Below are 526,268 nucleotides of genomic sequence, written 5' to 3' on the forward strand. Positions count from 1 at the left end.
CAGTCAGGAGAACAACTGAGATTATTCATCCACAATACGAGGTTAGTCATTAATATACTGCAAAAACATGGGAGTAGAGTGGCTGCGAGAGAATTCGGCATTAATGAATCAATGGTACGGAAGTGGAGGAAGTGCAGTTTTTGGCTTTCCCCATATTCCGAAAGTCCTTCATCTCTTTGCTATTACTTTTTTTTTTTTTGCCTGTCCCGTTTGGTTCTTTTGCCATCAGAATTATTGTCTAAAGGCAAAGAAAGATGCCCAACGGATTTACTTTACCAAATGGACCATCCCAGCCTTGCTGTATTGGTCTATTTGATTCACCTTTCCTTTTATTGTTTATTTTATTTTCATTTGCTGAACACAGGACAGACTTGACTGGGGAAAAGAAAAGGGAGAAAGAAAGAGGGAAAGAAAAAGAGCGGGGAAGAGGGGCGGTGATAAAGGGCAAAAACAAAAAACAAACAAAACAAACAGACAAAAAGTACATATATCAATCACCTGGATCATCTGTTGAGAAACAAAAAAGAGAAAACAAGCAAAGAAAAAGAGAGCAATATAATAAACAACATCATCGTGATGATCTATGTGAATATAACAGTAAATACTAAATATTAAACATTATTGTGCAGCACGTAAGATCGACAGCGCACAGTGTGCTTTGAGGTAGCAGCCAAAAAGGGTGTAGTTTGTGTGTGTGAGTACCCGTGTGTACACCTGTGAGCATGAGCGCGCTTGTATTTAAAAGGTTCCTTCATGTAATGATCTGCTAGAGGGTGTGGGGAGCCACAGCCCTGTCCTCCTGGGCATGAAGCAGGTATGGAGGAGATCAAGGCTCCAGACATCCAGAGGCCCCAAGAGCAAAGGAGACCAAGGAAGACCAACAGAGGGGCAACCGCGCCACTATCCCGGAAAGAGCAGCGGGGGAGCTGGCCCCCTCCCAGCTGACCCCAGTAGGCACCCCCACACTCTGCAACCCACCAGGGAAAGGGGGCCCAGGCCCATCCGGACCGGGCGCAGTTCAGCAGGGCCGCCCAGCCACACAGAACCCGGGGCAGCCCACCCGACCCCACCACAGAGAAAACTGCACCCATCCACTTATCTTCCAGATAAGACTACACAAGACAATAGACACCCAGGCTGAGTTCTTCCTCCACCTCTCCTATATCTCTCCCCACCTGCAGAGTCAGTTCCTGGAGAGAGGAGACCTCCTGCAAGATGTAACAGCCTCCCCCACCAGCTGAAGAGCCCCCCAGGTGGCTCGATGCACCGGCGGCACCCTGCACCAGGGTTGAGCCCCCATACACCCACCCGCCCACAACCCCAGCGACACACCAACCAGGACCCAAGCCCCCAAGACCCAGCCAGGGCCCCAGCCCTCTCTTTGCTATTACTGTCGCCCGGCATAATTTGCAGATGATATTGTTTGCAGCCGCTGCAATGCTTTTGACCAAAACAGGTTCCGCTTGATGACACCATCAACATGCGGTAGAGCAGTATAGTCAAAATCTCTACCGTTGACCAAATTTATATCGTTTATACTGCCCACCCCTAGTATAATTCATGTGTAACTCGAAGCCTTTATGGCAAGAAATTCCAACAAAAAAATGAATAGTTTGAAAATACAGAATTCAAACGTTCCATCCAACTTTTGCCTCTTACCTGAGTTCAGGTCGTGGGGATTCAGTGGAAATATTCAGTCACCTATATAATAAAAATTAACTTTGCCCTTTCTTTGCATTTACACATACAAAGAGACCACACAGTGTTTGTGTTACGTGTGGATTTCAGTCCCCGTGGATGGCATTCACTGAACTTTAACAGTAATTGCCGTCCTAAATCGTCCTAAAGCCAAAAATGGTTTCTAGCTACCGCTGTCTGCTTCTCCTGCTTGGATCTCTTGACTCATACATTTGTGACACAGACAAAATTTACTTTTCAAGACTCTGGGAAAGTTTTCCAAACATACGTTTTCAGTGGATTAAATCAATGAATCATCATTGGTCTGGATTAAAATGCTGAATTTTATAGTTCTTTGTAAATCTCACATGAAATCCTTTTCACTGAATTTTCCTTAAAGTCCTTCAAGATTTATTTGTAATGTGCATTTGCAAACCTGTGGGGACTGAGCCAGAGTGCTGCAGTAGCTCTCTGGACACGGTGTATTCTTCATCATTAAACATTTAACTGTGCTATTTTCAACTTTATTGATTTCCCAGAAAGGATTTGCAATGATAATAGCTTAGAGGTTGCACCATTTGCTGCACTGACGCAAGTGTAACTTTCTTGGCGAGGGGTCGTGACTGCAGGTGTGTGACCTGGTGACTTCACTCTACTGGGTTAGATAATGGTGGCCGGGAGGTGTGATGTGCTGTACCAGCAGGACTGTTAGTGGCACTGGCACTGAGGGATTTGAGTCCCGAATCTCACTAAGTGACATAACTGAAGGCAACAGGCCAGTGACGAGAGTCCTCCATCACTGCCGGTAGCTGTGCACCGGCTCGGAAACGATGAGATTCAATTTGGGCCACTTAGACAGAGACATGTCATTCACACCTCAGTGTGTGTTCTCCGTGTGTGTGTCACTGTCGAGCATGTGTTGACAAGCACATCGATTACGTCTTTCCTGCATATCTCAGCATCCTCCATCTGATTCCCTGCACACTAAACAGAGAGCAGACAGGCATTTTTTTTCATAGCAGCACAATCTCTGAACTCAACTGCGAGAGCTGATATGCTTTGTCATATTTGGGGAAACAAAACTATGGAGCCATGTCTTGTATGCAGGTTATACAACATAATATGTAACCTTGCACGGGTGAGATCAGCGCTTATGCAGTCTAGGGTAGGGCTCTCTAACCTGCAGCTGCAGGGCTGCATGGAGCTTCTGCTGTGGCTCTGATTAAAATCTAGATGAACAGGAATAATATATAAATTATAATTTTATTTATCATTGTAAGGAAGTCTAAATTTTCCAACTGTTAAAGGGTGTAACCTCTGCAAGTTTTAAAAATAAAGTTAGTTTTTTTGTCAGCTTAAATGTGCCATTGCTTATGCCTATCACTTTATTTCATTAGTTTATCCGAACCCATGACTAGCATGAATGCACACACATAAATGGCTAGTCATGACTCCTGCTATTTAATCTTATCTGTTATGAAAATTTGAATATAAAGAATTTAATTGTGCATGAATTTAATTGTGCATCAACCAACCCTGCTGCTGTCCCATGTGCATGACCTGCAGCTGGACTTTGGTCAAATTAAACTGAAAGTGGTCTGTGTTTTTTAAATTTTTCATTATTTTTAATAGGACTCATTTGCACAAACACAGGTAGCATTCACAGATTAATATCTACTCCGTTTCAAATTAGGCCTATGCAAGATAATTGTTTTTCCCCAATTTGAGAATTGTTCCATAAAAAAGGAAATAGCATTTTTCTTATTTTTAGTGTAATTTCATAAATGCAACAAAAACATGGTATTATTTAAAGGAATATCCAAACAGTCATAAGTAGCACAGCGTAGGCATAAGTGATTATAGATTTGAATGTTTACACCACTTATAATATTGATAGTCTGATTTAGACTTAACAGGCTGGATCACCTTTATTATAAGACTAATATATTCTGTGGCTCCATACTGTTCATATACACCATACATGGCACATCTGTGTTTAAGCTACAGGCTAACATTGCCTAAATTACATCTCTGTGTGGATACCTCTCATAATACATGTATGTATTGCATGTATGTTCCATATTACATGCTAGAGCCCAACAGTATATTTGCCAATATGTCAGTGTTGGTATTTTTAAAGGAAAATAATTTAATAAAAAGTGAAAAAGCTGTGGGAGAAACACCCTTCAGCCATGTTACCAGTGTTGTTGTTGCATATTTTGTCCACCAGGGGGCATCCTGCAGTTTTTGCAAACACACCAACCAGCTGATCTGAGTAGCGCCAGATGTCAACGAGTCACTTGTTGTGAAGGTGAAACGACCTTATTATGAAAAGGTATTGTCTTATTAGCTCAGTAAGGACTCATGCTGGGGAAAACTCAATGTTTGTGTGTCTGTTTCTTCTTCTCCTTTCTCCGGCTCCTTGCAGGGGTCTCCACAGCAGATCATCTGCATCCATCTTACCCTATCAGTAGCAGAAGTCTCCTTTACATTAAAACATTTTTAATGTACCAAAAAGTACCAGCTGATATATTGGATTTTTAAATGACCACTTATTTTTCTCAATATTAGTCTTTAAAAAATATGTCAGTCGGCCTAAACCACATGCATCGTTTAATGGGATGTGTTGCACTTAACAGTAATGACAAACTCTACTGTCATGCTAGTTTCTTCATTTTGTGAGCTTTTGACTGCACATCTAATATTAAATTCTACATTCTTCTGTCTATAAGACTAACGTGATTAACTAGGTCCAAATGCTTGAAAGCAAACAAGCTCTTGGAGAAGATGTTGCCAAGTTAGGTGTAAAGTGTAAAAGTGATTTCAAAATATATTCACACTATTTACAGACACTTATGATGATGTGTTAGCTTCATGGTTTCTCACGGAAGACCTTTCAGTTTCTGACAGGAAGAAGCTGTGTGGCTCAGCTTATGAACAGTGGCAAGAGTAAAGGCGCTGTTTCTTTTAGTAAAAACAGAACCACATTAACAAACAAAACAAAAAAACAAGCAAAAAAAAAAACCCCTCATATTCCAGAAGTTTTAGAAATTAATAATACACTACGTAGCTAGCTAGTAAGTTGACGTCTGTGTTCTGGTTCTTGGTTTATCTCCAAAACAAAAAACAAGCCATTGCAGAAGTGACTTAAACCTGCCTTCTTTCCAGCTGAGGTTTTGCAGTGGCATGACCACCAACCACATGACGTTAACTTGAGACTTAATGACAATGCAGGGCCAAGTGAATAAGGCATCAGTCACAGTCTTTAACCATCTGGGAACCAAGGGTCACAGGGTGAGGGTTAAAAGTACCAGCTGAGAGTCAGTGAGCGATAAGACATGTGCAGGAACAATGGGCCCAAAATAATCAGTGAAATGTGTTTGTATGTATGTATGGAGGCATGGTACATGAGGTACACTGTCAGTTTATATTGTTATATTAAGCACACCTAAATGAAGGAAAATGCGATCAGACTTTTGGTTGCAGTCTTCTTTACAGCTCATCTGGACTTTGGCTGGGTCAAAGTTGGTATGAGGTTTTCCAGACGTCTTGTTCAGATGCAGTTTTGGAAAACCTAATCCGTGCTGCCGTGTTCTTTTAATGCGAAAGAGGCTTCCTCCTGGCAGCTTTTCCAAACACAGCATAAGTATTCAGACTTTTTAAGTGTAGTGTTGTGACCTTTAACATTCAACATGCTAACTGAGGCCTGTAGAGTCTGAGATGTAGCTCCTGGATTTTTTGCAGTTTCTCTGTCTGGGTCTGAGGCTTGAGTGAATTTTCTTAGGAAGATTATAGCATTGCTCCAGAACAGAAAACTGTCAAAACTAATGCTTTTATTAAGGTGCTCACAGTTGATGATGGTCAGTTATTCAAGTGCATTAGATAAGAAACACATGGCTGTTGCTTACGCTCTTAATTCTTATGGATGCAATAAGGATATACTTAGTTTTCCCAGACCTGCATATGATAATGTGATTATAACAGTAATACTCTGCATTTGCAAATGTATCTCAAGTGAGTGCCTGTAAAATTTATATGTATACATAAAGCATGTAGATATTTATTTGCCTTTGCATATATGTGCATGACTTGATATACTACATTTGATTCTTCTCTTCTCTTTTTTTTATTTACAACCTTCCTGTTCTATGGAACAGTGCAAGAGAAAATGTGCTCACAGTCTGAGGTGTATCTTTTCAAACCATGCAGTTTGTGGTTCAGACAGAGTTGTGCATTCTTGCATGCAGCCGCTGCTTGAACACAGATTGAACAGTGGCTGTGTGAGCTTGTAAAGCGGTCAGCCTGCATGAGGGTCAGCCTCAGTGGTTTTGAGGCTGAGGGCTAACGACCAAATGGGGAAGATGCAGACGTGAGAAAGGCAGAGATGGCGAGTACCAAGATTGTAAAGTTGTATTTTCCAAACATGGAGGCATTTGAGTGAAGGTCACAGGCTGATTTAACATTTCTAATCATTATGAAGAAAATATGTTTTTGCTCACTCTGAAAAGATTGTTGTCTTTAAGCTGTTTAAGTACAATGGCATATTAGGGCCACTGAAGAGAAAAGTGGCAAATTTGCCAGGAATAACTCAGAAAATATAATTATTTCATCAAGGCAACTCATCGCTTTGCACATCTCTTTGGTGTGCACTATGCCAACATTAGATGACCTAATTACATGAGGCTTTTCAACTGGATTTAGTAACAAAGAAATACTTGTGATTTTAGCTGTGAATCACCCACTTTATCATGAACTGGGTCTATTCAGAAGAAAGCAACACACTGATTTGGATGAGGTCATAGTGTTTGTGTACCAAGAACTACAGCACAATGGGCATTTGCCACTTTAAAGGTAAAGATTTTGTGTCCCCCCCCCCCCCCCCCCCCCTTTAGTGGCCCTGATAAGCCGTCATAAGGAAGTGACATATGGAGAGAAAAAAAAGAAATGACAGGAAAGGACACGTTCACGATTGCGCGTCTTCCTGCTCGTGCCTCACAAACAGCACCGCACAGACAACATCCTGTATGCACAGAATAAAGGGGGCAGTGCACCCGAGCGCTTGTGGAGTGCTGTGTGACATCATTTGTGTGCAATGACGTTTGTAATTACAGATAATGACGCATAATGTTATAGACAGCGTTAGTATTTAATTTTTCTCTGTGACCTCATATTAGTCACATTAACTCTATTCACATCTTTATTTTTAAATGGCAAACATAAACATGTCTGAATGATTACAGTGCACTTTCAGTCTCTTTATGTAGGTATTACCTACAGAGTAAGGTAATACCATTTTATTTGAATATTTGTTGGTCTGCAAGACCCACTGAGGTTTAGTGATTGTGCACATGCCTATTGTAGCCAATTGTTCGCAAACCAAACCATGAACTGTGCAGCTAATTACCCGAAGCAAAGCTTTTCAGTCAGAGACATAAACGTCAATTTGCTATTTTACGAGATCTTATCTCCCTTCCTGGAGTCTCAGTTGCCCGACAGCTGCTCCCACCAACAAGCGTCGCAGCACGTAACAAATAACCACGCCCACAAGGCCACAGCGTGGAGTTTCTACACTTTATTTTTTGTACAAACAAGATAAAAATGTGTTCATTAGTGAGCTTTATAGATGCTTGTGGGAGCAATTTGTTATTGTTCAGCAAACAGTTTTCCACTCATTTGTAGGCTTTGCATTCTGGTTGTTGCATCATATCTGACATACAAATGCTTGAGTGGTATCACACTTCTTATCTACCTGTCATGAGAAAACCATACAGACCGCATATATATGATGCTCGTAGCTACCATCATGGGCATTTTAAAGCTTTAAGCCTGGTATTTGTAGTTGTCATGGTTTATTTAAAACCGATCATCATGCTAACATAAAGGGGTACACAGCAATAAAAGACTACTGCAGATTTGTTGACCAGTGGGGATTAATAATATTTAGTGCAAAAGCTGAAGTGGCTCCCCCTGAAAATGAGTTACTGCCTTTAAGCTGCATTGTTTTTACTGGCTCTTATACAGAGACATTATAAAAATGCTTTGAAACCAGATGTGATGAGAGAGGGGCGGTCGGACTGGGAAACGTGCTTACCAATTAGCTAATGACTTCACAGTTCATGAGCCAAGGAGCATATCTAGATAATCTGGAACATAGTATGACCACGATTTACCAAATGGACCAAGATTTCGGTCCAGCGCGACCCAAAATGTGCAACTGAACCCACAAACTCATGAGGAAAATGCTTACAAAGGTCAGGGCAGGACTGTTTTCCCCCACAGACTTCCATAGGACCAGAAGTGTTCTGCAACCACAGTTACTGCTCCCAAGTGGCCGTTGAAAAGAATGCAGAAGGCACCTTTAAGAACCAGAAGCTACAGTATGTCCATCTTTTGTATAGAACATGTTGTACAGATGTCTGTAGGGGAACAACCTACTGGCCCCTCGCTGTGTGACCTGTGTAAGCATGAACTCTAGTTTATAGAAACTTTGTTGATATTAAATGGAAAATGTGGTCAGTTTTGTAAGTTATGGTATTTGGCTAACAACTTCTCAATCTCAAGCCAGGTTGGTTGCATCCATCTTTTATTGACTGGCTTTTTAAGCCAGCCTCCTCAAGGATTCATTGTTTTTGGCATCCGACTTTGGCTTCAGGTGCTGCTTGGTCTAAGTGCTATGCTAAGCTAACATGCTAATTTGTATTTTATGCATAGATGTGAGTCTGGCAGTGAACACGTCTATTCATTTTAATTTACTAAGACCTTTTTAAACTATTAGGAATTATAAAAGGAGGCTTTGTAATTCCTGTCAGTATTATTATTATTCAATAAAGAGCCATGTCAGTAAAAAGTCAAAGAAGGTAAACGTACTAGCTTGTTGGTCTCGCTCCCCTAAAATTAAGGCATATTGTAATAGCCTTGAAAAGTAAACTGCAAACTCTCTCTACAGATGTATTGTACTAAGTCAGGTTCTGCATTTAAGGTCATTTAAGTGTTCCAGAGCTCCCCTCTGTCTGTGGTGTAACATTAAAACTTTGATTGCTTTTAAAAGTCTGTTTTGTGACTTCAAACACGCCCTTCCTGATTAGTAGCTTCAAGCCTGCAGGCCCAGGGCAAATAATTAACCTCCAATTCTGCAATTATCCCAGCAGGCAAAAGAAGCATTGAAAGACAGAGAGGACCTGAGCTGGAAGTGCGTCATGCTTAATTTTCGAATGCGCCAACTGTTTTTAGTCGCCAGTCACACACTGGCAGCAATCTGCAGCACTTTGGATAACCTGTTGATTCTGAAAATGGTTTCATTTTCTCTTTACGTCAAAAACCAGCCGGATCTAAACAACCATCTTTCCAAACTAAATAGACCCACATCGCCATGCAGTAGTGTTATGTTAGAGTGGGTAAAGAAACCCAGCAGGGCTTTAAAGATTGAAGAGATTTAAAACAAGGAAATGAAAGTGTGAAAGCCCGTCTGTCTGTGTGCCTCTGGCACTATAACTTACTAAAGTCAAAGTATGTGGTTTTATTCCTTATGCTTGATGATAAGAAGTTTAAATTATTTGTCTTTTACCATGAAAAACCACTTTCCATGTCATTTTAACCTAAAAAATATTATTATAGCTGCTTTAGAAGGCTTTTCTACACTCAGGGGGTCACTTAATCCAGTTGGAGTTTCTGGAAATCAACGTGTAAGCACATGGATACAGCCTGGTGTTAATGACAGAAAGAGACCAGCGTCATCATGGGATACTGACTCTGCCTGCTGGTGATGACAGATCAGGCGAGGCTGTGATGTGCAGAGGACAGTCAGGGAGAGTGTGACAGTGGTTTTCCATCTGCTCTGATATTGGTTGTGCAATGACTAGTTTGGCTCTTTAGAGTGATGGTGTTAATGGTCATTTTGATGTGAGGGTCACCTTGTTAGTTTAAAAACAAAGTCTTTTACAAGACAGGAAATAATGGTGCAGTGACATAACAGATACATCACAGTGTGTTGCTTTTTAAATGTGACGTGCTCCTTGACAACGACAGGTGAGAATGAAGGAAGGAAGCAGCAGACTTTCAGCACATTTCTCTTTGACCAGACTCGCTGCTGGAAAAAACACGGCTGAGAAAAATAAAAGCTTTGCAGAAAAAAAAATGTCAACAATAAGTAGAAAGTTTAAATACGGCATGTTCCTTTATTCACTTTTGCATCTTTTTGTTTTAAATCAGCATTCAGACATGACTTTCATGTCATTTCCTTCTTATTTGGGTCTTTTTGCACTTTTATCTATGTACGATAAAAGCTTTCAAAACAAAAATAAAAATTAAATACGATAAAAACAATTTAAAAAAGCTGCCATTTGGTCTCAGCTTTAATTGTTGTCAAGATAGTTTATTAAATCCAAGGCAGGGCATTAAGTTACATCTTGTTACACCTTGAATTATTGACATTACTGGCTGAAGGTCAGAAGGATGACGCTCCTACAATCTGTGTGTGTCCAGGAGGAACTGAATATACAGAGAGCTGCACAGCTGGTCTACCTGTGCCAATACTCCCTCCCTGTGGTTTAGTGAGTCATTACACTTCAACGCAGAGCAGTGAGTAAAATTAGGTTTATGCACAGAAGTGAGAGAAATGCTCAATTAAAAAAAAAGCACATGCCAGCATTTATGCATGTCTTCTATTTAAATTGAGTATAGACAAAAATGAAATCTAGTGTCAGATTAAGCAGTAGAATAGAAACATCCTCAAACATGTTTTGGAGCACAAGAGGGACTTTAAAAAATAAGAAAATGAATAAAACAAAATCTGACATTGTCCCTTTTCTACTTTGTTCTAAGACATTTGAACTAATGTTTGAGCAGCAAATGAAAAAAATAATTAATAAAATAAGTGTAACTTCTCTACTTTATCATTACACGCTAATAGCACTGTATAAACAGCGGAAAAGGCCTCAAAGTATCTCTGCAGAAGAAGCCGATACCTTTGTCTTTTCACTGCATGATGCCTACATTTCCCACGGTGCAACTTGACAAACAGATAATCAGGTGTCCTCACAGTATTTAATGTAAGCTTGAAATGCAAGCCCTTACCCTCAATAACAACGCCACAAGTGACAATTTAGCCAAAACGAAAAAAAAGTTTGAAACGTTAAACTGAGGTTGTTTCCTCCTTTAAACGAAGTAAAATGTAGAAAGCAGCAACACCAGATCACAAACCCTGTTTTATGAGCTGTGCTGTAAACTTAGTTAAAGAGAAAAGTTGGACAACCTTGAAGCTCTATTCACTTTAATTATACTGTAAAAGCATTTTTTGTGCAACAAGCTTATAACTAAGCTTAACAAGTAAGTAAGTAAAGCAGTGAGCTGAATTTATCATCACCTTCTGTTTGCAGGTACCTGGTTTGAAGGTTTCTAGGTACCTGCTAGCTAAGAGGAAATACAGCAAATTAATAAAAACATGTCACAGAAAAGCAAAACAAACCAGAATCTGTAAGGCCCCACACTTTACGTATGGCTCAAGTCTTTAATAGTAGGAGTAAAATGCAAAGAATATAAACACTGAACTATTCTGTAAGAAATGAGACTGTAGGCCTGCTTTCCACCATTCAAAGATTAAATGTAGATATCAGACCAAAGCCGGTCGCTGCATTATTGACGGTGAAGGGAACAAATTCATTTTGCACAAGTGGGAGAAAAGAGTCAAAAAGCTCCAGAAAGATGATGGTAAAGTCCCTCATACAGCATTTAAAGCTGCGAGGTGAATACACGCAGATTACTTGTAACAACACTGAAAGGATTAAAGTTTTAAAAAAAAAGATAATGTTATTTTCTATTTTGCTTCAACTGTCAACAAATCCCAAAAAACAATAACAACAACAGCTATAAATATAATTACAACTTCTCTGTCCTCTCTGCGACTGTATGTCTTATAATTTCGATGACACTGTAGGTGATTGTTTGCTGTGTCTCAGTGAGAAGAGAGTAAAATCCACCTTAAACAGGACACAGTCACTGGGTTACACTGCCTGACTTTGATGGTTGCAGTCCTGCCCCTCGTGTGTGGTGATGTAGGAGAGAAGGTCAATCGATGTCACGACGGCAAATAAAATCTGCCTCTGGAGGGCCGACCCATCGACCCCGTCTGCACAGAGACACAAAACTGCTGATGGACACAGATCTGCTAATCTCATAAACACGTATTTTATTTACAATATAGAAAATATAGAAAATATATCAGATCTTTAAACTGAGACACACTGTTAAAATAATAATACAATGTTTAAAGCGAAAAATGTTGACTTATTCAGAATTTGATGGCAGCATCACGAAGGAAAACAACAAAGGAAAGCCAGAACTGCAGTTAAAAGAAGAGGGGATGTTACACAGTGTCGAACACGGCCGTGTCCCAACTTCATTCAGACATCAAATTTAAAATCAGTTCTATTGTGAATAAAATATCAGCTTTTTTTAGGGGGGGGAGTAATAATTCACTCATTTAACAGTTGATTAATCCAGCCTCTGGGTCTCTTTTGTGTGACTGTAATTCAGCATCTTTGGTTTTGGTCCATTAGTCAGTCAAAAAAGTGGAGCCCTCGCAGCTTTGTGAATGACATTTATCAACCACGCAATAAACAGCTCATTATAAAAATGATCTGCACATAAATGTTCTGTATAAACACTATTTAGGAAATGGATTTTCTCACATTGAGTTTGATTGTGAACCACCAGAGCAAAGTTATCAGTTTTGAGGATATGGGAAAGCTTCCCCAGGTCGTCTGTCAGGTGCACCTGAAAGCACAAGTGGAGGAAGATTAAACAAGCGTGTAAAAATGTTCATTGTGTCATCAAAGGTCGCCATGAAGAGCTCTGCACTCTCTGACTGACCTGTTTGAAGGCTTTGAGGAGCACCGCGCTAACAGCCGCTGAAAGTTCAACCTTCCCCGCCAACAGAGAGGACAGAATGGTTTCCAGAGTCACCATTCCCAGGATGGCCCTGTGGAAATACACAAAACCCACAAACTCCCATCAGACTCAGGTGACGAGAAGACTAACCCATCATGTCTCTGCCTGCTTATGTCAACCAAATGTCGAGATTAAAAAATGGGTAACCAAACTGGATGATTAATCAATGTAGTTTTTAACTAGAGTTTATCTTGAGACGAGATCCAACTTATATGGTTACACACTCAAATAAGGATACCTCACATGGGGATTTACACTGGAGGGACAGGGTTGTAATGTATGTGTATCTACCCATCAGACGTCCAGCTGCCCACACACGTCTTTAAACTACAACACACATCTTAGCAAGCTGAATCAAGTGACCAGAGGCAATGAGTAGTTAAGTCCACTAGAGGGCAGTCATCCTGGCACAAGTCAAAGACAGGACCCCAGGCAACCAAGAACTGCCAAGTACCAACATTCACAGGAAGGCAGGAACTTGTCCCATGTCCCACAGGGACCAAGGCTCAGGAAGCCTCAGGCCTGACATTTATAATACTAACCTGATATTGAGAAGAATAGACATACCCTGACTCAGTGACGACTGGTGCCTGATCCAGTGAGTTCTCCTTTAGGATCTCAATGGTTTCCTGGCAGGACACAGAATGTGTGACAGTGAGGGGGGCAGACAGGTGTAGACTCTGAACAGTCCGGTTCCACCACCTTCAAGACGGAAAAATGAAGGTTTTAACACCAACCTGCCCTGTCATACCTCCTCTGAGGGGTATAAGCTATAGCTGATTCGGGGTGTTTTGTTTTTGTGGTGTTTTTTACCAGGGTTTTGGGTCCATTTGAGCGTCCAAGCAGAGGAAGCCTTTCTCACACATCCACTGATCCGTCAGGAACTTTGACCTGCAGGTAAAAATCGGTGAGTTTGAAGAAGTGTGCTGAAGTTTGGTCAGACTTCCACCTAAAACATGTCTGACTCTAGAAAATCTTGTTTGTAATGGTTGCAGCATTTCAGTTATGGACAGGAAAGACACGTGGCTGTAAAAAATAAAAATAAAAAAACATAACAGCTGAAAGCCATCTCTCATTTTCTCTCACCTTTGTCTTGTAGAAAAAAATCCACATAAAAAAGAAAGTGTGTTTGTGTACTGATGTCTAACTGCAGAGGTTACTGTTTTTTCTTTAGCATGTTTAAAAGCGGTAACATCGGTTGAAATGTTTTATAAGTTAGCTTAACAATTATTGGCTCGTGTACTGTTAAATTTGGTGCACACATTCATGCCTTAGGCCCTTATTTTAAATCCAGCACCATGAGATTGAGGCCAAAGTTTTTTCAAAAACATTTTGTTAAATCCTCAAATACCATAAAAAAATTGGCATTCCCATCAGCCTCTGCTGTATTTTGCTTTTTTCATTATGTCAGTCCTTAAAGCAAATAGAAAAACTGGAATTAAAGTCTTTGGACTTTGGAAACTTGAATATTTTATTGGCGCCGACTTTACAAAGACACATCGTGTAACATTTACAGTTACATGTGTCTCTTCCTCTCTCATTTCCTGTCACTGCTGTTCTGTCCTTAATAATGAGAAAAACATCCACACAAAGGGTTTCAAAAGAAAGTGCTTTTATGTTAAATTCTTGTCTAACTAATGGCTGGTGGGAGCAACATGGTTACTGCTTTTAGCCAGACATAGCTCAGAGGAAGAGAGTCCAACTCTTTGAAACCATGAAGATCTCTAAACTGTTCAGTGGACTGATTCATTTCTACACACATTTACACATTTTTGAGGACAAAGCTAAAAGCTATTGGATGGTCTGTGGTTAAATTTGGTACATATGTTCATTCACTGGCTTTTAAAGATTTCATTAAAATGTTCTTTTTAAAGGGGGAAAGATTATAAAGCATACATTTTTAATTATCTAAAAAAAAAACAAGAATGGAAGCAGAAATTTAAATACATTTTCTCTCTAATCCACGCAGGATCAAAAGTATACGTACCAGCCCCTGGCCCAAAATCAGCAGCTTCAAGTTCAACGGAAAACAGCAGCTGCCCCACATAGACAAGCCAAATGCCTTCCGAAGAAACGTTTTATGATCAGAAGGGACAAAAACTGAGCTATTTGGCCAGTTACAAGAGGTGTATTTGTAGGAATAAAGCTGAGGCTTTCACAACAAAGAAGATTATAGCATCTGTTCATGCTCAAGGGTGTTTTGTGCCCAGTAGTGTGTATGGATGCACAAATAATGAAGAAGGAAAACTACCTCTAAATTCTGAAACTTTACATCAAATTAACAGCTAGATAAACTTGACCTGACAAAACCTGGACACATTAAGGTGTTCCAGCAGGACACAAACACACATCCAAACTGGTTTTGGAATGGAAATAGCAAGCTTGTGAAATGACCATCGAAAAGTCCTAACGTCAACCCTATTTAAAAAGTACTGATGTTCATGGGCATGATGAGTGCATGTAAACGTCTGCCCACAACTGTATTTTTGAAGGCATGAAGGCCTGTGAGCACTCCAGACTCTCACTGGATTCAAAGTGTATCTGCCATTGTGTCTCGTACATGTAGTTGCGGACAGAGTCAGGCAGGATGACCACACAGCGCTGCCCCTCCTCCAGCTGCTGAGCCATCTTCACAGCTGCTGCCATCGCTGAGCCAGAGCTGCCACCTTCAGCAAAACAGACAAATCGATCATTTAGAGCAAACTGAGGTTGCTCATAACATACCACAACTCACTGATATGAACTTACCGCACAAAAGACCCTCCTCTCTGATCAGTTTGCGGGACATAAGGAACGTTTCTGTGTCGGTTGATTTGTACCAGACATCCACAATCTGTGCAGATTCAACAGAGACGGGCGTTTAGCAAAAATACTCACTTTACAAATGTGCACGTTAACAAAAATACTCACAGATCTGTCCAGTACTGTGGGGATGAAGTCAAGGCCGATTCCCTCCACTTCAAATGGAAACTTTTTATTCTGCCCTTCTGAGCCTTCCAGAACAGAGCCTTCAGGATCCACACCGACTACCTAAAAACAGACATGAGGAATTAGGTAAGAGGCTGCAAACACTGCAGGGTTAAACAGTTATCAAGTAATGTTTGATGGAGCTGCCAATACATGCATTGCTTCACTGATGGATATGCATCAGTGTGAGTCAGAAATAAGAAGAAGAAGAATACAGTAAATAAAAACCATTCATTAAAGACTGTGGACTGATAGGTTGTGTGGTGCTCACTTTGACATTTGGACATCTTTCCTTTAACTTTCGAGCAACACCAGTGAGCGTGCCGCCTGTGCTGACTCCAGCCACCAACATGTCCAACTGACCTAAAACAAAAACACATTTTCTTTTTCAAGCTGTAAAAAAGTTTTTTTTTTAAATATTAATATAATATCACATTCATGCCTAATAAGCTAATATGAACGATTAGAGGAAATTTCAAGGTTTAACAAAGAGGACAAGCTATATGCCTTCATTTATTCGTGCAGTTTGATATACAGATCAGTGTTTCAGGCATGTTTCTTGTATGATTAAAAGTAATTTAATACATTTGTGCAAATATAAAACAGGCACTGAAAAATGTGGAATCTGTCCATATGTTTACTGTTCGTCTCCTCCCAAGCGTTGACATTTTGTCACGTTTTCATGAGAAACAGCGGTAAAAATGTGAAATGTGCTGTTTCACACGCCTCCATGGGCAGATCAAGTCTAACCTCAGTGCACAAAAAGATTACTTCTGATTGGATCACTTCCAAACTCGTCCCACCTCATGTCTCCAGAAATTCTTATTATACTTTGTTTTTTGTTGATGAAAGTGTCAAAACATAATTTTGACACTTTCACAGTTTTTGTGCGTTCGTTTTTATTTGGTTATTGTCTTTTCTCGTTCTTGTTTTCATCAGGAAAAAAAATATGGTTGTTGAGAACAAAATTAACGCTGCTCCTCAGAGCCAGGCTCAGACTTTCTACTTCAATGAGTGAAGGGAGAGAAAGAAAAGACTTAGTGGCAGAGCCATGTGTTTCTTTTCATTACCCTCAAAATCAATTGTTGAATTAAACATGTACAGCAAAAATTAGACTCAAGCTAGAAGATGCATCAAAAATCAGAGTTTCTATCAGCTCGAACCATCACACTGCTCCAGTATCTCCTCAGCCGTGGTGTCGTAGTGAGCCAGGGGGTTGCTTGAATTGCCATACTGGTTGAGGATGTGCGAGTTGGGGATCTCGTTCTTCAGACGCCAGGCCGTACGTATATGAGACTCTGGTGAATCAAAAGCCGCAGCTGTGGGTGTGCGGACAATTTCTGCCCCGAGAGCTCTCAGGACATGCACCTAGGACACAGGAGAGGATGAGACTTCAATAGATTCCTGACATTGAAAAGAAGAAGAAGAAGAAACAGAGCTACTTACCTTCTCCATGCTCATCTTCTCAGGCATCACAGTGATGCAATGGTAGCCTTTTACTGCAGCTATGAGGGCGAGGCCAATACCTGCACAAAGAGCAAGATTTATTTAAATGACCTTTTTCCTTCATCATGGAGCTTCAATACTGCACTTCAGTTCGGTTTATGTTAAACCGTATCAAACACTGAGCCTTCAACCCATTTGTTCATTCACACTCATGTACCCGTGTTTCCAGAGGTGGGCTCGATGATGGTGTCTCCTGGTTTAAGGACCCCGGCTCTCTCGGCGTCCTCCACCATGCGCAGGGCGATCCTGTCTTTCACACTGCCTCCTGGATTGAAGAACTCACACTTGGCCACTAAACACAGTCACCCGTTAAAAAGAATACTGTCATACTACACAGATAATGTGTAAAAACTGAAATTAAACTATCAGAAATGAATAAATAAACAGATAGAAGAAATGCATGAACAAGAGGAGCCTATAGAGAATTTATACTGCTCATCTTGGAAAAGCTAAATGTGTTTGGCACATTGCGTTCGGATCATCAACGTAGGTTTGAAAAGATCAAAGAACCTGGATTTTGAGATGGGCTGCCAGTATGAAACACAGGTAACACAAACAGTTTTCAGCTTTCCAGCTCAATTTAATTTACAGGAGTTTTTGTTTTTTCATCCAACAGAGAAAGAAAGTCTTTCAGTCTCACCTCTCCATCCAGGGAACGAGCTGCCTCCTCATACAAAACAACAACAGTCTCACAGTAGGAAACATGATACTTCAACGCTCCCTTCTCAGCTATTTTGCTTGTCCACAGTCATTCAAGGCCTTGCCGTTTCTCCCATTTAAACAAGCGAAGTTTCGTGCAGATTCATTCACATAATGAATCTGCATGAAATGCATAATAATCATTCTAATGTTTATTTGGAAGATTTTGCAGAAACTGAAAGTAAAAATAGTCAAAGTGATTGTGTGCAGAGAAGCTTATGGATTCTGCTTGTACTGATATCCAGGCATGTGTGGGTGTGTCACATTTTACATTCATACTCACAGATATCACACTTGAGCCCAAACTCTTTTGGGATTTTGTTCAAGCGAACCAGAGGTGTGTGTCCAATTTTCTCAAGGATGCTGGAGAGGATGCCAGAGGGCTTGGTGCTATAATGTACGAGATAACACACAATTAACAGTCATTACCATCTTGGAGATACCATACACGATGTCATGTTCATTATATCTCGTGAGAATTTAATTACAAAATACCAGAAATATCAGAAGTATCACTACAACATACTCTAAATGGCCAATTTGTTAGGTACACGTTTTTATCATTGGGTTTAACGCCCTTTTTTCTTTCAGAAATGCCTTAATTCTTTATGGCATCAAATGGGTGACATGACCCATTTGATGCTGCAGACCAGGTGCCTGACGTTCCACCAAATCCCAAAGATGCTCTACTGGATTGAGATCTGGTGACTGGAGGCCATTTGAGTGGAGTGGACTCATCGTCATGTTCAAGAAACCAGTTTGAGTTGATTTGCGCGTTGCAGCATGGTGTCCTATCCTGCTAGAAGCAGGCATCAGAAGATGGGTACACTGTGGTCATAAAGTGATGGACATGGTCAGTAACAGTACTCAGGGAGGCTGTGGGATTTAAATGATGCTCAGTTTATACTAAAGAACCCAAAGTGAGCCAAGAAGATACCCCCCAAATTATTATACCACCAGCAGTCTGAACCACTGACACAAGGCAGGATGGATCCATGCTTTTATGTTGATTATGCCAAATTCAGATCAGGTGAAGTTTTTCCAACCTTCTATTGTCCAGTTGTCCATGTGAACTGTAGCCTCAGTTTCTGGTTTTTAGCTGTCAGGAGAGGCATCCAGTGTGGCCTGCTGCTGTAGCCCATCTGTTTTAGGTTTGATATGTTGTGCATTCAGCGATGCTCCTCTGGATAACTTAGTTGTAACAAGTCTTTTCCCTCTAACTTCTGTCATCAACAAGGCATTTCCCCCCCAGAGAACTGGACATTTTTGTCTTTGTTTGACCGTTTTCAGTAAAGCACAGAGATGGTTGTGTGAGAAAATCTGAGTAGATCAGCAGTTTCTGATAGTTCTGAGTCAATTAAGTCACCGTTCTTCATTCTGGTGCTCAGTTTGAACTTCAGCAGGTCATCTTGATCATCTTGATCATCTCTACATGCATTGAGTTGGTGCTGTGTGATTGACTGTTTATATGTTTGCCCATGAGTGTATGTGTGACATCTGTTTGTGAATCAACATTCTTTTACAGCTGTAATGGAGTTTCATTATTTAAAGACTGAGCTTAAGCTCAGAGCATTCTCTCCTCTACACAGCGACCTCTTTATTTCTCCAGACTCTTACCGTGCTGAGTGGCTATGAGGCGACTCTGACATGGGCGCGCCCAGCTTCCAAGTACACCTCCTGGGCAAATCAGGACGGATCCACTTCGACTCATCAGGAGTCTCGTCTGTGTTCTCCAGCTGAGTCTCAGTGAATGATTCATCCTTATCTTCACCATCAGCAGATAACCTGTCACCACTGTTCACAGCTGCTGTAGCCTGACACACACTTGAAGATGCTTTAGCACAAGTGACTTCTGCATTTGTTGGGTTAGCTGCAGATGTGCAAGGAGAAGGAACTTCTTCCAAGGATTTCGTACCAAAATCAGTGGGCATGGTTCATCTGCAGCAAGATCGGACACATATTACACCACATTTACACCAAGCTTTCAAAAGTTACTGACAAGTTGGCAAGACCTTTTGTTTTAGTGGCCACTTAATTTGACTCATTCATCAATGACTGCATGTTAACCTATCCCAGCTGTCTTAGGGGGAGAGGCAGGGTACACGCACAGGTCGCCAGCCTGTCGCAGGGCTAACACATAGACACAGACAACCATTCACACTCACATTCACATCTGCGGGCAACTTAGAGTTTCCAATTAACCTATCCACACTAATTGCATGTCTTTGGACTTTGGGAGGAAGCTGGAGTACCCGGAGAGAACCCACACAAACACAGTGAGAACATGCAAACTCCACACAGAAAGACCCAGGCCTGATGGTGGAATTGAACTCAATAAATAAGCTACACATTATTTTATCTAACCCTTAATGTAAAGCCAATTTGCATGACACAGTTTGATTGATGTCCTCCAGACATAATTTTAAGAATTTGTTGCTCCTTCTGTGTCCACCCACACATTGTTTTGGCTGCTTATCCAGCTTAGAGTCGGAGGTGGCCGGGAGTGTGCCACTGGCCGACACAGGTCGCTGGTCCATTACATGGCCAACACAGAGAAAAAGTCAACCGCACACTATCACACCCCCACCTACAATTTAGAAGCATCAATTATTCTAGCAAGCACGTCTAATCAGTGGAAGGAAACCCACACAGACACAGTCTGGCCACACAAACTTCACACAGACAGGCCCCGGCCAGACCGCAGTAGTAGTATGATCCTTTATTCTGTGCTGTTTTTCAGCTTTCTGGTTGTGGGGTTACGCTTACTTTCCTTGTGCTTGATATGATCCTGTGTTCTGTGCCATTTGTCTCCTACTTGCTTGAGTTGCTAGTTTTGTTTATTTCATTTTTCCTCTGTTCCTTCTCTCTTCCCTTCATGTTCATGTCTTCTGTCTGTGTCAGGCTCGTGTGTCTGTTCCCTCATTATCCTCTGTGTATATATATATTATCCTTGCCCTTTGTCTCTCTTGCATCGTAGCCTTGTTCCTGAGTCCTATGTTTAGGACCTTAGTCCTGCCTGACACACAGCCTAAAGAAGAAATACATATTCTGACTCCAGTTTCAAAAGACTTCCAAGAACACCCAGCCCGCATAATAATAAAACCATTAATATATACAGTCACAATGTTACAGTCATCTGTGGCTATAGGGACCCAACATTTCTGCTTAATCTTCAGAATAAATATAATGACAATTTCATTCACTTTGTAAACCATGGAATATGATTACATACTTTATTTTGTGAATTAAATCATATACTGCACTACTGAAAACACTGAACACTTAAAAAAACAACAACATAAAAGTACTAAAAATACACAGCACAGATGTACTTCCGCATTTTAAGGGTGACCCAGGTGAGGAAACCACACCCAACTCTCGCTGGTTGATACAGTTAGGTAAATCGGCTTAGCTAAAAACTTACTAAAACACTTACTCACCAAGACCATGAGAAAGTAGTTGGACATTATCAAGCTGGTACCACAATCACTTACTTTCATTCCTAAACAACAAGAAGAAGAAACAACAGGCTTTTTTTTTCACTCCTGTGTTGTTGCATTCAGGTTCAACCGGAGTGGGCGGGACTTGTTTCCTCCTTCCAATAGAATTTCAGTATATGCCCCAGGGGAATCCAAACTTCAATAATACACAAATTAACCTAAGATCTGGAGTTCTAAATCAGAATGTAAAATAAGACACAAAGAGTGCTGCTTCTAGTGGGCTACATTGTAATAACATTGTAACAAGTGAAGTCTGCTTTCTGCTGATAGCACACAGGTGAGTCCTAGTTTCAGCATAACCGCAGCCTGGAGATAAAAACAGGAAGCAACATGTTTCTCTAACTGTGTACTGAAATGCTGAATTCCTACTAACTGCAGTTAAAGGAGTGGTGTGCAATAACATTCACAGAAAGGCATGGAGTGACGCCCACCTCCATACACATGAACGAATATATCTTCCTCCGCTGTTTAGAAATTCAAGATAAATTGAATCAGATTAAAACATACCATTTGCACTCCCTGTCTGCAGAAAGACACAAGCCACTCACCTGTGTGCTGGTAGTGTGTCAAAAACTGATTTCCAATATTTGCCATAAAAATGATTGGTGAAATTTAAACCGTTATAAATGATTGCTGGCATCTAAGATATGCCAAACATATAATATCAAGTCATTTTGACTCAGCGATAACAATTTTTTGTGTATTCACTGTTATATTTCCTTTTAATTTTAATGTCTCACCAACATTAAAAATGTTTTTATTCAAGAGTGATCTGGCCATGAGGGCAGCTGAAATAATAAAAAAAAAAAAAATCCAATTTCTGTGAACACACTGAGAGACCAAAAAGAACTAGATTGATTATACTGCAGTTGCAATAAGGCAGAGTCATAAAATGTTTGCAAAACAGGTTATTTCTTTATTTTCTATATAACCACATAATAAACCCTGTTCACTACAGTCTAATTACAATGTAAGTAAATATTAGACATAAAAAGCACACGAGAACAGCAGAAATCATTGTTTGGCTTTTTTGGCACAACACCAACAACATCTGATATCTCCTATTGGTGCCGTTTCTGCATCATCATCATAATATTGGTCCATGATCAACATTGTAACTGACCAATAACATTGTCATGATGTTATATGCTTTGCATTGTGAGGGACACAGAAGAAACAAAATATGCCTCTGTTTATATCAAACTGTCTTCTGGACATAATTGTATCTATATTCATTTATACAACATAATAAACAGTTTTATCAACGTAGGTTTCTGTTAGTCAAATTTAGGTTATGTTGGTTTGCTAGTTTTTAAATGTATAAACTAACTTCTTGGCTAATGCTAAGTGACTTACACGGAGCAAATAAAGCAAATTGATAAAAACATGTACAAAAAAGAAAAAGAAAACACTAAACACAAAGGCACCACACTTAAAAAAGACATTATGTGTGGCAAGAAAAAAATGCAAAGAATAGAAATATTTTTACTGTATTGTAAGAGAAAAAAGTCATAAAGTTCCAGAAAGATGATGGTAACATCCCTCCAGAAAAAAAACTAAGTTGCCCTTTAACTGGAGATTTTTCACTCATTACAAGATGCACAAAGTGTTAAAAAAGAGAACAAAGATAGCTCTGAATAGTGCTTTACAACTTCTCTGTCCTCTCTGGAGCTCTATTATTATTATCATCATCATTATTATTATGATTATTTCAGTGACACTACAGGTGATCGTTTGCTGTCTCTCAATGAACAAGAAGTAAAATCCACGTTAAACAGGACACAGTCACTGGGTTACACCGACTGACTTTGATGATTGCAGTCCTGCCCCTCACGTCTGGTGATGTAGGAGAGAAGGTCAATCGCTGTCACGACAGCAAATAAAATCTCCCTCTGGAGGGCCGACCCATCAACCCCGTCTGCACAGAGACACAAAACTCCTGTTAAACACAGAAGACTGTTGTGGTTTGTTTACTGCACAGGCTCATGAACAAAGTTTCCCATGTCGTCCACAAATACAGGTTTTAGCTCAATGATGGAAAGAAAGAGCCATATGTGAACATGATCCAGGAGAATGCAAATGTGTGATTGTAAATCAGTGTCTTTGGGTGTCACAACCAAAATGAAGCTTTGTGAATGACATTTATCAACCATGCAATAAACAGCTCATTATAAAAATGATCTGCACATAAATGTCCTGTATAAACACTATTTAGGAAATGGATTTTCTCACATTGAGTTTGATTGTGAACCACCAGGGCAAAGTTATCAGTTTTGAGGATATGGGAAAGCTTCCCCAGGTCGTCTGTCAGGTGCACCTGAAAGCACAAGTGGAGGAAGATTAAACAAGCGTGTAAAAATGTTCATTATGTCATCAAAGGTCGCCATGAAGAGCTCTGCACTCTCTGACTGACCTGTTTGAAGGCTTTGAGGAGCACCGCGCTAACAGCCGCTGAAAGTTCAACCTTTCCCGCCAACAGAGAGGACAGAATGGTTTCCAGAGTCACCATTCCCAGGATGGCCCTGTGGAAATACACAAAACCCACAAACTCCCATCAGACTCAGGTGACGAGAAGACTAACCCATTGTGTCTCTGCCTGCTTATGTCAACCAAATGTCAAGATTAAAAAATGGGTAACCAAACTGGATGATTAATCAATGTAGTTTTTAACTAGAGTTTATCTTGAGACGAGATCCAACTTATATGGTTACACACTCAAATAAAGATACCTCACATGGGGATTTACACTGGAGGGACAGGGTTGTAATGTATGTGTATCTACCCATCAGACGTCCAGCTGCCCACTCACGTCTTTAAACTACATCCCTGCAAAGTTTAACATCTCTGACTACAAGTGAGGTGGCAACACTGCTGGAAGTGTTAATAAAAACATAAATAATCACTGAGGTTTTAAAAGCTGTGGGAAATACAAGCTTCACATGTTCATATTATTTATCTTTAAAAATATTTCAGTTGGGTAGTTATATAAAGATGAAAATAAGACAAAAAGATTAGACAAGACAAAGGTCACAGACAAAGTGTTAGAATCTCTTCCTGACACTGTGATGTCATCCCGAAATTCAATTTCCACCATCAACTCGAGAACAGAGCCACGTTTCAGTGTGAAATCCTGAGATCAAACTACGACCTGTGGAACATCTGCCGAGCATTTAGCTGCTCTGCACAAGTGAAGATGACGATACAGAGGATGAGATCTGTTTCTCTGAAATCTCCATGGAGACCACTGTTTGTGTTTATGCTGGAAGTTCCTGTCCTCTTCCTGTTTATACAAGGTCATATCCAAACAGAGCATTTATAATACTAACCTGATATTGAGAAGAATAGACATACCCTGACTCAGTGACGACTGGTGCCTGATCCAGTGAGTTCTCCTTTAGGATCTCAATGGTTTCCTGGCAGGACACAGAATGTGTGATGGTGAGGGGGGCAGACAGGTGTAGACTCTGAACAGTCCGGTTCCACCACCTTCAAGACGGAAAAATGAAGGTTTTAACACCAACCTGCCCTGTCATACCTCCTCTGAGGGGTATAAGCTATAGCTGATTCGGGGTGTTTTGTTATTGTGGTGTTTTTTACCAGGGTTTTGGGTCCATTTGAGCGTCCAAGCAGAGGAAGCCTTTCTCACACATCCACTGATCCGTCAGGAACTTTGACCTGCAGGTAGATACGGGTGAGTTCGAAGAAGTGTGCTAAAGTTCAGCCAGGGTTCCACCTAAAACACATCTGACTCTAGACAATCTGTTATTTATCAGCTGCATCACTGCTTTACGTCAGTTTTTCTTTTTTTAATGCTGACAGCTTTATTGTGGGATTTATTGGTTAGGGATAGGACATGGCTGTAAAAATAAAAGAAAGAAAGAAAGAAAGCATCCTAGTTGAAACACATGTGTCTCTTCCTCTCTCATTTCCTGTCACTGCTGTTCTGTCCTTAATAATGGGAAAAACATCCACACAAAGGGTTTCAAAAGAAAGTGCTTTTATGTTAAATTCTTGTCTAACTAATGGCTGGTGGGAGCAACATGATTACTACTTTTAGCCAGACATAGCTCAGAGGAAGAGAGTCCAACTCTTTGAAACCATGAAGATCTCTAAACTGTTCAGTGGACTGATTCATTTCTACACACATTTACACATTTTTGAGGACAAAGCTAAAAGCTATTGGATGGTCTGTGGTTAAATTTGGTACATATGTTCATTCACTGGCTTTTAAAGATTTCATTAAAATGTTCTTTTTAAAGGGGGAAAGATTATAAAGCATACATCTTTAATTATCTAAAAAAAAAACAAGAATGGAAGCAGAAATTTAAATACATTTTCTCTCTAATCCACGCAGGATCAAAAGTATACGTACCAGCCCCTGGCCCAAAATCAGCAGCTTCAAGTTCAACGGAAAACAGCAGCTGCCCCACATAGACAAGCCAAATGCCTTCTGAAGAAACGTTTTATGATCAGAAGGGACAAAAACTGAGCTATTTGGCCAGTTACAAGAGGTGTATTTGTAGGAATAAAGCTGAGGCTTTCACAACAAAGAACATTATAGCATCTGTTCATGCTCAAGGGTGTTTTGTGCCCAGTAGTGTGTATGGATGCACAAATAATGAAGAAGGAAAACTACCTCTAAATTCTGAAACTTTACATCAAATTAACAGCTAGATAAACTTGACCTGATAAAACCTGGACACATTAAGGTGTTCCAGCAGGACACAAACACACATCCAAACTGGTTTTGAAATGGAAATAGCAAGCTTGTGAAATGACCATCGAAAAGTCCTAACGTCAACCCTATTTAAAAAGTATTGATGTTCATGGGCATGATGAGTGCATGTAAACATCTGCCCACAACTGTATTTTTGAAGGCATGAAGGCCTGTGAGCACTCCAGACTCTCACTGGATTCAAAGTGTATCTGCCATTGTGTCTCGTACATGTAGTTGCGGACAGAGTCAGGCAGGATGACCACACAGCGCTGCCCCTCCTCCAGCTGCTGAGCCATCTTCACAGCTGCTGCCATCGCTGAGCCAGAGCTGCCACCTTCAGCAAAACAGACAAATCGATCATTTAGAGCAAACTGAGGTTGCTCATAACATACCACAACTCACTGATATGAACTTACCGCACAAAAGACCCTCCTCTCTGATCAGTTTGCGGGACATAAGGAACGTTTCTGTGTCGGTTGATTTGTACCAGACATCCACAATCTGTGCAGATTCAACAGAGACGGGCGTTTAGCAAAAATACTCACTTTACAAATGTGCACGTTAACAAAAATACTCACAGATCTGTCCAGTACTGTGGGGATGAAGTCATATCCAATACCTTCCACTTCAAATGGAACCTTTTCACTTTTCTCCTCTGAGCCAACCAGAACAGAGCCTTCAGGATCCACACCAACTATCTAAAGAACAGAGATGAGAACTGAGGTAAGAGGCTGCAAACGGTGCAGCATTGGAGCTGCCAATATACGGATTGCTTCACTGATTAATATAAATTTCAGTAAAACAAAACTTTTATTTCATATTCTAGATAAGTGGGTTGGGAATCTCGCCTTGACATTTGGACATCTTTCCTTTAACTTTCGAGCAACACCAGTGAGTGTGCCGCCCGTGCCAGCTCCGGCCACCAACATGTCCAATTTACCTAAAAACAGAAACACATTTTCTTTTCCAAACTACAAAAAACATATTTTTGGGATTCAAATAAACACCTGTTCCATGAGGATTCGCAGTTACAGGAAAAACTATTTACGCCTTCCTTCATTCATGTCAGTTTGACATATAGATCTAAGTTCCAGGAAATATAAAACACACACCGTAAAATTGTAGGCAAATCATCACTTGTTACAACTAAGGTCTGCAAAAGATCATCTCTGTTTGCACAAGACAAATCTTGTGCTACAGCAGCAGAAGACCACACTGGGTGTCACTGACAGGAGTGAATGGGAAACTTCTGCTGCCACATTCGAAGGGTAAGGTCAAAATTTGGCATAAAAGATAAGATCATCTTGTGTTAATGGTTTAAGGTGGTGGTAGTTTAATGGTGTGGGGGGTCATTTCTTGAAAAAAATTCAACTTCAAGCTAGAAGATGCATCAAAAATCAGAGTTTCTATCAGCTCGAACCATCACACTGCTCCAGTATCTCCTCAGCCGTGGTGTCGTAGTGAGCCAGGGGGTTGCTTGCATTGCGATACTGGTCAAGGATGTGCGAGTTGGGGATCTCGTTCTTCAGACGCCAGGCTGTACGTATATGAGACTCTGGTGAATCAAAAGCTGCAGCTGTGGGTGTGTGGACAATTTCTGCCCTGAGAGCTTGCAGGACATGCACCTAGGACACAGGAGAGGATGAGACTTCAATAGATTCCTCACATTGAAAAGAAGAAGAAGAAGAAACAGAGCTACTTACCTTCTCCATGCTCATCTTCTCAGGCATCACAATGATGCAATGGTAGCCTCTTACTGCAGCTATGAGGGCGAGGCCAATACCTGCACAAAGAGCAAGATTTATTTAAATGACCTTTTTCCTTCATTATATAGTTATAATACAGCCGTCAGCTCATTCGCTCAAACTGATGTACCCGTGTTTCCAGAGGTGGGCTCGATGATGGTGTCTCCTGGTTTAAGGACCCCGGCTCTCTCGGCGTCCTCCACCATGCGCAGGGCAATCCTGTCTTTCACACTGCCTCCTGCATTGAAGAACTCACACTTGGCCACTAAACACAGTCACCCGTTAAAAACAAAAAAAGATATATTGCATCAGGGAGTGTTCAAAGTTAATCCAAAAGGTTTGCATTAGATGATGCGTGACAAATTTAATATGCATTGTAAATAACTAGGACTGAACCAGTGCAGAGAGAAGAATAATAGTTAATCTATTAACCTTTACCAGGCCACTGACGACCCATCTATGGTTGGTAATTTGAGAGGAAACATCTTAAAGCTTTTGAAATAAAACCTCTATATAAAACTCTAAACTTAGATGGCTCCCCAATCACCCGCTAAAAGGTTAACAAGTATGAAAAGCATGCTTCTGTCATCTGTAACTAGATTCTGGTTCCCACGAGAATCTAGTTTTTACTTTGCTTTTATACGTCCTGCTGAAAGTGCGTGTCTATGCCAGTCCACGTCTTTTATTTCCACAGAGAACAGTTCATGTCAGATCTCCCTCTGTAATCCTGACTGACTGTGTTTGAAGGAATTAGGAAATTCAATTTGTGGAGTGTGAGATCTGGATCTGCTCTTTTGCAAACTCATAGCAACACAGGGATAATGACATGCCTGCCAGCTACTGCATCAGCAACAACATGTTGTTAAGGTACCGGAACAAATATAAACTCTATTATTTCTCAAGTTTAGAGCTGCATTTTATTTGCAAAGGTTTTCTTTTTACTCTGTTGGATGACAGAACAAAGAGTCTTTCAGTCTCACCTCTCCATCCAGGGGAGCGAGCTGCCCCTTCATACAAGAAAACAACAGTTGCACAGTGAAAAAACATAAGGCCACCAGCTACATGATACTTCAACGCTCCCTTTTTAACAGCTGAGCAGGAAGCCAAGAGGGACACAGTGGGTTCAACAGCCCTAGCTTAAACAACGGCACCTCTTCCACTCGGATGCATCAACTTAACAACAGATCCCCTAAAAGACGTTCTTTTACACAAATATGGTAAGCCAGGTGAGATGTCTCACTCTGTAATCTGCTGCTGCTCAACTACAGTCTCATCCAAGCAGAGGTTTTTTTCACCCCACTAAACACAGTAAACTTATCAGCTTTCTCGCTGCTTAGGAGGGAGAACAATAAAGCTGCTGTTAGGACATTTAAAGCATCTTCTATCCTGAAAATAAGAAGACTGCACTCCTGCTCATTTTCTTGCAAGGACATATCAGCGTCATTTTGGGGTGAGCGAAGGGGAGTATTCAGAGAGAAAACTTAACATTTCACATCCATAAATATCCATAAACCCATATCTTTTGGATTAAAGTTGTAGCTTCGCAGTACAAGTACATGGATAGCAGTCAGGTTAAGAATCATGTTATTTATTTATTAAGGTTAATGTCATGTTTTATATTCTAAAAGGTTAATTCTGTTTAAATGTGTTTTGTATAACACTAAAACTTAAAGCATGAAAAATGTGAACCTTTCTCTAAGTTTCCTTTTCCTTTCTTTTTTACTTATTTATTTAATTAGCTTACCCTGTTGTGTAATATTCAAGCCTCTGCTTTTACAAGCAAACTTTCAATTAGACTTATTTACTTGAATGCAGAATAATAATAAAGATTTTGCAAAACCATAAGCAAAAATAAGTCTTTTTTTTTAATCATCTTCTTACTTTTACATAATTTGTCACATCTTTTACTCACAGATATCACACTTGAGCCCAAACTCTTTGGGGATTTTGTTCAAGCGAACCAGAGGTGTGTGTCCAATTTTCTCAAGTATGCTGGGGAGGATGCCAGAGGGCTTGGTGCTGCAATGTAAGAGATAACACACACTAGGAGATACCATACAGGATTTCATGTATCTGATGAGAGTTTAACCAAAATTAGTGGAATTGTCAGAAATATCATCACATCATACACTCACTGGGCAATTTGTTAGGTACACCTTGCAAGCACTGGGTTGGTTTTCAAAACTGGCTTGAAAACCAACCCGGGAAACATTCCTCAGAGATTTTGACCCATGTCGACATGATACTATCACACAATTCGATCACCTCACAAAGATTTTCTTTTGGATTGAGATGTGGTGACCTGTGAGCTGAGATCATCTGAGCTTTACAAACACTAAAGAGGGAAAAGTATAAAAAAAAAAAAAACCCTGTACACTAATCCACCAACACAAAGTGCCAGAACCACTGATACATGTGATACATGGCAAGATGGAGCCATGTTTTCATGTTGTTTACATCAAATTCTAACCCTGCCGTCTGAATATGGTGGAAAAACATCACCATTTTCCCTCATTCTGATGCTTTGTTTGATCTTAAGCAGGTCATCTAGATCGTGTTTACATGCACTGAGTTGCTGCCATGTGATTGGCGGTTTACATATTTGCATTAACCAGCAGTTGAACAAGTGTACCTAATAAAGTGACACATCAGTGTATGTGTGACATCTGTTTGTCAAATCAGAATTAAATATTGCTGGTGACTCAACTCTGCTGCAAAAAGTGAAGTAGACAGAGTCACTAGTTTTATTTAAAGACACAGCGACCTCTTTATTTCTCCAGACTCTTACCGTGCTGAGTGGCTATGAGGCGACTCTGACATGGGCGCACCCAGCATCCAAGTACATCTGCTGGGCAAATCAGGACGGATCCACTTCGTCTCATCAGGAGTCTCGTCTGTGTTCTCCAGCTGACTCTCAGTGAATGATTCATCCTTATCTTCACCATCAGCAGATAACCTGTCACAACTGTTCACAGCTGCTGTAGCACAAGTGACTTCTGCATTTGTTGGGTTAGCTGCAGATGTGCAAGGAGAAGGAACTTCTTCCAAAGATGCAGCACCAGAAACAGAGGGCATGGCTGCAGTGGGATGAGACATATATTATCATCAAGCTGTATTTTTTATTTTATCTAACCATGCATTAATTCAAAGACAACTAGCATTAAACAGTGATATCCTCCAATTATAATTTTAAGAATTTGTTGCTTCTTCTGTCTCCACATTCCATTTATCCAACTTTGTCTTTGGACAGTGGGAGAAAACCCACACTGGTACAGTCTGGCCACCTACACGTCACACAGACAGGCCCAAGCAAGCAAGCAGGCTTGAACCTAAGCTGTGTTGCTGTGAGGCAGCAGCACTGACCCCCACAAAATATGTGTCTGTTACAATTTATTTATATGTGTGTGTGTGTGTGTGTGTGGTGGTGGTGGGGGGGAATCAGATCTTACATAATTTTCTAGTGTTTAATCAGTTTTTATATTTTTTTGCTCATTTATATCACAGCTCCACAGTCAGTGTTGGGGAGTAACGGAATACATGTACCGCCGTTATGTATTTAAAATACAAAATATGAGTAATTGTATTCCGTTACAGTTACCATTTAAAAAGGTGGTATTTAGAATATAGTTACTTTGTTGAAATAAATGGATTTATGGACACGGCGGTATTTTCCTGTTTCATATTGTCGTGGGTCAGGACTGTTTGGGTTTTGTTTGACAGCTATGTTCCAGGCGGCAGCGTTACAGTTGCCATGGTTACAGGGTGACGGGCTCTCTGCCATGTGTGTTTCCTGGGTGAGAGAGCGCCTTTTTGTTGTTGTTGTTGTGCTAAGCTACAGAATGCTACAGGTATAGCCCTAAAGAATGTAGCCTCATGGGCAGTGTAGTCCGTGCTGCAGGGAGAATGGACTGCCATACCCGTTATCTGTCTGTGAGCGCGAGGAGGGAGAAAAAGGAAGTAGAAAAGTACAAGCTGTCATCGAGTAGAAACGGGAGCTGGAAGCATGTAAATGTAATAATAACCACTGCAGCCAAGAAGAGTGCCTGACGAGCCCAGTTGTAAGTAAGCTATTAAGACTCAATTGTACACTGTGTTCCTGTTTTCCTCCGAAACAATAAGTTCCGTTGGAGCAGCCTTTCAACCCTCGCTCTGTCTCTCGCTAGCAAAGTTGCCCCACACAACAAAGTAAAGCTATTTTTCGGCTATGAGACCAACAGAACCGACTTATTAGCCAGAGGTCCCTTTACTACAGTTCGGTGGCGCGGACCTTCAGTAATAGTAAATCACACAGCAATAGTACAAACTGCGGTTTCGAAAAGAGCTTATAGCAATAACTGCGGATGTGGAACAGATGTTCTACTGCTTTACTGTAAGGGAAGATCACCGGAACTACCTACGTTTTCTCTGGTACCGAGAAAATGACCTCACAAAAGATGTGACAGAGTTCCGCATGACAGTGCATGTGTTTGGCAATAGCCCCTCACCAGCTGTGGCGATCTATGGGCTGAGAAAAGCAGCTCAAGCAGGCGAGGCAGAGCACGGCAAAGATGCAAGGGAGTTTGTTACCAGAAACTTTTATGTCGACGACGGTCTGACTTCACTCCCTACAGAAACAGAAGCCATCAGTCTTCTTCAAAGAACACAGAAGATGTTAGCTGAGTCCAATTTACGGCTACACAAAATTGCCTCAAACAGTAGCAAGGTAATGGATGCATTTCCAGCTGATGATCTGGCCAAGGACCTGAAAAACCTAGACCTAGGGACAGATCCTCTTCCTGTTCAGCGTAGCCTTGGACTGAGCTGGAGTCTTGAATCAGATTCTTTCACCTTCCAAGTTTCCAAGGAAGAAAGACCCTTCACTAAGCGAGGCATACTCTCTACAGTCAACAGCTTGTATGACCCGTTAGGTTTTATTGCTCCCATCACTGTCCAAGGCAAAGCCCTCATCAGAGAACTTACCACAGAACCATGTGAATGGGATGATCCTCTTCCACCTGCCAAAGAAAGACAATGGAATGCATGGAAAGACTCCCTGTCAGAGGTAGAGCTTCTGCACATACCCAGGCCTTATATTCCGTCTTCTCTGTCCTCCATGCAGCACCAAGAGCTTTGTGTCTTCTCAGATGCCTCGTCAATGGCTATTGCAGCAGTTGCCTACATACGAGCTATTGATAAACAAGGACAGTGCTTCATCGGGTTTGTCATGGGTAAATCCAAGCTAGCACCCAAGCCTGCACATACCATCCCCCGATTGGAGCTGTGTGCTGCAGTTCTTGCTGTAGAGGTGGCAGAGCTCATTTGTCAGGAGATGGACCTTGAGCTGCATGCCGTAAGGTATTACACAGACAGCAAGATTGTGCTAGGCTACATCTATAATGCTTCGCGAAGGTTTTACATCTATGTGTCCAACAGAGTCTCCAGAATTAGGAAGTCCACTACATGCACACAGTGGAATTATGTTGCAACAGAAAACAACCCAGCTGACATCGCAACAAGGCCGATTGCAGCAAGTCTCCTGCACAAAACAAGCTGGTTCACTGGTCCTCAGTTCCTAAAGCAGGCCCAACAACAGGTATCCCCATCAGTGACATTAAGTAAGTTTGACCTTGTTGAACCACAGCACGATGCAGAGATTCGCCCAGAAGTCAGCACCCTGACAACTAAGGCTACTGATAGACCTCTCAGTCCACAGAGATTTGAACGGTTCTCCTCATGGAAAACTCTGATAAATGGAATGGCGAAGCTCATCAGCGTGGCAAGATGCAGGTCCAGGCTTTCAAAACAAGTCCCTCAAAATCCACAAACACAGGAAAAATTTAGAGTGATCTGGAGTGTTCAACAGTTAGTATTCACGGAAGAAGTGAGACAATTGGAGAGAGGGAAACAAATTTCCGAAGCAAGTCCTCTGTGGAGGTTGAACCCCTTTATCGATCAGGATGGAGTGCTTAGAGTAGGTGGACGGCTCTCTTCAGCTGACCTTCCATATGATGAAAAACACCCAGTCATACTCCCAAAGAGACACCATGTGACAACTTTGTTAGTGAGACATCATCACCAGGAAGTTGCCCACCAAGGTCGCCACTTAACTGAGGGGGCACTTCGCTCAGCCGGTTTGTGGATAATTGGCGTATGAAAGCTGGTTTCTAGCTTGATCTATGGATGTGTCATATGCCGCAAACTCAGAGGAAAGCCTCAAGAGCAAAAGATGTCTGACTTGCCTGAGGATAGGCTTTGCATAGAACCCCCGTTCACCAGAGTTGGTCTAGATGTCTTTGGACCATGGAGTGTAGTGTCACGACGAACAAGAGGAGGCACAGCAGAAAACAAGCGATGGGCAGTGTTGTTTACGTGCCTAGGAACACGAGCAGTGCATATAGAGGTGATTGAATCCATGTCCACCTCAAGCTTTATTAACGCCTTAAGAAGGTTTTTTGCCATACGAGGACCTTCCAAGGTTCTCAGGTCTGACCGTGGAACCAACTTCGTCGGTGCCTGTAGAGAGTTAAGGATCTTTACAGATGACTCAGAGGTCCGAAATTACCTTAGTAATGAAGGCTGCTCATGGACCTTTAATGCACCACACTCATCCCATATGGGAGGCTCATGGGAAAGAATGATTGGTGTTGCTCGTCGGATCTTAGATGCCATGCTGCTGCAGTCTGGGCCTACCCGTCTTTCTCATGAAGTCCTTGTCACCTTGATGGCAGAAGTGATGGCAATTATGAATGCTCGGCCATTGGTTCCGGTGAGTACAGATCCAGAGTCACCGACAGTCTTGACACCAGCAATGCTTCTTACTCAGAAAGCAAACGTTGTGTCTGCTCCCGAAGGGGTGTTTGACTTGAAAGACCTATACAGGAAACAGTGGCGACATGTCTAATGTCTAGCCGACATCTTTTGGAAACAATGGCGACAAGAATATTTGACAACACTGCAGTCCAGAAAGAAGTGGATCAATGACAAAAGAGACATGCAAGTCGGAGACATTGTCTTACTGAAGGATGACCAAACCAAGCGAAATGAATGGCCTATTGGTCTCATTGTTAAGAACATTCCTAGTCAAGATAATAAAATCAGAAAGGTGGAGGTTAGGGTTGTGAAACAAGGTGCTCCACGGATTTACCTACGTCCAGTTTCTCAGCTCATCCTTCTGTTCCCCAAGGAAACTATAAAGAAAGACTGAGGTATACAGGAAACTAAAAAGTAAAGTAAAAGAAGTAGTGGTATAAAATGATTTATACCAGGCGGGGAGTGTGTTGGTATAACTTTAATGTGGTGATATGCTTTTGTTTGTATGATTTGGCACCCTCTTGTGGCCACAGTTGGTACTTGGGAAGTTGTTATGCCCAGCTAGTTTGCTACAAGTGCTCAGTGGAGGTGAAACTTTTGCCCACGCATGCCTGTAAGTTTTCATTACATACTATAACCTTAACTATCTGATTTGTGATGCATTTGTAATGTGCATATACTGAGTTACTATTTCAGCTGTGTGGTCATTACTCATTTGTAAAGCTACTTGTGTGCTAGCGACTGTATATTAGCATGTGTTTGCTAACTTGCTATGATCAATAATGCTAGTTAACTGAAGGTGATGTTTATGTTTAATTTAGGCAACCTTAAGATTTATGTTTTTTGCTGGTTGTCATGAAAACTAAGTTTCAATTAGTACATTATGTATGTTCAGTGAATGAGAAGGTAATTATCTGTTTTGTGTTTATTTAGTTTTACAAAAAGAAAAGAGAAAGGAGAGTAATGAAAATGGATAAAGGATACCATGTATAAGAAGCCTCAGTAACATGGCCTGTAAACTGGAGATGCAGATCGAAGTAAAGAAGAATCTCAGTTCAAAGCATTCTCTTCTTCTCATTCTGTTCACTGTCTGTCAAACTGGATAAGCTAAATCACGCCCACATCTAGTGAGGACAGAACAAATTATTTATGTATTTCACATTTTAATTAATTATTGACACATTTAATTAATTATTTAATGATATATTTATTTATTTCATTTTGGCAGTCCTGCCGCCTGGCTCTCATCAAGAAATAATTTTATCTGTCAGCCTCACCCATCAAACTCAGGGGGCGGGGTTAACGCTGATCGAGTCAAAACCATTGCTTTGGCCTGGTGGCCATTGTTTCTAGCACACAACAACCGGCATGTGGAAGCTAACAGAACTGAACTTTGAAAAACCCTGTTTGTGTGTCACCAAATACCGTTTTAATATTTTTTTAGCCGAGAATGTAGTGGTTTAATCTTCATGTGTCTGGTCGGTTTGTCAAGATACAGCCTCTTTGCAAAAGTGCTTCGATGATTTCGGAGATGTCTGCCCAGTCTCACGGCAAAGCGTGGGATAGACCCGCTCGCCTCGCAAGCAATCCCACCGACAAAGCGCAGGCCCCGGTACACAGCTGTAGTAACCCCCGCTGACTTCTTTTACTGAGGTTATATTTATCGGTGTTTTATTTCCTGATGTTCGTATGTGTCCTACGTGTTTCAGTCGCCAATTCTGAATTATAACTAACATTAAAAACATGTTTAAGGAGGAGAGAGCAAATAAATCTGTTTAACATCTGATCTTTGGGTTTTTGTTCAGTAATCAGCGTGACCTGTGTATAAACGCATAAAAGAGATAACGTTGGTGTTTCTGTCATGTAGTAACTGCTGGCTTTAACTGTACAAAGGTTGTTCGACACTATGAAACACATACAGACTTCATGATGTTCGGCTAATATTTTTATTGTGAATATTAATCATGCTGACCTCGCTCTGTACACCACGCAGCGAGGTCAGCATATCCACGATATCCACGATATCCTCAGCTCCATGAGTTAACACAAAGTTTCCCAGCTGACTATCTAACTTCCAACTATTCCAGAGACGTGAAAATATACAGCATAAAGAAAAGTGTAAGAGACTCAGCAGCAGATTAGAATAACAGTTATACATTTAATAAATCACCAAATGAATCCAAGAAACGAGCAAACCTGTTCCGACAATTTGAGTTTGTATTCCCTCAGCTGCAGACTCGCTGCTGTTTAAATGTTTGAAAAGGAAGATTAGATATAAACAAACGTCAAGCATAGACTCAGTCTGCCTTCACATTTGATATGAGGCCAGCACGTATAGTGGCTGTGTCCTGTTTTAAGATCATACATGTAAAATTGTTGTCTGACCTCCGTCGATCCAGCCGCTCAGAGTCCGTGGTTACCATGGTTACTGCATAAGCAGCTATAATGTTAACAGCTGGCACTGAGGAAACCTACACCAGCATGGGTGTTTATGTTTTTCATTGCAAAAGAACTGTCTGAATGGTTAACTTGGATAAATTATAGTTAAGGAGTATCACAGATAACGCCTACGTGAGCTGTGCGACTGTTCACCACTACACTGAAATCAGCAGGCTATTACTGAAATACACGTGCTATATCATAAACTATGATATAAATAGGGAGGTCCTATTAACATGTTTAGTTTTAAAGGACACCTTCCTGCCTTTAGTCTCCTTCATGAGCAGTATTAGTTTTCTTCTAACATCCAGAAGTCTGCACCATGTGTTTCATAGTTTGTAACAAGCCTTTGACAGGTAAACATAACATGACCGAAAAAGCAAAAAAAAAAAAAAAAAAAGAGAGAGAGAGTGTTGACATAAGAAGAGAAAATGCTCTCAATTATGGAGACAGGCAAATGGTTCATTTATGTTTGATGTGTGTTTATTCCTCCCTAAATATCGTCGGTGAAGTTTGCCATGCACGTCAGATTTTCCTGCGCATTTTTTATACCTCTGCCAACAGAGAGAGAGAAAAAATCACATTCTAACAGACAGCTGGTGCTTAGAATACAGTTGAATAACTATTAAAAAACAGATGATATTTAGATGATAGTTCAGTCTAACACATGTGCCAGTGAACCATTAAACATCTGTGAAACTATGCAGTTATGAAACGTAACTTTAACCTCAGCCAAACCGATTTGCTCAGTTGTAAATAAAACAGCGAAGTAAACGTGACCCGACAGATAGAACCTGAGTGAATGAAGTCCAGCGTTTAACCACTGAGAGCTAAAACTCAGCTGAGGTTTCAAAGCTGTGTGCCGGTGATTGGACATCAGCCGCTGATGATGGTTCGCCTATAAAGTGCTCTGTAAGGAAACAAGCTCCAGCAGCTCTGCGCTCGGGGAAAACACTATATTTACTTATCTTGTGCAGAAAAATGCGCTGACATTGCTTTATATCGAGCACCGGCTGCCCAGTTAAACTGTGACTATCACCAGGTAACGTAGGCGTGTTTCTTGAATTAGCAGCAGGTGTCAAACAGCTGACAGATGAGGAGGAGAATGCATGCAGGTAAACTGAGGGTCTGTTGAGCTGATCGCTGGTTTCGTGAGAGAAATGTCAGCTCGTTCTTTATGTTACAGAAGCACAGAGACACAAGACCAGGCGGAAAGAGACGATCGTTCGGTGAAAATGAGAATCTGCGAATGCAACATGTGGAACACGGAGAGTGGAATATGTAAACAAACCGGTTAACGTAACCCCCTGGGTGCACTCTGCATGCTAATTGTTAGCAGAGCTAGTGAAATCTCTGAAAACATCTGAGCACTTTTGCAAACATGTTCTATGTTGACAACCTGACCAGACATACGTCGCGACATTCGCGGCTAAAACACTGTTAAAAGTGTAGCTGGTGACAGAAAAACGGGGTATTTTAAAACTACACCACCACCATTGCTGCCTGTGATTTGATCTGCATTCTGGGATACCTGGCTGCCCCTAAGTCTACACAAGCAATCGATTATCTAGGATCGACCTGTTTTGACTTACTTTGCACGGCAACCAATCAAATGTTAGAGAAGCTGCATGGGCAGCGTTAACCCCGCCCCCTGAGTTTGATGGGTGAGGCTGACAGATAAAATTATTTCTTGATGAGAGCCAGGCGCCATGACTGCCAAAATGAAATAAATAAATATATCATTAAATAATTAATTAAATGTGTCAATAATTAATTAAATGTGTCAATAATTAATTAAAATGTGAAATACATAAATAATTAATTAAATGTGTCAATAATTAATTAATTAGTTAAATGTGTCAATAATTAATTAAAATGTGAAATACATAAATAATTAATTAAATGTGTCAATAATTAATTAATTAAATATGTCAATAATTAATTAAAATGTGAAATACATAAATAATTAATTAAATGTGTCAATAATTAATTTATTACATGTGTCATAACTATTTATTTAATTAATTAATTCCAATTTTAATTAATTATTGCCACATTTAATTAATTATTTAATGGTGTATTTAATTAATTCATTATGGCAGTCCTGGCACTCCATAACATTCATGCAGTTGTAAAAAGCATGATAATATATTAAGTAATCCAAAGTATTCAGAATACGTTACTCTCACTGAGTAACGTAACGGAATACAAAATACATTTTCGGGCATGTATTCTGTAATCTGTAGTGGAATACATTTTAAAAGTAACCTTCCCAACACTGCCCACAGTGCAGTGCTTTAGACATCTGGCTAACAAGCAAAAGCACATTTTTGCTCCAGAATCAAAATCAAAACATGAATATGAATTGGAAAAATTATGATACACATTCTCCCTGATTGGCATTTGCTTCAGTAAACAACAAATCGATTTATTTGATAATTTAAAAAGTGATAGCCATTCCTCGTTTCACATTATACAACTTCAATTTTTGGGAATTACAAGCTAGACAATTAATAGATAAAAGGCCTTTAAATTTAATAGTGTCAAATATAGTTAAATATATTCATATTTTCTCCCGACATAACAATAGCTCACGACTAGCATAAAATAACAACGTTGTAATAACGTCGTAACATCTCAGCAGGTAAACTTGGGCTCAGTTTTTCCTGATAACGCACAAGTGAGTTCAGGAAAGCCTGGAAATAAGAACAAAACCAGTCTTTCCACAGCTGTGCACCAGAGTACTGAATCTGTGCTGTGTTTAAAGCCATTCATATTGAGCAACACGAAAAGCGCAGTGCACTCACCTGTGTGCCGGACATGAACCCCTGCAGCTGTCTGATGGACACCTGAGTTCTCTGCGCTTTATTTTCAGGTCCCTATCCGCCAATCAGCGCACAGTGATTGGTCTTGCCCCTGAGCATTTATGTCCAATAGCATGCAGCGTGGACGCTTCTTACTATGAATGTTCAGCGATCACAGGATGCTTTTTATAGAACTGTTTTTACTTCAAAATGTATCTATATTTTCTACCGTTACTATCCAAACATACAAAGAAGTCTCTCACACTATTTAGCAGTGGGCTTTCAGTTTCACGCTTATGTGGTTTTGACTGTTACAAAGAAGCCATTTCTGAGAACTTTCATGTATATAACTTATTAATTTTCAAATTAACGTGTTTTTAATCTGTAATTTTACATCTATACAGATTTCAAGCCTCTGAAAATGGGGCATTCCTAATTTAAATGAATTTAAAGGTCCGGGCTTCAACCGCATAATGATTGTTTGATTTAAAATCACAAAAACTGCCACTCTCCTAAAATATATTGTGGCGTGAAGAATATACTACGTTTCTGGCATCATTGCTGTTCACAGTGCTGCTACCGGGCATCGTCAAAAAAAAAAAAAAAAAAATCAGACTCTGGAGAAAGTTCTGTATGAAAATCTGCAGTGGATGCCCGTGATGTTTGGGTCTTTGAAATGCATTAAAAGCAGACATGGAAATAACTTTCTGTGAATGCAGTTCACTGTACCAACCACAAAAGCTCCATCGTGTAAAGAAAGTGCGTGAACGTGATCTAGAAATGCTGCTGTTTTCACTGAGCCAAAGATCGTTCAAAATGGACCGAGCCAAAGTGGAAAACTGTTCTGTGATCAGATGAGCACATGTCCCCCTCCTCTTCAGGAAAGGCCTTGCGTATTTCAGCAAGACAATGCTAAACTTCATACAGCATCTATACAACAAGCATGGCTTCACAGTAGAAGAGTCCACGTGCTGAACTGGCCTACCTGCAGTTCAGACCTTTCACCAAATGAAAACATCTGGAGCATTATGAAAAATAATGATGACGAATACAACAAAGAAGACCCGAGACTGTCGAGCAACTTATCCTCTATGAAACAACAATGGAACAACAGTCCTCTCCCAAAAGTCCTGGACAACGAAGCTAGCTCGGCACATTCGGCGATATCTTCACGTTATCTGAATCAACTTACCTGTAACCTGCACAAATCAAATCAATGAGCGGCCACACGATCAACTCGATAGATTAACCCTGGGTTTCCCTGCGCGTTCACGTGAAAGGGGTGGCGTTAGCAGAATCTGACCAATCACAAGCGGTGCGACTGACTTCAGAGAGATAAAACTATATTATAAGAGGTTAGAAGCACGGGGAAAGAGGTTAATAGAATTCAATATTGTTGAAATTACAACTCCATCGTAAAGTCGCGTTATGCTTTTAGGGATTATAATAAATATATATATTTTTTAAATCTTTATGCATTTGTTGTTTAAAGCGGAACAAAATCCAGAATCCGGGCAAATTAGATGTCAGCAAACACAAATAAATGCTCTATTTTGACATCGTGTATTTATGGAGGATAATACTTTAAATTATTTTCCAGAGAGCTGATTGGTCAGTAGGGTGATTTCATACCAGCGGATCTCTAATCTTAAAACTACAACCGGCTTCAGAGCAGGTCATGGTCACAGCATAGGTTTCCATAGAGACAGTCCTCCTTTAAGAAGTGAACCACCTTAAATGTGCAGGAAACGCAGAGTTAATCCTGAAATTAGCTGGATAAGACAAAAGTGCTTCATAGTATGGGCCTCTGGTCTCAGTTCCCCACGGAAGAGGATTAGGGCCAACAAAAAACAAAAACGTGGGCACATCTTTTTTTTCTCCTTTTCCAGATTAAAGTCAGAATTCTGACTTTTTTCTCAGAATTCTGGAAAAGAAGAAAAAGGACATACCCATGTTTTTCCCCTCGGTGGCCCTAATCCTCAGCTGTAGTTTAAACATTCAGTTCTGTTCTACTGTGAATAAAACAAACAAATAAATGTTCTCATGAGATTCGCAAATCATTGCATTGTTTTTATTTACATTTTACACAGCCGGATACTGTTTTATCCGCCTATGAAACAAATGATCCAATTTCTGTCTACAGCCTATATGAGATATAAAATCTTGAATCACATGTAATAGAAATGGAAGTAACTATGGCAGCAGAAATGAGTGGGCAAGAAAATCCTGTTTTTTAAATTTTTAAACTAAGAAGTTATCCTAGATCATGAACTTCTTCACGACTAAGTTCAACAACACACTACATGTGAGGAATAATGACTCATCAGTGGTTATATCTGATTTTGAAATGAATGCTTACTATGAAATATGAAATGAGACTCAGTAATCATTATCGTTTGGTACAAATTTAAATTTAATGAAGTGAAAGTCATTTTCAGAAATCAAGAAAAACCAAACTCCTCAGTGGATTCACATCTTCGAAACAGCTACCTTTCAGTTAGTCCCAAAACAGATCTGCAAGGGTACAAACTTAAAAAAAGACAGGGATGAACACAGGGAGGGCAAGTAGTCACTGCTCGAAGTTCAGAATCGCCCCGAACGTTCTCTGTCTCTGGAGCGACGTCTCTCATGGTCACGGCCGCCTCCTCGACCCCTGTCCCTGTCTCTGTCCCTGTCCCTCGAGCGAGACCGCCTGTCTCTTGACCGAGACCGAGACCTGATGCGGCTGTAGGTGTGAGGAGGTAGAGGATTAGGAACTGTGACAAAATGTGAAACATCCGAAGGTTTAACGACGTGCCTGACATGCAAAGTTTGTACCTCTTCCTTCGACGGCCGTAGAGCTCTCTCCTCAGCTCACGTGAGATGGGTTTCAGATGCATGAAGTTACAGAAACCACCACGAGTGCATTCCCTGTGGAGAGAGCACACAAAGCATATGAAAACCAGGGCAGCAAGAATCAGAGAACTCAGAGGACATATTTCACCCATCTCTCTACTATACTGGCTTCTCTTCATTGGTTCCCTCTTGAATCAAGAATCTAATTTAAAATAATTCACATACAAGGTCTTGAATAATCAGGCCCCATCTCATCTTAAAGACCTCATAGTACCATATCACCCAAATAAAGCACTTCACTCTCAGACTGCTGGTTTACTTGTGGTTCCTGGAGTAGTTAAAAGTAAAATGGGAGGGAGAGCCTTCAGCTTTCAGGTCCCCTTCTCTGGAACCAGCTCCCAGTTTGGATTCGGGAGACAAGACACCTGCTCTACTTTTAGGATTGGGGTTAACACTTTTCTTTTTTGCTAAAGCATATAGTTAGGGCTGGATCAGGTGGCCCTGAATCCTCCCTTAGATATGCTGCAATAGCTGTAGGTTGCTGGGAGATTCCCATGATGCATTAAGTGTATCCTTTTCATTCCCCGTTCTTTCTCTCCAATCACTATGACTTTATACACCACTCTCCATTTAATCATTGGTTATTATTAATCTCTAGCTCTTCCATAGAATCTTCTAGAACCTGGTTTTGCTGGAGGTGTCTTCTCATTAAAAAGGAGTTTTTCCTTCCCACTCTCGCCAAACCACTTGCTCACAGGGAGTCATCTGATTGTTGAGTTTTCTCTGTATTATTTTAAGGACTTTACCTTACAATATAAAGCGCCTTGAGGCAACTATTGTTGTGATTTGGCGTTTTATAAATAAAAATTAATTTAATTACTTTTCCCAGGAACAAACAGAAGCTTCTAGTTAGAAACTTTACCTTGAACTTAAAAAAGAAGTACTCATGAGTGGACTGTGACAGTGACTTTCATTAGGCGCACCATGAATAGGATACCAAACACTGCTTTAAACTTTAAACCTCTAAAATGAATCAGCTAATTGTGAAATAGGTTTTACTTGTGCTGATTAAATGATCAGAAATTGCCGAACAGATCTGAGTTTCTGTTTCTCTCCAGCACTTTTTTTTTTTTTTTCAATAAATAAATAAATAAATAAATAAATACATAAAACAAGGTAAAATAATCAAAACTGGCCAAACCTATACCGAACAAGAATTTCACCACTGCTAAACAATATCATATTTCTACCATCCTCACTTTAGTTCAATAAAACAAATACTGAACTGCTGGAAACACATAGCTGCTTTTGCAAATGAACTTGATGTTGGAAAAAACAAAAAACAGTTTAGGACACAGTCTGAAGCTGTCCTTTATTACATGTGGTACACAACATTAAACAACTGGAAATACTGTGTTGGTTTTGGCTGAAGCAGCTGGCTAAACAGAGCGAATAATAATGCAATGGCGGGGGGGGAGACCAGGCATCTGCTCACTAGCTGTGAATTGACCAAACTATTATAATCTGACTCTGTATCAGAAAGCTGGCCCAACCTGACTGTGTTGGATATTCCTGTTCTGGACCCTCTGTAAGGCCTTTTGGGGTTAAATACAGCTTGTAAGCCGTTTCCTTTGATGTAAAACTCACCCGATCTCATACTGGCGACAGCAGGCTTCTCTAAAGTCTGTGACAGGAGACAGCTCAGCATGGATGGGCTGTCCATTAAACCACCGATTGTTTAGGTCTATCACAGCCTTCTCAGCGTCCTCCTCTTTACGAAACTACAAAGAGAGATGGCAGTCGAAGAGAAAAGTTATGTCAGTGGATCAAAGCCAAATTTCACTACATTTCAGGGAAAGTGGAAGCCTGACACTCACCTTCACATACACGTTTCCAACTAGGTGGTCACCGAGGTTGTCACATACGTTCATTTCCTCCACTTCGCCGTACTTTTCTTCCATCTCTGTGAACACCTCCTGTGAGGAAATGATAGAGAAGTCTGATGTTATGTGCGCACAGTGTTGGGGAGTAACGGAATACATGTACCGCCGTTACGTATTTAAAATACAAAATATGAGTAACTGTATTCCGTTACAGTTACCATTTAAAAAGGTGGTATTTAGAATACAGTTACTTTGTTGAAATAAATGGATTACACGGCGGTATTTTCCTGTTTCACATTGTCGTGGGTCAGGACTGTTTGGGTTTTGTTTGACAGCTATGTTCCAGGCGGCAGCGTTACAGTTGCCATGGTTACAGGGTGACGGGCTCTCTGCCACTGTGTGTTTCCTGGGTGAGAGAGCGCCTTTTTGTTGTGGTTGTTGTGCTAAGCTACAGAATGCTACAGGTATAGCCCTAAAGAATGTAGCCTCATGGGCAGTGTAGTCCGTGCTGCAGGGAGAATGGACTGCCATACCCGTTATGTGTCTGTGAGCGCGAGGAAGGAGAAAAAGGAAGTAGAAAAGTAGGAGCTGTCATCGAGTAGAAACGGGAGCTGGAAGCATGTAAATATAATAATAACCGCTGCAGCCAAGAAGAGTGCCTGACGAGCCCAGTTGTAAGTAGGCTATTAAGACTCGACTGTACACTGTGTTCCTGTTTTCCTCCGAAACAATAAGTTCCGTTGGAGCAGCCTTTCAACCCTCGCTCTGTCTCTCACTAGCAAAGTTGACTCACACAACAAAGTAAAGCTAGTTTTCGGCTATGAGCCCAACACAGAACCCGACGTATTAGTCAGAGGTCCCTTTACTACGGTTCGGAGGCGCGGACCTTCAGTAATAGTAATAAATCACACAGCAATAGTACATTCATGCAGTTGTAAAAAACATGATAATATATTAAGTAATCCAAAGTATTCAGAATACGTTACTGTCATTGAGTAACGTAACGGAATACGTTACAAAATACATTTTCGGGCATGTATTCTGTAATCTGTAGTGGAATACATTTTAAAAGTAACCTTCCCAACACTGTGTGCGCATTGTGAGCGTTGACTACAACAAATCAGTTAAGAGCCCGTTAAAGGAAAATATGCATGACTCCTTTCTCAGTGGGAAGCTGAAGAAGATATCTGAACCCACTCTTCTGTTTGTTCAGTGAATGTGCAACAGCAGCTATCAGTTAGTTAAGATACGCATGTAAAATCTTTGAAAGAGCACCAAAATAGATCTTTTTCTAAATCAATGAACACAACATTTAGCTGTTTTAACCCAAGCTGTTCCCCATATCCAGTATTTATCTTAGACTAAGCAAACTGACTGCTGGTTGACGTTCACCATACAGACATCAGAATGACATCAGTTGTCATCCAATTGCCCAACAAAAACTATATTTTGCATGATGTCACACCAATCCAACAACTTTGCATCTTTTATTTTTAGTTCTTGAGAATGGATCTTCATTAATTACCTCAAACACTGTTAGAAACAAATGCACCAGTGGAAAAGTGGTGCGGTCATGGTTTGAGGCAGAGAGGCACAACATGAGAAATACTTCACAAGGGAATGAATTACCTCAAAAAACTCATCATAGTGCTCCTGCATCTCCGTGTCACTGATGGTACCTAGTGGTTAAAGATAATTCACAGTTTCAGCAACAAATACTAAGTTGCATAAAATAATTGCTTGCAATGACATCAATGGTCAGTTCACATTAACTGCTCGTTTTCAGGTGGTAAACGTAATTAAAGTGCAAATGCATTTCTTTAAATTAATAGGTGTGAGTTAGCATTCAAAATTATCTGATAAATGAAAATTAAAAAAAGGAAGAAGAGACATGAGAAACACCCTTAAACAGCGTCATGAGTGGCACTGGCAACATATGCTTGGAGCAAGAAATTAGGAACTGATCTGAGCAGAGCCAGGGAAAGCTCGCATCTGTTTGGGAAATCTGTTTATACTTTATATGCTTGAAAGTAAATAAAACATATCCACAGATATATTTAAATATTTTAGATTTTAATATCAGCAAATGTCATTATCAGTATATCGGTCTTAAAATCCCTGTACGCAGAACGCTCTTTCAGACTAAACCTCAGACTCTAATGTCTAATTTGTCTGTGATCCAAACAACACAGGTTAAACCAAGCTAACCTTTAAATGTAACAAATGTCGAATAAGATTAAAAAACAGCTAACCAACAGTTTGTTATAAATAACAGAATAAATAAATCCAGTGAATAAGTGCTTAAGATGTAGACATGAATAATCTATACATAGTGTAATTGTTGCTGTATTCCAGATAGAAGACACTTTTCAGTTGGCGTGTTTCTGTAAGTACAGCTAACACATTGATTTTAATTAACTATGTAAATAAAAACATTAGAAAGGGCTTGATAAGCTTCGCTTCATTGTGTCACTTTAAACCTCAACTGCTGTCTACTCGCAGCAGCACGGGTGGCAAACAGACACAACATGGGTAAAGGTCAATAAAAAATAAATAACTTTTCAGACACTCACAGATCACATTTTTAATAATAGTAATATTTTAATATATAATAATAATGATGGCCTATTTTATTTTTTTTACTTACAGGTCAGGCCGTCCACAGACTGGGCGCTGTTCTGGGGGTTCCGGTAAATGTTCAGGAGGGCAATCGTCTGAAGCACAAAAGTGGACGATGATGAGCACTTATACACATTGGGTATCAAATTACAATATTTAGCAGATCAAGCCAATCCCAAAATCAAAAATTGTGATTGTAAAGTACACTTTTATTTTGTGCGCAGTTTATTAACTCTTATCTGCCATTTCTGTGAGGTCTGTGCTGCTCTTTTATCAATTTGAATACTAGAAATAAAACTCGAGGATCGGCAACTTACCTGGCTAAATGTCGGCTTATTGTGTAATCTGGAGCAGCGGTCACCATGTCGGCAGGCACCAATTTTAAAATAAAAAGAGCAGTTCACCCTGTAAAACAAAATATATTAAGAGCACTGAAAAATGGGAGGCTGTACTCTCAGGTGAGGTAAACATAAAAACAATGTTTATTAATATTTCTGAATACAAAAAAACAAACTGATACCCTAAAAGATCTAGATGGGACTAGAAAACATACAACACATAACAAATAACATTAAAAAGAACAAGTATGGAAAACCCTGTGAACTCCTGGTAGTTTACATGACTACTGACATTATTTCTTATTTCATTGTATCTTCTTCCAGCTGCTCCTACCTCAATCTGCCTTTCCTCCTTCACTACATTCATCAATTGTCTCTGTTGTTTTCCTCGTTTCCCTCCTTCCTAGCAGCTCCATATTCAACATCCTTTGTCCAGTATTTTCACCACGTCCAAACCATCTGAACCTTGCTTCTCTATCGTTGTCTCCAAATCACTCAACTTGAGCCATCCTATTTTACATATATACTCATTTCTAATCCTGTCCATCAAGGTCATTCTCAATGTCAATCTAGCATATTCAACTGTTTTTTTTGTCAGTGCCATTATCTCCAAACCATACATCATAGCAGGTCTCACCCCTGACACTCCTCCTGCCTGCACACTCTTCTTCAACTGTTGTTTCGGATGACTGTATGGCCCAATATTTCAGAATTGTTTATAATACTGAAAAAAGTACCTTTCCGTCACCTTCGAGTTGTACCATTTACTTAAATGGTAAATTTCAAAATTCTATTGTACAAAAAATCAGCTCAATTTCTTCATAATCGCCCTGCTCTAATACACCCGAACTACTGCCGGTTACATATTCCACTTTCACTTTACATGATCATTTTACTCAGTATTGAACCGTTTTCACTCGGTATTATTATTATAAAAAAAATTAATAACAACCCATGAAGTTTTACACGTTTTCATTTCAATGTCTGCTTTACATTTCTACGAGGCTACGTTGCTTCATTGGGCATAAAACGCTTTTTTGTTGGCGGTTCAGCAAATTAACTGTTACAACTCGGAAAGAGGACAATAGAAAAAAGTACAATGAATAAAATAGCGGTCTAGACAAATTACAAAGACGAAGTTCATTTACATAAATGCGATTAAGGAGCACTTGTAGTACGTTGGAGGTTTCCATTGTTTCAAACACGTGTGAGTTTTACAAAGTATGATATTTGTTAACGCCAATAAAGGGTCTAGTTTGTGCACCACTTACGCTCAACTTTGATTAGTGAATTTACTATATTTTCATTTAAAGTTACCCGCTGTGATTGCTTTCTGACCAGCTCAGCACTGTTCATCACCCAGATGTTGCTAGCTAGCTTTTAGCACGAGCGGCGCGGTTTTTCACTTGCGAAAGCTAGCATATCGCGCTAGCAGATAAAGCCACAGAAGCCTAGCCAGCTGCATGCTGTAAATACCACAAGACCAAATCCTGTTAGCAAAAAGTAGCCATAGGATAAACAGATGAAAATTAAGACTGAAATTACCAAGTTAACATTAAATACTTACTTATCTTTTTCTGTCCCAAAAATGGATGCTAGGTACTCCGCCATCTTGGCTCGCTTGTAGCGTCAACAATTGTATTTCCGGTAAAGGGCCTCCAAAGTAAAAGCCTAACCTCTGTCTGCGCTAATAAAAAAACAATTTAACAGTTTATAAGGCACCCATGCATAGTATCTTTGTAAAATTATTATTTTTTGCCAGCATAGGGAACTGTCATTTAAATTTAAAATGTAAAACGTGCTCAACTGCATAATGGTGGCATCATTAAGTTAAATTATCCCCTGTGCAATGAACGGTTAAAATTTATTTATTTATGTGTGGCTCAAGAGTTAAAGTTTCTTTTGTTTCTTGCCCCTTTTCTTTTTTTAAGACTAGAAACTCCCAAAATATTCCTCAACAGAGAAAAATCATTTATATTTGTACAAAAGCCCCATACTCTTACAGATTTTACATCTGATTATTTATTTTATATCCAGCTAATTCGACCATTAATCTAGCAAATCTAGAGTTGACATATTTCAGAATTCACTAATCAACTTAAACTTGTTTTAAATTCTGATAAAATGAGGTCTATATTATACACATGCTTATTTAAAAGTATCCAGCCAGTCCATATTGAAACAAAATGAAACTACTGATTCTTATGGATGTTTAAGACTCTGCCTGGATGCTAGTCTCATTTTTAAGACCTATGTGGAACACCTGTGAAGAAAATCAAAAGGAAAGATTGGATTCATATTTTGAAACAAATTCTGTTTTTCAATCATTAGTCATCACCTAGCTTTACAAGTCACAATTTTGTCTCTGTGTTATTATGGTAATATTGCTAATATACATGCTTCTGCATCCATCTTCAAGTTTCTTGATTCAGTCTCACAGTTGTAATTTATCAAAGCAGAATCTTTTCTTATTCAACCTTGCTATAATATGAAAACATGTGATGGTAGCATTGTGTGATGTTTATTTCCAAAGTTATACTGCAAAGATTGCCTGATTACCTCTGCTCTTTGATTACTATTAAATCAAAAATTAGATTTAAATGGAACAAGCAACAAGTCTCTGATTTCATTGGATCTGCATCTGAATCCCTGTATTCTTTTTCTTTCTGTACACAAATGTTTTTGAAAAGGAGATCTCAATCTCAGTGCATCAACCTGTTTAAATGAAGGATTTAACAATAGTTCACATGTACGTGTGTGTATTTGTTTTCCTTAGAAATGGTTTAATAATTTACCGATTTAGCTTTCTTGATTAAATTTTCATATTACATCATTAAAAAAACAAAATGATAAATTACTGCAACATCTAATGCCTTGAAATACATGAAAGTCATACACAAAACCGACTTGCAATGTTTTACAAATAAAATAAGGAAACATGAACGCTATGGACTTCATCAGGAGATATTTATTTAGTAATCTCTATATTTTACATGTCAAAACATTACAGGGAATCAAAAGGAAACATAACCACATGTTTAGTGGATAGATTGGCTGGTCCATTGCATTATGTTTGCGGCTCCTATACGAAAAAAAAAGAACAGCAAAAACACATGTAGGGTCTATTCCAATCAAAATAAATGGTAAATGGCCTGTATTTGTATAGCGCTTTTCTATAACACTTTAATGATTTAGCTTTCCTATTAGTTATAATCCCATCAGTGATAATAAAGCACATCAATATAGTCATGGACAAAAAACTGAAACTAGACCCTGAAAAGTTTATATATTTACTTATAATGTAGCACTTTTCACAGACAGTCACAGTATTCTGTACAAAATAAAAAGTAGGAATAACCAGAAATAAAAATATAATAGCAACTTAAAATGAAGTTTAAAGCAAAAAAAACCCCAACATGTTAGAAAAGAGAACAACAAAAAATGCGAGAATAACATAATAATCTTAGTAGAAATCTGCTTTTTACAGAGGTGGTGTGTGTCAAAGGGGGAAAATTCAGTCTACTCCTAAAAGGAAAAAGAAGTTGAGATAGGGGATCATGTGGGGATGCACACAGCTCATTTCTTTGCCCAGAGGAACTGTTGCAAATATTTTGAAATAGCCCAATACAAAACTTTTGCTTTTTCACACGCTTTTCAGTACGGAAAACAGTCTGTAGCATACATTAAGGAGAAAAACTAAAAATCAGTTACAGGAGGGCATGGTTGCAGTAAAACTGATTAAATTTATGGTAACATTTTCAAGAGACTACCTTTATATTTACAGTTGGTCCTATTAAAAGGCAGTTTTATTTAGCCATTAATGCTATCTAGTCAGGATACATCTGGACTGGACATTTGTTCCTAAATTGCCACAAAGTTGGAGCTGAGAAAGGCACGTCCAGCTAGTATGGAAACATTTAGCTGGCGGTTTTTCACTACACAGACTTTAAGGTAACTACAGTCTCTCCGGTTAGTCTCCGCCCCTCCTCAGATTGAGTGTAGTTGGCTAAAAACTTGCATGATATCTCTCGACTGTGTGCATTTTTTGCCGATTATCTTCCACAATAGAACATCAACATCTCTGAAGGTCTAAATTTTAAGAGGTATGATTATTTCAGAGACAGATATGCTTGTTGTGAGGAAAATGTACCACACCGTCGTCACGTTTGTTGTATCTGGGGTGTTCCCGCTATTTTATGTAGCTCAAGCAGCAAAGCTAACCTAGCTAGCGTGTTGTTGATTCCTAGTCAGCCTGCTGGGAAGAGGCCGCCCACCTACGAGGCAGAAACCCACAGTATTAGCCAACTTCCACAAAGGCTAGGCTAACGCTGGCTCCCTCGGACTTTTGCTTCCTCTTCGGCTTGAAAATAGAAATAACGTTGGTTGTTATAGCAGTCGCTAGTTAGCTGTTTTGCTAACAGCACAGTGGAGAAGCTGCGTACTGTCGCGGTGCTGATTACCGTCCAACCACAAACTCAGGGTGGGTATAATTCCATACGCGGTGAAACAGATTTTTTTAGTTCTTTCTTCTCCTTATTATCCATTTACACGTCTAAACGAGCGTTGTTTCAGTGTATCTCGGTCGCTTTCCTCTAAAACTTGTCGTTGGATCGATCATCGCTGCTCTCGGAAGTCTTGCAACGCTGTAAAACCTTAGCCAGGATTTCCGGCTCCTTTCCATTTGCCCTATGCTGTTTTGTTTCCGTTTATTCTATTTCCGTTTTAAAAGTTTTCTACGTGCAGAGTTAAAGTGTGCTTTAACAAAGATTTGCTGAAGTTACGAAGCACTCGGAGTTTATAGGATATTTTCACGGTTGTTTAGCACGCCGGGATCGATGGTTGTGTAATGCAGCTGCCTCGCCCCGCGTTGCTATATTGAAGCTAACTTGTTTTTTGTAGGCCTGCTTCACTGTACACGTGTAGCCTAACGCATAAATTTGAGTTTGGTGAATTTTTCCAACACGTTTTTTGGACGTGTAGTTATACGTGGTTACTATTTTCTGTAACTACTGGCCTACTAGTTGGCCTTTAGAAGCCACAGCCTCGCCCTCGAGTTGGCTAACGTTAGCAGTCACTGAACTGTTGTAGACGGCCAATGAGGAGTCGAGGCTGAGAGGCCTTTATGGTAGAAAACCCCCATCAAAGTGCCCTGTTTTATTTAACAGGCACAGTATGCTCTTTAAGTTACACGACAGTGAAGTCGTCATTGTTATTTACACTGTAGTATGTATTAGTTGTTTGTATTGCTTCGATTAAAGAAATTACAACAGAAAGGTGTTATTGTAGTGATATTGCCCTGTTAATACCTAGTTTCATATTTATTTTTAAACTTTTTTTAAAGAACGTAATTATTCGTTTAATAATTTATTAGTTTAAAAGATCTATTAAATATCGTTTTTCAAGTATGTTTTATTTTAGGAATTTATTAGAAGATTACAAGCTATATCAAAACAACCACTTTTATGTTTATTTTCACTTTATTTTTACTTAAATATTTTTAAGAAAGTAAGTTTAGAAATTTGATAGAAGAATAAAAGATCAATTAAATATCCACTTTTATTTAGTTCTTTTAAACTTTAAATTAGTATTTTAAATGATTATTAATTCTATCAAAAATCAACTTTTTTATTTATTTTTTTACAATTTTAGGTAAAAAAAAATATTACTTGATTTATTTATTAGTTGATTAAAAAGATAAATTTTGTTTAATGATTTCATACTGTATTTGTTATAATTTTGTTTTAAAAAACCAAAATTTGCTTGCACCAACTTTGGCTGTTTAATATAATTTTTGTGATTTTAAAAATAAATTTAATTAATATTAGTCTTTACAAATGGGTTAATTAAATTCTGATTAAAATATATTTTTGTTTATGGATTGTCTAAAAGTAACTAAGGTAACAAAGACTCTTTCCCCATATAAATATATGTGGACCAGTCCTTCTTACATGTGTAGTGACCCCCAGAGGCCTACTTTGGATCTGGAAAAAAAATAATGGTGCATCTCATGTTATAAAGTTATTCCAAAAAAACCAAAACAAAAGCACATGCATTGATAAGTCAGTGCAGCATGGTGTTGTGTTGGTTAGCACCATCACCTGGGTTGGACTCCCGCCCAGCTGTGAACGTAAACTGGATAAGCAAGAGGAGATGGATGGATGGAATGCCATTAATAATCACTACAAACATCAATTTGATGTGCTGGATAGATTTTTGGGTTTTCTAACTAAAATTAGCTGTTTAATTTAACAGTGAGGAGGATAGAAGCTAATTATAGTTTTAGTTTAATTTTAGCATTTTTTTAAGTGATTAATTAGGTAGTGTGGCCAGCTACCTAATTAAGAGTTTATTGGTTCTTTTCTTTTATGCTGATTATCTGGTTGACAGTAATTTTTGTTTAATGTGTCACTTTATATTCGTGTTGGTAAAACGTCATCTCCCAGCAGAATGTCTAAAAGTGAGCCAGAAGAGATGATAGAGATCGAGATAGATGAACGGGAGAAACAGGCATGCCTGGAAGAAGGGTGAGAGAGATGATTGCATAAATAAAACAATTAATTTGTTCATGCAGCAGCTGTGTTTTTACATTTCTGTCTCGTGTTATTTGATTTGTAGTGTTGAGGAGCAGACCATCACTGCGTCAGACTTGATTCAGCAAGATATCGACATAAACGAACCAATTGGTAATCTGAAGAAGCTTTTGGAGCCTCGTATCCAAATCTCATTGGATGCTTATGAAATTTGTTTGCAGGACATTCAGGTAAGAATTAGATAATGACACCTTTCATGATCTGTTCATGATTAAATTATTTTTGTTTGGTCCTGGGTTGAACTGTTTCTCACTGCTGTCTCGCTTTATCTGTTCTTTTCTTCTTAGCTCCACCCTGATCACAGTCTCTTCGATCAGGGAGTAAAGACTGATGGCACAGTGCAGCTCAGCCTGCAGATAATAACCAAACCAGGTACCAAAAGCGTGACACATTTCATATCAAGTACTCAAGTTAGTAAAGAGAGAGTACATTTTAAAATGCATTGTTTTCACTTTTGTTTCTAGGAGAGGAGAGGTTGAACATCTTGGAGATTGTAAAGCCAGTAGAAACAGTTGAAGTAGTGATTGATCCAGATGCAGCAGGGGAAGAGGGTGCTCTGGTGGAGGAGGGACAGCTTATTGCTGTAGAGCGGTCTGCCCTGTCTGATGAGACCTCAGAGCAGGTTACACGTTGGGCCGCAGCTCTCGAAGGCTACCGGAAAGAGCAAGTCCGCCTGGGCATACCGTACGGTGAGGAATACTTGAATGAACTACCTTATTGTAGTGGAAAACAATCATTATTGTGCTAACAAACAAAGACACAAACACGGTTGGTAATGTGTGAGGTTTCTCTCCTCAGACCCTATGCTCTGGTCTGCTGATCAGGTGATCCACTGGGCTGTGTGGGTAATGAAAGAGTTTAACATTGATGAGATGGAAATAGGAAGCATTCACATCCCAGGGCGAGACCTCTGCACTTTCACTCAGGAGGAGTTCCTTCAGAAAGTGCCCAATGGAGAGATACTCTGGAGTCACCTGGAACTCCTTCGCAAATGTAGGTCTGACTCAAATGTTTGTTTCAGCTGATGGAATAAAATGTGTTTTCATGCCAAAATGGAACTAATATTTTGTGCTAATTTCAGACGTGTTGGCCAGCCAGGACCAGTCTGGAGGAGACGCCACCGTCACGATTGATCAGCGTAAGTGTTAGAGTGAAAAATCATCCAAAAGACAATTAAAATAACTGTTTACCTTACACTGAAGAACTCAAATGGATGAGTGATGAACAAATGTTCCCTCTAAGCTGCGCGTGTGCGCAATTGCGCACTGCTGGCACGGTCTCTGCGCACAGAAAATCTGCGTTGCGCACAAAAAAAAAATCTAACCTGAATTGAAATTAAAATTAATACTCTGACAATTCTCTTTTGCAGTGTTAGTCAGTAAGTGACTGTCTGCTCCCGTATGGAATTAGAACGATGCCACCTTATCCCATAGTCCAGCCAATAATGCGATTCACATGCGTATATACGCAGCTAATCAACGTCAACACGCTATGACAGATGTTTTAGCTTGCAAAGCGGCGTGGCTGATGTGGAGTGAAGCCACGTTAATGACAACGTGTACAACCATTGGAGATGTGAGCAGGACAGACGGAACGATTGACGGACAAAGTGTGGACTTTATCAAAGTTTTTAAATTGTGTGATAGGCCACGTAAAACCTGAGTTATGATAAAAATATATGTAATGTTTAGTTTTCTTCCTGAATGCTATCGTTTATATTTACTGCGGGAAGAAACGGTAAAAACGGCATTTTATAAGGAAAACGCTTGAAAGCGCTCTCCGCCTGTGAGCAAAAACAAAACCAAAACCACTCCCACCCTTTCCTATTAGTGGAAAAATGTATCATGTCGACAAATCAAAAAATGATATGGCAACATGGCATTTAGTGGTTTAGGAAGGGGGAAGTTTTAGGAGTGACGGCGATGTTTTGAGATGCGAGAGATTTGCAACGTTTAGCGCAAATCTTGTGTAGTTAGTGTGTAGTGTAGTCAATAGATTGTTGTGTGTGTCAGAACAATGAGGCGACTGCTGAATGTTACAGGTGTTACAGGAGTGATGCATCTCCTGTTGTTAGGCCTGCAGGTATCAGGCTGTTGTTCTCCTTTATCTCATAGTGGACAGAAATTATTTTTTGGAGCGGCACAAATAATTTGTGTGGCATCAAATTTGATGCAGAACAGCTGATTGTTCTGTAAATAGTTTGCAATGTTTATTTAAAAAAAAAAAAAAAGCCCCGCCTTGGCCGCATTTTAAGGTAAACAGCTGCAAAAAACTTTGTTTGCATAACTCTTTTTTTGAAGAACTATATAATTAATTGCCCAACATTGGTCATTATATACGGTATTTTGCAGACAGAGTTACAGGACTCTCTCCCAGACCACTGACTCATACTCATAATACAAGTCAGCTTTATAAAAAAAATAAAAAAAAAAAAAGAAGAAAGAAAATTTTGTTTTCAAAATTGGAGTTCAAGTTATTTTTACTTCCAATAGTGTTAACATACTAAACAGGTCATGAACAAGATTTATTTATTAATTTTCATTGTAAGTGGGCTAAAGCAGTTAATTAAAACTAGTCTAACATAAATGTAAATGCTGTAATTTGATTATTTTAATAAACCATGTAACTTGGATGGATTCGATGCTGGCGTGACCACAGTGCACACATCTGCTGTTGCTCACAGTAGTCCAAGGGATCGCTCAGGGAGTTTGTGTGTTTGCTCAGACACGTGAAAAATTAGAGGGAACATTGTGTTTTCAGTGAGAGACATTTCATCACCAACGTCCAGATAAAGATAATCAACTTTATTGTGCTATGTTTAAACTTTGTAAATTCCCTCGGTTGTTTGGGTTATCTTGTCTGATTATACATGACCATGCCCTCCACATAGTTCTGCTCGTTAAACTCTGGACAAAATCCATATATTTAACAGGAAGTTATTTATTAAATAGATTCAGATCCAAAACACATGTTAATGAAGAGTTTTCCCATCTGTTCCTCCAGCTGTGCAGATAATCCCAGCTCAAGTGAGCACACCCACTGCTATAAAGGTGTTGAAACAGAACCGTGGTCCCAGAGCACCTCGCATTTCAGGAGGGGAGGAGCGCAGCTCACCTGGGAACCGTACAGGTAGGACACATGTGGCACACAGCCGCTCTCTAGGCAACTCACTTTTTGTAAAGTCAGAAAGTTTTCAAAAGTGTTCAGGGATAGTTTTGTCACCAATTTTAGGTTTTAGTTTTTAAATTTACAATCTGACAGTAATGTTGCTTTGCATTCAAACTGAAAATGCAACGTTTTTAGCCATTTTGTCTGACAAAACCTTCCTTAATGTGCTATTTTAGACTAAATAGTTGAATACATTTAGAATTGGCAGATTTAGTAATGGTACAAAATACTCCTATTACCATTTCTAATGTTATGTTCTAATCAGTTGTGGCTGTTAAATTGTCTTTTTATTACAGATACACACATTTTATTTGAATAATCTTTTTCAAATACTTTGTGTTGTTTTTCTGTTGTCAGGTAACAATGGTCAGATCCAGCTGTGGCAGTTTCTGCTCGAGCTGCTGACCGACAAGGACGCAAGAGACTGCATCTCCTGGGTAGGCGAGGAGGGAGAGTTCAAACTCAACCAGCCTGAGCTCGTGGCACAGAAATGGGGGCAACGCAAGAACAAGCCTACCATGAACTATGAGAAGCTCAGTCGAGCCCTCAGGTTTGTGTGTTTTTGTTTAATGGCAACTTTTTGTGGCACTCTATCTAAAGTTTGGAGCCAGACATAAGCCATTACCTCACAGGCACCGCAGACAAATGTCTGGTGCAGTGAGATTGACTTTAAACATGCTGCCAACTTTCCAGTACAAAGTCGATTTAGAGTGTAGCTGCAAGTTAGCAAGGCTTCCTCCTGCAGACGCAGGCAGCAGTCTCCTTAAAACAGAATATTTTCAGTAGTAGGCCGATGATGCTGACTGTTTCCCTTATGTGGTAATAACAATAATAAAAACAATAGTACATTTTATTTTTTGGCGCCCTTCAAACACACCCTTTGCAAGCCTGAACATTACAGCTAAAAGGGGGATTTTCCTGTCAGTGTAGCTAGCCAAACAACGAAGAACCCCTTACTGCTTAAGAGACTGAGTGAAAGTGGACAGTAGAGCCTTGATTTCTTAACAAAAATGTCATTGTTGCAGCCAGGGACAGCAGAAGAGTGATCCCCTTATTTTCAGTTTCAGTGCCCTTTTTTCTGACTGAGTTATTGGTTTTTTGGGGTTTTTTTTTATTAGTTAGCTAAAATAAACTACTGTAAGTCTATTAGCAGTAATTAACCAATTAACCTGGAGATGACACATTCTGTACTGACACAAGATGGCGCTCAAAACTTTAAACACTTATCTTAAATCCAGCTTCACAGACAGCGTGACATCTGTCAGGTTTTTGAGAGCAGGGCACCATGGTGTAAATGAGCCTTTATACATGTAGTGCAACATGCCCACTTTATAAATGAAATGGTCGTAGCTTAGTTATAGCAGGGTTTTGAGATGCGATTTGAACTGTGTCAAAGAATTTAGGCGATAAAAGTGAAGTGGAAGTAAATTCCAAAGACAAAGTGCATCACACCTAAAGGCTCTGGCACCCATCGCTCAGCAGGAGAGCAGCTCAAGCTGAGCAAAGGGAAGGGGTGTAAGGATGAAGGAGGTCTGAAAGATATGGGGCTGCCAAGTCACCGAGAAGGAAAATCTTGCATTGGATATGCTGAGGGATAGGGAGCCAATGAAGCTGGATGAGAATGGCTGTAATATGGTCAGAGTTCTGTACCGTCTGGAGCTGATTAAGGAGATTTTCTGGGAGACCAGAGAGAGTGGCATTGCAGTAATCCAAATGAGAGGCAACCAGGACTTGAGTGCTGTGTTGAGAAAGAAGTCTAGAAATCTTAAGTGGGTGGTAGTAGGCCGAATGCGATGTGGACGATAAAGAGTATTGTTCAAGATGACTTTAAGACTTTTGACGCTTTGGGAAGTGTGGACCTGACAACCATCTTTAGAGACAACAAAATGGTTTATTTTGTGAAGTCAGGATAACTTTTATTGCCATTGATATTTAGCTGATTGACTGTCACCCTAGTAGTGATGGCCTGTAGGCAGGAGTGACGATCCAAGATAGGAGGATATGAAGAGGAAGAAGAGAGGTTCTTTCTGCTACTAAGAGAACTTAGAACAAACCTGATTATTCTGATATTTTAAAATGTAAAGCTGCTGTAATATAAAAGAACGGATACACTGATGTATTGTCCATTATTCATTTGTTGAAAGCCATCTGCATATCTGTTGTCTCTCATCAGTTGATATACTTTGGTGTGATTCTGAGTTTTGTATTTTCATTCAGATACTACTACGACGGGGACATGATCTGCAAGGTGCAGGGAAAGCGCTTTGTCTACAAGTTTGTGTGTGACCTGAGGACTCTGATTGGCTACAGCGCTGCTGAGCTCAACAGCCTGGTGACCGAGTGCGAGCAGAAGAAACTGGCTCGCATGCAGATGCACGGCATCGGGCAGCCGATCACTACAGTGACCCTGGCCACCACGACGCTAGACAAGGACAGCTGAAGGTCGTCACATTATAGCGCTTGTCAGGTGTTGCGGACAAAACGTGCGCTCCACCGCTGATAAAAAAAACGTCTCTCAGACACAGAAATGCAAAGCTGGTCTCTGATCAGCGTGGATTACCACCTTTATTATTGTCTTTACAGTTTGATTCAAGTTAGACTGAGACAGGTGAAGTTTTTTTTAGCTTTTCTGTTACTCTAACCAAGAGAAGAGTGTTCAGGATGAAGGGAGAATGTCTTTCTGATTACTGATTGTTGCGTGCATGTCACTGAATGCTTGAGTGTGACTGAAAAATCCAGTTAAGAGCTTTGTTTTGTGTGTTCCTTGTCTGTAGTTAGGACCATTTCCACTGTATATACCGGTATTTCATGTTTTTGATAGCCACAAGGGCAAGTGTATTTTCATATTTTCCATTTATAGAGGACCCGTTTTGTATTTTATTTAGTGTTTGTTCCCTGAATTATTGGACCCTTTTTGTCCACTGGGGGAATAAAGTGGCAAGCATTTTCTTAATAGCTGTGTGAGAAGTTTCTCTTTTTAAGACTCTCATTGACAGACACCCAAATGCTTCTATGTACATTCAAAATTTTATTGATGGTATAGTGAGTGTAGAAAGCTTTTTCTAAGCAAATTGTTCATTTTTAACTACACACAGAGAAAGGTCACTGAATCAATGAGCAGAGGGACAAAGAGTTTGTTTCATCACTAGGTTCCAAAGATACCCAGAGTGAGCATCAATACAAATTGAAACATTTGCCTGATTAAGAGCTTCAGTCAGTGTCTATCCACGTGTGGGTGCAATGTGCAGGCGATATGTGTTGTATTTCTCATAGAAATGCACAATATGTCACATTCATGGTTAATAATTTAGAGAGAGGGCCATGTGTCTGTGACATGTGGCAAATTGTTTCCTCTTCATAAGTTACAGATTCGACAGGAGCTGAAATATTGAGCACAGGACAAACAGAAGCGCTGTACACGTATACATTGGTGATGTAGAAAAATAGAACGTGACATTTGGTGGAGGAATGTGTCCAGAGAGGAGAAAATGTCTGATTTCCCCACGCCCAAACAGTCCTATTTATGAAATGCTCATGTACGACGTCCCAAAGTGCCGCAATGTACAATATTGCTGACACAGCAAGAAGGAGAGGATAAACATGAGGGATGGGGAAGGGGGGTTGGGAAAGAAATGACTGGAAGTGGGAATGGAAGTGAAGGAAGGTGTCGTCATCTGAATTATTTACAGCAAAGACAGTGGAATGATAGGCTTTCATAAAAACTTTCCATCTTAAAAGGTTTGAACCTCGAGCCTCTTTCTAAGAAAAATCCAAAGTGCAGCGACAGTTGGCATCAGAGACTGTAACAGCAATATTTGGTGGCAATAATCAAAACTCCCAAAAATGACAAGAGTGCATAGAACGCAAACAAGTAACACAATCATCTTCCTTTCGGATACTATTACACTTCATATATTACATAGATAGAGCTTTTTTTTCTGCCCATGCAGCTAACACAACAGTGAAGCATGGAGATGAGCAATAAAGAGCCAAGATTCAGTTAAAGCAAGTCTGTGACGACAAAGCAGACCGGATTCTGAATACTCGTTTTTTTTCTTCATGTCACAAAGAAGACACCAGAAATGTACAATCCTTCTAAAATATCTAGGGAGAGGACCCCCCTCCCCTCCCCTCCTCGTCCTGAGGACCTTCACATACAGTATACTTTTAATCAGTCATCAATATTGCCATGCACTACATATACTTACAGCTAATCTCTGTCTTAATATATTACACGTTTAAAAAAAAAAATTAATGTTTTTCCTGCTTTTACATATTTTTGATTGTATATATTTATGTATTTTTTTCTTCGTTTTTTTCTCATTTTTTGAAAAATAAACCTGAAACACTATATTCGTGCGACGGGTCGCTCAGAGAGCTCTCGTCGGACCGGTTTGAGGAGCAGTGAGGGAGTAATTGGTAAATTACAAGTTTCGGCTGTGGGCGTCTTACTGCCGTGATGTCGTATAAACAGTCGACGGGGGGTTTTCCAGTACAAATGCTATGAGAACTCCAGGGGCTGACTCAAATGTGTAGGTGTAACAGGGTACCTTTGTCTAACCGGGCTGCTGGGTAATGCTTAGCTCTGTACAATCAAGGGATTTAAGGAGGCTTTGTTCCATATCAGTTTTCTTTGGCCCAAACCCCTGACAAAAATGTCTCCTTTCCTTACTTTCAAAGACACAAACCAGGCTATGCAGTCATCCTCGCACCCTTCACCTCCTGAACAGGGCGCTGAAGGTGCTGGGGCTGAGGGCAAAGGAGCTGAATGGAACAGAGCGCAGGCTGACACTGTGGGGGAAATGTTGTTGTGCAGCTCTTTAGTTCTGCATCTGCTCGAAGAATTTGTAGGTGGGATTCTCGTAGCCGTTCTGCTGCATCTTGGCCAGGTGACGCTCCTCTGGCGTCACAGCTGCATCCACCTTTGGACAAGAGGAGGAGGAGTTACTAACACGCGAACAGTGTTTGATCTATGAGCACAAACTGGTGAGCCTTTTACCTCGATCACGCCGTGGTGAATTGAAGTGTACTGTTTCTTCCTCAGCATCACCAAGGTAATGACAATGACTGTTGCTATGACCACCCCACCAACCATCAGCCCGATAATGGCGCCTTTATTGGATCCAGCGTCATTAGCGAAAAACACCTGACATTAAAGAAAATAATAATATTAAGTCAGTCATAAATCCCTGAAGGAGATGATATTTGATGACTGGGTTTGCTGGGTTTTCCCACCAGTTTTTCATGATAAACTTCATATCCAGCACTCTGCCTCTCTTCAGTGTCCATCCGCACTTCTGGCATCTCCTCCGGCTTCAGGGCAGACACTGAAACCACAGAATCAATCACCCAAATTAATCCCAGAAATCGAGCACATGGATTTCTGCATCTCTCCTAAAACGGAGAGAAACAGAAAATCATTTGCACCCACAGCCATCAGGTCTTTTAATTCTCATCCAAATAGCAGATGAGCTATTTAAGACATATGAATTTCCCTCTGGGATTAAAAAAAAAAAAAAGATTCTTATCCATAGTCTTATAGGAAATGAAGCAGTAGAAAGAAATTTAGAGGTGAAATAAAACCCCAAACTGTCTTTTAATACACAAACAGCGGGAGGAGGTGATTTCATTTGACACTGTGGATTCCTGTAAAGTCCTCAGAGTACGTGGGATTATTTGCCCCCGTATTAATCTATCAAGTAGTTGAACAATTTTTGGTGGATCAAAGGACACTTAAAAGAGTCTCATCGAAACCCAGGAGCCAACCACATCTCAAATGAATCTCGAAACTGGATATAGACCTGCCTTGTAATTTTGAGATGTTTTTATTTGACATAAGTGTCAACTGCTATTATCCAATTATAATCATTAATCCTTCACCAACAGCAACTGATAGAAAACTTGCGTGTGATTCAAATACAAATCATTTACAGGAAAGGATTACAACAGCTTTGTGCAGATGTTGCAACACTTTGATATGGACATATGCACACCACTTATTGTAACATTGTAGAGTATTTCAATCACTTTACTGCCCAGTATCTTGTTTGTGTGTGTTTAGTGTTATGAGAACATGTGTGCAGTAAGACTGCAAAACCACAATCAGCACCACAGCACGTGAGTCACGGTCTACTCTGTCTCACCCTCTTTATGGGAAATATGAGTTACTACCATAATGTCAGGAGTACAGGGTACCACCTTTTTTAAAATTTCTCAGATATTCTTCTCACCTCATGATCCCACCATCATTAGGTGTGAGTCTCCTGTCACACTGTGGTGCTCCGATTCTTGGTGATGATGTCGCTGCTGTTATGGAGCTCACTTATGTTTATCTATGAGACACTTCTCTATCAAACACTAAATGTTTTTTTTTCCAAAAGGATCAAAAAGGCTACAACCTAATATTAAAGAAAGCCTGAAAGCTTTAGTGGAATTATAAAGACTCAGGAAACTGTAATAACTTATTGCTGTCTTTCAGCTCTCCAACTAACAGTTTAAAATCACTCATTTAAGGTTAGCTTTTCGCTCCTGATGCTTTTAGACGCCACTCTTCTTCCTCCTCTCATTTCCCTCATCCCCAAACCGATTGTGCCAGAACGCTTCCCCCTCCTTTAGCCTGGTTCTGCCAGAGGTCTCTTCATCATGTGTGTCCTCACAGGGGATTCTCTCTAATATATTAGGCTCTTTTTCATGTAGTATAAAGCACCTTATAATAACTGTTGTTGAACTGGTGCTTATTAAATAACAGGAATTGAATGAAACTGAATATAGCCAGTGTTATATTATGTTCATACTCCCTGAGGTTTCTCTCTTCAGTCTCCTTCTCTCATCTGCTTAAGAGGAGCACAAGTTGCACCTGTGCTGCTGTTTCGACTGACTCTTAGCATGAGGTCTGGCAAGTGCAATGTTAGAAACGACCTGAATTTTGAAACCTGTCCTTAATATGCAGTAAATGTATACGAGTGTGAGGATGTAAGTATGTACTTGTGTTTCCGTTTGGACTTCACATACATACCAGGTCGTGTGGGGAGTCCTCTGTCTGGAATTGGACGAGCATCGACGGGTTCAACTACAGAAATACAGCGTGTAACAAAAATATTCAATATCAAACCACATTTTTAAAAAGTTAATAAAATTCAATTTATGTCACAAAATGTAGTGTGTGTTACCATGGTTCTCTGTGTTGGGCTGATTGAAGCTCTCAGGGTGAATGAACCCCAGCCCATCCAGGCCAGGGTCCATAGGAGCCGAGCTGTAGGCCTGATCAGGCATCAGAGCGTCGTTGCCATAACTCACCCTGCCATCCATCTGCAAACACAGAGGAATGTTAATCAGGATACGTGGCGTTTGGGTGGCTTTTTATTTATAACCCGATCAAATTATGATGTCTATGTGGAAAAGATCACTAATAAAACCTCATTTAAACAGGCGCGGTATCACAACATCATTTTCCTTGTTAATCGCTTTAATTACACTACACTCCCATCACGTCAGTGGTTACAGTGACTTTGTTTTGTCATGTCAGTCTATGTGATTCCAATATTTATGCCAGAAAGTCCACGTTCACAAAGAAGACTTTGCATTTGTGAGTTGGTGCAACTTGACTCACCCGACCATCGCTCTGCAGTGAAGAGACTTGCTGAAACAGCTCCGCCTGAACTCGCTGCATTATAATTGCTACAAAGAAAAGGAACAAAATGAGAATGAAGCAGATGGTTAAGTGATGACAAATCCGAGAAAGGAATGTGGCGGTTAGAGGGAAAAACAAATCAAGGCTACACAATAGCCTAAAGTGGTGAAAGTAATCATGGCGGAATGAAACTGCATTATCAGTGTTTTAGTGCCCTGTAATCAGTGGACTTCAAACACATGTTAAAAGCATCGCTTTAATTCACACTACAGGGAGTTAAAGGGTACTGAATAAGTGTGGTTTGGATGGTTGTTGCATAACACAGATTGTATAATCTCAAGTTTTCTATTTAATCAGGACAACATAAGATCTCAGAATCTCTTTTTACATATGCTGCCCAAAGTAGCAGCACATACATAACAACAGTTAAGTACATGCAATTAGAAAATAAACATACATAAAAACAGAGAAACAACCAAAATTTATAAACTTTGTTGTCAATAAAAAATGAATACCTCAGTAAAAGTAACTGGATAATGCTGGAAACAAAGGTAATAATACTCAGGCGAAACATTTGCATCCGAGGAATTTAAAAATTGCCTTAAATTCATGAAGTTAGAGCAGTCCCTCAAGTTTTAGTTGATTCTCGCTTATTTCAGGAGGAAATTCCACATGACCCTTTGGGACAGGTAGAGGGAATGAATCTTGGGACCTTGGGGCCTAAAAGACAAGCTTCCCACACTTTTTTTGATGAACGCAATTACACTTGTTTTCTTAATAACGGCCAAAACTGGTCTGATTCGATATGTAGCCATCTGTAGTGGACTACAACGGTGAAACAGGGGAACTGAAAAAACCCGATGAAAGATGCAACATTTATTATCTGACTTTTTCCACTCTCTTTTATGAGCTGAGACTCTGTCCGTTGAATATTACTGTCACTGTGGCTGGACTTATGCTTTGCCCTACACTAATGTTGAAAGGCATATTCACATTTCTGCCATTGTCAAATACAGGCTTTTGCAGTTACATATAATCTGTAGGAGTTGGTACACACCTCATGCTGTAACTGGCATATCTACATGAGATCTCCTCTGCTTCACCTTTCTTGGTTAAAACCCAAATCAAAACTAAGCTATCAGTCTTTCGATGAACCATGCTCGCCTTTATTTCTTTTTAATATTACATTCTGTTCCAGCATGGTCCCTTTGACCCACTAAGCACTGGTCTCTGCCTGAACAGCATGCCTTAGGAACGAATTGAGAAAGACTTTCTCCCAGCAGGTAAACTGCCCAGTCAAACAAACCAAACAAACCAAAACAAACAAACAAAAAACATAAAATATAAGTGAAAAACTTTAGTCATCGGCTTTCACAACAATTAAACAAACATGCTATTATACTGTATGCCAAGTAAGACAAGTGCTGACAGGTGGAAGGTTTTCCCCATTCTGAAGGCAACAAAACAGCCATTTAATAGGACTGTCAAAATAATGCCTTTATGTCTGCTGAGCACTTGTAACTCTTGCTGAGTGAGCAATCGCGTTTAGCATGTGAATAAAACAACAAGAATACTTTCACAGATATCGCAACCTATGACCTAATTTTAATACCAACTGCCTAAAACCAGTGAGGCACTGGAGGCTACAAATGACATTTGGATGAATTCTCAGTAATAGATGTTTCGGGGATTTACTGTGATGAGTGTCCTCAACCTTTGACTTTTAAGAATAAGACATGAATAAACACATACCGACTTGGTTTTGGATCTCATTTGCCACACTTGGCACCTTGTAGAGCAGACCCAACGACTGATTCATCCTCTCATCAATGACACGAAGATGAGTCAACACCTGGAGATGAGAAAAAAACCCACTTTGTGATTGTGTCTATTTTAAAAGCCGTAACTTATTTTTATGATGCTTAAAGACTTTGACTGTTTGATCCAGATACCTGAGGGCGGATCTGAGCAGCCTTCTTGGGATCGACTGTGCGGACGTGCTCATAATGCTTCAGCGTGTGCTGCCTGTCCTTCTGCTCTGCACGGATGTATTTTTTCAGCAGGCTCAAAACTTGACGGGACTGGTGGAGGCACAGGGTTATGTAATAAGTGGAATTATAACACGTTGGATACACTTCTTAAACATGTGCGCCTTGCTGATAAACAACCTCAAAAGACTCATTGATCGAAACTGTTTGGCACCAATTTAGAGTATTAAATCAATGTAGCGTTCCTGTTATTACGATGTTGTTAGGTGTGTGGGGACGTGCGCGTACCCGTGGAGGATTGGCCTGCAGGGCACTTAGGTAATTTTCGAGAGCCCGGCGTCGGCGGCTGTTCAGCAGAGCTTCCACCCGGGCCATGTGGGTTTCCACCAGCTGCTGCCTCTCCCCCGCTGCCTCCTGCTCCAAAGCCTCCACCTTTATCTGGAAGTGCTGCAGATACAGTACTTTTTACACAGTCGGTATATGAACAAATACCCACACTGCATTACGGTAGAAACATGTGTTTGGAAAGAAGAGGTCTGTCTTATTTCCACCATTAAATACAATGATACACTTTCTACCTCAGGCCTGACAGATATATTGGCTAACAACACAGGCTGATATTGGCCATCATCATCTATTTATCTGAAACGTATTCTACAGGGTTAAAAATACTGACGACCTCCAATGCTACTCCTCAGCCTTCTTGAGTTATCACATTTACAAGATTTTCAGAAGACTTGACATGTGGACCTTGAGGTCAAGTATTTTAGTAGATGCACATATGGTATCAATTTTCAAATTTTACGTTGCCTCATTCTTGAATTGTCTTGTTCATAAACTTGGATGTCCATGCTGCTCGCCCAGCCACCCATCGGGATGACGACAGCACCCCATCGTCCTTTTACTGCTCAAGTGTAAGATGAACCTCTCGCTGACCCTTTTCAGAATATCAGCTGACACATCGTCAATTACAATTATTAAATCTTATTTTTATCTCCCCATCGCAAACTCCATGGACATTTAAATCCATTCAATTCATTAGGGTTAATTAAGATATAATAACTCACTTAACTGGCTTTAAATGTAATCTCCCTTATAAATGCACCCGTAACCAAGAAACTCTAAATTCTATTTCTCTTAAACTTTTGCCAAATTTGTCCAGGATAATATAAATCTCAGTTATGTAATGTATATTTATGTAATGTAACTCTTTTTGGCAATTAGACATTTACAGCAGACACTGTGGCCTGATTCCTACCTGGATGACTGCTTTCTTGTCTGCACGAGGCAGATTCTTGGCCTGCCTCTCAGCCTCCTCCCACTCCTTCATAACCTGAAGTGTCAGATTGAAAGAAAAAGCAAGACGTTTAAGCTTCTGTCATGGTCTACATCAGCGGTCCCCAACCCCCGGGCCTCGGACCGGTCCGTGAGTCGTTTGGTACCGGGCCGCGAGAGTTGAGGCTCAGGTGTGAAATGTATGGTTTTCAGGGTTTTAATCGGTTTTCAGCGTTATTTTGTTATCGTTTTTATCGTTAACTCTGTTTTCCTAGGTCTTTTTACGTGTGTCATCTTTTTTTTTTTTTCGGTACCGGTACTAGTTTTATTTTGTTGTATTTATCCGCGACACCTTAAAGGCCGGTCCGTGAAAATACTGTCGGGCATAAACTGGTCCGTGGCGCAAAAAAGGTTGGAGACCGCTGGTCTACATCACATTGAGAGGAATGCTTACGATAAGAAAACACACAAACACACACCTGGGACATCTTTTCACGGTGTTTGGCTTCCAGGCTTTCTTTGGCCTTCTGGAAGTCTGTGTGTTCGCTGTCGTCACCGGGTGATTCCAGGTAGCGATCCACAGCGTCTGGAGGACTGGGGGCCATTGTTGGTACTGGATGAGAGTACAGGGAGATGGGAATTAAACACAGAGCAGTTGAAAGCAAACTGAGGCGCAGAACAGAGATAGACAGATGTTTAAATGCAGGAAAAACACTGAAATCGGTCAGCTGGAAACCCACAATGCATTTAGTTATAAACAATTCCACTTCTTTGATGAAAGGGTGGGTTAGGGACTTGAGAGATTAGGTACACACAGAAAATTAATGGAAATTCTATGTAAATATTTACATAGAAGAGATAAGCAGGATTTCAGGGGACAGAAAGTGAAGTGTTTCCCACAGTTTTTGTGGGTCTGTTGAATATGGGACCATGGAGATAAGGACTGCTGAGTCAGGATGAGGGCCGACTGTATCGCTGATGATTTCGCTGTGAGGAAACGGAAACCATCTTAAAACTTAAAAGAGTGCATTCCCTTTTTCCCCCACACACACCACCAACACACATCTGGTTAAGACACACCGATGGAATCTTCACTACTACAGAGCTGCAGGCACAATTTTTTTTTCTTTTACAAACACACACACTGCAGTGTGAAGCATGCAGACACACACAGGTATAGAAACGCATGCAGACACAAGGTGGCATTCACCGTTGGGTCTTCACACTGTTATGACGGCGGTGCGGGTTAGAAATGATTCAATGAGTGATTAAATGGTCTGGAGGTGAACGACTGTGTCATGGCCACTCTGCACCATGGAAACTCTCCCGTTGGCCAGTAGGATTTAAAAAACTAAACTAAACAAAAAAAAAACAAACAAAAAACAAAAACAAAACACTGCTGGCACTGAGTCACGCACTTCTTTAAGTTACTTGAAGACGTTTCACCTCTCATCCGAGAAGCTTCTTCAGTTCTAAGGTCAAATGGTGGAGAGTCCCAGATATAAACCTAGTGGGAGTGTCCCCCCACAGAGGGACAAAAGGACCCCCTGATGATCCTCTAATCGCCTGCGCCAAGGTGTGAAATTGGGTGTGGGTCCCAATCAGCCAGAGTTTCGGGTGAGTTCATTGTGAAACCTGGCCCCACCTTATCATGCAAATTCCTGAGGTCAGATGGCCCAGGATGTGAGTGGGCGTTAAGGCGTCTGGGAAGGGATCTCAAAACTGGATTATAGATGGCTCTAACATTAACCCTCTCAGGCTCTCTGCCATCTATAATCCAGTTTTGAGATCCCTTCCCAGACGCCTTAACGCCCACTCACATCCTGGGCCATCTGACCTCAGGAATTTGCATGATAAGGTGGGGCCAGGTTTCACAATGAACTCACCCGAAACTCTGGCTGATTGGGACCCACACCCAATTTCACACCTTGGCGCAGGCGATTAGAGGATCATCAGGGGGTCCTTTTGTCCCTCTGTGGGGGGACACTCCCATTAGGTTTATATCTGGGACTCTCCACCATTCTCCCCATTTGACCTTAGAACTGAAGAAGCTTCTCGGATGAGAGGTGAAACGTCTTCAAGTAACTTAAAGAAGTCCAGACGCTTTTCTTTGCAAGCTCCTTTGACCTTCTTGTGTCTACTTTTGCTTTCCAATTCAAAAATACAGTTTCTATCTTGATGGAAAAAATGATGAAATGAATGAAACTACAGCCAGTTGTCAGTGCTCTGAAAGGTTAACAGGCCTCAGACGGTAAGGTCAGTGAGAGACAGAAAGAACGAGCGAGCCAGAGAAACAGTCTGCAGCAGCCTGAGGACAGGAATCAGGCTCCTGATGTGGACACTTCAGGTTGTAGCTTCAGTCCCGGGACTTACACGAGCTGCTGCAGACAGACAGGCAGTACGCCTCTGACTCAAAGTTATTCCTGTTGCCTCCACAGCCCCCAAACAAGAAGGGGGCGCAGCGACCCGTCTCAGGCATGAAGTACCAACGCTCCAGCATGGCGTGACATGGGCCTGACTCAGCACGAGCCCAACAAACCGCTGAGACATGTACACATAGGCAAATTAAACATGAATGCAAAAGGTGAGGTTTGGAATTTTATGGGAGACAGAAGTAACTCAACATAGCGACACATGATGGAAATCAAACCATGAACAAAAAACAAACACACAAAAAAACTTAAGGAGAGTGAGAAGAGGGCAGAACTGCTTCATTTCTTACCTCTAACGACCTCTTCAACTGACTCAGTGGTGGTGGTTGTCGTTGTTGTCATGGCGATGTTAGCGTTGGGCTCATCGCCATCTCGGTCATCCATCATATCGACTTCCTCGTCATCTTCTTCTCCATCCCCGTTGTCATCCCTTTCAAACGTTTCCACCTCTTCGTCCACATCCTCGTCATCCTCCCTGGCGGCCAGCTGTATGTCCGTTGGGCGGGTCATGCTGCGGTCAGAACGGGTGGTTCAGCCTTTGTATCAACAGGCGTGCACAGAAACGAGTCAAAGTCCACCTGTGATGGTACCTGTTATCAGAGTATTCGCTCTCAGCTCCGCCCCACCACACATCGGATTCCTCCCCCTGAAGCTGTGCGCTGTCTGACTCCCGTTCAGCCCAGGCCGGGCAGCACACAAACTCCACTCCTCGGAAGCGGTCGATGCCGCACGGCAGCAGCATCCCATAGTCGTGGAGGTTCATGGTGCGGTCTCCGCAGTACTAATTTTAATAGCACACAGCATCCAAAATCAAACACCATAATGTTCAATCGGTTTAATCCTTATGAGAGCTAATTGCGGCAAACCCAGAAACCTGAACTATGGCTTACTGAATATAAACGGCACAGAAAAGGACAAGAATAACTCAGAAGAAAGTGCCAGGGAAGGCTGACAGCACTGAGTCATACAGTGGCGCTACCACAGAAACAGAAGGACAATGAGGGAAACAAACAGACACAAAAAGCCACCCTCCTCACCTCTTTGGCTACAGTGTGCCAGTGCAGGTGGCTCTCACACTGATCCATGCGCTCCTGGTGCAGGAACTTGCACTTATCAGGAACAAGCAGAGCATCGCTCACAAATTCTCCTACTGCAACAGAAATACACCTTTTTGCATGTATTGTACACTTTTAAAGATGCAACCATGCATAAACACACTCAGTAACAAAGGGACTAAAAAAAGCTCACCCAGACAGCGGTGTGGCACCACAATATGTGCATGACTGCGGCATTGCCTGCGGTCCTTCTTGCACCAGTTGGAGATACTGACAGGCTGGTTGGCCTCCACAACATTTGTAATCTGCAGCTCTGGGTACACCTGTGCAAACATGGGAGATTTGAATGTTATTGCTGCAATACTTCATACCTCTCTCTCTCTGCAGTGCTGTTTTACTCTGTTGAAATACCTCCTGGCAGTATTGCAGGATGCCCTCCTTGGTACCGATGCAGCTCTTTGTGCCCGAGGGGTCCGGCTCCCACTTGCCAGTCTGGACGTTGATGTGCATGTTGAGTTTACCACAAAACATGGCCACCTGGGGCTCGGTTAGCAAACCCACCGAGTCATCATCTGGCACCTGGACAGAGAAAAAGTATAAAACAGAATAATAACGAAAACTACCAAACTCCCTAAAGTATAGCTTATCCATAAATATCTCATCATGCAGCTTATATGTACCAAGTTCCTCTGAAGTCATTCTACTGCATACTTCAAATATAAAGTAGTGAGATTAGTAAGTCATAAAGATGAATGCTTTTAAATTCCTCAACAATACTACTGCCATAGAACAGCACATTTTTTGTTTTCTTAATCTGTCTGTCAAGTCTGGCTTTACTCCATTAGTTAAAATACAATGGGAGTGTTCAGAAGGGAAAATAAAAGTAATCTACAAGGTATTAAATTCTAGCTACGAAAAAAAACCCCATAAGGTATAAATAATGTCTTTCCATAGAACCGGGTTTGGCAGTCGATTTCATAGGATACTGCTATCAGCATATTTTTCCATCCTTTTTGTTTGGGACACAATTGGTGGAAGTCTCGATGTGTTTTCGCCTTTGTGGGGCCTTGATTTTCTGGCAGATAACACAAAAAAGCTGATGGTGCACACTGACAAAACGCTAGCCTCTGAGCCAACTGTTGCCAATTATTAAATGACTAATTCTGAAATTATGATGCGTTTGCCTGTGAATAACAGCACATAATTAGACTCCTGTGAATATGCATGTCATAACCCATTGTTTCTAGTAGCTGGTTTGCCTGGTCTGCATTATGTTACCCAATTACTCACTTATTTATACTTCTAATTACATCTTTTTGGGGCATATCAACTGAGGATGTGTGTGGTTTAACATCTGCTGAAGGGCACATCATTCCACTCATAGCTATTCACCCCATATACTAGGTGGGTGTCTCGCTCCAAATATCTGTAGCATCAATATTAACGCTGGTACTAGTATTGGATCGATACTAGCGCAATAGGATCGATACTTTGTTTCTACCCTCCGAGTTCAGTATACAGCCCACTGAATTGTGTTAAAAAATATTTTCTTTTGGAAATGTAAGAATAAAGCTCAAATATTAATTTAAAAAAATGTCTGAAACTTTTTGTGTTGACTGTCACATTTACTTTATTCCAGCTTATAGAGCACGTTTAAACAACAGAAGTTCACCCAAAGCACTTCAGAGAGGGGCAGATGTGCATTCCAGGTCTCACCCCAAAAAAGCAGTCTCAAACTACATGAAAAGCTGAAAGCTGTGAAAATCATGATTTAGTGGTCATCAAAATGTGTTCAAAAACCTTCTTGTGTCCTCTGTAGTTAAACCTAGTTTTTACCAACTAGGTCTAATCTCTAAAGCCAAGCCATACTTACCACGTGAGGATCTTGAAAAACATATTCATGCCTTTGTCACATCTAGATTAGACTACTGCAACTCCCTATACACTGGTCTCCAATCTGCCCTTCTACATAGACTGCAACTTTCTCAAAATGGTGCGGCACGCCTCTTAAATGGAACTGGTAGGTTTGAGTCAATTACCCCAATTCTCTTTGACCTACAATGGCTTCCCATTAAATATCGCATTGATTTTAAAATCTTATTGCTTACTTTTAAAATCATAAAAAATATTGCACCTAGCTACCTTACTGATCTTCTCAGCCTCTATATTCCCAGGAGAGCACTGAGATCAACAGGCTTATTGCTCTTGGTGCAACCTAGGTCACAGCTAAAGACCAGAGGTGACCGTGCTTTCGCTCCAGTTGCACCTAACATCTGGAACAATCTCCCACAAGCTATTTGTGTGTCTGATTCGATCCAGACTTTTAAATCTCAATTGAAAATGTATCTATTTGGTTTAGCCTTCCTGGCTATCTAGAGTACGCTTCTTGTAAGTATACTCTCATGGAACCCCTTTTCTTCTGTTTTGTTGAACAATGTTTTGTATTGATTTTACCTTTGAAGTTTTATTTTGATATCTGCTTACCTTGTATTCTTGATTAATCAATGCTTTCTACCTGCTAGCTTATTTGCATTTGTATTTTGCTACTACTTTTACTGGATTTTGTGAAGCACTTTGGTGTACCTCTGATTTTAAATTTGCTATACACATAAAACTGTATTGCATTGTACAATTTGCAGATTGATGATGCTTTAGATCATAAAGCAACCTCTTCTCGGCGAGAAGCCGGGGCTTGGGAGAGCCCGATTGTCCTGCGGAGACGTTTCCCATAAGGCTGGCCAACATGATAGACAATGGGCAGGGCTGTGAGTACTCAGACTGTGTTTACTGAACGCAACATGGATAAGATCTTGGAGAAGCTCATGGCTCTGCAATATGGATAAGATCTTGAGGTGACACTGCAACGGGAATTGAGAGACCTGGTGGCCAGTGATGGACATTAGACCAACTGCAAAATTGGATGCAGTTTGTTCGCACTGACCAAAACAACTACCATCTCACCTCATTCTGCCCCCTGGCACCAGCTGGATGCTCAAGGCAAAAGCTGATAGGAATAACAAAATTCTCCCTTAGATAACAAAACTGTTTTTGTGACTTTCTCCCACCTCCTTCAAGGCCACCCGTGTTGACCAAAGATTGTGGACTTTTGCCTAATGGAGTAAAGGGAGACTTTCTCTCGGCTGAACACGGAGAAAACACACACACACGCATATGGGCTCAAATTGTGGTCATAAATATTTTGTACTTTTAAATCAGGATTTGTATATGTAAAAAGAATTTGTGCGTGCGTAAAAAAGATTTGTTTCAAGTTACAAGTATGAATTTTGACCCTATTTTTCTTCCTTTCATCTGGTTGGTCAATGTCATGTCAATCACAAATTTAACTATCCAATCAGAGAATAGATGGGTTTGTCTGTCAGAGGGGCACTTTTTTGAACTGCAGGTCCTTGAAGGGTAATACAGTTGGAAGCTAGAGGATCTCTATGTAAATATCCGATAGAAGCTAGGTCCCCTAACTTTCAGTAGCTGTTGAAAGGATAAAGTTGTGGTATATCAGTGGTTAGAAATACCATTATTACTTTAGGATGAGTTTAACACAAAGTCAGGGCTGACCCGGCTGCTGAGCTCTGTGGGTTTTTGCAGCAGCTCTACCTGTACTAGATGCACCTGCTCCTTGTCGTTTCTATCTCTGACTCTGACGCTGTTGAAAAGGCTCTGGAGGTCCCTGTATTAAGCACGTAAACCTGTGACACAAAACTCGGACCACCACAGACTGTTTTCCTTCGTGGTGGTGAAGGAAAACGCTGTGATGGCTAGAGGTGGGAATCACCATACATCCCACGATACGATATTATCACAATACTTAACACACGATACGATATTATTGCAATTTTTTAAAATATTTTGCGATATTCAGATTCTGTACATAAAGGTAAACTTTATCAATATTCATTTTATCTAATATCAAAGTCTCACACTCAGTCTTTCTCTCATTTCAGTCAGTTTTAATGTTGACAAACTGAACGGTTTGTATTACAGTCTAGTCCAACTTAACTGAATGCAACCATCTGGTACAATTATAGCTATTCTGAACTATGCAATTTATGAAAACTATGCAGCCCATTCAGCAACTGAAGAATTTGAAAGTAAATTAAAACAAAATATAATTTTACATTAAATAAAAAAAGTTTAACTTAATTAAAATAAAACATGTCTTCAATTTAGTTTATTGCTGCCAAAAAAAAGTTAAGCACATTTGGACAGTGAAGGAATGTCAGGATTCTTGCTCAGAAAAAGGATCAACATGCTCTGAAGTCAGAGCATGTTCCAGTCCACAAAAACTTTTGTAACAAAATATCGATTTCTGCTGTCCCTGTATCGATACATTATTAGCAAACAAAATATCACGATACTACACAGTATCGATTTTTTCCCCCACCCCTAGTGCTGGCATGTAAAAGGGCATTTATTCCCTTCAAGGACCTGAAGCTCCATAAAGCACCCCTCCAATAGCCAAACCCATCTGTTCTCTGATTGGATAGTTAAATTTGTGATTGTCATGACATTGGACAAACAGAAGAAAGGAAGAAAAATAGGGTCAAAATTCATACTTGTAACTTGAAACTTGAATGCAGTTTCACACATATTTTTTTGGCTAAGTCCACACACAAATCTTTTTTACGCACACACAAATTCTTTTTACACATACAAATCCTGATTTACAAGTATAAAATATTTATAACCACAATTTGAGCCCATACACTGACACAGACCTACCCCCCGCTCCCCCCCCCCCCCCCCCCCCCTTCTCCAACTGATTTCCTGTTGGAGCTCAGTCTGGGGGGAGTTCTCCTCGTCTTTCCTCATGTTGTTTGGTTCTGGGTCGCTGCTCGTGTGGTCGACCGGCCAGTCAGCTGAGCAGTTTTGCGTTCTTCAACGTCATGCTGCTCTGTTGTATCTTAATTGCCCCTTGGGGATAAATAAAGTCTCTCTGACTCTGATAAATCATGACACACTGCCTTCCCTGGTTAAAAGTATAGGCAGCACTGGCCCTTGATTTACTTGGTATCACATTGATATCAAATTTGCGTTATCACAGCACTACCATATACTCCATTACTTATTTATGTCTTTCAAAGTGACGCTGCCTGTTTTCATATTTAAGCCTCAACCAGTTTTTCATAAAGCCGCATGTTACTAGTAAACCAATCCAGGATTACCCTAAAATAACTTAATGTATTTTGGTGCTGCAGGGCTTGTATATCATTTTCACATTACGACAAAAAACCCCCCCCAAAAAACCAAACAAACAATAAAACAAAAATAGAGAAAGCGAAATCACTACAGCATAATAGGCTTGTGGGTGCTGGGGTAAACTAAACTGGCAAGAGAGTAAAACAATCCTCGGTATGCTTACCGTGACAAACCTCGTGGAAAATTATAATCTCTATATCGCCGGAGGCTTGGTGCGTAAAAGGCAGCACAATGCTGATTTCAACGTTACAAAACAAATGCAGCTCAAATGTCACGACGGACACGGGTATGGTGTCGATAGTGTGTACCGCATAATTTTGCTGTGGAGACATTTTCACTGCACCACACACAGGGGCTGGTAAACCTGCAGTGTGAAAAACAACCCCTTCGCCGTGAATGTAACGTGACAATGAGGAAAAATGCACTAATTGATTTACAGGTGCCCATTCATCCTTTTTTCCAGCTGTCCTGGGCAACATATTCCTCTGTGGTCCATCAGAGGAACACCAAGCTGCAGGCGCCATCTTGCTTGTGTGAAACTAATAAGGCTGCATCCTTTTTCCATTCTCCTCAGCAGTTTCACCGCCCCGCAGCTCCGCTGGACCAGGCGGCCCAGCGCGATATTATCTACGCTATATAAAAATAAATAAATAAATAAATAAATAAAAGGCTGGTGTCACCGGACACAGCTGGGTTATTTACACACATGATAAACCCTTCTTGTTTTTCTAGAATGGTACTGGGTTTAAATCCGTCCAGGTATTTAACAGTGGACTTGACATTTACAGCTGTGTTGTCATTTTCTAGAAAAAAGCTAGCCACCGTTAGCTCCCTACACCCTTCTCGGTGCTATAACCCGGCGAAAGGCGTAGCGGTTAAACTGTTAATACTTCTCTTAACGTAAAAATCAAACATTAATGAGTAGTAGAAGAATTTAAAAAAAAAAAAAACCACTCCGTGACTAATAACATCCGACATGACAGGGCCAAGATACCAACCACTGACATCTAACGGTAGGCCGCGGTAGCATTGCTGACATTCCTGGTTTGGTGGTTTATTTTGCGCAGCGACTCTGTGTGTGTACACTGCAGGTCTGCGATTAAGGTGGATTCACAGGGCATATTTTCACCTCTGTTAAAAACAGAGGGCATCCATTTATAGGATTAAAGGCTGCGTGGGCCGCTCACAAGCCCTTACATCGCGTTATCTTTGGCAGCAGCACCTTCTAATAGCTCTTATGTCATCCATTAGCAGGCACGCCGTGTTGTTATGACTCCATCTAATCTGCATATGTTATTTTTTAATAGTCGTTATGAAGATTAAACACGGTGTGTGTATGGAGAGGGGGTGTCGGGGTTAGTGTTTGACAGCTACGGTGGCATAAGAGTCTGGCCCAGGTAACGGTTAGCCGCCACAGGCTGCGGTTTCTCCGCTAAACTCACCTCGGATGAAAGCGTCAAGGTCGCCACGAGTAACAGCAGAAACGCCGCGTGCTCCCCCATACCGTCCTCCCGGTGTCCAGCAGCGCCGTTATGTTCACGATTTGTCCGTTTGCACAAAGAGAAATGTCGGAATATGCGTCGACGCAGTGGTGGATGCTATTGTCCTGATCCTGCTGATCCAGCTCCCGGTGACGGCGCGAGGCTGGAGGGTGTGTTTGGATTGGTGGGAGCGGGCGGAGGGAGCGCGTGTGTGTGCGCGCCCGCGCTTACATGTCATTGAGAACATTTACAATAACAACTACAACATCACTCATTTCAAATAAGATTGTGTTGCATACATTTATGCTGCAAGTCTCTAATGTCCAAACCTACGAGTGTTTTAATATTCTTTGTCCTCAGTAGGTGGCGAGACTTTCGCCGCGTTAGTTATTGATTTCCTTTTATAGGCGTAGTGTGACGGTATTCCGGAGAGGACTTTCATTTCCCAATAACACGACGTCTTAGTGGAGTGGTTTGGCTCGAGGCGCACAGAAGTTACAGAGCTCTCGAAAATGTAGCATCAGAAAGTGTTGTCAGAAGGAGCAGATTAGGACAGCAGACTAAAGCAGATTATCAATCGCAATCTGGGAAGTACAGATTACCTCTAGCAGCAGTCCACCCGTGGAGGAATTATGCGTTTTTTCCTGCTCTCCGCGTTTTTTGTGGTGTCCGCAGGTAAGTCTTCATGCCAATCAAAACATTTAAATGCAAAGAGATTTATGTCGTTCTCTTCTCATAAAAAGGGTACACATCAGAAATGCCAGTGTTGATTCTTCAATGTTAGCAAATCAGCACGACTTAGTGTTAAATTTATGACGCTAAGACCGGTGTAGAAATATTATTGGCACTGCTCAGTGTTAATCAATTAAGTAGGTCAGTCAATCTTCAACTTCAAAAGTGTTGATTTAACACAAAAAATCTTCACGATGTTTCTTGAGTGTTAATTCTGCATTATATTTGCTGTAAATGCTTAAAAGACCTTCATCTGTTAATCGGTTGTCCGTTCCCAGGTCACACTTTCATGTCAGCTTTTAACACAAAAGTAAACTCTTGAACTTAAGAAGTTAAGACTTAATGCTAGTCGTGAGTTTTATGCTTCCCTCCCTGTTTCAGCTCATAGCTGGGTTCCCTTGACCCCTCTTGGAGGTATACAGCAACACACTCCCAGTTTGCTTGTTTATTCTGAGTCTTGTTGCATCAACGGTCCATTAAGACATCTTTGGTCAAGATGTTATGTTATGATTTTTCTTACAAACACAGCACAGTGTATTTAACATTTTTTCAGTATTTGTCACACTGTACATTTTTAAAAAAGTGTTGTGCTGTTATGCTTAGATTTGTTTCACTTCTTTTGGGAATGCTGATCTGTTTTGAGGGTTATCTTTGTATGTCACGCACTTATGTTATTATGAACACCCAAACACTTTGTTAGTTGAGACTTATTCTTGGGTGGAGCAATTCTATCACACTTACAATGATACTGAAAATTTTTAAATCTTAAATCTTGGATACCATATGGAGGTTATCTTAGCAGAAAAAAATCTTACTTGTTTACTGTACATGAAAAGCTATTAATATGCTAGACAGATTGTGTTTGTGTATAGATGGAACTCAGATGGAGCTGGGACAGGGGTTTTAGTGCTCCACATGTTTGCTTTATGTGCAAAGATCCCCAGTTTGATTGCATGAGCTCACTCTTGGCAGCCTGGATCAGAAAATCCAGTGAAGAATTTGTGCCAAATCAAACACAGATCCATCCACCTGGGGAGTAGCCAAAAGTACTAATGAGTGAACTAGATGAAGTTAAGACCACATTCAATGAGTAACCAAATCATAAATAGTTTAAACAATTCAATTACATGTTCTGCTACAGCAATTAAAAATACCACAGTGTAAGAGCCGTTTGAAAAGCTCTTCTTTTATAATCAAAACTGGATTAAAAAAGCTCACACACATTTTTTTTGTACACACATTATCACCTTATGAAAACTACATCATACAATTTCTAATAGTCTTATTAAGACAGTTACATAATCATGTTAATTTTCGCACAGCTCTTACCTAAAAATCAGAAAGGTGAATCACTTGCGTGGGTAGAAATGCAAAGCAATAAAATCTGTAGTGCGTGACATCCTAAAAGACGTATCAAGTCAGTTCAACCTTGACTCATTCACCCAGATTCCCAGACGTGGATTAAAACTAACCCTGAACTAAAAGACTAAAACATTTCTAGTTCATGCCTTAATCTGTGAAACTTAAGTTTTAAGACTTATGAAAGCTTTAGCTCTTCCTTTATCAAAGACATTGCAAACATTTTTTGGTTTTTTTAAATCATACTTTTAGCTATGAGCTAAAGTGGGAGTAACTACTGGGCTGCTGTGGTAAAGTCTATTAGATTACTTAAGGTTCACATCTTTTAACACTCATAAAAGTTACAGTTTGTTTTCCTTTTTAGCAGTGAATGTTCATAGAAAGTTTTTTCACTAATGTCACGTGATTGGAAATGTGTTCTTCTTCAACCGTAAACCACTGTTAAAACAGCCTAGGGTGTTAAAACAACAAGGTCAAGTTCAGGTCTAACCTGTATAGGAAGGCAATCATTTGTTTTTAGTTCTTTCATTTTAGTATTTGTTTTAATTCAGTTTGTACGTAAGATTAAACAATCAATAATAAAAAATCAAATTATGTGCTAAATGTGGTACAGTTACATGTAGTTATATATATAAAACTCATACATTTTTAGTATTTAGTAATGACTAAACCTAATGCGAATCCTCAGAGATGCAATTTGAATGCACAAATATACATTCTCCCCAAAAAATCTGAAATCTTTCTCATCAGAATCGAGAAATTCTTTGATTAAAAGAATTTGATTATTTATAGATACAGAAATAAACACGCCTACTTTGTAAAATCCAGTAAAGAGTCACAGAAGACCTTTGCCTTGACTGTTTTAATTATTTTAGTTTATTGGAGATGACCTGAACTGTCAGGTCAGAGCTGTCTGTTTACATCGTCTGGTTATCATCAGCTCTTTCAGCTCCTTTCTTTCGATGTCTTTTCTTTATTCAATCTGAAGAAATGCAAACAAATTGAGGCTCATATCTCTAACAAGGAGTGGTTGTGCAATCATGTATAGTTTCATGCCTAGAACATGTTGCTAAATTCCATGTAGCAATTGGCACAATAGAAGGGATTATAATTTGAATATAGAAGTATTTAGGCAGTTATCACTTGAAGTGCAAAAGAACAACAGATGGAAAACATGAAACACACAAACAACTGTGCAGATGTACTGGAGATTTATCAGAAAGTGAAACAAGAGCAACAAAAGCAAACATGAGTGATTGTGTGGATGGTAAATAAAAATGTGGCGTTGCCGGGTGGATTGTTTTAAATGTACAGTTGTTAAATATGATGATTGTTAATATTTCACAGGGAGGAATGTACTCAGCTAAACATTACACAAGAACTACATGAAAACAACTAGTTTTAACTAGTAGTTAGTTATTTAGTTCGTTATACTCACTATAGCCTACATAAATATAACACTTTATTAAGCTATAGGCACTTGACTTTCTGCTCTTTTTGTACTATTGATGAACCCAAATCACTGAATTGTGTTTTTATGATTATGCCAGGTCTTTTAGAAGATACAGCAAATCCTACATATCCTCACGAGAAATCCTTTCATCTGAAAATGACTCTAACAGCAGAGCTGTAAAGCCCACAAGTTGTTCCTCAGTTTCTCTGTGATTATTGAACTTTTGTGAAGCAGCAAGTTCTGTGTTTTCCTAGTTTATCAAGTTCAGTTTTTTAAATTTAATGCAGCAGGAAAACTGACATTGTGATTCTCATAACTGGACCTATGATTGGTCATCTTTTCTGTTGCAGGTGAAGGCATCACTGTTAAAGGCTTTGAGAAAGACGATGTGCTTCTGCCATGTGACTGCCCTAATAGAGATTTGAATAAGGACTTCAAGTGGCAAGTGGAAGAAGATAAGGAGAGAGTGGTGGAGAGAAAATTGATCTTCAGATATAAAGATTGGCCCTTAGATTTTAAAGGAAACCTGTCCCACCGATATGAAACATTTTTTCATAAGGACAGCAGTAATTGTTCTATTCTATTAAAAAACGTCACATCGGAAGACCAGGGAAAATACAGTTGTCGTTTTTATTCTCCACAATACACATATTTGTATGTGAATCTCACGCTTTGTGGTAAGTTGTACATTGTGATTACCAGCAATTTTTGAATACTCATGTAATTTCATAATTTTAACAAAAATCATCTCTCATCAGGGACAAATATTTCTCAGCACAAGAAGACTCTTCCAAATGGCGGAAACGTTTACCAATGTGTTGTAAAGCTTGACTGTTACAAAGAGCCTAACATTCAGTGGACTTTGAACAATGGAACGTGTCTGTCAAATTCAACCACGACTAACATCTCTACCACATACAGCCTGGATGAAGAAACTGGCCTCTACTATTTTCACAGTAGACTCGAGACTAAAGACGGCTTCCCCTCAGAGCCTAAATGTGAACTCAGTCCTCTGTGCAAACCTGGTAATTATTCATTTTAAATTGTTATTTCAGCAAAGATGGATCTGAGGTGTTGCCTGGAACTTTTAAAATAAAAGTGCTGTGATATTAAATGCAAATACAGTAACACTTATTATACAGGTAACTGTGGAACATTTCATAATATCAATTTTTCTTTTTCTTTTTTTTTTTCAGAAGGGGTGATTGAAAGAAGGTTTTTACCTTCAGATACCAAGCCAAACCCCTATTTCAGGATATTGTGTAAAGGGGTCCCTGTTGTGTTGGTGCTTGGATTTTTGCTGATTTGGTGCCGTCGTGGAACGTCTCACAGTGAGTTTCCTAATGCCACATGAACTGCATTACTGGTTAAACCAGAGTGACTGTGTTGCTCTTGCTGCAGCTTTTTATCAGCCACTAACAGTTTTGCTAGTATTTGTTGACATTTGGCTTTGTTACTGTGTCTCTCCAATAATTTAATCCTTCATTTTCTCTTTGTTAAGGATTTTCCGGTGAGGGAAGATGTGTAAAATGGGTGTAAAATAGTGACTTCTCTCAGACGAGCTCCAAAGTGAAAATGGGAAAGTACTTTCTTCTGAGCCAAAGGAGGTGATTACTCACTGCTGATGCAATAGTGGCTGTTTGTGAAATCTAGTTTTCATCTTTTGTTCCTGCTCATGGAAACTACATCTATTTTGGAAGCTAAAGGAGGAGGAGACTATTCTATTCATCAGATTTCCTTGTAAACTCTGAATTATATATACCAGATGCTAAGTGCCATATTTACATATTTTATATATGTACCATAACCAGTTTACTCAACATTATTCTGACATTGCTGCACTAATTGGTTATGGGCTTTATTTTCCCTAAGTCTAATATTTGTACCAAAATATTTTCTCGTTGTTTATCTCAATGTACTTAAATACTAATTTGTTATGTATGAAATGTATATATTTTATTACCAAACTTAAGTTTCTGTGTAAAGGCTTCTTTTCTTTGATGACATGGAAAAATGTAATTTGTTCTTCTGTAACTGTCTTTTTGGTACATGGAGCACTGTGAATGTTTTTTTTAATACTTGTTTTTTTTTTCAGTTTTATAAACAAGTAGGTTTAGGGTAATGTGTATAATGTATAGTTAATAGGAAAAAAACACATTCAGGTGCCATGCAAGAAATAAGTAAATGATGCTGTTTAACTCAACTGTGAAACATCACTGTACTAAGTCGCCGTGCAGCTCTGGCTTTTTGGGAATTAGTTCATCAGCCTTGAAACTGTGACCGCAGTCAGGACAGTACGCCAAAATTTGAAGAATGGAGTGTAATGAAATGTGAATGTGTGGCCTTTTCAGCACCAAAAAGAAAAGTATATAAAAAAGAGTAAAACATACATTTTTGTCTTGTTTTTTACAAAGTTGCTGATAATGTTTGTTTTTGTTTAACACCCTGTATAGTTTTGTATCCTGATCTGATATATTGACGTATGATTTTTAATGTCAATTCTAACATGTTTAATAACCACATACAATAAGGTTGAAGTGTTGTTCACACAATACTGACAATAGAAACTGAGTGTGATTTACATCCACACGATCTACCTGAGATCTGGTCAGATATTTTGCAACACCTTTCTATATTTTTTCAAGATTGATTTGTAAAATTAAATTCAGCAATAAAGTTTTTTAAAGTTGTTTTTTTTAAACTGCATGATGGGTAATTTTTGTCTATTTAAGAGCTTTCATTTCTCCTTTTTCTCTTTAATGAACACATGCACACCACATGCTTCAAGAAGAACACAGATCCTGTTTTTTTTTTTGTCCGGTGTAGCACACTTTCAGAGTACTCCATCACATGAAAGTCCTGCATGGAAAACTGCAGGATCCTGACTGAAAATTGTTCTAGTTGTGACAAAGAAACATCATGCAGTGGATGTCTGCTGTAGCTAATGTACAGTCATGTGACACAATCACATCAGGACATAATAAAAAAAAGGTGGTCCTAAAATGAAGTAAATAAAACCTCAGATATTACACCGTTTCGTTTTTAAGTAGACACTAACATTCAAAAGATTGTATAACCAGTTTATCATTGTGACTTTATCAGTCTCTCACATCATGAAGAAATATTTCACTGTCTGTTTGTTGAAAATTGTTTCCATTCATTGAGGTTTGCAGGGAGTCATTCGTCCATGGCTCTTTTGAGGTCCTGCCACAGCCAGTGAGTCGAGATGAGGGCTGAACTTTCGACTGAGCCATTACAACATATTTATTCTTTTCTTTTTAAACCACTCCTTTCTAGATTTCCTCTTGTGTTTGGAATCAGATGGCCTCACATTTGACTCTAGTATATGGAGGAGTTCAAGGTGCCCAGGTTCTGTGGGTGCAAAGCAAGCTGAATTGATTGTCCCTCCATCACTGTACTTTTCACTGAGTATGAGGCGGTCAAACGTCTTCACTTTGGTCTTATCTGTCCAAAGGACATTCCTCCAGAAGTCTTGTGGTTTCTTCAGGTGTGTGTCTTAGCACACCTGAATGCTCCAGACCAGCAAATTGCTCTAGTCTCTGCTCTCGCTCTCTGAGGCTCAGTTAATCTGTACACGTCTATAGGGAGACCGGATAGTTGTAACGTGGGTCAGTTGTAACACTTCCAATTTCTCCAATCAGGGAAACATCAAGTTTCAAATGATGTGATTCATTCTATACCAATTCAGTTCTTCTATCATATGTGAAAAATGAGCAAATTTTGGCAAACACAGACAATTTAAGAAGAAGAAAAGTAATTTTTATGCCAAAAAGTAATTTTTAAAAAATTTATTTCAATTTCTAATAGCATTATCTGCTTTGCAGTTAAACTCCATCCATTCCCTTCCGCTTATCTTTTTCAGGGTCACAGGGGGCGCTGGAGCCTATCCCAGCTGTCATAGGGCGAGAGGCGGGGTACACCCTGGACAGGTCGCCAGTCTGTCGCAGGGCTAACACACAGAGACAGACAACCATTCGCGCTCACATTCACACCTAGTGGCAATTTGGATTAATCAATTAACCTATCCCCACAAGTTGCATGTCTTTGGACGGTGGGAGGAAGCCGGAGTACCCGGAGGGAACCCACGCAAACACGGGGAGAACACGCAAACTCCACACAGAAAACCCCAGCCTGATGATGGAATCGAACTCAGGACCTTCTATAAGGTGATATATTCTGTGTAGGTCTTTAGTGCTAATGTTTTAGCAGTTGTCTGTAATATTAGTTAGTTCATGGCTATAGGAGTCTGGGTCAGCTGTAACAATAATGCAAACGTTACAACTTACCACACTATTACTTTAACTTATTTTAAACAAGTTAGGGCAATGACATCAGCAGAGAGAGGTTCACTGGTCACCTTTGTACAGTATATGCGGTTAATGCCATTGGCAACACAATTCCTCCAATGTTTGTGTTCCGACGCATACGTTATGCAGACCACTTTGTCAGAGATGGACCAGTAGGAAGTATTCAATAGGGTGAGAAGTTCGGCCATCCGGGAGGGGCTCAGAGTAGAGCAGCTGCTGCTCCACATCGAAAGGAGCCAGCTGAGGTGGTTCGGGCATCTGACAAGGATGCCCCCTGGGCGCCTCCTGGGTGAGGTGTTCCAGGCATGTCCCACCGGGAGGAGGCCCCGGGGCAGACCCAGGACACGCTGGAGAGATTATATCTCTCGGCTGGCCTGGGAACGCCTTGGTATTCCCCCGGATAAGCTGGAGGAGGTGGCTGGGGAGAGGGAGGTCTGGGCCTCTTTGCTTAGGCTGCTGCCCCCGCGACCCGGCCTCGGATAAAGCCGATGAAGATGGATGGATGGATGGATGGATGTTATATTCAAAAGTTGGTGCAAGAGTTGTAGGTTACAATGCCCATTGAGCCAATGAGGCCAAACTCAAGGAAGACCAACCAAAATGAATGAAATATTCAGTTGTTGAAAATTCCATAATTTGTCTTTTTTGGGGGTTGGAATATGTTCAAAAGCTAGATTTCTGCATTCTGTCACACACACGCACACACACATAGCTACATAAATAGTTCTAAGTGTATTCTGGTGTTGAATAAAAAAGATTAGATGTTAAGATTTTGTCAGAACCCTTATTTCAGTGTGTTACATTTCATCCCAGCATATGTTACAACTAACCCAGACTATGGGGTTAGTTGTAATATTTCACTCTTTGTGTTTGAGACCACACCATGCAATAAGTAATTGTGCTGCAGAGAAAATAGCTGCACTATTTAATAGCAGAGACATGTAAATACTTTGCATTACATTTTGAATCCACACCTTAAAAGAGCTCCAAGCTACAAACAGAAATGTCAAAAATGTTACAACTATCCCCGGTCTCTCCTAAAGATCTGGCGGTACACACCGTTAAACCACATGCCAGTTACTACGTTTCAAGTGATGTAGAGAACACCAGGAAGTAGCACAAGCGGCTAAGTGGCTAGCTCGAGGCTAGCATGTAGAAATGAAACCACATCTGGAAAAAGACTGACTTTCCACCCTGGGTAAGGCAGTTTGGACTGGGAAAGTGGTCAGATGCTTTTTAAGGTTAAATGCGAAAGGGCGTTTGTCGCCATGATTTAAACATAACAGGTGTAAGCTTCAGTGCATTTACGCTTTAGAGGAGTTTGCTACCTCACATCAGCAAATCTGTACAAGTGTTTTGATTCGGCTGGTGTTATGGGTAGGAGTAGGAAACTTATACACATGGCAGTACTCACGGTTTGGGGTTGTCTATGAGCTGATATTATGGGCACACTGTGCAAACATGTACAGTGGGGCAAAAAAGTATTTAGTCAGCCACCGATTGTGCAAGTTCCCCCACTTAAAATAATGACAGAGGTCAGTAATTTGCACCAGAGGTACACTTCAACTGTGAGAGACAGAATGTGAAAAAAAAATCCATGAATTCACATGGTAGGATTTGTAAAGAATTTATTCGTAAATTAGGGTGGAAAATAAGTATTTGGTCACCTCAAACAAGGAAAATCTCTGGCTCTCACAGACCTGTAACGTCTTCTGTAAGAAGCTTTTCTGTCCCCCACTCGTTACCTGTATGAATGGCACCTGTTTGAACTCATCATCTGTATAAAAGACACCTGTCCACAGCCTCAAACAGTCAGACTCCAAACGCCGCCATGGCCAAGACCAAAGAGCTTTCGAAGGACACCAGGAAAAGTATTGTAGACCTGCACCAGACTGGGAAGAGTGAATCTACAATAGGCAAGCAGCTTGGTGTGAAAAAATCAACTGTGGGAGCAATCATCAGAAAATGGAAGACATACAAGACCACTGATAATCTCCCTCGATCTGGGGCTCCACGCAAGATCTCATCCCGTGGGGTCACAATGATCATGAGAACGGTGAGCAAAGATCCCAGAACCACACGGGGGGACCTGGTGAATGACCTGCAGAGAGCTGGGACCAAAGTAACAAAGGTCACCATCAGTAACACACTACAACGGCAGGGAATCAAATCCCACAGTGCCAGACGTGTTCCGCTGCTGAAGCCAGTGCATGTCCAGGCCCGTCTGAAGTTTGCCAGAGAGCACATGGATGATACAGCAGAGGATTGGGAGAATGTCATGTGGTCAGATGAAACCAAAGTAGAACTTTTTGGTATAAACTCAACTCGTCATGTTTGGAGGAAGAAGAATACTGAGTTGCGTCCCAAGAACACCATACCTACTGTGAAGCATGGGGGTGGAAACATCATGCTATGGGGCTGTTTTTCTGCCAAGGGGACAGGACGACTGATCCGTGTTAAGGACAGAATGAATGGGGCCATGTATCGTGAGATTTTGAGCCAAAACCTCCTTCCATCAGTGAGAACTTTGAAGATGAAACGAGGCTGGGTCTTCCAACATGACAATGATCCAAAACACACCGCCCGGGCAACAAAGGAGTGGCTCCGTAAGAAGCATTTGAAAGTCCTGGAGTGGCCTAGCCAGTCTCCAGACCTCAACCCCATAGAAAATCTGTGGCGGGAGTTGAAAGTCCGTGTTGCTCGGCGACAGCCCCAAAACATCACTGCTCTCGAGAAGATCTGCATGGAGGAATGGGCCAAAAATACCAGCTACTGTGTGTGCAAACCTGGTAAAGACCTATAGTAAACGTTTGACCTCTGTTATTGCCAACAAAGGTTATGTTACAAAGTATTGAGTTGTATTTTTGTTATTGACCAAATACTTATTTTCCACCCTGATTTACGAATAAATTCTTTACAAATCCTACCATGTGGATTCATGGATTTTTTTTTTTTTTTTTTTTTTCACATTCTGTCTCTCACAGTTGAAGTGTACCTCTGGTGCAAATTACTGACCTCTGTCATCATTTTAGGTGGGGGAACTTGCACAATCGGTGGCTGACTAAATACTTTTTTGCTCCACTGTATGTGATGATATTCAGACTGCGCTGCAAAGGTTACTTTGGATGAATATGATAAAAGCAAAAGGTTTCTTCATATTCGAACTTTTTTAAATGTTACATAAAATGCAAAAACTCAGCTGCAAATTTTCTGCAAAGTTTCCGATGTGCGGTTTTGTTGACAGTGTTTGAGAGGTGTTGACGTGTGGTGAGATTATTGGGTGTTGATAATGTTTTGGCCGCCCTATCAATGAACAGCAACCATGGTTCAGGACAGGTGGACCCTAGCGGGGATTTGTGACTTTTCAAGTGCTTCGAGGTGCACGGAGAAGAGGATAAAAGTTAGAAGAGCAGACTACCACACATATTATAAATCACATGTTGGGAAGTACAGACTACCTCGAGCATCAGTCTACCCGTGGAGGAATCATGCGTTTTTTCCTTCTCTCCGCGTTTTTTGCGGTGTCTGCAGGTATGCACGTCTCCATGTCAGTCAAATTATTTAAATGCAAAGAGATATATGTCTTTTCCTGAAAATGTGCACAGAAATGCCAGTGTTGATTTTTCAATGTTAGAAAATCAGGACTACTTAGGGTTAGAAATTTCTAACCCTAACACAGTTGTAGAATATTGTTGACACTGCTCAGTATAAATCAATAAAGTCAGTCAATCTTTAAGTCAGTGTACAGTAAAAACTTGTCTTCTGTGACACGTAAATAAGAGAGGTTTGCAGAGCTGCTGGATTAAAAATATCTCACACATATTTTTTGTACACACATTATTATCTTATTAAAACCACATCCAACCAATGTCAAATAATCTCCTATTAGTCTTATTAAGACAGTTGCATAATTATATTAACTTTGCACAGCTCTTATCTAATAGTCAAAACATTAAACACTTGAATGGGTAGAAATGCAAAGGAATACATTTTGTAGCAAATGACATCCTAAAAGCCGTATCAAGGTTAGTTCAACCTTGACTCGTTCACCCAGTTTCTCAGATGTAGATTAAAGCTAACCCTGGACTAAAAGACTAACAGAGCTTCATCGCAAAACATTTCTAGTCCACGCCTTATCTGTGATAAAAAATGGACTCATAAAATTTGCGAAACACAGCAGTGCACATTCTTTTCCTTTTTAGTGGCAAAACTTTCTATAGACATTTACCGCTAATGTCTCGTGATTGGAAATGTGTTCTTCATCAACCATATCATTCCACTAAACCACTGTTTAAACAGCCTAGAGTGTTTAAAAAGAAAAAGAAAAAAGGTTGAGTTCAGGTCTAACCTATATAGGAAGGCAAAAATTTGTGTTTAGTTCTTTCATTTTATTTTATTCAATTTTTTTATTAGTATTGATTGTTTAATCTTATGCGTTAAATGTGGCAAAGTTATATTCAATTCAAACTCATAGGCTTTTAGTATTCATTAATGTCCAAACTCGAGGTGTCAAACTCATTTTACACTGCAGGCCACAAAAAGCCCACTTTGGTGTCAGCGGGCTGGATCAGTGAAGTTTCCTATTCTGTCAGTGTAAAGAAGTTACATATTTAACTGTTTTTCAATATAAAGAAAAAGCTCCTGTAACAAAGAAAGAAATCTGTCAGCATGACTCTTTGGAGTTAAATTATAAGAAATGTGTAAAATTACGTAAAGTTGTTTTTTGTTTTTTGTGTTTTTTTTAACTGTGAGTGAATTTTGGTCTGAGAGTGACGGAACCTGCAGTTTAGGAATCTGTCAGATGTCATCTTTCAGCACCCGACGGCATGTCTGTGTACGTGCCCTCAAGTGAACGGGGGATTTGCACTTTGTGTTCACATTTTTTTTTCTGAAATCTGTTTGCCTGCTCTTTAATTTTTGACTGTTTTAGCTGTTTGGTGATGGTTGAAACGTTTTTGGGTTTTTTTTAGCTTTTAACTGAGATTTTGACCTTTCTGTAGATAATCACACTTCTATAAAGATCTGGCGGTACACCCCATTAAATCAGATGTTCTCCCTCTCATCAGGGGCATTGAGGTTCAACAGGCTAATTGTTTACTGCTTAATTACTTTGTGTAGTATAAATGGCCATAAGGTTTTCAGAAGTATGAAAAGCTGTAAAGCTTATGAAAATACAGTTAAAGTCCAAAATGCATGCCTTTGCTTGTTTGTGGTGAGCAGATTAAAAAAAAGGCTAAGAATTATAAATAGCTTCAAGCGCACATTCAGGCCTGTGACACTCATTCAGACAAGAGCCATGGCTCTGTGCTACATGCAGACATTTCTGCGCCTCTGCCATTCAAACATACCTTGAATGTTAATAGTTTATTTTATGTAATATTCAATACTGAACTGTAAATTTAGGCTTTTTCAAGAAGCGGTATTTTATTCAGTGTTTTCATAAAGGCGCTATTTTTTACGGATTTGTTGCTACTATGGAGACACACATTTCAGGTTTAAGGCCTGGACAAGTTTGAAACCTTTTCCACAATGGAAAATGGCTAAAAATCAAAAGGGTATCACTTTAGCCAGCTCCTAATTTTATTTCACTTAGCTTTGCAGTCTCTAATATCATTGAAATGCAGTAAGAGGCTGCTCTTTTTACATTGTCACTCGTTCCTTCACTTTTTCCCCAACATGCTTGCACTTAAATCTGGTGCCCTGTCTCTCTGTGTACCTTGCTGTCTTCGGAACATCTGCCCCCTTTTCCTTTTTTTCATATCATTGATGTCTTTCTCTTAGGGATGCAGCTATCAATTATTATTTTCTTATTTTTGTCTTGTCTTATTAATAGTCAAAAGACAAAAAAATGCAGGACTTTCAAAACGAACTGCTCATTGGTTTCTATTTTAGAAATTGCTAATGTATTTTTGTTATATCTGTCAAAAAAGGAAAAAGAAAAAAAACGAAGCCCTTTGTATTTATCTGCCATATTAAAATTTTTATTTAAAAAAACATTTTCTTAAATTTAAAAATATATAAATACACTCAAGCACAGCCAAAGGTCAAAGCCAAATAACATAAGATATATGCACTCTAAACTAAGGCACAAACATAATGTACCTTTACCATGTCTTTCTCAAAGGTTTCATATATTTTTGTACATTAGTTTTAAAATGTGGAAACACGTGTGAATGTGAATGAGTGACTTTGTGTCTGTAAGCCTTTAAAGGAGAATCTGGTGGCTATAATGAAGAGAAACAACCATATCAGCATTCTGATGTTTGCTTTACAGTCCCGTGGTCTCAGCCTCAGATACTCAACTAATCAAAGTGCTGTCATGAGAAAAATGAATGACCAAAATAAATTTTTTTCTCTTTCATTTCTGTCAAACGATGCTGTATGAAACGTTTCTCCGGGTTAGTATCATGGTTGCTAGGCAACCTGGGCAGCGCGACGAAGGCTAGACCGTCCCATTTCACAAGCCTCTCACTTCCGCACTTCTCGTACTTATAGTACGCACCGTACTTCAAGCGTGCGGTCTCCACAGCCCTCGTCTCGGAAACAACTTCGCCCCTTTGCTCTTTGCGGTCATCATCACTGCTGCTGTTATCAGTGTTATATCAGTGTTACCAGGCTTTCTATTTAAAGCTGGAGGCTGTGTGGGCTTAATGTGGTCAGACTTTTTATTCAGACGCTGCTACTAAATACGTTTCTATTGCAGGTCTGGTTTAAGTCGCAAATGTTGGTTTCCATGGTGACAGTGGCGCGCTACATCATCAAAGCAAAGAATTTGTGGCGATAATTTTTTTTAATTATCGAATTCTTCGAAATACTCGATGAATGCTGCAGCCCTACTTTCTTTATTTAATCTGAAGAAATGCAAACAAAGTGAGGCTCAAATCTCTAACAAGGAGTGGTTGTGCAAACACATCTTAGTTTCATGCCTAAACCAGAACACGTTGCAAAATTCCATGCTGCAATTGTCACGATGGAAGGGATTATAATTTGAATATAGAAGTATTTAGGCAGTTATCACAGGAAGTGTAAAAGAATAACAGATGGAAAACATGAAGCACACAAAGAACTGTGCAGATGTACTGGAGATTTATCAGAAAGTGAAACAAGAGTAACAAACACAAACATTAGTGATTGTGTGAATGGTAAATGAAAAATGTGGAGTTGCCGGATGATTGTTTGAAATGGACAGTTGTGAAATATGCTGATTGTTAATATTTCACAGGGAGGAATGTACTAAGCTAAACATTACACAAGAACTAGGTGAAAACAACTAGTACAGCTTTAACTATTAGTTACTTACTTAGTTTATTATACTCACTATAACCTACATAAATATAACAAACCAGCTCTGTAGTGTCAAAGAAATAAACTCCAGAAGTGAAACAGGAACTGACAACTTTCTACAGCAGACTGATGGCATTAACTCAAACACAGTTGATATGAAATCACAACAAACTTTTATTTTACTTGATTTATTATCATTTACATAACTGAATAACTTATTTCCTGCATTCTTTCATTTATTCACTCTTTCCACACTCTTCAATGAAAGAAAACAATATAAAGATATGTTTCTTGTTCTCTTTATTGGTATCTTTACTATTTTCCCCAAATGTTTCTGCCCAGATTTTTCAATAAATAAAATCGATGGTTGCAAATAAGAGGTCGGCCACTTCAGAACACTTGACTTTGTGCTGTTTTTGTACTATTGGTGAACCCAAATCACTGAATTGTGTTTTTATGATTATGCCAGGTCTTTTAGAAGATACAGCAAATCCTACATTTAATGCACAGTGGGGAGTCACTGGTTGGATCCCCACGAGAAATCCTTTCATCTGAAAATGACTCTAACAGCAGAGCTGTAAAGCCCACAAGTTGTTCCTCAGTTTCTCTGTGATTATTGAACTTTTGTGAAGCAGCAAGTTCTGTGTTTTCCTAGTTTATCAAGTTTACTTTTGATAATTTAATGCAGCAGGAAAACCAACATTATGATTCTTATAACTGGACTTATGATTGGTCATCTTTTCTGTTGCAGGTGATGACATCACTGTTAAAGGCTTTGAGAAAGACGATGTGCTCCTGCCATGTGACTGCCCTAATAGAGATTTGAATAAGGAGTTCAAGTGGCAAGTGGAAAAAGATGAGGAGAGAGGGGTGAAGGCAAAATTGATCTTCAGATATAATGATGGGACCTTAGATTTTAAAGACAACCCGTCCCACCGATATGAAACATTTTTTCATAACGACAGCAGTAATTGTTCTGTTCTATTAAAAAACATCACAAAAGAAGACCAGAGAAAATACAGTTGTCGTTTTTATTCTCCACTATACAGACGTTTTTATGTGAATCTTGTGGTTTTGGGTAAGTCATCCATTGTGGATACCAACAGTATTTTAATACTCATGTAATTTCATTATTTTAACAAAAATCATCTCTCACCAGGGACACATACTTTTCAGCACAGTGAGACTCACCCAAATGGCGAAAACATTTACCAATGTGTTGTAAAGCTTGACAGCTACAAAGAGCCTAACATTCAGTGGACCTTGAACAATGGAACGTGTCTGTCAAATTCAACCACGACTAACATCTCTACCACATACAGCCTGGATGAAGAAACTGACGTCCACTACTTTCACAGTAGACTCGAGACTGAAAGCAACTTCCTCTCAGAGCCTAGATGTCAAGTCAATGTCACATGCCCATCTGGTAATTATTCATTTTAAATTGTTATTTCAGCAAAGATGGATCTTAGGGGTTGCCTGGTACTTCTACTACAATAAATGTGCTGTGACATTAAATGCAAAGACGGTAATAGTCATGATACACACAACTGTGGAACATTTCATAATATCAGTTATTGTATTTTTTTTTTCTTTTTCCAGGGAATTATCTATATTCATTAACCAGCCTGGACCCCCTTTTCAGGATATTATTTAAAGGGGTCCCTGTTGTGTTGGCGCTTGGATTTTTGCTGATTTGGTACCGTCGTGGAACGTCTCACAGTGAGTTTCCTTATGCTACATTTATTGCATTACTGGTTAAACCAGAGTGACTGTGTTGCTCTTGCTGCAGCTTTTTATCAGCCACTAACAGTTTTGCTAGTGTTTGTTGACATTTGACTTTGTTACTGTGTCTCTCCAATAATTTAATCTTTCATTTTCTCTTTGTGAAGGATTTCCCAGTGACAGAAATGTGCAAAATGGTGACTTCTCTCAGACAAACACAAACTCAGACGAGCTTTAAGTGAGGATGTGAATGTACTTTATTCTGAACCAAAGGAGGTGATTAATCACTGCTGATGCAATAGTGGCTGTTTGTGAAATCTAGTTTTCATCTTTTGTTCCTGCTCATGGAAACTACATCTATTTTGGAAGCTAAAGGGGGAGGAGTCTATTCTCTGTATGCCATTTATCAGATTTCCTTGTGAAGAGTAAAGTCTGAGCTATACAGTAGCTTGCAAAAGTATTTGGCCCCCTTGAACTTTTCCACATTTTGTCACATTACAGCCACAAACATGAATCAATTTTATTGGAATTCCACGTGAAAGACCAATACAAAGTGGTGTACACGTGAGAAGTGGAACAAAAATCATACATGATTCCAAACATTTTTTTACAAATAAATAACTGAAAAGTGGGGTGTGCATAATTATTCAGCCCCCTGAGTCAATACTTTGTAGAACCACATTTTGCTGCAATTACAGCTGCCAGTCTTTTAGGGTATGTCTCTACCAGCTTTGCACATCTAGAGACTGAAATCCTTTCCCATTCTTCTTTGCAAAAGCCTTGAACATCCCACGGAGCACTGTTCAAGCGATCATTCAGAAATGGAAGGAGTATGTCACAACTGTAAACCTACCAAGACAAGGCCGCCCACCTAAACTCACAGGCCGAACAAGGAGAGCGCTGATCAGAAATGCAGCCAAGAGGTCCATGGTGACTCTGGACGAGCTGCAGAGATCTACAGCTCAGGTGGGGGAATCTGTCCATAGGACAACTATTAGTCATGCACTGCACAAAGTTGGCCTTTATGGAAGAGTGGCAAGAAGAAAGCCATTGTTAACAGAAAACCATAAGAAGTCCCGTTTGCAGTTTGCCACAAGCCATGTGGGGGACACAGCAAACATGTGGAAGAAGGTGCTCTGGTCAGATGAGACCAAAATGGAACTTTTTGCCCAAAATGCAAAACGCTATGTGTGGCGGAAAACTAACACTGCACATCACTCTGAACACACCATCCCCTCTGTCAAATATGGTGGTGGCAGCATCATGCTCTGGGGGTGCTTCTCTTCAGCAGGGACAGGGAAGCTGGTCAGAGTTGATGGGAAGATGGATGGAGCCAAATACAGGGCAATCTTGGAAGAAAACCTCTTGGAGTCTGCAAAAGACTTGAGACTGGGGCGGAGGTTCACCTTCCAGCAGGACAACGACCCTAAACATAAAGCCAGGGCAACAATGGAATGGTTTAAAACAAAACATATCCATGTGTTAAAATGGCCCAGTCAAAGTCCAGATCTAAATCCAATCGAGAATCTGTGGCAAGATCTGAAAACTGCTGTTCACAAACGCTGTCCATCTAATCTGACTGAGCTGGAGCTGTTTTGCAAAGAAGAATGGGCAAAGATTTCAATCTCTAGATGTGAAAAGCTGGTAGAGACAAACCCTAAAAGACTGGCAGCTGTAATTGCAGCAAAAGGTGGTTCTACAAAGTATTGACTCAGGGGGCTGAATAATTACGCACACCCCACTTTGCAGTTATTTATTTGTAAAAAATGTTTGGAATCATGTATGATTTTCATTCCACTTCTCACGTGTACACCACTTTGTGTTGGTCTTTCACGTGGAATTCCAATAAAATTGACTCATGTTTGTGGCTGTAATGTGACAAAATGTGGAAAAGTTCAAGGGGGCCGAATACTTTTGCAAGCTACTGTATATATCAGATGCCAGGTTTTGTTTTTTGTTCTTGTTTTTTTAAACCTAACTTAAATAAGTAGGTTTAGGGTAATGTGTGTATAATGTATAGTTAATAGGAAAAAACATTCAGGAGCCAAGTAAGAAATTTGCAAATGATGTTGCTTAATTGTGAAACATCACTGTACTACGTAGCCATGCAGCTCTGGTCCCTTTTTGGGAATTAGGTCAGCAGCCTTGAATCTGTGACTGCAGTCAGGACAGTATGCCAAAATTTGACGAATGGAGAAGTGTAATGAAATGTAAATGTGTGGCCCTTTTCTGCACCAAAAAGAAAATTATATCTAAAAAAAAAAAAAGAGAGAGAGAGTAAAACAAACATTTTGTTCAGCAATAAAGTGTTTTTAAACTGCATGATTGGTAACTTTTATTTCCTTGTCAGATATTTCATTTCTCTTTAAAGAACCATGAACACTTGCACACCACATGCTTCAAGAAGAACACAGATCCTGTTTTTGCGTTGTTGTTTTTTTTTTTGTCAAGTGTAGCACACTTTCAGTACTCCATCACATAAGAGTGATGCAAAACTGCAGTATCAACAAAACTGTTTTTGTTGTGACAAAGTAACAACATGCAGTAGATCTCTGCTGTAACTAATGTACAGTCATGCAACACAGGACATAATTTGAATGAAAAATGAAAAATGAAGTAAATAAAACCTCAGATATTACCTCAGTGTCATTTTTTATTGATTAAAAAATAAGCCAAATACAAAAGCATGTGTATTAAATCAAGTACACACTATGATTCAAAAGATTGTATAGCCAGTTTTACTATTGTGGCTTTATCAGTCTTTCACATCACTGTGGAGGAAATATTTGACCGTCTGTTTCCATTCACTGAGGTTTGCAGTCATTCATGTGTGACTCTTTTGAGGTTCTGCCACAGCCAGTGAGTCGAGATGAGGGCTGAACTTTCTACTGTGCCATTACAACATGTTTATTCTTTTCTTTTTAAGCCACTCGTTACTAGATTTTTCCTGATTCTTCACATACCAACCTGGTTTTGGATCACTGCTTCAGTCTGTCATTTGTATCAGTGTTTTGTATTTCACAGAATTTTATATATTTAAGGAAAATATTACAAAACCTTATTGTAAAGGCTTAGTCTATAAACAGCCGTAATTTAAGTTACCAGTTGATAATGCTGTGGAATAAAAGTGTGTAAGTAAATCGTCCCCATTACTTCACTTTATTGTGTGACTTTAACAATATTAAAACAACAACAGCAACAAAGCACAAAAAACATGCATGGTGATAATTTCTGGATTTAGCATTCGCACTTAAAGACGTTTATAACGAGTGAGTATGAAAGAAAAACTAATCTTAACCTTTGGTTTTATTTTACTTGTAAAAAAAACCCCTCAAAGTTTAAATGTCACATATAGTTTCACTTCCTTGAAGTATACGTCAGCTACCACGTTCCCAGTGACGTAGAAAACACCAGGAAGTAACACAGGCAGCTAAGTGGCTAGCTCGGGGCTAGCATGTAGAAATGAAATCAAATCTGGAAAAAGACTGACTTTCCACCCACGGTAAGGCAGGTTGGACTGTGAAAGCGGTTCGCTGCGATGCTTGTTAAGGTTAAATGCGAAGAGGTGTTTGTCTCCATGACGTTTATACATAATGCGAACAAGTGTAAAGCCTAAATGCACTGGAGCTTAGAGGAGTTTGCTACCTCACATCAGCAAATCCGTTCAAGTGTTTTGTTTCGGTTTGTGTTAATGGGTAGAAGTAGGGAACTTATAGACATGGCAGTACTCTCGGTTTGGGGTTGTCTGTGAGCTGATATCGAACCTCCACACACTGTGCAAACATGTATGTGATGATATGGATACAAGCCTATTCAGACTGCGCTGCAAAGGTTACTTTGGATGACAATGACAATGACAATGACAAAGGGTCAAAAGGTTTCTTCTTTATTCCTACTTTTTAAATGTTAAATAAAATTGAACATCTCAGCTACAAATCGGCTGCAAAGTTTTAATGTGCGGCTTTGTTGACACTGTCAGAGAGGTGTCGACGTGTAGTGGTGAGATTTTTGTGTGTTTCTAATAAAAACAATGGAATCACGTTTCAGGACAGGTGGACCCAGCAAAGTTTTCTGCCCTTACAAGTGTTTCCAAGGTGCAGGTAAAAGAGGATAAAAGCTCAAGAAGTTAAAGCCACAGCAACACTTGCAGGTCAAAGACCAGTGTTGTGGCACGACCAGTCAGAATGCCCATATTACTTTAGGCTTTGAACGTACCATGATTTTTAAAAAAAATTATAAATATCAGTAGACTATACAATAGAATGCTTATAAAAAAATATATTATCAATTGACCCCTCTATCCGTTTTCTTAACAACTTATCCAATTCAAGGTCACAGGGCGCTGGTGCCCTTCACATGTATCATTGAGTGAGAATCTGGGTGCTCATGTAATAATATATCTATCGCCCTTTTTTTGTTAATATATTACTTTATAATACTTTTTTTCACCAACAATTCAGCTGATTCAGGTCAAATATATTTACTTTGAAAAATGATTAGCTTAAAAAGTCACTGATGGGAAGCCTCTTTTTTTTCCCCAGTATTTTTTTTAATTATTAATCCTTTATTTATCCAGGTAAAAATCTCATTGAGATTCAAATCTCATTTCCAAGACTTGGCATCATGGCAGCAAAAGTCAAAACCCATACAACACATAATCCATTAGAATTATACTTATTGTTAACTATTAACTATTTCTTTCAGCACTGATCAAGTACAGAGACACTCAAGAAGCATACCATGGGTCAGCGCCGGAAAGTGGCAGCAGGGAATAACCCTTCATCTCAGAGAAACTCTGGAGTTTCTGCACAGGCTGCCAGGGTCCACAGCAGGAAGCACAACATCTGCATGGTGTCTGACTTTTTCTATCCAAACATGGGAGGAGTAGAAAGTCACATTTACCAACTCTCCCAGTGCCTGATTGAAAAGGGGCACAAGGTGGTAATTGTCACTCACGCCTACGGCAGGAGGAAGGGTGTCCGGTACCTGACCAATGGCCTGAAGGTATACTACCTGCCCCTGCAAGTGATGTACAACCAGTCCACAGCCACCACCTGCTTCCACAGTCTCCCGCTGATGCGCTGTGTGTTTGTCAGGGAGCGCATCACGGTCGTGCATGCACACAGCTCCTTTTCTGCCATGGCCCATGATGCATTGTTCCACGCTAAGACCATGGGTCTTAACACAGTAGGTGATTCAGGTAATTTCCCGTGTTTCTAACATGATGCTGTTTAAATCGCTAAAGAGTGTTTGTCATTTGCAGGTTTTCACTGACCACTCGCTCTTTGGCTTTGCTGACCTCAGCTCTGTCCTGACCAACAAGCTCCTGACTGTGTCGCTGTGTGACACCAACCACATTGTGTGTGTGTCCTACACAAGTAAGGAGAACACAGTTCTACGCGCAGCACTCGACCCAGAGATAGTGTCCGTTATTCCCAACGCTGTCGATCCTACAGACTTCACACCAGACCCCTCCCAGCGACAAGATGACAGGATCACAATTGTTGTCATCAGCCGTCTCGTCTATCGGAAAGGTATTGAGAAATTTGTTTTAGACGCTGTTGCATCTACTTGAAGCAGCAAGGTGCTATGCTGAATAGGTCACAGTCCTTTGTTCAGGCCCTCATCCTAAAACAAGTAAAAAACACATTTTTGCTATAAATTCAGTTAATTTTAGTTAGTTTTGTGAACACTCATTACAGTTTTAGTTAGTTTTCCTTTTTTTGTTTTTATTTTTATTTCCGTTAACGAAAATGTTTTTTCACTTCTAGTTTTCGTTATTTCGTTAGTTTTCGTTAACGATAATAACCTTGGAGCCACCCAACTTTATTTTTCAAGTAGCTTAAAACTTAGGATATCTTGGTATGGTGTGTAGTGTGTCCTTATATTTGAGGAAACTGGAGAAGTGGAGGACAAAAGAATAAGTGACAGTCTTTAAAAATCTGTCTACAGCAGATGAAGAGTACCTGAAAGTAATGTGCTTAAGAAACAGGAAAAAATCCAACAGATCTGATACAGTAAGAGAGAGATGCACCTGGACCTTCAGCTGATCCATGTACCTACCATTCACTGAAAACTTATCAAAAATAATGTCAGTGGAAGAGTACCAAATTACACAAGAACTGGACTGCAAATGAGTGTCAGCAGCTCTCATGGGTGAAGGATCCAAATTTGACATTTTTAGTTAAAATCATTGTTATTATGTGTGAAGACGGGCAGGAGAGAGAAACAGTCATTTGTAAAACATGCTGGAAGCTCTGCTAGTTCAGGAAAAGCATCCCTGGAAAGAAAAATGTGCAATCAAACCTGGGCTTAAAGGGCACAGTATATGTATCTCTGTTTCACTTAATAGTTTTAGACCTACAGAAATAAAAATTCAAGTGGGGTTCCTCAAGGATCAGTTCTCGGTCCATTACTCTTTAATTCTTAGTGCTCCCACTTGGCACTTTCATAAAAAATCATAATACATCCTGTCAGTCTTGCATAGATGATACAGTTGCTCCTATCATTTACTTCTGTTCATAAACCAGTGAGCTTCGTTGATGACATTAACTTCTGGATTTCTCAAAATGTTTTAGAACTGAACAGAGACGAATCAGAATCAGGCTGCAGATGTGGCCGCGCCAAAAAGAAAACAGTGAAAGTATACACGTCAGGGACAAGGGGAGAAAAAAAAGAGCTCTACTCAAACTGGGCCCCTAACTTGGATACCAGTTTGAGGATAGTAAAAAAAACCCACCTCAGCACAAAAAGGCACATGAATATTCACATCTTACACCATGTAAAACGATGTGACATGCAACGGGGGGAGGGTATGAGGTAAGGAATGATCCGGTGCAGACAGCAGTCGTCTTGTCCTGCAGTCGCTGGACAGACCTGCTGTCTACATCAGGTGGGTAGCAAGCATCTGGGGTGTCTGGAATGGTGTAGGGTAATGAGTGTACATCTGTGTCAGTGTACGTGTGTGTGTGTGTATCCTGTGTTCACCCGCTTAAGCAAAAGTCAACAGTCCTCAGCCGACGCATGTGTCCTTCAAGGGTAGGGGCAGAGAGACTAAACACAGTCCCGTCATCAGGGAAGAATTTGTTGTTCCGGAGCGGCATGAGTGAGGCAGATGGTTGTTTGGGTTAATGTGAACAACTGCATCCAATTTTAATGCAGAATTACCTGAAAAATCCTTTTATTGGTTCATAAAACTCACACTGGTTTGGCCTCCCAGTGCAATAAGTTACACTACACCTAGACCTCTCAGGTTATCAGGCGTAGATCTTTTAACTGTTCTCAGAAGAAGATCAAAGCATGCCAAGAAAACTTACCGTTACTGTAGATGTGTTCTTTGGAACAAGGTGCCTGCTGACCCAAGATGGCTTGCATCTGTGCCGACAAACAAAAGCACGGGCTTATTGTGTGTGTGTGTGTGTGTGTGTGTGTGTGTGTGTGTGTGTGTGTGTGTGTGTGTGTGTGTGTGTGTGTGTGTGTGTGTGAGAAATTTGGACTTTATCTCTTTGTAAAGTTTGTTGTTTTCACTGTCTTAAGACATTATAGACTTACTCTTATTTTGATGTATTTACCTTCTATGTTAAGAACCTCAAGGTTACATGTAATGAAATGTACTATGTAACTAAAATAGCCATTGCCTTTGCTTTCCATATGAACCTCAGTAGAGAACTGCATCACTCTAATAGTGGAAGGAAGTCTTCACTTTCTTTCCTTCTTTGCAGGAATTGATCTTCTTGGTGGAATAATCCCGGAGCTTTGTCTCAAACATCCTTACCTCCACTTCCTGATTGGCGGAGAGGGACCAAAGAGAATTGTTCTGGAGGAAGTGAGGGAGAAATACCAACTACATGACAGGTACTGCTGGATGCACTTATTTCCTGAGATAATGATGTCGGCATCTTTCAGGATCTATTAAAGCATGTCTAAGTATTTGTATATTAAATCGTGTCTGTATTACAGCTTTAGTTTACTTTTCTTACCACAGGAGCAAATCTCATATAAAGAAACTTTCTGTAGTATATTAAAGAACCAACACTGTTATAGAATTTAATTAACTGGAATTTACTGCCATTGTTTTGTGTTTCCTTTACGTTTATTCAACACCTGGAAATGATTGTAGATTAGTAGATAAACCCAGGGTCAGTCACTGGGTTCCTGAGTAAAGGTGCTACCACTGTGTTTTGATCTGCACAGGGTACGTCTGCTGGGCGCTCTGGAGCACAAAGATGTGCGTGGGGTTTTGGTTCAAGGCCACATCTTCCTCAACACGTCGCTCACTGAAGCGTTCTGCATGGCCATTGTGGAAGGAGCCAGCTGTGGACTGCAGGTTTGCTGCAGTTTCTGTTCCTCCAGCCATAAACCACGTTAAGTTCCACTGTGATGGGGTTAGCTGCTGTCTGACAGATCTGTCATTGATACACAAGGTCAATGATATGAAGTCCGGTAGCAGTGACTCTCGGTGTCAGGATTTCCTTATTTCACTTTAAGTGAAACAGCTTTTTTGAGATAAACACACCAAACATTTGAGAATATTTCTTTAATACAAATGGGAGAGGGCACATCTTGCTGCTACAAACATGCCACAACCTGAAGGATGGTTTAACCAGATTAGCTACATGATGTTATTAGATTGTGGGGGTAAACTTGTACATGCTTGTCATTACATGGTGCAATATTTCCCTCTAGCTTTATCATAGTATCGATTTTAACATCTCGTTTACTTACCATTTAGCGTGCCAATCTCTTAAGATAATGACATCTTCTGATGCACAGCCAGTCATTTTATTGGAAACAGGCCAATATGTGACCTAAGTTGCCCCCAGTAGTCATCCGAGGGGCGACAGATCTAACACTGAATCTTTAGACCTTAAGCTCAGTTCATGTCACAAATCTAAGCAAAAAAATGCAGATAAACTTTTAGTTTTTTGTAGAATATATAATAATGTAATAATAAAAATTAGACTTTATCAAGACGAGGCACTTTCAGATCACAGAAGCAGCTCTGTGAAAGCCCATTCGGCCAAGCGGAGCCGGCACAACTCAGTTGAAGATGCTGAAGTGTTCTTGTGGCAGATTCGCCGTGGGCATGTGCAGCTCATCTCATACCGCTGCTTTAAAAAAAAAGAAGTACATGAGGGAGACGTGGGAAAGGGAGGATAGACCTTTATGTAAGAGCGGCAAATGCCAGACAGCAGCTAACCGCATCACAGTGGAACTTAATGTGGTTTATCGCTGGAGGAACAGAAACTGGAAATGTCATTCTTGTTATTTCGTGACGTTAGACCTACAGATGGAAAAAAGTAACCTGAGAATCCATGAGAGAATCCTCTTACCTCCAGGTTATTTCCAAAAGAAATTACATTGGGAGCTTAATTTCTTTTGGGATGAAAATGCCTTCGAGCTAACAAACAAGCCCGTTTGTTATTCTTTCCTACTAGAGGGAATCCTCAGGTTTCATAACTATGGGGAAAAAAACGGGGAAACACACGCAGGTGGCATTTAATAACGTAATTTCTTCTTACTTTCTTAGTCAGACTGTATGATGAGTTATACCCTTTTCTGCAGATTCTTACACAGATATGCGTACAGAGATTATACAAAAAATAATTGCTTATGGGAAGACGCATTGAGTAACCACTCTTTATCTGTGATTTATTGGGACACGTAGGTTGGACATAAAGTTGAACATAAGTTGAACTGTGCCATAACACAGGGCAAGAAAGGAGACAAGCACAATGCAGCAACTTATAGTGTAAAGCAGGGGTGTCAAACTCAAATACACAGTGGGCCAAAATTCAAAACTGGAACAAAGTCGCGGGCTAACGTTAATATTTATTGAAATATATTTATTCCTCCAGATATAAGAATGAATCTTTTCTTATGGGCTCAAACACGTTTTGCTGAAAAACTGAATATGGAACAAGCAAAGCTTAATACTAAACAATATATATATATTAGCTGTATAATACCAGAAGGCCATCTCTGATAGTAATTTGGTATGGCTTCGCGGGCCAAATGTAATTAGGCTGCGGGCCAAATTTGGCCCGCGGGCCAGAGTTTGACACCTATGGTGTAAAGTGTGAATGCTGTTGGATGTGTATATTTACAAAAATACCTATATACACATTTATCTTTAACACCTTGAGCTCAATCAATAATTAATCTATCAATAAAAATGTTTTTAAAGACAATTCAGTTTGTAAACATGGAATTCTTTACTCTAACTTTATTTTGTTAGTAATATTCCAGTAAAGTGGAGTTTATTTGGGAAGCTTTTGGATGTTGATTGCTGTCATATAAACTTACCAGACACTTTATTAGGTACACCTCGCAGGTACAGGGTTAGACACTGTTTTGCCTTCAGAACTGCCTAATTTCTTCATGGCACAGAAATGGATGGTGGACGTGCAGCTGTCATGATAGCATCACACAGCTGGACATCCACAATGGGAACCTCCCTTTCCTTCAAATCTCAAAGCTCAGTCCACTTGAGTTAATTGTGATGTTCAAGAAACCAGTTCGAGATGATTTGAGCTTTGTGATACTGTGTGTTATCCTACTGGAAGCACCCATGATAAGGTGGGCATGCTGTGGTCATGAAGTAATTGACATGATTACCAACAGTACTCAGTTAAGATCAGTGCTCAGCTGGTCCTCAGGGGCCTGAAGTGTGCCAAGAAAATACCCCGACATTAGTCTGCACTGTTGATGCAAGGCAGGATAGAGGTTCTCTGACCTCTGACATCAACAAGGCATTTTCTCCCAGAGAACTCCAGAGCATGGAATATTTTCCTCTTTTTGGCTGATCAGATATTTGCTATAACACGCAGCTGAACAGGTGTGCCTAATAAAGTGGCTAGCATTTCCTTTTCCATGACTCCTAATCTTTATAACTTTGTACATCTTTGATTGAAATTGTCACAGTTACCATAGTGATATGAAAGTGGGTACACCCTGACATCACTGTTTGAAGTTCCAGGTACAGCAGAGCTTCCTTTTTCAGGTGTCCACAGAGCTGTGGTGCTAGTTTTAGCTTGAGGCCAAACACACACAGTGGAATTTTGCTAATAATCATTCCATGACATATTTTATACTTCAGGAAAACTTCTGTTTTTCTGTTCTCTCTTTTTTGCGCGTGTGTATTTGTTTGTCAGCATCTGTTTTTTGTCTCTGTTTTCTTAGGTGGTTAGCACTCGTGTGGGAGGCATTCCAGAGGTGTTACCTGAGGGTTTGATTACCCTGTGTGAACCCACCGTCCGTTCATTGTGCGCCGGTCTGGAAGCGGTCATCGCTCGGCAACGATCGGGCAACGTCCCGTCGCCTGCTTCCAATCACGTGCGTGTGCGAAACCTCTACACCTGGAGGAATGTTGCGGAGAGGACCGAGAAAGTAGGTTCCCCAAAGACACCCACACTGGACCGTGTGCATGTAACAGCTTGTTTTACATTTTTGAAGAAAATGCTATCAAAGCATAACATTTTATTGTGGAAAATAAAAGACACAGGTGTGCCCTTTCATCACAAGGACATTTTCATAAATTGAAAACAGCAACTACTCTGAATCTTGATCAGATAACTCATTGGACGATGCACCATCAGATAAGGCGTCCAGATTACCAGACTTTGCGTAAACATGTTTTCTCTAAACATTTCCCACAGTATCTGATTTCCAAAAAACTCTCTCTCTTGCATCATGCTTAGAAACTTGTGAGGTAAGAGATAAAAAGCTGAGGCACATTAAATTTATCTTGAGTGTCCTTTTTTTCTTTAATTGTACAACATGCTCAAACACATCTAACCTGGAGACGAGCTTTGCTCATTCATTATTTCTTATGGTTATTTTTGTGCCGGTGCAACTACGCTACCAAATATGCTCTTGAAAGGTACAGGAAAACCTCTGCTGTATGCAAATTCCTGTATGAAACTCTCTCTCTTTCTCAAGCTCGACAGCATGACAGTTGTGTTTTGTTTTTTGGTATTTTCTAAGTGCTTGGCATTGCTCCATGGCTCTGTTAAACAATGGCATACCTTTAAAAAAAATAAGCTAGCAGTGTGTTAAAGTGCACTCTGAAGTCAATGTCAGTTTGTAAGCAGAGCCCGGCCTGTGAAACATCGCGGCACATTCAGGTACACCCTGTGAACTCTCAAAACTTGTATTCAAATAGCCAGAAATGTTTTTAACATACAGAAGTTTCTGTAATCAGCCATTTTTTCTTCTTCTTTCCCAGCATTTTTAAAAAATAAACACAGCAAAACAACAACAACAAAAGTCTATTTCAGTATTTAGAATTTCTAAAACAAATCCAATCCTAAAAAATGTATTCCAGTTTATGTCTAGGTGGTGGTTTTTACATGTTTAACTACTGAAGGACATTCAGGTGATTAATGTGTTTTTTCCCTGTCAGGTGTACGACAGGGTGGTCGGAGAGGAAGTTCTTCCCCTGGACAGACGGTTACGGAGGCTGAGGGCTCACTGCGGCCCCGTCGCTGGCTCCATCTTTGCATTTGTGGCCGTGCTGGACTTCCTCTTCCTGCTGCTCCTGCAGTGGCTGATGCCTGATGGGGTCATGGATCTCGCCGTCGATGCCACAGGCCCTCAGCGACAGTGGAGACAGGAAAAGAGCCATAAAAATGAGGCTTACTCCTGATGTGCCACAGAGAGCAACAGAAACAGAAAGTTGATGACAGTGACCTCTCAGCACCTCTGCCTCTCTTCAAACTGCTTATATAAGTTACCTATGTGATCTTCATGGTGCGGGCTAACATTTTGTTTACATTTACTCACCAAAAGGGAGTTGGTGGAAGAGACTTTTTTAAATAACTGGAATTTGTTGCACACCTTGAGAATTTATAAGCACTTTTTGAAAATGTAAAGATGACATTGAACAGAGAGGGTAAAGGGCTGGCTGCTTGTAAGCTCACAGGGAAACAAAGCTACTGTAACTTATCGAGAGACCTCAAAGTTGTTTTGTGAAGTGTGTCAGAGCATGTTTGTTTATCATGAATGCCGTAGTGCAGCGGTGTACACGCTCCTACCTGCTGCGGTACCTTTGTGAATGAGGAAGCGTCTAAAAGTAGCTTTCGTGATTGCCGCTCCTTTGAAACCTGCGAGCTTTTTTTTTTTTTTTTTTTTCTTTTCTTCAAATGATAAGTAAACTTTCAGAAAACTCAACGTGGGAACCAAAGTGTACTTTCTAATATATATGGTATGTGCTATGTTCTCACATGTAATTTTTGCAGATCCTGGAGAGGCATCAAACAAATATTTCTTTTGTAGATGAATCTGATTGTAAGGAAGAGTGCCAAAAAAAAATCACACTTGTGAAAAAGGAGCTGATAAAGAGGTGTCGCTTTTCAGGGTCAGCGACGGGGATTTGCAAGACAGAAACAAACATCATATCAAGAAGTTCAGCATGTGTTCAATGTTAAGACAACATGTTTCTGTTGGAGCTAGGGACTTTTTTTGTTAGTTTAAGGCATTTCATTTAGTTCATGTGGCAGTAATATATTTAAGGGTCTTATGGGGCTTGTCCTGGTCTGTGTGTCTTTAAGTGCTTTGTTGAAGACACCTCAGGATCATTCTAGCAGCTATTGTAATGTAATGCATATACCGTTAACTCTGGCCATGCACTGGGGTGAGAGTGGGTGGAAGGTGGTAATGTGGGGGAGGTGACCAAGGGCCCAGATAAGAGAGTGAGGAAGGCCGGATTCAGGTTTGTGTATCTGGCTGGGTGAAGGAGGTGAAGGAATCTGCTGCTGTTTCATTTTCATCATGGCTGCTGTGCAAACAGACGTTTCCCTGTGGTCGCAACCTTGGGAGAGGCCTTTGTCCATCTACGGAAGGTTGGTGTGTAACTCGCTGATGGCTGGTGAGTTTAATGTTTGGATATTTTTTTTGCATCAGTGTTTCAGGCCTAAAAGCTTTCCATGTGAAGTCTGATGCTGCTGTAGACAATAAAATCTGGGATGAAACCGGTTTAGCATTTTAGGGTTGGGGGTCATGTTGAGAAACCAGAAGTCGGCAGTCCAGGTGGGCCGATGGTAATTTTTGGTTTAAATGGGCCGATGTTTTGTTGTCTTTCCCCCCCCCTAACCGTGTAAACAGTGACAGGTGGCGGATTGGATAGATGCTGGCAGACGTGTAAAAATAACTCAATTGTTTGGTAGTGGCTATGGTGGAGCTTTCACAGATTCAGTAAAATTAGCAAGTGGTGGAGGCCAGCAGGTGAATGGGGGAAGGGGAGGCGGAGGTGGAGAGACCCAAGGCGGCCGCCGGTGACTGTCAGGTGAAATGAGCTTCAGGTAAGAAGTTATGACCTGCAGTCTGTCTGGGTCAGATGTAAACCAAGTTTAGGTGCAGTTTATTTTTGTTGTGCTAACTTTTACAGTAAGTGACGATAACTCGTACTGTGTACTAGCTAGCATGACGGAGTTTCTATACAGTTGGGTGGGTGCTATGATGTTACTGGTGAACTTTATTTTATTCAAGGTTAGTTAGTAGAGTTACCTACCGTCCTGTAAAAACGGAATCCTCTGGTATTCAGAGTTAATATTACACGTTTTGTATTGAGCTGAAAATAAACGCGATTTGTCTGTACTTCAGCTACAATAAAAAAAGACACAAAGCTGGAGTTATTCTGCGTCTTTACGCTCTCAGCCGCCTCTTCTTCTCTCATTCTCCCCCCTCCCTCTCCTGCTGCTACTTCAATCATGAAACTGATCAATGATCAGCTGATCTGCGTTTCTGCCACAAGTCCCGTCTCCCTTGCTTGTTTATCTCCCGCTTTGCGCCAGAAAGAGGAAACTAGCGGGGGTCGCGTTAAACAGCAGAAGCGCCTTTAAACTTGATCAGCTGTTGTTAGAATTTATTTAATATTACTTTCTAGTATCAGCTGATGTTTGTTGGAGCCACAGCTGTAAAAGCTGCTGGTCATGATATCGGTTTGGTTATCTGGTGAGAGGGAAACATGAAGATGAAACCAGGAGATGTCCTTACTGAATCATCAGAGCTGAACAGGTGATGGAGAAACAGGTTTACCTTTTAGGTGACATGAATGGGTTGAAGGAAAGCTATGAACGGTTTCTGAGAGACAACTTACACCAGGATCCTTTTCTATGTAGCTGACAGCTGGTAACTGTGCAGGGGCTTTTGCCATGGGGCCAGGTAGGGCATTAACAGGGAAAGGGGGGCACAAAGAAATACTTTTCTTTGTTATTCTCATTTAAAATTTCTAGCTTTTAACAAATAATTATCCGAATCTTACAACCAAAGTTTTCATCTGATGTCAAATTTATAGAAATCCATTATTGTACGTAGTAAGTTTTTTTTTTTTTTTCAGGGTCCCAACATAATTTCCTCAGAAGAAAGTACTGTACATGATACCAGTATTTTCCCACATTTTCTAGATACTGTACTAGTACTTTGTGTAAAATGGCATCAAAAAGTCAGTTAAGTTTTATTCTTTCTCACCTGTCTTTGTCTCCTTTCACTTTTAAAAGGTTGCCATGTTAGAAAGAATATTTTGCCCTGCCATGCTGTTTATTGATGTGGTAAATAAATAGTTTATGAAAATATCACTAAATCTGTCATTTATTATTTTTAATATTCAGTCTCATGTCTCACCTCTAGTCTTCTCTGTCTTAATTTCAGGTTTCCACCATATGTTGTAGATAGTTCAGGAAGTTAACTCAACCAAGCAGTCTTTGGGTTTCGGCTAAGTACTGCTTAGAATACCAGAATAGGGAGGATGGTGTAGGTTTAAGTTTATTAGATTGATACATATATACCAACAAGACTGTACATCACTGTCACAACAACGTTTGTTTTCATTCAAAGGCTTTATGGTTTTTCCTATAATACCTGGTGGGCCGGTCTCTAGTCAAAATGCCTGGGCTGATTTTTTTGTCCCAGTCCAGCCCTGCCAGAAGTGTGTATGTATGTGGATGAGGTTACAGTGGTCTTGGTCTTTGTGCTTTCTGAATGTGGAAACATAACTAATTTGATTCTCTGTGTCTCAGACTTCTGGTCTGACAGAACTCCGCTCCATGAAGCGGCCTTTCAGGGCAGACTCCTCCACCTCAGGGCCCTTATCGCTCAGGTAATCTTAAATCTTGATTTGTACGTCGAGTACTTAAAGTTTACAACTTCTTGAAAAGAAGTCAAATGAAAACCCTCTGATCTCTCCCTGCAGGGCTTCCATGTTGACACAGTCACCATGGACGGGGTCACGCCGCTCCACGAGGCTTGCCTCGGGGGTCGTTACGCTTGTGCCAAGTTTCTTCTGGATAATGGAGCAAATGTAAGAAGGAACAGATACATTTTTCTGTCATCAAAGAAACCCACAAGTTTTATTTTGCTTATCCTTTTTGAACTTGATGCCTGATGGAGATTATAGATCATTTGGCTATTGTCCAAAACAAATGTGAGGCCAGGCATACATTTGATTTATGTGACGTGAGATAATTAGGTCATCGCTCACTCTTGGTATTTCTTTCTTAGACAAACAAAGACTTGGAAAATGATTCTGTTTAACTTGTCTAGCATTAAGGTTTCATCAAAAGGAAAAACCCACAGAAGTATAAGAACGTCATATCGTAAACCCTCCTTTGTTGTGCTAGCATGGTCTCAAACACGTTTCAGAACCTCAAAACTTTGAAATTATGTACAGATGCACCCTAAAGAGGTTACAGAAAAGGCTACATTTAAAAAAAAATATATATTAAATTAAGAGCATTTGGGTTGGAATGCAGGCATTTAAAGTCTTTTTTCCAAATAAAGATTATTTTTGCATTCATAAGATGAATTACTTTATCTGATATTTTGTATTTAGTGATAAGAATTTATGTACCGTCTCATTGCTTTGATCATACATGAAAGTGGATCCCTTCACTTTTGGTTTGAAAAGTATTTGATGGATTGAAACTCAATCCTAAACTTCACATACACTAATAAAACACTGGGGGGGTGGGGGGAATCTAACAATTCGTTTTTATCATTGTTAAGTTGATATAAAAGACTTTGGCTTGTGTCACAAGAGAGCAAACCCAGCAAATGGACTTTAGGCCTTCATGTATTAAAAACAACCCCTATATTTAAAATTATATTAGCTTGTCCAGCTAAATAATCAGAATATTAGTGAGGGCTTATGTGTAAGTGCCCCAATAACCTCATGGATGGATGGATGTTATAAAAATGGCTGTAATTTTTAAATAGTTAATGCAGTTATTTTGGTAAACCAATTAATTTACAGCTGAAAAAATCTGCACCTCAGTTGCTTGATTTGATTGGTTTGAGCATCGTACTCACTTTCCTGTAAATTTCACTACAGGATGCCTGAAATTGTGCAGTTCAAAAAGAGCTGAGCTCATTTGCGAACTCACAGATTCTCCCGCTTTAACACAGATTTTTGTTTTCACACGTTTTAAACCACATCTGGTGTTGTTGCTGAAGAGTTTAGATTTTACTGGAGAAAGGTCAGAGCTGAAATCTGCATGCAAAGAGGCCTTCAGTTGTTGGTTGTCTCGTGTGTTTGCTCTGTTTGAGCATTTGTGTATGTTTGTGTCACATGCATGAATAAATAAATGAGGTACACTCCGTTCTTTTGGATGCATTTCCTCACAAACATCATTCTCAAGGCAATGGCAGTGTCAACAGATGGCGCCACACCTCTCTTCAATTCCTGCAGCAGCGGGAGCGCTGCCTGCCTCAAGCTCATCCTGCAGCACAGTGCCTCCATCCACACCACCTACCAGCTGGCATCTCCAATCCATGAGGCTGCCAAGAAAGGTACACAAAGGTATCCATTTACAAGAAATTTCTGGTTATGAATGTGGACTACATGTCAGCATTTGTCATCTTCTCCTCCAGATCACAGAGAGTGCCTGGAGCTGCTGCTGGCCCGTGGAGCTCAGATTGATCTGGAGCTGCCTGACGTTGGGACGCCGCTCTACTCTGCCTGCATGGCCCGGGCTGCAGCCTGCGTAGAGGTGCTACTGTATTCAGGTAATATAAATCAGGAATAATCACCAGTCACACCTTTTGCTTTTTGTTTGTTTCAGTCATGAAAATTAAGGCACTTCAAGGCCCAGTCTGTATAATAGTCTGAAGTTGTTTTTTTTAATGAAAAACTCCACTCTTTTAATTACACAAACCAGTCTATCAAACAGTTGTTTCAGCAAACACAGTAACAGCTCTTTTATTCGCTGTATACAGTTGTAAAAGAAAGAAAGAATCAGATTAAAAAAAACAACTTCTTGATTCTTAAACTGAGTCAGAGGTGCAATGATTAGTTAATTATTTCATTTAGTGTTTTCTCAAACGATTTCTTCCTTTGACATAACTTAGTTGTGAAGCTTTTCTTCTGTGCCGCCTTTCATCTTTGGGACTTAAATGCTCAAACTAGACTGCATATCTTCGAGTTTGGCTCTGCTTATCAGACAAACTGAGGCACTTGAAGGTGTCAGTTGACATTTAACACGTCTGTCTTGGATTTTGCACGTTTGAAACGATAATCGCTGAGCAAAGGTGAACCAACAGAGGACGGAACCGTTCGTTCCAGCCATATAATATTTAAATACAGCTGACATTTTTTGTGCCTGCTGGGCTCTGAGTTACTTTTAGTGGCACGCTCTGCAGTTTCTCTCTTTCGCTTTCCATCGAAGCAGAAACTCGGTGTCACAGTTCACATCAGCACACGTTTAAAAGCTTTTCTAATCAATCCAACCTGTCAGACGTGACAGCCAGTCTCAAAACTATTCAGAGCTGTGCTTTGGATTTATTTTTGAAAAGTTTTTTTATTAGTAGCTAATATATAACAACGTGCTGCTTTAACAATAAATCACTTACAACACACGGATGGGTTTTAATCAGAATTGTGTGATTTGCGTGCTGTTAGGTGTTGAACTCTGTTTGCATGTTTGAGCAGGAGCAGATGTTCAGATCGGATGCGGGCCGGACAGTCCTCTGCATGCTGCAGTTTTGGGGGGAGGAGCTGACGTTGTGCATCTTCTCCTGGACTTTGGAGCTGATGGGTGTCGCAGGAACGCCGAGGCGAAGACTCCTCTTGATCTGTCAAAGCCAAACAGCTCAGTGAGAGCTGCACTGCTGAGCAGAGGTGTGTTATTGTCCTGTCATTGTTTCATATTGTTATTATTGTTTTACATTGTTTCTTTTTAATGGTATTTTTATATTGTTAAGCACTTTGAGCATCGTCTGTCTGGAAATGTCCTATATAAATAACTTTGACGTTGACCTTGACCTTTGACCTTTTTGCACTTACATAGAGGACCCTCACTTCCTTTTATTAACAGCTGTGATCTGCCTCCTGTTCCCAGGTCCCTGCTCTCTGTCTCAGCTCTGTCGCTTACGTATTCGTCGAAGTCTCGGAAAGAGTCGTCTGCACAGGGCCTCGAGCCTCTTTGTCCCTCACAGTATCAAGGACTTCCTCCTCTACCAATGACACATCTCTGCCTTGCTTTGCTTTTTTTTTTTTTTTTTTGCTTCGCCATTCAAGAAGAAAGGATAAAAGGCGTCCACATTCAGAGAGTTTTCATCCATAGCTTCATAATTCAGATGCTTTTAGTATTATAATAACAGCTTTCTGAGAACTGCTCAATGAAATCTTTTGGATACAAGGGAGGGACGCTTCAGGATAAGCTCTGTTCATCCTGCAGGGACTTTATGTGTCAGGTTTTTGTATTTTTGTACTTTCTTTTAAGCGCTCATGAATTTTACATGATTCCAAAATGTTTTTAAAGTTGAACATCGCCAATTTTACACATCAAAGTCTTTTATGTTTGGGAGTACTTGTGCATATATTAAAAATAAGTTGTATAAAAACTAGCTCCACAGGAAGCTTTGTGGATGTCATTTGAATAAGCATCAGCTGGGGGTGAAAACTGCAGATCAGACCTTTTTGTAGCTTTGTAGCAACCACAGACTGTGTGCCTATGAGTACAACACAGGAGAATTCACACCACTAATGTTAGAGAGTTGCATTCTGGGTAATGCAGGTGGCAAGTTTGGGGGGAAAAAAAAACAAACAAACCAAATCTTATGTTAAAATTCTTTTTCTCATAAATGTTTCTAATGGTTGTGTAAACTTTGAATGTGGCCTGTTTTGTTCACATTTCTGTGTTTTTATTTGTGGAATCTTTCATAGTGCCGTTAGTACACGGGCCGAGGTGGCCATCACACATCATCTCTCTGACATCACACAGAGTAAGACTGAGGGTTTCTGAGCACCTCACAGGATGCTTTATAACTGCTTTAATTCTTCGTGATGCTGATTCAAAAAGGCGCCTGAAACATTCCTCATACAGTTTGGTCAGTGTTGATATGACAGCATCACACAGCTGCTGCTGATTCGTCGACTGCGCATCCATGACATAAGTCTTGCGTTACACCACATCCCATAGGTGCTCTGCTGGATTGCGATCTGGTGACTGTAGAAACTGTTTGGTCACAGTGAACCTGTCGTCATGTTCAAAAAACTAGTCTGAGATGATCTGAGCTTTGTGCTATGGAGCATTAGGACAGTAACTAACTGAACTAAATCAAATAATACAATATATTACAAGGTTACAAAATATAACAAAATAGCCTGAATAAACACAAAACACTGTAGTTATACATTTTCCAGTATATTACACATAATTAAATAGTTGAAGTTGAGGTGCTTCATATCATGTTGGCTTTATTTTTTCTGTAGAGGATGTGCTGCGGTGTGTATTTGTGTGCTTTAGATGGAGGAATTGTACTGCAAGTTAGCCACAGGCAGAAATGATTTCCTGTGTCGGTCAGTGGTGCATTTAGGGTAATCCAAGTCTTTCACTGACTGTGCTCCTGTGACTGGACCTCATGGAGTGGCTGGGAGGTACTGTCTGGCATTGTCCTTATCTTGGACAACAATACTCAGATATGCTGCATGATGTTGGTACCAACAGGCCCAAGAAAATATCCGCGCACCAATAATCCCCAGCAGCCTTAATCAATGATACATCATCTGAATGTTGCAGCAGAATTCCCATCAGACCAGGAAACATTTTTTAAATCTTCTGTTGTCCAGTTTTGATGATCTTGAGTCAATTCTAGCTTGATGTGTTCTCCTGCTGCTGTTGCTCGTCTGCTACATTTCACTGTGGATTCAAGGATGTTCTGCATTTCTTTGTCTTCTCTGAGTCACTGTTGCCTTCCTATCAGCTTGAAACAGTCTGATTATTCACCTCTGAAATCACCGAGACATTTTCCCCAAGAGAACTGCTGCTCCGTGGATATTTTATCCTTTTCATTCAATTCTCTCAGCTGGAAATTCAACACGGCATCTTGACCATTCCTACATGGATAAATTTACTGATTTGCTGCAATGTGACTGGCTCATTAGATATTTCTGTTAAAGAGCAGTTGAAAAATAAAGTGGGCGGTGAGTGTATTTATGTCACAAGACGCACCTCAGACACCATCCTGAAGAGAACAAAGCTTCTGGAGACAAACTGTTTTATGCTTGATTACGACTGAGCTGCGTGTGAATGATACATTTGTGTACTTGCACGTGCTGTGGCTCAAAATAAGAGTTTAATAATGAGGGGCAGAAAAATAAAAACAAAATATACTGAAGGAAAACAGCAGCTGCAGTAAAGGATCCAAATAACTGAGGGTTGGAGTGTGTTTTGTGGCTGATGTTGCTCAGGGGGGATTAATTTTCTGACTTCAAATGTCACTCTGAAAGGTCACCTCTGCAAAGACCTGAAAGAACTTGTTGGAACAGATTTAACTTGACGTGTCTTTACCGAGACGGCAAAGAAAAACCTCAGCCTTCAGAAAAGGCTTTGTAAGGGCTGTATATAGCATGTACCGCTCATTTGTAAAGGTGTGCATTATAATGAGTCTCCTGCTGCTCAGTTTGAAACTTACCATCAAACTCCTGATATAAAATTAGGCCTTAATTCATTGCTGATTCATTCAGAGATTACAAAAAACCTCAATCGGGCAATTAAATAAAATTATTACCAGCAAGATGATTTTATGTCTCAGTTCTGAGCTCCGTTCGGTCGAGTCGCTCGTTAGGAAAAGGTCACACAAGCAGCTCAGGGAAAGACTTTGTACTGCGATACAGACAAACTCATCCCCAGGTTTTATATTTATTTAGGTTTAATGAAATGCAAAAAAAAGGTTGCTTAAAAAGGAGAACTGGAGATATTAATACAGCAAAATGTTGAGAAACAAGGCATCCGTTATTTCTAAGTTGATGCTGGACTAATAAGGTCATTTTATGTGTATTTATTCTTCACATTTTTACCACTGTACATTAATTTTTGTTGGGATTGACATTCTTACTCCGACAAAGGACGACACAGAGCAGTTGAGGTTATATTTCGTGACTAAAAATTAGTCACAAAATAAAAATTTAATTGAATATTCGTCCAAATAAAAGAAATGAAACAACAACTTCTGGTTGCTTTAAATGGCTGCAGCATTACATCAAAAGAAAAAGAAGGCTGTTGGGTTCATCTTCAAACACGTTACTCTGAAGCAACAAATATCTGCTGAATGTAACTGATACACTGCACAGCTGTACACAAGCAATCAACACTTCACTACCTCACATTACTGCACACACAATGTGTGATATCTCACAGTTTTAATAATGGGATTTAAAAAAACAGCCAATAAATGTGGCTTAATGTTTCTCTGCAGTACACTGAAGCGCACAAGTTATTGCGTTCAGCTTGAAGATTTTTACAGCTTATGAACTTTCAAATGTCACAGGCGATCGCTCCTCCGCTGACATTTTTCCTTAAAAATGGCATACTGTAGATATAAACAAACAACAAAATAAATATTGAGCCATTTCATGCATGGTTCACAACGCAAGTGGGAGTGGAACACGTCATTTAATGCAACAGAAAACTATACAATATACAACAACACCCAGTTTTATTTCGCATGGTTTGTGGTTTTACATCTGCAAAGATTTGAGATAAACATCTGCATCATGTTTTTAAAGAAGACTTCATATAACTTTTTTATATTATAGGTTGACAGATGTTCATATTCAAATGCACTCACTGACCTCCTTATTAAGGGTTCACAAATATTAGCCAATCACATGGAAGTGACTCGATGCATTTAGGGATGTAGATATGATCAAGGCGACCTCCTTAAGTTCAAACCGAGCATCACAATGTGGAAGAGATGTGATTTAAGTGACTTTGAACGTGATATTGTTTGTTTCAAAAAATGCTGATCTCCTTGGATTTATTCCCATTAAACTCTCTTAAGGGTTTACAGAGAATGGTCTGAAAAAGAAAAAATATCCAACGAGCTGCAGTTCTCTGGGTGAAAATGTCTTATTGATTTCAGGGGTCAAAGGAGAATAGTCAGGCTCATTTAAGTTAATAGGAAGGCATTATTAATTCAAATAACTCATTACAGCCCAGGTCTGCAGAAGAGCATCTCTGGATGGGCTACAGCAGCAGAAGACCACACTAGGTGCCACTCCTGTCAGCTAAGGACAGGAAACTGAGGCTGGTTCAATGGGTTCTAATTTCTGCTGGACCCTTTGACTAGTAGGATCAGAAATTGGCATAAACATGAGCATAAGAATGCATCCTGTGTTGTATCAATTGTTCAGGCTGCTGGTGGTTTAATGGCGTGGGCGATTTTTCCCTTAAAACCACCAGAGCATCATTTAAACACCCAAGCCTACCTGAGTATTGTTGCTTAACATGTCCATCCTATTATGACACCATGTATCTATCACTGATGGCTGCTTCCAGCAGGATAGCACACCATGTCACAAAGCTCAGATCATCTCAGGTGTTTTCTTGAACATGACAATGAGATCACGGTACTCACATGGCCTCCACAGTCACCAGATCTCAATCCAGCAGCTTTGGGATGTGTTAGAACATCATGGATGTGCAGCTGATCTGCAGCAACTCTGTGATGTTGTTGTATCATTGTGAAGAGAAATCTCTGAAAATTCTTACTAGTATCTTTTTCCATCAAACTCGGTTTAACTCAGTACTAGTATGGTGTACATAACAAAGTTGCTCGTGAGTGTATGTTTTTTTTGCCTTTCTATTTTTGTGCAGCGCTGAGATCAACTCATCATACATTTCCTCATACAGTAACATATGGCAGGCACAGCCTGCAACACTAAGCAGTGGTTTTAGTTTATCCATAACATCTGCTTGTATTTTAACAGATATGATTTATACAGTTACATTTTGGTAACCCTGACCACATGTAAGGCCAAAACAAAAGTTTTCAAAATTTTGAAACTTGAAAAGTTTTAAATGTGTTCTTTGTTTTCTGATTGTCTAGAATTGGGGAGAACAATGTATGAAGAACCAAAATTACATATTCTGACTGTTTAGACTTTGGTTTGGGGTCATCACGACAACTTAGACCTCAGAGGATCTTTAATTCATTTAATTCAGGTACTATTATGATATAATAATTTTCTATCATGTTACTGAACTCAAAAGTGGCTCAAATCCTGCCAAAGCATGGGCGTGAAGTTCATGAACACCGATTGGTTCAGACGGTCGTTACATTTGTGCTCCTGCTGCTCTGGCTGCGCAGCTCTGTGGGAGCGGAGCAGCACAGAAGCTGCTTTTTGAAGTGTTTCCTGAAGCGTTTGCTCATCAGGTACAGAGCAAATGGGTTCACACAGGAGTTGGTGAAGGCCAAGATGCGAGCGCACACGCTGGCGATGAAGTGGCCCAGCGACGTGTCCACCTGGTTGTAGTGGTAGGAGCGGTACAGGTAGATCACATGACTCGGGAGCCAGCAGAGCGCAAACAAGCCGACAAACACAAGCACAGTTTTAGCCAGACGCTTCCTGGACCTGATCTGACAGGAGAGGAGAGAGAGGAGACAGTAAGTTCTGCATCAAATGGATGGATGGGTGGAGCTTTAGGTCTGAAAAGTAGAGCCAAATGATTCTATGCAATGGCCAGCAGGGGGCGACTCCTCTGGTTTAAAAGAGAAGTTTGCCTGTGAGGAGATTACCTAACTTTGCCCTGAAATTATAACCTCGGTGAACACTTTCCTGATAAAGTTTTGGCCTCAGTCGCTTGTTTAAGGTGTTTTTGAGTCTTTCATGATATGTACTTTATAAATGAGGATCTAATTTAGAGTAAAAGAAGCAATAAAGCAAGGTGTGCTGTAGAGAATCATTTGGCATTAACAGTTTGACTTGTGGAGAACTTATTGTTCAGTGAAGCTATCACATTCGCAGTCTGTGCGTGGCCTGTCTACATGCAGAAACTGTATGTTGTCAGATGGGCACAGTGTCAGAAATATGTGGTGCAGCTGGTCTGTAGATACTCCAGGTTGTGCTGCTGCTGGTCCATCAGTCAGCTGAGGAGAAGAGTGAAAGACAAAGTGTTCACTCCTGCCTCTGTCTCTGTTTTTCATGCTGTATTTTGTTTGACTGCATCACAGCAAGACGGTCCTGGGTTTGAATCCACCATCTGGTCGGGACCTTTCTGTGTGGAGTGGGGAGAACCCACACAGACATGAGACACAGTTTATCCCTGTGTCTGTGTGGGTTCTCACAGGTACTCCTGCTTCCTCCCCCAGTCCAAAGACATGCAGTTAGTGAGGTTGGTTTACTTGGTGATTCTAAATTGCTCATAAGAGTGAATGTGAGAGTGAATGGTTGTCTGTCTCTCAGGCCGGTGATCTGTCCAGGGTGTACCCCGCCCCTCGCCCTATAGTATCAGGGATACACAGCAGCACCCTGGTAGAGTAAGAACTGGATCAACACAAGCCTGAATAGAAAAAAAATATTTTGTTCACATTTCTGGTGAACTTTGCTGTTGCTCCCATCCCTGTCACCCCGATATGTTGACTAATCACAGCATCATCCATGCTGAGCAACATTTGGGATTTTTGAGTACATTTGCGTTGGTTGAAAACCCTCTGAATAGGCTCTATGTACGCAAATACATATGAATATTGGACACAGTCACTGTAGCATAAATGGATCATGAATGTGAAGTTGTCACACTTGGTTTCACAAAACTAGGATGGCAAAGGCCAGAACTTTTAAATTGAAGCTTCAAAACAGGACTTTACTAAGCAATTAACCCAGTGTGTAACACCATTACAAAGGCCTCATTAGACATAAAAGTCTACAGTCCAAGGTTGTGTTTGTGTTTTTGTGAACTGAAGGGAAGTTTTCACTTTGGCAGATAAAAAAGTGAATTTCTTTTTCTTTTTTTAAATTTGCACTAAACCTTAATTTTCAACTATAATTTGCAGTTAATCAGGGGTTCAGGGACTCCTTTACTGGAAGACGTTACCAGGCAACCAGATGAGTAAAAGAAGAAAAAACCTTAGCCCCCGCCCCTCACAAAAAAACCCCAACAATGTGTTTTCAGACAGTTGCCAGCAATTACTTTCATTATCAGCACATCCTAATTTTTTCTTTAATAACTGTTTGATTTTAGTGCATTGAGTGAAAAATGTCCTTCATTCACTGAGACCCAGTTTAACATCTTCAAAGTGCTCAGCAAACTCAGAGATGTGGTTCAGTATCTGACAAATTTGAGAATTTGGAGTATTATGATAGACGAGTAAGATGACCTGATGGTTAGTGTGAATCATGTCCACAGTTTCTTTCTCTTTGTCTCTGTTGGCTTTGAAATAAAGACAAATTAGTCCACCTCTAATCGCCTTTCAGCCAACTAACTGACCTCTGACTGATCCTTGGGCTCCCAGTGCAGGTTAGTTTCTGGGTTTTTGGAGTAGGAATGAAACTTTAATGGACAGTGGGGATCAGTAGGGTCCCAGCAACAAATGCTCCAGCTCCTGAAGATGTTAATCTGGATAAAATTTGCCAATTAAAGTGAATTAAGACTTTGGATACAGCTGTTACCCCTGCACCCAGTGGTAAGCTAATTAATTGTGTGAAGCCCTGTGAGTCCCGTGTCTAATCTTCTCAGATCAGAACAGAATGATCCTCAAAAAGAAAATAAAAAACAGCAAAAAGATGAATCTATTCTGCATTTCAGAGCAGAATAAGAAGAGCTCGGGGTCTGACCTGCTTCTGAAAGTGCAGGTGTCCCTCGGCGGGGATGTCCGCGGAGCTTCTGACCAGACTGCGAGCGATGAAGCAGTAGTAGACAGATATGATGAAGAGGGGCATGATGTAGAAGATGAGGAATGAGGCGGTGGAGTGGATCTTCGGGTGGAGCTCCCCCGCGTGAGGGTAAGGGGCGCAGGTCACAAACGTCTCATTGGTGTGGCTGGTGGTGAAGGTGTGCAGGTCGGAGAAGACGGCTTCGGGCACAGCCAGAGTCACCGAGAGCAGCCAGATCATCCCTGCGCGTAAACCGATGCTTAGAGCAGCACTGGACTTGTTGATGTCCAGCGGTTTGACGATAGCCTTGTACCTAGAGGAAGAAACAGCATTTGTGAATGAAGATGAGCTCAGTGCAGTTTCTTCATTACGCATGCAATCAAAAACAACCAAAAAAAAGAGAAACGATTATCTCATGGCTGATTTTTAACAGCAGGCACGGTTGATTTTTTTCTAATCAAACCAAATTATCTCTCTGTGGCAGAGAAAATGAAAGCAGGCTTTGAATGAAAGGAAGCAGAAGATGAGAAAAGCTCCTGTGGCGGAAGTCAGAATGCTAATTACAGCTGGTGTTAAACTGTGGCTCAGTGTTTTCCTACAAGATATCTTAATAGCAGCAAAGCAGTGAACAAACAGAAAAACACTTTGATGGCTACGCTGCAATCAGCTTGATTAACTGTCACGATCTTCCTGTGTCTTTATTAAATTTGCAGGATAATTAAACACACTGGAAACTAAAAGCGTCCTCGACATATTTTCAGACATTTGCTTCACTTCAATTTTCACCCGGAACCTGTTTTTGATCTTAGTTCAGCACAGTGACTAATAATCCTTGGACGTGGACTCATCTATGCACGTGTGAAATCAATATCTCAAAAAACAAACAAACAAAAAACCAAAAAAAAAAACCCAAACAAAGTAAACCCTTTTGGCAACTACAGGAGAATGAAAGAATATTTTTTAATGATTGGTTTAACCAACAAGAAAATGTTTTCTTTGTACTGAATTCATGATTTTCTGGGGCAACAAAGTCATTGTTTAATTCTCAAAGATCTGAGGAGAGCCTGACAGACAGATATTTTTCCATTTTTCTGCTCAGATCATTCTTTTTTCTTTTTCGCCTCTGACTCTGTGCAGGGGTACGGGCCCCCAAGTGTGAAACTTTATCTATATTTAATCAATCTATACAAATAATAGCGCACTTAGTATTCCAACAAGAGCCTGATGTTTATCGGGTTCCTCTAAAATCTCATTTAAACCAACAGAACCGATTCTTCATTTAACCCAGAGGATTCAGAGACACTGCAGTGGTGCATGCTTGTTGTTGCATGTGGGAAAATATGAACACTGAGCATGAGATTAATAGAGATTAGCTCAGGTTGCTTTCTAAATATAGATTTGTTTTTTCAAATATGTTAAACCATATACTGTTTTCATTTATTAAACAAATTGTTATTTATAAAATTCCTGCAGCATTTTAAAACATAAATCGAGAGAAAAAAAAAACATCTGCCTGGCACTGATTCTAAGAGCTATTTACAAAGAGGAGTTAACTGAACTACACAAACAGTCAAATAATCAAAATATTTTTTTGGAAGCAATTTGACTGTTTTAAAATTAGACTTTCTACAGCTTGTGTCTACAATGCTGGAGCCATGCGTAAAAGCGCATTTCCCTCCATCATTTGTAAGCATATTATCCTGCCGTTAACACAACAGCACAAAGAGTTATAGTAGCTCAGACTGGCTGTGTGACAGGTACCGGTCAGCGGAGAGAGCAGTGAGAGTGAACACGGAGACTCCCACAGAGGTGAGCTGGATGAAAGGGATCAGTTTGCATCCGACGCGGCCGAAGAGCCACTCGTCCACCAAGTACCGGCTGGCGTCCACCGGCGCGCAGGTCACCAGCAGCAGCAAGTCCCCCAGAGCCAGACTGGACAGGAATAAGTTGGGCACCGTCCGCATGGACCTCACCAACAGACACGTCTTCATTAAAGTGACGTTTCCAATCAGCCCCACGATGATGATGATCCCGTAGATAGCAGCGATGCCGATACCAGGGAGCCAGATGCTGAAGTGGTGCTGCTGCTCTCCCGCGGACTCCCAAAATACCCTGGAAACATTCAGGAGCAGAAGTGTGCTGTCCTCTGGGGTTAACAAGAACGACTCCTCCAGCGACATATCGGTGGTCTTCAGTCTACTATTTCAGTCCTAATAATCATGCCTTTGTCGGCTGCTTTTATAAACGATACTTCCCTGCTCACGCGTGCGTCACAGGCTTAAAGAATGGGGGGTATAGTGTGATCTGACAGAACACTTACCATTATGTGTTAAAGGCACTTAAAATCAACATATTCCTCACTCAGAGGCTGGGAGGGCTATTTACATGTTTACATACACATACTTTCTAAGTAGGAATCCAAGAATATGATTGATATGAAGGAATCAGCCTTTCAGTGAAGGCTGACACCAAAGGAGTGCGTAAAATTGAGGTTACGCTGCGCATTTGGTAACAGAATGATATCAAGATGCCTTAAAGATCAGTATAACTCACGACTTAACATCAACATAAAGAGATTTCACATATGCCATCAAGTGGATTTTTTCTAATCATACTGCTTAACAATTGACGTCTATTGGATGTGCTGTGGAATTCAATATGAAGCTATTAAAAACGTTAGGTTGGACAGCACTTGTAAAAGGAAAATGAATTATGTAGCTCAGCTACACAATATTTCGCCATTTTGTACTCAGCATAAATGATCTTTATTGAACATAACATGCTCTGTATATTGCTTATGTTCATGTGTGATGTTTTTCAGGAGGCGGCAATGTATGCCAATAACTCATACACCTACATCTCAACAGCTTCTTGTCACTTGGTCACTGTTTACATTATTTATCAAAAGACTGCTTCCTGATACAATCTGTACAACATTCCTCTCTTTTTCTTTGGATGGTGTTTTCTTGTCAAGCTGCAAACAAAACACGGTTAAATATTTAAACAGTTATTTTCTTCTGGAAATACATCAAAGTTGGACAAAGTCCAGCTTCTGGATTGTCATATTGGCTTCATTTCGGCTTCTTAAATAGGGAGATAACACGTATACTTACGACAAAATGTCACCATATATCATCCAATATGTCCCGCTTTTAAGACCTATGCAGTGCCTCTATCTGGCTCTGAACCAGGCCTTATATTTCATGCTGCTGAAATCATCATTTACATATTCACGTGTTACTGATGACTCAGCAGCTTTATGGTCTCCTCAGTGTAGGAGGAGAGCTGTTAATTTGACCAGCTAGTGAAGGTCACATCTTTCAAAGTTTTCTGTTCCCCCTTATTTTCCAGGTAACTTTTCATCATCACTATTGTGATGGAGATTTTTATGATTCTGCTTTTTCTCTGTGTCAAACTGACCTCACTGAGTGAAACTCAATAATCTTTCAGATGTATCACGCTGATGTACGAGGTAGCGTTTGCACACAATATTCTGAGTGTGCTATCTGACCATGACAGATTGAAAGGTTTTCTCTATATTATGACTTTACAGAGGTGTGCACAGAGTGCTGTCAGGCTGTGTGTACTGTTGTTTGAGCCTTTTACAAATGTAAAGAAAACTCATAAAGCTGACTGTGCAAAAGTCTTAAAATCGCCTCTGTCAGTGCGCCCCAGGGCAGCTGTGGTTACAATGTAGCTTGCCATCACCAGTGTGTGAATGTGTGTGTGAATGGGTGGATGACTGAATGTAGTGTAAAGCGCTTTAGGGTCCATAGGGACTAAGTAAAGCGCTATACAAATACAGGCCATTTACCATTTAAAATAGATGTTCTAGCACCAACTGCCACAGAAATTACTCTTTTCATTGGTTGTATCTCGCTTAGAAATGTCTTTCTGCGTGCAAATCCTCCACCAGTCTTCTTCAGCAGGGCTCTCTCTGCTGAAGCTCTGCATGTGCCACTGCTGTACATGCTCTGTGACACAATCTTTTATGCAGTGTGAGCAGGTGTCGAGAATCTTTGACTAAGGTGTAGATAGGAAAAGTACTTCAAAATAAAAGCATGCAAAATATATACAAACACGCATAAAAGCATACTATAAAGCTAAACCAATAAAAGACACAATAAAGCAGTAAAACTACTTATATTCTGTAACAAAGGCAACCTGGCTGTGTGCACTGAGATTTATTTCAAATTTCCACAACAAATGTGATGACAGAACTGGGATCCCATCTGGAGTCTGAGATGGGCAGTGACTGGTTATTCTGGAAAAGTTTTGTGAGCCTCTGCCTTGGAAAGTTAAGAGATGAAGAGATCTTACCTTTTTTTTTTTTTAACCCCAGACCAGCTCCACAAGGATCTCCAGGAATGGACTGTGTTGTTCTCAGAGGTGAGATATCTGAAAATAATTGCTGTATTTTTTTTATATATATATATATATTCTTAGGTTGCCCTAAGGTTTACTGCTGTTGTGACTGTTTCTCTTGGTTGAGAGTCTAGATTTGTGTTGAAAACACTGTAGTAGAGATGAAGACCAGACTAGGAATTTGTGAGCAGGGGAAATAAGTATGGTAAAGAAAAGCCAGTGGATTACATGGCTCCAAATGTGGTTTCATGTGCAGGAATAATATGGAGATGGAGCAGTGCTATACATGTTCGGTTAAAGCATTTTAGGTTTCCACAAGGAGGAACATTCAGCAGGACATAGCTAATAGGCTCTTAAATGACCTGGCCACAGCAGACCACATACATTTGGCTACGACATTTAGTGTTGTGAGTCTGTCTATACTGACAAGTTACAAAAAAAGGGGAAGAAAGGGAAATGAAAGTACAGTTTACAGACCGATAAAGGCACCATTGATGTACCATTTGATGCCAAAAACATTAAATGGGAGAATCAAAGTCACAATACTGATTTAGGCTTTAATGATGGTGCTGAACCATTCTTTCAAAAAAGGACTAAAACCATATAATCCTATCCCTGGATCTGAACTCTATATAGTCTGAAGAAGCTTTTAAAAAGTGGCTTTTATCAGGTAAAGCTCGATACGGACCAGAGTATGAACACAAGAAATGTGCGAATGCAAGATTTAAATGTGCGGTGTGCTTTATTAAAAGAAATGAGCATGCCATGAGGGCAAACTCCATGCACAAAAAGCTGCTGCAGAATAATTTGTATGAATTTTGGAAAGAGGCTGTTAACAATAGTAAGAGGCCTCTGGCAGCCAGTCCTGATGGGATTTCTGGGGCTGAAAATGTTGTTGAAATGTGGAGAAAAGCTTTGTAGGGAATTTCCTAACTGTGTTAAAAGCGATAAGTTTAATGTTGGTGAGGTTTCTAACAATGAGTGTGTTGTTAGGCGGGATGAAGTGTGCTGTGCTGTTGAGAACTTGGCAGGGAACAAAGCATGGAGCCCTGATCTGTGCAGAAGAATCTCAGCATTACTCACATTGTATTGTTAATGCGTGGCGTCCTACCAGACTACATGTTAACTGTTCTGTTGGTACCAAATGGAACATTTTCACAGACAAAACTGGTTAAGTAAAATCCAGCCCAGAAAACTACAGGCCAGTTGCTCTGACTAGCATGCTGTCAAGGCTTCGAGAATATAAAACCACTAATATTCAGCTTGGTTTCAGAAATAAACACAGCACTGATGTGTGCATACAGGCTCTGAAAGAAGTTCTTCTAATACACAGCAGATAAGACAGCACTATTGATTCAATTAAAAGCATTTTGTTGTATTATTCATGGTAAATTAGTACCAGTTACAAGAATGCTACTCACATCAAACTAAGCAAATCTGATGGGGTTAGAAAACTCTGGGGTTCAGCGAGGTGGGATATTGTCTGTCAGCTGTTCAGTTCAGCTTATTTAGAGATGATCTTTCTAAAACACCAAACAAGCAGGATACTGGATCGTGATGGAAGAGAGCCTTTTTAGTCATTTGATGTTTGCTGATCTTGACGGCTTGCAGCAGCTGCAGTTTGATTTTGAATTCAACCCTTAAAAATAATGTAGTAATGATCGCTTCAGCTAAGGTGGACTGGAGGCAAATATTCAGTGAGGTGACTAAAGTTAGATATTTGGGTCACATCATCAGGGATGATCTCCGTGATGATGATGATGATGATGATGATGATGATGCACCCTTGTGGTAAACTGTATGCAGCAGCAAATGCACTAGTCTGTAAATTCCATATGATGGATGATGTTTTTAGAGCACATACTCATACAGTGCAAATAAATGATATGAAAGTTGATGGGTGGCATATAATGATGCATTCAGGATCTTGGTTGTTGTGCTCAGAGGTCACATTTGACAAGTGTAACCTAAATGTGATACGAATGTTCCCTTTCATGGGTTGCTTACAAATCTTACACAGAAATTTACATGTCGGTTAATTCAGTGTGTTTTGTCCTCATGTCGTCTTTTATTAATTTTCTGTTCTTTTATATTCAAATGGACTACAGTGTCTGAAATAAAGTTTCTCTAATGTAGTTGGAAGGGAAAAAACATAATAGAATACAGGAGATAAAAGCCAAGAAAAATATGAAAGATTTTATTGAAATGCAAAATCACCTGAAGACATTAAGTGTGTGGAAATGTGACGCAGGGACAGAGAGAAATCTAAAGAAGAGCTCAGGAAAAGAGAAAAGAGGAAAGGATGAAACCTATAAATTCTGGTCACGGCTCTCCTCGGGCTAGTCAGAATGGTCACACTGAGGCTCTGAGCAAAGTCTTGACCTCCACTGCCTCCACCACCACCATACAACAAAAGATGGACAGCTCACAGCGGCAGCAGACTCTTCCAGTGATTCTTTACTGACCACAGCCCACCAGCAACGAGCCCTCATTGGAATGCACGACAACCACACCAGTGTTGAGTCCACCACACCAGTGTTGAGTCCACCACACCAGTGTTGAGTCCACCACACCAGACAACAACAAGTAGACCCTCCAGCTGCCCTACAAAAGTCCACAGTAGTCTTTGGCCCTGGTCAGAAGCTCAGATGAAAGAAGTCATGGCTCACGATTCGTTTCCCAAACGAGACTTCAGCACACAGTCTGGTTTGGGATGATGATGACAGGGAGGTGTACAGAGAGGTCATGTGAGGTCAGACAACATTCACCTTGAAAATAACCTCAGAGCAGAAGAAAGTGGACAAAGAGATCCACATGTAGGCCCTCGCTTTTGTTAAGGTCCGGGGTCTCTTACCCAATCCTTTTGGGCTTTTTGGACTTTTTCCTAGTGTCCCACCTTTTTGTGTAAAGCCTCCATCAGTGATGTTATTTCCTCTTTTTATTTTGGTGACCTGTGTCTAGTGTGTTTGGCATTTAGTTACTCTTACCTCATTACTTCATGCATTTATTGTCATCGTCATTGTCTCCCCTCGCCCTTTGTCAAATCATCCCACTAGGTGTGCTGTCCCTAGTGTTTTTCCTGTTTCACCTGTTTCTGGACTGCCTGTTACTTGTTCTTTTCTTGGAATAAATCCTAAACTTTATGTTCAACCTTCATCTACCTCATCCGTCATTAGAGCCCTGGCGTGCAGCTATTTACACATGTAATACCAGCTGCTCCCCACCTTGAAGACAAATTGACAGTTTCTAAGTCCCGTGTGTTCAACAACCTGCGGCGTTCACCCCGTCAGGGCATCAGGACAAGTGGTGAGAGAAAGTTTTACAGTGATGATAAACTTTGAACATGTACTTTTACTGTCTCCTTGTTGCCAATTAATCTATTAAAACCAGATAGATGTTTAAAAAAGTTATTAAAGTAAAAATAAAAATTTACACTAAAGTTTAGAGAAAAACTCAGTGAAATGATTTTATGAATTTAGAAAACCAACTAATATAAAATTAAAAAAAACAATACATACCTACACCTACGAGAACGTCCGTCCACTGCTTTCAAATGCTCTGTGTTTTTATTATATTACCTGTACTGAGTTTCCTAAATCCTGCCTGCAGTGCATGTCCTCCATAAAATCATATTTAAAAGGACCAAAACTAAACATTTTCAAACAATAAAAAATACACTGAACGTTTTCTAGAAACTAACTAAAAAAAACAACAACACGTAGACTGTCTCTTTGCACATACCTCTGGATGTACAAGGACAACTTCAGAAACAAATGCCTCGATATCACAAGCTCCTTGTAGTCAAAACATAAATGTGCAGCTCACATTTCAGCCTGTTTAGTGCACCAAGTCTGCTCCCTATGGGTCGCTGTCAAAGCATGACAGTGACAGATGGGAGGATTTTGGCTCGTTTACACGTGTTTGGTCAAATACAATGCAGTTCTGTGAAGCACTGCAGTGTTTAAATCCATGCATGTTGCTGCCCGTTGCTGTTGAAGTGGAAGAACATAAATGTGTTGCTATACTAAATGGGCCGTGCTCACCTCACCTCCCAGACGATTAGAGATGTGTGTAGGCCCCCAAGCAACCACTGTGAGATCGACATGTTGAAATACTGCAAAACTAATCTTACTGTGTTTTCCCAAAACACACATGATGTGACCCCCACACTGGGTGAACATCACATTTACAGGGAGAGCAGACGGGGAGAAGTAAAGTGCTCTCTTTCACCAAACACCAGGTCAGGGAGGAAAGTCTAAACTCTCATTGGCAAGGGAGACGTGCCAAGTGAGCTCTGCCTGCACTCTGAGCTCCAGCCATTGGCCCACTTTAGGGCTATAGAGCAGTAAGGTGTGATGGACTGACTTATCTGTGCTCTGACATGTCTTATTATTTCTCTCCATACATCAGTGTGACAAATGCACACCAAACCAGAGATGAAGGACATGCAAACTCAGGATCTTAAGGGAGATTTAGTCACCTCTATGAACTGAATATGGTGCCTCATTATGTTTGTCATTCAAAGTTTTTTGTCCTCTGTTCCGTTGATCGCTCGCCTCCCGCCCACTTCAACAAAAACACCTGACTGAGCCTGACCGGATCCCAACTTCTCATCTAGGCTGAGATACAGAATCTGATGTTTCAGAGCCTGCCTTCGTTTCTCCTTAGAGATCGCTACGCCTCAAGGAATGTCTGTGCCATACACAAAACCACCAACGTGCTTCCTGTGACTCACACACACACACACACACACACACACACACACACACACACACACACACACACACACACACACACACACACACACACACACACACACAGTGATGACCTACATTGAACCTGCCTGGATTTTTAGGTCTGTTGCTTGTGCCGTATTTGTGTAACAGTGTGATTAATGAATGATGGAAATAGAGGAGTGTGTTGGATTTTTTTGAAAAAGTCCAGGTGACCTTCATGAACAAAAATCTCCATATTATAATCTTTCAGATTACGACATGCTGATGTGCAAGTTATCTTTTGCACTCCATGTTATGACTGTATCCTGTGACCATGCCAGACAGATAAATTGTCTTCATAAAAATTCCAAGTTTACAGCCTCTCTTTGTCCTAGAAGCATCCGGACTGCTGTCATGCTGTCTGTGCTGTTGTTTGACCCCTCTGCAAAAGTGCACCGCGATTTGTTTCTGATTTCCGCAGCGCTATCCGAGGCCTCTGTCTCTCGCGCTGGAGACATAGAGGGAGGCATCACTTTCTGGGGCATCAGATGGGGCCATGTTGAGCCCCAAATCATTTTCTAATATAAATGCAAATTGAGTTGTCTTGTATCAATGCAGCAGATAAGACAGATGAAAATATGCTTCTCTGAGCACGACTCGAGCCACTTTAATTTTCCAGAACTTTACTAAAAATTGCCTCAAATGTTTTTTTCAAAGAACAAAATGGCTGCAGTGTTTGGTAATTCTCCGAATTACCCCCCCTTTCCGCCCAACCACAACTTCCACCCCCAGTGTGTGCATACGTTTCTGCTATTTGGAAAATGGCCATCAAAGTGCACTTGCAGTTGAACCGGGCTTTTATCTGAACTCCCAGAGAGAAACTCGCTCCAAGAAGCTGACATTAATTCCACCGCCGTAATAACTAGCTCGACCAAAAACAACGTTTTCTAAGCTCTGAGTGCAGCTGCATCCACTTTTGTTTTCTCTTGATGTTAAAGCAATCTCTTCTCCCGTGCGCCGTTTTAGGATAAATGCCCATAAAAAGCTTTGCCTTTGCTTAATTTAGATTTATGTCACTTCTACTTTGTCTTTTTTGGGGGGTAGAAAAGTAAAATTTAGTGGTGAAAATTTTGAATTAGTTCTATATTCATAAGATGGCCTTTACTTCCAAATTCATATCTCCTTGGCCTTCATCCTCTTTTTTTTAATCTCTTTGCATGCAAATGGTGGCAAAAAAGAGTCTGGTTTCAAATTAGAACGCTCAAAGCTTTTCACCATCACAATCTCGACTCTGATAAATACTCGAATCATCTTGGAAATGGCACACAGAGGGACAAAGCTGTAATGGACAGAGTGTGTGCCTAACACCTGTGACAGCCCTGAACATTTCACATATTTCTTGTAGGTTGAATAGAACAGATTAAAAAAGCAACAGTGCAGCTTTCTTTTAAGTCTGCATTTGCTGGGATTGCAGAAGAGTAAAAAGTGTGATAATACAGTAAATCGTGTTTTGGTAGTTTACTGCTGCAGGGCTGTTTTCCACCTCTGAACACTCACGCTGTCACTGAGAGTTAAATTGAACCTGTTGTGCTCATTTCCAACTCTGTATTTTGATTCTTAGACTCTACAGTGGCTCTGCATGACACCTGGATCAAAATAATCTTTCTGGCACTTGGACTTGACGCACCCCCCTTGGTTAATCTCCTGAGTGAAACAAGAGGTTTTAGCTCCTGAACCTTTAAGCCAGCCTCGGTCTGATTGGCCAAACAGGAGATGATGTCTACTCTCACAGATAACCGCCTGATACTGAGTGTTTGGTTTAGTATGAAGTCTTTGGATCTGTGCAGCAACACAGCTATGAAGTCGATAACTGCATGCACCCTCGCTTTTATACAGTTTATCTGAATTTCACTTCATACAGTGCACACAGAAACAAAAATAATGACACGTAAATCTTGAGTTTAAATATCATACTCATATTTACTGTTGGAACACATGAACCCTGTTTGTAGTATGCATATTTAGTTAATTTTTGTGTATTATATTCAAATTTCTTAAATTATTTCTATTCTTTCACCAGCGTTAGGGGTACCAGTTAGCTGTTGAGGTGACCTGGCATCCATAACTCTGAACTGGATAAGCAGAAGAAGATGGATGGATGGATGGGCTACACCAAGCATCACAGGAGGGTGGGTAATTAATCCATTCATCTTTATAATTTAGCTTAGGTATGTAACCAGTTGTGTCTGATTATAAGTTTGAAGTAACTGTTTTTGCGTCTTTGTTTGTTTGTTTGTATTTGTTTCACCTTGTGGGTCCGAGTGGTCAAATCAGCCAGTGTTTAAGTTCCCTTTGTCTCATGTTCTTAAATTGAAGAGAAGAAGGAACAGCTCACGCCCCAATCCCACATCATCCATCAGACATTTAGGAGGCAGTTTTATGGCATGGCTGTGTATGGCTGTGAGTGGAACCAGCCTATTAGAGCTTATTGATGATGTGACTGCCGACGGAAACAGCAGGATGATGTCTGAAATGTACAGTGCAATGGTCTCTGTTCAGATTGAGCCAAATGCTGCTAAATCTCTCTGGCCAAGTGCATAGTGATGCACAGCAATGTACAAAAGCAAATCAAGGCAAAGAAATGGGATATTCTTCAATCACTAAGTCAGTTGACTGGTCTCGGCCCGACAGAGGATGCGGCACAAACAAGCTACAGCTGAAGGTGGGTGAAATCAAGATCTAGCAGAGTATCTGAACTTCAAAAATATTTGTAATTCCCAAACATTTAATGCAGCATTTTTCTTAAACCCTTGAAATTACAGCTGAAAGTCTGCACTTCGATTACATCTCGATTGTTTGATTTAAATTCCACTGTGGTGACGTGTGATAAGAAAACACAACAGGTCCTCTTGAATGTTCACAAGATTGTTTTGTTAAAACTTTGGCTCTCGCTGCCAATAAAAGCTAACTAAGCAAAACTTTATTTACATTGTATTTGACTACAGCCTTTGTCAGAAAAGGAATGCAATTATTCGGACAATAACAACATAACAAACACCTCAAAGAATGTTTTAATTGAAATTGAGAGAGCTCCTTTATGAGACATCAGCAGCCATTACCAAAGTGGAATGAGACTATCAGTGTTTGCAGAAGCACTCGGACTCTTTACTGAAGGAAAAGTACAACAATGTATTTTATATATTAACATTTTCCACCATGATCTGCTGGAAAAAAAAAAGATTTTCTTCCTAATTAAACCAAGCGTAGCTCATTAAAAAGAAGACATTTTTCACACCAACTAGTTTTCCTTTGTATGCTGGATATTTGAATTCTTACAGAGGTTATAAATTTGTGCTCCCTCACTAATAAGCTAGTGTTCCTCCTATTTTAAATTGTGGTGTGGGTGTGAAATTTCCAGCTGGTGTGTCATTTGATTTTCTCACCTTTGTTTTGTAGAAAGTGAGCAAATGCAGTGAAATCTCTCTGTTAATTTCTGTCTTTTAATTGCTCTTTTGTGTTGTTGTTGTTTTTTCTGATCTTTTTGTATTCATTTTGTTTCTTTTGGACTTTTTCCCATACACCCTCTTGACTTTGGTTTGTTTCTCTGTGTGCATTTTGAGTCTCTGTGTAGTCACTTGGCGCCTATTATTGTGTTTGTATAATTCTGTTAGTTGATTTTACCAACCAATTCAATCTGAAGTGATTGGTGAAGCGAAGCTCCTGACCCAGTTAAGTAATCCTCTGCTCAGTGAACTCTCTGTCACAATTAACAGCGCCATGCGTCCTTCAGCACCATGGATAGCAGCCAGAGTGAGCCTGCGGGCTTTTGTCGCCACCTGCTGGTCAATATGATTAAGTGACATGAATGAGTTCACGTTGATGAACAGCAGAAGATATTAATATTAGTTATATTGACAAACATGGAAGCAGAACACATTATGCCTCATTCCTGTACCAACCAACATACTGGATATTTCCCAGTGGCCCCCAGGATTACAGGCCTGTGGCACTGACTTTCCATGTCATGAAGACCCTGGAAAGACTCATCCTTGACCAGTTCTGACCTATAGTCAGGCCACATCAGGATCCCCTTCAGTTCACTTACCAGCCCCACCTTGGAGATCAGGACCTGCTACGCCCATCTGGACCAGCAGGCAAGCACTTTGAGGGTCATGGTTTTTTTTTGTTTTTTTTTACTTTTCCAGCGCATTTAATACCATCAGGTCGATCCTCCTGGGTGATAAGCTGACAGCGATGCAGGTGGATGCCCTGTTTGTGTCCAGGATTGTTGATTACCTGACAGGAAGACCACAATAGGTGCATCTCCAACACTATGTTTTTGACAAGGTGATCAACAACACAGGGGCACCAAAAGGGACCGTCCTCTTCCCTTCCCTCTTCACCCTCTACACCACAGACTTCAGCCACTGCACATCTTCAGATGTTTTCTCATGACTCAGCGTAGCTGTGGTTGACTCCTTTGTCACATGGTGCAAGCAGAATCATCTGGAGCTCAACGTGACAAAGACCAAAGAATTGATTGTGGACTTTATGAGGACCAGGAAACCTCTGACCTCTGTTTCAATCCACAGGGTCAACGTGGACATTGTGGAGGACTATAAATATCTCGGATTACACATAGATAATAACCTGGACTGGGTTAAAACAGCTCCGCACTTTACAGGAAGGGCCAGAGTCATCTCTGTTTTCTGAGACGGCTGTCTTTTAACATCTGTCAGTCAATGCTCAGGATTTTTTATAGGGCTGTTGTGGCCAGTGCCATCCTCTATGCTGTTACATGCTGGGGCAGCAGGTTGAGAATCGATGCCACAAGACCCAATAAACTGATCCACAAGGCCAGTAATGTTGTGGGGACAGAGCTGGACTCCCTTGAGGTGGTGTCAGGGAGGCAGATGTTGTCAAGATAAGGACAATGCTAGATAATACCTCCCACCTACAATACGACATGCTAGCCAGTCACAGGAACACGTTCAGTGAGAGACTGGTATTACCCATAATGCACCACTGAACAACACAGGAAATTATTCCTGCCTGTGGCTCTCTCCTCCATCTAATGTACAGGACACAGTGCAGCAGTTAAACCCTTTTGCACATCCTCTACAGTGAAATAACAAATAACATGTTTTACAGGTTAGAATAAAAATGTCAATCATATATACTCCACCTCTGCAATATTCTGGATATAATAACTGAGCTATTTTTACATTTTGGAAACTTTGTAATATAACTGTGTTATTTCGTATAGTTCAGTCTGTTACTGTTCTTATTGTTTGGGAGCAACTGTGACCACATAATTTCCTTAGGGATTAATAAAGTTTCCTCTTTGGAGCAATGATCCGTTCCAGATTCAGGTTTGTCATACAAAATAAATTCACAGAATATGATGGCAAATCTCTAACTGCCCAACAACATACAGCACAAAGGGTTATAGTGCAATTGTATGCACAACATTTAGGGTTAGCATCTGATATGATGAATGTTTCAACATGAAGCTGTTGTTTCAAAAAACTAGTTGAATTTGATCAGCTTTAACATAAGAAATTAAAATTTTACTTTTCTTTTACATATCGAGCTTGTTTATTTTATTTTATGTTACTTTGTAACTGAGATTCTGTCTTCTGTGTGGTTTTCCCTTACTGGGTTACTTTATTTTGCCATATTGTTTTGTATTCTATTGATGTATTCTACTTTATTTAAGTTTAATTATTGGTTGTGTTTATTGTAACACTTGGAAGCACACCACAGTTATCTTAATAGGAGGAAATGCACGGGCTGCATGAAGGGTAAACTGTCTCAGAGTGGTTAATGTTCATGACCATTCAGGATTTGTGCAGACTACTAACCAATAAATACACACCTGAATGAATTTTACTGCATAGTTTCCCATTAAAATGCATCTTTAGCCTGTTTTTGTTGTGATTTACTGTTAAAAGAGGCCAAACCATTCTCTATGCTTGTTGTGGCTGTTTGCGACTCTGCTACTTCTAGAAGGACTTTGCTGAGAGGGTGCAAGCTGGAGGCTGACAGGCTCAGGTCCTTCCAGCCAATATGAGGCTGAGCCATCACTGCTCGCGTCCAATCAGCTGAGACCTGATGGGATTGGATTAAAGTGTTCTCCTCTTGGATACTTTGAGTAGCTGACACGGATCTGCGTTATCAGTGGGCCCTGCGTGCACGTCGTGCTGTCTCTATCGGCTTTTCGTCGGTGATGGAAAACACTCGCTGCTTTGCCAACCGTTTCTCCGACTACAAAGGAGCGCTGCTCCCGGGCCAGGGCGCCGAAGCTGCCGTGCCCGTCGTGGTCGCCAGCATAGATAAAATCCTTCAAACTGTTCCCATCGACCTCAGCGACTGCGACGGAGGGCTATACGATGGGCCGGCCGGGGTGGCTTACATGCTGTATCACGTCAGCGAGTGCCCGCTGTTCTCTGAGTACCGGGATGTCTACCTGAAGACGGCCAAGCAGATCATCGACATGTCGGTCAGATACGTGGATGCGGAGCCGGACAAAAACATGCGTGCCGCCTTCCTGCTCGGCGGGGCGGGCATCTACGCTGTGGCCGCTATGATCTACAAGTCCCTGGGCTTGGCTGATTTCGTGAAGCCGCTGACTAAATTCCGTAACCTGTGGGAGGTGTGCGCTCCCATCCATTTTCTGGAGTGCGGCTCGGATGAGCTGTTTGTAGGGCGGGCTGGGTACCTGTGCGCCGCCCTGGTCCTCAAACAGAAGCTGGGCATAGAGGTGAGCGCACAACAACAGCATGGCGCACTTTAAAAATGATAAATCCCTCTCCGAGAATAAACTTCAGCTGCCGGAGCTGCCACTAACGAAAAACAGGTCTAAGTGTGGACTAGATTAGATAAATACGTGTTCCTAATCTGAATCCAAAAGGTTGTTTACGTCAGTTTTTTCTGCAAAGGTTATTTTATAGACCGAGATTTTAAAAACACAAGTGATTCCAATTTTTATTTCGAAGCTCAAGGTGCTGTCATAACTTCCATTTCATATTGCAGTTCATTGATTTAAATACTTCTTATTAGTTTACTGATTATAAATTTTGTATGAAAATCTCTGTGGGAAAATCTCAAATTCCCACAGAAATCTTAACATTTTCCTCGGACAGTAACTAACTGGATAAATCCATCATCTCGATGAATGCTGATAAAGATTTTCTCAATAAATAAATTGTCCGATTCTTCTCACACCATTAATTATACAAAATAAAGATAAAAGCAGATAACACCACAGGGAGTCTGGGTACAAGTTTTAGGGCGTTGTGTTGAAGCGCTGTTTACGCCCACTGCTGGACAAATTGTGTGATGCACAATTTCCAAATTCCTCCAAGGTGGGGAAAAATGAGGGCGTATATAAAACTAATGTTGGCCTTGGTTCAGCCCTGGTGACTGGTCATTGCAAGTGACCAGTCACATTGTTATTAAGTCATAGCTTGACAATATATATATATATATATACTATTCAGCCAATAACATGGCAGCAACTCAGTGCAATTAGGCAAAGTAGACAAGGTCAAAATGACCTGCTGAAGCTCAAACCAAGCATCGAATGGGATGATGGTATGACTACTTCAGCAACTGCTGATTCACTGGGATTTTCCCACACTATCATCTTTGAATGACCCCCCCCATGTTGTTGATCAGAACTCAGAGAAGAACAGCCAGTCTACCTCAAACTCAGAAGAAGACAGAAGTAACTCAGATAACCACTTGTTAAAAATGTGTTCACATTTTCAGGTTGGATAAATTTAGGATTATGTTAGGAAGGGCATCCAGCATAAGAATCTTTCAAATGAAATATGCAGAGCTACCCGCTGTGGTAACACCTCGTGACAAGGGAACAGTGGAAAGTAGCTTCATAAGGTGTCGCTGTTCCCCCTGTGAGACGTTTGGGTTACATGCCCTGAGACTGCTGAAAGAGCAGCTGTGTGGGTTTCACACCTTTATCCATTAACAGGGAATTCAAGTGTGGAAAAAAGAGATGTAAAAAAAACCTTTAGTGATTTCAGAGAGAGATCTGTGAGACCAGACAGACTGGTTCAAGTGATGTCACTGGAGTCAGCACCACATGGATGTTTGAAAATGGAAAAAAAAAAAGGTTGTTATGGAGTAGAAAAAAGTGAGTTTCCCAGACATCTGTGGCTCACTGTAGTGGATGTCTGCCTGAAGCTAACAGGTCTTAAACTTTTCGTCGTCTCAAAGTCAGTTTTTTAAACGTGTCAAAGACCTTTACATAAAATAAGTAAGTAATCGCACCACTCGTGAATTCTAATGCTTGTTGAGTGCCCCAGAGATGGTGGTTACTAACAGCTGTCTAAATGAAGCTCTTGAGCAGCAGCTAGAAATTATGCAACCATGGTGCAGTTTGCAAACAGCCCTATGTTGATGCTTTGCATTTCAAAATTTCTAAAAGTGTTAGTCTGTGAGTCTTTCTCAATAAAACATTTTGGAATCATAAGCTTTTATTTCACACAGAACTCGTCCCTGCAGCACTTTGTCAGCATAATATAACCAAATGTTGTGAGTCACTGGAGTTACACTGAACATGTTGTTGGTTTTGACATAAAAAGATAACAGGTGAATAATCTATGTTAAACATTAAGCCTGCTTCTGCTTTAAAAGTTTTTATTCTTGTCATTATTTCTTTAAACATTCATCACGAGTCAGTCAGTGTCATTATTTTGCATGATTAGACCTGTACTTGGAAATGTTTAGGCCTGGCTTTGCTGGGGGAGGAATAGCAGCACAGGAAGACTTTTCACTGAGCCACTGTGCATTATCAGATGCTGGGCCTGCCTGGACTGAATCAATACAACCATCATGTTTTTAATTACACCTGTGCTTCGAAATATTAAAATGTCTCCTGGGAGAAAGGTCAGTTTGCAGTGTGGGTGTGCACAACCATTAAAATGTTTAATATTTTAACGCTGCACAATGTATTTCCAATTGAGTTTTTATCTGTGTTAACTGCAGTGTGTCATTTGCTCTGCAGATTCTGAGCAAAGATCAAATCAAATCTATTTGCCAGGCCATCATCGAGTCAGGAAAACAGTATGCCAGGAAGAAGAGAAAGCCTTTCCCCCTCATGTACTCGTACTATGGAACAGAGTACCTCGGTAAGAACCGCCAGCTTCGTGCAACGTTCAGTGCCCTTGTTATAAAGGTAGTGTAAATGCACAGATATCAGGATTTTTCACAGTTTCAGTCCTCTGACCACAGCAGGAGCTTGTGTTGTCACAGGACTGGTGTGTTCATGTGTGCAAAACTAACTGTCCTTTTCCTTGATGGGCATCAGAGGAAGAGACCCCTCAGGGTTGAAGTAACTTTCACATCAACAGAGTTCATAGTAAGCATAGCCCTGCTGGCCACTTTTGCATGGATACAGCAACATCTTTGAGGATGACGAGGAAGTGGAACAGTTATATTTTGAGACATCTGTAGATTAGAAACACCTGGATGAAAATATATGCTGAAGATCCTGCATGTGTTCTCAGTTTGCCTGTCATGAGAGGTTTGCTATTGGAGGAGTTTCTCGATCGATTTGCGGTGGGCTGGGCTGCCTCAGAGAGTCTTGGTTTGTTGCATGTGTTTAGCATTATTTAGGAAGTCTCGCTCCAGGATCCCAACGAATTACATCCATGTTTGATGATTCTGTAACTTACGATTCACATCCAATGCCAGTGCAGGAGGAAGACATTTCTTTGGTGGAGTCTGGGGTGGTGGATAGTTGGAGACAGGAGCTATGGGCCTATGATAAATGCTTTCCTACGGTAACTGATTTAGTCATGCTCACAGTGTTTTTTCACGTTGTTTTCAGGTAATTTAAACATTATATGAAAACCTGAATATTCAGTACAAAAGCGCAACAGTGCAAAAGTCTTGAGCCACCCTTCATTTCCTTATATTTATCGATTAATATGGGAAACAGCTGCAGTGATTTATTGAAACATGTGCAAACATACATGGAAATACAGTTTAAACAGCAAAAACAGATTCTGTTTAATTCTGTTAAACTTGAAAGTCAATATTTGCGATGATCACCTTTATTCTCCAGCACAGCCTGAACTCTCTCTGGAAAGCTTTCTTCTATTTTCTTTATGCAGTTTTCAGGAATAGTGCTCCGGGTTTCTTACAGGATGGATCTTGGTTCCCTTTTGTTCCATTTTCTGTCAAGATGATCCCACACAGCCATTGCCGCTTTCCAGATGGTATCACACTTCAGTGTCGTGTCTTTTTATGCTTGAATGATTCATAGGTCAGTATTTAGTGGCTTATTTAAAAAAACAAGTCCTCTGAAAATGTCCAGGTACAAAGACTGGATTGAATTTGAGTGAAAAAGCAGCCAATGTCCAAAAAAGAAACCCAAACTTTTGAAAGACCTTCAGAAAGCCTAGAAAACTACTACTCAAGACCACTTTGATAATGACAAAGTCTGGCTCTTTAGAAGCAAAACAAAAAGAAATTATGAGTGACTCAAGACATTTGTACGTTACCATAGTTACTACCGTATTTTGAGTATTATGTAGTTGTTACCTATAATGTGAGAGTTTGGAAATATTGTCATTGGATGTGGAAAGCAGTTAAACTTGATGCGAATCTAAAAATGTGCAGAATCATCCAGCTATGATGTTCTTGTCAGGAGATAATCTTATCGGATGGTTGCAAGGCTACAAAGGGTTACTCTTCTATCTCTTGTTATTTCCAGCGTCAAGCATGTCCGTATACTTGTACTGTAATTAGATCAGTGTGTAGACGTGTGTGTCTATTGTTCAGACTAGAGGACCTCCGGACAACACATGTGTTCAGATAGTCTGAAGCTTAATTACTCTATATTACTGGATCCCTTCAGTGTGTTTTTAGCTCTTTAGTACAGGTGCTGCATTCCTGCATCATGTAAATACTGTCCCGACGAAGTGATCTCTAGTTTTGAAGCATTCTTTTTGTGGGCCAGATGTCATGTAGCTGACGGACACTTCCCTGTTCTTGCATCAAGTTCGGGCTGCTGATGTATTTCCTCAGTGCTGGAAAATAGGACTTTATGTCACCTATCAAAACTGTCAAATATGTAGAGTGAGCTCCGGATTAGAATGGAACAAAAACAAGTCCTCCCATTGTGCTCTGTGAGCGTTTGCGCTTTTGTGCTCTGGGTGGTGTCCGTCTGTGTGCCTGGCATGGTGTTTTCCTGCATGCCTGATTTTGTTTGTGCATGTGCGACCCTCCCCACACACCTCGCCCTCCCTCCTCTGTCAGGCGCAGCCCACGGCCTTTCATCTGTGCTGCAGATGCTGTTGAGCTACCAAGACATGCTCAGTGGGGCTGAAAAGGATCTGGTGTGGCAGAGTGTTGATTTCCTCATGAACCAGGAGCAAAACTGTAACTGGCCTGCAGAGCTGGGAGCCATCATCGAAAGGGAGAACGAGTTGGTGCACTGGTGCCACGGAGCCCCTGGTAAGCTCAGAGCTGTTAATGCCCATCATCCTGTTCCTGTCCCGTGGTTTAGAGCCCCACTGCTACACTGTCCTGTCTCTTACAGGTGTGGCGTACCTTTTCGCAAAAGCCTATCTGATCAATAAGAAGCCACAGTACTTGGATAAATGCATTAGAAGTGGAGAACTCGTATGGCAGAAAGGTCTGCTGAAGAAAGGTCCTGGGATTTGTCACGGAGTTGCAGGCAGCGCATATGTCTTCCTCCTGCTTTATCGGCTCACAGGCAACTCCAAATACATCTACCGTGCTCAGAGGCAAGAAAGCCCTCCTTTTCTGGGGAGCTGCAACAACCCAGCAAACATTTTGATATTGAATAACTGTTTTTTGTCAACATCAAGTTCGAATAAATAGTTTCAAAATGACAGCTGACCTGACATTGGTTTGAGGTACTTCAAACCATCAAGGCAGCTTATGTGAGAGCAGTGTGTAATTCAGGGTTTGGTAACATTAACATCTAACCATCTACAGTTTGGTTTCTGCAGGTCTACTGCATCCAGTTTCTACCAGGAAGATGATGCCAGGGTTTCAACCATGTCTGCTATTAAGAAGTGTAACATAAATGTGATTAATGGCTTTGTAAAACCAAAATAGTGGGAATATTCAGGCTGTATTCAGCATTATCTGGTGTGTGTAAAACGGCTGGTGATTTAAAGGAAATGCTTAAAATTTTGAGAACTTCTGCTTGTCAAGAATTAGATGAGTAAATTGACACAATGGTCCTGTCTTCGTGTCTATTTGAAGCTGACCGAAGACAGTTAGCATAACGTAGCACAGAGCTACATGGGAGGAACCAGCTAGCCTGGCCATTAAACAGTGAACTGTCGTTTTTACACTTTGATTTTTGGACACATTTCAAGGGCTTTAGGGGTCCTGGCATGTGAATTATTTCACCTTTATTATATTACCTTATCAAAGCCAAGCTGTCTGTTTTTGTTTATTTGCAGTGCTAATGCTAAGCTAGGCTTCCTGGCTTTTGCTACATGTATAACACAACGAGTGCGGCATCAATCTTTTCTAACTCTTAAATGTTTGAAAAAAACACATTGGGCATAACAAGAATCACAAAAACTGTTTCATCACAAAAGCTTCATACATGTGGGTCATGTTTTTACATTAGCAGCAGTGACAAACACGCATTATCTACATCTACAGCAGCCGTTGCCATGTGACTTTAACACTATATGCATATCAGGTCTGTGACTTTACATGATCTGCTTGCCCTTTGCAGCAATAACATTTACAGTTGATTGTGGAATATCTTGGTAGGAAGAAATTTCACAAACTGACTTGTTGCAATGATGACATCCTGTTAGAGCACCATGCTTCAATGTCATGACCTCTTTTGAAAAAACCTACTCTTTTACAAATGTTTGTTTAAGTTGTACTGCGTGGCTAAGTGCTTGATTTTATACACCTGTGGCACTGAAAACACCTGAAATCAAGGATTAAGAGGTGTGGCCCAATGCTTTTATCCACATTGTGTAAATTTATTGTCTTAAAAGGAGGTTCAGAAACTTCAGGTGCACTCCTGATCTCTACAAGAAGTTATAGCTCAGTTCTGGACATGCTGCTTTCACATTGTGTTTTTATGTGTCTCCATTCTTGTTTTGTCCACACAGGTTTGCAGAGTTCCTCTTCACTGAGGAATTCAAGGCAGGCTCTCGCTCAGTTACCAGGATCTACAGTCTGTTCGAAGGCCTGTCGGGGACCGTTTGTTTCCTGGTTGACCTCCTGCAGCCAGACCAGTCAGAGTTCCCTCTGTTCAGTGTCTTTGTGTGAATGGAAGTGAAGTGAAAGCTTACTGCTGTTCACTGACCTGAACAGACCCCGCCCCTTTCCCAGTGAAATCGCTAAACAACTTATAGAAACTTTAGAGTCAGGATTGATACTGTGATCAGAACGAGAGTGGAGGGATGAATGTTTTTTGTTTGGGCTTTAGATCAATATCACACAGAGGAAAGTTGCTGTAGAAAAATGGTCTTTTTTCTGTTTGAATGTTGAGCTTTGAGGCTTTATCCGATGCATGGCACTCACAAAAACATTGTCCATTGTTGTCACTAGTGATGGAGGTCTATATGAGATGTCCGTTGGGCGTATACATCAATAAATCTGCTTGGGGACAAATAACAAAAAACAAAGATGCTTCTTGTAACTCCAGATTCGTCTGAGAATCATCAAGTTTGCTTCTGTATCGTAAAAGTAATGCAGTGATAGTCGTGAGTGCATCCATGAGTACAGTGCAATATTTTTAATGGTGTAAACAAATGTAGGCTAAAAACAACGCGGCCACAACTAACTCATTGACTCCGCTAACACTAAGCTGTACTTCTTGTTTACATCACCCAAAGCGCCCAGATTGTTCCGTCTGTGTTGTCGTCTGCTTTATCAGGGTCACTCTAAGAAAGGAGCCCAGCACTAAAGTACAGAGATGAGAAACTGAGATATTCTTCCAAGATGCTGCTCTCAGGTCAGAAACACACAAGCTACTTACACATAAAAGTAAAAGGCAATCACACTCCAGTCACACACACAAAAAAGCTGCAAACAGAAAAACGAGTGTCACATAAATGCCTTTAAAATTTTTCTACCAGTTCACCAGCTCAGCGTCACATATCGCAGACCTTTGAGTTCATGTCTTTACGTAATCGCAAACTATAAAGATCATCAAAGCTGGGTGGGGAGGGACAGAAGGGATGTAACTGGTGTTTATCGACATAAAAGTAACACTTTGTTTCCGCTGTGCTGTTCTCACCCGCTGAAGCTGAGGTTACGCCTTGTACCAGTGTGACAGCCATTTGTGTTTATTAATATTTCAAAACTATGTTAGCTACTGTGTGGGTACTTTCAAAGTGATCAATATGTTGTGATTGGTTTCAACTTTTACCCTCTAGATAAACAGTAGGTTAGTCTGTACCTTTATGATGGAGACGGAGGAGAAAAGAACAAAGTGTGCTGCCGATGTGAGAATTTCACTCTTCGTCCAACTCAGTCCGTTTCTTGAGGCGACTCTTTCTGTGGTGAATTTCTTTAGCTAAATGCGCAAATGAGGCTTTACAAACAAATTTCTAGCTTTCAGATATGATATCACATCTCTCAGAGAATAAGAAGGCAGAGAATACAGGAAACTGAAGATGCTTTGGGAAGCTTATATGAACATGTGGCTCATGTTGATTAAAAAAAACTGCCTGCGAATAACAGCAAACCAAAGCAGTTTCCCAACTTTAACTGAGCCGGTTGTGAAACATTTACAAGCCGTACATGTGTGCTGCTGTTTTTCATTTGCAATCCAAGCTGTTTAAAACAATACCTGCTACTGGATTATTGATACCAATAAAGTGTCCAGATGACAAAATAATAGAGATGACTGGTGTTTTATTCAAGGGAAAGGCCTTGCAGGAAAACACACTCAATACATGAAAACACAGAACCGAAGCGTCCACTGGTGATTGATGAGGATCTGTTATTGGAGACTGCATAAAAACTGATGACTTTTAATTGCTGTAATATTTTATCAGCTTTTTCAATGCCGCTTTATGAACAATGTGACAGAGAAAAAAAATCCCCTTCTGAGTGGATCAGTACTTGCAATAGAAAAATATTACACTTTTTCAAATGTATTTTTATGCTTTTCAGAGCTGGAACCATCGAGCTTGGATGTGCTGGTCCACAACCGCACAACAGCTGTCAGTGAGGTTCATATAGATAAATAAATGATGCTGTACATACTTGTTTTACAACATTTTAACAGTATTTTATAGGTATATGCAAGTATGTATAGGTTGCACTAATTATATTTCAGTTTTGGGGGGTTCTTTTATCAACCTGGCTCCTGCTGCAGTCTTTAAGGTTAGAGCAAAAGTGGAGGTTGAAGATGGAGCTAGTTTAAGTCCAAAGGTGAAACAAATGGACTTAACCATCTTTTATGACCACATGGGGGGATAACAGTTTTTTGTTTTGTTTTGTTTTGTTTTTTACAAAATTAAATGTAGTTTTTGTTCCTGTTGTTTCTCCTTTTGCATTTAAAATTGTTTACTCAGTTAATATATACATTCAGCTGATTTAATTTTGTTAGCCATTATTTTTTGGTGCTTTTGTATTTAGCTGAACCTCTTAGTGCCCATTTATTTCTTAAAATGGCTTATTTATGTGAGTGCGTATATCTGACATTATTTTTGTTGTTTGTGGAGTAAAATAAAACCTACATTTTGGAAATCATTACACTTGTGCCTGTATGTTAATGGCTGCTTAGTCCCTGATATTGGTAGAGGCACTGAACAGTTGGCTTTTAGAGCGTAAGAGGAGAAGGACGCTTCGCTTTGTTGCAGCCTATAAACATTTGTAATTTAATGGAAGCTGCGTATTCTGAGCAGATAAAAACTACACTATTACATCTTTTATTTTATATTTTACCTTTATTTTAATCCATTATAGGAGTGTTGAAGACAATGTGAAGATATTAATACTTAACGTGGGTTAGAGGCTCATTTTATTGAGACTCTAGAACAGAGTCTCAATAAAATGTCTGAACCTTTCTCATCAGTATTAAACTCCAGCACTACAGGCTATTTAGAGGTGAGTATTTGGTCCAGCTGCGGCCCACACATGTAGTGGGCCACAGCTGTTACGTGGGTGAGCTCAGCTGCCTCAGTGCAAGCACATTTTCACCTTACATGGGCCAGATGTCAAGTCACACCTGTTCCTGCCAGGACTTTAACTGAGCTGTAAGTGCCAAAAACAACATAGGTCTCATCTTGGTCATATCCCACATACATGTACACTCTCTGGCCACTTTATTAGGTACACCTTGCTAATATTGGACCCTATTTTGACTTCAGATCCAACAAGATGTTGAAAACAGTCCTCAGAGATTATGGTCCATATTGACATGATAATATCGCACACTTTCTGCAGATTTGTCAGCTGCACATCCATAATGTGATTCTCACATTGCAACACATGCCAAAGGACTGTGGAGGCCATTTGAGTGCAGTGAACTGTCCCGCTCAAGAAACTAGTGTGAGATAATTTAAACTGTGCAACATGGTGCGCTATACTGCTGTAAGCAGCCATCAGAACATTGATTCACTGAAACTGTCATGGTCCGTTGAAGTGTCTAGGGATTTTCCAGCCTGAGTTAGTGTGTTTCCTGTGCGGTGGTGGTGTCCCACTTGTGTCGTTTCCACGACTAATCAGCAGGTTCTTTAGGTCAGCGCTGTCTGAATGAAACCCTTTCAAAAAATGTGGACCAGCTTGCTGGTGACAGGAGACACCGAGAATGTGTACAGTGTCAGGTTTATTTAAAGCTGACTTATGTGTTCCTTATTTTTCTCATATACAGTTACAGTAGTGTGTGTGCTCGTACAGTTTCAAATGTTTTTAGCCTTTCTGTCACAACTTCACTGCAGCAGAGGAACATTTGTTATGATTTGGGGGCGTCAAAGCAGCTTTGCGACTGTGTTACGTAGAGACAGTTTCCTGTGTCACGTTTGAATTGTAAGCTTTTCCTTCCTTACAGACTAGTCATAGCTCATGGTTGTTGTTTATTTGTTTGTTTTTTGTTTAATTTTACGTGACATTAGTATTTGGGCTTTCTGGCTCCATGATGGATAGATTAGTAGGCCTGTGAAATTGTCCAAAAAATGAGTAAGCTGGTTAGTGAATTGCAATTGAAACTCTTAGCCTCATGGCCCTGCAGATGTTTGCACCACCATTATAACATCAGTCTTCGGGGCGTTATCGTCTCGTTGACTGGCGCTTCAGTGCGCACTGGAGAGCGCAGCGCTTCTTGCGCCCCCAGCAGTCTCTCCCCGGGACAACACTTGGCTGTGAACCTGTCCCGCCTGCCTCACATATCGCAGACAAGCTGCTGCTCCTGCGGCGGCGTTCCTCCAACACTCCAACCGACGACTCGGTGGTTTCGTTATGGACGTGCAGACTCTGAGCGAAGCAGCGCGCCGCATTCCCCAAATGGCGGAGTGAGTGAGGATGCGATTCCCCAGTTCCATCTTTGTGTCGGTGTCTCTGTTCACGGCCGAGACCACGGCAGCGCTGTACCTCAGCTCCACGTACCGCTCCGCCGGAGACCAGATCTGGCAGGGGCTCACGCTCCTCTTCACGCTCGTACCGTCCGTGCTCGTGCAGCTCACCCTCACCTTCATCCACCGGGACCTGAGCAGAGACAGACCGCTCATTCTGCTGTTGCACATCTTGCAGCTCGGTCCCATCGTCAGGTCAGTGCTGACATGTTTACCTCCGTTTGTCAAACAGGAGCTTGGATCCCATTGTATCCACAGTGTCCACTGTGTTCTGCCGAGGGCATGTCTCTTACCTCCCACAGGTGTCGTGCCCACGGATGTTTTTTTTTCCTCTTAAAAACATGCCAGGCCTGCCAGCGCATAAGCTGCTTACAGATGGTGCGATGAATGCATTGCCCACATGCTGTTGTTTTCATTTTCTCTCGCCTTTTGTCTGGTTGGCTCCATACATACTGGCGCATGATGTGCTGTATGTCCGTGTTGTTCAGCTCGGAAGCAAAAGGCTGATCAATGTTGCCACTGTTGATCGATATATGTTACATATATACACCGACACAGCTGGCAGGCTGCCGAGCCAAAGCACTTACAGTACAATAAGGTCTTCTACCAGTTTGATCACCTTCAGCCATGATCGTTCGGGCAAAGCTGATTTATTCATGACTGTTCTGACTGAAAGGACATTAAATCATCGACAGCCTAACTGGAGTCGCTCCACACTCACGGAGAAACCTTTAAATCATAATAGGCCCGGTCTTCCTCTTTGTATAAGCCTGAGCCCAATCCTGTACATAGAAAGCATCCCTGCTGTACACACAGAGATGAAACTGCTATCAAACATACAAACAGCAGGAAATCTGACTCTGGTAAACTCATTAAAACCCACTCATGGTTTGCAGTTGGTTGATTAATTCATTTCCAGATGGACAGAAGAGTGATTTACAGACTATGTGTGTGATTCAGTGATGAAATGTGAAGACTTGCTCTTGTCTTAGTTCAAAGTTGGTTATGTTATGGGTTGGTACATTTCTCCTCTTTTTCCTATGTTTGATAAACCAGAAATTTTGGATTAGTCATTTGGGAACTGATCAGCAGTTTCATCACAAACGCAAATCATTTTAGTAGTTGCCCAAAGGGAAGTAAACAATAGAACCCAGCGACTGATCTGCAGTGGTAAAGACTAAGCATTAAAGGTGTTTCCATTATTAAAATCGAAATAGACTTTTGTTTTTGTAACTTAAACCTAGAAAGGCTTCAGAGGGAAATCCTATCTTTCATTTGACCTAAAGGTCAGACTCATGAATGATGATGACGACTATGGAAGTGCAGCTCCACATGCTCATAGTACCACATCTGTTTTTATCACTCACTCTTTAAGTCCTTTCTGAGCTAAAATGCACAACTGGTTTCTCAACTGTGAAAATGTATCATGTTGGACAAAACAAGCTGATTTAACAAGTAATTATTTTTTAAGATCGGTTATTTGAGCAGTTGATTAAACTCATGGGTGTTTTTCTAATCTTCCTCATTCAATTCAAGCTTTTGCTATTTTCTAAAATTAATAGACCATATTAATAACAACTGTGACAGGCAATCCTGACAATCTAAACAACCAGTATTTGCAGCCACACATACGGTAATTATGCCTCCTCATGATTCAGCTCGTGAATAGAGTCGTACTGAGCAGCACAGCCTCCCTACCCTCCCGACTGCATTCAAATGATTACTGTTCAGACCTCTACATCCTTCCTCGGTGAAGACCAGATCTAAGAATAGCACATGTCACTGCTGGCTCCTTATCTCTGACAGCAGACCGGGGAATGTCTCTCTCTCTCTGCTGCAGACAGCACAGCAGCACTTCCTCCTCTTGACTTCCCAAAACAACACCTCTGATATTTTGATGTGTGTCACCATCAGAGAAAGTATTCAAATCTCTCACAAGTCTGCGTTGGGTGTAATCATTTCTTCTGTTGTCGCCCTAAAGAGAAGTGCTCTTTAATCTATTTAACACTAAAGTGTTGCTGAAGAGTAGTTTGTCAAAATAACAGAAGTCTACTTCCGCCTTATCTGCAACTCGAAATAATTTAAAGCTCATGTACAACTTAAACGAGTGCAAAAGCTTCAAAAAATTGCATAGATGTGGGATTTTTAAATGGGCGTATGCGAAATTATTAAACAAATTATCCTTAAGATGTATTTAAACCTCCAATAACATTTTTTTTTAAATACTCGTGACTCTGCAGTAATGTTACAGGTCAAAAATCTAAATGTTGCTAGATGAATGGGAACAGAGGCCTCATAGGCTAAAGGGACAAATACGCAGAGCTGATCTGGGAGTGAAATGACCTTTTAACTCTTGAAAGCTTATTTGGAGAAATCTTGTTTTTTTCTTTTGTGAAGTGAGCAGTTTCTGTGGTATTTCAGGCCTGCTTGTAGAGCAAAATGACTGGATGTGCATCAGAAGTCTTTATAAAGTGACGTGTCCCAACCTGTCATCGGGGATATAAAAATAGTGGTTATAACTGCTATATTTCGTAGCAAGAAACGTGAAATAACCAAGTGAACTGGGTCACTTGTAATATGAATCCAAAGCAGATGTTTTCCTCGCGAGCTGGTGGAGACCAAAGACTGTGGTAAAAGAGAGCAAATGCTGATTTCAAATACACACGAGTGACTGAAGCATATGACTATCATTCTGCCAGCAGTTCATCATATGACCTGGAGTGTTGTAAACAGCTGTTTACATGATCCTGTTACATAAGTTCATGAGTTTTGTCAGCTAAAGGATCCTGTTCTACGACGTCTTTAAGCTGTTCTACAGGATTCAGATCTGGTAGCTTGACAGACATTTTACTAAACTCATCATGATGTTCATAATGAGTCCAGGTTGCTTTTGCTCTGTGACAGGCTGGGAGCAGCCATAAAAACATGCTGAACTCTAAAGGGCTGCACATGTCCAGTAATAACACTAAAATAGGCTATGGCATTGAAACAATTGCTAATTTATATTAATGAGCCCAAAGTGTGCCAAGATGACAAGACGACACCACCCCTCCCCCAACAGAAAAGCCACAGCTTTTTGTATTCAGCTGACATCTTCAGCTTCAGTCTCAGGATCGGACTCATTTTTCACTGCAAGATGCTGTTCTGCTCAGCAGTTAAGAGTGGTTATCTAAGTCACCGTAACCTTTTTCTTATCTCCATCCAGCCCGACCGTTTTGGCATCACCGTCTGCAGCACTGCTGCTGACACGATGGGTTTTTTTTGGTTGTTTTTTACTCAGACGTCTCTGAGTAAACTCTAGAGACATCTGCGGTGAAATTCCCAGGAGAGCTGCAGTTTTAAAAATAGTGAAATCGAGCCATCTGGCGCTGTGATCACATTTTTTCACAATTCTGTTGTTTAATGAAAACATCTGCAGGATTTTGCATCACCAATAGTCGAATAGTTACATGGGATTACAGGTGTTCAGGTATTCCCGACAACATGCTTTGCTCTGCAGAGACAGAGCGCGAGACTGATATTCACCCTTGAATGACGTCGTTTATTTTTACTAACTCAGTGACACGTTCACTAAGCACGTCTGTTCAGTGTAAGTCATGCTGATAAACGGTGTGTCCCTGAGCACTCCTGTGGCTAAATCCTTGCGACTTGCTGTTTACCGGCTGTGCATCAGCACTGCTTGACAAGGACAACGCTGCCTCAACCTTTGGCGCTTTGCCTGCTCTATGCACCTCAGTGTTTTTAGAGTCGCACTTGCCAATACATGACTCTGTCCTGTCATTGAGGCCTCATTTGACACAGATAATGGATAGCCAAATGAGGATCATATGAAAATTACCCCTGGCTCTTTGGGCTTCTGTAGCTGCTCATAATTCTGAGCAACAAGCATTGAATTAATATGCAGAATAAGCTATATGTATTCTTCAGCTATACTTATTATAAACAGTAATAAACTTTATGTTACATCAAATTTAAGCTCTGAATAATAGCATGTTTCCTGTAAAGTACAACCTCACATAAACTCACAAGACTACATAATCAGCAAGCAGAGAAATGGACTAAATCGGCCTTAGAAGGAAAATGAGTCCTTTCCTTAAAGAGCTGTTATGGCCATTAAAAGATAAGCACAGTTCATTTGCCTTATGCTGGTCAGTGTTTCTAAATTAAATAAAGAGATCTACCTTTACAACACTGTGCTGAATTATTAGATTAGAGGGTTGTTAATGAGACAGTACAATATATCCAACTTTCATCAGGTGGATGAAATCCGATGCACACGCTCATCTCCTCTCCTGTTTCAGGTGTCTGGAGGCCTTCTGCATCTACGGCAGCGTGGGCCGCGTGGAGGAGCCTTATGTCAGCATCACGAGAAAGAAGCAGATGCCCCGCAGGGGTCAGGCAGAGGAGGTGGAGCGGCAGGTTGGGCAGGCAGAGGGGAAACTGTTTACGCACCGAGCGGCCTTTGCCCGCACCTCTGTCATTCAGGCCTTCCTGGGATCAGCCCCCCAGCTCACGCTGCAGCTCTACATCTGCGTCCTGCAACAAGGGGTGTCCATCGGAAGAGGTGAGGGGAGCACGTATGACGTAAGCGTGTGTTTGTGTGGGACCGGACAGTTTTATGGATCGTCCACCCATCCGGCTCTGCTAAGAGTCCGTCACAGGTCCTCTACAATGTGGGCTGATCAGCTAAGTGCGATATTGGAAATGAGAGAATGGATGTTTTCATGAGTCAAAGTGGTGTTATGTAACCGCCTCTCTGATACTAAAGATGGAAAATGGTGATTCTGTTTGCCAACAGGGAGCCAGGCTGTGTGTGTTTCTGTGTATGTGGAGTGGGGGGGTGAGCAGGTCTATTCCTGAGTATTCCTGGGAGAAATCGAGTAAAGGGTTCAAACAGTCAAACTAGGACATCTGGTCTTTGAATTGGGTCAAAATAAAAGATTTTATAAATATCTCAGTCTCATTTTGTGTCATAGCCCGAACGTGAAAATCTTAAATTACATATTTTAAATCTGTCTTAAAATAATGGTCCCATATTGATATAGTCATTTATACTCATACCGCCAGTTTAGGATCCCATCTTTATTTTCTTGCGAGTGTAAATTGTTCACTTACATGGAAAGCACAAACAGCTTTTTGTTTTGTTTTTTAAAATCTTTCTGAAATTGATCTGTGAACACATGAAGAAACAACCGTCTAACTTCACTCATAATTTGTATATAAACCAACTAAAGTAACTGAAGTGTTGTTACGACCCCCTCTGCTAGGCGACAGGAGGGGAGAAACATACACAAGCCCTCTCACGAAATCTGAGTAAATAAGGGGTTTTATTACAAACATTAAACGGAAAACCGATGGGGCTGTTCAACACACCACCGAGGAAACAATTAATACACAATGAAAAGAACAGGCAAGAGTAAAAGCTAAGGGTTAACTAAGGCAAGCCAGCATCACAAAACTCTAATGAAACTAAGTTCAGCTGTATACCAGGTTTAAACAAAGAGCAACACAGCAAACAGGTTTAACAAACAAGCTTCACATGCAAAGCAGACGAGGAGGCCACTGCATGTTCACCTCAGAGCAGCAGTTCACCATAGTGTGAAGGATCTTCAGCCTTTTATACTCCCCGGTGCAGACAATCAGCCAGTCAATTGGTCATGGAGTGGTCATGGGATCTCCAGGCAGCCAATCGTCCGCGAGGTCTGGCACACTGTGATCTGCATAAGCACAAAAGGGTAGTCTCACTCTCTCCAAGGCCCAGGGCCGTAACAAGTGTTAAACGGGATTTTAATGGCTCAGCATGTGTAAAATATTTTATGAAAGAAAACTAGTTTGTATAAAATTATGTTGCATGTAATTAAACTGTGATATGTCGTTCTTCTTTTAACCTTTTTGGGTTTATAAATAGAGAAATAACCTAAAACTTTAGGCCTGTATGTATTTAGAGGCCTATCTCTGCTTTGTGCCTTGTTACTTTAATACTGTGTACCTAGGGGAGAAAGCTTTAACTACACCTTCAGTCTGCTTTTGATTTGTTTCAATTAGCTTATCACAGATTAGTTTCACGTGCAGAAAATGCCAAGTTAATGGCATCATCCACTTCTCTCTGTGATTCAGTCTATCCTGTAATAAACTAAAAATGTCAGCCTTATTACTGTTCTCGAATATTACAGAAAACATAGTAATTTTGACAGCAGAAATTTAAACTCATACCAAGCTTCTTTTATATGCACAGGACGTCTGTTTTCTTCCAGCTGTGAAATGAGTCTGCAGTGGCCTGTCATATCTGTCTTTGAGTGAGACGTTCTGTCAGTGCTCCAACGTCACTGCAGTGATAACACTGTGTGACAGCTTTCATAGTCATCAGTGGATATTTTCTTGTTTTCATTCTCTGTAAACCCTGGAGACAGTTGTTAGAAAATCCCAGTAGATCAGCAGTTTCTGAAAAACGTAGACCAACCGAACGCAAACATCCTTCTTCTCCATTCTGATGCTTAGTTTAACTTCAGCAGGTTGCTTTGATCGTGTACGAATGCCTAAATTGAGTTGCTGCATGCGACTGGTTGATTCGATATTTATCTTAATTACCAGTTAAGCAGATGTACCTTACAAAGTAGATGGTGAGTTTAAAGCTCTATTATCATATTTTTTCTCTCAGAAATCTGGTAACGCAGTACTTCATGTACACACTCACCTTGGTAGAAGAGTTTTTCAGGAACCAAGCAGTGTTTACATGGAATGAGCTGCAAAGTATCCTAAACTGGAGACGTGCTTTCACTGATTTATAGGCAGATTTGTTTGTTTTATTTTTTCCAACTTTTTAAAAAAAATGACTCTGTCTCTATCTGCATGTCAGGCACACTGATGGTGATCTCCCTCCTGTCCATTGTGTATGGAGCCCTGCGCTGCAACATATTGGCCATCAAGATCAAATATGATGACTATGAAGTGGACGTCCGGCCTATGGCTTATGTTTGCATATTCCTGTGGCGAAGCTTTGAGATCGCCACTCGCGTTGTGGTTTTGGTCCTGTTCAGTTCGGTGCTCCAGCTTTGGATCCTGCCCGTGGTTCTGCTGAACTTCCTCGTTTTCTTCCTCTACCCCTGGATCCTGTTCTGGCAGAGCCACTCCCCTTTCCCTGAGAATATAGAAAAAACTCTGACCAGAGTGGGAACCACCATCGTGCTTTGCATGCTCACGTTCCTCTACGCCGGCATCAACATGTTCTGCTGGTCTGCCGTGCAGGTGAAACTCAGTGACCCAGACCTCATCAACAAGTCCCAGAACTGGTATCGCATGGCCGTGTACTACATGTTGCGTTTTGTGGAAAATGCCTCGCTGCTCTTGCTCTGGTACATCTATAAAACAGACATCTACAAGTTCATCTGTGCCCCGCTGCTGGTGCTGCAGCTGCTGGTAGCCTACGCCATCGCCATCTTTTTCATGCTGGTCTTCTACCAATTCTGCCACCCGTGTCGGAGGCTCTTCTCCTCCAGCATGACCCAGGGCCTTTGGGATTGCTCTTCACTTCTCTGCCTGATGTGCAGCTCTGGCTCTCCACAGAACCGGCCCATGGTGAAGGAGGCCCCGACTCCATCTGCGCCGAAAGAGCCAGCCACACAGCGGCCCCACGACACAGCCAGCGACAGCACAGACGACATGCCTAACGACACGACGTATGACATGCTCAATGACACCACCTTCGACACGCCGAACGAAATGGACAGCAACATAGGAGGTGGAATAAATGGCAACATTAGACACGGTGTACCCTGCAACGTTTAACACATCAGAATTATTCTTACGTGCCATTAAGAGGACATTATCTAACCTTCTTTAACCTTTTTAAGTGCCACATGGATCCCTCATACATCCATTGCAATTCTACATGAAGAAAACGTGTCCTTAACGTGAGAGCTATCCTTGCTGTAAACGCGCAGCCTGTCTTATCAGACTACATGCCAACAATTCATCCTGCAGCCTTTAAAACCAAGAAAAAACCCACAGGCACCATCACCTCACTCTCTTCTTTAGGTTCGGAGACCGTGTCCACGTATATGCTGCATTTACTGATCACAAGGAGCCAATGCATTTGAAGTGATTGTATTTAGTGTCTCTTTGGCATGGAGGCGTGCATGTGTGGAGCCTCAGACGAGGTGTAACTGGTTACTCTGCAGAGGAGGGGGAGAGCCGGCCCCGTGCTAGTTTTTTTGGCCGCAATTATGCTTTTGTACTCCTTAATAAGAGCTTTAAGATTAATACGCGCTGCTTTCGTGACGTGCTCGTGTTTGATGATGAGATGTTAATCGCCACACGTTGTAAAAGAGCCTGTTCCATCGCCAGACATGTTACTGTAAAGCACGGACATTCCCAATGTCTTTTGCACGTTTACACAAAAAAAGAAAGGACTTTGGTGGTTTGGTTCATTTTTTGAGCAGCAGCAGCTGTAGTGATGTGCTTTGTTTGGATGTATTTGCATTTTCCTTTTCTTATTTTTGCCTATTATGTCTGTCAACTGTGTTTCTGTCTGTCTGTCTCTTTAGTTGGAAAATTTACACTGAGTGCACGCGAAACATTTACTGTATCTAACTGAAAAAGAGTCTGTGTTTTGAACTGTTAAAAGTATTTATTCTTATTTCAACCTTTAATGTACTAAGAAAGCAAAAGAAAGAGAGAGAATGTGATTGTGGTTGTTTTTGCACTAACTACTTTTTGCAACGTGTCTGCAGAGAGATGATGACCTCGGGAATCACATGAATGCTTCTTATGTTTGTACAAATAAGAAAAGCACTGTTTAAGCCAAAAAAAATTAATATACACATCAAACATATAGAGACACAAAAGGAGGCACTGAAAATATGAAGTCGTACTTTAAAAAAAAAGAAATTAAATTTATATTTATATGTGAATATTGTCTTGCATTATTTTGATCTGTCACGCAATGTGAATCTGTGCTGACCTCTAGTGGTTGATCAGTGAAACTGCCTGTTTTAGCAAATCCTCGTTTGCAGATGACTAGTGAATTTTGCTCTATCCTGACTTACTGAAGTGACCTGGGAGGGATCTGTGTGGCTAGTGGGATGCTCTAAATGCAAATTAAAGGCACCCACTGTTTACTTAATTATCTACTTTAGCAAAGGTGCATTGGCACACCCTTTATAAAAGACTTCTTTTCAGTGGGTTGGAGGTGGACACAGAGAAAATCAGGATATTTAATCAGAAATAAAAATAAATTTGACGTAAATGTTGAGAATAACTTGTGTTTCAGTTAAAAAGTGTGTGGCAGCATTGTGCACCAGCTGAAGATGAGACAGGGAGGACTGGCTAACACCAACATACAAAGAATTATAGTAATCCCATGGTAAAGATGTGGATTATGGTTTTAAAATTAGATTTCAACAATGTCTTGTTTTTTGTTTTTTTTTTAAATCTTCACCAACTGTCTCACCTGAAAGAAGCTGGATTTCACCACTGCACTGATCTGACCATCCGGTCTAAAGTCAATGTCCATCCTAAAACAAAAGTTTGTGACAGTAGGCTATCCATACTGTGCCATAGGGTAAGTCCCACCGGTGACATCAGAAACAAAAACAATCACCTCTTAAAATTTAAGACTTAGGCTAAGATTTAGAGCCATCCAAGCTTTTAGTTTCTCAAGACACTCAATTCAAATTTGAATGAAGCAGTCATCCTTCCCAATAGCAGAGGCCCAAGTATTGAGCCCTGTGGAACCCCACATGACTAATATGAAAAGTTCTCGGAGCCAGGTACGCTCTGAATCACTCCAGAGCAGTACCAGAAATGCATACACAATGCTCCAAGTGGCATACAAAATATGCTACACTGCGTTGAAGGTAAGTTTAAGCAAATGTGGTGCTATGAAGAGACCAGAAACTAGAGTGAAAAACCAAGTACGTTTTACTCCAACACTGGTTAAATCCATCCTCTCATCCAAAGGTGTTGGCCTTCAGCTTCTTTATCAGTGCTCACTAAAACACACTGTGGAACATCTTTAAAGACTTTATTGGACAAAATTCAACAAAAACAGTCTTGAACTCAACAGTAATACAGAAGATCTTAAAAAAAAAAAAAAAAAAAGAAAAGAAAAAAATCCTGGTTACAGGGACTGACCATTAAATGCATCACAGGAAAAACACTGTTGTTTTGTCTAAACATTTCAATAACTTATTAAAATATTAATATAGACTAGTAGAAATACAGTATACTGTAGTGATTACTTAAACAGAGCTTCTCTAACATACAAAGCTTCTTATAGTCGTAGTTCAGTTTCTATTAAGGGAACATAGTGAAGGAGGCAAAGTTGCAAACATGCTAACATTTTCTAATTAGCAGCACAAAGCACAGTTGAGACTGAAGGAATGTCATCAATTAAAATTAAAATAGTTTTTCCTGAGGGATGAATATCAGTGCTAAATTTAATAAGAAACCATCCAATGAATGTTCAGATATTTCAGTCAAAAACACAAATGTAAACTTCCTGCTGCACACAAAGAGCAGTCATCTGTTTTTACACAATGGGAAAAAAAAAAATACAGTCAACATGTGGTACTTCTGGGCCAAAGAAAACACCTGAGCATGTTTGAAAAGTACTTTCCAAACAGGTCTGTTTGCAGATCATGACTCCAGTCCAGACCAAACAACATTTTGTCACTGTCAGACCTGCACGTATTCACAGGCTGCCAACTCAAACCAAAACTGTTGTTCCTGCCTGCAGGGAGACATAGATACTTGTAGGTCAGCGTCTATCAGAGGGTATAATCAGAGGATCTTCAGTGTCATTCAAGCAAAGTTTGAGACATGACAGTGTTCGAAGATGGAGAGGTGGGCGCAGGGCTGTCACAGCGCCACAGCTACAGCAAACACACTGACCACACAGTACATGGTGCGGTTCTCCCACCTGACAGTACAGCTCCCTGAAAACCCACAGACAAGCAGAGGAAATTACTCCAAATCATACATGAAAGACATGTTTTTATGATTCCATTTATAAACCAGTTTTGTGGGCAAGTTATTCAATAGATCAAAAAAACTGACCAACAACCATGGCACCATGCATCAACATAAGGGAGGCAAATCTGGTCTGAGTGTTGGGGGGTGTTACAACCCACCTCTCATATATTAATTAACCCGGTTTAATCCAAAATGTAACATCAGTGTCATATGTAAAATGCAAACACAGATATTAACTATTATTATTGTTATTTCCACAATTATAGCTCCAAGTTGGCAGCACAGTGGTGTGGCGGTTAGCACTGTTGCCTTATAGCAAGGAGGTCCTGGGTTTGAATTCACCCCCTCTCTGGGGGCTCTCTGTGCCTGTGTGGGTTCTCCAGCTTCTGTGTATGTTAGGTTAAATGGAGATTCTGCATTATAGCAAGAAAATGTGATTTATTCTAACATTTGAAAACAAAAAACAGAAAGGAGGTTTCTGGCACAACTTCACCAACTTCTAAGCTACATAGAGAAAAGAATAAAAGATCAGTCTCTCCAGTCTATTTAAGCTTAGTCCTTGACTAAAAACTTCTTTCAATGGCAATCATAATCAAAGTTTTCTAAGATTAGGCTTAATCCATGTGTGGGAAACTGAGCCTTTAACTTATCCTCTTCTCCATGAACCTTGGTCGTGGGTGAAGCAGTCCCAGAAACTTCTTTAGGAGCGCTCCCTGTCGACAGGGACGTTTCAGTTTTAATGAAAGTCTGAAAAAATTAGAAGTCCAGTAACTGGTGACGAAGTCCAGAGTGTAGATCAAACAGTTAAGTTGTTCCATGTGCTGAAAATATTTTTGGAGTTTTAATTTCCTCCATGGGATTAATAATTACAAGAACGCGTTTAGGTTTCATTATGATTTCATCTGCTTGCAGGCAGGTCTGTGCTGGTCCGGCCATCTACTTATATTTTTATTATAAGATCATTCCTATATTTTATGCTGTGGGTGATTGAGTACCTCTGTATTTTGACTGTTGTGGTTATTTTTTGTTTGTTTTGAATCAGTAAAAAAAAAAAAAAAAAAAAAAAAAAAAAATCACTAGATAAAACTGATTATTTTCTCCTCTTGGATGTGGAGGAGAAAAAGTGGCACATCACTAATGTGTTAGCCTTTGTGCCACTTCCAATTAAAAATATTGGATTTAAATGATTTTGAAATAATCTTTGTTTTTTTGAGTGTCTCACCATCAGTGGCTGTGTCCCAGTAGCAGGAGTTGGCTGTGTGGAGCCCAGCGCCGCTCTTCTGCATGATCGTACAGTTCACTGCGACAGATCAGAGAGCGGCTTTACAAAAAACACACGCTTACCTTCACACACAAACGCTACAAATAAGCTTGATGTCCTGGAAGCTCACGTTATCGAACACAGGGACTTGCTCACCTATGTATTTGAACGCCCGCCCTTGTTTCACCAGGTGAGTGAGTGAATGCTCCACTATACTGGCCGTCCACTGGTTGACTTTACTCTGGTTATAATCTGTTCCACCGATGACGCCTTCAACACACTGAGATGAAATCAGTAAACAGGAAGTCATCCATCCATCTGATTGCATTTAAAATACTGTTTATTATGAATGTTTCCAAAGATTAGAGAACATACCTCTTTTACCGAGACACTGATCTCATCGGGATTAAAGCTGACCTGCAGGATCAGTTTTAAAAGAAGCACAAGGAGGATCCGGGTTATTCCATGAATGTTCAATCACTGCCTCCATCTGAATCCCTCAACATCAACAGATTTTGTGTGCGGTCATTTTCGTATATTTAATCAAGTGACGCGAAATCTGATGTTCATGCTACAAAAATAGTCCTCATTACAGGTCCTTGAAGTACACAGGGCAGGCTGAAATTTGGCCCTTTTTAATTCATCATATTTTTCCCAGTACACGAGATTAAAAACGACAAGTGAGAATTTCAAACCAAAATCTGTTTTACAGGCAACTTTGACACCAATATCATAGGATACGTCATAGTTTCAACTGCAAAACTGCACAAATGAACTTCTTTGACACAGAGGAACAGAGACGTGCATTTGTATCCTGGATGTTTTATTTGTTTTCTGACAATTCACTGGCGAAAACTTCAAAAAGTACATTTTGATTAAACCTGGTGATGTCATAGGCGGCTGGTTTAAAAAGAAAAAGTTAAAGACCTCATTTTAATCTGAGTAAAAATAATCTGAACTGGAAATCATCCTAAATAAAATCACATAAAAATTCAAGTCCATGTTTCATTTGTTTTGTTTTGTTTTTAAATGCACGCTTCGGTAATTTTATATGCGTGTGTATTTTCTCTAAAATAACGTGCCCATAAACGCACCACTGAACTCTCATTAAGGTCGACATTCTGCTTTGAAATTAAAGTTGCATTAATTACATTTTTGAATCAAATAAATCAAATCACAGTTAAACTAAGTATTACTAAATGAGTCAGCTTGCCCTCACCTCTGCAAGTGACTAATAACCATTTTATTTTATTTTTAATGCGAGCAGGAAGTTCTTGTCCTACTGCGCTTCCTGTTTGTATAGCAGAGGATTTATTGCTTTGTATAATGGAGATTTGAGACCAAACCACAGAAGTGTCCAACTCCAGGCCTCAAAGACCAGTGTCCTGCAGGTTTTAGATATCAATGATTTATTCATTACCAGCCACTGAAGAATTTCAAGACATGTTGAGGAGGAAATGTAGTCATTTAAATCAGCTGTGTTGGATCAAGGACAAATCTAACACCTGCAGGACACCGGCCCTTGAGGCCTGGAGTTGGACACCCCTAAAGGCTTTTCTCATTTCTCCAATTTGTGCCTCCTCGTCTCCTATCCCTGTGACCTGGAAAGCAATGTCAGTGCACCACAATGAAGGATGTTTGCATCAGGAGGATAGAGAAAGCTGTATTATTTGTTATTAATATTGATATGAGATGATTAACTGCATGATCACATTTTCCCTTCATTGTATTTGAGGCTGGGTTAAATTAAAACAAATGTTATCGCCTTAAATAAATCTGATAACAGGACCACACCTAGCTAACAGGCTAAGCTAGCAGCTAGCTAATTTAGCTGTAAGTTTACTGCTGGCTGCGGACCTTTGGATGAACTTCGCTCTTAAAGAAAGCCGTACCTCCTCTCCAGAGTTATACTCCTCCATCGCTGCCGTCACAGATAACACTGCTGTCTGCCCTCTTTGTGGTCTCCGGTGTGTCGGCTGTTATTGTTCCTGTTCACTTCCTCTTGTTCGCAGATGACGAGCGAAGAGAAGAGCTGGACCCGCAGCCTGAAGCGGGACTGTTTTCTCTGTATCGCCTCTCAGTGGCTCAGTTCAGACGTTACAAAAGCGTTTTAGCGTTTTAGCACAGAAGCGCCACACAGAAAGAAATATACTGAGAAACACAAGAGGAGAAAACATTTGTGAAACCTTTAGGATGACTAAGATTCATCAAATATGTTAGAAAAATTACTATACTTATTATATTACTATTCTTTTTTGGGGGGATAAACATGGTCAGCAACAACACTCAGGTAAGCTGTGGTGTTTAAATGATGCTCCGGTCCAAAGGGCTGAAAATATCCCACACACCATTACACATTTCACTCTCTACTCACGTCCTCTGATGCAAACAAGCTGCCAAATGTTGCCCATAAATGAAGTGAAATGGATTTAAACAGCATTTATAAAGGATGACTGGCAGGAAGCCCTGGTCAAACCTATCTCTACATTTAATAGACTGAGAGAGACTCAGTATAAGATTTGTTATGGACTACATATCACTCCTGTTGTTTTGCACAAGACAAATCTCTCTCTCTCTCATCTGTGCATTAAGTGCCATTCTGATAGGGAGGAAGCATCAATTGATTTCCAAGTTCTGGACAACGATTTCCAAGGAACATAATGAGATATTTAAAATAAAGATAAAATGTTAAAATCCTGGCGTTTTCCTCTTAAGCCTCCCCTCCCCAACCACAGCGCATTAAAGCCTTCTGGAGAAGTTCCTTGTAATTGCCAGAAAGTGTATTTTACACAGTTGGATCAAAGCTTCTGAGCCAAGTGTTACCCTTTGTTACCGGGAATGAAAAGACTACACACAACTTTGTTTTGTGTGTGTGTGTGTGTTAAACTGTTTGGTGTTCATTGATAAAACTTAAGAACAAGTATTGGGGGAGAAACAAAGAAGATTGCACAAAAGCCAAATGATCTAATTGATTAGAATAATTATTAGACTGATCATTTTTTATTTTTACAGATAGGATTTTGCTGTAGCCTACTTGTAAAACAATCATACTGCGTTATTTTCATTTGCTTAATGGTATGATGGCTAAGCATCCATCCATTATCTTCCTCTTATCTGACCTTGGGTCACTTTTTGCAGCAGGGTAAACAGGATGTTGTTGACGCCCTTCTTCAGCAACACTTTCCAGTTCCTCCTGCAGGATTCCGAGGGGTTCCAGTGCCAGATGAGATAAATTACCTTCCCAGTCGGTTCTAGATCTAACCCAGAGTTTCTTCCAGGTTGGGCAAATATCTGAAAAACCTCCAGAGGGAACCACCTCAAGCAGCTCCTTCTGAGCCAAATGAGCAGCGACTCTACTCGGCGCCATCTCTAAGGCTGAGCCTAGCAATGAAGGCTGGGCTGTGGGTAAAGGTGGGTGTCTGACCCCCAGCTTCACAGACTGGCAAAAAGCATTTGTTAATTTTTTCAGATTTGTTGCAACATTTTTAATTTGATTAAATTATTATTCAGTCATATCTCTAACCCTTCAAATGATCCCAGTAGGTGTTCTGTTTTTTTAACGAGTTACTATATTAAAGAGTTCACTTCCATTTTGCGGCTGATTGCTCAGTGTGTTGAACAAAAACAGACAAATACAGCTGCTTGGTGTGTGGATGGATGAGTCAGATTGTGTTTGACATTTTAAATGTAACCAGAAATCCTTTTTATTTCAGACTCCTGCACTGTTTACCAAAAGGTGTGCGGCACACAGACATAAACAAGTTGTGTGCCTTGTTAATATTCATTTGTGTGTTTTATCCAAAGATAATCAACCCTCCCAGTCCTTCGTGAGACTAGTAAATAAACAGTCACTCTACAGCAGGCATCTCCTGCGGCCATTACCACAGAAATACAGACTCCCAGAGGATGCCAGCAGGGAAATCCATAATACATAATGTAGCAGTGACAAGGGGGAGTTTCCCTCAGCCTAGATCTGCACTGCAGTGTGCGCTTTATGAACCGACTTGCCCTTTAAAGTTTAATTTATACGGACAATAAGAAGAAAAAGAATGAATGTCGCATTGTCAGAAAAGAGCCATTTCTCTGTCTCTCTTTCTCTCTGGCTCTCTCATTCACACACACACACACACACACACACACACCACGCCCCCTCCTGTCGGGAACACCCTGGCTGTGGATCTCTGCCTTCAGACGGTGCTGAGGCGCACCGACAGGCTCTCACACGGTTCATGATTCTCGGGCTGACTCCGCAGCCGGCCGTGCTCACCCCCCTCCGGACCCTCACCGTGAAAGGCGGGCACACCAGGTAAGACACCGCCGCTCTGCAGGTCAGCCGGCAGCGCTCCGGGACGCTGAAACACCGGCGCGTTGCATACGGCACATATGGTAAGCAGGTGCAGCTTGTTCGCAGTTCCTGATGTTTTATTTGTGCCTTTTCCTTGTTTTGCGGGGACGAAAGAGGAGGGGAGGGGGCTCTCTCCGTCCACCATCACGACCACGACCTCAGAGGACTCAGCACACATCAGTGGGTCCAGACAGCCCCGCTTCTTACCTAAAGTTAGGCGCGTTTGGGCAGGTGCATTGCAGCAGAAAGCTGGTATTTCCCTTCTTGCCTCCGCTGATTTCGACGGTAGATTTACCTGTTCGTTAATTTAATAACCTGTTGAGAATGTGTTGCACTGCTGAACTTGTTCCAGCCGACCGAAGAGCTGTTAAAGATGATGTGAAACATAAATAAAGCACAAACAATGTGTGTTTAGATCAAGTGATCTGAGCTGGTTTGATGTGACAAGAAGTGACCGTGTAACAAGGCTGTTTCATCCTATTCTTCTTATAATAAACCGAGTTTTAGCCTAATTAGTGATGACCTTGTCCGCGGAGTCACCAGGATATCCCACCAGGTCTTTTCCATGGGGGTTTCACCGTAAAGGTGACAGGCGCACAGCAGTGGCCTCGGGATGCTGCTGAATGTATGGAGGCTAGGCTGGTTGTGTGACACAGTGCTCATTGTACTCTGGCTGCGCTGATAAAGAAACAGGCTGACCTCATTCTGCTGTTCAGAGGTGGGTTTTGCTTCAGATGAGCAGAGGTGCATGTGGGTGATCCAGAAATGAGAAGTTCTTCTTCCATTTGGTGGTTGAAATGTTGTCAGCTGCAGGATGTAAAAAACCTCTGCTCAGCTACCAACAGGAAAACATGATGTATGCAGGATTTATTTATTAATATTTTATGCTTGGTTGGCTTTCCATCAATTTGGGGCCTCGGCCGTGGAGAATAAGTAATCATCGGTGACTCAAATGCATATTTGTGTGTTTTTGTTTCGGGATACAAAATGACAGAAAATTGAGGAAAAAGTGGCAAAAAGGATGTTTTCTGATTGCCTTGTTTTGTCTGAATCAACAGCGTAATAGTGAGCTTTCACTCAAGAATAGTTCATTTTTTCATCAGTGATTTAGGCTCCAGAGTGAATTATTTGTTTGTAGATGGTATTTTTTTTTAAGTGCTAAATCATTTTTGATTTAGAGAGGATGAAGTTGAATACTTTTTGAAATATCCAAGCAACAAGAAATCACCTAATGGTATTTACACAACTGGTGGAAAAAAAAACTTTTAATTTCTTTCTGTGTAATCAAAATAACAGTTTTTTCTTTCTTTTTTAAAATTTGTCATTTGTTTGAATTTGCAATATTTGATTTAAAAAAAAATAATATTTGAAGCACCGATTGAAATGAGGAGCAAGTTTGCTCCTTAGGTCAGACATGTGGGCTGATCCATAATTAAATTGTATTTACTTTTCTTATTTGGCCTCAAGTGTTACAGCTTAACAGCCAGTATAATGTGAAAATAGAAAAGCCCAATTCAACTTTCCCAAGTGGCTCTTAGACCTCAGACAGGGTTGGCTGCTGTCCAGAGTGGCTACTTAACACTGACAAAGTAGATTCAGACGAGAACTGGCAACGTTTTCATCTGTCAGCCCCGTCCACTGAGTAGATTTAAACAACACTGCTGAGCTAATGAGCTCATATATTGCATAATTTTTATTATGAACCCCTAAAAGCCTATGTGAAAGATCCAAAATGTACACTGCTGTTTCCTTCATAAACAAGCCATTGCAGTGTAAGAAATTATCCTGCCGTATTGTAATTTGTCATACTGACGCTTCCCTAAATTGGTTCATTCGGCTCCTCTAAGCAATAGGTGCGGTTATCATTTGAGGCTGTTGTATCGTAGTCTCGAGCAATGTGCCTCGGTGATGATAACCGAACCTTCATGCAGCACACCCGCTGTGGGGGTTGTGAGGGGAACAAATGGGCAAATAAAGAATGAGAGAAGCAAGCGAATGTAGGGATTCCCTGATTTCTTAACACAAAGGCAGGGGAGCTCATCCAGTAGTGCAGAAAGAATCCCTGGGGATTGCAGTCACACAGCATTAGAGGTCTCCGGGATCTGCCGGCACAGGATAGAGGAGTGTGTGCGTGCATTTGTATGTGTGCACATACATTTGCACGCACATGCATTCTTATGACAGACACTGCAGGCTGCAGCCAAATGTGCCAGACTGATACTTGTGTGCTGCAAATCCAAAACCTCTGCTTAAAGTTTGAGTCATGGTGTGGCTCTTTGTATCAGTTTGACTTGAGACAAAACTATTATACCACAAATATGTCATACTTTCTACAAAGTCGTATTTCAAAAAGCAAACTAGACAGCTGCACCACCTTTCTGTAGCTGTCTAGATTGCAGTATCTGACTAGCTCATGCTGCGCTTGTGGTTGATGCTCGCAGCGTTGTCGTGAGCTGTGAGATCTTGTTGTTGTTACAGATAAAGAAGGTGAAGCTTCTTTGGGAAGATGGTAAAATGTTGCTCAGTGCAGGATTTAAAGCCTCAATCTAAACTTGGTGTGGTCATAATCATTTCTATTTTTTTACATGAGAAAATATGTGAAGATATTTTCTGGAGTCTGAGAGCCAAAGTCCTCTGATTTCTTACGCTTCCTTCCATTCTTGTCTGCCTAACCGATTCAAGGTCCTGAGGGAGTGGAGGGAGGGTTTTTGGAGACTATCCCAGCTACCATAGTTCGAATCAAGGGGTACACCCTGTACAGGTTGTTAGCCTGTCGCAGAGCTAACACAGAGAGACAGACAACCATTCACATTCACACCAATGGGCAATTAAAAATCACCAGTTAAACTAACGTCACTAACTACATGTCTTTGAACTGTGGGAGTAAGCTGGAGTAAGGATTTCTTACGCTGTATGATAAAATGTTCAAGTTGAAGGTTATAGTGCTGGATAAAAGAAGAGTAGCTAAGCCTCACACCTGACTTGCTGTATCCATAAAATATTTAATTCATTCCCTTGGCTTTGTCCATAAACTGTATATAAAAGATGGCCATGGCTTCTGTCTTCAGAAAGTGTCTTAAACAAACATTCATGTTTATGTCTGTGGGTGAAAAACAACATGTGGTGATCTCTAGGCTGTATCGTCATATAGTCCCTTTCATGTGATCACCAGTAACTGATACGGTTGTCACTGGGGCAGGTAAGTGGAACGGGTTAATGTATACTAGTTAATGGAACTATATCCACCCACCATAATGCATACTGCACACCAGCGAGTTTATTTCCTCCATTTATCTCCTCCACAAAGCGACCAGCAGATGAGCCTTGTTTAGACAGCATCGAGCGATTGGACGTACCGTAATTAGTGACCTTAAGTGGATGGATATGAGCTCAGCAGTTAAAGCAATGTTAACCTTTGTGTGACTTTTGTTTTCCTTAAATTTTCCTCTTTAGGACTAAATTTATAGTAATGTGTTCAAGACTTTCTTTGTGAAATGGCTTCCTGTCGCTTCTCCCTCTTCACCCTGCCCTTCTTTTACAGCAACACGCACACAAAGCTCTAGTGAAACCAGAAGTTTAGGAGAAGACATAAAGTCAATGTCTCTTCAAATGGTCAGTTTTATTCACCTCTGTTTTAATATAATGGATTTAATTTAAGTGGAATGCAGAACATGGATTTGGGAGATGGTGGCATGAAGCTTTAGGAAGGCAAAATAAACTTGATATGAGCCGAGTAATAACAATATGTCATGCATTAATATTCTTCACCCTCACATGTCTGACTTAACAGTTATTTTTTAAATATTTGAATATTCTCTTAACACAGTGGGCCTAAAATCACACAAAAGACATAAAATCTGGCTAAATAAAGTCTATAGTTTTGTTTTTTGTAACAGCTTTTTACCATATTGAAACAGATATAAACAAACAGTGAACTGATTTCTTGCAGAAGGGTTAGTGATGGATTTTATTTTGATACAGTCTTTTCTTTTAATTTTACCAGTTTGGAAATATCTCATATTTGCGGTCCCTAATATTTCAAGCTTCATCTCTCTGTTAATGAGACGTATGAATGAGCTGGGGCTAAAATACATAATGTGCTTGCAGTTTCCTAGAAAGCCTGGAAACTTGAAATCCTTTTTTTTTTTTTTTAGTTGTTATTCTCCACCTCTGTAGGGAAGCCTCTTTGCCTCTTAAACAACGTCTCTCTGCATTGTTCATTTACTCATATTTTCACAGATGTCTTAAAGAATTATGGAGAGTCACACATCAAACTGTCGTCCTTTAAAGCGCGAGTCATATTGAGTTTAAGATTGGTGCACGATTACATTCAGATTAACTGCTGATGCCTGAGGTGCTGAAACAAAGCTCCTCCATGCTGCTGCACTGAATGTCTGATCTCTGTAGTGCAGTGTTGTGCGGGGTTTCCCTCCCTCCCACTCACTGATGGCGCTCTCATCCAAAGCTCTCCAAACGCATGCTGCTTGCCCGTTTGGTATGCAGCCTATAGCCCTGCGTGGCCTCAGAGATGCACCGCATCCCTGTTCAATCACAGCAGCAGCAAGGCAATCAGTAGGCAACCTGTCCAAACAACAACCCCGCGGATGTGGGAGGGGAGGGGAAAAGCATCTCGACAGCAGAAATGTAATTTGGAGGCAGTGCTGAGAGAAAGGGCTCAGTTGAGTAATAGATTGCTGGTCAGGGAGTGATGCCTCACTGTCGCCCTCCATAAACCTTGAATGTGTGGACACATGCCTCCGTGGGCGCTGCAGTGGGATGATGGGACACTTGAACCTAAACACAGAGTACAAACACTGAAAATGCCCGTTTTTTTATTTAAAGTTGTATCCTTATCTTAGTGTTTCACAGCACTCAGCATGCTGACTGGGATGTGCCAGTGAAAAAAATCCACCCAGCACGGTGTACATGTAACACAGGCATTAATTAAATTCATTGTTGACATTTCGTGCACATTATGGTGTTTAATCATAACTATTTTAACCAGCTGCAGTGACGTGAATGGATGTGAGGAATTAATGGAAATGTGCAATAAACCTGGGCTGTGAAATGACTGCAGAGTTATGAATGATGAATGGAAAACTACTGATTAAAAAGCGCTATATGTTTGAAAACCAACAAATGGGGTATTACAGAGTTGAATGACTGTTATTTATCATTTAATTATTTGGCATTTTGCTTCTAAAATGTGTTCTAGTTAAATGGAAATCAACTGGATTTGAGCTTTAGAGTTAAATCTTGATATTTGGATGCTAGGAGTCGACTTAATCTTCCTAAAATCGATGTGACATGCTGTTAAAATCTATTAGTAAAGTAACTTTTTGACAATGGAGCCAATAATCAAAAGAATTGGGACTCCTAATAAAGGCTAGCTGCTAAGCTCTAAGCGAATAGACTTTTGTTTCCAGTAAGCGCAGGTTTGGAAAACATAAAGCTGAATCTGAAGTCAATGTTTACCTGCTGCTGAAGAAAAAGGCGAGGTTTTATATTTCATCTGGTCAACAAGGACTTTTATCAGAATAAGACAGGAGGTCACTGCCTTTATGTCGTCATAACAGACGGAGACTCACAGGTGTAGGATTATAACATAGTCCTCATTGCTGTGTACATTTGAATCGTGTAATCCTGAACATTAATCAGAAGTTTCGGTTAAATTTTCCGCCGACCTCACCCATATTTGTCGACAAGGGCAAAGTCCGTATTGGTTTTGTTGGTTCTGAGAAATGCGTTGATTTGGAAAAAATGTGTTAGTTCAGAGAAATGCAGTTGTGTTTTTGTTTTGTGTCTTTAGTAGTCCTCTTCTTACATTAAGGTCAGATCATGATGGAGTTTTTAATTCATTTGAGCTCATTAATTAGCTGTTTTAGTTCCTCCAATGACGTTACAGTTCATTGACTCACATTTTTATATGTCGCAACACATCCAGTGCAGCGTGATTTTGAAAGTTGCATAAGTTAGAGATTATTGAAGATTTATAAATATTTGACTAATAATTTGTAGACTTCAGAGATCATTTGCTAACACATAGTTAACCTTGGCTCACTTTCAAATCCATGCAGCTGGAGATTTACGTGGGTGTGAATGTTGGTTTGTCTACTGAATTAAATACAGAAATAGTTCTTCATAGACCCTCCTGATATAATACTGGAAATGTGTTGGTGAGCAGGCTTTGAAAGGCTTCTAGTTGTTCTTCAAGCTGCCTGCTAATTACAGTAGCCTGCTTATGAGCAGAACCTAGCTCACATTAGGTTAGTATGCTGGGCCCTGGTCACACATGCCTAGAGACTGGTTGGCAACCACCTGGCAACCACTTGTTGCTAGGATAAAAACAGTATTCCTTCCTGACTGATGTCAGTCGCTGTTAGATTGACTGCTAAAGCCCTAATTGTGTAGGCTCTAGAGACCAGTTTGTGACCCACTACTAACCATGGGACACTAGAAAAAAGTTGCATTTCCCAATCTGTAGTTGGCAAGTGTTTGCTGGAGGTTGCTGGCAGTTAGGCGAAATTTTCACAAAGAGCTAAATGGCGGTACACCAAAAATCTACTTGTGATTGCTTTGGTTGCTGGCAGATTGCCGTCATCACCTGTAGTTTGTATAGAAAACGCCAACTACTCTCCAACCAATCGCTAAGTGCTAGTGCAATGCGAACCTGAAATGACAGTTTGCAGTTAAAGTAAAAGTTACATGTTTGGAAATGCGTTCATTTTAAGTGAAAGCACAGCTCGAGTCTTTGTTTCCAGTTTACGTATCAAGTTTTGTTACTGCTTGGTCTTTACAGCTGTTTGCAGACAAATTGCCATCTTCCATGCAAATTACAGGCGACTGTGGGAATCTGTTAGTGACCACAGCAATCACAAAGATTTTTCTCTCTTTGTGCCCTGTTTCACCTAGCAACAGACAGTAACCTCTAGGGACCGCTTTCCAACAAGTCAAGGACTACACTTTTTCCCACGTAACTGAGGCTTTAGACCTTGAGAACTTTGAGTGACTATAAATCTATAATCTATAAGAAGTCTTCTAATAGAAGATCCCCAGTCCAAACCAAGGAGGAAAACGAAACTCTTTGGGGTTGCATCAGCAAGTTTAGCTGCTGTTAAAAATCTGCCAAATCAAAGTTCCCAGTCTTGTGTCTTGAATTTTTGTACTAATTTGAAGTCTCCCATTCCTTCTGGCAGCTTTAGTCTCGCTTTATAAGAGTGCAAAGTGATGTTTCACAACATGACACCCTTTTGTAAAATTGACTAATCCACAAATTAAGCACATTTAAAGCAATATAAGGCATGAACAAACCTGTTAGAAAGCGTTACCAAAGAAGCAGCTAATTGCGAGTTGGAGGAGCATCTTTGAACTTCAAAACAAAACCTTTTTCCAGCCTATGTGAGAAATCAGTAATTGTCTGTGGTTGCTCTGAAATGCAGAGCAGGATGCCCTTTCTGTCAAAACGTCCTGTGCTCTAAATATTGGTTGCTGCATGCTAATTATTTTGCAGAAGCAGTTGTTTTGGCTCCTAGCCTGGATTTTCCACAAGCATGTGGGATGCCAGGAGCTGGCATATAGAACAGAAAATGTTTTGTTCCATTTCAGATGAATGTATGTCATGGCCATTAACAACATAATCCTTAGGAAAATTATAAATGCATGCTCTAACACGTTATGGGGATAAATAACATCCAGAAGTGCTTTAAATCCGGAGGATTCAGGTCCCACCTGTCTGTCTAAACAGCAGTTTGTCTTTGCTAGAAGATCTTTATTCATCGATCTGCTGTGGAGGCTCTGCCAGCCCAGACGCTTAACACTGAATTTCATTGTGCATCTGTCTAGATTTTCCAGCTATGCTAATGTACCAGCATACAGCGCAATAAAGCCGAAATGATGCAGGGTTTATCATACGAATTTTCATAATCCATTAGCATCTGCCCAGCCTTAAATTACACATGCTGTTCAGTTGTTACGCTGTGATTAATACTAATGCTGCTATGAACATGTACGCACGCATGCATGCAGAGGATCTCCCTTCTGTCCATTAGCTTGTAGTGTCTTGAAAAGATGAAGGAAAGTACAATTTGGTTTGACTGGAGTGTTATGAAATATTCAACCATGTTAGTGAAGGGAGCTGGTTTAACCCGAACATTTCTCTCACTCCTCTCCTCTCGAAGAAGAAGCAGCAGTGGCAGCAGAAACTGGGTTAATGAGATCCTGCCTCAATCTAAAAGCTCTTGTCTCTTGTTCTTTAAGTGTTTGCGCACTGGCAGCATGCAAATCTATTACATATCTGACTATGTAAAGTTTTCTCGAAACATAAAGACAACATTTTTAAATCTTAGTTTAATCTGTTCTTTAAAATCTGCCTCCCCTCATCAGAGGGTATGATGGCAAAGAGTAAAAGATTTCAGACTCTCTGCAGTGAAAATCTTTGTTTATCCAACAAACAGACTTCCTGCACTTGAACCGTCTCACAGTTTCTAAACAGTGCCAGATTTGAGGAACAGGCGCCAGACTGTGGCTTCAGTTCTGGACAATTTTACTGCTGCTTTTCAGTCCTGCCAGAATAAACTGGCAGCTTTCACACTGCAGACATGAGAGCAGCTGATCATACTGAAGACTGAAGGACCAAATGACATCTCTGTCACTGGCCACGCAGAATCTAAGGAAACAAATGTAATAATACAGGTTAAATCATTATTTTGATTTACATCAGAGGCCTGTCTTATTTCAGCAGGTGTTTTACACGTCTGCTGGTGTAGTTGTGAGAACCATTTTCTAAATTAAGTCTTGTAAGTGGGTATACATTTTGTCATCATGCACTTTTATAAAGCAAGAGAAGTACAAACAGATCAATTTGCAGATGTAATTCAGTGTTGTAGGCTTTGCAGTGTTTGCAGCTGTTGGTTCTTGGTTTTACCCTTAAAAACATCATATCTTGTTGATTTCAGTCACTCTGAGGTCATTCTAGGGGCAAGCTGAATTCTTTTTGTCAATGTGATGCTGCAGATTGATTCAGACCTGGCAGTAACAATTTCAATTACAATGTGAGATTCTTGTCAGAGTTTCATTCTGAGTCTGTGCTGCTCATAAAACGTCTTCCATTGTTCATATGGGCTGTCTTCTGTAATATGACTGCTAGCTGCATTGTCTTGACACGGTGTATTATTGCTTACAGTGCATTGTGTGCAGCCCACACACTATAAACCAACCCTTTTCCCTCTCGTCTTGTTGTTTACCTTCAAATGTCTTAACTGTTCAGTACACCATTCACTGTAAACATGACAGCTCTTTTTGTATCCTCTTGTATAAGACAAGACCTCAAAACCCATATCAGCTTCAGTGTAGATTACCAAACAAAACTGCAGTTACTCCAACAATTACAAAGCACTCCATCTTCGTTCCTGCATGAATCAGATGGAGGAAGTGAGTCATCAAGCTGAACGAGGATTCCTTTTGGGTTTGGTTGGCCTGTGGGACTCCAGATGCAGTGCGGCGCTGGCCGAACAGCTGAAGCAAAAACCTAGCTGTGTGAGGCCAGTGTCAGCCTAAAAGCAAATCTGGCAAACTATAAGGTGACTTGGGAGGGGAACATGATACAGTGTACAGTGGAATACTTTGAGGATTCCCAGGAAAAGGGGATGGCTTGCACATCACTGGGGAAAATCTCACTGAGGTAGTTAAACCTCTCCTCATAGCAGGGCCCCCTGGGGTGGATATTTCAGCCTGAAGTTCTGGATGCTGTGGTCTTTCTGCATGGAGGTCTGAGGTGGTGGTGCCTATTTTTAACAAGTGGTGCTGGAGGTATGGTACAATTACAGAGGGGGCCATACTCCTCAGCCTCCCTGGAAAGGAAGGCCAGGGTATTGGGTAGGAGAGTCTGTCCATTAGTCAAACCTTGGATCAGGAGGAACAATATGGTTTCTTGTCCTGATTGCCAAACGCTGGAGGAGCTCTTAGTTTTAGGCAACAGTAATCACAATGCTGAGGAGATGAGGAGAAGAAAGGTCCTTTGTTTTAGTTTGATTTGTATTTCTCTCACAAACCACTGTGTTTTAAGGCATTCTGTACTCCAAACAAGGCTTTTGGGGTCAGAACACTTGGTGTGCATTAAAGGTAAAAACCTGGTGTACGTATCTTTCCCTTTGAAGTCCAGATGGGCTTTTCTCTTCCTGGAAGTCTTTTATTTTACCAGCAACACCTAACAGCACAGCACAATAATCACAACCAATTTTCTGGCTCTGTCTCTTCTGCAGTTTCTCTGCTGGTTTGTTTTGGAGGATAAACAGCCTTTTCCTGAGCTCACGCTGCCCTTTTCCTCTTAATTAGCAGGTGAAATGACACAAGCAACCTTTCAGCACAGGGACAAGCAGCCTTCAGATAAGAGTGATGCCCGAGAGTTCAGTGAAGGTGAAAAGAAGAAAAAATGGAAGGAGTGCAGGGAGATTAAGAGAGCACAGCTAACGGGGGTTGAGAGAGGGGGTGGGATAAGACTTTTTTTTTTCTTTTTTTAGAGGAACTGTCTATGCTGGTTTGTTTTTCCTATTTTCTGCTCCATTGAGCCTGGCAGGGAACTGTGGAGGCCTGCAGGCTTGATAGGTCATTACAGAGGACGGCTCTGCTGCGAGTGTAATGTTACAGCGGCTGTGACATGTGTGCTTCATGGCTGTAAGGGCAGCACTTTAAATGTTGGTCAAGGCTTGGTAGCAAATGTGTTAAACATCGGTGGCTTGTATCTTAACTGTGAAAGACAGCCATGGAGGAAATCTCTTTTTTTCTTTTCAGTAACTCAAGAAAGGATTTTTTTTTTTCAAATATTATTCACAAAAAAATCTGAAATATCAAAAATCTAAATTTCAAACTCAAGTTTTTCTTTTATTATCTGTATATTTTATGCATTCTAGGTAACGTTTTAGCAATTTAGCTTGCGTCTACTAACATAATGTAATATATAAACTATACACATTTCTGACATGCTCTCACTCAAAGCTTAAGCTGTTAAATGAAGGATGGAAAAACATCATAACAAAAAGTAAGCTTACCACTTCTTTAAAAAAAAAAAATGTAATATGACTTGTCCTGCTGGTATTTGAACCACAAAATGGACTTCTCGTTTGTCTGTTTGAACAAAATGCTGCCACAATGTCAATTTCCTTCTTAAGTGTCATTGAGTTTGGAGCTGACTCAGAGTAAACATTCACTAAGCTAACAGTCACTTTAAGTTTGAGTGAACTCTGGTTTCTCAGCAGTAGTTTGTTCCTCCTGCTGCCAAAGATAATGGCTGAGTCCTGAAAGACAATTGATGTTGGGTTAGCTCTTCTTACCCAAGTAACTCTGACAGCAGTCAGATCAAAGAGAAATTGGTCAGAGAGTAAACATTAGAGCAGGTAACCGTTCATCTCCAGCCCTAGTATAAAGCGGCAGAAGATGGAAAACCTCATATAAACTCTATAAACACTAGACAACTTTATTAGCTATACCTAGCTATACCTATAACTCAGTCAGACCCCATTTTGCCTTCAGAGCTGACCTAAGTCTTTGTGATACAGATTCAACACGGTCCTGGAAACACTTCTCAGAGACTTTGGTCTATACTGACATCATAGCGTCACACACTGGCTGCAGATTTGTCTGCTGCACATCCATTACTTGATGTCATGTCAAAGATGCTTTACTGAATTGAGATCTGGTACTAAATGGAGGCTATTTGAGTAAAATGAACTCATTTTTATGTCCAAGAAACCAATTTTAGATGATCTGAGCTTTGTGACATGGTGTGTTATCCTGCTGGAAGCAGTCATCAGAAAATGGATACGCTGTGGTCATAAAAGAAACAATCGCACACACCATTACATCACCACCAGCTTGAACCATCGATACAAGGCAGGATTGAGCTATGCTTTTTTTTTGTTGTTGTTGTTGTTTTTGAAAACTTCTTACCCTATCTGCCCCTTCTCACTCTACCAGCACTTAACACTACAATCTACCTCAAGGTTCAGAAATGATCTTCTTCATCTACGTTGTAATGCGTGGTTATTCGAGTTACTGTCAGCTTGAAGTCATCTGGCAAATCTCCTCTTATCCTTGGCATCAACAAGGCATTTTCTCCTCGAGAACTACAGCTCACTAGATATTTTCTGTTTTTCAAACCATTCACTGTAAACTTCAGAGACGCTTGTGTGGAAAATCCCAACAGATCAGCAGTTTATGAAATAATCAGATCAGCTCATCTGTCACCAATAAAGTCAATTAAATCAACTTTCTTCCCCATTCTTATGCTCAGTTTGAACTTCAGGGGGTTACTTTTACCATACAATGATAAATACATTGAGTTACTGCCATGTGATTGGTTGATTAGATATTTGTGAAGCAGGTGAACATGTGCACCTAACAAACTGGCTATTGAGTGTTTGTACCTGCTTTAAACATCCTCCTCTCCCACAAATCCAAAATAATATTTGGAAGGTTGCAGGTATCAGGTTCTTTGAAGTGAACTACTTTTTACAATACATTTTTGATGAGGTCTTAATCAACAAGCGTTTATAATTGTTCCAAACTGTGCAAACGTGGAGGGGAGAGGGGTTGTTCCCCATTTATAGGAAAAATGTTACAAAGTATAAGAGAGATTTATCCAACTGCTATTACAAACAAAATATCCTGAGCAAAAACCTCCTGAGTGTCTATAGCTCAGGAGGGTAGAGCAGGTTGTGTACTAATTGGAAGGTCAACGCTTGATCCTTGGCTCCTCCACCAGTGACAATGTTAGAAAACCCTGAGGCAAGATACTGAACCCTAAGTCACTCCTGTTGCATATGTCGGATGTACGAGTGTGTGAATATTAGCTTAAAGCTAAAAAGAAAGTGCTTGTATGAATGTAGATGAATGAGGCATCTAGTAAAAGACTCTCTGTGTTCTCAAATTGAGTAGAAAACTGCTATATAAGCACTAGTCCATTTACCATTTACAGATGTTCTTACTGGGACACTAAGTGTGGATTAATTAACCACTATCTTATTGGCAGGTTCTTGACATATTGCTCACACTGTGTGGTAACAAGCTGCCAAGGCCTTTAACAGCTTACTGAGATACAAGGGCAGTGATTTTTTTTTTTTCCCCTCCAACATTTATCACTGGAAAAGCGCTGGAAAAACGTCTGCAAAGCCAACATTAGTGGAAACAGACTGCTGCAAACATGTAACAACAAAACAAACAAATTAAGTATTTCGCCTGGTGTGACGGTGGGGTTATCCGTGGGCGGGGGAGCTATCTTGGAATAATGAAGCTTGAACAAATGAGGTTTTCTAAAGCTTTTCCTCAGCAGGCAGCTTTGAATGCTCTCACACAGGGCGAGACGCAGTGATCGGATAGCTCAGCTAGCAGTCATCCTTTCTTTGAAGACGTTTGTTAGACTGCACTCAGCTGCCGACAAGAAGTTCAAACAAAACCCGTTTTTTTTTCTCTCAGACACAGGTGGTCACAACTTTTAGGGATGCTGGAGGAATCCTTTAAAGTTACTCCCCCCAGTTCTGTTTTTGGGAAGGTGCTTATAGTATTTGGGGATGGAAAGAGGCTGGAGATGAAAGCAAATGTGAAAAGCACCTCATTTGAAGCAAACTGGCAGCTTGCATCCAACAGTCTTCTGAAACAGCCAGACTCGAACAATTATGATCACACAGCGGCTGACTGGCTGTTTGGAGATGAGACACTAAAACTCCCTCGTGGTTCCACAGAGCTACTTCTGCCACACTTTGTGGTTGTAGATTAGTGTAATGTTTTTTTTTTAATTCCTTTTTTTAAACGATCATCATGTGTCACCTCTCTGTGATTGCAGCTTTGACTGTGGTGGTTTGAAGCAGCTTTAAAGCACTTTTGCCTTCAGATACGTGAACAAAGTCACCCCACTCTAATCTTCCGTCCAGGAAAGATGACTCATAGACAGCCAATCGAGGAAAGATATCGCAAAGTTTGGCTGCCGTTCTCCTATATATGTCTTTCTGCTGCATGTTGGCATCACCTTCTTCGCAGACAAAAGGCCAAATCAGGCGACGACAGAGTGTTAGTCACTGTTATGCAAAGTGTCAGGCTTGATGGAGGTGAGTTATTCATATCGGCACCTAATGCTGCTTCATTACCTTTAAGCCAACCAAGTAATTAAGGTTTTAAATTGGATTCCAGTTGACAAACCGTGGTGAGCCGTGTTTCAGGAGAGTTATTGATATGCAGGGAGTTCAGGGAATGAATTGATGAGCGAGGAGTGAAGGAAATTCACGCTGACAGCAGGTTCTCGCTGATTGGCAGTGACACGAACAGTGTGTCTGACAGACCTCCAGGCTGAGAGAAAGGGTCATTAGTGCACTGCAGATATATTATCCACCCTGAGGTGTGTGTGTGTTAGACTCTAAGCAAGAGACTAAAAAAGAGAAATCTACGAATGCTTTCCAGTCGGACCAACACGTCATGTATTGTTGCTGGTGTGATTTTTGTCCTCACCCAAATCCACCTCACGTCTCTTCCCAGAAACCTCTCCACTCTGCTCCAGCGTGCCACATCTCATCTCGAGCTTTCCGGTGAAGACGCAGCCTGCCTATTGATTTCACCCCACTGTGAACACTGGTTCACATCCGATAGCAGGAAGTAGATTACATGGTGGGGAGATGCACGGCTGAGATAGCAGGATAAATCTTATTTCCGCCCTCAGATAAGATGGTTGAGCTGGAAACCATTCTGAACATGCTTATGGATTGTTGTCTGTATCTGCACAGCAGAAAGCAATAAAGTAAGAGTCTGTGCGCTAACTGCTTTATAAAGAGCTTCTCAGTCTGAAGACTCTCCGCTGGTAAATTATGTTGTCCCGAGCCTGGCTTTTATGTGCAGTCGTCTATCTCAAGAGGTTTGTGCTTCATCTCATTCTGACGCTTAGAGAAGCAATTGAATTTTATGTCTGAGTGTAGATTTGTCATCATTGTGAGATCGGTTGTAAAAGTATGTGGGTTAAAAAAAAACAGTTTGACTCACAGGTGCAAAAGATCAGAAGCAAACGGTGTACAGGAAGCAGGCTGAGGCAGAATCCAAAGCACACGCAAGATTAAAGAAACACAAGAGCTGAGGCACAGAGTCGGTTGGATCAGGCTACTAAAACTAGAAGAGCCTTTGTAAAGTATTAAGGAATTATCCAAAAACCTACAGGTTTCTTTCTTAGCACAAAATCAGTTTGATAGTTTTTGTCCTGCTGACACTCTAAAGATGTATCCAGCAAGACACAAGTCAACATCGTGGCATCAATTTTATTTAATTTTTTTTAAATAAATAAAAGTATCTGAGCATTTTAAATGGGACCACAGCAAGCCCATTTGAGTCATACCTTCAATTTGTAGTTGTACTTAGATGGATGTGTGTGGCAGTGCCGAGAATTGCTTTCCTGTTAAAATGCTCCAGCTCTGGTTGAGCAACACGTTTTGGACATTATCTTCAACCACTCTCTTTATATGATGCAGTATTTATTGTTAAATCGATGACTGGAAGCAGGCCCGAGGCAGTGAAGTAGCCCCAAACCACATTTTGATCACTGTGCTTCAAGGCTGGTTTGAGGCTCTCCTGAAAAGCTTTCTTTGGTTTGCACGAAACACGTCTGCACTAACTGTGCAAAAACAACTCTGTGTCCACAGCACATTACTCCAATAGAGCTGCTCTTTGTCTTCATGGTCATTGGCCAATAGTCTTTTATGCACTGATGTTTGCTCTAATACTTAATAGATGCTTTTTGTCTGGCACACCTCCCATACAGGATCTGATTTTACACGTGATGACTATTGTTGCGTCTTTACCTTACAAGATAAAACACACCTTGAGGCGTTTGTTTTTAGTAACATCATTTTTGCACCAAATGGCCTGTTCCTATTGGTTGGCAGCTGTTCGAAATTAGATGAGCATATTGCAGTAAAATATTTTATTTCATGTTATTTGGAGATCTTTTCAAATCCCCTGCTAGGATCATATTCATTCCCAACCTTTTCTTCTAAAGGCGTCTGAGAATCCTTTTAATTTGATCTGACCCTACGTGACCTTTTTCATAATCACTCAAGACTTTTGTACAGTGCTGTAATTTAATGGATGTGAAGTTGTGATAAATGTGACTAATTACCAAGATGACGTTGAAGTTTAATTTTAAGCGTAAGTTGTTTATCGTGCTCATCTGTTAGCACTTTATCAAAAGGATCTTTGATTATCTAAATATGCTCAACAGACGCGTGCCGACTGTAAAGATTTCCACTCTGAAAACAAAAGTGTTTGAATGATGGCAATAAATTGAGAATCTATCAATAATCTGTCGGTTAAATGGGGTGTAATTACATTCTGTATTTGTTTGCTCTTTCAAGCAGGTCTGCTGTATTGGTGCAGTCTGCATGTGTGCGTAAACAGGTGTACTGTACCTGGGGGAAAGAGGCACTTGCTATCCAAAGAAAACAGGAATTTGCTCTGTCATATTCTCTGGTGTTTGCAGTGGCAAGGCGTAAGCAGCTGTGAAGTGTGTTATTATTGACCTTGGATGGTGAATAATTGATGCTTCCTACACTTAGAGGAAGTCTGCCCTTGTGTGTTTGTGTGTGCTCCACATAAAGACCCCGTGTTGTTTGTCTGAATCCGGCAGAAGGTGGTCTGCGGCTGTGTCAAGCGACCCGCTGTTTAATGGTCATCAGGGATGCTCTCTGTTATTCATCATCACTACCGAGTCCGACTGCATTAATGATTCAGCATCCTGTGAATCGCCACAGGAGGATTCAGAAGCTATACATTAAAACAAAAGAGTTGAGCCACAGTACAATCTGCCAGTTTTTATCCTGGGGAGAACTTCCCCGACTGACTGACTGTTATAAATGAAGCTGTCTGATACATAGAGCTGGAAATCTTTAAACTTTATTAGGTGATACAGACTCTCAGTTCTTGTAAACACTTCTTTGGGCGATATATATTGCTGTGCCTGGGGACGTTATCTAGAAAAACCTGTGCCTCCCAGGAGATGAAGAATCTGCTGATTAAAGGTGAAGGGATAACTCTTTAAGGAAAAACTGATCTCTCGAGTCAAAGATCTAAGCTGCTTCTTGCTGCAATAACATGTCTAACACTGGAGTCGAAGCCGGTGAATTTTCAGTTTGAAGAAGTCAGCGTGACCCACATTTTCTACATAAACACACTATATAATGTTCTCGCAACCTCACTCATCCCGCTAGAACTCTCTCACAGAAATGCTTTGTGCAAGGCTTTCAAGGTTTATAATCCAATATGATTTATCGAATTGCAGCAAAACCTTATATCATCTAACGCATATCTGGCATTGAGAGCTATAATTAAAAATATACTGCAGTGAACAGTAGCTAATGCTATTTCTGTGGTGCTGACATTAAGGACTCTGCTGCGCTACTGTTTTAGTTTCACACCTTCTCTCCATAGAAGTCAGACTCTATGTGTTGTCTGATGAAAGGACGGCAGTGTTTTATTTTGTTATTTCCTTATTTTATTTGTTTGCTGTTTTAAAGAAAATCCACTGGTTTATTGTTTTTTAAATCCTTAGTGACAACGCTAGCTGTGTTTGTTAATGTTGGGGAGTTTAATCGGCTATGATGGATGGAACATAACAGTTAAGCTGAAGCAAAATGCTCCCTTGGAGTCATTCTGAGCTGCTGCATCATTATTTCACAAGTAACAGAGATGAATGAACTGTACATCGGTGCCTTCTTTCCTTGTCAGACTCCAGGGTGGGGGGGCACACATAAAATATTACAGAGGGCTGCTCCTGGTCTTTGGGATGCACTGAACCCTAGTTGTAAGGTTAACTGTCTGTAGCACATGACCATGTAAAGAAAATTGGAAAGCTAGCATTTGGCTCAATTTGTGGCAGTGATTGCTTTTATGTACACCCACCTGACATTATATTAGGTACACCTTTCTAATACCAGGTTGAATCCCCTTTTTTGCTTTCAGAACTGCAGAGTTCGTCATAGCACAGATGCAACAGGTTGCACGAAACATTCCTCAGGGATTTTGGATTTCATCGTCATGCTCAAGAAACCAGTTTGAGGTGATTTGAGGTTTGAGACATGGCTATTGTTGCGTTTTCAGTTTCACCCCAGTTCTTTTTATTCCTCAGTTCTCCAGAGACGACACCGGAACTTAGTAGTTATTTCACAAAACCTTTATCTTCAGTCACTCATGCACCTTCCAGAAGTGGAGAGAATTCCTCTGCAGATCTCAACTTCTTTGTCTGTTACAACGAGTTTTATACAAGCGACCCCCCCCATCATAAAACCCACACGGTGTGTTGTAAACCTAAAACACTGTGTTTGTGTATGTATGTGCGAGCAAGTGAGTGCCTGCGTGTGCGCGTACCTCTGTGTGTTGGGTGTGTGTGAATGTGTGTGTGGGTGTGTGTGTGTTTTAACACTGTGTGTCTGTATATGTGACTTCCTGCTGATCATAAAGTCATCTCCTCCCACTCCCAAGTCACACCAAACTAAGATCCCCACTCGGGTATCCCTTGGGGAATCTCCACTGAGCTGTTGGCTTCTTGTTGTCTTACTCTTACAGCTAAGGATGAGGAGGGTCTCCTGCAAACCTACTTCTAAGTTGTGACAGTTATGAACCTTTATTACATTCAGGGACAAAGGTAACAGAGTTTTCCTCTCTTTCCTATCTGTTCCATATAGTCCTAGCATCCCCCAACTGTGGCTTCCTATTTCCTTTTATGACTGGCAGATCAAATTCTGATCCTACCATTTGAATGTCACAGCAGGAATTATCAGACCAGTTTTCCAATGCTGGTGAGCCTGTGTGAGTTGCGGCCTCAGATTCCTGTTCTTAGGTGACAGGAGCAGCGCCTGGTGTGGTCTTCTGTTATTGTAGCCCATCTGTTTCAAGTTTCAACATGTGGTGCTCAGACCAGCCTGTCTGGCACTAACAACCACATCATGGTTAAAGGTTCTTTTTCTTCATTCTGATGCTCAGTTTTAACTTCAGCAGGTTGTCTTGATCATGCCTACAGGCCCAAATTCATTGAGCTGCCTTCATGTTATTGGCTAATTAGATTAGCCAGCAAACCAACAGCGGTTTTCTTCTTGAACTCATGGGAGACTGGGCCATTTTTGCCCAGTCTCTTTCTTATTGTTGAATCATGAACTCTGACCTTAACTGAAACATGTAAGTGGTTTTTTAATGTTGTTCTGGGTTCGTTTTTTTGACTTCCTGGATGAGTCGTCCATGTGCTCTTAAAGTAATTTCTTTAGGCCGGCAGCTCCTGTGAAGCGTTACCACTTTTCCAAATTTTCTCCATTTGTGGAAAATGGCTGTTATTGTGGTTCAGTTCAGTCCCAAAGCCTTAGAAATGGCTTGTAACCCTTTCCAGACTGGCTTTTTTTTCTCAGGTGTTTCCGTTTTGTTTTTTTATGAGTGAAGTAAAAAGTGTTTGTTAAAGAAGATCATTACTGTAATTAAATGTAGAAAATAATGAGCATCTCTAACCTGACTGCAAGATTATTGGATATGACTAATGTTTGGCCTATTTCTGCAACATCAGTTTGATTATAATTTGATGATTTTGCGTATAGATTTATTCTGTTGTTTATAAACTGCAATAACGATTTCAACCACATTAGCAGTCAGTATTAAATAATCGCGTATGTATTTTTTTCCCATCATTTCCTGAGTGTGCAGAGTTGAATGCCTCCCTCACTAACTGCTTTATGAGTAAGCACTGATGTGGGTGTACCCGGTGAAATATTGTGTTGTTTGCAACATGCAGTAATGCTCAAATAACAAAATAATAGTCATGAAGTCTTCCAGTTAAACCAGTCACGGTGTGTGTATAGAGTTTCATTTAGCAGCATATTGGAGCTCGAGATAGTCCGGACATCACTACTTGAATTTAGTTCAGTTTTTAATTTATTTTTTTCTGCAAATCTTAAAGTGCTAAACAACTGGGGAGAACAGATGTTTATTTTAATCAGAGCAGCAAAACAATGTGAGCAGAGGGTACAGCATTATAGTACACCATTATAAACAAAACATGAAAGACACGAGGGAGATGGTGACTGATATTTCATATTTCATCCCAGTCTTCTCTCCGGACCCAAGATGACTGGATCTCAGTGTGGGGGGGGGGAGGAAAAAAAAAGTTCAGAGGCATTTAGAATCATTTATTTAAAAGCCACACAGCAGCAGGATGTGACGCTGAATCAAGTTGAGCTACAGTGCCTGTACTCCTCACAGTGAAGATACAGTGCAGCAATGCAGCTCATTGATGCGTTTTTAATTGTCTTTAGGCTCTGTTACATATGAATGTATTAAAGGACTCTGGATAAAAGCGTAGCACGGGTACCGAGGATCACTCAGTGTTGGTTTTGGTCTTTAGAGGGGAATCTGTGACAGTAAGGAAAATATAACACATCAACAATATCAACAAGCCCATCGTTCAGAGGCTGACAGACATGCTGTGTCTGACTCATCTTATCCTGTTTTTCCCCTTGGAAGGTTTCCTTTCTGAGAGAAAAGAGCTGAAATTAAAATACCGACGCTTTTCTACCAGCGTCCTGTGGCCTTGGACTTTGAATTATTCCATCCGGCCGCTGAATGCTCAGTTCATGTTTGTTGCATGTTCATTTCTCACTCATATCTATTTTGCTCTTCTGCCAAGTGGAGCCCACCTGCGACCTTTAATTGGCAGATTGATTCTGCTATTTGTAAGCTCGACCACCTGCAGAAAAGACCAGACTGACAGCTGGTGAAATGCCACAGAGTTGCAAAACACAAGGAAGACCGCAGTGTGGCTTTGTGGCCAGATGTCCTTGATAGAGCACAGAGTCGGTGACAAACAATCCATTACATGCTTGAATTGTGAACAGTGCAAAATATGAAAACCACCGCTGTGCAGCGTGTGATCGAAACAGTGAGTCACCGTACTTTCCTCGAAGCAACGTTTATTAGCGCAGAGCTGAGCAGCCAGTGTGTTTCTTCCACTCGGATCCGAGAGTTTCACTGCCTCCTCACTCGTGTTTACTCAGGGCAGAGCGGTAGCGGGAATGTGTGTTGTGTGTACTCAGGGAGGGCTGCATCAGGATACCAACCCTACAGTAGCACACACAAGCGGACACACAGTGCAGTGCCTGTGACTATAATATGACAGGAGCTTAGATAAATATTAGTTTTGCTTTATTTATCTTGTTGACCAACTATTGTTCGTGAGTGGACTGTACGTCAGAAGGGTCATGTGACATAGGCTGTGTTGTTCTGCTCTGTATTTTTTTTTATCTGATGCACAAAACTAAACCCAAACACTACCACAATCATAACAGAAATTTTCAGTATTTGCAAAATTATTGTGTTGATTAAAAACAAGCAAGATCCCTTGGCAACAATGATGATTATGACCTTTATGAGTTTTTTTTTCTTTTTTCATTTTTTAATGGCCCGTAATAATCACCTTGTAACTGCATCTTATTGTCTGTTCTTGCTTCTATCCATGCAGAAGTAGAAATCCTTGTAATTTTCATTAGATCAGTCGGTTAGAGGATCACATGAAGTGTGAATTAGCTGATGCAGAGATAAAACGTCTTCTGCTAGTTTCCAGATTTTCCACTTTCATGCCACCAGAAGCTACAAGCTAACATATATTTTGTCAACCCTGTAATGCCAAGTGTATCATGAATTCTTGTGAGTTGTTGAGGCTGAAATGCTGAATATAGCAAAAATGATACAAAATAAAACTAGTACATGTATAAGAATATTTTTTTATTATTTTAAATATAAATGTAAATAATCCAACATGTATTGAATAGATAAGGAAGTAGAAACATGTAATTATACAGCAGATTTTAAATCAAAGTGTGTAACGTTAAAAATAAAAGTACATTTAAAAAAGTTCTTAAAAAGCTTAGACCTCAGGATGGTCGAGTGATTGGGAAGCGACGATCTTGAGGGAGTTTATGGCTAGAGGTTATCTACCACATGCACGTGAAAAACATTTAAAGCCTTTAAATTCAAACTGTACCAGTTTACACTGGATTCTGTCATACCCAGGGAACCAGTGCAAGGCTGCTGTATTGTCCTTTTTGGTAATCTGGCAACAGTTATTGGACTAATTGTATATGAAGGAAATGATTGACTGACTCCAGTATACAGTGCATTCACATCAGACATTTCTAGATGTAAAAAAGCATGAATAACCGTTTGCAGATTAGAAGGTTTTAAAAGAGATTTTAGTCTGGATGTTGTTCTGAGCTTTAAGAAGAAGCCCACTGAATCTCACTCACAACGCTTCTTGATTCTCAGGCGTTTTCTTCAGCTCCAACTTGAGGCTGAATATCTCGGCAGCTGTTATTTGATCTACATCCTCCAGTCCTTTCTCGTCTCATTGAGCCGTATCACAAGGTCACGTCTCTGCTTTAGGACCAGATACAATGAAAGACCTATGTTATTCCTGGCATCTTCAGATGTACTACATTAGCATGCTAACACCCCCAAATTAAACAATGAGCATGCTAATGCTTGCTCTTCCTTGGCTTTAAGCACAAGCTAGAAGTATGATTGCAGAGGCTCAACCCAATCCAGGATTTCTGGAACAGATACCCATTTTTGGCGAGTAAAAGATCTCATATGGAAGCTTGTTTCCACCACTGAAAAACGAAAAAGTGGGGGTTTATCTCAAAATTGTAAAATCAGTAACTCAAAATACGTCAAGTATTAAAGTATATTATTTTCATTTAATTATTTATTTTCGCAGTGACAGAAACAAGCTTCCATACATTCTTGATATATCTGAGCCAACTTTGACTTTTCATCACTAGCTGCTTAGCTGCATTTGCTCCAAACAGCAGAGTTGTAGCATAGACACTGTGTCAAGCTGTCCTAAACATATTTTTCTTCATTATATTCTCTATAAAACTGCTGCTCTAATGTCTGCACTGATATTGTTATCAGTATCACTGATAGGTTCATATCATCCTAAAATATTTGCCAGCCCGTATATGAGCAGTTTTTCTTGTTCCAAGAGAAATCACACATTAAGTTAATAGCTGATAAAAGGCAAATCTGAATTCAACTGCTTGAATCATTTAAATTCTAAGGTATCTTTTATTATTCTCTTTATCAAATCCCCACCTGATGTCTAAAAGGTGAAGCAGTATCTCTTCGTAGGTTACAATGCAGCTGGAGTTCGGCTTAAAATGTCATAATTGCTGATGTCAAGATGTGCCTTTGGCTGCAAATGAAGCCGTGATGAAGTCTGCCGGTTCATTAGTGCTAATTCATGTAAAGTGAAAGGAAGAGGGAAGAGAAGAAAGGACGAGGATGAAAGAGACAGTAATGAGTAAGGACTGAAGGAGACTGGTGTGGGCCTGGGCGGATCTCTCCAAGCCGTCAAATTTGGTTTCCCGACTTAATTCATGCAAGCACAGGCAGAATTTTATCCTTATTCCACCCCATATACATTAGTATGTCATCTTTGTGGTTGCTTTTATTGTGCACAATATTCTTAGCAGTTTATTTGATCAGGCACTGCAGCGAGACAGAGAATATTCTCTGTGTGTTCAGATACTTTCAGACACATCAGAAGAAATCAAAGCCACTCAGGGTTTCCTTAGCACAGGAAGGATTGGCATTTTCACTCATTTACACTTTTCCTTGTGGACCTTTTATCATAATCAGGACTGCTTTAGCTCAGATGGTGCAGCTATTAGTTGTAGGGTTAGTGGTTTGTTTCCTAGCTCCTCCTCATCATCTTCCTGTCTGTCTGTAAGTCTTCAGCTTTTTTTTCCCCGGTTGTTTTTCTGATTAAAAATTCACAAACTTCAAAGCACAGATCAAAACAACATACGAGGGAGACTAGATAAAAGAGCTAAATTATATAAAAGTGTTGGAGCAAGACACTGCTAAACTCCAACCTGCTGCTCTTTGAGGCTGCACCAACAAACACAAATGTTTTAAACTAAATAATAGTATCAGCGTGTGCAAATGCAAACCATGAAAGAGATGATGTTTGGTCATTTCAGCTTTTTGATTTGGTCTGGTTTTGGTAGGATGCTACCATGCTAATATTTACTGATGGGGTTGTAGCACAGAGGGCCAATCATGTGAGAGGGTAATCACGGGCAGCAGGAGAGGAGAGGGCAGGTTGATCACACCGACTGAAATTGTTTCATATTCCTGTAGCTTTGTAGCATCAACCTTCTTTTATCTATATTTTTAAAGTTGTTGTTGTACTTTTTGAGTGCCTTAGGTGTTTTTATTTATTAATATAGTGGCTCTGCTAGAACTTTTATTGTAGGTTTAAGAGCTGCGGAGATGAATAACCGTTAGCTGCTGCAGAAGAATGCAGTGAAGTGTATTGATTTTAAATACAGTTCACTGCAAATGATCGGTCCTGCCTTTTAGCAAGTTTATAACACTACAGAGTTGGTTTGCAGACAGATTGTTTTGGTTAATGTTTGGCTTTCAGTATTGGGTATTTCAGTCTTTTGTAAAACTGATTATAGTTTAGCAATTCTGACTCTGTTTTTAGTGCTGTGGCTGATTGTGTCCTTTGGTGATGTTCCCTTATGTTCGGTGCTGATATTGTCTGTGCTGCTGCATTTAATTAGTGTCATTTGAAGAGTAATTTGGTTTACATTTCACAAAGACGATAATCCCAGTGCTCCATCATTGGGTAGTTAGCTTCCAGCCTTTAGGATGGTTTTGTTTCTTCTTCTTTTTTCTTAATGCCTTAACAAATGGTGGTTTTGTGGCTGATGACCCACACTGACTGCTGCGACCTTTTCATGGAAGCCCTTATGTCTTGATTCACCTGTGATACAAAAAAGTGCTTATTACTGCCGGTACAAAAGCAAGCTGCCTTGTGACGGTGCTAGAGGTTAAAATAAAGTTGTGCTAATTAAAGCAATATATTCAATAACTGTTGAAACATGTCAGTAAAAAACATAAATGTGGAAGTTTATGTTTAAAATATTTAACAGTACCAACATTACAATATGGACAAGAAAGTCACCCATCTGCACAAGGGTCCAGATCTGTTGTTGAGAAATCTCTCTCCAGTCCTGAGTGAGTGCATTGATAATTGATGAACGTGTCCCAGGTATGTTGAGTAGGACACATATCGGGACTAAATGGTGGCTGACAAAGTGTCTGGATATGCTCCTGATCCAGAGAGGCCTGCACTGCTCTGTCAGCAGGGAGGGCAGCTATTGTTCTGGTGAAACAGCCGCAGGGTGGGTGCTGCTGCAAGAATAGCACAAGTACAGGTTGGAGCACCTGATCTCAGCACCTCTGTGCACTCAGATTTCCACCAGGAATAATCACATCATACATGGTGCTCTCGTGGACATGCAAGGCTGCAGCAGCAGCTCAGAAACATCACCATGTGAGCTCCTTTGTGTTCAGTAGACAAATTTATCAAAGGCACTGTTGACTCAAACCAATCAACCTTATCAGAAAACTACTCACAGAGTATATTTTTGTTTCTGTAAGATTAGATTAAATGATATCCTGAGAAATGACTTTACAGTACAACAAAGATTTGAAAGCTTATTTCACAAAATAACACTTATAACACCTGTATGTACTATAGTGTATATAATCCTGTGTGTATGATTGTTCCCATCTGCGTTATAGATATCTGCATTTCTTAGCAGACTGAGCAATACTGCCATCTCTGTGGCTGTGTCAGGTTATATAAAAGCCGTTGCCATGAAGCTAGGTGGTTCGGTTTGCAGGTGTGCAGATAATTAGTACAAGTCTTGTCGGGAATTTCACGGAAAGATAGAGCTTTGCTAATGTAAGCTCAGCAGCAGCGCTCTGAATGTCAGGCTCAGCTCCTAATTGGGAGGTTGTTAAGCTGCTGTGGAGCCGTCAAATGTCTACCAATTACTTGTGCTTCCACTTGTAATACAGAAAATCATTGTCTTATTTTAATTAATGCTTTTCAAACTGGCCTGAAGACAGGTATATTAACCAGGATCAAACAGGATTTTTTTTACCTCGAAGCCATGATGATTTATAAAGTTATTATTGCCAGATGTATGTTAATGACTTTTCTTTGTGTCTGCTTGACCTTGTCTAGGTCTCCAGGGAGTTCCAGCTTTCCCTCCCCCCAAAATAAAATCAAATAAAAGAAGAAATTCTGGAGAGACCCTGGGAGCTTTGAATTCATACCTTTCCAGCACTAAAAGAACAAGATGAACACCGCAGGATGATGTAGTTCTTGCTGACGCTCTCCATGCAACGTATTCCCCTGGCTGACATAACTGGATAACTGGTGACCGTGGGATCAATGGAGCAATCTGGGAAGGATCTGAACCTCTCCTTTCTGCTGGAACATGAACGAGAAATGATCCTGAAGGTGCTGCAGAAAGACGAGAAGCTGAGGAAAAGAGAGGAGAAGAGGATTCGGTGAGGACTTCCACGTCACCATTTAAACTCACCGTCATCACGTTTACTTTTCTTAGTGTCCTGTGACATTCTTGTGTTTCTGTCCCGCAGGAGGCTGAAGAATGAGCTGCTGGAGGTCAAACAAAAGGGTTTCATCCGGCCACATGATTTGGGAGCCCGACAGTGCACTCGCTGCCTCAAGACTCTGGGCCTGATCTTCGACCGGGGCGATCTCTGCGAGGAGTGCCAGTCTCGAATCTGCAGCAGCTGCCGTATTGTGAACCCCAGAACACGCGAGTGGAGATGTACCTTCTGTGACAAGCTCACGTAAGTGTGACATCTGAAGGGGGACCAGAGCAGCGTTCAAGCTTTTCTTTGTACTAAAGATGATTAATTGCACCACATCTGCCTCCATTCATCTGTGAGGGTGCCCTGGGGTTTCACTGCTGTGATCTACAGGGCTTAAAAGAGAAAAAAGCACTGCTGGTCTGTGTAGATCTATCATGTTCAAAAGTTAAATGAGCTAACATGTGAGGACTAAACAGATGCAACATTATGCAACATCTTTCTCTGACACTTACCTTTTCTTTCTAATCAGGATTGTCCTTAGTTTCTCTTGAACTTACCCTGCACTATTGCCACATTTAGAGTTTTTCTGGCCTCTAAAATTTGCAGGGTTTTTGTTTATTTGTTTGTTTTTAGCTGTAAAGCCTCATTTTTCAGCTGGTTGTTTTACTGTAGTGTGATTGATCAGGTGCTGTGAGCTCTGTTTGGAACCATAAATCTTCCCATCTCTGCTCTGACAAGCCACTGTCCCTGACTGTCGCACACCTGGACAGTGAAAAAAGCCAGCAACCGTGAGCCATCACCAGCCTTGGCTCCTGTGTAATGATATTTTGAATCAGGGATTTTTAAACTGGTACCGTACGTACAATATTTGAAAGGTGCATTTAATGCAAATATCCCCAGTTTCTGTGTGACAAAGCGTCTCGACGCACTAGTATTCGAAACAAATGTAGTCTAATGAGCACTCGAAGGTTTCCAGTAATTCTCCCCGCCTGCTGATTTCCGTGATGGAGGGCTAAATAACAGAAACACCTCCCTGTGCAGTTCATTAGTGTCACAGCAGCTTAATAACTGTGCTTTTAAATAGGCTACGCTCTAAAACAGTTTCAGCAATAACTCAACATTATAACCCTCATGAATAAAGGTGTTATTTTTAACGCTGAACTTAATTAGCTTCGGTGTCAGATAAATAGTGTGACCGAGTGTGTTAGAATATCTTCAAACCTCGTTTCTTTGAACCTTTGGGTGCTCCTGGTGGGCGTAATTGTCCAAAGGCTTTGTAATGCCACTTTTGATTGTATCCTGACATTAAAACCTGCTTTAATCTGCTTTAGCTTTAAGCTCCAAGCTTCCAACTACCTGTGCGTGGTGGCTCCGAGCTAACTAAACATTCACATTAAAAAAATGTTTCTGAGAAATAAAGACGCCAGGTTTTCCACTGCTTAGTCTGAATAATTATGCTGAGGCCAGAAGATCATGTCTGCAAGAAGTAAAACTTTTCTCAGCTCACGCCCACACGTGTAGCGAAAAGGTTTACATGCAGAAGATCACAATTCGAACCAGGAGGAAGGAAAAATGGATTTTGCCTATGGGTGCCGGATTAATTTCAGAAGTTAGGAGGGTAAAAGGGAGAGAGAGAAGTAAATGCCCACCACTGTATTCAATAGTTTTTATGCTTTGTGCTGGATCTGTTCACAATGGTGATTAAAAATGCAAAAAGCGTGACATAAAAGTGTCGAGCTATGATTTACAACTCGTGTTTAGTGTTAGTTAATGAGACTGAGATGCAATCGCTGGCCAGTATTGCAGAGATGTAATATTGCAACAGCAACACTTTCAGAGAAATATATTTTTCTATGTGCAAAGTATTACCAAAGCTAAAATTCAAATGTTTTTCTCATTTTTGCCTGCTTCATTTACCCGGAGTTCTTTGAGTCGGTTGTGATGATTAAATTGAGAATTCAGAGACTTGGAAATAATGTGCGACATGGGAGAATAGAGCACTTTCCTTCCTTCTTGTTTCCTCTGATTTTACTTTTACTACATGTGCTGTCTTGAGGTGTTGATTCCCCTTTAATGTCTTTGTACGACAGGGAGCTTAAGGTGTCGAGCGGAGAGTGGTTCCTGGAGGAGAGGTCTAAGCGCTTTGAGCGGGGGCAGTTGAGCAGTGAGGTTGTCAAACAGACGATCCTGAGCACCCCGCTGAGTGAGTCCGACTGCTTGTGTTCTTCAAACCAGAATGATTACAGTTGAAAAGACATGTTAACGGTGCAACAGAGAAGCAAATGTGCTGATTTCAATACTCACTGGCTGATGCGTTTGTTCCCGAAGGCCCAGAAGTAAAAAAGGCCGCCCCTTCAAAGCAGGAGAAACCTGAGCCTGCAGTATCCAACAGATTAACTGTACTCAATGGTGCCAGGAGAAAAGGGTAAGCAGATAACACAGAGCTTTAACAGCTGTTTAGCTTCATACAAACACATACTGACCTTAATGAATTAAACAACATGAATGTTTAATGCATGCAGGACATGCAGCACATAGACAGGATAAAATCATCAGAGAGTAAATGTTCAATGTGTTGAGTGTGCACCTCAGTGTGAAAGCATTAGAAAAGATCATATGTATGTATATATGTATGTGTGTATGTATGTGAAGGCAGCACTGAGAGGCATACAGACAGAAAGCAGAGCAAATGATAAACAATAGACGATAGAGATTCACTTTCAGCATTTCATGGAGTCGCAGTTATTTTATCACTTGATGAAATAACTAGTTTTGTCCAAGCTAACAGACCAGCACCTCCAAGTTGGCTAAAAGTTGGTTCTACTCCATTACATCTTTATTTAATCACAACCCGACAAAAGCAACCTCCTTATTTGATTGAGGTGATGTAGGAACAATGACTAGCCCAAATCAAATTTCCGCTGCAGGATGCAAAGCACACGAGTAAGTTACTAAACTCACTCGCTTTACTTATAAAGCAAACAGATGCAGTCCTGAACATCTCTGTTTAGCACTGCGCAAAAGTCTTGAGTCACTTTCTTTCTGTTTTTGCTTAAGAATACAAGCAATAAGTAAAACAAAGTTAATCTGAAATATTTTCAGCATCCAAAGCGCTTACGAAGCAAAGCTGAAACAGTTGCCATTCCTGGAACTGCCTTCAGTGTTAAACTCTGGATTAGATGCTGTTATTCAGCTGACCTCTGTGTTTTTTCAGGGGTGGTGCAGAGGGTATGGAGTCCATGGCATCCAAAAACCTACGTCCCCGGTCTCTGGACAGATCGTCCCATCTTGATGCTAATCGGAGGGTCAGGGTCAGCAATCGATGCACACAAACAGCAGCGCACTGGGAAAACTGGGGAAAGTTGGAAAGTTTTTACATTTGGGGTGGAAAAACTGATTTTAAAGGTTTGCGTGGTTTTTTTGTTTGTTTGTTTGTTTGTTTGTTTTTTTAATGCAGCCTGAAGGAGCAGAGAGTGACGACCCTGAGGGCGCACCTGAGAAGAAACCTTCTGGCCCGAGCATTTCTGTATCCAGGCCCTCAGTTTCATCAGGTATTTTAATTTTTGTCCCTGCACAACGAGGTGATGTGAATCCTGCCACCGTCTCACAGCTTCATAGCTCTCACGCAAGCATTTTGATAATTCACAAACTATCGAAATAAGTCACACTTTCAAGAACATCACCTTTGAGGGTTGATGCAAAAGCACTCGTCTCCACTTCAACTCAGACTGTAGCTCACAAAAGATAAAATTATTCCTTCCTTTTGGAGAAAATGTCACATCTGCACGAATTACACTATTAACTTCCACACTCCGAAGTGCCGAACCTCTTCATCTCTTTCGGAGCACTTGCCTATGCTCCTATCTGCTGGCTCTGTAACTTTATCAAGGTTTTTTAAAATGGTTCTGATGAGGGTTTTAGTTAAAACAAAGCTGAATCTCTACTCAAAGCCAGTTGTCAGATCAAAGCAGTAAAAAAATAGTTGTTTTGGTCTTAGTATTTTTCTGTGCCTGATTATATAAGAACTATTCACAGCTTATTTTTCTTTCTGAGACTTTTTAAGCTGCCTGAGGCTCATTTCAGACCACAGCTCTAAACATTAGCCCCAATGGTGAAGATGAGGAGCAGTGAGAAAGGCAAAAGGGTATAGTTTGGAAAAGGCTTCACTCTCAGTTCCCAGGCCTGGCAGTTCTTCCAGCATAGAAAGAGAGAGGAAGGACGCAGAAATGAGCTCTTAAAGTTTTTTTTGTGCTGGCACTCAACAGCCGACGGGCTCCTCCAGGAAACTGACTGAAAATATAAAAACTTGATGTGAGATATGAAAAAAGACCCCTCAGCTTTCAGTTTCTACTCTCCAGAATTTAATTTAGAAACATTTGAGGAGATATTTTTGGAAGTCAAAACAAGATCCGGAGAAAAGAAGAAAACATTGAGTGAGCGGAGGGAATGCGCACTTTCTAATTAGAGAGGCTCTGCATAACCCCCTCATATGACTGCAGAGTACCTGCAGGAAGGTTTAGCTGACGCGGGGATTATGGTAAAGTGCTGAAGCACAAACAGGGTCTACACAGCAGAGATACTGGAAGGAAGCTTTACCTGCAATCTAATTACAAAAGTCAGATGGAAATGACTTGCTGCATGCTCAATACTCCACGTAAGAGAATCCCAGAAAGTTGACGGTGCTCATCTGGGCGAGTGGTAAAACGTTTCTCCCACTGAAAACGCTGCGCACGATGAACGGAATCAACCTTCTGAGGTCTAACAAATCTGCAAGACGATTTTATGGGATAAGTTCTTTGGGAGCAAGAGGCATGGAGTTCAGATGGAGCTGTTTGGCCGCAATCCAAGGTTTCAAATGTTCAGAGAGAAAAGGGGAGAAGTAAAAGCACCTTGCTTTAGCTGATGGATCAGGAAGATTGGATTTCCACAAATGTCACTTAACTCTGAAAGCAAATAGCATGCAGCTAAGAAGTGAAACTGAAATAAGCAGCCTTCTACAACAAGACAAGGATCCTAAATGGACCTCTGTCTCTTGCATCTTTCTGAAAAGTTTTTTTCAATAAACTGTGTTTTTTAGACCTATTTTAGGAACATGAATTAATTTCACTCCAACCAGTCGCAGCAGATGGCCCCGCCCCTCCCTGAGCCTGGTTCTGCTGGAGGTTTCTTCCTGTTAAAAGGGAGTTTTTCCTTCCCACTGTCTTTAAAGTGCTTGCTCATAGGGGATCACATGATTGTTGGGTTTTTCCTCTGTATGTGTTATTATAAGCGCCTTGAGACGACTGTTGTTGTGATTTGGCGCTAGATAAATAAAACTGAATTGAACTGAATTGAATTTAAAGCAACAAATAGTTGGAAAAGAAATCCTACATCATAACAAGAAGATTTATCTGCTGCAGACGGCACGATTGAGCAAATAGGAAGTTAATAAGTTTCCAAATCTGACCAGAAGTCCGCTGCTGTCTGCCTATATTTCTCAGTGTTTACGTTACAGCACTGCACCTTCAGAACAGTTTTCCTTATTTCTCTTGCCTTCTTCCCTCTCTTCCTTCATCAGATCACAGTCGATCAGAGTGTGACCTGTTATCTCCCGGCTCTGAACCCAGTGACAGTGCCCTCTCTGTCAGAAGCCGCTCAGTCCCCGGCCTCAACGAAACGGTAAGCGCCATCATCCCACCCCCACTCCTCCTTCACACTCATCACACATTTGATTTTTCAAACAAACTCATAATCTCTGAGTGGGAAATTGCCGCACCTAGATTTTTTTTTTCCTCTGTTGTGCATTTATACATGATGTGGTTACACAGTACAGTAAGCTCGGGATCCGTGGGCCGATGAACTCGACACGATGCGTCAGATGTGGGACTGAATGTTAATTTCACTTCAGAGCTCACTTCAAAGAGCATGACAGGCATCTAAACAGATGTAGGCCAAAAGCAGGTGGAGGATGTGATGGTCAGTGTCGGGCTGCTTTGTTTGTTTTTCAGCGAGCAGCAAACAGAAAAACTCTCAAATGTTTTTTTTTTTCTTTACCTACTCATCCATTCATGCACTGTTCATTGTAAAAACAACCACAGTGTGGTTTTGCTCGTGAAAATTTAATTACCGCTCTCTGTCCGGTCCTGTCTGATTAAATTTATGGAAGCTGCCTGCATCCACCCACACAGCTGCCGCGTGGAAAACTGCACAGAGCACAAAGACGCTCTGGCCGGCTTCTCGCGTGTCATCTCCCGTGTCATCTCCCTTCTGACTGAATCCGCTGTCATCCACAGGAGTTTTCTGACGACGACGAGGACATCGATGCCCTGATGTCAGCCCACAGCAAGATTACGAGCAGACGCCTCAGCAACGCCGTGTCAACGGTAACACCCGTGCTAGATCACTCACAAAATCAAATAGTAATAGGAGTTCCCATGTGGTCAAACAGGTACACGATTATGCTCCGTATGCACACATACCGTGCGCTCACCGCCAGATGTGTGACTCAGATGTGTGCGTTCCAGTGTTGACTGTGCAAACACAGACTCAGCTGTGTCACGAACACCTCCTGTAATAGGAAAGCTTAACCCTGTTTCCGTAAACTAAGTGGTCGTATGGAGGGAAGGGTCACTGCTTTGAGGCATGCAAGTGTGTTTATGATGTGCACTTTGCGGGAAATATGTCATCCATATGTAAATACTGAAAAGTGGAGATGTGTGTTTATATGAAAAGCTAAGATTTGAAGCTGCACCCATCAATATTTCAAACTAACAATGGAAGTAATGTGAGGCCTCTAATGAACTCTGAGGAATGATCTCAATCTGCAGTCCTGCAGAAGCATTTCGAGATGATCGTTTTGTGGAAGTGCAACGGCGCTCATAACACGACATTAGCATAAAAATGGCTCCCCTGTGAGTTCTGAGGCATGATGACTGATTGTTTAATCATGTGTAGTTTATCAAAGTTCCAATAAAGAGACTAAGGTGTCAGATTTTTTGCATTTTCTCACTCGTCATGTCCGTCACGTTGTCCATTTCAAGCCCAAACAAGATACACTATAATCACCAAAAACGGAAAGGGAAACTAAAAGACGCGCAGCCTCTGCTGTCCTCTAGGTACGAGCTGCAGCTGTTTTTCTTTTTTTCAAGCTTTATTGAAAACAAGACAGCCATATCTCACTCTGTCTATTTACACTGCAGTTGATCCATAGCACCTATCTCACAGGTGTGGGATGACACCAGCATATACGTCGTCTGTCATCTGTCAGCAAGAATATGACATCATAATTACCTGATATAGCCCATGTAGCCCAGCAACCGTTTTATCAGACTACTACTGTGTAGTCTGAACCGGAGTTATTATAGTTTGTTTTCTTTAATTCGTTTTCAAATTTCTCTTTACCTTTTAGTTTTTATTTCAGTTTCGTTTTTATTGTTTGAAGATGTTTAGTTTTAGTTCAGTTTTTATTGGTTTTAGTCTTTTGAAATAAAATGTCACGAGCACAATTTAGGAAAATCACTTCAGGTATTACAATAAAAACAACTATTTAAAAGCAGTTGACTCTCAGTCTCATAGACATCCAGAGTCTCAACAATCACGTGCATCAGAGCGTCATCATGCAAATTGTAATAAAGTTTTTGCCACTCTAACGAATCTACAAACAAAGAATATTGCCTTTAAATTGTATTTTCATTTTCCCAATTTAAACCTTTTTTTCAAAGGTTTGTGCTTTTTTTTTTGTTGTTTTTTCAGTTAACCGAAATGTTTTTTCACATCCAGTTTTAGTTTTTAGTTTAAAATAACTTTGGTCTGAATCTGTTTTTCGTCCACCTGTTTTCAACCAAAAGCCTTTGAACTGAAGAAGAGAGAGTGGGCTCTTAGAGAGGGCTGAGGCCTGGAGCTAATGTTACGTTTTTCAGACAGAGGCCGGACCGACTGGCTGCTAACAGGCAGACTGAGACAAAGAAGCATCTCTTTATCTGTGAATCATGCAGATCTGCTGTAGTCAAGCTCCAGAATACAAATACAGAGTTAGAAATGAGCATAATAAGATCCGTTACTCTGGATAATCCACGCTACACTCTTTATTAAAGTTTTTCTCTTTTTTTTTCTGTTTAAATGTAATTTTCTAATCCCCTCAGTGGAGGGGCTGGAGGCGGGGCGATGGGTTTCTCACAACACCAGCACATGAATCAAAGTTTCATTTAATATCAAAGTGATAGTGTTTTTCTACTTAATTGCTCATACATTTACTTGATTCAGATATGCATATTAACTTCTTCAGGGGAATCAGTCACAGCCAGCTCTAAAGTACTTTGGCAGAAAAGCAGTTATTTAAATGTCGAGATAACAATCTTATTCATGACTCACTGCGCTCTGCTCGTCTCCTTTGTGAGCGTGTTTAGTTTGAGAGCTGGGTAGGTAAATGGATGATATGGCCAGCCTGTTTGACAGTCGATCTTTCTGTTACAGTAGCAGTCACTGAGCTGCTGTTGGCAGTATGAATGGAAGTAGAAGGTGGTGATGAGATGTGATGCAGATAGTTCGCTGTCACTGACTCGAGCTCTAATATACTCTGCCCACTGCTGTGATTCACTGCTGTGATAATGAAGGCACAATGAGCTACTATTAGAGGCATTTAATGGTTCCCATGATCTATGACATGTTTTTTTTTTCGGTTTTAACGAAACCTTTTTATTTTCTGGTGAGGTAGGGGGTAAAGGCGATGTGTATAAATATCATCAATATCAACTAAACTATACGTTTATTAGACTTTTAAGGAAATAGTAGTGGTTTTTTTCATGGCTGTAGCAAACTAAAAAGCTAGCCAAGTGCGTACATGTGTATGCCACAGATACCTGCTGATCAGTGCTGAGGGACATTAGAGTAAAATATTGTTATTGCACTCATTAGAACTGAAATACAGGGTTTTTTTGTATTGTCATTATTTTCACTCTAATGGTTGATATTCACTCATCTGCCACTTTATTAGGTACACTGTGCTGGTCTTTTGACTTCAGAGCTGCTTTGATTCAACAAGGTGCTGGAAACATCCTCAGAGAGTTTGGTCCATGCTGACATGATAGCATCACACAGCTTCTACAGATTTGTCTGCTGCACATCCAACTAAAACGAAGCCAAACTAATATGAGCAGTGCTAATGAGCAGTTATTGAAAAGTTAAATATTTAAATCTGCAATGATTTTTCAAAAGATGGTTAATAGTTTAAAGGGTTATGTCCCATTTCTTTCTCGTAGCAGCTGTCTATCCATTGCATACTTTCAGATTTCACAGCTGGACGAGTTGGTAAATCTGTGATTTATAACACATCAGAGAGCTCAGTACTCACTCTTTCCTCCTCTATCTTTCTTCATATATGTTTCTGCCTCTTTTATAAATAGTCTTCCACTCCTGGATCAGAAAGAAGGTGGGGGTACCTCAATGTCCCCGACTCAGATGCTGAGACTGTAAGCCTCTCCTTTGGTAGTTGTGCATGCTTTTATTGCACATTCACACAGTAAAGGTGCCGTAGCAAAGCACCAGAACCTAAATATTACATGCAGGTTTCAATAATATATAGAGAATTTTCATGAATATACCATAAGATGATATTCTGAGTGTAACTGCATGCTCACTGCATGGTTTTGCTCATACTTTTCCTTTTTTGTGTTGGTGCTTTAATTTAGTGCCCCTTGCATTTAACAAAGCCATTTGTCATGCTGACTTCCTGCAGGAAATAAATGAGTAAGACTTTACAGTAGAGGTGGGGTGAGAGAGCCAACGTGGCTCAATTCTGGCTTCTGGAGTCTTTTGCTCCCTGGACAGCAATATTATTATCAGTGGATTATGCCAGTTTTATCCTGTCTGGAGCTACAGCAGTCATGCTTTTAAAGAAATGTTCCAGACATAATTACCTGCTGTGATTGCAAAGATGTTTTTTTCCTCAGAGAAATAGGTTTGGCAAGAGTTCAGTGTGAGGGAAAAAATTGTGGTGGTGAATGTGGCATAAAAATGTTACTGTTTAATTTGATGGGCAACCAGTGAAAATTCAGGAGGAGCAGCCACCCAAGTCAGAATTTTACCGTTTATTAACTTTAAAAAAAAAGTTCACTTTTATTATATTACATGTTTGCTAATGTGGCTTTTATTTGATGGAGCAGACCTAATTTCTATGGCAGTTATAACCCTGTGGATCTGACTATTTAAGCTGATGACCAACAGCAACAAGTGTTCTTCAAGCAAAGTCACATCTCTCTAGGCTCTCAGTTGACACAGTTTGCTGCATTCACAGGTCTGATGTGACTGTGGACTCGACATCTTTAATGTTCAGTCTTTGAAATTTCCAAAAATGGCAACAAATGCCGGTTAAACTTCTAAAAGATTGGCCAAGTGACAAATTCTACAAAGTCTACACGCTGCTACATGTCACGCATCCTTTCATATGTCTTGACATTTCCAGACAGAATATAAATGCTTTTTCTCATTTATACCCCCTGAAAGCTTCACGTTTTGCACTTCCCTCAAACTTCCAGTGACAGCAATGATTGACGTGAGCCTCAGTCTGAACATTGTGCAGATTTTCCTCCTCTTTTGTTCATCGTGTTTTGTTTCCACTGTATTTCATCACTTCTCTTGCGTCACATGCTCCCCTGTCTCCCTTCTCCCCTCCTTTATCGTCGCCGTCTCATATCTACGCCTTTATCTCTCACCTTGGCCTCGTAGAGCAGTATAAACAGCACGATGAGCATGTACAGCGAGACCGGTGACTATGGCAACGCAAAGGTGAGCGGCGAGATCCTGCTCAATGTCAGCTACAGCTACAAGACCGGCGCTCTCAGTGTCCTTGTGAAAGAATGTCACAACCTGGCAGTAGGAGATGAGAGGAGGCAGCGCACAGATGCGTAAGACAGCACGCACGCACGCTCACACACACAATGGCGTAAGAGGACTCCGTTATAACCTGCTGTGTGTTCTTGTGGCAGGTATGTGAAGACTTACCTGTTGCCAGATAAGTCCCGACAGAGCAAGAGGAAGACGAGCATCAAGGCCAACACCATTAACCCTGTTTTCAACGAGACTCTGCGGGTGTGTGAGAGGAAAACTCAACGAGAGCTAGAGAGCAATGAATTAATACGTTACATCATAAAACGACATTCAGTTGATCTTCTCTTGTGGGATTTTTTTTTTTTTTTTGGAACTTCCTCTCTCTCAGTATGTGATCAGCCACTCGCAGCTGGAGACACGAACCCTGCAGGTGTCCATATGGCACCACGACCGGTTTGGACGCAACAGCTTCCTGGGAGAAGTGGAGCTGGCCTTTGACGCCTGGAAATTCGATTCCCACATAGAGGAGTGGTACACACTGCAGCCCAAGGTGGCAGCCTGAATCAGCACATATAGTGTTTTTCAGCTACCTCGTATAAATATGAGCATCTGGTTTATTTGTGTGTGTGTGTGTGTGTGTGTGTGTGTGTGTAGGTGGAGGGCAGTATAGACGCAATGCTCCAGTATAAAGGAGAACTAACTGTTGTGTTGAAGTACATCCCTGAAGGAAAGAACGTCACACCGACTGCGGACCAAGTACAAGGTATATTCATGGCTGTCATCACCATTAAACTTTACAGTATGATATACTGTATATAATAAGATTTCTTGACATCTGGAGTACATTGCTGCAGATGTTCTGTCAGTCTGTGTTGGCAAGTGTGCTGTTCTATGCAGCAGTCTGCTGAGAGTGCAGCATCAGAAACAAGGATGCAAGGAGACTGGACAAACTAGTGAAGAAAGCTAGCTCTGTAATCGGAGCCAGACTGGACATGCTGGGGGAGGTGGTGGAAAGATGCACACGAAAGACGTTAGAAGCCATCCTAAATAACTTTGATCTCCTCCTTTACAACACCTTTATGAAACAAAAAACCATCAGTACTGGAAGACTCTGCTCTCTCTGTTGTAAAACAGCAAGATATAGAAAATCATTCGCACCCACAGCCATCAGGGTTTCAGTTCTCATACAAACCGCAGATGAGCTGTCAGACATTTGAATTTCCCTCGGGGATCAACAGAGTTATTCTTCTTCTTCTTTGCTCCTTATTGGTGACATTTTAAACCACAAAATCTCAAAATTTTAGCTTTAACATGTTTTTTATATTTAAAACTTTGAAGTTCTGAGGGTCTGAATAATGTTTGACTGCACAACATGAGTTTGTGATAATGAGTGACCTACCAGTGAGTTGTTGATTTGCTAATGAGGATAAATATATATTTGCCCAACCCTCTTGGATCTAAATAAAATCCTTCTTATCCCCGTCTGACCTGAAAACATTGTTTTTCGCTACTTTCAGACGTTCCCTGGTTTTTATCCCCAATTACTGCAGCGCGACTGCTCGACTGCTGCCCAAATGATTAGAAAACAGAAACTGACCTCCTGTTTGTGACTAGTGAAAAATATTTCTAGACATCTATAAAGCACTGCATGGTTTTGTAGAGCAAGTGGTGTTGTTAAGGTTGGTGCAAGCAGAGGATTGTCACAGGGGTCAGGGCTGAAGGAAATTCTTTGATATTTTTTTTTCTATATGACCCTTTTTAATCATACAGATGTGTACACACACACACACACACACACACACACACACACACACACACACACACACACACACACACACACACACACACACACACACACACACTCTCCAAAACTAATACTTGTCTTAACCAGATGCATGTATGGATCAGGTCTGGTAAATCTGAGAAGGAAGGAATGCGGTGGGCTAAATCACAGCTCTAAACTAGGGGCTAAAGTCCAATGTGCACAATAGCTGCTATAGCTGAGACTTTTTGGGGGGGATTAGTGTGTTCTTTTCTTGTGAAAATCCTGATAAGATGACCACCTGACCACCAGATTTTATCACTACAGTACACAACATCTGTTTGCTTGCAACCAGGTACATCTTAGGCTCCTGAAGGTACTCATCTATATCGTGGAGTGTCATCATGTTGCCTAGCAGCCACCTACCAACAGATAAAGAGGCCCATTTGTAATTTATGCTCCTGTAATGTCTTATAAAAGCATTGTATCATTTTAATTTCACAACATCTAATTTATTTCAAATGCAAAACTTTAATTATGCAAGCTATGCTCGTGTGGATTTCATCACACTAAGTAACATAAAAACTGGTTAACATAGGTCTTCATTTTAAAGGTGGGTTTAAATTGAGGCTTCCATCATCTTTCACTGACCACATCTCAGAAGAGATACGAAACACTTCCTTTGTGAAACTTTTGCTCTTTGCTGGCTTATATTTATAATAATAAAGCATGTAACTATGGTAACTGACGTGGTCATGTGTGACATGTGGCTGCATGGTTTTCATTGCTGTGGTTTGCATGAATTAAATTTGTATCCTGAAATTCCTGAATAAATAAAACATGAAGGGCCATATGCTTTAAAAAGCATGAGCCACTACTTTGTAGCTAGTAGGGATAGATATTATTGAACTTAATGCCTTTATTGATTCTGCATAAAGGTGCCATTTATTTATTGATTTTTTTTGTGTAAGTCAGTGTGCACAGGTCATTGATATCTCTTTCTTACTGTTATGACTGATTTTATTTAATTTTGTATCTAATGTTACATATATAAACTTGCGCTTGCACATGGATTCATTTGTCTGCTTTTCCTACCAATGCAGTGAAAAAGAGTTTTCTGAAGGGCAAAAAGACGAGCCCTTTAACTCTGCCTGAAGGGGGCATGGTTGAGCTGCTGGTCAAAGGAGCCAAAAATCTCACTGCTGTCAAGTCTGGAGGCTACTCGGATCCTTTTGTGAAAGGGTGAGACACTGGTTTATGAATTTGAATGAGGTAATGAGGTTTTACGTCAGAGTAGGCACAGCTTTTATGAAGCACACATATAACTTACAAATGTAAATGATCTAAATGATATTTGACGTCTCATTTCAGAAAATGTAATCTATTTTGGCATTTACAGTGTGTTATTCTTCAGTTTAAAATCTGGCACTAGTTGTAAATCCAAATCATGAAGTTACATGGACAGAGTTTGAGACAACAGGACTAATTTTTCTACCTCTGTAGTCACTTTTTTACTACTTCTGAAGCAGTTTCATCTCTTTGGGTCAGCCTTGCATCTCTTGGAGCATCTCATGTCTTTTTTTTGTCGTCCTCTGATTTCTTTTCAGTGACCGAATTTTATTTATTTATTTATTTATACCATTTTCCCCTACCAGTATATTGATGCAGTATGGAAAATGAATGATAGTGGACTAAATTGTGATTTCTTAAAAAACACAGCTTGAGTATATGCTAAGTAACTTCTATCCTTTTTCTTAGATACCTCCTCCCTGATAGCAACAAGTCAACCAAGCACAAGACCGTGGTGGAGCGACACACCGTGAACCCACAGTGGAACCACACCTTCACCTACTGCGGCCTGCAGCCGGGAGACCTCAACAACGTCTGCCTGGAGCTGACTGTGTGGGACAAAGAAACTGTGTCCAGCAACGTCTTCCTGGGAGGGGTGAGGCTGGGAGCTGGCACAGGTAAGACTGTGTGGCAGGAAAACAAAATAATCTGGTTAGCCAGTGTTATGAGAGAAGAAATTTCCATATATTTTTTCTGTTACAGTCAAAATGTTGCAGAAAATGTTTTATTATTTTTTAAACAACTCATATGTTGTATATCTGCTTGAATGGATGCTTTTATTTATCACATTAATTTTAATTTTCCTGTGAGCCAAAGTCAGACTTATTTATATTTATTCGTAATTTTGCTACAGTCCTGTCACATCCACAGTGTAACAGACATTTTCACACTTCAGCCTACATTTTAGATTTCCCACACTTATAAATAGACTTTTTTGTTTTTCGGACTATGTCCGAGATTAGAGTCACAGGCATTATTTCCACATATACTGACATCACTATTTTAAACTCTGCTCGAATTAAATGTAAACATCCATATGTCTGTACAAAAATAAGGACAGGCATTATTGGTGTATGAGGAAAAGAAAACTGCCTCATGCAAACCTTACTCTAGTAGTTCTCTTCAAGCACATGCACGGTTTGCACATTAAGCAAAAATCATAAAGCATATGGAAATCCTATTAACTGTGGGCTGTCTAGTTCTAACAAAGTAAAACAAATGTGTGTGTTTCTCTCTGCTCCCATCAGGGGAAAGCTATGGGAAGGAGGTCGACTGGATGGACTCGTATGGGGAGGAAAAGCGGCTGTGGCAACGAATGATTGAAAATCCTGAAGTCCCTCATGAGTGCACTCTGATGCTGCGATCCAGCATGTGCAAGCACAATACATGAACCCAAACGAAGCACAGCTAGAGAAAAGACTGAGACTGGAAGGGAGAAGGGAAAGAAGTCGTCTGAAGGTGTGAGGAGGAGCTAGAAAAGCGGAGCGGTCAAGGGGTAAAAAAAGAAGGCAGTGAAGGGGTCAGGACTCAGAATAGGGACAAAGCTCATGCCTCTCCCTGCTTCTTTTCTCTTCAGATCCCTTCTCCCATCCACAGGAGCCAGTCATGCCTTACAAATTCATTCACATGTGCCCCTCAGCCCTCAAAAGCATCTAGTCTTGACCAAACACTGCTGTTTATGGAAAACCAAGTGCTGTATTTAACATACTGTACCTTCTGAATAAGCACAGGGTGACTCCCAATATGTCCGCCTGTGTCTCTGTGAGTCATTTCTGCATGTAGCTGCTGGAGACCATTCACAAGGCATTAGACGAGGCACCGATCAGTTATAAATAAATGTGAACACTCCCCTTATAAACAGCAAAGCTGAATCCTGTTTTGAAGCACATGGGATGTTGAGTTCATCCCCTCAAACAGCTGCGTACAGGTGTAGAAAGTGACTCACTCTTACTACTGTGCTGCTCAAGTACTCAAGAAGTACTTTCACTTGAATTTACTTCTTCAAAGGCTTTCTTTTAGATTAAGGAAGAGATTAGCAACAGAACACTTTGAGAGATTTAAATTACATATGCATACATATAATTTAATAAAATGAGAAATCAAATGAAATTTACTTAGTTGACATTAAAATAGAAGAGCAGGAAAAAAGTCACTTTTGAGAAGCTGGGTGTAGCTGGGTAATTTTTCCATGGATAGTATAGCAATAGAAGGATGTTGTGAATCCTGTACGTTCATTGTCCCCATAGGATGTACCCTCAGGATGATAATGATTCCCTAATATTCCCTTGGGCTTTGCCTGCTGGAGGAAGGTTTCACTTATCCTGTAAAGTGGTTATATCAGTGTTCAAAACTGCTGTGCTGGTGAATCATGAATAGTTCCTGGTTGGCGCATCCTAGTGAACCCAACTTTCTCAATCAGCCGCTCAATGGTCGCATTTGAATTTTGAATACAATATCTTCAACCTATAAATTGTGTGAACAAAATGTTATGGCATTCATAACCCTCTTAGAATTCTCTTTTAATAACTCTTGCAATCTGAACATTTGTTTAGTGCCCCCATCTGGTCAGAACAAAGTGCTAATTTTCAAATGTTAGCATGCTAACACAGTAAAGCTAAACATCACACTATTGGTATGCTAACTGTAGCATTTAGGTTTGCTCCTTGCATGGCTGTTGTCCTTTTAAAGTGCATCTGCACGGGAAGCGGTTTGCAGTAAAATGCTACAGCAAGTCAATGACATTTGGCAACTTTAAGCTACCATGGGTGGAGGAGGGGGAAAACACTGCCACAAAGTTGATGGGTACTGAGACAAGCTTTTCTCAACTTCAAGGCAAGTGGCTTAAGCAAGTACTAAGTAAATTAGAGGGTTAACTAGTAACCACATATAACCCTAACCCTTACCCTGGAATTTATGCGTCGTTTACCAAAAGGATGGGTCAAGCAAATCGCTCCCTGTGTGTATGCAGCTTTATGCTAGGTTCAGACGACACTATGGCCTTTGAGATTACGCCGTTATAGACTGAAATTATTTGACCAGTAATAGAGGTAATTTGTGCACATTGCTTGAGTTGTCCGTCATATTGAATGTCATGCAACCACCAGTCATGAGTAAAATCTGTATTCCCCAACTGGTTTGCAAGTGGTTTCTGGATGTTGCTGGGTAAAGTCTCAAAGAGGCTGCTGCACCAAAAACCTTGCAATTGCCTTGGCTGTTAGCAGGGTGTCAAGTTTGGCTGTAATTTGTGTGAAAGATGCCTTCTTGCCTAGAAACACTCATTAACAACTAGCGAAGTGCTAAATAAACTTTAGAAAATGCAAGGCAAATGGAAAACCCAGAACCTTCACCTTTAAAAGTAAAAGTCAAAGGTGCAACTGTTGTGGTTATTATCGCACTTTTCACAATGGCGCTACCACTCAGTGAGTAGCTGGCGCGTCTCTGACAATAACTACAACCTGAACAGTCTGCTAGCAACCAAGGCAACAAACACAAATACATGTTTTTAAACAGGTCAAGGATTTTTGCTGTCAACTGGTAAGTGCCATCAGTCTCTATGGCTGTGTGACTCGGGCCTTATTCACTTGACCCTACATTGTCGCACGAACAAAACCGCAGATGTAACATGATTGGAAAATGTCACAAGCCAGTAGTTTGCATTCTTTCATGACCTGTGTGATGCGCACAATGCTTGTTTTCTACCCCAACCCCTGACACCTTTCTGCTGTTTTGTAGTCCAAACCTGACGTAGTCCTATTCTTTGAGTAGGAAAAAAAAAATTGCTTTGTTTTGTTTTTTTTGTTTTGATTGACTAAATAATTACAGATTACCCAGCTTAGACTAGCTTTGATGTAAACTGCTTAACACTGTATCAGTGTGATAATAGAAAATGCATGGTATTAGAGAAAAAGAAAAGATTATATAAAGCACTGACATTGTCACTTTACTCCTAGAAAACAGTTATTTGAAGTGCGTTCCCAGCAACCCCTGAGAAGGAGGCTGTTTGCTAAGAGTGAGTCAGCACTGAGGCGAGCGCCTCCATCTCAGTAATGAGCCAGTGACAGTCGGTGACCTTGCCCCTGTCGCCCAGAGCTCTGTGGTCCACCGTCATACGATGAAACGCACAGTTAACAAAAACTCATCTCAAGATAAACTCCGTAGAGCAATTCTTTATGTGGAATGCCAATTTTGTCTGCTTGTCCTCTGAAAACCGTCCGCTCTCAGCTCCCAGTTTGACACCTAGTTATAGTAATAATACATGTGTTAACTGTCCAGCATACATGACAAGTCGTGCAATACCCAATTACTGAGAAAACTCTTGATGTACAGCATGTACTCGCTGTTGTCTGGTTTCCATGCATCAGATTCACTGTTTGAAAGCCTGTTTCATCCCAAATGTGTTATGAGAATATTTTGAATTAAACACTCTTTCCATACACTGTACGCATTTTAGTCTTGATTTTACTTTGGCTCAGTCTTAAAAACGTGTTCATTTATACGTTCAGTCATTGTTTGACTCATTTTACCGCAGATTCCTGCATCAGTGCAGTGTGCCATGGAGGCACTCGGCTTGTGGCACTGCTTACGTGTTTCCTGAGATCTGGTTCAGGTGAGTTTGGTCAATCAAGTGCAATGGCAATATGGTCAGCAAACCATTTTTTGGCAGTTTAGGCACTGTGGGATGATAAGACCTGTTTGAAAGGGAAATCAGCATCTACGTACATCTGGAAGCATGAAGTGCTTTCCAATCTCCTTTTTGATGGCTGCATCGATTTTCATCCACTGTGTTTTATCACGTTCAACCAACACCAGCAGATGACCTGGAAACTTCACACTGGACTTTATAAACACTTGTTGAACACAGACTATTTTCAGAATGCTTCTGTACATGCAGCTATCAAACAACATATCCAATAAAGAGCTCAACATCGTAACAGGTTTAATTCTGTGACCTTAAGGTCACCTAGAAAGTGGAAAAATATCCCCATACCTGGGTCTGGGTGCAGTTTCCCCCTCCAGGGGCAAGGGTACCTAGACCTGGGGTATAGAGTACGCTTGGGGAGTGTGATTGTGTATACAGTGTCTATTTATGTCTGTCTCCACTTTGGGGGAGTGCTGAGTAATTGCATATGAGAGCATGAGGGTGGGAATGGATGTTTGTATCTGTGTGTGCCTGTTTGTCTGTGTCTTTATGTCAGGTCTGGTATCAGACGCCACCTCTCTGGGGACATCTCAGGCCCTCCAAGGTATGGAGGCCTATCTCCCCCCACCACTCCCCCTGCCAGTGGCCGACGCCCTCAGACATCGGTGCATTGGTGGTTCTTTGTGTCCGGGGATGGGCGTCCAGGTACCCACCGGCTCACTCCTGGTGGCTGCTTGTCAGGGCCTGGAGCCTGGGGCTCGCTCGGGCCTCTTCGGGAGTGGGCCATCGGCCTGGGACTTGGTCACTCTGGCACAGCTGGCTGCCGGCGGAGCTCACGGGCACGTCACTGCAACCCCCCCCCGGCTTCTGCTTCGTGGCTGCTGAGTGACCCCTCATTTGGGGCTCTCCTCAGCTCTTTCCGGATAGTGGCACGGTTGCCCCTCCGTTGGTCTTCCTTGGTCTCTTGTACTCTGAGGGCCTCTGGATATCTGGAGCCTGGATCTCCTCCATACCTGCTTCATGCCCTGGAGGACGGGGCTGTGGCTCTCCACACCCTCTAGCAGATCATTGATACAATGACATCATCCTCAGTCAGTTCTTGAATAAACTTTTCTTGATGATCTTCTCAAAACTGCCGTCATCCCTGTTGCTTGTGCACCTTTTCCCTTCCAGTATTCTGTTTATGTTTTGATGGAGCACTCTGAGCAGCCAGCCTTTTCAGTAAGGATCTCCTGATGAAAAAAAACATCTGGGTAACTGTGGAGTCAACAACATGATTGTGGCTGCTTGTACTGAAGATGCAGAGTATTCATACTGTTTAAATTGTATTTCACTCAAACTGAAATAAATATACTAATAATCTGAATATTTTGTTTTGTTTTTTCATAAGCTATGAGGCATATTCATGAAAATTTAAATGTCAAGTTCAGGAATCATCTAACTGAAGACCTTCAAAGGTCATGAATATGCCAGACTAGGATGTGTGATTCTCTGCATGCTTCCACATCTTTCCTTTTCCCAAAGAAAACCAGTGGACCATTGAGCTGTAGGACTATTAAACAGATGTCAAACAAAGAGCTAAACATCATAGCATGCCCTTATTGGCTCTTATAAAAAAAAAAAAAAAATTCCCATATTTAAAATGCAGTGTTGCAAAAACAGTCCTGGAACCAGAATTTGTCTGCTGCACATCCTTTTTTGGAACAACCTAGTAAGTGATACTGCACACAAAACGAAGCTGAGGATTGTTAAGGCATAAAATTTAAAACAAGAATACATTAAATATTCAAGGTTTTCCTCAGGTTACTCAATTAAACATATGGTTTAAATGTTTTGCACATCACTGCATTCAGTGTTTGTTTGTTTTTAAGTTGTGGAAGGAAGTTTTTTTGCTTCAAGGACAATTTGTATTTTAGGAAAATATTTAGTACTGACTTATCGAGTTCTCCTGTGAATCATTTGCCCTCTTAACTTTCTCTCTTTACTTGTCCTCGGGCACTTTTGCAGACTGCTTCCTCACACTGACGCACACAGGAGCACATCCTCCGCACTAGACATATTTAATCAGTGTTTGCAAATTCAGACACAGATGCACTGCACGTACAGAGTACATCCTTATTGGGAAAGGTGCGACATAAATATTAGGTGAAAGGTCTTCCAGTTCATACAGTAAAAAGACTTTTTTTTTTTTTTTACAAAGTAGTAAGACAATTATTCTGCTTTGAAAATAATAATAATAATAGAACAAATAAAATACAGACAAGACACAGGAATCAGTATGACTGTAATGCACTGTGTGATTAGCACCATGACTGACATCCAAACTTTTGACACACACACACAAACAAACAGACATGCTCGCGCACACAGGATACAGGGCAGATTTGGTTCAGGTAGGAACGTGTGACATGTGGATGGAAACGGGAGATCCGAGTCTTTTCTGCTGTGACGAAGGAGGGAAAGCTCAAAGATGGCTGACAGTCCATGGAAGTGTACTGGGCGTTTTATGACTGGCAGGTCTGGCCCGCCTCCTGCTGTACCAGCATCTCGTCTTTGCGGAGGGGGAAAGTGTCGATGGTGGTGAATAATTCAGCCGCTGTGATTGGAAACGGGTAGCGTTGTTTGTCTATGCCCTGCTTGTCTACCAGCACCATTTGGAAAGACCTTTGAGGAATCTGGAGCAGTAACCTAAGAAATGCATTCAGTTCAATGAGCAGGAGCGAGCAAAAATCACACATGCTGAAGTTAACAGAGGTGGGTGTGTTTGCATGTTAGTACCTGAGCTGCAGGGCCAGTCCTGGAGAAAGCAGGTTGTGTCGAATCCGGCCGACTTGTGCCGGGTAAGTCCCGACCAGCTCGATTACTGTCGCATGTCTCAAGTCCAGGCCACACTGAGCTTGCTGTTCTCACAGGACACAGACACACAGATCCATCAGTTTTATGTTTTTGATTACGTTCAGCGCCACTCGAAAACAATGCTGTCTCTGTGCATGTGTTTTCCACATGTACGTATGACTACACTGTTTTAGACTGTGACTAATTTGGAGCCAATCTTGGCTCCGTTTCAAGTTAAGAGCTTGATCTGGAATCTCAAATCCGCAGCACACTAGAGAAAGCAGAACTGGGAGACATCGTGTGTCCAACAAGTATACACACTGGATTTTTGTTCATGAAGAGAGGGGCAAATTTTTAACCAATGGAAACCCCACTCCTGTCCTTATTGCATGAACAGGAATTCAAACAATCCGGCAGGCTGTTGATGTTGGTCAGCAGGTTAAAGTTAACAAAAATAGATTTTAAATGAGACATTTTTCACACCAATAACTGAAAAAAAACAATGTGCCTACAGTGCTGTGCAAAAGTCTTGAGCCACCTCTTAGGTCCAACAATTTATTTAAATGTCCGGGCTTCTTGAAGGACTCCCAAAGCTTTTCTTTGGATGTTTTGTGCCTCTTGTTCCGTTTTCTGTCAAGATGATCCCACACTGCTTCGGTAATCTTGAGATCCGGGCTCTGGGGAGGCCAATCCATGTCTGATAATGTTCTATTGTGTGTTTTGTTCTATCCAGGTATGATTTTATTGCATTAGCAGGGTTCACTGCCATGCTGAAAAATGAAGCTATTGGCAATCAGACTCTTTCCAGATGGTACTCCTAACTACATGGTGGATTAAAATCTGAAAGCACTTTTTCTGCATTCCTATTTGTCCTTACTTCTCTTTGCTCTTTTCTCAGACGGCTCATTTTTTCTGGTTTTGATTAAGTAATATTGTAGAGTCCTTACCTTACAATATAATACTCCATGAGGTGACTGCTGCTGTGAATTGGCACTTTGTAAGTAAAACCTAACTGAATAACTGTTGCAAGCATATTAATAAACAATTTATTGTAATATTGATATTTCGACTCATCCCTTTATATAAACGCGTGAATGCTACAGGATCCCTGCGTACGTGTGTTATACATCTGTGAATGTACAGGGGGATTTTTGTCAGTGTTTCGAATGATGTTCAGGTGATAGAGAACTTGTACAGCACTGCAGTTTGCTACTTATTTAGTATTAATATACTAAGGCAAGTATTAGAACAGTGTCTACACATGTGCTTATCTTGCTATTAAAATGTGAAACCATCTGAGCTAATTATTAGCCCTTTATTTATCCAGGTAAAAAATCTAATTGAGATTAAAATTCTCATTTCCAAGAGACGCCTGACATCATGGCTAATCTGCTATGTTATTATGAAAGCATACAGTTTAGTACATTTACGCTAATTTACAGCTACACTGACACTCTTTTTGCTTTTTAAGCTGTGAAGTTGTGGCACACAACACAGATAGATTTGGACAGACTTCACTGAGCCCTGAGGGGAAAATCTCTCCACAGTTTGCATAAAAACTCATTTCAAGTTAGATCTGCCTACTCCACACAGCCCAAACTTTCTGACAGTTCCTTTGTCTGCTACTGCAGCAAGATGATTTTTAAAGTGTTTGCAGTGAATAAATAACCATACTGATGGGTCAGTTGTGTAATTGTGTAAAATTATCACCATTTTCCCAAATAAGGTGAAAATGAACTGTTTTTTCCTTCACTTTCAAACTAACTGTAGAAATTCCTGATAACCAGTCGACAGACTGCAGGACCGATCAGTCATCTTGTTCACAAACTGACACCGGTTTATCTTTCAGCTGATATCCGAGTCACTTTGAAAGGTCAGGCATTTATAAAACAGCTCTGACTTAATGTTGTCTGATGATGTGGGAAAGCATCCACCCCAGAATAGCCTTATCAGAGCCAGTGTCACTATCATTTATTCACTGCCGTGACATTTCGTGTTCATCACCACAACACCCTCTCTCCTATTTATTTGTGTCACCACTTTTACCCACTTAGGTGGCAAATCGGGCGAAAAAACCCCACAAACACACTGAGGCTGTCTTTGTGTGCATCATCACAGAGGACGTAAGTCACTCCGGCGTTGACTTCCACCCCTGCATCTCAGTCGACTCACATTCAGCTCATTAACTGAGAGTCGTGCCTCACCTGCAAGTTAGTCATCTGGAAGCGGTAATTATGATTGGCAGCCGTTGGCGCGGAGATAACGAGGAGCCTTCGCTTCTCATAGAACTGGTCCAGCAGCGCAGCAGCCGTACGCACTCCCACGTTGATGCTCATGGCTGTGACGACATCGAACGGACAATTTAAAGTGATGAGACAAGGCGTGACACGCACGCTACAAAGAAAAGGGTGCCATTACAACACATTATTTCTGTGAGATGTTTCATCATTGATTGTTTTTGGCTGCTCAGGCGATAAAATCAAATTAATGGCTCACGGTCTTTGACCCTTGTTTTCGATTATAATCCTTACTGTTTAACGGTCCTTTGTGTTTCTGGAGGGTTTTCCTCGTTTTCTGTGCCTCCTATGTTTCCTCTTTCTGCTTCTCATCATTTGTCTGTGTGTTTGTTTCTGAAAGTCAGTTCCTCCTGTGGCTGTCTCGCCTTTGTTCCTTTCCCTGCCTTCATTATTGTCTTGACTGAGTCCATCCCTGCCTTATCCCTCTCCCTGGTGTGAGCATGTAGTCTGTGTCCTCTGACCCACAGTCCTAACCCTGTTGTTGTCCCATCACCCTCATGTTTTTTTCTTGATTTCTCCAGCTGGCTCACTGCTTTCTTTTAGTCTCTTTGCGATTGGATTTTATTTTTGTATTGATTCTCGTGCCACAATGCGCATCACTTTTTACGTTTGGTAAACAATAAAAGCACTTTTTATATTTATTCTGCGTTCCAGTCTGTCTCTGTAGGTCCAACTTATGAGTTTCATTGGAAATGTGACAGAACCGAGTCGAACACATGACTTTTGTTATTCAACTGTTGCACTTTTTCTGTCTTCTTGAACATTTAATGGAGGACCGTCCAGTATTGATCTGTCCAATCGATCGGTAAGAGGCGCCATATTGTCCTCATTTTGGATTCTCATATAAAACCAGAAAAGGTTACAGGAACTATATGAAAAAAGAAAATGCACCCCAATATCTCTGCATTAAGCAGGATCCCTCTGAGTTTCTGTAGTCAAAAAATGACCTCCACCTCTGTTTTGATTACATTCAATGGTGAAGAAACCCACGTACATAAATATCAGGCCATATAATATTTAACAGGACAGAATTTCGATTTTAAAACGTCATATTGGGCTAATAAGTAAGCAGATTTTGTAAATGAATGCAAACTAAATTCGCTCAAGTCCTTGAGCTCTCTATTGAGTAATGTCCAAGGCTCATGGTTTCAAGTTCTGTGATCATTCACCTTTTCAGACTTCAGGATTCCCTCTCACACTGCAATATTTCTACAATTAATTTAATCATCAGCAATTTCAGCTACTTGTAAAAACTCCCAGCAGGTTACAGGACAACAAAGTGTCTCTCTTACTGATTTGTTGCACGAGCAAGCTTTTTCCTCTGAAGATTTCATCCCAAAAAGCAAAACTAAACAGTGAAAATGAGGCTTTTTGGGAAACTAGATAAAAGCTAGTGGTATATATATATTTTTAATTGCCAATTTAAATTGTATTTTATTATTTTAAGTTGTATCATATCGACAAAAAACCGATCTATCAGAAGTTTGTCTTTGTCTTTAAAGTCACTGTATATTGAACCTTCTCTTTAATGAAGTAGAGATTCGCTGCATTTCAGCCAGATGGGGGAAAAAAAACTGCCAGACAAAGCAGCCAAAATGACGGCAAGACACAAAAACATTTTGACAGCCAAACCATATGAAAAACAGACAAACTGAGTAGAAAAAAAAACCCACCTAATGAAAACCACTGCATATGATTCAAATGGTTGGAAATGAAGCGTTTAGACTCACAAAAACACAAAGAGACATAAAACAGAAACCCACTGGAGAAGATGTGAGCAGTGAGATGAAAACTACTTGCATGTGTTTTGGTTGTTACTACAGATTTTTTGTCTTTTTAATAAATCCTGAAGTACACAATGTCTACTTATTATAAATACAGGCTAAGCACATGACACAGTGATGGTAAAAGGAGTAAGAAAGGTCTATGTCTATGTTTATCCTTCCATTTCTGAATGACTTAAACTAATACAATTATTAAATGAAGATTGTCATGTCTGTACGAGAACAGCTTGTATGGCTTGAACAGCATGCAGTACTTACGTGCACAGGTTGTGTCTGAGCCCGACCAGGTGAGTCCATACTGACACACTCTGGCAGCGCTGCCCCGTAGCTCGGAGCCGCCGGTGCAGGTGAATTCACAGGTGGCTCCGTAGTTGTCTTTGTCACTGTCACACTTCATGTAACCGTTGTCCGGAGGATAGAGAGGGCTGCAGCGACGCACTGTTCACAAAAAGAGACAGTAAGATTCTGGAGAATTAGCTTTTTACAAGCCTGATTAACTCTTGCCTAATAGATATTTGTCATATTAGTCTGTATCATATGTTCAGACTTGGCTTATGCATAAACCGTTGTGCTAAAGGTGAAAAATAAAAGCTGGAGTTGCATTCAGGTAACTGCCACAGTACTGTGCAAAGGTCTTGAGCTGCCCCTAGTTTCTATTTTGCTTCCAAGCAGCCAGTCTTGTCATTTTTTTAAAAGGGATCTTTGGAGATTACATTTTCAGAAAAACGAATCATTCAAGCATAAATAAGGTACCTTACTCAAGGAATGAACCAGTGTTTAGTTCCCTCACAATAAACTGTATCTTTAGCCACTTTGATATGGCTATTTTATCACCACCAAGGTTTTTAGCAGAACCTCTGGCATATCTAAACATGAAAAAAAATATCTGAGGAAACTAGACAAGAAGAAGAAGCAGTCCTAAAAAATGCTATCTACAGCAGATAGACATTATGGGCATTAAAAATCAAGCAAAGATCTGAAACAGAACCAGAGAGGTGGATGTATGTAGGTGGATATATACTGTATTTCCATATATTTTTGCACATGTTTATTTTTGCAATAAATCACTGCACTTATTTTGCATTATACTGCAAGACTTTTGCACACATATTCTGTATGTACCGTACATCTGTTCTGTCTTGATCTAACACATCTAACACGCATCCTAGCAAATATTGCATTGTATAATGTTAGTCTACCAATTAAATATATATATTTCTATAATCTTTGGAGACTTCTTGGAGATAACCCCCTGAAAGAGTGTGTGACCAAAAACCCTGTTCCAGACAAACGATCAAAATCTTATCCTCTGCTTTTAGAGGCTCACCTCGCACTCTGACAGTGAAGCGGCAGGACCCTTTGTTCCCAGCCCGATCAAACACAGTGTAAGACATTTTATGGAGCCCCTCTGGGAAGTTGGATTTTGAGGGCTTTCCTTTAAGGATAACACTGGGGGGGGGAAAACAAAAAACACATTCTCAGTTTTAATCTTTCAACTTACTCTTGGGGGCTTAACAAGGAAGCAAAAAAGCAACTGACTCTGTGAGGATGCCGTCTGCAGTGTCAACACCCTCTGGTGTGTCCCAAGTCACCCTCGCTGTCAGCTTTCCAGGTTCTGCCCACTTATCCTTCACATTTGGACACTTGATTTTTGGAGGATCAATATCTACAGAAAATTAAAAAAACAAACAAAAAAAATCTTGTCATCACTGTAACTCTTGCAACATAAAGTTATACGGTGCATCCTCCTAAATCAAATCTAGCCTAGATGAAAGACATGCTTGAAGTACATGAAAGACATCTAAAAAATATTTTAAAGCAACACAAAAAGTAGTATGACTGCAGAGACAAAGATGAATCTTGTGAGGAAAGTGTCCTCACAGATTCAGGTGATGACACTGTCACTGGCTTTAGTTCTGTGACACTATGACACTATGTACAGGTCACAAAGCTGAAAGCCATTTTTAGTTCAGATTGGCGCAAAGAAATGAAACACATTACACACTGGTGACGGTCAAAGTCTGCGTATGTGTCTCTGAGTATAACACACAGAGTTCTAACTTTGCCAAACACTGTATCAGGACAAATAGTAATAGAGATGTATAAGTGAGAGCTGGAGCTGACGGTGTGCCTCTGGCAGCTAATTACTTGTTAGCAGCTTAGAGGCTTCAGTCCTCTGTGGGAGACCAAACTGTACACAAAAGAACAACAACAACAATGCAAACAGTCTTACCAACACAGCTGGGCACTCCTGCACTCCACACTGCGTTGTAGCGGCACGTTGCCGTCTTCTGGCCCTTCAGAGTGAATCCGGGTGAGCAGAAGAACTCACAGCGAGAGTTGAAGTAAGAGCCGTCTGAGCACTTGTAGCCACCATTAATGGGCATATCCAGCTTAGGACAACGGATCTCTGAAAGCAGGGTGAGCTCATTGTTAATGTGGTGCTTGCATGAGGGTTTCATTGCAACAGATGCATTTAAATACTTATACACACACACACACACACACACACACACACACACACGCTCATGTCTCAGGAGGTGGCAAAGCCTTCAGCTGCCAGACTCCTCTCCTATGGAACGAGCTCCCAGATCAGACTCAGGATGTAGACGCTCTTTCTACAGTTAATGTTTGGTTTGAAACTTTGCTTCTGCTGCAGGTGTTTGATCTACGAACTTCTTTTGAGTCTGGTTCTCCTGGTTAATGTCTTCCTGTTAAAAAAGGGAGTTTTTTTCTCCTAACTGTCACTCACATCGTAGCATCTTTACCTTACAGCGTTGAGTACACTGAACTTGTGAATTGGACCAGTATAAATTAAACTGAACCGAGTTTGACAGAGTAAGCCAGCAGACGCAGGTGCTGACGTTTGCCTGCATATGCAAATTCCTGAGGAGACAGGTGGCACACAAAAGTATATAAAAAATAAAAAAAATCCAACAAACTACATCCCCTAAAGAAGACTGTGATATGTGGTTCAAAGCATATAAAATTTCTACTTCTAGAATCAGGAATGAGCTCTAATCACGCAGGAATCACTTTGACGTGATGCTTTAATGTGCAGCTACAAGCTATCTGGCTGCACTCAGAAACAAAATCTCTCTAGAACAGTCAGTACGGTCTCATTTGCTAAATTTGGGCCGTCCACAAAGCGTGCCTGTGGTCATTTTGGATGACGGCTCTGTTAATAAGATTTGAAGGCTTATAGACAGCTTTGGTTTCTGCAGTTTGTCTGCTGATTGGCAGCTCTGTGGAAGGTTCTGGCTCCAAACAGCGGCATCTCTGGGTTCCCAGTTTGATGATATCCCACCTCCCTTCATCCATTTTGATAAGCATGGCTATAATGCGTGTGTTGAATACATGCATGCATTTAAACAGTGAGAAACACAATGTGTGCGCATGCTCAAGTGGACTTTCTCACCTCGGCAGGCGTAGTTAGAGGACCAGTGTTTGCTCGCCATGCACACCACCTCTGAGCTCTGAGCTTCATATCCCTGCTTGCAGCGGATTTTACACCGTGTCCCCATCACGTTCCTGTAGTGCTCTCCTCTGGGTGTGCGACAGCTCACGTCACCATGTTTAATTTTAATGGGTGCGCACCACGGGGTTCCTAAAAAACAGCAGAACGAGGCACTGACCTTTTCTTCATTGTTTTATCTCATGTCTTTATGGTGTGGCCTTGAGTGACAGACGCTCAGTAACAAGCACTTACCTGTGATCATAGAAGCTTAGAGAGAGACTTCCACTGCCAGAGTGAAAGAACAAAAACCCACCCATCACCTTGAGTACAGGCAGATACAGTGGATTTCTTATTACCTTTTCAGTGACTTCCATTATCCAACAGTCTCATGAGGCAAAGGAGATAGTCTCACTCGAGTAAAAGACTGATAATAATGTGTGTAGAGAGCACTTAAGTTTTTGTGTGTGCGCGTGGTTTCAGAGCGTGAAAGGCACCACAGCAAATACAGTCTTTATTAAGAATGCAGCTCTTTTTTATCCTTATCCTTAACTGATTTAGGAATCAAAGTTTATGGTCCCCTGGATCCATTATCATCTTTCCCTGATTAGGACTGTTCCTGATGCTGATAAGGATGACCAGGGAAAGTTAAAGTCTAGAAAAACGGTGCCTTAATTAAAGGAAGATTTTGACTTTCTTGGAGATCTTAGAGAAGACAGTTAAGAAGTCTATTTCAGGTTTTCATATGGAGCTACAGTACTGTGCAAAAGTCTTGAGCCAACTATTATTTCTTTGTATTTTGTTTCAAAAGCAGTCTTGAGCAATTTGTCTTTGAACATTGGCTGCTTTTTCACTCATTTTCAGTCCAGTCCTTATACCTGACCATTTCAGATGTATGTTTTTGTTTGTTTGTTTGTTTGTTTTGTTAAGCCACTTAAGACTGACCTATGAATTATTCAAACATACAAAGGGCACCAAAAGCAAGGAATGAACCGGTGCTGTGTCTACACATAACAGGCAACTTAGCAAAGACCATTTTTTTTGTTTCTTTAGGCACTTTGTTAATAGCAGCCTGTCATAAAAACACATAATTTGTTTCCATTTCTTTGGTTGAATTGACAAGAAATGCCAAAGATAGCACATCTTGACAGGCATAAAATAGTAATTTTGTCCCAAGAACGTGACTCGCAAAGAGCTATTAGCTGAAAACTTGGCATATTTCTAGGCACTGTGTGCAGTGTGTCCTTAAAGAAAGTAAGGACCCAGTGCACATGGTGTGAAGGAAAAAATAAGGAAGTGGCAAAACAATCTACAGCAGATGAAAAGTATCTGAAAGTCATGTCCTGAAGAACTAGGAGAAAATACAGCAAAAACCTGTGGGAAAAACATCAGGTAAGTGAGTGGTGACTGGTCCTTTGGGCCAAAGTTGAATCATCATCAAAATGTACAGAGGAGGTCAGGAGAGAGGTACAGCAGTGAATGTCTACATCTGTAAAACTATGGCGTTATTTTTGTGCCACTATTCTGAGCGCACGTAAAAATAAATTGCAGGTACAAGTGTTGCATTTTGAGGAGAAATTTATTCTGAGCGAAGAAAAGCTAAATTTGAGTGAACAAAATTCATTGCTGCGTGCAAAAAATGTATAGCAATACAATAGCAGCCCCTGTCGCTCAGTTTTTGCACTTGCGCTCGCTCGCAATGTGTTGCTCGTGCTCTCAACATTTCGGAGCAGCATTTTGCCAGTCGTGTTGGAGATCGTGTCTGTCTTATTTATCAGTCATGTATTGGCCTCCCCAATACGTGGCTGGGCCTCAACGGCAGTGTGGGATTATCTAGACTGAAAACAGAACAAAAGGCAGCCAACATCCAAATAAGAGCTTTGAATGTCCTTCAAGAAGAAAGCATATCTAAGTGATTTCAGGCTGTGCTGAAGAATAAAGGTGGTCGTACCAAATATCGATTTTTAAACTTGTTTGAATTGTACAAACTCGGTTTTTGCCTCATGTATGTTTGCATATGTTTCAATCATTCATTACATCCATTTTCCATTTTTCTAGCCAAGTATAAGGAATTACTACTACAAGACTTTTTGCACAGTACTGCACTTTCAGTGACTCCGCATAAGCTAAACTCTGCAGACTGAATTCAGTGTTCACTTCTGATAGATTCGTTTATTAAAGAGACTGAATCAATCTTCTAATCTTCTCAGCAAACTTAAAGTAAGAAAGAAAGTATTTGTTTAAAAAAAATCAAACTATTCCTTTGAGATCTTTGCTTGAAATTGCACATTTCAACTCGCTTCCTCACAGAGTGGATAGCTGCCCATCTCTGTGATGCTTGTGTAAAATTTCTTGAATGTTGCCAAATTTAAGGGGCCACAAGGTTCTTATTCCAATACAGGAAAATCAAAATCTGCAGTTTATTTCCTGCTGGCTCTAGTTGAACATTGAGCCTGCAGACCACCACAAACACACAGAGGAGAATATACACGAGCTCAGGCTTACTTCCAGGTGGAGTCAAAATGAGTTTTCATTACACAGCAAACCACCCTTGCTCCTTCTCTCTGTGCTGGTGTGTGTGTTGGCAAAACTTCCACAGCCAACGAGTAAGAGAAAATATTATATCTGAGCTTTTACACGAGGGGAGAGTGCGGTTTGGCCGGGATGATAATGTTCCGTGTCTAACTGACCCTAGATTTAAAATGGGAAGCTACTTTGACGTAACAGTGTCAGTTTACAAAACTGGCTGAATGAGCTGGTGTTGAATTAATGGAGGAACTGAAATGAGTTCAGCTATTTTTGTTCAAGCTAAACAATTTTTTAGTATTTTATCTAAAATTTTATCCTGTGAAATTCTTGCCTCAATTTAAACTTCGGTGTATACACTCTCTGACCACTTCATTGGGTACACATTGCTGTGTATTCGGCCTTCAGAATTACTTTAATTCTTCATGGCAGAGATTCAACAAGGTGCTGGAGACATTCCTCAGAGATTTTGATCCATATTGACATGATAGCCTCACACATGCATGATGAGAATCTCCCATTCTACCACATCCCAAAGCTGCTCTTTTGGTTTGTGGAGGCCATTTGAGTAGTAGTTACGCCACCAACAGTAGCATGAACCACTGATACATTACAGGATGGATCCATGCTTCCATGTGGCTTACACCATCTGAATGTCACAACAGAAATTGAGACTCATCAGACCAGGCAACATTTTTTCAATCCGCTTCCTGTTATCTGAGAGGAATGGCATCTTCTGCTGCTGTAGCCCAGCTGCTCTTATGCATGCCTTATTTATAATGAGTGGTTTCCATTTTTGCCCAGGAAACTGAATATTTTCTCTTTTTTCGATCACTCTCTGTAAACCCTAGAGATGGTTGTCTAGAGAAAATCCCAGTAGATCATCAGTTTCTGAAATCTGCAACAATACCCAACAACCACGCTACATTTAAAGTCACTTAAATCCCTTTTCTTCCCCATTCAGATGCTCAGTTTGAACTTCAGGGGGTCATGTTGACCATGTTTAGATTCACTGAGTTCCACCCATATGATTGCATTATTGGGCAGTTGAATAGGTGTATCTAACAAAGTGGCTGGTGAGTGTACTTTCTTAACTATAGTGCATTAATTTTCTACTTCTAATGTACAAACATATTGAATTGAAATGCGAGTTAAGTTTAAACTGATCCTGTATGTCTGCGTGCATGCTGTGGCAGTGACAAACCAAGTGTCGTTACCTCTATAGGTATGAGAATACCAGTCCTCGTCGTCTCCGTAGGCGTACCGTCCTGACCCTGGGGGTAAAAGAAAGCAAGAAAAAAGCAACTAATACAATGAAGAGCTACGTTTATGTTGGGCAATGTTTGAAAGCTTTGTCCTGGGCTGACCTGCAGGGCTTTTATCCGCCCTGCAAAACAGCACCAAGAACAGCCTAAAAGTATTGCTCAACTTCATCTAATCCAGATACCACGGGTGGGAGTAATCAGAATCCACTGGACAGAACACATGCAAGAAGAATAAGTAAGTCCCAAAAGATCTCTGTTTTCCAGTTGGCTTGGAAAAACGAATCTTTTTAACACAGGGATACACTCTGTGATCCTCATTTGAAACGTTTTGCTACAAAACAGCTCCTAAACATATACCCACCATAGCCATCCATATTATGTCATCTTTAGCAGTGACACATTACTGAGAAAACATGAAAAAAAAAAGCTGAAATGTGACACATCATTGAGAGGCACTCACAGCCAATCTGTGAGGAGCCAGGGGGATTCATCTAGGAAAGAGGATGAAGGGATAGGGAAGATAGAGCAGGCCTGGAGCTAATAAAGCTGAGAGGAAATGAGTAAGGATGGGGTTAAAGAAGCAGGAATAAAACTGGCTCAGAGACGTTATGAAGCCCGGCGTGAATGTGTTCTCTGTTCAGGGTCCACAAAGGAGGAGTGTTCAGACCTCCTTCAGCACCGTATATCGGCCACATGTCAGTCAATGAGCCCAAGATAAAAATCACCAGTAGCTACCACTCCTTCTTCCTCAGCGTGGTTTTTCTGTCAGTCTAACAAATGCTGTCTGGGCGAAAATGCTGCAAGTCATATAGCACACAGTTACACACATGCACACACACAACAAGCTTTGAGGTTTCAGCATTCAGATCACACAGCATCGACTGCACAGAGCAAACCCACATACTGAGTGAGTCAGATTTAGCTGTCTAATGGGAAAACTTAAGTGTCTGCTTCTTAATGGGGCGAGGGAGGGAGGAAAGAAAGTTATGGAAAACTAATTACAGGTGTGTCTGTGTGTCTCTGTGTGTGTGTTTCAGCATTATAGTGAACACTAGTTAGAACCACATGCACCGTCAAGGTTATCAGCTCTGAAGGAATTTGCAGCAACTGCAAACAAACAGGATGTGATCATTTACACTGTGATGCAACTGGCACTCATAACCCTATTTTTGTGCTTTTTATGGGTAGACTTAAAGATTTACGTTCATTTATAGAGAATTTGAAGGACTTGTGCATTTGTTAACGTTATCTAACTGATTAGAACCTCGCTGTTTACTAGATTACTAGTTCAGTTTGCAAGACATGCAAAAAACGTGTTTTTACGACTATCAGTTAAAATGTAATTGCTGTGAATCAAAAGGTAGGAAAAGCAGTGCATTTGACACCGTTGCTAGAGCTGTGTTTACAAAAAGAAATAAAAATCATCACTGGATCCTTTTTCACTTTTACTGTGGAGTAATGTACCAAGATGGAGCAGTTACAGTGAGAAATTGCTTGCACTTTGCATAACAAGAAATCTGCTAATTAAATATTGGGAAAAAAGCAATTATTCACAGACTTATTTATTAAAACTGGTTGTTTTTTCACCAGTTATTAGAAAAGTAGCTGCCTAAGGGGTGCCAGGAGAAAGCCTCTTCTCTAAAAAGAACATGGCAGCACAGCTTAGTTTTGTAAAGCTGCACAAAGAAAAAGACTTCTGGAACAGTGTCAGCTGGACAGTTAAGACCAAAGTTAAGATGTTTGGCTTTAATCCACTGAGCCACATTTAGTGGATCCATCCACGCGTTTGTGTTGTTTATGCCAAACTCTGATCCATGCAGAGCTGAGTGATTCCCTTTGGGTTTCCTAACACACATAAACAGGCTTTAATACAATAATCTTACTCATCTTTAACACCTTTTTTTAAAAGTTGAGTTCCCATTCCTTCTGCAGTTTTAACATTAGTGAGCTAATTTATTCAGTCACCCTTTATTTTCCTGAGTTTTACTTCATTTAATCCATTTTGTTCTAAATTGTGTTTTTTGGTAACTGCAGTGTGAGAGTTTCAAAGCTTGTGACATAAATAAAGTGTATTCTATCTTATTCTATAAAAATGTGATCACTGTTTTACAGCCACTCATTTTTCACTGGCTGCATGTTATCAGAATGTCAGTGTGTCTGACATGATCACTGAAGTTGTTGTAATAACACAGTTTGCCTTACTAAAACCACAGACAATATAAAAGATAGATGTAGCTTCATAGTCGGAAAAGCCAAGAAGTGCCTTAAATTTGCATTCTTTATGTGGCCACCAGGGGGCAGTGCTTGTGGCTGCAAAAATGCTCCCTGTCCTATTGAACTGTGTGAACTTTTCTGCTGAGTTTATGGACCCAGTTGCTAATTTTGGTTCATACTGAATTAAAAAAATTAAGTCTCCTTTGTAAATCTTGGTAATTCTATATTTTAGAAATGAGGATAGACTTGGGTATGTTCATTGGCTAATGATATGTGATTGGCAAGGTGTTAGCAAGTGAGCATGCAGTTTCACAGTCATCCCGTCTCTGGACACAGGAGGGTAATGAAACACAGGTGAAACCAATAAGGACACAAGTGAAAGAAAAGCTAAAGACAAATGTGTATCTGAACTTTACAGGAAATACCAGGAAAGGCTGGGAAACTTAAAACAAATGGATAAAATAACCTAAATAACTAAGAGAATGAAAATAAGTTAAAAGCTTCACAATAATCCAAAAACAACTAACAAATCATAAAAACAATGAGACCATGACAAGTCATGCACATCACTACTTTTCATAAGCTTAAGGTTAAAAAAAAACATTTGCCTCACTGTGTAACTTATAACTCCTTATCATTCACAACTAAAACAGCCAACATGTGTAATAAAGATCAATAAAACAAACAGAAATGCTCCTCTCAGTATAAAAAAAACGCTTTATGTAACACTTTTGTAGCTTGGTGTTACCCAAGAGTGTGTTATGGTGTTTCTCATTCACCCATTCAGAAACACTCACACACCAAGGTGGTCACCTGCCACCAGGAGCGACCTTGGTTTAGGAACAGCCTCAGTCTAAGGACACCTCACCAAAAGCTGCATCTTTCAGCTATATTGGCTAAAAGAATAATAATTTTCTTTAAAATGGGATCAGATACAAAATCCATGATGAATGATAATCTCACCACCAGGTGAGGTACAACAGCCATAAATCTTAGTCGAGCCGATCAATAGCCTCTCCCCAAACTCAATTATTAATCTCTGTATAATTAAATAAGATGAAACGCTGTTGTGCCACACTGGCCTGCAGGGAACAAATAGTTAACCCTTCCCACTCTCTAAAAATGCTTAGCACACATGTAACTTATTCATCCACTTTGTTTACACGCTGCAGAAACCAATTTGGGTCTTGGCTCTGTAATAAACAAAAGCAACTAAACAAAAGCATTGGAGCTCAGATATTCATCTTCAAAAAACAAATAACTTTTTCTTATATTGTTTACTTTTGGAGTAGACATTTTTTTTTTATCTTTAGACAAACAAGCAGCCATGAAGGACGGAGGGCGCACAAGGATGCTCAGAGCAGCGTGAACTCTCCCATCACTGATGTTTCCATCTGCAGCTCTCAACAGCTGCTGATACCTTTCTCACCCATAGGTGGGACAGATTTGATTAGATCACAGCGGCTACGCAGCTGGAATAAATGGACTGGGTCTGGTTTGTGCTTGTTGATGAGAGAGCTCCACATTCAAAGGATTTCAAAACAGGGATTGAGCGATCTGAGACTTTCCTTCATTTATATTTAACGAATCTGTCAACGCGATGAGGAGGGGATCGGCAGCCAGCATCATCTTCCTGTCCATCTCTCTTACTTCAAAGGAGTTGTCAGTGTTAACAGTGCAGGAACGGCAGGAGCTTGCCTTCCTGAGAAACCTCTGGGAGTGAATATGCTTTAAATTACAGAGCCTGATTCTCCAATTAGCTGTTCTCTGCAGGCCTGTAATACAAACCATCATTATGTGGAAGAAGCTCTTTTCCGGTAAATGTGGAATCGTGGCTGCAGGCTACCAGAGGGGAAGAATAATAAATAAAATGCGCTGCCATTTCTGTAGAACTCAATTCAAAACGCCACGATTACAAACTTACATAATTCCCTTTTTTCTGCACTAATGACTTGTGTCTCACTTACACTCACGTCTGCTTTGCTTTTCTCATTACATCAGCAGTTTCTGACCCTGAGGAGCAAACTGCTCCGGGTTTCATCTCCATTACCTTACATAGAGGTACAGTGTTACACCCTACAACCCACCACAGCGAGTGAAAACCTATTAAGGAAAGTAAACTCGCCTAAGTGCTCTCAACTGATGACGCCTTGATGCATCTGGTTTGTGTGTCTCGTGTAAAAGCAAATACTTATATCCAGTAAAACCTCTGTAGGTACTAGCCAAGCAGGATGAAGCACTTCATCACCTGAGAGATACAAAATAACTACAAGCTGTTGGCAGCTGAGGTGTTTGACTCATTCAGTTAGTGTTCACCAGGTTCACTGCTAGAAACCAATCATTTCACACCGGGTCTTTATTTAGCATCTGTTTGTCCATTCCTAAAGCAGAGACAATCAATATTTCTGCATCAACAATGGGTCGGATGGACCCCAGGAAGGATAGTGAACACTAAGGGGGGATGTGGGGAACACTGCAGTTTCTCCTGTTTTAGTGTTTCAGTTCACTCAACATTTTCAGAGGAAGGCAACAATTTTTAGAGAAACATTTGATCAGCACCACACAGACACATGCCATTCAAATGGATGTATGCATCATGTATCTTCAGGATTAACAGTCCAAAATAATCTGCATTTATCTTAAAGTGACCATTGTTGCAGCCCTTCATTTCATCCACCTTCTGAGACAAGCTGTTGTCCCTCATAAACAGCAGAGCGATAGACCCATACATCGATATCCGGTGATTTAAAAATATAACAGAGTGATATTTAGACACACGAAACAGATTTCTCTAAAATTTCTCAAACATGTGTTTCTCTCGTCACTTCTTTACTCTTGATTTTAGGTTATTGGTTGTTATAAATGCTGATACCATTATACCGACAAACAACTAATACTGGCTCATATATCAGTCCAGCCAGTATTGCTCGGACTCTAATAACCACCAGGCTTGGATATCAGTTTAGTGGGAGAACTGTGTTCCTGAGATGACCTCATGAAAAGTTCGTGAGAGTTTGCAGACAAGACGGCATCTTCAGGGCAAACTATACTGACCACTGCGATCCGCTAGCAACGAAAGCAATCAAAAAGAGGTTTTTGTTGCAGCATCCTCTTTGCAACCAATTTCACAGCCAAGAACTACTCAGGCACACTTAACCTTAGCGACTGGAGGTAGCCAAGGGCCCGTCTCACACTGCTTATTAACTTATAGATTGAACTTATTGAGTTCACTCTATTAATCCTCACAAATATGGTTTTAGTACATCATGGCCACAAGTGAATAATGAAGACTTCATTGAACATTTTGTAAATCCTCCTGCTGCTTTCTCTTTGAGACACATGCAAACGCCTCTAATAACACTTCAGTCTAAAACTAGCTACCCATTAACCAGAAAGGCATTTGGAAAGTGCATCCTTCACCAAGGTCAATATCCCTGTATTGCAATGAAGAACGTGAACCAGATCCACCCTCAACTCAAATATTGTGGATCCAGGATGGTAAATTTAAGAAAATTCTAAAAAGCTCTAACACTGACTGAGGAATTACTAGAGAGTTCTTGGTCTGGTCCTTGTGCATTGCTTTGTAATTATGCAGGTTGCTTTCAAGCAGACTTCCTCGATGATGGTACTTGCTGGCATTTCCTCAAACTACTCCCTTCATGAGGTGTATGACCCACATCAGTAAAACATACCCTCATGGAAAATGTGATCTGGCTGTGATTGAGTGACTACATGGCCTTACAAGTAAGCCCCCCCCCCCCCACACACACACCCACACCCCCACACACACCACACCCCCACACACACAAAAAAGAGCCCGAAAGGAGCAAAAGCAACTGCACATCTCTAGATTTGACTCTGGTGCACTGCCAAACAACCCTGGCCATGCCTAACTAATAAAAGGCTTACTAACCAAAAGAAAAAAACACAAACAGAGCCCAGTAAAATAAACTCCTCATAATAGATGCAGGCGCATACACAAGAACAGACCAAAGTCCTGACTGTCGGCTCAATGAGCAGTTTTTAGTGTGTCAGTATGAATCTGCTCCACAGCTTGTGTTCATGTTTCAGCCTGTATGATCATACAGCAGCGGTGAGCCACTCTCAAACCATCTACAGGCACACAGCCACTGCAACTGACTGCACAAGCTGGGACACACACACACACACACACACACACGCACACACACAACACTTCATCCGGACGTACGCTTTGAAGTCATTTCAGCTTCTTGCTGGAGGCTGCAGGCTTTATGTTTCTTATACTGGATCTTGCACATCAACTGTGATTAGTTGCATTATGGAGTGACTGCTGTGTTGGACAACGTCTTGTTTCATTCATCCAAAGAAAAGCAGTTATTTTCCATGAAGGAACAGTGATAGAAAAGTTAACAGGGGCAGTAAACTCTTTGGAACTATATTAGAACAGAAACTCTTTAGTGTTAAGTAGTGTAAATAATTCCAGACACCCAAAGCCAAAATATGTGAAGGCCCTTTGTTTATTTTAATTCAAAGCTCTTAGTTATTGAGGTCTTTTCAGCCTCTTAGCGCGGTATCAAAGATTAAGAGGTGGAGGCATGAAGAAGCGAAAATTAAACTTTGAGCGCAGATCAGCTGCGGGCCTGTGATTAGCGCCACCGACCGAGCTGTGCGCACAGAAACGTCCCCCACATGCACACTGCACTCCCCCCGCTCTCCACCCCCTCCACGTAAACACAGCGGCGGTTCACCAAAAACCAGCAGCAGGGAGGACGAGAAACCTCAAACTCAGTTCAACTTACAGTCATCTCTAAGCCCCAAGCGCATAATTTAACTACACTTACCCTTCCACCAAGCCACTGGCACCGCCAGAGTCTGTCCATGTGGACTCTCTCTCAAGATAAGCTGCTCTACCATTTGATATTTCTTCTTTTCAGCACGGTTAAAAACGTCCGGAAGATGAATGAGAGGCTGTAAGTTGCTGTTTACCTTCATACCCGGAGCAGAAGCAGAGCTGGACAAACAGGAGCAGCAGCGGCCACATGTCCATGTCGGGACGCGGGACGGACGTTCCTCAACATGTGAAGGGGAGCCTGCAGGAAAGCTTCAGTGCATTCCTTCTTTCTAAAGGCCCGCCTCTTGCTCCAGAAACAAGGGAGGATTCTCTTCACACAGCCTGGCCCGACCACCGGCATGAGGGAGCCAGACAGGGAGGACAGTGCCAGGCTCAAGGCTAAACTGTGACCCAAGTGCATCAAATCAGCCCATTTTATTTTTATTCCTTTAACTTGTTTATTTACTGATATACTTTGTGTATTTTACTCAAGTGACTACTGTGCATATATTTATTTTATCTATCTTTAAAATACACGAAAAATTATCAGTTGTATAGATAGCTAAGTTTATTTGGCCCCTTAACGACATTTGATTGGAGCATTTTCCCTACACCAACATGGATACAACACATGCACATTTCATTGTGTATTGCTCATATTTAGGTGATGGCTTGAGGAGCAAAATAAAGTTATAAAGTGGTGGATAGGTTTTATTTTGAGACTGAAGCCCGACACAATGTATAAGTCACAATATTTTGGTTTACCTGCAAATGTTCTGTCATCATGTTTGCCTCTCCACGTTTTGGTGCCCCTTGTAAGGTGTGAGGATTGGTCCAAATACCGATGGTATTGGATCAACGCTAGCACGATACTTGATTTTGATCCTCTAAGTTCACTATGAATTAATATATATTATTTTACTTATTTATTTTTTAAATAGTTTTATAGCTCATCTGCAACCCAGGTCTCTACAAAAAAGAAAGCATAAATTTGCAGTATCCCACCCCACCACTTTATTGGTGAAATAAGATTTAATGTCACCCCTGCACATTTCACACTTTTACAGCTTCGCTGCATCTCAGAAAAGTAAGTAAATGAGTACAGTTTTGTGCTATGTGCTATGCAGCGCATTTCAAGACAAATATCCCAAAGTGCTTCATAACAAAATACTAAAAACATGGAGTCCAAAAAAGTTACCTGCAAGCAACATTTTCAGCTCCTTTTTAAAAGAGACCACAGAACTCGGCTCAGTGGGAGAGAGTTTCAGAGTGTGTTGCAATAGCACTTTGTACAGAGTTTCAACATCTTTAACAGATTTTAGATTTCAGCCTAGTTTAAAATCAGATGGACACTTTTCAAAAGTGACAAGTATCAGCCAGTTGTACAACCAGTTTGTAATTCCAGTGAATCTTTTTAAAGTTTTTCCAGAAAAAATCATAAATCTTCAGAAAACTCAGAGCCTTTCTTGCCTTTTTTTTAGCAAGTTGATTTAAAATGAAGATAAAAGTAGCCTCGCAGCAGTGTTTTTCACACACATCATCAAACAAGCTTTTATTAGAGTGTGAGTTCTTTAATCTATCACATTTAATGTGAGAAATGGAAGGGGGCTTTTATGCACACTTGGATATATTTAATTTTATTTTACAAACATGTCCAAACTTCAAAATAATGAGGTCAGTAATCTCTGTGAGCCAAGAGTTCAGGCTTCAGACTGGCCAAACACGTTTTTTTTTTTTTTTCACTTTTAACTCTGTGTGACGTCAGTGAGAGCGGATATCCCTAATATGGTCATCTCAAGCATACACGCCTGACTGTGAGCACACAATCCCCACCTACCTGCTGTTTAGAATAGAATAGAATTAGAATAGAATTCAACTTTATTGTCATTGCACATGCACAGGTACAGGGCAACGAAATGCAGTTTGCATCCATCCAGAAGTGCTTTAGTGATATAGATATATTACAATATATATTAGCAATAATATAGATATGTGAGTATATTACAGAAATGGGTCTATTATGGTATGTTATAATGTACACGGTATGAAGTATGTTATGAATATTCTATAACTATAAGTATGTACAGGCTGTAGTGAGTACAAGCTATGTACAGGATATGAACAGGATATAAATATGAAAAACTATACAGAATATGAAATAAATAACTTTACAGAATCTGAGATATACAGCTATACAGAAATGGGAACTATGCAAGTTGTAAACAGTTGTAGGATTAAAGATTATCGAATGTACAGAATGATTATTTACACAGAGCTATACAGTAGTGCAGTTAAGATAAGTGAGGGTGTAGATAGTTTCTACAGAGGCTATATAAAGTGCTAGTGGTTGTGAGTGGTGGTTCAGTCCATGTTATTATTGTGTGTTTGAGGGTACAGTTGTCCATTGTGGGTGTGTGTATGTTCAGTCCATGAGTTTAACGTGGGTCAGATGTCAGGAGGCAGAGTTCAGGAGTCTGACAGCTGTGGGGAAGAAGCTGTTCCGGTACCTGGTGGTCTTAGTCCGGAGGCTCCTGTGGCGCCTCCCAGAGGGCAGGAGGGTGAAGAGTCCATGTGATGGGTGACTGGGGTCTTTGATGATTTTCCCAGCCCTTTTCAGACACCGCTTCCTGTAGATGTCTTTTATGGCAGGAAGTGGTGCTCCGGCGATGCGCTGGGCAGTTTTCACGACCCTCTGCAACGCCTTCCGGTCCGAGGCAGAGCAGTTCTCGTACCAGACTGTTATACAGTTGGTCAGGATGCTCTCGATGGTGCAGCGATAGAAGTTTCACCAGGATGTCTGAGGACAGGTGGTTCTTCCTCAGAGTCCTCAAGAAGAAGAGGCGCTGGTGAGCCTTCTTGACCAGCTTGGAGCAGTTGGTCGTCCAGGTGAGATCCTCGGAGATGTGGACTCCCAGGAACTTGAAGCTGCTCACACGCTCCACAGCCGTCCCCTTAATGTGGATGGGTGGATGTGGGTCAGCATTCCTCCTGTAGTCCACGATGAGCTCCTTGGTCTTCTCGGTGTTAAGCAGCAGGTTTGCAAGGGGTAACCAATCAGAAGCAACTTGCCTTAAAGAGAGAGGGAAATAAGCTAAAATAGCTTCTTTAAGACAGTGGATGGTAGTAGTATTAGACATAAAATTATAATTTTGAGCTGTGAATCACAGAGCAACCTTAGAGTCCAAGAATTAAAAAAAAAAAAATCAGAGATATGGCACTTTATTTTTTTGGTCCTGTCTCCTTCTGCTCTCTTTTCTTTCCCCTCCTCTTACCACCAACCAATCGCAGCAGACGGCTGCCCCTCCCTGAGCTTGGTTCTTTATGAGGTTTCTTCCTGTTAAAAAGGAATTTTTCCTTCCCACTGTTGCTATGTGCTTGAGTCGTGTGATTGTTAGGGGTTCTTTCTAATATTGTAGGATTTATCTTACTATATAAAGCACCTTCAGGGAAATGTTGTTTAATTTAGTCCAATATAAGTAAAACTGAATTGAATTATTAGGTGCTATTAAGCCTCCAAATGCCTTTTCTATCACTGATCTAAAACTGCAAGTAGAAAATATTTATGGTTAACTTACAGAGTGAACCACTGAATAGTATTTTATAAAATTAGATATAACTGGAGCCACAAAGCTTTTGTACTTATGACTCTGCAAACACATCATTTTAAAAGTCTACAATCAAGAGTTCATGAATGTAAATACAGAAGATTTTACAACAAGGTGCAGACAGCTGGTTACGCTAATGAATATGGGGCTAGATTAGACTTTGGCAGCAAGCATTTAAAGGCGCCTGCACAGTTCTGATGAACTTGTACCAGAATGATGAGCAGAGACAAGTATGGAGGAGGAGAGAGACTGCTCATCATCCAAAGCATCTGTCAAACACAGTGGAGGCAGTGTTATCGCATGGCTGCAAAGGCAACCCAGGAGTTTCTCAAGGCCAAGCAGAAAAGCAAGGAAGGTCAAGCAGAACATCTCAGTGGATTCTAGACTTTATTCAACTATTAAGAACAATGTGCATCATCCAAACACTTAACGAACCTAAATGTGACAGATATAAAATTACGCATGCACATACCGCACTGCTGACACTTTTATTTATGATCTTGTTTGCATGTAGAATAGTATAATATTTGGTACTCTTGGTTTAGCGAAGGCAGGACTTTTGATTTTTGTTTGTTTGCTTTAAGTTTATGTTCAAAGCATTGCATGTTTCACCAGAATATAAAATAATTCAGTAAAAGTAAAGGTAAAGTAAAATAAACATTAAAAGGTTGTAGTTAGTAAACCATTACAAATTTTGTCTGAACTTCTGTATATTTGTAAAGTTGAGTGTTAATGAAATCATTTATGATTGTAAACGAGTATTGATGTGTATTGTTGTGGCCGTTTTCTCTGCTCTGTTCCCTTTTGGAAGCTGAAATATTCCCCCGCAGAGAGCTCTTGTTTCTTTCTCGTCCCCTTAATAAGTCACATCCATTCTGTCATAACAGCTGAAAATAATATCACATAAACAATGGCTGCTTACAGCAACACAGCTCAGCATTTAGTAACGTTAGCCGTTCATTGTGTTTGTGATTCACAAGTCAAAATGTCTGCTGTGAACCAGCTCTGTTTACCTGATAGGGTTTAAATTATATTAACCTTTATGCTGAGCCGCTCTGCTCTTTCATCACCACTGGAGAGCTGCAGAAACAGTGCAACATGGAAACTTTGGCACAAGTTTGCTCCCTGTTTCAGTTTCCTAATGATGAACATTTTATAAGAAGTCGAGCTGAATCCAAGTTGTTTCCTAGCAACAATACTCTGATGAGATGTTCTATAGTAACCATCATGATCTGTCTTTAGTGTTTTGTCTCCTATAGCTGAAACAGAAGCTGTTTCTGTAGTATGTTTTTTGCAAGATCTGACTTGACGTTTACTTGACAGTCTTCTAGAGCTAATGATTACTCTGTTTCATAACACGTGTACATGCACGCACTGCAGAAAAGCTGAGAGAGTACAGAGCTCCTGCAGGACTAATTGGTGTTTAATTTTCTGTCTAAGACAAGCATGAGGTTTGGATAGAAACCCTGTGTAGTGTGTAGTGCAGCAGAGCGAGTCCACACATGAAGGTGTCAAAACTCTCCTTGTCTCGACAGGGAACAGGAAAGAGGGGCGTGCAGTGAAACGACTGTGAGATGATCTCCAGAGCAGTAATTATATGTGGGTTCAGGTGACCGTCTTGGCTTTGGTTGATTCGTTTAACACTTTGTTGTGCTGGTTACCACCAGTAATTTTGTCTTAGGACTGTCTCTGGATTTAGTCCGATGAGTTTAACTGTTGTTTACAGGCAAGAGCTGCTTTCTGATCCAGCTCAAGACAAGAATTGTGCCTAGTGTGCCTAGTGTAAATTCCTGCAAAGTAGTGTTGCAGGAATTTAGTCAACATCAAGGTAGCAAAGAATAACTGAACTTGAGCCATATGCTGAATGTAAAATTTGAATCAGTGAATTATTACAAATAAATAAGAAAGACTTCTACATAATTTTTATGCATCCTGATAAAATTTGGGCTTTTGATGATTTCTTTGAGCTGCAAGTTTAAATTGATTGGTTAAAAGTATACATACAACCCAGTAATGTGTTGTTAATTATCCCCCAGGGTGCTTTAGGGGTTCGGTTTTTAGGGCTTGATTACGGGTTTTGAGAAAACATTTGGACTTGCTCCACTGACAAAAGGCAGGAGACTGGAGACCAATTAACGGGGTTCAGCTGACAGCAGGAGGGAACAGAGAGAACAGATTATTACTGATCGGGGCATGGAGGTGAAGACAATCTGGCAACGTGTGCTGCACACGCCCACTTAATGTGGGGCTGCTGTCCAAGTGTGAGGAGAAGAATTGAGGTCTTTGACTCTGCCCTGAGGCAGACCTGCACTCCCGAGGAAAAAGTAAAAGGCCGTTTTAACAGCCCAGAGTATGCTACTATCACCTGCCACCATGCTTGACAGCTGTTCTTAGGTTTGAAAGCCTCACCTTTACTCCTCCAAGCATACCTTTTCTAACATCTGAAACTCCTTGTAAGCACTGTAAGCAGACTTGTGGGTAATTTTTGCAGAATGTTTTTCCCAAAGAAGAAAAACATGTGCATTAAAAAATTAATTATTGTCACTCAAATGCTGCTCCTATCTTAACAATAACATTTGTCTTATTATTCTAAGCTGAGTGGCCACAAATTACTCATTTTACTCTGCAGCAGGCAGCAGTTTCGAATGAAGGTGCTCTGAAAACCCCACTGTAAAAACTCTGTTCAGCATCAGATAACAGACACAGCTGGTTGATGTAATGGAGCATGTCTGAAGAGCCTTAAAACAGAAATATGTGTGCATATTTAACTTAAGCCCAACTGAATGATGTTTTTGTCTTAAAAACAACACTCACACATCAAAATGCTTTCTCTATTATCTATTATCAATTATCTTTTTCTATTAACTACACTGTGATCAACACAAGTTTTCTCCTATTTCTGTGTGACATGTTTCAGTACTTCATTGTACACTTTTTTGCTGCAAACGTAATATGTTTTGACAAATATGAAATATTCTGAAATAACTGACTCATAAAAAAGCTGTTTTCAGTATTTTATATACATTCATCAGAACAGGTGGAAGACTGGAGCCTAGATATACATTAGAAAATTATACAGTATTCAATTCAAGGCTCTATAATAAATACAGAAACACTCTGATTAGGGTTAAGACAATAGGAACATACCATCACCAGTTACTTTAGGTACATTTGCTAATGACTGTCTTCATGGCATTCCTCAGAGATTTTGATCCACATTGACATGATGGCATCTCACAGTTTGTTAGCTATACATCCATCCAAGTGACTCGTGAGTATAGCAGCGTAATTAGATACACTGAAACCTGGAAATATATGTGTCCAATGAACATAATCATGTTATCTTAAACGTTCATTTGTTTCAACAGCTGCAGCTTTTGAGCTTCTTTGGAACCTAGTGTGTCGTACCTTCATCAAATCAAATCAAATCAAATCACTTTTATTGTCACATCACATGTGCAGGCACACTGGCACAGCACATGCGAGTGAAATTCTTGTGTGCGAGCCCCACAAGCAACAGAGATGTGCAAACACAACAACACAAACGAGCAAAATACAAGAATGGCCAACCTGAAACTAATAAATATATGTACAATATATAATAGTGTATGCATTTCTGGATGTGTATACTAAATATTTTCGTGTGTGTGTGTGTGTGTGTGTGTGTGTGTGTGTGTGTATACACATTTTTACAAATTAAATAGTAAAAAACAAAACAAAACAATAATAATAATAATAATAATAAAATATACAGAGTTGAATATGTGCAAAACAAGTGGCATTTATATACAGTGTGGAGTGCATAATGTTGAAGTTCCAGTAGTGAAGCTGAGGTGTCTATGACGTGTTCAGCAGTCTGATGGCCTGGTGGAAGAAGCTGTCTCTCAGTCTGCTGGTACGGGACCGGATGCTGCAGAACCTCCTTCCTGATGGAAGCAGTCTGAACAGTTTATGGCTGGGGTGACTGGAGTCCTTGATGATCCTCCCCGCTTTCCTCAGGCAGCGCTTCCTGTAGATGTCTTGGAGGGAGGGAAGCTCACCTCCAATTATCCGTTCAGAGCACCGCACTACTCGCTGGAGAGCTTTGCAGTTGTAGGCGGTGCTGTTGCCATACCAGGTGGTGATGCATCCAGTGAGGATGCTCTCAATGGCACAGTGATAGAAGGTCCTGAGGATGCGGGGGCTCATGCCGAATCTTTTCAGTCTCCTGAGAAAGAAGAGGCGCTGCTGCGCCTTCTTCACTGTTTTGTTTGTGTGTACTGACCACGTAAGATCCTCAGCCAGATGTACTCCAAGGAACCGGAAGCTGCTCACTCTCTCCACAGCAGCGCCGTTGATGGTGATGGGGGTGTGTACTTCTCTGCACCTCCGGAAGTCCACTATCAACTCCTTTGTCTTTGCGACGTTGAGGGTGAGATGGTTGTCTTGACACCAGTGGGTCAGGGCGCTGACCTCCTCCCTGTAAGCCGTCTCATCACCGTTGGTGATAAGACCCACCACTGTAGTGTCGTCCGCAAACTTCACGATGATGTTGGAGCTGTTAGTGGCTGTGCAGTCGTAGGTGTAGAGTGAGTACAGGAGAGGGCTCAGTACACACCCCTGTGGAGCACCAGTGTTCAGTGTGATGGGGGATGAGGTGATGCTGCCCAGTCTGACCACCTGGCGTCTGTCAGACAGGAAGCTAAGGATCCAGCTGCAGAGGGAGCTGCTCAGTCCTAGATCCTGCAGTTTCCTGTCCAGCTTCGAGGGAACGATGGTATTGAATGCTGAGCTGTAATCTACAAACAGCATCCTCACATACGTGTCTCTCTTCTCCAGGTGTGACAGGGCAGTGTGTAGTGTCAGGGCTATGGCATCATCAGTGGACCTGTTGTGGCGGTATGCAAACTGTAGAGGATCCAGTGAGTCGGGTAGTGCAGAGCAGATGAAGTCCCTTCATATCATTATTATTATTATTATTATTGTATGTCATTCTCAGTGTGTTTTCTTTATAAATATCAATGTCACTCATGTGCAAAATAAGCAAAATCGCAAAACAGTTAAGTCATGTCAAGTCTATGTGTTCACATTTTGGCTTCAGTGCCCTCAAGCTAAGGTTTAAGCTAAGGTTGTCAAGAAGCGCTGTGTGGAAGGCAGGAGCCAGACCCAAAATGCAGGCGCTCAGGCACAAGGTTTAAACACAAAGAACTCAGCTTTATTTGCTGGCAGGGGAAGTCATACAAAACTAAACTGGGGAAAATATGAACTACAATTTACAGAGAGGAACATGAGGAAACACACAGCTTGAGGGACAACACAACACTGACGCAGAGAAACACAGGGTTTAAATACACTGGGAAGTAACGAGGGGAATGAGACACAGAAGGAGGGCACAGCTGGGAGAAATCAGAACTGACGAGACAAGGAAGCAAAGGAGGACACATTCACATAAGACACAGACCTTCAAAGTAAAACAGGAAGTATAACACGGAGACGCGAACTTGACACGGTGGAGACAGCAACTAAGAAACACAGAGACTTACACGGAACAGAGGGGGCACAGAGAAACATGAAGGGCAGGGGATCAAAACTAGAAACCATAGAATAAATCACACGAGTACAAAATACAAAAATCACAAAGAACTAAAAACGCTGGGTCAGGAGACCCAGGATCCTGACAAAGGTAGTGCCAAATACACCACTTTAGTGTTGTTCTACACAGAGCACCACATGGATATCAATACGCACATGAAAATAGTTCTTGACAAAACTTAGATTGCAGTATAAATGGCTTGACTGCCTTGGACAGTGTAAGGGTTTTTGAAAAGTGCTTAGACACACTTGTTATGTGTTTTCAGAGCATAAAGAATAACTCAGACGAAGCTCGTGTTTAGCTGAGATTTCTGTGGGTGTGGCTTCACCGTGGGCGTGGTCACTGCAGGTCTAGGTATTGAGGCAGGACATCGTTCCAGAACTGCTGAGAGTCCTCAGCTTTCGCCCCCCCTGCAGCTCTCTGCCTGGTCCTCGGTGCTGGTTTGGGTGCTTCTTTCTGTTTGCTGCTTCTGTCTGGTGGCGGTTTCTGTCGCTTCTCTTTTTTTTTCTTTGCTAATTTTGCTTGGTCCTCCTCTTCCTCTTCTTCTTCCTCATTCTCCTCCTCTTCTTCTTCATTTTCATCTCCTTCTTCCTCTCCTAATTCCCCTTCTCTATTCCCTCCTGGTCTATTTCCCTCCATCCTTCTCCTTTCTTCTTCATCACCTTTTCCTCTATCCTCATCTCATATCTTTCCTCATCATTACCCATGTCTTTTTTTCCTCACTTCCTGTTTTTGCATCTCAGTTTCCCTCTCATACCTTTCATGTCCCCTTCATCACTCTCTAACAGATTTTTTTTAGCAGGCTCCATGCTTTTATTTTTTCCTTTTGGTTTCTCCTCTTCCTCACTTTCATTCTCTTCCTCAGCTTCTATGTCTTCGTCCCCTGTATCCTCCTCCTTCTCTTCCTCTTCTTCCTCAGCTTCTATGTCTTCCCCTGTATCCTCCTCCTCTTCTTCCTCTTCCTCTTCTGCAGACTCTTCCTCCTCCTCACTCTCTTCTTTGTCCTCATCCTCTCCATCTTCTGTCTCAGCTTCCCCATCACCTACGGACTCACTTTCTTCCCTTTCCTCACCTCCTTCTTCCTCTTCTTCTTCATCACTTTTTTCATCTTGGAGTTCCTCTTCATCAGCCTCGCTATCTTCTTCTTCCTCTCCCTTATCACTGTCTTGCTCTCCTTCACTCTTATCTGCCTCTTCATCTTCAACCGAGTCCTTCTCCTCATCCTCATTTTCTGTGGAGGCATCATTTTGTTCCTCAGTTTCACCCTCTTCATCTTCATCATTTTCTTCTTCTTCAGTTTTGGCAGATTCTGCAGTGTCTCCTTCCTCTCCGTCCTCCTCCCCCTCTGACTCTCGGTTCGTGCTCTCATCGCTCTCTGATTCATCACCGCTTTTCTTCTCTTCATCCTCACTCATCTTGCTCTCCTCCTCTTTATCCTCTTTACTCTCTTCATCACTGGACTCTTCATTTTCACCTTCCTCCTCTTCCTCCTCAGCTCCTTCACTCCCATCAGAGTCACTCAATCCATCACTTGTCTTCTTACTGCTTTCTTCCTCTCCTTCAGTTTCAGCAGCATTAGTTTTATCATTTCCTTCATCTTCATCACTCCTGCTTGTTTTCTCGTCACCCTCTTCTTCCTCAGATACATTATCTTCCTCTCCCTCTCCCGTATTGCTCTCCTCTCCTGTTTCTTTGTCACTACTACTCTCACATTCTTCCCTTTTATCTTCACTGTCACTTCCACTCTCGACATCTTCATCTTTATTCTTTCCCCCATCCTCAGAATCCTCATCCTCTCCAGATGCCTTGTCGGATTTCTCCTCCACTTCTTTTTGTGAATCTTCCATGTGTTCACCCCTGATCTGCTCAGACAGGCCCCCTTTCACTGCCTCCCCCTCTGATGGATCACGACTGCTGTCATCATTTTCTACTTCTTGGGATTCATTTACAGATTTCGATGGAACACCAGCTTGAGCATCTGTCTTCAGGCCATCCTCCGTTTCATTCGAGGAAGAAAAATGTGACAATGTGGAGCACAAGGACGGCTCCGTAACTGCACTCTGCTTCGTGAATTGTCTGACTTTACTGAGCGTTTTAGAGGGTGTCGAGGTGGCTTTGTCACTGTCAGACTGCACACTTGTCACTGCCTCACGAAGGACCTCAATGGCTGCACCTGCAATCCCAGCAACTGGAAGAAGCGACGCTGAATTACTGAGAATTTCTCCCCAATTTGTTTTTCCCCCATTCTTGCCCCGAGTGTCCTCTTCATCTGTTTCAGAAACACGGGAATCCATAACAACAGGCTTAGCGCCTTGCAGGGGTTTTGCAGCTCTAGGAGAATCCACCTCTGGGCTTTGAGGGGAAATTGGGTTACCTCTCACTTCTGTAGGTGTATCCTGCTGAGATGACGGCAGGCTGGAAGCTTCACTCTTTGGTTTAGCCTTCATCTTATTCTCAGAGTCAACATCCCCCTCACCTTTAACTCTGATTTCCTCTTCCTTGCCTCCTCCTCTTCGTTTTGTTTTTGCCCTCTGTTCAGCACCGGATTCCTTTGCCGTCTTTTTGTCCTTTATTTTTGACAATTTCTGCTCATCCACAGTTCCACCTTTCATCTTCAGAGTGGTGTCTTTGGCACAATTTAACTCATTTTCCTCACACTTTTCTTTGCTTTCACCTTCAATGAGGGGATTTTCTGCACATTTATTTTGATCCTTGACTGGTGTTAGTTTAAGCTCTTGCAATTTCCCCTTAACTTGCAATGGTGTTTTTCTGGAGACAGATTTCTTGGTTTCAGCCTTAAAAGGTGTTGTGTTTTCTTCCTGTGCTGCTGGCGATTTAGCATCCACTCCTGGTACAGATTTAACCTTGTGCTGATCTTTTGTTAGAGTCGATTTGACTCGCCGTGTCCCCCGACTCGCCACTTCAACAGGTTTGACGTCATCACTTCCCCTCTGAGTTGCTTCATTTTCCTTTACGGCATTTTCTGTGGATGCTAGACTGGCTGCTTGATTCACTTTACTGACCTTGATAGAAGGAGATTTCGGATCTAAAGATGATGATTTCTTTGTCTCCTTTTTTGGGGTCCTTGTCAAGCATTTCTTCAGAGAGCTGTTATCCTCTTCATTCGGTTCATTACTTTCTCTCAAATCCTCAGTTTTCCTCGTCTTGTGCTTCACTTCAGTCACTCTCTCCTGTGCATCTGTCAGCGTCTGTTGTGTTTTTGTGCTATGCTCTGACGGTTTCCTCTTATCTTGCTGTGATGATTTAAAATGCGGGAGCTGCTTTTGAGCTTGCCTGTTTTCTGAAGGTTTGATGTTGCTGGACTCCTTGGTGATGTTCTCTTTGCTGTTTGAAGTCACTTTGTGATTTTTCTTTGTGCTCTTCAGAGGAGACACTTCTGTCTTCAAGGTGCTGGGGCCCTTCATAAGCTCTGTTGGCAAAACCTTAGGGGAGTTTCGGTCGGTCTTCTCGTTAGTCTGGATCTGTTGTGCAAATGGTTCTGCTTCCTTTACTGCATGTCTAAAAGCTCTGCCCTTTTTCTTTCCCTGTAACAAATCACATAAGGATTCAGAAAGATATAATACGAAAAAGAAAAGTAGATTAAAGAAGGAAAGCTGCACAAGCGGAGCGGCCGTCAGTATGACTGCATATGTAATTTGTACAATGTTTTATGTGTTTTTAATGCTTTAAATATCATCTTACCTACCTACTGTACTTGCACCCTACTATTATAGACTACTAGAGGTATATTTCAGTGGTTTTCAAAGTGTAAATAGAATGTCAGGGCAGACTCGTATAATTAGTTGCACTGAAGACTTTAGTAGGTGTGCACGAATAATTAGTGTCAGCAGTTTGGTGAAATATATTCCCCTTCTCTTCCCGAGTTATGGCACTGACAAAAAGTGAATGAAAAAAAGTGTTTCTGCTGAAAATTATGATGTCACAGTGAACCCGCCTTTTGACCACCAATGACTGTAAAAGTTCTGTTAAATCTCAACGATTTCGATGTCAATTCATGCTAAATTACACACATATATAGATTTCATTTGTAATACCAAGAATCAAGCATAACACCACAAAGTCAAGCTCAGATACAGTCCCAGTGGATTACCTGATGCCAGCATAAATCCACTGTCTGTGATGTCTTAGCTGAAACTTTTCTACATATTGAAGTAGAAAATCTTTCACAGGGTGTCACTGAGGTGCTATTTAATCACACAGCAGCCAGTCTGCCATTGTGAGGTGTTTAAAAACAAGTTCAGCACCTCATAAACCTTCTCTCCAAAATTGATTGTTTTCATTAAATACCTATGTATAATACAATATTTTATTCTCTTGATTACTGATTATTTTAGAAAACATACTGTCTCAGACTGACGCTGAAAAACTAGTTCTAGGCGGGACTACTGTAATTCGTTATAATCAGGATGTTGTAAAAACTTCCTAAAAGGCCTTCGGTTAATCTAAAATGGTGCAGCAAGAGTACTGACAGGGACTAGAAAGCAACAGCATATCTCTGCTATTCTGGCTTCTCTTCATCTGGCTGCCTGTTAAATGCTGGATCGAATTTAAAATCCTTCTCCATGCATACAAGGTGTTGAATAATAAGGCCCCATCTTATCTTAATGACCTTATAGCACTGCATCACCCCAGCACAGTACTGCACTGCCAGACTGCAGGTTTACTTATGGTTCCTAAAGTATTTAAAAGTAGAATGGGAAGCGGAGCCATCAGCTTTCAGGCCTCTCTTCTGTGGAACCAGCTTCCAGTTTGAATTCGGGAGACAGACACTATCTCTACTTTTAAGATTAGGCTTAAAACTTTCATCTTTGATAAAGCATATATTTAGGGCTGGATCAGGTCACCGTGAATCCTCCCTTGGTTATGCTGTAATAGGTTTAGGCTGCTGGGGAATTCCCATGATGCATTGAGTTTCTCTTTTTCAGCCACCTTTCTCACCCACTATGCGTTTATACACTTCTCTGCAATCATTAGTTATTAGTCATCTCTGGAACTCTGCCACTGCGCGTCTTTGTACCATCTTTCTCCCCTCACCTCCAACCGGTAGCGGCAGATGCCAGTCCCTCCCTGAGCCTGGCTCTGCTGGAGGTTTCTTCCTGTTAAAAGGGAGTTTCTCCTTCCCACTGTCACCAAAAAGCTTGCTCATAGGGGGTCATATGATATGTTTTCTCTGTTTTCTCTGTGTTATTGTAGGGTCTTTACCTTACAATATAAAACACCTTGAGGCAACTGTTGTTGTGATTTAGCATGATATAAATAAAATTGAAATTTCTCTCACACTTAAAACCCACACATGTGAGGACACACATACAGTACTGTGCAAACACAAATACACAAATTTACCCCTGCAGTGAGGACAGGATTGCTGGGGGGGGGGGCACCACATGTTGCAGTAACCCATAGCACACAGCAAAGTAGGAGACTCTTTCTCAACTTGCTTCATCACTGGTTGTGGAAACACTGATGAGATGTGGCAAGATTCCTGAGAACTTTTCCAAAGCACTGCATGTGTGTGTGTGTATCCGTGTGTGTGTGTTTGTGCATCTAGGGGCTGGAGCCCAAACAAATTTGTGTATCAGCAGAAGCTGTCCAAATATCTGAAACTGGCTGATGAAGATTCATTAGAGATATTCAATTTTATATTTTGCTTCATTGTTTTACCAAGTGGAAAATTTCTTCACACACACACACACACACACACACACACACACACACACACACACACACACACACACACACACACACACACACACACACACACACACGTGCTTGCAAGAACACACACACATACAGTATACACAGCACGTATGCTGATGTATGCACATTTCCTGGAAAAAGTCAGAGTGTTCTACGTTGCTGCTTCCTGCCCTGCAGTGCATTTAATCCAAACCAGAGAGAAGAAGCCAGAAGAGGAAAATAACAGTCGTCTCACTCTACATTTAAGACTCTGTGGACTATACTGTATTTATCTGCTCTATCTAAGAGAAACCATCGCATAATGAGCCATCAAAAATGTCTTCTCTCACCATATATGGTGAAAAGACTTCTTTCTCCTCCACTTCTTCAGTGATTATTTGTCTCTTAACATTTCCTGAAATAACAGACAAAATTAGGTTAAACAGCTTAAACCCGCTCAAGCATCAGCTAAAAGCTGGCTATAACATTTATTGCCACTTGTTGAAACCATAGAATTCAAGTACCTGTTTGTGTTGGGGCAGGATGTTCTTCCTCCTTTAGATTTTTAATGAAAACATTACTGGGGGGTCTAGTCGGGGTGTAGGGCTCTTTAGGTGGCACAGGAGATGAGAATTTGTTACTTAGAGGCTTCTTAGTGGCTGCTGCTCGGTTTAGTCTAGGCTTTGCAGTCATTTTAGTAGCTACAGGACTGCTGGGGTTTAATTTTGTTATAGACTTTGGTAAAAGCAAAGGAGAGGGCACCTTTTTGCATTTAGACTTAGAAGAAGCAGACGTGGATGCTTTACTTTGAAGCGTGAATGATGATTGTGAATGTGGGGTTGATGCCTTAGAGGATAACAGAGGACTCTGAGGGGATATGGATCGAGATCTGGGGGAGAGAAGTGGGCTTCCTGTCACCTCCGATTTTGGTTTAGGGGATGATGAAGGGGTAGTAGCATCATTTGAAAGGGTTTTCAGAGTTAGGGAATTTCTGGATGTTTGCCGAGATGTGTTGAGAAAGTCAGAGTTAAGCCGTGGGAGGCTCTGGAACTTATCCCCAAACAACTCCACAGAACGAACCTGAAAAATAGGAAACGAGATTCTCGAGTTTAAGTTTGGAAATGTATCTATGGAGCGTCAGCAACCAGTGGCAGATTTGCAGTGTGGTGCAACACTGCCCCCTATTGATATAATACAGGTCATACAAGTTTTCCAAGGGGTTCTGCAAGCATGGGTTTCAAATGTTTAACGTTTTATTATCGCATAAAATACACTTAAATACCTGTTTCATGACTGCACAGGTCAAATAAAAAATAAAAGAAAAAAAATCAATTCCACCCCAACCCCTTTACTGATTTCTTTTTTCAACATGCCTGCATGTTTATCACACTCAGGTCCTCAAATAAAATTTAATATTAGACAAAGATAACCTGACTAATTACAAAATGCACTTTTTAAATTCATTAAGGAAAAAAGATATCTAAACATGCCTGGCCCTGTGTGAAAAAGTAATCTGCACCCTTGTTGAATCATGAATTAACTGTGGTCAACCACATTTTTTTTGGAAGTCTGATCCATCCATTGGAGAGCACCAAGGAGAAAACCACTGCTGATCTAAAACAACACAAAGGTTCGTCTCACTTTTGCCAAAAAACATCTTGAGAACCATCAAGACTGAAATCCAATGGAGATCCAAAATGCTAGAAAAAAACCCTCCAATGTGGCTGAATAAAAAAAAATCCTGCAGAGTGGGCTAAAATCCCTCTGCAGAGATGTAAAAGACTTATTGCCAGTTATCACAAATACGTGAATGCAGTTCTTGCTGCCCAAGTGTGGCACAACCAGTTCTTAGGTTTAGGGGGCGATCATTTTTTCATTCAGGGCCAAATAGATTTGGGTAACTTATTTCCATGAATTAAACTATAAGATAAAAAACAATTATTGTAGGGTCTACCTTACAATATAAAGCTCCTTGAGGCAACTGTTGATGTGATCTGGCGCTGTATAAATAAAATTGAATTGAATTAAGTGTTTTAAAAATGAGCAGTAAGTTGAAGGGTCTCACTCTGTCTCGGTGGCGTGCCCGGGCTGAGAGGGCTGAGAGTGGTGATGGTGGAGTTGGACTGATTAACTTGTTTTTAAAGATGATTTTGGTAAAACTTGACTCCAGAAAGTAGTCTGCGATTAAGACATCCTTCTCTGGCACCGCTTCTTGGCTCTCTGCTGGCCTGGGTGTAGCCAGGACCAGCATGTGGTGACCACCGCACGACACCTGACGGGGAGAGAGGACACAAGAAAACATCTTTGTTACATTTAGCTGATTCACTCTCAGTCTGCGCTTCACTCATTTACCTGCTGACATACAGGATATTACTCCCTCAAGGCTACAGCAAGATTGTTTTCGAGATTACGTTTGTCTTACTTTGAGAGAAGTTTACCTCTGACGTATCTAAGAATACTGCTCCCTATGAACAATCAGCTGCCAAATAGGAGAAAGCCTGCAGATGCAAAGAAAGGCGATATGATGTGACACTACACGATCCATTCAGAGCTCATTACTCATTTAAAGGCTGATCTCTGAAATTATCCAGGTGCTGGCTGTGAGCACAGCTTCAGCTGCTCTTCCTGGGGTGATTGGTGAAGAATATTCTGTTATCGATCACTGATGGTGCTGTGGATACATCCTGCTGTAGTAGGCTTCCTGTTACAAGCTGTGGAGCCTCTCATACATTTTATGGCCTTTTTGGAGGGAGTTGACTGATTATGAAGATTTCTTTTAAAGCCCTTCACATCACCTTCACTTACTGACTGAACAGCGTACTGAAGAAAACGTGTGCAGAGTGTCGGGCTGAACTGGTTGATGAAGTTTTCCTCCCCTAACCCGAGTTTTCCATGACGACCATCACCGAACGTGTACAGCAGCCCGCTGTCTGTGGAGCAGGGGGAGGATAAATGCATCAAACACAGACTGAAGGTTTTCTATCCTGGCTGAAGTCGTTTTGCTTTTAACACATTTTATAAACAACAAAATCCTTGATTTTTATTTAATTCCCTTTTTAAATGCACATACTGAATGAAAAGTTTGAATACTGAATATTGGTTTTTAGTACATTGTTTGGCTGAAATTAGATTTATCATTTAGTTAACTGACAAAACTTGGATTTATCTACCCCCTCGAAAACTGACTCACATGTGGTGATAATCAACTGAATACCTCTAGAGGCAGACAACATCTGAGAAAGTTTATGAAATTAGTCACTTTAGCAAATTCTAGAGAAAGCTTGTGAGTTGCTGAACTTGCATTTGAACACCTCACAGTGGCAGACTGGCTGCTGTGTGATTAAACAGCACCTCAGTGACATGTTTATGCTGGATGGAGAAAAAAAGAGATTCCACTTCGTCTTCATCATCAATTAATTTGTTTTATTTACCTCTCACTAATGGTACTTTTAACCTGATTACAGGTTTGTTGCTGTGTGTTTAATTATGCGTGGTACACAAGTCATATGTCCTAAAGAAGTTTGTTTCTTGAACTTATCACAGAAAAACTTTTTTAAATAATTCCTTCCTTAAATCTTGTAGATATATTATATTCCATTAAAACAGTTATTATTGGCCTTTATATGCTTTCATATATAAAACATGCATGGACATCTAAAAAGGTGAATGGGCAATGCTACTTTTAAAGTCACAATGACCTTCAAAGATGGCTTACCTGTGACCACAGCTGTGTGGTTCTCTCCACACGCGATGTGTCTGACCTTGCTGTTACAAAAGTGCTGCAGCGCTTTTGGCAAATGAACCTCAAACAGAAATGTTCCGTGGCCCAGCTGACCGTACTGACCTCTGCCGAATGTGTACACGTTCTTCTCTGGCACAGCAAAGCAGACAGAGGGAAAGAACCCTTTTGATTCAAAGCGATGTATAGTACATTTACTCAACTACTGTACAAGAGCACTATTCTCAGGGGAATTTATTTTGATGTTCTTCTTCATTGTGTCTGTGCTACATTTGAGCTGAGATCACTTATTCTGTCCCTTAAAGTGTCTAAGATAATCAAACAAGTTGAGTTCTGTGGCAGATTTTAAAGAAGGAAACCCGATGTGATCACCACATGCGTTTTACAGTTAAAATCAGCCCTACTTTGATCAGCTGACATTAAATGTTGCATACATATTAATGCATACAGTAAAAGCGATAGTATTTTCTCCTTATTTTTTCCCATAATAAGTAAGTAAGAAAGTAAAACTTTATTTATATAGCACCTTTCAAGATAAAAATCATAAAGTGCTTCACAGAAGCTAAAACCTAAAAATAAAAATCAACCAAAAGCAAGTTTAAAAAGATGGGTTTTTAGCTGTTTTTTAAAAGCGACCACTGAGGGGCTTATTCATCTGGGGGCCACAGTTCCAAAAGCTTTGTCGCCTTTTGTTTTCAGCCTCGTGTGTTGGACAGCAAGCAAGCCCTGGTCACATGACCTCAGGGACCTGCTGGGAATGTATGGATGTAAAAGTTCACTTATATATGTTGGTGCTTGTCCATGCAGAGCCCTGAAAGTCAAGGTCAAAACCTTAAACTGGATTCTGAATTTAACGGGGAGCCAGTGCAGCTGAATCAGCAGGGGTGTGACATGGGAAAACTTGGAGGACTTGGTCAGAAGCTTTGCAGCAGCGTTCTGAACAACTTGCGGATGCTCCAAAGAGGCTTTACATAAACAAGTAAACAAAGAATTACAATAGTCCAGACGAGATGAAACAAATGCATGAATGACAATTTCTAATTCGGAGCGCGATACAATGGGACTCAGCTTAGCAATGTTTCTCAAGTGATAAAAACAGGAGCGAACCAAAGATTTTACATGGGCATCCAAAGTCAGAGCTGAGTCAATACTAACACCAAGGCTCCTGATAGACGGTTTTGCAAATGTGAAAATCATTATCAGGCACACTGATACTTTTGCTTAAGTTAAAGACCTGAATACCTTTTCCATCGCTGTTTAACCAGCTCCTTTCACAGATGTTTTATGCTTTTCTTTAAAAATAACAAATTGTTAGCATACCTGTGAGGACCACTGTGTGCTCTCCTCCACAGCACACTCGGGTGACATGACCCAGGACTCCCTGCACCTGCTGAGGAATTCTGTGATTGGCCAGCTGCTCCTCCTGAAGACCGAGTCTTCCATTCGCACTCTCACCAAACGTGTAGAGACGACCATAAACTGGGACAAATCCAACACAATAAATGACACAAGTATTGAAGACTGGTTCATTTAACATTGGACCTACCGCAGTGATGCATGTGGCTGGACTGCGTTGTACCTGTCACAAAAGCTGAGTGCTTATACCCACAGGACACCCATATGACTGCTTCTCCAACGTGGACCTCTCTGGGTTCTGCAGCAAATCCCTCGTCCCCAAAAGCAATCTGACCCACAGAGTTGTCCCCCCACATGAACAGCCTCCCATCCTCTACCAACACACATACGTACATACACTTTACATATGCCCAGATCATCTTTTCTAGCAGAGAAACTTATTATATCGTCATTGTTCAAACCTGTTAAGGCGGCTGAGGTGTTGCATCCTGCAGAAAGCATTTTGATTGGTGTCCAGTCGCAGAAGGGGCGGAGCAGGTGAAAGTATGTAGACTTGTCACAATGGCCTAAACCCAGCTGCCCGTCCTGGTTGCTACCTGCACTGTATACACTGCCATGAACTAAATATACAAGTATACTCATTTTGAGGACAACAGTGTTCATGGAAACATCTCTCACGTGTAATTAAATATTTGTTTATTGTCTCACATGTGCAAACAATTGTGTGGTCTCTCCCACAAGCTGCAAGCTTCACCTTCTCAGACTTCAAGGCTGGAAAGGAAATGCAGTAATTATAGTGAGTAAAATGGCTTCAAAATACCACAATTATCTTCTTGTTAATGGACTAACAAATTCTTGTTCTGGTCATTAGTTAACAATTAAAAATAATTCAAATTTATCACACATTTTCTCAACTTTCTGCCTTTTTTGTCTCACATTTCTTTGTCTTTTATGTGATTAGAATCACAATACCAGAGGAAACTATGTGGTCACAATTGCTCCAAGACAGTAAGAACAGTAACAATACAACACAACTGGTTACATACAAGTAATATATAAGTTACAAAATATAACAAAATAGCTTGAATAGATACAAATAGCTCTAATTATAAAGATCCCAGTATATAAAACTGTATTGCACTGTACTCTATATTTTGGGGCTTAGATTAACAAAATAAGTCATGTGGGCTTATTTTGTGATGTGGGTTTTTTATGCTTTACACAAAAAAATAACTCGTTTGATGCAATATGACCCAGCCACGGTGAAAAATACTAACCTTTCACAGAGGTTGGTTTCCTGGCACTAGGCTTAATTCTCAACCCCAGCTGGCCCCATGTGTTGCCACCAAACATCAGCAACCTCCCATTTTCTGTAACGCCATTGCAGGCACAAAAAGAATGTTATTAGTGAACAATGTCAGCTTTCATTACTAAAATATACATACAGTGTACCTGTGATAACAGCAGAGTGCTCTCCGCCACATGACGTTTTCTTTGGATGGTCATTCTTCAGCCAGAACTTGCTGGGAACATTATTAGCAAAGCTGGTCCTTCCAAATGTGAAAATTGCTCCTGTTTCTGGTAACAGATGGACAAATACAGAGCTGTGCAAAGGTCTTCAGCAACCTCTCTTTTTTGTAATATATATTTTGCTATGAAAATGGGAAAGAGGTGCAGTTATCTATTGAAACATGCAAACATACATGGAAATACACCATTATAAGGCAAAAAACAAGTCTGTGTAATTCTTACAAGCTTGGAAGTTGATATTAGACCACCTTTATTCTTAAACACAGTCTGAACTCTCACAGCCCCAAACCATGACACAGGGTTCACACAGGGTTTTACAGATGGTTGTACCTCTTTCCTGACCTCCTCTGTATTTTGGCAATTATTTGAACCAAAAATTTCATATTTGGATTCATCACTGCATAAGAGCTGCTGCCAGACCAGTTATTTTGCAATTTGACCTCAGCCTTTTCTCCTGGTTTCACTTCTTTAATAATGGCTTCTTGACAGCCACCCTTCCACTGAGAATATTTTTGATGAGACTTCAGTGAACAGTAAATGGATCAGCTGAAGGGCAGATGCATCTCTCAGTTCCTGTGTCAGGTCTTTGCTGGATTTCTCAAGGACATGATTTTCAGATACTGCTTATCTTCTGTAGATGGTTATTAAGCCTGCTACCTTCTTTTATCTTACAACTGTAAAGTTTCCTCAAATTTTTAAGAACACACTGCACACCATGATAAGATTTATTTTTAGGTTTTTGACAAATAGCTCTTTAGGAATCATCTTGTGGTTGCAACAATACTGTTTCATGCCTATCAAATATGTTTTCTTTGACATTTTTTTATATGATTTAAGGTGCTAAAGAAATGGGAACAAATTGTGTTTTATGAAAAGCTGTTAAATTAGGTGTCTTTTTAATGCTTGTGTTTCATAAGTCAGTGTTAACTGGCTTAACAACAATAACAAACAAACAAATAAAAATTAAAATATCCCCCTGAAAACGGTCAGGCATAGAGACTGGACTGAAAATAAATGAAACAGCAGCCAGTGTCCTAAAGAGAACTATTGCTTAAAGAAATGGTTTTAGGTGAGAAGCGGTTCAAGAATTTTGCACATTGCTGTCTGTGATTCATCTCTAGAAAGCCCAGGGACAGGAAGTTTAAGTACTTCCCGAACTTAACACCCACTAAATCCCAGCCAAGCCTGCTGTCAGAGCTCAAGCCATTTAAGTATCAGCAGGCTGACAGAAATAGAAACATGCTAACTGTGAGCAAAATGGAGCCTGTGTTAGGTATGATTAGGTGTGCATGAAGCCGAGGGCTTTATAATATGTAGCAAGGCTCACCCGGTATGTCGACATCGGTCTGCCCGGTCATCTTCACTGCTGGCTGTCTCCCTCACACCTCCTCACCCTGCGGCTCCCTGCTGATTAGGTAGATCAAACCCAGGAGGACAGGTGAGAGAGAGGGGGAAAGAGAGAGAGAGGCAGGAAGAGGCTTAGCCACAGGAAGATGCTGCATTACGGTCATTTTATTTTATTATATATTATTGTTCCCCCCAAAAAATATTCCCTGCTTCCCCAACAATAAACTTTGGGTAACCAAAGACATTAAAGCTGTACTGAACAAGAAAAAGACAGCTTTTAGAAACAGGGACGAAGAACAGTTGAAACTGGTGCAGAAGGAGCTTAAAGCCAAGATTGCTGAGGGAAAGGAGTCCAAACTCCAAGAAAACAACACCAGGGAGGTGTGGAAGGGAATGTGGGCCATTACTGGCCAGAGACAAAAGAAAGGTGTGGGAATAGATGGGGACGTTGAATGTGCAAACAAACTAAATCTGCCTGCGTCTTCTGTCTCCACTCCCAGCTCTTCCGATCTTCTCCATTTTCCTCCCCCCTGTCTTGCCCCCTCAGCCTGTCTCTCTTTGTCCCTCTCAGCAGATGAAATCACAAGGGAACTGGGCAGACTCCATTCCAGTAAAGCTGCTGGCCCTGATGGTGTGTGTCCCAGAGCCCTCAGGTGCTGGGCTGCCCAGCTGTCTGGAGTTCCAATTCAAATTTCAAAATCAAATTTTATTTGTCACACACACAACCATACACAGTATGACATGAGGTGAAATGCTTATTGCTGTGCAATGCCCGACCATTAAATTATAGAATTGACAGTAATATTTACAGATTACTACAAAAAAATTACAGCTTTAACTTAGAAATTTACAGTAAGATGTGCAAATAACAGTTTATGTAAGAAATTATTAATAAAAAGAAATTATAAATTATAAGAAGCGTGCAAAAGGAAAAACCAGAGTGCGTGTGGAGATGTGAGGTGTGTGAAAGAGTCCAGTATTTTATGTAGTTCATATGTATAATCCACAGATTAAAACAGTTGTTTGGCTTAAAATTGTCGAATTTTTTCCGGGTTCCAGGTTCCTGGAAAAATGGAACACGAGTTTTAAAGACAAGGTAGCCAGGGAAGCCAGAGACCTTAAAGAGACTTGTCTTCTAAAAAGATTGCTGAAATCGGCCTTGAACAAAGGAATGGATTATGCTGATGAGCCAGGTAGTGTCCCAAGGTAGCACTTTATTAGTGTAGTGATTTTAGTTTTCATTTTTAAAAGTTATTTAAAAAGCAGTAGTGTGCATAATGTGTGTATGGATCACTTCTTTTCTGCTCATACCCTCAACCAGACATGGCTTCTCTTCTTGTTTTGCTGCATCTTCTCACGCCACAACCAGCTGAAAGGAAACGTCTTAAGAAGATGAGTGTTGGATCCAGTTCCACATACTGTGGTTCATGGAACACCTTTTCTTAACCTAAGGGGCTTATAAAGTTATGCTTTTTATTGTGTTTCAGTCCTACCAGAGCCTTGAGGATCACCTCATGAATAATGAAGGAAACCCCCAGCCATATCTCCTGGCCACAGGGACTTCAAAAGCACAGGTTTTCAGCTTCTACATTGTCTTGGATCGGAAGCTTCTTCCATGTCAGTCATGCACATCACTGCGTGCATTTGATGAGCTGTTCAAGTGTCACTTCGTTGACGTGTGAAATATGAAGACACTCTGTCCAGCCTGTACACATTTTTGCAGACCTCTGTGTACAATATTGATGTAGGCACAACAGCGGAAATTCATTCATCTCATCTCATCTCATACCAGAAGATGATTTGCACTGGCATTTGTTGCTTCCGTTGTTGCACATTCTAAACATCGTTTTCCCAATCTCTATCACTGAAGGAATGACTGTGTATTTAAAGCACCTGATTATTGTACACCATAGACTCTTTAGAGAACTATACCCATCAAGCAACTTAATTCCAAAACATCATTTCATGGTCCACTATCCGAGGTGCATTCGAAAGATTGGTCCTCTCATTCATATCTGGACCATGAGATTTGAAGCCAAACACAAATTTTTCCAAAGACTGTATTAAGAACCTTAAGAATTTGACTGCACCACTTGCAAGGAAACATCAATTTGCATTAGCTTATCATTGGGAATGTATGAGTTTAAAAGCAGTTGAGTCTGGTCCAGCTAAAATGTGTTTGAAGAATACTCAGAAATTATATCTCCATATCTTCATGTTGATTTAGACCACTGTCAAACTCACACACTGGGTAATGTGTATTGGTGTTGAATATATTGTTGGGCTTTTTGTTTGCACAGGTGTAACATGGTAGACTAATGTGCCTGGATTAATTCATCTCCATATTATTGTGTGAAGCTGCACTGGGTTGGGAGTGGTTGTGTGTGTCACATTTACAGTGAGCCAATGGCTATAATGGAGTTGGACTAATTAGAGGCAGGTGTAATTGATTGCACTGATACATTGGTCTACTTATAGCCCACACTACAAACACTGCTGTGTTAGTTTGTCTCTCTGTGCAGGTATGTAATGTGATGAAACCTGTTCTGTTTGGGATGGATGGGTTGTGTGCTGTGAATTATATAGTGAAGGTGTTATTTTGTCTCTCTGTATAGGCCAGTGCCTATTATATGCCACAGCCTAAAGGTAGCTGATTTGCAGAGGCCGGAGTGACCACTGGCTATCTATTTACAGGGTGGTAGGTCTCATAGGACAACTGCTAACCCTGTTTAAGTTAATGTGTGGAGTTCAACTGGCTTTGTGGCATAGCTGGCTCCGGACTTGGACTGTGTGTTTTTACTTGGTCCACAAATGGGACACTGGACTGTTTAATCTGTTACCTTTTGATTATTGTATTAATAAATTATCTTTTAGAATTTTATTAACTGTCATAGTTTTACCCACGGCTGAGATGGTTGGTCAGACCTAGAATCTTTGTGTGTGTTACACAGGCACTTATGAAAACATGTCAGTTTTCAGCAAGATAGCTTTGATCATTTTGCATGATGGTAAAGCTGTTTTTGTTATGGTTGAGCATGAAACATGTTTCCATGATCATTTTCATGCTTTTCAAGTAAACGAAACAATTCCTAAGAAGATACTGGCCCTAGAAAGGGAGAAATTAAGACATTTCAAATGTTTTGATGCCCAAATGTCATATGGGTGTGATTCACAATTTCATGTTGTGTCAGAGAGTTGTATTATTTAATTTGTTGGCTTAATGGAGACTTAGAGTCTTCCTCATGTTAACACTGCATTACAAGTGCTTTCTTTAAGCTTTCTTTAAATTACAAGTTTTTTTCTTTAATTCTGTTAGGCCTATATGATCACACAATGTCTCAACTGTTTAGCTGCCATTATAATAGCTGTTTTAATGGTGAATGTTACACTATTACAATGCTGTTTTGATAAATAAAATTCATACATTCATAATAATCAGTATGGTGTTTTTGTAGTGTTTTATACCGAAAACCTCTTTTCATTTGAGTAACACTATAAAATATCAAAATGAACTCTAGTTATGAATAAAATTTTACTCTGTGGTAGTAAAAATGTAACTCCATGAGAGTTTAGTTTTAACTCCTAAAAAGAGTTGAATAGTTACTGTCACTCTGCACTCGAGGTTATTCAGTGGTCACCAGTGTTGGGAAGGTTACTTTTAAAATGTATTCCATTACAGAATACATGCCCCAAAATGTATTTTGTAACGTGTTACGTTACTCAATGAGAGTAACGTATTCTGAATACTTTGGATTACTTAATATATTATCATGCTGTTTACAACTACATGAATGTGATTTATTACTATTACTGAAGGTCCGCGGCTCATAGCCGAAAACTAGCTTTACTTTGTTGTCTGGGTCAGGTTTGCTAGCGAGAGACAGAGAAAGGCTGCTCAAATGGAACTTATTGTTTCGGAGGAAAACAGGAACACCGCGTACAATTGAGTCTTAATAGCTTACTTACAACTGGGCTCATCAGGCACTCTTCTTGGCTGCAGTGGTTATTATTATATTTACATGCTTCCAGCTCCCGTTTCTGCTCAGTGACAGCTCGTACTTTTCCTTTTTCTCCCTCCCTCGCGCTCACAGACACATAACGGGTATGGCAGTCCATTCTCGCTGCAGCACGGACTACACTGCCCATAAGGCTACATTTTTTAGGGCTATACAGTCATTGGGCTATGCCTGTAGCATTCTGCCTATTAGCTTAGCACAACAACAACAACAACAACAAGGTGCTCTCTCACCCAGGAAACACAGTCGCAGAGAGACCGCAGACCAATAGCGGTGGTTTTGTTTAACTTCACCATTCACATAAAAGTTTGCCTCATCACTGAAAAAAAATCTTCTGCGTGAACTGAGGGTCCTGTTCCAATTTTTGTTTTGCCCATTCTGCAAATTCTGTGCGCCGATCTGGGTCATCCTCGTTGAGATGCTGCAGTAGCTGGAGTTTGTAAGGGTGCCATTTGTGAGTAGGCAATATCCACCAAAGGGATGTTCGACTAATGCCACTCTCCAGTGACATGTGGCGAGTGCTACACTGTGGGCTCTTGCTGAATGAAGCTAGGACAGCCACTGATGTTTCTTCATTAGTGACAGTTTTCTTGCGTCCACATTTTGGCAAATCCAACACTGAACCAGTTTCATGAAACTTAGCAAGCAGTTTGCTAACTGTAGCATGGGAGATGGGTGTCTCGTAGGGTGTCTTGCATTGAAATCTGCTGCAACGACTCGGTTACTGCGTTCACCAGATATCAACACAATTTCGATCCACTCCTCACGTGTTAACCTCTTCGACATGTCAATGGCCGTGAACAAAGAGAAACTTGTAAATAACTCATGAAAAGAATAAAGTTAACACTTTCAATTCATTCACTTATTTGGACATGGGGTCCTGAAGCCACTGCCAATCGCCCCTGAGGCCTTTCCCAAACTGCAGTATCAATTCATCCTTTCTCCATAAGCTGTTATCAAATCTAAATCTGGATGTGGATACGATCCCAGGTACTTAAAAAATACACACAAGATTGTTTATAGAGATACCAACCTTGAGTCTTGGAGCTTTTCTCTTCCACATGGCAGTCATTAAAAATGAATCAATGAATGCTGCTTTTGCTGAATTATGATGGTTGCATGATCCGCACTCACCATGATCGCTAGTTAATAGACTGAATACAAAATTATTTTACTGTTGTCAAAGAATGTGATGGCTGCCGTTACAGCCACACAGTGGTAATATCAGTGTAGAGGCTTACACACAACACTGCATTCACATTTGTCTTACTTTAAATATAAGGTTTAATTCACAGGATAATAAATAACTGGCTTTGGTTTAGAATTAATTCACATATCCACAAAACACTGCACTCTAAAATAAGTGCGCACATTTTAGTTTACACTGTGAAATTAATCGTCGTTTTCTGAGTTACCTTAGTGGCAGCTGCTCCAGTTCCTTGATTGAGGAGCCAAGAGGTGGAAAAGGGGCGGCGCGAGCCTTGATGGAAAACTGCAAATTGGCTCATTCCAGAACTCGGGACCATGGGGGGGGGGGGGAAGAACTGGAGTTCATTATGTCAGTTTCAGTTAGGTTTTTTGTGTTATACCCCTTTTAGTGTTTTCTGTGGGCTGATCAGCCACTATTTAAGTTTCCTCTTTGTCTTGTTTAGTCAGGTCAGTTTGTTTGAGTTATCACTATTGTTTGTTAACTTTGGGTAGAGTTCTGTTATTTTGACCTCTTTTATGAGCCCAAGATTTTTATTATTTTATTTGGGGGGTAAAGTAACACTTACAATGTTCTCATAACAAATTAAAGTCACATTTAAAAAAAAGAAATGTAAACACATGGCAATAGAAATGCTCGTGCCCCTATTAAATCTTTGTTCTAGCAGAATCACCCATTACAGCAACAAGTTTTAATTATGTTTGCTGAAGCTACATAAATATATTTTAAAATACTCAGGCTCAAGGCTTGCACCTGTGGCCTTTACTATTACATAACTGTTTCTGGAAAAATATTGTTTCTCCTCCAAAACTAGTATTATTATCTATAGAGTGTAGATTTCTGGGCTTTTAAAGGCAGCATCTTAAAGACTATTTGATCTTTTGCACTATTGCTGGCAGGCAGTCATCATCATAACAATAATATACTGCTGTCATGGGCATTCTATGTCACAAAAAGCATATATGACAGCAACTTTTAAGAAAGCAGAAAATGATGAACATACACTACTAGTCAAAATTCTGGACAGACCTTCCCATTCAGTGTTTTTCATGCTTTTCTTGCAGTGACAACAGACTACCTCATGAAGCTCACTGACAGAAGGCTAGAGTGTGCAAAGCAGTGATCAAAGCAAAGGGTGGCTAATTTGAAGAATATAATATCTAAAAAGTCCATTGGGTTATTTCATACTTTTTTGTTTACTACATCATTTGTGTTAGGGTTAGTGCTCCATGTGTGTCCAGTCATAGTTTTGATGCCTCCAGTTCGAATCTACAATGAATCTACAAAATAGTCATGAAAATGAAGAAAACACATTAAAATGAAGGTGTGTACACACTTTTCACTGTTGGTGTACATCAGATGTACAATGTCAATCATGAACATTCTGGTTTACACAACAACAAAGAAATATGCCCAGTTTTGAAGGACTCACTTATTCATTTGTGTAATGTTACACATGTGACTTAAAGCCTTTTACAGGTTTTCTATAATGTTTTGCTCCATGAAGGTTTTTTTTTTTTTTTTTTTTTTTTAAAAAAAAAAAAAAAAAAAACCGAAAACAAAAAAACAACGCATTAACGTCATATTGAATTTAAAGATTCTTTTAGGAAATATACCTAAAATATCTGGTAAAAAGTGTAAAATATGCTATGCCATGATCTATAGAGCACTGGAACAAATACTGTCAAAAAAAATAAATAAAATTATTTGCTTTTTAAGCAAATAAAAAAATATTTATTTACATTTCTCTGCAACAGCCTCAGTGTATCTTTGAGGTGGTGATGCTGGAGGTGGTGCAGGGGTAGCTTGTGGGGCTGTTGCTGCTGTCACTAGCTGAACTGTTTCTTCTACAGTTTGTGCTGTGGATGGAGCTGAGGCTTGTGGGGTTGTAGCTTGTGGATCTGAGTCTGCTGGTGATGTAGCTTTTGGAGCTGTGGTCTGCGAGGCTGGGTCTGCTGCTGTGGTCTGCGAGGCTGGGTCTGCTGCTGTGGTCTGCGAGGCTGGGTCTGCTGCTGTGGTCTGCGAGGCTGGGTCTGCTGCTGTGGTCTGCGAGGCTGGGTCTGCTGCTGTGGTCTGCGAGGCTGGGTCTGCTGCTGTGGTCTGCGAGGCTGGGTCTGCTGCTGTTTGGGATTTGGTTTGTAGAGCTGTAGCGCGTTCTTGTGCTGTAGCAATTGTGGCTGGTTCTGGTGGTGCATTTTCTTCCTGTGCTGTTGCTCCTGACCCTGGATCTGATACTGTTGTTGCTATACCTTATGGAACTGGAGATAGTTGTGGGGTTTTCACTGGTGGTGATGCAAGTGATGCCATTGGTGCTGTATCCTGTGGAGCTCTAGGAGGTGGTGGTGCTCCCGCCAATGGTGCTGCTGTAGTCTTTGGAGCTAGAGCAGATGCTGGTGCTGCTGCAGCTTGTGGTGCTGCTGGACCTGGTTGTGCTGTTAGTAATGTGGCTGCTGTTTTCTTTAAACCCCGGTCTGGCACTCTTGGTATACTGTCTTTGCTCAACTTTGGTCTATATTTACTTTTGGAATGATTGTCCCATTGGAATCCTGAAGATCCGCACTTTTACCTTGGATTGCTGTAATGATGTAAGGGCCTAAAAAAATTTGTTTCAAGTTTCCCCCCTTTCCTCTGCTGGTTTCTCATGTTAGCTCTTAAAACTTTGTCACCAACTTTGAAGACAACATCTCTTGTCATCATTTTTATTTTGCCCTTTGTTTTTTCCTGTGCTTTGACCACACTGTCCTTCACCAGTTTCAACAGCTTTTGAATGTCTTGCGAAAGCAATGTCTATTATTACTATAATCTGTGTAAGACACACAGATCATAGATAAAAGAACTGAGAAATAAAGTGAAAATTAACATTAAGTGTCTTTGGTAAGGTTTTAAGACAATGTGTTTCTGGTACAGCTTCAGTGTATCTTGGGATTGATTGTACATGAAGAAAACTTATTGAGGGATGGAACAATCCATAAAAATATTCAGTGGTGTAGTGCTTTTATACATGCATGCATTGAAGCTGATCTGCCTGTGCCTCAAAAACTTACACAGGTTCTTTGTGGGATTTTCATGTAGTTTGTCACAGACAGAAAGACATACCATGTACTCTTCTGGGATTTCGGATGGATAATGAGCCTCTCTGCCAAACATCAGGTAATAGGGTGAGTATTTGGTGGTCATTTGCTTTTTAGTTCCAAGGTCCAAACATCACAGCATCCAGATGCTCATCCCACAATTCTGGATGGTCACCAACAACCTTACAGAGGCCTCTGACAATGAAAGCACATGGAAAACATTCATATGAAAGATCATTTTAATTTTTTAATAGTTAAATGTCATGCATTAATGTTTTAGTTGAAGTGAATCCCATAAAAGTATAACGTGTTATGCATTAAGCTGCATGCACTCCAATTTACCTCTGAATGGTGCCATTCATTCTCTCCGCCAAGCCATTGTTTGTGGGTGATAGAACGAGCAGAGGCTTCTTTTAATGTTTAACAATCTGCATACCCTTCTGTTGAGCTGCAAAAGCGAGTAATACACACTGACTATAAGCACATTACAATAAGAATTTAAATATACAACAGTCATACTAATATCTCAAAAAGAGATTTATAAAGACCAGAAATGGAACCATTTTCAAAAAGTTAATCAAATATGTGTCCACATATTTTTGCCAAAGACTAAAGTACTTACAGAATTGACAAATTCTTTGCCTTGGTCACTGAGAATCCTTTTTGGTGCTTCGAACTGGTGGACAAATTTTATGAGACAGTTTGTCACGTCCTTGGCTGATTTCGACCTCAAAGGGTGTGCTTGTGGCCATTTTGTGAAATAGTCAATCAAAACACAAATATACTGATGTCCGCTGTTGGTTTCAGTGGGTTTCCCAATAATGTCCATCCCAACCAATTAAAATGGCTGAGAAACCTTAAAAAGAAAAACATAGTTACATTAATTAATTGTTGCAGCACTTGCCTGACAAACTGCACACTGGGAAACCTAATCAAAAACAAAAGCAATTCAGTAAGAAACACAACAGTAAATTAATTTGAGAGATACAGAAACATTGCTGTGTTCATCTTAAAATAAGTTAGCTGTAGTAGAATTACAGCGTTTCTTTTGAATACCCACCCAATTATTGACGTCCAATGACATCCCTGGCCAGTAGAAACGCTTTGAAATGGCTTCTCTTGTTTTTGTTTAGGTCAAAGAAAGGTCAAGCTAATTAAGACTAATTAGGCCTACGAAAGGTTGCCCAAAACTGACTTGCAAATTTTTGAAAAGCCCTGTTACTGACAAAGACGTGTATATTTATATGTTTTTTTTAATTTAAATTATTTATTGTCAAAGAAAAACTCTGCTAACGTTCATTATTGATGGAGAGGACACACATTTTGACAGACGCTGCCACACAGCCTGATAAAATCTGTACGCCTCTATAACCTTTGCTGGGAGGAAGAAATCCTCTCCAGAGTTACTGGGGTTATTGGTTATACTCTGATTTATTTTGCAAATAAACTCCTTCGTGATAGCACCGCTAATGTGCATTACAGAAATGTAAACCATAGTATCAACGTCTTTGTTTGGACAAACTATTCCCAGCAGATACTGGGAAGCACTTACTTCAATAGTCTTCCGCACGGCACATTACAATGTCACGAAGTTAGTATTAAAATCCATTCACGAATCGAGTCTGTTGTTTTCCAGGTTTACGCTTTATTGCGCGGATTGCAGATCAGTGACAAGTAGCGTACAGAAACGAAGCTGGGCAAGTGGCTCCTCCTCCTTTGCGCGCTCTCGTAGATTGGGAAACAGTTTTTGCCGGGGGTAACTACTTTTGGCAGGACACCTGAAACACAGGAGGCATACAGAAGTTGTTCCTCTCTGATGAAATATCCACATAGCATTGCGCTCCCGCTGCACTTACCGTGAGCCACCATGCCTCTGAGGCTGTCTGCTGCAAAAAGCCCGCTTTCTAGATATTTCCAATCTCTGCACAGCTGTTCAGCACGAGCGTTTGGGTAAGATAAATCCGAATGTGGAAGAAGAGCTGTGAAAGTAGGGTGCGGGTGATAAAAGATAAAATATATTTGTTGCTTTTCCAGCGCCGGAGCCGCCTGCCTCGGCTCGGTGAATTTAAAAGGTCGCAGCTGTCTGACTCTGAAGGATTTCAGCTCAGATGAAATCAAGAAGCTGCTGTGGGTCTCCGGAGACCTCAAGCATCGGATCAAGCACGAAAAACAGGTATTTAACTTTAATTGCAAAACTTCAGTACTTATAGTTGGTGTACTCTGTGGCCTCTGGATGTGTAATTAAGAGTCATTTCTATTTCAGTATTTGCCTCTTCTACAAGGAAAGTCGATTGCAATGATATTTGAGAAGAGGAGCACCAGAACAAGAATGTCCACAGAAACAGGTGTCAGTTTTTCTATGCAAGCATATGCATGACGTGGCTCAGGGTATGGGATTTGACAGAGGCAAGATATTTCATTGCTATATGTAGTGGTGTGGAAAGGCTTTTGCCCCCCCATTCTGATTTCCTATTTTTTTTTTTTTGTCACATTTAAATGTTTCAGATCAAACAAATTTAAATATTAGACAAAGATAACACAAGTAAACGCAAAATGCAATTTCTAAATAAAGGTGTTTGTTAAGAGGAAAAAATCCAAACCTACATGACCCTGTATGAAAAATTATTGCCCAATAAAACCTAATAACTGGTTGGGCCACTTTTAGTAGCAACAACTGAAATTAGGTGTTTGCGATAACTGGCAATGAGTCTTTCACTGCACCATGGAGGAATTTCGGCCGCCGATCTTTGCAGAATTGTTGTAATTCTGCCACATTAGAGGGTTTTTGAGCATGAGCCGCCTTTATACGGTCACGTCACAGCATCTCAATCGGATTCAGTCTTCATTTTGTTTTGCTTGTGTATCTTTATATTTTTCATGTGTTTGGTTACTCATATTTCAGGGTTTTTTTTTCCTAATAGTCATTCTTTTTTATTTAATATTATGTTAAATTAATGGAAACTTGCTTCCACCACTGAAAAAACTTTTTTTTTTTTCTGTAAGTCACAAATTTAGGTTGTTATTGTGTATAAATTTGTTAGGTGTGGCTGTGTGCAGACAGGAATAGGACCCAAGGTGCAGACTCCGGAGACAGAACTTAAACCAAAACAGCTTTAATGCTGAACGCAAACATAACATAACTGGGGAAAAAAGGTCAAAAATAAACTAACACCGGTGGATGGGCAAAACACACAGCAAAATAAACGGTAGATCGCGACACGGACACAGAGAAACACAGGGCTTAAATACACAAAAGGAGCAATCAGGGAATGAGTAACAGGAGGGAAACACAGCTGGGGCAAATCAGAACTGACGAGACCAAAGAAGCGTAAACTGAACACACTGAGATAAGACGGAGACCTTCAAAGTAAAACAGGAAACACATAACACAGACTCACATGCAGGCACTACAGAGGGAACAGAGATGTGGGACCAGGGCAGACACAAACACTGACTGAACACGGGGATATAGGAACTAAGGATACACAGAGACACGAACTAGACAAGGGGATACAGGTGATAGGGGAGACAGAGCAACTAAAGAAGACAGAGACATAAACCATAAGACAGAACTCAAAGAAACCAAAAACTAGAAAGTATAAATAATATAATAAACTCAAAACCCCTGGGTCAACGACCCAGGCATCCTAACAAAATTGAGCAATGAAAGTAATTCTGAAATTTGCTGTGTGTTTCTTTATGCATATAATGGATGCTTTCTCCCATTGGAAAAACAACAACAAAACACACACAAAAACATTGTTGTTATCCATAACTTCACACCTTCATGACGACCGTAACGAAACTTGGACTTTTCTTAACCTTAATTTAAAATTTTTAAGTTATTTCGTTCAATTTAGACCTTTTTAGTTAACTATGTCAAGATGCGAAATTAATAAGTTACACAATCTTTTGATAATAACCCAAAATTTTTGTTTTATTTTTTCAGAGGCAGAAATTTGAAGTTTTTCCATAATTACTCTTTCAATTATACATCCCAATATTTGCTTTGTAGCTTTTTATTTCTTAGTCAGCTTTTTTATTATTTATATGTATTAACTGAATCATTCTTGATTTAATATTGGCATAGATCCATACAGTTACACCCTACAGTGAGTAATATGGTCTTGTCACATCAGGCCAAAGTCAGTCTTTGTTTACATAGATGACATGTATGTATGAATGAATGCTTGCTTTATTTCACTGATGAAAACATGCTAACGTAGCTTTACCTATAGGGATTAAAAGTACAATGGTTTTAACAGTGGTGTCTTACTGCATGGAAGGTCATTAAGCCAATAATTACATAAATTAAAAAACTCTATCCTTGTGCAGGAGCCCGGCTAATGCCATTCAGTGCAGTCATTGTTAATGTAGTCACAAAAGAACTGCTGAAAGGCGACTTTCAGTACAAACCCCCACCAAAACACTGATCAGCACTCCTCATTTCCCCTCTCCACCACCCCCACACTCCCCTTAGTGTGCACTCCTTTATATATTCCTGTCTGCACATTTACTTTAAGTACACTTTTTAAAGCACTAGTTGACTTTTAGGGAAACTAAAAGTACCTTAATCTTGTAACTCCAGGATTTGCTCTGCTGGGTGGACACCCCTGCTTCCTTACCTCACAGGACATCCACCTGGGAGTGAATGAGAGCTGCACAGATACAGCCAGGTGAGCTGTTGGTTTATCTCAGGGAAATAAAAGCAGCTGCAAGCTTTAACCTTTTCTATAGCAGTCTCCTCATGATTTTCGTTGTTGTATGTAATTGCTGAAGAAGAAACACAGTTTTTCTCAACAAGATTTCCCTCCTGGCTCAGTATATAAACCACAAAGTCCTTGTGCATGTCTGATCTTTCACAACAGGGTCCTCTCTGGATTCTGTGATGTTGTCTTGGCTCGTGTTTACAAGCACTCGACGCTGGAGGAGCTAGATAGGGAGGCTTCAATCCCCATCATTAATGGACTGTCAGATCTGTATCACCCAATCCAGATTCTGGCTGACTTCCTCACCTTACAGGTACTCTTACCCTGTGGTATTCTGCAATTTTAATGCACTAGTTGATAACCATGCAGTACCTGTTTTCTTTAAATCCAGGAGCATTACGGATCCCTTAATGGTCTAACGGTGAGCTGGATTGGAGATGGCAACAATGTTCTCCACTCCTTCATGATGACTGCAGCCAAACTCGGAGTTCATCTTAAGGTTGCTACACCGAAGGTTGGTTTCTTATTGCGCTATTGGATGCATGTGATCTCTTTGTTACTCTGGTCTTTGTATCTTATGCGTTTTTGTGTAGTTTGAGGTTAAAGGCAGGCAGTCAGACTTGAGCTTCTTATCTGCGCACTTCTTGTGTCAGTAAGATAAAGTCATATCTTTGTGTTCAGGGGTACGAGCCAGACAAGGGCGTTACTGAAGAGGCACACAGGCTCGCCAAACAGGTGAGGTCCTCTAAAACCTGCCATTAATGTCTTCTAGTTTCAAGTATTCTGCCAAGGTTAATGTTAATAAATTATATTATATTCTGTCTCAGCATGGTACTCAGTTGATTCTGACCTCTGACCCCATGGAGGCTGCCCGTGACAGCAATGTCTTGGTCACTGACACCTGGGTCAGTATGGGACAGGAAGAGGAGAAGAAAAAGAGGCTAAAAGACTTCCATGGATACCAGATTTCTATGCAGGTAAAGAAAGACATAACTTTCAGCCAAGTAGTTACTCTCACCCTTTTACCTGGTTTTTAAACACTAATATTTTTCAGATAAAAATCATTTATTTGCTATATGTGTGGGTGTGTATATGTGTATATATGTATTAATGATACATGAATATATAACAACGGTAAAGTATTTTTGTTGTTGTTGTTTTTTAGATAAAGATGGATAAAGACAAGAAAACTGTATAAAAATGGTTTTTGAGAAAGTTTTGTTTTTATGCATCATGTCACCACCTATTGAAACTGGTTTTAAATGGTTTTAGTTTAGTTTTTCTGCGTATAGTATACACAGTTAGATACTTTCATATTAAGAAAACAAGTTCAAGGAAGGGAAGGAAAGTCTAAGTCACATCCCTGAAAATCGTTACACTCCATGGACGATAACACTTACCCGTGGTTTGATGCCCTTCTGTTACAGACAGGAAGTGTGGCCAAGTCAGACTGGACCTTCCTGCACTGTCTCCCTCGGAAAATGGAGGAGGTGGATGATCAGGTGTTCTACTCATCCCGTTCTCTCGTTTTTTCGGAGGCAGAGAATAGAAAATGGACCATCATGGTGGGCTGAAATGTTAACGCACAATGTGCTGTTTGAGTTTGTTTTAATCCCCTTTTAACTCCAGTTTAATTTTCTTTCAACTGACCATCACAACTGTCTTCTGTCTTTCAGGGCCTCATTGTTTCTCTTCTGACCGACTACACGCCACAGATCCCCATGCTGAAGTTTTAACATCAGTTATTAAGAGGGACTAAGCTTTTCTGTGGCATGGGATGACTTCAAAGAAGACTGTTGCAATGCTGTCATATTGTAACTTCAGGATAGAGCTGCCATGTGGGAGCGTGGGGCTGTGGTGTGCTTCTGTTTATGTATAGTAGGTCTGTGTGTCAAAGTGCAGAGAACCCAGGAATTTCCAGGATTCGCTTATTGCTCACAGTTCTTATTTCACTCTTGTGTGATGTGTCACCACAGCTGCCTTAAAACTTCAGTGAAGATGAAGAACTAGAGGTTAATCCATAAATAAAATACCCCCACTGATTTTGTAAATGTTTAGTGCATATCTGGAATTTGCAATACACCAATGATACAGAGATACTGTTTAATAAAATGTATTCTGTGACCAAGGGCCTCACTTGAAGCCACTGAAGTGGCTTCAAGTGAGGCCCATTTTCAGCGGCTTACTTTTAAGCCGCTGAAAATGGGGAAGTGTATAAAAATGCACAATATTTTATCATAAAACCCTGTGAGTTTAAGCTGAAAGTCTGCACTCACAAAATCACACTATTACACCGCTTTATATACTACACTTGCAGAACTAGACATGTTATATGTTATTGGCTGAGTGCGCCCCCTATCGGATGGAGCCGTGAAGCCTTCAGAGTTTTTTCATTGGATAAGCGGAGGTGACGTTTTAGTGCGGGAAGCTATGATCTACGTGGGTGGTCCAGCTGGATAAAACGATGCAGCTCAGTAATTCATTCATAAACAAGCCGGCCTGTCATCAAGTAAACACTCACGCACACATTCACATGGCTATGTAAACACTACTATAAACGCACACGGTGCGTGTGGCATCCGCGAAAGAATACACTACACTTTCATCGTTGTTCTGCACTTGTCATAAGGATTTGATCACAACAAACTCCACACGGTTAAATAACGTAAGCTGGTTCAATGGCAATATGAAAGCAAGACAATGCTCTTAAGCGACCACCCACGTACGGAAGGAGACTGCTCGGGGAGGGAGTCGAAGCTGAGGTGGGAGGTGGATGGGGAGGAGGACGCCATTGCAGCCGCAGCTGGCCGTTTGTGAGTCGGCGGAGGAGAGAGACATTACCAAAGTGAACAGTGTCGACTGGCTTTCAGGGATTTTCCTGGCTCGGCTCTCTCTTCTGGGGCGCTGTGGTGTGGAAACAGAGGAGTAAGATGGACGTTTTATCCCCGTCGAGAGTGAAAATGTGGAGCCGCACCGCTGAGCCTAAGCAGGTCAAAAAAAAAAAAAGAGCCGAGTTTCAGGGGGGACAATGGGGGAAAGTTTTGGCTAACTAACGGTAGTTTTAGCTAATGTTAGCGTTACCGCTAACTCACTTCACATGTGCAAGATGCAGTTTTATTTTGTATTTTTGTACTTCCATATTCACGCTAAATCAAAAGGTTAACACTAACAGGGAAACAAAATAGTGAGCTTTAACAACAATTACGCTTTTCCGATGCGAAATAATGTGCAAAGATAATGCTTTCCACTAGTGAAAGGCTTTAACTGTGACCGAAGACTGTTTAATAGTGAAAAGTTAACCCTGGCTGTAAACAGAGTCTTTTAACGTGGTGAAATCTAGTGTTCAAATCCTCTATAGTTTTTTAAAACTGCAGTAAATTGTTGCTGGAGTTATTGTTATACATTAGTAGAGTTATATTGCTAGTACATAAACACGTATGGTGGGAGGTGGTACAGTAACCAGTGTTTGCTAGTTTTATTTCTGACATTCTTTTTCATCTGTAAACATTTACTTTTGTACTTTGAACCTTAATGTGAAACGTGTGTGTACCACTTTACTTAAAGCCCTCACTATTTAGTATTCATATGTAGCATACATATTTTATAAATATGTAAAATTTGTACCATGGAGCAAAATTTGGGTAAATCCAGGTAACTTCAGAGTTTAGCCTCGACTGTGAAGGCAGTTCACTTCTTACTGCGGTATATCCCCGTGGATGAGCTGCAGTCCTAACCTGTTCCTGATGGGGTTATAATCAAGATCAACCACGTCCTGACCAGTTAGTTCTCTGGAATATATCACGCCTAGAAGAGTGATCTACTACCTACTAGCACAAAGGGTGCTAGTAGGTAGTAGGAAGATCTGAGGTCTTTATCTTTCTCTAAAGAGCATCTGTAATTAATATTTAGTCTTAGATGCATCTTTATTCTGTAATGTTAGTTTTCTCTGTTGGCTGTAAACAATTCTGCAACTTGTTGTTGTTTTTGCTCTATAAGCATAAATATTTGATGTCAAACCAGGGCATCTGTTTGGGGATTGAACTTGGCTGTAGATTAGTTTGAATTCGTTTTTTTGCGTTTATTCTTTTCTCACAGAGCGTTAAACACTATTGATAGTTTGTCTGCAGCAACTGTATTATGTGTTTAACCTCTGAAAATGACCTGTGCATGTTTTTGATTGCTCAGATGCTTCCAACGCTTTAGATTTGATAAATCCTGGATTGACTACTTCATGTTACCCTAAGCCCGAATCCTGTTGTTGGGCTAACTAAAGCCAGATAACAATATCCTGCGTATGTTATCAAACTTGCTTCATAGTACAGGTCCCTGGTCTTTGCTATTAGTTTTTGTGCTGCAGAAAATGGTAAAATCCAGGAGTTGAGTTCCAACTGCATGAATGTAGATTGAGGGTTGAAAGGTTGTTTTTCGCTGTAATTCATGATATTGTTTTGTTTTTTTCTTTGTCTTAGTTTGGCAATTTATTTTGTCTAATAATGCCTTCTCCTCAGCAGTCCCCCACCATTCCTTCACCGGTCCGGTGGCCCAGCTTCTCACCATGAACACGAGCAGGAACTGTACCACAGTGGGGAATGGCGAGGGTCTGGCTGCCCTGGAGTCAGTCTCCATTGTGACCATCACGCTGCTCGCCTGCCTCGGGAACTTTCTGATTGTGGCAACCCTTTATCGCAGGCCTTATCTGCTCACACCCAGCAACAAGTTTGTGTTCAGCCTGACTCTGTCCAACCTGCTGCTGTCCGTGCTGGTGCTACCGTTTGTAGCTGTGAGCTCAGCAAAGAGAGAGTGGATGTTTGGGGTGGTGTGGTGCAACTTCACCGCCCTGCTCTATCTCCTCATCAGCTCTGCCAGCATGCTTACCCTCGGAGCTATCGCTATTGACAGGTTAGTGCCAGATTATACTGTATTATATTGTAGCCCTATAATCTAAGCATTTAACTTGAATTCTTTTAAAAAGTGAGCCCTTACACTGACACTGACATATGGTTCCCTCCAGCGGAGAACCTGTAGCCCATTTTTGGTCTCTGCTAATTTCTGAGAAAGATTTAGCTGATTAATGCATCACTATATTATTAATTTATCCCAGATGTTGGGAGATTCTGGCATCAAATGGACTAGAGCATGAAATTTAGTGTTGATTTAAGTCCTGAAGCTGGACGTAACCAAGACAGTAAAGTTACAGTAAGCATAGGAAACTGAAGGTTAGCAATTTTCCACTTCAAGCTCAGATGAACGTTATGCTGAATAAACTTAAAAAAAAATGCTCTTGGTGCATTTCCCTCTAACGTCACACTCTTGTAAATAAGAGAGGTTAACCACAGAATTAATTTGTGGTATTTTCCTGTAGATTTCTCTGATCAGGTGATGAGCATGGGCTTAAATCCTTGAACTTTAAATGCCTGCTTAAACAAATGCATGGAATAAAGCCAGTAAACATATTGCACAAAATTTTGATTATAAAAATGTTTAAGTTATAGATATTTTAAGGCACTTTATTTATTTAACAACAAAAAAACATCTTTGATATTTGGGGTTTCCTAGTTTTCATTTTCTGGTTCCAGTTTCTAGACTCGATCGTATTTTGCCAATATTTTGTGCAAGTACTTTGTGTAATAACAAACTCAAATGGTTATTCAGACACAAAGTTTAGTTTATTTTGCTTTGCTTGTAAGAAGGGGAGAATTGTTAATTAATTTTGGTAATCAAAAAATATACAGTAACATACGATACCATCTCAGAAAATGTCCTTCCAGCCCCATTATTTGTCCATCAAACATTCCCCGGCTGTGAGGTTTTCTCTATGTATCCATGTTTTGTTTGATTGCAAATTTAAATTCTTTGGGTTGTGGCTTATTTGTTCAGAAAACCATGCAATTAGGAGACACCTTTGGGACTCGAGGAAATTGTTAGCAGCTGTTCTGTTGTTTTCCTAAATGCTAGAAAACGCCTAAAATGATTAATCTGATGTTCAGACCAATAATCAACAATTGAATGACTTTTGAGATTAACACTAAAGTTTCAGCACTTATAATAACTTATCCACATGCACTGCCTTTCAGATTTTCTGGAGCTACTTTTAAACCGCTGCAGTTGAATACTGTTTTAATTCTGTCGGGTGTCGCAGAGCTACCGAGAGCTACTGTAAATTTTCTGTGTAGCGCACAGTTCCTGCTGTTCTCACTGCTCACCTAATTATCCTCAGCATCCTTTGGGAATTTTAGATTACAGAGCCTGTTTTTGTTCTTCTGCCAAGCCCGTCTGTTCTCTTCTGTTTGCAGCTTTTAGGAAAACATTTCACAGGATTGTCGGGGAGAGAGAAAAGTGCAGCTTTTAGCTTTTGTATCACTGACTCCAATCTCAGCAGCCTGTGTGTTACTCTGATCAAAAGTCTCCCTGGAGGACGGTGTTGAGTTCCTGTTGTGCAGATTTCTTCATCGTGCTCATGTCTCCTCACAACAGGTACTATGCCGTGCTCTACCCGATGATCTACCCCATGAAGATCACAGGCAACCGGGCGGTTGTCGTCATCGCCTACGTGTGGTTTCACTCGTTGGTAGGCTGCCTGCCTCCTCTGTTCGGCTGGTCCTCCTTTGAGTTCGACTGCTTCAAGTGGACGTGCGTGGCGTCGTGGCACAGAGAGCCGAGCTACACGGCCTTCTGGGTCACCTGGTGCATCCTCCCACCCTTCTTCATTATGCTGGCATGTTATGGTGTCATTTTCCGCGTAGCCCGCATGAAAGCCCGCAAAGTTCACTGCGGGACTGTTGTTGTGGCCCAGGACGACTCCACTGGAGCCCAGAGGAACGGGCGTAAGAACTCGAGCACCTCGACTTCCTCTAATGGAAGTCGGCGGAGCCTCGTGTACGCAGGGAGTCAGTGCAAGGCTTTGGTCACCATCTTAGTGGTGATTGGCACCTTCCTCATGACCTGGGGGCCATACGTTGGGGTGGTGGGCACTGAGGCCTTGTGGGGTCAGGGCAGCGTGTCTCAGTGGGTGGAGACTCTGGTAGCGTGGCTGTCTTTCTGCAGCGCGGTGTGCCACCCACTCATCTATGGCCTGTGGAATAAAACGGTGAGGAAGGAGCTGCTGGGGATGTGCTTTGGAGATCGGTACTACAGAGAGTCGTTTGCCACGCGCCAAAGGACGTCCCGCCTCTTCAGCATCTCCAACAGAATCACAGGTGGGACTATAGCTGGGGCTCTCTGTGTCATGCAGATGTGTGTGTATGTTGCTGGTTTTATCTTTAGTAAATGCATAAGGCTGGTTTAGATTTATATTCCTGCGGGATGTGATGATCTCATGAGAATTTGTGTTTTCAGACTTGGGGATGTCCCCACACCTGACTGCCATGCTCGCGGGTGGAGGACAGCTGTTGGCCCCAGGAAGCAGCACAGGAGACACTGGCTTCAGTTTCACTCAGGACTCATGTAAGTTGCACACGGAAAGGGGGAAATAATTGCTTCATATCAAAAACTCCAAGCAATCCTCAAGTGCTGCCAAGAGCATGCCAAAGCAACAGGTGGCGATATAACCCTAAGCGTGAAGAAATGTACTATGTACTAATAAAAACGGTGCACAGTCTGATGTCCACATTTAAGTGCAGAAACTAAGATTTTGGAAAAACTTCATCCTGGCAGGAGTTTTTCAGTGGTCGAAAGGCAAATACACAGAAAAGCTATATTTACCAAAACACCCTTTTTTTTTTACTAACAGGACATGATCTAATTAAAATTCATACATTTCATTCATTCATACATTTCCGAACCTGATCTTTCAGCAGCTCCTCTGTGTCCTTCTTGCCTGTGTTGTGAGCTTTTGTGTCCACAACACTGTTGTTTCAATTCGTTTTTTTTAGGGAGTTGACTAACTTCAATAATCATTGCAGAAAAATTATAAGTGTATGAAAAATTTAAATTTAGTAAAAAAAAAAAAACCCTGCATATTATCATGCATATCCATTAGTCCAGGGGTGCTGGAGCCTATTTCACCTGCCAAAGGGTCAGAAGGTTGGGTAAACCCTGGATGCAGATGAGGATCTGAAAAAAATGACAGTTTGTCATGTGTACCTTATTATTATCTCTTCTATGTAGACTTTACAGATCCCCAACCCCGAGACTGAGGCGGTTTGATGATTGTAGGATTATCGTGTATTTTATCCCTACAGACTCATGAATAAAATGAAACATCCTTCAAAAGGTTGATTCTGTTCACCTGGACGTAGAATTTTTCAGTGGGAGAAAGGTTTCGTCACTCATCCAAGTGACTTCTTCAGTCTCAGCTGACTGCAGGTTTCCCCAATCTTATAAACAGTACATTTGCATAATGATTGAAACTAGCACCACTGAAGGAACAATGGGCTGGGAGGTCAGTTCCATGATCATTAATATGTAAATTCTCATGACCATTGATCAACAACTACTGATCAAAGACCAATGCACTGTTTATAAGGTTGGTCAAAATGTCAAAAGTGTTTGATTGGCCACCATAATCTGCTTAAGTTTTTAAGATGACAGAAAAACTGAAGGTATTCTGAAAGTTAAGAATATTTACATTTTTCCAGCAGCATTTGACAGCTAATCGAGCAGTTGAGATTCTTCATAAACATACAGTATTGTCACACAGTCATCAGCCTACAGAAACTTACCAGACCGTGGAGTTTGTTAAAAGAGCTCTTCCCTGCAGCAGACCGAAACAGTGAATCGCTGCTGTTTGGCTTCAAATAGAATTGAAGGCATGCTCCTATGGGTGAAATCCCTTCAGCGCCTGGTCGTTTGTTCCAGAATACTTTCACTCTAGAAAAAAATGCTACATAAATACCTTTTCATTTAAGAACATACCGAGGGCTTATTGAGAACTTTTTGTCCAATTATGCCAAAAACATGCTGCATCGCCTAACTTTGATTTAGAATTTATGCGTTTCTAGAAAGAAAAGCAGCACCTTTTTTTTTTCTCAATTTTTTTCTACAGTTAAGTTTAAAATTAAAAGAGAACAAAGCTGTAAAGATGAAGTTTGAAAGACTTACAAACCTTACTGCATCATACACCTCTTTGTTGGGCAGCCTTTTTGTTTTCCAGCTCATGTTTTTAACTGATCCTGTAGGGAGGGCAAGTGGTGTCATGTTCAACACAAATGTCTTGTGATCCACCTTTGTGTGTACATTTCTGGCCATATGGTATGAAGATGACTTTTACTGCAACTTTCCTGCAATCTCTGTTAAGTTCTGTTTGCAGTTAACTTGCAATGATCCTCTTTATTTTCCTACACAGGCACAGATGTGATGCTGCTGGATAACTTCTCCACAGATGGCTCCTCCCTCGCGCAGCACCACGGGCCTCCGTCCGGGAAAAGGAGGAGCTCAGTCACCTTTGAAGACCAGGTGGAGCATTCCAAAGGTATCCGTCATTCATTTCCCGCTTCAACAGAAGATTAGAGAGCAGGGAAAATACCTTAGGCTTCACATGATACACAAATGACCAAAAAAAGAAAAGAAAAGGGACCAGGCAAGAGAATTGTTTACTGTAGCTTGTGTTTACCAAAGCTTTGACTGATGTCTGTTGATTTCCCCAGCTGAAAACACATCCTCAGTCCAGATCCACACAGAGGTGCACAAATCTCTCGACATGTTCGCCTCCTGCTTGGCGAAAGCCATAGAGAGCGATGCTAAGCTCACCCTGTTTGGGGAGAGTTCAGCTCTGTCGGCAGGACTCGTCACAGTGAGGGCCGCGCCGAGGCCCAGATACCTGGAAGGCCAGAGACTGAGGCTGGAGAGTATTGATGAAGGGATCGTTAAGGATGACAGAGGTGAAGAAGAGCAGGATGGAGAGGAGAAACCCACCTGAACAGCAGCTTTCCCACTCTTGACACTGTTACAGAGCTCTGTGGTACCGCTGATGAAGTCTGCCCTCTTTACATGTGGATACTCCTTACTTGAAATTATTAGCGAACAGGAAGAGGCACGTTATTCATTCTACGATGTTGGACCCAGTGCATAGCATCAAATCTAATAGGAAGCCTTAACTACTGTAACTTCATTGGTCTGATCATTTTATTAACTTCTGCTATAATATATATTATGTTATTGTATGTTTTTAAGCTTAATAAGAAAAATTGCCTCAGTGGGCAAAATGGGAAAAAAAAAAAAAAAAAAAAACAGCATCTTTTGACAGATTAGCTCTTTTCAGGTAGAATTTCTCTCCTAACATTGCACTCAGTAAATCCTCACTACATGTTTTCCACTCACTGTGGAGAATTAGACTGTGAGGTACGTGTTTACTCAGCGCAGGACAACCTGCACCTTTGTCACTCTTACTGGTACAGGATGAACTGCAGTAATTTGAATTTGCATGGGAAAGAGTCATTTTCAATATTATTATTACCACCTGTCACTTTGCCTCCTGCAACAGTGAAGTTTTACTGATTTCAGAGGCATCACTGGTAGATTTGGAAAAACTAGATCACCTGCAGGTTTAAATGTTAACGTTATTCCAGCCTTCCCTTCCAATGCATAGTGATATCTTTAAACATAGGAAATTGGTGGATACTAAAACAAGTTGCTTTGGAGTGAGACAGTTTACTATATTTATGTACTGTTCAGTCCGGAGCGATGTACTACGAAGGAAGTTCAACCATAACCAAACCACAACAACACTTGCCTCAAGGCGCTTTTTATTGTAATCTATAATAATATTGACCGTACAATAATGGGGGGAATTCAGTTGATCCGCTATGAGCAAGTACTTGGTGACAGTAAGAAGGAAGAACTTCCTTTTAACAGGAAGAAACCTCCTGCAAAACCAGGTTTAGGAAGCGGTATGTTTATTTAAAAAAAAAAAAAAAAAAAAAAAAAAAAATCTGAAAACACACACTGACAAAGGAGTCGTTGAAATGGCTTTAGTTTGCAGATCAAAGTCAAATTAAGTTTGACTGAACAGCTGTTCTGTGTTCTAGTAGCTGCAGTTTCAACAGAGTCAAAGACACTTGGTATAACAACATTTACACACTTCTAAATGACCCAATTAATATGTGCACATTCCAGTGACAATGGGATGCAGTTTGCATTTCGTTCAGTGATGTTAGTAAAGGTACGGCATAACACTTTGCATATATGAACATATTCTGCCAGCAAAAAATCTAAAATGTCTGTTAATATCTGTAGTATGAATAAGGTGCCTGCTGTAAGCACGGCTGGAGTCCTGGTATTTCATGATTACGTGCGACTGTGGGCAAACACAGTTATTGCACTTAAACACACATTGGGTACTCTTTCACTGCAGTTTCTTATCAGTGAAGACCGAATGAGCTAACAAGAAATGGAGATCATAGGAAAATGAAGTCCAGAATCAATAATCGATGTTGTTGATGTCAGAAATATGTTTGTGTTTAGTGTTGAATCAGGAAACCTGAGCATAGGGAATATTCATTGGTACACTGGGTTGTACCTCACCTTATACACTCTCTGTATTAGGAGACAATTTTTTTTATACATAGAGCCCAGTTGTGGTGCTTCAGTCTTACCTCGTATGTTGAACATGTTCTATGTTTGTAAGAAAAAAAATGTACACCTGAGTGATGTAACCTTTTCATATACAGTAAGTGTTAATACAAATGTTTGCATTAAATTTAGTTTTTACATAAAACATCGTTTGAATTCTTTGTCTGCTGTGAATGAGAGCTGAAGCCAAACAGCAACCAAAACATTGAATCACTGAGCTGTTTGTTTCTCTTGTTCTGCAAACAAGCCGCACAGTCAGCATCACCTACAGCTTGTTACCTGGATCATAAAATACTTTATGCTGCAGGGAAGAATAAAAGCTGATACCCCAAACCTCAAGACATCAGTAACATTAGTTTATCACCTCTATAAATGTGAAATGACTTTAACGAAAATGTTCAATGTGTTTCTTCCTTAAAGAAAAAGTTCTTGTTTGGGCCCCAGATTTGGGCCTAAGGTGAAAGAACCTCTTGGTCTTCTTTCCAAAATGAGCTAAATCTGCACTCGTCTCTATCAGGCAGCCAGGAGTAATCTTTGGCTCTGATTTCACTTAATACATGTCAAACTTCTGTTTCACTCTTGTTTTTAATCACTTGTAAATTATTGCCAAGTTAAGTCCCATTGAGTTACGCTCTGAACTGGAAATTATTATTCATGTACTTATTTCATCACATGTGGATTACTGTAATTGTATTTTTACTTGTCTAAGCAAAAATGTCCTTGGAACATCTGCAGGTTTTTCAGACCACTGCTGCGAGGCTTCTCACTACATATTCCAAGTTCTCATGTCACACCATTGCTCTGCCAGCTACACTGGCTTCCCATTGAATCAGAATCTGCTTTTCACTTTTAGAGCTCTTCACAGACCAGCACCTGTCCACCTTTACACCCCATACATGCCCAGCAGGGACGCATGGAGGTAAAAGGAGCCCCCCCCCCAGAACACTCTCCTTCTGAGCTTGAGATCTGTGGACTCTGTGGTCTCATCTTTTTAGACTTGAGGGGGGTTAACTTTTTTATGTTGATTTTGTTGTTAAGCGCTTTGTGATGTTTATCTCAAAAGGTGCTATAGAATGAATCACTTTGACGAGTCACTGGGATTACTTGTCCAAACACTGGTTCACTTTTAAGTGATTTCCACAGGAAACTGGGTTTGGACTAACAGAGCAGCTGTTCAGTAGAACTGTATGACACAGGTTTGACCCAAGATCAGCTGCTCTGTACACCCACAACAGCTGTCAGTATCTGTCAGCAGGTGCCGTCTGTTGCTGAAGTCAAACACTTAGTCTAAATTTTCCATCCAAACCCAAGTGCAGATATATTTGAGATACCATTTGGCTTTATTTTTTATTTTTTCCAGGTTTTGTAAAACATATTTTTGGGGAGAAGATCCACAGCTTTCTTCCCCCGCCCCCCTTTCTTCTTCTTCTTTATCAACAAGAAAATTAAAGCATCCGTGTTTTACTTTATGTCTGTATTCACATGCGTAACTGCCGGAGCAGCACATCAACATTTCTCAGCTGTGCTACAGTTTCAAAAACGTCAAACGTTAACACTGATCAAAGCTCACCTTCTCCTAACAAAATAATATTGCACTTAAACTTTCACACCAGCCACCACTTTTCCTCACACTTATATTTTGACGTCCTTGCCTTTACATTCACACAAATATAGTTTATCCTCATACAGACACATCAGTAAGAAAGTCTTCTTAAAAAACACAAGGGGCTAGAAATTACACTAATTTTCAAAAGGAAGTTTTTCTACACTATACTTGTACAAATCTCGGGTATTTTTCAAGTGCTATACAGCAAGAAGAAATAGTGTTTATTTTAAAATAAAATTCCAGCTGGCTACTGCTCGTCCTCGTTTTCCTGGCCTGAGCCTTCGGAGCGATCGCCTTCTACTCGATCTGCAAAGAGGAAGAGGCAAATATTAAAGAGAGGCTGAGATTGGTCTAACAAAAACAGCGTGCTACATGCGTGTGCGTGTGTGTGTGTGTACCTGATCTGATGTGATTGAGGGAGGCCAACATTCGAAGCATGAAAGAGGCCGGGACTGTGATCGTGTTTCTCGTTTCCTCCAACATCAGCTCATTCCGAGTGATGACCTTGACGAGAAGAGAAGAAGAAGAAAGGTTTTACGGTGGGTTTGGTTTTTTTTCTTTTCTTTTCTGTGGGTTGACTCTACCTCCTCAGCGAGGACTCTGTTGAAAGACGGTGATTCTTCCAGTGGCGACCAAATCTTGATATCATAATCTATCCCTGAAGAAGCCAGAACTGAAACAAAGCAGGAAATGAGAGCAATGTCAACAAGTGAGGAAACATTGTCCGGGTTCAGGCGGGACATCCGCGGGACTCACTGGGGTCGTAAGGGTGCGGCTGCAGGCAGTTGACCACGTGGTTGTCGGCTTCAAGTAGCATGAGGTGCTCTGCAGTGTGTCTGTCCCAAATGAAGATGTGGCCGCAGTCTGAACCACTCATCACAAAGTTGTTGCCCCAGAAACACGACTCCTTTATCTACACACAGTTAAAAGGGAACATTGAGTATTTTGGAAACTGTACTCTTCAAATTTCACAGTCTGATGACAACAGTTAAAACACTGATATCAGAGCCAATGGACTATTATGAGTTCAGACTAATACAACACGCGTGGCCCGAGGTTTACCATTGTCCTGGAGTTGCGGTGTCCTTTGTAGACCATTTTGACTGAAGGTCTCCTGATATTCTGAGTCTCGCTCTCCTCCATCTCCCTCCTTTCTTTCCTCCTGCGGAACAGCTCCTGAATACGAGCTGCTGCTGATTGTCTAAGAAAAACAAAACAAAAAAGAAGAAAGAAACCCCAGACTCATACACGTGCCTGAAAGCAAACAAACCCATGCTGTCAGTGCTGCCTCAAGTCTCATGCTTCAGACCTAAGCTACACGGATATTTTTTTTTTAAACCATTAACAAGATTGTAACAAACAAGCTCCAAGCGAGAAAGCAGCCACTTGCAAGCGAAAGCACCTGCCTGATCCATCATAACCGACTCAAGCCAATAAAAGTTTGTTCTTCTCAACCTTAGAGTGACTTCAACCAGATATACACTGTAACAGTATTGTACACAAAGCTAAATCCAGAAATGTTTTAATGATACAATTTTCATAATTTTGACCAGACAAGCCACCAGAATAGAGCTGAAAAATAAAAGAGAGAGAGGGGGCAAGAAAGACATAAAGCAAGTGTAGCCTTTCAACTTTAATTTGAGGAAGGTAATGGGTTAGCATTTATGGAATTATGCACACTGCCTAATTTTGGGGTTGTCAACTAAATAATTCACTCAATTGGCATAGAAAAAATATGTTATTACTACTTGAATTTAACAAATAAATAAATAGTCTAGAGGGGATTCCATTCTTGGCATTTGCATTTGGAAGCTGTTGCAGTAAAACCATAACACAGGCTCAAAGAAGCTCTAAATGAAAGGAAAACAGGCCACCATTAGGCTGTGACACTACGAGTGGCCTAATAAACAGCCTGGATGATTACAGGATGAAGAACTCCACCACCTGAACACCACTGCAGAGACAGCAACTGGCTTCCTCCATCAATCCCAGCTCTCAGATGCTCTCCCATCTCTTCTTCTGCCTCCTTGCAAAATTGTTTTGCAAGGAAGACCACACAATCTCATTTCATTATTAATTTCTTCACTACAGACAGAAGCTCTTCTGGAACTAGTGGCTTGCGTCAGGTAGGGGGTGTAACAGGGAGGTGATGGGTAAATGGACTGATTCTTATGTAGCGTTTTTCTCCTCTCCTGGAAGTACTCAAAGCGCTGTTTACAACATGCCTCATTCACCCATTCACACCCACTCATACAAGCACTTCCTTCTGTACTTAAGTGCAATCTAAGCATTCACACACAGATGGACGCATCGGAGAGCAACTTGGGCCGCATGCCCAAGGATACTTGGCATGCAGACTGGGGAAGCCAAGGATCGAACCAACCTTCCAGTCAGTAGCTGATCTACTCTACCACCTGAGCCACAGCCACCCCACATGGGGAGGTCTGCACAGAGGTAGCAAGGTAGTCAGGCATTAATAGTCTGCATACATCCAAATCTCCTAGTAGAGAAAGGAAGTTCTTAGTGAATCGACAGAGGCTGTCAGTCAGCTCGACAGCTTTGTGCTCATAATCAGGATGAGCCACCAGGGGGAGGAAATCTACTTTGATCAAGTTTCCAAAGGTAAAGAGTTGAATATTCTGCAAAAGGCACCATAAAGGTCGAATTAAATCAAATATGATGTTTTATCTTTAAAAAAATAATTTGCGGACAGGTTATTTAGTTACATGTTCAACTACATTTGAGTCCTAAAACTGTTAAATAATTTTTTTCAATCCCCTCAAATTAAAGCCAAAAGTGCTCATGAGCTGCCACTTTCATTTCAAATCTACTGAGATGGCATACAGCGTGAAATTTATGAAAATGGCACTTCTGTTTAAACCTTTTTTGACCTCGCTGTGTGTAAATGTGTCCGTTTTATATTCGTTTGGCTCCTTTCTGCAAGGATTTCATGCATGACACTCATTTCTTCTCCATCTGTTCTACACAAAATGCAGCTGTGATGCTTCTGTTCACACCATTTGTGGAGTCAGTACTCACATGCACGGCACTCTACAGTCAGCTGTGTGTGTTATTAGTGCACTGTGAGAGAAACCGTCAAACCAAGACAAAAGAAAAGAAGTTATCCAATTACTGCACATCACGTTGTGCTCTTAATTTTAAATGCTCCGCAGCATGTCACACTCCTGATGCATTAGATGCGTTCACTTTCCAATGCAAACAGATTACCTGATCATCCTATCTCCTACTGCAGATCCTCTGGAATTAAATCTATATTTGTAGTAAAACAGTCAACAGCAAAGCATCACAAATTCTAAAATCGGCACACCCACCCCCTTTTTAACTGAACTAAGGAATGCGAAATGATCACCTGCATTCAAACAGAGTTTTTCTTACTTGTAGTAAGAAACATTATGCTCTCAAACACACCTCTGCCCCTGTCCTCTGAACCTTGAGGGGGGGATAAGAATAGGATCATCATCACTGTCATCAGAGTCCTGGTTGCCGCGTGCGGGCTGACTCTGGCCCTCCACGCCCTCCTGCCCCTCCTCTGTAGAGGGCTCTGCTCGCCGACAGCCCCCTGACCTGTCCTCTGTACCTTCCGGCTGACTCCTCTCCTGCGGCGAAGACGCCATGCTGTCTCCCTCAGAGGAGCCCTCTGCTGGAACCTGAGCTGCTGAGCTGCTGGGGGCACTGGAGCAGGAGGCATCACATGCTGGTTCTACGGAGGAAGCCAGCAAACTCATATCATTGCAATCAGGATTGGAATACACTAAGCCATTCATTGTGTCATGTTTATTGTTCTAGATCAGACAATGTTTGAGATAGAGGTGTTTTCATGATGCTGTAGGAGACGACTCACCCTGCTCTGATACCGAGCTCTCTGTCGACAGACTCTCTCTGCTCTGTACAGCTGCAGCTTCTGATGTTTTGGGGCCTCCACTGCCCATCGAACTGGATGTGCTGCTGCTCCTGTAGTGGAAGAACAAGAGTTACCATCAGTCCTTTTGGGGTGTTTTTTTCCTGAAAATTACTCATATTTATCTGGGGAAAAAAAAAAAAAAAAAATATGGGAAGACACAAGTATCATGCAGTTACCCCGACTATAAGAAGGTAACTCCTATTGAGTTACCTGAATTTGAATGGAATGAGTGAAGTTGCACTGGAGACCTTTGCTTTTCATTCTGTCTGTAAACAAGACAGCTCGAAAAGTTCTGAATGAATTCTGATAAAACTCTGTCAGGGTGTAAGGTGGGTTCATGTTAACTCTCCATTAAAGTTTGGCTTACATCCACCAACGTCTTCACTGTCAACTTATTGATTTATTTGTCAAAAAAATTGACAAAAAGCCTGATAACTTAAAAACTATGACTCTCACAAGCGTGGTGTGTGCTTTGTATACAAACGTATACAAAGCACCGTATGAAGATTTAAATGATCATGTCAACCTTATTTATCTGAAGGTCAACATGAGCAAAATTAAATTTTATTGTCATTTATTGTATTGACATACAGGTATACAGAGGAGGAGATATGAGGATTATAAATATGAGATTATAAAGTTCATCCAAGTATAATGTCACATTCAACCTAGGAAGCTGACACCCACTGGCCATCACTCACCACTCATCAGTGAAGTCCAGTTTGATAGTGCTGGTGGTGGTTCCCTCTGAGCTGTAGTGCAGGCTGAGGACAGGCTCTGCTGCACTGGGTCGACTGGTGGAAGTGGAGGTGGAGATGGATGGGATGCTGCTGGCTGGTGCAGCAGCAGATTCATCAGCAGGTGAAGCTGTAGCTTCGGCTGCTACTGAGAGAGGAAGAAGAATACACACAGGCAAAACAAGCAAGCGGGGCTTACTGAGACGCACTGGCTGTACAGACTAAAACTCTGATCAAAAGTAACTCTTCCTGTCGTTTGCAGTGTGCAGTTGGTCATTTAAAAACACACCACAAATATGCAACTCTGTGTTGCATCCATTCCCTCTGATAAACAACATTAAACAGAAATGGGAACATGCAGCAAACGTTAGACAAAACCACAAAGGACACGTCGTAAAAGACACGTATTGACAGACAGCCACAACAGCAAGACACAAGACGCACACAAACACACACATGTCAAAGGCCCTAAAGGGTCATTACACCCGTTAGCTGCTAGCTACACTGAAGAAAAGGAACAGGTTTCCAGGGAAGATGAAAATTTGAGTTGGAGGACAAAGAGGGACTTGTTGCTAAGATGCTAAATGCTATATCTCTGTCAGTATGCACTGTAAATAATCACAGATGTAGTGCTTCATATATAAAGCTATACAGTACACACAAAGTAGCTTGATATTATACTGTTGGTGTTGTATATAAAAAGTATTATAAATACCTCTGGACTCAGACCTTTGTCCTAGAGTAGTTAGAAAAGTTATTTATTAGTAGTAACTGATTGGCTGCCCCTAGCAACCAGAAGGAGGTGGGTGGAGCTTGGGAGTGTGCCGATGGAGGATGATGTCGGCGATCGTGAGCAGTGATAGCTCCAATCAAAGCAATAATTTTCTGTAATTTCCCCAGTGATCCATTAACTTATCATTATTATGAGAGTCATATTAAAGTGAATGTGCCTGCTCCATTTTCCCAGTTGCATCTGCACACATAAACATCTGCAGCACAGGCGTGTCTGGGCATGCACATAGGCTTATGCCTGGCTTCTTAGAAGTCAAGTAAGTGTGTAAGTGTAATAGTTACACTGATCCACCATCACGAAATGAGACAAAGATTTTTCTGACCCCCTTTTTTTTGGCACATTGTGCATTATGTGGTGCACAGTGAGGTTTTTATCAACCATCAGCGATGCCAAAAGGGGACTTTACTACTGTGCAAGTTGTTGAACCCTAGAGCACTGATCACAGGTATACCTGCATATTCTAAAGCCTAGAATTACTAAGATAGCTCAATATCCAAATCTCTGATCATGCTTAAGATGAGCATCATCCACTTTTAATTATCCTCTTTAAATTACAACACAGTAAAATGTTTAAATTAAACTGAATATGACATTATTTTTAAATTAAACAAAGCTGTGTAGATGGTCCACTCTGATCAAGAGAAATCAAGAGTGAACCATTGGGGCTTTTCAGAGTTGTTGTGAAGTGTTTATGTAACAACATATGTGCCTTAGAAAGACCATTGTTTTGCTTTGGCACTATACAAATAAAACTGAACTGTTAAAGATGAAGCCACATTAAATCTGACTACCAATGCTAATCATTGCAAAGGAGAAATGTCAGATGTTGTAGGGCATTTTAGAAAAAGCTAAATATTGCACAGATGGTTCAGCAGAGAGCACTGAAATGTATATGTCTGAGTAGTGCTTTTCTTTGTCATCCATTTGAACTAATTTTGGAGATATTGTTTATTACATTTCTCAAAGCTCTAACTTCTTAAACAATTTTATTAAATCCTTTGGCCAGAGCAACAGTAACAGTCAGACACATCCACATCTGGACAGTAGAATATTGAACAGTAAAGCAGTGGATACAGAGAAAACAAAAACATGAAATCGATGGAGGACAAACAGTGGAGTAAGACAGTATGAGGGAAAGTGGTTAAGACAGAAGGTGGAGAAGACAAAGCGAGTGGCAGGGTGAGGGTCAGGGAATGGGGTTGGGAAAGACGCACCCTGCTGTTCATCAAGAGTCATGGATCCCAGCTGTTTGTTTACCACAGACGAGGGGGAATCTGGAACACAAATGAGACCAACTAAACATTGAACAAAGAGGTCAAACGTGAGGGCTCACACGGGTTAAAAACTTCTAAATCACGTTTAAAATAAATGAATAAATAAATAAATCCAAGGCCAAGCAGAAAGAGCTTTCACATCAGCCAAAAATAAAAAAGCTCCTTCATCTGATAACAGCTGTGATCGGTTTACAGAGTGTTGGGGAAGTTCAGTGAGAATCAGCGATTAGTAAGTCTGAACGGAAACAAGAACATGATTTTCATGCATGCTTTTTACAGATGTGCAAAGAAATGTTTTATATCTGCCGTGTTATGTAGAACCTGGAAATCCCAACCATCAAGAAGTGCTTACTTGGGCTTGCCACAACAAAACAACAACAACAACAAAAGAAAAAAACCCAACAACATCTGTTTGGCTGCTGGCTACACAACACACTTCTCCAAGATATCTGTGACCAACTAAAGCCAATTAAGTGAGAAGAAGCAATTTAAATATTGTGTCTACTGAACTGCACAATGACGTGTTCAATAAAAGCTTTCATAACAGATGCCTCATTATGTAAAGCCAGTTTTGTTGTGTTTTTTTAAAAATCGGTTTATATCTTTAATATTAAAGTTGTATCTACGTTTTTAGAGAAAAAAGCTGAAAGTGAGAGAAGCTCTTTGGGTTAACTAAATGCTGTCACATTAAAACTGAAGCAGAACAAACTTAAAAAATAACTTATTAATAAACATATATTACATAATCATTATTTGATTCGAGGGTTTTACTTTATTGCTTTGCGCTCGTGCACAGACAAAAAAAAAAAAATAAATTAAAAAAAAAAAATCTGTTAAAATGTTACAAATTCTTGCAAATAGGAAAACCGAGCAATAGTTTTGCGGTCTTTCCGAAGCTCCTTCAGAGTCAGTCTGTGGACTCCAAAGTGGATGCTTTTTTGCTTATTTTCACTCCAGCATTTCAGAATTTTTTTGTTTTTGTTTTTGTTTTTTTCCAAGCATTTTAGTTCAACTCAAGTAAGTAAAATCACTTATGTCTGTTTATTTTTTCTGTTTGTCCACCGGCTTTTGAGTATCGAGACACATTTATAAAACGGGCAACACTAACTGATGGAAATAACCTTAATTTTAACATCAGCAGTAGGTGAAGCCAGTAATGTGACCTATCCAATGACATTGAAGAAAAAAATAAAAATAAAAAGGCAAGTTATATCATCAAACATGGTTGAACAACCACATGAGCCATGAGGCCAAAGCAAAGCTTCATACCGTCTGGTGCCACTCCAGCAGGAGAGTTTGCAGGTGAAAACTCAAGCAACAAGTGGAAAGATGGAGTGAGAGCATTAGTGAGTTAAGGGCTGAGCAAACAGTGGAGAGGCGACACACTGGACTCTGGAGTTTAGAGGAAGTAAGGGGTGAATAATAAGAGAGCGGGGAAGATCAGTGTGTGGTTAGTGGTCAGTAACAGCAAGACTGGGTCTTTCTGGAGCCTCTCTACAACAGACATGGCTGTCTTTGCTTAAAAGGCGGGGACGGGTTAATGGCAGGGGAGCAGCCCTTATGGAGGGATTGCTGCAGGGTTGATGAGCTCGGAGGGGTGGGTAACCTGTACGGGGTTGGTTCTCAGGAGCAGCAGCGGCAGAGGTAGCAGCTCTTTGCGACTGTCTCTCAAGGGCTGCAGAGGAAGAAGAAGGTGAAGAAGAAGAAGGAGAAGGGGCCGCTCGCCGACCCCGTCCAGGTGGGTCAGCCAGCCGGAGCAACCTCTGCAAACGCCTACACACTAAACTTATGGGCAGCCGATGAGGACCATACTCTGACAAAGGAGCAGAGGAAGAGAGGAAGAGTGGATGCACGATTAGAAGACTGACGGAGGATGTGAGGAGAAGATTCGGCACAGAGAATCGGGCAAAAATGAAATAAACAAGCAGGAGGAGGACAACAGGATGCTGAAGGAAAATAAAGTGAAGTGAGGCTGCTGCTTGAGTGGAGTGGCTCCAATGAACACACACCCACGCGGACACACACACACACACACACACACACACACACACACACACACACACACACACACCGAGCAGTTAACCCTCCTCATTGGACTGAAGGCTTACATGTGAACAGTGAGTGCGGTCCTGGTTTCTTACCTGAGAGTGCGGGCTCAGAGGTGGGCGTGGCCGTCGGCGTCGGGGTCCCGGTTGTGTCACCCTGACTCCGCTGCTCTGAGTCGGGGGACGACGTGAGAGGGGAGGAAGAAGTGGCTGAGGTCTCCACTGATGATGAGCTGGAAGGAGGAGGTGCTGTGACTGTTGATGATGACCCTGAGGAGGAAGAGGAGGTGGATTTAGGCATGGGCGCAGTGGTGGCCGCTGCGGGACTGGCAGGTACCTCTGGGGAGTCCGTCCCCACAGGCCTCTCGGGGGCGCTGGACTCCTGACTAGAGTCGCCTGTTGCGGCAGCTGGAGCATTCAACGTCCCCTCGGGACGAAGAGCTGTACCTGAAGACAAAAAAAATCAAGCAATGATTTTAGATTTTGGCTAGTTTACGGTTTATTATCACAGAAAGATTCTTAACAGTCAGTCTTACTGAAGTTTAAGCACATTAATGAGTCAATCGTCAACAAATTCCTCCATAGTGACAGTTTTAAGTGCAAGCCAGAGTGAGGATGTTAGGTCTTCTTAACGCAACATGAAAGACTGAGTGATTAATAAATTAGCTAATTCTTCCTGAAAGGGATGTAAACGAACAAGTGATGGACGACACCCTGAGACTACAAATAAAGCATTAAACATGTGAATCTGCTCGGTCTGAACTTCATGGTTTTATCCAGGAGATGAAGGTGTATCACAACCACTTCGTACACATTTCAGGATGTGAGTGGAGCAGAGATGAGACTGTATTTGAAGAGAACCCGGAGCAGAGTGTAGTGTCTGAGGTAAAAAGAGTATTATTTTACCATTTTCATATCACTATATATTCAGTAGTGATGTGCATTTTAAGCTACGTGTGCATTTGCTGCCAAATGCAGTGGTCACATTTGTTCATTTGCACGTTTAAAAAAAAAAAAAAGGGGGGGGGGGGGGGGGGGGGGTGAATAAACAAGTGGCATTCTCATTACTCTGCACTACTTCATTTAGAAAAGCCAAACATCAGGTCAACCTGACACACAGATCAGGTTCAAGACACAAATAAATAATTTAAAGACACTTTTTGGCCCGTTTGAAGGCCGGAGTATTGAAGCCTCACCTCGGGGCCGTGTTTGAGGTCGGGTTCCTCTGCTACTCTGGGCTTCACTGGCCTCCTCAAACCACCGGGACAGCATGTCCGACATCCTCTGCATCAGAGACACGTTCGGACTCTGCTCCCCTGGAACAAAAAAGGGAAAACGTCTTTAGATCCTGTCAAGCTTTTCATTTTGACACAGTCCATATTTATAGAAACGACAAAAAAAAAAAAAAAAAAATTGGAGTATTTGTACTCAAAAGAAACTGCTTATCATAACTGATCATATGCAAGCAGAGGCTCATTAAGACCTGCACAAGGATGACTCATTACACAAATTATTAATTTAATATATGAGAATTTAGGGAAAATTTATCCCCAAAAATGACAACCAAAATAAAACAAACAAGAAATCTAACTAGAAAAGAAAAAAACCCAACTTGTGAACAAAGTAAAGCACTCTGAAACAGTCATCACCTGAAACCCGAAGCTGAGTTTTTCCTCCATTTGACTGATTTTTTTTTTTTTTAAATTTCTGAACAAAATAAACCACAGTAACAAAATAGATTAAACAACTTAAACTACGTTCATCTATGGTGGAAAAAACCCTGCGGCAGGAGACCGCTCCAAGTCATTTGCCTCAAAGTGAGGTTTCTACTCTCTCTGATCCAAGCAAACTTTGATACACTATAAAGAAGTTCAGCTTTTTACACACATTTTCACCTGACTATGTGAAATATAAGCTGTTACTATTGCCCCAGAGCTTTTTTTTTTTTTAACCATTTTTCAACCCAACCATTATTTTAGTTGGATGTTTGTTCACTCTTATTGCTATTGTGTCTAGTTTGGGCCACCCTGCATCAACTATATCAACTTTAAAGGAAACACTTTAAATCGGGTTTACATACTCTTGAGCTCCAGTTAAGTTTAAAGGGTAAACTTGATGGATGCATCAAGAGAACTGAAGCTCAGGAAGAACAGCAGGACGTCCAGAGGTCAGGTTGGATCTACGAGACAGTGAACCCTAAAAACTCAGATGTATTATCAGTGTGAGTGTCTGTGCCAGAGAGAAAGCACTGCATCAAAGAGAAAAAGTGCTGCATGAAAGTGCCCATTACCAGGTGAATGTAGCTTGTGCTGAAAGTGCTCTGAGTGTTCATTAAGATGGGAGCTGGGATTTAAATGCATTTACCACAGATCACTGCACTGTTGGTTCTCTTTTTATTGGTTATGTTCATAAGTTGCAGAGTTGGTGGTGAGACAGTTTTATGGCCTGATTTCTTCTTCGTCTAAGATTACAAAATCAATATGGGGAAAATATATTGCTAAAAATGAAGGAAACGCTTGAACAACTAACTTTTTGGTGTGATTTTGAACCCAGTCCTCAAAGAGTTGATGATTTTTACCACTGAATGGCAGTCAAGATTTCCAACTTGAGGATTTCGTTCCTAAGAGATCCAATGTGTGATGCAAGTGTTCCCTTAATGTTTTGAGCAGTATATAAAAATATATTTTGCAGGTTGGAGTCTTCTCAGAGTTTGTCAGAGGTCGGGCCTGTCATACGAGACCGTCGCTGTAGACGAGCAGGAGCACATACTGTGATCTTACCATCTCTCTCCCTCTCGCTCTCAGGGCGAGCTCGGGGTCCAGTGTCAGACCAGTCACCTCGTAGACGGAGGCGCTTCACTGGAGGCTGCCTCAGCTGTGGAAACACACACACATTCACAGAGATTAGCAGTTTGTCAGTCAAGGCATGGTCAAAAATAGCTGCGCTGCCAAAGCAAAACACTACTCGTCTCTATCAGTGTCCTCTTTAAAGTGTTCCCCCCCACCCCCCCCCCTCCTCCTGGCAGCATGACTGAGGTTGCCTGCCACTTTCCAGTCCCCCTGGCTGCAACAGGCTGAGAGCCAGAAATAGGAAAAAGAGGTTCTTAGAGCAGGGACTATCCACCGCTTCAGTCAGGAAATGTGTGGACAGGTGGTGAAAAGGAGCAGAAGCTGAAAGACAGTTGAATAAATCAGATAAAAGGATTAAACAAACAAGGTCGCAGGTAGAGGAAAACAGAGGGGTAAGGAACACTGCTCCTCGCCTGCCCCAAAATCAGCCTGAACTATTTTGGTGGTTTGAGGAACGCTGCCTGCGTCGCTCGCTGTATTTGGAAAGGAATGCATGTGGTGGTTGCATCTAGACACAGCTGAACTCGCCATGGCACCGTGATCCAGCACATTCGGACACACGTGAAGACCACCACCGAGCGTAAACACGCAGTTTCCTTGATTGTTCAGTTGTTTGAATCTCAAAACTAACAAAGGAAATATAACTAAGACCCAAACAGATCAGGCAGTAATTCATGACGCTGTTTCCATCCTCAGTGTGTTTCTTCCTTCTTTGTATTGGGTTCAAAGGAGCTTGCAAAGAAAAGCGTCTGGACTTCTTTAAGTTGCTTGAAGACGTTTCACCTCTCATCCGAGAAGCTTCTTCAGTTCTCGGATGACTGAAGAAGCTTCTCGGATGAGAGGTGAAACGTCTTCAAGCAACTTAAAGAAGTCCAGACGCTTTTCTTTGCAAGCTCCTTTGACTACGATGACCTGGATGACTGAGAACCTTCACAGACATTTTGTATTGGGTTTGTTTTTCTCAGGGTCATTTGCTCACCTCCCTGCACTGCATCAGCCACCACAGATTTAGCACTGATGTCTGCAGGGCCCAGAGGAGCAACAACAAGGTCAGTTCTGTTTACAACAATCGGTCCTATTCGCCCCCAAAAATCAGCCGCATGGACACCTCCGCTCAGCCAGACGTGATTATGTTTATTTTCTATAGAGTCAAAAGGCTGTTAGCACTCTTAACAGGGGACATAACATGTGAGGCCTCCATTAACCTTCTCTGTACATGTTAACTTGAGATCTACACTCCAGTAGTCAGTCAGCTGATCAACAAGAAAAGACAGAGACTCTTGATTGTTTTGGGTATTTTACCCATTTTTTAAAAAGTGGTAAATATTTTTGGATTTCGCCTTAGACTGACAGATAAGGCAGATTTTTATTTTGTAGATCAATTATTACACACTTGGAATAATGGAAAACTGTCTAAATGACAGCACAGTGTCTGAACCGATATAAACTTTTAAAAGACAGTTTGGGAGAAAAGAATGACAGAAGAAAAGTTCCCATTGGGATCTCACCTCCTCTCTCCTCTCCTCCGACGGGCCCTTGAGCTCTCGAGCCTGGTCATCTTTGGGATCGAACAGGTAAATGTAATCGGAGGAATAGCTGACCAGCACCTCCTGACCGTCCTCGCTGTAGCAGAGAGAGGTCACTCTGCACGACTTGTTGGCCAGGTGAGCGGGAACAAACCGAACACACATGCCCGTGGTTCCCCGGCCCATGTAATTACCTAAAAAAATGAGAGAGAGTGTGCAACTTAGCCAATGAGTCGGTGAACAAGATTCTTAATTATATTTGTGGATTTGGTCCAGACGATTCGGTGGATTTGATATAAATGATATGTCAAAAGCAACTGAATGTGTTGAATGGAAATGTCTATTTACTGCGCTGAAAAACAGTTTGGTTTAGTTCAACATTTTTGACCTGGGTCAGAACAATCTAGTCTTCACCACTGGCTTCACTGCACACCAACTCTGAGGTTTCAGGCTGTTCCCACTATATTGCGATACTTGGCAGCGTTGCCGTCTTATACTATTCCTCTATAGAATCCATAGCCACTGCCTTTAGAGCCAAGGAAAGGGTTACTGATGTGATTAGATACACATCCTGTCAGTCAGTTGGAATTTGGGTCAGATTTTAATCCTTTCCCTTTCGTTCAAGCCACACAACTTACCTACTTGAGAATCAAACTCACGTGTTTTAAAAGGAATTCTAAAAACATCATTTTAAAACTCTGTTACAAAACAAGAGCTGGCGTGCTGAGCTTTACTGCCCATTAGTCACTGGAGGAGTGAATATAATCAAGATGAAAGGTTTACCATGCCATCCCCGTGTCTAGAAGTACCCAAGTCTATTGGGCAGCACGAACAGCCAAATTAATAGACTGGACTTCTGCCTGAGGTGAAAAAAATCAAAGTCCTGTCTGAGTTAGCAGGGGATTGGATATCAATCCAGTAACTGTTTGTTTTTTTAAATGAGATCAACAAAGGCCAAAGGAAAACAACTTCATATCCTTAACCTTGTTGTAGAACGCACCTTAAAAACCTGGTTCCAGTTTAGAAAACCTGTTTGCATCAATCAGCTATGCTTCGTTTCTCCTGTGTTGAACAGTTGTCTTTTCTCGTTGTCTCAAACTGACGTCGTTTTCAAACTTGCCACAAAAATGGTCTGTATTTATTTATTCACTTTCTTAAGGATGTATTTGTGTTCTAAGGAACACTCGTTATTTCAGGCATTACACAAAAGTTAGAACAGTCCAAATGACAGTTTTACAGATGCTCATAAATATGAATTTTTCTTATTAAAACATTTTACTCTCCCATATTTGCTGGCCAATAATATTATTAGTGATATACTAGATTTAGACCTCGGCACAAAGAGCAACGCATCTAAAATGTACAGTAGGATCCAGAGTAATAATCCACCCTGATTATCTAAACACTGAACTCCTGATGGAAGTGTAGCAACACTGCCGAGAAATGGCCCGAAGACTTATTCAATAATTAATCAGACAAATCTCCATCTTTTAATAACTGGATCTATCGACCTGGTCACTATGATAACGAAGCTACTGCTGGTCTTGTTAGTGTATGTAATTGTGGTATACTCAAACTTATTGTTGAGTTAAGGAGAAATGTCCATACTTTTTTCGTCATACACATGTACTGTGTTTATCCCATTAATATCCACATCGATTTATTAAATCAGTGTTATTCTTTTTCTTTCTCCATTACATTTGTAATCTCAGTGGGATAAGCGATAGGGAGAATTTAAGTGTTTTGTTTAGCTTGGTTTAGAAAAACTATGAATAAAGTTTAATAAAAAAAACAACTTGTTGGCATGCCTCACCTTACCCTACTGTTTAAACAGTCTGTTTAAAAGTCTCTGAATAAAAACACTGACTTGCATTCTGTGTAGGAACAACGCTCCATAAATACCTTTTATAAGCAGTTGTCAGAAGGATTTAAAACACACAGGAAGAAGTAAAAATACTCGTGAAAGTATCTAAAAATAGAAATGTCCAACAAGAGACGAGGCACAGCACAGCAGGCTGGGACCAAAAACTCAAAGGGAGATCCTCCCCCCGCTACCTTCATGTAAACAAGAAACTGGTTGAACATTCAAAGCAAAAACGGACATTGTAAGTTTATTTTCTCAACCACAACAGGCTGCGTTACCTACACATTAACACGAGGATAACGAATTTGTGACGTGTAGAGTGGCTAAGTCCACCGTGCAGGGCTGCTTACCCGTCGCTCTTGTGCCCAGCATGCGTCTGTCGTAGATTCGCACCGAGCTGTCGGAGCAGCCCACGGCCAGGTAGTACGGCACCAGCGGAGAAATTGATATGGAGGTCGCTGCTCTTCTGCAGTTTATCAGGATGTCCTGAAATGAAAGAGAGCAATGAGGTCTGGAAGTCACTTCTGCTCAGTAATGGCAGATATCACTGATTGAGAATAAAAATTTTTTAAAAATGATGTAAACTAATGTAAAACTGATGCCTGCAATAAATCCTGTGTTGATTCAACTGTAATCATTTTGAGAGGTACAGTTTTAGAAGCTCAAGAGGTGTTTCTGTTGCTTTATGAGACCACATTAACATCACTGGTCAGACTAAAGATATTTGATGTCAAATCCCAAACTGCTGTATCACTCTGAAGTAGTTGCACCTAATAAAGTGGAGCAACTGCACTACCAGGTCTGACTACTGCAGGCTGATGATGGGGAGGCAGAGGGGCCGGTGACAGCAGCTGGTAAAACTCTTCTGACAGTTTTAGGGTAACAGGTTCTCATCTGGAGCACGAAATACAAGAAGATGCAACATAATCTAGGAGGACACGGTTTCTCTCTCACACACACACTCATCTATCAACTGAAGCACGCTGGTTTAAAGCCAAAGAAACCGCTTCCTAGAGGAGAGACCAAAAGCTGTTTGTGAAGAAAGCAGTGAAGTAAGAAAGGGAGGGGGGGTCCATTATCAGTCCTGCATGAATACAAAGTCCGGTGAGCCATTTTTGAAAAAAAAAAAAAAAAAAAAAAAAAAAAGATATCCACAAACTCTTATACACTAAACACTGTGAAAAACTCAAGGTCAAGTTCCTTAAATGGGCTATATAAAGATTATTTATATAGCTCAATGAAAACAACAGTACAATATAAACGTATATAGCCCCAGGAAAAGCTACACTAAAAACCAGAAAAAAATAAGCTCAATACATGTTATCAAATATAATAAAAACATTTAAAAAAAAATGTCACACTGGAGCCAAAACCCAAAGAGAATAAATGCATTTTTAACAAAGACTGTATAACTAAGCTGTAAAGACACAGAGAGGGAGATTAATCCATAGATCTGATAGTGTTGCTGCAAAAGCTCGATCACCTCTCTGTTTTAATCTGGTTTTAAGGGCACCTGCCAGGGTTTCACAACAAAAAGATGGTTCTTCAATCGATCCCTCCCCAAAGCTACAAACACATTGATCCTGACTGATGATGAATCACAGACAGAAAAAAGACAAACATCACAGATGTCACCCGTACATCTTTGCAGTCTTCTTTAGTGCAGCTAGTTTTCATGCGAAGGTCAAACCATCGCACCGTGCCGTCCTCCCCGCAGGACAGGAACGTGTAGGGGTCGTTCGGTACAGTCATAATCTGAAGAAACAAAGCGAAGCTTAGAAGACAGGAGGGTAACGAGTAAGAGAGAAACCCTTTTCATCAGCTTCTGTGAATCAGCACCTCATAAGCGGTTCCATAATGGCAGGTGAACTGACACTGTCTGTTGTACTCGGGACTCTTCTCAGTGTGGGTGTAGTAGATGATGCCATCTCCAGAGCAGGAGATAATTTCCTGATCGTTGGTGTGGGGCATGAACTTCGCACTGAAGATGTTTGCCCGATGACCTGAACGTATAGACTTCTTGACCTGAAGCAGAGAAGAAGAAATGCATGATGACAGCTGCATCAGAGTGAATGCTCGACCAGAGGCAGCAAATCAGCAGATGAAAGAGTATAAAATGCTGACATCCTGGGTGATTTTTGCACACATTTACATAGTTTTAGACACTAATGTGTTCATTTGTAGTATTTATAGTTGCTGGTAAGTGGTCTCTGGGAGCAATGCCATGCTTTTTCTGACTGTTTCCAATCTTTGTCTAAACCCAAGCTGAAGTCAGGTCCCTAAGTATTTGGACAGATACCATTTTTGCTGTTTTGTTTCTGCACACTGCCACAGCGGAAGTTCAAATAAATAAAGATGTGACTGAATTCAAGGTGTTTAACAAAATTACTGCATTTAGCAATTACAGCCATTTTTATATGCAATTGGCAGCTGTTTGTAGCTTTTTATTTTATTGCACTAGCAATAGACCAGACATACATTTCCATCCTGCAGTTACTTCAGTTTTGCATGCTGCCTAAAAAAATCAAGTTGTTTCCATGAAGAAATTAAAAGAAAGACAAAGAGGCCCAGCATGAACTACACAAAGACAGGAAGGCATACTGGGATTATTTAGCGGTTAGCCACAAAATGCGACTCTGCTGCTAGGTTTGGCGTTTGACATTTTGTTTTGTTTTTTTTCCCTTTTCCCCTCATATGACATCATTTGAAAGTCAAAATATGTCAAAGAAAGAGAAACTAAGGGAACCACAGAAACTTCTCTTACCACTGTTGTAATAACAAAGATGAAAACACTCTCAAGACTCTCATAGATTGTTAGACACTTATGTAATTTTAATGTTTAAGAGTTAGAGTTTTATGATGAATACAGACTCAAACTGGAGACTCGGCTTAATTTAGATGAGGGGTGGGCAATTCCAGGCCCCGAGGGCCGGTGTCCTGCAGGTTTTAGATCTCACCTTGGGTCAACACACCTGAATCACATGATTAGTTCATTACCAGGCCTCTGGAGAACTTCAAGACATGTTGAGGAGCTAATTTAGCCATTTAAATCAGCTGTGTTGGTTCAAGGACACATCTAAAACCTGCCGGGACACCGGCCCTCCGGGCCTGGAATTGTCCACCCCTGATTTAGATGAACCTAACTAGACAACTACACAGACCAGGAGATCTCCTACCTCTACATTAGATAACAGTTACATTAAAAAACAAAATAAACATACAAATTCCTGCTCAGAATCCCAGTTTTAAAGACTAGCACCACCCTCCAATTCACCACATTTCTGTTTCAGAAAAATGTGGGCAGATAAAAAAAGGTTCAGAATAATGTGGGATATTTTTGTCCCAGCGAAACAAACCTTCAGTGGGTAGACATCCCTCACAAAAACAGTTGTGGAACATCCATCCATTAAATAATTCCTTTAGTTTAGTATCTCAACTGTGCTCTGCCAATTTAAGCTTTTTGTCCTGTTTTATGGCTAATTGACCATTTATGCAAAGAATAACAGTTAAAAATGATCAGTTTGGTGTTCATCCATAAACAATGTCAGACACATTTGATTACAACCTTTTTGTTGTAAGGGTTGGTGATGACCAGGAAGGTATCGTCCGACCCTGACAGGATGTATTCGCCCGTGTCGTTCCACGATATAGTGTTGACCTGAGGAGAGATCAGCGAGAGCGCTTACATGGTGTTTACACTGACAAACGCAAGTTAAATTCCGACATCCATTCATTACAGCTTCATAAATGTGACGACTTGCTGAATTTCTTCATTTTATGTAATACGAGATTGATGTAAAACAAATAGTTAAATAATAAATAAATAACTCAGTCCAGCCCCAAAATGTGGACACGTGAGAGAGGATTCTGCATGACGAATGTGAATTACTATCAGAGAAGCAAATAACAAATGGCCTGTATTTATATAGCGCTTTACTAGTCCCTAAGGACCCCAAAGCGCTTTACATATCCAGTCATCCACCCATTCACACACACATTCACACACTGGTGATGGCAAGCTACATTGTAGCCACAGCCACCCTGGGGCGCACTGACAGAGGCGAGGCTGCCGGACACTGGCGCCACCGGGCCCTCTGACCACCACCAGTAGGCAACGGGTGAAGTGTCTTGCCCAAGGACACAACGACCGAGACTGTCCAAGCCGGGGCTCGAACCGGCAACCTTCCGATTACAAGGCGAACTGCCAACTCCCAACTCTTGAGCCACAATCGCCCCACAATCGCCCCAACAAGAAACGGCATGTCCCTGCACACAATTACATTTATATTATTGTCTTTTCTGTGCTTGTTAAGCATCAGCAACAAAGAAAATCCCTGAATGCCTTTGCTTCAAATCAGTAAGAAAATATGGATGCCATTGTCCAATTCAAATTAGGTTCATTAACAGTTCGATCAACTGAAATAACCACCAACATAAGGCTAGAAAATGAGTTAGCTGTGGATCTAAGGAACAGCAAAAGAAGAGTGATGCATCAGGTCAGTGTTTGCTGTCACTCTGTGGATCAATATTTCATTAACACCTGCAGCCTCCGTCAGCGCCTCATCGTGTCAGACTGCCTCTGCTGAGACATTACACTGTGTGTATTCCTACATGCAGACCTCACGTCTGAATCGGGTTTTTAACATGTTTGACTCAGTTTCTGAGACGCTGCACATCATCTATAGTTAGATTTGAGGTGGAGTGTAGGTGAGGCCCCTCCTCACCTAATGAAAGATTAACAGATGGTGACAGATGAGGCAGGAAATGGTGTTATTTATTTATTGTGATGGCATTTTTAAACACAGGCTAGGGTTAGCATCTCGTGTAATGTGGTACAGTGCAGAGTCAGAACAGGTCAGGTATCTCATGGTGTCCACTGAAAAACTTCTCTAACTCCAAGCTTAAAATTTCTATAATAAAAGTAATCAAAGTATTCACAATAATTCATATTCACTAATATTATTCTTCTGATGCTAAAATCTGCTAAATTGACACATTTTAGGTGGTGCAAATAGAAAGTCTTTATCTGATTAATAACTTAAAGTGGACCTGTTACACTTATTGTTTTCTGTCACATATACATTGTTAAAAAGGTGGATGTTCGTATTGGCCATGGCCAAAGCCTTAAATAGTGAGGTCAGTGTATATACAAGTAATCCCTATGAGCTTACAGCTGGGGTTTCAGGCTGCTCTGAATGCTGCGTTTCAGACTGTTTTTTCCACTCTTGGATGCTTTAATGTCAGGATGTCTGATATCCCTCATAGACTGACAATGAGCACAACAGCCCCTGCTTGTTCAAGTCATCTGTTTATAAGAAACAGTCAATCAGTAAAGGAGCTAAAACGGCTCATTTCAGAACATGGCTGAAGGCCAAGTATAGCTAAATAAAGATTATTTTGAAATGAATAATACAAGTCTTGTAGAGTCCAAGACAAAAACAAAACATACACCGTGTTAATACAGAAGCTCTTAGCTACTTAACTAAACGCAAACTAACATATTCAGAAAATGCAATAATAATAATAATAATATCTCAATCGTTGTGGCTAAGAGCTGCACTTTAATGCAGCTCTCCTGAGACCTGCGTGCATGCAATGCTTGTTGTGGTGTCTTGGACAGGCTGATGTCCTGCCCTGTAGTGTGACAGGACGTGTGACTGTTATGTCAGCTTCAGGTTTCTCAGAGGAATTAACCACCTGACCTGATCTGATCTGTTCAAGGCTCCACCAGCAAGCTGAGAAAAAGTGACGTGGCGTGTTTGGCAGGGAGAGGACTTCAACCAATAAACACGAAGAGACGGATAAAAATGTGGGGCACTTACGCAGCCATCGTGTACGTTCAGTGTTGCTTCGAGTTTAAGCCTCTGGACAAATTCTCTTCTACCTGTGAAAACAGAAACATGTAGATTTGAGAAGGCTGTCAGGCTTTAAACTTTCATTTGAATCGCATTTATCTACCAGTCTTCACTTAAGTGCAACAGGAATAAAATGTCACATTAAACAGTGGCTCTGTAGCTTGTGTTCCATTATTCATGCAGTGGAAGCCTTGTTTGCACCAACAGGAAGAAACGAGGCGAGTACAAACAAAACCGCTCTGCAATAAGACTCGAAATGCAGGAACAGTGGTTCGATAGTTCACAATGTCAACCCTTAATATTTTATCTTATTTTTGTGAACATCTTTCTATTGTGACTGCAGAGCAAACACACACACACACACACACACACACACACACACCTAAGATTTCCCAGGTGTTTGATTAATTTAGCAACAAAATGACGTTGAACTGGATGAGAAATCAATTCAAATAGCAGATATTAAAACACAGTTTTGGAGTAAGCAACTTTAAAGCTTGACATGATATTTATTGGTAGTCCAACACAAAGAACAGAGACGTAAGTGACCCGGAGGGATATGAAAGGTTTTACAGGAGGGGAGGTAAAGAGGACACAGTAAAACAAAAAGAGATCAAAGAGTCAAACACACAAAGGGGAAGGAAACTGAAGTAATTACCTGATTAGCAAATCACAGGAAGATTCAGGCCTCTGGATAAGTAGCAACAGGATGTGTGTTCTTCAAAGCATGTGCTATTCTAACAAACAGCTTCAGGGTCAGGGTCTCACTTTCTAAAGTCATCAGTTTTGCAGTTTTTTTTTCATTCAGTTACAATCACCGCATGATGAACAGCAATATGGTCGTCCTGATGGATAAGTTAAAAAATTCTGGTTTTCTGATCATCTGCGTGCAAGCACAGCTGGATTTCTCACTATCTAAGGCATGTCGTCAACAAAAAGATAAGAAATCCAGATAAGGTGGTTATATTTGGCAGTCTCCTGGATCCAATAACATTTATCACACTGTGCACAGAAAGCTGGTATGCATCACAAGCATCTCCATCAACAGGTTCAGGCCGATAAGCGCACACCCTGAATGAGCCACACATGTCAAACTACTTCTATTAAAAGTCACACACACGGAAGAAGGAAAGACGTTCAAGGGTGCCGTTGAAACGTTTAAAAATTGGCTCAACCTCTAATGGTGGAACCGGGTTTCCACTAATAAACTTCAAGACAATCACAGAGGAAATCCACAATAACGGTGGTAAGATCAACTCAAAGACAATCAACAACAATACATCCAAGGATTTGAGTGAAAATGGGAAAATACCCGTGACAAGGCAAAAAGCAGTTCATTCATTATGAGCCCAATTTCCGTCAGTTTATCTGCTGTTCCCAACTTCCCCTCTGAGTTTCACAACTTCGTCACTCTCATTTTTTTTTGACAAACACCAACGTGGCTCACCATGTAGTAGGGCCTACAGGAAGTCTACCTGCAAGGAGTCCGTTAAAAGCATCTGCATGTTTGAATCAAACTCGGTAATCACATCTAGGAGAAGGTGAGAGTCCAGACTAAAAGAAAGAAATGTTACTGGGAGGCCTGGAAGGAAAACAGCACAATCAGGACAATCCTGAAAGGAAGAAATAACCAACCTGTGCCTCAGATAAAAAAGGAAGAGACGCTTCGGATAAACCTGAATAACGTGTTTGATATTAACAACGCTGGCGCGGTTGTTTTAAGATCACACACACATCGTGAATTCCCTAACATCCAATGTGAGCCAGGGCAGTGTGTTTCACTGTCAATGTCAGCAAAGGACTACCAGAGAAAGCAGGACATTCCTTCATCATTGCAAACTGTCACTTAAAGGGTGAAGCCTGACAGGGAAAAGCAAACTGTGCCAAAGCTAATGTCCTCATCCAGCAGCAGCAATCAGGCCACTGATCATTATTATAGCAGTACTGCACAAATGATGAGCAGAAACGGCAGCATCTGCTACAAGACGCTGAGCAGCAATGTCTTCACATCCCTGATGGGGTGAGTGCACAGGCTCCCATAAGAACTGATCATACTTTATGGACTCTTCTTTGTCAGTCAGTGTGGTTGGACCAACTACTAGTCACCTCAAAAACTAAAACCCCATGTAACAGTAGTCAGTAAACTTCTTTGTGCTAATATTTTTCTTTTATAAAGGTGAACTATTTTAATCAAGAAGAATTTGCTGTCACAATTAAGCATTTATTGTATTCAATAAAAACATTATTCCAGTGTGAAAACAGCCTTTAAGGGAAGAAAAACAGAAATATTTAATTTTAAAATAAAGTAGCTGCTTTCCTTGTGTTTTCCTTTATATTTTTAACTACTTTAGTAATAATGAAATGACTCAGTGAGCTGTTGCAAAAGTCTGGTGGCTTATATACCAACAAGAGCCTTAACTTGCTTCAACAGGTGTTGCAGAAATAGTCTGGGAGTGATTCACTTCAAAAGTTTCTCTGATATCACCAATCGCAAGCACAGTCACGTCACCTATAAATGGATTAATGATGAGTAATGTACTAAGTACAGTCATGCCTAAATCTGCAACAATACTCAGATTCACTATCAGTTCACAGAATCAAATGCAAGACTTTTTACATTCTGTTTAAAAATGTTCACACACAAAAAACAGTGCAATCAAACTTGTCTCTGCTTTTTTTCAGAAAAATTGGTCTAAGTGGCTTCATCGAGCCTCGACCGCCAGCTTCCACTGAAGTTTTATAAAAGTTTTATAAGAGCACCTCCAAACCTGAGGCCTTGGTTGTCAGTTAGAAAAAGCTGGATTGCCCACTTGTTGGACCAAGTGGACGAGTCCAAGTATTTGGGGTTTGTTTACGAGTGAGGGAAGGAGGGAGCAGGAGACTGGCAGATGGACTGGACCAGAATCGTACCAATCTGCCTCTCTGTGTAAAGAGAGCCGAGCGTGAAAGCAACGCTGCCGATTTATCGGTCGATCAACATCCCAAACCTCACCTTTAGCCATGGGCTGAGGCTAGCGACCAAAAGAATGAGATTGCTGATGCAATTGGAGGAAATGAGCTTACTTTGCAGGGTGGCTGGACCCTCCCTCAGAGCTGAATGAGGCGCTCGTCATTAAGGAGAGACTCACAATGGAGCTGCTACTCCTCCACATTAAAAGGAGGCAGTTGAGATAGTGTAGGCATCTGACTGGGATGCCTCCTGGCACCTCTTAGTTGAGGTGTTTCTGCCTCCAACTGGGAGGAGGACCCAGGGAAGACCAAGTACACACTGGAGAGATTATATCTCTGCCTGAACCACTTCACTTTTCGAATGCCTCAGTATCCCCCCCTCAGGTCGCTAGGGAGAGGGATGGCTGCTGCCCTCATGAACCAGACTCAGAGAAGTCATGAAACAGACTCTGACTCGAAAAAGAGTGGTTGGCTTTTAAAATGGACTAAGTTTGCCTGTTATTTGTTTTCTTTATCATTTGTTTGTAATTTCTTTTTTTTAAACGATTTTGTTCTTCTACCTATACAGCTTTTGTCAACAATTGTTGATCTTAAATTTTCTTATAAATAAAATGACTTAGTATGATGTAACTTAAGATGAGTAAAAATAGTAATTCCTAGTTATATGAATCATCTCTTAGGTGTTTCCTATCACAGTTCTAGGAAAACCCTACAATATAGAAGACTTTAAACCTCACGGGACATTTCTCAGTTTCAGCTGAATACAAACCCCCAACTTGTTCCCCTCTAACGCTTCTTCTAAGCTAAATTTACCCTCCAGGAGCTGTGACCCACACATCACAGCATGTATCCTCTACACGACAACAGCTCTGACTATCTCTCAGACATGCTAAATACAGGACTGACTAAACCTCTGAGGCACCTGCCCCACCTCTATGGGCTTATAAAGCCGTGAGGTACAGACTTTCTGACAGTTTTATCTCTCCGAGTGCACCATGGGCAACATCCTCTGTTCTCCTGCACTGTCCTTTCACAACCAACACTGGAAAATAACTATATCTGCACTTTAAAAAGAAAAAAGAAAAAAGGAGACCTACCTTTACACATTCAAATTATGACTGTGAATAATTTATCAATATAGCAACTTTCAGCAACCAGGACTTTAAAATTTATATTTTTTTAAAGTCTTTTCCAGAGGACTTTAAAAAAAATAAACAGACTGAAATATATGATAGAAAAATATCTTCCCCCCAAGTTTAAATGCATTTAATGCAGCAGCAAAGAGGAAAGCCTTAAAATTCAATGATTACATTTCCTAGCAGATCAGTGATGAGCAGAACCGGAATGCTGTTTCTGCCTGCAGGAACCAAGGATGTAAGAAATAATCAACGCAGTGCAGCGCTGTGACACATTTTATTGACTCAAATTATGCAGTCCTATTACTTTTACTTAAAATTGCATTAAAACCTTAATAAGTTGCTGCATTTCATTCAGTGTGAGATATTTTCGCCTTCACCATTTCCAGATATTTACCTAATATATATATATATATATATATTTTTTTTTTTGTGACTACTTTTATTGTATAAAACCTGTCATTTTTATTTAAATATTAATAAAGTAATTTTTCATTTAATACATTTTGTACCATTTTTGGTCCTTTAAGCTTGCTTCCAGTTTGGATATGATGCTACAACGCGCAAAGGACGTAGTATCACTGATAAATGCACACATTATGTAAAAAGCATCAGTGCTCGAAAGTTGTAAATATAGGCAATTTGAATTGTTACCTAGATGTAATATTATTATTATAGCATCTTTACTAGCTGGACTTATTTTCCTTGTGTTCCTTTCTTTTGTACAATTTAACCTTTCTGAGCCATTTTCCTTTGTCAAATGTAAACTCTTTGGTTATGTGGCGTGTTAAATGTTTTGACTGCTGTAACATGGGAATTTCTTGGCTGTAACGATGAATAAAAATATCATTATTATTATTATGATTATTATGATCATCATTATGTCATCTTAGCTCATTTATTTTGATAGTCAAACAATTGCAAACTAAACCATTTTAATTTCCTCTTCTAATCCTTCCCGGCCCTGCTGGTTGTGCTACTTTCAGCACCTTGTGGCCTTTTCACGCAGCAGTAATGACACATCGGTTTCTGTGAGTGTCTTGAAAAGAAAGCCTGATGCTGTCAGCACTTTCTACTGTAAACAGACTCCTGCCAAACTCAGAGCGCTTTTATTTTTAATGCACCAGCCTCTCATAAACGCATTACATGATTGAACCCTGCTTTTATTGCATTATTTGTGCCATTACAGGGATATACTTCAGACTACTATATATGGGGGTGCCTTCTACAGATGATTGCACAATCCTGTGATTGCACTGAAATGAGATCTACACTGCATTTCCTTTGAAAAAGTAACATTATGTCTGTATGATGTGATGTGATGTGATGAACAGGCCCGCACTGCTACAAATTAAGCACAAGTCTGAACCTCGTCTTTGTACTGTTTTAGCTCCTTCACTATAAATAAAAGGTGCAGGCTATGTTTACACTGTGTAGGTTGGGGGGACGGGGGAGCGCGGATAGCGGCAGCTGTCTGTTATTAAGCAGGTAGTGTCTTGGACTGGGACACAGTCTTCCTGTCACTTCTTGGGATTCAGCAGCACACACACAGTCTGCAGATGCACACTGCTCCTACACGTTTCTTCATACATGTCAGCGTTAGCAGTAAAGAGGCATTGCTTTGTTCTTACCTAAATAGTTGGTCCTGATGGCGTTAGGCTCGCTGTATCCAATTAGGCGTTTGTTTACATCCCAAACGAGGTTGCCAGTGCAGGACATTGTGACCATATGTGGTTCTGAATTGACAATAACATTGAAACAGAGCTAACCCTTCCCCTTTTTTGATGTCGCCTTTTATCTCCCGTCGCCTCGGAGCAGTCCCTGCCCGTCGGGACGCCGTTGACGTTAGCTGGAGGAGACACTCAGTGTCCGCATTGCTGGAAGGGAAAGAGTCGCTCCTGTCCGGTCTCCGCTGTCCCCCCCCTCCCCACTGAGCTGAAGCCTGACTGTGTTCCTGTTCTCCGTGCTGCTGCTAACTATCTGTCCTGTTAGCCTAGCCTGGTTTATTTCTTCAAGCGGTCAGCTGTGTCCAAATAACGCGAGAAACTGTGTGGTTGGCCACAGAGGGGAGGTGCGCTCGATTTGTGCGCCTTGAAAGCTGACGGGGCGGGTGCATCCAGTTTTTATTAGTATTTCTGTCAGTGGCCAAGTTAGCTTCAGGCTTGTCTCTTATTCAGTTATTACCGGTGGCTATGAATTGAATAAATGTCTTAACGATTTTTTAAAAAAGTATTGACATAAGTGACATTTTGTATATGTATGTATAAAGGGATGAGTACGGTGGCCCTGAGAGGCGCCACCGTAGTACGGATGATACAGGGAGTGCAGAATTAGGAAAGTCGTCTGCATAGAGGAGAACTGTAATAGCAGGCTTGTACAAAGTGAGGCTTTGTGCTCTCGTTTTACTTCTGTCACCCTGTTTTGATGCAGATTTCACTTGAAATCAGGCAAGAACTGGACTTATTTTTTTATGTGTTCTTGTGAATTGATTGTGTATCGCATATGTTTGATTTGACTTTCTGCAAGACAACAGTCGTCCACTGGCCAAAAAAGTTTTCCAAATACCTCCACGTGATCTAGCCTGGATTTAGAAAAGAATAGCAAAAAAAATCTGCACCTCCTGCTTCAGATGCAATTTGTGTTTCTGTGTTCAGAGGCAGCGGCGAGAGGGGAGACCTCGGTTCATCCAGCTGGAGAGCCTGACCAGGAGGAGTCGAACATTAACTCAGCTCTTCCAGGGCACCCTGCAGACTCGGCTGCTGGCATCGGCGAGGGATGACGTGAACGCCAAACTGGAGTCCATCACAGGTCAACTGCAGGTATGCGAGTCAGACCTTCTGAGGAGGGTTTCACTTTTCTCTTCTTTATAATTGACTCTTTTCTCTATCTCTTTCAGCTCCTTGTCTCAGAGTGGGAGGGATTTGAAGCACAAAGGGAGGAACTTGTCGTTTGGTTGGCTGATATGGATGTGAGGTTGACCAGCTGACAGGAAACACCAGTGAAAAACTGAAACAACTGCAGGTGTGGGCGTGTTTTGGTATGACATATACAGGGAGTGCAGAATTATTAGGCAAGTTGTATTTTTGAGGAATAATTTTATTATTGAACCACAACCATGTTCTCAATGAACCCAAAAAACCCATTAATATCAAAGCTGAATGTTTTTGGAAGTAGTTTTTAGTTTGATTTTAGTTTGAGCTATTTTAGGGGGATATCTGTGTGTGCAGGTGACTATTACTGTGCATAATTATTAGGCAACTTAACAAAAAACAAATATATACCCATTTCAATTATTTATTTTTACCAGCGAAACCAATATAACATCTCCACATTCACAAATATACATTTCTGACATTCAAAAACAAAACAAAAACAAATCAGCGACCAATATAGCCACCTTTCTTTGCAAGGACACTCAAAAGCCTGCCATCCATGGATCCTGTCAGTGTTTTGATCTGTTCACCATCAACATTGCGTGCAGCAGCAACCACAGCCTCCCAGACACTGTTCAGAGAGGTGTACTGTTTTCCCTCCTTGTAAATCTCACATTTGATGATGGACCACAGGTTCTCAATGGGGTTCAGATCAGGTGAACAAGGAGGCCATGTCATTAGTTTTTCTTCTTTTATACCCTTTCTTGCCAGCCACGCTGTGGAGTACTTGGACGTGTGTGATGGAGCATTGTCCTGCATGAAAATCATGTTTTTCTTGAAGGATGCAGACTTCTTCCTGTACCACTGCTTGAAGAAGGTGTCTTCCAGAAACTGGCAGTAGGACTGGGAGTTGAGCTTGACTCCATCCTCAACCCGAAAAGGCCCCACAAGCTCATCTTTGATGATACCAGCCCAAACCAGTACTCCACCTCCACCTTGCTGGCGTCTGAGTCGGACTGGAGCTCTCTGCCCTTTACCAATCCAGCCACGGGCCCATCCATCTGGCCCATCAAGACTCACTCTCATTTCATCAGTCCATAAAACCTTAGAAAAACCAGTCTTGAGATATTTCTTGGCCCAGTCTTGACGTTTCAGCTTGTGTGTCTTGTTCAGTGGTGGTCGTCTTTCAGCCTTTCTTAGCTTGGCCATGTCTCTGAGTATTGCACACCTTGTGCTTTTGGGCACTCCAGTGATGTTGCAGCTCTGAAATATGGCCAAACTGGTGGCAAGTGGCATCTTGGCAGCTGCACGCTTGACTTTTCTCAGTTCATGGGCAGTTATTTTGCGCCTTGGTTTTTCCACATGCTTCTTGCGACCCTGTTGACTATTTTGAATGAAACGCTTGATTGTTCGATGATCACGCTTCGGAAGCTTTGCAATTTTGAGACTGCTGCATCCCTCTGCAAGATATCTCACTATTTTTGACTTTTCTGAGCCTGTCAAGTCCTTCTTTTGACCCATTTTGCCAAAGGAAAGGACGTTGCCTAATAATTATGCACACCTGATATAGGGTGTTAATGTCATTAGACCACACCCCTTCTCATTACAGAGATGCACATCACCTAATATGCTTAATTGGTAGTAGGCTTTCGAGCCTATACAGCTTGGAGTAAGACAACATGCATGAAGAGGATGATGTGGACAAAATACTCATTTGCTTAATAATTCTGTACTCCCTGTATTTGATATGAAACATACGTCAGAGACATTATCCTAAACTGGACTAACAAAGGATCATGAGTACACCATGAAACGTACATTGCATAGCGTAATGCTAAAGTTCATTGATCATTTTAATCATAAACTTGTTGTTGAAATATTTTTACTGAACATGCAAACATCTGCTGATGAAAATGTGTTGATTTATTGGTCTGTTATGAAGCTATTGCTATTTCTAATGTGTTTTATCACTTTCTGATGTTTTATTAATTAAACAATACATGTATTGTTGTGTTATCTGTAGCTATAGTATTTATATATATTTATTTATAGTATAGCAAATATATTTAATTATTACTGTTTAAAACACTAATATGTGACATGTATTAGTAGTGATGTTGTGCTGAGGGTTAAAATGCCTTTTTGTCTTTTGGTAACTACAAAATGACAAACCATTAATATATGTCTATGCTGTGCTCGTATTTATTTTACCCTACTCAAATTCAATTTATGATGCATTTTATTTTGAAAGATTTAAAATGGTTTTTTAAAGAACCACTCAAAAAAAGGTTCTTTAAAATGGTTCTTTTAAAGAACCATTTGAAGGACCTTTTTAAAAATGGTTCTTTAGAGAACCATTTTTAAAAAGGTTCTTTGAAAAACCATTAAAGGTGCCCCGAAGAACCATTTCTTGATGGTTCTTTGGGGCACCTTTAAAGGTTCTTCAATGAACCACTGAAAGAAATGGTTCTTCAAAGAACCATTGTTTGAAAGGTTCTTTGTGGCACCAAAAAAGGTTCTTCTATGGCATCAGTCTAAAGAACCACTTTTGGTTCCAGTTGGCACCTTTATTTTTCTGAGTGTAGAGAACAAAAATCACTCAAGGAATCTCATCCTCGTCACCAAGATTGTTGTGGAAAAATACACTGAGCATCGACCCAAACTGACTCAGATTTATCGAAAGAAACTTCAAACCTCTGCAAAAGGATCAACACAGCACCAACGGGGTTCGTACCAGCACTGACAAACAGGCAAAATAATAACAGCTCCTCTATAGCCATACAGATACAGTGAAAATGAAAGTGTTTTTGAATTTTATTTTCTGTAACTCATTTGATTTATTTAATAAATTAAATATTATATTTTAGAGGCCGTTCTAATCTGATATTCCATTCTAGGCAAATTGACAGCAAATAAAACTAAGTACACTTTTAAAACTTTTTTATTATTATTAATTTTTATTTGAATTCAATTTTATTTATATAGCGCCTAATCACAACAACAGTTGCCTCAAGGCGCTTTCTATTGTAAGGTAGACCCTACAATAGTACAGAACCCAACAATCATATGACCCCCTATGAGCAAGCACTTTGGCGACAGTGGGGAGGAAAAACTCCCTTTTAACAGGAAGAAACCTCCAGCAGAACCAGGCTCAGGGAGGGGCGGCCATCTGCTGCGACCGGTTGGGGTGAGAGAAGGAAGACGGAATAAAGGACAGAAAAATGCTATAATGTAATGTGGTGAAATTATTATCAACCAGGTGGTTCATGAGACAATTATTTTAAATTAGTCTGGTTTTAACATTAACAATGAAGAATTATAATAAAAATGTAATGCATCTAGGCTACGTCCACATGTACCCAGGTATTTTTGAAAACGCAGCTTTTTAGATGCAGGTGTCAGGTAAACATTAACGTGTTCGTGAGAAAACCCTAGAGAAGAAATTAGGTCTCTTCAATGGGGCATTTCTTTTGAAACTTTTGACAATCACGTTGTCAATATTGTCTTGGCCATTAAACATTAACTCCAGGACAGTGTTTGGATTTTTCCACTTTTGCCGGAGTTCATTGTACACTTTCACACTGACTTCTTCAGTGTTCTCTAAGGACATTTTAAGGTTTTGGGACAAAATTTTAGCCCAAATCCTGTGGGTAAACCTTTTCATGATGGCTTTATCTGCACCTGGAGGCAATTTCCTTGCCTCATTTGCGTTGCTTATAGCGTGCAGAACCAAATCTTTAGTGAAGCTTTCAACAACTTTTATGTACTCTTCTCGGTTTTTATATATACTGAGTACTCTTTTTGGTAAGGCCAACAGGTGTTTTGTAAATGTTGGGACAGTAATATCGTCAAGCTGTTCCCTCAGACATAAAATCAAATACTTCTCCTTGCAGTTATGTGCTTTGCAAAGATTGGTGAAAATGTCCTTGTTTATATTGGTCAGCGTTTTTGGAGATAGATCCAAATCTTTCTCGTCAATCTGAGGCCAGATCTTTTCAAGCAGACGATCGCTGTTGGAGTCCAGAGTCGAGCACCGTGTGAAGTCCTTGTATTTAGACGAGGCTTTGCTTGTGGCCTCTGAAACTACCAACTGAATAACTTTAGAAACACAAATCTTTTCTTCAGACAGATAATCAGATGCCAGAGTGACATCATAAGAACCAATATCTGAATCACCATTACCGACTGACACATGTATAGCATTCTTCACAGGCTTTTCCAGGGGGAAAGCTTCTATGTTGTCCAAGTCTTTTGAGTAGTTTTTCTTCAAACAGCTCTTCTTCGGTTCTACTGTGGCTGCGGTTTGGATTTGAGGGGGAAACATCTGGGACGACACAGACGTTTCTTCCTCAGATGACTCACAGCTGAAACCTATTAAAATATCTGGATATACGCAAGGTGATGCAGGTACACGATGCAGTGTTAGAATTTCTCTGTTTTCACTGTCATCTGTGGATGTTTCATCAAGACTGCTCTCCTCTGCAGTCAAATGCAGCTTGAGGTTTTCTGAGTGTGAAGAGTCCTCCAGTCCTGGAGTTTCTGTTTCTTCTTTATCACAGTGGTCATCTACAGAAATTTCTTTCAGGATGCTGTCCTTTGCTCCTGTTTCTTCTGTTTGCTCAGGGGACTCTGTTTGCACTGAGTGAAGAGAGAGCTCATTATTCTGCGTGGACACTGGATCTCCCTTCTCCACGGTTGTGTCCATTGCATCCACTAACATGGATGCAACGGCTGCGGTGAGGGTTTGAGGGGGAAACATCTGGGACGACACAGACGTTTCTTCCTCAGATGACTCACAGCTGAAACCTATTAAAATATCTGGATATACGCAAGGTGGTGCAGGTACACGATGCAGTGTTAGAATTTCTCTGTTTTCACTGTCATCTGTGGATGTTTCATCAAGACTGCTCTCCTCTGCAGTCAAATGCAGCTTGAGGTTTTCTGAGTGTGAAGAGTCCTCCAGTCCTGGAGTTTCTGTTTCTTCATGATCACTTTGGTCATCTACAGAAATTTCTTTTAGGATGCTGTCCTTTGCTCCTGTTTCTTCTTTTTTCTTAGGGGACTCTGTGTCCACTGAGTGAAGACAGGCCTCATCAGTCTGCATGGACACTGGATCTCCCTTCTCCACAGTTGTGTCCATTGCATCCACTAACATGGAACAAAGTTTCAACATGTCTTTCAGCAAAGTGGAAGGCAGCTCAGTGTTGCAGTACTCTGGGTTGAACTGCAGAGATTGCCACTGTGGTACAATTGTACCAAAAAAGTGGTCACTTAAGGACTTCCATGTTTCCACTGAGGTGTTACTGTGTGGAGTTGTCATGTTTAAGTTTGTATTACTATTTCTCTGACTCTGAAATGTAGAAGAGGAAATAAATTGTTGGCTGGTTGGAGTTGGACTAGGCATGTGTGCTCTTTATAAACCAAATGCTTGGGAGTCTGGACGGCCCCTTTATATAGGTTTAAGCCCCGCCCACGTTCGGCTGCAGCCACTGTGACGTCATCCACTTTCCTTTGAAGTTGAACCTTCAAAGGTTTGGGGGCGGGGTTTAAGCTAATCTCTGACACAGCTGCATGACATTTAAATGGCATAAACTATTAATTAGCGTGGTTGGTGATTGTTCTTTTACTTTTCATATTCCGTATGTTTTTTGGCATCTATCTCCGTTCAACTTAGAAAATCAAATCAAATCAAATCAAATCACTTTTATTGTCACATCACATGTGCAGGCACACTGGCACAGCACATGCGAGTGAAATTCTTGTGTGCGAGCCCCACAAGCAACAGAGATGTGCAAACACAACAACACAAACGAGCAAAATACAAGAATGGCCAACCTGAAACTAATAAATATATGTACAATATATAATAGTGTATGCATTTCTGGATGTGTATACTAAATATTTTCCTACGTGTGTGTGTGTGTGTGTGTGTGTGTGTGTGTGTGTGTATACACATTTTTACAAATTAAATAGTAAAAAAAAAAAAAATAATAATAATAATAATAATAATAATAAAATATATAAAATATACAGAGTTGAATATGTGCAAAACAAGTGGCATTTATATACAGTGTGGAGTGCATAATGTTGAAGTTCCAGTAGTGAAGCTGAGGTGTCTATGACGTGTTCAGCAGTCTGATGGCCTGATGGAAAAAGCTGTCTCTCAGTCTGCTGGTACGGGACCGGATGCTGCAGAACCTCCTTCCTGATGGAAGTAGTCTGAACAGTTTATGGCTGGGGTGACTGGAGTCCTTGATGATCCTCCCCGCTTTCCTCAGGCAGCGCTTCCTGTAGATGTCTTGGAGGGAGGGAAGCTCACCTCCAATTATCCGTTCAGAGCACCGCACTACTCGCTGGAGAGCTTTGCAGTTGTAGGCGGTGTTGTTGCCATACCAGGTGGTGATGCATCCAGTGAGGATGCTCTCAATGGCACAGTGATAGAAGGTCCTGAGGATGCGGGGGCTCATGCCGAATCTTTTCAGTCTCCTGAGAAAGAAGAGGCGCTGCTGCGCCTTCTTCACTGTTTTGTTTGTGTGTACTGACCACGTAAGATCCTCAGCCAGATGTACACCAAGGAACCGGAAGCTGCTCACTCTCTCCACAGCAGCGCCGTTGATGGTGATGGGGGTGTGTACTTCTCTGCACCTCCGGAAGTCCACTATCAACTCCTTTGTCTTTGCGACGTTGAGGGTGAGATGGTTGTCTTGACACCAGTGGGTCAGGGCGCTGACCTCCTCCCTGTAAGCCGTCTCATCACCGTTGGTGATAAGACCCACCACTGTAGTGTCGTCCGCAAACTTCACAATGATGTTGGAGCTGTTAGTGGCTGTGCAGTCGTAGGTGTAGAGTGAGTACAGGAGAGGGCTCAGTACACACCCCTGTGGAGCACCAGTGTTCAGTGTGATGGGGGATGAGGTGATGCTGCCCAGTCTGACCACCTGGCGTCTGTCAGACAGGAAGCTAAGGATCCAGCTGCAGAGGGAGCTGCTCAGTCCTAGATCCTGCAGTTTCCTGTCCAGCTTCGAGGGAACGATGGTATTGAATGCTGAGCTGTAATCTACAAACAGCATCCTCACATACGTGTCTCTCTTCTCCAGGTGTGACAGGGCAGTGTGTAGTGTCAGGGCTATGGCATCATCAGTGGACCTGTTGTGGCGGTATGCAAACTGTAGAGGGTCCAGTGAGTCGGGTAGTGCAGAGCAGAAAAACCATTCAACCACCGTTAGATTCCTCTTCTTTTGGACATGACTGCTTGTATTTTTCTCATTTTTAATTTTTATATTTTTTAAATTATTCAACTTCCTTCAACAAATATTTATGATGTATTTCAATGGGGAAACCCTTCAAATCCTCATTCAAGTTACTCCCCTTTTAACTGTATCTACCTTCACATACGTTGACCTAGAACCACCATTCAAACTTTAAAACAAAGCCAAGACATTGAACTATTCAACTGGTATTTATCTTTTCAATATTGTTTATACTTTTTCTTCAGCTCTACTTTAAGTTTCATGCCTTTTTTTTCACCCGTTTCAGAGTTTATAATGGTTGTGTGTGGGACGGAATGTTGGAGGTTAGAGTGAGACAGGTCAACTGCTAGAGTGGGAGCAGGGGGGAAATTTATCTTAAAATCTTCTCTTTAAACTGCTGCTATGAACACAGCGTTTGCTCTACAGCCATCATTTTACCGTCAAAACGTAGCCATCGTTGTCCTCTTTCATCCAATGTTATTATTATTGTAATAGATGTTATGGTTTTTTCAGAAATTTCACCAATGCACACCCTCCTCGCTGCAACTCTTCCATAGAAACCAATGTTAAAATGGCTCCCAAAATTCATCTGAAAATCAGAAGAACAGGCTGTCTTTACACTGTCACTACATTCATAACAATCATATGACCCCCTATGAGCAAGCACTTTGGTGACAGTGGGAAGGAAAAACTCCCTTTTAACAGGAAGAAACCTCCAGCAGAACCAGGCTCAGGGAGGGGCGGCCATCTGCTGCGACCGGTTGGGGTGAGAGAAGGAAGACGGAATAAAGGACATGCTGTGGAAGAGAGCCAGAGATTAATAACAAGTATGACTCAGCAGAGAGGTCTATTAACACATGTTGAATGAGAAAGTTGACTGGAGAGGAAATACTCAGTGCATCATGGGAGTCCTCCGTCAGCCTATACCTATTGTAACATTCCTGTGGTGACATTTTTTTTCAACCAGGTGGTTCATGAGCCTATTATTTTAAACTAGTCTGGTTTTAACCTTTACAACAAATAATTCTAATTAAAAATGTTATCCACTTAGGCTATGTCCACATGTACCCAGGTATTTTTGAAAACGCAACTTTCACACTGACTTCTTCAGTGTTCTTTAAGGACATTTTAAGGTTTTGGGACAAAATTTTAGCCCAAATTCTGTGGGTAAACCTGTTCATAATGGCTTTATCTGCCCCTGGAGGCAATTTCCTTGCCTCTTTTATTTTGCTTATAGCGTGCAGAACCAAATCTTTAGTGAAGCTTTCAACAAGTTCTTTCTCTCACCCTCTCTCTCGCACTTTTTTTCGATGCAAGGGGCAGTGTTGAGATTTTGTTACCTAGTGGCTACACAAGCCAGGAAGTACCAATGACCGAATTTGGTAAATAAACATTTTTTTTATAATTATTATTTGAACATATATGAGTGTTTGTGTATAAATACACAAACAATACACATATGCTTTCAATTGTGTAAGGAAGTTCAGTTAACACTAGCAACATGCTTTGTAGTGTGCAGGTGCTTTGTCTCTAGGGGCCACCGTATATATTTATCTATAAACATATATAAATAAAACCACTTTTTTTTTTTGCATTAGTAATTCCTTTTGTGCATAATTTTATATTGTTGTTAATAATAAGTTAATTAAAGTAACAAAACAACCTGAAGTGCCTGTTGGCTATTGGAAGAGTGAGACTTTTTAGTGAGTCGAGCTGAATGAGCCGGTTCTCTAAAAAGAGTCAGAATTTCCCATCACTAGTGTGGATAAGAGAAACTCTAAAACAAAATTCAAACTTCAATGTATATTGTTGAGTCATATTACTTAGGAAAAAGAACAGCTCCGAGAAATCATTAAAAGCTCCAAGTTACCATAACATTCACGTCCATGATGAGTGCATCTTAATTTCTCACCACATCTGCACACATTTCAAGAAATCTCTGATCTTGTTTACCAAAGTTGCCAGCAAAAAATAAATAAAAAATATGGGGAGGCGAAAGACTTTGCACAGTAACGATATCTTCTGTGCATTAAATGTCTCATCACTTTTACAATATTATATGTGTAGTTCATGGCTGCACATTGGACCCATTGGACAATTTATTGCACATATTGCACATTTATCTATCCTGTAAGGTTTTTCCCTCCTGTTAAACATTCTCTGGCCCTCAAGCATAAAATACAATATCTCATCATTACTATTTTCTTTAACCAGGCGTCTGGTCCAATGTTTCTTCCACTTGTTCTTACTTTTAGCTCCACCCAGTTGGCACATACTGTGCCAATAACCTAACAGGCCTGTGTAAACCAATCACATCATGGGTATGACCGCAGTGCCCAATGAGAATAGCGCAAACCTATAGCCCCGCCGTCACGCGGTAGGTTGCATCGTACAGAAAGTCACCTCGTCGTGTCAGAGTGGGAGAAGCTACTGACAGTTAGCACCGTTAGCAGCGGTCACAGTACCACCGGGAGAAGGTCGACAGCAGGATCCTCTCTGAGCCGTATCTAAATCTCACAAACAGCTTTTTAAGGTCTCTAGCTACTCGCCGAGCTAACAGTTTTGTGAGCTTGCTACTAAGTTTCCGCTCATCTCTCGCATTCATTATCAACACCTTCATCATGGCTGCGCTCAGAGCGTCCTATCACAGGATTTTGGACAGGATCGAGCACATGCTGCCCGCCAAGCTGAGACCTGTGTACAACCACCCGGCAGGTAAGACACAGTTGACCGTAATGAGTTTGTTTGGTATTGGGAGGTGGGTGACCGCAACCGCCCTGTCCAGCCGTGATATGGGATGAGGATGCACTGACCTTTCTGCACCGCATCGTTCAGGGATCACAGTAGCAGCTCTTGCGCTGATGCCCGAGCTGCATGAAATTAATTGTGTTTGCACTGTCAGTGTAATCTGTAACCTTCCGGGATAACGCGGGCTGAGCCGAGAACCTCGGTCTGTGGAGGAAGCCAAACCCACTTTCATTCAGTTTATCGAGTTCTGAGTGTTTAACTGTGCATTTCAATCAGTCCTTTATCACTAAACTATGTAGTCGCATGCTCGGTTTGATAAGAAAAGTAGTATTGTCCCTCTGGAGAGTGACTATGAATGTAAGCCTGATTGGTTTCATATAGTTAAGGTTGGCTAAACAGAAGTTCATGCTGCTTCCTGGTCGTTTTTGTAACTTTGTTTTGAATAAATTAAGCCCAACTTGCACAAAAACTGATTTTCTTCTTTTGGTGGAAGGTCAAAATCTGTTTGATTGCAGAAGTAAAAAACGCCTTATGCTCTCTGCTACTTTTTACTGTTCAGGCTTTACTTCTGTTATTTATATACTTAACTGTGAATCACAGATAAGTTAAGTTCCATTCCATCTGAAATCAGAAATGCCGCTGGAATGCCCTCCAGTCAACTTAAAAGGTTGGCCTAATTTATGGTCCACCATTACAACAGTGGACAAAAACATTAGTAAAACTTGGCTTGTGTACTGTAAGTGTTGTGTGTTTGTGACTTAATACACAGGGAACAGACCAAGCTCTATCTATGAACGTGCACCAGCTAGTGATGAATGAATTGCTCTACCTCGCAGGGTAGAAAAACAGATCCTCGCTTTTCCGGCTTTACAACTGGCAAGTTTTAAACTCAGGAGTGACATCATGCTCCGGCATAAAACTTCCGAGATAAATGGAACAGTGACCATGTCCTCCCAGCAGCTTGTTTGGCACTGCCTCAAAGAATAAGCAGCTGTCTCAAGGTAATCCAGATGCAGCCAGCTGTTTCAGCAGCACCTCCTTATTTCAGTGCTGAATCTGCCATACTTACTCTGAAAATGTAATGCATGAGTTGCATGCATCAGGGCAGCTAAAGACCCTGTGGATTACTTCTATTTTTGAATGCGGTGTCCTCTTGTTACTGCTGCACATCATCTGAGCTTGGATAAAGTGGGAAATGTTTCTATTTGGTGACACCCCTCCTTCTTTGTGCTCAGGTATCCTGGATATGATCCTTGCTAAATCTGCAAATAAAACTGTTCTAACTTACTTTTTTGTGTGCTTGGTATCAAGCACAGCAGGGACACAAACACAGCTCACTTCAATCAAATCTATGCTCTGCACAGCTGAAATCCAGATTTTTGATTTGCACACTGAACATTTCTGGTATTTGTGCACTCACCTCCCACTTTCCCTCATGAAGGTATATTTTGTCACTATTTATCAGTCAGGGTAGTATAAATACAGAAGAATCGCCTACGAGTATAACACACTATAATTAAGCAGCAATGCCCTTCAGAACACTGTGCTAAAATCTTTAGCTCTCATTTGAAGCACAAACTAAACTGAAGGTGTTTCTCGTAAGTCTTGCTTATGTATTGAGGACACTTGATATTATCTAAAGGGATCTTGGTTAAGGAGTAACTAGTGTCACTGGTGATGCTGGTCTTAGATTTGTCTGATAAAGGGTACTGGAGCTCCGGGGTTGTCAAGGACAACTTTTCTGATCAGGTATGAAGGGGTGGAGACAAAAGCCAACTCCCTCAAAGATGATTGGCAGCCACAAACGCTCTAGTTTCTGTTTTGCCCCGCAGCACTGCCGGGAATGCTGATTCCAGACCAGCAGCTTTTCTTCACTGTGCTGTGGCTAATTAAGTCTTTGTGAGTCTCCTCCCAGTGGCTCACAGACACTGAGTGTCTGATCTGTGACACTCAGATCCATTGGTGTGGTTTTGATTTGAGCTTTTCACTCTTCCAGAGCTTGGATGTCTTAAGCAGGAAAAACTCAGTGAGCTCAAATACGAGCATTATATTTTGAGTGTTAACAGCCAGTGCTGTGATGTCCTGATCATCTGATGTTTTCTGTTGCTGCTTTCCAGTTCTGATGTAATAACGCCACGATTGCATCAGGGTTGTTGAGGTGGTGTTTGTTTGACAGGAGTTCAAAGGTGTAAAGGTATTGCTATTTTAAAAAAAAAAAAAAGAAAAAAAAACTGCGGCAATGTTATCACATGGTCTTTTATTACATTAAGGACGGCAGCTAGTTGTTGCTTTCAGAATCTATTAATGTGCTGATCTCTGAATTGGTTTTGTTTATAAAGTGACATTTAAACTTGATAGCTGACCACCCAAAATATATGAAAGTATAGAAACAGAACATTTTTATTATCAATCCTCTTGACACAAATTATCTTTTTGTGAGCACAGAGAGTAAAAGTCAGCTTCACAGTATTTTCCTGTGGACAAAATGTGTAACGGTGATACTGTTGGTGATGAAAATCTCCAGACACCCCTCAGTACAATGTTATTGCAGTACTTCTCTCCAGTTACAAGGTTCTTGTGGTCTCTAACATTTTGCAATATGTTGAGTACTGCAGTAACTCATAGTGAGTTTAACAAATTTTTGTTAAATGCAAATTGTGTCAAAGTTTACCTTTTTCAATATCTGTTTTAGTCAATAAGATAAAGTTGTGATTAAATCTGCCATAAGACAGTCGATCAGCCTGCAACTGAATGGGGTCAAGTTGGCAATTACATGCAGTTTGTTTCTGATAATACGGCAGTTAACTGCGATAAATCGTCAAACATCCCATATCTCCTGTTGACTGCATAGATAGAAATTCATATTGACTACTGCATTTATGCTCAGCAGCCTTCCTCTTCTATTGAAACATAAACAGAATGCAACTAGCTGGCAGCCAGTTGATACTAGCAGGAACGTATTCAGAGTGATGGCAACATGTTAGCAGTTTCTGCATTTATAAATTAGCGATTATTTGCAAACATTTGAAAATCAGAGTGGATTGAGCTGACAGCATCCTGCCTGAAAAAAGGCGACCTGTGCAATCGCCTTGCAGTCAGGAGTAGTCGTGAGTGTGCGATGTCCTCAAGCTCTGGCCAACCAGCAACCACTTATGCCAGCATAAGTGTCATATGTTTGCTTATTTAATACAAGTCTGCTCAATTAATAGGAGGGTGGTACACGAGATGATGCAGTATCACTACCAAAATATAACACTTCTGTGCTGTATCTATTTATTTATGTGTTTTTATTTTCCACCCCTCAACCACCAGTTTCTAAATGAGCTCAAACCTGGGTTGTCATTGTATAATTTTCTATAAGAGAAACAGCCTTCATATCAGGAGCTTTTATTTATCCTCAAATGTATTGTGTATGGTTAATACTGTGGGAAAGCTGGTTACCTCTGGAAAACTAAACGGTGTGATTTTATGTTTTGTTTTGTTTTTTTTCTGTAGGTCCGAAAACTGTTTTCTTCTGGGCCCCAGTGTTTAAATGGGTAAGTGCACATTCACCCAGCTCGTAAGCCACAGCATAAAGTGCAGACAGACTTTAAAAATATGATTTATTTAAAACTGCTACCAAGCATGCCTTTATCTGCACCTCATCAGCAGACAGTCAGCAGTTAAGCCTCTTACCCTGTAGCTCGCACATTATCTGACACAAGTAGTTCCCTTGTTAACTCTTGACTCCTTCGGATGAAATTTGTCACACATGGCAGTTCTGTCAATAAGAAGATTGTGTTTTTTGGATGTTTTTTTTTTTTTTTTATGGGTCTATAGTTATTCCAGAATATTTTATTTTTTAAAAACCTGTCACTACCACTGTGTGATTATTGGGATTCTCATTTAAAACTGACTGATCATTAATGGAGTAAATACATCAGTCTCTTCTCTACAGGGTCTGGTTGGAGCTGGTTTGGCTGATATGACTCGACCAGCAGACAAACTCAGTACCTCTCAGTCTGCAGTGCTGACGGCCACAGGTGAGACGACACCGAAACTCAAGTTGACTTCATAATGTGTCAGTTTGGAATAAACGCGTACGTACATCCAAATGGGTTTTGTGTGAGACAATGGACAGTTTAATGGAAAAGTTTCCCTGGTAAGTCTTTCTCTGGGGCTTTTGCAGAATATTCCCCTTGGGCAGAGTTCACAGCTGGTCGACACCTTTGAGTCTTTCTTTTCTTAATTTAGGGTTTTCAGTGAGTAAAAGGTTAACTGGAAACTTAATCCTGGTTTAAACTTTGAAAGAGGTAATGCATAGTTTGTATTTCTTAAGCTCTGCCTTGAGTTGTTGTTGTACATTTCACATCTCATTACTTGATCTCTGTTCATTTTTCAGGTTTTTCCATATTCTTTTTTTTTTTAAATTTTTTTTTAACCAATCTGTGTTAAAGGTCGCCTGTTTTGTTCCACTTTTTTTTTGCACTACGTCTCTTCAAACAAATCTTATCTGCGACTCTTTGGCCAAAACACAGACTCTGTCCTGAGGAGTGACCCTGGTGTACCATCAGTGTGCGTCACGTTCACTCCTCCTGTTCTGTTTCTCCATCAGGGCTCATCTGGTCCAGATATTCGTTGGTTATCATCCCGAAAAACTGGAACCTGTTTGCCGTCAACTTCTTTGTCGGCACTGCCGGAGCCTCACAGCTTTACAGGATCTGGAGGTGTGTGAATGCACAGTAAATGATGTTTCTGCCAGTGGGTTACATGAGCTCATAATCACTGTTAGAAGCATTTTAAAGATTAGTTATAATAAGGAATGCAAGATAATTGCACAGTAGCCTTATGTAGAGTGCTTATTTCTTAATCATTGCTGATATGAAATCATGCAGGCACGTTAATGTTTGACCCTAGAGTGCTGTAGCTATAGTGAATGTATAATGTAGTGTAGTCTTCATGTGTGCTTTGCTTTCCAGTGTCAGCTGAACTCTATCAGGAGACAGTTCATTTACAACAAGTCAATATTTGTTAAGACCACCTTTATTCTTCAACACACACTGAACTCTCTTTGACAGCCTTCTTCTCATTTATCTAAGTAGTCTTCAGGAATCGTTCCCCAGGCTTTGTGAAGGATATTCAAATCTCTTCTTTGGACTGGGGAAGGCCAGTCTGTACTTTTCTGCACTATTATTAAATTTTGGCAAGATCTCCAACACCACTTGCTGAGACAGCAAAAACCTGTCTCAACAATGTTGAAAGACCTTCACAAAGTCTGGAGAACTATTGCTCAAGAGGACTTAAAAAAAAAAAAAAAAAAAAAAAATTACAGGAAAGTTTGGCTCATCGGAAACAAAAGTTTTTAAAAATGACTTGATTTGAGACTTTTGCACAGTAGTGTATCCGTCAAGTGATTCTTGGAATTCAGTTTTGCTACACAAACTAGTCCCTTCGCTGAGATGAGTTGCTGCTAAGTATTCATACCACTAGATTTTTAGTGTTTTAGTGAACATAGCTTCCTGGCACATCCACAATATCCCAGTTCAAGCCCAAGAGGAGACACGAAAGCCAGTCGGGGGGATCACAAGCTATTGCACTCTTATTGATGGTCCCATACCTGGACAAATGGGAGGGTTGTGTGAGGAAAGCATCCGCCGTAGAATTGGTGGATCCTTCCTCTGTGGTACTCCCTTGGGAAATAAGGGAGCAGCTGAAAGTATCTTTATTTGTATTCTAGAACTCTACCAAAGTAGCTTTGCACGATTTCTATATTTTATTTATTATTATTTCACGTTCAGCTAGTACTTGATGCAGCACATCAGTTCATGGTCTCTCTGAAAGTTTGAGTTCCTGTCTCTTTAAGCCCCACTTTCATCTGATTGGTCAGTTTCTTCAGCAGACATCTGAGCTCACTGGGATTATTTTATAGTCCTTATCTGAAGCTTTGGCCATAGTTAACATGCAACACTATTTTTAGTTAAGAGGCAATTTAAACAATGTTTGTTTGTTTGTTTGTTTTAATCATCTAACAGGTACGAGCAGGATAAGAAGGCGGAGGCCAAACAGGCTGCGGAGTCCTGAGTGTATCGACGCTCCATTGCAGCGGACTAAAAGGGAGACTTCTTATCATCTCGACATCACACCATGCTGTCTCCATAACATCCATGCCATAATAACCATTGTTCTACCACATTAAGCCTGTTGTCCCTGTTGGAAATATGCACTTTTCTTTAAGTTTCACATTTCCTCAGGGTATACTGAGGGAGGGAAGGAAAACAAAGCTTTTTTTTTTTTCTGCTTTTTTTTTAAACTGTAGTCAACACACGCTCAAGAATGGTCATCAACGCACAAATACTTCTTGTTCAACACGTTCTGTGATTGTACAGTGTTTAATTTAAGTTCATGCTTTATATCTTGCACACTTGCTGGGAGGTCTTTGCCTTTTCCATCATCGATTTTTCAGGTGTAGCAATCAGTACCTCAGGCAGACAATTCCCAAAAAAACGAAACGTGTAACTCTTAGAGTTGTGTTGAACATGGTTTAAGGAATGTGTCCAGATGAAATTAAGGATGTCATTGCACTTAACCTTTTTGATTTATTTATAATTTGATCATCATGTCCCGCTTGAGATCATTAAATTGTCATTGATTACCGTGTAACGATTTCTTCCATTTAATGACTTTAAATCTGTGTGAACTCAAATGTTGATTTATGAATTACTTGATTAAAAATTTGCAGTCAAAACTGTATAGGAAGATACTGTTATTTTCTAATTGTGTTTCAGGAATGCAACCTAATGCAACATATTTAACCTCTGAAGCCTTGTCTTGATTGGTAACACGTACTGACACGCTAACAGCGCTCTATTATCAAAATTGTTGTTCTGATGAAGGTGTTTTATAGTTTTTGTGTAACAATAATTATTTGAGGTCTTCCCATTGTATAAATTAACCCCTGACTAATTTAGCAATAATTAGTGCTAACAATTAATTAGAAGACTGTTTGAACAAATGGCACTTTTGAGGATTGATCGTTATGGCTCTGTGATGACTGTCTAATGCTAATAAATATGGTTTGATGCCTACAGCTGATTTAAATTTTTAGCATTGACTAAGAATAATAAGAGATCAACATTTTTCCGCACTAACATCGCTTCACTTATTACAGTGCTCCTCTAAGAACAGCTGGAATGATGGGATCCACCATTTGTGGAGGAATGTATATTTCAGGGGCCACTGTATTAGGTATACCTGTTCAACTGCTCATCTAATCAGCCAATCACATGGCTATTTCTCAGTCCATTTTGGCATGTAAACATGGCCGACCTCACGAAGTTCAAACTGAGCATCACAATTTGGAAGAAAGGTGATTTAAGTGACTGTAAAGGAGGCGTGGTTTATTGAGTGCTAATCTACTGGCAATTTTCCTCAACCACCTCCAAGATTTCGAAAGAAAATACCCAGTGAGCAGCAGTTCCCTGGTGAAAATGCCTTTTTGATGTCAAAGGCGAATGGCCAGACTGCTTCCAGCTGAAAGGAAGGCAACAATAATTCAAATGAAACTCAAACAGCGTGACTAAAATTGGATGATAGACGACTGGAAACCTTTTTCTTAGCCTGCTGTGTCTTGATTTCTGCTGCAACATCCAGATAGTAGGGTCAATTTTGCTTAAACGACCTGAAAGCATGCATCCACCATGCCTTATATCCACACTTCTGGCTTTTAATGGTGTGATGGACCCCTTAGTACTAAGTGAGCACTCTTTATAGCACCTGAGTAGTGTTGCTGACCATGTCTGTCCCTATATGACCACAGTGTGTCCACCTGGCTGCCTCCAGCAAGATAACTCTCGATGTCAGAAAGCTCAAATCGTGTCACAGTCACTAGACCTCAATCCAACAGAAGAGTTGCATCATGGACAAATCTGCAGCAACTGTTTGACACTATCATATCAGCACGGACCAAAATGTCAGAGGAATGCTTCCAGCTCCAGTTCTGGAGACAAAATGAGATCCAACTATTTATGTGTACCTAATAAACTGTTTTCCGTTACTCAGGCAACTCACTTTCAAGGCAAAAGATCACCCAGCATGAACATTTCCTTTTTCCATGTCTATAACAGTAAAAAAATGTTTTGCTTATGTGAAAGTTCAGCTTTAAAGTATCACTTAAACCTAGTAAGCACTGAGGATCTTTGTTTCACATGATTAACATTTATTGAATAATAATTAAACTAATCAACATAACCATAGCTTAATTATTACAAAAGCAGCAGCCATAAAAACTTGCAAATGTCCTTCAAACACTTGATCACTCACTGAATCATTTCTGAGTCACCAGGAAGAGCTTTGCTCCATTTGTTTATCTGACTGCATAAAAGGTGTGAGCTGGGGTCATCAGTATAAACACCTTTAATTGCATAAGATGAGCTCAGGTTGAGAGGTGATAAAGATGAAACAAAAACTCCCCCTTCTGTTTACACTGTGAACTACAACTCTGTAACAGCTTCCGAGCCATGTGATGAAAGATTGAAGAAAAAAAACAAAAACAAAAACGTTTAGCTCTGTTTAAAGGCAAAGTTCTGTGTGGACAGCATTCAGTGATCTGAAAGAGATCACACACCCTGCACCACCGGAGCCACTTTAGATCCCGCTCACCGGTGTTATTAGGCGTTTACAAAGGTCAGAGTAGGATGGCTATGAGGTCATTTAACCTTTTTGCCATTCAAAACAGGCTCAACAAATCTAATGAGTGAGGCAAGCCAAGTGCTAATCTTACTTAACATGTCTTTTCAGTTCATATCAGGTTATTTGTGGTAAATAATCTGAACATAATCTTATGTCTGTGTAGGTTATCAGTCATCCAGATCACAGTAGTCTCAGGAGCTTGGAAAGAAAGCAACTGGACTTTAAAGTTTAGTGAAGATGTTTTTGGGATTGAAGTAGCCTCATGGATGGAGGTGAAATTTTTTCACAAAACAAAGTCCTTTCCTTCAAAGCTCCTGAGACTACCTGAACAGATTGTTTGAAATGAAGCAGGAACAGTGGTAGTCCTGACAATAGCTCTGTTCCAATTATGCACCACTAAACCTAATGAGATCATTACTGCTATTTGTATTTACACCTATGTCTTTCCTGTTACAGGTTAACCTGGCTGCTGGGGTAAAATCTTTAGCACCATCCTGACACCGCAAGCTACTTTCAGCTGTCCAGTTATTTCCCAGGAGTCACCCAGTTAATGCTGAATGTCCTTCCTGCCACAACACCAAAAGAGTTTGTCCACGACACTATGATGGTCCCGTCATGTTGAAACAAAATATTCAAATACTGTAATTCATGGAATTTGAAAATGAGGCTCATTGTCACAAAAATAAATTTAAATACATAAACGTTGGGCTGCCTGGGCTTCAGTAAAGTTGTCAAATAAATACGAAAATCAGAGCATAAATGTTGGTCAACCAAAATTTTTATTCACAACCATAAACAGCGAGTCAGGTTTAGCGTTTTCCACCGACGCGAGGTGCGCTGACCTTCATGGGCTTGGCGATCTTGGGTTTCTGTGCAGCCTTAGCAGCGGCCTACAGGAGAAGAAAATCAACTAAGTTCTTGCACAAAGAAAAACTTTGAATTAAGTTGCTGAATAATCGAGTGAAACCTGAAGAGCAAGCAGTGGGGAAACTAAAAACTTGTTTTGACATCTTATTGAATAACTTCAACACAGAGCACTGGCTCTTACCTTTGCAGGTGCTGCAGCGGGCTTCTTGGCAGCCTGCTTTGCCTTCTTGGCCTCCTTGGCAGCTCTGAGAGAACAAAGAGAACCAAATTTAGTCCAAACCAATCAAAGTGACCAAAAAACTTAAAAACAACAACAATTTCTTTATATAATTTTTTAATGTATGTATTTGAATACTTTATTTTTAACTTGAGCATTGGTTGCTCCTCATGACCTCAGCCCTTTTTGCGCCACTCACTGTGAGAAACATGCTTTATAATCGTATTTTATTATGACTGGAATAACAAAGTGAACTTGAAGTGCTATGAAAATGTTCACTGTAGTAATTATTTACAGTGACTGATTACACTGACAGGCTGATCAGAAGCTGTTTTTACTGAATATTTCCAATCAATGATTAAGTGTTGCAACTCTAAAGGCTTCCTCATTTTCTTGGACTAGAATACCAACAACAATCTAAAGACGGTGGCAGCATCAGTATTTTCTTGTGTTTAATAACATTAAGCTTAAATACAGCATGTTTGTGATCAGTTCAGGTTCATAGGTGCAGCTGTTCTCTCATGCAGGAGTTCATATTGGGGGTTTTCTGACTGTTCGGTGAGTGTTTAAAGGACCAGAAGCATTCAGAGACTTTTGCTAATATCACTCAGTAATGTTAGATGTGTTCTTTGATGATAAAACTAATCCTGAAGTAATGAATATCAGGAATTTCAGTGTCTAGTGTAGCAGCAGAGAGAGGGCTCAGTCTGCAGAATAGAATTAAATCAGGAAGTGCTGCAACACCCTGTAATTCACTTTATTTTAATTATGCTGAAGCAAGCCCCAGATTAATGTTCACTCAGATTATATTTGACTGCTGTGTTTGTGTATCAGCTAAGCCTGCAGGGGGAAACAAAGAAAATCATTTGTTTCTTGCTGTGTTACTATGAAAAGTCCCTGCAGTCAGCGTTTCTCCCTCAATGCCCTCATAAAGGCACTCTCCTGTTTTATTAAATTCTAGTTTTTTTTTTTAATGAAAACTAACACAATTAAATCTCATTCTTAAAAATATGAAACCAATAAAATGCCCAATGCAACCTCTGGGCAAGTCGGCCAATATCGTCTACACTGGATTCTAATCCAACCCTTCTTTATTCCGAATAATACTCTGACACAGTTTTATCGACTTCAAGATCACAAGACTTAAAAAAAAAAAAAAAAAAAAAAAAAAAAGGAGATACACAGGGTTCTTCGTCCTCTTACCTGATGGCCTGCTCCCTCTGGGCCTTGCGGACCTCGGGCTTCTGGTTCCTCTTGGCCATGATCTCAGCCAGGGAGGCGCCAGTGATGGCCCTCGTGAATTTCACTGCACGGCGGGTACGCTTCTTTGCCACCTCTTCCTGTTTTTAAAAAAAAAAAAAAATGCAATACATTGGTTTACTTAAAAAAAATAATGGTTTTTCATGTTCACATGAAGAATAGAAGACAAACCTGTTAATCACAAAGAAATGAGTGGCTAATCTATCTGAAAGGAAATGTGTCTACATATTTACTCTAGTCTACACCTCCAAAGGGGTGGTTGCAGTCATAAATGAACAGTTATTAACCAATTTTCTCAAACTGCCATCTAAGGCATGGCAAAATCAGTATTAAAGCATGTGTCTAGCCATCCAACAAGTCAGTTTTGCGTGTTTTCTGATGCATCACCATCCATAGGAACCGTAACAGTCAACAGCTGTAACCATGAAAATCTAAAAACCTGAGATAAATTGAGTAAAATACGTTGTCATGCTACAGCAATGGTGAGTAACAGAAGTTTTAATAACTCAGCATATTGTAAACAAAACACATTTCTTATGTTTGCCTTTAAATTTCACAAAGCTAACACCAAATCCTTGAACTACTTTAACAGGACTACACACAATCCATCCACAGGTAGCAACTGTCAGCATGTTGGAGAGTTTGGAGGCTGACCGATGAGAATATGTCTGCAAAGACGTCAAAGGCCAGTACTATGATCTCCAGATATTCTGTGGCTGCAGGTGTGGAGTGAGCGCTGCTGCTCAGTCTGCAAAACACAGTTGAGCAACAACACGTAACACGGACCAACACCGTGCACACCATCCACCCGCAGCCAGTCTGATGTATAAATTGGAGCTTGAGTAAATGTGACGATCTTCTTTTATATCTAATAGCCAAGATTAGTTTATCTGTTTCACAAATGACCAGTATCAACACAGCAATTAACTGCTGGACCCACAAAGTCTGTCTGCCATGGAAAAATAGTAGCTACATTTTCACTTCAGTCTCCTTGTAAACAAATATAAATGATGAACTCATATACAGGATTGTACTTACAGACTGGCCCTTCTTGTGCTTGCGTCTGTACAGCACAGTCCAGTTGATCTGTCTGGGGTTCCTCTTGGCCAGGAAGGCAGACTCGCACTTGGCATTCAAAAACTGGAACACCTAACAAAGACAAAAATAAATAATTAAATAACCGAATGTTACTCATGTCTGCCTTTAATTACGACAATTACACCCTGTACTATCCACCTGAGCTACAAACTGACTTTGGATGCTGACAGCAGTCTGTCATATGTGACAAAACTGAATCTAAAGAAACACCTTGCATTGTGGAACTGTTCACAAGTATCATAAACTTGATACATAACGAAATTTAACTGCATTAATTATAAGTAGTAGGCAACAGCTCAGGACAGAGCCACATTTTGAGTGAAGCTACATACTTATGCATCTTGTTTTCTCCTAGATGTGCTTACACAAATAAATGACACTTTATCTAAAACCCCTGTAGGCTCTTTTCAGAACAAGTCACAGTCAACAGAGCCTATAGGTCTCTATGACTGTTATCTATCATAATACTATCGCAGTCAAATACACCCGTGTGGCTGAACCTAAAAACGCTATCGTTTAGCTGCTAACATTAGCGGGTTATACAGGACTCAGTTGGGCCCGTTGTGAGTGTGTCTTTCAATAGACAAATTTTAAATCACATTCACAGGGGATATTTAATGCTGAGCCGGTAAAGTGATCTTCATAAAATAGTTTTGGGACAGAGCGAGAAGAAACCGGTGTCGGACTTTGCCAGCTAGTTACCTTCCCGTCTATCCTGGCGTATCGGCGGCCATGGCCGGGGTATATTTTATACCCGCTGAAACTGCACAACTCGACCCTGAAAACGACAAATACAGATCATCAGCGAAAGAGAACCGTACATAGTTTCTTTCAATGTACTTATCATCCTTAAAGTATTTATTTAAATACTGAGATGGCATTTGATAGCATTGCATACACTCACTTCATGATGGCTACGAGAGGGCACAAAACCGGAAAGAAAGATGACGGATGCGGAAACGGAATTTACTGACTACGAGATTGATATTTGTGAACAAATTTAAAAATTCTGACCGTTAATGTTTCAGTAATGCTTTAAAATCAGTGAACCTATACGATATATTTTTTTCTATTATAAAACTATATTAGTCAAATTTATACATTGACCAGCAGCACAATGGTGACGTCACATTTAGACGGTTGCCTAGCAAGCAATTAGCTAGCTGCTCTTGGCTTAATAATACAGAACAGCAGTGTATTAAACACTCTAAAATGAAATATGAGATAACTATGGTCACTTCAGACGCATTTTTCCTATTAACGTTAATGTTTCCCTTCTTTATTCTTTGCTTAAATCTGGCTGGCGCGTTTCAGCAACCTTAGCGCGCTGTAGGATAATTGTAGTCTTTTCGACTTCCATAGACGCAACGTTGCAAGGGGCGAGATATCCTTTATGAACTACAAATCCCAGAGCCCCTCGATTACGCAGTTTGACAACACACAGACGCTTCTTGTCTTTCCTACTACAGCTAACGCTAGCTGTGGTCTGGGTCGATAGGATGGGTGTATCAGATTTACAGTTTGATAGAAATGCTGGTAAGTAGTCGGTCATCTATTTTAGTCAAACATATTAATATGCCTTTGAAAGGTAGCCCATAGGAAGATGTTTCTCACCGGCGGAGGTTAACGGGAGAACACTACAGAGTGCTGTCGTTAGCTAGTTCACCTTTCACGAGCATTAAAACATCACGCGTCAGTCCTTTTCTGGCATATTTGTAAATTAAGTTTTAGCAAAGTTTTCCGAAACCTTAAACATGAAACCAGGTTGTCTGGGACAAATTTAGGTTCTGCAGGTGTTGACAGACAGGCACACTGGGCAGAGGCTTGATTTCTTGACCTTCTTAGCCTTCAAATGACAGTGATCAATAGAAGATTATGTAAACTAATTCAGGGGACTTGCCAGAAACTGTAACTAAGATTTTTATTTTATTTTTTTTGCATGGTAGGTTGCTAGTTATTACAGTTCTATACCCATTCATAAGCTATTATAGTAGTCTGGGTAGCCCATAATTAACCCATCACCACCCTCTAGTAGAGTACAAGAGGGGTAGCCTACAAAAACTGACCAAAATTTGTGATTTGGGAAAAAGGTTCAGGTTCAAGATAAGCCTAATGCTGTTGACTTATGAGATATACTTAATGTGCATGACTGATTTCACAAGATATCTTTATGGAAAACCAAGACCGACATTGTGCTTTTTAAGTCTGCTGAATCTCTTTATCCTGCCAGGACCTGTGGTGGATCTTTCAGCCCGAGGTATGCAGAAGTTGGATCCCAGTTTCACCTGCTCAGAAGACACTCACACTCTCATCCTGGACGGGAACAACATCATGAAGCTGGACCACCTAGAAAGGAATCCAGGCCTTCAGCAGGTAACAAACCCTTTAGTTTAAATTTTTCTACATAATCTCCCCAGCCATTAGAGTCCAGATACCACACACCAGTTCATGATTTGATGTCTTTTCTTTCTTTTCCTTCTTTAGCTGTCTGTAGCCAGTAATCGTCTGGTGAGAATGATGGGTGTGTCTCGGCTGACAGAGTTGAGAGTCCTAAATCTTCCCAATAACAGTATAGGCTACATTGAGGGGCTGAGAGATCTGCCTCACCTAAAGTGGCTCAACCTCTCTGGCAACAATATTAAGGTGAGGACATGAGATATTTTAACATCCGTTACACAGATCCTGTAATTTACTGACAGCAAATTCAGTCCATGTGTAATGACAAATATTTAATCCACTGTGCAATCTTTCACACAGGTCATTGAGCAACTTAACAACTGTGTCTCTCTTCAACACTTGGATCTGTCTGACAATAACATATCTGCCATTGGTGATCTGACCAAACTGGTGGCACTAAAGGTCAGTGTGCTGAGACCTCTGAATATATGCTCAGACTAGCCCTATATTAATGGTATTGTTGATTTTCTTGACGGTATCATTTTCTGTCAATGTTGCAGACTCTGTTACTTCACGGAAACAGCATCACAACACTCCGAACTGTCCCCGCTCACCTTCCTGCCCAATTATCTATTCTCTCCCTGGCAGAAAATGAGATTAGGGATCTTAATGAAGTAATTATGTTCTCCCTTATTTAATACAGTCACACTGGTTATATTAAAATTACCTAATATTACTATGACTGACTATAAACTGATTACTCCAGATGTCATACCTGGCGCCACTTCATGAGCTGGAGCAGCTGTCCATCATGAGCAACCCTTGTGTTATGGTGACCCCATCTCTGCCTGGTTTCGACTATCGGCCATATGTCATGAGTTGGTGCCTGAGCCTGAAGGTCCTGGATGGCTATGTAGTGACACAGAAAGAGGGGTGTGTATATTCTCGTGCTTAATATCAGCAGTACAAAAGCATCAGAATGCCTGAGTGTCTTTTTTTTTTCTTTTTTGCTGTGTGTTATTGTTAAATTTACAGTCTGAAAGCCGAGTGGCTCTACAGTCAGGGCAAAGGTCGCTCATATCGACCAGGGCAGCACATTCAACTGGTTCAGTACCTGGCCACTGTCTGCCCTGTGACGGCATCACCTGCCCTGGAGACAGCTGAGGATGCCAAATTGGAGAAGATTCTCAGTAAACAGAGGTTAAAATCTTAATATAGATAAACTGCAAGGGGAAAAAAAATCATTACCCAGTATCCACTTCTTGGTCATGGTAGCACACATCATTCTTAATCCTTCATAACTGTCTCAGGTTTCATCAGAGACAACTGCTGGAGGAGACCCGGGGAGGCTGTCGCAGTCCTCCTCGGCCAACTCAGCTTGATGTGGAGAGTCACAGTCCGTCACATAGAGTTCCACAAGGGGGAGCCAGAGAGTTGAAGAATATCACTGTACCTGGACCAGCTGTTCCATCAGTCCCGCAGACAGGTAAGAGGGCTGCCTGCCTGGCACCCTGGTCCAAGACCAGTGAGAATCATGTATTTGAATTAGGTTGTAGTACTAATCGTTGCTTTGTCTGCTCTCCTGTAGAGCCAGTTGTTCGGTTTAACACCTGGGTGAGCTCTGACTCTTCCAATCCGTCACTGCCCATAGTATGTCGCCCAAGGCTCAGCGAGGAACAAATTTATTTGGAGGATGTGCAGACAGGTGAGGACAAACTCAACAGTAGCATGCTTTCCTCAGAGTCCACCTTCATCCCCTTCACATCTGATCTGGAGCCACGATCGACCCACTCTGACAGCGAGGACGAGACGGAGACATTCGAGCCAGATTCCCTGGCACCAAAGCACCCAGCGCAGTCCAAAAAGCAAAACGCGAACAATCCACAGCATCCACCCACAGTAGAGCAGCACGAGAGAAAGACGCTTGAAGGAGAAGAAGTTATTTCTGCTACAGATTCAACATCTAGTGGATTGCTAGGAGTCAGAGTTAGCACTCTACAGAATGACCTAGATAGTGATTTTGTTAAAGCTGAGGTGAAAGAAGCTCAGAAGCAGGAAGAAGTTGAGAGTAAATCAAGTGTGACAGAAGCAGACAGAGCTGCAATTAAAATACAGTCCTGGTGGAGAGGGCATTACACGCGGTGCTGTCACCCCATGGCCAGAGAGGTGCGCAGTGAAATCCGTCTACGCAGGATGCAGGAACACATCCTCTTCCTGTCTGAGAAGTTGGATCAGTAAGTGACCGACAAGCAGCACTGGTGATACTCTTTCTGCAATGCATAGGTGTTAATCAGTGACAGTGAATCTGGTTTGTTTGCAGTGTGCAGAAGCAGTATGAGGAGGAGAGGCTGCAAAGGCTCGTTCAGGAGGAAGCTTTGAAGTTTCTATGGAAAGAGGTAGTTTCTGTTTAACATTGTAAGATATGTATAATATTGTTTCAAGAAATCTGTCCATAAATTCATAGTTTACGTTTTGTGTGATTTGTGTGTAGTTCCAGGCTATGCAGCAGTGGAAGCAGTCTGTGGAGCAGCAGCTGGCAGTCGTTACGCAAGCCGCCACCCCTGCTCAGATCTCATCCCCTGGACTTTGCAAGGCCACCCCACCCGTTGCTTCCAGTACCACCAACCCACCCAGCACAGATGTCTCCTTCCCAGACTCTGGCTTCCAGTTGACTTGCGATCAGCAGGTGGCGCAAGAGGACAGCTTCCTGAGCAGTGGGACAGCAGACTCTCTGAAAACAGTGCGAGCGCTAAGCCCCGTTTGTAGTGGCCTCGCTAATGGCAGTGATGGAGCGGACAGTGCAGACTGCAGCCTGCTGGAGCAATATCTGTCCTCTGTACAGCAGAGGGAGGAGGCAGAGGAGGCAGTTAGCGATAGAACAGAAACGCCACAGCCGTCCTCACCGGCATCACCCAGCAAGGTGGCACAGACTAGCTCCCCCATGGGGAAGGCAGCAGAATCAGCTCCTGGCTCTACCTGAGAGTCCTCACCCGTTACCCGAAAACTGTATAGAACCACTGACTGAGTGTGTGTAAATTAACACTGAGCATAAGCTTAGAGACAGATCTTTCTCTGCAGTCATCTTAATTAATAACCCAGAAAACAGTGGTCTTAGCTCTAAAACCAGATTGAAACAAGTACAGTCCTCTGAATGTAGCTCTAGTGCTTTTTTATACTCCAACACTTTGATCCGTTCTTTTATTAATGAACATTTTCCTCTCTGTGTAAAGACACTGAATGTGATGTAACTTAAGAAGGTATCAGTAAAGTGAAAGTAGAGGTTACTACCTCTGCCTACTAAGACAGACATGTTGTGACCTGTTACTTCTACTGTTTGGAAAAGTAGAAGTTGCTGTGTTAAAGAAATGCACTTGTAACGACACATATGCTTTACTATATATCTCTGTTGTTCCAACCAGTGTGGATGGCTGGCCTGCTTTGTATTGACTGCAGGTCAGCATTAACTGATAATCAACAGAAAAATGTCATGTATCCCTATCTTGTGAAAAATGTAAATAAATATGTACTTATAATTTTCTAATTTCTATCTACTTTTCATTTTTATAATGTCTTATTTAAAGTTATTCTCATTATTGTGTGATTATTTCTTAGATGTTTAATAAATCAGTGTAAATGAATTTACACTAATTCCAGTTCATTAAAATAATCTGTTATACCTCATAGCTATAATGCAAGTACAGATAAATAGATACTTTATTGGTCTCAAGGGAATTTTTGTGCTACAGTGGCTGGATAAAGAATAAAAACAGTATAGTGTACAATATACAACAAAGTTATACAATGAAAATTTCATACATGCCACATTGACAAAAAACTAGCCAAAGTAAAAATAAAGTTTGCTAAAAAAAAAAAGAAAAAAGAACGGATTCAAAATGCTTTATGCTTCTGAGATGAATGGATCTCTGAAATTTAACAAACTTCAGTTTAGACCATGGTGATCGAGTGTTGCCTTGAAAAGCTCCTCTATCCCCCTGGCGAATAGCACACTGTGTGTTACTTTCAGTTTCATTACCCCATATAGCTCCACCACACTGCAGCCATCATTATGCCAGGACACGATCCATCTTACTTTGGCTTATAAATCAGAATTAGTAGAACACAGCAGCCTATAAATTTCTGAATGTCTGTGGCCTTTAAAAGTAATGAACTCGTAACAGATTTTACTTGGAAAATAAGATTGAAAATATTTTGCGCATAAAGTCAGTTTTCCATTATTTGAAAAGTGCTACCTTTTTGATCAATTTACTCTAATGTGCTATATCACCAGTATCTTCCTCTGTCACACCGACCCTATGCATGTCCTTCTTCACTACATCCATGAACATTCTCTGTGATCCTTGTCTTATCTTCCTCCCTGGCAGCTCTGCATTCAGCATCCTTTGTTCAAATATTTCCACTCTCTCTCCTCTGCACATGTCCAAATGCTCTCTTCCTTGCCTCTGTAATTTAACCTCTAGTTTTTTACACTGATCAAACATAATATTACGACCAACAAATATTGTGTTGCCAAAATAGCCCTGACCCTGGGTCTATCCACCAGACCCTGGCCAGTGTGTTTGAGTATCCGGCACTGAAATGTTAGCAACAGATCCTTTAAAACTTGTAAGATGCAAGGTGTGTCCTTTGTGGATCTGACTTGTTTGCCCAGCAAATCCCACAGATGTTTGATTGGATTGAGGTTTGGGAAATATGTAGGCCAAGTCAGCGCCTTAAACTCATTGTTGTGCTCATCAAACCACTGATGAGTACCCTGATGAAAGAGGCCACAGCAAACAAGGAATATAGTTTCCATAAAAGGATGTGCATTGTTTGTTACCACACTTAGATAGGTGATGTCAAAGTAACATGCACATGGATGTCAGGAACCAAGGTTTCCCAGCAGGACACGGCCCAAAGCATCACACTGCCTCTGCAAGCTTGACGTGTTCCCAGGTAAGTGACACCCAGCCATCCATGATTCATCAGACCAGGCCACCTTCTTCTATTGCTCCGTGGTCCAGTTTTCACACTCACAGCCTTTGAAATCCGTGGACTGACTGCTAATTACTTTGAAAGCTGGGTCACTGGGCAGGATGTCAGGACACATTGTGTGTAGCACAGTGAGAGGGTGAATGGAAATAAACAAAACATGAAACACAGAGACAACATTGAGGGAACATGAAGTAAATAACCCCAAGGAGGGCTGAACTTGTGGGCTCAAATGATACAACGGGGACAAACAGAATCTAGAAACCAAGCCCACTTCTCAAAATCAAAACAACAATGAATTACGATTCAAAAGTCCAAAAAACACAAAACACTGAGTCAAAGAACCAGAACCATGACACACAGGAAGTGCTGATTTTTTTTCTGCGTCACAAAAACTAATTTTCTTACTCTTCTTCTTCTCTTTGTATCACTGTTATTGTTGCTGTTACAAAGGAACAGCTGAAGTATACCGAGTGGCCACCTGGGGACGCAGTAGCACCCACTCAGTCACCCAATCCACTGCAATTTCTTTTTTCCCACCCTCATCATGATGGTGTGCTGGTTAATTGATTTTATTTATTTATTTATTTATTTATTTATTTTGCCAAGCGTAAGGTGACCTGTTCGATTCCAGCCTGGTTCTCTGTGGGGTTACGCCAGAAAGCGCATCCCCTCTCGTGAGCGATGACCAGTGGAAATCGCCTGATCTTAAAGCCCACATTGCTCTTCTGCTACCATCCTCCTCATCCTGCTTCAGGGATCGGACATGGTGTGGCTCTACAACGTGTAAGTACGGCGCGCACAAATGAGCAAACAAAAGATGATGTTCTGAATATGCGGAAATCTGCGGTGTCTTTGTTGGCGTCGTCGCAGCGGTTCGTGTGACAAAAGCTGCTGAATAATAGGAATAATATAAACAGAAATTTCCATCTCTTACAAGATGGAGATGAGCTTCATCCTAACCCAGAACAAGAGCCGCTAATCATTATCACCGACTATTACTGCAGAGAGACAGTACGCCTTATCTGCTAGAAGTGCTCATGTCAGCGCAGAAAGGTTCAAGGTTCTTTATTTGTCACATGCATAGTTATACAAGTATAACACACAGTGAAATGTAGCCTGACACGCTCCTCGACATGTGCAAAAAAATTGGGGGGGGGGGTGTAGAGAACATTTTTATATATATATATATATATATATATATATATACACACATTGGGTGAATGTGCAGTAGTAGCAGCAAGCAGGTGAATTCTGTACATTAATATGAATAGACATCTGACTATTTTACAGGATAGACCATATAAACATATTTAAAGTTAAAGGAATTGAAATGTACATTGTGCCTTGGTTTAGTGTCTGGAAGAGAGTCCTGTCTCAGTCAATTATGGATGATGTGAAAGGGCGGGTGTGTGTGTTTAGGGCCCGGATGGCTTGGGGATAGAAGCTCCTCTTGAGTCTCTCTGTCCTTGCCCGGAAGATGCGGAACCTTCTACCAGATTGCAGAAGTTGGAACAGTTTGTTGCCAGGATGGGACGGGTCCTTCAGTATCTGCGCTGCTCTAGTCCGGCATCTCCTGGTGTAGGTGTCCTGAAGCGGGGGGAGAGCAATCCTGCAGCAGCGTTCTGTTGTACGGATCACTCTCTGGAGAGCTTTTTGGTCCTTAACACAGCTGTTCCCAAACCACGATGTCATGTTCTGTGTGAGGATGCTCTCCACAGCGCCTGTATAGAAAATCCTGAGGATCTTTGGAGAGACCCTGAACTTCCTCAGTTGTCGTAGGTGATACAGACGCTGCCTAGCCTTTTTGGTCTGGACCTTAATGTGGGCAGCCCATGTCAGGTCTGAGGAGATGTGGACACCAAGATACTTGAAGGACTGCACCCTCTCCACTGGAGCTCCATTGATGATAATGGGCTTGTAGTCTCTGTGCTGACCCCTTCTGAAGTCCACCACCAGCTCCTTGGTCTTGCCGACGTTCAGCTGGAGGTGGTTGTCCTGGCACCACGATGCCAGATTCTTCACTTCATCCATGTAGGCCGCCTCATCGTTGTTGGAGATGGCACCCAACACCACTGTGTCGTCAGCAAACTTCACAATGGTGTTGGAGCCATGGGTGGCCACACAGTCTGAAGTGTAGAGGGAGTAGAGCAGTGGCGAGAGGACACATCCCTGAGGTGCTCCTGTGTTGATGGTGATGCTGTTGGAGAAGCACCTGCCCACCTGTTCAGCAGAAATGTGGGTTGTGTATTTTTTTTTAGGTTAAAAAGAGCAATAACCTTGATGTGGACTAATTCACAGCTATTGTTCTGTCAACAGATTAGCATCCATTTTTTAAAATCTATGTTTATGTTAAAGAATAACAAAAGCAGGCCATTTGGAAAAAGCTCTACTTTAGCCATGTGTACATATTCAGATACGTGCGTAAGACACACACACACACACACACACACACACACACACACACACACACACACACACACACACACACAGATATTGGATGAAAAGTCTTAAAGTTTTGCGTGAAGCTTTTCAATTGGCTGTCAGTTGGCCTCACTTCTGCCATGGCAGCCATATTATTACGCCAAATTCTGATTGCTGCTAACTGGATGTTGAAGTTTCTACTTCGTGGTTTTCTTTGTTGTTATTTTTGTGGTCTTGTATTTTCTATTTTATAATATAATGAGCTTTAGTTTTACTGTAGTATTTTGGTTGTGTTTCTAGTTTTGATAGACTCTAAAGGTCTCTTTTATAAGGGCTTCCTTTCTAGAGTTGCTGGTTTCTTGATACACTTTGTCGGTTTGATTTCCTGGTTTAATTTCACCCTCTTACAATGCTGTGATTGCAGTCATTCCCGAACCCCCTGTGAATAGTACTCATGACCATTGATCAGTGGTTGTTGATCAATGGTCATGGGAATTTGCATATTAATGATAAAGGAACTGACCTCCCAGCCCATTATTCCTTCAGTGTTGCTAGTTTCAGTCATTGTGCAAATGTACTGTTTATAAGATTGGGGAAACCTCCAGTCAGCTGAGACTGAAGAAGTCACTTGGATGAGTGACGAAATGTTTATCCCACTGAAAAATCAAATCAAATCAAATCAAATTCAAATTTTATTTGTCACGTACACAGTCATACACAGTACGATATGTAGTGAAATGCTTGGACAACTGCTCGTGACCTAAAGAAAACAAAAAAGGAAAAGGCTATGAATAAGATAGGAAATAAATATGAAAAATTAAAAAGGGTAAATTTAACTAGGAAGGAATAAAATATAAATTAAGGTTAAAAATGAAATAACTGTACAACACAAATTAGAATGAAGGGTAAATTTAACTGGGAGAATAAGATAAAATATATAAATTAAAGTTGAAAATAAAATAACTGTACAACAAAATACACAATACGCAATATAGAACTATATAAGAATGTATGAAGAAATATAAATAAAGATATACACAATAACAGCAGCTGTACAAGTATTAACTGGAAATGAAGAATATAGTGACCAGTGTTGTGCAATCCACATTATGTCTTGTGCAGTGCAAATATGCTTAAAGTGATTTAAGTGATGAAGTGAAAACAATGTCCAGAATGTCCAGTGTGTGTGTAAGAAATATATGTGTGGGTCAGTACTGTGTGGTGGTGTGATTGAGAGACCGTATCGCCTGCGGGAAGAAGCTCCTCCTCAGTCTCTCTGTGTTGGTCTTCAGGGAGCGGAATCGCTTTCCTGACCTCAACAGAGAGAACAGTCTGTTGTTGGGATGGCTGAGGTCCTTCACGATCTTCCTGGCCTTGGTCCAGCACCGCCTGCTGTAGATTGAGTGCAGGTCAGGGAGCTCGGAGCGGATGGTGCGCTCAGCTGATCGCACAACCCTCTGTAGAGCTCGTCTGTCCTGCATGGTGCTGTTCCCGAACCAGGTTAAGATGTTTCCCGTCAGGATGCTCTCTATGGTGCACGAGTAAAAGTTCCTGAGCACCTTGGAGGGCAGTTAGAAGTCTCTCAAGCGTCTGAGGTGGTAGAGACGCTGACGGGCCTTTTTCACCACGGTGTTGATGTGACAGGACCATGACAGGTCCTGCGTGATGTGAACTCCGAGGTATTTGAAGCTGTCCACTCTCTCCACGGGGCACTCGTTGATGACAGGGGTCTGGTAGTTCCTCTCCTGCTTAGTGCTGAAGTCCACTATCAGCTCCTTTGTCTTACTGACGTTTAGAAGGAGGTTGTTCCTCTGGCACCAGTTCTCCAGATTCCTAATCTCCTTCAGGTAGGCCGTCTCGTTGTTATCAGAGATCAGGCCCACCACGACGGTGTCGTCAGCAAACTTGATGATGGTGGTGGAGCTGGTAGTGGCCACACAGTCATATGTGTACAAAGAGTACAGCAGGGGGCTCAGAACACACCCCTGGGGGGCTCCAGTGCTGAGAGTGGTGGAGGCTGAGACATGTCCGCCCATCCTTACTGCCTGTGGTCTGCCAGTTAGGAAGTTGGAGATCCACTGACACATAGATGAGCTGAGTCCCAGATGCTCCAGCTTGGTGGTGAGTGTGGAGGGAATTATGGTGTTAAATGCAGAGCTGTAGTCTATGAAGAGCATTTTAACATAATTCCCCCTTCTAGTGTCCAAGTGAGTGAGTGATGTGTGGAGGAGATGAGAGATGGCATCGTCTGTGGAACGATTTGGACGGTAAGCGAACTGTAGTGGGTCCAGTGTGTCTGGTAGTGAAGAAATGATGAAGTCTCTGACCAGGCGTTCAAAGCACTTCATCACTACTGAGGTGAGGGCTACAGGGCGGTAGTCATTGAGAGAAGCAGGGTGGGGTTTCTTCGGGACAGGAACAATGATGGACTCTTTGAAGCATGTGGGGATCACCGACTGAGATAAAGAGATGTTGAATATCTCAGTGAACACAGGAGCTAGCTGGTATGCGCAGTCTCTGAGGATACGACCTGGGATGCCGTCTGGTCCTGCTGCTTTCCTGGTGTTCACTCTCTTGAAGGCTCTCCTTACTTCATGCTCGGAGATGACGAGCACGTTTCCGGTGCTGGCAGTATCTTCCTGTCTGCAGCCGTTAGCACTAGCATTGTTGGAGTCCTTAGCTGCAGCCTCGAAGCGAGCATAGAAAGTGTTCAGCTCGTCTGCCAGAGTCACGGCCACGTTCGTCATACCGGTTGTTGGTGCTTTATAGTCCGTTATTGTCCTTAGTCCCCGTCACAGGCTCCTAGAGTCACTCTGTTGGAGTTGTGACTCTAGTTTCCTCCCGTAGCGCTGCTTCGCCTCTTTCACCGCCCTCCGCACGTTATATGACGCGGCTTTGTACGGGTCCATGTCCCCCGTCGTGAGTCCCGTGTTGTAGGCAGCGGTGCGGGATCTCAGAGCGTCGCGGATGGTTTTATCCACCCATGGCTTCTGGTTGGGAAACGTTGTGATAGTCTTTGTCTCCACGGTATCATCCGCTAGTTTCCCGATGAATCCCACAACCGCTTCCGTAAACACGTTGAAAAAAGCTACATTCGGATGGTTAGGGTTAGGGGGGTTAGGGGTTAGGGTTACAAAAAGCTACATTCAGATGAACAGAATCAACTTTGAGGGATTTACTTACCTGGATGATTGAGCATGCATTAAGCATGTGTCCCAAATTCTAAATATTGAGTATAAGAACAAACCAACACTGGCCCAGAAGAGTGCAGTCAAACATTGATTTTATTGAACACACACGTGGGAAGATGTACACTGCAACACATCAGCATAGATCTTCACCCAAAAATACACTTCAGACTGCTTTTAATTCATCAGGGTTCTGCCCCTTCATGCGTTAACAAGAATATGACATGCATCAGTTACAGTAAATGGTCAATTAAAAAGCTAAAAACAGACAGAGAAGTTGTCTGTGAAGGTTCTCAGTCATCCAGGTCATCGTAGTCAAAGGAGCTTGCAAAGAAAAGCGTCTGGACTTCTTTAAGTTACTTGAAGACGTTTCACCTTTCATCCGAGAAGCTTCTTCAGTTCTAAGGTCAAATGGTGGAGAGTCCCAGATATAAACCTAGTGGGAGTTTCCCCCCACAGAGGGACAAAAGGACCCCCTGATGATCCTCTAATCGCCTGAGCCAAGGTGTGAAACTGGGTGTGGGTCCCTGTGATGTAGCATAACTTAAGCAGCAAGGAAGGTGATAAGTAAATAGCATTAGCAGACGATCGAAGTTCTTTTTAAGCATATTTTATTGCTGGCATCTCCCTTTTACCATAAAACAATCAATCAGGTATGCAAAAATCCCACTGGTTGTTCAGTGATGACGCGACGAATCCTACTTCCGGGTCTAAAGTAGTCTGCGTTTAATGTTATGTATTTTCTTCTATTTGATCTCAAAAAGCTCCTAAAACAGTCAGTGATCCCTGTTGACCTCCCTCGGCTTTTATTACCACTAATCATTTATTTAAGCTCAGTTTTTAAAACCTTATGATGTAACTACAGCCCAGCCCATGCAGCAGTATATAAATGACTAACCTCGTATTGTGGATGGATTATCTCAGTTGTTCTCCTGGCTGAAGTTTGGTCCTTTTACAGCATCCTGCCATGCGATTACATTTGTTCCTGACTACCGAGAACACTCACGTTAACTTTTATTGAGTGGAAAAAAAGTTAGCTTGTTTATATTATGCTAACATAGCTGTGTCGCTAGCGGTCACGTAGCACATCATTATATACCAGCTAGCCCAACTTCAGTAACCTTACAAACGTCACTGCTGTTTAGTTTTCTGTCTTCATTTATGCTGGAAGTGATAGCAGAGCTGTACGTTTGAATTTGTTTCCAAAACCCCGCAGTCAGGATATGCTATATTGTATTTAGATAGAAGCTAGCGAGCTAACTTCCTGCTAACTTCTAACTCCGTTAAATGTCATAAATTCCGTTTTCATGGATGCCTGGATGTTAAACTCAATTGTTACACCTGGTAGAGCAGAACGCTGATCATTTTATTAAAGATGAAAGACTTTAGACAGTTTTTCAACTCTCAGTAATGCCATAGTGATCGTTTGATATATGGACCTGCAGCGGATTTTAGACCCAGACACGGCTAGTGACGTCAGACTGAACAATCGGATACAAGACTTTGCCCACACCTGACTTCGTTAGTCCCTACCATCGAAACAAATAGGTCAAACCAAATAATACAATTCTAAACAAAGAACAGGAATAAAGTCATGCATGAAACTGACAAACGCATTTACTCAACTAAATAGTTTGTAAAGTAAAACACTGCATACAATATAACTCAAAAGGCTACTTTAAAGAAAACAAACAATACTATACAAAATGAAAAACCCTCCATTTGGTTACACCCAGTGATGCAATCATTGACCTCATGACCTTATATAAACAGGAAGTAGTGGGCGGCCCTTCCCATACACCTGTCTCACATATAGGACCTGAATGCACAACATGGACACCATGGTAAGTATAACCAAAGCAACATAAAGAAACATAATTTACCAGACATGTGCCTGTAAACAGAAGAAAATCAAATCAAATCAAATCAAATCACTTTTATTGTCACATCACATGTGCAGGTACATTGGTACAGCACATGTGAGTGAAATTCTTGTGTGCGAGCTTCACAAGCAACAGAGTTGTGCAAAATACAATTCAGATGATCTGATGGTTAGTAGTGTTTGCTTTAAAACACATGCATGGATGTAAAGGATGTAACTACTGCTACCACAAACAAAACCCGGGATATTGTGTGTTAAGAGAAGTTACACCAGCAATGTCTAAATTAAAGCATTATGGCTGACTGTAAAATAACAGAACACAAAATAACAATATATGCAAGTGACAAATGGCAAATTAATTCCGTTCTAGCCACTTTGTCACAGTCCCAATCAGCCAGAGTTTCGGGTGAGTTCATTGTGAAACCTGGCCCCACCTTATCATGCGAATTCCTGAGATCAGATAGCCCAGGATGTGAGTGGGCGTTAACGCGTCTGGGAAGGGATCTCAAAACTGGATTATAGACAGAGAAGTTCCTTTTTCTATCACATTCTTCCATACATGGCAATTTGTTTCACCCTCCAGATGGTTCCTGTGGGCTTGCACTCTTCTTGACTCTTCTTCTGTCACCTGTTACTAGGCAAACTCAAATGCAGTTAGAAGCTAAATGAATTCCAGGCCTATCTTTAAATCATTTGTGTTTGTGAGCATGTATGCCTTTTTAACCTTCTGTTGCTCCAAGTCACTTACACCATGGATCGTCGCGACATCGCGCCAAACTTAGCTTAAAACCCTTAAATAGACTGAGCATCAACTCTTCATGAGCACATCTGCAATGTGTGTATAAAATGGTTATAGCTGCACCTGTAATAGAAGTTTTAATGTAATGCCAGTAGCTTTCATGAACGTTTTAATGCAATGATAATGATGAAAGCTATATGTAGCAGTAAAATATTTTTCTTTATTCCCACACATGCATCCTGGTTTGACTTTGTTACAGTGTTACAGTGTTGCATCTTTCGCCATCTTACAATGCTGTGATTGCAGCCATTCCCCATTGGTCAGTGGTCTTTGATCAGTGGGTTTTGGTCAGTGGTTGATCAATGGTCATGAGAATTTGCATAATTATGAAAAGGGTTACAAAACCACTTCTAAGGCTTTGGGACTCGGGGAAACCACAGTGAAAAACTATAGCATTTCATAAAAAGAACATCATACCAGCAGTCAGTGTTAGGAAGGTTACTTTTAAAATGTATTCCACTACAGATTACAGAATACATGCCCCAAAATGTATTTTGTAATGTACTCTCATTGAGTAACGTATTCTGAATACTTTGGATTACTTAACATATTATCAAACTTTTTGCAACTACATGAATGTGTTTTTGCTCTGTGATTTATTACTATTACTGAAGGTTACTCGCCAATACCAACTAGATAAATAACAGTAGGATGGACATTAGGTAAGGCTGCACTTTTTGCAGCGATCTTGTAAAGAAAACTGTTCCGCGGCTCCGAACTGTGGTAAAGGGACCCCTGGCTAATACGTAATTCGTGTCGGAGTCGTAAAATAGCTTTACTTTTTGTGTGGGTCAGCTTTGCTAGCGAGAGACAGGGAGAGGCGTTGAAAGGCTGCTTCAACAGAAGAACTTATTGTTTCGGAGTAAAACACGAACACAGTGTACAGTCGAGTCTTATTAATAGCTCACTTACAACTGGGCTGCATAAGGCCACATTCTTTAGGGCTATGCCTGTAACGCTCTGCCTATTGCCGTCATATTAAATAATCTTTTGAACAACATTTTTTAAAAATATTTCTTCACGTCATCATGCGAGCCGCGAGCAGAGGTGACATGGGCCGCGAGATTGAGACAAAGAGCCTCGTGATGCGTGTTTTGTTTGGGTTTCCACCGGCGTGGAGTTACCAAAAATAGAGTGGGCATAGCCTAACAGATGAAACAGGAAAAGAACGCTGTGTAATCCCTTTATTTTAACAAAGTAACCGTATTCTGAATACCACCTCTTTAAACGGTAACTGTAACGGAATACAGTTACTCATATTTTGAAATACGTAACGCCGGTACATGTATTCCGTTACTCCCCAACACTGCCAGCAGTCAAACATGCTAATGCTAGTTGTGTGATGGTCTGGGGTTGCTTTGTTTCTTCTGGATCTGGATGACATGCCTTCACAGATTTAATTTTGCTCTCTACCAGAACATCCTGAAAGTGAATGTCGAGCCTTCAGTTCAACCCTAAAACTAAAGTTTAACAAGAGTGGACCAAAATTCCTCCACAGTGAAAGACTCACTGCCAGTTATTACAATATTACATAGGGCCAGGTAGGTTTGAATAGCTTTTGTCCCTTAATACTTTTGTGCATTTTGCATTTATTCGAGGTATCTTTGTCCATCCATGCATCCTTTCTCTTCAGCTTATCCTTATCAGGGTCAAGGAGGACTGGAGGATATCCCAGATGTCATAGGGCAGGACACATCCTGTGCACCAGTCAGTCGCAGGACTGATATTTTTGTCTAATATTACTTTTTTTTCTGATCTAAAACATGTAAGTGTGACAAATATGCCACAAAAAAAGAAATCAGGAAGGGGACAAATGCTTTTTTCATGCTGTTTTGAAAAAGGAATTCTTATATTTTTATTTACTTCTGTATGACACACAGAGAAGATGGTTAACTGCATAATGAAGAACAGAACATCTGTCACACACACACACATATATATAAAATGTCCTTCTCGTTGACAGCAGGTTGGAATGACATTATGTCGTCCTGGTGACAGCAGAGTGTGATCATGGGATTTAGAAGAGGGTCACCATGTGCCATAATCTGTCCAAATATACCCCGATTTTCCTCTTCCTCACACTGTCTGGCATCATCTTCCTGCTGCGGAACATCCACACAGTAGAGGTGAGGAGAGAAGTGAAACTACCCGTGAGCTTTAACTCATGCTTTTTCTTTTCATTTTTGACAGTTATGAAAAGTCTCAAAAGATTTTTGATTTATTCACATAGCAGGCAAATTTTTCATTATTTTTATATTATTGCAGAAATCAGTCGGGAACTCCTAAAACGGAGTATATGGACAAAAATAGTGGATCGGGTATGCATTAAGGAGCTGCCATAATACCATAATGGTTGTGGGGCACAATTTTTGTGCTTGAGTCTGCAGTGCTCTGGTGACTTTTATCTGGGTCAGCACGCTTTGACCCTGCTTTGCAACTCTGTGGCCTGTCACTTTTTGTTTCTGTGATCTTTTTTGAACCACAAGGGACCTTCCTGAGTTACTGAAGGAAACAGAGCTGCACTCTTAAAAGTTTGCATATAATCCCTTATAAGAAGCATTCAGGTCACCCTGAATGATCTGTTATCAGCTAAGTTTAGCAAGCTGCATACATAAACCACAGCTGGATTGCACAGACACACATTCCTGCTAATTTGTGCCAAGAGTAATAAAATACCGGAAATTCACACACTTCTCATTGGAATTCGTGGACAAGCTGCAACATACAGCAGGCCTTGTCTTTTGCCAGAAGGGGGAACCAGTAGTACAAACTCAGCTGAGCAGTCAAATGTGTGGACTTTAATTAGTAGGGGTCAAATCTTTAAGCTTTAACAAAATCCATATGTGTGAACATAAAAAACAAACAAACAAACAAAACACATCAATGCAATTGCAACTTTCACTTGTTGGTCATTTTGCTCTGGGGGTCTGTGGGGATAGAGAAACTTAGATTTTTGGCACTAATGGCTTAATTTTTCATGTTGCTGCTTGGTTCATGGATTAAGAGGATTGAAGCATGGTTATTAGAAGTTGGCAAGTCAATTTAATGGCAGCAAAAGTTAAGATATTTTGTATTTTAGTCCTTTGTAAGGGTCGTAAAGAGCTCCAATCATACCCGATCTTACGTTTCCCAAAATGTAATATTGAGTATGTGGAAATTATTTGCCTATGAGCAACCTTCAGCTCTGTTATTCTCAGTCCTGTCCGCATCAAACTGTTTTCACAGGCTGAGTAGGACTTCTTCTAACCAGTGATCTTTATCTTTGCATCTGTGCAGTTCCTCTTGAATTATTCCTGCAATATTCTACAACCCATAGTGTGGTATCCTCTAAAATTCATTCAGTTACCCTTCTTCTTTTCAGAACTGGAACTGCCAAGCGATTTCATCTTTCTACCAACTGCAGAGCAGGATCCATTCATCCCTCAGTGTGTCTCCTTTCTATCACAACCACACCTACTGTACCCATGTGGGCCAGAAACCCTCCCCTGAGGATGAACTTGAGGAGCGGTACCTGTTGGAACTCATCAGCTGGCCCAGCCCTCCGCCTCACTCTGGACCAACCGCCCTGAGGCAGACGAGCGACCCTGTCCACAGCCTGTTCGCAATACTTCCCACTAAAGAAGGAAGGGAGTGGCACGTGGGCGATCAGCTAGAGGCCCTCATCCAGATGCACGACTTCCAGGGTCGTCCTAAACGCTACGGCGGGGATTTCCTTCTGGCCAGGCTGCACTCTCCGGAGCTTGGAGCGGCCGTGGTTGGGCAGGTGGTTGACCACAAGAATGGATTTTATTCTGCTCTGTTCCCACTCCTGTGGGTGGGCTCTGCACAGGTTGAAGTCATGTTGGTGCACTCCAGCGAGGCCGTCGCTGTGCTGCGACGACTCAGGGAGGAACGGGCCGATCGGGTGTTTTTTAAGAGCGTGTTCCGTTTAGGCCTTTTGTCAGAAACTACTGTGTGCAACCTGTGCTTGCCTACCAACCATCAGCCTCTTTGCAACTACACAGACCTTCACACAGGCGAGCCCTGGTACTGCTACAAGCCCAAGGTGCTCAGCTGTGACACCAGAATCAACCATGCCAAGGGAGGCTACTTGAAAAACCTCATCACCAACAAGGAAGCGCTGTTATTCAAAAGGTTTGTATGCTTTGTAGGATTTGGATGCTGATTTACTGTATCTACTGTTAAAGGATAAGTGTGGTGAGATTTCCTATTTTTCTTAATTCATAAAAAACCCACAAACAATGAGTGTCTGCAGTCAGAAACCATTAAAATAAAACCATCTGCAGTATAGATTATTTTCTTCCCATCCTGCACACATTGTGTGTAAGATGGGCAACACATTAGTGCCAGCTGTTTAAAAATAAGGCCTTAATATTGTGGAAATGCGCACCATTACCTCCCCCCTGGTGACATCATTAGCAGCTAAAATCTTGCAGCAGATTTGTCACTGGTGATCTGATAATAGTTCTCTGGTATATCTATCTATACGAAAATAGCTAAAACAGCACTCAGTTGTTATCTGACTTTTAAAGATGAGTTTATGCCTTAGCAACTCGACCAAGATATTAGTAGGAAATGTGACATTATTTTTTAACATTCATTTTTTTCCATCTGTCCTAGTGGTGTAAATCTCAAAGTTTACATACACGCTTCAGGACCTGATAAAATCAACGTGCTGCCACAGAAAGGTACGGTACTGTGGGAGAGGAACATTTGTAGCACCTGCTGTGATCTAAAAATGAATTTTGTCTTCAGCATTCTTTACTTCCTCTCAGATAAAGTGGAGGAAGAAAACAGCACAGCTAAACCAGAACATATTCAGCTAGAAACATCTGGATATTACTACATGGACTCCTGGAGGCCATTAGATGGATTTACAATGCGTCAGTTCAACAAATCATCAGCAGCTGTACAGTGTTTGAAGAACAAGGTGATCAACATGTACGGAGACTCTACTGTGAGACAGTGGTTCGAGTATCTCATTGGTTTTGTACCAGGTGAGCGGTTTTGTCCTTTTATTTCATTTTATAGACACTTACACTACCCACTGTAACTTTCATTTATTCCATCTCATCCAGAATTAAAGGAGTTCAACCTATACAATCCCAAAAAGGTTGGGCCGCTCATGGCGGTGGACAGCACACATAATATTCTCTTGAAGTACCGCTGCCACGGCCCTCCAATCCGCTTCTCTACCGTCATGTCCAGCGAGTTGCGGTACGTTTCGAATGAGCTTGACGGCCTCTCTGGGGGCCCCAACGTGGTTGTGGTCCTCAGCATCTGGTCCCACTTCAGCACCTTTCCTGTGGACATATACATACGGCGTCTTCGGCACATTCGACAGGCGCTGGTGAGACTTATAGACCGAGCGCCAGGGACGCTAATAGTGATCCGCTCAGCCAATCTTCAAGCCCTGGATCAAGAGGTGAGCCTTTACAACAGCGATTGGTACTCCCAGCAGCTCGATCAGGTGCTCAGGACCATGTTCAAGGGGCTGAACGTTCTGGTGGTGGATGCCTGGCAAATGACTTTAGCTCACCATTTACCTCATGCCCTCCATCCTCCTCCACCTATCGTCAAGCAAATGATAGACATGCTTTTATCTTATATTTGCCCCGAGAGGAAAAAAAGCCAGAAATAGTGATGATAGTGGATATATTGTTAAATGTGATGTGTGAATCCATCCGTCAGTTTCAAACACATTTTTGTTTGGGTTCATAAGAACTCATATATTTTTCTAAAACACAAACTCTTCAAATACTGAAGATTTGCTTTCCTGCTATTTTTTTTTTAAAATTCCTACAAAACATGTTTTACTCTGATTTCCAAAGACTTTGGCACAATGATTGTTAATTCTCATCTTTTGGTATTACCAAAGTTTTGTTCATATGCATTATTTTAATGTACAGAGTGGTTCAAATAATTGTTGAACACATCATCAATTTTCTAAGTAAATGTGTTTCTAAAGGTAATCACCAGATGTTGGTCAACAACCAATCCAGTCCACACATGCAAAGAAATCAAACCGTAGATTTAGATTTGAAATTAAGTTATGTGTAATAATGAGAAATGACAATTGGGGTCATTGGCTTGCTGAAACGTGCACCCTCGTTTCATCTTCATCATCCTGGTAGGTGGCAGCAGTTTTTTATTAGTTCCTCGCCACATTTTCGCATTCATCCTTCCTTCGGTCATATGAAGCGTGCCAGTGCCGTATGCTGAAATAAACCCCCACACCATTATGTACCCACCTCTAAACTCACTGTTGGAATGGTGTTTTAGGGGTGATATGCAGCGCATTTTGACCTCCAAACATGGTGTGTGTATTCTGGAATCTAAAGAGTTCAATTTTGGTCTCACTTGACCAGAGACTATATTCTCATTGTTACACATAACAATTAATGGACATCTGTTGAGAATTTCAAATAGGACCTTTGGAAATATATTTACTTAGGAAACATTAAACACACATACACACATAACATGAAGATCTGCCTAATATTGTGTTTGCTTTTGATACTACAGCCCTAAACCTTTAAGATATGTATTCAGTTAGACACCACCGGAAGGTCTGCTGTGGCATCTTGCACCAGGAAGTTAACAACAGATCCTTTAAGTCTTCTAAGTTGTGAGGTGGGGCTTCCACCGATCAGACATGTTTGTACAGCACATTTCCTTCCCACAGATGTTTGATTGGGTTGAGATCTGGCGAACTTTGAGTGTCAAGTCAACACCTCAAACCGTTCCTGAACAGTATTTGCTCTCTGGCAGGGTACATTATCCTGCTGAAAGAGGCCACGGCCATCAGTGAATACAGTTTCGATGAGAGGGTGTACATGTTCTGCAACAATGGTTAGGTAGGTGGTATTTGTCAAAGTAACATCCACATGGATGACAGGATCCTTGGTTTCCAAGTTGTACATTGCCCAAAGCATCACACTGCCCCCACCAGCTTGCCTTCTTCCCATAATGCATCTTGGTGCCAGGTGTTCCCCAGGTAAACGACGCACATAAGGAAAACCTGCTCCGTGGTCCAGTTCTGATGCTCACATGCTCATTGTTGTTGCTTTCAGTGGTGATCAGGGGTCAGCATGGACCGCCTGGCTGTTCTGTGGCTGTGCAGCCTCATACGCAACAAACTGTGATGCATTGTGTATTCTGACTTTTTAATTAGAAGCACTATTAACCTTTTCAGTAACCTGAGCTACAGCAGTTTCTCTATTGGATTGGACCAAACAGGCCCGCCTTCGCTTCCCACATCCATCGGTGGGTGACCCTGTCACTGGTTCACCATTGTTCCTTCTGTGGACCACTTTTAAGAGGTACTGGCTACTGCCGACCAGGAACATCACACAAGAGCTGCAGTTTTGGAGATGCTCTGACCCAGTCAGCTAGCCATCACAACTTGGCGCTCATCAAACTAATCAGTCTTTACAATTGCCCCTTTTCCCTCCTTCTAACACGTCAACTTTGAGGACAAAATGTTCACCTGCTTCCTAACATATATTCCACCCACTAACAGACGATGATGAGATAATTAGTGCTGTTTACTTCACCTGTCATCGGTCATACTCTTATGCCAGATCTTATGTGTGTATGTATAAGATCATGTACGCTCATCATGTGTACTTGTCAAAATCTAGGGACCTAGAAGGGGAACCGTTTATTAGGCTCATATTTAAAATCCAAAGCACAGTGCAGTAACTTAAAGGCTCCAAAATAAGAGAACAGAAAACCATATTCAGGTCTATATGCCATATATGTCTGAATACAAAGAAACTGATTAGCCCTTTATATGCAAACTCTGGTTTCCTTTTCTTCCTTGTCTGGGTGTCTGTTAACCTACACTCCTGCTTTCCTGCCATTGTGTTGTGCTTCTGTTTTGGATTTTGCCATTTCACCAAATACAAAACTGGTTTTTAGTTTATTCTTGTATCTGTGAGTCCTGCATTTGGGTCTTCTTCCTGCTACCAGCAACAAGTACAAAAACAATTCAATAAGATCTAAATGCCTTGACGCATATATGGATACTTAATTAAAAAAATAGCACAAAACAGGAAGCAGGAAGGTGTAATACTGAATATGTTTGAGATGTTATGACTGACAGGTTTGTTCACCTATCACATGGATATGATAATTCTGGGCTTTTAATGATTTGTTTCACAAGTTTAATTTCAATTTCTTTATTCCACACAGGCTCAAAACACTTAGCAGCTTGAGAATCCAGAATCCAGAGTTTATTGTTAGTAAGCTTTTATCTTTTCTAAAGCTGGTTTTAATGCATGTTTTTGGAATCATTGTCCTGCTGAAACAGCCAGTTTTATCAGATTTTTAAGAATTTGGAGGCGGTGCTCATTCATTCATTCATTCATTTATATATATATATAATTTTTTTTTTTTTTTTTTTTTTTTAAATGTGTGTTTTACAAACCACCACATCTACCCCATGAACAAGTGTGGTTTTAGTCCTTCTGAGCACAGGAAATAATCAGGAAATTATGCATTTAGTTTGAAAGACTTTCAGAGAGCCCAGAGAACCAGTGCTCAAACCACTTTAAAAATGACAATGAAGTCTGGCTGCTTGCAAGAAAAATATAAAGAAAAGAAGGTTTGCACAAGACTTTTGCACAGTGCTGTATACGGTTGTAAGCTATGTAATCTGTTTGGGGGGAAAAAAGAAAAAAAAAAGAGTCCAGGATGCACTCATATCTTATTGATACTTTTATTTAAAAAGCTTCATGTTCCCTTTGAAAACTTCAAGCATATCTCTCAGTGCTAAAGCGTGCACAGCATCACGTCCTCTAGGAGTAAAATATGATACAGCTGACAACTTTGGCAAAAACACATTAGGCAGAGCTCTTTACAAAACAAACAAAGGGAAGCACAGCACTGAACAAAAACGAGGATAACTCAATTTATCGATGCTTCCTCCAAACACATAAAAAAGAAAGAGTATGTGAGTAGTGCCTGCTGTCAGAAATCACTCGTTTTATAAAGAAACAGGTTGATAATGGAGTGTTTTATGCCCTGCGCGCAGGCTAACATATGTGCACACAGGGACGGAGTGGAAAATCTGGGACGAGCCAGATGTGTCTCTTATAACAGTTTGAACTTGGAATATGAAAACATGGACATCCTGAGTTCACACAGTAAGAGGCACAGAGAGTCTTCAAAATAAGTCCTCTGTTCCTTCATGTCAAGACAAGAAAAACATGTTGTGATACACTGTGAAATCAGATTGCTTGGTTTATGCTGTGAGAATGATATCTGATATGCTTTTGTGCGTATTTAAAATGTTTTTTTATGGAAAACTAAAAGTAGAGCGCTAAAAGAGGATAAAATGACTTGAAATAACAACACTCAGAAAACTGAGATAATCTTCTTATGTAGTATTTGGTTGGCTTTACTCGGGGCAGCTGTTTAGTCACATAAATAAAAGAAAAGAGAGACAAAAAAACGAAAAGGCAAAATTTCAGAATAGAGGCAATTTTTACGTGCCGCTACGGCAGCGTGTTTAGTTTAGAGAGAGAACGAGACGCCGATGACCCCAATCACACGTCCTGGACCTTCATGGCCTCCTCTGGCCAGTCGTATGTGTCCAGAGTGAAGGAGTCGTAATCAGAACTGTAGGTCTGAGACAGCACAAACGCCTCCTTGTCCTTAGGCTCCGGGTACACTGAAGCAATGTTGTTTCTGTATGCGTAGTTGACGATCTGGGAAAGGAAGAAACAAAAGGAAAAATGGGGATTTTGGACACTTACAAGGGGCAACTACACCTGACGGGGTAGAGCAGGTTATCCGCCTATTCCTCCCTAAGACACTGAGCCTGAAACTTCGAGGCTGAACCGTTTCTCTTTTACTGTACCTGAGCGATTGATTCTGGGTAAAAAAAAAAAACCACTAGGTCAGAGAAATGAAGATTAACATATATTTAAATTCCATGAATTTGATTACTGTTCAAATGTAAATATCACAATATACATTTTATGGCAAATCTCAACTTAGGAATTTAAAACTTTAGTTAAAAGCCCAGTGAAGAGGGCAGCAACCCACACTTACTACTGCATGAGATTGAGGTTATGTTTCAGAAGTACCAGCTGACCAGCTTTCCTACCTTTACTGCGATCTTGAAGGACACCTCTCTAATGGTGTTGAGAGGAGGATAAAGCCTTCCCTCAGCCAGGTGCTCCTCTGTGACCATGTTGGCGATCGCCTGAGAGAAACAGGCAAGGACAGCCAATAAAATTATTTTGAAGTAAACATAATAAAGATTAAGTTTGTCTCAGGAGAGAAATCTAAACATTTACATGATTACTATGTACGGTCTAAAGAGAGAGACATCACTGCGCTGAAAGTAAAAATAAATACATCTAAAAATCTAGTTTTTCAAATAAAATCCTCATCTAAATATGCGACGTACACACAGTAATGGTGGAACGTACCTCTGCGGTGGTGAGGAAAACGTCATCAGATATGTGGCGGACTCCGCAGGCTATAACGCCCAAAGCGACTCCAGGGAAGACGTAGGCATTGTTACCCTGTCCGGGGTAGAAGGTGCGTCCATCTGCCAGCGTCACCTTATGAAAGGGACTTCCACTAGCAAAGATGCCCCGACCCTTGTTAAAGAGAGGGGAAGGAGTGAGTTCACTTCATTAATGATAATTAAAATAAAAAAACAATGATGGAAAAGGTAAACCATGTAAGAATGTGGTGCTTTTGTATATGCTGTGAATGCTTCATGATTTCATTTACAATCCAATTCCAAATTTGTTAAGACATTATATAAAATATAAGTAACAACAGAAGTGTCTTAAAGCCTTATTTTAATCACAGTAGAATGCAGAAAACACATTAGATGTTTAAACTGAGAAAATAAACTATTTTATAGAAAAATATCTCTTTTTGACTTTGAACACATCTCTGTAAGGGTAGAATGGGAGGACCAAAAGTAAGCAGTACTAAAAAGAAACAGCTGGATGAACATTTTGCAACTAATTAGGTTCACTGGCAACAGCTTAGTAGCATGATTGGGTTTAAACACAACTTCTCCAAAGTAAACATTAGGCAACATGATTTTTCATCTACAAATTCTGGAACATTTCAGGATAATGTTATTCAATGTCAAACTGTAAAGACTTTGAATAACTCAATGTCAGCAACAGATTCTGAGAAATCTGTGCAGAAGGATCAGGTCAACAATCAATATTGGATGTCCGTGACTTAGAAAGACACCACCAGTGCTGAAAGATTTTAAAGCAACATATGCCTTACATATTTCAACAGCACAATGACAAACCACATATTGGATCTACAATATGGCCAGCATGGCTTTGTAGCAGAAGAGTGCGGGTGCTGAACTGGCCTGCCTGCACTCCAGACCTTTCATTGGCTGAAGACGCCCCGAGCGTCACAAAACAAAAAACATGACGAATCCTTTATCAGACAAGAATGGGTCAGCATTCCTCGCCTGAAAGTCCGACAGCTGGTCTTCTCAGTTCCCAGATGTTTACAGCCACACAATGGTAAACATAAACCCTGCCCCAACCTTTCTGAGACACGCAGCTCCCATCAAACTAAAAATGACCTTATTTTTTTCTTAAAATTGTACATTTTTTCAGTTGCTTTCTCCACTCTATTGTGAATAAAAAATGAGTTTTGGAGTTTATTTATTTTTACACAGCATCCAAACTTTGTTGGAATTGGGGTTGTAATTTTGGGAGGGTGAGTTGAGTTGAGCGTTACCTCTGTGAGCTTGTAGCACTGCTCCGCTGTGCACTCGGCCTTGCTGGTAGGATTACTCAGAGCAAAGATGATTGGCCTCTCGTTGAAAGACGCCATGTCTTTAATTATCTTCTCTGTAAAGGCTCCTCCAATTGCAGCGACGCCTTTTCCAAAACGAGAACACGCCAGGTTCACCACAACAACGGCACTAACACGATGTATCAATGCTGGCATTTAAAGGACTCTGATCCTGGTTTAGTGAAATCTGTTTAAAATTAAAGCCTCGGTTTTTAGTTTTTAAGTTAGGATCCATTTCTTTTTGTAGTTATCTTAATTTATTTAACTTAATTTAAGTAACTTAAAAAATTATAACTTGAATGTTGAAACAACGCTGTCTTGTCATCCAAGTGGTTCTACAGTTCTGGCAGTTCATCAAACATGCAGTGTTTGGAATTTAAACCAATAAACATTGAAAATACTGTTGAATTTGATGAATTGGGTTAAATGGAAAGAGAGAGAATTAGTTGATTTGTAGCAAATTACTAAGGTGTTACTGTAATAAACAAAGCTGGATGCAAGAAATTCACCTTAAATAGCTTTGTGTGTTTTCCTGTACCTGGTTGGGAATTGGTGTAAATGGTTAAATAAAAAAGGTTAAAAAAAACAGTTTTACGTATGACACTGTGGATGTTTTTAGCCTTTAAAGTAATACAAAGCTAAAAAAAAAATCCCAGGATTTATCCACTGCATGCACTTTACTGAAGTAAACTCACCTATAATGGCAGTGGGTTTGATGGTGCTCACCACCTCCTCCAGCGTTTTGATTTGCGCGTGCTCATGAGCAAACTCCTCCTTCTCATGGTTTAGGTGGCTTCTTCCCTGTATTTGTGTATAAAGATCTTGTTTCACGACTCCACATCCAGCTGTTTTTTGCTTTAGGAAACACATGAGGAAATATTTTACCTTCACAATGAGGCCCTTTGAGTCCACCATCCAGATCTTCTTGGCAGCTTCTTCTTTACTCAATCCTTCCTTGGCCATGGCCATTATAAGCAGATGAGCAATACCCAAAGCAGCCTGGTGGGGAGAAAAAAGAAAAGAAAAATTCTCCATCTGCATTATAGTCCCCACTTTTAGATACAAACCTAATCTCAATAAATATTTAGGCTACGGTGGCACAAAGGCAGTTAGTGAATTCTGAATACGATGCCAGCACTACATTTAAAAAAGAAACTGGGATTATGCTAGAAAGTAATGCTAAACAAATTGAGTTAATTTGTAATGGGAGAGGGTATTTAAAAAAAAAACACCAATAAAAAAAGATGGAGATAGCTGGACCACTCTGTGAAAGACTTGGTAATGAAATAGTCAAATGAAGGACATTTTTATTCATTGAGTTCTATTGATGTAGAACCAAATCATAACAATAGTCACCTCAAGGTCCTTTAGACTGTAAAGTAAAGACCCTACAATGTTAGAGAGAAAACCCCCAACAACAAGATGATCCTCTATCAGCAGCACTTGGCGACAGTGGAAAGGAAAAACCCCCTTTTAACAGGAAGAAACCGATGGCAGTTCCAGGCTTAAGGAAAAGGAGTCTTTTGCCTCGATTGGTTGGTGGTGATGGGAAAGAGAAAAAGGAGAGCCCAGAGAGATGAGGGTGAGGAATAACCAAGGCGAGAGAAGAGCCAAATTTTAATGACATCCAGATGTGGTGTATAAACATCTGAGGCGATGTTCCAAAGAGATAAATGGAGAAAAATCACTCATGGGAAGCCACCCAGCCTCTTTGGTGAGAAACAGCAAGTTTTAGTTCATTTTAGCAGCATCTGTGTTTGCAGCCTACAAAACGCTCACCACAGAAACATTTGGAAAGCTTTTAAAAGTCATCGTATAGAAACTCCAACATGTTTCCAAGAAAAAAACAACCAATTCAAAAAGATTACGCCGCCTCTCCTTCCTGGCGTGGCCGGCCAATTTCCCCAAATGGCATCTCATCCTTCCAAAGGGCATTAGAGGAGAGTAGGAAGGAAAACTACCTTCTCCAGAAAAAAATGCAACAAATTGAAGAAGCGAAACTTCAACTGGAGGTCAAGTGTAGACGAATGGAAGCCCAAAATAAAGAGCTGGAAGACAGACAACAGCGCCAGCCGGACATAAAAATTATTAATGAGGGCTGGGGAATCAAGTTTGCTCAGACCCGAGAGCAGATTGTGCACCTCATTAAAGAAAACAAGCAAAAGAGTGCAGAACTAAAAGAAATGACCAACAAGCTCCAAGACAAGAAAACGATGACTGATAAGATACAATGGGATCTCCAATACATGGACCGAAGGAATCAGTTCCTCCAAAGACAGCTCCATGAAGCTGAGGAAGAAAAGAAAGAATTCCTCCAACAGAAGGAAGAGCATGACAAAAAGCAAAGAGACATCCAGCACGAACTGAAGAGCATGCAGGAAAAATACCGAATGCTGAAAGAAAGCCTGGATGAAACACTGCGCCAAAATAAAGACCTTCTTCAACAGAAAGAGCAACAACAAGAAAGACTGAAAGAAGGAAAACGTATCGTCCAGGACTTTGAGTCTAAAAATCTAAAACTGCAAGAGTTTTGTAATCAGCTGGAGGACAAAGCAACTAAAGTGGAAGAAGAAAGGGACAAACTGGAGAAACGGTGCTCGCAGATGCAGAAAAGGATCGAGCAAAATGCAAGAAACAACTCAGAGCTCGTTAAGGGGATTTTGATGGAATTCAATAACTTGAGGCGTGAAAACACTCAAATGCAGGCACAAAAACAACAACAAGACAAAATACATGAAGACCTGCAGCTCACGCTCCAAGAAATCCAGAAAAGAAACGAGCAGTTAGAAGACAAGCACAAAGAGGTCCAACAGAGAAATGCAGACATGCACAAGGACAAGCTGATACAGGAGGCAACATCCAAACAACTCAAAGACGAGCTTGAAGAACAACAAGCAACATTAGAAGAGGTGGAACAAAGATGTGAGAAACTTGAAAAGCAAAACACAGAAACAATCGATGAGCTGAGAAATCTCATCCTGGAGAAAAAAAGCGCTCGTGGAAAAGTGCATGAAAAAAAAGAAAAAATGGTTCCACTTGTTCCGGAGGAGAGACGCTACTGCTTCCTCACCTGATGTAGCCTCGTCTTGCTCCACCTCTGTTAACCCCCCCAACCAGTCCCGGCAGTTGACTGTCCCCTCCTGAGCCTGGTTCTGCCGGAGGTTTCTGCCTGTTTAAAGGCAGTTTTTCCTCCCCACTGTCTCCTCTGCCTTTTTTCTTTATTTACTTGCTTGTTTAACTTTTTTTCCCCAACTTATCTAAATAATAAACCAATTGAATTTATCCTTTGAGTATTTTTCATCTCATCTTTACAGAATTTTTCCAAAACATTTTCAAACATTCAGATCTGTCTTTTATTTTCTTCTTGAAACCTAAATGGAGAAACACATTGTGCACTTTACTTCTCAAAGAAAAATGCTGCTTTCTCTTTTTTTTTTTATGTAGTGCTGGCATCAAATTACAAATCTAGTGTATAGCATGTTTTCTTCTTCAAAACACAGTAAAATCTGGTATTTTGTCTTTCAAACATTTTTTTTGTAAAAGTAAATGAAACCCTTTGTCATTCCAATTTGACAGAAGGCACTGTTTTCCTATCTCTCGGGGATTAAGGACAGTTATTTTTGCTCCAAACACCATAAAATCCTAGAGAGCAAATCCTCTTACCTCGCCTGCCCCTTGGAAGACAAAAGTGTGGTCTGACAACTTGTTCTTGGTGATCTTTAAAGCTGCTAAGATCCCTGCAACAGCTACAGAAGCCGTGCCTGCAGGAAAAACAAAACACTCGTGATTGCAGTCTGAAGTCTCTCTCATGATCTCTTACAGTGAAACGCTGTACAAACAACAAACAGAAAAGGATTTGTATGAAAGTGGTCAGGTAGAAGAACGTGGTTGAAAATCAGTGGAAAAAAGCAGTCAATGTCCAGAGAAAACCCTCAGGTTAACTCTCACTGATGAGGTGAGAGTTAATAGTTAACAGGTGAACTGTGAGTGCACGATGACAATACGGAAAGTAAAGATGGTGAAATTTAAATAAATACTTTTTGATGTGTTGAAGTGAAACTTTGTAACTATTGAAAGAAAATTAAAGGGGCAACATTATCAGAACTGACACTGATGTTTTTAAATTTCCATGTGTGGTTTTCTTCAGCTAGTATGACCTGTTACTTTAATTACAAAGCATTAGTTTGACTTTTATTTGTATGACCTGCTTCACTGTACTAAACAGCCAGAAAGTAGCTGATCTTGGACTTAAGAAGTTTGCTGAAGCAGCAGCTATTTGATTTCCTCTAAGTAACCTGATGCGTTACAGTCACAAAGATAAAGTTTTTCTGATTTCCTTTTTGTTGCAGAACTAAAATGATGATCATCACTGGGGAACAGTTGGTGCTTTATGACTTAGGCTAGTGAGGGCAAATATAACCGCCTGTTTAGAGTAAGCTGCTTTATTTTTACTTCTTTGTTTCATTTTTAGTTTTGAGTCTTCACAGAATCTTGATCTGTGTTGGCTACGTTTTCGTTTGCTGTCTGAAGCATTGTATTTCTGAAACAGGAATCCTGAAATGAGGGAGATTTCAGAAATTTTTTACCCAGCTGAAACCATCAACATATTGTAGTGTATATTATAAAAGGTAAGACGCTCCTGGCTGTAACGCCATGAGTAATAAAGCACCTTGGATGTCGTCGTTGAAGGTACAGTATCGATTTCTGTACTTGTTGAGGATGCGAAATGCGTTGCTGTTGGCGAAATCCTCAAACTGTATGAGGCAGTTCATCCCGTACCTGTGGAGGAACAGCGTGGTTAGTCTGACATCAGCACTGCCTCCTCATCCTTCATTCAGCTGTGCTTTCACTTACTTATCTGTCACTGCTTGCATGAACTCATCAATCAGTTCATCGTACTCCTTTCCTCTGATTCTCTTGTGCTTCAGCCCAATGTACAGAGGGTCATTGAGCAGTGCCTGAACGGAAGGACGTTTAACAGGTCAACAAATTAATGAAAGACTTAAACCGTGCATGCATGAATCGGCATCTGTAAACTATTGCCAGATCTTTGATGAACCAGGTTTTATGAGCTGCTATACTAGCTCATAAAACCTGATTGCTCTGAGGTCATGCTCACCTGGTTGTCTGTGCCAACATCCAGTAGCACAGGGAGACACTGCTGTGGCCGAACCCCACCGCAGGCTGTGTAGAGCGCCAGCTTCCCCACAGGAATGCCCATCCCATAGCTGCCCAGGTCCCCCAGGCCAAGGATACGCTCCCCATCAGTCACTACGATGGCCTGTGGATGAAGGCAAACACTTTCACTAACGTGTCTGAGACATTATTTTCTCAGAAATCAGCAGCCGCCAGATTAATTGCGTGCCGTTTACCTTTATGTCTTCTTCTGGCCAGGAGTTGAGCATCGTGGCAATGTGGCCTCGGTCATGGATGGTGATGAAGAGTCCTCTGTAAATGAGTCAAGTGATGATACAAGTAGTTAAATCTGTTTTCCGACTAACACTGACGCCGATGCACATGCATACCAAAAACGGCACAAAAATGAGCCCAAAACAAGCATGAGAACAAGGAAAAAAACATTTAAGCCGATGCTCAGTGTGGGGCTCAAATCTAACCCATTTATTTTAATTAAAGCAAATATCTAACCCAGCACTAGCAAGGTGTACCTAATGAAGTGGCTGATGAGTGGAATGAAGTTTACCTTGGTCTCCTGAAGGCGAGTCCATATTGCTGGCAAGCCAGGCCGACAGTGGGAGTGTAGACGATTGGCATGAACTCCTCGATGTCAGAGGTCAGCAAACGGTAGAACAACTTCTCATTCCTGTCCTGTAGTGTCATCAACAGGATGTACCTGAGACAGAAAAAAACATTATGATGCGTTTCAGAAACGCAGTAGGCCATTTCTGATCTAAATATTTCTGTAGAATTACAATGTGTCTAGTACAAAAATTCCCTAAAACCCCTTTTAAAAATTATTATTTTTTTGCATATTTAACCATTATTTGGCTAAACGCAGTGAGATGCTGGTCGTTTGATTCAGTGAACCACTTCGTTCAAGACTGAAATCTGGACAAAATTTTGGGAACTGAGGAAAACTTCTCCCATGGTTTTGTGCCGTTCTTGTTTCATGTAAGATTTCAGTTGCTCAAAGGTTTGTGGCTGTTTGCAGGCAGGTCGGTTAACACTCTGACTCTACTACAGGGCCATACTGTTTTTTGAAAAGCACCGCTTTGGTATTACTGCATTTTTGCACCATTGTGGCTTTAATATTTTAACCAAACAGTTTTAATGACTTGGAAAGAGTCACATATGATGTGTGAAACAACCACAAGTCTGGACACTGCTTTGAAAGCATTTAGCGGGAGCCCTGATAAGCAGCATGTTCAGTGGGACAACCTCACTGAACTTCTGCAGCTGTCGTGTGGTTTCCATCTTGAACAGTACCAGCTTTATTGTTAATGAGTCTGTTCTCTCACTTGTCCAGAGGATTGGTGCGTGTTTCGTAGCTCTTCATGACGCGCAGGACTTGGACATCCTGGGACAGGAAGCAGGGGGGTAGCAAGCCGTGGATACCCAGTTGTAAGCGCTCCTCCAGGGTGAATGCCATTCCCTGTAGGGCGGAAGAAGGCCGATTATGTAACGCTAAACTAAGTAACCAACTCAGTCAATCCAGACCACAATGACTCATCCTTTAGGCATCACAATGTGAGCTTAATTATGAGTTAGTCATATACAAGCACGGTGGCCTTTTCCATGTTTTTTCTTTATGTAAACCGGTTGCCATCTTTGCACTGAAAACAAATGCAGAGCAAAAAGAACACGTAGTAAACAACAGGAGAAGGAGACTGACGTTTTTTTTCTGGTCAGCAGACTTGTACCCTTCTGCCTTCTGGTTACAGTTACTGCTGCTGCTCTCCTCCCTCCACGCTGGCATTCTTCCCACAAAGAGTGCTCATAGGTGGGGGTGTGGGGTTTAATCTATTTATTCTGCCCAATAGTAAAGGGAGCCTGAACCCACTCCCCTGTCAGCTCGACTTCTCTTTCCTCCTCGTCCCTTCCTTTGATTCTTCCTCTAGTGAAAACACTGACCTACATGGGGGGAAAAACTGGCCTTTCTAGGCTCAGCTTGTTTTTCTGTGGGTCTTCATGAGCCCATGTCCTGCAAATTATTCATGCTGGCAGAGTGGAGTGTGAAATATGATAGTGCTATTTACAACTATTACTCCTAGAGTTATTACACAAGCTGCACGCTTTGCATTTTAACTGCGAGTTTCACGCCACGTGGCACCACCGTGCTCGACAATGGGTTCTGCAGCTTAGGGCGGGTCGTTAAATGGAAACGATGATTCATTAGTACATTAAATAACAAAAAAGATTAGCGTTGAACAGAAAGAAGGAAGGACAACTGTATGGAAAACATTTTAATGTATTCCTGGAAGCAGAGGTGACTGAGAAGAAAGTCACAGATTAACAAAGATGTGCAAAACCTATCAGAGCGAGCAAGTAAAGAGGCGCTAAAGTAAACCCATTAAGGTGACACTCCTCACCAGGAGTTATAATCAACCCACGTTACACACAGCATGTTAACACACGGAGGAGAAAGTGAAGCTGAAAATGTGGGCTTGTGTGTGAGCTGTAAAGTGCTATTAGCTTAACCTTTAATCAGACCTTATCATTGGTAAAAGATTAAAAGCTGTAATATAGTTTTACAGCAGAATACAGCGAAGGGTACAATGAGATTCACATGAATTAATTCAGTTAAATGTGTTTTTTTAGTTGGGTGAGGGAAGGGGGACAGATTTGGACTGTAACACTGTGTGATCAGAGCTCATCTGGTTTCTATGGAAACACTGAGTGCAGACTGCATACTGTCATCTGTGCTGTTTGACAGAAAGTTTGAAACACAAAGATTTCACTCAGTAGTTTGAAAAGTTGTTTTTTTCATCTAAGCGGGGCTTCACTTCCTGATTGCTTGGACTTAACTGACCTATGAATCAGCACGTAGCTGCTGACTCGACACCAGCGCTGGTGGAAGGAAACATGACCGACCTGATATCAAGCAAAATCTGGTGTTTTTGCAGTGCTAGCAAGGCACAAAAAAGTACTCTCTCTGTGAATTCACTTTTTGAAAATGGTGACAGTCTATGTATTTATTACACTCCACAAGGAGAGACAGAGGCAGAGTACGACAGATGTTACAGGAATCTGTAGAAAGACCATTCACAGCTATGTCAGTCTACTATGTTGTATAAATAGGAAGTGCTGTGGCATTCATAGTTTACTTAGGAGCAGTTCAGAATGTGATATTTTTATTGTACTCTCTGTTTATGTTCCCTCACCATCATACATGGTATGCGGGACATCATGTGGCCTGTAGACACAGCTGTGTGACCCAGGCTGGGTTTAAGAAATATGGTTCCTTGCAGTAGTTTGACATCAAAGTTAAAAAAGTTTATTAATGTCCTTTGTTATGGCCTTAAAATTATGCGCTTGCTACTACCTCGGTGCCTTTTGTGATGCTTTTTTTTTTTCCCCCAAGCGTTGCTCATAAATGTCAAATCTTTGGTCATTTTACCATTTCACCTTATGTTACACACCCAAAAGAAATACATTTACATTACGATTAGGCTTTGATTATGAAGCCACTATCAGCTCTGGCATATGGCCTCTGTGTGCGTCTGTGTGTAATACAAACAACATCACACACATTATTCATTAGCTGTGTTACATCAACAGAAGCAACTAAAATCATTAAAAGCCACACAACAGGCAAATCACATCTACATGGACCTAAAGTAGAAGTGACTGATCCATAATAATAATAAGCATAATCTGCAGTGGAAAACTCACTGTATGCCGTCATTACCTGATATTAAACATATGCACGAAGCATTGTAAGATGTGCTGCTTGCCTCACTCTGGATTGGGGAAGCTGTAATACAGAACAGGCGTGTGCTCACCTTGTTGAGGTAGGGGTTTCTGGTGATGTCGTAGCCCCTCTTCTTGGTATTGACGGTGGGCTTGCGGCTTGTCCCGGAGTGGCAGACCCGCACAGCTTGGAAAGAGGCCCTGTCAGCCGACAGGACCCCTGCAGCCGGGGCACCTGATAGGACCCTCATCATCCCGCCTGTGGCCGTGCGCCTGCACAGGGACAGTGCGGCTCTTCCTGGGAGAGAGTTCATGCTGCCAGAGGGTAGCAAAGACACAGAATACATGCTGTGAATAACACGGGTTCAGCTGATCCTGCACTGCAAGAGAGTCTGACCCGGGTCACCAACTAAGATAAACAACAGGTGCTCCGGTCTCAGCAGACCTCACACATACAGTGATAGCACTGAAATGACTCAGTGATGAAGACTAAAGCCGCTGCGATAGGTATGTTTTTACAGAAACCTTGCTCCGTGGCGCTAAGCTAACAGCAGCTTTTCTTTACAGGCGGAATGCTGTCAAGCTGCTAATGCTAGCTAGCATGTGGCTAATACTTCGTTAGCCGCTGCCCTCACCTGAAATCTACGAAAAGCTGCTGTCCACCTGACTTCTGTCTTCACAGGCAGACGCTGTGTCTTCTCTGGCCGGGTACTCCGGTTGTTTTTTTTGTTTTTTGTTTTTTTTACTTGACGCTGGGGAGGGTGGTAGTGGTGAGGGGAGGAAGGAGGATCGACAGCTAACAGCTGATCCAGACTCACTTCCCTCCTTCAGTCAGCCTCTCCAATCAGCTTGCAGCCTAACCCACTTTCCCCCCTCACAGTCTCCATCCTCACAGCCTCCATCTTCAGCATCTGCACATAGAAATGACACTTTAAGCTCCGTGGATTGGATTACCAAGGAGAACCGCAGTCTGTTTTTAATAGTAGAAGCATGCGCATAAAGTGAATGTTTGCACTTGATCTTCCTGACTGTTCTATATGCAAGTACATTGAAAGTCACTGTAAGCCACATTTATTGAAAAAATAAAAATAAAAATAAAAAATCAGTTCCCTGGCACCAACTGACATTTCAAAAGCCTTGGTCATGACCAGTGACTGTGTAAATAAATATACATGTTTTCAACAGTCACTGGTCATGACACCGCGCGAAAATAAAACATAGAAGATAAAACCATCTGTGGTCACAGGTCATATTAAAATGTGCTGGCTCCCTCTGCTGCAGCCTGACAGTATCTACAAATCTAGAGCACTTGGGAAAGACTTCATGTAGTGAACAACATGCTTTACCTGAGTGGTGATACCCTGGAGCACTGTTGCCTACAAGTACAAGATACACAGCAGTATAAATGGAATATTCAGACCTCCAGTGAAAGGATCTACCACCATTTTCTGGCTGCTCCTGTTAGTAAATGCTACAAGTAGCTCATCTGCCTCCATCCAGGCCTTGATGAGGGATGAGGGAAGGTTTATTTTGATTGGTATATTACCACTTTTGCCTTCAGAACTGCCTTAAATCTTTGCGACATAGAGTCAAAAAGGTGCTGGAAATATTTCTCAGAGATTTTGGTCCATATTAACATGACAAGATCACACAGTTGCTGCTCGTGTTCCACCTGATGACAACGGTGCTCTACTGGATTAAGGCCATTTAAGTACAATGAGCTCACTGTCTGAGATGATCTAAAACAAAAGCAGCCATTGGAAGATGGGTAAACTGCTCATACAGGGATGGACACAATCAGCAACAATCAGAAGTGCAGCTTGCCACCAGAGGAGGCAGACAACATCTTGGGACCCCAGGTTAGTGGGTTTGACTTTAAACGACAGCAGTGGCAACATGTAAAGTTTCCAAGGACAGTAGAAAAGACCTGGCCTCCCTATGTCCATAAATATTTGGACAGAGACAACTTTTTTCTAATTTTGGTGCTGTACATTATCACAATTAATTTTAAATGAAACAACCCAGATGCAGTTGAAGTGCAGACTTTGAGCTTTAATTAAGTGGGTTGAACAAAAAGATTGCATAAAAGTGTGAAGAACTAGTTTTGTCTTCAACAAGTGAAATGCATATTCAATTGGGTTAAGATCAGGTGACTGGTCTGGCCATTCAAGAATATTCCACTTTAATAAACTCCTGGGTTGCTTTGGCTGTATGTTTTGGGTCATTGTCAGTCTGTATTATGAAATGGCGTCCAGTCAGTTTGACTGCATTTAAAGACCTCAGAATTCATCTGGCTGGTTCTGTCCTGTGCCACATCATCATAAATACTAGTGTCTCAGTGCCAGTGGCAGCCATGCATGCCCAAGCCATCACACTGCCTCTGCCATGTTTTACAGATGTTTTGGTATGCCTTGGATCATGAGCTGTTCCATGCCTTCTCCATGCTTTTTTCTTGCCATCATTCTGGTAGAGGTTGATCTTGCTTTCATTTGTCCAATGAATTTCTGTTTTCCCATCTTAAGGATGGCTTGTTTCACCTGCATAAAGAACTCCTTTAACCACATTTTTCACAAAATCTTCCAAATGCAAGCACCACACCTCAAATCAACTCCAGGCCATTTAGTTGTTTAATAGATAATGACATACCCTCAAATCAAAGCTGAGAGTCTACACATTATGTCCATTTGTTTTAGCATGTATTTAATGTTTTGACTGCTCTAGGACAGTAATAATAAGGCATATTTTATTTCATTCATTTATTGTAGTGTGTACCATTTATGCACGCATGTACAGTAGATGATTCTGTGGAAAATTAAGTTGGAAAAAAGTTTGAATTCAATTCCTACTATGCTACATTTCTTTGTACAAACCTCAGTATCTTCAGTTACATTTGGTTAGACAAGTACAACTACAGAGAGCTGAAAGCCACTTCTCTCTGTCATATTTTCAGCAAACCTGCCTATGCATGCCCACAGTGGCCAGGTGTGGATGGGTTTTATGGGCAGGGCAAAGCCAAGTTGTCCCTCGCAGACCACAAATGGGTGTGCCCACACACAGCCCAGGGGTTTGTGTGGTTTTGGAGCCCCTGTGTAGGTTTTCTGTGGGCGCAAGTCAATATAGGCTAGGTCATGTTTTCCTAGATTTATTATGTTAAGATTAAAATGTTGTATTTATGTTAAGACCAACTTAAATTACACTATAACATAAATAATAACTGCAGCCAGATGCCTCTGGAATATTTTTACATTGTTGTAATATGAATGATCTGAGAACATCTTCCACCACAGGCTTCAGTTTTGATTGAGAACAGTTGAGAAATACAGTGGGGCAAAAAAGTATTTAGTCAGCCACCGATTGTGCAAGTTCCCGCACTTAAAATAATGACAGAGGTCAGTAATTTGCACCAGAGGTACACTTCAACTGTGAGAGACAGAATGTGAAAAAAAAATCCATGAATTCACATGGTAGGATTTGTAAAGAATTTATTCGTAAATTAGGGTGGAAAATAAGTATTTGGTCACCTCAAACAAGGAAAATCTCTGGCTCTCACAGACCTGTAACGTCTTCTGTAAGAAGCTTTTCTGTCCCCCACTCGTTACCTGTATGAATGGCACCTGTTTGAACTCATCATCTGTATAAAAGACACCTGTCCACAGCCTCAAACTAGTGATGGCCAAATGAAGCTTTCTGAAGCTTGTATTGAAAAACGGTTCATTACTCGAAGCTTTTCAACACAGTCCTCTCTGGTGACATCTGGTGGCCAAAAATATGAAGAACCGCTTGAATCCACAAAATAAAACCAACTGCTTCATTAAGATTGCCCACTGTACAGAATGGAATTCTATCTGATATTGGGCCGCCGTTGTGTTGCTTTGAACGTGTATTTTTTTTTTTTTTTTGGTGGTTAAGAAAAATATGGTTTATTTGTTTAATAAATAATTTTGACCAGTAAACTCTCCTTGTTTAAACATGCACCATTGTGTGGTCTTTCTTTGCTTGAGACTTCTTGATGTTGGTAAATACAATAATTGAAAAATACCACGTTACATATGATAATGTACAACACATTATGGAGTATGCTTCTGCTGTGAGGTCCTGCCTCCATGCACTTATGCAATTAACCGCTAGACGGGTATATATATAAATAATATTATATTAGGGAAATTTTCCCAGACATATTTTTGACCTGGGGGTAGAATTGATTGTGAAATGGAAATTGCTTATGAACTTGCAAATGAAAAACATGATGCATTTAAAGTAGCCCTTTTTCATTTTTATTTAAGAAGAGAATTTGTTCCACTGTGCGATGGCCGAACCTGTTCCTTTTCGTGGCGATAATTTCTCCTGCCTTAAGGAAAATCCCTTCACATGGCCCAGAGGAGGCTGGAGCGCACAGAAACTGGTAGAGATGCAGTTATACAGTCTAACTGGGCCCCACCAACTATCAGCTAAAGAGAATAAATAAATTCAATTGCTGCACATTTGGCAGACTAACATTTTCAGATTAATTAAACAATAAAATATATATTTTACAACATTACATGTAAAGAGTCAAGTGGAAGTTTTTCTACCGAAGCAGTTCGGTTCTAAATGAAGCTTCGGACGTCACTGATCACATGACTCTGGCCAAACGAAGCAAGCTTCGACACAGTGCTTCTGAAGCAGTGTGCTGATTTTTTTGACACACGCACCGGAGCTTCAGCTTCAAGCGGGCCATCACTACCTCAAACAGTCAGACTCCAAACTCCGCCATGGCCAAGACCAAAGAGCTTTCGAAGGACACCAGGAAAAGTATTGTAGACCTGCACCAGACTGGGAAGAGTGAATCTACAATAGGCAAGCAGCTTGGTGTGAAAAAATCAACTGTGGGAGCAATCATCAGAAAATGGAAGACATACAAGACCACTGATAATCTCCCTCGATCTGGGGCTCCACGCAAGATCTCATCCCGTGGGGTCAAAATGATCATGAGAACGGTGAGCAAAGATCCCAGAACCACACGGGGAGACCTGGTGAATGACCTGCAGAGAGCTGGGACCAAAGTAACAAAGGTCACCATCAGTAACACACTACAACGGCAGGGAATCAAATCCCGCAGTGCCAGACGTGTTCCGCTGCTGAAGCCAGTGTATGTCCAGGCCCGTCCGAAGTTTGCCAGAGAGCACATGGATGATACAGCAGAGGATTGGGAGAATGTCATGTGGTCAGATGAAACCAAAGTAGAACTTTTTGGTATAAACTCAACTCGTCGTGTTTGGAGGAAGAAGAATACTGAGTTGCATCCCAAGAACACCATACCTACTGTGAAGCATGGGGGTGGAAACATCATGCTATGGGGCTGTTTTTCTGCCAAGGGGACAGGACGACTGATCCGTGTTAAGGACAGAATGAATGGGGCCATGTATCGTGAGATTTTGAGCCAAAACCTCCTTCCATCAGTGAGAACTTTGAAGATGAAACGAGGCTGGGTCTTCCAACATGACAATGATCCAAAACACACCGCCCGGGCAACAAAGGAGTGGCTCCGTAAGAAGCATTTGAAAGTCCTGGAGTGGCCTAGCCAGTCTCCAGACCTCAACCCCATAGAAAATCTGTGGCGGGAGTTGAAAGTCCGTGTTGCTCGGCGACAGCCCCAAAACATCACTGCTCTCGAAAAGATCTGCATGGAGGAATGGGCCAAAATACCAGCTACTGTGTGTGCAAACCTGGTAAAGACCTATAGTAAACGTTTGACCTCTGTTATTGCCAACAAAGGTTATGTTACAAAGTATTGAGTTGTATTTTTGTTATTGACCAAATACTTATTTTCCACCCTGATTTACGGATAAATTCTTTACAAATCCTACCATGTGGATTCATGGATTTTTTTTTCACATTCTGTCTCTCACAGTTGAAGTGTACCTCTGGTGCAAATTACTGACCTCTGTCATCATTTTAGGTGGGGGAACTTGCATAATCGGTGGCTGACTAAATACTTTTTTGCCCCACTGTAGCTTTGCATTTGTTATAAGAAAGGAGGAAGAATAGAAGAATTGTCCGCTCGTTCACCTTGACATAAACAGATCACAATGTTCAGTTTGACTCAGTAACACCTCAACAGCTTCTACCAAAATGAACTATCTTGGACGCTATGGACAGGAGACACCTGGAACAGTTAGGGAAATATCCCCATCATCAGACTAGTGATTTTAAATTGCTTTCAGCTTATTAGAACTATTAGTTACAGAGTAAATAACACTGATTCTAAAAATCAACCATATTTGAGCCAACATATATTCTGCAGGACAGCAGCTTGATTTTTTACCTCTTTCACCATGACAACCTTCAAAAAAAATGACAAAAGGTGTTTCAGTGATGAACACATACCAGTAAACATGGATCTGTAGGGCAGAAACTGTTTAATATATGAGCTATTGAGTTTGACTGTATAAGTATTGGGACCAATGAATGTACTACTTAAGCCTTTTATTTTTTAGCCAGCTGCTTATACTTTGGTGGAAAAAGTGACTCATATACAATAATGGATGCACAGCAGGAACAGGAAATAACAAGCTTATGGCAAATCTTATAATATTTGTCATTTGTTGTGAGAAGAACAAAAACACCATCTACATATTATTATTATTATAAACAGTTTATTGTCTTCTTTTACTAACAAATTGTCATTATTATTGCTTTTAATCATATTTTTTTTTGCTATGTGTCCTTATAAGATACTGTATAAATAAAGGTTGTGCTGCATGATCCTTATATGACTTTTACACAGTCTCTGTGGGAATGACAGGCCACACATGAGTGATATCACTACAGTTAAACACAAACATATAGTATGCAGTAGTTACTCGGTTATTTAGCACACGGAGCGTCTTCTCTGCAGTCCCTTCTGCTGAGCGTTGATTGTAAAATTGCCTTATGGTGAATCAGCAGGGGTCGCTGTGGAAATTGCTCTCTGTGGCAAAGTATCCCCGTGTTATGAAAGCACACACGTGAGTTTGTAAACACGAGATAGAGATAGAGTGGAGGAGGACGGCCATTCTCCCAGCTCAGTAATATGAGGCCTTCTTACTTTCCTTTGGCGCTGTTTGCCAACATCCTGTGTCTGTGTGAGAGCTACACCCTCAGGAGCTCCGTGTCCTGGGTGGTGTCCTCCAACGATGTGGTGGAGGACGGAGACTTGTCGGAGGAGGTCGCCCCGGCGCTGCTGGTGGACAGTGCGGGGCTGTGGAAGCAGGCGTATCCGTCCTCCAACGTCCTCGGAGACAGCGTGGAGAGCCCCGGAGAGCTGGTCAAGCCCGAGGGCGACAGCGCCGCACAGCTTTCCTCTCGCCTGTTTTCATATCGGTTAGAGAAGGTGAAGAAGTCCGCCAGCAGCACTCCTCCCCCGCACCAAGACACAGCAAAGACTGCCAGATACATATCTCATTACAGTGACTGGGGGTACCTGGCCACCATTTCCACTCAAGAAAAGGTAACGCACACAGAGGGGACAGTGGTCCCGGTTCAGGATTTCTTTGCGCATTTAAGCCTAATGGGACAAGCTGAGGAACACGCCCATGTTCTCACCATAATATGAAAAAGATACCCCTCTACCTTTGTGCGTGGACCCTTTGATTTTACACGAAACACGATCAGCTTTTTAAATACACTGATGAAGATTTGAAGAAAATTCACCAGTGAAAATCAAACGCATATGCAGGAAATCACACCGAGTGACAAGTACTGAAAAAAGCCTTAAAAAAATCTCCTTACGCAAGACCAGAACTGAGATTAGCCCGAAGTGCCTTTTGGGATACACCCCGCGTATGTAATGTGAATTTAACTGAGAAATAGCTTCAGTCTAATGGGTGAAGCTCTGCATGGATGGGTGTCCTTCTCGAGCTTCTCCCATCTCAACAAACGAGCTCCATCTGTTTGTTATTTTAAAATGGAGCTCATGAATTTGCTGTTGCACTAAAAACTCTTCCGAGTGATCTCAAATATCAAAGCTGAAGGCATAGCTGTTCTGTTAAGCTTTTGGAAACTGCTGATTTCTGGAACTGATTGGTTGTCATTGAGCTATTTCATGTAAAAACTTCATTACATTTTTTAGGATCACGTTTATTTCATTTTAGTGTAATTTTATTGGTTTTATGCGCTAAAATTTACTTACTTAAAACAAGCACAAAGGATCTGTGTTGCTTAAAACCTATGTCTTTATAAATGCATAAAAATATAAGTTTCTATATACTGTAAAAATATAGCACATTTTTTTATGTGTGTGTGTGTACAGATCAAAGGTCTTCCTTTTGGAAACATCTTCTCAGTGAGTGATGGACCACTGGACAACAGCACTGGAGTCATCTATTTTTATGTGACTCCAATGGACAACACTGTGGCAGACCTGAAAAGCAACCCCTATGCTTCTCTCACCTTCTCAGAGGCTGAGGGGGAATTCTGCAGGTAATCTAAATGTTGTTCTGTGGGGGGAAAAACACCCATCTATCTGATCATTGAGATCCTCTAGCCAGATGCTCTTAGGTGTTGATTTAGACACAGAGGGGATTGGCCTTTTTTCACTCACAGCCTCTAGACTGGCACTTGATAATCGTACTGCACAGTCTATGCAGTCTTTAAAGTCCCATATTAAAGCTCACATTTTTACCTTGGCTGTTAATTTCAGTTAACTTCGAGTCCCATTAGGTATTCTTGTGTTGTTGCTTCTGTCAGTTTGTTTTTAGTCACATTTTATTGTATTTGGGGTTTTTTTATGAGTTATTTTATTGTATTTATTTTATTGATCGCAGTTTTTATCTCGTTTGCATTTGTAAAGCATGTTGGTCAACCTTGTCGCTTTTAAATGTGCTGTAGAAATAAAATTGACATTATTGCTCATTTAATTTAACACAAAGTGAAATAACAGTTTTAGATATGAAAGAAGCTTTCTTAAAAATATGCCCTAATTACTTCAAGAGGAAGATCATGGATGTAGTGAAGCAGGACATGCAGAGGAGGATGGAGAGGTATAGAGTGAGATGGAGGCAGATGATTTGCTGTGGCGACCCCTAAAGAGAGCTGCTGAAAGAAGATGTTTTGAGCTTCAAACAGTTTCCACAAACTAGTTGACACAGTAATCTTGGGGATTTTGGGACAGTTTGCTTGTTTGGTCTAACCTCAGCTAAATCACTGCTGTAGCTTTCTGAAACACTACATACAGCTGTGTGTCTTGCAATGTTGAATGCTCTCCTGTGTGTGTGTGTGTGTGTGTGTGTGTGTGTGTGTGTGTGTGTGTGTGTGTGTGTGTGTGTGTGTGTGTGTGTGTGTGTGTGTGTGTGTGCCTTCTTTTTAAGGCAAATGGTGTATGATCCAGAGGATCCCAGATGTGCTCGACTCACGCTCACGGGCAAGATGATTGAGGTGGCCCCGGAGGAGCTTGCGTTTGCGAAGGAGGCAGTGTTCTCAAGGTAACAGAGCATGTAGAAGATGTATTTTCCTTAGGGAAACACCATTTGGCATGCGTGACATGTATCCTGATATTTTGCACAATGTTTCAAAGGCATCCTGTTATGGCAAAGTGGCCAGTGGGACACAAGTGGTTCTTCATGAAGCTGGAGTTGATTCAGATCTGGCTGCAAGACTGGGTCGGGGGTACAACGCTCATTCCGCTGGAGGACTACTTTAAAGCTACTCCTTTCTGAGAATATCCCTCACAAATGCTATCTGCCCCACAGATATCACTCCAGTAAGGTGTTCACAAATTCACAAAGCAGAATGTGCAAAGAATGTTTTACATCTTGTTTAAAATCCTGTTTCAATTAATCTGTAAGGCAGGGGTTGTTCTTCATGCCTACATTTTCTCTTCTTTCATATCTTTGTTTGTCACACAAGATCAACTACTTGTGTTTGATGCGTGAATGTATTTATAGTCAATAAATGACTTAAACTCCTCACATCTGTGAATGCAATTTGTATGAAACATAGATTGTTTGTTGATTGCGTCTTGGGTTCACACTAAGATGCGTTTTTTTTAAAGAAATAAAATTAATATTGTGCATATTATTTAAAGTAAATATAAATTTGTTGTCTATTGTTAGTATTAACTGATTCACACTCCTAAACCTGTCATTTTCATTTTTAAACAAATATGGTGATTGTGTTATTAACAACAGAACATAGAAAACAAATCTAATGTTTAAATTGAGACATTTTACTGCTGCATGAAAAAAAAAAAACTCATTTTGAATTTGACAGCAACTTGTTTCAAAAAACATTGGGCAGCTATTTTTTTGCACAGTTAAACCCTTTTAAATTTCATATTCGAATATGAATATGCTTCTTGTAGTTTAAGTCTTATCATTTGCTTGCATTATGTTCTGCGTTGAGAGGGTGCCAGCTGATAGCAGAGATCGTGCATACAAATACAAGCTAAAGTTTTGGGCACTAGATGGTGCACTTAATGCGTGTTGGGGGGGAAAAATAGCCGGTTGGTGGAAAAAGCACAAGTTTGACATTATAGAGGTTTCTAGTAATTTCACAACAATTTCCACGTCAATAATGCTGGTTTATTTTATTTTATTTTTTAGGTTTCATTTACAGTGGGGGGTTTGAAACTTAAAAATGATTGTGTTAAAGTTGGAGTGAGAATTTAACAGATTTTTTTTTCCAGGTGCAGCAATGATAGCTTTAAACAAAGATATGAAAATAGCAGTCCTTTCAAACACCTGGAACGACTGCATGCTCGTCCCGTCGTGAGTTGCACCACTGTTGTCGACCACAACAGTGAGTCGAGTGAGTGCTTTATTTTGAAGGTTCTTACCGGAAGCCCAGTTTGCATATACTACCGTATGGGGACGTTAATTTCCCTAAAAAAGCACCCAGGGTAGACCGGTTTATTTATATAACATGTAAAAAAAATCATTTGCGCTTGGTTAATTTTAGGGGTTGTGTTAATTGAGGTGTGCCGTAGAACTCCTCCGCGACAGTCAGCGCAGAATGAGCCCCCTGTCCGCTTGGCTTTAGTTTACCCGGCTGGTTTCAACTTCGTGTTAGCTCGTCAGCTAAGTAGCTAACAGACGTTCTGTCGCAGTATGCGGGTCGACTAGCAGTGACGGTTAAAACTTGGTTGTTTTGTGGAAGAGGCTCAGTGAGTTAGCCGCACTCTACCGTGTTTATTTGCGTATGTTTTAACCCTGCTCTCCGTTAAAGCGAAATCAACGTGATTCGAGGCGTAGCCTTTAGGACACCGTCAGAGACCCACCAGCCTATCCCGGACGATCAGTAGTCACACTGTTGAGATGACATCTACTTGTAACTTGTAGCTTAACGGCTGGCTTTGAAAACACTATGGATTGTATTGGCAACTAGTTCGTTCTTTTTAAACCCACAATGTAAGCTATATTGTCTCACAAACAAAGCAGCTGACTGGTAACCGATAGGCTAGGTTAGCACGTATGTTTTTTTTAGTCCCGCGAACAACGAAAAGAGAAGACGCTCCGACAGGGCTACAGCAGCGCCCCTGTTTCCGTGCGCAGAGGTCGGTGTTCACCCTCCCCGTTAAACGGAGCGTTTTTACGGGTTGAAGCACCCTATGCCCGTGCCTACGCCCGTCTCCACATCCTGAAGCCAGAGAGCGAGACGGAGGGAGGGAGGGAGGCAGTGGCAGCTCCGGGGTCCCCGACACTCAGCCGAGGAGAGGCATCGCTGAAATGAGATGAGGCTCAGAAATGGAACTGTGGCCACTGCACTTATCTTCTTCACGTCTTTCCTTAGTCTCTCTTGGTATACAGCGTGGCAGAATGGCAAAGGTAAGTTGGACATTTGTGTCATCTCGGTTATCCCCCCCACCCCGTATAAAAAAAATGTCAGAAGGATCGACGGTCTCTAGACGAGGCCTGGTTAACAAGCTCGCAGGCAGAAAGCTGAAACATGACCAGCAAGCAGCATGTCTTAAGACACAGCAGGTGAAGTCATCCATCCCGTGGAACTGGTTTCAACGTGGTAATGCGTAATAACCCGTGTTATCGCTATAATAAATGGATGGAGTTCTTTTGTTTTAAGCTTTATTGTGCCCCATCTCCTGTCCCAGTTAATCATACCCAAAGTGCTGTTTCCAGCCATCCTCACTAACTTAGGGATAATCTAGTTTGCCCCTGCCAGGCAAAACCTCTAGATAATTACGCCATTCACTAACATTAGGTTTCTGCATACACGTCTTTAATGACTCTCATCTGAGCATTACACATCTGTGCCTGGGCTTATTTCACAAGTGTGGCTGTGTTACAGTACACAGCTTATGGCTGAGTGCTTACTTTCCAGTGTGGTGTGGGCAGGAATATGGGCCTTGGTCTTGTTACCAGCAGGGTGTAAATAATTGCAGCCCATATATAAATTCCAAACCAGGGATTCAGGTTGTGATTACTGCAGAGCTTATCAGCTTGATGAAATGTTTTCTTTTAAATGGAGCAGGCTCAGACTGGTGATTATATGAAAGTGGGCGTATGAGGGGGTAGAGGTTATGAGATGATGCCACCATAAATGTTGCACCTGTTGATACAGTTAGTAAGTCTGTATGGGATAAAGCTATGGCAGGTCAGTCTGTTATACAACGGCGTAACTCAGGAAGACAAAGGTTGACTGTAAATAAATGTAGCCTGGGGTGGGCGGTTTAATTTGTTCAAACTTAAAATAAATTTTTTGCTTCTCAATTGGCTAAAATAACAGAAAAATACATAGATTTATTTTAGATAGTTAAAAATAGTTTTAGTTAAAATGACATTTTCCCTTCCCATTATCACCAACTGCATACATTTAGGTGTTTGTCTGATTGTTGGAGTTTCACTTTTTATTTGTTATTCCAGGATTTTTACTGTACAATGAAAAGCGATTTGAGACGACCTTTGCTGTGATTTGGTGCTATATAAATAATTAAAATCCCAAATAACTATTTTGAACCTGGTAAATCTGTGATTGCTGCCAATAGTCTTCAATTGTAACACTGAAATTGTGGTAATTGAGTATTTGGTTGCGAGCCAGGTGTGCTTTAGAATTTGTAGCTTCCTTGCAGCAACACTCAAATCTGAATTTTTTTATACTGTTATTGCCACAACTAAGTGTTCACACTGGGCTTTATTTGTGAAGCTTGTAAATACCCGCAAGGAATTTGACTTTTGTGTTACTCACAATAAAATCACTCCCTAATTGTAGATATACAATCAGAACAAGAAAAAAAAGCTCAGCAAAGTTATTTCCGGTGATTGTTCCTGTTTCATACATTAAAGTCTTAATATCCTGTTACAGTCAACGTCTGTAATGAAACAGAAAAATACAGATATGAAAATGTGACCTGTCTGGCAAGTTGAGCTGATAGTTCTGTTTTTCCTAGAGTCTTGTGGTAATGAAATCCAAACATTGCTCAGTATGGCGTTATTATAACATAGATTTGATCTTGTCCTAGAAGGAGAAGAACTGGTGTCACTTAAAACACAAACCATTAACTTATTGTATTCAGCTCGGCCTTCGCAGCGGCATTTAAAGCTCTATGCTCAAAACAAGGATCCTGAAACTGACCTGAACTCCGCTGTTGTAAGTTTTATTACAGCGCTTGTGACTTTCTTAGTGTGAAAACATCTTTGTAGACGAGGGCTACACAGACGGATGCAGTAATGCTGCTATTTAAAGAAAAATGCTTTGAGCTGAAAGATCTCAACATGCTAGGGCTTAAAGGATCCCTGTGGAGCATTTGACCTCTGTGCTTTTTTTCTTCTTCTTCTGAGTGGCTCCCTGTTTTTGTTTGTCACATGCACGAGCACGAGTGTGTATGTGCAAGACCTCTCATGCACAGTGTCAAATACAATCCACACAGGTCCACTCATCTATGGTTGCAGGAAGATGCCAGGAATGTGCCAACAAAGGCTGGGAAAAACAAGATTGCCAGCTAATAGACGTGCATGTAAACGGATGTTGGTTTCTAAGCTTTATTTGTGCCGTGGTGGCCTGGGGTTTGTGCGTTTGCTTGCAGTTTTGTATATGAAACAAGCTCTTCTTTATGCTTTGTTGGCAAATTGGCCTTTAATGTGATTGTGCTTTTATTATTTGGAGCATTCCTTTCCTAAATGCTGTCTTTGTGTTGAAGTTTTGTTTATGTCTGCATATGCTAAGCTACAGCGCAATAACATGATCCTGAAATAGGGGGAAAAAATGCATATTTTAAAGAAATTTAGCCGTGACTTTGTTGTTTGTGTGCATCTGTTTCTCGTGTTCTATCTATTGTTAAAAACACCAAACTGTGGGAGTGGGACAGATAAAAGCTATTTACCGGTAGTTAGAATTAATAAAAATAAATTGTAATTAAAAGCTATACAGCACTTACATGTACACTTAGATTTTTTTATTTTTAGAAAGTGATCTAATCACTCAGGCTGCCTTTTTCTAACTGTATAATATTTATCAGATCTGTTCCTATAGTGCATTTCATAGTATTAATTCTCCTGATTAGTGTGTGGCTTTTACACATGTCTTTAGGTATTTTATCTTGTGTTTCACTGGCTCATGGTCTCTGTGCTTTTTCTTATCTTAACACGTGATGCTTTAGCACAGATTGCTTTTCTGTTTTTAATCATATTTTTTTTATATCATATTATTTCTTATTGTGGGAATAAATGGCTTTTACTCTTAACTCTGGCCAATGTGGGCACTTCTAGTGTTGAACATGAACTCAGGCAGTGAATAATTTTAAAAATGTAAATGTTCAAAACCTCTTTAAGTAAGTGTTTTTCAGTGGACTGGGTTGTATAGATAAATATTTGTAGCTCAAAGAGCAATTTCTTTATTGGAGTACAAAGATTACCTATCAGTTGTTGTTTTTTTTCCCTCTTTTTGTTTTGCATTAACCTTTGCTTCTGATAGCCTGTTCTGTTGCTGGTCACTTGACTGCTGTGAATGAGCACTGTGCCAGTCAGCTGTCCAAACACTCTACGGTGAATGACTCTCCAGAATGTGTACTTCTCTGTCAGTCTCCTTCTTTCCCTAGTGAGAAGCTGCTCTCTACTATCTCTTTGGTTATATCTCAAGTAGATCAAAACAACAAGAACAAGCTAGATAAAGACGAATAATATAGGTGAGCTTTGAGTTGCTCAAACAGTATGGTGAGGTCCTCTCTTTTTGTGTCAAAGAAGAAATGCGTATCCACATTTCTGTGTGTTTCCTCACAATGAGCATGTCATTGTCGTTTGTTATCATAAATGGGTAGGGCTTTGCAAATATATATCATTTCCTTTCCATCCACAGCAAAGTTCACACACATTAATAACAACCTTGTTTGTCATGAACCTTAGATATGATACCATCATTGTGATTGCCCCCACATGTTGCTTTAAACATTTTTTTCCATTTAGTATTTTTTTTCCTTCAGGCATAGTCAAATCAAGGGGCCTTTGTATTCAAAAACTTTACATTTAGGGTGTTTATATAGTTTAATGCAGTTTTAAATACTGTTGGAAGAAAGGAAAATTAAAATCCTACTGATCTCTGTAAATGATTTAATTAATTCTGCTTGGAATATCTATGGAGGGAAAAAAACAAGTGATTTTTTATAGTCTTTATAACTTTGTCTTGCATTTCATTCCTATTATTCATTCTTGTAGTATGTGACAGCAGTCTCCTTGTGTTAAGACATCACATGAGGAACTTTAAAAGCCATCTTTCAGAACCATCTGATCAGTGTTGTTCTCTTTGAAGGAAGTTGAGTGTCTTGGCTGCTTTTACACAGTTGAAGTTACAAAAATTATGTGTTGCAGATGTTTTAAAAGCACTCAGTGTTTGATACAGTTGTTTAGGACGTAGTCCGTTATTTTGAGACTAGGATAGTGCCAGTTCTGTGCTTATAGTTTCAGCAGATTCGCTCAATCTTCAGTGTCACGCACAAAACACCCTTTAGTTATGGAAATGTCACTTCCTCCTTGCCTTCCCTGAGTGCATTCCCCTCCCCTCCTCATTGTTTAAAGGCATGACTTCTTCCATCATTGCATCAGTCCAAACACAATGGGACAAAAATAGCTTGTGCTAAAGGAGAAAAAAGCAGGCAGATTCTATAAGGTGGGCTAGCGATGTAGTTTATTAGTTTGATTGGGAGAAGATACGGCTTGCACATTTTGGTTCTTCTTTGTGATATCTGGCTGTGTGTGCAATTGTGTGTGTTTGCTTTTTGGCTTTTGGACTTTGTGAGGTAGGGCAGTCTGCCAGACAAAAGTAGCCTGGAAGGAAGAAGAGTATAAAGACTAAATCTTAAAAGAGGGAATAGAAAAGCCTGAGGTGGGCTCTTATTGTGGAGAGAAAAGGCAGATAGTGCTGACATAGCAGAGAAACAGTAAGATGCTTTTTTTTGTGGAAAGTTGAGTGTTTCTTGGGGGGGGGGGTGTTGAGCCTACAACTAACTTTCAAGATCACAAAACAAGCCTTTATATTTCTGAGGTACATAGCGTTTTATTTTTTAGGTATTGCAAATCCCTGATTGTCCTTAACTATAACATACACGTAATTTAAGCGTTGAGCTCACCCTCACAAGCACGACTCACAAGCACGACTGGAATCCGTTATCACAGGCAAACCAGATCAATAATTTTACTTTGCTTTTTGATTTGTATTGATTAATTTTTAGAGGAAGTAAAATACAAAATATGTTCAAACTTAAAAGATCTTTTGAATGTTGTAATTTTAAAGGACTGCAGTGTTTGCTACAGTCGTCTTGATATCTTTCCACTTCACCCTGTAGTCCACTGATTACTGGTCAGACTACTTTATCAGATGCATTATAATATAAACTACCCACTATCATTTACCGTTGCCAAAGGCGGTGTTTTCAGAGCCAAGCTCGTTCAGTTTATTGTCATGTCGACTGTAGCACTGAATCTTAATAACATTTGAGAAGAGGTTCCAGTAAACATTTGCTTGAAAAATGAATTGATTAGACAGCAGAGTGTTTTATGTTAGTCAACTAATCTGTATATCAACATATTCTTTCAGCCCCCCAAAAAGCTTTTAATTGACTCGAAGCTTCAAGTCCCAATGGATATCATTAAAAAATTGATTGGACACGACTCTGAAAGTGGAGTTTCCAAAAAAGAGCGCTAGCCTTGGCTGAACGTGGCCTTACAGCAGCCAAGAGGAGGCAGAGGAGTGGAAGTGAGCCGAGTAAGGCTGTGCTCTGAGTTCAACGCTGTCAGACAGCACGATCTTCCATTAAGAGAAACGACCGGCTGCCAGAGTTTGTCATGACTTTTAGCACAATGGAGGGAGAATAGTGGGTGGAGGTCAGGAGCAACTATGAGGCCATGGCGAGGAAGCAGAATTGAAAATATGGGTGGGAAAGTTGCCAAGGGGGCAAACATTTGTCTGTTTTTTTCAGATACTAATTCCCTACAACTTTTTTTTCTTTTAATCCTTCATTTTAGTGAAGAGAAATGGGCTGTGGTATTAAAAAAAACACACACACCAAAAGGATTAGAGCTATGCCTTCTTTTTGTCTTCTAACATTTGAAAACTGTTCAGGTAGTATCACTTGCCTACTCAAGGCTTGACTTGCAATTCTTGTCAGAAAAATACTGCAAAAAATCTATATTACAACTTTGTGTTTGTGTACCAAGTATTTTTTGTGTGGCTGTGTGTGTGTGTGGATGTGCACAAACTGTTTAACCCAAAGACGTTTTAACTGGTGTTAACTAGTGTCACTTGAAAGTAACATCTGTTTGATCTGTTATTACCCTGGTATATATAAAAACAGAGCAGACCAGCAACCCACATATCATGCTTAATATGAATGTGGTCAAAACCTAAATACTCATAAGTTGTGCCAACATTCGGATCGCGTTTAAGCAAAGCCACAAAATTTTGTAACGTTGCCTCTCATGGCATCTGCCTCAGTGGATTTGAATTAAAGCAATCAAAATGAGATTTAAGTGTCGAGTTTTAACTTTATTTCAATAGGATTGACAGATAGAAGTACTCTATTAAGTGTTTAAAAATGTGCTTTCTGTATTGTCCCAAAGTCCTCAAACTAACATTTTAGTATTAGTACATGGCTTGTTTCCCACACTCGTGAGCAAATTCTTTGCCATCAGTGGCTCACATCTTGAACTTGTGCAAATCACCAGATGTCAGGTTTCCTCCCCTGAGAGTATGCCAGGCATCTTATGCTTCTATGTTTTAGCCTAATGTAGGTAACTATGTAAGTAACTATGTATAATCAACACAAAAACACTCGGTCACCAGGTTGATTTGGGTATTCATTTGTTTGTACACAAATCATCTTTTGATCCTGTTGACATGCATATTTGTCATGTAGAAGGAGAGCCGTTAAGTTTGCTTTGACGATTTATCACACTGCTGTATTATCAGACATAGACTGCATGTAATTTACAATTTGACCATATTCAGTTACTGATGGCAACAATCATGCCAGGTTTTAGTGACAATGTTTGTCGTGCTTGACAGTATAGTTTTCCACTACAACTTCAGAATTTATGAACAACTTAAGTGGGCTAATGTTATCTTATTGGATAAAATGGTTGTTGACAGTTTAAATTTTAGAAGGATAATTTGAAGTTGAATAAAAATTAATAAATTACAGTAATTGTTATTGCAAAACTCACTGAACCGCTAAACGTTAAACATTGCAGTATTATGGTATTATGAGTAAAGTATTGTGATAATATTGTGTCGTGGGGTGTCTGGTGAGTCCCACCACATCACTGTTCAGATCTGGCTAAGTCCTTTGTCTTGCACACAGCAGCTGCAGTATAGAACCACATGGCTGACAGGTGCACCACTGCAGGGGCTTCATACATGCATAATGCAAGTAGACATGCTTTTCCCAAACTAAACAAGTTTAAAGACTCTTCAGTTTGTTATGGTTGTTGGTTGTATAGCAAAATATGAATGAAAGCTAAAGTGCTTTTAAGGTAAATTAGCAACTGTGTAGAGACTGAATGGCCTGTGGGATGCTGCCCTTGGTTTTGTGGCATATGCGGATTGCCTATAATTGTACGCTGCTCTGTGGTTGGTATGGCACTTGTATACTAATGCTATACTGGTTATTCAGCATTTTGTATTGCATGTAACTTAATAAGGGTTATACTTTCAAGGGAATTTTTGTTTTTTAGGAAGCAGTTCCAATGAAAACGGTTGATGGATGGATCCGTTTTAACAACTTTGGACAAGGCCAGACATGTTCACAATACTGGCAGCACTCCATGTTTAGACCAGGAAGGTGACTAGATAGAGCATGTTGAAGGCAGCCCATTTCGCCTACTTGCTAGCAATACATGCATCTAACTATTAGCTGTGCTATTTGCACCTCGACACAATCTGTCATCACAGCCTTTGTGCTAGGGAGCTGTCAGTGTTATCCAATCTCAGGAACTGACGTGTCGGGTAAAGGTTGTGATTTTGTATATAAAAATGGTTTCGTTTTGAACATTAGTAGCAGGGAAGCTGCTTTTGTACTTTTGGTCCACAACCATATTTCTTTTTCCATTTCATTGGAAAGGGTTATATCTCTAGACTGCAGAAAATAAATCCAAACCATTACTATAGTGGGATATTGTGATATATGTGTGTGTGTGTGTGTGTGTGTGGGGGGGGTCTAACTGCACACACATGTGTAACTGTGTTAAATTACCCTTTAAACACAATTTCCTCTTAACAGCTGGTGTATCATCCTCTAGCTGAGCTTGTATTTTGAGCAGAACGATTCACGACAAGCCTTTCAGTATTTCGCGGAGTCAGTTTCCACAGTTTCAAAAGCTCCTTTTATCAGCACAGAGTTTATCCTGTGTATGGATTTCTTGATTATTCCTTTATACATGATTGCTGTTATTAAGTGCTGAACTGGGCTGCTGTGCCTTTCACAGTAAAAATATGCTTTAACAGGTGCATCTACATATAATGCACTGCAGTTCTCGTACTGGTGTGGACATAAACTGGACAGTCTCCTCATCAGCACTCCTGAATTCGCTGTTGGCAGCATACATCAGCAAGGGAAAATCAGGTCAAGGACAGCATCACTGTGAGGGCTTTTGATGAGCTAATAGACAGGCTGATAAAACTCTTTAACACTGCAGTGAGCTCAGGGATGGGTTTTTATGAAGTGTTTCTTAGCGCTAAGATCATCCTTGCCCTCACTTAAACTGATATGTGCAGGAGTTCTCTCTCTTCCTCATGAATTTAGTCAGATGCTTAAATTACTGATGTCAAGATAAGTAACAGCACTGTCACAATAAATTCAACAATTATCATGTCATGACTGTGACTCGCTAAGTGCTGCTAAACATAGTTTCCAAAAGAGAGTTTTGAGTTTTTTAAAAAGAAATCTAATGAACTGCAACCTTGATGTAACTACTGATATTCCTTCATTAAACTGTAGTTATTCCTACAGAACCAACAGTATGTTCCTCTTTCTTGGTTAAAAATAAAAATTAATAAAGTTTAACATTTTTGCTGCTTGACATTTTCTTTACTTAACTTCTTAAACCCCATGTGGTTTAACAGGATGTTATTTAACCTCCTAGGACCTGGCGTCCACATATGTGGACATCACATTTTGGGTTATTTAGACCAAAATACTCAATTTTGCTCTACAAGGGCCTGATATCCACTTACGAGGACATTATACTGCTACTGTTCTATCGAAATTTTAAACGAATATCCTCATTTGTGGCTCTCATTTTTCTTAGAAACAAAAATTAGGTAAAAAAAAATCAAAATCTGGTAATTCTTTGTTTTCACATTTATTAGGTCCCAATCAGCCGAAATATCAAAGAGAAATTAAAAATGCATGCCGTGTAAGAGTTCGGGTCTTAGGAGGTTAAATATAGTTGTCAAAATTTCAGCTTAAAGCTCACAAAAACCATTTCTATGTCCACCAAACACAGCTAAATAAACAAATAATTAAAGTAGCAGGTAAACAAATTCCACAAATGGGTGTAAACACAAAGCACCGATTCCCCTGTTCGCTCAACAGCATGCACGCAGACAAACGATGCCGCTGCTCTCTGAGGTTTCATCACGCTCCAACCAAAACACATTGAACCAACAGCAAAAAGAGACCAACTCTTCACATTTGAAAAAGCGTAACATGAATTCTGTCCTGCCTCAAAATTATTATTATTTTGCCTTATTTGCTTGTTTACATACTTGAAGCATTACTCACTAGACTACTGTTGTGCATAGTGTTGGCCTCCAAAAAGAGAGGCTATTTCTTGTTACCTAAGAAAGTTCAGCTTTCACAGGTGGTGTTAAATTGCAAAATGCCTAGCTACATTATTAAAACCTCTGTAATTTTGCTCTGTTTCACTTCAGCAGCATCAGTCTTTCCACAGTAAATGCCCATGTGTTCATTTGTAGTTTTCTTGAGTTTACTTTGTGTTACTTTAACACAATGGCACCTGCTGTGAAGCTTACACGTCTTATGAAGTCTCACAAGTGTTAGCTTTACTTTGATACCAAGATGGTTTACACACTTTGTAATTGCTGAAAAATACTCAATTTTATGCATATCATTTTCCAGCAGAAAGACCCTTGGGGCTTAAGAGGACAACTCATCACAGAGCATGGCTGTAGAAATTTGCAGCGCTGTCAGTTTTGGCATGAAGTTTGAAGTCTGAACTGTCTTTTCTCTTTTAATTCATTTTAACACAGGGTCCTTTTTGTGTGTCTGTCTGTGAATGTGAGGGCTTGATTGAGTTAGTTTTAAAGAGTAGTTGCCAAATTTACATACACCTATGATTCATCCAGCATTTCTCATTAATAAATAATATAAACCAAGCAAAGGAATCTAGGATGAAAAATCAAGACGATATCTCACAGGAGAGCAACGTATATGGGAACCGGAAAATGGAGAGAGAAGGAGGTGATAAGGATAAGAGAATGAAAGGCCATTACAAGATACTGAAATATGAAAAAAATTGTATCAAAACATGAGGCAGGAATAAGAAAACAGAAAAAGGAGATCTTATTTAGTTCTCAGGCAGAGCGTAGCCCTACCCCCACTACCCATGATGCTAGAGAGCAGAGAGGAATAATGAGATTTTATAGCGGTACTCCAGACCCCAGGTAGGTCTAATTATTTAATGCATCTTGTGCACCCGTCCTTCATCCAAAGGCTCTGTAGCATGGCTGTGAAGTATGTCAACCATTAACCCTGTAGACCATTTGACCAGTAAAAAATTAAAGTCCTTTCTATAGATTAGGCAACATTTTTGAAGCCGGGGCTAAATTTTCTCTAACAGTAATGAGATGTGTAATGAAATGTCAAGAGGGTTGTGTGAAAACTGTCTGGCGTATATATGCGTTACCTACTAGGTAATGTACTTCCAAATAAAAAAAAGACCCATAGTTTTACCACCTAATACAACTGTGGATGAATAATCCAGTTAAATAGAAACCTTATCCACACCTTGTCCCCCTTTCTGAGGTATTTGGTGTATCTTTTGTCTGCACTGTGGGATTACAGGTGTGGTTTCACCTCAGCAGACCTGGAGTCCTCCAGTCAAAGAACTGATGTGAAGATGAAAGTCTTGTTTTAGTTTGAAGCTGCCCTATTCAGGAGTATTGGACCAAATGACAGCATCTGTCTGTGTGTCTTAGAGATCAACATTCAGGAGGAACAACATGGTTCTGTGCAACAGAGTAGCCAGGCCAGAGTGGATGGACAATAGCTCAGTGAGAGAGAGAGCGATGGAAAGGGAAAGATAAAGGCAGGGGTTTTCTTTTTTGTTGAAAGGGCATGCTAAACCTATGAGAAGAAGAAGATCAGAGACTAGCCGACGCACGCACGCACGCACGCACGCACGCACACACACACACACACACACACAAACAAACATGTTGGGTGTTGTTATCCTTTGACATAATGCTTTCCCTAGCCTCTTACCCTAACCATCAAAAATGAATGCCTAATCCATAACCCAAAGGTAACCCTGACACCAAAACCACATTTTGAGTCTGAAAAATGCCTTCAAACTTGTGGGGACCTGGATTTTGGTCACTGTGAGGCACAAATATAGTCAATTTCAGATTTTTGGTCCCCACCAAGAAAGGAAAAACCGGTACACACACACGCCAGATATTTTCTTTGTAGCCTCTCTGTAATCTTATAAATTTTGAAACAAAGTAAAGTCTTTACTGCTGCTTATACCAACTATAGGACTTGCAATGATTGGCATAAATGTAGATTTTAACCAACCAACAGACAACTAAGGGTGTTCGCAGACTGACTAACTTGGTTAACTCTGTGCTTTAGTCTGATTGCACAATAGGAGGCATTTGAGCCAGAGAGAAACCCGAAAGTCAAGCTGGTGCAGAGTAAGCTTTGCACTGTGACTTCTGTATAATGTGGTCTCAGTGCAGTTTGCGGTGGACTCGGAAGTCTTCCTACACACCACTCAACTTCATTTGTTTTCTGAAAGCAAATGGACTGTTGTGTGCTGTTTGTGGGCGGCTCAAGAAGGGATCTGATCGATCACTTTCAGAGATGTTGATGCAAATCCTTTGTTAGTTCTAAAAAAGCAGATGGCATAAAATATAATGTAAAAACAGTAAACCTCGAAATACACACTGTCCTGCTGACAGTCAACCAGAATTAGATTTTCAGACACAGGTCCTGACCGTTTCCTGTTAATGCAAGGGGTCATCACCACAACAGTCCAAGAGCGTTACCTGTCAGTCTGCATTACATCATGTCATACATACGTCATCTGTAAAATGTCTTTGTGAATCTGAAATTTACCAGAGGTATGGATCACATGAACACAGATTCTGGTTAAAACTCTGAGGCTTTGTCAGTGTTGTATCAAGAATGTTTCTTACAGACAGCTGTTCCCTTTTTCTTTTCAGCTTCTTGTTTCAAACTCCTACACACACTACTCAAAGTCTGCCCCATGATGAATGATTAGAAAGACAGTTCTGTTCAGCTTTTCGCAGTAAATTACCTCTAAACTTCATGAGTAAGCATGGGGGTATTTCCAGTAATGGCGTGATCATGTGTTGGTCACAGATGTGAAAGCTGGGTTCTTTTGCAAGTTCTTTAGGTCCTTGCACCATCGGAGCAAGCAATTTTTTTCCTGATTTTGTTTTTGCTCTCGTTTTTATTTTTTTATTTTTTTAAAAAAAATTCTTTTTTTGTGGTGTCTCTTTTCCTTCCTCTTGAAAGTTAAACATGCACCGACCTCTAAACCTGTTTGGTAAACCAATTCAGAAAATGATCAGCTTAGATCTCTCTTTGCTGATCAATTTAAAGGTTTTATGTCTGTAACTACGCACATATTTTCAGTTATTATTAACAAGCTTACCTCCTTGGTATAGGAATTGATGCCTGGGGTCGGCATTTACTCATTTTTAACATCAGTGCAGGTTCTTGCCTAGCTTAGCATTAGCATGTTGTCTGTGCAGATGTTTTCAAAGAGTGGAAGTTGTGTTAGCAAGTTGTGATTAATTCAGTGAAAAATTCATTACATTTCTGTATATTCTCACTTGCTAATGTCTCCTAATTTTTTTCCCTTCATGTAGAGAAGCTGATAGCGTACCAACGGGAGTTCCACGCTTTGAAAGAGCGCCTTCGTGTGGCAGAGCACAGGACGCTGCAGCGTTCGTCGGAGCTCAACAACATTCTCGAGCAGTTCAGACGCGCCATTGCTGAAACTAACAGCAGCAAAGATGCCCTCACAAACTTCTCAGGTAACAGAAGTAACTGTTTTTACTCATCAACATCCGGCTGAGCTTTCAGTCATTTGCGTGCAACAGATGTACGAGTGTTTGTGTGTAAAGTCTGGAAAATTTCAATAGAGCGTCACCTTTTATCTGCTCTGCATCTTCTGCTTATCGTGTTAAGCTTAAAATATCCTGCCCTTTTAGATGTTATTTGTGATTATTATGACAGTGCTGTGGGAAAGTACCTTTCTTTGTCTAGCTCTAGACTTTTGAATGTCTCCACTCTTCAGGCTAGATTCCTAAAAAAAACAACCCAGAAATAAAAAAAAACCCAAAAAACTCCTGCTCTTCTTGAGCACCACTAGTGTTAAGCAGGTTGGTGTTGTTCTGGCAACTGAACAAAAATGGGGAACATATTGAATTTTTACGTTAGTGCCACTTCATTCCCAAGCAAAACCAGCTTGTTGGAGTGGCTTAGCATCAGTTTCGACCTCAAGTGACTTTAGATTCATGGGCATGTGTTGGTTTCCTGTCATAAATTAGTGGAAATTTAATTTTCTCACTGATAGAAAGCTGTTAGACTAAAGTTACGTCAGACTTAAAATAGAAACTGAGTACAACATGTGAAATATTCTGAGATCAGGCTGTACATTTTCTAAGACGTACTTCATTTGTGAAATTTTCCTTGATCAAATTCAGATAGACTCATCTCTCAAAACCACCAGGTGGGTTTAAAATCTAGGTGGGTGAAAGACAGCAGTCAGACAGAGAGATCCAATCATGTTGCTTATTTTATTTAGTTAAATAAGTAAGTGAAATTTGTTTTTGAAACACATTTATACATGGAAAAAAATCTGTCCAAAGGTGCTGTACAAAAGAATAAAAAGTGAATAACGTACAAGATTACAAAAAAAACATGGATTAAATACAAAATAAAACAACATGGTCAACAGATTATGAACCCAAGAATGCCATAAAATACAAGTAGGTCTTTAACCTAGATTTAAAGATGGCAATATTTGGAGAATTTGCAGCTTTGTCAGTAATCCACATCAAAGTCATTTATTCTGAAGAGATGACGCTTCTGTTGCTTTTTTTCCAGTCATTAAAGTGATTGTAATGGCAGAGATATGCTATCGAAGACGATCAAAATAAGGGATGACATACTCCCATCTCCCATCAAGAATATCATTGTCACATGATCTGTGTGTAAACAGTTGGGTCATGTCTCTTAAATGTTTCATGAAAATGAGGAAGAGCGCTTCACTTAATGTGTTTCTCTGTGCTTGTTTTCAGATGAGACACAGAAACTCCTGAAGGAGTTAGCAAACAGGAAACCTCTTCAGGTGCCAAATATCTACCACCACCTGCCTCATCTCCTCAACAATGAGGGCAGCCTGCACCCCGCAGTGCAGGTTGGTCTTGGCCGCACTGGAGGTGAGAAGTGTATACCTACACTGCAGATTCAGTTTAACGTTCCTAATTTACAAGGCTTTGTGTTTTGTTTTGTTTTTCTCTGCAATGTGCATTGCATGCTTATCCTGCATAAGCACAGCAAACCCTCCAGAGATCCTCATTACACCAGAGAGAAAATCAAGTCTCAACAAGTTTTCACTCTTTGACTAGTTCACAACAAGTACCCATCTGGACTGAGCTATGCAAAACAATATTTGCACAGTTGGAGATAATTGTAGTCCGTGTTTGATTTTTTTTTTTGTAGTCTAACCGTTTAGATTCAAATAATTTCACTTTCACATTACCCTCCTTTGTTCCTCTGACTTATTTCTTCACTTGCTTACACATTTTTCCTGTTTACGTGTATAAGCCACCCGAGCTACTTTATTACATACATTCTGGGTTCTTATGAAAGAGCTTTAGAACAGTGTGAAGATGGTAATCAATAAACATGCCTGTGCGTATCAGCCCTGCCCCCGTGTGTGTACAAGGCGGATGAGTAGGAACTGGAGAATTGTTGTTACTTTTTTACTTTCACTTATCTTTTTACTTTGGCTTTGTAAGTGTGATAGTTGGCCTGAGTGCCAAACAGTTCATTTGATGTTTTCACATTGCAGTTAATGGCTGGACAAATTTAGATTTAAGACATTTTAAAGGAAAACAAAACAGGGACAACTCGGAGAAATAGTTTACTTCTCTCTGGCTGCCTGCTTATTTACAGGTCAGTGGTTAAGTAGCGGAAGGTATGGTGGCTCATAAGCACAAAGCTGATGGAACGCTAAAAGTACATTAAAACGAAAGCCATATGTTCCTTGATGCTAAACTACAGGAGAAAAGTTTAAAGCTGTTTTAATCTGCGTCCTTTGGCTGCTGAGAAGGTGACCCTCAAATTCCAAGTGCTGGTCAAATAAAGCACATGTTACATAATAAGGTACTACATTAAAGAAAAAAATGCAAATTCTGATGTTGCCATCTCTTGGTTGTTACCACTCCATCTGATTTTTCACAGATTGTATATGTTACCTGCATTTTGGCTTTCTTTTAGACATGAGCCTTCCCACTGATGATGCTGAGTTTGTTGCTGCCTGTTGTCATCCTGTCACCAACTTTCCCCTCTAAAGTGCTGTCAGTTGTTTTCACTGGAATGCACAAATGAGCTGGAGTTGTTGCTGCTGGGAAGTAGTCGCTGATCTGTGCGGTTGGTGGGTCACAGAGACAAATGACTCCACACACGCTTTCTGCCCCTCCACTAACCATGCATGTCATATGGCATACTTGGCTGGCTGCTGAGAAGTTTTGTGTCATGATACCAACAATGCCTTTAATGCCCCTTCTTCTCTTAGTTTGTTATTTTTAATCTATCTTAGCTTTTTTTTTTTTTTTAACCCTTCCTTTTGTTTCTTTGCTACTCTAAGCATATCTGACATTGGGATAATTATAGCTATGAAAATTAGGACATGACACTGAGCGAGGATGAGAGATGAGGATGAGAGAAAGAAACCGTTGAGGGAACCTCTGAGACCTATATGATTGGAGTGAGACCTGCCTGAAATCCCTTCAGACAAAAGTCAACAAGAGTGTTACTGTAAAAGGAGCTGTGCCGGGTCGCACATATGTAGCCTTTAGCAAGTCATCTGCTTGTCATCTTGTGCCGTTACACAATGACTGCTTTGTCCGTTGCTAAGCAACATCAGTTATACACTAGTATTTGCTTCTGCTGACCATCTATTTAACATGTCACAGGCTACACTTGAAGACCTCTTTTCATCCTTTTTTTCCAGAATGAGAAATTTCTTACAGTGATCTCTGTTGCTGCTCGGTTGTTGATCATAGGAAGTTATGTGTTTCTCTTAGCACACACGCTGTTGTTTTCTTCCTCACAACTGGAAAAAACAAAAAGCAAAGTAAATTACCTCGAGGGCTAAACGTAACTTGCTTCACAGATCTCTCCGATACTGTTTGACGCTGCCTTGCTTGTCTCTGTAATCTAGGCGTGACGCAACAAAATGCTGAACCAATACTAGACAAACCACATCTTTGCATGTTTTATTCTTTGCTCTTTTGCCTGGATCACATTTTCATATAAACCATGTAAAGCGGTGGTAAATATCAAGTCTGTGTTCAGTGGGATCTTAGCTGGGATCGTAGTTCATTATTGTGGCTCAAGAGTTGGCAGTTCGCCTTGTAATCGGAAGGTTGCCGGTTCGAGCCCCGGCTCGGACAGTCTCGGTCGTTGTGTCCTTGGGCAAGACACTGTCCTTGGGCAACATCACACACTGGTGATGGCAGCTACATTGTAGCTACAGCCACCCTGGGGTGCACTGACAGAGGCGAGGCTGCCGGACACTGTGCCCCGGGCCCTCACCAACACTACTGGTGTGGTCAGGGGAGGTGCACAGGTCAGAGGGCCCAGTGGTGGCAGCCGGTGGCACCAGTGTCCGGCAGCCTCGCCTCTGTCAGTGCGCCCCAGGGTGGCTGTAGCTACAATGTAGCTGCCATCACCAGTGTGTGAATGCGTGGATGACTGGATGTGTAAAGCGCTTTGGGGTCCTTAGGGACTAGTAAAGCGCTATATAAAATATAGGCCATTTGCCATTTAACATTTCATTAAACAACACAAAACCAATTAATTTAGTGTTAGCTCTAAAGATTTTTAACATCCTGTCATATCTGCTTCAGTCATATCCACTTTTACACCAAGGACTGGGGTTCAGCCAAAGTCCTTCTAAAGAGCACATCCTGTCACTTGGAACGTCTGCAGGCAGTTATTTTGAAGCATTATCTAAATTAGCCGATGAAAAAAAAAAAACAGTTCAGGGCGTGTGCAGATTTTAACCCAAGGCAAGTGTTAAAAAGCTTTTTTATTTTTTTTTTATTTTCATCTGTCAGGCTAAGTGGAGACAATGCTATGGCATAGACATGCATGGCTAGCCCCGAAACCGTGCCATTGGTGTTTACTGATCATGCCGATAGAAGCAGCAGGATGAATTGTGAAGTATACAGGGCTATCCTGTCTGCACAGGTTCTGTCAAATGTTGGAAAAGTGATTGGAAGGCGCTTCTCAGTAAATGGATAATGACCCAGTGCATACTACAAAACCAACCCAAGAGTTTCCATCGCCAAGTCAGTCATCTTATCTCAAAGCCAGTACGACATGCTTTTTAGTTACTGAAGCAATAAAAACCTGTAAACAAGCACCAATAAAAGGTGGCTGCAGTAAAGGCCTGGCAGAGGATCTTAAGCGAGGAAACAGAGCACTTGGTGATGTCCATGGAGTCTACTTATTTATTATTATATTTGTATTCTATATGTATCCTCTAAATTAAAAAAAAAAAAAAAAAAAAAAAGGGGGAAATGACTGAAATCCCTGAATAGGTCAATTAAACATTTTGGGAAGTTCCTTGAATTAAAGCTTGAAGGCTTCACTTTGTCACATATTGATTGGTTGACTTTAAAGTTCACTATGACAGTGAACAGAGGCAAAAGTAGAAAAATTGTGCATTTGTCCAATAAAATATGGCCATAAGTGTACATATACCTTTTGTCCCAGACTTGGAGAGTAATGGAACAAATAATGCCTTATTTGTAGATATAGTTGAAGACCTGCTTTTCTTATATGCATGCTCTGTCACACGCAGTCCTTTCACTGCTGTGCCAGAAGCAGACAGAAATGCTTTTTTTCCATGAAGGAGATGAAAGGGTGCCAGAATGATGCGGGCGAGCTGATCAAGGGACATGGGGAGGGGCGACGCTGGAGTCGGGCCTGTTCGTGCTGCACTCGCATGCATTATCACTCATTCACTGTCTGCCATCCTCTCTTATTCTGCCACTCTCTGTCTCTTTTCCTTCCTCCCACATTCTCCTTTCATCCTCGACCTACTTTCTTGGTAGTGGTGGTGGGTGTCGCTATATGACATGGAGCTCCATGTGAAAAACACAAAGCAGAACTGGGACAGATTCTCCACGCTCTGGAGCAGTCTCACTCTGCTCCTCACTTATCCACACCTCAAGTTTGTTTTATGCTTTTGTTGTAGCCCCTCGTGTCCCCACATTGGCTCAGTTAGCATGGTGCTCCCTACAAATACACCCCTGCATACACACAGGTTCATGCACATAACATGACGTGCACTTCAGTCATAATTTTTTCTAAGAGGTCTCTTGTAACTTTCATGAGCACTGTAGCTCTCTGGGAGCTCCCAGAGAGCTCTGGGATGTTTTCCTCTTGGACATCGTTGTACAGCTTGTGTAAAATACCCCAAACCTCCTTTATGTGTGAATCTGGGATTTAAATACAACATATGCAATATAGACATAGAAAGCTGAACATAAAAAAGGGGGCATACAGATGAATAGCCATTTTCGTGCTGCTGTCTTCACCAATTTTCCTCAGCAGGAAAGCAGGAAAACACAAATTATGTGTCAGATAACCAGCCTGATTACTTTCACACCAGTGTGGGCTTGCTGTACACTTTCTGCTCACTCATTTTATCATTATCATGTTCGCCAGAAAAGGTGATTCGTGTGTCCTTCAAAGTAAAATAAACTGTTTTCAGTCTGGTGTAGATATCGGCAAATATCTCGATAATAAAAAAATAACCCTGTTCAATATCAGCCATAAAGAGGTCATACAATTAAATTTCCTAATGATCTTAATGTTGTTAAGATATTAATAACAAATGTTAATAAATGTTTTAACGATCTAATTAATGTTGATCAGCTAAATGTAATGTTAGTTGATGTCGTTTCTATTGTGGATGTCACGTCTCCTTCTAATTGAGGGCTCACTTAGCTTCATAATTTGTGACTGGTGTTTGTTTCTTTGTTTGTTTTTAATCTTCTCCCAGCATATGTAGTAAATTAACTGATGACAGTTTAGGTTGGCTGCCATATATCAACAGACTGGGTTTACCAGCTTATCAAAATGTGAAATTTTGTTTTTATATTACCATAACTATAACTTTTAGATTATTCATATAAAGCAAAACCCTAGAATATATGAGGTTATAAAAGTATATGATTAAATCATCAGCTCTACTTTGTGGCTTTGTTTCCTTATTTCTCTTGGCTTTGCCCTGCCTTACTTTTTTTTTTTTTTTTTAATGATTATTATTTTAACTTTAAGAGTGTTCTACAGATCCAATGTTGAAATTAATGTCACATAGTAGAAGTTTATATATTATTTTAACCTATGTCTAAAGTCCACTAGTTTTTGCCTTCACACAGTGATTTGGGAAACCTTTGCCTTTGAGTTAGTGTTGATTAAAGAGAACATTTCGTTAAGAACACAAAGCATGGTATTGCAGATGCATTACAAGCCGTCTTCATCAGTCATCCTTCCCACTGACATCTGTCATTGTGGGCATGAAGTGCTGTTCATGTGGCTTCAGGCCAGTGTTGGCCTGTTGTCTAACAGCAAACTTTATTTGGTTTTGGATCCACTTGATTAAACCGCCACCTCTGCAGCCCTGGACTCTTCTTGCTTCTCACCTCTCTCTGTCTTCCTCCTAGTTACCATGGTGATGGGGATCCCCACCGTGAAGCGGAAGGTGAAGTCTTATTTGTCAGAGACGCTGCGCTCGCTAATAGACAAGCTGTCACCGGAGGAAAAACTCGACTGTGTCATTATAGTCTTTGTTGGGGAGGTGAGATTTTTGCATTTATAAACCATGAGTCATAGCACCGTGTTCTGCACAGTGAAAGAAAAATGATTCTAAAAGGTCTCTGTCTGATATGTCTTTATGCTACGATCGATCCAGACTGACCTGGAATACGTTCACAGCGTGGTTGCTGGCTTGGAGAAAGAGTGAGTATATTTTTCTGCCTTTTTTTTTTTTTTTTTTTTGATGGGTATAAACAAAAAAGTATAAATATTGTTAAGGACTGAAAAGACTGTAAATGCGTGTGTGTGTGTGTGTGTCCCATATTTGATGTCACAAATGGACTTCATTCCCCAGGTTTTCTACAGAGCTGAGCTCAGGCTTGCTGGAGGTGATCTCCCCACCAGCTTCCTATTACCCCGATCTCAACAACCTCAAAGAGACTTTTGGAGACTCCAAAGAGAGAGTCAGGTATGGAAGTCAGAGCTGTGACACTGAATGAGGGCAAAAATGTGATGGAAATTATTATGGAAACGGTGGAGAAATCAGCCCTGGGAGAATGAAATGGGGCAGAGCTGTGATGAGGATTGCAGAAAAACTATAAAGGATGAGTCAGGGGAAAGTAGGAGGGGAGAGAGCAGACGAGAGCTTTTAGGTAGGTTGCGTAGGTACTTAGTATTCCACAGACATTTCTCAAAGTCAGATCAAGGTCATCAGCAGCAGCACCCTCTGCCTCTGTCTCTCTGTAGTGTTCAGCTCTTGTTATCCTCCCTACTTATCTTCGCTTTGTAGTAGGCTAACAACTGGCTTCATTAAAAATCTGTTCATGGTGCAGTTTGAGCCAACACTTGTGAAGACTTACAATACACACTCGAATAATAGGACTGTGTGTTATGTTCATTTGTGGGTGTTTGTTAGCACTGATGCTTCTGATGGGGATATAAATAGTACAGTGTGTTGTTGAACATGCTCGCTGTGGTGTGTTGTATATTACACACTTGTTTTCTGTGTGAGTGTGCATCCATGCCCTCAGCTTGTATCTTCTCTTGATCTTTTTATTAATAGTATGTGTATGTATATGTGACAGTGCATGTGCACCCTGAGGCACCTCCCACACAAGAACACCTGCTGCCTTCAGTCAATCTGCAACACCATGTAGATCAAACAATTAGTGTGACAGTTTGGTTCATCAATTATTCAGAGTCTGCTGCTGCAACTTTGTGTATAGCCGAGACTGCAGCTTTGCTTTCTGCATGTAAAGCAAAGTGTCTGACATGCTGCGTGCACATATATGATATTCCTGAGAAGAAAATACAATAATCTGTTTGTTTGTTTTTAATGTTTTTTTTTTAGATGGCGTACGAAGCAGAACCTGGATTATTCTTTCCTCATGATGTATGCTGTAAGCAAAGGAGTTTATTATGTCCAGGTATGTCTTTGGTGCAGTAGCATGTAAAGCTGAGCACACACTTTGTTCAGTTCTGGTATTGGTTTGTTACTGGTTCGGCCCGGGTTTGAACCCAGAACCTTTCGGTACATGTCCCTCTCTACTTTCCTGTCTGATCTTCATTGTTTTTATTAAACATTAAAAATAGAAATATTTTTAAAAAAGTTCATCAGGAAGAACAGTGCAACATATTCATATTGACCTTTGATTATCTGTTTTATCCAACAGTCCAGTTTGGGCTTTAGAATCAAAAGTGAGGCTTTACGTGCTCTGAAAGTCATTTTAAAATTATTCTATTTTATCGACTTCCAAGACTAAACTTTCTCCTTTTCTCTGCTACGGCAACACTGAGGACACAGTCATCTTGGTTGAATAAACTTTATTGGAATTTCTGTGTAAGCCTTTGACCTCTTTCACTTCCACTCTGAGCTCCACGTCATTGTTGGTTTGTTGCCAACAGAAAAGACTCCGGCTTTGGCCTTACAGGGAGGCCGATTAAAACGTGTAGTGCGTAATTAAAATTGGATGGTGTCTGCTCAGATTTAACAGTTAATCCTACTAGCATGCTATAGCTCATAGATAAGAACTGAAGCAGAGCGAATGACAGGGTGTACCTAAACAAACATGTATCACACTGGAAATATACTGTGCTCAACAATTTAGGCTGACTATGCAAAATGTTACACACTCAGTTCCCAGATTTGGATGGACTGCGATGTATTTTTTGCAAATGTGAAAGCCTGTTTTCATGCATAGTAAGGAAACAGGTTTTCTTTTATCAATGAAAACCAGGTCATTTTTCAGAGGCACTATGGTTTATTGTTGTAGCTAGGTTTACTTAGTAGGCTGATCCTCTTAGATTTCTGCAGCCCTGAAGTTAAAGTAGATGTCACATATGGGATTTGATTCTTATACAAGCCATTCAAAACTGAATGTAACTGCTGTGATCTTTTATCTTTCTGTCTTCTTTGTGCGATGTGTCATTTCCATACTGTGCTCTCACCTGAAGGCAAAAGGTACTGCCTAGCATAGCGTCGCGCTACTCTAGTTTAGTGCGCAAACTCAGAAGTGTTTCTTAACTGAGCTCAGAGAGCTGTGCTTGTGTGAAAATAGAAGAGTCTCCCTCCTACTACTCACCCTCTATGCCACAATTAAAGCCTTAAACTTTAAGGGTTTCTTCTGTTTTACAGTCTGATTTTCCTGTGTGTGTTTGTTTAGCTGGAGGATGACATTGTGGCCAAGCCCAACTACTTTGCCACCATGAAGAACTTTGCCCTGCAGCTGTCTTCAGAAGACTGGATGATCCTGGAGTTCTCTCAGCTTGGCTTCATTGGTACTACGCATTAAGCACTGAGCATCCACCAGTGTTCTGTCAAAACAAAGCACAGTCAGCAAAAACACATTTGTGATAAGGCATTTACATCCTGTAGCACTTGATTATGACAACAGTGAAATGAAATGAAGCACATTGGGAGCAGCCAGTAAAGAAAGAGGAAAGTGATATTGATCACTATGGAAATTAGGTAGTTGCAATAAGCAGGAAAAAACAAAAGTAAATGAGGAGTGGTCTTTAGCTCATGTTGCATGCCTTTTAAGATTTTTAGAGAATTGAGGTTTCCAAAACAGTATTTTCACTTTCTTGCTGTATTAATTCCTGTTGATTTGCTCTGTTTTTCTCTTGTTTACTCTGTACCAGAAAGTCCCCTGAGCCCTTTTCATGCTTTAATCATCTTGCTGCAGATAATTTGTTGCTAATGAGCTTCTGTGGAGGATCAATGAATGTCTATAAACTTGTTTCCTACAGGAAAAATGTTCCAGGCTCCAGACTTGAACCTTATTGTTGAGTTCATTTTTATGTTCTACAAAGAGAAACCCATCGACTGGCTGCTGGACCATATTCTGTGGGTCAAAGTCTGCAATCCTGAAAAAGATGCGGTATGCATTCTACTTCTACTACTTGTATGAATGAGAGAAATAGTCTAGCAAAAATAGGTCTTACCATTGTTCTCCTGCCACTCCCCCCCCCCCCCCCCCAGAAACACTGTGAGAGGCAGAAGTCCAGCCTTCGTGTACGGTTTAGACCTTCACTATTTCAGCACGTGGGGCTCCATTCCTCTCTCGCTGGAAAGATTCAGAAACTTACAGTGAGTCACAGGTGTTTATTTTCCACAGCAGTTGAAATGTCTTCCTGTGTAGAAACACTTGTTTCCTCTTTGTGTAGGACAAGGACTTCCTGAAGCCCCTTCTGCACAAGATGCATGTTAACCCACCTGCTGAGGTCTCCACTTCAATGAAGGTATCACTCTGGAGTTTTGGTACCTTTGTATTCATTGTATAGTTACTAGTAATAATTACAGATAAAAATATAATTAGCTATTTGCAAAATGATGTGAGGAATAAAAGAGCGTGTCTCTTTCAGGTTTATCAGGGTCACACGTTGGAGAAGACGTATCTAGGGGAGGATTTCTTTTGGGCCATCACTCCTACTGCTGGAGACTATATCCTGTTCAAATTTGACAGGCCTGTTAGCATAGAGAGGTAAATAAAGAGCTGCTTTATTTGTGTGGTTTTTACCCCTTATCGCCCCAACAGGCAAGCCACGTGGACATCCAAATTTGCGAACAAGGTGTCATACTTTTCAAGTTTCAAATTAATACCATAGGTCCATCTAATAAAAATGACCTTGACCCCAAGGTTAGAGATCAAGTTTAGAGATAGTGTTTATTCAGATTTAGCTTTTGTGCTTTCTGTGCAGTGCAAATCCAAGGAACGGGATGAGCTAATGAGAGTACTCTAAATTAAGCATTCTCAGGCCGGCTTCCTACTCTCTGTGGAGTGAGGGTAGAAAGGGAACAAGGAGCTAATAACTATACTGGCAGGTTTAAGCAGAGCAGACAGAAATATTGCATTTTATAGTATTTAAAAAATAATAGTAATGGCTTGAATATGAAATCTAAGAAACACCAGCCTGGACATTTTAACCAAGCTGGTGTACCCAGTTGTCTCAGCTCAGATATAGCGTGCAGCGGGTTTGTGTACTTTTGCATACCCAAATTCAGCCGTCTTGGCTCCCAGCTCCAATTTGACAGACTGTGTGCATCTGTGTGGCTGGTACCATTGGGGAGAAAGAAAGTGCAGGGATGCTTATCCATGAATGACGGCGCTAAAACATGTGCTTGATTTGACTGGCAGGTTCCTGTTTCGCAGCGGTAACCAGGAGCACCCAGGGGACAAGATCGAGAACACCACAGTGGAAATACTGCCCGTCTCGGTATGAAAACACCCACACACACAGACTCTTACACACGTCTGCCACCTTTCTCTGGTGCGGTGTGTGAATGGCTCTGATTAGATTATATCGAATGGCTGCTCTGAGGGACGTGGGGTATTGATTATTGACAGGAATGTGAGTGTGACAGAATCGCATACTCTTCCAGAGGTGATTCATTCTGACACTGTGCGCCACGCTTTGAGAACTGTTGCCAGCATGTCTTTGAATGCAGCTCAAATGAGAGTCATCATTAAGATTATAAGATGAGTGTTTTATTCCATTTCATTTCGCTGTCCATCTGTTGTTGCCCTCTTATGTTAGGAAAGTGGACTTCAGACCAAAGACAAGTACAAGCGAACTGAAGATCGCTTTTATAGGATCGGTATGTGAATGTAATGAATTGCTACATGCTGTTTAAATACATGTTTTCTAGTTAGCTTTAGCATATTGGTTTAGAAAATATGTGTAAATCAGTTAAGGTTAAGGATCGATTTTGCCTCTCTGATCGCTTACAAGTTTTGAGGTGTGCCTGTTTATTTAAACACACAGGTCAGTTTGAAAAGGGTGTGGCTGAAGGGGCTGTAGATCCTTCGCTGAATCCTGTTGTTGCGCTCCGACTTTCGGTTCTCAAGGACTCTGCTGTGTGGGCCATTCTCAGTGAAGTAAGCCAATCACACTTGCCATCTGTTGATGTGTTGCACAATAAACAATGAATATCAATGCACTAACTCCATGGTTGTACCTGTTTCCCCACAGATACATATAAAAAGGGTAACAAGCTGAACGGTCCTGAGGGCCTACGTGAGTGATGGCCCCTGGGGAACAAAGCCCCCCTAGGCTGCTTATGCAGGGCCCCTGGCACCTAGCGACCAGCAGCAAAGTCATTAGGGCTTAGAGTTGCTCGTCCGAGCTTGTCTGACGAACGCCACCTGTTTGTCCCCCGCTCTCCCTAATATACTTTTGCTTCTCATCAGTCTGTTTCTCCCCTTCTTCGTTCTTCTCTCCCTCACTCTTTTGCTCTTCGTTTATTTGTGAGAATGTGAATACTACTGTCTGACAAACAACAGCGGAGTGTGTGAGGACTTCTGATCCATGCTCTGTTGTTAAGCAGCTTTTAAAACAATCAGAAAAAAATACTGGGACAAATTAATCAAGCATCTGAGGGAGAACCGGTCACCTGGCCACTGGTGTAGATGCTGCCAAATCCTTCAGTTACTCAATGCTGCCACCTTTTGGGCGAGCTGGGGCATTGCACTGTCACTAGCGCCTCAGCGAAGCCTGCCATGATCAAGAATGTTGTCATCACTAGTGGCCAGTTGCTCTCTGTTCTCTGCAGAGATGACGGAGCTCCAGATCAACACCAGCCCAAACATTAGAAAAAAATGTTTCCATCTAGAAAGGTGTGGGTTCCATTTAAATGCTCAGCTTATCCTGAAACACACACTCAGGATGAGCTTACCGTTAAAAAGATCCTGCCTGTAACCAGACGGTGACACCTTTGACCACATGCCAGTATCAGTGGTAACTACCCTACTCCATGAAGACAATGAATACCAACACCTCTTATCTGACAGGCTGTGTATGACCTCAGTGTCCATTTATAGGAAATCAATCGGACATTGCCTTGGCACCATTTTCCTGAAGGAATATATTGTTATATTGATATATTATTACAGCTACGACTGACGATCTATGAAGGTGATTTAATTTATTTGAAATAAATCTTTAATTTGTACAAGAGGTAAAATATATTTTTATTCTATCAAGAGATGTTTATGGTAGTTCAGAGTCTGTGTCTTTGTGTACTTTTGTGCGTTTTTCTTTTCTTTTCTAAATGCTATTGTACATATTATTTTCATTATAACAGCTACTTGCAGTTGCTTTCTCTGTCAGTACAAATAGCTTGGTTCAGTGTCTTATTGTTTCTCTCTTTTTGACGCAAAATGTCATAACTAATTTATTGGAACTGATAAAAAAAAAACTTGATCGTAGGAAATCTGCTGAACAAAGCTGTAGGTGTGGGTCGAAATTGGTAATATGTGCCTTATATGTTGGTCCCTTGAAAGTATTTAACGTTATTCCCGCTCACGTTTGCCTACACGTCAATTGCTGGATATACTAATGTTTTGAATATTTTGAACCCACACAGTCCAATTAGTGATTGGATGTCAACGACAATAATTGTGTGTTGTGCTGAAAGTGGTAAATGAGCAGGGTTTGTGCCAGACGACCATCTGAAACGGCGTGATTTGCACTGCTTTCTTTGTTACAATCTTAGCCTTCATCGCTGTACCCAGTTTTCCATTTTTCCCACGTTTTTTTTCCTCCACATTGCAATTCGTTTGTCCAGTCATGTGTCAGTTTTTTTTGATTGGACATAATATTATGACTACTGATAATTGTGGAGAGTGCCACTGATTGTATATATAAATACAGTAACAATTTATGTCTCTCTATTACTTCCTCTTGCCTCTCTGATAGTTTCTAGAAATCAACTTGTATTTGTGGCTGATTTACTGAGTGGAAGCTGTTTTAAAGTGGAACTTCACTCATTTTTACTTGTTAAAAGGGTTTTTTTCAAGGGGGTAGTGAAGTGCCTTTTGGTGGAATCAATATGAATATTTTTTAATTGACTAATCACGCTTGTTCATGTGCATTATTATTATTTGTAATTCATTAAAAAAATGCCTTTTGGGTCATAGCAGGCTCCTCTGCCCCCTGATCAAACCTGAGCTGACTAAAGAAAAGTGGTACATTCTTCACATTTACAGAGGAGATGGGAGAAAATGCAACTCAAGTTGCTGTTTTGAGAGTTTGCTGCATCCATATTTAAACAAACTGAATACATGTAAACGGCATGAAACGGTCATTTGATCCTTAGGACCCCGCTCCTTCCTGCATTTGTAGAAAGTAGAAGGCAAACAGGAAAGGAGTGTTGCTTCACAGCTGCCGCTCACCTCCAAACACCCATCAGTTCATGTGCCTTCATCGTGTACATGTGTATGCCTGACTTGCATCATTTTTCATTGGACATCTTCCCAAATAAATGCTAAAGGTTGTTACGAGCCATGGCCATTTTGTGTTGATTTTGTTCTACTTGCATTATTCATGTCATCTGCATCACCGGGTTTAATTAAAGACATTGAAAACTTTGCAAATAAGACCTAAAAGTCCAGCGTGTTAAGTTTTCGCAAGTTGATGAATACAAAACATACAAGGAAAACTACAGTCGTTCCCAGCATGCATAGCTTTTCACGGAGTACTTCCGTTTTCCCATCATGCCATTTCAGAAAGATGGTAGCTTACAGCTTTCATAATAACATCGGTTTTAGTGCTGTGAACTTGCTGATTTTTCTCACTTGTTAGTTTACTAGTACGGTGATAACTGGTGTTAAATTGAATTCCGAACAATGCCGAAATATTACGAAGACAAAGAGGAGGATAACAGAGCATGCGCAGGCATCAGAGAAGACTTTAAGGCATGTCTCCTTCAGCACGACTGTGTTGTTAAGGTAAGTTAATGTACCCTAGCTGAGGGTGCTTAGCTTAAAACCAAAGCAATCAATTCTGTTACACCTAAAAGACAATCTGGAGACAGTCAGAGCCATAAATAAAGCGCGGGAAAGAAATACTTGTGAAAGATTCCTGAGGTTAGCCATGCTTTGTAGCCTACCCACTGTCCTAGAGTACAGCCCATAGACAGTGATTTAGTTTAACAGCTGCTAGAAACTATATGGATGACATATTACCCGAGATTGTTATTGGTTGTCCTTCTTTCTGTCGATTGGCGACACTTGTTTACCTTAAAACTTACACCTGTCCTACGATCGTCATTTCGCTGGGTTGTCAAATGTTGCCAATAACAAGAATTAGCAGCACCGCATTAGCCAAGTCGGCGCAGTCTCCCCAAAATACATGTTTGCTTGGGTTTTTGTGCCTTTAACTGACCGGAGCTGTGGTCGAATATAATAAGTAAATAACAACTACTTCGTCTTTTTCTTGACCTTGATAAAAAAAAACACCATGAGGTCGTGGAATAGCGAAAGACTTGGGTAAACATGATCAGAAAGCCTGCAGGCTCTGCCTCCCATTCTACTTTTAAAAATACCTGTAATCACAAGTAAATTAACAGTCTGAGAGCCAAGCGATTCAAGACTTTCTGTGTGAGAAGGATTTAACGGGGAGCCAATGAAGAGAAGCCAGTATGGGAGGAATATCCTCTCTTTCTAGTCCCTGACAGTACCCTCGCTGCAGCAGGGATTAACTGAAAGCTTTTCAGGGAATTTTTAGGACAGCGTGATAATAATAAATGACAGCAGTCCAGCCTATAAATAATAAATGCACCCTGTGTCACCCTGAGACAGGATATTTTTAATTTTAGAGATATTGTGCAGGTGAAAGAAAGCAGTCCTACATATTTGGTCAGAAATGACTCCAAGAATCCTCACAGGAATCTTTCCCTGAGGCCGGGGTAACTCCTTCCATAGCAAGTATCATCAAAAAAAGAAAGCTCATAAAGTGAAATAAGATGTTTATCACTGTGAGGTTACATGAAAAAAACAGGTGGTGATCCTGTCCACTCTTATATGAGTAAAGAGGATCCAGTGTTTAATGGTATGTCACCAATGCCAGTTATACTTGTGGATATAATGTACATTTTACTAATAGGAAGGGCCCAGTGCATGAAGTGGTTTCTTATTTTTTCAGGAGGGAAAGAAACCCAGTGAGTGTCTAAAGGAAGGCCACTGCAAAGCCCTGCAGACATCCTTCTTTGAGTGCAAGAGATCAATGGTGAGTTTTAGGAAACAGTCAACTAGTCATTAAAACAGAGAGCTTTCTAATTTCTTATAGGGGCTTATTGTGCAGTTAAAAAAAAAAACAAAAAAAAAAAAAACTTAACCAAGATCATCTGTTTACAGCTGGATGCAAGGTCAAGATTCAGAGGAAGGAAAGGAGAATGAGGAACCAGGCGAAATCTGATGCATCTTTTTAGGGTTCAAGCAGCTCCGAGTACGTGCATTGATGTCCAGGGAATATTCCAGCGTTACAAATACCTGCTGTGGACATGTGTTGAGAAAGTTGGTGACGCACTGAAAACAGGATTACCGACTAATCAAGCGAAGTGCAGGACTGGGGACAAAACCTGTACAACTCTTCTGATCGATGGGAGTTTTTATTTCTTGGGAGAAAAATGTTGGATGAGTGTGTGTTTAAGGAAGTGCAAACACTTGTAATAAACCAATGATTACAATGGACAAGATTTTGTTTCTGATTGATAGCAAACTTGTCTACAGTATAAACATTATACAAATGAGGTGTCCTACAGAGAGGCAGTGCTATGTTAGTCAGTTTCCAGGTGTAGCTTGCAGTTTCTGCTCTATGCAGGGTGCTGACTTATGACCACCATTGCAAACAGTTTCTTCAGTCACAGAACAAGCAAATCAAGTTCTTCATGTCCTCCCCATGTACCTTCACAGTTGGGTCATTCCACAATTAAAGTCAGTTCAACGCCTTCAGAATTAGATTATAATTAAAAAACAAAACAAAAACAGATGTGGCCCAAAAATGGACTCAAAAATGAAGAGTTAAGAGTGAGCTCAAATTCAGTGTCATTAAATAAAGATAAGTCTGATTTTTATTCAAGACCTTTTTTTTTTTTTCCTTCTTATTAACTCTGAGCATCGATATCATGGGATGTGTTTGTTTCAGTAGCAAAACTACAACACTTGTCCATCACAGTAATTATGAAGGAAATATAAAGGCTTTTCTAAAATCCTAGCGGGAGATTAGCCGATCACAACAGTGATTATAAACTTTCTGTTGAGCAGGGCTCTTTATTTTAGGCTCCGCATTCTTTCACATAATAATGGGTGTTTTACATGCCACGCAACTCTTCCATATGAAGGCATGACTATAGCTGAGCAAATCATCGACTGATGGAAGACTGGTGGTTTGATCAGAATACAGAATTAGAATACTTTATTAATCCCTAAGGAAATTATGTCAATTTTAATACTCGAACAGGGACTTGGACCCTCAATCATCGCATTCACAAACCTGGACGTCCATGTTACCCGCCCCATAAAAACAAACCTGTAAAGGTGCCGCTTTTGGCCAATTTAAATATTATTGTAAAGCTGCCATCATCATCTGCTTGAACTTCTCCAAGTCCACCTTCCTCATGAGACAAACCTCGCGAGCGTCCTTCAGGAAACCCACAGTGTCTACTATCATCATGCCCCTGGTGTGCGTGCCTGACAGCTCCACGCTGACTGGGTATTTGTCGCTTTCTATGATGAACGAATCATCTATGGCAGCAGCCACTGCATACGAGTCGCAGGAAATGAAACCCGAACCGGCGACGCACTCTTTCTGCAAGCGTTCAGTCTGCGCCGCCTGGTAGCTGTGGTGGAAGATCTTCTTCATGAAGCGAGCTTTACTGGTGTTCTGCGCCAACCATTCATCGCAGAACTCCTGTTGAAGTGTGAGCAGAGAAAAGTGTTTTGTTTTGGTCGCTTGACGACAAACATGTAGCATGAATCAACTTCTAAACGCTAAAACGTGTAAACACAGGCATTACCCAGGTTAACTTGTTGTAGCAGGTGAACTCCCAGCCTGCCAAGTAGGTGGGACAGCGGTACTCTTTAAGCACGATGTATGCAGCTTCTGGATCCACAGCAAAATTAAACTCCCCACACACTGTGGTGTTCCCTCGAGCTGGATTACACAGGGTAGAGACAATAATGAGAACCCCACACAGACAAAGATTACAATTCTGGTGAAAAAATAATAAATTACCAGTTGATATTTGATGGACTATGTTGTAAACAAAATGTTACTGATAAATCCAATTACCTTGTTTTGCTTTGAGATTTAATTTAAACTGAAAGGGTGGAAAGCAATACTTGGAAAACTTCATAAAGTTTGGTAATGAAAAGCAACAGCTAACGACTTAAATGTTCCATCAATTAAATAATTGTTTCTGCTGTTAGAATGGGTTCACTGGTTATTTAGTCACGTCTGTCTGGAAACACCATAGAATTCATTCTAACGTGTATTTCTTCATAAACAGTTTATATCCTCTGGCCTTATGTAGACTTATGAAGCGACAGTGTTTTACTGACATTCAGTGTTGCCTCCCATGATGTAGAGGCCTTTGAGTTTGCTCGGCAGAGATGGATCCATCTTCACAGCCAGAGCCAAGTTGGTGAGGGGTGCCGTGGCAACCAGAGATACCTGGGAGAAGACACACGGATTAAAATTTTGCAAAAAGCGCACTCGTGCAAGCACAGAGAGCTTTCCACCAGAACCTTTTACGTGATAAAGAAAATGTCACTGTGATATTAATGACATTTATTGCTGACATAGCGACGTCATGCGTTTACTTTCCCTAGCGCACATGATGAGAGGAGCCCAGACATCTCAGAGAGCGAGACAGACTGTCATATTTGACAGCAACTTACAGGAGAAATATTGAAAATATTACAATCTCATTCTGAGGGTCTATCACTCACACATTCCTCACCTCTCCTGGGTTCTCGTTTACAATCCTGATCATAGCAATCGCAGCGTTTTCCTTCTGAACAAGCTCCAAACCGGGAGCCTTGGAGTCAGGAGCGTCACCCAGGCCATCTTTCCCGTGGAAGTGCCCCGAGCTCATGCTGCTGTCGCCGAGGATCGGCATAGCAGCGCCTTTAAACACTGGAATCTGCAGAAACATGCAAACGCAGAACCGGTTATAATTCATCCCTGCTTTTATTCCATCAGCATTCCCAAACCAACTTCAGCTTTTAGGCAACTGTAACATTCAGACTTCTGTTTCAAGCTAGAACATACTGCCACTAAGCAGCAATAGCATTTTTATTTATAGAACACATTTCATTATGTTCAAACTCAATGTGCTGAACACAGAGGTTTAAATATAAAAAGCTTTTGAGTCTGTTTCTGTGTGTTGGCACAGATGTAATTGATCTCAGGTCAGCAGCTTGTTACAAAGAGCTGGAACACACTAACTGAAAGCACCTTCAGCACACTTAGATTTCATTCTGGGAACAGTTAAACCATCTGCTGATGACCTGAGAGGTCAGAGTGGCTCGTAAACAAGGTTGTAAACGGGGGAGCAAGTCAGATTAGTCAATTATGAAACTTAGGTGAATTTCAAGAAGTGTTTAGAGTTTATTACACCTTCTGTGTGCATGTGAATTGGGGTGGCTGTAGCTCGGGTGGTAGAGCAGGTCATCTGCTCATTAGAAGGTTTGTGTGCCAAATATCCTTGGGCAGGATACTAATCCCAATTTGCTAGAATGAATGTGTGTGAATGTTACATAGCAAACACTTAGAAAGAAAAAAAATTGTGTAAAATCAAGTTGCCTAATTTTCAGATTTATCCCTCTCAGCAGAGGTAAAACAGTGCTGTGAGTGACCTTCCTGCCATCAGAAACCTTCCACCTTCTGACAATGGTCATTCTGTGGTAAACATAATAAGAACAGTATTGGTTTACTTTAGCAGGGAAGCTAGTTAGTGCTGATCGCGAGGAAAAGCCCTCTCAGCTTTGTATATCAATAAAACCAAAATAATTATCTCTGGAGTAACATCTGAATATATTCTGTTCTTCTTTCTCCTAGAAAGAAAAAGCTGAAAGTATTCAGAGTGACCAGAAGCAGATGAGGGAGAGGCGACTACAGAGCTCAACCTAACATAGATAGAAGGATAGATAAAAATCTTTATTTCCTCCAAAGGGAAATTCAAATAAAATTTCTAATTAAAGCATTTGATTATAAAACAAACAGCATAAAGGAGCAATAAAAATAAAGGTGGGCTCACCACTGAGAGTACTATGCTCGCCATGCTGTGTGTATTTTAATAACAGATACAGCCTGGTACATCCTCCAGGGTAAAGAGGATTAATAAAACACCTGATTTATGTTACTCATTTATCCTGAAGCTTTTTTGAAGCGGCCTAAACTGGCAGTCTTCTGTTTTGTATGTTTGGAAAAAAGTACAAAGGTACATCTCCATGTGGAAGGATTAACTTGAGAAATGGATGAACATAAATCCTGTAACTTGTGTGCTCATTTCTCTTTATTCATGTTATGAATACATGCATAAAAAAAACTAAGTAAATGTCCACAATTGACCACTTTGACAAATCTGAATTAACAAAAATATTCCTCTAAGTGAGACGAGGTGCTTTGTGTTTAACTTTGCCCAATTGTTTCCAAGCAGTAGCTGGTTTAATATAATAACTGTAATATGTGAGATGCTTGATTTCATTTTCAGAGAATTTGGACAAAACTAGAGAACTAAAGCCAACTCCTTCAAACTGTCCACTTTCTGCATCGGGTCATGTGGCATGAGGAACAACTCCTCATTGTTAGACAATTCTATAAAATGCAACCTCGCTCATCACATGAGGCCAGGAAATTCCAACAATGTCACGCTACTTGATTTTAACACGAGTGTGCAACTACAGAGCATCCTACCTCGAGGTGACTGCAGGCTTGCAGGACTCGCAGTGCGTTTTTACACACATTCTCCACTGAGGTGTTTCCATGCACACAGGTAATGCCCAAGATCTGCACATTGGGGGCAGCCAGGGCCATCATGATGGCCTGAGCATCGTCCACGCCACAGTCCACATCCAACAGCAGCTTCTTCCTCATCCTGGACCCTGCGGTAAGAACACAGTTATCCAAGTGTCTGGTTACACTAAGCTGAAAGAACACGGTCTTTGCACTGTGATAAAGAGGGCAGGAATCAGCTACAACATCTCAGTCAGTGAACCTGATATGAAACAGAAACGTATGCTATTTTCACATCATTACCTGCAGCAGTGTGACAGAAGGATAACCTGCAGTGGGTCACTCTCATAGACGGGAACCGGTTCAACTGGAAACAACCTTTGAACAGCAATAAAAACACGAAAAGCTGAATGGACAGTGGACCTTGTCCTAGTAGCAAAAGTTAATATTCCATCTACTTTATGGTCTGCTGATTAAAATTCATAATCTGTGACGGAACTACAATCAACCTGTGGAAAGACTGCTTCCTTAAATCCTTCCTACAAAGCGCTTTTTGCAGAAGAAATGTCCCTGAAATGACAGAATAAAGCATCGATGCTGTGTTTTCTAAAACTAAGCAGTCAGTTAAACGCAGTAAAATAAACGTAAACAAGCAAAGTCTGATTTGAGTCCAGCAAGAAAAAGTAACGACACGTTAATCCCTCACCTTTCCACAGAGGTCGACAAAACATCAGCCACTGCTACAAAGTCCCACAGAAACACAAACAGACAATTAGCGGGCTGCTTCTGGGTCCTTCTTCTTCGTCTTCTTCTGCCGCTGGTTCTTCTTCGGTGGTTAACACTAACAATCGGGTAGATTACCGCCACCCAGTGAGCTGGAGTGATATTCTGCAGCACGAGATAGGAGGTTCCCAGTTTATCTTTTTATTTATTTCAAATTTTATTTAATTAGTGACAAATTAAATTATTTAATTATGTATTTATTTAATTTATTCTGGCACAGCAGAGAGTTCAATTCGGTCTGCCAGACGGCCGTGGAAAATGTGAAGGAGGGCATAGATTTTTCATGTCTAACTGCAACTTTTTTTCTTTTTTACAGCTTTTCTTGCTGGGAAAGATCTCTCTCGTGGGCTATTCATACCACGCCATAGTAATTACGTAATGAATAAAATATTAAAACAGAAAAATTCAATTTTTTTCACTGTTTAATATAGAAATTTCTTTTTTTTGTACAATGGATCTATGTGAAGGAAAAAGGACATTTACTATGAATGATGTAGATTATACATCTCAGCAGTGAGCTACCAGAACTCTGTAATTTTGTATTTATTCATGATGGAAGATTTCTTACATTTACTGCAGCAGTTATCATCATTTGACTTAATCAGAGTCTTGAGAATTTAATTTCTCCCTTTCTATCTCATCCAGTTGCTTTTCTTTGCCCCATTTTTCCTGTATATTAAATATGCCTTCCCTCTGACCCTTGTCCCACCTCCAATGCTTTTACATTCATTTTACTTAGTGCCAGCTCCACTGTTCCCTGTTTAAGTGCCTGTTTTACCCCAGTGTCCCAAATTAGCTCAGTCACCTTGTCCTTTGTTTTTGACTAGGTGAAACTAGGGTGCTTCATACAGTAAATTTGGCTGGCTGTTTGAAGTAAACTGATGTAGGCTGGTTAAAGCAAAAGACCTCTTTTTCTTCATATGAGTTTTCTATCACTTTTTAATGGATTTTAATGGATGTCTTTTGACTGTGGGAAGACCAAGAAAGAACCCACCCAGGCACAGGGAGCAGGCAACAGTGCTAACCACTGCACCAACATGTCACCGCGCCATAAATTAACCATAATGCATAATTCACAGACACACCACTTTGCCATTGACAAGCCTTTATTCATTATCCAGCTTCAGTTCATACCTTTATGGTGTGCAGGTCGCTGCTAGGCAACCTGTTCATCCTGTTTGCACATATAACTGGTCAGATCAAAGTCATAACTTACTCGATAACAATGGATGAAACTAGAACAGCATTTGGCAGCACCAGCCATGTGAACATAAATAACATAGTCAAAATAAAACCCCTTTCTCTGCAAGTATTGCACATTATAGAATTTAAGCAAACAGCTAATAAACAGAAAACAAAAGAGGTGTTCGTTATCACAATAATGCAATATGCATTATTTCACTTGAGTCTAAAAACCTTTATCAACTTCTCATTGATAGTCAAAACTGCATATATCCCATACATCACTGCAGAGGTGTACAGCTGCAATAACATATAGCTGAAGATCTTTTCATGCAGGCAAAACGAATAAGATTTCTGATTCTAATCAAGAACTTCTGCATAATTTTTCAGAGAACTGAGAAAAACCAAGACACACATTGCTTTAATCAATAAAAACCTTTTGAAGTTTGAAGGGCTCTCAAACCACCATAGCGCTGCATATGATCCTGCAGAAATGTTTCCTTAGACATGTTAGAGTTGTGGAATAAAGTGATGGACCACTCTGAAGCCCACCATTTGTCCACAAGTTCTCCTTTAATGCTTCCAGCGTAGCATCAGAAGAACATCAGAAGTTAGGTAAGACATCATTTCAATAAAAATGTCAGAGTCGTGTCAGATATATGCCGTACTCGTCAAAGAACTGTGCTTGTATTGGAGTGATGTGGTGCAGAATATTCACGTGTTTGTAGAAAGACAAAGAGACGGCTGCCTAAGGAAAATAAACAAAATAAGCTCTTTGATTTTAACAACTCCTGCAGATTCTCCTGAGCAACTTATCTCCAGAGAAACATCTCTAACAAGTGACTACTATTGACCTGTATGTTGCCTAGAGTGGATTTAAAGTTAACAGCAGGAGATAGGTCATTAGCATCCCGTGACATCTTGCTAGCTTCTCTTGTCTTTTAAACTTGTCTTTATATGTTGATCAGAAAGAACAAACCTTAATATCTGTTCCCATATTATTCCGTCATTTGCCAAAATAAGTAGGACAGAGGACAAAAATCTATGAGATGGAAATTGTTTTACGTAGTGGATTTATATTGTACCTCAGTGCTTTAGGCTTGGCTTGACGTGAACCACACATGCTGTGTTTGTGGTGAGGCACAGATCAATATGCACATAACTTTAAAGCCCCTTTCAGACATGCACTCCTTACAGTCTGGCAACATCTGAACCTCACGTCTTCTGTCTAAAACAGCATTTTGGTCACTTTTCTGAGAAAGTTGTGACGGCAGGCTAACTCAAAATAATTTCAACATTGTAAACAGCATTCAGTCACATTAACATGGTAGGCAGTCATGAATACAGCTTCCTGCCTAAGAAATAGCCAAGACAGAATCCAGAAATCAGCAGACTTCAGTTGTTTTAGGCTTTGGTTCACAACAGTGACTTCAGAAAAGAAGATATCTCCTTTCAGCTGACAACCTAAAACACCACAGCAGCATCTCCACACTGGTACACAAGCTCTGCCATGCAAATCAATTTATAATTTTTTATGAGTTTTTTTCTGGATTTTTGGTTCATATTCTGTCTCTCTCCATTGAGCAAGGGATCAAATGATTATTACCCCCACAGTATGTCTGAGGCTCTGTTAGTGTGGTGGTTTACACATGTGTGCTTGCCAAGCAAAATGTTTCAGATTCACATCCAGCTGGTGATACAAACTCCTCTTTGGGATTGAGTCAGGAAAGAAAACAGATCATACATCCAGAGCTACCTGCTGTGGTGAACCCTTTGGGATAAGGGACCAACTGAAAGAAGTGATTTATGTGATGAACATGAAAAGTAAAATGACTTTTGCGTCAATGACACACTAGGTAAAGCCAGTGGGAATCCAATGTCTGAAAAGGGCTCAATGCGTTTTATGTTTTGTAGATAATCAGCAGTCTCACTTCTTAACTGATGGTGTGATAGCGTCAACAAAAGCTGCTCTGCTGAGTACAAATACATCTGTGTGCCACATCTTTTTTCTTCTAAAACTAAAGGCTTTTGCACGTCTCCTTAAAATAAATCCAGAGAGACTGTACGCTTCCCGATGCTACAACTGGTACAGCAGCAAACACTGTCTGCACACTGGCTACGAAGTAACACAGAACGCTGACTGGCTGTGAAGTATGTGTGAAAAGTGTTTGAATCTAATACTACTGAGAGGGGAGGGAGTCTGCTAGAAAATGATCTACAGTGAGCACTGGCACTTGGACATTTATTATCTTAACAATGACTAAGCACAGAACAAAGGGCTGCTGTTCCAGTTTGTGTTGGTGCTTTTGTTTGTGTGGCGCCATCTTCTTCATCCCCTTACAGTCTTTTGGTTTCTGCCAAATAGCAGAGTCCGCTTAGGTTTCGACCTTCCCATATGTCCCCTCTGGAGGGCGGTATTGTTTGGGAAAGGCCTTAAGCTGGAGGGCGTTAAAGGCATATTTACGACATCCCACATTCTTCATGGTGTTCTCTCTCCTGCAGCCCTCGCTGTGAGACAGAAGTCATACTTTTTTTTTTCTTTTCCCTTTTTTGGCAAATTACTATTTTTCCAGTGTGTTTTAGGTGTAGATACTGACCTGCGCATACAGTCCAAGGCCTGATAGAAGACCTGTGGGGCCAGGGCGTGCTCCTGCTGCAGGATCTGACACTGTTCCAGGGTCACAGACATGGCTGTGCGGTCCTTAGCGCTCTTACAGCTGGTAAAACGCACTCCGTTCAAGCGGCGACACACCTTTGGGGATTCGGAGGAAGAGATTAGAAGAAGGAGGCAGAGCTTTTACGCTTCAGGGGCTAGAATTAGAGGCGGTGATGATGAGTCTACCTCAGCTGCTTGCCACAGGATCTCCACGTTCTTGTTCTTCTTGGTGTTCACGTTCTGGCTCAGCAGTTTGAGCAGCTCGGGCACGCTGGTGGTACTACGAGAGCGAGGGAGACCTGAGGAGATGACAGAGGACGAGTGGTGAGCAAAGAACAAAAAAAAGGGGGGGAAATACACTTTTCTCACTAATAAATTATGTATTTCACTCACAGTCTTCTGGAAGGACCTCTTTAAACTGGTCGTAGTACGAGCTGAGGCGAGTCATGCTTTCCATGTTGATGACATCTTGCAGCGATGTGTCTCCGAACCTGCACACACGCATGATTTAAGAGTTAAAAGTTTTCATTAATATAACACATAGCCTGCTGCTGTCTGGCTTTTCTGTACTGAAGGAGGTTCACTTCCAGCACAGCCATTCAAAGTTTAATGCAACATCAATAAAAACGAGCGCACATATGTATCAACCCAGTTTTTAAATGTTAGTAACTTAAAATCTTGTCTTTACAGTCATTTTTTAAGAAAAATCAAAATTTGTTGTCTTGCAAGAGAGAACATTTATGCAGTGACCATGCAGTGAACAAGCCTCATTCAGCCAGAGGTTTAAAAATATGCTTTAAAGCCGAATGTGCTGCTCACTGGCCTTTTTGCGACTGACCTATCAAGCTTGGCATGGGTATCTCTTTCTACCTTTCCTGCCCTCTAGTCTCAGTGACTCACTTCTCAGCCAGAGTCTGCTGTTCGTTAATGCCAACGTTGAACAGGACGGGCTGAACTCGCAGCAGCATCCCGTTTTGGATCTCTCGTGGCAGCATGTCAAACATCGCCCCGGGCATTGGGACCCTGACGTTAAAGCCGCTCCTGTTCCCCGTAATTACCGGCAGCATGTCGGGGCTGAAACCAGAAGTTGCCTGGGTAACTTTAAAGGTGACATTTCTCAGGTCCATCACTCCGACGCTCATGTCCTCCAACATGGCCAGCTCCTCGCCTTCATTTATGTGGCAAAGGAAGAACAAAATCAGGGCATGGACAGGGAGTCAATTCTGATTGACTTTTAATATTAAAAGACATTAAAAACCACAAAACTTAGTTTGCTAAAGGAAGCTTTGTAACCAGTTTTATATTAGTTTTTCAGCAGCTTTTGAATTTTTGTACCTCTAAACAGATCATAAGTCAACTATTACCTTTAAAAAAATTATACTATAGAAATGATAGTTTTTTCAACCTTATTATTATTTGAAATGCAATGCTTTAAAAATAATTTTACTAAAAATAATAATAACAATATTTTCTGTGTAATTTCATGGAGATCATTAGTGGAAGATGCACACAGTCTTTTGTGATTTTACATATTTCTATATACACAAACATGCACAAACAAAGTTACCATAAGTGCTGAGCAGGCCCTCATACTGCACCAGCAGGCCGATGGTGTGCAGCTGCCTGAGGAAGCCTGAGTCACAGAGGCAGTTCCTCAGCTTCAAAATGAAGCCGCAGATCAGAGCGGTGAGCTGTAAACGGCACACATCACATCATCACAATCGTTGAGTAATGACAAACGTCCAAGCCTACACGTGCACGGGTTTCATGCACTGTACATGTAACAGTCATAGCAGTTAGCGGCAGACCGTCTGGCAGAAGACGACGTCGCGGCGGTACTGCAGGGTGAGGCTCATGGCGATGGTGGGGGCGCTGTCCTGCATCAGCAGAAACACCATGGCTTTCTTGGCTTTGTCGCTCATCAGAGACACGCAATCTGTCAGCGTGGTGAGGAGAGGATACAGGGCGTCGCTCCACTCACCTGCAGGGATTTGAGAGGACATTTCTATCAGACATCCTGAAATAGCCTGAACAAATGGCTGAAGTAATAGCTATACACACAACCCCACAGTGTCTGCAAATATAAAATGATTTGTGCAGTTTTCATTAAACATCTTTCTTTTTTATGGTTTATTTAAAAATAGCAATAATTTGGAGGACGAACAAAAGAATTACAGAGAAAAAAACGTTTTTTTTTGCCTGCATCAGTCAAACATCAGTGTAAAAGTGAGAGATCTCTCCTGATTCTATCAGATGTTGCTGCTTTTTGCAGAAACTATCACATCACTGCTATCCCGGCTCTCTCCACAGTCTCATTATAGGCTTTTATCATTTAATTTAATACTGATCACTCTCAAAGCAGGTCTAGATCTGGGCCCAGGCTATGTAGCAGAAACATTTTATTTAACCAGCTAGCAGCCTCAGGTCCTGCAGCCCTCCTGGCTGTTCCAAAGTTGAGACTGAGAATGTTGAAGACACCGTGTTTTTGCCTCCTCTTTTAAAGATCTGCTTACATGTGACATTACATGTGATGTCTTTTTCCTTCTAATTACAGTTGTGTGTGTTTTTTAATCTACTCTGCCTCTTTTTAATCATCGGTTCTTGCACTGTGATACTTTTTCATGTACCTACTGTTCGTAAAGGAAACAGTGCTCCTACCTGGGGATGACTTTTCAACCTCTGGGCTGCTTTCTGCAAATGAGAGAACATAAAAATGTTTGGATATGGACAGATTTCCACTTGTACTTGTATCTTAAAGATTTATTTCAGCTGTTAAACAATAGAGATGATTAACAGGACTGAGACAGCATGCCTGGGTCTGCTTCAGGATAGTTGAGAGGGATGATAATGATGATGACGTCTGGAGACTCCTGAAAGTTTATACCTGTACCTTTGTTCGTATTAGACGGCTGAGCTCACTCAGTACGTGGATTCATGCAAAAATCCACGTCTTGTCTACGTGCGTTTACCTTTCTTAGCGTTACCCGGCTCGTCACTGGCGAGCAGGAAGACGTCCTCAGAGCTGCTGTCACTCTGGAGTTTGTCCCGCTGCAGCAGCCTGTCCACTCTCTGGATCACACACTCCAAGCTTTTATCCACGTTTAGCCAAATCTTCTCCTGCACAAATAACCATCAATCAAATCAAACATATATACATGCATATAAAAAACATTATTAACCAAAAGTGGCAGATGGACTCCTCTCTTACCCACTCCTCTTCATGCAAATCTGCCTGCATGGAAGCGCGCTTGTTTTTAGTCCCTTCACTGCCCTCCAGAGGAGCTGTGTGGCGAGAGGGTGAGGTGGTAGCACGAGAGGGCGAGGTGGGGTGACGAGAGGGGGAGCGGGACGGAGAGCGAGAGGAGGGCGAGAGGGAGGAGGAGGATGGCGACGGGGTGCTTTGCTGAGAGAACTCTGGGCGGGCTGCTGCCAGAGCCACGATGGCTGTGGACAGCAGCTTGGAGTCGCACACGGTCACGAGCTGACGAGTCTACAGGAGCAGCGGTGCAGGACAGACGGAGACGGATAAGTTATACTGAGAAATGTTACACTACAGACATTACATGAAAGCACGTTAACACATTAACATTTATTAACTGGCTCTTAAAGGTAATAAAATGAAACTGAATTAATTTTTCATCCTGGTCAGTCTGTGTGTGACTCAGAGGTTGCCTGGCAGTCACAGTGATGTCAGCATTGTCGTGATATATAGTGCGAGTGCACTGGCTGTAATCTGCAACATCATTCATTTATTATTTTTTCATTTCTCTGTGGTTTCAGTGCCCTCTCCTGTGTGTCTCTTCCAGTCACTTCCTGTTTTATTTTGAAGGGTTTTTTTTAACGTCACCTTTTATGTTTTTACTCTGTGCTTTTCTCTGCTTGGTGTGGATTTAATCTGTGTGAGTTCCCTCAGTCCTTGTTAGTTTGTCAGGTTTTTAGATTCCTTTCCTTTCCTTTTAATTCTAATGAATCTTTAACTCTAATGACCTTTTTATCTTGATGTTGCAATTTTTATTAACTGGTCTTCAAAAATAGTTCTCCAGGCTTTCTGGAAGTCTTTCAAAGTATTTCTTTGGCGACTTTCAGTCCAGTCCTTGTACCTGACTGTTGACAGATGAATGTGTTTTTGGTTGTTAAGCCCATTAACACTGACCTATTAATCATTCAAGCACAAAAAAGGAACCTAAATCAAGGTGTTGTGTTTACATATAACATAAAACTGAAGAGCTGATTCTAATTCGCAAATTTAGGCACTAATCACAAAACACATCATTTCTTTCCATTACTTTTGTTAAATTTGTCAAAATGCCAAATATAACACTGTTTGACAGGCATAAAATAGCACTTTTGAAAATCTTATATGATTATATGGTGGCTTAAGACTTTTGCACAGTACTGTACATATTAAGTATCCCTGCAGTTCAGTCTTACCTTCTCTGTTAGGATGGCCAGAGTTCTCTCCAAAGCATTGGCTGAGCGCTCCTTGGCAGCTCGGGACAGACGTTCAGTGTAGTAACACACTTGTGTCTTAAGAGTGTTAATCTGACCAATCAGCTCCTTTGCTTTTACAACATCCTGAGGCTGGTATGCCATTGCTTTAGAGCTGGAGCCAGCAGAGCAGCAGGCGTGCATTGATGCGTGTGCAAGAAAGAAAAAGAGGATACTTGAGAAACAAGTGTGGTTTGGTTTTATCCACTTTTAAAACTTGTAATAGGATTTAGAGAACCTTACCCCTCCTCTCCATGGGTTCTGATTGAATTAAAAAAAAAAGGTTTGTTATAAACTTCAAATGAAAAACAACCACCAAATCCTCACGCAAGTTTCAAACAACTCACTGTTTCCTGGCTTCTTCGAGCTTGTGCAGCAGCTTTCGGAGACCGCAGCCTTTAAAGCCTTGATGATGTGCTGCGGGCGCACCAATAGTTACTACGTCGTACGTCCGGTCTGATTAAAGGTTAGAAAATAAAATTAAGAAGGGAGGAAATCCATGAAAAACATGAATATTAAGTTACAGAAAGCATGCATTAAACATTTGTGGACAAATTCGTACCGTAACCAGACTCTCCCTGTACTCTCATCCTCTGGATATGTAGGTTAGTGGGGATGAACTCCAACTTCCTCTCAGCTTTCAAGGTGCTAGACTTAAATGACGGACCTGTGGGGCAGCAGAAATGAGAAAAAGCAGTTGTTTGTGATTCTTTGTAAGGAAGATGGAGAAAATAATGATTAAAAACCGCTAACAGCTGTACATGATGTCAGAAAGGCTATATTTTCAATGTTGTAACATTTATCTTATTAGGGGGTTGATGCTCTTTACTTCCTGACATCAGGAAACATCCCCAATTGTAAAACAATACATTTTGGTCACATTGTGCAAGACTAATTTTGACATTTAAAATCAGTGTAATGGCCCTTTACAATGTATATTATGGAACTAACCCTTATATTCATGCAGGTCACTTATGGTCTCCTGGTAGGTGAGGATGATGGTCTGGTACTGAGTAATGATCTGCCTCCTGAGGTTCTCCCAGCATGGAGACAGCTCACCCAGTTCTTCCAGCTCGCACACCCTGCACATGCAGTAACAATCAGTGCATCCAGCTGATGCACGGAGCAGCTCACAGAGTGCGTTTTGTGCTGCTCATTCAGTTATAAACTGAACGAGCAAATGAACATAACAGTAAAGCAGTTACAGACATTAAAGTCAACCATTAAGGGAAAGCCTGCGGATATCTCTTCAAACCATTTTCTCTAACCTTTGCCATTTTTGGGGTTCGGAGTACTAAGCAGCGTTTTACCCTCAGCAGTTATTATTTAATCGAAACAATCTGTGAAAAGTACACGCTTGGTTAGATTCCTCATAAGAGTCATTTCTTGACAGGGAAAAAGGTTGTAAAAGAAAAAAGAAAAAAAAGTAAGATGCATCTAGAAGAGCTTCACAAATCTAACAAAAACACAATAAGAATGCAAAGTTAAAGGAGCAAATAACACCACAAAATAAATAAATAAAACAGTAATTAGTAATTTACATGGACTAATTTATATGGGATGACCTGTGTCACCTTTATTGGCTCAAACACGAGTACCCTGGATCCTACAGTATCAGAGCGAAAACCCCCAACAATCAAAACAGGAAGAAACCTCCAACAAAACCAGGGTCAGGGAGTAGAAGCCATCTGCTGTCACGTCACCAGTTCGGGTTGAGGGGAAAGAAACAAAGAGAGGATACAGCAGTGGCATATTAACATATGGGGAGTCTTGCAGCAGTCTGAGGATACAGCAGTATAACTAAGGGATGACCTTGTGAGGAGAAGGCCTTTAAATTCAGTCGTCGGTTTAGAAGGAGCCAACGAAGAGAAGCAAATATAGGAGAAATACGATCTCTCATCCCTGTCAGTACTCTTGCTGCATCACTCTGAGAAAGGATGTTTCTAATTTTAGCAGCATTGCATAGGTGAAAGAAAGCAGCCCTGCATATTTGTGCAATGTGTGCAATGAAGGGCAAATCCTGATATATAAAAATAACTTCAGGATTTCTTACAGTGTTACTGAAGGTTAGGGTAATGTCATCCAGAGTAAGTATCTAGTTAGACGCCATCTTTCTGACTCTTTAGGGTCGAGTACAATCACGTCATTCTTGTCTGAATTTAGCAGAAGAAAATCACAGGATGCATTTATGTCTTTAAGACATGCCTGTAGTTAAATAAGTGATTTGCATCAACTGGCTTCTGCATTATCTGCATATCATAGATGATACTTACATATTACTATGTATCATCTGCAAAATGTGTGCAATGTTTTCTAATAACACTGCCCAAGGGAAACCTGTATCAGATGAAAAGAAAACTACCTGTTTACATGCACAAACTGGAATCTATCAGATCCCCCCCCCCAAGTGTCAGTATTAAATAGCTTTGTTTCATGTCTTAATATTTATGACCTAAACAAACTGTGATCTTAAAAGACTGCTTTGACTTCAGCATCAAATTACTGCATTTTTAGAGAAGGGGGATAAAAAGAGATGTATTCATATAAATTCATAAAGCCGAAGCCAAATCACTACTTACAGCCTTCAGACGTGAATGCAAAATTTATTTTGTGTGGATGATTACATTTTATACGTGCAGACGATTGTGTCCGCTACATAGCTTTAGGTACTGCTGGCTACATAATATGACCATTAAAAAAAATAAATTACATTAACTTACTTGTACAAGTTTAAGTTTTTCTTACACAGAGCAAACAAACTGGGTTGCTACGACAACTACAGCACTTTGATCCCCTCAATCAAACAGGACATAATAATATTTTGATGTAAAATTGTGAAGAATTCCATCAATTACAGTCTGAAGTCCAAACCAGAATCAAACCATTTGAACAATTACAGAAATAAGACTGAAGAAAATAACCAGGAGAAACACTGAAGCAGTACTCTGACTTCAGCAGGTCTACACTGTCTGTGTTTAGCCAATATGGAGAAAAGCAACAATGCAACAGGCGAAGTAACAGTTTATTGCATCATCTCAGGCCTGAATGCCTTTTTATTTACCTACAGTTTGTATGACACAACCTTGTGACTATTATACAGATGCTTGCTAATATTTGTTCTCAGTGTTGAGTGACTGTATTTCCTGAAACAGCTAAAACGGTTCAGTTGTGTGAGTTAAGACCTATGTTTTTGAGTGTTTACAGCATTGGGATGGGTCAGTATTTTTACCTGTCACATGTATACTTTGTGTTTTTCAGTCACTTGAAACAAATGAGCCGGATTTTGCTGCCCAGCAACACGCACATGCTCCCAACAGCATGCTGTACAGCCTGCAACAAGCCCTTCTAGACTCAAAGAAGGAAAACCAGGAGGTGGCCGCAGAAAATGCTGCTTTGAGGCAGCAGCTCACCAGAAAAGAGATCAGCTGGGAGAAAGAAAGGAAGAAGCTGCTTAAGTTGCTAGGAGGCATTAACAAAGAAATAGCCTCTAAGACTGAGGATATTGGGAGACAAACTAAACCAATCAAGAATCTTCTCAGTCCGTGAACAAAACGATTCATTGCAAACAAAGACACTGAAACCAATAAACTGGCTTAAAATCATTCACTGATCAATGCGTGGGTACACAGATAGATGGATGGCAAAACATCTGCTTACTAGGCATCACCTAAGCTAATTTGAATCTCTGCTCCTACACGTGTTTGTGAAGTTGTGGAGTATTTAAAATGTAAAAGCTAACTGTACAAACAAGAAGCATGTGCCAACCAAACATGCTAGTTTCACCTGATAGCTTAGCGATCCAGCCTCCTATCCAAATGTGATCACTTACAGCTTCAAAATGCCAAGAAGGTAAAAACTAAACCAGAGGCTTCAAAATCCACAAACCACGTCCATCTTTTATATACAGTCTATGGTAGCACGCAGAGAACGCTTTCTTAAAAGGTTCACATTTATTAGACGTTGACATCACTTCAAAAAGCATCAACACATCTTTCACATTATACCTGACAGCATCCTCCTCCAGCAGCAGTTTGACATACTGTCGAGGAATATGCAGGGAGAGGACGCTCTCTGCCATCTGCTCCAGGATCCGCAGGTGGTTACCATCCGTAGTGGGGAAACGGTACGTCCGTGACATGACGCCGCCAAACACTAAAACATGGAAAAATATAAATGAGCACTGCCATTGTTACTGCCAGCAAACTACATGTTACTGGTTGTGAAACTTTCCCATAACTCGGAGTAGCAACAGCTCACATAAGAGTTCACTCACCAGCCTTCAGCAGCGGATCTTTACACAAAGAGGACGACTTGGATTTGATGCCCATGGATTCAGTTAGGCTTTCATCCACAGGCAGAACCATCTGATGCACACATAAACAACAATGTTTGCATAAAGAAGGATGTGCTGCTGACCTTTATATTACCAAAAAAGTCAGAAAAAGCAGGAAGTTCAATAAAATTGTTTTATATTGTTTTAATGAATTCAAGCACATTCACAAGCCCGTGGCTGTTATTCCTGGTATGTTTCATGTACTTTGACATCAGGAAAAAATTAAAAGTAAAACAGGAAATTGTCTCAATGTATCAATTAACAAAAAATAATACATTTTCATACTTTAATTTCAAATATTGCCACAAACTATAAAACAAAGTCTCATTCGAAAGTCATTTTTGTGAATTCCTACCCTTCCATTAACAGTATCCCCCCTCTGTAATCTTGCGACAGGAGCTCTCTGCTCACGTTTCTCCTCTATCTGCCAGGCAATGACAGTGATGTTGCCCACGCGCTCGTTCTCCGCTGACCTGACAAATCAAGCGATAACCAAGTCAGTGCAACGTCCCCAAAAACCCAAATGTGACCTGCAGTTCGTAACACAGAAAAGTCACATTGTGCTCTGCGTGCCTGTTACCTGAGAGTCAGGTGCAGTCTGTGGTGCTTGTCCTGCAGCAGCTCCTTCACGGAGAACATGGCAGAGCCGAGCATGTACATCTGTCACATAAAAGCACACAAACTGAAAGGATTTAGAGGGTTTTACCCAGATGAGCATCAACTATGAAGGATTTGCTAAAGAAGAGCATTATTTACTTTTGCAATGGAAAATCTAAAGACAGTTTATTGACTTTGTAAGAAATTGTCTTGGCGGGGGTGGGGGGTTACCGTGCCCTGTGAGCGGTCCTTTACGTCGTAGACTGAAAGCTTGACCTGCGTCTGCTGAGTGATCAGAGAGTCCTGAAAGAAAGCTATACTGCTCAGGAAGATGGGGTTACTGGTGCCCTGAAGACAGAGAGACGAGGGGAAAAGGCTGTGTAAGCATCCAACGGCAGGCAGGAAGTGACAGTGAGGTAGAAGGTAACATACCTCTATGATTTCAGTCTGAGCGTGTTTAGTCCAGAAGGCCTGGGGCGGAGTGGTGCAGCTGACGGCCACAAAGCTGGTCGGCTTACGGTCCAGTGCAGGAGTCACCAGCTCACTGCAGGCTGCAGGGACATTTAAATACAGGCGATTACAAACTGGGGGATTTAACAGTGGGATGGTCTGTAATCTGTAGCAATGGGAGGATTTAAATATAGTATGTTGGAGTAGTTAGTACTTGACAAGCAGCAGCTGTTGAGTAATTCTTTAGTGGATAAAAAATAAATAGGAGCCAGTAATTATGGGGACACATCATGTTTATGAGTTTTTCTTAAACTGACTGAGAATGAAAAAACAAAAACACAGCATTTAAACATTTTTAGCCAGTTAATGGTAGTGAGGCAAAATATTTTTTTAAAACTGCTGAACTATTATCCCCTTAGTTTCTGTTTCTGGCCTCATTTCTCTCTCTGTCTTATTTTTTGCTCTCTTACTGCTTATTAGGGAACTTTCTGGCTCTTCAGCTGCGAAACGCTATTAAATGTTCACTAACTAGCTGACTATCAGCGTTCACTGAAAACAGTGAGCTGAAAACTCACTGCAAAAAAACAAAGATAGTATTTTGGATATAGAGTTCTTATTCAAGGTGTTCTCCTCCTTGTTGTTTATCATTTTTCACCTTGACTTTCATGTGTATTAAATCTTTGGTTCATAGTTTCAGTTTAATACTGCTCCATAGTATTTTCCTGTACCATTCTGTGTCAACTCCACTATTTTAAGTTCATTCATGTGTCTATGTTTCACTTCCTGTTTTATTTTGATACTTGTCTCTAGTGTCCTGTGTTTAACTTTACTTCATTTAACCTCCTCGTCTATCTCATTGTCTATGATGATGTTCACCTGTGTCTTGTTATCTTAACTCTGGGTTTCAGCTTCCTCACCATCTTGCAGACTTTGTAATTCTGGCCTCTCAAATCATCCTAAATAAAGGTTTGTTTTTTGTCTATGTCTGCCTCACTGCATCTAGCAATTTATGCTGAGCAGTGGGACGATCTAAAAAATGCTTAAATGCTGCACAGAGTTGAGGATAAGCAGCACCTTACTCCAAAGTCTTAATGACAGATTAGTGTAGCTTTGTAGGATGATGCATCCCTATGTCAAAGGAATCATTTTGAAACACCCAAACAGTGCATTCGAGAAGAGTTAACCAGCTGTGGACTTCAGATAGCTGCAGACATGTGATGCATAAATGAGTTTTTGGTTTTGGAGTGTTGGCAGCACTGTGACTTGTTAATATGCTTTAGAGGATTAAGGAACATCAACAGAGACAAAATCCAGAGACAGCAGTGGAAGATGATATGTGGTTTAAGAGTTAAAAAAAAGTTTCAATACTTCCTTATTATGGGGATTTTTATTGTGCTGTGACTAATTAAATTAACTGCCAAATGAAGTGCTTATGGGTGTCTCCAAGATGGCTGCTGAGTGGTGAGTCTTACTTCTACAGGGACTCTGATATCAAGCATTAGCTGCATAAATGCTCGTGCATTTGTGGATCGATCAAAATAAAATAATTTGAACACTACCATATTAATTCTAGTAGAACATAATAAACAGTCTGGTGCATCAGTAAGGTGCAGCAACAATATCTACAAACACATCCTGAACATACCCACGCTGAACTCCAGCACCGGCTCATCTGGGTCCTGACTGCTGCCTGTGGGGAAGAGAGCGAAACAGAGATGAGCAGAAGCTCTTTACAGTTTTGTTATCAATGAAGTAAGGTTACCATGGTAGCAGTTACTTGGTTACCTGAGAGAGCCAACCCCATCATCTCAGCAGAGAGATCAAACGTATTAGCCCGGTAGACCGACCATGGCCGATGGCGGGGGCTGCGCTCCTTCCCAGACATGGTGGTTTCAGGTCAGGGCTGAGGATTTTGTTTTTGAGTAAAAAAGGCCTGAAGAGCAGAACAATGTCGAGCAGGAACAGAGTCAAAACTCTTGCGTAAGACTTCTTATGACGTGTGTGCGTGTGGATCTGAGCGGTCACACTTTTGTCACTGCGGAACCTGACAGAAAGAAAGAAAACGAGGCAAATCAGACAGAACTGGACATCTTCAGCTCTTTGATACTGACATCAAACTCATCATCACGACAGCAGCTGAGCTCCGAAAAATAGCAATGTGCTCGCAGTTAGTCACATAAAGGAAGCCACTTTGCAGCACACATGCTCAAAATCCGGTTACATTCCTCTTTTTTTTCACAGGGTTAAAGGATGAATAACTAATAATAGCTCGATGATGTTTCCACAGATGCTTCATTCTGAGGCGAACGGCGCTGTAGGTTTTGCAACTCTGTGTCATTGCTCTAAATATTTTTATCCCCATGTTAACGTGCTAATATAGGCGGCGAGAACATTTTCTGAGAGAAAAAGTGAGACTTCACACAGCTGTAGAAAAAAAAACAGCACTGCAGCACACTGAATTGACGTCCTGATGCTATTCGTGCTTCCTGGTTTTAGACAAACCTAATAACCAACACAGGAACAGGGAGTCAGGTAAAGAAAATCCGAAATGCTCACATAGAAAACAGACGTAACAGAAAAACTCTCCACAACCTCTCAAACCACGTTCACAAAACTGGCTTGTAGATGTGATGCACTTGTCTAAATCAAGTGATAGGTCTGTACACTGATAATTGCACTATACAATCAGGTTTTAATAGCAACAATGCCGTTTATTTCGCTCTGATAGAGCATTTTATTCATAGTTTAACTGCAAATACAACAATCACCATTTCACTGCTGACAATACAAAAGAAACAGCACGTAGGGTTTGTTGATTTCCTGCTGACGCTGCACCTGCCAAAATTATTCACTACAGCAGGAAACTAAAGCTGTGCCAAGTGTGCCAGCAGAGGAGATCTGGCTCCAGTGCAACATTAACAATCTCCCCCTGACTTCATCTTCTTCCAACTAACAGAAAGAGACAAAAGATTAAACCACTGCTGATCTAGATCTGTTGGAGACGTGGATCTACATTCACGGATTATTTTTTATTATCAGGTAATCTGGAAATAATTTTCTTAAATGATTAGTAATAAGTTTATTGTTTGGGTTAACTGATTTCTTTAACTTTCAGTCTAAAAAAACAATTTTTATTCAGGCTAAATGCTTAAAGAAATCAGTGAAACCACAAAAATAATAACATATGGTTAAAAAAATAGAGCATTGTCAGTATTTTAAGTTAAGTTTTTTAAGCCATCCCTCATTTCTTTATATTTTATTCACAAGGATCCAGATTTTATTTTAATATTCAACTTTGCAATTGTTCACCAGGCTTTGAGGAAGCCTTTCAAATTATTTCTTTGGACATTTTTCATTTCAGTCCGGTCTTTGTACCTGATAATATTTAGAGGAAGATTTCTTTGTTAAGCTACTTAAAATTGACCTATGAATCATTCAAGCATTAAAAAGCCACTAAACTCATTAGGTGAACCAGTTTTGTGTCTGCACATTACAGACAACTTAGCAGAGAAACAATTTTAAATTATATCCTGTGTTACTAGAAGCTTGTTGCAGAAAACCCCACATAATTTGTTTCCATTTCTTTAGTTGAATCTGTGAAAAATGTCAAAGATAACACAGTTTGACAGGCATAAAATAGTATTTTTGCACCTGTTATGCAAACATTTGGCATATCTCAGCAGTCTGTGCAATGTGCCTTAATAAAATCTGAGGCAACTGGAGTCAGACCTAAAAATGTCTACAGCAGATGAACAGCATCTGAAAGTCATGTCCTTAAGAGGAAGGAAAAATCCAGCAAAGAATGACACAGGGCCTGAGAGATGCATCTGCCTTCAGCTGATCCATGTGCTGCTCACTGGTAGCAGGAGGAGGGACAGTGAGCGTCCACAGCTACCTGTAAAACACGGTGGAGGCTCTGTCGTGGTTTAGGATCACGTCAAAGGATCTTGTCAAAAGGGATGGATTCAGAAAAATACTGTCTGATTTTGATCAACGCTGCACATATTTCAGTAAATCACAGCACCTCCTCTTCCTAGAAAAATATTTTAGAAAAGAGGGCTGACGCAGTTCTCCATAGTGAGTACACGCCTCTTCTGGTGTGCAAGTAATTAAAGTTGTTTCTATATCTATTTTTGTCCTGTGAGCTGACACACTGTCGCAATATTGTTTTCTGCAGTAAGCGCTCTCCTTTCAGCAAAGACAGAGGAGAAGAGATTTGAAAGCAAAAAGCCTCGGTAAGGAATACTGTGTGCCAGAAATGCATGAAGCAAACGTGTAATGTTAAGAGAAATGAAAAGGATTCAGCAAGTGGTCCGATGAGCTGCTTCAAATTCCTGTGAGATGTCAGACTCCGTTAACCTCTCTGGTATATGTTTGCTTACACAACTATACAACCTGCCTTTGCTCAGCGCGATCACTGCCTCCTCATACACAGAGACGAGGGTCGTATCAACGCGTTCATCTGTCTCTGTGTGCTGCTGTTTATTTGATGCTACACTGATGAGGGGAGAACATCTGTGTGTGAGTGTTTCTGTCCATTCATGTGTGAAGACCTCTGCAAAGGAAGTCTATTTTTACACATGAATCCTCTCTGACGTCACACGACACGTGCAAATGAAAACGCGGCGTCCCGGCGACACACACGCACAGCGCTAGAACTCACCTCACACACATACAGTTCAGTCAGCGTGATTCTCCGTGGTAGTTTAATTCCTGTCTTCACACCTTCATGTGAGATCTAAACAAATGACAATTACAGCATGGATGCTCTGCCTCATTAGGCTGTGTAGGAGTCATTGACAGTGGGGTTGGCATTTAGCACGCTGTAATCGCCACTGCCTGGGGCATTGTGGGAAGCTCTCTAGGAAACCAATAGAGGATCTAATGCAAAGCCACAGGGAGCGAAGGATCATCTTCATTTCATCTGTCTGACGGTCATCAGATACACGCAGTTCACATATGTGGGGCTGAAACTAGTGCTGAAACAACCACTTTCCAATCCAATTAAAAGACTTAATCATCATTAGAAGTGATGAATGATAATCACTTACTAAATATTTACGTTTTTACTTTTTCAGCTGCTGTTTTGGCAAAAGATGCTATTTGATGCTGTGAATTTTCCCCATTTTTCCCCACAAATTTCTGCTATATCACACAGAAGGTTCCATTTTCTGAACTTCAGGGTTATATTTTTAAAATGTTTATAAATCCAACCAGCAGTCTAAACCTTCATGTCTGTCACATCTTGAAACAACAGCTCATAGTATAGCTATAGTAGAAAAGTGGGAAGTAGAATAAGTAAGTAAATTGTAAATTGCAAGTAAAGTTTACTAGCAATTTACAATCCATACACGCAAAATGAAGTGGGAATTTGGTGGTAAGTTTCACTAAGACTTCCTTTGGATCCTGTTACATTATTTAATTAAACCATTATTTAAGTAGCTTTTCACTCCTTTTCACTCAGTTTGAACTTCAGCAGGTCGCCTCGAGCTAGATCAGCTCATTTATGAAAAGCCACTTGATGTAATGCAGCTGAACCTGTTCACTGACTTGACAGGGAGTGGAACTGGGAGGAGACTTGACAGAAATTGCTTTGTTTTTTACTTTATTGTTAGTTAATTGTTGAATGTAGTAGTGCAGCAAACACACCAGACTGGGAGAGCTTCAGGAGTTCTCATTTTAAACCTAAATAACTGCGAGTCAGCCATGAATTATCAACAGCAGGTAAGTTTCTATCTATCTATACTGACTGGACACTTTTACCTTCAGAGCTGCTTTGATTCTTTAATTCCTCCTGCCATTCAACAAGGTGCTGGGAACATTTCTCAGAGATTTTGGTCCATGTTGACACGATAGCGTCACACAGTTCCCCATCCATGATGTGTCCCCGAATCCCAAAGATGCTCTTTTGACTGAAATCTTGTAACATTTAGTTCAGACGACTCAATATCATGTTCATGAAACTAGTTTAAGATGATTTGAGCTTCCAGATTTATTTTCAGTAGTTGGGTACACATGCTGGTTGTGGTGTTTAAACGGTGCTTAGCTGGTGCTTAGGCCCAAAGTGTGCCAGAAAAGCTCCACCACACCATTACACCACTAGAAGCCTGAACTGTTGGTTTATGGAGGATGGATCCATGCTTCCATGCTGTTTATGCCAAATTGTGACCCTAATACCCGGATGTTGGAGGAAAAGTTGAAACTCACTGAATCAGGCAACGTTTTGCCCATCTTCTCTTTCTCAGTTTTAGTGAGTCTCTGTGAACTTTAGCCTCAGTTTCTTGTTCTTAGCTGACAGGATTGTTACTCAGTGCGGTCTTCTGCTGCTATAGCCCATCTGCTTTAAGGTTTTATGTGTTGTGCCTTTAGAGGTGCTCTTCTGCATACCTCTTCTGGTATTTGAGTTGCTGTTGCCTTTCTATCAGTTCAAAGTATTTTGACCGCTACTTTGAAACAGGGAACCACCGCTCACACTCTCTGTAAACACTAAAGACAGCTGTATGGAAAAATCCCAGAAAATCCGCATTTTCTGAAAAACTCAAACCAGCCCGTCTGGCAAATAATACAAATACAGTATAATAGTTCTGCAACATTAAATGTATTCAGATGCTGACTGAAACTGGGTAAGTTTTACCTCTGACAAGCAGATTGTCTGTACTAAAAAAACAAATGTGTCAGCCACTTTCTGTAATGTAGCTGAACCTGTTATCTGGGTACACGGGGAGTGGTAGTGGGTGGAGATGTGTCACTACTTGCTTCTTTTATTCTAATTATTAACTGTTATTAACACAGATTGATAACATTGTGTCCACTGCAAAATTTGGAGACTTGATTGAGTTTTCCTACCCACTCGGATATTCGCACTGGGCCATCTATGATGACGATGGACATGTAATCCATTTTGCGGTTGCAGGTGAGTAAAACACGTGTGTTCATTGCATTCATTAAACAGGCAAATTATAACACTAACATTTCTTGTTTCCTTTTTTTTTTCCAAGATGAGAAGCAACTAATGACAACTGTTCGTACTTATCTGCAAAAAATCATGCCAGTATGTGGGGACCTTCTCCTTGGAGAAACCAAGATTCGCAGAGTCCCTGTTGGTGAGGTCAATGTCCCACATGGAGCCCATGCGTTGGTCAGTAACAATCGCCATGCCTTCACACCTTCAGCACCTGAGGATATGAGGCTACGCCGTGACGCCCTTCTCAATCAATCCCTTCCATATAACCTTTTTACTCTAAACTGCGAGCACTTTGCCACTTTCATACGCTACGGGAAAGCTGTGTGCAACCAGGTAATGCCGTCACTCGAAAAAACTTCTGATTATCATTTAAGATGTGGTAATACACTGGCCTTCATGTGCTTGAAATCATGCATGATAATGTTGGGACATGCTCCTAATGAGAATATGAACGGTTTCCTGGGGGAATCTCCTCCTAAATCTGGACCAGAGCGTCACAGAGGACAGTCTGAGGTGCAACCTGATTGTGTTGGATGGACTGAAGCATATTGTCCCACAGGTGCTCTACTGGATTTAGGTTAGGTGAGCATGGGGGCCAATCAATGGTACCAAAACCTCCCTCCAGGAACTAGCTGCATTCTCTAGCCACATGAGCCCAGACACTGTTGTGCAGCAGGAGGAACCCAGCACCCACTGCACCAGCATAGGGTCTTACAGTGGATCCAACGACTCTATCCCGATACCTAATAGCAGTCATGTGCCGTTGCCCAGCCTTTAGAGGTCTGCGTCGCTCCATGAATATACCTCCCCAGACCACCGCTAACCCACCACTAAACCGTTCATGCTGAACGATGTTACAGGCAGTATAATATTCTCCACAGCTTCTCCAGACCCTTCTCTCATCTGTTAAAAGCACAGCACACAAGTGGTGGATCTGCCAGTATTATATGGAAAGTACCAATGTGGCTCCACAGTGCTGAGCAGTGAGCACAGGGTACACTAGTGAATGTCAGGCACTCAGATCACCCTCATGAAGTCTGATCGTGATTGTTTAGTCAGAGGCATTCACACTGTGTCCTGTTGGACATCACTTTGTAGCTTTGGCAGTTCTCATGCTGTTCCTCCTTCTACAAAAGGAGCAAACAACAGACCTGCTGATAGGTTAACGACTTTCTGCAGCCCTGTCTAGCTCTCCTAGAGAAACTGCCTGTCTTATAGAATCTCTTCCATGTTCTTGAGATTGTGCTGGGAAACATACTGATGTGGACTACCTATGCAACCTCTGTAGGGTCCAGATAGCACTTCATGCTATGAGTAACGACACTGACCCCAGCCAAATGCAAAAACCAGTGAAAAACCCGTCAGAAATAAGGAGGAGGGAAAAAATTCCAGTAGTATACCTGTAAAACCATTCCTGTTTTGGATGTTGTCTCATTGTTGCCTCTTTAATGCACCTGTTGTCAATTTCATTAACACCAAACCAGCTGAAACTTATTAACAACGCTGTCTGCTACTTAAATAACCTGATCAGTATCCCAGATGTTAACAGACTTCATGCAGTACTCTGATTAAAAAGTCTTCCTTTAAGTTGTTTGAGCAGCGTACAACATGAGAGAACGTCAACAGCTTTGTCATCTGGACTGATTTATGAACTGCACTTCATATATCAGTCGGTACTGGAAATTTTACAAAACCAAATATGTTTTATATTAACAGGAAAATGGTCAGATTATTATTAGCAGTAGTAGAAGTATTGTGAGTATGAGTGCTAATCGTATTAATAACACGGTTATTCTTTCTTTAGATCCCTGCAAAACCCAAGAATGAAGAGTGCACAGGAGCAACTACAGTTTTCAAAGACATTGTCAACTCAAAGCAAACTGATTAGAAACCTTTTCATTTCTACATATATGAACTTGTGCGGTTTGGTCTTTCTGAGTCACATTACCGTAAATATCCAACATGTTCTCTTTGTCTGGCCCTCTATAGAGCTTAGCCTGATTATTTTTTTTTATGAAGCCACTTTATGGGATTGGCAGTATGTACAGCAAGGTTTAAACTTACTTGTTTTTTGCCCTTATTTATTCATTTGCAAATGCTTAGTTGAAACCGATAAATATTTTTTCTCAGCAAAATATCTTTAATAATTCCTCCAGAGAAAAAAACAATCTTGGGATTCAAAATTTGGCCGAGCAAAAGCCCTGAAGCTATAAGGTTCACCACGACAAACCACACGCTGGCAAGCTGAAAGCACGTGATGATTATAACGCCAAAAGATAGCGTGTGATAACCCCCCCCATGTAGATACTGATGTTCTATTGATGTTCTCATATAATATATCAGATATATTTTTCTGTTCAGTCACAAAACATGAACAAATTCACCTAACATTTGTTATTTGTATTTATTTACTTGTTTACTCGTTTACGCTCTGAGGCTGCTGGGATCAACTGCTTCCAACAGAGAAGCCGCAGGGAGCCCTCTGGTGGATGAACTATGCAACATCAACACTCAGTGTGGTGAAGGGTGTTTCTCCCATCTTTTCTTAACTTTGAAAAAAAAAAAAAGGTTCCTTTAACAGATGTTATAAATACTGATACCAATAAACATATATTGGATTAATGACCCAAGAACACCAATGGGTTGTTTCTGGTCTCAGGGATGACCACAGTGTATAAATAATTTTATGCTGATGTTAAAAGTGTGTGCAGCTTACCTCGCTGTATAGCTGCTGTCAGTAAATGTGGTTTTATGCATATTTTATCTGAAAGCGAACTACCTGAAACAGTGTATTAAACAAAAGGCCACTCCAAGATCTCAAACATCCACCAAAGCTGATGACAACAACAATCTTGCAATGTTAATTTGGTTTTACTGGAGTTCAGCTGAAGAAGATGATAAGGGTCAAAATGAATGCAAGTTTCTGTCCTGCACCAGAGGGATGAAGTCAGATAGCGCATCAGCTAATTCTTCATCGTCATCCTAAACTGAGCAAGAGGATAAATCCAGCTGCTGTCCTGAAGGTGACATCTGACCCCAATCACACACTAAAGAGACCCTGTTTCTGTTTTCTAGCTGAACAGTGTGGCAACAAACATGGTGAACATGCTGCAGGGAAGCAGGTGAAATGGTGTGTAGTAAGAGTGCGGAGATTCTGGAGCTCCTGAGTCCACTGGGATGCTTTGGAAACAAATGTGTCCCAGTTTGTTGGGCTGGCGGCTCACCCCCTGCAGGTGCTGTCAGCACCGGCTGCACTGCAGCGCTCCCACAGCTTCTCCTCCTTCTCCTCATCCCTTTGTGATCAATCCTGTGTTTTTCTTTTGTTTTTGTTTTCTTTTTGTTATTTAAGCCAACTTCCTTTCCCTTGTCCCTCTGTAACCTCAATGTTCTTCTTCATTTCCATTTATTGATTCAGATTCAGTCCAGAGCTGGCCTGTGCCTCGCTGCTCTCCCTTGAATCTGGTCTACAATCAGCTTACCTGGCATATGGAAATGTCTGTCACAGCCACGTGCACATGGATGCACCAATAATCAGCTGTAAAATGCTCTCTGATCAAACTGACTGAAGAAGAGGAGAATATGCAAATGATTTCAACCCAAAGAGAACATTTTGAAAGCGGGAAAAAGAAGTCATCTTCAGACAACTGAGAATTATAAAGGAAGCTCAACTACGATGAACTGCTTTAGGTTATGTTTCAACCAAATGAATAAGGGGGAATAAGTCATGGATTTCCCTCAACACACTAGGCAGAACGTGGCAAATCTGATTTGTTCAATCAAAAATACTCCTCTCAAACACACATGAGCACAGGACAGAAAGGGCAGACAGAAGTGAATTCCCAAAGAACCCAGTGCCTGCTCTGTTATGAAAAGAGTGGCTCAGAAGATCAAATTTAATCCTTTCCCCGCCTCTTGGGAACATCAGGGAGGACTGTGGCTTCATAAAGCAGTAAATATGATACTGGATGCAACCAGTGCATTATAAAAAAAGCCCCCAACATATAACCTCATAATATCAGATACACACTCTTTCAGGCTTCAGCAGAAAGCTGGGTGTTATTCAGCAGGCAGCCTGCGTGGAAATAAACAACAGGCCGAAGCTTCCCACTACAAATCTATTTATGGAAGGTTTAGCCAATGACAGGCCCATTGACACCATACTTTAAGCGTGGATATATGCTCATTCACCGACACTACCAAATAATAACAAACATTGCGTCATTATGTCTGCTGATGCTCACTGAGGGAGGCAGCAGCACGGTGCTGCGGGTTGTGACCCACAGCTCGTTTAGCACTGTTTTAAATTAAAAACAAATCAGCTGCACACATTTTATTTTATTCATTTGTTTTTTGCTACGACTGTAAAACACGTATTATTGTGATCCCGCTGCGAGGCGGTGCTCTCGCTTTGAGACAGCTTTCATATCTGGGAGCAAAAACCCTCGAGAAACCGTGAAATAATAATACGAGGAATTAGAAACAAACACAAATGTCTAACCTTCAAGAGAAAAGCGATGGTTTCTTGTCATGCTGATGAGCATCCTGCGCGCATCGACGATGTCTGCAGTCGAGACTCGCCCTGACTCCCTCTGACACATCAGAGACGTAATACCTACATAGATGGTAATGCCTCCTCCGTCCACTGGGGGGAGATGTCGGCCAGGATTTATTCTCTCCAGGCTTCGTTAAAAGACATTCAAAGCTCTCTTTTAAACGTTGGCTGCCTTTTCCCTTTTTGTTGTGCGTTCTGTCAGAGTTTCTCTGTGTTTTTCTATCCAGGGACAGTTTTACTCCATTGGCAGTGATCTTGAGATCACTGTCATCCTGAGAAATGAAGCTGCTGCCAGTCAGGACATCCATGAACTGCATCTCACAGCTGTACACAAAACAATCCCAAATAATGTTTTTGATGATTAACTAACAAAAATTTTTTCGTTTTCGTTAAACAATCTTTAAACTATCCCTCTAAATTAAATTCAGTGAGTCCTTCGGTGTCATTAAATGTTAATTTATGGGAAAAAAACATTTTGCAATAGAAGGAATCATGAGGGGTGTTGTGATCTTTCTTTTTTCCTGTGATGACTTGAGTGTACCCATAGACCTTTGTTATTTGTCATTTACACGTGATTTATACGTGAAAGCTGAAACTTCTGTCACCGAAACTCGCCACTGGCCCCTGAATGGCACAGAAACGCCTCGTCCCACCTTTTTTTATCTACCTCAGGTGACGCCCAATCAGAGCAGGGCTCGTGGTCTCACCCAATGAGTATCGAAACTCGTGGACTCAGGTAGATCGCAGGTGTGTCGTAGTCCGGCACTGTGAAGAAGACTCGATCATCCGGGGCCAACTTTTGTGAAGTTGGTTAGAGTTATTGAATGTTAACAGCGCTGATATTCACGCCAGTTTGGATTACTGTGAGACTATTATTTAATTTTTGCACTATGAATTTAGTTTTTATCAGACAAGCTGGGACTCTGCTGTTTATTTGCATGATTTTAATTCTTCTGCATGGCTCCAGAGGCGAAATACCTTCTAAACCAATTGCAGCCACGATTTTGCCATCGGTTAAGCCTAATGATGGAGTCCAGACTTATCCAGAGGACCAGAAAAATAATTTACCCGTGTTTACAATGAATTATCCAAGAATCCAGATTCCCTTTGAAATTACTCTTTGGGTGCTGCTGGCTTCTTTTGCAAAAATTGGTGAGTAACAGTCCCATATGTGCCAACAGGTGTGGTTTCTCATCTTGCTGCTCCCTGTGACCTTTTTTCCTCCTCTTTTCAGGTTTTCATGTGTACCACAAGATCACCATCTGGGTGCCTGAGTCGTGCCTTCTCATCAGCATCGGCCTGATAGTGGGCGCTATCATGCACTCTGTTCACGAGGAGCCCCCCGCTGTGCTCACCAGTAATGTCTTCTTCCTCTACATGCTGCCCCTAATTGTCCTGGAGTCAGGCTACTTCATGCCCACCAGGCCTTTCTTTGAGAACATTGGCACGGTTTGTTTCAAATCAGGCACTGTTTCTCTAACTCTGGTCAGCTTCCTGCTCAACTTTGACAGTTTTGTTGCTGTTTTCATGCAGGTGTTCTGGTTCGCCGTGGTGGGGACGCTGTGGAACAGCATTGGCATCGGCATCTCTCTGTTCGCCATATGCCAGATTCCGGCCTTTGGCGTGCAAGACATCAACCTCCAGGAGAACCTGCTGTTCTCTGCCATCATCTCGGCCGTGGACCCCGTGGCTGTGCTGAACGTGTTTGAGGACGTGTCTGTGAATGAGCAGCTCTACATCGTAGTGTTCGGAGAGTGCCTCTTCAATGATGCTGTCACTGTGGTGAGTGAGCGGACTGCTATTTGTTATTAAAACACTTGACTGTGAGCAAGGGGCAATTGCAAACTGTTCTTGTGTGTCAATTGTTTTGTTCCAGTGACAAATACACAGCCAGGTACCCAGCATGGCAGTGCAGTTTACTCTGCTGCATGTGCTCCACAAAGAGTATATATTTAGCATTTTACACTGATTTAAGAATATTTTTTGCTATTTCTCTCTATGTCACAGTCTCATACATGTAGTTTCCTGTGGAGACCATTTCAACTACCACCCACCATTTACAGACATGGTTAGGCATTTAATTCCATGACTATTACAATAAGCTCAGGTTTCATGAAATACTGGTCATATTTGTGTTTTCCCTTCTCTTCTCCGGGTTGCATGTACGAGGACAGAATGTGTGGGAGAGAACCGTCTGTGTGCTGGCAAGATTTCTAAACAGAAAGTACTCAGGGAGGAAAAACTGAACTAAGGGAATGTTATACACATTAAACAAATGTGTCTATAAAGCACAATTCAGTCCGTTTGCTCAGATGCTGTCAAACCAGTTTCTGGTCGCAGTTACATTTGTTTGTGTGGGTTTGTCCACATGTAGTTTGTCCACACACTCAGGGATTTAATAAACTCAGAGGAAAGACTCCCACAGCCATAAGAAGCAAACAAAACTTCATTTGCTGTTAATGTTTTCTCCCAAACAGAAAAATAGTCTGACCTTGTTAATCTCAGAACTAATCTTTTACAGACAGGCCTATGTGTGAGCCTCTTTGTTAGTGGTGGCTTTTCTATGTGCAAAGAATCTTTATTGTCTGTGTCTTGAACTGGATCTGATGGTCTAGCAGAACTTTTTCCACTTCATCTTGCATTTAAGTCATTAATTATCTGCACACGATGATCCTTTTTTTATCCAGTTTTGGTACACGTCATGCATTTAAAGTTTAAAGTACTCAGTTTTGAGAAATGCAGTGAAATGGTGTAGCTAAATACGCCATCGGGTTCATGCGAGTCGATGTTAGTCACGTGTTTTCATGTAGCAAAAGCTTCATACTGCCCAGGCAGGAATGGTAGATTAAGGAGGAACAAAGCTCGTTACTTTACCTAATGCACCTTTTCCATGACTCAGTCAGTATGTTTGGTAAAAATCTGATTATCAAGTTGCAAACAATGCAGAGTAAATATTTCCAGTAAATCACTCTTATCTGGAAAGGCGTCATTAGAGGCCACAGCGCCTGACACCACACCTGACCTCTGACTAGCATATGTGGGATATGGTGCATAGGTGCAAAAAAGAAAGAAAGTGTGCATATTTATTTATTAATTTTTTAGGTGTTGTACAACATGTTCAGCTTTGTTGCGGAAATGCCGGTGGTGGAGCCGGTGGATGTGTTCATTGGAGTCGCGAGGTTCTTCATTGTGGGGCTCGGTGGGATGGCATTTGGCATCCTGTTTGGCTTTGTGGCAGCCTTCACCACAAGATTCACCTCCAAGGTCCGAGAAATCGAGCCACTCTTCGTATTCATGTACAGCTACCTGGCCTATCTGGTGGCAGAGCTGTTTGCCATCTCATCCATCATGGCGTGAGTAGGTTTTATAACATTTACAGAATTAAAGAAAGAAAGAAGAATAACACAAAGTTTACCCAAATACTCCCCACAAACCCTCTGTGCCCATGTGCTTCTGCAGCATTATAACCTGTGCCCTCACCATGAAGTACTACGTCGAGGAAAACGTTTCGCAGCGTTCCTGCACGACCATCAGACACGTGATTAAGATGCTTGCCTCTATCTCGGAAACGCTCATCTTCTTCTTCTTAGGGGTCGTCACCATCACAACTGACCATGAGTGGAACTGGGGCTACATCCTCTTCACGCTGCTGTTTGCTTTTGTATGGAGAGGTCTGGGTAAGGAAATGACCGGCGTTATCTGTGTCGTGTTAAAGCTCAGGTTTTTGTTTGACTGCAGTTATCTAGTGGAGCAAAGGCTGAGAGCTACTGCTGCTACATGTGCAAAGAAATGCAAGGAAGACAGAAAGTGCTGCTAAGAAAATAAGCTGTGAATGTAAAACAGACAGGTAATCTTTTAATGTTGAATCTAGCCAACCAATATTGAGCCCAGTATGTCTTCTCAGTCTGTTTTGGTTTCCACCAAAAACCACCAAAACTTTGGTAAAAAACCGAGAGCTTAATGTTGTCAAAACGCTTGTTGAATCTGAAAGGAAATGTCCAGACTTCTCTGCTGATTTATCTCTACAAACAGTTTTGGGCAACATAATATAATACGCAGAGCAGCTTTAAACTTGTTGATAATGAAACCTCTGATATTTTCTTGCCTCTCCCTCTCAGGTATCTTGGTGTTGACTCAGATCATTAACCCTTTCCGCACCATCCCATTCAACATGAAAGATCAGTTTGGTCTCGCATATGGAGGTCTGCGAGGTGCAGTTTCTTTCGCCCTTGCCTTCACGCTTCCTGATACCATTGGCCGCAAGCAGCTCTTTGTCACTGCCACCATTGCCGTTATCCTCTTCACCGTCTTTCTTCAGGTAAGGGAACATCTGTGTAAGTATATTTTTAAGTCTGTATGCTCTGAATAACTTGAATGAAGGTGTTATTTCTTTTGTCCTCGCAGTGGAATGAGATAGAAAATGATTTTTTCTTTAAAATCACATTTAGGAGTGAGACAGAATCTTGGTGAGCTGTTTGGTGTCATTTATTTTTGTCCAGTTAAAAAACAAACAAACTGAGACCCGATTCAAAATTATATGTATTATATACACTGATAAACTCAAGCTTTTCATTTCTAATCATATACACTGTTATCCTTAGAGAAGAAATACAGAACATTTATTGTATGATATATAAAATGCATGTATGCATCTGAACTTTTACCTTCCAAAAAAGACATTTTACAAAGTTCAACCTCATGGCTGCTAAAATGAGGGGAAATTACTTTGGTTCTAAACTGTGTCTCTTATACTTGTAATCAAAAGTTTACACACAGTCATTATGAGCATGAATGTCATTATAATTTTGGGCATTTATTGATTTCTTTGAACTCTTCTTTTTCCAGGGTGGAATGATTGTACAGCATACATCTTTATTGACTTAAACAAATAAACAATAAAAAGGATTGGCTGCACAAGTACATACACCTTCACTAATATTTAAATGCCCATTACAAAGTTGTACGTCGACCACTTTTGGTAGCCATCAACAATTCTAGCTGGATATTTGATCACTCTTCTTGGCAGAGCTGGTAGAGATCATTTAAATTGTTGCACAGACCCGGCTTTTAAGTGTAGTCCACAAACTATCAATAGGGTTGAGGTCTGAGCTTTGAGGAGACTATTCCGGAAAGCCCGTTAGCCTCCTTTATCGAGCCACCCAAAACCTGTTTTGATGTCTGTTTGGCGTCAAAGGAGCTTGCAAAGAAAAGCATCTGGACTTCTTTAAGTTACTTGAAGACGTTTCACCTCTCATCCGAGAAGCTTCTTCAGTTCTAAGGTCAAATGGTGGAGAGTCCCAGATATAAACCTAGTGGGAGTTTCCCCCCCACAGAGGGACAAAAGGACCCCCTGATGATCCTCTAATCACCTGAGCCAAGGTGTGAAACTGGGTGTGGGTCCCAATCAGCCAGAGTTTCGGGTGAGTTTATTGTGAAACCTGGCCCCAACTTATCATGCGAATTCCTGAGGTCAGATGGCCCAGGATGTGAGTGGGCGTTAAGGCATCTGGGGAGGGAACTCAAAGCTGGATTATAGATGGCAGAGAGTTGGTGTCGTAAACCACCGCCTCTGTTCAAAGATGGTCGCTCACAGTGGACATAGATGGCTTCTTTCAGAGGTGAAATTGAGAGGTGAAACGTCTTCAAGTAACTTAAAGAAGTCCAGACGCTTTTCTTTGCAAGCTCCTTTGACTACGATGACCTGGATGACTGAGAACCTTCATAGACATGTCTGTTTGGCATCATTTTCCTGTTATGAAACCCAGTTGTGTCCAAGTTTCAACCATCTGTTGATTTGAGCTGAGGTTGAAGAATTTGGAGGTAGTCCTCCTTTCTTAGTCCAGCCACTTTGTGCAGTGTACCGGAACCACTGGCAGTGAAACAGCCCCAGAGCATGATGCTACCACCACCATGCTTGACAGCTAGTACAGTGTTCCTATGTTTGGAAGCCAGTGCTTTAATTGTCCAAACATGCCTCTTGTCACTGTGGCCAAACACTTGTCCAGCAGCCATTTGGCCTTCTGGAGGGATTTTTAACTATCAGTCAAACTTGAAGGTGTTGATTTTGGAGTAGGGGCTTTTTTTTTATCGGTCAGCACCCTCTCATTGTGTCTCAACGCAAAACTTCCTTCACTGTAGAGAGTGAAGCAGCCATTTTTTTTACAGCCATTTTCATTTCATGGCAGGCTTGAGCCTCAGTGGTTGTTCCTGAACATCCTAATTAATTTCATCTCATCTGAGGATGACAGTTTGGGTCTTCTTCCAGACCTCGTCGAAGCTGTGACACATGTGAATAACTTGACTTAACTTTAATCTGCTGCTTTTTAGAAATGAGAGACGTTTCTAACTTGTAGCTATAGCTACAACTACAAGTTGTAGTTAATAACTAATTTTTTGTTTTTCAAAGGGTGTGTATCCATGTATGGGTAACCCTGGAAAAAGAAATTATTAAAATCCCCAAATTACCATAACATTCATGTCTATGATGAGTATATGAACTTCTGGCCACAACTGTATCTACAACTCTAGTGTTCGAAGTAATTTGTGTTTTTCTTTTTTCCCTCTTCCCCACAGGGCATCAGTATCCGACCTCTGATTGAGTTCATCAATGTCCGAAGAACAAACCGCAACCTTGAAATCATTAATGTAGAGATTCACTGCAGGGTAAGTCACAGACTGCATGCATGTATCGGACAGTACATTTCTGCGCACGGTGCTGACAGATCGCGCTTTGCTCGCAGCTCATGGAGCATACAATGGCAGGCATAGAGGATCTCTGTGGGCAGTGGAGCCGCTTCTACTGGAAGGACAAGTAAGAGTTTTTTGGCGTCGCGGTTTAATCTTTTGTCAGTAAATTAGCAGATATTGCTCATCAGATCTAATGAGTAGTGAATAATACTGTATGATTCACAGTAACAACAATAAAACAAACCCTCACAAACCCTCCTCATTCCTGCTTTTTGTTACCACTTTTCTTTTATGCCACAAACACTGTATGCGAAAGTTTGAGTCCATCTGATTTGCAAAAATTCTATATGTCAACTTGTTTTTACTATTGACTAATGCTTTCATGCATACTTAGCAACTGATCAGCAAAAAAGGGCTTTCTGAAGGTTATTCATATTAATACTTTATCTACAGTCTTTCAGGCAGTTCAGCAGGATGCTGATGTCAAACTGAGAATACATAATTAGGCATAATTATCTGCAACTGGCTGAAAATACAGTAACTCAAATGTGTTGATGGGATGCTGGGAAAGTCCAGTAGCAGCACATATACAGATAAAACACACCTCATAATTCACAAAAGATTCTTTACATTACATGCCTACACAAATTTAGTGGTTTTGACAGTTTGACTGATATGCAAATTTCAAAGCTGAGTGTTTTAAATAATAAAGCCGGTAATGCCTTATTTTCTTGTTGTCCACAACTTACATGAAAACACCAGAAACTATATAAAAACCGTCCGTGAAATTCTTCTTTCTCTCAATGTCAGGTTTATGAAGTTTAACAACAGAATCCTGCGTAAGATCCTCATCCGAGACAGCAGAGCAGAGTCCAGTATTGTGGCGCTCTATAAAAAGCTAGAGCTGCAGAATGCCATGGAAATCCTGGACACGGCGTCCGGAGACATCAGCGCTGCTCCTTCCATCGTCTCCCTCTCGTACGTATGACTTTTGCACTCATCACATCACTCTCCCTTCTACCTGTCAAGACCAAATGTAGAGCTACTAATGATTGCTTATTATTTTCTAAAATCAAGCGAGGAAAAGAAAAGCTCTTCTAAACTCCAGAAAAAGTTCCTGGCTGCTGACCTGAGGAACATCCACGACATCCTGTCAAAGAACATGTACAAGATCAGGGAGCGGGTAAGATAAAGAAAGGATCTTTGCTGTATGCTCTTTTTTTGGTTTCTGTTTAGTTTGTCTGTCACTGTGTCAGAAAGTAGCTGCGAATTTAATCAAATACTGCACTTAAATAGTTGATTTATGCTTGTGGTAGTTCTTTCATTTTCTTTTCACTTTGGAGCAAATGTTGTGCTTAATCTTTGCAACATTTTATTGAAATGACACTAAAGGCCTATACAATAAAAAAACTATACCTATAGTTAAACAATAAACTCATTAAAACAGCAAACTAGTTGGAAGCACCTGTCATATTTGACATGTTTGAGTGCTGAGCAGAAGGAAGTGAAGAACAGAAGAAGCTGTTTAAATTCCAGACAGGTTAATATAATATATAATGTATAAAAAGCTTCCTTTTTACAATAAAGCAATTTTTGTATCTTTGATTCATTTAATTACTTAATCTGAATTATTACATTTTGCTGATATACTTTTTGCAGTTTGAAATGTTAAGATCTGTACATGTCATTCATTTTTACATCAACGTTTCTTTAGTCTGAAGTTGGTGACGGATCTCTTCAGTAACGATGGAGCAATTTCCAGCTACACTGACATGAATAATACACAAAAACTATCACTACCATAGTTTGATGTTAGCGGGTTTTTTTGGGGGTTTTGTTAATATCAATGGTTATTTGTAGAAAATGTAATTTAATGTATAAGTTTGCCATTTGTGTTTTAAGCGTTGTCATTGTCAACTTTTGCCAGATGACGGCACATCTCAGAAGTGTGAAACTCGAACCTTTGTTTGTTTTGCATACATGGTAACGTAGTTCAGCATCAGCTTTGCACGTGCTCAACTGCTTAAAAACGATTAAAACCCCCGATAAAGATGACTAAAATAAAGCCACGTGCAGCTGCACCTCTTTGCATTTTACTTGAAAAACATGAAGTTTGAAAAATGTCCGTTAATTTGACACAAACGAGAAAAGCACCCCTCGATGTTGTTCTGTTTCTCATACCGACGATCCCAACAAGTGAAACTCGGTGCTGTTTTGCATAGCCACAGGCAGTGGCCAGCAGTACTTTTCCATTAGTGGCATGACATCGCCCTTTTAACAGACTCTTTGATGCTTTGATGGAGTTTCTTCTGTGGTTTCACAGTTTATCACATAGCTTTATCAATAGCTCCTTGTTTCAAGTCTTTTTTTCACATATTTGTGATTCTTTCACACAAAACTGACATCACCGTGTCACTATTAATTTATTTTTAAAATGCTTTATATTTGATAAAAATGCTAACTGTAAACCGTGTTGGCCTCTGGTGACATCATACAGGCCCATAATATTGTCATGCGACCTCTTTATAAAACACAGTGGTGACCTTTGGAGGTTTTTTAAAGGCAGCTGTGTTTGTTTTTGGTTTAACTAATGGCTGCAGGTCAGAACCAGGGGTGGGTTTACTGCATGGAACAGGTTAAGGTAGCAGTCCACATACAGACACCTACCCCTGCCTCAAACAGTTGTTTCCAGTTTTGGTGGCGTAATCTGAGCTTTAAACAATGCAGTCCCCACTAAGAGCGTCTGAACCGTCCATTCGTGGGAACCTCTGTTGTCCCAATTCCCTGGCATTGACAATGGTCATGGATTTTGTTTATGGAGTTTTTAAGTCTATGTCTTCACTGTGTGTTTTCCGTGTGTGGTTCTCTGACTTTCTGTTATTTGCAATTAGATAATTAATTTATGTATTTGGACTTAGACGGTGGCATACAGAGGAAAACATGCTCTGCCCAATGACAGCCAGACCAGAGAGATACTGATCAGGCGCCATGCCACCATTCGACGAAGCCTCCGAGCTCGTAGTTGTCAGTCATCGGTAAGCTACCTTGCCCAATTTATTTGTATTATTTTAATTAATTATTTCTTTTGTTGGGAGCGTGGGTTGGGATTTTAGGTACATCCCCGGGGTCTTAATTAGAAGTACTTTGGGCAAATAACAGTCACATTAAAAATGTTCTTTTTGAGCTGATTATCTCACACATGAAATTCAAACACTAGATTAAATGTTGTCACCACTTTTCATCAAGCTTTTTCCCCATTGTTATTCTTAGAACGTGCCCAGGACACACAAGTATTTCTCGCTTCCTGCTGGAAAGAGTCTGGAGTCAAGATTTGATGCTGCGAGGTGGCACTACACAGGTAAACTGAGATTATCTTTGAAATCCCTTAACACAACCTTACCCTTCATATAAATGAGAATAAATGATGAAAACGTCACTTCCTTACAAAGTTTGGAATTTTTCAACCTGATTCGAGCCTTAATTCATCAGAACTGAAATGAATTGTCTTTTCTCAGCTGTGTGCACAGAACAAATGAAGTGCTTTGTCGATAATTCATCTGAATCTTAGGAGCGGGACTCCCTTTACAATTCTGTCTGTATATGAAACCCCTGCACTACAAGCTGTTTTCATTTTCTTGTCCCACTCTTCCTTTTTCAGTTCATCTCCCTCTCATTAGTACACAGAGATCTGTCTGGCCCGGAAGCTGCCGCCAGTCCCCCTCCGAGACCTCCCCAAAACCGCTGCCTCGATTCTTGCTTACGCTATCTGCCATTATCTACTAGAAATGGAGTCAAATATAAATGAGGACGTGGTCCAAGCTAGTAAATGATCTCCCTGGTATCAGAAAACCACCCCCAAAACTATTAATAAGACTTTGTCAGTCTCATTAATGTCACAGTATGTGTCTCCTGAAAAAACAGAAACCAAAAGAAACCACTCCTGAAAGAATGAACCAAAAGGGAGAGCTTGTAGATATCAATCTACATTCAAGACAGCAGCTTGACAACTAGATTTTTATCACAGAAGCGTAACATTCGTGGTTCACCAGCAGCTTTAAGAGGCTGTTCTTCAAAATGTCCAGTTTTTACCAGCAGGTTATGGCATGAAATTGAAAACAGGTTCAGGTTAGTTTGTTCTTGTGGTTAGATTTGTTCTGCAGCAAGCCATCCATCCTACCATGTACACTCTCAGTGCAAACACAACAGACAACAAATAAGCATAGTACAAAATACTGGAAACAACAACTAATAATAAGCATTGTGTAACACACACAGTATCAAAACTATAATTTGTCCATCCGACCAATGGCAGCTAGAACAAAGCACTTGTAATGCTCATTTGAATGATTTGTACCACTTTGTTGGTTTCTTGAGTGGCTGGTTTGTGTATTGCTAGAATTTGTAGGATGGCATCATTTCACCTCCCTTTCATAAAGGATGGTTCAGTGGATCCTCTGCTAAAGGAAACGATTGAAAAGCACTGAAGCCTTTTTCCTTATGTTAGGGTTCGATTCAAGCAGCAAGGCTTTTTGAGGACTTATCTGTGATCCTAAATTGACTGTAGGAATAGATGTGAGTGTGTGTGGCTGTTTATCCTCATGGGTTAGCTCTATGATGGTCACAGAATTGGGCTTCAACCAGATGAATGAAAATTAATAACTTACCCACATTATTCGTGGACAACAAAACTTGAACAGTTTTGCCTTCCTGAAGCGTATAGACTCAGATCATTAACCGGCTCTTGTCCAACACCACTATGAGGTCAACATTTATGATGCGAGTGCAAACGCATTGCCATGAAATGTTTAGCTCCACGATCAGGTCAGCATCTGATTTTGAATCAGCACAGGTAAAGTTTAGGACCTTACCTGTACTTTGTGATTGATTCTACTTGACAAGTTGTTGGTATAGTAGTTAAACATAACCATGTTGTCATAGTGAGCGTGTTAGTATGAGTGTACTTTACCATTTTATTTTTTGTTTTCAATCTCATCCCAGATGATCATGAGACCCTATCAGAAGTTGCCTACCCATCTCAACGCTCCCGGTTTGGCAAGCCCGCACGCTCCTCCTCCTCCAAAGCCATGATACCTCTGCACAGGCTGGGCACTCTGGAAGAAGTACCATCTACTGATGTTCTGAATGAAGAGAGCAGCAGTACGGGGCAGGGTGTGTTCAGGACAAACTCCTCCTACAGTGATTCCCGCGTGCCTCGTCCTCGCCGCTTAAATTCCTCAATTGATGATAACAACAGTTCGGTGGATGACTTAAGAAATGTTCACGAAGAAGACGGCGCAGAGCAGGTGGGGCAGCGTCAGCCTTCGTCTCCAGCGCCAGGCTGGGCGGCTGAGCCCAGAGAGACCACGGCTCGAAACCCTCTGCTCAGGCGGCCTCAGTGGAACCCCAAGAAGAAATAAAAGTGGTGCAGCTGGACTGTCTCCACCTAATCAAGCAGCTGGAAGTTTCTGCTTATGACTGTAAGCTCAAATAACTTTAAAGACATTTATAATAACATTGAAGGTGTCTTCATTACTCATTAGAGGTAAAACGGTCTTCAAAATGAGCCAAAATGGACTAACGCTTCAGTGTCACACTCCTCAGAAGCACAGTGAACTGTAGCAACTGTACTGTAAATAAACTGTGAGACTTTTTACACATGTACTTATTTTAACTAGTCTTAGAAAATAATTTTAAATGTCTTTTTTTCTTCATGTAGGAGTTTTTAAATGTGGAAGGTAAGGTTAATTAAACTATGTTATTATACATTTGCCCTTTGTGTAAATAGGATAGTTTTTTTGTATTTTATTGTCTGTCTTGTGTGATAGTTACATGACTGAAGATGTACATTTTGTGTGTATATAAATGTTTTTTAGTCAAACAAGCTGTTGCTGCGCAGTACGAAGTACTTTTTGAATGCCTGACAATGATGGCCCATCTGGGCCAGCTGCTTTCCTTTATTCTGTAATAAATTTTCTTTGTTGAAAGTTCTGATAAGTTTTAAGGTTTGTGACACTGAATAAAATGATGTCAGATATTAAAAGTGAATGTTTTTAATATGGTTAAAAATACAATTCAGGAGACAGACACAAAAGTACAAACTGTTTATTTGCTGTAACAGTTTTTTGGGCCTTAGTGTGGCAGGTCCTTCATGGAGCCTAGAGATAAATGAGATAAATGTATAAGAGAGCGTTTCCGATTGTTCCAGAGAGGTGCACTATGAAGGAAGTTCAACACAGCCAGGCTTTCTCTGAGTTAGCTGGCTTGACAAAACCTATGATGGCGGTTATTAACTTTGTCTGCCAAGTCGGACTTTCTGCTTCAGGCTCCGTGTGCAGTTACATGAAAAGGGGTGTTTCACATGTCACATGACACTCATCCCACACAACAGGATCCCTGTGAGCGCCACCTACTCCAACCAGAAACGACATCAGATGATGACTGACTAGTGATGAACAATCTATAAACAATACCAACATGTAAAAGTGAAAGACAAGACAGGAAATGAATGCTGCAGAAAATCTGCTTATTTAGTGCAGAGAGTGGTAGAGTACACATTTTAATTCAAGTTAATTATTTTAATATTGAGTGCACTCTCATTTCTAAAGTGATGGCTGCACATTAGAACTGTGAAACTTTTCAGTTTATTGCTTGAACAGGTAACCTTGTTCTGTGTGCGTGAGAGAGTAAAAGAGGCTAAATAGATTAAAACCAAGTATAAAAAGGTTGACATTTTCTGCATCATGAATGCATGCACAGTGACATTGCAATGCACGGTTGGCTCTGCTGTTATTTTTACAGCTGGGCTTAATTTGTGCCCCTAGTAACGGCTCGCACATATAACGCATATTTGCACAGTTGAAAATCTGCACTTACAACACGCTGTAAATAAAAGAATTGTGACACATAAAACTTTAACACCATAGTGAGTTATGTGTTTCATCTCACTTCATATTACACCTCTCTGGCTCTGGTGATGCAAGTAAACAGGTGTTGAAAATAATGTTAGAAAACTTAAAAACAGTGAATAACAAATATGCATTTAAGCCTCTAATTAGGTAAATTAACAAATCTCTATTCTTTATGATCAGTCAAAGAGGAACATTAGATCAGATACTGCTATAACGACCATTTCGGATACTTTGCATTAGAATAAAAAACAAAAAAACCCATTGAGGTAAAATGTGTAAAAATCAAACTCATACCAAAAATGTAATAGCCTGCCTTTGACAGTCATCTTTTTAATTTTTATTTAATGAATTAAGTATTATTTCAATTAAATCACCCTCCTCTTCGGGCATGTAGTGCAGACCTGCTTTCATCAACTCCAGCTAAATTGCAGTGGTTACAAAACTTCATTAAAAACAAAGTCATAAAAATACAGTCATAATCCAGTAGTTTGTGCCCAAAGGTTGCTGTCAAACGTCAGCATTTTGCAGCAGTGTCTTCATTCCTACAGTGCACGTGACTTTCGATTCACCTGTCCCCGAGACAAAGACTTCAGTGCTGGTGTGATTGAAACGTCACAATATTTCCACCCTGTGATGTCATCGCACCAACAGAAGGGCTATCCTGTTTAAGAATAACACGTTCGAGTTGGCTTCACCGTTCCCTCGAGGAGTCTGCTGTTGATTGTCCCAGCTGGTCTCCTGCAATTAAGAGCACTTCTTTGTGATTTCAAAATTCATTTAGAGTTTCTGAGTTTGGCTGTTTTTGCCATCTCCCTCGCGTCCCATTTGGGGATTCTGATGAGTAGTAAAGCCACAGCTGCGAGGGCCAGCACCACTCCTAGACTTGGGGGGCCGCAAGGGCTGAACTCTTGCGCCAAACCAGACAGGAGAGGAGCCAGGATTCGACCCACAGCTGTAACTGACTGCCCGGCTCCAATCAGAGTCCCGCTGGCCTGGACCCCGCCCCTCTGCAGCTCCAAATCTGTGATACATGTCCGTCCGATAGTGGTAGAAATGGCAAAGAAGGTGGAGGTGAGCAGCACCTGCCAAACATTCGGCGCAGCAGCATAGAGGAAAATAAGCGTACAGGTGAGCACCGTCGAATGGAGCAGTAAAGCGGGCATGTTGTTCTTATACAGCTGCGTGACTGGCCCCACCAGGAACCCAGCCAGGGCCCCTAGAGTGCTGCTGTAGCTGATCAGGTAACCGGTCATTTTTGGTTTGAGTGAAAAGCGCTCCTCCATGGCCAGAGAAAAGTTACTGTAGTAGAGCATGATAGCTATGGCCATCAGAAGACGCACAAGGAAGAGGTCCCACATGTCAGATGAGGCCACTATGTGGATCCTGGACCCTACTGAGGACAGCTGCTTCCAGACTGGCTGAAGAAAAGACACATCCCTCCACCTGAAACCACCTTGATGCTTTCCAGGAGATGTAGACTCTTGCTGCGTCTCTGCTGTCAGCAATGGGTGGTGGCTATTTGTATGAGAACCATTCTGTACAGATTTACTAAAGTGGTTTTCGTGATACCCTGCACTCGTGTCGTTTCTGCAGACAGTGTCATTACGGTCAGCCAGAGTCTCACTCTGTGGTATCATCCATACGAGGCCTGCAATGACAGACACGCTGTATTGACATACATTTTAATTTTTACCTTCATGAACTCAGTTTATTAATCTCATTTTCCAACTCACCAGCATTAATAATGAAGATGGCTGCACAAGTAAAAGAGGATGTATAAAAGCCTCCTTCATGCTCAGTTAGGTAGCCACCCACCACAGGGCCCAGGATGAAGCCCACGCTGGAGGCGGCATTGAAATGTCCCATCACTAGAGGGCGCTCTGAAGCAGACACCAGGTCAGACAGCAGAGCTCTGCAGATGGAGAGTGAGTGCTTGAACAACCCTGAAACAGAAGACACACTGAGAAGAGGCAGCAGAATAACAGTCTACTTAAAAGGCTCTCAAGCCACACAACTTTTAATACTTAATCTAAGATTGATTTATTAATCGGATTATATCTAATATAGGTAAGTGGACGTGATAAAATGTGCTGAAACCAAGGTGCAGAGAGCCCCTGCCGTTTTCTAATGAAACTAAGCAAACAAAAAAAGCTGCTAAGCATTTATATTTCTGAGTATAAGGTAGGTTTGAGTTCATAACATGAAGCTTTAAAGCTTGGTCAGTGGAAGGATGCTGATAAATATCCTTCAATGCAGGAGACACTGGAGATTATATGAAGAAAAAAGCAAAACAGAACCTCAGGCATGTTATGTAGAGCTGGGAAAAAGTACTTCACCCCTTCCTGCCTTCTGCATATTTGTCACACTTACATGTTTCAGATCATCAAACACAGTTTAATATTAGACAAAGATAACCCCAGGAAATGTGAAATGCAGTTTTTATTCATTTAGGGAAAAAAGGTATGAGATAAATCCTTTTCTAAGGTATGGATATGTGACTTAGCTGATAAACACCAGTGATGCGCCCCTTTGAGGTTTCCGACTTACCCACAGGTATCCGTGCAAGTACAAACAAAGCGATGCTGGTGGACATCCCCAGCAGGCCGTAGCCTAGAGCGCTGAGCAGCAGGCAGGTCAGCAGAGAGTACCTCCGACCCACCACGTCGCTCCAGCTGCCCTGCCAATCACACAGAGGAAATGAAACACAACCACAGAAAAAATGTACACGTTTATAATTCCCGAACTCATTTTCAGCAGTGAGATGATGGATATTTCCACAGCCCTGCCAAACATCTGAAAAGAGGGAGTTGATGCTAAATTGCTCGAAGATTCATGACAAATACTGAAAAACCGAAACAAACAGAAAGCAGACAAAAATATACCAAATTAAATTCTGTTTCTGATCTGTGAATGTTAGTCTGAAAAATCAGCTGACTCGAAAAATATCCTAAAACGCTGCATTTCCTCCATCGAGGCTGTCACACAAGTCTTTATTAGATTCTCGCCCTCTCTCACACACGCATACAAGCATCTGATGAAATAACACAATTAGGGCCAGTTGAGATGGGTGGGATTATCATAGAGACCCAGCTGTTCACATATCCCTACATTTATCAGGAATCAGCCGGTCTGAATACAGGAACTAACAGATGACTCCTTCTCTGTTTAATTTGTCCCATGACCCCCGAGAATTTAAACCAATTTCAAGACCTTTGGATGGGCGGGAAAGCTGCGTATCCAACTTCAGATACGACGCTTATTGTGTGGCATTTGAATGTGGTTCTGATTTGATTTTTCATCATGGCACCCAAAGGACTGCACAGATAAAACAAAGTCTCTCCCCCAGTATTCAATTAGCAGTGGAGAAAAAGGGTAAAAATCTATTTCTGTGTGTATATAAATCTGTACAACTGGGGCTAAGTAGGAGTGTCTTGTGTGTATGAAGGGATGGAGACTGGGTGCATTGTGTGACCTAAAACAGACAGTGTTTATTGTTTTCATGAAATTCCAGGGATGACAAAGAATGTCTCGACCAAAATGGTTGCAGAGTTAGTACTTACAACTATAGTGCTCGAGAAAAGCTGCAAGATCCCATACGTAGATCCTGCAACAGAAGATTTGCTTAAGTTTACATTTTAAATATAAAAAACACAGAGCAGACATCGCACGCGCTGAGATCCAGTGAGTCTAATGCCACTTTTTGCAGATACTAGACATAACTTCTTTTTTAAAAAACATAAGCAGACAGTGACACATGGGGAAATTTAGAAATATTGTGTCAGAGTTTTCCCCAGCATAGCGACTCTGAATCCAGTGATATCTGCAGCATAAATGGCACAGTGACATCACAGCTGTGCAGAGGAAGGCCCAGAGTCAGGGTAGGTCTTTACAGTAAATCACTCTGTATATACACTACTGCACTGGCAAGTTATGCTGAAGAGCATTTCTGAATGCATAAGACTTTAAGCGAACTTGAAGCAGATAGGCTACAGCAGCAGAAGATCACACCAGGTACCACTGCTGTCAGCTAAGAATAGAAAACCAGGGTAACATTTTGCACAGGTTCCTCAAAATTGGACAACAGTTCAGGTGGTGGTGGATAACACACCACGTCATGAAGTTCAAATCATCTAAAACTGGTTTCTTAAACATAGCAATGAGTTCAGTGCTCTCAAATGACCTCCACAGTCACCAGATCTGAATCCAATAGAGCACCTTTGTGGTGGAACGGGACATTCACAGCACAGATGTGCAGATTTTGGTGTATTGTGCCAAGACAGACCAAAATCTCTGAGGAATGTTTTCAGCTGCTGTTGAATCTGTGTCACGAAGAATTAAGGCACTTCTGAAGGGTAGTAGAAAAGTGCACCTAATAAGGGGCCTGATGACTATGGCTATTATTATTCGGCTCATCTTTCAACAACACAAGGTCCTGACATACTGCTAAAAAAACTATTATTCAATTGATGTATAACAATAAAAATAATCACAGAACCTGGCACTGGGACATTCCCATATTATATTGTGCATACAGTGTGCAGAAGTGAGGATTAAACAATATATTATTGAGAGTGTTTGTTTGATTGTTTTGTCACTTGTAGTCTCCACAGCCTTCCAGTCTGCTGTAGATTTATTCACTTTTGTGTCACTGTAAGGTTGGTGCTTGCAGTACACCAGCTGCATAATTTAAACAAATGTATGTTATGTATTGCGGAAACAACATACCTACAAGACCGGCCACAGTGGGACTTGCTCCAAGAGCCTTCACGTGATGGCTCAGCAGTGGGATGATCATGCTCACCCCAAACAAGTCCTGTAAAGAAATATGGAGGAACAAAGGTGGAGTGAGGCTGATGGGAACATGCAAATCAAACATGGTGTCCAGCATACAGCAGGGAGAGTCTGTGGCCGGATTCAGCAGCCACGTAGAGTTGTTGCTCATCCTGTTTTTCCTGCACTGCTGAGATCAGAGCAGCTCTCCGAGCCAAAATCTTGATTGAAGTCACACAGCAGCTCATACAGTGTTCCTGACCCAGTCCATTACAGAAATTACTTAACCTTCAGTAGCTTTACTGTGCCAGTGCTGCACAGTGCCAAATAAATCTGAGCTGACTGGATCCCTCTAGTCATCTCTAATTGGATGCTTGTTTAGCTAGGTATGACAAAGTTATTTCTCTAAGGCACGACTACAGGCGAGCTCTTAAAATAACACCTTTAGAATGATCTAGACTTGTAGATCAACTTTGCATTACAGTACTGACAGCGATGCTTTGAAGAGGTAACGCCAAAAACATTAGGAAATACCTTCATCTTAATTTCTTTTAGTAGCCAAGCATTACAATGGTTATTATAAAAGGTCTTGTAGATACATGACAGCTGTCTCCAGCAAGGATTTCCAAGAACACCACAGTCGTGCTGAGTCTAATGCTCTATAAACAGACTTTGGACCGACACTGTGCTTAATACATTCACATCCAGTCAAAGCAACTAAGTGCAGAAGCTCTAGAGTTTCCTTTCTTTGGGCTTCAAAAATTATAAACGTGGTGCAGAAGTTAATTTTTCAGTACGGGACAAATATGACGCGTAATAAGGGCTATTGTGAGAGTTTGATTCAGGTTAAAGAGCTCAGGTTTATTATTTGCATGTTGGAAAACTCATTTTAGCTTGCAACTTCCTTGAACTTTTTCCTTTTATTATTTGTATAAATAATAAATGTCTTAATGTATACTATTTTTTTTGCTAAAACAACAAAAAACAACAAGTAGGCATTATACAGAGTTTTAAATATGAAAAGGAAGGGATTAAAAAGCCCCAGCATGTTTTACATCATCATACCTGGGTTACGAAAGCATGACTAGGAAACAGCACACCTAAAAAAAACACCGAACTGAGTGGGGTCATCTCTCAGTGAGGCACTCACCATGAAGCCCACCACATAGATACATTTTATAATCCTCCTCCGTCTTCTGTCTTTCAGTAATAAAGTGCTACATTTCTGGTTGATCATCCTCCCGCTTTGACAGCACGGCTACAGCCAAGGCGGAAGCGCTCATCCGCTCTAACTATCCAAACAGAAGCGGTGGTCTCATAAGGACGGGGTGATCGCAAGCTTCCGGGTTTTATCTGTGTGAGAAAACGTGTCCGATGTGAAAGCTGGTTGTCTGTAAATAAGACTATCGAGTTTTCGACCTACGATAAACTTGACTTTTTAAGTCTGGGTTCATTTAAGAGTTGCTGAACCGACGCGTTGGCTGGTCTGAAACACCCATAGATGGTATAACCCACTGACGTCACAAAATATGAGCTTTCCCCGTCATTTTTCCCAATAATTTGTGGAAAATCATAAAGCGTTTTTATTTATACCTGTTTAGAAAAAAGGTTTAGCCTTTATCTTAAATTATTTTAATTTGTTTTGCATTTGTTATTTTGTATATTTGTTATAGCTACTAAAAAACGGCAGATATTTTCAGCACTGTAGATTGTAGTCTAACCCACCTAATGTTGTTACTTAACTCACAGCAACACTGCGTTTCGTATCGGATAGATAGTATTAACAGTGTCGTAGAGTTTTGTTGAAAGATGTTTAGACGTTATCAGAGAGGGAGGTTTACTTGTACGCCACCTGCTGGGGTTTCCAAAGCATTACAACAGACACTTCAGCAGAATTTAATTTAACGTTTAAAAAAATGTGAACGAGAGACCTATTGACCTATTAGACAACGTCTGGCCAGAATGAAGAAGCTAGCTGGTAAAGTATGCAATTCACTATATGTAGTCATTAAATTCAATGATGATTGAAACTTGACTATAACTTATTCAAGTTTCCTGTAATATTTGTAAGTGTGCTTGGATATCACTTTGGTAATTAAGCATTGTTAGTTGCTATATTTCCATATAACAACTTTGTTCCCACCTTATTACCTTATTATTAGAGTGCCACCAAAAAAATCCCTATAGATCCATGTACAGATAGATCTATATACATGTACATGGTTACATAACCTACAAACTTTTGTATCACATTGTGCAAACATAGACTGGAAATTGTGCTCAGAGGCTTCCAAAACGTCAAAAAACACCCCCAAACCAAAACCAGTACATATATATCTATATATTTAGGTTTCAGACAAGAAATAATGATATCTGATAAAACTCTGATTTGAACTTTTGATCTTTTTGATGCTAACACACATACCGAACCTTTGAGTGAGTGTGGCCTGGATCACATCAGTGTGTAAATTAGACAGAGTCCCCTTATAGTTTTACTGCTAAATATTCCCCCCAGATGCTAAACCGGCACTTCCTCTCAACTCACACTGAGCATGAATACAACAAAATTATATTTCCGAAAACATCAGTGGAAGATACATTTTAACTTAAAGTTTAGCACAGTTAAAAGAAGTAACTGTGTTATTTACTTTTACATTATTAAAGGCTGCATGTACTTTTTATAATTCCAGTGTAATAGAAAAAATGAGATCTGTATTAAAAACGTCTAAAACAATGAAAAAATAGTTGCTTTAAAGAGTTTGTGTGACCTCCTTTGTGTGATCGCTTCAATTTGTATAAAGTAATTTTAAACTTCCTATTGTGTCGTATTGCATGAGGTCTAGTTTGTGAAAGTCATTTTTATATAGATTATACTTGTATGAATCAACTGAAAATCAGCAAAGAAGTTGCATGAAAGGCTTCATTTACAGTAATTTGTAACACTCTGTTGGCGTTAGCCACTGTTGTGTGTGTTTATGTGTGTGTGAGTGTTGGGGGAGACTTTACTCCTCTTCTGTCCTTTCGGTCTCACCCTGCCCTGACATTCCTGTGCAGAGACTGGGTGTCCAGTTGCCACCGGTTATTTTGGTGTTAATTCTTTCCCTTCATGCTCTCCAAATGCTGCACACACTCTGCTCCATAGTAGAGTGAAGCAGCCGCTTAGAGCCAGAAACCAAAAATAGCACAGGGGTAGGGGGGTTCAGACCCCAGTGGAGGATCTAAAGGTGTCACATGGACAACTTTGTCGCCCCATAACACAGACAGAGAGACAGGAGTGGTGTTAAGGTCCAGCAGCCCAACAAAACCTAGCTGAACTTATCTCACTCGCTGGATATAATACATAACAAGAGGAGTGACTGGATCTGACTCAGCTTGTCACATGCACTAGTTGGAGGGGAAAGTCAGACTGAGTGTGGGCATCCTGTAACTAAGTGGCTGATCAGTCCTGGACCATGAAGCTTAGAGTGGCGTTGTTCTTCGCAGGGCTCTTTGGGGCGTTGGCAGCTGTGTTCATCCTTCTCTCTTTTGGAACCGATTACTGGCTGCTGGTTTCAGAGAGCTGCCAGTTAAGGCCTAATGGATCTGCTGGCCCAGGTGGCGTGACCATAAAGGTGAGTTTTTGACCTTAGAAGAGAGTGCGGTATAGTTTATTTTAAGCTGAAGATCAGGTATGTGTTCATGGCTTTTACTGTTTACATGTGAAGTCTGTGGAACCAAAGAGAAAAGAGTTGTTCTTCCTTTAAGACAAGAAATAAATCCAGCAGATTGTTGTTTTGCACCATATTTAACCTCTTAAAGGTGAACTGTGTATTTCTAGTCTATGCAATCCCAAGGATCAATAAAGAATACAGGTTAATGGTGGATCTTTAAATTCAAATTTGATCAGTTGTTTCAATCAGTCTTTCAGTAGTAGGATTGCAGGGTGGAAAGGCATCCCCGTAGGACCTACTTGTGTAATAAGACACTGTTTAATGTGGCGTGTGTGCAGCTATGTAGTGATTGAGTCACCGAGTGTAACATTTGGCCCCCTATGATTGAAATACAAATACCAGCAGTCTCAGTTAGTCTCAGTTAGTGTATTAAATATCACCGATATTCAGTTAGTGTATTAAATATCACCGACTAACAGCATACTTAAGTTTTCAGGGTTGGCACTGTTGCTGGAATCAAGACATGATGGCAACACAATAAAACCAACATGTTTATATATACAGATATAGCTGCCCTGTATGTCAGCTATTTGGCCTTCTGGCAACTCCAACCTTTCAGCCTGGATCACTTTCCTTATTTTTGCAATCATTTGGCCACACACTCACTCTGCATGACATCCCTATGTCCTTGCTTTAGAGCCTGGTGAGTTGGATCAGTGAGTCATTATCTCACTCATTCATGGCATATCCAGCTTGATGTCATCCATGTTGAGGAGGTGGTTCGTGGTCATATCCGTATCCACTCTGGCGGTGAGCTGGTTCAGGGGGTAGAGTCCAGTGAGTGTTTCTCACTCGTTAGACTTGTTTGTGAGGTATCACACTCCTTATTTTGTGTGACAGTTTGTGTCAGTGTGCTTGTGATAGCGTCTGATGCCTTTAATTGTATTTTGACACCTCTGATTTATCATCACCTGCCTGTGGAAACTTAAAGCTTTGAGTGAGAACCTTCTGCTTTCCTTTAAAAATTGCAGAAAAATAAAATGTTTCAAATGTTTTGGAAGGCTAATTTTAAAGCCTGGCTGGATACGGCTGATGTCATGAAGCCTGAAGCCTCAAGATTCTTCCCAGCTCCACTTTCATTTCCCTGAGAGCCATTCAGTGAGCATCAGTGAAGAGCTTTTCCTGGTCTGTTGGCCTCTACACACATTTGGCACCAATTCAGTTTTATTTATATAACCCCAAATCACAATAACAGTCACCTTAAGCAGCTTCATATTGTACAGTAAAGACCCTAGACCCTAGAAGCCCAGCTAAGTGCGCTTGCTGGGCTTGACCCTTGATCCTTGACCCTAAATATATTAACCACTCTGTAACACTTTGGCAGCAGTCTGAGCACCAGCCTCACATAATTTTGACACATCTCTTATATACTTTAATCCATCAGCTAACAAAATGGCATGCATACATATCTGTCCCATATTTGTAAAAACCAAATGGTAAAATGGATGATAGCTTTTCTACTCTTATTGAGCACTCATAGCATATTTTATTACCCAGTCACACACATATTCATCAAGCACTTCTTTATTCTATGCCTAAACTCCATGGAGCGATTCAGGGTTTGGTATCTTGCCCAAGAATACTTTAATATGCAGGCCGGAGGAGCTGGGGATCAAACCACCGACCTTCTCACTGGCAGACCTCCCACTCTACCTGCTGAGCCTCAGTCATCCACTCCCCACTTTATTGTTCTTCTCCATTTCAGCCTGGAGATGTGGTGCTGGAGGGCAAGGGCAGTAGTGATGTCACTCTATACCACGAGGGTTTTTTCTGGAGGTGTTCCTTTAAAGGCGACATGGAGGATGACGACCTGCTGAAGAGACTCTGGTTCAGTAAGTAAGACTTTATATTGCTTTATTTTGAATTTGATTAAAATTCATGTCTAATGTGCTATATGCACTATTTGTAAAACCTTTTAACATCCAACAGTTTCCCTGTGACCAGTTTAGGGGTTTAGGGTTACAGTGACATCCACACACTTTTTTGTGGTGCGTTTTGCCTCTTCGGTACACAGAGATTTGATCTGAAAACTTCTTACTTAATAAATTTTGGCCGCTCTTCCACTTTCTTCACTCCCAAAAATGAATTCATAGACAGAAATGTCCAGTAATTTAATGCCTTTGTTTATGTTGTTTTTGTTTTTCATATTTAGAATTATTTTGACCTCCAAAAAAGTCTGACCTTGTGAATGTGAACTGGGTAGTTGTGCGTAAAAATGACTAGAAATACGAGAGAGGAGATTTCAATTGTATTCCTATTGTTATTTTAAAATTATGAATAGGGCTAGTGAGCCTGTCACATCCATGACACCAAACAGAACCCTGGGTTTTAATTAGTCCTGCTGAGACAATCCTTTGCAGGTAAAAGGCAAAATGTAAAGACAATGTGAGCACAAAAAAGAAAAACCAAAAGCTCCAGGTAAAACAGAGAATACACTGGGGGAAAAACACACTGTAAATGGGGGAACCCCCCCCCCCCCCCCTCCCAAAATGGTAACAATTCACATAACTAAATAAGCATTAAAATAATAATAACCCAAGACATCAGCTCGAATGAAACCAACACAAGTGTTCAAAACATAAGAATCTGAACTTTAGAAATTAGACTAGAATACAGAAAAAGCATGAGCAGTTCCACGGATCATGACAGCAGAGTGAAAAAAAATGAGGACACACAAACAAGGAAGATATTCTTGCATTTGTCTTCTGAAACTGATGCTTGTTTAAGTGCAGTAAATTGCTCCCCTCAGATGTTCTGCTGCCACCATCACATGACAGCTCTGCGACCGCACAGTTTTTAACATGCTGCTGCTATGGCTGTTAATATTGTATGACAGCATAGCCGTAGAAGCCCTTTCATGTGACTGTTTTAAGGCCATGCCATGTGATGTTATTCGGTTGTTTTGTCAGGTGATTTTGTGTCATCTTTTTTTTTCCAATGGCGACTTTGAATGGTGAGCCATTGTCAGGAATAGCCTCCAGAAAGAAAAGGGCCTCGTGACGATCTGTGGAATTTCATATGTTGGGAGCAAAGAGCAAGAAAAGAGAGACAGAAGCACTTGCATTGTACTTTTGTAGCATAATTGCTGAAAAATATACATGTAATTCAATTAGATAAAGTCACAATTTTGGGCAAAATTTATTTTTTTTAATGTTGTTTTGTCTGTTTAGTTCCAGTGCTGAAGATTATGTGCAAAGTCTGCAAATTGGAGCATTTTCCCAGAATTTACATGAAAATATTCAAAATCCAAAATGTAACTCTCTCTGTATTTTCTGCAATACACAGGATGCATTTGTATCTAATTGCTAAATAATTCAGTTAATTTGTTTATGCGGGTCTAGCGTGGCATTAGGTCAAGTATGCCACAAGCCATCCTCAGCTCAGCTTGATATATTTGTGTGTATACTACTGGCAAGTTACATAAAAAGCTTCAGCTACTTTAGCCTGCCTGCAGTTGCTGCTCTCACTGCAAGCCACTTTGCAACCCACCGCCAACTGCTCACTCTGGCTTTTCCATATATGCTCGTATAGACAAATAGAAATGATTTCTCTGCAGATGTAAATAAAAATCAGTATTTTTCTCTTTCTGTTTGTAGCCAATCAGCCTGACTCAAAAGTATGTATGCCTGCCTACCTCTTCCCATTCCCTGTGTCTCGTCAGACCCACAATGCAACAGAGTATGAGTCTTCCATAAGTAAGTATTTATTCACATCTGTGTTTTTTATGTAGTGATTTCATTGTTTAGTGTCACAGAGCTGATTAACATCCCTCTTGTTCAGCTTACAGAGGTTTCTGGAGCGTCTTTATGCTCATTGCTGTAGCAGCTGTGGTGATTGGCGGCTTCATCATCATCTGCGCTGCTCCGTTTGCTGGCCACCGCTTGTATAAAGCAGGGGGTGGCCTCTTTCTGATAGCTGGTAAGTAACAATTTTGGAGTAAAAACCAGGTGACACTGTGTTTGTTTGTTTTTTACACTGCCAGCATTTAAAAAAAAAAATCTGACTAAAGCAATGACATGAAATGTACAACTCTTTTATTTTTTCCATGGTTAAATAAAGTTTAAATAAATAGATAAAATAAAACTAATCAAAGATCTCTAGCTACAGGTGGATCTTCAGATGCAGATGTTGCTTTCAAAACAAATAATAGGCTGATGACATTGAGATTTAAAATGAATACCTGTACAATTCTGCTTCCCCACAAATGCAAACATAATTTGCTATAGAACATGTACATGTCTCTCCCACAGACGGTTAGATTGTTGATCTTATTAATCTGATTGGAAGCACATGTTGTCAAATCTCACTACCCCTCTCCGCACCTCTAGGTTTTTTCCTGCTGTGTGTGGTGGTGATGTACGTACTGTGGATGCAGGTGTTGGATGTGATAGACCTTTACATAGACCACCAGCGTGCTCTGTGTTCAGACTTCCGTCTGACCTTCAGCTACGGTCTCTCCTTCATGTTTGCCCCAATCGGCATCTTCTTCTGCCTCCTGGCCGGCCTTCTTTTCCTCCTCATCGGCCGAACCATCCAGATTCACTCCCAGTGACTTACCAGCAGTAGAAGAAGAGCCCGAATGTCGGGATTGTATGAGGGTTTTATACTTTTCTCAGTCTTTCTGTCGTGTAAAAGCAGGAATCAGTTTGGCAATTATGTGGCACATGCTTGAAAACTTTCAGCTGTTGTTGAGCTCGTCGTGCTCACTCAAACCTGAGTCATTTTCAGCTCAGCTAAGATAGCACGGAGACTGCAGAGGACCCAAAACATTTAAAATAAAAAATAAATAAGAAATTAAAAAAATGCACGAAAATGAATATTAAAAATAAACTGAGGCGCTAATTTCTGAAATGTGCTATAAATTAATATTTCTGCTGGTCTTCTATTTATTTACCCTTCTGTTAATTTGTCTGCTTTCATATTTAATATTTATTACTTATTTAATTTCTCTTGTATTTCTCATATCTATTAATAATGAATATAAAAGATTTTAAATGTATATATTAATTAATTTAATTATCCCCTAGTTTTTTCCCTGAAACTTCCCCCAAAATTCACATTTTCTTTATCAAAGAAAAAAATAAATACAGAAGCAAATGAAAATAGAAATATAATATAAATTGATCCGTGCCTGTGTTTATTTTGATGTAATTCTTAATGCATTTAATGGCACATTAATGCATTCATGATGACATTTAATTATGCTTTTATTTATTTTTTTCATTCTTGAAGTTTTGGTCCTCTGCTGTATGAAACATTCACAAGAACAATGATTATGCTGAAGTATCTGTGGAGCACAGCTTTATTAGAGTCTCGTGTGTCTGTGATATTTTGAGGTATTTTCTGAGTATTTTCATGAAATTCAGTCACCAGCAGTGATATGTTAGTATGGAAGAGTGCTGTATGCTTGGAAATATTAAAGGATTGTGTATGGGTTAAAAATGTAATTAAAAAAATATAAAGGAGTTTGTAAAATTATCTACAAAAAGCTTCTAAGGTGGCATCGTGATCTGTGTGTATAGTAATGGGAATCAGTACTGGGAAATAACTTCTGCCAGCTCATTGCTTTAAAGGTTAAAGCTGGTAATTCTTGATATTTGTTATCCTCCATTAAACACATGTAAACACCAAAACCATCAGTATTTTCTCAAACTGCCATTCTCTGACTGTAACCTGACTGTGAGGACAATCCAAATATGAAAAAAATAAGTTTAACTGATCCTTAATTATTCCAGTGTTTTTATTTTTTAATCAAATATGACTAGAAGAAGAAAAAAAGTTGAATTTTATTCTGTTCAGAGCTGAATATTAATACACTGTTGAGTATACACAAGCAGGTCAGCAGATGTGCATCAACTCAAATGAACCGTTCACGTCAGTGTCAAAGGTATCCCTAATTTCCGTGTTTTAAATAGTTTCTGGATAACAGTGGAGCTCATGGTACAGATTCATAAGCTACTGAGCCTCAGATTGTGGGTGAACATTTTTATTGTTGGTTTTGGTGCTTTTTGATCATCAGGTGATTGCAGGATAATATTAATGCATCTCATTATGTTATCAGATATTTATTTGTCACTGTGTCTCAACATTTGCTTATTTGTCACCTAAAAGTGTGCATTTTTAGCTTTGACCACATTATTGGCTCGGCACAGGCAACAGTTTTATGTTAACGCTGTTCACAGTTCCCTTTCTTTTTGAGTGCGTTGCGAGATATAACGTCATGTCTGTCAAATATATGTACATATATATATTTTCTGTGATCTGCTTTTGTTGCCAATTAAAATCCTTTTACCATTGTTACAAAGCAATGTTGATTGTGCATTGTGTCAGATGCATGTAAATGAAACTAATAATAAAACAGTCCTTCTTTATAATAAAAGAAAAATGGGAGAAAAAAAAGAAAGAATTTTAATTTGCAAAAACAATCAGTTTATTGTTGATTGATGAGGCGGCAGAAATTGTAAAAATGTGTAAAATAGGACCGATGTAGCACAGCTTACAGAGCATGTGACACCAGTGGCATGAATAAGCTATGAAACTAACAACAATAATCAAACAGGATTCACTGATTCTTTAAGCATCTCTTAAGCACTGCACTAAAACCATAAATATATATATGAACTAAATGACCACAAGATGGCACTGCTGCCTCACTTGAATCACACACCAACCACCACCTTGAGAGACAGAAATCCCATTTTGCTTATCTTGACTCTATGTGGAGTGTATGTGGCGTTATGCATTTAATCACAACTTCAGAGGCAGAATCTGTAGATGAAAGAATTCACACCTTGGCTGACAGACGGATGGTAATTTCACTCATGAATGGAGCATTTGATCAGGATCTGAATGGACTCCTGTGTTGATTCTCGTGTGTCTGCATCAACTCTGCGCCTTTCGAGACTCATAATGTACTTATCATACATAGGGAAATGCATCTGCGCTTTGCCTCAGAATGCAGGAGAGAGTGACACAATGTAAGGCATTGATTATTTGCGAGACTGACTTGGGCTTCACAGAAGGCTCTAATGATGGAGTTTCACACTTCCAAATTCCTGAAATTTCAAATGACTATCACCACACAGAGTCCATCAAATTTGGCTTAGATTTATGAGAAGCCGCACTGAGGGAAAGCCCCCCTGCAGGTCACGAAAGGAGGCCCAGCATTGGTGGGCAAATGCTAATGAATTATGAGATAAGATCACAGGATTTGTCCTGTTTGAGGTTGCAGCAGTCTTTTCAGCCAAGTCTCCCCTAAGAAAGACATTTCTTATCTGGTGGACTTCCTGGTTTAAATGAAATCCTAATAAGATTTTAAAAAAAGAAACTTTAATCATTTCTCTATCCATATCCAGGCGAGAGTGTGTGACGAAGAGAGAGAGAGAGGGCGGTGTAATGCAGGTGTGGAGCAGGCTACCTCCAGCAGTAGCAGGGCCTTGCAGTCAGTAATGTCATCAGAGTGGGAGTCCCAGCTGAATTCAGCGCTGTTCTGCATGATTGCCCATGATAATTGTGTGTTGATAGGGAGCGCCGGAGATGGAGTATAATTTCCACCGAGAGATTCCTAAACAAATACCTGTGCTCAGCAGAGGGATGGAGTGCAGCAGGAGGTGAGGAGGAGAATAGTGGATGAGGGGAGATAGAGGATGAGAGGGTAACACTTTCAGAGAAGGGGGAGGAAGAGGAGGAGGAAGCAGTCACGCTGGAAAGGGTGGACAAAGTCCCTGGTTTTTAAGCCAGGGCCAGAGAATATGCTTTAAACTTAAAAAAAATTAGACCCAAATCTGTGAATTCCTGACAGAACAGAACAGAAAAGCACAAAGAAAACATACAAACCTCTTTCAGACGGGCTTTAAAACATATAAACACTTTTTTTCTACTTTAAATATTAATCCGTGTGATAGTTTTTCCACCTCGTTAAAATTTTGTAAACTTGTATTACGTCAACGTCGTATATAGTTTAACCCCTATGTCCTGACTATTATCAGTAAAATGTGAGTATAACTCGGTATAATTTACTTTCTCAGTGTACTCTGTGCACTGTAGGCAAGCTGCATATGGACGCAACTTTGATTGTATACTGGTTGAGTTTTTACACTCTTTCTAATGATCAGATACTATTTGTATGCATATACGTATGGGCAAATGTCTCAAAACTTTCAACACAATAACCCTGAAACCGTAAAAACAAACCCACAAAAACATCACTCACTTTTACAGAGTCTTGTAAAATATAGTTTTTGATTTATCATGTTATCTCATGAGACCTTTAATTTCTCCTAGATGCCTGGTATTAGTTGGACCTAATAGCTAAAACTGAAACTAAACATGATCTTTGAGTAATTTCTGCTTTAAAATGTGCCTTATATGGGGACTAGGATAAAAGATTACATATACCTGTTAAGAAATAAGGTCACTTATAAGGTGTCACTTAAGCAGAATGAAGTATAAGGTGAAGAAAAACTAAAATATAATGTTCCTCTATGAGGATGCAGGGTCTGCAATGATTACTTTAATTACAATACTTGTGTAAATAGCATATAATACTACTATTATAAACGTTTAGTACTTTATGAAATGAAAAACACTGCTTAACTCTTTCCCCCATTAAGACTTGGTGGCCTCCCCTGAACCCTTCATAACGAGATTTGACATCTCAGTTTATATGAATAAAAATGTGTTTTGACGACCATTAAAACAGGTTCCAGGTTGTTGCAAGAGTAGACATAGTAACCACTGAGTTCAGAAGAGAGAAACAAGGGTTACGCCTAGTTGTTGGAATAGCTGTTAAGCTTGGTCATACATGTAATAAATATTCAAATTTGCAATGTGTTATAAATATAATATAAGATACTATCAATACAAATAAGTGGAGAAAATATATATTTTTATTGTATTTCTAAATCCAACACCCTAAACACCCCTCGCACAAAGCACAGTACAGACAGAGGTCTCGCCTTCTTTCATGAGATGATGTTTTGGAACATTTCCAGCATGGATGTTAATTCCTGGACCGCCTTACATGAGTCTAAGTAGTTGCTAAGTATAACAATTTTTATTTAAAGTTTTGCTTTAAAATTAGTGTAAAGCAGAGAAGGTGCATTCACTGTAATGTCAATCCTCAGTGCAGCAGAGGAAAGCTGTATCCACAGGATTTTGGAAACATGTAATTAGTATGTACTGATTTAGGGTGAGCACAGACAAATTTCCATGCCTGCGTAATATCACAGGGAACAGTAAGGAACACACTGGTGAGACGAGGAGGACTTTAAGAGAAGAGAAAGAGTAATAATTGTAAAAATCAGAAAAAGAAAAAAACAACGGTTATGAATAAAAAACTTGTTCGACATTTTCAGGGTCCTGGAGTCTACTCTGATAGCAATTTTTGTTGGGTTTGTGTTTCATGGGCGCAGATTTTCCAGCAAATTCTGGATCCGATGGCCTCTGTGTTAGATTGTTATACATTTGCGTTTGCACTGGGATCAGAAAAGAAAATCTGCAGAGAGACATTACGAGACAGGTCCTCTTCTGGTCTGGTCAAGAAAAGAAGATGAGTTCGACTCTGAGTCAACACTTGTATATTTAACCTTGAGGGAGGTTTAAGTTAATTGGAAAACACTCTTTGCCTGAGTGCTCTCACCTAACGGCGCGTAAGTAGAGTTATCATAGCTTATCTTCCAAATGTATCATAATCCCACATGACATGCAAGTCAGATTTCATTTAAATCTGATTACTTTCAACTCTCAGAAAAAGCAAAGTATTTGAATTGCATGAACAATATGGCAAGTCATATTACACGCTGCTTTCCTCTTTAGAGATAGTTTTACATAATTTCCCATTCGTTTTGAAATAATGAATAGACAATGGGCTGTATAATTGTGAGAATTTACAATTCAGAGGACTACGTCGCATAATCACCATGCATAATTCAGCGGGCTGAGCACATAGGTCACCGGTGGCGGTGGCGCAAAAAGTAACTCGGGTCGTCAAACAAACAGTTGGAAATCTACACATTTATCCGTGTGCGGCTTGAAACGTTGAGCAGAAATCTCTGTGATGAGGCAACATATACCTTAAAGATCACACAGCAGATACAAGAAAGCGCACGCACAGCATCCAATTATCTACACACCTCTGATGTGACTTTATTCAGCGGTGAGATTGTTTCAATAGAGACTGTAACTTCAGAGGAACTCGGCGATGTGTAAAGAGGCCCTGGCAGTATAAAAACGGTTATTACATTGTTGGCCAGTGAAAGCTACACCTGTATTGAGTGGATCCCTTCTGCCCCTCCAACGTCCTCTGGCCTCACACCTCAGTTTGTGCATATAAATTACATTCCAAAGTGTGTATGGATAGCCCTTGTTCATACCCAAGGTCTCTTGTTTCAAAGGCATGCTAATGTCTTTCACAGTGAAACTCCTCTCAGCGGCTCTCTTCTAACTGCCAGAGCAACTGTGTAGGAGATGATTGGATGATCTTTAGTCATCTTTGCACATGAATATTCAGACATTTTTAATGGCACATATGTAACCACACATCCTAAACAAAGAAGGATTCGGTTCACAGTGTTCCCTTTTTTCCCTCCTTTTACTTAAAACATTGTATGCTTGTGTTAATTGCTAAATGAATCTTTCAGTACACTCCTGCGCTATTTGAAAGATTCACAATGTGTTAGCACTCGCTAGTTACGCACTTATCGCTTTCTTGTTCTTTGGGCGTCCTGTGTTTCAGCATCGAGGAGTTCAGCTCTGTATTTGGGTTTAGCGTCCCCTCAAGCAATTAATTAATGCTACAGTGGAAACAGCCGATGGATTTGGTCATGAATATTCAATTCTACTTCTTGCATATCATTTCTTATGCAGCGTTGTAACACTGCACTTTGGTGAGGCAGCCATCAGGGCTTCAAAGTCAGTGGAGACGGGGAGTTTGTATGGTTCATATCTGCCCCTGTGTGAACAGTATAGCTGTTTCCTGCTGTGCATGACAAACCCAGAGTTAACACGATGTCTGTGTGAAATATTGTTGCGTTCTAATGTGACTAATTTTATACTTTATTAGTGAAGCTAGTTTTTCCTTTGTTACTAAATGCACCTTCCTTTGCTTTATACTTAACATTACATAATTATTTAAATTATATAATTACTTTCCTTAAGAAAAGATCGACTGAGACAAGTTTCATTCCACTTTAAAATTTATTCTTAACATTTAAGTTATTTTTTTCTTAAATTGCTTCTACAACAGCAAATAAATAAAGTATTTGTTTAAAGTTTAAGATCTGTTTTTTTTTTTGACACAATATTGATCGACACATTCTCGCTAGTATGGACTGTGGAGCATAATGTGAAATGCATTAAGAACTGAAAAAAGAAAATACAGAAATTGAGACAGAGAGAGAAACTAATAGAAAACAGGAAAAAGAGTTTGGAAAATTAAAGGTAAAGTGAACACATTTTGGAATTATTGCAACAACTGAAAACAGCTTCATCATTTTATGAATGGTTACATAAAATAACATAAAAGTCTATACATTTTATGATTTTGAGTCTTTATTCATTCCAAACATTTATATATTTCCTACTTTTAATTTTGTCAGTTTTAACCCTCCATACACACTCGGCTTTAATAGCCTGAATGTTTTGAACTATAATCCCAGAGACTGTTTTAATGTTACACATGTTTATTAATGGCATGTTTCGAGAGGGGGTGCTGTCATATCTGTTAGGCTTACGCATGTCACAATGTGGTTAAATACATTCAGGAAATAGCAGGCACAAGCATTGTTTACCATATCTAATAGAAAATAAATATACAATTCTAATGTAACTATTCAAATGACTTCCACCTTCTTTGTTCCCCTCTTCATGTGCATTCATGTGTGTTGCATTGGTAGGCAACCTCATTTCATTAGTGTAGCATTTATGAAAATGATATATTGAAATCACTGAAATGCCAACACGGGTCTGTTAATAACGCTTGAACTGCATCTGTACAGACATTCGAGTCACGTCGCGAATGAAGTTACAGCAGATCGACTTGACGAACTGACAAAAGCAGGAAATCCTTCTATTGCTGGAGGTGTGTATGGCTTTGATTAGGAAAAGAAATGGTTTTTAAAAAGTCTGAAACCTGTGAATGTGACTTTTTAAACTCTGTAAAGAGGTAAGTTTAAGCAGCATTACTGAAAATATTGTTGTAGTTTAACAGCAGTAGAGTAGACAGTGAATGAATCAAAAAGGCATACAGAGCACACCACAGTAAAGGAAACAAATGAAAAGTAAACAAACCTGACAAGCCAGTAAGAAATACTGAGTTTGGATTGAAGCTGATTAACTTACCTGCAGATTTGCTATTTTGTAGCCACCTAGTTTGACTCGCCTGAAACACAATCCTTTCTCGGCTGACGTTTCAAATCTTTGTAAGCGAGAGTAAGAGTTACAGTCCTCTTACTTTACCGCTGCAACCAACAGGCTTCACGTGTTGTCGTCATCCCGCGGCTGCTGCTGTGCTTTTATACCAGTTTCAACTTGCAAAATTATACCTTTGACCTCAAGTAAGCCTGACATTCCTTGAAAGTAAAATCTTGTATGTGGAGAGCAGTGCTTTGATTTTGCAATGGTAAAAGAAGACTTTGTATTAATAAAAGTTTAATGGAATCCCTAGCATGGATGTTGAGGGAGGGGAAGAAGAAAGCAGTGAATAATGTATCTCCATGCAGAAGATTAATGAATATGTTCATATATTCATTTATTAATTTATACACGTGATTTACAATTTAACTTGCCCTTATACTTGCCATTACTTAAAGCACATCTCTTTTAGCCCGTCATTAAATCTGTAACATTAAATCTCTGCACAACTTTCTCAGCTGTAGGATTGTGATTGTTTAAGCTTTTGCAGCATAATAAGTAGTTTACATTATTTCTGTCATAGTGAAACCTTTAAAAGTAGATCTTTATAGTCTAGCTTTTTAACAGTTTGAATGGATTTTGTATCACCTTATGTAGCCTCCTTCCTTTATCTCCACCTCTGTATTCCTATGTCTCAATCATATCTGAAGATGAACGAGGGGGAAGCCGGATAAAAAGAGCAAAAAAGTTCTGGAAAGTTTCGCAAAACAAAGGAGAAAAAAAAGAAATGCCAGTTGAGGAGCTACTGCTCGTGCTTCAGGCAGTTGGGGTCACATGCCAGAGGGACTAAACGTGGGCTGAAAAATGTTACCGGTGATAAATAAACATTATTTAAAAGATCTGTCAGCTCCTGTTAGAACGTAGCCGTGGTTCATTTGTTTCGCTGCTCTGAGGGTATAAGGAATATTTAATCACTCTTCTGAATGACATGAATAATCACAGATACCGTTTTCTGGGAGCCACGCACACACACGGTGATGACTCGTGCACTGGTGTTTAAAATTTGCATGCTAACTATTTAAATTTGTGTGCATTTGAAAAACAATGTGAAGTTTAAATGTTACATACTCTTACTTGAGAATAATTGCACATAGCACAACAGTTATATTTTAATAATAATGACCAAGTGAAAGGACATTTGCAGAATCCTCAGTGGCCTATTAATCTATGTAGATAGTTGTGGTATCAATATTGTTTTTCTGTCACATATAAATAATACTTCTACAAACAACTTTATACTCCAGTCTGGCGTGCAGCTCATGAGTCTAAATGTTAAGACTCGGCATGCTAATTTGATGTGATAAAAGCACTGAAAGCAGGACTATAACTAACAAAACAGGAAATAAAAGCATGCAGCCACTCCGCTCCATATTGATTTGGATGCGCATCGTAAACAAATCTCTAACAATAACAGCAAAGTGAAGCTAATGAGCTGAAATATCATAAGGATTAATATAATTCACATATGTTCCAAACCATAATATCTGGAAATCTCTAATAACTTTAAAGACACTTATGATACTACTTGTCGACACTTCTTCTTACTGTCACCGGTGATCTGACAAATCTCGGATTTCCTTTTGCTGCCAGTCTGTTCAAATTTTGGTGGAAATGTTAGTACTCCCAGCGAGTGAAGAAGGTGTTCAGGCAACAAAGACTAAAGTGAACATACTGTACCTTAGGCTGATTACACCAGTGCATGTTTGCGCTGCAGCTGCAGTAGGTTAAAGTAAGAACTGCTAGTGACAGTGATCCTGTAGCAGGAAAAGGAGCCATGTTGTAATGTGAACCCCATAAGATTCGACTTAGACTTAAGCACATGATTCTGGAGAGCAGGTAAAAGTTCTCGAGTCTTTACTTGAAAAAAGAAAGGTTCAGTACACTGACTCTAAATCGAACAGGTCAAACAAAACCACAGGGAGCAGGCGGAGGCAAAGACCAGGAGAACAGTTAGAGCGGGTGAGAATCGGAGACTAAAACGAGAGAAGAAATGCTGGAATGCTTGACATGTGGGAAGAAGAACGTGTGGCGACTGGAAACTTGGAAAATTGGAAGGAGAACTAAATTAAGGTGCAGCACAGCAATCACAAAAGTAGAAAACACAAGAACAGGAAGTGAAGGACCTGAAATAAGGGCCTTCAGCCCAAATACAATGTAGCAAAGCTTTTTAAAGCAGAAAAGATGGTGAATCAGAGACTTTGTTATGACACCGATGTGCATCATACAGCTCATTTACTGCATGCACTGCCTTTTTAATATAGCCGTGTTTATATATATGCCAGTGTTGATGGGTTAATGGGCTGGCATTACATAGTGCTTTTCTACTCTTACTGACGCTTTAATCTAAAAGATTTATTTAACTGCACATTCATTCAGTGCTTCAGAGAGTTTATCCACCTCTCATCCAGAGCTGATTTAGAATCGCCAATTAACCTAACATGCATGTCTTTGGACATAACACACAGACAAACCCGATACGGAAAAAAATAATACAAAAAGAACAACACACGACATCGGCTCCCACGTGAGCGGGCAACGCATTTTTGCTTTCTTTGCACTAACTTTCGTCCTCGTTGCATTAGCCTGAGTGTAAACCCAGTCCAGTCCCCGCTGTGCTCCTCCACACTCAGCAAAAGATGTCATGCCAGTCTCTTGCCCATTGGCACACACGACACCTGCTAGTTGGCATGGTGACATCTGAGCCTCTGGGACGACCAAAGGGGCATCTGTTCAGCAGACAGAGGGGCTGAACGGGTTGCCCTTGACAACAGCCTTCTGAGAAGGCCTTGGCATCTGCACACAAACTGGAAAAATGAGAAGGGTTTTCACAGTATGACTGGGAAATGATTTGCTGGTGTAATCCTGCAATAGTCTGTGTTATGTAACATTCTATCTATCTATCTATCTATCTATCTATCTATCTATCTATCTATCTATCTATCTATCTATCTATCTATCTATCTACTATGATAAGCTCTGATTAATCTAATTTGCAGTACATCATGTTCTCCCATAACCTCAGTTACAAAATAATGGATTTAAGTTTATTCTCCAGCAGTTAAATTATTAGTGACCAGTGGAAAATCCGAATCTGAAATCATCTTCGCTGCTGTTGGTTTAAAGAGAAGGAACCAAAATAATTTATAATCAGGCTGTCGTAAGTGCAAACACACCAACAAGGATTTTGAGTATTTGCTTTGAGGACACAGCGTGCCCACTTAACTCTTTCTTTGCTTCACTCGCACCTGGTCCTACAGATTTCCTATTGATCCATTGATTTAGCAGCCTTGTACTTTGTAGAACACATTATCCTGATGTATCGCTGGATTTTACTTAATTTTATGATGACTGCAGAAAGATTTCATCAGTTAGTTTGATGATTTCAACATTGAGTTATAAGTTAATTACTTTCTCCTAATTTGTTACAGCAGGAGTTTGTTCTTAAAAATATTTAGACGCGATCATTTTCAGTAAAATAAGCATCAGGTTCTGATTAAATCAATATTACGGATGTCTATATATAAGAGAATAAATGTGTTGTAGTTTTAAGTGTTGCACATGCAGTCTTCTCCTTTTTTTAACCTTCACCAAGTGCTTAAACAGCATTTTATTCTTATTTCAGTCCCCGGGAAACCATTCACAGTGAGTTTAATATCTTTTTTTGCAATATGTGGCACAGTGATGGATTATCTTGATTGTAGATTCAAGCGTTGACAAGAACAAGAGTGGGGGTGAGAAACAGGATAAACCATCTTCTGGTGGCGTTTGTCCAACTTCCCAGAGCTACTAAAGCAGGACAATAAATCTTCTGAATGCATATTTAACTCTGAATCAATGTACAGTGTAGCTTGAAGGTAACCTGCTTTTTGTTTAAATTTGTTATTCAAATGCAGGCTGGTGTGGCAGCATTTGTCCATCCACGACTCTTTTTTATGGTTCACTGGTGATCTGTGAGCTATGGTAAAAAGAGGAGAACAAACACAACTGTGTTCCTATATAAAGGTCATCGCTTTAAAGCAAATTAGTTATCACAAAAATGTCATCAAAGTACAAAGCTCAGCTGATCTTACGGTCTTAAAGTCTTTTAACCTTCAAACTCAAAATGAAAGTTTCCAGGCCTAAGCAATATTTTACAAAAAGCAGAAAAAATTGCTAAGCGTATTATTATTTTTTCATTAAGATGCCAAATTAAAGTAATTTACTTGCGTTCCTCTATAGAAAAAAGAGTTGAGGTGGTTAAATGTTATGCTTGATAACCCTCTGGAGTTAATAGATGGCCGATGCATCCAAATCACATACCTGATTTGTCTAGCTGTGTCTCTAGCGACAAAGCTAGAGAGGCTAAAGTGATAGCGGATGTATTCGACAAAGGATGGTGAACATGGAGCTGCCTGGCAAGAGGAAAAGAGGAAGATAATAGGAAGAACTGATGGGAGATCAGTGTGTGAGGCAAGCTGCTGTTGGTCTACTTTCGCTGCTCTGAAATCAGTTACTGTGGTGGTATGAAAATGCAGCTAGCATTTTAGCTAGCTGAGGTAATTACTCTAATAAACTGGTTTTCAAGAGTTTCAGATTATTCAATTAACTGGCCAAAATCTACAGTTCTCCCCATTAACTGCTCCTTCCATAATTCTTCCTCTGCCCCACTGCAATCCGGAAATATTAAATATTTAGGTATTAATGTTTCTCCTAAGCTTTCAGACTTAACTAAATTAAACCACATCCCACTTCTAAAGAAAGTAGAAGGCGATCTGACTAGATGGAAATCTTTACCCATATCACTCATGGGAAAGGTCGCCACTATAAAAATGATGATCTTGCCAAAAATAAATTACTTATTTTTGATGATCCCTAACAAACCATCACAAGATTGGTTCAGATCTCTGGATTCATATATTTCCAAATTCCTTTGGAAAGATAAACCCCCGCGTATCAGCTTAAAAACGCTACAAAGAACCAAGGATAGAGGAGGATTAGATCTGCCTAATTTTCACCAATACTTCTTAGCCAACAGGCTTCAGTTCATCTCAGAATGGTCAAAACATACCTTCTTAGATGAGCCCTGGCTAGATGTTGAACAGGCACTATGCAAGGATCTAGAGATTTCAGAGCTACCATTTATTAGCTCAAACATCAAAAGACATGAATGCTTTAAAAGTATCAACATCAGCTTCTCTCTGACAGCATGGTGGGAGTTTCTAAAAATAACGGAGTCTTCATTAATCCCATGCAAACGTACACCTATCTGGAATAACCCTGACATATTACAAAACAATAATATGATTAATTTCCCAGAATGGAGTTGTAAAGGAATTAAATACTTAGAACATATATTAGAGGGAACAGAATTTATTCCATTTGGCAGACTAGTTGCACAATATGGGATCAACAAGAAAAGATTTTTAGAATATCAACAAATTAAATCCATAGTAAAAAAGAAATTTAACCTCAGTCAAGTTGAATTACAAACACCACCAAGTGCGGCACATTTCCTAAACTGTATTTTCCTTATGAAAATACAGTTTTAGAAAAAAGAGAACAGAACTTGAATGAGAAGAAAAGAATTAGAATGACAAGAATGGAATTTGAATGAAAACACCGGAAGTTGAAAGAAAACAACAAAATTTGAATGAAAACAACGGAAGTTGAAACAGAACAACAAAATTTGAAAGAAAACAACAGAATTAGAATGTAAAGAAGTGAATTAGAATGAAAACAACAGAATTTGAAAGAAAACAACAGAATCAGAATGAAAACACCGGAAATTGAAAGAGAACAACAGAATTTGAATGAAAAGAACTGGATTAGAAGGAAAACAATGGATTTCGAACGAAAACAACAGAATTAGGATGACAAGAGCGGAATTAGAATGAAAAGAACTGAATTAGAATGACAAGAATGGAATTTGAATGAAAACACCGGAAGTTGAAAGAAAACAACAAAATTTGAATGAAAACAACAGAATTAGAATGAAAGCAACAGAAATTGAAAGAAAACGAAAGAATTAGAATGACAAAAACAGAATTTGAATGCAAACAAAAGAAATAGAATGAAAACAACAAAATTTGAAGGAAAACAAAAGAATTTGAAAGAAAAAACAAAATTTGAATGACAAGAACGGAAGTTGAAAGAGAACAACAGAATTTGAATGAAAAGAACTGGATTAGAAGGAAAACAACAGATTTTGAACAAAAACCACAGAATTAGAATGACAAGAACAGAATTTGAATGAAAACAACAAAATTTAAATGAAAAGAACTGGATTAGAAGAAAAATATCGGATTTCGAACAAAAACCAACAGAATTAGAATAACAAGAACGGAATTTGAATGAAAACACAGGAATTTGAATGAAAACAAAAGAATAAGAATGAAAAGAACTGAATTAAAATGAAAAGAACTGAATTAGAAGGAAAACAACAGATTTCGAACAAAAACAATAGAATTATAATGAAAACCACGGAAATTGAAAGAGAACAACAGAATTTGAATGAAAAGAACTGGATTAGAATGAAAACAACAAAATTTGAATGAAAACAAAAAATTTGAATGAAAATACAGTTTTAGAAAAAAGAGAACAGAACTTGAATGAGAAGAACAGAATTAGAATAACAAGAATGGAATTTGAATGAAAACACCGGAAGTTGAAAGAAAACAACAAAATTAGAATGAAAACAACGGAAGTTGAAAGAAAACAACAGAATTAGAATGTAAAGAACAGAATTTGAATGAAAATAACAGAAAAAGAATAAAAAAAAAACATTAAAAAAAACATAAAAAAAAAGAAAAAAAAAGAAAAAAAAAAGAAAGAAAATGCAGCTAGCATTAGCAAGTAAACAGGTTCAGTAATTTAGCATCGCAACAGATGAGTTTCCTCTTGCTAATCACTTTGGCCAGAGTATGTGACGTAGAGGAGATGGAATGTGAAAAGTTGTTCATTAAATGCACCCCAGTTACACTTGTTGATCCCTAATTATGCGATAAATAAAACTAAAGTTTCCCTCATTGTTATTTTATTGACTTTGGATTGAATTCAGACCTGTTGCTCAGGGTTATCTTTCTAGGGATTTTCTTAAAAATGCAAATCAAAAACCATCTATACCTTGAAGCGTTGGGTTTCACACTTTCACACTTAGCAACCTACATCCCAGAAGACTGCTGCTCATAGAGGAAGACGTGTGAAACATGCACACTGCACACAGAAAGGCTCCAGCTGAAGATGCCTGCAAAATTAAGAGATAAAACTTTTAAAACCTGAATTGATACGAAAAGAATCTTTTGGGGATAGAATGTGTAAAGGGCCGTATATATTTCTTGTATTCATTTCCATTTTATTTTCTGTGGATGATCAACACAGAGGTTTTGCACATACAGTGTATAAATGATGAGCTGATATAAATGACACATGATCAGTAATTTATAATCGGTAAGTCCTAGGAGTACTGCACCCCCTGGACAAATCCCTTGATGAGACATTTTCTGATGTTCTTTTGTCTCAAAACATGCTTGGGTTCAAATAAAGAGAAGAACCAGCTAGTTTCAATTTAAGAACTGCTACCCAATAAATACTAATGTTTAGTTGAGTCACTGAAATTCTAATTTGTTTTATTAGATGTGCATCATATAATGCACATGCACACACAGTAAAATTAACAATGCGGAAACATGAATATTTTTTGCACTACAGTAATTTGATAAAAGACTCCGGGAGGAATTTCTTTCCACCCGAGCATGGTGTTGCGGGATTATGATGACCTGCTCTGTTAACAAGGTGGTGTGGCGACAAATCAGAGCTGCTAATGACTTAAGGAGCATATCAGCTATGGCTCGTTTGCTGAACGGTAAAGAGCGCAGTGCCTGGAATTTCTGCTTTAATTAGAGGTCGGCTAAAACACCGGTCCCCCTGGTACTGACACATTACCACCGCTCGTATGCTTGGGTCTATTAGTGCTTAAAACACCTCCACACGGGCTGCAGGTTATCCTACAGCTGTCTGGTAAATGATGTATATTAGAGTAATGTTTTTGAAGTATTCTAATGACATGGCCTGTCCGTGTACATGACAGCTGAGGAGTGTAATGCACGTCCTGCACTTTGCAATCGCTCTATGAAAGTGTAGGCTGAGATCTGCGTGTAGGTCATAAGTTCACCTTCATTTGTGAGCAGATGTTCACATTTTTACACGGGGGGGAAAAAAGGCAGTCAGAGATCCTCTCAATCAAGCTCTGATCAAGCACAAAGTCGGATTCGACTGTAAATAATACATGACTTGCCTTCTAACATACACTCCCCACTGGGACACTGAAGAGAGGGAGCAGGTTCAAACATCTTTCCTCGCCTTCAAAAGTCCTGCCTTCATCTTAGCTACTGCCAGAGTTTCTGACACTACTTGGAAATATCAGGAAGGAGTGACTGTTAAAGGGCAATGTCACTCATTTCAAAGCAAGTTTTTCTCTCCTCTGGAGACCATTAAATAAGGATTTTCTATACATTACATGGAATATAGGCTAAAGGACTGCTGAACCATATTTAGAGAATTTTAATGAATGGTTTTATTATCAAATTCATGCTTCTGACACAGGACCACCAACTTAACATAAAAGCACATCTTTACAATGACCCTTGGACTATTGTGTTTATTAAGATTATCTATAAGCACCATTTCCAGTTAGTCTCAGACAATCTCGATTGATGCGGCATGGTAAACGGTGTAATAGATGGCAGGTTATGTAAGAATATGGTTAGTAAAGCCTGTGAATGGTCCCAGAAAGGATGATAAACGGTTGGGTGAAATGGTGTGCTAATTTACAAACGCTAGTGAAGCAAAGGGCCGACCCAGTGGTGCTGAGAAGACTTGGTTTGGAAATTGTCCTTCTGTTACTGCTCTTCTGTAAGATGATGTTATTGAACCTAACCAACTGAGCAGTGGTGAAAAATGATTTCTTCCCTGCCAGTGTAGTAACTTTGCAAAGAATGCAAAATGCTAATTGAGGTCTATGTTAACTTTTTTTCTGCAAATCCTGGTCATTTGATTAGAATAACATAATATCCCCTCTTCTTTGACTGTGAATGGAGTCACAAGCACAGAAAGCAGGCGGCTCAGTAGAAGTCACAGCGCTGCTGCTCTTTGGCTGGTGATAAAGATTCAGCCTGTTCCTTTAGCTCCAAGTGTAGCCATGTGTATAATTGCTCTGGGACTGGAAATGCACCATGTGTGAATATAAAGGAAGGGCCATTTAATAGGAAACACTGTCCAAACAACATAGCTCCGGTTTGTCTAAATGTCCCATGTCACCGAGAAGCTGCAGAGGACGGAGAAAGGTTCATGATAGCAGAAGCAAATGGTGAGCGTGAGGGGAGAAGGCAGAGAAGAACAACAGGCAACGTGAAAAGTGATGGAGGAAATCTAATCAACACAGACTGTTAAAAACAAATAATATGTTGGTAGATTTAAAGTATGCACTGTGCTCAGTGTTTAACTCATTGTTCTCCACAAACATATTAATCATCCTGAAACTAACAGGTCCAATCTGAACTGAATTAAATAGTCCTGCATTGAGACACTTTCCTTTATACTTTTAATTTCTGCCATGTTTGATTTGAACTTTAACTCCTGATAACCTTTTGCTGATATGAACATTTTCTTGCTCCCCAACATTGACTCTCATTTTAGCCATGCTGTAGGCTCCGCTAAACCCTCTTAGGAAATAGGTTTGTAACTGCTCAATATTACACTAACTGAACACTTTATTAGGTACACCTTGGATCACTGGCCCCCCTTTTGCCTGCCTAATTATTCATACCATAGATTCAGCAAAGCGCTTGAACCATTACTCAGAGAGTCTAGTTGTTTAGTTGACATGATAACATCACGTAGTCGGTGCAGATTTGTTGGCTGCACATCCATGATGTGAATCTACAGTTCTACGACTGTGGAGGCCACTTGAGTAAAGTGAACGCACTGTAGAGCCAGTTTGAGCTCTGTGTGCCATCCTGCTGAAAGCAGCCCTCAGAGGACCATTACCAATAACAGTATTTTATAGGCAGTCACTATCTATTGTGAGTATAAATAGTAGGTCGGTGAATGCAATTAGCCATCACAGAGAATGACAAACATTATACTACCTATAGATGCTTAATATAGCATTATATCTGTCATCATCATATTTTAGAGATGGTACTTGGTTGACATTTTCAGCAGCATTAGAATAATTTCAAACATTTCATATTAGTTTCTTCCTGAAAACCCACTCATATCCCAGCCTTTAACCTGAGGAGGGCAGTGCATCAAACTGTTGATCTCTAAAAATTTAAATAAATTAAACCTCACCTGAAAAGAACAAATACAAAATAAACAGGAGAGATGAATGATAGCGAGTACAGGCAGTGGATTGTAGGAGTGGGAAACGTGGGCTTAGTACGATTTGTGTCGAGTGGCTGAATGTAAATGTGTCATCGATCGTTTGATCCAGGCAAACGGAGAATCTGCTCATATTGATCTGCACAAGGCCAAGGGCAGGATGAGGCTAAACCTAAGACACTGACCTCTGCCACCTTGGCCTTGGCCCAAAGCCAGAAAACTGCCCTTTAACCTGTATCACGTGACCTTTGATCAGCCCAGATGTGACCTGAACACAATGTTTTGGTGGGTGGCTTTGCTGCCTTTCTCCCTGACGCCGCTACCTGAGCCGAAAGGAACATCTTCCGAAAACCCGGGAGGAACGAGGGGGTGTTAAAATAGGCAAAGAGGTTTAACTTGAGTGCAACTTCCCCCACAAGATGTGATCACAGTCTCAGAGCCGAGAGACAATGAGAGAGAAAGGGTGAGAGCACAAAGAGGTAAGAATCTCTTCTCCACACTTAAGAGGCACTTGTAAGGTTACTAGCTGCTCAGTGCTATTGATTTGGTAATTTAATTACAAGACCATGCATTAAACAGACATACACAAGCACCGACATGGTGATGGATCACAGCATCAAGCAGCTTTCACATCCTTAGTTAGCGCACTTCAGAGGACGATTCTTCAGCAAATTGCTCTCACTCAGTTGCGCTATGCTGAGTCCTTCAGCTCTCACACTACAGCAAGTCGTGTGATTACTTGTTTGAGACATTTTGAGACTTTAACCTGACCCAGTATGAGAGTGTGGATGAGGCTGTTTAGGGGTACTTGATTATAGTTCACTTTCTGTTCATATCGTGCTGTGTTTTGAGTTTTGTGTCTCTTATTTTGAAGATTGTTCATATTGTTGTTTTGTTTCTGTGTATATCTAAAAAAGTCCAACTCTTAACTCTGTTAAGGGAGAACGGGAGAGGCTCGACATTCTGTTAAATATCTAGACAACAATAACCAATAAATATAATGGTACTTACTGTAAATAGCATCCTTCTATTCAATTTGAGCACTTTCTACTACAAGACAAGGCAAGTTTCTTTATATAGCACGTTTCAAATGCTACAGTCAGTCACTGTGTTTTACAAGATAAAACACCCAACCAAACAAAAGAATAGTAATAATAACAGGAACAACCATAAAATGAATAATTAAAACAACAGCAACACTGGTGGTTAATTAAAAGCAGCTGTAAAAGCTTCATTTTAAAAATAGCTAGGTTTGGAGATGATCTGTGAAGGTGATCTCGCAGATCATGGAGACCTTGGAGACCTTTAGTCTCATCTTCCTCCCCTCTCTCCAAACCAGTCACAGCAGATGGCTGCTCATCCCAGAACTTGGTTCTGCTTGAGGTTTCTTCCTGTTAAAAGGGAGTTTTTCCTTCCCGCTTTTGCCAGGTGATCTCACAGGATGTTGTCTGATTGTTAGGGTTTTCACTCTACTGTAAGGTCTTTATTAAAATAAAACTATTTGGAGCTATGTAAATAAAACTGAAACTGAATTAAATTAAACATCTCAGATAACTATGGCTATAAACAATTACCTATACTTTTAATTCATTTCTGTATTTTACTGGAAGCCAATGCATGGAGGTGGGAATATGCTTTCTCTTCATGTTTTTTTTTTTTTTTAAATTCTAGCAAGTCTCATTTACCCAACATCACACACACACACACACACACACACACACACACACACACACACACACACACACACACACACACACACACACACACACACACCACATTTATAGAGCGTTTTCTTCTATGCTGAGTGGAGGAAATACCAACTGATCATCTGACCTCCTGATTGTCTACCATCTGAGCCACATTTAAGAAAGTGTACATCAGCAGAAATCCAGAACTTTATAGTTTGTTTATATTTATATTATTTTCATTCTAATCACCCTTTGCGTATCGGGACAGGAGGTAAGGTAAATGTAGGTGAGGCTGACATTAATTTTTCTTAAATGTTGTTTTATTTTTTTTTATTTTTATGAAGTTTAAACTCTATAGGGTTTAATAGGTATATTATGTTTAATCAAGTGTTAAAATATAACAAATTTCTTCACCTCCTTCTGCCTAAAGACATGCTTCTTTAATATCTATTTTTACAGCTCACTGGTGCCAGAAAACAGCATCTGTCTCTAATGTGGGGTCACATCACTATACCAAAAGACACAAGACTGGTATCAATCTTGTCAGTGCCTTTTGTTAAGAAAGCACGTTTACTAAAACTTGAAACTGTTCTTTTATGTTGGGGCAAATTTTCGCCTTTAAAACAAAATGGCAGTCAGACAGACACCATAGACCGTGAGATCCAGTAAAGCCAGAAGGACCTTCTCATTGCCTCTGTCCAAGTATGCGTCCAGTACGTGTTATGTGATCATGCAAGAAGATCTTCTTACCTGCATGAATTCAGCGTGCATGTGTTTTTCTTTCCAAGAAAGCTTTAGGTTGCTCTGTGTAGGTGTGTGTAGGTGGTGGGTTATTGATTGCTACCACCACCACCAACCTTAGCCAAGGGAAGGAAACGCCTGAGTCTTTAATAAATGACAGTAATAGTAAATGAATTTGTTAGGTAAGAACAGATGATGACCACATTAAAAGGGAAAATTTGTTTCAGTTAGTGAAATTACGCACTCACAGGCTGCACTTTGATTATGCTAAGGCTCGCTGCATGTGGTATAAGGCAGTAATGACTAAGGCAATTAACTCAACTGATCTTTTCAGTAACACCTGCAGCACAGGGGGCTCAATCACATTTTTTTCTGTACAAAACAAGGAACAATTTCCATGCTACTAATTGTCTAGTTAGGAGGTCCCGGTGTGCTCAAGTCTTCGTATTGTAAGTTCACAGCCCCGTCCCATCTCCAGTCGTTCCACATTGTGTGCTTATTGCCTTTATCAATCTACAGGAGCCCAGAACAAAGACCTTCGTGTTCAAACAGCAATTACTCGCTCATCTCCCGAGGCATCAGCACAGGCCTAATTGGATTTAAATGAACCCCCAAATTTCCCTTTGTTACAGAAAATAATATGCAAGGCTTTTTAATTAAGATCCGATACAAGCCCACGTGGAGGGCCAGCAGTTGCTTTCATGTCCTGCTCTTCAAATAGAAGCCTGGGCTCGGCATGGTGGACAGTTTGGTGCAGAATATGGCTCAGTGGGAGGTTGCATGAAGTTTGTGTGTGATGTATATGTGTGTGTTGTTTGGTCTTGTGAGAGAGGTGGATAAGTTAATTAAAAGAGCCCTAATTTGATTGATCAAGTTCTTACAGAACTGTGAAGATAAGTTGTTCTGTATCAGACCAAAACTTTGGATTTGAGCTTCTTAGAGGAAGCTGTTCTGGATGTGGCATGAAGAAAGATTTAATTATGACACACAATTGTTGAAAATGACTTTGATATAATAAAACTGGCTTTTATTTGCAAAAGGAGTACTATCGGTCAGTAGCAAGGATGTTCTACATGCTGGATATTTTTTTAAGTGTTTTATTTGTTTGTTTGTTTCTGTCAGAAACAACTGTTGTACATGTGTACACATAGGAGTGTTTCCACTTTAAGCAGGCTGACAGATGAGGTTAGGGAGGAGTCTCCGTGGACTGATGTTTGCAGATGATGTTATGATCCGTAGTGAGAGTAGGAAGCAGGCGGAGACGTGGAGGTATGCTTTGGAGATAAGAGGAAAGTAGGTAGAAGGATGTGTGTGAATGAGAGGGAGACAAGTGTAACAGTGGAGCTACAAGGAGCAGAGGTTGTGAAGGTGGATAAGTTTAAACACCTGAGGTCAACACACACAAGGAAGGACAGCAGACAATCTGACAAAGCACAAGGGAAAGAAAGCACTATTTATACTCACACGGACACACAAAGGGCTAATCAGTAAAATATGACACAGCTGGGAGGATGATGAGACACAATTGCACACAATATACACGATCAGAGGGGAGGAAATAAAACTAGATACAAAACATACAAGACAAAGGAGTACCAAAATAAAACAGGAAGCAACTAATAAAACGTTTAGGCACACACACCAACTTAACACTAAGGGAAACACCGGGAGAGGCCAGAAAGCTTGTATTATGACCCAAATCATGAGTGGTGGTGGTGGTGTCCATCTCTTCTGTGCTTGATTATTTAAGTTCCAGGTGGCAGCTGATAATTGGTTGGAGACTGAATGAGACTGATGGTGAACCTGAAAAACTGAGAATGCCCTCCCTACTTCCTGTTTCCAACAAGGCTGTGTTATGTGTGTAAGTGCATATTGTTACATGGTGTTCTGTATCTAGAATAGCTAGACTAGTTATTTTTGTACATATGGTAAATATCCTTCTTTACAAAGCAGACCTGGTAGTTGTAGGTGTGGGAAGCTTTGAAGCCTCTTGAATCTTATTTCCTTTCTGGAACATTTACTTTGTTGTTTTGGTCACACTGATGTTTTCCACCCCTACAGATAAGTAAATTACTCTGTTTTGGAGGGCATACCTGCAACACTTGGTCCGTCCTTGGGACGAGGTGAGCCGTGTTTGTTATGTGCTCTGGTGTCCCCCAAGGCTGGGGAGTAACCCAAGAAACTCAGAAACTAAAAGCATGAAAATAAATGACAGAAAGGATCTAAATAGTCACAAATTCCAAAGCCTAATAATAAACAAAGGCACAAAATCCCTGGAATCATGAGAACCAGGGCACATGGATTTATGCACAGTGGTCCAACAGAGCTTATTAAACTTTGAAACACCAGTCTAGATAATAATAACAGCTAACCTGATGGGTTACTTTCTGAGGGAGAAGTGTGTTTACTTACGGGATGTGGGTTTAAACCTGTTTGCCCTTACAGCAACTAGACACAGGACACGACTCCCTGTTTCTGGAATGGCACGGCTCATTTTCTGTATATGTTTTTAAATGTTCTTGGACACAGTTTTAATCGAAGGATAAGGTTTACCAGGCTTTAGCGACACAGACATTGTTGCCTTTGAAACATGACACAGAAATAGTGAATTAAACACATCTAAAAGGAGTTACGTTGTAAGTTGTAAGTTGTAATATCTGTACAGTCTCAATAATGCATCCCCTGCTCATTTTTTAGGACCAGCTAAAAGAGCGCTCAGCCTTGCTGCTATGTGTACCTCAGGCAGGATTTGAAGTTGTCACATGTGTTGAACAGATGCTCTGGCACACAAAAACCCCTTTGCCTTTGGCATAGGTGTAGAGATGGGGCGAAAATGTGCTGAGTCTGAATAGAGCTGTCAGCTTTTACTCTTAGACTCCAGGATGACAGTGATCATTTGCTGCTTCAAAAGTAATTAGATTGCAGCTCAAGAATGTTCTCAGAGGATCTCCATACTCAGGCGGGATATGATTGATTGATTTATTGATCTCCTGCTTGTGTCCTCTTACAACATACAGCTCCAGCAGCAAAACACAGCATTTTAAGTCCGTTGCTTTCAGCCCATCGCTTCATTCTTCATCCATCTTTGACCAGGAACAATGGAAGATCAAGTGAAAATCTGATATTCTTACTTTTCCTGTTAATATTGTATATAGTGCTCTATAGCGCTACTATGAAACCAGCAAATTTCACTCACTCTCACAACTGAGGGAAATTATTAAATTCTCCCATGCACCTGTGAGCTAGCAGAGGAAATACTCGATTACTGAAGAAGAGGGAAATCATCTTTTTCCTTCCCTGATAGCAGAACCTCCTTCCTCAGTAACTCTGCACACATTTAGGTCATTTCCATTACCTCAGCAGAGATAATGATAAAGTACTGAATGGAAAACATATTCACACTCCACTTTCCCAAATGTTTAATTCTTCCGATTCGGAAAGAAAAAGAGAAATATTAAGTTAAGCTAGGAAAATATTGGCCAGGCAGCACATGGCACTGGCTTCTCACTAAAGTTGAGTTAATTATATGTGCAATCAAATTTATATTCACAGTTCAAAGGTGTGTTAACATTATAGATTTGAAATGCAAACCCAATTACAAGCATTACTCTGTGATCACGGACCATGAATTTGTTTTTTCTAAAAGTTTTTTTTTCTCTTTTTGGAGGAGAAAAGGATGGATCCTTAGGTTTGTGATAGCAGTGCTGCAGCAAAGAAGAAAGTGGAGTTGGAGACACAGCTGAAACTGTGTATCGAGAAGCTGATCAAGAGTGATTGGAGCTGAATAGTTCTCATTTCTCTCTCTTTTCAAGTCCGGAGGACTCTCTTCCCCCCACAAGGTAAAAGCAGCCAGTTCCATGAGGTTTGTGAGTGAATTAATCATGATGATTAATTGGCTTTCAAGTTAAATATCCAGTGAGCGATGTCAGGCTGCCAGACATCAGGGTTAAATTGACAGGCCTTTAAGAAGAAGCAGATTGATTTACACAGCAGCTAATGAATCCCCCTCCACCCAGAAGGGGAGGAAAGGTAAACAAGTCTTTTCTTTCCCTTCCTGCCATCTGCTTTGTTCAGGTACACGTTGCTCTCAGCACTGAACTCTAACCTGGCTGTAGGTATCTGAGCCTATTGATGAGTTCCTTTTTTATTGCTTTTCCACCATGTTAACAAGACTGCTGGAAGAGACAGAGAACACGTATTTGTCAGTGCTAAAGCTCCACCATGCTAGTAAAAACACCAGTAATTGTAAAGGTGCATATTTCTAAAAGCCTTTTCAGTTTAGTATGCACAAACCAGATTAGAGTAACACACTGAAGATCTTTATTGTGGTAATCTGGATGTCTAGAGCCTTAATTCAGTGTGGAATCACTGGATTAAGCTCTGGAGCTCAACCCTCTGCTGATGGCCAAACTGCATATATACTACTAACCCTGTGTGCCGCAGCTGGGGGACTAACTACCAACTAAATGCTACCAACACAGGAGCACGTTAAATCAGTCACTACCATCCTTCTTTTTTCCATCTGAGCTTTTTTCTTTTCAGGTTGGACCATCATTTGTTCCACAGAGTAATTAGAAGCACTAACTTTGCTAACTTGACAAACATATTTATCCAGAAGTTGTTTATATTACTTCAAATCCTATCTCATAATTAACTAAGTGCTCATTTTTTTTGTGTGACTGATTTTTGTGAGATGGTGTTGGCAAAGAGATGTCGTCCACTGATTTATGGAATATTTGAAATCTTTGGCTATCACGTCTTGTTTTTTTGGAGCCAAGGGTGACCACATTTAGACTAGACTGTGATGTGCTACATCATCAGCTAACAGCTGCAGTCTATGGCTAATGCCAGCTCCCTTAGCGAGGTGCATTCATAGACTGAATCCGTGCACTGAACAGACACAGAGATAGACATGTTAAATTCTATTAACATATATGAGAAACTCTGTTTGTTGTCCAGACAAAGCAGCCACTCCTCTATTAATGCAAACTTTAAGGCTTAATGCAATTTAAATATGTAACTTATATAGAAAATGGCCACTTGTGCAGTTGTCATTGAGGTGGAAATTAGCTATAAAGTCCCAAATCATTTTTTTTGTATGTTTTAACATGAAAACCTGCAAGACCTGACATCTGAAGGAAGCCTCAAGTGCCCATTAATGAAACTGCAGCTTTAGCACACAGCTAGTCTTCACTTGGACTGCAGTTCAAAGGTTAGAGGTGTCGCTAAAATGGCTTGTGGCGAGTGGAAATGTGAGCTTGCCAAAGTAAAACTGTGTTTTAAACTTTTATTCACTCTCAGATATGAAGCACTAACTGTGTTAAATTTTGATTTGTTTGGATCCTGGTGTACTTTTCCACTATTTCTCAGTCATTTCTTTTTATTTCAGCCATTAGCAGTGATTAGATTATAGGTAAAATTAGCCTCAGTAAATAATACTTTGTCTTACATTTATCTTTTTGATTATTTTATACTCATTCACTAAGGTAAATCTTTTGCACCACTAAACATAACATCCGTGTTAGATCTCTAAGCTGCACGGAAAGGTCATGGCTACTGAAAAGCAGAAGCTGGAGTACTTGCTGTGTTTTGATGTTCAGTGCTACACCTATTCCCTCTCTCTAACCCCCCTGAGCCCCTCTGATCTACACTGCAGCTCATTAAAACACCCTCTCCACCTCCACATTAGCATCAGAGTCATGGTCAGACTGCTTTGTGCTATAAGGGTGGAAAACAATATCAATAACAACAACAAAAACAATAGTAGCCTTTGGTCCGGGGAGGAGAGGAGGAGAAAGGTCTTTGATAATGTACATCAAAGACAGACGGTGAAGTAGGCTGTGTTTTCATTGCATGCGTGCCAAGGTCGTCTCTGATCCTGCACGCGTGGTGTTAGCGCTCGGGGCCAGTTTGATGGCACAAGGTGAGTAGCTGGGTCCTCGGGACATGCCTTCAAAAAAGAGAAGTCAAACACTGCAGCCAACAAAGCTCCCTAACAGGTTAACTCGTGTGGCCCTGGTGTGGCTTTTATTTCCTTCTGTGGTGAGTGTTTGAAAGTGCTGTGAAATAGAAACGTCTGTTAGTCACTCCACCACCACCAGTGAAGTTACTATATTTGAATCTTTATAAAACCTCACCTCCATCCCTGAGCAGGTTTCTTCCTGTTAAAAAGGGAGCTTTTTCTCTCCACTGTCGCCAAGTGCTTGCCCTTAGTGGATTTACTAACTGCTAGGGTTTTCTCACTATCCCTGTAGGGTCTTATTCACGTTAGCACCTTAAAGCACTCCGAATATAAAACTGAGCTGAACTGAATTAAACCTGATACCTTCTTGCTCTGCTCTTAAGATGGACCAGCTTCGACTGAGTATGTGTAAAATTAACCGATGCTTTTAATTCAGTACAAGTTCACAGCCTTCAACCTGATGATCCACTTTTTCACTCATAAAGCAGAAATAAACTTCCCTCTTTCTGATAATGAATTATTAATAAGTTATTAACCTGACATGAAAAAAGACACACAACAAATTGCCTTTCATGTCCTAAACCTTCAACTTAAAGCTGCGTATTGCCCTTCAGTGAAAAGTTAAGTGTTACTGCTTGCGAGAGGTTCAAAGTTTTTCACAAAACTGAAAATACCTCTTTCTTTTCTCCCAGAAGGAGTGCGTGATGAGAACTCTGGAGTGTTAATGTGAAATCGTCCTCACTGCGCAGTGAGTACATGTTAATTTCAAAGCTGCGTGACATCATTAACCCGCTGGGTCTGGAGGTATTCATTACATTTATTTAATTACGTTCCCGTGTAAGGTGTCTTGATTGATGTCTCAGCTGATCTGCACGCCACCACTTAGTGCTGATGTATTCACTAAAACACAGGCATGTTCAACAGTGTTCTTAGGTGATACTGTTCCAGATAATTGTTGTTATAAATCTGCTACTTTCTCAGTTAGTGGAATAATCACAATCTGGGCTTTATTTTTAGTTAATTGATGCCTCAATCATCCATAATTGGATTTAACTACCTGTTTAACTACTAAACCCGCTGATCCATGAACTACCAGAGTGCAGAACTGTGAATCAAAAATGCCACAAACCATCCGGCCGCTGCTCGGTATTAAAAGTCACTTCTTTTCCCCTAAACCCACCTGAGAAATCATCTTAACTACAGAGAGCCTTTATAATCACGTGGATCATGGTGGGAGCTTCAGAGAGAAATCTGTCCATTCATGAAAGGCGGAGGCCGGGCCAGACTCGACCAGGCTGGGCCTTCAGGGACACCGGCTGTTTGACTTGGCTCGCTGCTCGGCCTGGGTACAGGGCTACAGTTGTCTGTAGCCAAAGGCTGCAGAGTCGCAGGTATTTCCTGACTAAATTTCTCTGTCATACATTTTTGCAGTTGTATCTGAAGAGACAGAACACGGCTAAAAACGAGATGCATGTGTTGGAAGACACAAAAATAACCACAAAGGCAGCAACGCTGTGATTCTTTAAATTTCCATGTGGGCTCATGAGCCTTACTAAAAGCTAAAAGGAAATTAAAAACTTTAAAGCTTCCTTTTATCTAACCCAGTTTACATGTTTTTACTTTTTTCTTTTCTTTCTTTTTTGCAGCAATATAAACACCACGTTTTTCCTATAGGCTGTGCCTTTATCAGAGTATCCTAAACCCCAAAAGTCTCATGCTTTCTCAATTTCCTTCATTTTTCTTTAGTTACAGCACAGATGTTGCTGTTCTCCCCACATTTGGTTTAGCGCAAGCACTAATCATTGACTTCTGTGATGTCATTCCAAGAACACCTTTCACCATTATGTTAATGCATTAAGACATTTAGAAAGAGGTAAATGCCCACCTCTGCGCACACCTGCAAGCACCTTGGTGCACACACACACTCCCATTAAAGAGGACTGACTGATGTCTTTGTACTATTTCCCTGCTCTATTCTCTCTGCTCTTCCTTGTCACTTTGGCCCCTTTCAAATTATCTGCTGGGATTAATGAATGTAATTTTCACACATTAACTTCCCCCCATTCATGCATAATGGCCCAGCCCATAACAGTGTTTAACCAGTACATCTGTCCATTGGGTGTCATCATTTAAGCCTCAGCAGGGGTTTGTAATTGACAATAATTCCAGTGCTGTAAACACGACTGCTCTCCTTCTTTTCTTGCCTTCTAGCTTCTCTCTGCTGTAATTCCACCACATCAAATGCAGTAAGGAAACAGACAGCTGTCCCAGCAAACTTCTCATCCCCCGATGAATCACGTTTGTTTAAAACATCACATCACAGCGCATTAAGACATGTGCCCAAAATTTAGACACATCTGCTTTTAAATTTGAGCATCATTGGCTGTGTTTATCCTCATATTTGCACGTCTCTGCGAATGAGGACTTTGCAGATGAATGCACTTTGATCATTTCCCCTCTAGATCCTTCCCCGACTACACTACTTTGTCTCTACTTCTTCCCTTCTCTCGCTTTCCGTGGCTGCTTCTGCTTCTGATTTAAACACACAGCGGGGGATTGTGGGTAGAGTCTCATGCTGTGAAGGATCTCTCTGACTCAGGGAGAGCTGAAGGTCAAACACACTCATGATCAGAACCACTGAAGACACTGAAGAGGTGGAATGAAAAAGAGTACATGGAAGATAAGTTCTGTCTCTCTCACACAGCAGCAGCAGCAGCAGCAGCGTTCAGCACAGTTCCATCTGTAAATACCACAGTAGGTCTCACAGCAGAAAAAAACAACGGTCTGCCTGCTCTTGTAGTTTCAACAAGCTGCGCACGTGTACAACAAATTATTAAAAATAAACTTCAAGTGCTGGGTATCATCTAAAAACAACCAAAGCACATAAACAGGAGAATCTTGCTATAGTCTCTGCAGAAAATATTAAGTTCAATAAATGTGGCAACAGCATCCCATCCTTGGAAATGAGCTTTTCTTTTGTCTGCATGGCGTCTTTTTCTTTTTTGTCTTAATTAGACAGACACTTAAGTGATAAAGCAAACAAAACAAAAACAAAGAGTATGAATGAGAGAAAATCATCTGTTTCTTTGAGTGGAAAACTCCTGGAGCCCAGATGAAGGCTTTTCCTTTTCTCTTTCTTTCGCAATTTTTGTTGGAAGCATTAGCATATTTCAAAAGTCTACCAAAGAAAATAGCCCGGGGACAGAAATGGCCGATCTGCATATTGAAGACTCGACAGAGGGCGAGGAGCAGGAGAGGGGAGAGAGAGAGAGAGAGAAAATGGGAGGAAGAGAGAGAAATTCTCCTTCTTCATGATTTGAGGATGATCTTAAAGAAACAATAATGTCAATTAGCTGACGGTGTCACGCTCATTATGCTGGATTAATTGCGGAGTTCGCTGCAACTAAAACAGATTATTTTCCTACTTGTCAAACAGCTCCATGGAGAGGGAGGGAGCGAGGGAGGGAGGGAGAGGGAACAGAGAGAAAAAATGTGCATCATAAGAAGGCCTCTTCACCCAGCTTCCTTCATGAATAACAAATAGAGGACCCAGTGCTGTGACCAGGCAGCACAACACATGAAAAACATTACTGCCTTGCCTGAGTCGTCTGGTTTTCTCTACATTATGCTGGTGGGCTCAAAACACGTGAAGCAGTGTGGTGCTTTTGCACGGCTTCTCTTGTTTTCCTGTTTTACCAAATACGAGACAACAATAAACTGATTTTAAAAGCTCTGAGTGAAGAAGAACCTTATAATTAAGTGCAAGACTGTGTTTTTGTTTGGTACTCTCACTGCTTTTTTCTGAATCTTCTATTGTTTATCGTTTTATTTTTATTACAAATTCCTGAAAGCACATGCAAACATGTGATGGAAGTAACGCTTGGAAAAAAGTCCAACTGGGCAAAACATTTTGGGTATCAGGGATTTGCACAATTTTTGGCTTTATTTTTTAAGTATCTCTTAAGTTATTCGGAAAGGCCAGAAAAACACTTTCACCTCTATTATCTATCAAAAAAGTTAACATTCACAACTTGGATTATTATGAGGACTCATTCTTACATTTGCATTTTCTAGTGTTTTTTTTTTTTAAAGTTTAGCAACTTGAAAAGTGCAAACCGGGCTGCAAGGAAACATCTATGAAGATCAAACAGGTTATTTTGCAACTATTAACAGTTCTTACCTAACCCCCCGAATAGATAGATAATTACGAAACTGTACTCTGATTACTCTTGAATGCTGTGATTCAAACTAGCTACTTTATTAATATATCAACAAAAACACACAGGTTTAAGAGAAAACTGCTCAATCTGGCATTCAAATACATCTGATTATTTATGGTCTTGAAAATACTTTGTTAAGAAAATTGCTCTGATATTGAAAGTTGGGTTATTGCCTGAATAAGTGTGTTATTGTGCTTTCTCTGCCACTAAATAGGAGGTTGCTGGAGTCTTAAAGGCTTGTTGCCCACCTACACTGTTTTACCAGTTTTGGTGCTAATTTTGTGAAATGATGCACAATTTAACAAAATAATTACATTTTTCTCAAATGTTTATAGAATGATCCTATATGTGCATCACTCAGTCAGTTTATGATAAGCAGAATCTGCCTTGTTTTAATTCTCCTTTCAGAACTTCTGTGCACAACAGCCTAATCAGTATATAATCTTCTACCCATACTTACTTTAGCTGATAAAGTTTTTATTATCCTTTTTATACTGCTATGCGTGATTTTTTAAGGATTTAGTATATCCTGAAATCAGAAAAGTTTGGCACATGACTGCTGAACATAAGGCGAATTTAAATATTGTAACTCAGTTTATGTTGCTGCTTTGGGAATGGGGTCCTGTGAATACTTGTCGTTTACCTTTTGGACAAAATCCAAGATAAATCTGCTGAAAAACACAAATTAGCCGGAGGTTCACTGGCCCGCACCTGGCTCTTTCCACCAGTCACAAACCACCATGTGTCTCAGTGGATGGCTTTCTCTCTCAAGGCCCGTAAATATGAAGAAGGAAGACCGTGGTAGAAAATCCCCAACGACACCTTCATTTAACAGCCCATCCATAAACTGACTCGGCATGGAAACGTCCCACTGAAACCGGATTGTTTTTTTGTCTTCGTTTTGGAATTGCTGGCAGGTTTTGTGCAGCTTTAGCGCTCGCCAGTGCGGAGCGTCACGCCACTGTGGCCTTCCCTTTACCATGTGAAAGGGAGAACGCATTAAGATGCAAGTGGCGTCCAAACCCCCTGTGTTCCCAAAGCCGACTTGAGTATCCTTGATTCAAGCCTCGACTGCTCTGTGTGATACTCGGAGATAAACGTGACGGATATTATTTTGTCAACTTAGGTGACTCAGAGCTGCTTAAATATGTGCAATAATAATAATAATAATAATAATAATAATAATAATAATAATAATAATAATAATAACGTTAAGCATAATTATTTTCGCTTTTATTTTGTTAGTTCTAGGAAGAGGTTTGTTTTGTTGGATGACTTCCCAACTTGCCTGTTTTTCTTCACATGCTTCACAGGCTATACTTTAGCGTGCAGTCAAACCATGTTCGGTCTATTTTTTTCGGCTTGATTGTAATTTTCTAGTAAATTGATGCTTTTTTTCTCCCTCAGCAAGAACTCTGTGCACCCGAGGCTCAACTGTGAGACACACCAACTCCTCTCTGCCTGTGCGTCCAATCAGCGGGAGCTCTGGAGAGCCTTTCTGTTGTAATTGGATGGAAATGGAGAGGAATACGCAGGCTTGGCACAACGTAAACACACGCTCGTCTCCTTCGCTCTGTAGAGGACGCACCGGGTAGAGCAGATGCAGTGAACTAAACAACCGAGAGGACAGCAGACGCTTTAAAGGGTTTTTTTTAGTCATTTAGTCTAACCCCAAGCGTTTATATCAGAGATGTGAATAGGCAAGCAGACAGTGTATCAAGTTTTCACGGAGCAAAGAAGGCTGTTTTTTTTTTCATAGGCGTCCATTAAGTCTGTGGATTACGCACGCCGGAGCTCCCGGGACAGAGAAAAGTTGTGAAACTATCGTTTTGCCGCACAGGAATACGTAAGAGAGCATGTTCTGCCACACTGGTTACAGCAAGCGCACGCTGCTTAACTGAAAATATAATGTACGTCTCAATGGAGTGATTTGGCACTTTCCCCCCACTAATTGGGCAAAAAAGAAAAAGAAAAGAAAACTCGTTTAGAGTGAAATAGACAGAATTTATTTATGGATTAGAGCAAAGACTATTTAAAATTTTTTTTTACTCAAACACAAGAAAAGAGAAATAAAAGATATATGATTTGGGGGATGGCAACTGCCACTTCAAGCCCATACCTAGCCAGCAGCAGGATTTTATCCAGCCCGGTCCTTCACTCTGACCGGAGGGGTGGTGGTATGCAGTCGGGCGGCACCGCTGTGACCACAGTGTCTAGTGGATACAGAGGGGACCCTTCAGTGAAGATGGTGCAGAGCGACTTCATGCACGGAGCCATGGTAGCAAGCAACGGGGGGCACATGCTAAGCCATGCCCACCAGTGGGTGACATCGTTGCCTCATGCAGCAGCCGCAGCGGCCGCCGCTGCAGCGGCAGTAGCGGAGACCGGCTCTCCGTGGCCCCCGAGTTCCCAGCCACAGGATGTAAAGAGAAACGCCGGCAGGGACGACCTCCACTCGGGTTCAGCCCTTCACCACAGGTCTCCGCATCTAGGACCTCACCAGGCGCACACGGGAAGTTGGGGAGGCACCTCCACTGCGCACATCAGCATCACTGAGGGGGAGCAGCAGCAGCAACAGTCCCTCATTTACTCCCAGCCAGGAGGATTTACAGTCAACGGGATGCTGAGCTCACACACCGGGCAAAGCCTCATGCACTCGGGGCTGGTGCGCGGAGAATCACCTCGGCTGGACCACGGCAGCCACCATCACCACCAACACCATCATAATCATCACACGCACCATCACCAGCAACACGGTCTGGGCCACGAATCGCATTCAGACGAGGACACCCCTACGTCCGATGACTTGGAGCATTTCGCCAAACAGTTCAAACAGCGACGGATCAAGCTTGGTTTCACCCAGGCAGACGTGGGCTTAGCTCTGGGCACTCTGTACGGCAACGTGTTCTCACAGACCACCATCTGCAGATTTGAGGCGCTTCAGCTGAGCTTTAAGAACATGTGCAAGCTGAAACCTCTGCTGAACAAATGGCTGGAAGAGGCTGATTCCACCACTGGGAGCCCGACCAGCATCGATAAGATCGCCACCCAGGGCAGGAAGAGGAAAAAGCGCACTTCCATCGAGGTGAGCGTAAAAGGCGCACTGGAGAGCCACTTCCTCAAGTGTCCCAAACCTTCCGCACAGGAGATCAACTCTTTGGCGGACACTCTGCAGCTGGAGAAAGAGGTGGTCAGGGTCTGGTTCTGCAACCGCAGGCAGAAAGAGAAGCGCATGACGCCGCCGGGACTTCCGCGCACTCCAGAGGACGCATATTCACAAGTGGGTAGCATTGGACCTGACACACCGTCTCCCTCCATAGAGTGCAAGAGGTTGTTCAGCGATACGTGAAAGAGCCCCAAAATAACAGGGATGAAACACAAACAACAGCCTCTGTTTTTTAAACATGGGTCTCAATGAAACCTTTGATTAACTTTTTATTCGCCACCATTGATCCAAAAAGTAGAATTGTTATCCAATGTTCATATCAGGACTGGACACATCACAACCGCCCTTTAGCCATCGTTATTTGGCATTTTTCTGCTCCCTGAAACAGCCTCTGGGACAAAAAATGATATTTCGGTCTAAATTAAATCTGAACAAAAAACAACTGAAAGTTATTTAAAGGAAATGTTTGGTCACCAAAACCGGAGATATTCGAGCAGAAACAAGTTATTTCCATATCTTTGTACTGTAAAAATAATAGTTCCCTTGTGATGCTGCAGAAACTGATGTCCCACATGCTAGACTGAACTATAACCTACGTTTTTAATCAAACACACCGCTTTATCCAGTGTTGAGTTGTTTCTAATGAGCAATAATTTCTCTTCATTCAAACCTGTTTCTCACTTTGTGTTGTGTGTCGGTGGATTTTTTACATTTTTTTTTTTAATTTTTTTGTGGCACAGTTTAAGGTTTCAACAAGTGATTTACAGTTATTCCAATATTTGTACTTTCCTTTAATCCTTTTCCATTTAGCAAACGGTCTCTTAAGGTTATGTACAAGTTTGCTGTGTATTGTGGTGATATGGACTATTTATTTATTTTTTGCCACTGTGTTTATTTTCATGGAATAGACCAATTATTTAATAAATTTGACATAAACCTTGTGTTAGATACCGGAGCGTTATTCTTAAGGGCCATGTGGACACACACACGCACAAAGAGAGACATGCATATATATAAACACACAGAATCTCTTCATCAGAGTCATTTGAATTTGATATAATATACAATATATCCCATAAGAGATACAAAGAAGTAATAAAGGCAAAAAAAAAAATTACATAGTCAGTCCATTTTGCTCAGGCGTCTCGTTATCATTGTTTTCATGTCTGTTTGGTAAATCATCTGTGCAAACTTCTGCCATTTTTCCCTGTTTATGACAATCTATAGAAAAGTGGCTTAATTGGTTCGCTAAGAAATTATTTAGCTGATGGACTGATAGTGAAAAAATAACCACACATTGCACCATAGCAGCTTAATTATTCTGTTGTTATTTAATTAATTCTTACATTGAGCATAAAACCCCCCAAAAACCTACCACATCATTTTGTTAAAGTGATGCTGATCCTGCAAATACCTGCTGAACCGATCACATAAGCCTGGTTTTAACATTTACGTGTGATTTTCTGCATATCAGTCCAGCCACAAACATCCTGTTGCAGGGCTGTGGACTGCAGCTCGATGGAACGCAGCCAATGGAGGTCGACTACCCCAGCTGGCAGTTCACCTCGGCAGCGGTTGCCAAGGTGACAGCGAGATGGAGTGACACAAGGCAGTGGATCTTTTGCCACAGATGATGGGTTTGGCAGATAGGCAGCAAGAAGCGCAGTACGCTGGCTGTGAAAAGCAATCTGCGTCTCTTCTGTCTGCTTCTGATCCACATAAGAATGACACACAGTAAACACACACAGACACTCACACACAAGCTGATGTTACATCAGTAATAAAGATAATCGGTACTCCTAGAAAAAGTGACCGAGAAGTGCAGTTGCAGTGAAACTTGGAGGAAGGTCAAAGGTCAGCTGCTGCAGTAGCTGTTGATAAACCAGGCAGAACTGTGAGAAATAAATGCAAACCTAGGAGTTAATGGATTACTATGAATGTTACACTTATTACAATATGAATGTGTGCTCTGGTCCTCTCCGCACTGGACACCCTGTCTTAAGAGAGCATGTACAAAGACATTTTTGGGACCTTTGTCACTCTTTGCGTCCTCACTGCATATTTGGCAGGATTTAAGGCACACTCTGACTTTGCTGTTTGAAAAAACAAGAACTAGAAATGAGTGGTTTGAATAACTTTTTCCAGGTCCGCCTATACAGCGATTGTCAAACTAGGTTAATTTTCAATCTTCAAAGAAGCTTAAGGAAAACAATAAGGGATGAATGGGATATTTTGGCTGTTTCACTTCCTGAGAAAGTTTTTATAAACACACATGAACCGTTCTGTTTTTACAGCAGTGTGTGAAAGTTTGTGAAACCTTGTGAAGTTTTTCTATAATTCAACACAAATAAAACCTAAAACATCTCAAAGTTTCTACTCAGGGTCCATGCAAGTGTCATATTAATGCCTCATATGCTTGAAATCTCGCATTTCAAAGAAGTCTAAAACCTTCAAACAACATTTCTAAACATTTTCCCTTTTAATGCAATACTTTATTCTTATCAGAAGGTGGTGTAATGGATAAACGTGGCATTTATTGAACCAGACAGGTTATCCAAGAAAACACTCTTATTTGCAGTAGTTACCCAGTAAAAGGTAAAGCGTGTTGATGAAATTGGGATTAGGCCGAAAAAGAAATATTAAAAAAGGAAGCGTGTCTTCGGAAACAATAACCCAACTGGCGAAATGCCGCCCCCTTGTGGTGAAAATAGTTTTTTTTTTAAAATTTGGCAGAGGGCAATTCCAAAAAGTCCCTTTTACATTTGTCTCTTTTATATAACTTGATAGTCTTGTGTAAACATCAGATAACATATTAGTTGATATTTTTACAGAAATACAGAAAACATACTTTTATGCATCACCCCAACTGCTGTATTTTTGTGTATTTGCACTGTATATACAGCTTTTTGTACCATTTAAAAATATTGAACTATCATTATTTGTTTCATTAAATTATAATTATTTCCTATGGACTGTTTGTCAGCATCATGTCAGTAGAATACAACAGTTTAAAATATGCATACTGTTCTGCTACAAAAACCAATTACACCAAGGAAGTGCTTTTTATCCTTTCAGTTGTCACAGTAATATCACAAAAGCCACACATAAAGGTGGACAGGTGGTACCCTGCTTACTCTTCGTATGGTTTTTAACATGATGTATCCCCACTGAGCTGCAAGCTCTCAGATGAAAATAGAGGTAGAATATAAGCTTCCAGGATTGCCGCGTGATCCCCTCAAAGCTTAGCGATGTAAAGATGGGAGATAAGGCTGGAATTGGGGGATAAAAAGCCCTTTAAAGGGTTTGTCATCACACAGTGCTAGGTGTCTACACTGAATATCAATGCTTGGATCTGAAGGTACATGCTGATGATGTTACAGTATCCTGACAGAACCCCAAACTCCTGAATCCACAGCTCAGCTCACACAAAAGTGCATCATTTACCTGCATTTGTGATGGCATTATTCATCATTATAGCATTGTTTCCTGCATCTCTGAGCCATGGGCTGTGTGCAGTTGCACGCTAAAGATGTTATTACCTCCCTCCAATAATAACAAGTAATATAATTGCTCATAATTGCTCTTAAAGCCTTGTCGGAGGTGCTTTACATGAAGCAATTACCATGAGATAATCCTCTCCTTTAATGGCTGTTGTTTGTGGCTCACAGTTTGGGCACAGTCACATACAGAATGCACACACCTGTTCATATCCAACAAAGTTTTAACCATTTTACTGTGGTCTACACATTCTCAGTCTCCCAGTGCTTAGTGTTAGCTATTTTAACAATGCAGCGATCAGTTACTGATTAAAGTCTAACACTGATTAACATGTAACTGGTGAAACACATGTAACACTTTCCTGGAATCAGGAGCAGCAGCGTGCCTGAATGAGAGGTGGCAAAATAAAAGAAGCACATTTTAGGTGGTTTGTTTGCACGAGAGTGTATTAAAAGTCTGGCTGCTTCCCCTCTAAATGCCTCAACATGGCTCTGTCAATATTGTTACTCGTGTGGGTTTCTCTGCCTCCCCACTGAATATTCAGATTTGGACATTTTTCACTTTGCCTGTGTTTTCTTTTTTCTTTTTTTGCCTGTGTGTGATTGATGGAGTACCGAAGTCTCTCAATCAGGAAGAAATTAAAGCAAACATCTGTGGAATAACGGACAGGGAAATGAATTCGCTCACTAGCGAGCTCTGTGTTGTGTGGGTGCCACTGAACGTGACGAGCATGCATGTGCCAGATCGGTGGAGTGGAACTTGTTTGATGGGCATGTTCAACACATGGGCATGATGCCAATTTAGACAAGCATGCCCAGGAAAAGAGTATCAACCTCCATGCTGAGTGTGTGAATGTAAGTATGTGTGAATGTAATTTTACCAGGTTTATAATTAAAAAAACAACAAAAAACAAACATTTAATTGGATTAACATTTGAAATATTGGCTCTGTGGGTGCTATTTTGCACTTCTGTCAGGGCACCATCGACGCTACATCAAAATAACATATGAGATTGTTACCATAAAGTCATACATGCTTACATCATTGTTATTAATGTTCCTATTGTTGTACAACCTTAAATACATGTGAAGTAACTGCCCAAGCTAAATCATAAATACCCACACATCCAGCACAAAATTCTTTCATCAACTAAAGCCCACCGGAGTGCAATGCTGCCATCTGCTGGACAAAATAAATAATGCATGCTCAGATCTTCTTTCAGACTTGAATACTGATGCAAACTAGTCAAACTGAACAACACAACCGAATACAGTTAATTTATTTTCGTGTATACATTTTAATATGTACATTACAGATTATTTGATAAGAATTCTGACTTAAGCCAAGAGATTTTATGGATACAGCTTCACGGCAAGCAACTGCTATAAAATTCAAATGGCATCTTAAAAGAACATCATGAACAAGTTTAAAGCAATTACCAAAAAAAAAAAAGAACATAAAAACTAAATTCAACTAAAAAAAATGATATGATACAATAAATGATCTTCCAGGGTTAGGAAGAGTGTTTATTATCTTAAATAGTAGCACCATATTATCCAAAGAGAGTATTTCCTTGATTAGCTTAGCTACAGTATGTCTCAACAGGCCGAAACTGGGAGCTTCGTCTTCACTGTCCTTGTTTTAAACAACACTTTGGATTTAATCATTAGCGGTTATAAAATGCTGGTTCTCGCTCCCATAGTGTACCTTTTGTGCTGTCTCTCGATGCTGTCTTCTCTCTCGCCTCATCCTTCCTCTGAATCTGGTTCTTCCGACTGGAGGTTTCTTCCCGGTAAAAGGGAGCTTTTCCGTCCCACTGTTGCCAACTGCTTGCTCATAGAAATCCTCTTATTTTTGTAGTTTTCTTTCAAACATTAAAGATTGTTATCCTAAAAATACAAATCATCTTGAGGTGCCTGTTGTCCTGAATTAATGCTAAATAAATAAAACTGGAATGAAATGAACTGAACCGGTTAAGAACGGAGGTGAATATGCTGCATGAGGGATCACAAAGCCTGGAAAAAAACAGGGTTAAACTAAATATTTATTTTATTCCACAAATTTCCAGATATTTAAATTAATTTAATTTACTTTCATTTATTGTATCGTTTTATAAATTTTGTAAGGGATTAATAACTTATCATTTTGCTGACTGCATGGGTTTAGGAACAGAAAATAAAATGCCCTTTAAAACTAAAATGCTGCAAATAGCCTATGCTCGTGGCTGATAACATTTATCATGCCTAAAACTAATATATATATATAATATATTGGTACATGCAATCAAATGTACTGGGCCACCCACACGTTACACCTACAGGCCATGCATGAAGCTCCCATCACACAGTTTCTGTGCTGATGTTAATGCAGTGGAGGTTTAGAATTTCTTCAGTAACCCTGGCTATTTTTACACGCTCTGCCCTCAGCACCAACTCTATGGTCTGCCACTTTGTGACTGAGATGCTTCCACTTTGCAGTAATATCACTCACAGTTGATTGTGGAATATCTAAGAGGGTTGGAAATTTTGTAAAAGCACTTTCCTGTTATAGCAGTGAGCTTTTCAAAACGACCCATTCTTTCACAAATATTTATAAAGGCAAACTGCATGGCTAGGGGCCTGACTCTATAGGAAACTGATAACACCGAAATCCAAAGATGAACAGGTGTAGATCGATACTTTTGAACATTAATGTATGTCATACTAATGTAAATCTTGGAAGTAAATAAATAACTATTACCGTCGTGAGTTTTTAAAAAATTCGTTCATTTCCTTCGGATATTCGGCACATCAGCAACTGCTCGATTCACAATATACCTACAGCTGACCGTGCTAATCGTAACAATTATAAGGATTAGGATGATAAGGATGGTCAATTTTGACACATTGCTCCTTTAAATGTGAGACCACCTGCTCCTCTGGCGTCAGCATCATCCGCAGGCGGCACGGTGGGGATCGATACGGCAGTGAAATGTTCAAAGTGGGATATTTTTGGAAGACCTCAGCAGGCACCGGAGGAGAGAGACCGTCACCGAGCTGACTGGCTCGACGAGAGACGAGTACACAACCCGGTAATAGTCAAGGTAAGTCCCGTCAGCACCTGCAGATGTTCATTCATGGTTCATTGTGTAAGGCAGTGCGCAGAGAAAAACAGGGCGTTGTGTCTTGGCGTGTAATATATGCAACATTTAGCCTGTTGCGACGGGCCAGTGTGTGAAAGCTGTTACATGTTAAGGCAAGAACAGGCTGTACAGGGTCGGTGCAGGAGCCATGACAAGAAAAAAAGAAAGAAATGAAGAAAGGGAGAATCAGCACATGGAGATGATGGCATGGTGTAAACCAGTAAATATCAGCTATGATCAGAGCAGCTGTAGATCACATGTACATAATAAGAGTTTTTAGAGTATTTAGATGCCTTAAGATTAGGCCACCCTGCAGATCTGCAGCTAGCAGTCAGCTCAGCAGCATAATTAAGATCACTGGTATTCAGTACAAGTGAAGGATTGAAATTGTTATTGTCTTAGTAAACAGGCTGATTTGTTTGTTCACTGCTGACACCAAACAGCTGTGATCTGGTTTTAAGACAGAGGCGAGCGGTCAGGGAGTCTTCTTCTCTGACTGTGAGGTTGCGTCTTGGGAAAAAAAAAGTCTTTCGGCGAATCATGTGATCCAGAAAATATTTTGTCATAGACTCTTGTACAAGAGATGAGAGTAAGGACTGCTTGTTGCCATGGAGCCGCTGACCTTGTTGCCGTGGCAACAGCCGGCAACACTATGCCATGACTTGTGTGTTTGTGCGTGTGAGTCACTAAAAAGGCATATTTTCACTTTTCCTGTCTGGATGGGGCCATTGATCTGAAATCACGTGGCTCCTCTTTTATTTTAGGTTATTTTATCAATTATGCAGCATATTTACAATTTTGATGTGTTACAGGGACTCGAGACACAACTGAAGCCACACAGCTTTTTTCATCAAAGATATCCTGAGAGGTAAATACTCGAATAAATGTTAGCTTGGTTACACTTTGCTGATTGGATGCTGAAATCAGAGTAGGTAAGTAAGGCAACAAAGCATGGGGTAGTGGACCCTTAGGCCCAGGTGCTAGATACCTGTCCAGACTGGAGGGCTGCATGGGGGACGTGAATGCCATAGTGACCTCAAAACAGCCTTAACTCTAAATCTCTACACTCTGGTCCCTCGATCGGCAGCAGGAAGTAAAAACTGCGGCCCTCTTGAAGAAGGTTCTGTTTCATCACAAATGTGTCACCGTCTGTAGCATTAACCAAGAGCGAGATTCTGCTAAGCTGACAGTTGACTACACCCTGGGTGATGTGTAAATGTGTGTATTTCTACTCATGTGTGAAGCAGCTTGGCTGTTAATCATCAACCTCAGTGAGGACGGTGAACGACACATCTCTGTCCCGTGTGGCTGTAACTCTTAGTGTGGTGTGTTTCTGGGTTGATCACATTTAGTGGACGTCATTCCTCCTCTCACTATTTCATGTTTACAGTTCTCACTGACTAATAGATCAGTTATTAGACTCCCTTTTTTTCTATTGTTTTTGGGCACATTTATCACAGCTTCTAAAGAGACCATCCATTAAAATCTCTGATTCATCCTACTAATGTGTTTGACTGTTTTTCTTTTTTATTCACAAATGCCTTATGTGAATGTTTTTTTTGTCTTTTTTTAATCACAGGTAGTCCCATGGAATCTCAGCTGCTGGAGGACAGCTTTACCTCTGAACCACAGGCATAGCCAGAAATGTTCACCTTTTATCCCTGAATAATCGCTGCTATGGCTTTTTGTAATGAAAGCTTCATGGAGGAGTGTAACTGCATGGACCCGAACAGCGTAGAGGAAACGTCAGAAAGCCTCCCATCAGAAGCTACGACTCCTCTCATATCAGTCACTCTGCGTGTGACCCTGGCAGCCATAATGATCTTCATGATTACTATCGGTTTCCTCGGCAATGCGATTGTGTGTCTGATTGTTTACCAGAAACCTGCCATGCGTTCTGCTATCAATCTCCTGCTTGCCACTCTGGCCTTTTCAGACATCATGCTCTCTCTGCTCTGCATGCCCTTCACTGCAGTCACCGTGGCCACTGCAGACTGGAGCTTTGGGAGCGGTTTCTGCCGCGCCTCCATCATGCTGTACTGGCTGTTCGTCCTGGAGGGGGTGTCCATCCTCCTCATTATCAGCGTGGACCGTTTCCTGATCATTGTGCAGCGGCAGGACAAACTGACCCCGCACAGAGCTAAACTGTTGATCGCAGGTTCTTGGGTGCTGAGCCTGTGTGTGTCCCTGCCGTCAGTGGTTGGGTGGAGGGCGGGCGCGGCAGGTATCGGGGGCGCCTGGGCACCGCAGTGCGTGCTGGGATACAGCGAGTCCCTGGCAGACCGTGGATACACAGTCCTGTTGGCTGTAGCGGTTTTCTTTGTGCCATTTACTGTCATGCTGTACTCTTACATGTGCATCCTCAACACAGTGCGCCGCAACACCCTGCGCATCCACAACCACACCACCGAGCATTCCTGTCTGCCAGCCCTAAACCAAGTCAGCAAAATGAGACTTACCGGACTGCAGCGGCCGCCTCAGGTCAAGGTGGACATGAGCTTCAAAACCAGAGCCTTCACCACCATCCTCATCCTCTTTGTTGGTTTCTCAGTGTGCTGGCTCCCTCACACCATCGTCAGCCTGCTGGCCGTGTTCAGCCGGCAGTTCTACTACAGCTCAGTCTTCTACCCCATCAGCATAGGCGCTCTGTGGCTCAGCTACCTGAAGACGGTCTTCAACCCCGTCATCTACTGTTGGAGGATCAGGAAGTTCAGGGAGGCCTGTCAGGAGTTCATTCCGAAAAGCTGCAGACTGTGTCCCAGAGTGCCGGGCAGGAGCCACAGAAGAGTGAGGCCCAGCAATATCTATGTTTGCAGTGAGACGCAGTCAGCTGTGTGACACAGGGAGGAAACCCAATGCAGTCTAAGGTTTTTAACTTTTTGATAAGCTATGGGATGTTACTGACGTTCCCTTTAAAGTAATAAAGTTCTTGTGAACAAAAAAATGTTACCACAAGAACAAATTGGTTTTAACTTTATTGAAACTGGAGCATTTACAGTCCCATGACTCCCTCCTTTTGGGGAAGGTCATGTGAAAATCACAATTGCTGACAACTGAACTGATCTGGTGGTGACAATCATTTGTCTGCTGTTTTAATAAATAAAGTCAAAGTGTTCATTCAGCTTCATGGCCACGCAAGCTTCTGAAACATACTGACATTAAAAAAAACATTTTTATATCTTCCATTTTTGCTTTATTTTTCTGTTTCCTGTGCTGTCCCTGAGCTGTCATTTTGTTGTTTCATTAGTCTGAAGCTGTACCGTTGATAATAATTATGTTGTCAGTTATGTGCTAAGATTCAGAAAAACAAAAACAAATTACAGTATTGATGTTTGGTGATGTTCTCAGATGAAAGTCAGACCACTGTTAAAAAGTGTTTGATGAAATTTGTGTAGAAACACAGCCCTCTGTCAGCTGGTTCATGACTCTTAATGTTTCTGTTATAGAGGAATGAGTGTTAACTGCATTATCATGTCACATAAGATATGTAAATAAATATAGTTTTGGATTAAAGTTTCTTTGACTCTCTTCCTCTCTAACGATAAAACATGTAGAACGAGTAAGCTCATTGCATTAAAAGAGCAAGCCCTGCACAAGGGCAATATTTGTAAAGGGCCACGATAGTGGTATAGTTTTTTTTTTTTATGTCATCCCTGTGTACCACCCCAGAAGATTAAGCAAGTCAAGTGCAGACTTTCAGCTTGACTGCTGATGGAAGTAGCAGGATTAATTGTGAAGTAAACAGAACTATACTCTCTGCTGCAAAACTTATCATACAGATCAAATGCATAATGAACCAATGCATACTGCAATTCAAATGTTTCCCATGGCAAAGAAATAGGATATTCTTCAAGTCAGTCAACTGATCTCAACCTACCAGAGCATGCTTTAGGATTATGAAATGCAAAAAAAGTATTTTCATCAATTAAAAATAAGATCCACATGAGCCAAAAACAAAAACAGAACCAAACAAACCCAAAAAATAATGATGCTCATCAAGGTTATTATTGTTAACTAACACTAGACTAAAACTAGATATGAAAAAAAAAATAGTTAACTAAAATAAAAATAAGAAATAGACTTTTGGAAATAATAAAACTAACTGAAATGAAATAAAATTATAGAGGAAAATAACCACTACTAAAAAATACATACCAAATATGTAAACGGTTTTAAGTGTCTAAAGCCAGTAGGAGGAGGAAGTAATATTCCTGTAACCTCAAGGATGCAAACTGTCGTATACCTCCAACAGCGAAGAAGAAAAGCAAACATGGCGACTTCCACGGGGCAAAATGGAAAGGCTGCTGGTACTTCGGGTGCGGATCTCTTGCTTCACCCTGAGTTGTTGTCTCAGGACTTTATGAGGCTAGTTTTAAATGAGGTAAGTCGGCGTTTTAAAAGGAACTCTAGAAATGTGATTTGATGTGAGAATAAATGAAGAATGCGGAAATGTTAGCATGCAAGCTAACAAGCAGGACACCTCTCTGGTTACTGTTTAAGTACACTCAACTCAAGGCGCTGCTTGTGATTTTTAAAGTGGGGATATTTTTCTCTGAATCAGAAAAACGTGAGTACCAGAGACTGTGGGAGCAGGGACCAGCTCACAGAGCTCTACCTGCGGCATATCATCCCTCTGCCGCAGAGGACTTTACCCAACACCCGCTGGGGACGGAGGATGGAGAAGAGCCGAGGGAAGCAAACGCCGGTAGCTCACCGGTCAGACAAGTATGGGTCCACAGCTTCAGACATTTAGTACTTTCATGTGCAGTTTTAGGCTGTCTGCATATAGATAATTTGACTATGATGTTAAAATTTGGACCAAATAATTTGCCAAGTTCTATGAAAGGCGAAACGAATGTGTTATTACTGTAATATCACTGATCAGTCAACAGACGTAACAACTCTGTGAAAGGCCCCAGGACAGATGCACTATATTGCTAAAAGTACTTGCTCATCTGGCTTCACACATATATGAACTTAAGTGACATCCCATTCTTATATCATTGGTTTTGATATGATGTTGGTGCACTTTTTTCAGCTTTAACAGTTTCTGTCCTGGTTGGAAGTCTTTCAGCAAGATATAGGAATAAAAATGCATGTAAAACAACATATTCAAAAGTTTGTAAAACAGAAACAATAACTTTCATCCATGGACTATATATCAGTATCTGGAAAACACTCACAGACACAGTCCAGGTGTAAATGTGGCAAAACAAAAGAAAACTGTAGCCTGTAATGTTAAAATAAGATTAATGCATTTCAGAAACTGATTCATATGGTTTTTCAGCTCCAGCAGTGACCACAGTAGAAAGAGGCCTCTGATTGTGTACGATGGGAGCTCCTCTCACTCTGGCCCACTGAAAGTGAAGAAACCAGAGGGAAGTATAGTGTCAATAGGAAGCAACGACAGGTTAAAACCTCCACCAGCAGCAAATCTTTCCAACCCCATCCGCAAACTTTCAGGCAACACATCTTCCTCTCCATCCAGTCAGCGCAGCAGTGACACAAAAAACCTCAAACTAGAAGCAAATACGTCGGTAGGAACTTCTCTCCTCAGTTATTCATGCACAAAGAAAGTAATCCACAAGTGTTCATATTGTTTGTGTGTTTGGAGATATTCTAAAGAATCTGTAAGGACATTTATAATAAAAAAAATCATTTTATTCTTAAAAAAAGAAAAATATGCAGTTCATAATGCCTGTTTATGTTTTATCCTCCATCGTTTTAGGGGGCACTGAAGTCTCCGGAAGTGAAGAACAAGATCCAGCGTGTGACTTGGCCCTGATCTTTGGCCTCTTTTTCATACAGACCTGATGGGACCTCAAGGTCCGGCAGACAGACCACTCCTTTCCTTGTCCATAACCTGTGGTTGTCCACTACCTTAGGTGTCCCATCACAATTTTCCCAACTCATTTATCCACAGAAAGAGGTGGAAACCCTTCAAGCTGTGGGTCAAAGCTGCTTAACTGTTGCCATTCAGTTATAAGAGCTTACAAACTGGGATGAAGTCACGAGCTTCCTTGATGTTTTCCAAAACCTCAAGTGCCCTTACCAGCATTAATCAGCAACTTGCATTAAGTCCCATCCAAAATGAGTGAGGTGAATTATTGCTCTTTTTATTCTGTTGCTGGTTTAGGTTAAAAGGCCCCGGGGTGATGAATGATGGCTGCGATGGCTGTGTGTTCAACTGGATGCTAAAGGATCTTATAACGTGATAACAATGGAAGTAAGCAAGAGGCAAAGCAGACATGTTATGAGACAGATCTGTTTCTTCGGTGTATTGTAAATTAATATAGACAGATCATGGTGAGCATCACATTTTAGTGATTTTAGTTGTGTGATCAGTGACTTTTTATCATTTCTGTTATGAATTCAACTGAGATTTGCATTTGTTGAGCACTACATAAGTTTTCCAGGATTTTGAAATGTCACTCTGGTGTGAGATTTTACATATGCTGCACATAACGATGGGATAAATAAAAACAATATTGAACTTTATTGTTAGTAGACCAGTAATTACTTGTTCATAAAAAGAGCATCGCAGAGAGGCTGAGTCTTTCAAAAGGACCACTTTTGTAAATACTGTTCCAAACATTTTGGGATGTTGTGCAAAAATGTAAATAAAAACAGAATGCGATGATTTGAAAATCTCATAAACCCATATTTTATTCACAACAACATATAGAAAACATATCACATGTTTGACCTGGCAGCGTGGCATTTTAAGAAGAAAATAAAGTCATTATGAATTGGATGGCCTTAACACATCTCAAAAAGTTGGGGCAGGGCCACATTTACCACTGTGTAGCATCACCTCTTCTTTTAACAGCAGTCCGTAAACATCTGGAAACTGAGGAGACCAGCTGCTGGACTTTTTGGGAGCGGACTTGTCCTGTTCGTGTCTGATAGAAGATTCTAGCTGTTCAACAGTCTTGGATCATCTTTGTTGTGTTTTTCGTTTTATGATGTGCCACATTTTCTGTTCTTCTTTTCATAACATCAAAAATGCAGACCTTTGAGCACATGGATGAAGCTGGATGGTCCCTCTCCTCTTTAATCCAGATGATATAGCATCCATGTTTTCCGCCCCCAGAAATTCAAATTTCAGCTCGTCTGACTGGAGAACAGTTTCCACTTTTCTTGGCAGCTATAAATGAGTCTTGGCACAGAGATAACAGCTGTGTCTCTGGATCATTTTGACATATAGCTTCTTCTTTTTTTTTGAATGATTAAGCTTTAACCTGCACTTGTGGATGCCACAGTGAACTGTGTTCACAGACAGTGATTTCTGAAAGTCTTCCTGAGCTTGTGCAGTGATCTGTGACAGAATCCTGCCTGTTTTCAGTGCAGTGCTGCCTGAGGGAGCGAAGATCACAGGCTTCCAATACTGAGTTTTCACCTTATTGGTGTGCACAGAGATTCTCTGAATATTCTGCTGATATTATGTACTGAGATAACGAGAAACTCTTCTCAATTTTACATTTAAGACCATTACTCTAAAATAGATTGATGCAAAAATTGTGAACACAATTCTTTGCAGAGTGGTGAACCTGTGCACAGCTTTACTTCTGAGAAGTTCTGCCTCTCTAAGATGCTCCTTTTTTTAATACCAGCTCATGTCACGATCTGTTACCAATTAACCTAATTAGCTGCAAACTAGTTCCAGTTGTATTTTTTAGTATGAGCTATTTTTCCAGCCATTTGTTGCCCCATCACATGTCGCTGCCATTAAATTTGAATTAAGCAAGTATTTTTTATGAAATAATAGAATGTCTCAGTTTAAACATTTGATGTTTTCTATGTTTCATTGTGAATAAATTATGGTTTAATTAAATTTCATAAAATTTGCAAATCGTTTCAGTCTGTTTTTATATTTTTTGGAATTGGGGGTTTTGTTTTTTTTAATCTAAAGATAATCTTCTCTTTATGAACAAATTAACACAAATTATTTAAACCAAAAATACAAGTTAAAGAACACTATGCAAAGTTAAAAAAAACAAGTAAGAAACGATGGATTAAAGTGAAATGAAATGCTCTCCTGTGACAAGTAAAATGTAAATTTGAAGTCATACGGTATTTGAAAATCGTGTGGTAGGGGGACGGCCTGGCTTACTGACACCAAGAGCAAAGGCAGCAACTGTGCTGGCATAGGCTTACGTTAGTGAACATAGACTGAGCAACATCTGTAAAGGCATCAATAATGCTAAACAATACAGCATCACATACTTACATCCAGAAGACTTTTCTGTGCAGACCTCTTGCGTATTTTAGCCAACAGTTGCTAAGCCAACAGTGTAGCTTAGTAGGAAAAACGTCCAAAAATCTGACCAAAGAAGCCCTGAAATCTCAACCCAAGCAAGACTTTGAGAACTACAAGAATTTACCTCATTTTCCAAACACTTACCTGTGATGAACAACACAGTGTTAAACATACCACTTAAAAACACAACAACCTGTTTTTCAATCGTTGATATGTCTTGCAAATTGTATTAACATTTTACAGTTTTCCAACTTTTCAGAAACTGGGTTGCAATTGAATACCAGTTTTTAATAATTCAGACACATAAAACGAGCTTGGGCAAAACCAAGAATGCAGAACTTTTGAAGCCTATTTACTGGAGAAAAGGAGAATTGACTTTGTAGTTACTGATGTGGAGTTCATTAAAACACACCGGAAAATGTGCTTTGAATCAGTGTTTGTACAAAAGTGTTATAAAAAAATGAATTAAATAAAAAAAAAAATAAGGATGTTCCTTGATTTAATTATGTAAGAAATTTTACGGGCTTTATGTGTCATGTTTGACATGGTGTTCAACTGGACATTAGGGTAAAACTGAATGAAATGATAAAAATCTTCCACAGAGAGCAATCTGTAGTGCTTTTCTAGAACATTTTTAATCTTTTCTTTTTGTAAGTTACCAATAAAAACATTTTGACTTTGCCATTTTTAATCTTTTTTGATTTTTTTGTTTTGATTTTGTTTTGTTTAGAAATTCTGAAATCATCTTATTTCATGCAGATTTTATTTATTTATATTTTTCATCTTTCATGCAATGTATTCATATTTATTCCTTTATACGAATAAATATGCATTTTTAATATTTAAGTGGTTAAACGTCACAAAAACTCTAATTACATGCACAAAGCAGTAATTACTATTATTCTGCAAAGCTGATAGTGTGCAGTAATATTGTAGATTTTCCTCAGAATCCTTCCTACAGTATCTACTTGGAAACATTTTCTCTTCATGAGCACAATACAGCAGATTCATGCCTACATTTATTGATTAGTAATTACTTTTTCTTTCCTCAAATAGTGAACATTTAACTTAAATGAACTCTCTTATCTCAAAGAACACTGTTAGTAGCTTGTATTTCATGTACATTCATAGTATTGCTTTGTAGTAACGATGTTATAGATGTCATGCACTGTGCTCAAATAGAATTTATCAACTCTGCATCATTCCCTGATCATAGTGCGGTCATCCCGTCAGATGTAACGGTCATCACTCGGGCTGAATTAGATGTCTTTGCCGCACTCTGGGCACAGGATATCGTCGCGTTCGGTGAGAAAGCCACGGCCAACCAGGGACACGGAGCACTTCTTACAGTTGAAGCAGTCATTGTGCCACTGACGCTCCTCAAAGGAGATATACTTGCTTCCCCCAAGACCTGAGAATATCAAGTTGAAGTCAATACATCTGACAAACCTGTTATAAATGAGCCTTATTAGGTTCAGTTGACCCAGTGATTAAAGATTACCACTAATGGGGGTGGTGCACGAGGCACACTTCTTAGCATAAAGGTTGCAGAAGCAGTTGAGGCAGTAGGCAAAGTCGTCTCTGGAGGTAAACCTCTGTCCAGACAGCTGCTGCTTGCAGCTAGTGCAAAGGAAGCAGTCCTTGTGCCAGGGCTGGTCACGGTAGGTCACCCCGCCAGTGGTGATGGGCTATTTAGAGGGAACTGGGTTACTGCCACACTTTAGTGCTGTTACACATGCAACAATAACATGTAGTGTGAAAATGGAGACTAATAGAGAGCTACTTTGAAAGTACATTTTACTCGATATCATTGTATGTGGCAGTGGATGTGCTACCTTCTTGCAGTGCACACAATGCATGGCAAACTGCTTCTCATAGCAGGGCACACAGAAGTTCTGGTTGTCCTTGGGGATGAAGCTCTTGGTGCCAATAGGCTGCTGGCATCGCTTGCAGGTGAAACAGGTCTCGTGCCAGCTGTTCCCCTTGTGCTCCATCTTCCTGGAGCCTTCAGAAAATATAAGTTTACAACTAATGATTAAATTCAATTTTGGGTCAACATAGTATACAGTTCTAGTACTCCAAAGGCCCAACAAGGTCTGGTTTTATTCTATAGTATGTGCCGCATGTCGCTCCATACCAATCACTGCTCAGGTTGAAGCGTATAGGAATAGGTTACAAATACTTAGTAATTAGTTGTTACTTTATTTGTACCTATTAAAGTGAAAAGAAAACAGGTTTCTGTAAATGTACTGACAAAATTAATGTGTTTATACCCTATATTATTATAACTGTACTACAGCAATGTGGGCAAACAGGACTAATGGGCATGTATCGTGCCCAGCTAATCAAATGAAAAAAAAGGAAACCTTGTTCATCCAATGGGAAAATAGCACAAACAATATCAGTACTGTTTCAAACTTCTCAATCTAGTTCTATTACTTGGTTTAATTCAATTTTAGCTTTAGTTAAGTTACTCCACATTATCCTTATTTTTGCAGAGACCCTGAACTGAACAGGCAACCTTCAGACCTCTGAGGTGCTTTCCCACCCTCCGGGCTACAGCTCTGTTTTTCCAGCATAGAAAGTCAGCTATAACTCAGCCTACAATAGTGGATTTTATTCTCATTACAACTTTGATATAATATAATCTGCACCAACCAGTCTATATAGTGAGACAGAAGACTTTTTATTTATGCAATGATCCAATTTAAAATTGAGTGACAAATTAAGGTTTTAATTTTTCTAGCTACTCTGCTGATCTTTTTCTGTTTTCTCCCTACCTGGCATGATGGTTTTCTTGCACTCATGGCACTTGGAGGAATACTCGTTGGAGTAGCACTCGGTGCAAAGGAGCTGCTCGTCCTTGGTAGAGAAGGGCTTGTCCACCAGGGAGCGCTTGCACTGGAAGCACTTAAAGCATTCCTCATGCCAGTGACGGTCCTTGTAGGAAAGATCCTGCAGAAAGAGCAGTACTCTTGTTCTTGTTCTCTACTTGTTCTTGTATGTATGCATTTCTTCATTTTATATCTCTTACCCTGGTGTTACAGCCAATAGGCTTCTTGCACTCCTCACAGGTGTTGGAGTACAGGCTTTCATAACATTTCACACAGTAGGGATTTTCCTCTCGCAGAACATACTTCTTCCCAAACAGGGACTCTTTGCAGTAGTGGCAGTCGTAGCGTTCTGTCATTGTGACCTAGCACTGCTCAGCTGAGAGAGAAAGAAGCAAAAGAGCCTAAGGGTAATATTATGTATACAGGATATGAACGCTTATATTAAGTACCATAGAAACTTTTGCCATTTTGCTTCCCTGCTCCAATTAATCCTTGGAGCGATGCCATTTCTTAGAAATCAAACTTCAAACTAATAGCGTTTTCTAGGACGCATTAGTAGACCTGTCACTTTACAAGTTGGGGAGTTTTCCAGGCATTTCCCTCTTTCATCTTCCTCTCCCATCTCTCAGGCGTCCTTCATTTTGTGACAGATGAGAAGGTGAGCGATGAGGCAGATATAAATAACTCCTATCAGTCCTGCTTAGAGACAGTCAACTTTTACCCCGTTGCATACCAACACACACTACGCCACTATACGCCGACCCATTTATCACCTCACCTCCAGCTGTCAGCGCCAGATCACAGTATCCCTTGTCACTGTGTGTGCGCGTCCGTGCATAAATGGGTTTAAACGACACTCGTAATAATGACTGTTCACAATCTGCAGCTGTTTGTGGTCTGCCTGTTGAGCTCTTGGCTATCCCACCTGTGCCTATACCGCTACTCTTGGTTAAACGAGGATAACATAAGCGATTTATTTGAGTATTTCTTTGTGGGTAACAGAGAAGATGCAGGGCAAAAAAAAAGGGTTGATGAAGTTCCATTCTCCAAGACAGAATTAAATACTACCCAAGCTCTCACCAAATAAAGCAGATCAAGACAAAAAAAACCCTGCAAAAAACCCCTCCAGAAACCCCAAGCTTAAATTCATATTTCTGGTTTGAATTGAGCTGCTCTCTGCTGTCATCCCTATAATCTTATTGTTCTTCCCTTTGATCTATATTTGATCACCGTAGATTCCCACCTAAGTGATCTGTGAGTGATTTGCGATGCTCCCCACACTCTAAAGGTTTGTTTCTTTTATCTTGCTGAAGCTGAGACGTTTAATCTGCCCGTCCTTTCTGCTCTAAGCATTCTCAGCGCCCTCCCACATTCCCTCATTGTTTATCACTCCCACCATGACTCACCTAGCTTATATAAGGATTTATCTGACTCCTAAAAATAAAAAAAGGCTAATCTGAACTGCCACAAATAAAAGCTCCAGCCATTCAGACATGCCATGCAGCTGTTTCCCAGCTTCTGGGGTCTCTTTGATGCTCCCCATCTGGGAGTCAACCTGAGCTACAGTTTACAGAAAAGTGAACTATTAAAAGGTTCGTGTGTCTAAGCATGGTGCCTTGTCGAGAACTGCTTATTTTACAGTATTTTAATAAGATCTCTGCATGTATGGCATTATCTGCATGCACTGGAACATTTATATTTAGGTCTAAGAATGTTTAGTTAGAGTGAAACTGCAAAAAGGAATTGTGCGATCGCATCATAACGCCAAAAAAGATGCAGAAAAGCTTAAAATCGCAGCCTTTTACTCATCTTTACAGATGCTATCCCACTTTAGTGTTCTACTCTCCTGACCTAACAGTCCTGAAGGATATCCTTTTCAGTCATATGGCAACCTTCTAAGTGTTACACAGAATTAAACATTAATTTGATCTTAACTTGATCTAATCTGATTTGCTGATCCCCCTTCAGGCAAACCCAACTAAAAAATCTGAACCCCGCATCAATCATTTGTATTTCTATGAGAGAGAGCACAGTTTTTGTACAGTTTAGAAAAAGTGTGATCTAAAAACACCAAAATACTGTAAAGCCATAAAAAGCAACAGAAGTTATTAGGAAGTGGCTGGTTTTATAGTGGTAAAGTTAGGTTTACGTTTTGAAGAGAAGGGAGCAGAAAGGTTCAAGATAACTAGCCTACCCATCACTGGATGATTTAAGGAAGAGCTTTTTACTAAATAAGGAATCCAGTCTGCATGAAACAGGCCGAAAGGAAAGTGAGGTGATGGAAGAGGTAGTTAAATAGTGACAATGCTCTGCAGGTGGAAGAAGGGAGAACACGAGAAGGTGGGTGGGGAGGCAGATAGGAGGATGCCAGTGTGGTGGAGAATGGAAGACATGGTGAATGAAAACCAGTGAGGAGAATGGATAGGTGGAAGAATGGACAAGTGAATACATGGAGAGTGGAGCAGTTGAACAGAGTTGGTTCTTACCTTCCTGTCTGAGGAGTGTGTGCCTGTGTGGAGTCTGTGGCAGACTGAGGGAGCAGGCTCCGGGTGAGCTGTACTTACTCCTGATTGCTTTACTCCACCCATCAGGGGCTAATTGAAAATGGGGGAGGGATGATAGATGTGGGGGGGGGGGGGGTTACAAGGGGGCAGGGATTCTTTTTTGAGATGATCTATAAATACAGCAGAGCTTCACAGAGATAAACCCGAGGCCCCATTTCACTCGCTCATTTTGTCCCCAGCTCAACCATGTGGCCTTTTAAGGTCACTCAGAAGTTGTTCACTCGCTCACATCCTCTCCGTGTGATTCACGTGTTCACTCACTCGTGCTTCACTCTCTTCTTTCATTATTTTTGCTTCTCCCCAGAACAGTCGTATCATATCATTCCTCCCTTTTCCACTCCTTGGAGAGAGTTATTCATCTTTCCTTGCTATTGTTTGTTTTCTTTCTGTCAGAGTTATCCATCATTACCACAACATTGCACTCTAATGCATATGCATACTATTGAGTAATGACACAATATTCCTGCAGCCTTCTATATATGATAGAAAAGATGCCAAGGGTCAAATGTCAAAGATTTTTGTCCTGTGAGATTTGTTGCTACTCAAATGTCTCATCCGTTCCTGCCTCCCCATATTTCCCCTCACAGGGGGACTCCACATTCATTCCCAGCCCTCCCATTTGTTGGCTACAATATCCAGACTTGCTAATGACAGACACCCACTTGTTTTCTCAGAAAATTTTAGCACTATTTTCTGATGCTCTCTAATCCACACAGCGGCCCCCTCCGTCACCCCCACCCGCACCCCCAGGCGCTTCCCCACTTCTTTCATTCGACGTCTCCCTTTCTCTCTGAGGCAGGTTTTCCTGACCCTGTGGTCCCTGGACACTCTCCAGTGAGAAAATGCGTCAGCAGTGCTCCACTAAGATTCTAGTGTTCTATTTGTAGCACGGCATAAAGAGTTTGGTGCTTAACAAAGTGTTAAATCAGTTTATGAGGGTGTTGTCTCTATGGTTTTAGCCACCATGTTTATCACAGTGGGGTTCAGCCATATCGCTGGCTATCCCATCACTTCAGTTAACAGGGATTTGTCTCATGAGATAATCTTTTAAAACAATATTGATTTGCTGTAATGACTTTGTGCAAAACCTGTCCTTTGCACCACCAGGGGGATGACATTGTGGTTATGTCAACAACAATTTGAGAGTTTCCCATTAAATTTAGCACTCATGTAAGTCATGTGATTCATTAATTTTTCATTGAAATCATCCTCACCACTTCTGCCTCAGTCATCAGTACTTTTACTTTAGTGCTGACCAGTGACTGGTAGATTTTAGGAAGTATACCGGTGTGTTAATACTAAGGTGAAACAGTTTGTGTCTTAGCTTTAGGATCAGGAGATAGAGCGGGTTGTTTACATCTGATGCATCCAACAGAGTGTTTGTGTGTGTTTGTGAACAATCGGTTAAAAGTGCTTAAGCATGAATGAATGGGTGAACCAAGTTTGTAGGAAAAAAGCTGTTTGAGTGCTCAAATTGATTAGAAAACAAGTACATTTAGCATTTAGCTTAAAGTTTGGAAGCAAATCCCAATTTCTTGTAGCTGTGGCAACCAGTTCAACTGGGATATAAACAACAGCCTGGTTTATATCACTTTTGCCTTTTTACTACTTATAGAAATTGATCAACCATACTAATTCAATCACTCACAGGCAGTGTTGGTCAAGTTACTTGAAAAAAGTAATCAGTAACTAATTACTGATTACTTCCCCCAAAAAGTAATCCTGTTACTTTACTAATTACTTATTTTCAAAAGTAATTAATTACTTAGTTACTTAGTTACTTTTTAAAAACACGATTTACAACCTGAAGAGGTGATAAAGCGATAGATCTTTCAGCCCAATTCTACTTTTTCTGCATAATCCATCATACAAAATGTAATCAAATGGAAAAGTCTTTTTTTTTTAACTTGTTTTATCAGTTTTAATCTTTTAACTTTATGCATCAAGCAAAAAATTTAATTATATGCAACATTCTCTGACTTGAATAAATTAGTTTAACATTTAAACCTATTTTCTACACATTCCAGCACATAAAATAAAATATTTTTTGTGTTTACACTCACTCTTTCAAATAGATGCAAGTAAAACACAGCAGAAAATAAATAAAGTCAAAGACTCAGCGGTCCTGTTGCTCTATTTTCACCTGTAAAGCAGGACTGCGGTAGGCGGAGGTTTACCCTGGTGCAGGTGTGCCGCGGTCAGTTGAAGAATCCGCGAGTTTCTCTGTGAGTTTCCCATTACCTCGTTGCGCACTCGGTGCTTGCTTGGAAGTTTAGGGGGTTTTTTCGCTGTAAAAAGAAGTTTTCTTCCCACGCACGATGGACGCTAATGTTTTTGTCACTTTTTATGGAATCAAACTCAAAGTAAGGTCAGTGCTTCCACGCTTTAAACGCTGCACGCTCATACTCTCTCCCACAATCGATATGTGATCCATTACGTCACTGCCGTGAGACATTCTGGCAAAAAATCACGGTTTTAGTAACGCAGTAACGCAGTGTTACTACGGGAAAGTAACGGTAATCTAATTACCGTTTTTGCAATAGTAATCCCTTACTTTACTCGTTACTTGAAAAAAGTAATCAGATTACATCTCTGCTCACAGGTGACCTGACGTGATCACGTTGGTTAGCAGCTGCCTAGCAATGGGCTAAAATGACCTGTTTTTAACCTTTGTGCACCTACAGCACCTTAAAAAAGTCATTTTCATGACACCAACATTTTATCAATATTTTAATAATTAAATAAAGATTTTACATCCCCAGCAACCTACTAGCAACAGGCTAAAAATGACCAATTTTTATACAAACAGGAATCCCTCTAGCATAGAAGTCACACCTACTTAAACATTTGCAAACATAGCACCCCCCACCTACTTCATGGTGGTGGCTAACCCCAATCCCAGTGTCCTCCCCCAGTGTAAAAGTGCATCCTGCCACACCCTGAAAACTGATTAAGAACAGCTTCAGTAACACAACAAGGAATTGAGCCTCCAAACCTATTAATTGCAGATTAATCATTTAATAAGAATGATGGCTCTGATGCATCCTGAGAGCTCTAACCTGAGTTTACATGTTTTAGATATGCTTGTAGAAATTGCTGTCTCTCCCACCAATTATTTAAAATTTTAGCAGTAATTTTTCAGACTTCTTTCGACTGTAGTAAACAGTAGCAGTGTTTTATGTATGCCAGACATGTTTGAAATGGGAAGCAGAGACAAACAGGAGGTTATGTTATTTGGACATGTACTGTTAAATTGAAGTCAGAAGGCAGTTTGTCAGACAGAAGATCATATTGTACTACATTGAAAGAAAGACTGGGGAAAAATTGGATTATTGTCACTGTAATAAACATGTGGCATCTTTTTATTTATTTTAAAAGGTGGTGTTTGAGGGAACTAAAGGGATTTAACCATGAAATATGAGCATAACTAAAAATGATATGTTCTTTGCTGCTCGTGTGTAAATTAAACTGATTCTATTTTATAATGCTTTAGTATTCAGGCATGGGAAACAATCGATTCAGTTCAGTTCACTTAATTGGAGACATGAGGTCCAGTTAAATATATAACTGTGCATATAATAAATATGACCAGTTGAAAGGATGCCCAAGACTGCCCTCAGTATTTGCTCCTTCTTCCCAGCATTTAGCTGAAACCTCCCTCTCTCTGCACTCTCTGGACTGAGGCCTCCACCTCAGCTGCTGAGGCCAAGGGGATAAAGGTGCAGCTGTCTGGGCACAGCAAGGCTATCGTGATGGTAAAGCCTGGTACTTACTTCTGCTGCAAATACAGCCATGTGGAAAGGTCAAACCAGGCACTCCCCATCGTCACTAGTGGACTGTTAATCATTAGTGCCAGAGCAACCAACTGGACTGGAATTTCTCTGGGTCATCCAAGATCCAATATGATCCTTTGGAAGAACTTCACTGCACTCCCTGTCAAACTTCATGAAATGGATCCCAGCAACTGACTTTAAAGTAGCGTCACAACGAAGGTCTCAGATGGGCAGTTAGAACTGATAAAGACGGATGGATTCATTTTGGGCTCCCGCTGTGGGAATAGGGTAGCAACTGTTTGCTTAAGATGATGATAGTGTTCATTTGATTTTAGATGACAAGTGTGATAAAGTCGACCAGTTGGCTTAGTTTAGCATGAAGGCAGGAAACAGAGGACACAATGAGCTTATGGATAGTCTGAGAATGCAAACAAATCCACCGCTAAAGCTGACTTATTAACTCATTTTATCTCATTAGAGACACCAAACTAAGTGTGAAACACATTTAATCAAGTCCTCCATCCTAAATATCCCAACAATCTGATATGAACCATAGGAGCAAACTAGCGCAAGAGATGTGTCAGATGTAAACACGTAATTCTTGCATACATATTAGAAAAGAAAGTCTTCTTTTGTCCAGTTTTTTATTAACCCATTAATCACTCCAACATCTGCAGTACACAGAAATAACATCTATAACAGCCTCTTTTCCTTTGCTCTACAGTTAACATAGTCACTAGTTGTGCAATCTTTTTTGTACCATCATAAACGTTAACATTTAACATACTAACTGAGTCCTGTAGAGTCTGAGATGTAGCTCTTGGGTAGAGTTTCTTTGAGCATTGCACAGTCTGACCTTGGGGTGAATTTATTGGGATGTCCACTCCTTGGAAGATTGGCAGCTCTCTTGAATGTTTCCCAGCTTCTCACTCTTGAACGTTGGACTTCAAAATGTTTTGAAATGGCCTTAAAACTCTTCCCAGATTGATGGGCACATGGAATTGTGTTAATGGCCACATGAATGCTAACAAAACTTCTGCTTTTACAGAGGAGCTCACATGTCCTGATGACCAGTAATTCAAGTGAATTTGATTATCAGCACCTAGCTGCTATTTTTGCCCCTCTTAAGGAGGGAAACAGGAAGAACTTATTTATTTATGAAGTACATACTGCAGTATTTATTGTTTATCTGAGGTTGCATTATTTGTACCACCTGGTCCTGCAAAGGATATTTATTTATTATTATTTATTTTTTAAACTTTGTAATTCTCTCCTATTGCTAAATACCAGAATAAGTGCACAATAACAGATAATAATAGACAATAATCAAATTGTCAAAAGCACACTGTTTTGGCTGAATAGGTACTTTGTATCTTGTGAATATTCTAAGAATAAGGTCTAAGTGCATAATGATGGTCAAATGACAGCATGGGTGTTTTTTTGTTTGTTTTTTGTTTTTTTTACAAAATTAAGTAAACAAAATTAGGTGAAGAATTTATTCTTATTTTTTTGAAGTGAATAACAGGATTAATGCTCACATGAGGCACAATCACTGTTATCGCAGTATATATATATATATATATATATATATATATATATATATATATATATATATATTACAATTTTATGATTTAAGCTAGGAAACTATAGTAGTTTTCCTTGTCATCAGACACTCAGTTTGAAACGCTGATTAAAAACCTTCTGCACATGTCTTCTCTCTTTCTTCATTCTGTGCCATTGTACTGACATGCTTCTATATATATGACGGGGCAAATCCTCAGTCATTTAGCCTGGAGTTATGTTCCCAGACGGGTAAATCTCTGTTGGGATTGGTGGGATGTTTCATATGAGGTGCCATAAGGCAGCGGCCCCCAACCGTTTTTGCGCCACGGACCGGTTTATGCCTGACGATATTTTCACGGACCGGCCTTTAAGGTGTCGCGGATAAATACAACAAAATAAAACTAGTACCGGTACCGAAAAAAAGGAAGATTTATTCATAACACATGTGAAAAGACCCAGGAAAAAAAAGGTTTACGATAAAAACGATAACAAAATAACGCTGAAAATCGATAAAAACCCTGAAAACCATAAATTTCAGACCTGAGCCTCAACTCTCGCGGCCCGGTACCGGTCCGAGGCCCGGGGGTTGGGGACCGCTGCCGTAAGGGACATTATTACTGAAACGCTGTCACACACACAACTGAAACGCTGTCACACACACTACTGAAACGCTCTCACACACACTACTGAAACGCTGTCACACACACAACTGAAACGCTGTCACACACACTACTGAAACGCTCTCACACACACTACTGAAAAACCAAGGCATTTCAGTTGAACAGGAAGGCATTTCAGTTGAACAGGAAGTTAATTCTTGACAAGGAAACTGAAGGAAAAAGTGGTAGATTTCAAACAAACCACTACACAGATATCTACTCAGCAACCTGCTAGTTAGGGGTGGGTTTTTATAATCGATTTATCGATTAAAATCGAGTCTAGCTTGGATAACGTGAAATCGATTCATTAAATTCGTGAATCTATTTTTTAATATAAATTTATTTTGCCCGAAATGCCAGAATCTCAGGTGAAACCTCACAAAATTTCAACAACCACCAAACAGCTAAGACAGTAAATGAGAGCAGGAACACGGATTCTGCACAAAGACGTAAACACACAG

General features: G+C 40.7%; 39 protein-coding genes, 2 long non-coding RNA genes and 1 other non-coding gene across 76 annotated transcripts; 26 read left to right on the forward strand and 16 right to left on the reverse strand.

The window, feature by feature from the left end:
• Positions 1–10,027: 10,027 nt before the first annotated feature.
• Positions 10,028–21,891, reverse strand: LOC120717582 (cystathionine beta-synthase-like). 3 transcript variants are annotated; one of them, XM_040005687.1, is made up of 16 exons: positions 21,234–21,891; positions 20,560–20,821; positions 19,411–19,731; positions 18,077–18,183; positions 17,252–17,386; positions 17,035–17,114; positions 16,752–16,956; positions 15,860–15,951; positions 15,532–15,651; positions 15,370–15,454; positions 15,182–15,287; positions 13,435–13,512; positions 13,189–13,323; positions 12,544–12,652; positions 12,363–12,447; positions 10,028–11,800 (listed from the first exon to the last, which is right to left on the reverse strand). In XM_040005687.1, the coding sequence occupies exons 3-16, from the start codon at positions 19,722–19,724 to the stop codon at positions 11,676–11,678; spliced, it is 1,776 nt and encodes a 591-aa protein (XP_039861621.1). In that variant the 5' UTR covers positions 19,725–19,731; positions 20,560–20,821; positions 21,234–21,891; the 3' UTR covers positions 10,028–11,675. The 3 variants fall into 3 exon arrangements, with proteins under 3 accessions (XP_039861621.1, XP_039861622.1, XP_039861620.1); XM_040005688.1 differs by lacking the exon at positions 20,560–20,821 and having other exon boundaries at positions 21,288–21,891; XM_040005686.1 differs by lacking the exon at positions 20,560–20,821 and having other exon boundaries at positions 21,234–21,888.
• Positions 21,892–22,326: 435 nt separating this feature from the next.
• Positions 22,327–30,845, reverse strand: LOC120717583 (cystathionine beta-synthase-like). The gene is made up of 14 exons (XM_040005690.1): positions 30,544–30,845; positions 29,668–29,774; positions 27,886–28,020; positions 27,714–27,793; positions 27,431–27,635; positions 26,859–26,950; positions 26,589–26,708; positions 26,427–26,511; positions 26,239–26,344; positions 24,891–24,968; positions 24,645–24,779; positions 23,707–23,815; positions 23,526–23,610; positions 22,327–23,211 (listed from the first exon to the last, which is right to left on the reverse strand). Exons 1-14 carry the CDS (start codon positions 30,828–30,830, stop codon positions 23,087–23,089), a joined length of 1,749 nt encoding a protein of 582 aa, XP_039861624.1. The 5' UTR covers positions 30,831–30,845; the 3' UTR covers positions 22,327–23,086.
• A 2,813-nt stretch (positions 30,846–33,658) lies between these two features.
• LOC120717663 lies at positions 33,659–34,947 on the forward strand. Its single transcript, XM_040005868.1, is given in 1 exon segment — positions 33,659–34,947. A coding segment is annotated over 1 exon segment (978 nt). The 5' UTR covers positions 33,659–33,960; the 3' UTR covers positions 34,939–34,947.
• A 7,232-nt stretch (positions 34,948–42,179) lies between these two features.
• u2af1 (U2 small nuclear RNA auxiliary factor 1) lies at positions 42,180–49,148 on the reverse strand. Its single transcript, XM_040005856.1, has 8 exons — positions 49,030–49,148; positions 47,442–47,529; positions 47,153–47,219; positions 46,135–46,184; positions 44,500–44,598; positions 44,270–44,403; positions 42,605–42,697; positions 42,180–42,512 (listed from the first exon to the last, which is right to left on the reverse strand). The coding sequence occupies exons 1-8, from the start codon at positions 49,071–49,073 to the stop codon at positions 42,371–42,373; spliced, it is 717 nt and encodes a 238-aa protein (XP_039861790.1). The 5' UTR covers positions 49,074–49,148; the 3' UTR covers positions 42,180–42,370.
• A 2,161-nt stretch (positions 49,149–51,309) lies between these two features.
• On the forward strand, positions 51,310–60,173 carry gabpa (GA binding protein transcription factor subunit alpha). 3 transcript variants are annotated; one of them, XM_040005862.1, is made up of 10 exons: positions 51,310–51,942; positions 53,909–53,986; positions 54,078–54,222; positions 54,340–54,424; positions 54,517–54,741; positions 54,851–55,045; positions 55,134–55,190; positions 57,056–57,181; positions 57,578–57,770; positions 59,438–60,173. In XM_040005862.1, exons 2-10 carry the CDS (start codon positions 53,910–53,912, stop codon positions 59,658–59,660), a joined length of 1,326 nt encoding a protein of 441 aa, XP_039861796.1. In that variant the 5' UTR covers positions 51,310–51,942; position 53,909; the 3' UTR covers positions 59,661–60,173. The 3 variants fall into 3 exon arrangements, with proteins under 3 accessions (XP_039861796.1, XP_039861797.1, XP_039861795.1); XM_040005863.1 differs by having other exon boundaries at positions 51,310–51,565; positions 53,906–53,986; XM_040005861.1 differs by having other exon boundaries at positions 51,310–51,565.
• Positions 60,174–60,235: 62 nt separating this feature from the next.
• LOC120717656 (amyloid-beta A4 protein-like) lies at positions 60,236–78,451 on the reverse strand. Of its 2 annotated transcripts, XM_040005857.1 has the most exons (18): positions 78,257–78,451; positions 72,012–72,179; positions 71,794–71,923; positions 71,583–71,695; positions 71,136–71,326; positions 70,836–71,056; positions 70,487–70,654; positions 68,593–68,726; positions 68,097–68,171; positions 67,127–67,285; positions 66,803–66,931; positions 66,603–66,702; positions 64,830–64,897; positions 64,390–64,528; positions 64,236–64,289; positions 62,456–62,547; positions 62,220–62,366; positions 60,236–62,142 (listed from the first exon to the last, which is right to left on the reverse strand). In XM_040005857.1, exons 1-18 carry the CDS (start codon positions 78,314–78,316, stop codon positions 62,041–62,043), a joined length of 2,250 nt encoding a protein of 749 aa, XP_039861791.1. In that variant the 5' UTR covers positions 78,317–78,451; the 3' UTR covers positions 60,236–62,040. The 2 variants fall into 2 exon arrangements, with proteins under 2 accessions (XP_039861791.1, XP_039861792.1); XM_040005858.1 differs by lacking the exon at positions 70,487–70,654 and having other exon boundaries at positions 78,257–78,450.
• Positions 78,452–78,662: 211 nt separating this feature from the next.
• LOC120717662 lies at positions 78,663–84,540 on the forward strand. The gene is made up of 5 exons (XM_040005867.1): positions 78,663–78,970; positions 82,190–82,516; positions 82,598–82,864; positions 83,036–83,170; positions 83,341–84,540. The coding sequence occupies exons 1-5, from the start codon at positions 78,928–78,930 to the stop codon at positions 83,376–83,378; spliced, it is 810 nt and encodes a 269-aa protein (XP_039861801.1). The 5' UTR covers positions 78,663–78,927; the 3' UTR covers positions 83,379–84,540.
• Positions 84,541–87,269: 2,729 nt separating this feature from the next.
• On the forward strand, positions 87,270–95,694 carry LOC120717661. Of its 2 annotated transcripts, none has more exons than XR_005692244.1 (5): positions 87,270–87,365; positions 94,203–94,529; positions 94,611–94,877; positions 95,054–95,173; positions 95,344–95,694. XR_005692244.1 is itself a non-coding variant. In XM_040005866.1 (5 exons), the coding sequence occupies exons 1-5, from the start codon at positions 89,605–89,607 to the stop codon at positions 95,412–95,414; spliced, it is 879 nt and encodes a 292-aa protein (XP_039861800.1). In that variant the 5' UTR covers positions 89,397–89,604; the 3' UTR covers positions 95,415–95,694. The 2 variants fall into 2 exon arrangements, 1 of the variants encoding a protein (XP_039861800.1); XM_040005866.1 differs by lacking the exon at positions 87,270–87,365 and adding an exon at positions 89,397–89,698.
• Positions 95,695–98,545: 2,851 nt separating this feature from the next.
• piga (phosphatidylinositol glycan anchor biosynthesis, class A) lies at positions 98,546–108,149 on the forward strand. 2 transcript variants are annotated; one of them, XM_040005859.1, is made up of 7 exons: positions 98,546–98,678; positions 99,881–100,363; positions 100,440–100,710; positions 102,898–103,030; positions 103,370–103,502; positions 106,358–106,564; positions 107,580–108,149. In XM_040005859.1, exons 2-7 carry the CDS (start codon positions 99,917–99,919, stop codon positions 107,820–107,822), a joined length of 1,434 nt encoding a protein of 477 aa, XP_039861793.1. In that variant the 5' UTR covers positions 98,546–98,678; positions 99,881–99,916; the 3' UTR covers positions 107,823–108,149. The 2 variants fall into 2 exon arrangements, with proteins under 2 accessions (XP_039861793.1, XP_039861794.1); XM_040005860.1 differs by lacking the exon at positions 98,546–98,678 and adding an exon at positions 98,685–99,053.
• Positions 108,150–108,427: 278 nt separating this feature from the next.
• On the forward strand, positions 108,428–115,211 carry asb11 (ankyrin repeat and SOCS box containing 11). Its single transcript, XM_040005864.1, has 7 exons — positions 108,428–109,043; positions 111,193–111,272; positions 111,366–111,473; positions 112,810–112,960; positions 113,042–113,176; positions 114,099–114,287; positions 114,508–115,211. Exons 1-7 carry the CDS (start codon positions 108,947–108,949, stop codon positions 114,630–114,632), a joined length of 885 nt encoding a protein of 294 aa, XP_039861798.1. The 5' UTR covers positions 108,428–108,946; the 3' UTR covers positions 114,633–115,211.
• A 2,371-nt stretch (positions 115,212–117,582) lies between these two features.
• On the reverse strand, positions 117,583–124,447 carry LOC120717376 (gastrin-releasing peptide receptor-like). The gene is made up of 3 exons (XM_040005317.1): positions 124,029–124,447; positions 122,229–122,580; positions 117,583–120,031 (listed from the first exon to the last, which is right to left on the reverse strand). The coding sequence occupies exons 1-3, from the start codon at positions 124,445–124,447 to the stop codon at positions 119,717–119,719; spliced, it is 1,086 nt and encodes a 361-aa protein (XP_039861251.1). The 3' UTR covers positions 117,583–119,716.
• A 12,536-nt stretch (positions 124,448–136,983) lies between these two features.
• LOC120717432 (lanC-like protein 3) lies at positions 136,984–146,166 on the forward strand. 3 transcript variants are annotated; one of them, XM_040005419.1, is made up of 6 exons: positions 136,993–138,110; positions 140,376–140,546; positions 140,679–140,729; positions 142,666–142,831; positions 142,917–143,124; positions 144,490–146,166. In XM_040005419.1, exons 1-6 carry the CDS (start codon positions 137,577–137,579, stop codon positions 144,647–144,649), a joined length of 1,290 nt encoding a protein of 429 aa, XP_039861353.1. In that variant the 5' UTR covers positions 136,993–137,576; the 3' UTR covers positions 144,650–146,166. The 3 variants fall into 3 exon arrangements, with proteins under 3 accessions (XP_039861355.1, XP_039861353.1, XP_039861354.1); XM_040005421.1 differs by lacking the exon at positions 142,917–143,124 and having other exon boundaries at positions 136,984–138,110; XM_040005420.1 differs by lacking the exon at positions 140,679–140,729 and having other exon boundaries at positions 136,998–138,110; positions 140,376–140,499; positions 142,634–142,831.
• A 2,255-nt stretch (positions 146,167–148,421) lies between these two features.
• xk (X-linked Kx blood group (McLeod syndrome)) lies at positions 148,422–159,020 on the forward strand. The gene is made up of 3 exons (XM_040005418.1): positions 148,422–149,100; positions 153,207–153,469; positions 155,762–159,020. Exons 1-3 carry the CDS (start codon positions 148,856–148,858, stop codon positions 156,688–156,690), a joined length of 1,437 nt encoding a protein of 478 aa, XP_039861352.1. The 5' UTR covers positions 148,422–148,855; the 3' UTR covers positions 156,691–159,020.
• LOC120717433 (dynein light chain Tctex-type 3-like) lies at positions 158,913–163,284 on the reverse strand. Of its 2 annotated transcripts, none has more exons than XM_040005424.1 (5): positions 163,030–163,284; positions 161,513–161,554; positions 161,294–161,417; positions 161,099–161,176; positions 158,913–160,623 (listed from the first exon to the last, which is right to left on the reverse strand). In XM_040005424.1, exons 1-5 carry the CDS (start codon positions 163,054–163,056, stop codon positions 160,613–160,615), a joined length of 282 nt encoding a protein of 93 aa, XP_039861358.1. In that variant the 5' UTR covers positions 163,057–163,284; the 3' UTR covers positions 158,913–160,612. The 2 variants fall into 2 exon arrangements, with proteins under 2 accessions (XP_039861358.1, XP_039861357.1); XM_040005423.1 differs by having other exon boundaries at positions 158,913–159,839; positions 163,030–163,279.
• Positions 163,285–165,250: 1,966 nt separating this feature from the next.
• Positions 165,251–210,310, forward strand: sytl5 (synaptotagmin-like 5). Of its 4 annotated transcripts, none has more exons than XM_040005414.1 (17): positions 165,251–165,443; positions 191,584–191,912; positions 192,003–192,218; positions 194,051–194,163; positions 194,289–194,385; positions 195,175–195,271; positions 195,418–195,511; positions 197,518–197,618; positions 198,233–198,322; positions 201,341–201,406; positions 202,662–202,840; positions 202,922–203,024; positions 203,152–203,313; positions 203,418–203,526; positions 205,629–205,767; positions 206,284–206,492; positions 207,123–210,310. In XM_040005414.1, exons 2-17 carry the CDS (start codon positions 191,794–191,796, stop codon positions 207,263–207,265), a joined length of 2,037 nt encoding a protein of 678 aa, XP_039861348.1. In that variant the 5' UTR covers positions 165,251–165,443; positions 191,584–191,793; the 3' UTR covers positions 207,266–210,310. The 4 variants fall into 4 exon arrangements, with proteins under 4 accessions (XP_039861348.1, XP_039861350.1, XP_039861351.1 ...); XM_040005416.1 differs by having other exon boundaries at positions 195,175–195,265; XM_040005415.1 differs by lacking the exon at positions 165,251–165,443 and adding an exon at positions 165,746–166,200.
• A 2,247-nt stretch (positions 210,311–212,557) lies between these two features.
• srpx (sushi-repeat containing protein X-linked) lies at positions 212,558–231,988 on the reverse strand. Of its 2 annotated transcripts, XM_040005351.1 has the most exons (10): positions 231,858–231,988; positions 224,628–224,684; positions 220,849–221,037; positions 219,664–219,840; positions 218,970–219,096; positions 218,758–218,879; positions 217,689–217,868; positions 215,554–215,687; positions 213,293–213,414; positions 212,558–213,202 (listed from the first exon to the last, which is right to left on the reverse strand). In XM_040005351.1, exons 1-10 carry the CDS (start codon positions 231,916–231,918, stop codon positions 213,019–213,021), a joined length of 1,353 nt encoding a protein of 450 aa, XP_039861285.1. In that variant the 5' UTR covers positions 231,919–231,988; the 3' UTR covers positions 212,558–213,018. The 2 variants fall into 2 exon arrangements, with proteins under 2 accessions (XP_039861285.1, XP_039861286.1); XM_040005352.1 differs by lacking the exon at positions 224,628–224,684 and having other exon boundaries at positions 231,858–231,981.
• A 9,001-nt stretch (positions 231,989–240,989) lies between these two features.
• Positions 240,990–264,021, reverse strand: rpgra (retinitis pigmentosa GTPase regulator a). The gene is made up of 18 exons (XM_040005318.1): positions 263,903–264,021; positions 263,465–263,698; positions 263,185–263,290; positions 262,868–263,037; positions 254,529–254,608; positions 253,124–253,249; positions 252,949–253,041; positions 252,380–252,442; positions 252,133–252,291; positions 251,895–252,044; positions 251,636–251,794; positions 250,292–250,447; positions 249,382–249,506; positions 248,642–248,848; positions 247,101–247,656; positions 246,927–246,991; positions 241,727–244,424; positions 240,990–241,000 (listed from the first exon to the last, which is right to left on the reverse strand). Exons 5-18 carry the CDS (start codon positions 254,557–254,559, stop codon positions 240,990–240,992), a joined length of 4,599 nt encoding a protein of 1,532 aa, XP_039861252.1. The 5' UTR covers positions 254,560–254,608; positions 262,868–263,037; positions 263,185–263,290; positions 263,465–263,698; positions 263,903–264,021.
• A 92-nt stretch (positions 264,022–264,113) lies between these two features.
• Positions 264,114–269,679, forward strand: otc (ornithine transcarbamylase). The gene is made up of 10 exons (XM_040005353.1): positions 264,114–264,792; positions 264,877–265,015; positions 265,106–265,187; positions 267,431–267,518; positions 267,711–267,864; positions 267,943–268,065; positions 268,233–268,286; positions 268,379–268,528; positions 268,979–269,116; positions 269,228–269,679. Exons 1-10 carry the CDS (start codon positions 264,710–264,712, stop codon positions 269,285–269,287), a joined length of 1,071 nt encoding a protein of 356 aa, XP_039861287.1. The 5' UTR covers positions 264,114–264,709; the 3' UTR covers positions 269,288–269,679.
• Positions 269,680–269,825: 146 nt separating this feature from the next.
• Positions 269,826–278,859, forward strand: gpr161a (G protein-coupled receptor 161a). 2 transcript variants are annotated; one of them, XM_040005350.1, is made up of 6 exons: positions 269,826–270,541; positions 272,060–272,450; positions 274,026–274,747; positions 274,887–274,994; positions 276,835–276,960; positions 277,136–278,859. In XM_040005350.1, exons 2-6 carry the CDS (start codon positions 272,107–272,109, stop codon positions 277,405–277,407), a joined length of 1,572 nt encoding a protein of 523 aa, XP_039861284.1. In that variant the 5' UTR covers positions 269,826–270,541; positions 272,060–272,106; the 3' UTR covers positions 277,408–278,859. The 2 variants fall into 2 exon arrangements, with proteins under 2 accessions (XP_039861284.1, XP_039861283.1); XM_040005349.1 differs by having other exon boundaries at positions 272,063–272,450.
• A 1,517-nt stretch (positions 278,860–280,376) lies between these two features.
• Positions 280,377–307,598, reverse strand: dcaf6 (ddb1 and cul4 associated factor 6). 8 transcript variants are annotated; one of them, XM_040005342.1, is made up of 21 exons: positions 307,247–307,598; positions 301,498–301,559; positions 299,241–299,333; positions 297,515–297,700; positions 297,317–297,430; positions 296,026–296,161; positions 293,794–294,005; positions 292,217–292,310; positions 290,633–290,752; positions 289,533–289,883; positions 288,998–289,204; positions 287,332–287,391; positions 285,289–285,469; positions 284,528–284,637; positions 284,095–284,386; positions 283,894–283,935; positions 281,728–281,866; positions 281,422–281,578; positions 281,250–281,338; positions 281,064–281,169; positions 280,377–280,971 (listed from the first exon to the last, which is right to left on the reverse strand). In XM_040005342.1, exons 1-21 carry the CDS (start codon positions 307,341–307,343, stop codon positions 280,913–280,915), a joined length of 2,907 nt encoding a protein of 968 aa, XP_039861276.1. In that variant the 5' UTR covers positions 307,344–307,598; the 3' UTR covers positions 280,377–280,912. The 8 variants fall into 8 exon arrangements, with proteins under 8 accessions (XP_039861276.1, XP_039861277.1, XP_039861275.1 ...); XM_040005343.1 differs by having other exon boundaries at positions 283,894–283,923; positions 285,289–285,472; XM_040005341.1 differs by having other exon boundaries at positions 285,289–285,472.
• LOC120717397 lies at positions 285,469–306,984 on the forward strand. Of its 2 annotated transcripts, none has more exons than XR_005692189.1 (3): positions 285,469–285,950; positions 289,028–289,035; positions 306,972–306,984. It is a non-coding gene; the product is annotated as an uncharacterized LOC120717397 (long non-coding RNA). The 2 variants fall into 2 exon arrangements; XR_005692190.1 differs by lacking the exon at positions 285,469–285,950 and adding an exon at positions 287,338–287,672.
• Positions 307,599–307,752: 154 nt separating the features above from the next.
• On the forward strand, positions 307,753–308,542 carry LOC120717396. The gene is made up of 2 exons (XR_005692188.1): positions 307,753–308,434; positions 308,512–308,542. It is a non-coding gene; the product is annotated as an uncharacterized LOC120717396 (long non-coding RNA).
• Positions 308,543–318,124: 9,582 nt separating this feature from the next.
• On the forward strand, positions 318,125–325,557 carry mpc2b (mitochondrial pyruvate carrier 2b). Its single transcript, XM_040005366.1, has 5 exons — positions 318,125–318,453; positions 321,982–322,022; positions 322,424–322,508; positions 323,081–323,192; positions 324,498–325,557. Exons 1-5 carry the CDS (start codon positions 318,360–318,362, stop codon positions 324,544–324,546), a joined length of 381 nt encoding a protein of 126 aa, XP_039861300.1. The 5' UTR covers positions 318,125–318,359; the 3' UTR covers positions 324,547–325,557.
• Positions 325,558–327,913: 2,356 nt separating this feature from the next.
• rpl24 (ribosomal protein L24) lies at positions 327,914–331,605 on the reverse strand. The gene is made up of 6 exons (XM_040005364.1): positions 331,500–331,605; positions 331,298–331,373; positions 330,536–330,646; positions 329,441–329,577; positions 328,202–328,265; positions 327,914–328,043 (listed from the first exon to the last, which is right to left on the reverse strand). The coding sequence occupies exons 1-6, from the start codon at positions 331,502–331,504 to the stop codon at positions 327,963–327,965; spliced, it is 474 nt and encodes a 157-aa protein (XP_039861298.1). The 5' UTR covers positions 331,505–331,605; the 3' UTR covers positions 327,914–327,962.
• LOC120717666 lies at positions 330,126–330,306 on the reverse strand. Its single transcript, XR_005692246.1, has one exon. It is a non-coding gene; the product is annotated as a small nucleolar RNA SNORA23 (small nucleolar RNA).
• A 134-nt stretch (positions 331,606–331,739) lies between the features above and the next one.
• On the forward strand, positions 331,740–336,533 carry cep97 (centrosomal protein 97). The gene is made up of 11 exons (XM_040005355.1): positions 331,740–332,131; positions 332,826–332,968; positions 333,080–333,238; positions 333,353–333,454; positions 333,553–333,666; positions 333,759–333,925; positions 334,028–334,192; positions 334,303–334,478; positions 334,581–335,226; positions 335,313–335,388; positions 335,484–336,533. Exons 1-11 carry the CDS (start codon positions 332,095–332,097, stop codon positions 335,970–335,972), a joined length of 2,274 nt encoding a protein of 757 aa, XP_039861289.1. The 5' UTR covers positions 331,740–332,094; the 3' UTR covers positions 335,973–336,533.
• Positions 336,534–338,482: 1,949 nt separating this feature from the next.
• On the forward strand, positions 338,483–355,220 carry nxpe3 (neurexophilin and PC-esterase domain family, member 3). Of its 6 annotated transcripts, none has more exons than XM_040005362.1 (6): positions 338,660–338,767; positions 348,241–348,400; positions 349,636–350,408; positions 350,895–350,962; positions 351,050–351,271; positions 351,353–355,220. In XM_040005362.1, exons 2-6 carry the CDS (start codon positions 348,308–348,310, stop codon positions 351,913–351,915), a joined length of 1,719 nt encoding a protein of 572 aa, XP_039861296.1. In that variant the 5' UTR covers positions 338,660–338,767; positions 348,241–348,307; the 3' UTR covers positions 351,916–355,220. The 6 variants fall into 6 exon arrangements, with proteins under 6 accessions (XP_039861291.1, XP_039861296.1, XP_039861292.1 ...); XM_040005358.1 differs by having other exon boundaries at positions 338,664–338,767; positions 348,238–348,400; XM_040005361.1 differs by lacking the exon at positions 338,660–338,767 and adding an exon at positions 340,158–340,624 and having other exon boundaries at positions 348,238–348,400.
• On the reverse strand, positions 354,983–367,848 carry me3 (malic enzyme 3, NADP(+)-dependent, mitochondrial). The gene is made up of 15 exons (XM_040005356.1): positions 367,577–367,848; positions 367,034–367,256; positions 364,550–364,683; positions 363,775–363,924; positions 363,446–363,521; positions 363,193–363,354; positions 362,928–363,031; positions 362,743–362,852; positions 361,737–361,834; positions 358,959–359,072; positions 358,769–358,874; positions 358,017–358,159; positions 356,717–356,890; positions 356,389–356,487; positions 354,983–355,987 (listed from the first exon to the last, which is right to left on the reverse strand). Exons 2-15 carry the CDS (start codon positions 367,253–367,255, stop codon positions 355,826–355,828), a joined length of 1,854 nt encoding a protein of 617 aa, XP_039861290.1. The 5' UTR covers position 367,256; positions 367,577–367,848; the 3' UTR covers positions 354,983–355,825.
• On the forward strand, positions 359,070–361,742 carry LOC120717403 (trichohyalin-like). Its single transcript, XM_040005363.1, has one exon. The coding sequence runs from the start codon at positions 359,903–359,905 to the stop codon at positions 361,145–361,147; it is 1,245 nt and encodes a 414-aa protein (XP_039861297.1). The 5' UTR covers positions 359,070–359,902; the 3' UTR covers positions 361,148–361,742.
• A 6,071-nt stretch (positions 367,849–373,919) lies between the features above and the next one.
• On the forward strand, positions 373,920–376,867 carry creg2 (cellular repressor of E1A-stimulated genes 2). The gene is made up of 4 exons (XM_040005291.1): positions 373,920–374,409; positions 375,211–375,380; positions 376,268–376,381; positions 376,474–376,867. Exons 1-4 carry the CDS (start codon positions 373,993–373,995, stop codon positions 376,613–376,615), a joined length of 843 nt encoding a protein of 280 aa, XP_039861225.1. The 5' UTR covers positions 373,920–373,992; the 3' UTR covers positions 376,616–376,867.
• A 781-nt stretch (positions 376,868–377,648) lies between these two features.
• Positions 377,649–406,451, forward strand: mgat4a (alpha-1,3-mannosyl-glycoprotein 4-beta-N-acetylglucosaminyltransferase A). The gene is made up of 16 exons (XM_040005287.1): positions 377,649–378,721; positions 391,476–391,643; positions 392,913–393,053; positions 398,580–398,713; positions 398,828–398,874; positions 399,026–399,139; positions 400,022–400,097; positions 401,334–401,448; positions 401,920–402,050; positions 402,152–402,259; positions 402,337–402,411; positions 402,535–402,653; positions 403,308–403,386; positions 403,708–403,768; positions 403,936–404,048; positions 404,143–406,451. The coding sequence occupies exons 1-16, from the start codon at positions 378,628–378,630 to the stop codon at positions 404,167–404,169; spliced, it is 1,602 nt and encodes a 533-aa protein (XP_039861221.1). The 5' UTR covers positions 377,649–378,627; the 3' UTR covers positions 404,170–406,451.
• A 118-nt stretch (positions 406,452–406,569) lies between these two features.
• On the forward strand, positions 406,570–408,644 carry LOC120717361 (cytochrome c oxidase assembly factor 5). Its single transcript, XM_040005294.1, has 3 exons — positions 406,570–406,898; positions 408,094–408,177; positions 408,306–408,644. Exons 1-3 carry the CDS (start codon positions 406,797–406,799, stop codon positions 408,345–408,347), a joined length of 228 nt encoding a protein of 75 aa, XP_039861228.1. The 5' UTR covers positions 406,570–406,796; the 3' UTR covers positions 408,348–408,644.
• A 429-nt stretch (positions 408,645–409,073) lies between these two features.
• Positions 409,074–414,093, reverse strand: si:dkey-4e7.3 (uncharacterized protein LOC402865 homolog). Of its 3 annotated transcripts, XM_040005289.1 has the most exons (8): positions 413,615–414,090; positions 413,418–413,478; positions 413,212–413,286; positions 412,870–413,057; positions 410,912–411,094; positions 410,511–410,622; positions 409,967–410,103; positions 409,074–409,860 (listed from the first exon to the last, which is right to left on the reverse strand). In XM_040005289.1, the coding sequence occupies exons 3-8, from the start codon at positions 413,255–413,257 to the stop codon at positions 409,513–409,515; spliced, it is 1,014 nt and encodes a 337-aa protein (XP_039861223.1). In that variant the 5' UTR covers positions 413,258–413,286; positions 413,418–413,478; positions 413,615–414,090; the 3' UTR covers positions 409,074–409,512. The 3 variants fall into 3 exon arrangements, with proteins under 3 accessions (XP_039861223.1, XP_039861222.1, XP_039861224.1); XM_040005288.1 differs by lacking the exon at positions 413,418–413,478 and having other exon boundaries at positions 413,615–414,093; XM_040005290.1 differs by lacking the exon at positions 413,615–414,090 and having other exon boundaries at positions 413,418–413,608.
• A 2,790-nt stretch (positions 414,094–416,883) lies between these two features.
• Positions 416,884–438,978, reverse strand: inpp4aa (inositol polyphosphate-4-phosphatase type I Aa). The gene is made up of 24 exons (XM_040005286.1): positions 438,860–438,978; positions 429,183–429,441; positions 429,043–429,087; positions 427,380–427,498; positions 427,179–427,295; positions 426,931–427,010; positions 426,706–426,823; positions 426,291–426,381; positions 426,022–426,169; positions 422,969–423,099; positions 422,580–422,684; positions 422,365–422,473; positions 422,261–422,278; positions 421,961–422,132; positions 420,738–421,019; positions 420,499–420,646; positions 420,188–420,220; positions 419,338–419,510; positions 419,097–419,220; positions 418,430–418,697; positions 417,923–418,020; positions 417,716–417,828; positions 417,471–417,625; positions 416,884–417,381 (listed from the first exon to the last, which is right to left on the reverse strand). Exons 2-24 carry the CDS (start codon positions 429,280–429,282, stop codon positions 417,249–417,251), a joined length of 2,880 nt encoding a protein of 959 aa, XP_039861220.1. The 5' UTR covers positions 429,283–429,441; positions 438,860–438,978; the 3' UTR covers positions 416,884–417,248.
• Positions 432,630–436,994, forward strand: LOC120717360 (phospholipase A and acyltransferase 2-like). The gene is made up of 4 exons (XM_040005293.1): positions 432,630–433,121; positions 434,190–434,310; positions 434,396–434,694; positions 436,166–436,994. The coding sequence occupies exons 1-4, from the start codon at positions 433,104–433,106 to the stop codon at positions 436,247–436,249; spliced, it is 522 nt and encodes a 173-aa protein (XP_039861227.1). The 5' UTR covers positions 432,630–433,103; the 3' UTR covers positions 436,250–436,994.
• Positions 438,979–439,491: 513 nt separating the features above from the next.
• On the forward strand, positions 439,492–451,610 carry slc9a2 (solute carrier family 9 member 2). Of its 2 annotated transcripts, XM_040005703.1 has the most exons (14): positions 439,492–439,776; positions 439,881–440,065; positions 440,148–440,362; positions 440,447–440,695; positions 442,016–442,266; positions 442,373–442,590; positions 443,032–443,231; positions 445,487–445,576; positions 445,654–445,724; positions 446,411–446,578; positions 446,678–446,783; positions 448,519–448,635; positions 448,871–448,958; positions 450,599–451,589. In XM_040005703.1, exons 2-14 carry the CDS (start codon positions 439,993–439,995, stop codon positions 451,015–451,017), a joined length of 2,265 nt encoding a protein of 754 aa, XP_039861637.1. In that variant the 5' UTR covers positions 439,492–439,776; positions 439,881–439,992; the 3' UTR covers positions 451,018–451,589. The 2 variants fall into 2 exon arrangements, with proteins under 2 accessions (XP_039861637.1, XP_039861636.1); XM_040005702.1 differs by lacking the exon at positions 439,492–439,776 and having other exon boundaries at positions 439,783–440,065; positions 450,599–451,610.
• Positions 451,611–451,688: 78 nt separating this feature from the next.
• Positions 451,689–458,715, reverse strand: mfsd9 (major facilitator superfamily domain containing 9). The gene is made up of 6 exons (XM_040005704.1): positions 458,429–458,715; positions 457,234–457,321; positions 456,069–456,112; positions 455,056–455,185; positions 454,242–454,451; positions 451,689–454,156 (listed from the first exon to the last, which is right to left on the reverse strand). The coding sequence occupies exons 1-6, from the start codon at positions 458,513–458,515 to the stop codon at positions 453,282–453,284; spliced, it is 1,434 nt and encodes a 477-aa protein (XP_039861638.1). The 5' UTR covers positions 458,516–458,715; the 3' UTR covers positions 451,689–453,281.
• A 1,729-nt stretch (positions 458,716–460,444) lies between these two features.
• Positions 460,445–467,292, forward strand: tmem182a (transmembrane protein 182a). Its single transcript, XM_040005744.1, has 5 exons — positions 460,445–460,889; positions 462,694–462,820; positions 464,585–464,683; positions 464,769–464,906; positions 465,317–467,292. The coding sequence occupies exons 1-5, from the start codon at positions 460,731–460,733 to the stop codon at positions 465,538–465,540; spliced, it is 747 nt and encodes a 248-aa protein (XP_039861678.1). The 5' UTR covers positions 460,445–460,730; the 3' UTR covers positions 465,541–467,292.
• A 30,323-nt stretch (positions 467,293–497,615) lies between these two features.
• Positions 497,616–500,481, forward strand: pou3f3a (POU class 3 homeobox 3a). The gene has a single exon (XM_040005853.1). The coding sequence runs from the start codon at positions 498,450–498,452 to the stop codon at positions 499,716–499,718; it is 1,269 nt and encodes a 422-aa protein (XP_039861787.1). The 5' UTR covers positions 497,616–498,449; the 3' UTR covers positions 499,719–500,481.
• Positions 500,482–505,503: 5,022 nt separating this feature from the next.
• On the forward strand, positions 505,504–510,535 carry gpr45 (G protein-coupled receptor 45). Of its 4 annotated transcripts, XM_040005673.1 has the most exons (3): positions 505,504–506,115; positions 506,967–507,022; positions 507,734–510,535. In XM_040005673.1, the coding sequence occupies exon 3, from the start codon at positions 507,832–507,834 to the stop codon at positions 508,990–508,992; it is 1,161 nt and encodes a 386-aa protein (XP_039861607.1). In that variant the 5' UTR covers positions 505,504–506,115; positions 506,967–507,022; positions 507,734–507,831; the 3' UTR covers positions 508,993–510,535. The 4 variants fall into 4 exon arrangements, with proteins under 4 accessions (XP_039861607.1, XP_039861608.1, XP_039861609.1 ...); XM_040005674.1 differs by having other exon boundaries at positions 505,504–507,022; XM_040005675.1 differs by having other exon boundaries at positions 506,967–510,535.
• On the forward strand, positions 510,386–512,652 carry cunh2orf49 (chromosome unknown C2orf49 homolog). Its single transcript, XM_040005678.1, has 4 exons — positions 510,386–510,535; positions 510,716–510,879; positions 511,442–511,691; positions 511,883–512,652. Exons 1-4 carry the CDS (start codon positions 510,425–510,427, stop codon positions 511,937–511,939), a joined length of 582 nt encoding a protein of 193 aa, XP_039861612.1. The 5' UTR covers positions 510,386–510,424; the 3' UTR covers positions 511,940–512,652.
• Positions 512,653–514,498: 1,846 nt separating this feature from the next.
• Positions 514,499–519,865, reverse strand: LOC120717573 (four and a half LIM domains protein 2). Its single transcript, XM_040005677.1, has 6 exons — positions 519,735–519,865; positions 517,449–517,624; positions 517,195–517,369; positions 516,250–516,419; positions 515,916–516,102; positions 514,499–515,825 (listed from the first exon to the last, which is right to left on the reverse strand). The coding sequence occupies exons 2-6, from the start codon at positions 517,602–517,604 to the stop codon at positions 515,674–515,676; spliced, it is 840 nt and encodes a 279-aa protein (XP_039861611.1). The 5' UTR covers positions 517,605–517,624; positions 519,735–519,865; the 3' UTR covers positions 514,499–515,673.
• Between the last annotated feature and the right edge of the window lie 6,403 nt (positions 519,866–526,268).

The sequence above is a fragment of the Simochromis diagramma genome, unplaced genomic scaffold (genome assembly GCF_900408965.1).
Source record: "Simochromis diagramma unplaced genomic scaffold, fSimDia1.1 OVJJ01000501.1, whole genome shotgun sequence".
In the NCBI taxonomy this organism is placed as follows: domain Eukaryota; kingdom Metazoa; phylum Chordata; class Actinopteri; order Cichliformes; family Cichlidae; genus Simochromis; species Simochromis diagramma.

What these genes read in the sequence shown, in the direction of transcription:
- creg2 (XM_040005291.1), top strand. Translation starts at nt 373,993, where the DNA reads ATGAGGCCTTCTTACTTTCCTTTGGCGCTGTTTGCCAACATCCTGTGT. An exon ending in GCTGAGGGGGAATTCTGCAG is followed by an intron (nt 375,381 to 376,267) that starts GTAATCTAAATG and finishes CTTCTTTTTAAG; the next exon opens with GCAAATGGTGTATGATCCAG. An exon ending in AAGGAGGCAGTGTTCTCAAG is followed by an intron (nt 376,382 to 376,473) that starts GTAACAGAGCAT and finishes AATGTTTCAAAG; the next exon opens with GCATCCTGTTATGGCAAAGT.
- pou3f3a (XM_040005853.1), top strand. Translation starts at nt 498,450, where the DNA reads ATGATTTGGGGGATGGCAACTGCCACTTCAAGCCCATACCTAGCCAGC.
- dcaf6 (XM_040005341.1), bottom strand. Translation starts at nt 307,343, where the DNA reads ATGGTCACAATGTCCTGCACTGGCAACCTCGTTTGGGATGTAAACAAA. An exon ending in GCTGGGCACAAGAGCGACGG is followed by an intron (nt 294,006 to 296,025) that starts GTAAGCAGCCCT and finishes TCATTTTTTTAG; the next exon opens with GTAATTACATGGGCCGGGGA. An exon ending in CTCTGAGCCCGCACTCTCAG is followed by an intron (nt 289,205 to 289,532) that starts GTAAGAAACCAG and finishes CTCCTTTGTCAG; the next exon opens with AGTATGGTCCTCATCGGCTG.
- rpgra (XM_040005318.1), bottom strand. Translation starts at nt 254,559, where the DNA reads ATGACCGGGCAGACCGATGTCGACATACCGG. An exon ending in GAAACCAACCTCTGTGAAAG is followed by an intron (nt 252,443 to 252,948) that starts GTTAGTATTTTT and finishes TTTCCTTTCCAG; the next exon opens with CCTTGAAGTCTGAGAAGGTG. An exon ending in CACCTCAGCCGCCTTAACAG is followed by an intron (nt 252,045 to 252,132) that starts GTTTGAACAATG and finishes GTGTGTTGGTAG; the next exon opens with AGGATGGGAGGCTGTTCATG.
- slc9a2 (XM_040005702.1), top strand. Translation starts at nt 439,804, where the DNA reads ATGAATTTAGTTTTTATCAGACAAGCTGGGACTCTGCTGTTTATTTGC. An exon ending in TCTTTGAGAACATTGGCACG is followed by an intron (nt 440,363 to 440,446) that starts GTTTGTTTCAAA and finishes GTTTTCATGCAG; the next exon opens with GTGTTCTGGTTCGCCGTGGT. An exon ending in TTTTGTATGGAGAGGTCTGG is followed by an intron (nt 442,591 to 443,031) that starts GTAAGGAAATGA and finishes TCTCCCTCTCAG; the next exon opens with GTATCTTGGTGTTGACTCAG.
- srpx (XM_040005351.1), bottom strand. Translation starts at nt 231,918, where the DNA reads ATGGACATGTGGCCGCTGCTGCTCCTGTTTGTCCAGCTCTGCTTCTGC. An exon ending in AGGAGTGCCCAGCTGTGTTG is followed by an intron (nt 219,097 to 219,663) that starts GTAAGACTGTTT and finishes AATTTTCTGTAG; the next exon opens with ATATTGATCCTCCAAAAATC. An exon ending in CTCAGACACAACCTGTGCAC is followed by an intron (nt 215,688 to 217,688) that starts GTAAGTACTGCA and finishes ATGTCGTCACAG; the next exon opens with CCATGAGCATCAACGTGGGA.
- LOC120717582 (XM_040005688.1), bottom strand. Translation starts at nt 19,724, where the DNA reads ATGCCCACTGATTTTGGTACGAAATCCTTGGAAGAAGTTCCTTCTCCT. An exon ending in GCCCACCTCTGGAAACACGG is followed by an intron (nt 17,115 to 17,251) that starts GTACATGAGTGT and finishes CTCTTTGTGCAG; the next exon opens with GTATTGGCCTCGCCCTCATA. An exon ending in AGAGGAGGGTCTTTTGTGCG is followed by an intron (nt 15,288 to 15,369) that starts GTAAGTTCATAT and finishes GTTTTGCTGAAG; the next exon opens with GTGGCAGCTCTGGCTCAGCG.
- si:dkey-4e7.3 (XM_040005288.1), bottom strand. Translation starts at nt 413,639, where the DNA reads ATGTTTTGTCGACCTCTGTGGAAAG. An exon ending in CTTCTGTCACACTGCTGCAG is followed by an intron (nt 413,058 to 413,211) that starts GTAATGATGTGA and finishes TTCTTACCGCAG; the next exon opens with GGTCCAGGATGAGGAAGAAG. An exon ending in GCTACAACAAGTTAACCTGG is followed by an intron (nt 409,861 to 409,966) that starts GTAATGCCTGTG and finishes ACACTTCAACAG; the next exon opens with GAGTTCTGCGATGAATGGTT.
- gpr45 (XM_040005674.1), top strand. Translation starts at nt 507,832, where the DNA reads ATGGCTTTTTGTAATGAAAGCTTCATGGAGGAGTGTAACTGCATGGAC.
- LOC120717656 (XM_040005857.1), bottom strand. Translation starts at nt 78,316, where the DNA reads ATGGGGGAGCACGCGGCGTTTCTGCTGTTACTCGTGGCGACCTTGACG. An exon ending in TCCTGCAATACTGCCAGGAG is followed by an intron (nt 71,924 to 72,011) that starts GTATTTCAACAG and finishes ATGTTTGCACAG; the next exon opens with GTGTACCCAGAGCTGCAGAT. An exon ending in TGCAGGCCAATCCTCCACGG is followed by an intron (nt 66,932 to 67,126) that starts GTACGCGCACGT and finishes TGCCTCCACCAG; the next exon opens with TCCCGTCAAGTTTTGAGCCT.
- LOC120717583 (XM_040005690.1), bottom strand. Translation starts at nt 30,830, where the DNA reads ATGCCCTCTGTTTCTGGTGCTGCATCTTTGGAAGAAGTTCCTTCTCCT. An exon ending in AGAAGATGAGCATGGAGAAG is followed by an intron (nt 27,636 to 27,713) that starts GTAAGTAGCTCT and finishes CCTGTGTCCTAG; the next exon opens with GTGCATGTCCTGCAAGCTCT. An exon ending in GATACTGGAGCAGTGTGATG is followed by an intron (nt 26,951 to 27,430) that starts GTTCGAGCTGAT and finishes TTCTGTTTTTAG; the next exon opens with GTAAATTGGACATGTTGGTG.
- rpl24 (XM_040005364.1), bottom strand. An exon ending in ACGCCAGGATAGACGGGAAG is followed by an intron (nt 330,647 to 331,297) that starts GTAACTAGCTGG and finishes TGTCTTTGTTAG; the next exon opens with GTGTTCCAGTTTTTGAATGC. An exon ending in AGCACAAGAAGGGCCAGTCT is followed by an intron (nt 329,578 to 330,535) that starts GTAAGTACAATC and finishes TTTTAAAAACAG; the next exon opens with GAAGAGGTGGCAAAGAAGCG.
- cunh2orf49 (XM_040005678.1), top strand. Translation starts at nt 510,425, where the DNA reads ATGGCGACTTCCACGGGGCAAAATGGAAAGGCTGCTGGTACTTCGGGT. An exon ending in TGAGGCTAGTTTTAAATGAG is followed by an intron (nt 510,536 to 510,715) that starts GTAAGTCGGCGT and finishes TCTCTGAATCAG; the next exon opens with AAAAACGTGAGTACCAGAGA. An exon ending in GTAGCTCACCGGTCAGACAA is followed by an intron (nt 510,880 to 511,441) that starts GTATGGGTCCAC and finishes ATGGTTTTTCAG; the next exon opens with CTCCAGCAGTGACCACAGTA.
- nxpe3 (XM_040005357.1), top strand. Translation starts at nt 338,666, where the DNA reads ATGACCAGTGGAAATCGCCTGATCTTAAAGCCCACATTGCTCTTCTGC. An exon ending in ATGGTGTGGCTCTACAACGT is followed by an intron (nt 338,768 to 349,635) that starts GTAAGTACGGCG and finishes TCTTCTTTTCAG; the next exon opens with AACTGGAACTGCCAAGCGAT. An exon ending in TCTCATTGGTTTTGTACCAG is followed by an intron (nt 351,272 to 351,352) that starts GTGAGCGGTTTT and finishes CATCTCATCCAG; the next exon opens with AATTAAAGGAGTTCAACCTA.
- LOC120717403 (XM_040005363.1), top strand. Translation starts at nt 359,903, where the DNA reads ATGTTTCCAAGAAAAAAACAACCAATTCAAAAAGATTACGCCGCCTCT.
- LOC120717432 (XM_040005419.1), top strand. Translation starts at nt 137,577, where the DNA reads ATGGAAAACACTCGCTGCTTTGCCAACCGTTTCTCCGACTACAAAGGA. An exon ending in AACAGAAGCTGGGCATAGAG is followed by an intron (nt 138,111 to 140,375) that starts GTGAGCGCACAA and finishes TTTGCTCTGCAG; the next exon opens with ATTCTGAGCAAAGATCAAAT. An exon ending in CTGGTGCCACGGAGCCCCTG is followed by an intron (nt 142,832 to 142,916) that starts GTAAGCTCAGAG and finishes TGTCTCTTACAG; the next exon opens with GTGTGGCGTACCTTTTCGCA.
- tmem182a (XM_040005744.1), top strand. Translation starts at nt 460,731, where the DNA reads ATGAAGCTTAGAGTGGCGTTGTTCTTCGCAGGGCTCTTTGGGGCGTTG. An exon ending in AGAGTATGAGTCTTCCATAA is followed by an intron (nt 464,684 to 464,768) that starts GTAAGTATTTAT and finishes CCTCTTGTTCAG; the next exon opens with CTTACAGAGGTTTCTGGAGC. An exon ending in TGGCCTCTTTCTGATAGCTG is followed by an intron (nt 464,907 to 465,316) that starts GTAAGTAACAAT and finishes CCGCACCTCTAG; the next exon opens with GTTTTTTCCTGCTGTGTGTG.
- otc (XM_040005353.1), top strand. Translation starts at nt 264,710, where the DNA reads ATGCCTCTGAGGCTGTCTGCTGCAAAAAGCCCGCTTTCTAGATATTTC. An exon ending in TGTTCAGCACGAGCGTTTGG is followed by an intron (nt 264,793 to 264,876) that starts GTAAGATAAATC and finishes TTGCTTTTCCAG; the next exon opens with CGCCGGAGCCGCCTGCCTCG. An exon ending in CTGACTTCCTCACCTTACAG is followed by an intron (nt 267,865 to 267,942) that starts GTACTCTTACCC and finishes CTTTAAATCCAG; the next exon opens with GAGCATTACGGATCCCTTAA.
- inpp4aa (XM_040005286.1), bottom strand. Translation starts at nt 429,282, where the DNA reads ATGTCTGGGAAGGAGCGCAGCCCCCGCCATCGGCCATGGTCGGTCTAC. An exon ending in AGGACCGCTCACAGGGCACG is followed by an intron (nt 427,011 to 427,178) that starts GTAACCCCCCAC and finishes TTTATGTGACAG; the next exon opens with ATGTACATGCTCGGCTCTGC. An exon ending in ACAGGGAGAGTCTGGTTACG is followed by an intron (nt 422,474 to 422,579) that starts GTACGAATTTGT and finishes ACCTTTAATCAG; the next exon opens with ACCGGACGTACGACGTAGTA.
- LOC120717662 (XM_040005867.1), top strand. Translation starts at nt 78,928, where the DNA reads ATGCGTTTTTTCCTGCTCTCCGCGTTTTTTGTGGTGTCCGCAG. An exon ending in CAGTCCTCTGTGCAAACCTG is followed by an intron (nt 82,865 to 83,035) that starts GTAATTATTCAT and finishes TTTTTTTTTCAG; the next exon opens with AAGGGGTGATTGAAAGAAGG. An exon ending in CCGTCGTGGAACGTCTCACA is followed by an intron (nt 83,171 to 83,340) that starts GTGAGTTTCCTA and finishes CTCTTTGTTAAG; the next exon opens with GATTTTCCGGTGAGGGAAGA.
- mfsd9 (XM_040005704.1), bottom strand. Translation starts at nt 458,515, where the DNA reads ATGATCAACCAGAAATGTAGCACTTTATTACTGAAAGACAGAAGACGG. An exon ending in TCTATGTGGTGGGCTTCATG is followed by an intron (nt 457,322 to 458,428) that starts GTGAGTGCCTCA and finishes ATTTCTTTACAG; the next exon opens with GACTTGTTTGGGGTGAGCAT. An exon ending in ACTTGCACGGATACCTGTGG is followed by an intron (nt 454,452 to 455,055) that starts GTAAGTCGGAAA and finishes CTTCTGTTTCAG; the next exon opens with GGTTGTTCAAGCACTCACTC.
- gpr161a (XM_040005350.1), top strand. Translation starts at nt 272,107, where the DNA reads ATGAACACGAGCAGGAACTGTACCACAGTGGGGAATGGCGAGGGTCTG. An exon ending in CATCTCCAACAGAATCACAG is followed by an intron (nt 274,748 to 274,886) that starts GTGGGACTATAG and finishes TTGTGTTTTCAG; the next exon opens with ACTTGGGGATGTCCCCACAC. An exon ending in CAGTTTCACTCAGGACTCAT is followed by an intron (nt 274,995 to 276,834) that starts GTAAGTTGCACA and finishes TTTCCTACACAG; the next exon opens with GCACAGATGTGATGCTGCTG.
- LOC120717376 (XM_040005317.1), bottom strand. Translation starts at nt 124,447, where the DNA reads ATGTCGCTGGAGGAGTCGTTCTTGTTAACCCCAGAGGACAGCACACTT. An exon ending in ACTGCTCTCTCCGCTGACCG is followed by an intron (nt 122,581 to 124,028) that starts GTACCTGTCACA and finishes TTCTTCCTCTAG; the next exon opens with GTACAAGGCTATCGTCAAAC. An exon ending in ACCTGCACTTTCAGAAGCAG is followed by an intron (nt 120,032 to 122,228) that starts GTCAGACCCCGA and finishes CTCTCCTGTCAG; the next exon opens with ATCAGGTCCAGGAAGCGTCT.
- piga (XM_040005859.1), top strand. Translation starts at nt 99,917, where the DNA reads ATGGGTCAGCGCCGGAAAGTGGCAGCAGGGAATAACCCTTCATCTCAG. An exon ending in CCGTCTCGTCTATCGGAAAG is followed by an intron (nt 100,711 to 102,897) that starts GTATTGAGAAAT and finishes CCTTCTTTGCAG; the next exon opens with GAATTGATCTTCTTGGTGGA. An exon ending in GAGCCAGCTGTGGACTGCAG is followed by an intron (nt 103,503 to 106,357) that starts GTTTGCTGCAGT and finishes CTGTTTTCTTAG; the next exon opens with GTGGTTAGCACTCGTGTGGG.
- gabpa (XM_040005862.1), top strand. Translation starts at nt 53,910, where the DNA reads ATGTCTAAAAGTGAGCCAGAAGAGATGATAGAGATCGAGATAGATGAA. An exon ending in CCTGGAACTCCTTCGCAAAT is followed by an intron (nt 55,046 to 55,133) that starts GTAGGTCTGACT and finishes TGCTAATTTCAG; the next exon opens with ACGTGTTGGCCAGCCAGGAC. An exon ending in AAGCTCAGTCGAGCCCTCAG is followed by an intron (nt 57,771 to 59,437) that starts GTTTGTGTGTTT and finishes ATTTTCATTCAG; the next exon opens with ATACTACTACGACGGGGACA.
- LOC120717361 (XM_040005294.1), top strand. Translation starts at nt 406,797, where the DNA reads ATGCCGAAATATTACGAAGACAAAGAGGAGGATAACAGAGCATGCGCA. An exon ending in AGCACGACTGTGTTGTTAAG is followed by an intron (nt 406,899 to 408,093) that starts GTAAGTTAATGT and finishes TTATTTTTTCAG; the next exon opens with GAGGGAAAGAAACCCAGTGA. An exon ending in TTGAGTGCAAGAGATCAATG is followed by an intron (nt 408,178 to 408,305) that starts GTGAGTTTTAGG and finishes ATCTGTTTACAG; the next exon opens with CTGGATGCAAGGTCAAGATT.
- LOC120717360 (XM_040005293.1), top strand. An exon ending in AATCCATTTTGCGGTTGCAG is followed by an intron (nt 434,311 to 434,395) that starts GTGAGTAAAACA and finishes TTTTTTTCCAAG; the next exon opens with ATGAGAAGCAACTAATGACA. An exon ending in GGAAAGCTGTGTGCAACCAG is followed by an intron (nt 434,695 to 436,165) that starts GTAATGCCGTCA and finishes TTCTTTCTTTAG; the next exon opens with ATCCCTGCAAAACCCAAGAA.
- LOC120717573 (XM_040005677.1), bottom strand. Translation starts at nt 517,604, where the DNA reads ATGACAGAACGCTACGACTGCCACTACTGCAAAGAGTCCCTGTTTGGG. An exon ending in CAAGAAAACCATCATGCCAG is followed by an intron (nt 516,420 to 517,194) that starts GTAGGGAGAAAA and finishes TATTTTCTGAAG; the next exon opens with GCTCCAGGAAGATGGAGCAC. An exon ending in GTGCACCACCCCCATTAGTG is followed by an intron (nt 515,826 to 515,915) that starts GTAATCTTTAAT and finishes TGATATTCTCAG; the next exon opens with GTCTTGGGGGAAGCAAGTAT.
- sytl5 (XM_040005414.1), top strand. Translation starts at nt 191,794, where the DNA reads ATGGAGCAATCTGGGAAGGATCTGAACCTCTCCTTTCTGCTGGAACAT. An exon ending in GATCCTGAGCACCCCGCTGA is followed by an intron (nt 194,164 to 194,288) that starts GTGAGTCCGACT and finishes TTGTTCCCGAAG; the next exon opens with GCCCAGAAGTAAAAAAGGCC. An exon ending in TCAGCAACGCCGTGTCAACG is followed by an intron (nt 198,323 to 201,340) that starts GTAACACCCGTG and finishes TTTTATAAATAG; the next exon opens with TCTTCCACTCCTGGATCAGA.
- u2af1 (XM_040005856.1), bottom strand. Translation starts at nt 49,073, where the DNA reads ATGGCGGAGTACCTAGCATCCATTTTTGGGACAGAAAAAGATAA. An exon ending in ATAAGCCGACATTTAGCCAG is followed by an intron (nt 47,220 to 47,441) that starts GTAAGTTGCCGA and finishes TTTGTGCTTCAG; the next exon opens with ACGATTGCCCTCCTGAACAT. An exon ending in TACGGCCGTCGAAGGAAGAG is followed by an intron (nt 42,513 to 42,604) that starts GTACAAACTTTG and finishes TCACACCTACAG; the next exon opens with CCGCATCAGGTCTCGGTCTC.
- asb11 (XM_040005864.1), top strand. Translation starts at nt 108,947, where the DNA reads ATGGCTGCTGTGCAAACAGACGTTTCCCTGTGGTCGCAACCTTGGGAG. An exon ending in CCATGAGGCTGCCAAGAAAG is followed by an intron (nt 112,961 to 113,041) that starts GTACACAAAGGT and finishes CTTCTCCTCCAG; the next exon opens with ATCACAGAGAGTGCCTGGAG. An exon ending in AGCTGCACTGCTGAGCAGAG is followed by an intron (nt 114,288 to 114,507) that starts GTGTGTTATTGT and finishes TCCTGTTCCCAG; the next exon opens with GTCCCTGCTCTCTGTCTCAG.
- cep97 (XM_040005355.1), top strand. Translation starts at nt 332,095, where the DNA reads ATGGGTGTATCAGATTTACAGTTTGATAGAAATGCTG. An exon ending in AGATTAGGGATCTTAATGAA is followed by an intron (nt 333,667 to 333,758) that starts GTAATTATGTTC and finishes TGATTACTCCAG; the next exon opens with ATGTCATACCTGGCGCCACT. An exon ending in CTGTCTGAGAAGTTGGATCA is followed by an intron (nt 335,227 to 335,312) that starts GTAAGTGACCGA and finishes GTTTGTTTGCAG; the next exon opens with TGTGCAGAAGCAGTATGAGG.
- mgat4a (XM_040005287.1), top strand. Translation starts at nt 378,628, where the DNA reads ATGAGGCTCAGAAATGGAACTGTGGCCACTGCACTTATCTTCTTCACG. An exon ending in TGGAAATACTGCCCGTCTCG is followed by an intron (nt 403,387 to 403,707) that starts GTATGAAAACAC and finishes CTCTTATGTTAG; the next exon opens with GAAAGTGGACTTCAGACCAA. An exon ending in AGATCGCTTTTATAGGATCG is followed by an intron (nt 403,769 to 403,935) that starts GTATGTGAATGT and finishes TTAAACACACAG; the next exon opens with GTCAGTTTGAAAAGGGTGTG.
- mpc2b (XM_040005366.1), top strand. Translation starts at nt 318,360, where the DNA reads ATGGCTGCGCTCAGAGCGTCCTATCACAGGATTTTGGACAGGATCGAG. An exon ending in TGCAGTGCTGACGGCCACAG is followed by an intron (nt 322,509 to 323,080) that starts GTGAGACGACAC and finishes TTTCTCCATCAG; the next exon opens with GGCTCATCTGGTCCAGATAT. An exon ending in CAGCTTTACAGGATCTGGAG is followed by an intron (nt 323,193 to 324,497) that starts GTGTGTGAATGC and finishes ATCATCTAACAG; the next exon opens with GTACGAGCAGGATAAGAAGG.
- me3 (XM_040005356.1), bottom strand. Translation starts at nt 367,255, where the DNA reads ATGAACTCTCTCCCAGGAAGAGCCGCACTGTCCCTGTGCAGGCGCACG. An exon ending in GGCCAGAAGAAGACATAAAG is followed by an intron (nt 363,355 to 363,445) that starts GTAAACGGCACG and finishes CTTCATCCACAG; the next exon opens with GCCATCGTAGTGACTGATGG. An exon ending in CTTCAACGACGACATCCAAG is followed by an intron (nt 361,835 to 362,742) that starts GTGCTTTATTAC and finishes TTTTTCCTGCAG; the next exon opens with GCACGGCTTCTGTAGCTGTT.
- xk (XM_040005418.1), top strand. Translation starts at nt 148,856, where the DNA reads ATGCGATTCCCCAGTTCCATCTTTGTGTCGGTGTCTCTGTTCACGGCC. An exon ending in CAGCTCGGTCCCATCGTCAG is followed by an intron (nt 149,101 to 153,206) that starts GTCAGTGCTGAC and finishes CTCCTGTTTCAG; the next exon opens with GTGTCTGGAGGCCTTCTGCA. An exon ending in AGGGGTGTCCATCGGAAGAG is followed by an intron (nt 153,470 to 155,761) that starts GTGAGGGGAGCA and finishes TCTGCATGTCAG; the next exon opens with GCACACTGATGGTGATCTCC.
- LOC120717661 (XM_040005866.1), top strand. Translation starts at nt 89,605, where the DNA reads ATGTTGGGAAGTACAGACTACCTCGAGCATCAGTCTACCCGTGGAGGA. An exon ending in GTTTTTTGCGGTGTCTGCAG is followed by an intron (nt 89,699 to 94,202) that starts GTATGCACGTCT and finishes TTTCTGTTGCAG; the next exon opens with GTGATGACATCACTGTTAAA. An exon ending in CCGTCGTGGAACGTCTCACA is followed by an intron (nt 95,174 to 95,343) that starts GTGAGTTTCCTT and finishes CTCTTTGTGAAG; the next exon opens with GATTTCCCAGTGACAGAAAT.
- LOC120717433 (XM_040005423.1), bottom strand. Translation starts at nt 163,056, where the DNA reads ATGGAGGAGTATAACTCTGGAGAGGAG. An exon ending in TCAGTGTCTCGGTAAAAGAG is followed by an intron (nt 161,418 to 161,512) that starts GTATGTTCTCTA and finishes ATTTCATCTCAG; the next exon opens with TGTGTTGAAGGCGTCATCGG. An exon ending in CTGGGACACAGCCACTGATG is followed by an intron (nt 159,840 to 161,098) that starts GTGAGACACTCA and finishes GTGGGTTTTCAG; the next exon opens with GGAGCTGTACTGTCAGGTGG.